Raw genomic sequence first — 503,886 nt, 5'->3', positions numbered from 1 at the left:
TTAAAAACCCCACACTTTTCAGGAGTAATACTGAGCTTGATGCTTCTTTTTGTCTGGTTTGGGGGCTTTGGAGGGGTAGCATTTTTGCATTTTAAGCTTTTCTCTGCGATGCTGAAGACATTTTTTTCCCCCACCTCTAGTGGAAAATACAGAAACTCCCATAAGCAAATGTGTATTTGAGACTTAAGGAGCTTGGGGCCTTAAAAATCCCAAGCATTGTGAGATCATTCCAAATAGTTTGAGAAATAAGAGAATTTAATGGGATATTCAACTGTTTAAGATGCGTGCTTAAGTAAGTGTCTTACTACACATTAGTTACACTATGTATGCACTTGGTATAAAGCCAGAAGCTAAGAATTCCTTAAAGTTAATTGCTATTCTCTTGACTCACTGTATGACAAACACTTTAGGAAGAAATGTCCTTAGAGCATTGTCCTGAGTGCTCTACAGAGATTGTGTGAGCACAGGCTCCTTTCAGACCCTGTGTGGATGAATTTCACACTACGTTCTCTGGGTTTATACCTCTAGGGACAATACCAGTGGAAAGATTAATTTGTCCCAATGACAGTAGTTCTCAAGAAGAAAGGGATGTAATGTTCATCTACCTGACTGATGAGACACAGAAATAGCCTTGCCTCTGCTGACAGACAGGATGAGCAGAGCATCAGACTGAGCAGTGCTGTCTCCTGACAGCATGGTCAAAAGACATTGCTTCCAAATAAAAGGAGGTAGTACAGCTCCTGTGTCTGTTCAGGGTTTATTTTTGCCTGAACACAAAATGCAAAGTCAGGACTGAGGAAATGGTCTAAACTCAGTTACAACAATCAGCACCTGGATCCTGTGGAAGTATTCCAAACTTCTGTTAGTATAACTGAGACCTGTCCTAAGAACCCCCCCACACACACTCTCACAGGCTGGAAGTAGCTCAGAAGGATGTTATTTCACCTGAGCATTGTTATTATTTCTTCTGATCAACAAGTAGAAAAGCATGGAGAGCCTCTTCTCATATTACATACTCATTATGACATGTCATCTTTCTGTCTCACACTAATAAGAACAGGACCTGATTATCACCATTTATAAATAACTTACTTTGTCCTGTCTCTGTCCAGCAATGTTTTGGCAGGCATCCTCAGCAGAAGATGCGAAATTATGTCCCTGCCTAAAACCATTGCTGCTGACAAATGACAGCGCACACAATTGAAAGGCTGTGGTTGCTTTTAGAAATATCTGCACACGTACATATATATATATGTATGTGCGTGTGTGTATAGCAACTTGGAAACTGCTATGCGTATAGAGCAGGCAAAATGGCATCAAAGTCACCAGCTGAGGGACTCAAGTGATGAATTTACTCTTGAGCGTAGAATTAGGCAGGCATGGTGCATTCAAGGAACTAGCAGGCTACAAAAATCAACTAATGTCAACCCTGACTCAAGAGGGCACTGCTTTCACATACCTGTGCAGGGGATTGCTAATAACAGCAGCAGATTCAATGCCATGCTAAAGGATGCCTTTGACGCTTTTCTCTTGGTCCAGTGATAGGGTTTTCACATCAGATTTGGCAATTTAATCTGCTTTATTGAAAAAGTTCTGCCTTGTGTTTTTACTCATTCCTTGTTTACTTCCTTCATGGCATTAATTATGCCATTTATCGTTTTTAAACTAACTGGGTTCAAGAGAGAGTTCTTGGTGGGAGATGCTCCAGAAAGAAACTGTTTGAAGAGAATTGTTTTTCTATCCTGACTGATTTGCCACTAGCACTTTATCATTATAACCTGGTATGATTTACCAGTGTCTTTGCTTCACAAAGAAGGAATGTATGAAAATTAATCAGCTGAAATGAAGTGCAGGTTCATTAGCTAAAGTAATTGTTGCTATTAGTAGGAATTTATGCACATTTCTTTTTAAAATAATAGCAAAATCCACATTCAGCAGCCAATGCTGTAGCAATAGCTGAAATACACAGTATACATTCCACCCAAGCTTTTTGAATCAGTGTTTCAAATCTTCCATAACATACTATATCTGCAAAATGAAGGGTAATAAGCAATTTACTGTCGCTCCAGATTGAATTTATGTTTTGTAATGAATTTAATATGTCAAATAAAACATAACTTTGAACTGTAAACTGGCCTGGAAAAAAATTACAAGTGTTTTCTTCTTGCCAACTTCAACAATCTGGGAAGGGGAATTACTTTTACAATGCTTCACTTTGGCTTTTCTACAATGCATTGGACAGACATTGGCATTGAAAGACTGGTTGCTGCTTAAAATAGCAAAATACATTTTATACTAAAAGTCTCCCTCCAAGGTAAGTGTAGAGGAATGTGGAATTGCCAAAAGCTGATGACTATCCTGTGAGGACAGAAATCCATTTGAACCTACCCCTGCCAGCCTGATATCAATTCCCAGCCAAACTGGGAATAAGGCTCTAAAGATTTATGTTACTCTGCCTTATTCTCCTGCCCTTGTCAAGGCCCTGCCTACATTATAACATCCCATCTTTCTGCAGAATAATAATGGAAATCCATCTGGAGGAGGATGAAGAGACCTTCTATGTATTTACCAGTGAGCACCCTGACCCAGGCAATCCATCCTTTACGCTGACAGAAACCAGAGTGAATTTTTCGTGCCAGCAATAAACCCAAGTGCCCTTTGCTCTCTTTTGTCACTGCCTATTCCTTTTCATGTCAGCCAAAGATACTTCTTTTCCATTTTTCATTACCTCTGTTTACTCTTTGACATGAGCTAGGCACTGTAAGAATGCCCTCTGAAGTCGCACACCTTTGCCACAAGGCATAGTGCTCATATGGTCATCACAGAACCTCTAGCAAACAATGCCTATTGACAACAGATTATAGATGTGGCCCCAAGGAATGGCCACAGGACTGCAAGTCACTTAGCAATTTAAATCCAGAGGATCTCAACTTGTGTGTCATGCTGGCATAACAGCTGCCAAGTGTGACCTGATGTTCCCAAGGTCACAGAGTAAGCCAGTGACACAGCTGCAGACACAAATCACATCAGCACCTCCCAGGTCTGTGCCTCATCCCCATTGGGGTGGCAGGTAACACACTCTGATTGCCAAAGAGACCACAGAAGAGACCACTGCTTAAAACTGCTCAGTGTTTGAGCTAGGAGGGAGCATGGACACACTCTACCTAGAATCATGCTTCACAGGAGTCTGCTTCAGCCAGGCAAAGCATTTCTGAGTGCATGGGTTGTGTAATGCTTCCATCCAACAGCAGGATGCTCTCAGATTCCTTCTGGTGATCAATCTCTGTGGGTGTATATATATAAATAAACCAAGAACAAGGGTAGCACGCCCCAAGTCATTTGTATCCAAAAAGGACTATATCTCCATCATTCGTGACACAGTGCTGAAATGCAGTTCTGCAGCATCCAGGGCTTTAGATATATGATGAGAATCTGTATAGAGAGATCTCTGGTATTTGTGTAGATATAATGCAAGGAAAAAATACTTTCAAGAATAAATGGAAATACACAGAATGATATAAATTCAGTAAAAAATGAGGAGAAATACACTAAATGACTGTGGTATATTTTCTTATGAAGGTTTTACAGGTTTTGAAAAATGTAGCTATTGTGTCTTTCAATGTTACTGGAAACAAATATATTTATTTTGCCTTTACAGCTGAACTCATGCAACTTCTGTTTACACATGCACATACCTCATCTTCCTATCCCTTAAAGCAGGATGTGCCTTCCTGTGTTAAAAATCTCAGTGAGTAATTATTTCTAATTATATTCTGCTCCTTTATTAGAAAGGAGGTATTGAGTAAAAGATCATACTAGGAAAGGAATTATTTTGTGCACTAAACAGACAACATGATTCCTTCTCTGATAATCTTCATCTGCTATGAATACGGTACTGTAGATTAATAGGTATCTATTTCTGTACAACATTAGGACACAAAAAAGACAGGAATTAATAACAGTTTTCTCATGGCAACACAGCAGCTTAGTCCTTGCTCTCAAGAAAGAATGTAAAAGCCTGTATTTCTCAGTAGCCCACAACATATCAAAGGGTGCAAAACTCATCTCTCACTGTGTTTTGTGCTACAGGAGCATATTGCAGTGCCCCCTCTTTCTGAGGTCAATCCCAACCTACAACTATTTACTTTACTGTATTTCTGCTCAGTAATTTTAGTTATTATTACATATAACTATTCCAATAAGCAGTCAGGGAAGAGGGGAATTGCTCAAGGCAATGAAGCATATGGTCTCCTGGAATGAGGGTTGTGCTGTGTGGGTGTTATGCAGAGGGTTTGGATTTTAAGGAAATATGCAGGAGGTCAAGGGAAGGATGAAGGCATAAATGCCTTTCATATATTTACCACAACAGCTTTCCAAAGCCAGTGTGAAAGACCAAGACTACTGTCAGCAGCACCCATCACACAAACATCCAAAACCTTCCTCCCCAAGAACATGACCTGGAGTGATGCTTTCATTTGAGGTTAAATATGCCCCAAATCTGCCCTGTTGCTCCCGGACACCTATGGAATGCATCTACTTGGCTCCAGCTACACAGCTGATCACAGAATGATAGGGTTTGAGCCTCTCAAAAACACAACCCGTTTGTGAGGTCAGGAAGTTGTATCCCCATCTGACATGGCATGAAGAGGTATGGAAAGACATATGAGTCAGCAGTAATTTGTAGTGCAGCCAAGAACTGGTGCTAGAATGCCTGAAGCCCTGTGCTTTAAGTGCAGACCATGTTTCCAGATGAACATCTCACTGGTACATCTCTTATTGTGAATCATAGCTTAACACTGGGAAACTGCCAACAAGATAGCAGTGCAAAGCACATGCATTGTGATTTAGAAGATGGTGGCCAACAATAGAGCAGTTTGTCTGCATTATGTTATACTGTGTCTGAAAAATTAGTCATAACCAAACACCACCTATTTATAATTACTTAATTCTCTGGTTTTAAGTCTGTTATTTTAGATATCTGTCAGTGAGACAATAAGGGCTGATCCCAAGGCCAGATGGATTCACAATATCCAGGCTGCAAAAATAGGATCATGCTGTTACTCACTGAGTTTACTCAGACGCTGCAGTTTCTACAAGGTGAGGTTTTCCTAAGTAGCAACTGCATTGGTTTGTATTTATAAAAACCCCAACAAAACCCCTTTCACCATCTGTTCAAATGACTGTACAAGAGAAAAAGCTGACAGTAAAGCTGTGTTCTGCTTAACCACCTGTGCCAGGACTAGAACCAGATTATAATGCCATTTTATGAGCTTCCACAGTCTTCTTTGATCCAAAGATCTCCATGTGCTCTGCACCTACATCACTGAAAAAGGCTTTAAACTTGTATTATTCATGGCAGGGAGGTGTGCTTTGTAACGCAGGCACACACAGGAGCTCTCCACTTCATATCCATTGAAGCAGTGAATGCAGGAAGCAACCATTGCCCAGCAGCCACTTACCTGCATACCACCGGGAAGGACAAGCCAGAAGGCAGAAGAGCACCACGTTGCAGCTAGAACTAACCCAAGTTCCCCCTTGCTGCCTGCCACTCAGAAATGCCTACATGAAAACTACTTAGATAAATTCTCTATAGTAGGGACAGAAGCACCATTAAAAATAGAGTTGGCCCCAAAAGTGGATGTTTATTAAATTCCACTTTCCCCTTTGTCCCCTGTTGTAGGGAAGAGATAAAAGTATTTGATTTGCTGCAAGGTAGAAGCTTGAAGAAGTCCTAAACATCACTGAACTACAGCAGTGAGCTAGTGCCTGTGGGTGCCACTCAAAATGGCATGTCAAGTGTGATGAGGCCCCATTAATATTAAAGCAAAAACTAACAGTGACTGCAGGGGAGCTACGATTTCAGTGTAAGCTAGGCATGGCATTCATGAGCTTAATATATTATTGTGCCATGCTGAAAATAGGAATTCTCATTTTAGGTGCTCATTTCAAATATTCAAGGCTTGTGATTTTGGTGTTGAAAGGCCTAAATTGAATCCTCATTGCTGACTGTATGTAATGACACTGAACTCAAACTCATGGGCATGCTTTGGTTGCAAAACACCACCACCAATTCTTAATTTGTAGGATGGATTATTTTTTTTCCCTTAAAGTGTTCCAGGCACTGCCTTATCTACAGCTCAACAGACATACCCTCCCCATCATTTCTTTCAGTTACCAATGAGTTCAATGGGAGGAGGGGTTTGCACACAGACAACGCTCAAATACATGCTTGAAAATCCTAGTTTTATCCCATATTGAAGAAGCAGATGGATAGTACAAGCCCCACGTGGAGGCTGGGAGTCTGAAGGTGTTAAATAAACTTTAGGGGGTAGTGTATGGCCCTCGTGGTTTTTTACATGACAGGTATTTCACAAAGTCTGCTGAAAGGAAGGGGTTTTAATTACTTATATTTGTAAAATTGTTTTATTTCAGAAAGGGGATACTTTTTAAAATACAAGACTTACCTGTGGTACCTCTACTATTCTAAAATGCAACTGAACTCCTAGAAAAGCTCATGAACTGGCAGAATCTGCAGCTTAAGTTATTTTATGCATTTCTGTCATACAGTCTGATCAAACTAGCTTATGCCCATGAAAGCAGAAATTATGTTGGTTAATGAGGAGTGGATAGACAGAGTATGTTAACACAGTCTAGAAATATTGGTAAATTTCAGCATTACCCAGAGTGCTCACATTAGCCTTGTATGCTGTCGATCTCAGGCCAGGTATATTCTAGATCTAATTCAATATGGATAGGCTATGATAGTGCTTTATATTCCTTGCAAATAAATGGCAAAATTACTGTCTGAAAAATCCACACAAGGGATGCATGTGTAAAAGGTGAACAGGATGACAACACAGCATGAAACAATTTGTAAGGCAAAGGAAACATGAATAATCTTTCTTACACTCGGGAGATGAAAGTCATTTCCACAGAAGCCACTTTTTTCTTTCTAGGTAAGATCCTGCAAAAGTCCCTGTTCCATATGTAGCTAGTCACGAGCATTGCATCCCTGTTGGCAGGAAAACAAAAACTAAACCAAAACCAGACAGCTTCCCCTGAAAGACAGCCCATCTCCTCCTCCTGCATCTCTCCTTCATAGGCCTGAGCACTGGGGTGCTCTCAGGCACTCCTCATGTTCTTATATATTCTCTACCTTCTCCAAGTTTCCATCACTGCTTTCCCTTCTCTCTCAATATCCCTTAAAATGGTGGGTGTACCCACCAGTCTTCCATGGCCTGGGAACATAACCACTGGCAGAAACACTGTTTCCAGTCTATTTTATTAGCTTATGTTTTAGTAAGTATTTTTGGTTTTGTGTTTTGCTGCTGATACAACCTCTGGGGTTTTTTTGTATCAACACAGATCAGTTCCATTTAAAATACATCAGATAGGGACACCTGTAACTAGTTTTACTTGAATGTATGTACACAGTTATGTATACATTATATACATACACGCATTATATATACATATATATATATACACATATATATAAGGCACGGTAAAATGTAAAATATACCATCACTTCTCTAGGACTGTTTTTAATCTGAAAAAGTAGATCATATTTCTTCAGTAATTTGAAATGTCTAACCCAAGACATTTTTATGTTTCAGGGTTACAGAGATACCAGCTGGGAAATAATCCTTACTTTAAAATTCAAGTTATTGTGACAAGATGAACAAAACCTATTTTGACAGTAATTCTAATCTATTTATTATATAACTGTTCCTCTTTTAAAAGATATATTCACCTGTATAGTTTCCTTTGTCTCTCCTTATTATGTTCCAAAATGTGAACTGAAACTTGTCCTGCAGAATAAAAAGTAACAATAATGGAGAACTGAATATGAACTTGGATAATTTATCCATTACTTAAAGAGAGGAAAGCAAAGATGTCTTTAAATAAAATGTATTATTAATACAGATCATGAGTTTACGTAATTCTGTTTGATGTAGGCAACATCAGTGGAGCCTGGTGATTACCAGGGGTTTGGCCATTTTATATATAAGGTAATCTCTGCCACATGAAGACACGGCAGCACACAAATATGACTTGCATTTATAATGAACATGCTTGAATGGATCCTTGGTTGTTGTAATTAGCCTATGTATGCAAATTATGGCATCAGAAGCCCTGCAGCAGCTGCTGTTAGGAGGGCTTGGCAGCTGTGTTACAAGCCAGTCTTACTGATCAAACGGACCTGTTTTCAAAGGATAGAAACAGACAGATGAATGCAGATGAAAAATTGACATCTTTGGGGTGTATAAATCTACCCCTATCCTGGGTAGAACATTTCAATAAATACCAAGATAACATTTTTTCCACAGTAACTCTACAGCCATGATTCACAATTGTGCTGGACCACAGGATCCCTGTTAACCCCAAAGATTTAAGAAAAAATGGCATAGAAAACTTCATTTAGTGTTGTTTCATGGATGACTTACTGTGGCCTCACAAGCATGACACTCTTTAGCAGACTCAGCATATTTCCTACTCCACCATAAGCACCCTGAAAATGAGAGTTAGCCTGCAATCACTTGTTTTAATACTTCGTCACATGAAGATTTTGCACGGGAACTGGAATTTCCAGTTCTACTGTTTCAGTTCACGTTTTGCACAAGTGGAAGTGAAAAAGGTTTATGGGCTCCATGAACCATCTCAGCAGACAAACGCATCTGAGGCATAACTCACCAGGGTAAACCAGACACTTGAAAATACTGAAGTGACTCAAAGGTTTAAAAAATATATATGTATTACGAGAGCCACAAAAAAGGTTACAGACAGAGCTCCACAAAGCCTGCACGGATACATTCCAACAATTCAAGGAGGCAGAACAGGTGAAATACAGACCATAAGAACGGTTCGACATTAACCTTCCAGACTGTCAGAGACAGCAACCTTGACCCCATCTTTCCCACACACAAAAAAATATTGAATATATATATCTCTCTATATCTCAAGTCTGGACCACACATATAGTCCAAAGAAAACCACATTGCAATTTCCACATTAGGCTTATAGGAGAATAGGCATCATCTGAGGAACGTCCATTGTAACACCCATGAGGTGATTATCTTAGGCCGAGTTGACATAACATTATGCTTGGTTAGCGATTTTAGAACAGCAACACAACACATTTCATCTGCTGCACATGGCTACTCACACATAGCTCTGTGCAACCCTTAGAGCTGATTTTAACCAAACTCAGTAATTACACTTGTTTTGCTTAATTTAAAAAGAAAATGCAAATGTAAGATATTAGGGCAGTTCCTGCTATCACCTTTCTTAAAAGTTCAAGACTTGAAGACTTCTTTGATGTACTTGCTTACAGACACATTTTGAGACTGTATTCATGATCTTCAGGAAAATACACCACCCTGAGGCTTTTTCCCTTGTTCACTTCGTGTTATGTCTGCATCCAGTTTTGACATAGGAGGCCAAATGCTGGTTGTATATCAGTGCAGTATTTGGCCCAGAGTTTCAAAGTCTTTGCTATTCAGACTTTCCTATGAGGTCAACAAACAAAGTAGTAAAAAAAGAAAATATTAAGGCTTCAAGTAAAAATATTTCCTCTCTCTCCCACCCATGTAATAAGGTACATTTAACTTCAGAATACTCAATATATTATACAATTAAAGATACAGAGATCCAACTTTTCAAGGCAGATTGTACTACAATGAAAACCTGGAGGCTAAATGGGAGTGTATGAACAGGGAACGAATGGCTAATAAAATGCAATATTCAATGAAAACGGATGCATAAACTAAACAAAAACTATTGCTGTTTTTTAAATAAGTAATACAGTCCACAGCTAAAAATAAAAACACGTCAAAAAGATTTAAGACTTCTGAAACATGAAATAAACATGACAAAAATAAAGAAGCTACTTTACAAGATGCAGTAACTTGTGCTGGATTTTCATGGTTGATCCCCACCTACTGTAAATTAGCATCACTTATATGAGCTTTGATGGAGCCACACCAATTTACACCAGCTGAAGATTTGGCTTTCAGTGTCTGTAAAAACTGAGACTGTCTGGGCAGATCCACCTTGCTGCTAAACTGTAAACTACTTGAAGAACTATACTTTAACATGGGCTGGATTCTGCCTAGACTTAGCTTTAATAAATAGGTCCCCAGTCCCGCAACAGGAGCCATGGAAACAGACACATTTATGAGAAAATAGCTGCAGGTTCAGTGCCTTTGATGGAAATGAGACTGGATTTGCTGCATGCAATCTCCTGTTAACAGTTCTGCTTGGATTGTTCTTTCAGAAGATCTGAATAACTTACTCCAGGCTATGTGCACTGAACTCTATGCAAACCTCAAAAGGGAAAAAAAAAGAATACTTTGGTACCATTGTAAACCTATGAACAAGTTGAATGTCTCTCAACTGGGCAAAACTACTCATAAAATATACAATCCTTACAACTGAACCTGTAATGACAGAGTGCATTCATTCTTTCCTCCCTTACCCCTTGTGAACTATGTCAAAATAACCCTGGATATTAGTGCTTTATACACACAATACTGTGTTTAGTCTTACTGAGAAATTCTCTCATGAACTAATGTAGTTAACTTCAAAGGCTCTTTGGCCCTTCAAGTTCCTCAGTAGCTTTGTTTTTCTGTTTACAAATGCAGGAGAAAGAACGATCAAAGTGGAGCATCACTGGGATGCAAATCTCAAATATTGGTGCAAATTTTCAGCCTTGTTTGCATGAATTTCATGTACGTATTCAAAGATACATGATATAATGTGCCCTTGTCTAGCTCCCTCGCCCAAATTCAGTGTGTCACACATCCCCTCTTTTTCAGGGCTTACATATGGCATACATGATACTTTAAAAATAAGTAAGTCTTGTGATACTCTACGCACCAGAGTGAATTCCAGTCCTTAAGGAAGTAGTGCATCTTCCTGAGGAGTTAACATTAGGGTAGAGTTGCAGATAAATAACAGTTAAAGATGGAAGAAATCTGTATGGCCATCTGGTCTAGCCCCTTGCCCCTGCAGGCTCACCTCTTTCAGAAATTTCTTTAATGACTTGTCCAAACACAATTTGACTGTCCTAAACTGTTAGTCTCCAGTACTCTGCCTTGGAAGACTATTTCACTGCCCCTTCCCCTCTGTCTTTTCTGCCCCCTTCTAAATGTAGACCACTGGTTACCAGTGACAACTGTTTGATTTACCTTTGGTTTTACATCTTTTAAATAATGTATTTGTACATATGATAATCAATTTCCACTTCACTGCTTAGCCAGTGACATGTTTCTAGCCCTTTAAATTTTCTCATCAGCCAGCTCGTCCAGTCTTTCAATATAAATTGCTCCATCTGTACCTGATCTAGTCTGCCAGCATCTTTCTGGTACCGTGGTGCCTCCAGCTAAAGACAGTATTCTACATGCCAGTGAGCAAATCTGCATAGAAAGACGATTGCTTCTCTGCTCTGCAATGTCTCTACAGTAGGCATTTAAAATATCACCAATGCAATAAAATGCACACTGATTTCTAGTTCACTTTCTCATAACTTTGGCCTATTGCAGTTGCATTGTTTTCCAGGTTTCTCCCTTCGGGCAACATAGAGCATTACACAGAGAGATGATTAACTTTCCTATGTTATCTTCAACCTTCCTTTTCAAAAATGATGTGATATACAAGGGACATAATAAGCATATATTGCAGCAGATGACAAGATTTATCAAATCAAAAGATAAATTTTAACCAGGCAAAACCGAGACCAATATTTGCCTTCTGGAATAATTAATCTCAACATACATGAAAACAAGTAAGTTATCAACACATTCTAAATTGCTAGCAAATACCTGGAGACCTCTCCATTATAGGACTGAAAAGCATTCAACTCCTTGAAACAAATATCCTGAAAAATGTTGTATTTAGCTCTCTAATCCAAACTATTCACCAGAAGAACCAGGTGGGAGGTCGAGGTTTCATATGCTGACTAGATAAATAATGATTTTTAGTGACTTTGGCAACAGTTGTTCAGGATGCTAATAATTGCACACATGATCTGGCTAGTTAACGTTGGTCCAGATCTCAGCACTTTTGACTTCTGAGGTGGTAACTGAATGGGAAGGAAAAGGAGAAAAGAAAAAAAAACAACAATCTGTCCCCAAATTAGCTTTGTCAGAGTCCTCATGTTTGTGATAAAAGTAATGCACCCCTTGTTTTTTTACAGTAACGTCTTTAAATCCAACAAAGTAAATGTAGTTTTCTGGAGACAGGAAAAGGAAACCTCAAAACGTTAAACAGATTTGATTGGTATTATTTTTAAAAGTTGTTTCCCAAGGGGAAAGCCCAAATGGAAAATCCTTTGTCTAACAGTACTGAAGACCAGAGGGAATGTGCTAGTAATTAGGCAGACGGAAAATTTATATCCTTTAGATGTACGCTTGGCTCAGTTACACACACTGTAAATTCAACAGACCATGATAACCTTGCGGCAGGATTACACAGACGGCACCAGGGCAAGGCAGTAAACCATGTTATTGCCTAAATCCAACAGATAATAAGAAGGGTGCAGGAAAAGCAGCTGACGTTTGAAGTATGTTCCCATCCAAATATTTCCTATCTACTTGGTTTTGTTTCCAAGTCAGAGAAGCCTTTAAAAACCAGAGGGAGCAGAGGTCAGAGTGGAAGATCCTTACTGGTGTTGCGGTCCTTTTCCACGAGACGAACACGCGCACACGTACACACAGTTTCACACACAGGGAGGCGAACAGCAGACAGTGAGAAGCTGTTGCTATCCTTTCTCCTGCTCACAGCTGGGACTAGGAAGGCTTTCAAAGACGATATGGTGTTTGTGTCCCAAGTGCCTTTGCCTTGCTCCTTCCCAGGAGAAGGAACCAAACCTGCAACACCTGCGGGACACAGTTCTCGCACATGCAGACTGCCCAGCACAGGAAGCCTGCTTTCCACATCGATAGGAAAATAGCAGTTGGGCCTCTGACTCCTTTGCTGGTCAGAAGAACTGGGAAGGGGCATGGGGAAAACTGAATGATCCTGGACTGACCGTACTTTTTCACAGCACAACTGGTACACAACAGGTTTATTGGACAGACACACGCACAATGGCTTTAGCGCTCTCTTGCATGAAATAAATCTGCTCTGTGGTTATGGTATTAGGTCATAGCCAGCTCCTGCCTGTCGGTTTAGGAAGAGTCTGATGGACTGTACAATTTTATTCCCTCAAGAATAAGGCTGCAGCTGGTTTTTTGGCCAAAAGAGAAAGATGGAAACAGAACAAACCCAAAACAAGAAAAGGAGAGTGGCCGGCTGCTGCTGCTCCTTCTTTGTTGTTGTTTGAGTCTTCACAGTGCTCTTAGCTTCATGGCTGGCTGAGTGGATGGCTCTTTAATTAATTTTATTTTACACTGAAATTTCATAGGTTGTTCCACCAACTCCAGACACCTTCTTAACATTTGAGTGTCTAGCGGGGCTGACAGGCGTCCCCTGGGAACTTGATGTTGAGCCCAACCTGGATATTCCTTTTGGCTGTCCATTAATTTTATTGTGAGGTGTCTTCAACTGCATTTCATCCCTGCATCAAAAGACGTATCGAAAAATACAGTGTTAGTGACTAAAGTGTGACAGCAGAATAGCTTCATCCAGGATAAACAATTTTCCCTGGCACCCCAAGTCCCAGTGTCACAAAATATTCAAGCATGGGAGCAACCTGGTTGAAGCCAATACACTTGATGAAAAGCCACTGAAATGAGAGAATTCATTTGGCCATTAGGTTAGTGGATCAGACCCCAGTAATGTAAATTTAATTACTTGCTAAAATGCTTTGTTGAACCAAACCAACGGTGTAAGTATTTGTGGGATGCAGGAGGGTTTAACGGTCACCACTGTTGACCTTAACCAAATTATTTCTTGCAATCATAAATAAAATACTCAGAATAAACACTTCCCAGTTAAGTATCCAGCTACGCAAAATTGTTGCCCATCTCTGAAAGACGTAAGAGGGGTGAAGTGTTAAAACTACTTAATGACAGAAGGCACAAAGTGAATCAAGTCAGGAAGCACTTTAGGATGCCTGCAATTAAAGACCATATTCTGGATAGACTCTAAAATAATTTCCTTTTTTATGACCTACTGCCAGGGAGCATGGACAACAGGCTTTCCTCAAAAGATCTTTTAAATCTAGGCCACTACAGACTAAAATATAATGTGTCTCATCCCCAAGATGTAAATAGCACAAAGTAATTAGATAAAAGCCTACCAAAGAAGTCGTGTGTGTTCTGGAAGTGCCAGCAAAACTGGGGGTTGCTGTATTCTCACATCTTACTCCTGCACAGTGGATGTTTGCTTGGGTTTGCCTCAGTCTGAAGTTTAAGACTGGCTCATGCCAGCAGCAGTGACCAGGGGTTGCAGAGCCTTCCAGAAGGGAACACTTTCTGTCTGCCTGCAAATTGAGGCAGCCTGAGCTATTTCAGACCACCCTAACTCTTTCTGGAGGCCAGAGAGTTTGATGGGTTAACTATATTCAAAAGCAAATTCTCTCTTTACATGTGTCTGCAAAACAAAACAAATGACCCCGGACTTTTACGCAGCTCTTGATAGGTTCAGAATCATTCCAAAACTAAGAGCACTTTTTATGTGGCAGCCTGGTCTGACAGCTATATCCTGGGGCTGGAGCAGCAGACCCATCAGCTCACACCAGCTTCTGCTACATGTTTAAGCTGTGCTTGCACTGGAGAATGGAGTCATGGTTATTTGAGCCAGAAAAACACACATACATAAATATATAAAACAATATTGTGTGGTTTCATAAAACACTGCTGCATCCCCAAACAGCTGAGATATGCAGGGACCAAAGTCTATATTTGCTTCACTGAGGTATTATAAAAGCCCTAATTCAGTGCTGAAATTGTCCTGAAGAACACAGTCTGCCACATGAAACAAGTCAGAAAGGAGCTGGGGACTGTGTTAGGGGAAAAGGGAGAAAGGAAAGTCAGTAGTGATACTGATAGAGAAAACCTGCTAGGTTTACAAAGCACAGAGTGCTTGTGGGGGGGTTTACTTCACTAGCTAAAAAACTTCAAGTTTATTAAGCTATTTATTTATTAATCTAGGTACTTGACTTTAAGAACTTCAGTAAAAACCATGTCAGTCCCACTGCTTCCACATTTTAAACAAGCACAATGTAAAAGCAGTAGGACCAGCAAGCTGACAGCATAACCAAGACTGGTTATGACTTTCAGAGACTAAGCAAAGGCATCTAGCTTTTTATATGAGCATATTTCCTACAGTAGCAGCTGAAACATCCAGGTCTCAAACAGAGGGTAGAGAGGCAAAATAAGTCCACAGTTCCTCTTTCACTTGTTTCTTTAATACATATATAGAAGAAAAAATGGTTGTCTACCTCCTGAAAGTTAGATCTTCCACCAGCAGACAAATCATCTTAACAACTACAATTCACTTGAAAACACTGAGGAAAAACTTACTGGCACTAAACTTCAAGAGACCAACAATAATGGATCTCCCACATTTCAGTAACTTTCCCCAAAATGTTGGATAATACTGGAGTGAGGAACCTGGGACCTTAACCAGAGGACAGCATAGTGCAGTCAGTGCCAGATGCAAAGAAAACCTAGATATTTCTAATGAACTGTCCAGGCCCCCAGCTTGCTGAAATACTGCATCCTTGGGATGATGTAGCTCTTTTCAGACTTTCCAAGCCCTACAGTCTCCAGAAGAAAGAAAAAAGCGCATGCAGAAAGGTAAGTGCAAACAGAAGTTACAGCTGAGGATCTTGCTCAGATACCTCCTTGCAGGGGGCATACTCCTGCATGTGCAGGGTATGCGTGCACATGCTGTGATTCCAACTTTGCCTCTGTGTCCAAGCAATGGCTGGGTCCAGTCTCCCTTTGAACTGCAAACTAAAACAGCTCCACCCCTTTGTGCATAATGGAAGGGATAATCTGCCTCACATCTTGCAAATAATTCTCCAGTTCAGCTAAGGCACTAAATCACTATGACTTTTACATCTTAACTGACCACCTGCAGTTCAAGTAACAGCAAATGTGCAAATGTTTTGTCATCACAAGGTTGTTAGGAGGGAGTTACAGAATTAAAGCTCACCCACAAACCTCCCACCCTTGCTGGCCTGCAGCAAATGTAATCCGTGTTGTGCCTCCAGTGACGGGTTCTCCACTTGCATGCAAACAGATTCTTATTGCTAAGCAGCACCTACAGCAGTACATACCTTTGTGCTCCCACTGATTGCACCTCTGTAATTTCCACAGTGTTTACAAATGAGACAGCCTTCGGGCCTCCGTAAGAGGGTGACCTAGGCATCCCTGTGGGGGACGATGGGACCTGGTGGCCTGGAGACTTGTAGGAGCCATTGCTCACCCTGCCCTGTAGTGCTTGATGGGACTGGACGTTATTATTGGCTAAATCAGCTTGTAGAGAGGTTGTGGAAGTCCTTGGTGCTCTTGTCATTGCACTTGAGAGTGAAGACACTGAGGACTGCAGTATAGGGTTCCTTGTGCTAAAACTGGTAGCAGCCATCAGATTGTCTCTAGATCCATATCTCATTGCCATGCTGCGTGGGTCTTCAGAGAGTGTGCTGACTTGCTGAAGGCTGTAAGAGCTAGGGGTGTCATAGACACCTGAGTCTGCAAATACTGAATCAGGGTGCGAGTGGAGGAGCTTCTCCCTCTCTTCCATCTCTTTCCTCTCCTGGATGGATGCCATAATGGTTTTGGAAAGGTTATCATAGCGGACTGGGGAGGGGTCTCGCTGATGTGGAGCTGGACCCCCCAGCACTGGGCTGAAGCTCTGCGGTGGTTGGCGTTGGAGCTCACTTCCCCTTAGATGGCACATTTTGGCTGATAAATAGGGGGAGTGGTACCCAACAGAGCTGACAGCAGAATGGGCAATGCACTTCCTTCCCGAGGGTGACATGGGGTTTAGCAAGCTGTCATATGAAAGACTCCCATTTCTGTTTGATAGGGAATTGGGAGAAAAGATGCTTTTGTAAGGGGTGGAAGCCGTCCCTTCAGACTTTATTGGATGTAGGGGCACTTTGTCTGTCCCTCTCCTGCTAGCAGATTTCAGGCTCAGGGATCGTGAATTGATGGCAAAGGAATCTATTTGGAGTGGGGAAGACTGATAGGTCTTGTGGAGGGAACTCTTCCGGTAGCTGGGAATGTCCAAGCTGGGTTCGGACTGGTAATCAAGGCTCCTGCCATCCTCTTCTATCAAAGCCCCTTGACTGTGTCCCTCCTGCATGGTGATCTAAAACAGAGGTAAATATGAGAAACAGAAGCCAATGATAAGTAAGTACAGGTTTGCTCTCCATAGTGAGTGGATGGGAAGAAAAGAGCTGGAGGTCTTCCCTCAGACTTTCAGCCCAGCTATGACACAGGTTCATTACAAGGAATCTCCTAACTCCTGTTCAGCATATGGATGATCATCTTAGAAGCAAGGAGGAATTAGTCATAGTAAGTGTTAAATAATATAGACAGGAATAGATATGTCAATAAAGGACACTGAAAACACAGAATGAGAGACTTTCTAAGCTGAGACTCAAGTCTCAGTCAAGGTAAATCAGACTGTAATCTGATAATACTGCCCTTGGAAAAAGCACTTCAACTTTTCTACAAATAGCTCTTGAGTTGCAGGATGTCTGGTTTTGCATGCTGAGTCAGAAATACTTTAGGCTTCATTTCAACACACTGGGGACCAGCACACTCTCATCCATCTTGTCCACTTTACTCAGAGCTATGAATATTCAGTAATTCTCAATTCCCAGTAATAGGTCTTCAAAATTAAGCACCTAAGCTTAATTAAAGCAGAGAGGCTCCTTCCCACCATTTAAACAACAAAATGAAACAATTTTCTCTTTTTAATTGCTGTGTAGGAGAGAGTAGCCACATCACAGAAGAAAACATAGGCCATAATTTATTTATGCGCATTGAAACCAGATAGGACTTTACTTCGTTTTACTCTATGAAAGATTGCTTACAGTTCTGCTCATCTGAAATGCCATTCTCTGCTAAAGCAAGTAATTTTTGCAGTTATTTTTAAGGAAAAGTTTGACATAATGCACAAGAAATTGGCTAAATCAGCTATGCAAACGAAGAATTATTATCAGTCACATATTTAGTCAGAGATGCAGTCAATGCAATTTGTTCTTTATCTAATTTCTTTTAAAGGAAAAAAATAAAAAAAAAATCTGTTTTATTCTGAATTTTTCTTCTTTTTTTTTTCTTTGAACTAGAAGATAGGGAAATATGCAAAACAGCTCCCTGTCTTCTAGAGTGTGGTGCTAAATTTGTCCTTCTCTGGAAAAAGGAGACCAAGTGACAGCCTGTAAGGAGGAGGAAAGAGCAATGACGTAGCTTGTAAGTTTATCTGTGCTACTTATCCTCATGCCCTGATCCCTCTTTCCTAACAGCTTTCTCTGCTCAAAAGCAGAATTATATTCACAGGCTGAAGAACTGATACAGAAGAGACAACATGATATTCCTCACACTAGCTAGTCTCTTTCTCTCTATACCTTATATTGAGATATTGCTTGGCAGGCAAATATGTGCCATTCTATCTGCTTGCCAAGTGAACTCCTTTTTGTAATATTCCCACTTGACTACTATAAAGTTGTGACTACTACAAAACTGAACAGTCCACAATGCTGATTATATGCACACCCGTCAGCCTATAGTAACAACATCTTTTTAGGTTAGGATTGAAACAGGAACTCTCAGAGTGAAGATGCTGTACCCTGTTATCATTTCATAGCACTGCCCAGTCTCCTGGCCTAATGAAAACCTATCCTGCACCTATACTCTATCTGTGGCTGTGTACTGAATGAATAGGACAAGCTTGCCTTCCATGGCTCTCCAACTTTTGGCATCATGACCAAAACCACTGTGGCCTATACACTCAAAAGTGCTGGCTGATGCCTGTAAACAGAGTATTTTGAATTGGATGTGAAGCCATTTTTTATGTAATAAAGTGAGGATGCTATGATATTAAACTTTCTGGATACAGTGAACACACTGTTCTCACATTCCCTTTCATAAGCCAATCTTTTCTTCATTAAGTGGACAAACCCAGAGGATAAGATCTACAATTACTGCAGTATGACTAAAACACAAACTTGGTGATAGCTGGAATTCCATCATTTCTCACCATCTTTCTTTTCAAAACAAAAAAGACATTGAAAAAGTTTTCTTCACCATCTAAGGAACATGCTGTCTTATTTCAATATTGCTATAGTCAATTATATATCTCTACCATGTTTTCCTTTCTTTTATGTTACCCACTTCCTGTTATTGCAGGGGTGACATTGAAGCTCCTGGTGAAAATAACTGTAAGACTACTGCGTTGTGTGTGGTATGTGTGTTTTAAGGGTATCATCTCCACTGGTGTGTGAAGACTTGGATACATATTACAAGCATACAGTTAGACCAGTGATTTTAAAACTGCTGTTCTCAGGCCCTAGGGGGGCAAGGAATATTTGTAATAAATCCATGAGAAATAAGCAAGAAAAACGAGTTTATCAGCAGTGGACTTAGTTTTGCACACTGCTTCCAAAGGAAACAGTTGTAAACTGTTTCAAAACTCCTAAGCAAAAGTGAAAACAGAATTCCAGAGCAAGTCTCTCTAATTGTCTGGACTTCTGTTTTCTTGATAGGCGGAAATGATGCCAAGTATTAGGAAGTTTTGTTGTTTTTTTTTTTCCATATAACCTAAATGTTGTAAGAAAGTGCTCAGGAAGGTCAAACATGAGTAATCTTCCATTAATTTTAACTAAAACATCTCTTGGGATGCTTTAAAAGTTGTTTCTGTTTTGCAAGCTGATATCTTAAGGAATCACTGAGCATGTTGCCTGTTGGCTAAAAGCTCTCATCCAGAAAAGCGCTAAGCATGCCCAGCTCTCTCTGAAGTGAATGTGAGTTGGCACCTATGTCTGGAGAAGCCAACGGGAAATGACACTTCTCAGCATCTCAGGATCAGGCCGAGAGACTGGTAAAGCAGCAGCTCATGCCTGTCAGCAGGACTGACATGTCAAGCTCAACAGAGGAAAGGTGCAAAAGCAGACATGTTTTCCTAGGGAGCACAGTGCAAATATACACGGTCGCACAACAATGCCAAGTGTTGTTATTTACTTTCACACTCTGACATTCACTAGAGCCCTGCAATGAATTTATCCTCAGCTCCATGCTGCCTGGTGTTAGATGGGAGCAGACTCTCCCAGGCTCACTCACCTGCTCAGCTGTAGCATGGTAGTGCACTTTGGGATTGTTGGTGAAAGCTGGTCGGTACTTGTACATGGCAGGTGTAGGAGGGCTGATAAGTTTGGGTGAAAGGCTGCCTTCTGTAAAAGAGGAAAAGAAAAGAGGACTTTCTATTGAAATGTGTGGACAGAAAGCTATCATTCCTAATTCCTTGCTATCCATGGTCTGCTGCAAACAGATCTGTTCTGGAAAGAATAAAACTGGCAGTATTTTTGTGCAGAATTTCACTAAAATCAATGGGGTCCTTGTGGAAATAGCCGTACATTGCCATGAGATCAACAATTTGGAGCGAAGAAACAAGATGTAATATATTAAGTGGGGTGACATATTTTGGTGAATAGTAATTTTGCCATAACTTGAAATATCAGATTTGAAATATCAGCTAGTTTTGTCTGAGAAAAAAATGAGAGGTTTTGTTAATACTAATAAAGCTTTAATTTCACATTTCCATAAAATAAATAATTCAGCTTGCAATACCTAAGCATTTCATGCTAATATTTCTGATTCCCTAGGTCAAAATAAAAATTTTAATTTTAAAATTGATCAAAAATTTAAAAAGGTGGTTAAAAGGGTTTAAAAACTCTGCAAAACTGATCTGAAATATCCAACCTCGGCTTGAATGAATACTTCAAGCTACTTTTCTCTCGCTTTACTGCTCTGAACTCCTATAAATAGAAAAAAAACCTTTACCCAGATCCCGTTACTGTTTTGAAAGAATACCAGAAGCTTTTTAAAGAGGCTAAATATTTTCTTACTATTGAAAATAAAACACTGATCATGTAACTATACCTTCACTGGTCCCCAACTGGCCTTTCAGCTCAGAGTACTTGCTTGGATCTCCTTTGGGTGGGAGAGGTGGTTGCACATCCATACTTTTATCCTCCAGACCTTCCAGGCTAATTTTGGACTGAAAATGACCAAAGAGTCAGTCATTACTCACAACTTGGTTAAATAACAGCACATGTCAGAGTGCTGGATGTACCTCAGAACAAGAATTACCTATTCTACAATGACAAACATGATTTAGCATCCACTGCAGACAACGACTGTCACCTGTAAAATTAGCATTGTCATAACAAGCCAGTATAATTTTAAATGCACTATCCTAGTATACTTGGCATGCTAAATAACATTATCATCATGCTAGCTTATATGTGGTAGAAGGCACTGATGTTTTCTAGTATTTTTCAGCAACTTCCCAGGCAGAGTGTAACGAATAACTATCCACAAAATCTTTCAAAGTGTCTTCTTCTGAATCCACTGCTCTTTATGTGACTAAACAATTCCTTCTCTCTATTTCATAACAGGAGAAACTGAAAAAGAGAACTCAGCTTCTGAGACAGTATTTCTTTCACTGGACCACAAGACTTTGTACAGTCTGGAAGCTCAAAACCTTTGCAGTACAACAGCTGACCTGGTGGTACAAGGCTTCCCACAAAGTATTAGATTTGTTAAAATTAATTTGGAACTAAGAGGTGGCAACTCATGGGACAGAAAGTAGCTATTGCAAAGAACAGCCAGATCCAGAAGATGCCCAGAGGTATTCTATTACAGAGCTGCAAAAACAGCTGGATCAAGAGCTGCTGTTACTGAATCTGGCTTACTTTCACAGGAGGAAGTATACAACAAGGACTCAACCTCCATTATTTTCTAAAACAAACAAACAAAAAGCATCATCTCAGAGATTTTCTATTACAAACTCTTTCTCAGGCTTCATAATGCTCAATCCATGCTCTTCAAAAGCAGTGCTTGAAGGCTGCCTTACCTTGCTCCGGTTGAGGTTGGCTTGGATCCCATTGTCACTGATCTTCACTGTGATCTGACGCTCAGATAAATCAGGTCTGAGGAAAGGAGGCTTCACACTCACAACTTGCTTTTTCTTGGGCTCAACTATGTACCTGATTAATTTTTCAACAGTCAGCATTACAATAAACAATAACCTACAAACAAGGTATAGAGACAAAAAAATCTTCCTGCTTCTAGGGTATGATTTGAGTCAGAATCTAGATAAGCAGACTCCATTTCACCAGATGTAATAATTAAAAAGCAATAAAAAGAGCTTAGTGATCAAAAAGAGAGGATGCATTGAAAATCCCAAGCAATTTCTGCGACTGTGATGGACATGAGTGCAATTCACATGAAGAGAAAGAGAGGCCTACTGCCAGTGGAAGTGATTTACTATATCTTACCTAGTTAACACAAAACAGCTTTCCTGTGGTGGAAAACAATGGGTGCGGCAGTAAGACCCAGCACATGGGGAGTTAACATGGAGAATATGATGTGCAGTCAGTTTTAGCTTACCACATGGTCACTTGTGTATGTAGCATGTTTAGTGTTTTCAAATAAAGGGATGTAAAAGAAACAGACAGGCCTATAGGAAGCGACAAATTTAAATGGCATTGGCTGACTTTAGATATCTAATTTCTTTCTAGTTGACTAGAATTCTGTAAGTGCAAATGGGCAGTGGCTGTACAATGCATAAATATCAATACACACAAAAGATTTCTCTGTTTTATCTAGTGAACAGGACATTCTAGTAGTGATGGTTCAGTGATTTTCAATACACAGGACAATTTGAACTGGTCTTCACAAAACACAAACATTCTGCTTGCTGAAAGTCTGAGAATAGCCATGATGATGATAGTACTCACACCCCTCTCAACAGGAGTGTCTCCCAGCTTCTAATATCTAGCTCTCTTAAAGTATCTTGACCTGATTTTCATGTTTCAGTAATTTTGAGAAGCAGCCATTCCAGTGTCTTCACTGTAACACACATAACAGTCTTTTAGGACTTATTTGTTGCACAGCAAAGGAAAGAGAAAAAGAATGGAGGCAGATAATAGTGCCAGGGTCTGGAATCGCTCAACACCCTGAAAAGGTTCAAATAAGTCTTCTTGTAGTATGACTATTAACATGTCTGCATGCTGGACATCTCCTGCACCTAGGATATTTATACTCCATCTGATCTACTGCATTAAAATCCTGGTTTTAAAATGTGAAATGATAAATCCATTTCCCCAAAAATAGAAAGCCATAAATAAATCCCAAGTTCCATGATACAGACTTCATTGAAAATCTGTTTTATGATAATGAAAGTGCCAGTGAGATTGAAAACCACAGCAGCCTTAAATTAGATTTAAGTCTTAAGGAGAAAGGCTGATTTTAGATTCTTGCCTTTTCTCCAGCAGATTAGAATACCAGGATGATGACTGTACAGTGCAAAAGTCATGTTGGGAATAAGGTAACATATGAAAACTTACCTTGTTACTGAAATCCACTAGGTAAGTTAGTGAAATCTAGGTTATAGGCTTTTGATACAAGTTGACATGCTCATTCCAAATAAACATTTCTGGGATGAGGGTTATGAATAACATGAAGAAAGCAACTGCTTGGACAGGTTTGCGCAATGCAACAGTGGAACGGCTACCACAGAGCTCTGCCTTCAAGAGTGTTTTGCTTTACTTCCCTGATATTTCATCAATGGTCCTTTACTTGTGAGCCCAACCAAGCACATTTTCTTCCTCTGTCCCAACAACTACTCCATCTCCCTCACTCCCAGCTGAAGCATTTCTCTTACCTGGGAGCCAAGGGGCTGCAGAGAACATGTTCCACATTTCCACAGCATCCTCGGGTAAAGGGATTCACTCCTCCACGGAATTTACCTGTCACCTGCAAACATATTCAGGACAGTGCTCAAACCTTTGGTTACATAAAAATCATCATCCAACCCTCAGAAAGCCAAGAACAAGTATGCCTTACTCTGACCCTAGTGTCCTTCCCAAACAGATCCCAAACATTCTTTGAATGCTGCACTTCCTCTCTCCTGCTCTAACACACCATCTTCATCACCTGCTTCTAGCTAGGAAGCACACCAACTAAAGACCCCTTCCCAAAAGGGCAGTGTGCTGAATGTGACTGAGTTTCAAAGTGGCAAGGTTCACCTGTCCATGCCGCCCCTGTAATTAGATTCGTGCCTGCTGCAGCCAAACTTCCTGCTTTTGTCCCTTCCATTGCTGTCACTTCCACTCCTCTGCTCCTTGGCAAGTCCCCTCCAAACAAACAGGAATGTCAATTCAACATTCGTAATGTTGGATGAAAGCAATGTTTCCTTTCTGTCAGCTTCCCATCGCTAGCGGCAAATAGTACGAACCCCTGCCTTATGCAGGAGGGTGCCAGGAACTCCCTGGTGATTACGATGTTTGCTTGGAAATGAGCTAGTTTAATAAAAGCCAAGCCTCATTAGACTGGTGGGATCCATTCAAAGCTTCATAAGCTTTGTAAAGGGTTTGTATTCTCTACAGGCAGATACTTGAAAGTAACCATATGGGGATAAATACCAATAAAGCCAGAGAGATTAATAGTGATTGCCATTAAAAGCATTACTGTTGCTGTTTGCAAGTAATGAATTTTAATCATCTCATAGTTTTGATCTAGCAACAAGTTTAGAGAGTACCAGAAATACTTTAATTACTTGCACATAAAATAACAACGATTAAATGATTTTGCAATATATTATGCTGGTCTCTTTGATATAACATAAAACTCTTTAAAAGGCCAAGAGAGAAATGTTGGAAGTTATGAGGGTTGGAAGACTAACCTTATGACTAAGCCATGGGCCTGAGACATTTGGCACATGTGCATTTAATCCTGCACTTAAGCTGATTTGTGCCAGATGCTGGCAAAGCTCTTCATATCTCTGTGCCCATTTTCTCAAACACAACATGAAAATAAAATTTCTCTAACTAGCAGATTACAGTACTAATTATATCAATTTGGTTTCTAGAGTAGCTTGAAATCCACTGATAGAAAGCAGCCTAAGAAGGAAGGATATTTATTTACTCTATTCAAAAACTAAAAATACCAGGATATGAGCAGATGTTGGGTTATGGGTTATTTTGATTCCATAAAAGAATTTCAGAGGCATTTGTAAAGCTCACAAACATCTTAAATCAGCCTCTGTGAACTCCTCAATCACAGTTTGCCTACTATGAATGCTCAAACCCAATGGACTCTGAACAAATACCAAAAATTTACAATAAAATACCAAAAAGGTCTGTACCGCTGCCTATAAAAGTTACTGGGAAAAAAGGAAAAGTGTAGCTAAACATATTGTAACTGGAAAGCTGAGAGCAGATAATGTTACAGATAGGCAGTACACGCAACTGAACAGAAACTAAAACTATATTATATTTAATCTGCAGAATGGCATAGGAAAATGAATTAATCTTAAGTGGTTTGGTAGCTCAGGAAATCAAACCAAGCTAGGATACATTTTCCAATAGTTATTTCAATCAAGTTAAACATAAAATTCTCAACTTTCTTAATGTTTATGTAGCCACAAACACAGCAAGTTAAAATTTTACCTTTTTCTCAATTTAAATCTTTCCTTTCTCTTCAGTCTAAAACTTTCATGAACAGTTTTCATTACTGCACAAAGACAAGCTTAAAACAGACCATGATTTGGGCTATGAGACCAAAATGCCCTGGGTTTCATGCTACTATTGTAGCATGAACTACTATTGTAGGATGTACTATTGTTAACACTATCAAACCTTATTTTTGGCCAAAATCAGTTTTACAGTTAAGAGCAGCTGATTCCAAGGAGGACAGAAAAAGCATTAAAAGATCTACAGCTACGGTAAGCCTGCTTTGTTCAGAGGCCATGTTAGGCAACACTTCAGGATGACTTCAGCTTCTTTGCGTATGTAAACCTCCCACACTATTCTGGATAGAAGTTTGTATTGTCTCTTGTGGGATAGGAGACCATCTTATCCCAGTTCCTGAAGGCCTGGCCTCAAGACAGATGTCTTCAACTCTTACAGTCTGCAGAGAAGCCATATAAGCATGTAAGCATGGAGACGTCAGCCTGCAGACAGCTAGAAGCACGCTGCTCAGCATGAGCTACAGAGCACCCAGAGGTGCAAGAGCAGTAGAAATGCATTTGATAAAAAACTGAAAAAGAAGTGTGATGTGAGAAACGTAGTGTGTGAGGGGCACTTTGAGTGGAGCTGAGACTGGCAAAGCCCTGGAATGCACACAATTAATTAACATTGGGAAGAAAGCTGAAAATGCTGTGTGCAGCTGACTGGCACCTTGCGTAACCCAGTGTCAAGCTTTCTAACTGAGCTACCCCTTATGAACTGCAGGGCCAGGGATCCCATGACTAGATTGCTACTACCCGTATCGTGCTATTGATATGCACAGGCATATTGGTCTGGATCCCTCACACAGGGGCTGTGGGTTATATACATTTGAGTAACTGAGCAGCAGAACTGAAGTTTTACAGGCTTTTTGGCACAAGATGTCATGTTGGCACTTGGTTTGGAGAAGCAAAACAAGTTAAAACCAATAGCCTCTCCATGTGTGTGCATATATGCATGAGAACAAGAGACAGACAAAGAGAGTGAGACAAAGAGCTAGTTCAGCCCTTAATATGTGCACTGTGGGTTAGCTGGAGGAGTTCAAAATATCAGGAGACAGGGCAAAAGCATGATTTAATCTTTTCCTTTCTTTCCTTCATTTAAACTTATGGTTTCTTCAGTCTGACTCATAAAGTTTGAACTTCTGGGGTTGATGATACTCCAGATAAAATCTATTTCAAGGCCATGAGCAGATTTTAAATGGTAAATAAGCCTGCAATGATCCTCTATGGTTAGAAGGGGGAAATCTTTGCTTGTAGTGCATTCAAGAAAAAAATTTGAGAAAACCAGGCAGACTTCCTTGATCTTCATGAAAGCTCCAAATCTGCTGAGATTTGGATTGTTTTTTGCTTTACCTAAGCTGACTTGCTGACTTTCCTTCCCAACTCGACATCTTAGCCACCAACACAGAGAAAGATTGCTTCTTACCTGTTCATTCGTTGTGCGCCCTCGGGCCACTAGAACAATATGGAAGCCAGTGAGACCAATGACTGGAATAAAGAATAACCCAGCCACACACATAACAGCCATTCTGTATGCAGGAGTTAAAGAAACTGGGGTAAGTGAAGGGAAAAAGAGGCTATGAAGGAGAGGGAGAGGAAAAGGAGCAAAAATGTATCTTGGAAACAGGGAGGGTGTCCCTCACCTTTAATTATTTAACTGAATGTAACTGCTCCTAGCCTAAGTCCTTGTAGTTGACATGGCTAAAAATAATGTGAACTCACTGATTTTGATTCTAACCATATTGTAAAGACCATTCTGCACTAATGTATCAACAGATGTACCACCCCTAAGAGCCAGCAGTTCATGTATTACACTAACATGCAGGGGGGCTGCTTCCAGGGCAAACTCTCTTTTAAAATACAGTAACTTTTAAATAGAGTAAATGGTATCCAGCAGTTTAGAGTCATACCCATTGGAAGTAAAATTCAGGGAGGCAGCACATTCTTCTGCTGGGCTGTCATGGAAAAGACTAAGATCAAAGACCAAAACAAAAGGTCAGAGTTTTGGGAATAACTAATGGTTATACAGGTAAAATGAGTGCAGAGGAAAACCTGCACTAAGCATTTACATGGTAAGAGTAATGGAGTATCAGCAGAGGAGTAGATCTCCACCAGTTCCAGCAAGCCAAATCTTCAGATTCATTCTTTCACATTTCCCTCAAGGCCACCTTGGGTCTTGAAAGACCAAAAAGAAGGATACGTAATGGTAGTATGAGCTGCTCCCAGCTTTTCCATATGGTTTAGTACGAAGATGAGCCCAAAGGTGAATACTCCAACCATGTGCGTACTTAAGGACAGCAAGAAGAGAAAAAAATAGCGATAGTTCCTCCGTCCTATGCAATTGTTGACCCATGGGCAGTGATGGTCAAAATCCTTGTAAAGAAAGGGAGAGATAGGGAACAATATCCAAACAATGAAAGGAAATATATTGTCTTGGAAAGAAATCTGAGCTATCGTCAGTAAAATTACATCAGGCTACTCTGCAGCTTTACAACAGGCTAGAATCTCCTTTTAGGGCTTACGACCAAGTGGTTTCTGTCTCTATGGATGGAAAGGTACTTGAGTGTTTATAGGGTTCAAAAAGAGTTACAAAAAATGAAAGGTTATTTATCTGCTAGCAGCAGATGCACTAATTTTTTATCATCACTAGCATGAGTCATCAATAAGAATGACGTTGTTATAACCTAGAATGTTCTGAAGATGCAATACTGCTGCAGGATTCTCTGCCCCACATTTTTGCATTTCTATTTATCTGGATGAAACCACTTTAAACAATGCACATGATGTGCACACTTTTTTACCAAGCAGGTCCCCAAAGAAAAGCAACAGCTGGATAAGACACAGGCAAAGTTCTGCACAAGATCTTTAACAGCTATGAACCTGACTATTTGTCTCAGTTAAAAGTTCAAAGTCTCTCCTAAAGACAGATCCCTTCTACCAGGAGATTTAATAATGAGGGCAAGCCACAGACACATTCCAAGTGCATTTATACAGTTTCATAAGCACATAAATCCACTGTCTTCAATGGGATTATTTTAGACGTTTGAAGACAGGATCAGGTGCAAGAAATAACCCCTTCTTATTTCTGTATTCTTCAGAATCAATAGCTCACACTTATTACAACAACAAATGGTTTATTCTTTGTTTTGTGGTAATGTTATTTTTAAACATTCCTCAATGACGACAAAGGGGGTTTTTGTATTTTTAAGTTTTGCACAATGTATTTACCAAAATTTACAAAATACAAGAATGCGGACTGGAGCTTTTTCAAAGCACATTAGAAAATGACAGGTCTTTTAATATAGATCATTTCAGGCTATATCTGAAATGCTGACATAGCATATGTTTATTATGCAGATCTGATTGTATGCAGCTCAAAATATCTATGGATTGAAACTGCGTAAGTAACCACCACAAACACTTCAGTAAAGAAAACAAAAAAATCTGACTACTTTGGTCACAGTTTCATTTTTGGGTCCCTCTGGTCACAGCAGGCTTTAGGTTTCAAATGATTTTATTTCTGCAAGTGTTGTCAGCTTTTGTTGTTTGTTCATTTTTATCAAATTAACTCAAAAGTTTTCTATTTGGGAAAGGAATTTTTATTGCACATTCTAGATTAAAAGTGGAAAGATGTGAATTACAACCCTGAAAGGGTTCCACATGGAACAGCCAGTAGTCACTCCTATCACTGTCTGCAAGCTCTTGTAGAATAGATGAGTGGGAAATAAGCATCACAAGAATCAATAAAACATGCTGTTTAAGACCATGATTTATTGATTCAGAAGTCATTAATGCTTTTTGCCTATATTCCTCCACAGCAGTCATAATTTAATTATACAAGCAGAGCATCTTACTTGCCCACCAGAATAGTAAGGAACATTCAACTGATCTGACCATCAATAAAACTTCTGGAGAGCTAGAGAGAGTCACCTTGCATTCTGCTACTTTATTTTGGTTCCTTTTGGATTTTCACCCATTGTCACTTCTGCTGCAGAAAGAAATGCCTCCATGGAGGCCTTATGGCATCATGAAATGGCAATTGTTTATGCCATTGAGTTCTGAGCAATCTTCTTCTGAGAAAATTTCATTTGTTCAAAATGAACTTTCATGCTGAGCCACTGGGGAGCGCAGAAGAAGGAAATTCCATGGGTCAACTGAGAATTTACCATCATCTGAACAATGCTCAAGAGCTTGGATTAGTGAAAGCATTTATGTTTTAAAACAAGGAATATGTGACTCAGGTTTTCCACAAAAAATCCAGCTCTGTTCAACAATTCACAGCAATCTGAAGAAACTGATGCAACTTACGAATAGCTGTCGCTATTCCTCTCTACCCAGGGACCTTGGCAGCTCCTTACTCTCCAGCTTCCCGAATCCTGCATTCTTCTAAAGCCTTCTGCAACAGGACAGCCTTGTCCTATTTACTGATGGTTATTAGGCACAGCACTGCTTCCAGATAATTACAACTTAGATATATATTGCCCTGAAGGAGAAAATGACTGACACAAGATAAATCCAGGCAGCCTTCCTCTCACAAGTAACTGAGCTGCTTTCTTTGGGACTATTCCCTTGCTTACGGCAAAGAGGATTAGGACAAAGATGGTATACACAGTATTCTAGCTGACGTTGGTACTTTTTTCCTTTTCTGATTAGTAATTCCTTTCATCTTAATGGTACAGCTGAATATATTTTAGACATATTAAAGATTTCATCTTTCTTTTGGAAAAAAAAAATAGACCTTGCAGCAGAAATGATCCTTAAGAAGTGAAATTTTTAGCTCAGCAATAAAAAATCCCCCCTGGCAATATGCTGCTGTGGATACAGCACTCTGTACTTACAAACCTGGGAGATGTTTATAGCCCAGAAAAGCACATTTTACTGTTTGGGGTTATTTTTTAAAATCCTGTGCCTCACCAAGACCCTAAAGCTATTAAGAAACATGAAAACCCATAATTCAGAGCAACCAACATTAGAGTCATGAGTGAGCTTGGGTGTTGAAACAAATATGGGGTCCTTCTATTTACTGGAGAACAAGTGCTAAATCCTGAGCTTGGTTTTCCTAAAGCTCATACACCATTCTAGCTTCCCTGTTTGTCCACTAATGTAGGCACCAGTTTGTTCTGAATTGAATGTTGAGTGGTACACTCATACATGACAAGTTACAATGGTTCACCATGTATTTCCTGCTCTCCTGAACTCTGCCTCTGCATCAACTCTTTCATTTACCCCTTCTTTACATTCATGATCCCTTAGCTGTTTCAATGAAAATACAGCCAGCATTATAAAAGTTTATTCTAATTATTACTAGCAACAAAGCCGACATCAAACATTATTGTGTATTTAACCATCATAACTGAGGGCTATGTTTCAAATGGTACTGATTAGTAGGAGTCCATCAACAAGGTTACAGCTGAGAACTTTCAAGAACTGAAATACTGGGGGAAGCACCTAACTGCATGTTTTCAGTAAGATATGCAACCCCATCACTGAGGCAAAACCAAGAGATCACATAATCAACAGAACTGTTACCTCAACACAGTTGTCACAGACACTGCAGTGGGAGCAGCGTGGAGGGCGGTAGAAGTGGCAGGTAGCACACCATTTCATCCGTACTTGGATTCCTTTAATCTCCACGTTCTTGTAGAGTGGAGCTCTGAAGTCATCATCTTTATCTTCATCTTCATCTGCTGCTCAATGCAAAACTAAAAGTTAGTGGAAATAGGGTAAAGATAAAAGAGCTAATTCAGTCAGTGCCTTGGATACAGGGGCACTGCATGTGCTCTTGGGCTTGTCAGACAAATAACAAAGCGGTGGAAGTGAGGGACTGTCAGAACTGGTTGTTCAGGCTACAGAACACTCCAGTGATCAAGGCTCATTTTAGCATCTCCCATAAGAGTGCTGTGCAGCCTTACCAGCTCCTGGATAAAGAGAGGTGCCTGAGTCTTATCTTATGAATAAGACGAGCTGCAGACTAGAGTCAAAGGGGAGATGGAAATCACCCAAGCTTTTGTGAGATGTTCTGTTGCATGCACTTGGGATTAATTCAATGCTAGCCTACCAGCAGATAAAGTGAAAGGAATTACATCAACAAGTATTAGAAGATCGTGCTAGCTCAAACCTCAGAAGGGAACCAAGATGACCCTAAGTGACAACAAAAAGAGTGTCAGTCCACAATCATCCCAAAGACCTGTTGCCCCAGGAAGTCTGAGTCCACAGTGAGATTTACCATTCTGAAGCTATCTGTGTGCCCATGGAAAGTCCTTGCATCAGTCCTTACTCATTTATAGTGCATCCTGTGCTCATCTCTTCATAGCATACCCAGAACGCTCTTGCTTTAGTAGCAGTACATAACTGGGAAGATCTCACCTCTCTCAAAGGCAGAATGGTTTACTGATCTGAGCACAGGACTGGGACTCGGGAAGTCCTGTATCCTAATTTTCCCACTCTGTGGCCTTGAGCTAGTCATTTAGCTTTTCTTTGCCATTAGTAAGATGAGGATGACAATATCGCAGTCATCTTATTAGGGACAACGCAGAGAGCAGATGGTTTATCGTCTCAGCTAAGCTCTGCCCTGTTTAAGAAAAGAGGCCATTTAAAAATAAATGCACAAAATAAAAGCCACACTACAATAGCAAATACATATTGTGAAGAAAAGGAAGAACATGAGAAAGGCGTTCATGAAAGTTCATCTTTTATTCTAGATTCCTGGGATCTTTATTTGTTTCCTTTTGACACAGGAAATCTAAGAAGTTCGCAGCTATTTAACACCTGGTTAAACATTATAGTGCAGCTGGCATTGGCTGACCAAATTAGGTGGAATTTGATAATACTGTCCCAGTGGGCCATCAATCACCGTCATTTAGTTCTATATTAAATCTTCTCTAAATGTGCTATCATGATACAATCTCCACTGACTTCAGAGGGAGTTTCTCCCTTCACTTAGATGAGCTCGGAATCTGGCTCAGCTACCATATTTACCTTTCAGGAATATTCTCTGGATTAATGTTTGTGTATGGAAGTAGAGTGCTATACTGGCATCATTCTCTATAATTTCCCTTCATGACTAGTCAGTGGGACTCCTAGTGAGAGCTAGACTGTAAATCCCTTAGGCACTTCTATAAATACAATCTTTATATCCTTCAATACTATTATAAACTAGCCCATGCTGTATAATTCATGTGGGCATATCAAAACAAGACACTAGAACAATTAAACCATTTAAGCTCTTGTAAAAAACCCTGACTATGCAGACAAAAAGTCTGCACATTGTACATATCTACATGCAATTAAATACATTAGTCTTGCAGAACTGACACATACTTGAAGAGTTTGTATAATATAGATTCACATCAAAAATACTGGAAGCCAGTTTGTAGTTGGTATCTGTAATGTGTCAGCAACAAACACTGCCAGTCTCAACCCAGGCTGTAAATCAGATTTGTCAGTGTAGCCCCAATATCAGTGACTTAATAATTCCTTTCCTTCTCATTCATTTTGGTGTGTTACTGGCAATTCACTCACACAGAGCCAAACCTGATTCATACCAGAAACATTCAGAGAGCCAACATGTTAAAATATGAGCAAAAAATGAGTAATGGGTATGGGAGTTTGATTCAGGCCCTCTTCAACACTTTATGGGTTTACCTCCCCCATAGCCCAAGTTCTATCTGCCAGAGAACCTGTACATTCATATGACAGAGCTAGAAATGTGTTTATTCCCAGCTTTCAGTGATCTGAGCAGAAGAATACATTGGCAGAGGAATGTATCCTACTACACACTTTCTCATACTCTGATGCACTGACACAGGGCAGCCAACTCTAGTGTTTTTATAACATATCATATGATTTTTGGTGGCTTCCTTAAACAAATCACGTGATTTCTTTAGAATCTCAGCTTCTATATAGCTTAGTTTGGTTTTGAAGTAAATTTATACCTATCAGAAATGTGCTAAGAAGCTGGAAAATCAAGAAGACTCAACCTAATTTCAGTAACAGAAAGCAAATAGCTTTATTGTATATTCATTTTACATCACTCCTACAATTGTTGAACTCCTCACACTGGCAGCTCTGCGGGTGGCGTGGGGTGGTGATAGCTTTTTTCACATGCACACTTGTGATCTGAAATAACATCTGCTCCTCGTTCCTCCCAGCACTGGTAATTTCTAATCTTTTCCATCTTTTCCTTATCAGTTTGCTTCCTTCACACATCTAAGCTCCTATTCCATCACCTTCTTCCAGGATGACTTCCATCCCTTTTCCAACTTTCCCCCTTGCTACCAGCCTCTTCCAGACCAAGCACACACATGTCATAGAGATATAAGACCAAGGTCTTATAAATTCAGAGAAAGAGACAGATGAAAGGCAAGCTGTAAGAACTCCTCTTCCTGCTTTGCTCCTGACTCCCTTGTGTTAAGGGAGACGGGAAGGAAGGCAAGGTGATAAGAAAGTTTCAGTTTCTATCTGATCTCCCTGCGTGTTTCTCCTTTAAATGCAAAGTCCAAAATAAAGAACTTGTTTGAGAAAGAGAAGTGCAAAGGAAAGTATGAATTTACAATACACTCAGTATTGATCTTCATAGGGCATGCTGAGCACCCAGCTGCAGGCTCCGGCCTGAGGGAACTACACTGCACAAAGATATTGGATTTCCAGACTGAGATTTTCAAAACTGAGCAAATTCCAGCTCTCCTCCTACCAAAGGGAATGAGCAGGGTTGCTTTCAATAACTTCACACCCAAAGCATGTTCAACCACTGCTCTCTCTGCTGAGATGGAGGAACTAAAAAGCCTGGGATTATAAATCCTAAATGCTTTAGCTCTTTTGAAAATCTCAGTAGCATCTATTTGTACCTTTAAGCACCTCAACATGGCATCACTTAATCTTGTACAAATGACCAAATCTTGCCTTTGTCTTTACACACAATTATTTCCTTAACCGGAGTGCTGCAACACTTAATTAGGGATTCAAAACCTTCAGCTGAAAGGAATAGCAGACAGTTACTCATCATTAAACCCTGCTACCTGGAGAAACCTGGCACTTGCTATTCAGGGAAGTCAGCAGGACAGGTGCCTTGTTCTTGTCAGGTAGCAATTCAAAATAGATACTGATTTCAGTGAACAGAAGTGAGAAAGTACAGCTTGCACAGAGCACAGATCCATTGGCTTAGCAAGAATGCCTACAGCAACCTCTGCTGCAAACTCCATGTGAATAATTATTGGAAGACAGATAAAATGAGGTGATAATTCTCTCATTAGGATGTGTTAAAAGAGATAGCTGCACTGTGGTTCCCATTACAAAAGCTGAGAGATCTTTATCCTAATTTAATCAGCTGTGAATCAGTACTAATTCAAGCAGGCATATCTTTCTAAGCATATACATTTTTAGACACTCTCAGGCAAGCCTTATCCATTATCTTTTTTCAGCTTTCAGTGCTTTTGCATTTGTTTTAAGGCTTTTTGGAAGGTCTCCTTAGAGGAAGCTGTTTAGCCTCTCCCCTCCACTATGCTACCTATTGTGAAGACAGTGACTTAAATCCAATGTGCCAGCATGACACAAGGGATAGCAATCACAATCACATCAGTCAGGAGATGTACTCAACGAGAACCATTCTATGCAGCCCTGTGCCCTCAACTGCCAGCCTGAGCAAGTGCAAGGACAACTGGCACCTAGCTCAGAATAGAGATGGAGGGTATCCAGCATCTCACTACTATCCCTCCTTTACTGTCAGCTGAGCATAATAAATAAAGTCTACCGGGAAGAATACCAGGGGGGAAAAAAAATGAGATTAGTCAGCAAACAGAGTATACCTACTTTGGCTTGGGCTTTCAAATTCCCTCCCCACAGTCCCATTCTGTTACCTCGAGGGAAAACTCCAGGGTCCATGAAAGTTGCCATGCTGAAGTTTGCCAGTACAAACAAGAACACGAGCCCATTGTACACGGGGATGGCTGGGGAGATGGCTTTTGTCAACCAGGGGCACCTGCAGAGAAGAAAAGTTGTAGGTAAAGGCTCCTTGGCTCTAACACCTAGTTTCTTCCCACTCACCAGCATCACATAGAGAAGTAGTTTCATCCCCTCCCCACCAGCCATGCAGCAAGGCTGAATATGCAGTTAAATCACAGAAATTTCCATAGAGCCAGTTTCAGTGATCTAAAGTACACTGCAGACAACCTCTCTGAAGCTGCTTTGTTCCATAGCACAGAAAGCACCAATTGTCCACTTGGCTCATAGAGCTCTGCAACCCTATTGACTTATTTGCAACCTGGCGTTTTGCTTATCTATCTGTGTAAAAGCTCCATCCCATTGTTGCATATCTGTTTACTGTCTATGTAGCCTTACTGCAGTTGCTGCTACTTTTAGTTTTCACTGGTGTAAAGCAGAATGGGGTTTTTAAACTACTGGTCTCCACCAACAGGTACAGAGAGCAGCACACTCACTTATTGCTATACTTCCCTGAGTGGTTTTTAACTACAAATAACACTCAGAACCAACACTACAAAACCTCTCCTTGGGGGAAAGTTTAGTCAGACCAAGCATGGACTCTGCGGGTGTCAGGAGAATGTAAGAATGCAATACTGAAAAGAAAGTGGATAGTGTCTACCACTGGAAAGGCTTGTTGCCCACCCAATGAACATAACTGACAATAAAGGGTAAAGGAGAAAAAGTAAGAAACTCTGGAAAGAGGATGGAGAAATGCCTATTAGCTATAGGAAAATTGTTCTAACTGCAAAGAAGAACACTTCCTGCCAGCACAGGAGGGCAGGACCAAGGCAGAAAATAGCCTTACAGGCAACTTCACCCAGTAAAAAGCAGCGTTTATTCACTCAGGCATTTACAGCCTCTCTAAAGATTATCCCTAACACTAGACCAAACCTACTTCTCTGCTCTGCACAAGAGGGTTTAAGTCTTACAGGGTTGTTGAGGGGAAAAATCTGATCCATCTCATGAATCTTGCAAATATAAATAAGGAAACACTTTGAGTAAGACCCCTGACTGCGCAGCTCAGATTTTCACCTGCATTGCCAGCCAGGGCCTCCTCCAAGCTGCTAAGGAGAAAGCAATTCAGCAGCAATACCTGCTGCCATTAGCATATATCGTGCATTAGCTTACAGATTCTGGATTGTATTTTGCCTGAATTACATCTACAGTTGATTCCGGTTGTCTGCCAGCCTGAAGCCCGCAGGGAGAAAGCAAAAACAACAACAAACAACCAGCCTTCTCCTAAATCTAATTTGTGCTGGTTTTGCTCACAAAATGCTGTTTTGAACAGCTGAGAATGGTGTTACTGACCTTGAAGAGACACTGTTAAACAAGCTCTTGTGGCCAGCATCAGAAGGGCACTGCATTTTCTCCTCCCATTTCTTTGTGAGCAGGCAGGAAGAGATTGTTTTCTGCTCCCCTCCTCTTCACAGCCAGGCTTTTAACATTGCACTGCTGCAAACTGTTTTTAAAAGGGCCTTTCCTTGCATGTGCTTCAATCAGCCTGGCCGGGAGCGAGTAAAAGATGGACAAATGCTACCCAGGGTGACTGAACTGTAAAGCCAAGAGCGACATACGTATGTGGCTGTTGCTAAGCCTCCAGGCTGACTAGAGGAGAAGGAAAAACTAAATCTTCTCACTTGAGTAAGGATGCTTTGCTATAGCCCACAGAGGGGAAGCAGAAGCATGGGGTTTCTCCTGGGACTGGTCTTAGCGTGGAAAGTCCCAGGAAATTAACACCTATGAGGAGAATAAGAAATGGCTGGGAGTTCAGTGGAGGGGAGATTCACTTCTCTGTGTCTCTCTTGCATTTGGGATCTCATCCATGGTGGTCATGGTGCTGGGGTAAGGGAGCAGGTCTTGTAGAAGAGAATGCTGATAGAGATGAACCAGCTCAGACAGACCCGGCTTGACTCCATGAGGTACCCTAAGACCCTTAAGTCTCTCAGGAGGTGGAATTTCAATGTGCAGCAAGGTCATGCTGACTTGCTGCCGTGCTCCGTTTTCCTCAAAGCAGCTGCTGATGACTGAAAACCAAGGCAAGGCAGAAGTTTCTCACTTGCCATGAAATGTGCTACAATGACCTTGCCAAGCAAGCTGCAAGGCCTGTCACTAACAACAGTTTCTGCCAGCTCCTTTGGAGGAAAGCAAAGTTAAGTCCTGAAATAAGCAGTTACAGAATGAATTCAACCCAGGGAAGGGTTCTTCCCTCTAAATTACAGTAAATGGGCATGACTGGCTTAATTTCTTCCCATGAAGAAATTGCCTACACAGAGAAAGATTATGAAGTTACCCACTGCTTGTCAAGAAGGGGGGAGAGATTTCCTTGGCAGTAAAGTAAGTTGGCAAATCAAGGGACAGGAAACCCCCCTTTCTGTACAGATAACTAGTTACTCAGAACAAGATTCTGATGAGACTGTCTCAGATGATTAATGTAAGCATTTGTTAACGTTCTCATTTGTGATTTACTTTGTCATGTTCCCAGCAAATACATCAAAATACTTTGAAAAACTTTAGCCATAAGATAAACTGAACAGCTCATTTAATGGGTAAATAGTGGATCTGAAAATACTGCACGGAAGTCGAAATAAAGGATAGAGTGAGTCATTGTACATATTAGCCAGAAGGACTGTTCACAGTCCTTCCATTTCTAATTCCCAGAATCTTTATGCAGCATCACAGATTACATAAAATTAGATGGGACAAAAGGGGCCTCATTTGTAAACCAGACTGACCAATAAAACCAGATGTGGAGATCAAGTCCTGGCTTGTAACTGTAAAAAGGTCTGAAAAAGAACATAAAATTTCTACTAGCATTCTCAAAAGATGATGCATCCTCCCTGTCCCTCCTGATGCACACATCATTTTAGGCAAAGTAACAGAAATTCTAATCCAAGTCTGGCAGGTTGCTTTATCACTAATCTGTCGTGCAAAAGCCTGGCTTCCGACCCACTGCACTCTCTGCCTGGGGAAGGAAGCTGCAGAAATGCCTGAGAAAGATGTGTAGTGAGTTTCTTTTCACTTTGTGCACATCCTGTCTCCAAGCAATCTGCTTCCAGCAGCTATATGGCAACCTATGGGACAATTCTAGCTGAACTTCCTTTTTCTAACAGAAGTTGTTAAGAATCTAGATAAACAAAACATGGATTCAAAGCTTTCTTGGGTTGGTGAACCCAAAACTTCAAAAGGCTACAGTCTGGTGTCTTTAGCTCATCTCACAGTGGAATTATACACCACAAAGGGTACCACAAATTCTATAGGGCCATATAAATTGAGCTAACAGCAGTGTATAGTCCTCTAATGGAGCACTACCACCAGATTTTCCTGACAGAAAAACTAAACCCCAAGATTTCTGATGTGCACTAGCAGCAAAACCACAATGTCCTAACCCAGAGCTTTTCATTACAGCTTAATTATTGTCAAAGAAAGCTGCACCCTTTGTGTTTGCTGGAGCATCTGCAGAATCACAGTCACTGCGGAGGTCGAAGGCAATATCCTTGGACCGCTGCAAAGTTAAGTGATGGAACACAGCACCAGCTGTGCTATGACTTGCTTTTTTTGCATAAGCACCTACACATGCCTCACCTGCATATCTATAGCTCCAAAGACTCTCTGTTCCCCATGGCCATTATTCCTCAATGCACAATCAAGTTCACGGTAGATGTGAAAATAAATGTACAATGGGTGCTCTATTCCAAGTCAGTGCAGATCCCTCACTTGAACCAGGAGACCTGAAGGATAATATTGCTGCTGTACCAGCCATGCTACATCAGGAGTTGCTCAGGAAAAGAACTGCTCATCTATGGTTCTGTTTACTGTAGAAATTGAGAGCCAGCACACGCCACAGTGGCACAGCAGGGATAATTATGGATCTCAAGTTCTTCTGAATAAAGCACACAATTACACAGGCAGCATTTTCCTCCTAATTATACTTCTCTAGCACAGAGTGATTCTGCTCATAACTCAGAGGAGAGTAATTCAGGGTGACAGATTTAATCTCATTTATCCTATTTGAAACTCTGTCCTAATAAAATGTAAAGTTAAAAAGATTAACAAATAGGATCATACAACTTGCAAGGTGTCAGATAGACTTATGCATGATCAGCTGTGTTCCTCTGGTAAATTAAACAACAAATAATCCTTTCTGCTTTTTTGGTTGGTGCTTTGTAGCAAGACATGTTTGTGTCTTACAGTTCATCTAAAATTAAGTAATTGAATAGGACATTTCTCTTGAATCCTGCTCTAAATTAAGATCTGGTGTTTTTCATTAAAACCTTACACATGCTTAGAGAGGCAGTAGGCCATTGAGGATGGAATTTCAAGAACCAGGCTTTAGTCTTGGCTCTGACATTGGCTTGCAGAGTGGCTAAAAGCCATCTGCTTCCCCCTTCCATGCCAGTCAGGCCTTTTGCAAATGAGACATGAACTGCTGACAGACCATCTTCCCCACTGCAGGACTGAGAAGGGATCACCTTTGATTTTGCAAATCTCAAAGCATTTCTTTAGGGCCAGGCTGGTGGCTCTGGTGTTTGATCTCCTGGACTCTAGCTCCAGGCACCCCCTACCCACTCCTGAACTGGGTAGGTGTGAGGCACACTCCTCCAGCTGATGGGCTGTCGTGTGAGGATGCCTCTGTGATTCACCCAGTAAACAAGGCTGGTGGTTCACTTTACACTCTGCTTGGAGCACACTAAGTATGTGCATACAGGGTGCCTCAGGATCCCTCGAGTCCAGAGACAAGAAGCAGAGCATGGAGCAGGAGACTACAACCCTTCTCTTTCTAACAGAAAGACAGTGAAATTGGCTTGTGTAGTGTACAGAGAAGATGTGGAAACCTCAAGAGTACAGGCAGGCACCCAAATGTCGGACAGTTATCCACACCCAATAAGAAGACCCCAAGGATTGCCTATTTGGCTGCTCACTTGCACCTAATACATGATCTGAAATTACCACATCTTTCCCTCAGTCTCAAATAGATGGCAGATACGCAACACAACAATTTATTTTGTCACAGATCACGAGAAGAGAAAGCATCTCTTAATTAGAATGAACCTCTTCCACCGTTAGAGTGGTAAAACAGTAATATGAAGTAGCTGATTCAATGCATACATGTAGAAGCAGTTCAGTGAAGTAGGAACTAATGAGATAAGAGGAGTCAATAAGCGAACATAATTTGACTAAGCACTGGTACTAATCTCACTAAAAACATTCAAACTGTGTCCATAAGCCTGTAGCAGCCTGTCCTGGTTTGATTCCTCTCCAAGAGTTTCTAGCCAGACGTAGACTGTTCAGAACATGTACCAGTTTCTGCAGTGTAAGACTCATGTAAACCATTTCTAATCATCACCAGATCTGACCAAAGATTTAACTTTTCTAATGTTAACCAAATATCCAGGAACCATGGGAGCTGGACTCAGTGTCCTGGGCTGCCTGAAAGCTGCCAGAGTTGTACCTTGAGAGGCACAACAGTCTGGAAGGCTGAGACAGTATGTCGGAGGAGACACAGGAACACAGAGAGGTGAAAGTCCTCCTAACTCGGCACTGTGCCAGCAGGACCATAAATGAAAGGGCTATCAACTGACTGATTCCCAACACCCACATTTTAGAAGAATTTGAAGTTAGATGTAAGCCAGTGTGTACACAGGACAGAGAAGGTGCAAGACAGCATTCTGAAGGCTGTACACCACCCAGTCTGCAGCACAGAGCAAAGAAGGGCAGAGCTTAGTGTTTAGTAATGAAAATCCAACACGTTTCTCACATATCCCAGTTTGGGTGAGATTTTTCCATTTATATGCTCTTTCCTACCCTGAAATCACAGAAAAATACCTTCCTGGAATAGTAACAGAAGAAAAAAAAAAACCACCCAATCCTTTTCCATTTCTTGTCACTACCAAAGATAGCTTGGAGATTATTGTACATCTAAAAATAATTTCCAAGGTGGTAAGACATTTCTAGGTTTAACAAGGCACCACTGGGAACAGTCAGGAGAGAATGTATCTTGAGTGTCATAACCAACGTGAAACAGGATGTCTATTTGTGACGACAGCAGGAGGTTCAGGATAGGCAGGTCCTTTGCTCAGCTCTGCCAGATCAGATTTTGATAAATGAACTAATTTCTGCACCATATCTTACTCACTGGAAAGATTTCAGTTAATATATTGTTGCCATAGCACTACACCCTCACTGTGAGTTCAGCAGTTGTACTGATAGAAAGTGATATCAAAGTATAGGATAACAAATCCAAATGTTACATAAAAATAGGAAAAGGAGAAGTAAATACTGGAGAATTTACTACTAAAAATCAGAAAATGATAACAGCTGAATGCCACTTGGAAAGGGTCATGCTGGTGATAAGTACGAGATACCAAAATAGCTACCCTGAGTTTCCAGGTACAGTTATCCATCACAGGAGCAAAAAATCAGCCTAAACCTCACCACCAAAACCCTCGTAAATTTCATTATCCCCTTCGTAATTGAAATATAGCTGAATACTAGAGATAGAAGTTCAGATCCATCACCTGCTTAACTGTGTTTAATTATTCACAAGAAATGTGCTAGGCTGAAATTCACTCAGGTTTAACAAGAGCTGATGGGGTTTCAGTGAACTTTCCATTACACCCTGGACTCCATCCAAAGGCTAGTGGTTCATGTCTGGCAACATATGGATCAGAGGAACTAAATCAATTCAGAAGTCATCTTGAGATATAATGGTTCTTGCTGAAAAGCCTTATCTGGGCTATACATCACCTCCAAAGTAAAATGCATTCTACCCTTTCCACAAAGCTGCTTGAAAGCTCTGGAGCATGTTCTCTTCCTCCCTTTTTAAACAGTCTCTGCTGTTCACAGTACCTGTGAAAAGGCATCATTGTTATCTGAATTGATGTGGGAGAAATATAGAGAGGGAACAAGAATACCAATAACCAATTCCGAGTGAGACAACCACAGGGGTAAACATATCCATCATTATTCTCAACCTTAGAAGCCATCCAGCCATCCAGACCTATTGCACAGGCACAGATAAACCCTGCAGCCAGCGGGCAGGACACACTCTTCTGAGCTACATACACAATGTGACGTTACATCATGTGCACGGTGAGGAGACAGGACTGGAGTGTGCTGGACTGAACACACAGTGCTTTGCAGAGATGCACTCTGCATTCTCAGTAGCTCCTGGGAGCCCAGAAACCTGGTAGAGCATCTATAAAATTAGCAAAGGCATCAGTTACTGCTACAGATTAAACCAGCAAAATCTTTCTCTACACAGTGCTTTGAAATTTGTGCTGTCCTCCAGTGAATTAAGGACCTACCCAGAGTCAGTTATCACTTACTGGAATATACAAAAGCCCAGAACAGAGTTTTTGTTTGGATACACTTGTAAAGAAATATGCCATAATGGTGTAGCATCACTTGAAATGCCCAGCTTTTTATCTGTACCTCAAACTGAAGGCCTTAATTGCACACTGATTCTAGGGTATCTATAGGCTGGATTTCAGAGTACACAGGAACATATTAGAAGGATAATGCTCATATCAAATTGAGACATCGAAGTGAAGGTCTTCATAGCACTTCAAGTGTCTAATGGGCTGCAAGCAGAGTCAACCTGAGCAGCAGTATACCCTCTGTGGCCTCACTGAAAGGGGTCAGTTACCAATGTATAGGTAAATCAGAGCCACTCTGAGCACAGATATAGAGAGTGAGCACTCAGATTCAGAACAAACCCCTTTATGTGAAGGTCCCTGGTTTGCTTTCTCAGCCCTGGACTCTGCAAAGCTTAAAATGCCATGCAAGCTGGAATAGGCAAGGACAAGTGCAACCTAGGGCTTCTGAAACATGCACCAACCTTTCATCAGTACCATGCTGAGCAGTGGGATCTGAACCCCACTTTTTGCAGCAGCTAAAAAGACAACTGAGTATATGGGTGGTCTTTGGATCACAACAGGGCAGTATGGAGTCCCTGCAAAATAACCACAGTGCAAGAGACACGAGTTGCCCTGTCACACTGAAAGTTTTAAATCCATTTGGTTAGGAAAAGAAGGAACTGCTGCCTAGTAACATTCCTTTGCAGTTCTGTCTGCATATGGCTGGCCACCAGCATCGCTGTACTGCAACAGCTCAATGACTTCCAGCCTGTTCCAAAATTCACATAAGGGAATTCTCTAGCCACAGAAACCTTGCTAAATGGGAAATCAGAGAATTACCTCCAAAAGATGCTGTATGAACCAGTAACTCATAACACAGCCAAGTTCTCAGTGCATGTGGCTGCAGTGCCCTCAGTCTGGGCTCCCGCAATGCACCACTTCCAGCAATAATCACAGCCCAGCTGCCCAGCATGGTGTCCAGGGAGGGCGAAAGATACTTAACAGTGTTTGAAGGGGACACATATGCTACACAAGCTGAGTTTGTCTGAGCATTTTTGAAGACAGCACATGGAATGCAAACTTGTGCTTCTAATTTGTAAGCATCAGAATTATTAATCTACTGTAGCTAAGAAGAGCCAGGCTCTCATCTTGAGTCCACCAGAGTCCCATTTCCTTGTGTGATGAAAAACACAGTTTATTTGGGTTTCATGCCACTAGTGACTCTCGTGATCTTTCAGACCTCTCAGCAATCTGCAACCAAAGTTTTTGTTGGATTGATGAAATTGCACTTGCCAGATCCCATGCCTCTCCGATGGAAGAAATGCGCAGGATAGCTCCTTCCTGACTGAGGATGTTCTCCACTGTTTTCCCTATTGTCCTCATCCTTGTCAACAGAGGCACGAATCCACCAGCAATGCAGAAAGGTGAGGTGGGTTGCTCCTACAGAACTGTTTTTTTCAATTAAGTTCAAATTATCAGCAGCTTAATTCAGATGCACTTGAGGTGATCCCAGCTACTGGCACAGAAGGATTTGTACAGACTTTGCTTACTGTATTCCCCAACCACATACTGACAAAACATCTAGTACACATTCAGTGTTTGAATTCATGAGATAGTGGTGTAGTGGAAGCAAAGTAGCTCCTTGTAAGTGCGCTGTGATGAGAGAAACAGGGAAAGAAATACTGTGAGATAAGGAGGGGTTGGTGACATCAGTGATAAGATACAGTCTATATTACCCTTGTTGAAAAGTTAATTTGACTTTTTAGACATTCCTTTTCCACATGAGCCTAGTAGAAAGAAATTAAATTTCACAAGAAAAATCATCCCTTTACAGTGACTGGAGAAATTACTTAACTAAAAGACAGCATCTATTAGTTTAAAGCATGTGCCACTTAAATTAACAATGAGCCAATATGCACAAGACTCATTCAGTATGAGCTCTGAACTCTGTGATGATGTCCTCAGGGGAGTAGCAGAGAATGGGGTAACATAATCTGCTTTCCAGGGCGGAGGGCAAAAGAGGAAAAGCAGAAGACACTAGCAGAGAGAGCCCAGGTATCTGAGCTCGCCCTGGCCAGCCTAGGTGCCAGGTCTGCATCAGAGAGCAAGCTGCCTTGTTAAAGGCTCTGCTTTGAAAGAGCTTCAGGGTCTGCCTGATGTAGTGAACACTAGCAGGGAATATCTTACTGGAAGACCTTATGTCTCTGGCACGTGTACCACTTGCGTCATGAACCAGCAGTGAGATGCTAGCCAGCCCTGTCAGGGATGTTGCATGGTCTGAGCTGGAAAGACAGAAGGACCATGGAGCTGCAGGCAAGGTTTGATACTGCCACCACAGTTCAGGTGTTTGGGGAGGGCACTCAACCCAATATCCAGCCAGTGCTGACACATCTACCAGCAGCTCTTTGCAATTCTGGGGCAGCTAGAGAGACTTGTCCAAAGGAGGGGAAGGAAAATCCAGTGAGAGTGGTAACAGCAGTTACATTTCTTCCATGACTTGAGAGAGCTGTTCAGGAAATCTACAACCAGTTAAGACCAGGGGTTCCTGCAGACTTGTCTGGATCATGTACTGCCTTTGAAATCTGGAAAATACACCTGTCAGTGGCCTGAATAACACATTTCAGAGCTGCTACACAAGTTCTTTTATCTATGCAATAGCTGTTACGTAGGGAAAGGAAGGCAGTCCTAATCTGGACTCTTGTTGGAAGATTTCTAGACACGTATGCAGCAAAATGAATGCAGTTATTACAAGGTGGAAAGATTAGGGACTTCATATTTTACAGAAGAGAAGAACAAAACAAAGAGATAGAGGTACCTCAATTGCAAACAGATATAGAAGATAGGGTAGAATGTGTAAATAATCTCATATAGCAAGTACTGGAGCAAGTATATAGCAATAAAACAAAAGCCTCTCTTAGAATCCCATCTTTAGTTTCCTTCTGGAATATGCTCCCAAGGGAGTTTCATGGAAACCTGAACTGGGAGCATGATTTTTACATACCTTATTCTCACTACACTGGAAAAGAACATTTGCATAGCTGGGCAAAGAGGGCCCTGACATAGTAATGCATTTAAAGTGTGTGTGTGGGGGGGTGGAAATCAAAGTTACTTTAGCTGATATTTAAAAAAAGAAAAATGCAAGAGACCTGTTTCATCCTATAAACCAAACTTTGCATTTGGGAAGAACATGGCCCTGTGGCCACCTGCTCTGGGACATTTCACCTCTTCTCAAACCACCAGCTGGTACCAGCCACCGCTCAAGACAGGACATCACAGAAGAATCATTTGATTCAGCTTGCTTTGGCAACACCTTTGTTTTTGACCTAACCACCATGGCCAAGGCAACAAAACAGAACAGGACACATCATCATCCAATCCAGCACCCTGCTATCATAGACCCATGGGCATCACCTCGCCCAGCCATGCACTGTTCGCTGTTCAAACCAAGCAACACTTTATACACCAGGTCTTTTCTCTGCAGGATGGACGCCAGCAACAGCAGGGCAGAACTGGGGTCCTCCCAAACTAGCTCACAGCCCGTTTCTGCTGGAAGATTGGAGCTGTTATGGGCACAAGGAGCCAGCAGAAAAATCCTCGTTTCTTCCAGCAGAGGGTAGTGGGACACACAAGCCAGCAAGGAAATGCATGCAAGATGTATGCAGTTCAAAACAAAACCAAAGGTGCAATAACAATAATTGCACAAAAAGACACTGCTTAGCCCAGTGGAAATGTTACAAACCTAAATTACTTCTGTATTTGCCTTCATCAAATTAAAAAACACACCAAACTTCAGCTTGTTCTCATTATCTCCACCCTTCCCCAGCAATATCAGCATCTTCATTCCCCTTTTCTGGTTTTGGGAAGGAACACCCCCAGGCAGCAGCAGGGTCAGAACAGCCTTTTTTCTGACTCTCTACTAGAAATCTGTCTTCTCTTTCCCTCTATGGAGCTATTTTGCTTTCCTTGAGTCTCCCATAGAAATCAGCAAATAGCTTTCAGGCTGTTTCCTCTTTTCTCCCTCCCATTGTCCTGGTGCTAAATTAAATGACTGAGCAGCAATATACACACGTCTTCATGCAGCAGAGGCACATGGTACTACTGCTGCTTTAATTTTCATGTGGGGCTACACAAAGGCATTTTCAGGTGCCTCAATGGGTCTCACAGCCAATGGGCAGATCTGCAGATAGATGTCCCTGGCTCAGAGGCAAAGCTGACACATGCAGGAGATTCATGGCTCTTCTCTCCCATACACTCTCTCAAGAGATACCAAAAGGAGCTGCTACAGTACAGGCACAGCCACAGCCTTGTCAAACTATTAAATTACTGTGACCCCCTGGCTTAGATTAAGCATTTGCAATTTTAACAGCACAACCCAAGCCCAAGTCCCAAGCCTCCCCTGCCTCCACATCTCTGACTGTAGCATCTCCACTTGGCATCTAACAGGATTAGGGCAGGCTTCTGGTGGCAGCTTCTCCTGCAAGTAAAATCTTATTACAGGAGCTTTCAAACCCAAAATTGCTTTTGGGGAGCCATAAAAACCTAAAACAATCCACAGTGACTGTCACATTAACAGCAATTTTTTTATTTAAATGATGAAACATAGCATCTCATCTTAAGCCTAAATGTTTCTTCCAGCTTGGACAAAATATAAAGGAAAGTCTTCCAATATTTGTTTTGGTGCACAGGTATTCAATTCAGGTTGACAGAAAACAAACTTTGCTTAGAAAACATCCTAGGAGAAGATAGCATCTTAATTACAGAGACAGGGAAATGGGATTCAGCCTGCTATACAGATTTGTTTCTTGCCGATTCCACTCTAAAGTGCACCAAGCAGCCATGGAAGTGTCCTTGCTTTACTTGTGTATTATCTGCTCTACCCTAAACCCATCATTTTTAAAGACAAAGGAGTAGCTTTCTCGCTCACATACTGCAGTGGACCTAAGGTAGCTGTTTTCTCTACTAATAGCTCAGTACTCACTAAAAGGCCTTGCGAACTGGGGGCATGTAAGCACCAGAGTCATCAGAAAAGTTAGAGTTATGCTCTGGGCCTGATGAACTAAATACCTCGCAACTCCGTTGCCATAATTCAGGAACATGAGCCAGGATTAAAGTTACCTGAGATGCATTAACAAAGCTTAATACACTCCAGAGTCAGAACGGGACAATTAGCAGCTCCTGTAACAAAACAGATGACTATGGAAATGGTGCATGTGTCACCATCTGCTAACGATATGCAACAGGCAAACCAATTCAGGGGAAAAAAAAAAAAAAGGAAAGAAACCATTTCTTGATGAAACTTGTTGCCATTTCCAAGAATCAAAGTGAATATTCAGCTTAAGCATTACACTTTCCAGATTCCCAGCTGGGACCAGAATGAGAAGCGTCAAACATCTTATGATTTAACTGTTGAGAAATTTCCAGGCCAAACTTTCAAGCAAGAGGTTTGGATACAGATCTGAACTGTGGGATGTTTTGTCTAAGGAGTTCTCCCATTGCTTCCAATAGCAATAGTTAGCATTTGTATGTGTACTTTTAAAATACCCAGTTGCTCCTGAACTTTGCTGATGACCATAATTCATGCTTTTTTCCCCTTGATCTAATTTAAAGGGTAGGGACCATCATCATTCTGCTCTTCAGAAGAATCTGACCATTTACTTCTTGCTGAACAGCTGTCAGAGTGTAATGAAAATAATTTACTGTTCCATTTTTCTGAAAGGACCCCTTATCCCTCCTGCCCTTCCTCCCTCAAATATTTCCTGAAAACCATATGCCACAAGCAAACTAGTTTTGGCTTACACCAGCAAACGTCTCAAACTCTGGGATACCTTACTTGCCTTTACATTCCTCTCCAACAGCAGTCTACCATCATGGTGAAGGGAAGTGTGAAGCTGTACATCCCAGAAGAACAGCCCCAAAGATATAAGCAAAACTGTGCTTTGGTCTCCTTTGATTTGAGGGGATAATAATAATAATATCCCAGTCACTACAGTCCTTTTCTAAAGCTGTTTTAAAGATATGCTAGATAACACAAACAGCTCCAATCTTCCTGGTCTCATATATACCTCTCAAAATCATTGGTGAGTATTTGGTTTTAACATGCCTACTGGAAAATCTAAACACAGAGCTACAATTTATATCCTCAAGAAAACTTCAAAGGAAGCTCAGAACTTCTCAAAATGCTGAACATTGTACCTGACTCCAAAGGTCAATAACATGGTAAAAATGAACCATATTCTGGAAAGTTAAATCCCTGAAGTGCCATTTGGTGAATATGAAAAGCAATTTCTTTTTCAGAGCCCAAAAGGTCATTTATTTCATATCTTAATTCCAGCATGCACATTCAAATCCTACAAAAATATTTTTTCACTCACTGACTGGGCTAAAATAAGTTCCTTTTTTACTTACCTGAAGTACAGTCAAGTAGCAAGAGACCTGGTCAAGGGTTATTTTTTCACCAGTTTGCCCCTATATTCCACAATTCAGCAATTTTTTTACTCTGGGACCACCACACTTTTAACATCAACTGCCCTCACTCAGTGTTGGGAGCTTTTCCTTTTAAAAGACTACAACAGTATGTCAAAAAAAAAAATTAATTGAAAGTATTTTAGCCAGTCTCAAGTCTCATGTTCACCAGCTAGGGATGGACAGATTTACTCCAAGAATGGCTGAAATCAGTGATTATCAGCAACAGACTAGTAAATCCGTAAATCAAGAGATTTACACTGCTGCAGGTCAGGCATGGAGATGCAGATGTGGAGTGGGGCCCACCCTCTTCATCTTGTATCACAGCAGCTCTCCCAAAGCTTCTCACTTGTGATGTTATACCTCATTTTCTGACATGCTTACAGGCCTCTCTCCATACACTACAGTTAAGAAAAGTGCCTTTTACAGTGCTCCTCACGCATGTGTGACACTCTCAATTTATCAGCTCTTCAACATATGCTGTTTCACATTAAACATACGTATCAGCAGGGGTTTATTTCTTTTTACAATACTGGATCAATCAAGTAATTGACACATTAACAAATCTGTTTGCTTTTCATGGTGCTTTGCTTTGGGTTTTTGTAAATAAACAAAAGACTGTTTGACTGCTGCTTTTTCCCTCAAAATGAAGCACTGCCTATATAGGCACTTTAACTCTGTATCTGCTTTCTAAAGCATCCTGTCCGCTCTTCTCCCTCCCCATGACAGCTCAAGGCAAACCACAGTCCCTAGGACATCTGAAGGTTGTGGTTTGTGAATCCCTTCCAGCCACGAACAAAAGCAATCATCTTTGCTGAATTAATAAATACTTGAGATTTGTTAGTATTTCTGAGTTGCAAAACTCTGCTTGCAAAGGCTATACAAAAAACAGCTGTCCTTCAAAAGGTTATTAGAAAGGAAAGCAAAAGCTCCATGTTGTCTTAACTGTGCAAGATGAGAAAATGCATCTGCCTTGTGTCTTCAGTAATTGATACACAGCAGGTCCGTTAGTATTCCTCTCTTCTCTTGGATTCACATAACCATGGCTTAGTTTTCCAGGGACTTTTTGTGAAAGTTGAAGAGAAAAAAAAAAAGACTAGAGATAATGATAGGCATATGCTAAAGATACAGTGAACACAGCCAGCAAGAAAATGCAAGTATCCTCATTCTGAATGGCAAGAGGTGTGAAGACAGAACCCTACATTGAACCGCAAATGTTTTACATTATTCACAGTTTCTGCCAGCAAGACAGGAAGGGGTTAAAGTGAATCCAGAACATCTTAACAGACCTAGAAAAAGCAAAGTCTGTCCAGAGTGTGCTCCCCTGGAGGCCTGTGTACCACTCCTCCCTCTGGCGTGAGGGCCAGTATGGCATCTGTGTAGTTAAATCACTACAACAAAGTCGTGCCCTTCTTAAAAGTCAGTCTGGGTGTGCACTTCTGGCAGAAAGGCTGCCTGGGCAGCAGAGGGGAGGAGCAGGCGAGGAGCAGATTCCCTTTCTGCCAGGATTCTGTTTCCTACGTCTTTGACTCGACTCTGAATGCTTGCCTTCACAAACATTGAATTGTTTGAATTACATATAATCTCATGTTGCTCATTCACGACAGTGCAACTAGTGACAAAGAAAAGAACTTTAAAGTGCTCAGCTCTCTTCAAACAGGAAGAGACCTGTGGTGACAGGCTGCAGAATGCATGACTTGTTTTTCCACCACCCCATGATGCACACATACCACACTGAGTTCAGGAAACTCCAGAGAAACTCTGCACACAGGCTCTGAGCAGTCATCGGCAAGAGAGTTTTATCTCCAGCTCCCCCTCCCCACCTCAGGAGTACAAATCACGAAAAGCAGAACCTCTCTGGAACATCTCTGTTGCAAATTGTTGTAATTTCCCATCTGTCTTTAGCTTGGATGGCTTTGCCGGGTCCATAGGGGATGATTTACAGCATTCGTTTTGGATTAAGGGCTCCTGAACTGTGACTCCGGAGACAGAGTAAATAGTCTGCAGCTGCCTCACAAAGCCATGTTAAATGGTGAAAGTGCCTGTCCCACGGGGCTCTGCCACTGAGTCCTGAATGAGTCTGAATCCAGCAGCTACGACCTAATCTGAAATTTTTGGAATCGATCAGCATGTCGAGTTGATTTGCACACTGGTAAAAATGGGCCAGATCTGTTGGGTAACCCGACTGCAAAGAACACAGTTTGTCCAGGCATCTTTTTTGAACTAGTCAAGTTGTTGGCTGAAGAAGCCAACAGAGTTTTCTCTATTAGTGAAATCTATTGTTTGTCATTTGGTTTTGCGTTGGAAGCTACTTCTAACACCACACCTTGCTTTGTGCGTGAACAACATTACAGTAACTGTCAAGCCAAACACAACTGTTTGTAACTGCAGCGTGACTGCACTGAAGTTAGCAAAGGCAGACGGGCAAAATAAGAACTGCATCCTCTGGATCAAAAGGCTTTTCAGCAAGAACACGCTCATTTGCTCATTATTTCTCTGGCAGCTTCTGAATTTTGGGGATTTCTGGATTTCACAGTAGGCACAAAGTCCTTTTTCTAGTAAACAGGAAAGTCATGTTTTACATTTGTCTTTTCTGATACCATTTTCCATATATTCAGTCAAAGGCGACCATACAGCACCATAACAACATGGTACTTCACCTTCCCTTCCATTTCCAGTTTCCACAGTCACATTTTAGTCAATGAGTTGTTGCTAAGCTGTCTCCAGTGCTCCATGAACTTTCCCATATCATATCCCTCACAAGTGGGGGCTAGACTATGAGAGTCACCTTGAAAGGTTTTGCTCCTTGAGCATCCCCTTTCTGCAGCATGGGTACACCCTTACAGGTGGTGCTGCCAGCCAGTACTGGGTAATTAACTGCAGTCTGGTAGAAAAATTACATTAGCATAGCCCAGCCTCACATTGATCTACCAGAGCAAATCTGCAATGCAGATGCAGAAGCCTATTTAGCCAGTTCATGTAAGTATTTTAGGTTCAGTAACTGAAGCAACTCTACTAGTTTGCTGCTCAGCATCTTCCACACTGTGGAAGATTCTTCATAATCTACCATAATTCTTGGTCACTGGGTGGTCTGCACGTAGAAGCACTGTTGTTTTGAAACAGTGAAAGCAGTTGTGCCTGCAGTGTTTGCAGACTTCTGAGATACAACACAGGAACTAAGTAAGCATAAAGAAACACAGAGCTGTTTGTATTATAACCATTTAGTGCTACCTCATCTGCCATCGTGGCTGAGAGAGGAAAAGGGTTCAAGTGAGGATACATGCTCAATGTCAGTTACACTCTCTATAATGTGGCTGCAAACTCCAGCCCTTCAGAGCTTTTGCGACTTAAACCAATTCCTGCAACTCCACCGTGTAAGGCTCCACGACCATTTTATATTTATATTTAAGTCAAATCACAACATTTGCAACATGGACTCTGGAATTCATTGATAACATAAAACAGATGAATAGGCCAACATTTCTACCTAAGCACACAAGGCGACAGTTTTTCCTGTGGATGAGTGCATCCCTTCCTTCTGAATATAGATCTGACCAGAACAGGACTGTAGTACCAAGTGCAGGGAATCAAAAAGCCTACCTGCCAGCACAGCTGGAATTGAGCACCAGCTGGAGCCAGCTTCTACCCTGCTAAAAAGGAAGACAACAGCCTCAAATATGTGCCTTCTAGAGAAGATGGCCAGCAACAGTGTCACCAACATCTTATTATGTAAGATGGCCCCTTCTACAGAACAGCACACAGAAAGGAAAACATGACTTTTACAGATTTTCCTACAAGATCCAACTGCACCAAGGACTGAACTAGTTAAATCACTGCTCCGTGCCAGCTGATGAATTCTGTTCAGAAACTAAGTAAGCAGTTTGGAAAAGGTTTGATTAGAGCTGCCTGGGGGCCTGGCAAGATGCAGGGAACTTCTGTGACCCAATTATACTGCTGATCAGAAGCCTCTTCCCAGCAGATGGTGGGACGGTGCATGAGAAAAGACAGTGAAATTTCAGGGGAAAGCTCTCCATAGAAATACACTGTAGTTCACTGTTTCCAACTTTCATTACCATCACTATGCAGCATCACAACTTTTTTTGGGCTCTTGTCTACCAAGAACACTAAAGCTTCCTCATGCAGTTCCTCTCACTTTTGCTTTGAACTTGTTTCCTTCATTGGAACATTTCTGTAACTCTGAATGCTTGTGCATCCTATGAACATGTCAGGAACACTCCCTGTGCTGGACTATTTGAAAATTGTTCACTTCTGACAAGAAGGAAAGCTCAGAAAGAAGCTCCTGATGGAGCAGAAGTGGTGATGTTAAAGTCCTCCAGCCACGAGAGACAAAAATAATTTAGTTGGATCATCAAGTAGATGCTTGGAACATGTCAAGGCCAGATAAAACCAGCCAGTTGTTGCTGTTATCTACTTAATCTTCTGTTGTGTGGAAAAGGGAGTTAGGAAATTCTTTTCAGCCAATGCAAGTGTCTAAGCCAATGCCCAAGGCAAATTATGCTCTAAACAATAAGGCATTTTGTCTAACTCTGTAATAAATACTAAATTTGCAAAGACAGCTGTTTGGTTGCAGTCTCCTCTTGCAATTTCCAGTCAATAATTCATATTTACATAAATACATAACTCTACCTCATCCCCCCACCCTCAAGTCTCATCCCCTTCAGAAAGCAGCCAAGAGGTAGGAAATGGGGACTTTTAATCCTTGAAACAAAAATTAGGCCACTTCCTTGAGAGCTGCCACATGATGTCTGCTTAAAAAAGTGACATTCAATAGAGGCACAATGGCACACAAGATCCATTTGTGGATTTTTGCTTTCGAGTTATTGAAATCTTTTCACAAGAATATCAATCATAGAACAGTTTCATTGCAGAAACTGTTTCATTGATCTTTTGGCATCTATATTATTCATACAGTAGATTAACTGATTTTTGTTAGCCCTACCTATTGATTGTGAAAAGCTAATAAAATGCAACTCTGGCTGGAAACTGTACATCCAAATCTGCACATTTATACTGAAGACACCGGTGAACTGAGTCAAATCCACAAACAGAAGTCTTAAAGGGACATTACCCTGGAGTTACACTTATCTTCCTATATGTTCAGTAAAGTTACATGATCTGTCTTTGGCAGCACAGAACATAAGGAGCATGATATTCACAGATTACAAGATACACTGTAGAAAGACAGGAGTATATTAAGTTTTACAATATTTAATAACAACCAAAATGCAGGGTTCTGGAAGCTCACATATGATACTTTGCCAAGCACAGAGTTATCCATTCTTTCACTCACACCAAACTCTGCTAAATTTCCATTCCAAGACCACTGAAGTTCCTTGAATGAGCACAAACGGGCACGGTTGATTGCAGACAGGAGCAGACAGACTAAGCCTGCCTTTTTCTGCACCACAAGCACTCCTGCCTATGCCCTTATGTCTGCATGATGGCACAGCACACTACGGATGCTCACCCAGTCACTGCTGAACATTCCAAGGATAAAAAAGTTTTGAATCTAGCATCATCCCTCTGAAAAAATGAAAAAGGTCATTTTTTCCTATATGATCAAAGCAAGGCACAACCTCTTGCAGTCATTATGTTCAGCAGAATGAGTGCAAATCTTTAACTTGATCCTTTTAGAACCTAACTTGCATATGGCCACTCTAAGGCTAAAATAAATACATCCTAATATAACTACAGACCATTAATGGTTTGGATATATAGCTTGAAAACTCGGGTATTTGATATGCTATTGAAACTGTAGATGCTTGAAATGTGCAAGATAAAAGAGAATGTGAGCCCCAACATGGCTCTTATACCCAGGTGCATCTGGCTTCCTCTTCACTAATTCTTCACTAGGCACATGGCCCATTCATTGACAAGTGTGTTTTCCTAGTTTGGTTTCCTGGGAGTCTTTACTGGCTGCACATCAAGCCAAATGTTCATTTTGCTATCGACATAGCCAGGAGGCTGAGAGATGCTAGCCAACCCTTGTTCAACTAGTGTTACTGCTTTGCAACATGTCATGCTTGGTAGTATTGAAAGGAAAAGCCAATAAAAGGAAAAAATTAATCTTGTGATTAGACACAACACTTTGGATTGCTGGCAGCTGACACTGGCACCACGCCACCCTCTCTGAGGACAGAACAGAACCTGTCTGCTGTCTTCACCAACAAAAGGATTTCTACAAAATAAGGGTCTCTTGCTATGAATGATCAAAATGAGCAGCTTGGCAAGGAGACCTGGCCAGTCATCAATTACAGCTTTGTTCTATCCCAACTTAAAGCTGGTATGTCCAGTTCCAGACTGAGATGATCCAAGTCCTACTCTTACAGAATTCCTGCATACCAAGTAAGTTACAGCTAAATTCACAACATAGAGAATTTGTAGCAAATTTGTAAGAGCAAAGTTTGAAAATTTATTTCTAAGGTATTTGCATGTGTCAATGCAGAGTACAGAATGTTTTAAAATCTGAATCCTCAGGGCTTGCTAAGCACCTGCTCCCTCAAAAACAGGCTTATGTACCGCTGAAAGATTTGTGCTGATCCTTTGGAAAGGGATTAATTCCTTTTCAACTATGACTATTTGCATAGGATACTGTGTTAGTTATGCCAAAGTCCTCTTTGATACTTGCATTCATGCATAAACTGTAGGTTTTGTGATCAGTTATACAATGTTCACTTTAATACTGGCAAATGTTAAGTCTGATTTAAACTCTGCTTAGAAGGTATCCCTTAGGGAAATGCAGATATGCAAATGTACTTAGTGAAAACAAGAAACCTCATAAGCATGATCAAATTAGAATGCACTTTTGAATCATCATCATCATGTTAGAGGAATATGACAGAAACTCCATATTATAAACATCAGGATCTGGCCTCTATGTTACTTGCAAATGGAATCCCCCATTTTCCAGTCCTGATCCCTCTCTTTTCACACATTCTTTAGTTGACCGCAAAATCTCATCACTTTATACATGCAGTATTTTCTTAACATTTAACAGCAATAAGCACTGGGCAGTCCTTGCTGGTCCAAAAAATTATTATCTATGGAAAATCATGTGAATGACCAATATAACACCAGCACCACCAAAACCATCAACAAGACCTTCACACAAAAACATTTTAAACATGGAGAAATCCAAACCCAGGACACTAATGCCTCTGATTTCTTATTTCAATATGTTTGCTGATGTTACAGTATACCCACTAGTTTTGGCAGCACCAAGGCCTCTCAGTCTCAGTGTGATGAATGATGCTTCTTATAAAATAGCTTTCTAAAAATCAGTTCCATCCAGCAGCTGTATATGGCTGTCTCCCAAGAAGTGTGATGACATATCTGCTTCCAAGTAATAAATGGTAAAGATACAACTGCTTTCAAAAACCCCCACTATCTTTATGGAAACCTCTCCATTTGTATGTTTCATTACATTCAGCTATTCTAAATTGCACCAAAGGGGACACTGGGACGTCTCACTAAGAGGGTTGTGAAGACATAAATACTGTGATAAGGAGAAACCTTTGACCAAACCTTTGATGATGAATAGCAAAATAACAGTTTCTGGATCAATTTCTCAAGCTTCGATGGTTGTAGTAGACAAAAATGGCTCTGAGACATAAATAAACCACAGTCTGAAATGGAGTACAACCTGTTTGTTTGCATGCTTTCCCTGCTGAAGTAACCTTAAGAAACTGTTCTTCAGCTCACCAAGCAAGAAAAACCATGTGTTGATAGAAAAGTCGTGTTACCTAATGCTGTGAATCTATGAAAGTGATAAATAGCCCTAATGTTGATGCAGCCAGTACGAAGATGCTGTCAGATCATTAAGGTGATTTGTCAGTGTTCAAAGATGTTGAATTTTCTATCTTCCTCCCTCAGGCTCCTTGCACATGCACATGTCCTCCAAAGCCATCTTTCATTACAGCATGAAAAATCATATTTTTCCTCCTTTCCTTCCTATTCACCTTAAAAATCTGCCAAGTTTCCAGGGACGATTTTCAGCTCAATCTCTCCTTTCTCAGAGAGACTGGCTTTGTGCACAAGCATTTCTTATCAAGTTTAGGCTAACACATTGGACTGTGATTATCATGTTCAGTGTTCTTAGGAAATTCTTTGCTGCTGCAGGAGCTGAGTGCAGCCATCCTACATGTGGGGTTTCTCCTCCTCTTGTGACTACAGACAATAAATAACGCTTATGTATGCTTTTACAGAGCTGCAGATTGGTATGAGATTAATTCTAAAACCTATTTTATCAGATAAGTCTGATTAACTTGGGATTTCAGATCTGTTCTGCAAGACATACTGAAAATCTCTCTCATCTCAAACACATCATAGCCGACAAACAAGGGTCCTGCTAAAACCCAGAAGTGGTCACTAAGACCATGACAAGCAGAAACAGTAAAAGCATAAAGAAGCACTGGGAAAGCTCCTCCAGCAATACTCCATCAATGACCAATGTGCCTATGACTTTGCTAAGCAGCACTACAAGATACCATTTAAGGTTTTTTACTGTGCATATGAGTAACCTGCCAGGGATGTTTTCAACTATTAGAGTTCATGGTCTAATCCCACAGATACAGGTAAGAAGGTAACTGGAGCATTCATCAAGTTGTACACAGGGTGAATGCTCTTCTGACTTAATCATAATGCTTGAACTGAAATATCTCGCAGGAGACAAGAGGAATAGACATACAGATTATAGTGTGAGAAAGGATCTTCAAAAACACAGTACAAAAAGTGGTTTTCACACTTGTGCAACTACGATAATTTCTACTGGAAAAATCCATTCCTCCTGTACACTAATGCTCTGCATACAGTGAACATAACCCCGAACAAAGTGATATCAACTAAGCCACATAGGAAAGCAGATACCTTTATGTTCTTAAGCCAAGCTACCTTTTGACCTGCTAGGGCAAGGGTGGAGACACAGCAACCTCATTTTTGCCTCAAGAATCTGCCTTCCTGTATTTCAGCAGCAGCTCTGCACGGCACTGATCTTACTTTGCAAATGCTTCACAACATGGACTGGCTGGGCCTCAGGACAGCTGAAAACAACTCCAGTGGAAACTGCCTTTGTGTGCTTGACACCTCATTTTCAGACCAACTGTCATCTTAGTATTAACAATGCAATGGCAGTTCTACTGTGGAACAAATTCCTCATAAATATGGATTTGCAAAACTGAAATGCCTAGGTAATGAAGACAGCTGAGACACAGCCCCACATATTTAAGACTGGTTGCAAAATGTGACCAGACTGACAGCATGCAACTCTTCTTAACATCTTTATAAAACTCAAATATGAGAAATACGCATTTAAACAACACAGCAAAGAACAAAAGTAGCATTAGAAGACTCAAAGGAATCCAAGTTGCAGATATGTAAATGCAGTATTTTATTATTGCATTACATTTTCAGGCTGCATGAGTAATTGTACATATATTCTGTGGTTGTACTAAACCATTGTGACAACTATGACTTTATTGTGGCAACAAAATGCCAAGAAATCCCTTAAGATTAAGCAGTAATTTCTGACACTGCAATCCTGCAGCTATCTCCACAAGCAAATAATTGAAAATGCTGCACAGCCTCCTGCTACATTCTGGAGAGCTGTGTCAGGCAATGCAGCGTGCCCAGGAAAAACACTGAAGATGTATAGCCAGTGACTGACAACTGTCAATCAGCAATAACATACTCACTGCCACTTCCTGAAGTGGTTCAGGTAGGCTTGCAAGAGAAATGCTACACTGTATTCCCCTGAAGATGTGAAAATTATCTTCCAAAAAGATTATAACCTTCCTGAAGAGGAAACTTGTATTTTTCATGGGGAAAAAAATGCAGTTGTGGAAGAAATCAGGCTGGTTTGCACTTTTCTATGACAGCCCTTCTGGCCACCCCTACCACATACAGAGATACTGGGCTGTGCTGCATCGAGCGTGGCAGCAGCCACCAAGAATATCCCGAAGGAGAGATACTCAGCTGAGTACAGTCAGGCACCCAGGTTGTTGCTATCAACTACTTGCTTGGCTGAAGAGCAGGAAGCCTTTCAACTGGCTAAGACATGACAGTGTTGGCATACAAGAAAGCCCTGGGAAGGGAACAGAAAGGATGCAGATGATTCCCAGGGAGTAAAGGCCAACAAAGAGCAGTTAAAACTGACTGCCTTGCATTAAGTGTGTAAATGAAGAGTAAGTGAAAACAGGGGGAGATATTGAATATAGAAGAAAGAGCAGGAAGGAGAACGCACAGAGGCTAGAAAAGAAAACAAGAGTAAAGGAGGTGCCAGAGTGTTGCAAGAAAACAGTAAGTCCCTTTTCCATGGTGCTGTATTAATGACATTCTGAAGACAGAAGGAGTGATTTTTATTCCAGCAATGGCTTAAAGGGAGACAATTTTTCCACCTTCATTCCCGCTAGTGTGATTCTTGCTCAATCAGCCCACAATAAAAATCACTGCCTCACAAGGACTACTGACAACCGAGCCTGTCCTTTGAATCAAGCACGGTGCTGAACATGGGAAGGCTTGGCATCACAAAAGATTGGGCACTGAGAGCTGCTAGGAAGAAATCTAGTATATTCTTGAGCTCAAAGCTACCAAGGATACTTCTAGAGTAAAGCTACCAGCATTTCAGTGGTCAAAGTCAGAATCACAGATGGGTCTCTGAATCATCAATACAGTCTTTAGCTCTTACAGGTCATTCATACAAAAAAAGACAACAGGTAGTTGGAAATTTGGGCTTGTATTTATTTTTTTTTTTTTTTTTTGTGGGGATGTATGTGTGTTTGTGCCTGGTTTTGGCTCTTTGTCCAGCTATAGTTGACAGCTACAATATGTCATTCCTGAACTGCAACACACGGAGATGCAGCTTGTATGCAGCATCGGTCTGACAGCCTCTTCCTTAGGTTGTTCAGACAGCTACTGTGCCCACCAAAGGGCATGCTATGCAGGAAGCTGACACACAGGAATTGATTTTAACACATTATTCATGATTTTGTCTGTTTTCATCATGGTTTTCTATTACAAGCAAAATCACTTTCTGAAACTATTAAAGGACCTGGCATCAAATAAAGCAGAGCCTCGAATTCCTGCCTGGAGGGTCTATGCTACAGCATTTATAGACTCAATCAAAAGGCAAAGTTTGCTGACAGACAGCCAGACTTCTAAACTTCATTTGCTCAGGCTGTACCAGAAGCATCCAGCACTAATGCAATTGTAGCAAACATAGCAATCATTTGTCCTGCTTGACAAAGGTCACCAGACATCAGCTTGAATCTCCCACTAAAGCCAGTTTACTGAATTCTGCTTTCAGTGGCAGAACCAGAAACTTACTTCACATTGAGCTGGGCTTCATTTTTTATACTGAGCAGTCAGGAACATTATGCCTTTTGTATACTCTGCAATTTTAAATTTGCAGTGTATAATCCTGAAAACCAGGATTAAATTTAATATGCTTTGAATTCACATCATCTCATTACAGGATGAGATGATTCTAGACAGACTATGCACAAGTTAAATGTACTCAGAAGCCCAGTATGTGACAACTATGCACATAATTTAGCAATTCTGCCTGGAAAGGAGGGTCTGTATAATTTTACTCAAAGAACCTTTTGATTTTAGTCTTAGTCAAAATCTCAGCAGCAAATTCTGAACACTGAAGGAGCCTGCCTCTTAATGGCAACTCCCCTTAAAACTATTAGATTTCATTCTGGGGAAGAAAAAAGATAAATGGTTCTTAAGAACCATAAACTAGCTTCTTATTATAGCAAGGTATCAACTTGCTTTTCCTTTGCAGTAGGATTTGCAAGGTAACAGCAAGTTGATACCTTGTCTAATTCCACAGGTGCTCAGGTATGTGGCTTGTGTGTCTAATTTATACACGGACATTTCCAGCTTTCAAAGGGGAAAATGTGATTTAAGTACAAGACTGTCTGCCAAATTCCTCAAACAATTACAGATGTTTCTTACATGTCTGACCTAAGAGGGCTGACTGCTGAAACCCAGACTTATCCAAACCACTACAATTTCCTCTACAAGCCATTTGTCTAGAGTAAAAGGACAAGAGGAGATCTAGATTTATGAACCATGACACAAACTTATAAATCTTTGCTCTTAGTTTACAATTTAAAAAAACATTTAAGTATGGAGTTTGTCAGCTGAAGTAGCTTTTGGTCCTTTAATCATGTGTTACCATTGAATGGAACAGAAGCAGCACTTGTGTTTCCCTGCCTTAATATATGCTTACTAGTTTTGTTCAATGCCAGTATCTGCAGCAAGAAAGCATGTAGCCAAATCTGCAGAATACTGGAAATGCAGCTAACTCCACAGCAGGGAACAGTCCAGAGGAGGTGCCTTTTCCTCCCAGCCTTAATGCCTTTCAAGCCTGTAGGGCTCCCTGAACTCCAGAAGGCATTGCTGCTGGCACACCAACCATCATCACTCCTCCAGCCTCATGGAGAGAGGCTGGCATGGCAGGAACAGAATGGTTATTTAGAATCCACCTGCCCAACACACAGGGTCTTCAGCGTGTATCAGTGTCACCCAGAATAGAAGATGGGGTTTGGTTTTTCAGTTTGGCTTGAGAGGCATGAAGCAACCCCAGAGCTGCTCTAATGTTCAGTTTCTTACTCTGGATCAAGCTGGCCAAAAATTACTGTTGCTTGACAGTTGCAAGATAAAAACCATATCCTTAGCTTCATGCAATTTACCAAGTTTTTATCCATTTTGGGTGACTCCTCTGAACATATAATTTTCAATCTCTGTCAAATGAATTTTTCAGCTATTTTCTTTAAAACAAGCAAAACACTTCTTGCCCAATTAAATCCCAGTAACTTAATCTTTGTGATATGAATGGTGATGATGTTTTGGGGCTAAAATTTGGCAGGGTGTTGCCACTGACATTTCTTCAACCCAAAACTTTTAATCATGTATTATCCCAATTTTTTAAATAGCTTTAGCTAGTTCAAAACACCATTTTTTCAGTGAATGAGCTATTCAAAAATCCTAATCAGGGACCCATTTTACTAGAAGCTGTATAAACACAGCTGCTAGGAAGGGTCTGGTACAGACTGTAACATAATGGTTTGAACTCTGTTTGGAGAAGAGTCTCACAGTGGCAACTTAAACATGCCAAACATGCTTCTGTGACGCCAAAATGTGATCTGGTTTGATTAAAAATAAAGTGAAATTTAATACTCAAATATAAGAGTGGAAGGTGGAACCAGGGCAACTGTGATTTCTTCTGGGTATTTGCACAGAAGAGCAACACCACATGGGTAAGACAGAAAGAGGAGTAGCTGAGGAGGAAAGACTGTTGTGAAGAAAGAGGACTGACTAGCCCTGGCCATTGAAGCAACTAAGGGAGCACTAATCCTGAAGGGAGGCTTCCAGGACTTAGCAGTAACATGTGGAGGGCTCTTCAGGTTGTACTCTGCTTCTGTCAGGTAATTTTCCTTCAAAACTATTCACGGCTTTCAGGATCCAGGAGAAATCCAGTTTGGAGCCAAAAGCAGATTGGAAAATGTTTACTAACAAGCAGACTGACTCAGTGTCAGGAGAAAGCCCAAATGCAGTGATTCGGAGACAAGGCACGTGAGGTGGAGAGCACAAAGAGGACTGGTTCAGGTGGTTGCTTCTGCAGGCTTCTCTGGATGCTGCAGAAAAAGATCAGATACTTGCATTACACACTTCTTAGTGATCTTAGTGGAAGGGGTGGGGAACAGGAAGGTTGGCTGGTTTATTTGCTCAATGCTGTAATAGCTCTCAGTTCCAGCTACAGACTGTTATAATCCTAACAATCATTTTATTGTGTCACAGAAAAATGTATTTGAGATAGTTTGGATTTGATTTATTCAGTATATATAACAGTGGCAAGGAGTTTTCAAAAATGGTTTGTGGTTGGATTGATGGACATGTAATCATTTTTGGAAGGCAAGATGAATCACTCAAACTAGTGGGGTAATGCAAAAATACACACTGAATTCTCTCTAGCCAAGGAAGCAAAAGAAGAAATTATCACATTCTACATACACTTTAAGGTATTACAGGAGAAAGATAAGAAACTTTTGCAAGAGAACTGAGTTCAAAGAATATTTGAATTACAGATTGATAGGAATTCTTGGGAAAAAAAAACCTTATCTTTTTGGAATGGATATGGAATCTGTTTTAACTAACTACATAGCATACCTTCTTGCTGGATCTTGCAGTCTCATTTCTAGGAGAGAAGAGGAACATATCAGTGCTGTATTGCCAGGCTGAAGCTCGGGGGTGCTGTTAAGAGAATCTGCAAGAGTAACTACCTACCTAACTCCGTGCCTCTCAGGTGAAGAGGAAGATCCCTGTAAGGTTGATTCTTTTGATCATCTTCCCGGAAAAAACAAGCGAGGTGTGTGTATGTAAAAAAAGAGGGCTGCATCTCAGATCGCAAATGGTGGTGATACCCAACTTGAACTATCAGCGTTGGCTGCTGCAGCTGAAATTAGCTATGGCAAAGTAAATCACACTGCATAGCAATGACTATGATAACAGATGACTTAAATCTATTGTCAGTCCCACCTATACTACACAAAAAGAGGGCAACTTCCATTCAATAACCAGGTCAGGCTGCATAAGCTTTTCTTTGAGCATTTCTGTTTGTTTTTTAAACTACCAGTTCTGTAGACTGGACAATTTTGCATAGATAAATCCTTTCAAAATCCCATTACAGACGATGGATTTTCCCCAAAAAATTCTACTTCCACTAAAATCTGCAGTCCTTCCTTAGACCTTCCCTGCTTATAAGGCAACACATCATTGCCTATTCTTTGGATTGTCCTTGCTTGCTTGCTGATAGGAAGTGGTCTGGCCTTCCTAATAGATTTCACCTGTGAGAGACTTGCCCAAGAAGTAAAATCACTCCCAGGGAAATAGTTTTTAACCACACTCTCCAGTAATGGTTTCTGGGATGTATTGCTCAGACTGTGGATTTTAGCATGTTGACTGACAAGATCTTTCCATGAAACAGAGCCTTTAGTCTCATTATGAGGAACTGTCCTGCTGGGATTGATCTTTGATATTCCTTTTCTTTATGCAGATTGCTAATTTAGAGAGGGAGATAAGGATAGCAGCGGAGAACACCAGGGGTCAAATCAAGGACAGGAGACAGGCCACTTGGTAGGGTAACTATAGCTCCTCATACTTTGCTGCAGTATTTGATTTGTACATCATGCATTCATTAAGAAATAAGACACAAAAGCCACAAACTGTGTATCGTGTTCAATTCTGGCAACCTACATGGCCTACAAAGCCCAAGCCCATTAGGAGGAAGCCTATACCCTATGTTTGACATATGTTTGTTCTTATACAGCCTCTCCTTGTAATTTTACCCATACACTCCCATGCTTGACTGTATGGCTCACTTTTGGAGTTCAGTTTTGGAAGGTACTAACAATCCTGACAGAGTTTATCTTATTTCTGTCAAAACTGTTACGCAGATTGTCCGACAAGACACAGGACAAGTTCATTCCAGGCATAAAATGAGGACTTTATTTTGCAGCTTTACTAAGAAACTATTGATGGATTTGTGATACCTTATTACATGTCTTCCACTGCAATGTGGCTGACATTACTTTGAAGCTTTAAGCAAAAGAAGTTTCAACTGCATTAATAAATACGAACCAATAAATTATTTTTGGTGACCTTAGAGGATTGCTTACATGTCAAGTAAATGTCTATAATTACTGATAAATTCTTATCAGAACTTAATTAAGATTTCTGTTGATTACCCAAAACCTCGGAAACTTAACTTTGCACAATGTGTTTATTAGACCTACTGACAGAAATCAGTTTTCTTGAGCCTATAATGAAATCTTTCTAGTATAGGCATTGGGTTGGTCAAATGTGTTCCCTTCACAGTATTGGAAGCTGAGGATTTCTGCCTTCCCTAGTGCAGTAAAATACAGATCTAAGTTCAAGTTTCTATCCAAGCTGTGACAAAGGACACTTGTCCTTTTTCTTTAATTTTTCTCATTAGAAGAGTCTTCTCACGCATTTTCTACCTCTGCTGAGATTACACTGCTACCCAACTTAACAGACAATAGAAGCAAAATCCAAGCCAGTGGCTTAGATATGATGAGAGTGCTTTGCCAACAGGATTTTTCAGGAGGATAATGAAGATATTTGTTACAGTCTTCACCAGTTAAGAGTAAGTTAAAAGCTCGGAAGCTTCACTGACTCTCAGCCACTGACAACATATCCAAAAGTATTAGTGGTGTATGGGCCTTTACAGTGTGATACCGTAAGTGGAAAAGATAAGACTGTGTGACCACAGTCAAGTGCCTTTCCATTTTCATAAACTGGACAGAATCTAGTTTGATTCTTTAATGAACTCACCTAAGGAATTAGCTAAAGACTCAGTTATGTTATCTTCTGAAGTACAAGAATGAAATTACAGTGTGACACAGACCATGTTTTTAATTCTTCCTTTATTTAAATTCTCTTCTCAAATATTAATTATAACATAGTTTACATTGCACTGATCTTAATAGTATCAGGATTCAAAAATAAATGTAAATCACCTCATAGTTCTTAAACTTATGTTAAGCTAGAGCTTAAAAACTTCTTTCTAATGTACACCCTGTAACTGAATTTACATTTTGAAGTTATTTTTGAGAAGTAAATACTCATTTCCAAATTAAGAAGAAAAAGGTTGCTACTAAACAAGCCGCTCTTCTCAGTAATCAGATTTTTCTCCATGAAAACTAAAGAGTGACTCTCGAATGAATGACCTCTTACACCAAAACTCCAGCAATAACTGGAGATAAACTGAGCATTGTCAATGCAGAAAGTGGCAAGTCTCAAGACTTGTCAGATCTGTTTTGCAAATTGCCTCTGCTGCCCCCACTTCCCCTGAATGACTTAACCACCCTGCTTCACAAACAGAGAAGGAATGCACTGAGGATTCACTATTATAATAATTATCAAGTATGAAGGTAATAGGAATAAATCTTGGAATAAATCAACCTTAAAATGGTTCTGCACTAGCACCCACAGCTGGGATTTATGTTTTTATGCCAAAGGACCTTGGTTCAAACCCACAAACTCTTTTGGGGTCACTGCATAAGTGCTTTAAGTTTTCAAAGAGAAAGATAAGCAAAAGATTAGGTTTAATAGTCTGTTCTCCTTGATAAATAACAATAATAATCCATGAATCATTCTCTCCTTCTTGAGTCAAAGCTTCCCAGAATCATTCCAAATCTCCCTCCCTCCAGCCTTGTTCTAATAGAAAGCCCTGGTAAAGTAAAATGCGGAAACTCAGTGCTTGTTTGTAAGGAGTATTGCCTCCCACACAGCGTTTTTCTACCCTTGGAAAAACACTACCTCCCTAAATGGGGCACTGCATTAAATAGATATCCCTACATCTGAATAGACAAAGGCATAAATTCCTCTTGTTTTTTGGGAGGAGGGCAGCCTCCACTACAGGTGGAGAAGCTGTCTAATCACAGCTAATAGGTATTTAGTGACAGAAGTGCTGGAAATGTGCAGCCCTCTGTGCAGGCCAATTCCTCACTAAGTGTATAACTACCCTTTGGGTAACACTCACAGTGCCAAAATTCCACGTGGCCACTTTGAACTGGAAAAGACACCAAAACCAGGACAGCCGTCCAAGGGGAACACAAAAGCAGATTCCAGCAGCTTTGCTTACGGGCTCCATTCACACTGCTTAATTCTACACAATGGAGCCTGGCAGCGCTTGTCTGACCAAATTAACAGCATGTCCCTAATGAGCCTGCCTGACACTTCAGTATGTTGCTATTAACCAGTCAAAGAGACTTCACAGTCCTCCCCAGTGCTGGCCCAGACAATGGTTACCCCTCTCACTGCCAAATTAGTGACCTGTCAGAGAGGCTGATGATTCTCACAGAATCCCAGACTGGTTTGGGTGGGAAGGGAACTCATCCAGTTCCAATGCCCTGTCAAGGCCAGGGACTCCTTCCACTAGACCAGGTTGTTCAAAGCCCTGTCCAACTTGGGCTTGAACACTTCCCGGGATGGGGCAGCCACAGCTTCTCTGGGCACCCTGTGCCAGCGCCTCAGCACCCTCACAAGATCTAAATCTCCCATCAGTTTAAAGCCATTCCTCTTCTATCTCTTCATGCCCTTGTAAAAAAAACCCTTTCCAGATTTCTTGTCAGCCCCTCTAGGTACTGAAAGGCTACTTTAAGGTCTTTCCTGATCCTTCTCTTCTCCAGGCTGAACAACCACAACTCTCTCAGCCTGCTCTCATAGGAGAGGTGCTCCAGCCTTCTAATTTCCCTTTTTTTATATGGCATTTTCTGGTGAACTACAGCCTTAAGCCAAGAGGCAGGGAAGGGGAATCTTCCCAAACTCTCCTAAATTTGGTAGGATTGCTTCTGTCCAAAGAGTTTTGCTTAATAAAAAGGTACAGAAGGGGAATGCCACAGCATTGATCTTGACTCACACACTGCTCATCTAGCAGCTGTACAGGACTCTGTGGCAACTATACAGCATTGTGTCCTGATTGAGGGATGGAACAACGTTGTCACTTGGTCTGATATTTTCTGCAAGGACCTTCATGCCTCCAACCACTCCAGTTCTCATCTTGAATGTCAGATACCAAAAATAAGAGCTATCTTACAAGTGTTCCCAACAGAAAAGGAAGTGATGGGTAGTTCTGGGCCTTCCTGACCTTGAGCTTTTTCATGGACACATGATTCAAGATGGGCTCACACTACAATACTCAAGTTCAAATTTGAATTGTGAAGAGGCTTGGAGAGAGTTGTTCAGTATATTTAATTACAAAGTTTAGTCTCTCGTTAGATGGTACAATAGGGATTCAGAATTCTGTGGTCTATTTCTATTCACCTCTTTCCTCATTAGTGTGTGTTCAAGGGCTCTTACAGGGAACATTTTCATGAAAACAGAACAACCAAACTAAATGACACTTCAAGATCAACTCTCCTGAATCTCCCTAAATGCGTACAGTGCTTATGCAGCATGGGAAGTTTTCTTCCATAAATGAGAATTCAGCTGGTTTGACCTCTTTTAGAGGTCAGAGACAAGAGTATAGCCCTGAGGTTTTTACTAGGCTTCATTCTAAAGCTACTTCTTCCACTGAAAGATGAAGTGTTATGATATTGCAGTACACATTCAAAAGCAGGATACAGGGTATAAGCTACACATTCGAAGTGCCTACAAGAATCAAACATAAAAGACAGTAAGCACACTGCTGCTTTCAGAGATATGAACGATGACGATGATATTTGTTCTATGTTAGATTAAAATCTTCCAATATCAGGTCAGCAGCCAGAAGACTGGTGAAAACTGTAACAACACTTGACTCAGCCTCTATGCTTGGGCTTCTAATTGCCATAGTAAGGAGGCCCTCAACTATCCCAAACTGCAGCCTCTTTAATCTAGATTGGTTTAGCTGCTTTCCAGCCTGCGGCTCTTTCATGATTTTTCAAGCACAGCCAGGGGGAAGGTGCACACTTTCACGGAGGATGGAAATGGAAATAGCCCACTGAAATACACAGTATCCTTGATCATCAAAATCCTTCACATCTGCCTGAAACATAGGCTTCAGTACTCCAAAGCCAAAGTTACCAGCTCAGTGCTCTTAGTTTTCCAAGAAACAGAGTTCATTGATAACAACTGCTCTTCCAAACCACGACAGTCTTTAATTTTCAAATCCGTGTTTCATCTAACAAAGCAAACAGTAGTTAAAGAGACTAGAAGATGTCATGTACAGATAGTTAAGTAGTCTCATGGAGCTATTTTACATTTTAAAAGACAGTTATATTCTTACATGTCTAAATGTTGTGACTTCCATTAAAAAAATAAGTCACTCAACATTTTTATGTCAACTACATTTAAAAAATTAATTTTCACTTTGGATATTTTTTGTTAATTTCCTGTCAGCAAGTTTCCAAATTAACTTGGAGTGCACTTCCGGGGGGTAAATACCAAACAAAAAACATTTCCACATATGCCCCAGCACTAACAAAACTGTGACAACAGCAAAGAATGCTCCTTGCTTTGTCCCAGTGATCTTTCTTTGCAGCTTTTTTGCAGACTTGCTTAAAATGCCATAAGGAACCTCTATAGAAAAAGAATCTCTCAATAAACTCCTAAGTAGTACCAGCAACAAGGTGGAGCTCTTAATAAAAACCCAAAGAAACCCTTCCAGTTTCATACAGAAGCTTTCTAAAAAGAAAGTATTACCAAAGAATCTAACCCCTTATAAATTTATCTGCAGTTAAAGCAGAACAAAAACAACAAAAAAGCCCTCTCAAAACACTTCTGTGACCCTCTTGCACTGCTGGTTCTCCACAGGTAGGACAGCAAACTAAGGAAATCCATGAAGGCAGCGTATGCATTGGTTTCAACTGGTTTTGAAGTCTTAACTGCTTTTCTACCAAACAATAGAGCACCCTTTTTTTGTTAAGCCAACTACACAATTGTGTTCACACAAGCTCAGATAGCTCACAATAATGTTAATTTGAGTTTTAGTTTTAAAAGTTAATTTCTCATCCTTATTGCTGGGGTTGGGGGGGAAGGCAAAAGGAACCTCCAAAATACAGATAATATTAGTAACATAGATACTGGATTCAGATTTCTCCAAAATTGGCAAAAGTTTATGTGAGGCAGTAACCTAATCTCATTCTTGCTGGTTTTACTACATTGCTCAGTCATGTTTTCTTCATCTTGCAGAGCAAGATGATATGGAAGGAGATACAAATTCCTATCCCCCAAAATCCTACCACCAACTTTAGACCTGAAAGAAGTTCTATGGGGAGAGAGAGACAAGGTATACCCAACATGACACAACCCAACACCACACAAAATGAAACCTTACTTAAGTGGGAAATTCAGATAGAAAGGTTACTGGTTTAGCTCACCTGTTCAGAGCAAAGCTTGCTTTAATTCCTGTCCCTATTACTTATTATTCCACAGTGTATATCTGTGCTCAGTGTTGCTAATCAGTGTGCAAAAAACAACACCCTCTCTGCAGTTAAAGCCAAATTTAGGTCTGCTGTCCAGTTCATAAAGTTTAGTGTTTCTATGAATAAGCACAATTAAGCCCTGGAGAATATCCAGGCTTTAGGACATAATTCCCAGACAGAGCCTTTGAAGCAAGACTTTCAGCATCTTTCCTCCAGGAGATGAAAGAATTCCAGTGACATGGCATCACTTTATTTTTCCTTTCCATTTAACCTGAGACAGCTTAAAACGGAACATTGTTACTGAGCAGGAACCAGCTCTTCCTCTAGGTATTTTGTGTATAATGCCCTGGAATTTGTCCAGATCCAACATAGCAAAGCATCCAGAAATAAAACTAGGAAATAAAACTATGAGCAGCCTCACGCAAAAAAGAATAGCACCTTATCCTTGTTTTCTAAAATTCCTCCCATGTACCGCCAAACTGCTGGAAAACCTCTTCCCAAGCCCTGACTTCTCCCTCTCATCACAGGTTCCCATTCAAGGCCAGTGACTCAACACCTCAACAGGGAAAACAGTTCAGGCTGAAATTTATACCCAACAGGATGGGAGAATGTTGAGCTCATTGCAAGGAGGAAGGAAGGAAACCCCATTAGTAGCCAGAAAGGAAGCATATTTCAATAAGGCTCTTTTGTCTTTGGAAAAGGGAAAGCAAGCAGAGAAACACATTCTCCCTGCTACAGTTGTGCTTACACAGGCTTCTTGCTTTAATTTCTGCAAAAGCTACACAAAAGAAGATGGATTACTAAACTGCTAAAGAAACATCCTAAATAACAAAAATGCAGATCTGTTCTGGAAGAGATCTAACTATGTGCACCTCTCAACAATACAGGAGGAGTCAAGGACTGTCGGTGACAGATAAACAATACACACTGACTAACATTTCAAGTGTAGCTCTTGAGCAATGACTGAACGTCAGACTGGCTCTGCATGAGTGGTTGAGCAGACCTGGGACACTGCTTGGCTGCTGGACCCCCTTTTCTATCTCAAGAAGAATGTAAGAAACACGACCTCAGGGCATCGCAGAGCTTTTTCTGGCTGCCTGAGACCCCACTGATTTATAAGACCTCTTCATCATTCAACTGTCCAGTCTAAAATGGAGAATTCAGCAGGGAGACAGGGCAATGAGGTGCTTCTGGAAAGGATATAAGGGTACGCTCACATGGACAGGTCCCACTGCATACTTCACAAATGTAAGATTTAGGAGCATAATGAGTTTTTGATGCATTTCTCTTCTACCACAGCAAGCAGATCCTGGAAACAGGCAGGCAACCATACATCACTGGGAGCTGGGAGTCTCTGAAATGGCATCTCCACAAGTAGCATGGGCTGAGAGACCATCCATCCACCGGCACCATGCAGCAGCTCCGTGCAGTACTGTAGCACTGTGCTGATGTCTCTGCTTGCAGCACACAGTGGGTAGTTTTCCAGAGAAGATACAGCACCTTCTGCAGCTGTGCCCGTCCATCTGTTTTCTGCCTTTGACTGAAACTCAGCAGCTCAGCGAGACTGGATTTGAGCCTTAACATGGGTTTCTCTTTCTTTTCCTCTAACCCTCTCCACTGGCAACTAGATGCTTAAGCAAAGCTCTCTCTTAAGGTCACAGAAGACAAGGTACTATGGGTTGTCATCTTGGCTCCCTTACATCTGACAACTCCAAGACTAGGAGCATTATGTACCTATCACTGCCTATCCCCATTGAACAAAAGCTGAAGTAATTTACTGCTTTCATTCACAAGTTTAAGCCAAGAAGACTGAGTCTAAAGAACCCCTGACTCAGGCAGTCCTAGACCACCCAATGGTGGGTGGCATCAGCTCAAGACCAGAGCACCTTTGTGTGCACTGCAGATACGGCCTGGCCACCGTTCACGCCACCGCACATAATATGCCCTTCAGAAAAGGGCCAAACAATAGAGGATTTGTGAGATAATGTAGTGGAGCAGAGCTGAATACTTAACATTTTGAAAAATGCAAGGGCCTGACGCGCCAAGCAGAGGCACACACTGAACAAAACCTTTTCAGAGGCAGACTGAAGCCTGCCCACATGTTACCAGCTACCGGCCTCCACGACAGGCATGAACTGAGGCTCGATTGTGTAACTCAGATCAGAGACTTTCACCAGAAGTCTGGCAAACTGAAAAGCTCCCTAAGTTTCCAGCAGTGGGGCTGTTAGCGGGAAACACAGTTCATATGGCCTCCTTGCACCTTCATTAGGAACAGTAATCCTCAGGAAGAAAAGCAACAGCCTAAAACTACAATGGAGAGTGGGGATCAGCACTCCTGTGATAGCGAAACAGCTCCTAATAACATCTAGTGCCCCTTTGCTTTTCTGAAGAAGGCTTTTCCCCTGCATATTTCAACTCTCCACTTTAGCTGAATGGCTTTTGGCTGCAGAACATAGTGTTAACATTTTTACCCTTAGTATAATAATTATTTACATTAGAGTCCATTCTATGTCATTATGCACAAAACATATTAGTGCTTGAGCTCAGAAAAGCAAATTCTCTTCCCAGACCTGCTCCAAGTAGTCAGCTCTGGTGCAGGACTGCCCAGGACATGCTGATGACAAAGGAGCCACATGGTCACCTGAGCAGACTATCCCCCCCCCAACCTGGTAACCAACATAGCTTCTCCATCGAGACATCTGGGACTGGATCTACTGGCTCCTCTGCACAAGAAGCCAGACACTGGCAGACCTAGACCCACCACTAGCCATACTGCCAGGGCACTCTCTGCAAAATGTTCCATGATCCTTGCTTGACTCTGTGCAAAAGAAGACACCACTGCTGATTTAAGAGCACTCTGGACTGCAGTCATAGGAAGCAATGAGAATTTTTGGCCAAGCATTTCATCTGGCTTGTTCTAACACTCCTCTTCGGGCAACTCCTATGGGCTGCAGTCAAGGACAGGATATAGGGCGAGATGGACTCAGTACAGCTGAAGTAACAGTTGCAAGAAAAGCACTGTAAGAGGAAGCACAAATCAACACAGATTAATTTTTTTAGGTGTCATACTGGGAATAATTTGGCCTGCAGAACTTTGGCAACAAGGATAGAGGCTGAGCATGCTGCGACTTTCAGATCTGCACGCCTGACAGAGCTGCTCAGTTGAAAAAGCAATTCCCATCAAGAGCCTCATGAGGCTACAGGTTTCTCTCTAGTCATTCAGTATGAAATATTCTGTTCAGAATGAAAACTATTTTCAAGTTAAAGCAGGGTTTTTTAATTGAAAATTACTTTAAAACCTAATGCTTTTTGGCTTGAAGCTGTAAGTAGACAAAGTTCCATTTATATTTATAGATCAGGTTACCTTCTTGCCATTCACACATCCATTTAAAAGGTGCACTTTTTATTTATACTTTGTTAGGAAAAAAAAACCACCAAAATAAACTCCAAGCCTTTTAATTTCTCCAAAGCCTTTCAATGACTATAACTGAAATTAACAGCATCCACTTTTGTATGACTTCATGTCATTGCTTTTATGGCATACAAGCCTCCATTTTGTGACCACATTAACTTAGATGACAGCAAGAATTTAAGACTTAAACAGAAACCTGAAAAATATGGCTAAACCTGGGGAGGGTATGGGCCATCTGATTCTGAATGGATGGAAAACTGAGCTCATGCCTGCAGCCGCTACCTGCCAACACGCTGTGTGCACACTTCCCACACTCCCACAGCTTCCCTTCTGCCGTGGGTTAACACCACATTGCAGGTTGTAAAATCCAAACTATGAAACAAGGAACAGGCCAACGCATTCCTTTACAACATTAGCTTGGATGCAACTACATCGGTGAGTTTTAAGCTCAGGGCTTTTTTAAGTAAAAGCTTGTCATCTGTACACAACAGCCTCAGAGAAAGATAAGTAACACAGGAAATGTTTGGATAGTTCTCTATTCAGGTGTACTCACAAACAGGAATGCCATTCAGAGGGACCTTGACACACTTGTGAGGTGGGCTGATGCCAACCTCATGAAGTTTAACCATGCCAAGTGCAAGGTCCTACACCTGGGTCAGAGCAATCCAAGGCACAGCCACAGGTTGGGCAAAGGAGAGATTCAGAGCAGCCCTGTGGAGAAGGACTTGGGGGGTGCTGGTCGATGAGAAAATGAACATGAGCTGGCTTCAGTGTGCGCTTGCAGCCCAGAAAGCCAACTTTGTCCTGGGCTGCATCAAAAGGAGTGTGACCAGCAGGTAGAAGGAGGTGATCCTGCCCCTCTACTCTGCTCTTGTGAGACCTCACCTGGAGTATTGTGTGCAGTTCTGGTGTCCTCAACATAAAAAGGACATGGAACTGTTGGAACAAGTCCCGAGAAGGGCCACGAGGATGATCAGGGGACTGGAGCACCTCCCATATGAAGACAGGCTGAGGAGGTTGGGGCTGTTCAGCCTGCAGAAGAGAAGGCTGCGTGGAGACCTCATAGCAGCCTTCCAGTATCTGAAGGGGGCCTATAGGGATGCTGGAGAGGGACTCTTCATTAGGGACTGTAGTGACAGGACAAGGGGTAATGGGTTAAAACTTAAACAGGGGGGAAGTTTAGATTGGATATAAGGGGGAAAGTTTAGATTGGATATAAGGAGGAAATTCTGTCCTGTGAGGGTGGTGAGGCACTGGAACGGGTTGCCCAGGGAGGTTGTGAATGCTCCATCCCTGGCAGTGTTCAAGGCCAGGTTGGACGAAGACTTGGGTGGCATAGTTTAGTGTGAGGTGTCCCTGCCCATGGCAGGGGGTTGGAACTGGATGATCTTAAGGTCCTTTCCTACCCAAACTATTCTATGATTGTAAGAACAGTCTAACAGCATTTCTTCACACAATCCTTCCCCTTTGCAATTATCTCAAGTTAGCTGTTGACTCTGGAGAAATTCAAACTTCAGTATCTGCTGCTACACTAAGAGGGAACCATGTTTGAAATGGAAATGTTGATTTTCAAAACCATTCATACTTTGGCCCAGATCTGGGAAGTGGCAGTCTGTAAAAACGCTGATCCAAGTGTCCCCCGGCTGCCTCTGTTGCAGCCCTGGAGCATAAACCCTGGTACAGCCACACAGAGCAGAATGGCTGTGTGCTGAACACCCCAGAGGAAGCTCTTTACTAAAGCTCCTCCTACAGCTACTGTTTGTTCCCCCTTACCCAGACAGATTAAAAAAATAACAACACTGATATAAAGAAAAATATTTACTTAATGCTGTAATCTTCTCAACAAGGACTGTTCTGGAAAGACCAGCAACAACAATGCATTGACCCCTGCAAGCAAATGACTCTTTTCCAAAGACAGCCTTGGAATCCCCACCTGGAGCTCTCAGCACACCTGCCAGTGGGCTGCAGATGCTTAGTCACCTCCTCAACAGAGCAAACAACCAGCAGCCATGTCTGTGCCTGCAAGTGATTTCAGCTGCAAAGTTACAGATGTGCCTACTCAAAGGCACACTATAAAGGCAGCTCCTCAGAACATAAAGCCCCCCTTACACCTTCTAAATAATTCCAGTTGCCTGTACAGCAGGGATGTTATTTGGTATCCCATCTTTAGGGATTACATTTGAATTACTTTGTTGTATGTTATCCTCCACCCAAATATTCAAAAAGAAATCACACTGACTGCTTGTCTGTGCAGGAAGTAAGAGTTTTAGCTGTACCAAAGGGGAGGAAAAATCCAAGCTGTGTCTACAGTAAACCTTCTCTAACATCCCTCCCTCAACAGCAAGCTGCACAATCTCAGTGTCAGCACTACTGTAGTTCAGCCAGACTGCCAAGGCCTACTTAAAAACTGAGCAACAGAGATTAGAGATGGAGTGGCTCAAAAAATGAAGTTAAGCAAAACCTGTATGCATTTATCATAAAAGGATAGGCTTCATAGTCCATGAGGATATTACTTGGAAAACAATCTGCAACTGTGATGAATTTCCTTCAGCTTCTGCAAACACAGGTCTGTACAAAATGGGATTAACTCAAAACCTTATCAGCAAAAATTCTTATGGCCCAATTCAGGGATCCTGCTTTCCAGGGTTAAAATTTAAGGTATCTGGTGTACCATGGAGGAAAAATTTGTTTTTATAACCACACTGATGAATCTCAGAGCACAATTCCGCCCTTGAGCAAATTTGCTGTTTCACTGTCAATAATGAAACCCTAAAGGAAAATCTCAAAGGAACTAAAAGGAAGAAAAAGAAATCTCATACTATTTTTTTACCTGTTCTGCTGACATTCCCTATTCCACCAAATAAATATTTATTACACTCCATAAGCAAAAGGGGATTTAATCCATGGTTCAATTTTGAAATAATACTAAGCATGCTATGGATTTTAGTTCCATCCTTGTTTTCTAGCAGTACTAGCTGTAGGTGAAAATACCCTGAACAAGTGTTTCTTTTGTTGCTGGTACAGAAAATAAAAGCTTGAGCATCCTGGGGGAATTTTTTCAAGCGTGGTAGGCCACATGCCTATCTCTACAGTGATACCAGAGCAACTGCCTCTCCCATCACTCACAGAGGCAGATACACTGAAACAGAAGCATGCACATAGGCCATCAATTGCATTAATCCTGCTGTGAGCAGATGGCTCTTCCTCACCCTTACAGCATGGGTGCTTTGATAAAGACATCAGTAATGGATAATTCAAGTTATCAGAAGCTCCATCAGAAGCATGTACCGGGTGTTGCCTGCATACCAGCTGCCTTCAGGAAGTGATTTCCAACATGAGTCTGCACTATTTTGATTTCAGCCAGCCTTTTCCAATTCTGCTGAGGGCTAGCAAGATTAGCAAAGACAGATTGAGATTAGTAAGAATGGATTTATGCAAAACTAAAATAGAACTGATTTTAAGCTCCACATGGATCTTCCCTCAGTGTAACAGTTTCTTTTTTGAAATTACAATTTAGTGATATAAATTTGCAAAGAGGCAAGCCCTTGAATATTCTGGAGCCTCTTCAGTATTATCTTCCAAGCAGAAAAAGCCATCTCATCTGATCAGTTATGCTTCTTCTCCCAAGCCTTACAGTGTGGGATATTAACAGTGAGGTCCCCTTCCCAAGATACTGCATCCCAGGAAGCTGCTGCAACAGCTGCTAAACTTAAGAATCTAAAGCAAGAAATCTGCAGTAGCCTTAGTTTAATTTTTGACTAGGAGACCAGGCCCATTTCTCTGCCTGTCAAGGAGTTCAAAGATTTAAGAAATGCATGTTAACTTCAGCTAAGTTATGATGAGCATTCCTGTCTGGAAACATTTAACATCTCTTTCAACTAAAGAAGACACAAGAAGAAACTTGACTTGTGAATCAAAGCATAAACAATGACATCAAGTACAAACACTGTCTTTACCAGAGTTGCTGACCTCCAACCCGTACTTGGAAGACAAAAGCACATTAAAAGAGTCACCAATGTCTTGATGGAAGCCAGCAGTCCATGATCTATTTGAAACACTTTCCTCACACAACACATACTGTGTCATCATGTCCACATTTTCCAGTCAGTTTTTAACAGCATCAACAAACAGATACTCAGCCTGTAATGAGCTCATTTTTAAACCTCCCAGTGCAGGATAAACTGGATACAATTCTCCATGGTACCCAGAAGAAATGACTGCTAACCTCATGCTAACACTTCTAGTAGAACAGCTTTGGCAACTGTAGCCTTGTTTGTCTAAGATCAATGCTGGATGAAAACTAAAAAATTTGCATAGGTTTCTTTTAAAGGCCACGAATGCAACTAATGGCAATTTCAAGGGGTTTATGATACTGATGCGCAAACAAACTTGATTTCAGAATTTGAAATCAATGGTTTGGTTAGCAGAGTTAGTTGAGTAGTTAAGCTTTTCAAGGCATACGACTTATACCACATGGTATTCTGACTAGAAATTTGGCTCGTGTCAATAGAGCACATGTTAAACAAATTAAGGGTTGGCCAACTGACAGATCTCAAAGTAGTTGACAGCATAAAGTCACTGGGGAATGGAACTGCTTTAGTTTGGTTTTGCATTAATCAGAGCTAGCCAGATGCTCTTTCAGATCCATAAAAATGCTGAAATCTAGATATACAAATCCCTTGAAGAAAACGTTCTGCTAACAAATAGATTGGCAGAATGATATAAATAATAAAAAGACAAAGACAACCAAATGTGTGCATACATTCAGTTGACATCAGTTAAAGCAGGCAATGCCAGAGGCACAGTACACCTCTGACAACACAGAGCAAAGGCTATAGCTACAGAATAGAGGACAAGGCTTGAAGAACTTGAAGAGCATCCTGGCAGGTAAGTAGCTTGTTTGTCACCTCCACAAGAAGATGCATAAATGACTAACAGCCTTCAGCTATCTCTCACAAGGGAGAAGGAAGTCAGCAAGTGATTCTGTGGCACCACAGAAATCCAAATCTGGGTACCCAAGTCTTAAAATTTGTCTTGGAAAATTGAAGGTGAAAGAAAAAAAGCCACCATGAAAAGAATCTGAGAGTTAAAAACCCAAAACTTCTCTGTAAGGGAACTTAAACACTTTATCTATTGAGAAGAGACAATTATACACATCAGAAACTATCCCTATAGAGATCCTAAAGGACTCTCTGCCTAGCAGGGAAGCACAGCAGGGCTGAAACCCAGAAACACTTGCACAGCTCAAGCAAGACAAATTAGAAACATAGTGCAAGTTGAGTGGTGAGGCCAACCATTACTGGAACAAAGCTGAAGAATGATACAGCAAATATGTTACTTGGTGTCATTAGATCCAAACTGTAAGCTTTTCAGAAAAACAAGATACTAAGCTGCTCATGAGAATAAGAGTAATGCCCATGGGTTACACATGGTGAAACAAGATGATTACTGGTTCCTCCTACCTACGAATTTTTTGCATCTGAGCCTGATCCTACAAACACGTTGAGGTATAGTCACGGGCATGCAGGCCTCTATCCTTCTACTGAGGGTATGGAAATAACAAACATTAAGCTGATTTAAGTTAATACTGAAGTTGACAGTAGAGAGAAAAAAGAAAGTCAATCAAGGCTCAGATGGTGAGAGGGACAGGAGAAACATTAAGTAATTAAATTCATATTGATGTTTTCTAGCCAAAATTAGCACTTGGGAATCAGTGACTCAATGTTACAATCTCCCCTGAACATTACAGGGAAAAAAAAGGATAAAAGCTAGTTTGGTATTATGTACATATTTATATAATCCTGCAATCATTCCCTTAAATCCTTATCACACTGAACATTTAAACATGAAGTTAAATAGCTACATGTTTTCCAAATTTTACATGCATTTGGAAAGCTTTCTGTGTCACAGCCTATTATGATCTTGCTCTATTCATTGTATGCCCACAATTAGGTACTAAAATAAGAAAGAATTAAACAGGAAGGGAAACAAAAGCCACACAAGAGAAACAGCAGAAATACCTGCACTCATTCAAATAACACAGCAAGGCAACTTTTATGTTTAGACTGCTTGGCCTCAAATTTCCATTATGAAGTTTCAATTCATAACTCAGGAGCCAATGCAAGTAGTGAGGTTTTGTTTGCAGCTGAGGTAATTCCCAGCTTTTTCTTGGATTAGATCCAAACTCAAAAAAGGGCAAAAAGATCACCCCTAAGAAGGGCAAAAAGACATTTATTCTCTTCAGAAGCTTTCAAGCCTGTCAATATTGGAGATTATCATATATTCCCTGTACAAGGCCCATCCAATATGATACCTTAAGGAGTAATGGAAAAGTTTAAGGCTCAAGCCTGCTAAACTGGAACATTAACAAAGGAAAAAAAGTTGAATTGAGAGATCACTCCGCTCGCATCTGCCCTAGATATTCAGATGCAAAATACCGCTTCCCTCCATTTCCTTATTAAATCAGCAGTGGACTCATCATCCAGTTAAAAACAGATGCACTAGGATTATTTCAAGATTTTTACTGTTCATGAAGCTTTTATGTCAAAAGCTGAAATGACCTTGTATGTATTTCTGTGTGCAAGCATTTGCAGGACCACGTTTTTTAAATTCATAGATGTTACAGTCAGGAAACTTTAGAAATCCAAATTATTCAAGGAGGGAGGAACAGCAGCAAACTAATGAAACAGCAAAATCAGAAACTATTTACTGGTGAAAAAATTATGATTCACAGCACCAAGCTTAACTTTTTAGCTGCAATTTCAAAAATTGAAAATGGGCACATTTGCACAAGTGCAATCTAGACACCCCCTTAGAAACTTACATATTAGATACATGGTAATTTAATTGTTTATAGTCTTAAACTTTGTACACGTAAGTCCTGATCCAGCTTTTTTCCCATCCAGTCATGCCCTGCAAATAAAACCCAGGATCTCTGGCTAAGACACCGATTGTTTTGCAAAGTTAAAGATAAGAACAAACATTGTGTTTCAAAGGTGGTGTTACGAACCTCTGATCCATTTTTCTGCACAGTTTCCAGTTCTCATTCAACATACGAGTGTGATTGATTAGCCTCTCACGAGCACAAATATTCTTTGATACATGAGCATGAGAGAGGAAGAAAACAGTTGCCAAAGCTGTTTGTCTGAACAAGCAAGTGATGTGTGGCAGACAAGAACGATGTGCCACCGTTAGTCTTTGGTAAAGGGAGGCAACATGGATGCTCTGCTTAGAAACTGCAGTCCTCCTCCTCATGTAGGACACATTACAGCAGTTCAGTCATGCAGGACTCCCCTTCGTGTTCTCCTTTGCTTCAAAGAGAAAGGCTTTTCAAAATTCTTAAGAAAATAACATTTGTATCGTATCAGAGCACAAGTTGAGCAGGCTCGGCCTCCTGTCTCTGACAGTGGCCAACAGTAGATGCTTAGTAAAAAAAAAAACCTCTAAGAACTACTCATTCATCACATCTTATCTATTCCAGCATTCCTGCGTCACTGATGGTCAAGCTCAGGGAAGACAGAGCTAACAAGATCATAACTTAGCACCCGCAATAAAATCTTCCATTCACATTCAAAGCAAGACATCTAAACTATCAGAAATTTGCAGCATTTCAAGACACAAGATGAAGGGCAGGTACATCTATCAACTGTGCTTTCGGTTGAATGCACTTTTTCCATCAGGCTGGATTTGATGACCCATGAAGTTCCTCTCTGCAATAATATCGAATCACACAGTACTCTTGTTTGCTTTGACTTCAAGCAGTCAGTTGAGCCCCAAAGAAAAACAACCCAAGGATCGTTGATATATTTCAGAGGAAATTTGTTTCAAGTCTGAGGTAGTCTCTTCTCTTTGTCATTTGACATTTTCAGGTGTATCTTACAGCTCTTCCCAAACATTGTTTTAGAAATGTGTGTATAGCTCATATATAGAAAATACAAATAAAGGCCAAACATTAAAGGGAAAAGATACTGTAAATTCTACAGTGTGCTAAGGCTGCATGAACTAGAATGCTGCTAATGAACGGGTAATCAGTCTTGCAGAGATTCATCTGTTTATGGGCGGACAGAAGCAAGTTTCCTATAAGCTGGTTTTGAAAGAAGTGCAAAACAACTTCTGACTCAAAAAGTACACGAAGAATGAAAAATCTTTCCAAATGCACAAGAAGGAGTGTAAGTGGGTTCTGTCAGCAACCTCCTTTCATAATCATGCTGTAGTAAATTGCACACAGCAAAACAGAATTTACTCAGATAACAGGGAAAATAAGCCCCACAAATTACTTAACGAGCACAGAAGTAAAGAAGCTTAATTTCCTGCTTGTATCCTTTATCCTCTCACCAAGTCACCCCTTCCTTCCAATAAGCCCGCACATCTCTGCAGTAATTCCATACGCAGAGAAGGCATTATATGCCACAAGCAGTCAGGAGCTCCGTGGATGTGAATTGACCCCTGGTCCATGCTGGCCAATTCAGCTGCTGTCAAATGCTGTGCAACAGCTGAACACTGCCAGCATGCTGCTTTCTCCTGAGCAGAAACATTTGTTTGTGTCACCCTTCTCTTTCAGAGAGAGCAGTGCTTTTCCAGGCTTCTAGCTCTCTTTTCAAATGTGGTTAAAGCTGACCAATGAATTCAGAGGTTATTCAGCTGACAAGGCAAACACAGAAGCCTAGCATTTCCTTAGGAAGCAGTCTAAAAAGAGTAAATAGCCTTATATAGTATTTGGATTCCATCTGGGCATCTTTGGTTTGAATACCGAAAATAGTAAAGACAGATAAGAAGTTGCCCAATATAAATGTCTTTTGAAAAGAAACAACTAGGAGTTTAACATTTGCAGATATCTGGGAAGTTGGAAAATACTAACATCTGAATCATTCCAGCAGCATCCACGCTCTAACCATAACATTTAGTGTTTTTCACTGTTAGACCTCTGGCAGGCTAGTCCTTATTGTCAAATGGTATTTAACTAGGCACAGCTTTCCCTAACATAGCACCAGGCTCATTTTTCTTTCAAGGTGAACTTTGGTTCAATCTATTCTGCAGAGCCAGCCAATTAGAACTTTCTCAAGAAACATTTTTCAGGTTTCTTAGGCTTATTGATGTTATACATAAAGCATATGAAAAAACAGAAACCAAAACTAGACTTTCTAAAATAACACCACACAGCATGCCCAGGTATGCATACTGTAGTTTTCACCTCCTAGGCAATTATATAGTCTGCTTTGTATGTTACTAATTAGGCAGCTTTATAATTCTATTACATTTTATGTAAGGGCCATTTATATAAGGTCTAATCTCACTGAGTGTCAGGACTAAAAGCTCATTATTCTCAGGCAGGAAGGTAATAAAAAGATCACAGCAGACAAGGCAAAGCCCTCCCGTGTTAACTGCTAGAGGCCACTAACCAAGCACCTCCACATACCTGAAACAATGCACAGCACTCTCCGGAAACGGCTCTCCTCATGAAGGAAACTGGGCAAGGAGTTCACACGTTGATGGCTGCTGCAGGACCTCGGTTTATCACTTCAGCAGATGCTATTTCTATTCTTTTCACTGAGATGAAAGTGACTGATGGAGTCACTGATTAAGCCTAGAAACATCCTGTACTGCACAGTTACTATCACAGGTCATCGTTCTAAGGCTTATGACATAGAAGCAATAATACAGACACATTGACCAGCTGCGCCAAAGAAACAAAACTCATTCTTAGTGAAGCCTGTGATGAAGAAATGCCAATCACTTGTCTAGGGCTATGTTCTGCCAATTAAAAAAATGCAGCTTGCTGATATTGTTTTTTCACTTTGAGGATGGTGAGACACTGGAACAGGTTGCACAGAAGTTGTGGATGCCCCATCCCTGGAAGTGTTCAAGGCCAGGCTAGATGAGGCTTTGAGCAACCTGGTCTAGTGGAAGGTGACTCTGCGTATGGAAGGTGTTTGGAACTAGATCTTTAAGGTCCCTTCCAACCCGAACCATTCTGTGGTTCTATGATTCTATGAATGCCAAATATTTCCACCTTTTTATTTCACAAATACCCATGCTCAGGAGAGAATTAATGTAGGAGGGTGTCAGGCAATCACATTCCACTTCAGTTTACAGCTCAGCAAGCTGGCAGGAAGTTTGAACCCAGATGTTTGTTTAGATATCTCACTGTAATCTACATTTTGGCATTCCTAAAGAAATCTCAGAGGTCTCAAATACCCACAGACACAGAGTACTCAAATCTTCCTTTTCACTGCCTTTCCACCAACAGACAAGGCACACAGTATGTGACCTCCAAAGCTGCTGTTTATCACATCATATGCATAGTGGAAGTGAGAAGCAGCTCTAAATATTCCATATTTTTACTCCCATTACCAAAAGTTGAGGCACAGCCTTCACCCCCTTGAGCATCCCTACTGACAAACAATGGCCTTGGAGGAATGTCATTCTGTAGACTCAACTAGGAAACAAAATAATCACTATGTGATGAAACTTTGCATTAAGAATCTTTCCCACCTCCAAATCCACATCTCAAGCACACCCATCAAGCGTATTTCAGAACACTCATCAGCTGTTACACAGAGAACTCAGGCTCAGTCTCCTAGCAGCATCACTATTAATAGAATCCATTTAGAATAATCTTTGGTTTCAACCTTACTGAACTCTACGGACTGAATTTCCAAAGCCACTATTATCCATAACAGATTTCTCCTCCTTTGCGTTCTGCCATTGGTATCTGTAACGTCAGAATCAGTGCAAAGAACAACATACTCATTAAGTATTTGATCAGTCCAAAAGACAGGAGTATTTTACCTTAATTACAAATTAAGTGGCCAAAAGGGGCTTGTGTTTTTGCCAATGTGCTTGTGCTATGGTAGAGATGTTTAGGGACTGTCTAGTTCTACAAAGCTGCTTCTAGAATTAAAGCAACTCTCTAACGCTAGTGTGACGCCTTTGAAATTAAAAATACACACATGCTGACATGTTTTCAAACTTGTCAGCTCCCATCTGGAGCAGTATTCACTCATCTCTGCCTTCAGCTTTAAAAAAAGTGCTGTTCCTGGAATCACAAATGGAGAAGCACTGTGTGCACAACCCTGGACCACACAGACATGGGATGGGATCCATTTGAAAAGCGCAGCAGACACAGCAATTGCATCTGTATCACACTGAGACCAACTAACTGAAGTCTGACCTCCTCCTCCTGCCCAGGCTCACAGACAAAACTCTGTTCCAGCTGCATCCTGATGCTTGCAAATCCCAAAACACATGCTCCAAGGTACCTGGGTTTTAGGTCTTTGAGAAGCATGTTGCAATTCAGGGGTACTACTAATTACAAACAGCTTGTTTTAACAATTACAACAGATATACACAGTTGCTTCTTTCCCCCCCTAGGTTTTTGAAGCACTCAAGCCACTACAAAGTCTTTTTTCCTTACAGCCTCTCTAAGTGTCTTTCCCACAGTCTTAACCATCTACATATTGCTCAAAATTGCCTGTAACATCCCTTCACTTCAGCTCCTTCCCCTTCAGTCCTACCCCACTTGAAAACCATTTATGGCAGCTAAAGATATACAAAGATCTTACTGTTTTCTGAAACAATCTCGGAGCTGCCTTTTACCTGCAGTCAAGCATGCAGGCGACAATCACAAATCTTGTTTTGGCAGCTGTTCTGCATACTAAGCTACTTTTACTATTCCTACAAAGAAGGGCTTGCTTTCTTCCATTCCCTTGTATCCTGTCTTGTATCCTGTTCCAATATCAGCAGCCTCTTTGTCATGTCACCACTGCTTTTGAGCCCCAAAACAAAGTGTTTTCAGGGACAGGCAGATTCTGATCATCAATATCTTACGGTGCAAACTGCTTTCATTTCATTGCTTTTTATGCAGATAGATCTTCATGGTATCTATAGTGTTTTGAATATTTTCAAAACCCACCTATTCCACATATTATATCAATAATGACATTCTCAAGGCTCTCTTCAGTGCTTTACATCCATTGAGCATTGGACAATTCTTCAGGGCAAGGATTATGTATTCCTTAACATATTTACCTCTTGTAAAGCATGGCATAAATAATGCTTAAAAGGGGACATTGTTAAAGTCAAGCACTCAAAAGTTTAGGCCATTTTTAAATTTTCATGGGCTACTGATACTTCTTTTGCATTCTTTCACTGTTTTACCCTCTCAATATCAAACCAGCATAAACTCACACATTAAAGATTCTCTCCTGTAAACCACCCATTGGGAACTCTACCTCCTGTAATGCAGGAAGTCAAACTCTATGAAAATCTTAAGTTCTTTTAGATTGCCATTGGATCACAAATCTAGAAATCTGTTTATAGTACAAGATTTTCTACAAGTCAGTGTTTATGTGAGACATTAAACAAGCTCCCTAAAGACTTTGGACATTCCCTTTTAGCTTTTTTGTCAACTTCTTTGGACAATATATGACAAATAGAAGTCACTAAATCCAATATGAATCAATACATATATCTAGCTCTTGCATTTTAGGGGGGAAAAGGTTTAGTTCTATGAGACAAACTGTAACTTGACACTAAAATAAAGGTGTTTCTGATCACCCCGCAGCTAAAAGGCTTGACACTGAGAATTTCAGATTAAGCAGGAGCACAAATGACTGGTAGGTTTAAGCACTCTTTAGTTGGCTCCTTATGCTCTATGGAACCTAGGAAGTTACACGCTATGAACAACTCACAGGCCTGGCTGCATTTCACGGGCATAAAGGAAAGATTAGAGAGCAGAAAACCATCCCATTACAATCAATTCACCATGCTCTTCCCATCCATTTATATTTGCACGGCACCACTTTGCTCTGAAGAGGAGGTAAAATAACCACCAGCCACCTATACAGAATCCTCATGCTTCTGAGTTCAATTTGAAGCCCAGGAAATCCAGAGAAAAAGGAACAGTAGTATTTAAGCTGAAGAGTGAATCTCACTTTAGATAAAGCTAATCCATCCTGGCAGGTCTGACTTTTATCTGTAGTTAAAAAGATACTTTCAAGAGAGACTGGTCTGTATTTAAAATGCATCTGTTTTGTATTTCAAATGCACCTCAATTCTTCTGAAAGACCATGCAAGGCAGGATGTCTCCCAGACTTCTCAACAAGAGACTGCTTTTCTTTACAAATCAAAATGAGGGCTAAACTCAACCTTAGGGTCTGGGTAAATCTTCTTTCCATACAGTTTTTCTCATGAGTGTATCACCTCCAGGAAAACTGGGGCAATATTTGCTGTGCTTTCACCAACAAGGGGTTGGGATTTTTTCCTGTAGTGGAGGGAGGAAGGGAAGAAAAAAAAACAGAAAACAGGTGGCAAGTACGGACTGTTCTTACTACTGCTCTGCTTGGTAAGAGAATTTGTTATCATCTACTGGACTCATGTAAACCTTTTGAAGAACTTCCAAGTGTTTGCCTCTCATGTTTGCTTCAATTTACTGTATCTATCCTGTAAATTCTGTCCACCCAATTGAACACTGCCTCCCTTTCTGGACCTTTCCTTGGTAGCAGCTGATTTTATATTGAGCATAACCTACTAGTAAGTAAAGGAATTATTATTTTAGGAAATTGATTTCTAAAGACTCACTAACTTTCCAATTTTTACCTTTTCATTTAGACATTGCTGTTGCAGCAAGAGAGCTGGTGCAGATCTTGTCAGGCTGAAAGCTTTGCACTTTGCAGGCGAATGAGGAATTAGGTCCACCATTGTCCTTACCATGCTTTCCTTGAAAGGAAGCAGCTGGGGTAAGCAGAAGGTAGGCAGACTGCAGCTGATCACAGCTTAAAGCGGATGTTCTTTAAAACCCCAAATTATTGCATTGTTTTGTGATTAGGAAAGTAAGGCCTGCACTTGCAAAATGTAGGCCAAGTTTTCAGTACTGGAATGCTATATTAAGGTGCTCTGCTCTATATTGGTTCAGGTATAAACTCCAAAAGTAGAATACTCAATTATGTATATGATCGATATTTGGTGTCAGAGAAAGCCCACTGGGTATTCTGTGGGTTTTAGAAACAGATTTACAGTATTTTAGGAATAAAGTCCAGATCCAGATCCTTTCCGGAGAAACTGATGAATGCTCCGAGTACTCCTGAAGACTGCAGCACAGGGTTTGGGACTAAGTTTCAGAGTCTGTGATGTTAAAGAGGATTTATTTAGCCCTTTTTCAGATTTCAAGTCCAATGAATAGTGAAAGAGGGGGAGAATGTTAATAAAATGTTTTTTGTTTGTCATCTTCACCCAAATGCACATATAATATTCTGCAGAATCTTGCCCAGTCATCCTGGTAAGTATCACTGGAAAATAGTCTAAAAATTCAGTATGATCTGCTTTCAAAATTTAAATAGCTGTATTTACATATACAGCTAGCTACATAAATGATAAATTTGGAGATATGAGTCTAAATGCATTACCTGTTCAACTCTGCAACACCTGGGATCTCTTACCCTATGGTCTGTGTCTCTGCAGTCAACCAGTGAAGTCAGACCCTTTGGTCTGACACACTGGCTATGGCTGACAGCAATTTACTGTCTGATCAGCTTTTCCCAGAGCCAAGTTGACCATTTCCATTCAAGGAACAGATTTAAATTCGTCTTGCTTGAGATGGTTTACAAAAAGACAAAATAATGGCTGAGCTCTAAAGGAAGCAGAATTACTAGAGACTCAGAAGCCTATGCAACGTCTTATTTTGTTCAACTGCATTGTAAATCCACCCACCATCCCACAAAAATAACAGATTGCACTATTCTGTTTCTCGGACTAGATTTTCAAATGCTTTCTAGTTGGCCAAAACATGCTCCAAGACTTTTACTAGCAACTTTAACAGCAGAAAAACTGACACACCTCTGGTAGCATTGAGACCAGTTCCAGTATGAGATGTATATGAAAGCACTCGGCTTTTCAGCCATCCAGGCAGTTAATGCTAAGCATTGCCAAATAACCATCTTGAATGTGTTAGCTAAAAACCCCCTGGCCAGCAAGTAATCTGCATAGTAGATCTGGATGTTAGCATGAAGCTTGCAGATTTAAAAAGTATCCACAGGTATGTTCCAAAGTACTCAATTTCACTAAAAGCCCTTATTTTAAGTATAATACTCCCTGCAGATAAAAGCTTACATTCCTATACTATGTGGTATATTATAAAGTGAATATACAACTTCTATTGTGCTAAATCATGAAGCATACACTTGATTTCCTGAACAGTAAGGTCTGAAACACTGGAAAGCTGGTCAGCAGTCCTAAAACAAACCCTCCCTACTAATACACATTCTTGTGCTCTTCTGCAGAACTTTGTCACCAGAATGAAAAACAGCTCCTTTTTAAACATATCATATGGAATGCTAACCCCAGGATAGAGCCATCCTAAACTAAAGGAGTCCCCTCTCTCCCTTGAGCTAGTCTTTCAGTGCTATGCAGTGTAAACTGCAAACTTCTACAGAAATTCTACAGGAACTGGTTGAGGAAGTAACATTACTTGGTATCTAATCAGAACACGTATCTATCGAGCCAACTAAGTCTTGAGTTTCTCCTGCTCTAAAGGCAGCAGCTCTTTAGGGACACGGCTCTTGTTAGCTTTATGGTTGACCTCTTGAAGGTCTTTTCCAACCTAAATGATTAACCGAGATTAATCTATTAACCGAGATTTGTTTCAAACTTCACACACTGCAGCCTCCACAACCTAACACCTTTCTCTCTTCCATTCCACAGTCAGGAGATTAATACAGCATGCAGGGTCTCTGCTAGGTTAGCAAGCTAGGGTAATTACCAGTCATTTACTGCTAATGTCTATACAAACTCTCTGGGTACTGGCACACTGTCAGAACAGGTATTCATTCAACTGCTTTTTTTTTTGCTAACCAAAGGCCAGAAAGCCTGCCCTGTTAACAGTGAACAGTTTAAATCCCACTAAAATAAAGGGGTCTAATGTACGACAAAGAGTTACGCGAACCAAAGCAAAAGTTTATAAGAAGAACAAGTATTGCATGGGCATTCCTTTATGCAGCTTTTTCTCAGGATGTCATCAGCCTTCCAGAGCAATCTAAAAAGCTGAGTACAGAACAAGACCTCTAGAACAACTCCCACCTCTAGAAATCAAGACAGCTCAATGCCTTGACTGTGTATAGGGATAGTCAGGAAAGAATACATGGAGGTTTTGAGCCATTTCCAATCCATCTGCCTTTTTTCCCAATAGATCCTGAGAAGTTCAGATTTGCTCAATACTATTTCAGATATTCCTTAAATAAAAATGCTCTTGCCAAAGCAGAAAAGTCAACCTTGACATTTTTCTTTAGCTATAACTTTGCCTAATATAACCATTTTTATTGCAGTGCCACCTAAAATTACCACTCATGAAGCAATACCCTTATAAGAAAGGCATTCTGCAAGCATATACAGTCTTAAAGTGTTTCAGGACTCATTGCAAACAATTTGAATTATAGCTAAGAGTGATGCTTTTAAAAATTCCATTGCTTACTTGTCCTGCAGCATCTGCATGCACGGACTCTCCTTACAGCCATCAAATGAATTTTATCACCAACAGAATACTGAATATAAACACAAAGCTAACTACAGCCTGTGAGACAGCCTGAAAGCAACAACAAACTATCCACTGTAAAGTGTTAAGTCTAGTTAGCTAGAGAAGGGGGAGAAGAAACAAGCTTTTTTGTACTGCAGACAAAATGCAGTTCATCTGGGTCTACTTTGCTGCCAAGATTTTATCATGGCTTAGTTTGGGTTTTGTTTTTCTCTTCAAAAGATTAGTGTCCAAGCATATGAATACATGGTATTTGTTTTGCTGTCAAAACATAAATACCATGTGTTTGATCCAGCAATACAGTACGCTTCAAAGATTCATCCTAAGTAGAAGACGTACCATAGGCTAAGCCATTTGTCAAGTAGGCAGCAGAGCCTGGGGTAAAGTTCCTAACTTCCAGCTCAGTCTCTAAAGATGAGATACTTTATACTCCACAAGCAAGTACTGATACATTCTTTGCTCTTCTGTTGTTTGAGAGCCACTCAAAGTCTCCCAGTGCATATGTTTTCTTTAAAATTTCTTCCCCATCCCTAACTACTTTCTCAAAGGGAAATGTCAACGTGAGGAGGCCCTTATACTTGCTCGATTTATAGCCTTTTATTAGCTCCCTGTGCATGTGATGCCAAAGGCTGGTCTTTGCCAAGTCTCTTCAGTCCCTGCTTAAAGCAGAAGCAGATGCCGTACACTGTCAGCACAGAAACACATGTTCTGATTTAAGCCCCCCTATCCCATTATTTATAGGTAATTTCAATTTTTGCAGAAGCATGAATATCACTTTCTCATGCATAGGGAAAGAACTGCTTAGGAGTTAAAAATGTCTTGTTCCTAGGCTCCCACCTCAGTATGAAATATTCCCTCCACACCTACTGGCAGCCCAGAACCAAGCCTTCCCATTTCAGAGTAGAGATGGGGACATTCTTTATTGCAGCAGGAGAGGACTTCCCCTACAAGAACAGCACAGCCATTGCCTCTTCCTATGTGTGCTGAATGTTTGGCCAAAGCCCTTTCACCAGGTGCTGCACAATTAAATCACAAGGCCATTACATATGCTGATATATTAGGGAGTATTAAGAGTTAGCTGACAAATAACCAATGACAAGTAATACACTAAGGCATGTTCCAGGTGTGCACTTCACTCTTTTACATAGAGAGTTTCTACACTTCCACTACACGTTCATGTCTGCTAGCATATCTTTCTCCTCCTGCAGAAGTGACTCCTCTATCTTTGTATAGCACAGCCATGACAAACAGCATGTGTCACTCGTCAAGGACACAAAAAAAGCAAGTCCCATTCTTTTCCAAATGCTTCAAAATCCCGTTGTTCCAAAAGCCTGCAGCTTCCAAACCAGCAACATGCAGCTCCTCAATCTGCAGTTAACCAGCTCCCAGCCACTGGTAGAAAGCTTTGTGCACATATAACACTTCATCCATTCTTCAGCCAGACAACAACAGCATATGTCAGCTTGTGTATTGTTAATTATTCCTCCTTCCTCCATATATCGTTCTCCTTCTATGCTCCGATTAGCTCAGCTCTTGAAGAATGAGTAATATGCTACACAATCCAAAATAAAAACATTAAAATTACTGGCTATGTCCAATAACATCCTGACCCTGTTAGAGCTTTCTTAGCTGAGTTTCCGATCCATATTGCCCAGACATCCACAACTTCTTGTATTCCTTTGGACCAAAGGGAAATGGTACAGTACAAAGCATGAGGCCCTGAACACACCTGTAGCACTCTGACATGGCCTCACTTAAAGATTTTCCATAGGATCAATCACAGTAGTTCCAGTTGCCTTGGCACAAATCTCAAGTACACATGCTTGATGCTTAAATTCAGAAAAACAGACCTCAACCATCAAAATTCACTGTAGGGATTTTATTATTCAGAGGAAGAAAAAACAGTTTCCTTCTCCAAATCAAACAAAATGCTGGAGCAGTTTCAATACACTAGTCAAACACCTGAAAAGTTCAAAACCCTGTCTCCTGTTTGGACATGGCTTTCAATCACACATCCCTCATACACAAATTATTTAAAAGACCATTTAGATGCAGCAGGAGAAGGGAACAATGAGCTGTGCTGGGTCAGCTACAGTAATGGAGAGACAAAGAAAGCAGAAAGAAATGCAGGTCCCTGCTTAACAGGTTTATAACTGCATGAGATGAGGAAAAATTAAACTCTTGTGAACAAAGTAGAATTGTCCTACCTCTGTTACAGGTTTCCTAGGTGTCTATACATACATACATATATATATGTGTATGTATGTTTGTGGGATATGTGTGTATATGTATGTATGTTAGTGCTGCATAAACCATTGCAAACGTGATAGAGAAGTTGATTTTCCTGCTTCCCTACCCAGTTACCTTAAACCCTTACTACTGACGTGTCTTACAAGCCCCAGGAAACCAAAAGGCACCCAGAAATACATTTTTGTAAGTGTTCTGATTCCAGAAATACTAACAACAGACACTAGGTCCTACTCATAGCCCAGTTAAAGCCCAACCAATTGATATAGCAATCTTTTTTGTCGTAACTGCCACAACAAGAGACAGGATTACTCCCTATTTCTTAGTAATCTTGAGGCTGCCTGGAATTGAGCTCTGCAGCAATGTATTTCAAATGATGCTTTATTGGCACAGCAAGCTATTTAAAGGTTTTGACAGTTACAAATTCTGCAGTAATTTTTCCCTGCTGTATTTCTTAATATTTTCTGCATTCCTTCCCCTTACTTTCCACCTGCCTCCTCCGAGCATCCCAGCAGCTGAACGGCAAGTGTGTCAGAGTGCCACATTCATCTTAAACCTACCTAATAGACTCTTGTGCAAGTTACTAAGAACAATGAGTGGCTTAAAAGCAATAACCTTCAGCAATGTAAAGTAGCAGTGTTTATGCAACAATTTCCCCTTCTAAGAGCATTATATAAACACAGCCTTCAGAAGCCCTCTGCATTGAGTGCCTGTCAGATGAGTGAGGCATCAGTGGCTCTTGACTCTCCCATCCAACAAACCTAGAAGCTATTTTGACACCCCAGGTTGCTGAAGCCAAAAGTCATAACACAACATATACTAGTGTTCCAGCATTGCCTCTGATACAACTCAAACATTATGAAATTTGAATCTTCACATGCACTTCGAAGACATGCACAAATTCATCAAACCAACTTGATTGCAAGGAAAGTATTAGGAGTATAAAATGGGCCTAGTTAACCAGGCCTACGCAGATAAGAAAACATTTTCCTAAAACATGTGTCTTAAAAACATACTCCCATTTGCAACATACTTGCATAACAGCCTGATACGAAGAAATAGGATAATAAATCATTCCCTTAATGTCCTAACTGGGCAGACTGTTTCATAGCTTTTTTCCAGCAAGGGAGTGAATTGCCAGTTTTGTAGCTACATCTGTGGTGTTCTTTGTTAGAAATGCTCCACCAGTATCTCAGAAAAACAGCAAATATAAGAAAGAGACAGGAGGCAGATGTTGGCAAAAACAAATTTAAGAAAAACACACCAAAAAATCCAAACCATGCAGTCTGGAAGATCTTATGCTTTATACAGTGGTACTTCGTCATGCTTGCTTAATGATTGTTCAAGAAGAGGAGAAGGATGGGAGTATGATAAACAATAGAAGCTTGGCCCACAAGGAGTGGAACTGAAGTCTAAAATGAAGGAGAAGTAAGCTACAAGAGAATCCAGATGCGGCCTTGCTAGAAAGAACTGACAGATGCTTAACTATCTATTTGCTAAAAACATGGGCCAAATCCAGAACTCTTAAAGTGACTGGAATCACTCCAACTACATTCAATAGCCTTTGGATCAGATCTTTAATTGGGCCAAAAGCAAACTCACCATTTCTTGATCAAAACAAAAGCTCAACAACAGCTTTCAAAATCCATACTTTTCTTGGTAAGAACAATTTCAAAATCTCTTTGGAGTTCCTACTGAAACCACAACAACCAAAACATATTGTTGGCCATTTCACTGGCGTCCCCTAAATATAGCTTGAGAACACACAAAAAAACCTTTGTGTATCTTTTATTTCAGGGTATTTATTGTACTGCTGTCATTAAATGGAACCAATAAATAATAACTTATTAATACAAATAAAATTTCTGAAAACCTAAATAAAATTGTAAAAATCCTTTTTAATCAGTAACATATTTGGATTACCCCAATGAAATGTTTCTCCAAGTTGTAACTTAGACAAAAGGCTCCACTTATATATAGTGGGTTTATTTTTATTTGTGTCTAAATTTTTACAACTATGGTCTGTTACAGATCTTGACAAAACAGCCTCCCCATAATGTACCTATTCACTCAAATTTACAGCCCTACCAAAGCAAGGCCTTTTTCTGCAAATACATTCTTTGTGCTCCCATATCTAAGTAATAGGGTATTACTGTAAATAAGGCACACCCTAGGAATAAACTCTTGCATTTCTAACACAAAGTGAAGTGCCAAAGACTAGACAAAATATCCTCCCAAAAAAGAAATACTCTTCAGCTTCCCTGAGCACAGTGAACTTTGCACAGTGGGCTGGCTGGCACAGAGGCGTGTGTGGGCTCAGTGATACTAAGACAACATCTTTAGTACGAAAATTCAGCTATTCCTTCCAGTGACTATTAAACAGCAAAGTATAGCACCACTTCTAGTCCTTCCCCTAGAGAAAAACAAATGTTGGTGCAAATTTTCTTTCCAGAAAATGTTTTTTTAAAGTATACTTTTTTACAGAAATGTGCTGTAAAGCTGTCTTATTTCCACAGCTCTCCAAGAGAAACAGCTCTTGCTATAGAGCTCTTGTTCCCAGGGACAAAATATTCAGACTTACCCTCAAAAAGAGGGAGAGCTTCTTACCTACACAATTTGTGCAGCTGTTAAAACCAGTTCAAAGCTCTCCCACCAGATGCAAGGTGAAACAGACCAGAAACTTGATTTGCCATCTATATGAGGCATGTCTAGTTGAAGAAAGCATCTTCAAGAGGATCCTCAAGCCCAAAGAGGAGGCTGTGCCAGCCTACTTTTGCCAACTTTTGAGGGGGGGCATTTCACTAAAATCAGACTGAAACCCTTTTCACACTTACACTGTTGTACAGCAATACAAAATACGGTAGATCGTTCCCTGGCCTTTGATCAAGCCCTTTAGTAGGGACACACTAGAAAGAAGTAAAGAAAACAGCATGACATTCCATTTTTTTTTGTGACTAAGGAATTCTTTTGTTGCTTCTCTAGGCAAAAGGGTTACAAAAAAAGGTCCAAAGTTAGTCATATACTTGTATAAAGTTGTCTGCCTCCCAATAAGGCAAATTCATAAGTGGAGAGAAAAGATGAGCTCTCCCAATGCTTTCAGTAACTTAAGGGGAAAAACTTGCATCAGCTAACCTACAGAGCAGAAACAACCTAGAGAAGAAGCTGGGGACTGTAGGGTCTGTAAAGCATAACCCTGCCAATTTCAGCTTTTTCTTAGTTCCAAAATATTCTAGTACTCCATGGATTTCACTAGAATAACTCATTTCAAATGAAGAATAGCATTCTAGCATTTTTATGGTCACACCTGCACACACATTTAGGAGGTCCATTTCCTGCCTTACTGTATACAAGCACAGTGAGGCTCCTGATTTTTTTATTGCTCTCCAGACAATATTTTTACACTGATGAAGAAATAAGATGTACAAAATTATTAAGAAAAGAAAAATAAGAACTGAAAGTTATGAATTATCCTAAATGCCAGTAGTTCAGGAAATGTCTATGATTTACAGTTAGGTAGCACAAACACTTAGTTTGAAGAAAGCAGTCTTTGCCAAGAGTTAGTTTTATAATCAAACTGCCTGAAGCTTAGGCATTACAGGACTTCCAGCATTAAAAATGTGGCAGCCATCCAAAATACTACACAGCACCCAACAGATCTTATCTTCAGATGTATGCAAGCATCTTTTGCTTAATTCCTCCAGCTACTCAAGATTCCTGAAAAGAAAACTGGCCAGGGGGAGCACCAGTTGGGAACCTCTGGTGCACTCTCCACCAGAGACTCACACGTGGAGAAAGAGATTTCCTTCTTCTGATGGAAGGAGTGCAGCAGAGGAGCTGGACGTTGCCTAACAGCTGGAAGAAGTGGGAGGAGATCCTCACTTCTTCTACATTCTCTTCATAGGAAAAGGGATTTCCCATGGATAGGGACATATGAAACAGCTTGGCAGCTGCAAACAACTAACAGCAAGGTAAAGGGAGACTTCAGAGTGGTGGAGACCACTCCCTCAATGATGCAGGTACACTTTAAGTGCAGACAAATCAATGCAATATAAATGCTACAAGGCCTCAAAGCAGTTCTACTGTTGCCGCCTCTCTCTGTTTTCAACCACGATTTCTCAATGCTCCTCCACTCCTAATAAAAATAGTTTTGCAAATACACCAAATGTGCATGGCTAACATGTTTGGCTTCTACATTTCATTTTATAAGCAAAAAATGAGGAAACTGTACTAACCTGTGACATGCAGCAATGTTAGCATTCTCTCCCTCCTGTATAATTTTTTTCGGGAGAGGACAATGCAGGTTTAAGGACTTGGAAACAGATATTCAGCAGTGTCAACAGAAGCAGATTTTTCACAACAGCAGTAAATGAAATGAAAGATCTCCCCATCATCAAAGGTGTCAGCCCCTTCTGAAAAAGGAAATTATCACATAGATACAGAAAATTTCACAGGAAGACCAGTATCACAGCTCCACTTTGTGAGACAGTATCATTCCCTTCTAATTCCTCTTCTAGAAACAGGACTATCGAGATGATGTTGAGTGAATTCTATTTGACGTGCCTCTATCCCTAACCACTATGCTTTAAACTCAGTTAAATTACAGATCTAATAAGTTTTATCAAGGGAAATCAGCCTCTTGCTGCCCATCCACCATGCACTCTTCTGGAATCTCAGCACTGACTTACCAGCAAGCAGACATGAAGCCCACAGTAAAAGACACAGGAAAAACATCCTTCCTGGATGGCTGCACAAATGACATGAGCATTTATTCTTGAAATTCTATGATTTCTCATCTTGTTTTCCATCAGGTTCACAAGGCAGTTTTAAAATTAATTTTATGTTCTTTCCTATTACACAGGAAATGCACACCTCCAGCTGGTTAGTGGTAACCAATTTCCCTAGTTACAACCAAGGGAAATCATTTCAGTAGCATAACTGCATTCACAGTAAGAAATTACCATGTCTTAACATGATTCATCCCTTATACTATTCTATAAAGGTCTTTTCTCCTATCTTAATTACTTAGAAGTGACTCTAAATCCAGCTCCCTTCAGCAAGCCAGTATTTAAAAATACCTCAGTCTGGTCATTCATGAGCTGCATTTCTAGAGCAGGCAGGGCACAACAGCTTTTTTAATCATGAGATTAGTTCAAGGCTTCTTTTAAAGAAGACAAAAGGAGTTTTGTAAACTGAACTGATGTTCAAGACCCAATTAACACCAATAGTCAGCAGAAATACACATGAACTCTATTTATTCCTACCCTCCAATCTTGCTCTGTGCCCTAACAGCCACCCAGACAAAAAGTAAAGTATTTCAACTTCCAAAGCTTGGCAGGTTCCCTTCCGGATTGCCTACAAAGAAGTTCACACAATAAAATAAGCCTTTCTGTATGCCAGAGGGTGAAGAGAAATGTGAGCCCTCCATTTAGCCATTCTACACAAGACTTGGTGAAAATTCACAACCATACAAACCAAGATAATTATTTTAAAAGACTGAGGGACACTGTTACTCAATGGACAAAGTCATGCAATTCTTTGTATATTTGGTAAAAGCTCAATGATTATTCCAGGCCATGAAATTTTTACACTACACATTCCTGGAGTGAGTTCTTTTAGAAGTAGAAAGTTACCATATTTTCCTCTAGAAAAAGTGATGTTTCCTTTAGCTGAACCACTTTATGATCGCAATAAAACACCCTAGGGTGCGGTGACAAACTGTCTAATAATCACCACACCTACACATGAATGAAGTCAGTGTGTCCCAGCACAGTTTAGGTGTGGCCAGATTGGACAACATCATCATATCCTGTTGTGAATGAATACTTAATGAAAAAAGAATATAAAAGGGGGCAGGGAGGCTTGAACAGTGCTGAACTTTAAAACGACTCTACATGTACAGTAAGCAACATGGAAAGAGAAGGAAGCAGACAGAAGGACCCATCTGCATGCTTGCGTTTGCTTGATAATGTACAAAGTTACTCAAAAACTCCTTTCCTGAGATTAGAATACATAGATTTTTCCTTCCCTTCTCCACTTCTTTCCCTGTCAAAAGGGATTGGAATAACTCTTCTTCGATGGCTCAATGCTTACTGAGCTTTTACATTCCAACAAATATGTTACATTAGAGGGAGGAAAGCAAGCAATAAACACGAGAAAATGTTATAAACCCTCCTGAAGTCAATACAATTAGTTTATATCATCATGATGAAATGTTATAAACCCTCCTGAAGTCAATACAATTAGTTTATATCATCATGATGTTGACCAAATCTAGTTCTGTTTTTGCTGAAAAAAAAACAGGTTTTAAGTTTATATGAACTTTATATTAAGACCAAGCTCCAGATATAGAATCACAAAATCATTTAGGTTGGAAAGGACCTTTGAGATAGAGTCCAATCATTAATCTAATGCCCAGTCCACCACTAAATCTAGGAGTCCAACTGAAAAACCCCACAAGTATCCCAAAAGTGGCTTGCCATCTGACAGAATATTGTGCTTCATTCTGACAGTTTTCTTTCCAAGAAAACAAAAGCAAATTTTGAAACCTCCAAAGTTGTCCCACGGTAGAACTGTCCTTCCTGACTGTTCATCCACCTACTCTTCAAACAACCAAAAACTGAACTCTTTACCTGCATTTAAAAAGAAACAGGACTCCAACAAGAGCAAGCACGATTTAAAAGTCATGACCTTCACAACAGACATGCTCAGTCTCAATGTTCTTCTTCAATATAATAACATTTTTCATATGTTTACACTTGAACTAATGCAATAGTGTCAATTTCAAGTGTCAGCTTTGAGGACTTGCCTAAAGTAATATTTATTTTTCAAAATAAATGGTCCAAACATTTTCTTCTGGCCTTTGGGGAGCTAACAAGCTTCAAGCACATGGTTTGTTGCTCATGCAACTAGGAGACATGGAGGCGACAGCCATCAATACAGACAGAAACCCACAATTCTCATAATACAAACCAAAAACATTGAGATATACAGAAGTCTTAATATCAAACAATTTCATTTCTGGTCTTCCCAAGCTTCTTCTTGCAATAGAATAAAGAAACTTTGATTTAGTGTTCCAGACTGGAACAGTAACCACTTCCCCAGCAGCATGTCCTCCCATTGTACTCCCTTCCCACTGCTATCACCAACCTCCATGTGATTCCTGATGAAAACAAGTACCTTTGTTAGTCATTTTTAAAAAATCAGAATTTCATCAAAACCATAATTTTACCAAGTTTTTGACCCATTCAGCATTCTCTCACACCCTACACAGTTTTATTCTAAAAAGCTAAAATCTGAGGAATTACATTTAGGCAAGAAATTATTTATCCTAATCCCCACAGCCTGAAATTCCTTCCTGCCCCCCTCTCTTCCCCCTTTTCTTTTCTTCCTAATCCTTAGTTAAAAATACTAGAGGAAAAAAAAAGGTATCCTATACCTGGAGTAGGACTTTTAGGACACAATATCCTCCTTGTTTCATTGTGCCACAGAAGCATGGCTATTACTCGTTCCCCCCCTTCCATCAGGGACTGATTTTTTAGTTGATGAATAGCTTTGCATGCAAGAATTTAAAATCCCGGTTATTTCTGTCTCAAATAATTGCTATGCTTGTAATTATTTCAAAGAATAATAATTACTTTCACTCAATCTATTTGAAGTTATAAAATAAATTAAAAAAAAAATCAATTTTGAACTCAAATCCATAAAACCACAACTTAAAAAGTCATAAAGGATTGCAAAAAGAGTCAGCCTTGTGAAATATTGCACATTCATGGGGAATGAGAGGAGGCCTAAGGTTTTGTTCTTAAAATATATGACTTAAATTTATGATACTGCTTACTGCTTAATACATCATTCGATCCCCTTTTTTAGAAGTGAGAGATGGAACCATCCAAGTTAGTCTTGCTGAAATGTGACCACAACAAACTGAAACCCGTAATTCTATTTGTAAAAATAGGCTGTGTGCTAAGACTAAAATACTTTACTGTAATTCTAGGGGCAGCAAGCATTTTTCCTAATATTTCTGCATGCAGCAACGTCTCATACTTACTCTGAGCTCAGCTGTGATGATTTTAACAATAAAGAAGAAAACTGGCCAAAACAAACCAGATCAATCCAAGGCAAGCGAAACTGCTTAATAACCTTGAAGTTTTTCCACTTTATAGATATAAAATGAGATTTTTTGCCTTCTTCAAACTAATAACTGACTGAGAAGAAAACCCGAGCCACAGACCCAGCTCGTATTTGCAGCTTGACACCAAAAGTTCATACTCATCATCATGTTTTTTTAAATACATTAGAGTGACATCCATGGCATAAAGGCAAGTGCTCAGAAAACGGGACTCCTGGAACAGAACTGTCCATGAACCTTTAAAGTCACCTGCACATAACAAGAGGGCCAAATTTAATCTCTTTATTGTCTGTATTCCCTGAAGGGCTTCTGCTACTTCAAGCATGCTTACAGAGAAGGTAGCTGTCAAGTATCACTGTACCCAGTCAACGTGTGGCCTCGGGCCATATTTGCTGCATGCTATACACATTCTGTACTCAATATAGAATTGTTCCACTTCTGGGATGTTCTGTTATAATTAACTTCATATGAACATTTTGCTAACATTAGCATTTATCATTATAACACCCTAGCAGTTGTTGTAAACTCTCCATCTCAGTCTGATTTTGCAGATGGGAACACAAAATGTTTGTGTCCCCAGAACCTGGCTTTTGAGGAACCTTGGCATTTTGCAGTCCGTGAAAGCTGCAAACCCACATGTTAACAACAATTCAGTAACTAAAATAAGGTAAAATATAGTGATAATAGAAAGAATGCCTTAATAATGGGAAACAACAAGAGAAGAAATGAAAGCTCAGAAAACACAAGTGATGCACAATACTCACCACCCACTGACCAATGCCCAGCCCAACCTGAGCAGCGGTTGCTCCCCTCCGGGTGATTCCCCCAAGTTTATATACTGGACATGACAAGCTGTGGGATGGAAGACCCCTTCAGCTAGTTTGGGTCAGGTGTCCTGTTTCTGCTCCCTCCTGCCTTCTTGTGCCTCTTCTCACTAGCAGAGCATGAGGGACTGGAAAGTCTTTGATCAGAGTAAGCACTACGTAGCAATAACTAAAACACTGGTGTGCTACCAGCACTGTTCTCAGACTTAAGTCAAAACATAGCACTGCACCAGCTACTAGGAAGCAAAATAACTGTTACAGCTGAAACCAGGACACCTAAGCACACACAAATCCCTCAGCATGAAGCGTATTTCTTGACCCAAATGGCTACTTTCACAGAATTAAAACTAAGGTCTTATAATGGCAGTGGTGGGAATAATTACGTTTAAGGTAGCTTGTCACTGCAACCTGTAATTTAAATGACAAAACAGTGATTTCATGCACAAGGGAGGCTCAGGGCACAGTTTCACAGAAACTTAAAGCCAACACCAGTGGCAACTGCAGAGCGAGCAGTCCAACCCTCTTTGCCACTGTTACATAGCAATCTGAATCAGGGAAACACACCACTTTGCCACAGGTAGACTAATGCTGGCACACAAAAGAAGTGAAGGGCCACAGCAGGGGAGAAGGTATGGCACCTTTTTCAGAAGCAGCACAAAGTCAGCTGCTGCTAACCATTAAACAACATCCCACAAGTGTTACAGGTTTTAGTAATCTCAGTCTTTGCTTCTGTCTTCAACACACTCAGGTTGGTATCCATTTTACTGCTTGAAGTCTTGTTTTGCCATGTTTTTCTCATATTCACACAGTACCCAAAGTGTCCAGGAAAGATCAGAAGAATTAATAGTCTGTGTTTTCTTCGTTCAATTTCCTTACTTTCAGAAGCTTTTCACATGGAAACAAGGAAAACAAATTTAGGAGACAGAAAAGACTATCTGAGGGCTTGAAAAGCACCTGGAAGTACTTATTTTTAACAGGAATACATTACAACTCTCTTCCAGCTGTCCAAAGCTGGGCAGCAGCTTTCTACTCCTAATGCAAGCCTTGGTGTCAACATAGAAAGCTTCAATCTGGACAGGTGATCTGCTCTACTTTGACAGAGCAAAACAAACAGGGAAACTACAAACAGTAAAAAGAGACATTAAATCATACCTTGGAGCTACTGTCTCCTAGGCTTCTCATCAGTTACAAATGTCAGAGGGAAGGGTTCCGCCTCTGAGAGTATCTATTTAAAAAGTAGTATGTAGAACAAAGAGTGGCTTCCTACAGCTTTACTCATCCAGTTTTCAGACAAGCTTGCTACTCAAAAGGAGGAATGAGCAGCAGAAAACTCAAGTGTCACTTCATGTCACTGTTCCCCAGCCCCAGTTAGAGCTCTGTATTCTGCTCCCCTGTGGCCAGTGTGCCAGTCCCAGGTGGTGCAGTTTGAGGGCCTGCCGAACAATGCTGCTTTGTAGGGCACACTGGCAACTGATGAAGTCCTCCCAAACCAATGAGTGCAGAGCCAGGGTTTTACAAAAATGGCCAGCTCTTTAATTAAAAGCATGCACATCAATGGTCACTCTTGTAGATATACATGGCATAGGCTTAATTAAACCAGCTGGCTCTTTTCTACTCATGGCAATCAATGAAAACCATTTTCATTGATTAACCCAACACCATCCTGGCTCTTAAAATTTTACTGTGACACTGCAGCACTGAGCAAGCAAGGCATTATACCTGGGAGAAGGAAACCCACGTCTTCAATCCATGGAGAGCAATTATTTAATCTCAAATCTGATTTGTTTTCTAAACAAGGCCCTGTTGAAAATAACTATGGGCCGTAATATTTTTTTCTTTGTTTTCAAAAGGATGCTTGGCACAAGAGCTTTTCAAGGGCAAGTACTTACTTCCTCTCATCACAAAATAGATATAAGAACATACAAACATCCAGCCAAGTAAATTGCATTTTTCATTAAGAACATAACTTTCTGAGGATGTGCATTTTCAGATTTTGTAACTAGAATATAAAAATCATTAAATACACACTAGTGATTGAAGAAGCTGCAAACTTCAACACAGAAATCCCCAGTGCTGGTCTCTACCCATATTAGAACCCACTTAAGATGATTAGTTGTTCACACAGCTACAGGAGGAGGCTGGTAATCACTGTAGAGCTGTTTATCACTTAAGTTTTCTTTGTTGTACTACAGATGCAAGAAAATAGGCCAAATTTTTTAAAACTCTGGTTTGTTCTGTACACATTTGCTGTTCAGTGACAGACCAGGTATTCAAATAAATCTCATCCTGTAACTAGATTAAACATTGTGACAAATTCAGTCCTTTGCAATATTTGCTCATTCAACACTTCATAATTATTTCAGGATGACACAAAGAAACACATTAGTTCTACCAAAATTCCAAATACTCCTTTGCACTACCTTAAATCAATAGAATTGCTCGCTTAGAGAAAAAACTTAAGTCAGCAACACATGCATGAGAGTCACTTAATTTTTCTAATGAGTTTTAAAATAGCTAATGGAGGAGAGGCTTTTTATGTAGCACATTTGTCAAAGATGTTTGATATCTTTGTAAGCCTTAGGATCTGAATTTCGATTAGCCTCTTCTTTCAGACCTCTGACACAGTTCACCTGTCTCTGGTCACTCTGGATCACATTTCACCCCAGAAACAAAACAGGATACAACAGGATAGGTGCCCTCCTCTTGCTGCTCAGTGGTTTCAGTGAAAGGTCTCTCACAAATCATTCCTGGGGAGCAAAACCTCCCTGCCAGCCCCTGAGCACCTTTCTGAAATTGCCAGTGAAAACCCAGACCACTGACAAAAGCACTTAGAATCACCTTACCTCTCCCTCCTCCTCCCTCCTATGCACATTTGTCCAATAAACCAGCAAAACCAGCGTGAGGAATAGCACTGCTGGTTAGCTCATTAAAAGAGCACAGAATAAACACCCAGTGTTCTCAGTTGCTTCTCTCAAAACTAAGCGTACATTTGGGCCTCACCTGCTTAAGCAAAACCTGCTTATATGAACAGCAGAGATAGTCCAGGGTACCCTGGAATGAGACAGCAGCCTTGCGCATTGCCAAGTGCTCAGAAAAGGCCAGGAGCCCAAAGTGGAGCTTGGTACATGACAGTCATGTTTGGCTGCTTCAGGAAGCTGCAATTTCTGCTTAGCATAACTTTAAGGTGTCTATGAGTCATCTCCATATAATACTACCCCCCCTTTCAGCAGGTGATGCACTGTACCCAGCCATCTGGCTGTGCCTCAGGAAAGCTGCTACTCTCTAAGGAACTTCAGCATGTAAAAAAGGAAGTAAGGAGTATGGCAAAGAAGACAAGCCTTTTGCACCATACAGCTAATCACTGTAAATCCCCAGCCAATGGTGTACTGAAGGCACTTAGCATGCACACACAAGGCCATTCCCTCCCCAGAAGTGCTCAAACAATCTTCAGCCCATTACTAAAAACCAGGAATGTTCCTCAAAAGCAAAGGGTGAGCTTGTTCCAATAGATCTTTTATGCTTTGCGAGCAAGTTACTCAATGAGCCAACTAGACTCACTACATCAAATTTGGCCTTTGAGTATTCAATATATTCCTGGCAACAACTCTGCTACATACAGAAAGAGCTACTACTCCAGCAGATATTAGTTCCAGTTGTAATTTAAAAAAGTAGTTTATTAAAATGCTGTCATGGTATGATAAGAGTGTTTTCAGAAAAAAAAACCTCTAAATCACTTAAAATGCCTACATTCTGCTGAAATTCAGGATTTAACTACTACTCATATTAAGTCAAAACACTGACAGAGAAGTTATTCTATAAAGCACATCAATTCTCTTCTCCAGCCAGCCTTAGGAGTTCATTATTATTATTATTAGCTTTTTGACTGCTTGAGATTTAAAAGTGAACATAGGCACTTTTCAGAGGCACACTGGAAAACATCTGCCATTTAGTTCCTTCTAACACACACTGAAGAAAAATTCACCATACTCTGTGCTAGCTGCACCAGCAGCAAATGGTTGAGTGCAATAAAGCTTTTCCAGTGGGTTTTTACATTTGGGAAAGCAAGGGAAGAGAATGTCAGCTTTTCAGTATTATCCCATTTCAGGGAGAAAGAGCTAAGTAAATGGTCTCAGCCTGGAGAGAAAAGGGAGAGCACCAACTCCTTGTAAGCCATGAATAACTGGGGCAGGGGGATATTCATATAGCCAGGGAGAACAGGTGCAGGAAATTGGCTTTTTAAACCATTTGGGAACAAACTGCGACTTCAAGCAGCAAGTTTGACCCAAACAACTCCAATCTTGCACTATAAAGTTTATCCGTTCAATGTTTAGCATCATTCTTGTTTTTCAAAACAAACTTCTATTTTATGCCTCAATGCCTTTCTCCATGCTGAGGGAGGTATTTCTCTTAAAAAGCAGTTTCCAGAGCTGTCTTCCAGCTAATGAAATCAGTCATTATGCACCAAGCAAAATGCACTTCCTTTTGGAAAAGAAGCGTGAAGAATAAGAGATTAAAACTACTACATTTAAGTGGGTACACAGCTTGGCAGCATGGTAAAGAGCAGTTTATACTTAGATTTACTCCAGGAACTCACAGCAGTTATAACTCCAGCTCAATGTAAATACTATTTTCATATACTTGGGTTTCTTCCATCTAAAATCCTAACCAGATTTCTAAGATGACCTGGAATTTGTGCTTCACAGGTAGACAGTAAATTAAAATGGTTTCCCATGAAGTCATCAAGCTTAAATACAGATGACCTAATATAATTGGCGATGTTCACAACACAGATCAGGTGTTGATAATCCTGATTACCGCAGAAGTAAATGAACACCACAATAACTAGGATCACTCTGTATCATATGCTTAGCTAAGGTGGCATTAAATAGGCAATTTCTCATGGCATTAACTGTTAGTTCAAGCCAGAGTCTGACATAAATACATATTTAGAGAGCATCAGCTTTTTCTATCCAGCCATGAGGCACTGGAATCTTAAGAGAGGAGCCTCAGCTCATTAGACTGCGCTATAAACATGTTTCCAGCAGTCTGGATAATGTATCAAAATAAACAGAGGCATTAAAAGCAGTTCTCCAGTATTTTTAAAGGGGCCTAGGAAGGAAAATCCAATGTGTTTTTTCTAATTATAATGAAGGTGATCTGAGAGTTCCTCTATATTAAGATGAACAAATGCTTTCCGTGGATGAGCACCCTGCATCAACCCCACCCTAGCAATCACTGCTCACGCTCTTTTATTTTCCTGTGTATATTATGTCTGTATACATATCTATCAGTCTACTCTACATCCTCCTTCAGGATATTATCTTATAACTCTGAAGAGGCTCTTTTCCCCATTTTCCTTCACCTTCCCCTGGCAGGCAAACAAGGGAAATCACATTTGAGACCTGGCTGAACAGTTTTCCAATGAAGATGGCAAACTTAGCGATCTGTCCAGATATCGTGTCAAGGTTACATGAAAACTATTGCCTCAGAAGGGAAATAATCTTTTTTTTTTTTTTCCTGTGCTCAGACACCATATTTCTTTTATTACCTTAAAGGTTTCAGTGCCCTTATTGAACTTGATAGATATGGGTAATAGTTTTAAGACTTCAGAATAGAAGGTGTGGATAGATGAACCTCTGAATACCATTTCTTCAGGGAGACAAGCTACAGACAGTAAAAGTATTCAAAAAAAACCCCAGAAAGTCATAACAAACTTCCTCTAGTTTCCTGAATGACACAGTGTTTGTGAAAAAGAAGTAGGTATCTTCAGCAGGTTTTTAAGCACACAAGGTGAGTCTGGCTACAGGCACTAGTTAGATTTAAAAACGTACTAGTGAGTAAAGATAAACGCTGCAGGGCTTAGGACTTCTGCGTACCTTCAGCACTGAAAAAACAGCTGAATAATTATCACTACACAGATGTTCAGAACAATCCTGGCAACTCCTTCCTCTGTCCAATGCTTGGTCTTCCTTGACACCACAGTGAGCTCATCACAAGCAAGGATCAGCTGCTCCCAGTGAACGTTCAGCCTGTGCCCACATGCATACCATGGGTTTTACAACCGAGTTTCTCTACTGATACTTTAATTCTGCCTAGGACATTCAGATCAAATGGCTCTGGGTAGCCCCACCAGATCTCCTGGCATTCAAGCAAAAACACTACCAAGAAGACATACTCATACAACTGTACAAGGAACACAGAAAGCATTTACAACTATGTTACCAGGACAATTAACCAAAGGGGAAACAGTTAAACTCTGTTTCGCATTATGTCTTGCAGATGAAGGCAAGTACTAGAAGATGGACACATGCCACCTCCATTCTGGCAGGGCAAAACATGTTACTGTCACACCTACCAGGTTTAATATGAGCAAAGGCAATTATGATGGAGTGCTTCAGAGTTAGGAAAAGAAAAAACTGAAGCAGGCTGAAGCTTTAGTATTTCTGCTCTGGAAACTCCATATTTCACAGAGCTTTTGACCCAGTCACTTTTACTGACATTGACAGATTATTATTTCACTTCATCCCTTCCTGTGTACTCTCCAATAATAGGGTACAGCTGCCAAATTTACCCGAGTTTATTCCTGGAACACTGTGGTAAATGTTTCACTTTTTGTCCCTGTACTACATAGATGCTAGTGTATGCAGCCTCCACATCTCAAAACCTTCTCTTGCCCCAGAGGAGAGATAGACACTCTCCAGAAAGTTTGCTCTAAAAAACCTCAGATCTGTAATCAAAAAGCAGCAGTCATCAGGTGTTAAAACCAGAGGAAAACATCAAGTAAACATGAGGTTAGCAAGAGTGACAAGGCTTTTCAGCAGCCAGTGATGAATTAATGTGAGATTACGTAGTAATACCTGCAGCCAGCCCTGACTGCGGACAGCTTATGCTTAATGCAGCCTTTCCACCAAGCAGCTCACAGCTGCACAAGAACTGATGAACGGTTGTGTCTCAAGCCTGCATGAAACTCCCAGCTTGGACTCTGACAACCCCCAGACCATGACAGAGGAGCTGTTAAGGAAGCTATGCAAATGGAAGATACTTGAGTTACATTTGAGGAAGCCACGTTAACATGACTCACAGAATCACAATGGAAATTCTGAAGGATTTAATAAACCAGAGTGAGCCATCACAGCACTCTCATGTTAGATAATTTTCCTGAGGAGTGCTTGTTAAGAACTGCTAAAAACCAAGTAGTTCATATGCAGAGAAACTTAAGAAAATCCATTTTCCTCCCGACTTGTTGGACTGACCTCAGTGGTGCAGCTGGGGATGAAGAAGGTCAAAGAGGCTTTTGTTATTGTTGTCAGTTATCATTGCTCTGTCAGCCTCCTTCTCCTGCATGTGAAGATTCACATAAGTGTAAAACTGCTACAACATCTATGTAGAAAGTTCTGTTTGGGGCGATTTGGGTTTACCCGCCAAGGCGCTGCAGGGACTGCTGTGAGGAGCGGGCTGGGCTGCCCCGATCCGGACCCGGCCGGTACCCGCCGGTTCCACCACAGGACGCGACTGAACCCCGCAGCGCGGCTGGTGGCGCCTGAGGGAAAACACATCAAAAAAGGGCAAAACCTGCGAGAAAAGGGCGACCAAAAAGTGTGCGAGGCCCATGCAGCCTGTGGAGGACCCCATGCTGGAGCAGATCGATACTTCCTGAAGGAACTGCTGCCAGCTGGGTAGGAAGAGACAGAAGATTTGGGAATGCACAAAGATCAGCTTGCAAAAAAATAAGGCGGGGGGGGAGGTATTTAGTTTTTGTCTTTGTTTCTCACCATCCAAGGCTATTTTAATTGGCAATAAATTAATTTTCTCCAGGTTGAGTCTGGTTTGTCCATTATGGTAATGGGTCTTCCTCTCAACCCATGAGCTTTTCCATCTTATTTTCTCCATCACCCTGTTGAGGAAGGGGAGCATGACAGTGGCTGGTAGGTGCCTGGCAGTGACCAGGATTAACCCAGTAGGGCAGGGTAAAGGGCAAGTCTTGGGTGGGAATTCACCCAGCCTGCTGTATGCAGGGCTGTAGTCAGGATGAAGCCCTAACACAGCAACAGCCTGCTTTACGCTGATGTCTCCAGCACCTGGCACAATCTACCTGCACACAGTATTTCCAGACTCTGAAGCCATAAACTAGTAATTCTATAGGAAACATTAAAACATGAATCATAAGCAAGGGTGCATTTAAATCTGCTGTCATCACTAGCTCTGATCTTTTAAGCTTTCATCCTGACATTCACTATCCTTGCAATGCAATGCTGAAGGGATGGATAGAGTACTGACAAGTCTCACACAAAGCGCTGAGGAAACAGCAATGAAAAAAAATAATAAACAAAAAAAAAGGAGAAAGATTATTTCACCAGAAATCAGGCAGCCAGATCTTACTAATCCTGACTGTAATCACAGCATCTAAAAAGGACTATGGACAAGTGTACTTCCTTATTTAATTGTTGCCAATCACCTTTAAGCTAGAGACACCACACAGAAAGCAGTTTTACGGGGGGGGGAAGGAAGAAAAAAGTGGGAAAAAAAATCAACCTGTTTGCTTTAAATTTATCGAGATGCTGGACTTTTAGGGAATTCAGGGAAAAGAGATATGTACTGGGGGAGGAGGTGAGAAGAAAAGGGCAAAGTGCCAGAATTTATTTTGAAGACTATTTAAAGTATTTGAAATTGCTGTTGACCATAAACTGAAAAAAAGTCACAGAAGAAAAAAATATTGCTGTATCTAAGTGCCATGTTCCTATGATAGTATGGAACAGTGTCATATGTTGCATTAAAATGTTCTAGCTGATCATGTCTTGTCTTTTTGGCACTCCGCTTACAGACTTTTTAAAGTGTTAATTAAAAAAAAGAATCAAATCAACACTACAAATTGGACAGACTTGTGTCCTACAAACAGGCTCTTCTGACCACTCTTTTGTGGAGCTGGGGCTCGGCCAAGTTCCAATGAATCTGTGGAGAGTTTCCAACAAACTGTCATCACAGCAGGACGCAGCTCTTCATAGGGTGATCATACATGGCAAGTGAAGTGACGCTGAACTGTCACTAAACAAGTCTGTTTTATAGTACTGAATCTTCCCCTAAGGCTCATCCAAAAATGGAGATTGGCAGTTTATTTCCAGATACACATTTATAATCTAATGCACCTAAAACCTTCTAGTATCTGTATGGAAACACGTTTTTTGGATTATTATCATATCGTGGGAGCGTGATGAACACTGAACTGGCAGTACCTCTAGAATACAAAGAGCTTTAGCATTTTTTCTATTTATAAATAAAATGGGCCATGAAAAGAGACCTGAACATGCAGTACCTTCCCTTTAGGGATTCTACTTTTTTAATTATCATTTTTCTTTATTTTGAAATCTAAAATTCTTGATTTCAATTACATGATTGCCTCTCAAGTGTGCCTAGTGCAGCAGCCATTGTGAGTTCATTTACTGATTATATTTTTAGAAGGCTATTTCCAAGATTTAGTTAAATAAGCACAAAAAGAAAGTTAACATGCAGGTAAAGTACTACTAATAATTTGGAAATTCAGCATAGATCTATTAACTCTTGACAGGTTTCTGCTTTTTGAACATGGACCTGGACAAAGCTATTACAGCACAGAGAAAAAAATCAGCAGTGAGTTAGTCTAGGCCTCACTTACCTTTCTTCCAATAACCTTCAGAATACCACAGGTAAAGTCAGGGAAGTGATACTCAAGTGTTTTTATATTCCTGGAGAAAATAAAATGCCTTCTGCATTACTTCTGTGGGAACCCAGAAGATTCCTTCCCATTCTGCAGATTCTTCCTTAAGATACACTTCCTTTGTCTAAACATTTAGATGGAGGGGAAAAAGAAAGAAATCCTTGCCTTGACACATTAATTCACAATTCTGCTCTCCTGTCTTTCCATCCTGCCCCCTAGCAATTAGATGAGAGCAGACTCGTATATTGTCTGAAGTGTCTAAATTATCTAAAGGAGATAATTTTGTTTGAATCACTGTTTTCAGAACTCAGACAAAGAGCAAACACAACCTTTTTAAAACTGTCACCCTATGGAAGTAGCAGATTTAAGAGGCCTGACTTTCAGCAGATAGGCTCTGCTGCTTGAAAATTAGGAAGTCCGACTTGAAAACTGAGGAGTAAAGAGAGCAGCCACTGGAAAAATCAGTGGGAGAGTGTTCAGATCTGTTGATGGCACTGAGAGTGCACAGGTATACAGCAGTGTTGCAGGGTATTTTCCATTCTAAATCACTTTGCCAAATTCACTGTTAGACTGCAGTCTTTCTGCTAGCTCTCCCCTTCAAGCAAAATATTTGTCCCACTTCAAGGTTTTAACCAAAATGATTCAGGCATTTCCAAGAGGAAGTTGAGGAATGTTACTCTTCTTTTTCTGTTGAAAAATTAATCGTTTCTACATTATAGAACAGGATCTTGTCCTTGGGCAGCAGACAGTCCTCTTTTAGAAGGATGAGGCCCGGGACATACCAGCTAATAGAGGCAGATGAAGTATCACAGGACCAACAGCCCTCCAAGGGATTTAAACCAAGCAAGCACCCACTTGAATGCCTAGGAATAATCACTTTGCAGTGAGATTCTAACTAGCATGTCAGGAGATCAGAATCTGGTTCTAGCTTTAGATATGCTTTTCATCCCATCTGTGTAACTTTTAGACAGCTTCATTGAGTTATTTAAACAGGCATGGTAGGAAAGAGTGAGAAAGGAACTAAGGGAAGAAGTCTGAATTAGATGCAGACAGTTTAATTTATCTCAATATAACTGTAAACTCTTATTTATTAAAAAAAAAAAATAAAATACAGCACATCATTCCTTGCTCCAAAGAAAACACTTTCCGAAGGAAGAGGCCAAACTGGGAACAAGAGACAGAATGTATATTAAAACCTCACGTTTTCTAACTAAAGAGTTGGCAGGACTTACATGCCCAGGGGAATCAACCCCTCATCAGACATGCAAGCATCCACCCATCATACATGCATAGTTTGCTGTTTTGGAGACATACCACAACATACATAATAGCAGAAGCAGCTCAACAGAAAAGTATTTCTAAGGGAACTGAGAAGAAAACTGGCAAGAAGAGACACTTTTTAAATGCCAAGTGGATATTACACTCAAAATAGCTTTTCCTCATTTCCACAGCAGTTGATGCAACACAAATAAAAGCCGCTCTGAAAGATGCAAACAAAAGCACACAGCATATCCATCACAAAATTGGAGGATCCAGTGCATCACTCCACTAAACAGGGCTCTCATGTTCAGAAGAGCACAATGTAACTGGAAAATTGCTGGACAACTCCCTACCTGTTGACCCAACCGAACTCTGCTTACTTTTCTGGACAAGTCAATTCACAGAGAATGCTTCCTAATGAGGAATGAGATAGAAAAGCTGGTCAGCCTCTGTGGAAAGGATACCAAATGCAGGTGAGTCACAATAAAGACAGTGACCCAATGAGAGCCCTTACAGCTTCAATACAGACAGATTTTTGCACTAACTCATAAAAGACACCCCAGCCCAACAGATGGGATTAGAGTTTGAGCTGCACCTCGTACCACGAATCCCTTTTCTGTACTGTGGCACTTCAGAAGCTGAACAAGCAGCGGATCACCCTATGCATGTGTATTGGGCAAAAGACCTTATAGAATCTACCTGAACAGGCTGATCGGGAGGGCACCTGTCAAGTGAGAGACTGAGAATAGCATAAAAATCTAGCAAAGAGACAGACAAGAGGCAGCCAGATATCCCAGGAAGACCCAGAGTGACTGTGAAGACTGCTCAGAAGTCACACAGGAAGTGAAGGATGTGTTATGCACAGGGGTTAGTGCTTAGTCTAGACCCATGTCTCTCCTTGAGATGGAGAGTGACTGCACCTAGTTGCTTATGACACTTAAACCCCCTGTACTTCTCCATTTCTTTCTGCTGTCAAGTGCCTCTGAAAAAGTAAACCACACATTCAGTTAATTCTTAAAGTCAGGGGTCACTGCAGCAGCCTGCTGCAGCAGCTCTGCAGTCTGGGGTCAACACAAGTCCTGGGGCCAGACACTAGACTGGATACAGAGTCTGAAGGAAATGACAGGTGAACAATATGTGGGTCTGGCAACCACCTTCTTCAGGTGGCCACCTTGCCAGGTCTGTGGCCCAAAATTCACAAGCCCCCAACATCCATCACGGGAAGACTTAAAAAACCCCATCTAGATAGTAAATGAAGAAACAATAGCTGGCTCAGATGTGCATTTATGTTTTATCAGATATGAATTATAAATCAAACACAGGAGGCTAGAGAAGGAATCATTAATTTTTCAGTTCTTGAACCATAGATACCATGTTCAGTTCTATCTCACTAGCCTTTTCTTGCATTAGCCATGCAAGAAAAATTATTTGGCAGAAGTAATTAGCCATTGTGGAATCACATTCAAATTGAAGTTTAAAAGTCTAAATGTTACCATTAAAATTTTAAAGGCAGACAATGAAGCTTTAGTACTTTTATCTCCATATTCATACATTCATGCAGATTGAAGTGTTAACGAATCAAATGGTCTTGCTGTATGACTCTCCCTTGCATGGTCCAAACTGACACGAGACGGAGAAGAAACTGTAGAATAAACCATATCTTCAGGAACCCTCTATGAAAGAATGATCTTCATTGAGTCCTGGGCTGACAGGGCATTAGCCTAGAGTTGCCATATATGTGCAAAACCTCCTCATCACCAATACTCCAGTTGTACAGTGACATCCTGCCTCAGTTTCCCTCTTTGAGGAACAGGGATGATAGCACTGATGACCTAATTCACAAGTTATGCTGCTGGAGTCCAGAAGGGACAGGGACTTTAGCACAGGGAGTAGCACAGTTCTGCCCCAGATAACTACCAGTGTAAGAAACAGCCACAGGTAGAAATTTTGCACTTAATTCAGAAGGGTTAAGCAAATTGCCAGAGAGTACAGAAAGGTTTATGCAGGATTAAGACCTGAGCCCAGGCACTAGGCAACCCTGATAATAGTCTATTCACAAAATCATATTTAAATACATATACACACCCAAGCATTTTCCCAGCTTTGCATCTTTTACAGCCTTGCCCTCTGACAGAGTAATGGTGTCTCCTGGGCATCTCCCAAAGGGGAATCACACCTATGTAAGTCAGAAAGGGTCCCATGAAGGCTTATGACCAAAGTTTCCTACCACTAACGGCCAAATGTGACACAAAAGATCACTATGCTATTTTCTGTCTTCTTCAGCTCAAGCATTACAGAAGGAAAGCAGATGTTTCGCAGCCTGTTGAAAACATTGTTTATCATCATCAGCCGGGACAAATTCAATGTCACGTGTAAGATCTTGTATCTTATTATCATTGCCATCTTTCTGTCAAATGCCATTTTCTGAAAATACACAATGACACAACCAGAACCATCCCATTTCAAGGGACCAACCCTTTCACTATTCTAAACAAAACTGTCTGCCTGTCTCCTTCACTATCCCCCAGGTTCTTAAGAACACTTTTCATGGAGATAGACTTTTATTTCAAAATTTAACTTTCAAAATGTATATATTATATGAGATGAGGGTATGTTCTCAGCACAGCTCTGCTGAGACAAGCTGAGATGGCGCTTGCAATTTACGTTCTGATACAGTTCTGTATCTGGACATGGACTAGAAGTTCTGTTCCACAATTTAAAGAAAAACAAAACAACAAATAAAAATATATAACAAACCCCACATTGATTTAATGGCCACACACAGCAAGTCCTGTCACTGTAATCTTGCGTTGTCTTTGCACTTTGAAATCTGTGGCAAATATTAATCCCCTTTGCTGATGCAGATGCTATAACTTCCATATGCGAATTTGAAGTTACCTCATCAGATTCAGTGGTTCCGTATCTCCTGCTTTTTGACTCATCCTGTGTGTGAAGGAGCAGTCATTTTGTATACCTCTTCCTGCAGAATGATCAAAACTTGGTGATATGAAAAAACATTCCAGTGCCTGTTGATGCTTTTATTGGTTTTGCCATGAAGACTTGTTAGCAATTAACACGAACTGCAGTATGTGCAAAGCCAGCCTACTTGTGCACCCATCAAATTAAAAATGACAGAGGCTGTCAGTTTGTACAAAGTTATTTTAAAATGCACATAGTATGAAGTCTCTTTTTAGTCCTGCATTACTACACAAGCTTGTACTTGGTTCTTTGCAGAGTAACTAGCATGCAGTATAAATAGAGTTAAAAAATATCATGAGAAGTAACAACCCTGTGAATTAGGATACTAAATTATAACTGTATTATATAACTGATATATAACTTCATTGTAACAGGGTTAGCACGCCCTGTCTGTTCACTGTTATGGCTCTACCTGTAGCAGTTTTTGCTAGCTTTTGCATACTTCTCCAGCAGTTTTAAGCATTTAACTTGGTTCAAGGCCAGTTGCAGAAGTTACAACTGAAGGCAGGCAAGAAACAGAACTGATCTGGAGGTATGGACCAGAATAACATTTCTCATCAAATAAATTTCTTACAGTGGTGAGTTCAACTTGTCACCTACATAGCAGATAAGAAAAGAGACAAGATCTTAATGCACATACACAGGGAAGTCTTGCTAATTTTAACCAAGGCAACATCAGGACTACATGCCACATAATACCCAAAGAAAGTGAGTCCCGACAGGCCAAATCCCAGCTCCATCAGAGTGACTTCTTTGAGCTAGAGATGTAAAGTCTGTATAACCCCCAACAATTAACCTAGACTGCAACTCGAACCACAAACCTCACTCAATCTACATTCAAGGAGTGACTCAGAAATTTGCTTCCATGTGGCCAGGTGATAAGGCAAGACTTTCAAACAGAAAGTGTAGATGTGAGACTTAAGAACCACACAAGGGAAAAATGAGATGATAATTTAAACAGGAACCTAGAGTTACTGGTCAAAGTCACAGGTCTGGCCTCATGAAGACCATACAGCCATCCCCAAGCCCTCATTCCACTATTGTGCTTGGAATGTTAAGAGGAGAAGCCACATTAACAGCACAGTTCCAGGGGGAAGTCTTTGGGCAGAGGTTCCAGAGCCTGCTAGTGGATACAACTCCCAGGGAGGGAGAGCACGCCCACCTACTCAACTAATGGCTCCTGCTGCTTGGAGCCAAGAAAGTGCATAATCAAAAGCTGGGGTTTGGTAAAACACATGAGGTGGTTCAGCAAGCTGCTGACAGCAGACAAGGGTTAACCACAGTGTTATTAGATCATAACACATCTGGAGAGTCTTACTGCTAGGGCAAACATTAATCTTCAGAGAAAGCTAAACATGCAAAATGAGAGAGATCTCACTCATGAGAAAAAAACTGAGAGGGAGGTTATACACAATGAAAATAATCCCAAATAATTTTTGAAACTGAACTGGCTGGAAATGGGGAAGTGTTTTTCCATGAGAAAATACCTGCACCTCCTAGCCAACTGGGATCAGAGTAGGCAGGAAAGTTTTAAGCTGAACTTTTCCATTTTGAAGCATTATTGTGATTGACTCAAGTTTAAATTAAAATGATGCTTGTTTATAAAAAATGTCCAAGCTTCCCTTATTCCCAGCACCATACTTAAATTGTGTTGATATAGATATTACATTGGATTATTTCCCTGAAGACATGCAAGAGAGCTAATGTAAATGCCAATTTAGTTTTAGGAATCCTGAGAGAGTAAGGTTTTGCATTGCCTTTATTTACAAAAGCCCTTATATATTTAAGCAGTTTCAAGTTTGCTTTGTTAGGCTCCAACTTAAAAAGTAATTTGTTCATTTAAAACTGTTCTGTGATTAGTTTAGTCTGAGTGCATACAGGGCTTTTCTGGAGAACAGTCATTTCAAAGTGGCACATACAAACCTTATTTCCGTGTATTACTGAGTAGTGTGCCCCTATGAACACCTCCCTTCATCAAAAAATAATGACATCATTTTATATGTGGTTTGACAAGAATCCATATTTCACGTATTCCCATCTTCATACTGCCTGCCCTGCTCCATAGAGCTTGTAGTCCCCCAGCACAAAGGGCAGCATTTCCAAATTACGTGACTTCACACAGCATTAAAGTGCCTTAACAAAATGGTGCACGTGTGTGCTGGCAGCAGCTGCTTTGGTGTTTAGATCTAAAATTCAAGAGGTCTCTTTCCTGCACCTGGCTCCACTGTCCTTTGTTACTGGTTGATCTCAACACACAGCACTAGAGTACAGATATTTCATAAGGATTTCACATTCGAAGTCCACAAATTCTGTGTTTACACCTTCACAAACAGAAAACCATGGTAACCACTGCAATACCCAAGTATGGGTTACTGGACAGTTTATTCCATAACATCCATCAAGAGAAAAACAAGCACCCACTAATGTCTGTGTAATAGGTTTAGAGCTCAGAATATGAGGTGCTTTGGACAGCTTTGGAGCAAGTCTAGCTAAATTGCATTAGTAATTGTGGAAGAACAATCACTGAGTAATTAAATCCTCTTTCTGGATACAGATTATGGGTTGCAGATTTACATAGTATACACTGTGCTGTGGTGTACTCATTTGAATTAATTATGACAATCACCAAGCAGGGATCCCCAAAACCACCTCTCCTATGGTAAAATAAGATTTAGGCTGGCTACATTTTTCCAATCTCCACTATTCCTGGCAGAAGGCGGCAGCAGAATTTCCATTTAAGCCTGCAGCATTACTATTTCAGCCCCTGTGCCTCTTCCTTTCAATTTCATTAGCAGCACCCACTGACAAATGACCAACTAATAGTAGCTCTCTAACAGTGCAGCCAAATTGAACATTACTTTTGAATTAGTGAGAAAGAAGTCTTGTATCTACTGGCTCAAATCAAAGAGCAGTAAATCAGTATTCTATTTTTGTACTGGTTACACAAAGGTACTACCAATTCAGCTTTTAAGATACTTTTCCCCACTCCAGTATGCCTCTATTTCATGCTCTAGATTGGCTTATACCACCTTATACTGTATTTCAGACATCTGCTAATGCAAGATAAACAGAACTTATGGTTTCCCTTCGTAGGCTTTGAAAGGTTTCCTTGTACACTTAGTAACAGAAAACCTGTTCTAGGTTACCTTCCACAGGTCCCACCGATCCCCACGCCACAGTGTCCTACATCTGATTTCAGATAAGAAGCACCCACTAACAGAATAAGTTAATTACACACTTAAGGTTTTTGTGTAAACAACAACTGTCCCAGGTAATGAACCTCAAAAATCAGACCTCTTAAGGACACATGTATCTGTCTCTCAATTTAAGTTTTACTTGTGTTTAGAACAGCAGCATCCCTTAGCTTGCATTACCAATAAGCCAACTGAATTCCCATGTTGTTGGAGCAATTCTGTAGAGATTGCTTCTATTTATAAAAGGACACATGTGTGGCATTCTTGAGCAAACATGGACAGTATTCAAATCAGCATTTTGAAAAGGACTTTAAAGAAAAATAGAAAAATGGCTTATATATTCATGTAAAAAGGCTGAGAGGCCCACCCTGATCTAATTGAGACACTCATTCCTGTTTCCATACCTCCTTTATCTCTGCTCATTAGGAAAAATAGGAAGGAGGTTGTTATTGGCATAAATCACACAGTGAACCGCAGCTGTGCATGGCCCATGGACAGGAATAACTTTGATTGCATTAGCTCTTCTGCCTTTAAAACAAGATCTACAGTGAGCATTGACATGCCATTCTGATGGTTGCATGTGCACAGCTGAGGATGTCTACCTATGGACTCCCACCAAGAAACATGGTTCTCCTTCTCCCTCTCCCAGACTACAGGAAGAAAAAAATATTCCTGTTAATAATAAATATCAGTGGGGGTTTTCTAAAGGAATGAATTTCAATAGCTTTCAAAAGTGTCCTGTATTGCCAGCTTTGCTAGCCTCTTGGAAGCAGAGATGATAGAATCAACCAGATAAAAGCAGGAGAACTGAGCTCTCTTTCGGCATATTAAAAGAAACCAACACAACTTTTCACACTTCAGCTTAATGGATTTTCCTGCTGAGATTGCCTTTTTATCTTGCATGACAAGTTTGTCTAGATTCTTTTTACAGAAGTTCTATACCAAGATGAAACTGCCACAGCTTAAAAGGACATTTCTTTGTCACAACAAGAATAAATATTTTTCAGAAGCTGACAGACATGACAACTGAGATGACTCAGGTCAGTCTGGCAAGCTTTACCTTTCCTGGATCACAAGAAGAGTGGACAGGAAGAACCAGCTGTTAAAGATGCATTTAAGATGGAAAATGTTAAGATACCTCAGAAGGCTGAAATGCACTACTTGAAATCACTGTTTATTTGTGAAGTCAGTTTTGAAATTCACTGATTAAACCAACACACCCTTTTTTTGCACACTCTTCTTCTTTTATATAGTGTCATTTACTGTCAGTGAATGTCTGCTTTCTGAAGCTGCTCCCTACCAGCTCCAGCAATGTCTTGATTTGGCATGTGAGAAAAAAAGAACTAAAAAAATTTAAAAAATCTATCAGAAATCCACGAATACATCAAGTACTGAAGTATGGTTTAGAAAGTTCAAGAAGGGGAATTTGTTCTTTTTTACAATTAGCATGACCGACATCAAATGAATTTCTAGAACAGCTACAGACAGACAAGGATGACAAGCTTTGTTTTGCAAAGATTCCAGAACTCCTAGGGTAGCTGGTGTGACTGATCAGGAGGTACAAGGAGGAAGCAGAGAAGCAGTGGCAATGTATCCATGCGCTTTCACACACACCACAGCAAACCTTGAAATTCTGGCACCACCCATCACAAGCAACTGCCACCAGAGCTACACCACATCCACCAGCAGTCTTCAGCAAGTTACTAGGCAGAGGCCAAACCATAAGATAGAATTCATGCTGTTTAATCTTCATATGTTGGATAACCCAAGCTATGATTTTTTCTTTAGTATCTTTAATTTCTCTTTTTTGTGCATATCAGTATCCAGTTCTATTTCCTCTAAGCTGGTATGAAATGCACCTGTGTTACAGATGAAGCTCCATAACATCTGCAATATAAATTTTAAATCACTTTCTATCATTTGTTCTAACTGAAATCAGAACACTGAACTGGCAGAAGTTCTGAACATCTGGAACTGGAGTTCAGTGAAGTCCTTAAAATACTTTAGGTAAGAAAAACATCTTTGGAGACAAAATTCACTAAAGCAAAGATGATGTTCTATTAGCTTGACCTCTGCTAGTGACTAAACAAACCCAAGTCAAACCCGCAGATGATGCTTTCCCATTTTTAATCTATGAACATATACAAGTCATGGGAAGACGAGATCTAACAAACAGTCCAAGAATCTAAGGTACACATATAATTATATTTCCATTAACTACCATCTAGAATGGCTACTACAGTTTTGAACTTTAAAATGCTATTACATATTTATTTTAGGGCTATTCTAGTGCAGGATCAGATAATGGGGGATGGGCATTCTTATGCTTTAAGAAGTACATTTGTCATAATAGAAATGTATCTGAATTCATATACTGGTAACCTGGATGTTTCAGCCACTGCTGGAATGCTTAGTCTTTTTAGTTCATGAAATACAGTAACATGATACACAAATGTGGGGGGAATACCACATTTTTAAACATTTATGAATAAACCCAAGGCTTTCAATCTTGCTAAGGTAAATCCACCAGCTCTGCTACTGAGTACAGCCATGCTTCCTCCTTCTACCAGCTGAATAGCAGGGTACAAGCTCTTTCTCTTATTTTCTTTCCACCACTCCTGTGACTTCAGCTTCAGTTGCTCTTCTACACCAATTTATGACTCCTCAGTTGTCTCCTGAATGTTATTGGTATTAAATTCCCCTGTGCCACAGACTGCATTAGAGTGCCAATGCATATGTCTGTGGAGTATGCTTATGATTACCTCCCATTTACGACTTCTAAGAACAAAGCTGAAGTCTCATTTTCAGTAGTGCCTGAGTGAGTTTTCATCTTATTTGTGTTTTCCCTTAACCCAGAAAATTACCCATTTCATTATCCTGTTGAAGAAATAATATATAGCAGCATTACTACCATTATATCAAAGAAGTAGTGGCACCTGGACCTTTGATGTGAATTATGTGTTTCTGCTGTGCTTCAAAGATGCTCAAGTGCCTGCATGCTACTGAAAGCACAGTCTGAAAAAGGGTATTTTATCAGAAATTTCTAGTCTACAACATTCAGTGAGAGAATCAAGACCTTTTTTTTTTTCCTCCTTACTAAAATAAGCCACAGTTTTTCCTTAAAACCTTATGCTTTTAGCTTGCTGTGTAATCTACAGATACAGGCACTGCAGCTGCTAAACTTGGAGGCTCTCAGCAATAAAAACTACAGTAAGTAGCACAATTTAAACAAGTGAACTACTAGCTCAAGAAAAACCATGGAATCATTTAGGTTGGAAAAGGCCTTTAACATTGTTAAGTCCAACAGCTCATTGGGTGACATGCTTTACAGCATTATGCTTACTGACAGTTAAGCTGCATTCTCTATTATTACTGAAGTTAGACAACCTAAAATAAGGCAGGAAGTTCTCAAAAGTCAGGTTCTTTGAATGATCATATCATAGCAGCTGCCAGTCCAAGACGTAAGAGTCCAGACTTCAGTAAAATAGGTTAAATTGCTATCTCTACCAAAAAGCCTTATGAGAAACATGAAGAAAAATGGTTTGGGTAGAAAAAAGTTCATGTCTGCTACAACTGAATCATTCTGGATTCTTGCAATGTAAAGAAAAATTGGTTCTGCCTTCATGATGCCATTTGATTTCATGTAAGTAAATTAATCTAATCTTTATATATTGATACATTCCTTCATAATGCTTGCAGTTAATGCTTGTTTACCTCTCCTACTGTGACAAATTAGACACCTACTCACATGCTTGTATTTATTATTAAAGGAACACACATGGAGAGCTAAAAGCCTGTGATAATACAACTGCGATATTTAGCTGCCTTTCCAGGCAATAATCTTGATAGCTAAATAGTTCAGTTCCCCCTCATAAATGCAGAGGGAATATAACACTGATACAGGGAATCCTAAATAGCTAGATGAGGAAAAAGAAAAAAGGAGAATCTATAATGGAATTTAACCAAATTATAGTGTATCACTGATCCACACTACCATGAAATAACAGTGGGTACCATGTACTTCAAACTCTCTTTATATGCTGCCATTTAGCAAAGCTGTTTGGACAAAAGCTAAAAATAAAGGCTATACTGCTAAAAACTAACCCTGGCCTTCAAGTTCAAAGATATTTTCATCTAGCCCAAGACACTTAACAACATGTGGCCTGAGCCCACAAACACGCCTAGGGAGAAAGCCCAGTCAGAATCTCTGGTTTTCATACCTGTTACTCAGAAATATTTGCAGCACCCTACAAGGATTGTTTTTTATATTCAGTAAATGGTTTGTAAAAAGTTATTATTCAAATTTTCCACACACATTAACCTTCATTATTCAGTTCCACTGCACTGAAGTTGCTTGTGTCCCTGATAATCCCACTGAGCTGATCTGCACCCAAAATTTGATATCCAAGACCCATCTATCACCAGTTTCACATATTGATGCACAGGTTGGTTCATTAACAGACAAAGCAGCCTTAGAGCTTAATGACAAATAAGGAATTAATAAAAACACATGTAAATTTTCTGCTCATAAAGTTCTTGCGCCATGAAAGTAAGCATGGATTGATTTAATAACACTGCTTAGAGCAATTTTAGGCCAGTGCCTCAATCGCTGCATGTCAGAGATCTACCCAACATCAAAAGAGTTGTGCAAATCAACACCCCTGAAAATTCAGGTCTATCTCCTCAGCCTTTAATAACACATCCCAACAAAAAGATCTTCAGAGACAAACAACTGCCTGTGGAAAAAGATAAAAATGGGAGATGCTTGAGAAAGGGGAAACTACCCACTGTCACGTAAAAAGACACTGATCCCATGCATAGTACTTGCTTTGATTCCAAGACAAAGACAGATTTTGTTAGAACTGCTCAGGGTAAGAGACAACAGCGATTCCATACACATTTATCTGAGTATTTTTGAATGGACAGGACTCCAGATACTGCCTGACAACAGTTGCTCAATTATGTGTTACTTTTATTACACACAAGACTTGGCAGCAGCAGAGAACGTATGTCTGGGACAGTCCTCAGAAAAAATTACTAACACTTCAAGATGCACAGGCCAAGTTACAATATGGAGAGAGCCTAAAAATACTTCATCTTGCATGTAATTATTCACAGATAACAGAGGGAGCAGAGTTAAGTTGGAGATCTGGTAATAGACTAAAGCAAATTGCTTCTTCCGTACAGTAACAAATCCTAAAGCAAACATGTCAGTTGATGTCCTGCTGCCAAAAGGATGTTTCAACAACAACTGTTACCCAGAAAGTCTTGTATCACTAGTAATTGTAGCTCCACATTGGAAGAATCATGTGAAAGCAAACACACAACTTCCAAAACAACCTGAGCACGCATCCATTTCTCAAGGTGCAGGAAAAATAAATGCTGGCATTAAGATCCCACCTTCATATTATATTTGAAAAACATCCACATCACCCGCGTCAACCAAGTTCATCCCAAAAGCCAACTTCAGCCTTGTGTTTGTCCGCGAGCGCCAAACTATAATTAGATGCCCAAATGATGAATGAGGGGCTTATATTTATACCAGTTCTTGGGGCTTGTACCAGTTCTTGAAACGGTTCAATATCCTGAAAGGATTTACCAGCACTTTATATCAAATGCATTAAAAACAGGCAATGAGAAATCAAGTCACATTAAGTCAAGAGCATAACTCAAGCGTCAAAATCTGTTCTGATTTAAAGAAACTGTTAGACAAAACAACATTTGCATTTTATTCTGGAATCCTACATTGAGATTATTGTGCCAGTAATGAGCATTTTGACACATGAAGAATCACGTCACAGCCAAACCAAGAAGCATAAGGACACGGACACAGACATACTCCCACTGTTTGATAGCCTTCTGCTTCTAACAGCTTCAGTAGGCTCAGTTCAAAATTACCAATGGCAAACCAAGGGAAACGGTTTCAAAATAAATGAAACAATAAATCTTAATATCCAACAGTGCTGTTTTCTCCTCTCCAAAAAGCGGCTTAGTCAAAGCTCATTTCAGAGCAGTTCTGTAGCATCTCTCTCGAAATACCAACGCCTCTGCAGGGAAGCTGCCGCTGCCCCAGCACAGGGAGGGGAGGCGATCTACATAGCTCAAGTTTATATAAAGGAGGAGAAACAGAAAGCTGAAGCACTACACCGCTCACATACTAATAGAACTACAGGAGATCCGCAAGCCGCCCGCCAGAGCTCAATTCTGCATTTAAGGGAGAAAGGAATGAGGGAAGAGGAAACAGGGAGGAAGGGGGGGAAAAAGTTTCCCCCTCCCTCCTTCAAGCAAATCTGAATTTGTCCATTAGATCCTCAGGCTTTTAGGGACAGTTACATAAAACCACGTAGAATCCGTGATGTCTAGAACAGGATTCCCTCTACTTCGAAAGGCTCTGCCGGATAAACCCCGAAACACAGCGGAGACCGAGGGAAAGGCCAGCTCGCCCTCCTGAAGCAGAGGCTGGTTCACGCCAGTCGGCATCAGGGCGGCCGCGGCTGCAGATGCATTTCCCTCCCAGACACCAAGAGCTGCCTGCAGACCGGGGGGAGCGGGGGGCTGCCGCTACCGGCTGCCTGTGATGGGCACCGCCAGCAGCTGCAGGAGTCCGGCAGCATTTGTGTTCCATGAAATGGAGGATCCGACTGTCAGCTACGCTTTATGGCACGGAGAGATCATCAGCCTCCGCAAAGAGAAGGAAGGAAGGGACAGCAGGCGGCAGGGATGCAGACAGGGAGCGGGACCGGCAGCGGCGGGGCCTGGAGGAGCTGTCAATCCCCGCCGCCTCCCCCCGCCCGGGCTCCCCTCCGCCGGAGCGGTACTTACGTGAAAACAAAAAATAAAGTAGTCGAACCCACTAATAAGGCGGCTGCTGTAGAGACAGGGATGTATTTAGTAGGTTTAAACCTCTTTCCAGTGCTGCTGGGCATCCTGTAGCTTACACATCACTCTGTAAATCCGACCCGAGAGGACGGAGCCGGCAGGATGCGGGTCCCTCCGGCGCGGGCAGAGCGGGACCCGGGCGCGGGGCGGGGCGGCGGGAGCAGCTGACCTCCGGCACAGGAAATCCCACCCCCCGCCGCACGGATCCCGGCCCCTTAAGGTAGCGCTGCGGGAGGGGCCGGCCGCGGAGGCAGCGCCGGGACCGCGCCTCCCGCAGCCGCTGCGCACGGGGTGGGGACCGGGCTCCCCCCGCTTACACGGAGAGCAAGGAGAAGGCTGTTCAGAGCTCTCCGGACTGCTCCTGGGACCTTAAACCCATCTGAACAGCGCTCCGCAGCTCGGCTGCCAAACGCCTCGGCCCTGCGCTGCTGCACTGCCGCAGCCCCCGGTCGCGGCCGGGCTCCCCGGGTCCCTTACCGCGGGTCGGGGCCTGCAGCTGATTCACAGCTGTTCAGTTGGACACGAATGCAGCTCAGGGAATAAACCCGACATTCCGTTCAGCTAAACCCGGATTTATAGTAGTAGAACTGCTGCACCGTGCCAAATGTAACCGATTGTAGGATGCACACCTCAGTGCAAACAGAACTGAAATGACAGTGTGTTCTTTTAAAATCCATCCCTTAGCATCAAGAGGTGATTTAAGGTAACATCAGAACGCTCACCGAACCGGCTTTCTCGAGAGCACGGTGAGGACGGCTGCTCGGCTCACATCGCGACACCACCCCGCAGCAACTCCCGGTCAGCAGCAGACCCTCAGGCAGAAGGAAGGGTTCAAGGGCATCTGGAAGTTCAGAAACGAACAGCAGGAGCTGCACCTTGCCCCCTCCCCTCCTGCTCTCTTCCCCAGCCGATCCCATTTGCAGCTAACACAGCTAAACTAACCACTGTACAATGCAACAAAAGCCACATTTGCAGCTTGTAGGGTGTTCTCAGAAGTAAGCTTGCCCTAGAAGGTACATACTCCAGTTCTGTTAAGATCTAATTTTCCATTTTAAGAGACTAGATGAGCTCCACAGTCATAAAGGTATTAAGGACAAACCAAGTAAAACGCAATAATAAAGCAGTTTGCAAAAAAGGCAAGCCCTGGAACAACCAAACAACAAACCCCTCTGGAACAACCAGACCCCTCTGAGAACAAATGCCAAGTTTTATCCAAAAGGGATGAAAGCCAGAAGGCAACTTAAAACCTAACAGGGTTAGGTTTTTGAGGAAAGGGAGGGACAACACCTACTTGTTATTTCTGAATGCCTGGAGGACACTGAATGGTTCCTATGCTTCACTCTCCTTGTCACACCAGCTTATTGAAATAAATGATTCTTACAATCCTTGTAACTCATCAAAAGGTCAACAGCGTCACACAGAACCCAATTCCGCATACTAATGTGGAAGCTGCTGATGCATCTACGCTGGCGTATCCAGCTGGTTCAAAAGCACATCTCTCCATCACCGTCACCACAGGTTGATGCACACTAACGAGTGGTCTCAAGTAGGTGAAACTAGATTTCTTTTCAACAAAACTAAGCTGGAAGGAGCACACCTAATGTACTCAAGTCAGTTAGTTTGGCACCACTTGCATGACATCAGCAGAGGCTTCATGACATCCATCAGTTAAAGGCCTTTTCCCTCTCCCCACTCAAGCAATATTCTTAGTGAAAAATTCCAGCTGCAAACAGAACCCTCATTTTTCCACTGATATTTTAAACTGGAAAATATTGCTATAAGAAGCATTACAGACCGTTTATGAAGCTTGGTTAGCATCCTGTAATGGACAGCAAGAGTCTTACTCAAATGTATTTCTTAAGGCTTGAAAAGTAGTAAAGAAGTTGTCCCCAAGTGACAGATCTGCATTTTTAGCATGGACATGCAAGCATCCCTTCTAGGTGAGCAAGAGAAGCAGGAGTTTCTAGCAGGAGTTAGGGAGTAATAAGTTCATTTTAAAACAGATATTTGGAAGTTGGTGTTTTACTTCAAATGTCGTTCTTTTAAGGACAAAGCTTTTCTGGGACAGTAGCATTCCTTTATGTGAAGAGGAATTATTCTTAAGGAGACTATTCCTACTCTGCTCTCTGCACTTCATTTACTTTCAGTTATATTTTCCTGTGAGGATTCCCACTGCTCTAGAAAGCCTGCTTCTCAAACGCAACTTTGCAAGTGGGGTGTATTCAGTACTCCTGCTCCTACCACCCTTCAGAATGGTTTTCCCTTTATCACAGACACACTAATGCTTCTCCCCAGTCCCACTGTAACAACCCAAACTTAGATGATCAATTTTCTAAGCCACTCCTGCTCCAAAAGGAGGTACTCAGTAGCAAGAAACTGCTTTTTTAAAATCTCCTAGCCATGCAGTGCTTCTATAGAGGAACACTAAAGACAACAGTGTGAGTACATGGTATCAGGGCACAAAGAACTGTAGCTTTCATAGCAATGAATAAGGCACTTCATCAAACATCAACTGATCTTAAAGATCACTGTGGAAACTGGCCTGGGCTGCACAGTCATCCTGTGGATCAAGACTTCTGCTGCGCTACAGTGCAGTCATGTAGAACCAGCATTTCCAAAAGAGGGCTCAGTCATTCCCTGTTGCAAGGCTACAGTGTTAGGCTGAATTGTGTATTCAGATTCTTTTTTCCTGCTGCACACTGTATATTACCTACCAGAAAGCTATGAAGTTCTGTAATTTGGTGTCCAACAATTCCCACAGTTCACCTCAATTCCTTCCCACTAATGTTCCAATTCTTGAGAATTGATCTATTTTCACAACAGCATAAAGCACTGCCAAGCAACATTCAATCTCACTGCTACAAGGCAAGTATATTTAAAGTCTTGAAAGTCTTGACTTGACCACTGAAATAGTAAGGATGTCTGAGGAGGACTGGACTAAAGCAGAAGAGGCATGTCTCAGAGTTGCTCTCTTCAGGAGCAACACCTTTATTTCAAGGACTGTAGTTTCTGGATTCAGGACACCTTGTTAGTGTGAAGATCTTGGCAGTACCAAAGTAAAGAGCAATGGCAGCATGAATGAGGAAAAGACTTAATAACTACCCAAAGAACAAACACAGCTGCAAAGAACAATCTAAAAATAATCTGGAAGTATGGCCAGTAATCACAGGTCTGTTTGCAAGATTTTACTCAGAGGTTTTACCCCACGAGGAAGGGCCATCCACGGCAGCTGTGCCAGAGCTACATGCCAGGGTACCATCTTCAAAGCTGGTAAGAGGAAAGTCACAACAGAGCAAGCATCAAGAAATCTTGATTGCCATCAAACTGTCATACCAAATAATGACACTAATGTTAGCTGGAATCTTTTCTTGGTCACTGGGCAATTCAGCACCTAACTCATATTAGCTGTTATTAGTGACCAGAATAAATAATTCTTTTCTTACTGGATTTGCTTACTACAGTAAATGCCATTTGTCAGCTCATGCAGTACTGGTGACCTGTGAACTGTTCAGGGTCATGGGCAGACCCTGAAGGACCAGCAATGAGGTATTCAGTAAAAGGGTTTCTTCCCTCTCAAACTTGCTGTGCTCCATACAGAGCACATCTAGATTATCCCATGCAGCATGGTGCTGGCAAGGAATCCAAACAAGGTTAGACAGTTCTGGGTACAAGCCAGGCCCACTGGAACTTTAATATGATGATTTTCATTTAGTTGTCCAATTTTAATTCTTACTAGAGATATCAAAAAATTATTGCCTAATAATGAATTTTCAGTAGCCTAAACAGTAATCCCACAGAATGCTCCAGAATCTTCCAATACATACTTTCCATGGGATTGCATTTACTTAGACCAGAACTCATGTATTTCCCAACTGCACTGATAAGGCATGTCAAGTCACATTTATTATGAGACTTCAATTACTTTATTTACAGACTGATTCCTTAACCGTCCCCACAAGGAACTACTTACATATGAATAATGTAGGCCTCTGAACAGTTCTGCAGATGCATCAATCATCCTGTTTAAAATCATTAAGAAAGCGTAATTCTCCACTGGAATGGAGTATCACTTGAAATGATACTGCTGAAACTCAGAGCAAACAGCAATTCATGTATCAGCAAACAAATTAAGGTATTAAACCTGATAAGTACTATTTGTATGAAACAATGTAACTTTGATTATATCTAGTAGAATAGTATTAAAAAATATCCTCCAAAGGACGCAAAATTTTCAGTCATTTTAATGCTCAATCCATCCTTGTTGACATTTACATAGCTGTAATTGCTTTTACAGAAAAACAGCATTAGAAAACTATACCCTTTTAGCTACTTGAAATGAGGACAGCCAGCCCAACAGGAATAGGCAAGAACTTATCACACCATTAGTTTCTCTATTAACTCATAAGTAAATTGCACATCTTTGTGAAACAGTCAATATCTACAATACAGTGGATCAGCTGGTGTAAATTTGTGAAGACTGATTAAAAATAGCAGCATCAAAAAGCTGGATTTCTCCAGCTTGAAAGTTGAAAATATCTTTAAGACTATGAAGCTCATTAAACACATGCAGCATCGAACACTTTCCACAAAATAAAGTTTGCTGTTCCATTTTTGCAATTTCACTAGGAGATTATAGCAAACTAGTTATATAAACAAGTCTTTCAAATACGAACTGGAGTTAAGTCAGTGGCTTATGTCTAATGTCACAGAAGTGGCCAAAGATACCACATACTTAAATCTGCATATCAGAAAAATACACCAGTCGTCATAAATCTGATGCACAGCTAGAGATACTAATAACTATCCAACTCTTAAAGATAAGCAGGATTTTTTGCTCCTGTGCTTGTCAGTTTTCACAAATTTAAGAGTTATTTCCTTATTATGTAATTGCACAAGCTGCTTACTTGAGAGACCACCTTGTTTCACATGAACTAGTCTGAAAAATCACTTACATGTACAATCCACTCTACAGCTGATTACTTCAAATTTATCTTCATCAAGAAAATTAATCCTGATCTGTTGCAGTTAGTTTTCATTATCTCCTGACTCTGAAAATGATACATTGTCAAAATTTAGTTAAGGATAGCGAAAGACTGGTAATTCCTCTTATTTCCATTTTAAAGAGTAATTCTAGCTAAATCTAATTAGGACAACCATTAAAGTTCTAATAAACCATTAAAAAAATTCCTTTAGACACACCTCACTTTATTAAACACGTACAAGTTTACACAGAGACAAGACCTCAGTAATATAAGAGCCCTTTGAAATCAGTTTGGCCAAGGGTAAGAGACTAGGCTTGCCACAGACACCTTAGAAAACACAGCTTACTAGAAACAGATATTGGGAACAGAAGGGCATAAATGAAGATGGCCTCAGAGACTTGATTAGAGAGGTTTGGGTTTGTTTTCAGTAACTGCACCACTGTTTTAAGTACTCAGCACTGAAGACTGTACAGGAGATCAGAAAACAGTGAGGCAGTTTATAATGTTATCATCTCCCCCACAATCTCCATTTCTACACAAACAGTTGCAATTAAACAGGTAACAAGTGGAGTTTTCTGAACTCTGAATCAGGTAGTCTTGCCTTTAAACTTTTTCGTTAAGTTAGGTGACAGAATGCATTGAGATGAAGCAGCACAATGCATAGCCTGTAATGGTAAATCAGAGTTCAGTACAACTCGGGATTAGCCAGAAAGCAGATGCAGCATTCACCTTCTGAACCAGAAAGGTTCTCAAACTGGGAAATCCACACTCCTGACTGGTACAGCTGGTTTGGGCAGTGAGCGCTCTTTCAGCATAGATGCTCCAGCATCCTCAGGCTGCAAATGCTTTCTGAACCAAATACCTCCCCAGACATCTACATAAAATACCAATTGAGAAAAGAGGTGGTACACCTGAAAACCTCACTCTCCTCCTCCTCTTCTGCACAGCCCTATCAGTTCTTTTCATGATGAAGATACACATACATATCAATCCCTCACTTTTCAGTTAAAATTGGAAGAACTATTCAGACTTCTATATTTGCTCTTTACATACAGGTATTTCTTGAGCATGTTGTATCAAGAATACTGATTCACAACATTCTTACATCTGCATAGTGTTGAAAATTTTAATTTTCTGAGGTTTTGGTATCAGAGAATGTGTGTTTGACACAAACTACCCTAATACACAGGAAATAATAATCATTTACAGTGTTAAAATGCAGCAAATTGGGATGTTTGCAATTTGTGAATATGACATTCAGTATTACTAATACAAACTTATTCCTTGAGGAAACCCCAACCTATTAGTGTAGTCTTCAAAATAATTAACACAGAACTTAGAGAACTATTCTGAGTTATTTTTTATAATAAAACTTAAAAGTCTATTTTTTAAGACCTTAAATATCTCTGAAAAAGACACTATTTTGACGTTCATGAAATTTACCTAGTTCTAAGTTAAATTTGTTATTCAGGTGTTCTCAAGACATTCATTCATCCAGTTTTATACACAGGAAACTTAGTACCAACAAACGCTGGGTTACTGAGCCTGGCTTAGTAAGCATCTTTCTTTCCCTGAAGCAAGAAGAATTTGTACAAGTTAAACTTTAGCACTTGACAACGCTTTACTAATCCTACTGTATTTTCTGGTTTTACTGAAAATGGATTAAAACCTCTTAAAAGCACTTTCTGTAATATTCAGCCATATTCTTAGCAACAATGTTATTGAAGTGAGAAGCACTCAAAGTGACTTTATTTTCTAGTCAGCTGCATTAACAAAATTATATTCCCCATTATTTTAGTCAGCAATTAAACATGCCAGAAGTTATCATGCCTTGCTGGGAGTAAAAGGAAAAGTAGCCACTATTCAACTGCAGGTGATAAAACAGCCTAGAAATCAATTTGTCTCTAGGGTTCTAGAGACAAATCTCAACACACTCCTATAAAGTGAAGAAATTAAAGATTCAGTTAATTTCTGTACTGTGTCTGAAGAAAGAATTTGATATGTTTCTGCATGATCTATTTTTACTATGGCACAATACCTTAAATTTAGACCTTGATATCACACTGCAGTTATTATCCGAATTTGTCACCCACAGATTCAGGAACTTCTGCATGACAAGCCAAATCTGTGGTCAAAGGGCTATTACAATTTTTGGGCTAAGTTATTACTTTAAGACTCTTTACTGCCCAATAAGATAGGTCAGGTTCTGCCATCTCAATGACCCTGTTAATGGTCAAGATGGTGGGAAAGCAAGATCCCGCGGATCTAGGCAGGGAGGACAAGATGACACTACATCAGCTAGAACTCTTACTTAGCATACAGAAAGCTACAAAAACATTTCAAGGACATCTCTATGTCAAATATAAGAAAAATTATCATTAGAATGACTTAAAACCACAAAACCTTATTTTACCGAGATCAATTTTAAAAATACTTACTGCTTTTTAACTTGTAGAAGAGCACACCTATGCCTTCTAACGTGACCAGAACACTGACTAACCATCCTTTAGTTTAGAAGACTTTAGTTTAGAAGACATTCTTCAGCCAAATGCTATTCAGAGAATTATTTTACTTTGTGGTCCCTTATCTCTTGGCTCTGAGACTGCAGACTTGCATTAAGGATGGTTGTAATCCATGAACTGTAAACAGGGATCAGTTAACCTAAACAGGAATGGAAATGCCTTGAAATCATTTAAGCATCCATGAGTAAATAAAGAGGGGCAGAAGAGAGGGAAATAACATTAAGTAGGCGTCATCAATATCTAAGATTGAGACAAATTAAGTCATTCAAGTGTTCCTCCCCTTTTCTGTATGATGTTTGACAGCAAAATTAAACTCACCCATTTTGCTGCCTTCATCACTGTGCTGCCCCTGCAGGCTAAAAATGCACTCCCAGAAAGAGTTCTTTAAATGAAAAGCAAATCCTTTAAATGAAAATTTAGATTTATTTTGAAATTTTTAAATGGCATTTTATCAATTTAGACACACTGTTTGACATTATCAGATCAGAGAATTTACAGTGACTCACAGATAAAGATTTGGCTTTTACATTCAAATGCTAAGCACTTCAGAATAGCTTTGTCTTGTTATTTCCAAACCAGAAACACTAAAGAGCATTTTACTTTACCTTTCAACCATCTTTGTTAATTAACAGACTTTTGACATCTGCTGTACTTGAAGGGGAACATGCACAACACCAAAAGAATTATGTCGTTTGAATGAGTACCTTAATTACAGCTCCAGATTTCAGACTAGTTCATTGTAGCAGCAAAAGGAAGTGCTAAAGTAGAAAGACAAGATTTTAAGAAATACATTTTCCTCAGGTAGACTGCAGAGCCTCACTTACTTGGAAAGCCTCTTTATGAAGACAGAAGGGTCTTCCTATCTAATGTTGACATCATACAGTCTTAGTTCAGCAAACTTTGGCAAGTTCTCATAATTATTGTGGAAACAGTATTAAAGAATTTCATCCTATCCTAATGCTATCCTTGTATTAGATTAATTGAATTTCACTGTTAACCACCATCAGACTTTAAACCGTGTCAATTTTATTGCTCACTATAGGTTTTTTTCCTGCTCTCTAGCACTAACTTAAAACTGGATAAACAGAAAACATTTGCAGAGAAAAGATTTGATCAATTTGCCTATTCTGGCAAGGAGAGCACCCCTGAAGTGTGTACAGCATAACTGTTCCAACACTCATCTTAAAAGTTCAGAACCCCTCTGGTTTGTAAAAACAATGCAAGGTCCAAAGCACTGAAAAAAAGCTATAAAGTACAACTTTTATGATGTGATGACACAAGGAATCTCATAGTAAGGTACTCAAACAATTAAGATTCCTTTGTATACACCTTAACGTAAGAGGCTGCCACTGCCTTCAGACAGCAAGCAGCACACCATGAAAGATCTTGGACCACAGCATCATCTTTGTGCTAGAGTCAAGCATTTAACAAATTTATGGTGCATGAGGTAAACTGAGATTTTGTCTTGTAAGAGGAAAATACTTCAAGTCTCACATAATACATTTTCCCCCTACCTTTATTTTCACTGTCTGATGGAACACCATTAAAAGTATGGCAGGAATGCTCTATCACCCGATTCCAGAAGTCTGCTGCACTTCAAAAAATCAGGCACATTCCCTGCTCAGGAACACACAGCAGAAATTGTGAAGGCTCTGTTATATTACAGTTTTAGAAGCCACATAAGAAACATGTATATAATCTTAATCTTCCCTGTTACCCTAGTTAATCCACAGGTATGATGATATGTATCTCAACATCCAATGAAACAAGTGTATTCATAAGCTCTTAAAGTACATAGAAAATTCAGTTCTGTCCTCTGATCCCATTTTCAAGTTTGTTTTATTCACTCTTTTGGATGACTATAAATAAGTGTTTCCACTATGGAAAAGAAAGTTAGCACAGTACATTTTCATGACTGGGGAATGGATTTTTCTGAAGACATCTTCAAAAGGACAAAAGCTTAGAAAAAAATAACCTGAACGTTGAATTCAGTTCCTTATAAAGTCCCTTGTAAAAAAAAAGAAAAAAAAAAAAAGAAAAAAGGGAAAAAAAATGGAAATTAAAAAAAAAACAACAAAACAACAAAAGGAAAAACTGCAAGGCCCAGAATGATTTATTGCTTTTCTTCAGTTTTTTCCTTGGTCTCTTTCTTCTCAGATTCTTTGCTCTCTTCCTTTACAGAAAGCTCTTCTAGTTTTTCAGCAACTTTATCAGCGCTATCATTTTTGTCTGTGCCTGCTAAGAGATTGATTAGGAAGAAAGTTACAAACTGGCAGTAATGGATTTTTCCTGTTAGAGGGGAAAGTGGAGGGTGAGACAGGTGGGGAGACACCACTGGTATTTGGAGTGATAACAAGAGGAAAGAAATTCTCCACTGATCACTGGAGTGATTGATTCCAGTTCTTTTCCTTTGGTAAGCACCTCAGATGTCACAGTTTGAGAAATACCACTTGAGGGCCTAATCCTAGGGACTGAGAAACATGAACATTTGGTCACCTTTGCTGCTACCAGTAACAGGCTCCATGCAGTGTCCAGTCAAGACAATGTCTCAAACCCATGGCTTCTTATGCATCTCGATCAAAAGTCAAGTTCCCCAGTTTGAAACTGGGGAAGAGGAAGTTCTTAAGACTGCAAAAATATGCTCTAAATATCTTGATGAGTGCTGACTGTACACCACCCATAATCAGTACTCTAGAAAGATGGAGGTGTTTATTTTACATGGTGAGCTATCTTGACACAGGCAATTCTACAAGGCAGTGAGTTAATCAATAGAGACCTGTGAAGAAATGTTAAAACTTCATATACATTAACAACTATAAAAATTAAGTATTCTACTTGCATGATTATATATTTGTGGAATTTGGGAAGGGGAACTGGAAGAAGGAAATATCACTGTGGTTGCAGTGTTCACAGTTCACTTGTGTAATATAGACCAGAAATGCTTCCTTAGTAGCCTTTCCAAAAGGGCAATGTCCCAACAGCAACTGTAACAGCCTTCTATAAGAAAGAAGGCAACCGTCACTCCTGTGAACTATTGCTCTCGCAGACAGAAAAAGCACCTGAACTGAAGACCGCAGTTCAGTACAGAGTGAGTCTGCTGAAACAGCACTCCAGGGCGCTGTAACCACTCAGACACCTGGAAAAAGCAGCATGGTACTACACTTAGACTTGTAGCCTTACCTTTCTTTGCTCTCTGGTTTACTTCATTCCTGCATTCTTCAAATTTTGCCTTGAATTTCTGTGCATCTGTTTTGGTACAGACAAAATATATTTTTCATTAGTTTTACCTCCTTCCAACACTGAATACTTCCAATCTTGACTAAAGATACTTGGGGAAAAGTTTTGTGCAAACAAAACTCATAAGCACTTATGAAGTAGTCTAGTTTAAAATCATATAAGACGCTATGTGAAATTCTTAAATCGCATCTTGTGCAGAAGCAGTTTATTTTCTTTAGCAAGCCTATTAAAGCACCTGATTTTGCAAGGTATTTAAAACTATGCCAGAAGCAGCTGTTCTGTAGTTACTGCAACTCCCAGCTGTCCCTAGCCTACAGGAATAAGAATGATGTCAGGCACTGCTAATATGACTGTGTGCTAAAGTCTGAAGATCAGCTACTCTCTGCCAGCTACATTATACCCTAGAAGACCTCCAGTTCCTTACCATAACTTACAATTCTTAGCATCAAGAATGCAAGGTAAAGCCTGTTTCACTAGTACAGCATTCAAATTCAACTCCCCAAGGCCCAGACTCAAACTGTTCCTGACTACAATAGCTAAGGAAGCATAAGCCTTGTTATGTTTTGGCTTAATCCTCCACTTGATTTAACAGTCATTCCAAGCAGTTGATCAAGTTACAATAATGTTTCTATGCAAGTAATATAAGCAACAGGACACAAGAGCAGATCATGCAAGGCAGTTTTTAACATCAGAAAGGTAAGAAGGTAATTTTGTATATGCCAACTCTGTCTGACTGACCACATGAGGTCACTGTTCCACCACAGGAATTCAGAAGCCACTATGAAACTAGTTCAGGAAGCATTTGTATCAATTCCTTTTCAAGCATCACCAATAGGAAGGATACTTGAAGGGCAGGCTTATGTCTATTCACATGTCAGCTGCTCAGTCAGTACTGCAAGGATAAACAGGCAAAGAGGACTTCTCCCTCAAGACAAACACTCAATGAGCTGAACAACTTCTACCAGAAAGAGACTTTTCAAAGATAAACAAATAGTTACCAAACCCCTTTAATTTCCTGATTAAGGACAAAGCAGTAGGACCAGGAAGACTTATTTGGTTAAATAACATGATATTGGAGACTTCAGGATAAGGAAGCAAACAAGATATACTAAGTTCTTCCCAGATATAGGGAAATCCATCTAATTAAAAAATATACAACATTATTAGCCATCTAGCATGTAGGGAGAAGAGGTGGCTAATACACTAAACTTGTGTGGCAAATGACAAAGCAGGAAACACAAACATTTTTCCTCTTTAATTTTGCCTTTTTTTTCTTTTTTAAGGAAACAAAAAAACCACTTCTTTGATGCAATCTTAAGGAGTTGGGAAAACTACATTAGCATTCAGCCCTAGCTAACTGATCCATCTGTAATCACAGACCTACTTTCTGTTCTGGTAGTACTGAAAAAGAGCATCAACTACTATGATAGTGCTTTTCACTGCACATTTTAATTCAATCAAAATAAAGAAGATACTCAAAACAATTATAAGAAAATATCACATGTTCTGCTAATGCAGACAGATCAGAAATCTCAGGTCAGCACTTCTTTGCTTCTAATGCAAACATGTAATCAACTACAACTGAGCACCTGAGATAAATGAAAGCAAGCTGCATGTATTAATCTCTACCCCATAGTATTACTGCTTTTAGTTTTATTCTAATTAGCATTACACTTGCATGACATGGCTTAAGTAAAAAAAGAAACCAGTGCCCAAGGCAGAAAGCTCTAATTACTGCACTGTTTGTCAACACATATGGTTAAGCAATTAACCAACTTCTCTCAGTTGAAGCAGTAATTAGCTAACACTACCATGCAGTGGTAAGATATAGCATACCTGCAATAGTGGTTTACTGTAGTGTTTAGACATGTAATGTAACTTAACAGTGTAGAATCAATGTTAAGTTCAGTGCCAGTCTACTCACTCTCTGCATTTAAAAACCGGATTGCCAGAAGCTCAGGCTTGGGGCTTTCATCTGCAAAGTCAGCATGTGTGTTCCAGACCCACGCCCTGTCGCTCCCAGCATTAGGCCTCAGCTCCATTAAAGGTGTGACTGAAAGGAAAACATTTAAAGATGTACAAAGCACAATAGTAAATGTTTTCCACGAGCCTCCGTAAGTCTTACTGACAAATGGCTGCAATGCTTATGTAAAATACTTTACGCAGAAATACTTCGGGTAAATAGAAGGTAATGGTGCCCACGTATATCTTTTCCTTACATTGTCAAATAAAAGGATGCAAGACCATCACTGCATAAAAGAATGCTAGATTCCCTGTTTTAAGAAAGGGTTTCATTCAATTGTTGCATAAAAAAAAAAATAAATGACTGTGATGCTATGAGAAATGCAGTCACTAAGCACAGTCACAGTTTAGGAGGAAAGGGAACCCAAACAGACAAAACCATATTCATTCTTTTGCACACTGAAAATACTACATACTACAGAAAAATACTTAAGAAAAGCCTTATTCCCACAATTAGTCAAACAAGGTTCATTTCTCTCCCATCATCTACAAACAGATATCACACAATCCTGCAGTGCTGCAAGATGTGCACAGCATATGTTCAACCCATTTGATCCTTCCCAGTAAATGGAACTCTTTCCCTCCAAGACATGATAATTACTTCACTTGACTGAGGAAGTTGGAACTTTGACAGAGTGCTCTGAGACTTTTTATGCTATGCACATGCAAAGTTTAAACAAGGCTTCCCCCCCACCGGGTCCTTTCTTTAGTCTGGGAGAAATCTGAAGCTTACTCACTTTCTTGCATGTTTTAAATTTAGAGATCAAATTACATTTCATTTAATGTTTTGGAAAACACAAAAAACCCTTTTGAGACTAACACTATAAATTCATCAATCCTGCTTTGCATATGTGCAATATTTATTTTCTAAACAAAAGGTTTATTCTTGTTGGTGACTATAACTCTTTCATATTTGCCATTTCAATTACTAAACAGGAACACCTGTGTCCCCTGTATAGTCTGATTCTCTGAAAAGAACTGCCCACAGAAAACAAGCATTATTGCTTCTGACTTCGGATTTGTATTAAGCTACTCAAAACAAGTCATTTCAAGTTATCTAAATGTGATTTAACTCCAGAGAATACTATTGTACTCTTCATGTAAAAACCTGAGTATTACCAAAGCAAGCAAGCAACAAACTATTATCAAATTAGTCTACTTGTTGCTAGTTCTATTGACTTTCAAGTCTGTCTTTCCCTTTCATGTTCATTTTTATTCAGAGGATCAAAGGAACAAACCCCTCCTCTCAGCTCCATCAGCTCTCACTACACTTTCTTTTTGAAGGATTAGCTGAATATACCATGTTCATTTCAGTTTACTTCACAAGCAGAGAAAGGCAGCCATAGATTAGTCTAGCGTCTCAGTATGTTTTCTGATTGATAAGCAATTGCTTCTATCTAATCAAAGTAGTAAATTGTTACATGATTACTTATTTTCCATTATTTTATTAAAACAGCCAGCATACATTTATTTCTTATTATTTTCCACACTGTTAACTATTAAAAAGAACATGCACACACTGACTGGGATCAACCACATCTGCCTATCCCAGCTAAATTTTAAAGTGTCTTTAGAACACTATCAGAGTCTGAAGGGGAACAAAAAAAAAATCCAAACAAAAAAAACACCAAACCCAAAACAACAAAACCCAAAAAACTTCTAGTCCCATCCTTGCAGACAATCATCAACACAAATTAAAGGTTCTTTCCATTAACAAAAATAAGCATTCATTGTTTCTGATGCTTGTAGCCTTGTGTGCATAGCAAGAGACAACTGTATCTACAGTACAATACGAATTTGGCGCCCCTTTAAAGACACACAACAGTTCTCTGCCTGCTATTAAAAAGGCACTGTGTTCTTAATCTACAGTGTACACTTTGACAAGCTTATTTTTAAAAACAAGTAGTAAAGTTGAACATACTATAATGGTTTGCACAGATTTTTAGGGTTTTATCCCTCCTCATGAGAAGGCGAATTGTTCCCTTCTCCTTGTGTTTTAGGAGTTTTACGTCACCAGTTCCTCGTTCTTTCCATTCTGGAAGGTCATTCTCGGATGCAAATCGAAATAGCTTTGCTCGCCTTGAAGAAGAGAGAATTCAAGAAGTTAGCCTGCATGTAGAAACATTTATCAAAAAGCAGACTTGACATGATCAGTACAGTTGTTGTTTTAAAAGCCACACACAACAAAAAAAATTATTACTTTAGTAAGGTTCCCTGTTCTGCTTCAGCATTCAAACTGAGAAACTGATAAAAGAAACCCACATTTAGTAATAAACTATTAGGAAATATGCAATATTCTAATATTCAAGAGGTTCTGGACACATTTGGGGGGGGATGATAAATGTATTTGGTGTAGGCTACCTTTTAAATTAAGGTAGCTAATTAACACATTTTGCTATAGCTAGAGTTTTTCTATCTATTATGAATACAACTGCTCCATCCAACCAGCAATATTTATTAATTCAAGAAACTGAGCACCTTGAGGCTAAGAAAAGACTCTTGCATAATTCCAAGCCCAATATTTGATCAACTGTTAACAAAGTGCCTCACCCTCTAGAGTCACTCATTTCCTTTTAACTCCTAAAACTTAGTTGTTGCTTTTCTTAACTCAGGAATAAAGGAAGTGCTGCACTGCAGTGCAACATACCTGCTTCAGAACATCCCTGTTTAATTTCCCAAGATGGTAGTATGCCAAAAGAGAAACAGCAGTCTGGTACATTAGCCAAAACTGACCCAAGAGGCTGTCTGAGCTCTGCTAGTGAGGAATTTAAGATTCTGCTATAGAAAAGGAAGCACCTATTCACATGACAGGATATATATGAAAATGTAAAAGAGCAAGGCATAGGGAATTGTAATAAGGCAGGTCTTTCATGAAAAAGATGGGACATGCAACTCTTAACAGATGCTCTGATGTAGAACTACTTGGTTCCAAAGCAAGTCCTTCCTTTGAAGTCCAGCTGGGGACTCAGTAGGGAATAAAAAGGATTCCTTTCCTCCTTCACCCCTTTGTAGACATAATAAACCTACAGAGCACTGGAACATACACTGTTATTTCCCCCACTTCCTTCTTAATTAAGAAAATTTCTTCTTTCCATCTGATATTGCATGTCACATGCACAGAGAGGCCTAATGGTCAGAGACCTCATCATACTTGTCAAAAATTGACCACTGCTTTAGTTTTTACCAGAATTTGTATAAAGAGAACTCAAATCTCTCTTCCTGATGAATAACACCCTGCTGTGATTAAGTAAAAGCAGTATTTTCTTAAACCTATTTAAAGCAAACACATCAGGGATCACATTCAAAACACTGCTTAAGCCTTTAGCCTCCATATTTCTTCAGACAGATCATACATCTTAAGCAAGCTACCATGATTTGAGAACAAGCCTAATCTAAGGATAAAACTATGTTTAACACAACAGAAAAGTACTAGCATAAATGTCCCCATACTGTACTGCATCTACTGCCTTTATTGTTTCAGCACATCATACATACATCATCCTTTACAACTGGGGATGCACGGCAGCTACACTACATGCATCTCACCACCCCCCCACACCCCCCCTGATACTTGTTTTATACTGTGATCACACAGCTTCAAACCTCTGATTATTATCCAAGTCAATGTCTTCCTACAGGCTAAACAATATTAAAAGCAGATTTCTGGTATCAGCTCCCTTCTATTTTTCCAGACTTCAGAGTCTCTTGGGGCATTATTATCAATAATTTCCCCATTCAACCTCTGCTATCACAGTAAATAGCTACCAACTTAGGTTACCACTTCATACACAGAGAATCTTAACAAGTTACCTATCTTTTTATAAACACATCCAAATTTAAGCCTAATAAACATTTACATATATTAATTTAGAAATATTCTACTTGCATCTTAAAGAGTTCTTCCTCATCTTCTTCCAGAGTTTTTATTTCTTGCTCAGGAAGGGAAACTATGGGCTCAAACTGAGGATCATGGTTAGAATCATCTGCATTTTCAGTTGAAGTATCATGCTCATCATGCGTTTCCTGGAAAGAGAGGTAAAAGCCAAAAACTTGCTATGTACTTAAAATCTGAAGTACTCATATCTGTGTTCAAAATTAAAATGTTTGTGACTATTCAGCAATTGGATTTTAGTAACTGAAATACCCTGTAATAATAAAGAAAAATTATTATAGTGGAAAACAAAGGTTTAAAGTAAACATACACCAAAGAAAAGTAAAAAGCTGCCCTTGCAGTGCCAGGTATTTTAGTCCTACCACTCACGAACTGTGCAGAGGCTCAGCTTCGAAGCTCTTCATTATGTAAAAATAATGCCTTCTCCTATTTCTCCTCTATAATGTGTTTTACTAAAGCACTACTATTTCTTAGTGGCTAATGGCCTACCATTAATGGAAAACAAAACCAAACCCCACAAACATACCACCAATACAACCACCTAACCCAGCTTAAGCGACACATTACTTCCAGAAGTTCATTATTCCAATTTTACGTATTGGAATCATCCATAATCAAAGGTATTTTTGAAGCACGGTTGCAACACACATGACTGTTTCTTTTTGCTTTAAGAATTAAAGTTTTTTTGCTTTAAGATTCTTTGTAGAGCTTTACGTTATGGGCAAATGGCCAAAATATGACCTCCTATTTAGTTATTTAAGAATATGCAATAGCATCCATTAAGCTTAAGAATTGTCTTTAGTATGTGACTAGTGACTAAAGGATAAACATCTCCACTAGTTCATACATATGCACTGCTAAGAATTCAGTACAGAAGCCTAGGAGGGAAATTCATCTGCAAGTTTAATGAGGCCACAAACAGCTATCTCAGGTCAAGGGAACTGATTTGGGGCTTTTTGCTGTTGTCTGAATAACAGAAAAAGCAAAAAACAATGTACACATCAAAGACACTTATATCTTATTTTCGCTTTTCAGATGAAAGAGTCCACTCTTACATATTCTGCTTAAGGTTATCTTTTATAGAGCAGGTACGCATCACGCATGAATAAAGCGACTGGCATGAAGCACCCTATTTTCACTAAATAGGAAAAAAATAAATAAGGGTGAAGGGAGAATTAGGTGAGAATGCTGCAAAATAAGTTTTGGTTATGTCAGCATCACAGCAGCTACCATTAGTTTTCTGTCCCCAGTGCTCCAGCACGTAAGAAAAAAGCCAAAAAGGCATTAAGTCACATCAGGTTTTAAGAAAAAAAGAAAAGAAACGTTGGCCAAACTTTTAGATAGTCTCCTCCAGCAGCAAGCAGCACATCCCGTATCGTAATCCATCACCTGTTCCGTGCCTGACCAATTAACTACAGAAGTAGTGAGAAACCCGTAATTCAGAACAGCCACATGTAAGAGAAAGCAGATCCCGTTATCACAATAAGATCCCGTCCTGCCGCTATGCAAGCACGTGGGGCTGCTCCCCTCGCTGGGCCGCGGCACGACGGGTTCAGTCCAGAGGCGGGGGGGAGGGGCTGGAAAGGAGGAGGAGAAGAAAAAAGGAGAGAAAGAGGAGATGGTTCTCTAAGAAGCGGCCAGGTCGCGGACGAAACCGGCTCCAGCTCTCTCGCGGTCGGGAGGAGACGCGGCCGTTGCAGGGCGCCCACTGGGCGGGCCAGGAGCGCACCCTCCCCTACCAAGGGGGGGGGGGGCCAGGCCTCAGGAGACGCACGTGCCCGAGCCGCCTGAAACGGCGGGGCGGCCGCAGCGAGCCCAGCCTTGCGGGACGCGGCGGCGCTGCCGCTACCTCCTTCCGGCAAGGCCCAGAACCCGTCCTTCCCGGCCCCGGGCTTCGCTTGACCTCCGGTCCCCCGCCCGCCTAAATCTTTCGGTTCCTGTGCGCCGCCCCACGCCCGGCCGGCCCTTGGGCCCTGTCGCCGGCCCTGAGCCTCCAGCCGGGCCCCACCTGTTTCCGTTACTCTCCCTCACCACCGTGGCCCGCGCTACCTCCCCTTTTCCCCCGCCCGCATCCCCCCTCAACTCCAGGCCTTCCCACTAAGGCACCCGGCTCCCCTGCCCACCGGAGCGCGCCCGCCGCCCTCACCTTGGGGTCCGCCATGGGGCCGGGCTCACTGCGCGCCGCTCGCCGTTACCGCCTGGCCGCCGAGCTTCCTGCCGCGCGCCCCCGCCCCTCCCGCCTTTACCTCATTCCCGCAGCCCGCGCCGCCGCCGCCGCAAGGCCCGATGGGAAACACCCACTTTCCCTCAGCGCCGCGCTCCTGGCCCGCCCCCGGCGCGCCGCGGCTGGTGAGGACCTAGGAGCGGGGAAAGCACCGGTCGCGCCTGCCCCGGCCTTGCCCTCAGCCCCGTTCGGGGACACCGATCCCCGCCCCGGACCCCCCCTGCTCCCGGCAAAGGTTTTTTTTTTGTTGTCCCGCTCCTGAGGCGCTTCCCATCAGCCCTCGCGGCATGGCGGCGACCGACCCAAGATGGCGCCCGCGTGCGTGACGGACGGGTCAGTACTGTAGTCGCTTCTTAAACACCGGTGTTTGGTTTTCAAGCGACGCGGCTGACCCGCGCGCGAGCGGCGTCAGAAACGGGAATAAACCCGCTTCTCTCCCGTTCCGTTTGTTACGGTCTCTGGGTGACGCCACAGCCCCGCCCGCAGGAGTCCGGCACGAGGAAGCGTGAGGACTGCGCGGGCCGCGGTTGCCCCGGTGTTGGCGCTGAGGAGAGGCGGAGCGGGTGCTGTGGGCGCACCGTGGGGCCGAGGTAGGCCTGGTGGCCCGCGTTGAGGGGAGGCCGGCGTGGGTACTGTGCGGCCGCACCGAGGGGCTGGCGGGAGCATGTCGGAGGACAGCGATCGGTGCGACCCCGACAGCGTCGCGGCTCCTGTGCTGGAGGCTACAGATGGGGCTGAAGTGGAGGGCCAGGAAGATGGAGGAGGGGGTAGCCCCGCGGCCTGCCACGACATGTACAGATACATTAAGGGAGACTTGTTCACCTCCGAGATCTATAAATTAGAAATACAGAACCTTCCCAAATATATCGGGTTTAATGACGTGAAAAAGTTCCTTGCCAAATACGGGCTCAATCCTCACAAGATAAAACTTTTCGGGAAACAGACATTTGCATTCGTAACGTTCAAGAGTGAGGAGGAGAGGGACCAGGCAATGAAAGTCCTGCATGGGGTGTTGTGGAAGAGCCGGCACCTCAGCGTCAGACTTGCCAAGCCCAAAGCTGACCCGATCGCCAAGAAAAGGAAGAAGGAAGAGGAGATGGAGCAGGGAGAGGTGAAGCGTCTGGCTCCCTCCAAAGCCGGTGCAGAGGAGCCCCTGAGCAAACAAATAGCAGATGTTGTGACCCCGTTGTGGAACGTGCCCTACGAAGAGCAGCTGGCCAGAAAGAAGCAGGAATGCGAACAAGTGCTGCAGAAGCTAACAAAGTAATTCCTCTTTGTAAAGCTACTGTCATGTTTACAAGACGTGACGTTATGATGGGATATAGCTAAATTTGCACAAATTGCTATCTCTAAAGTAAGTTAGAGGTAGGTCAAAAACCAAATTCCCATACAAAGTAAATTAATCTGCAATGCTCAGACCTAAAAACTGTTCCAGCTGACAAAGTTTGTTGTTCTTGCTCAGCCTCAGAACATTGCTAAATGAAAGCGCATTCTTTTAAGACCTGTTAAAAAATCTTAATAGGCCTAAGCAGAAGGATGGATGTTTGTGCCCTTGAAAAAATTTGGTACTGTCAAGTGGTGTGAGAGTGGATCAGTCAGTAGAGATGGTAAATCACTGTGAGGATTTTCTCTTTAAAAATCCCCTCAAATATTTATGCCTGATCTTTGTAGATCAAAATATCCCTTCTATCCTTTGCCTCACATAGATAAAGCTGGCATTTTTTCATGCATGGGTACATACTTTTCCAACTACATTTAACTTTTTTTTTTTTTCAGGTACAGATCTTGTAAAGTTGGTGGGGTTTGCATGTTAAAATCATTTTCATCTGATAATACGATACTTTTTATGACCTGTACCAAAAAAAAAAAAAAAAAGAAAAAAAAGTCTTGTGCAACTGTTAACCTCAGTTTTTCTAAATGTGTACTTTAAAATCTTGTTTCTGATTTGGGCAGGGAAATAGGAAATAACAACAGAGCTTTATTACCTTGGTTGTTCCTCCAGAAGCAGAAGTATAATAAACTGTGTTGTCCAGTAGAGGGAGTGAAAGCATCACCATTACAGGTAATGTGATCCTCGGTAAAGTATGAAATGGGATTAATGAGTTTTGGGTAAAATTAAAATTTAAAATGTAAATCTATTTAGCCTTAAAATAGAGTGAGCAAACTGAATATTTGACTTTATCTTGTAATGATTGATGAATTTCAGACATTGCCTTTCAGATAAATACTATGGAAATATTTAGAGGAAGCAGAATAGTTAAAATTAACTGGATATTCTAACTTTAAAACTAACATGCTGTCCCTAGAAGCTTGCATTCTGGGCTGATACATTCTTCAATAGAGGCAATATTTTTCTGTTTAAATGGCAAGATTTACTAATAAGTTTTCATTATTGCTGTTCTCATATATTAAAATCCATTAATAGCTTCCATATGAATCGAATGTCCTATGTTCGCGTGCAGATACATTTAATCATATGAGGGTTGCTTCAGGAAAAACTTGGCATGTACAGTTAAGTGCTATGTAAATATCTTACATAACTTTATTTTAAATCTAGACTGAATATCGCAACAAATGTGAGTTCTTGATTGGGATTGGTGTAAATCAAGAAGACAAAACTGTGGGTTGTCGTCTTGGCAAATATAAGGGTGGTACATGTGCTGTAGTGGAGCCATTTGATACTATTCACATTCCTGCTATTGCCAAAAAAGTAGTAAAAGTTTTCCAAGACTACATAAGGTGAGCACAAGTACAATGATTTCTCTGTAAAGGTTTTGATATCTTACTCAAAAATACCTTTAAAACTAAATATTATGACAAGCTTAGTGTTTGCTCTGAGCTTTATGACCTAAGATATACCAGTCTCAATGTTCAGCAGATCTTTGACGCTTACATCTTGTACTTATATCACTGGGTGGTTTTCCCTTGCTCTTGCTCAGCTCTTCAGAGATGGAGGTACAGGTACCAGCCAAACACAGCTTTATCTCACGTAATAAGATGTGTAAGTCCACAATAAAATGTGTCTGTTATTTGAGAGCTTCTTCCACTAATTGTAAAGAAATACTCAGAAAAAGGCTTTTTAAAAGAGTAATTTGGATAGCAAACGTCAGTTGCTTCCTTGGATGAAGAGAAGAATCAACAAGGAATAAAATGGAAGATGTAAATTTAAGCAACAGTATTTTTTGGGAGAAGGAGTGGTTTCTTTAAAAAGCAACTAAATCCTCAAAAATGGAAAGCTCAGAAGAACTATGAAGATGGAAAGTCTGAACTTGGTATGAATCACATAAGCCAATGAAGGCATTATAAAAAACTGGGTCATCCTCTGAGTGCGGTAAGAAGCTGCCTGTATCCTATCTGTAATTGTGGATAGGTTAAAATGGGCAAGAGAGTAGTGAGAAGCAGGGACAGATTATTTTGCATTAGGAGATACTATCTATTTATCAGTCTCTTTTCTTCTTCATTAAGATGTGGAAGTCATTCTTGACAAATCAATGTAGCCTCTGTTTGTACTTAATGTTTTTCATCACTTTGCATAGTGAGCTGGCTTTTGTTTCAATCAGCTATTGAATGTTATGCAAAAAAAATAGTTCTCTGTTAAGTAACTGAGCTTCTGAAAATTGCAGGTCAACTCCTTACTCAGTTTACAGCCCGGAAACCTATGAAGGTCACTGGAAACAGCTCACTGTCCGTACCAGCAGGAATGGCCACATCATGGCAATTGTTTATTTTAATCCTCAGGTATTTAACTTGATATATAATGTGCAGCCAGACAAATAGCTTTAAAATAACATAAATTTGATTTTATGAATAGTGCATATGAAAGAGAAATATTACTTGGTGAGTTTACCTTCTATTACTACTCTTCTGTTTAGATGAATCTGATACATGGAAGTGAACAAGTAATTAATATAGAATGTGTACACTAAATCAGATCTTTAAGTCACTAAGATAACTATTCTTTGTTCTTTCAAATGAAACCTTTAGAAATTAAGTAAGGAAGAGCTGGCTGACCTGAAAAACTCGCTGGCAAAGTACTTCACGGAAGGGATGGGAAAGACCAGTGGTGTTACTTCTCTCTACTTTGTGGAAGAAGGACAAAGGTGAGAGAGTTGACTTTGGTTTGGGGGGGGGGTTGTTTGCAACAGAAAAATAGGTGGCACTTCCACACCACTGTTTTGTCTATTTCAGGTAGCAGCAGTGTTACTTATTTGGTGAACAGTTGTTTATCTTTTCCACAAGAGACCCCTGAAATTTCCCATTCTCCTGTAGTGCTCAGGTGGACAAAGGCAGGCAAAATTTTCAGTGGGTAAACCCACTAGTTGCTGGCTGCCAAGCTGTAGAAGTATTTACTGCAGTAGATGGATATTTATTATTATCAGCAAGTAACTTCTGCTCCCTTTTGTCCTTATTTCATGTGATTGTTTGATTGCACCATCCTCTTCCACAGAGCATAAGGCTCACACTTCATCTAGAGACAGTGTAGGTTCTGCTGTTGACATCAGTGGAACAACTGTACACTGTCAGAAAAAAAAGTGGCCAAAAAGATCATCTCTAAAAGGATATGATAAATGTTGGCCCACTATAAATTACTGTTTAGCATGTAGTACTGCAGTTTTAAAGATGAATAGAGCTTTGGTAAAAATTCTGACAAATGTGTTTGTCTTCTCTTTTTTTCTCTTTCTTTCTTTTTCACCTCACCGGGCCTTCCTCCCACCAGGAAGTCTCCCAGTCTTGAAGACTTGCCTTTGGAGCATGTGGCTGGTGACAAGTACATATATGAAGAACTTCTTGGCCTAAAATTTAGAATTTCTCCTCATGCATTTTTTCAGGTAAGGATGATACAACTTGCTGATTTGACTGGGTTTGCATTAATGCCCTTAAGCTTGGCTAATGCTGGGTAACAGGATGTTATATAGCTAGAGATCTAATCTTTTAGATATTTGGTATGATTAAATACCTTTGAGTATTGTGTTTGGCTGTAAAAACAGTGAATGAGTGTAAACATGATGGGAGCATGTTGAAGACAACTTTTTGTTGCTTTTTAGTAGTTTAGTACCATTTGCCTCCTGTTGAATGGCAGCCTGTATGTACACAGGACATACAATAGGGAGTTCAGGAGTCTTTGTAGTACTAATTTTTGATTGGTGTTCCAAAACTTATTTCTACCCTTCTAACACTTCAAAGCCTCAGCAAGTGACCTGTATCATTGAAATGCAAAGTGCTGAAACAGGAAGGAAGCATGTAAATGCTTTGAAGCTAAACTACTTTCTATTATCTGCCATAGATTACAGATTATTTTCCGCACACACATAGTGTGCTTTGCTTGCTCTTCAGCACAAAGACGCTTGCTCTAGAGGCACTGGTTTAGAAAGCTTACTATACACTACTTCCTTAACCGTGATGTGTAACTATAGAATTTACTTCAAAGCAATATTACAACAAGATTAAAATTGTCTTAGTTAGATTCTAATGGTTTTGAATCTTTCCTTCTTCCTGTTCAAGGAGAGGAAGAATTTTTAAATTCAAGACCTCACGTTATTGCTTAGTATTTTGCTTAATTAATTTGCTTGCAGCCTCCTCTAGTTTCCAAACCTGCTTTTTAGGTACTACAGGACAAGTCATGTTTTCACTAGAACAGAGATAACAAAACATTACTTCTCAGAATTGAATGAGACTGTAACAATGGAATGGTGATGTCTCAGCATTTGCCAGTCTAGATCAGTTACATGGGATTGCAATTTACGTGTCAAGTTGACTTGTTTCTTAGGAACAAGAAAAATACATGTGCACATTTACTCTATGAAGAAGTAGATCTATTGAAGCATAATTTCACAGGTAAACACGCAAGCTGCAGAAGTGTTGTACACTGCCATTAGAGAATGGGCACAACTGAGCCAAGAGAGCACGGTGCTTGACATTTGCTGCGGTACAGGAACCATTGGGATTTCTTTGGCAAAGGTGGGTAATTTCTCTTCCTGGCTATAAGCTACTTCAGAGATCTACGTCTGTTAAATCGTGCTTAACTTGATGCATTTGATATGCAACACATTATATCTTTAATTTTCTGCAACTAGTTTCTAATTCAACTGCTGGCAGCTGTTTTACCAAATCATGATGTAATGTTCAGCCTTGTGTTCAGCTGCCTAAATGATTTTGAAACCAATAGATTCAGAGAGAATAATAGGTCTGTAGGATAGCCAAAGTTTACTAGAATCTATCTTCTTAACTGGTTTGGACTATCTCAGAAAACTTTGGATATGAATTACCAATGTCTACTTACCTCATTTTTAGAGTAGAGCTTGCTAGACCATATAATGGAGTCTGCTCCCCAAAAAGGCCAGCATAACTGGAGTCTTACCTGCAGGTTGGGATGACACAATTTCAGTTTTAAAAGTCCACATTTATTTGCATGGATATTTCTCAACCTTTTTTCTGGCTGCAAGGCAGTAATTTTCTGGCCAGGTACTAGTCACTGTTCGTGTAGTTAATTAACTGGTGATGCTCTGAATAGTGGTTCAATTTACATACCACAGACAGATCTTTTTCCGTTGATTCTATAGCAAGTAAAGAAAGTGATTGGAATTGAACTCTGCCAAGAAGCTGTACAGGACGCCAAAGTGAACGCCCAAATCAATGGTTAGTTAAGCTAAACCACTTAAGATCTCTGTTTGTTAAGAAGTATAGTAGTTGTATTGCTAGCTTCTCTTCGCCTTATCTGAGCAGCTTGGAATTACATGTTGTTGATAGTAATCTTGTCCATTTTAAACATTTATCTCTCTTGAAAACAAATACTGTGTTAGTCTGTGAGATCAATTTTCCTGATGACTAACAGCTGTTCTTTTTCTGCAAAAAGAAAATGAAGATTTTGGTGCAGAAATGAGCTGAAGCCACAGTTAGCCTCATGAAGAAAACATTAACAGTAGCTATTTTTCATGGGGTTTTGCTTTAGTCCAGATAATGGAGGATACTCAAGTTACTGTTGTTTAAGTGACCTGAAGCACCAGCACTTGTTTAAATTACACTGATGGGAGGGTTGACTAAACACTTTGTAGTTTGTAAAGCATCCCAAATTCATATCCACTTTGAGGATACTGAAGATGCTTTGGCAAGTACCCTGATAACATCTTTTCTTTGTCTTTTTATAGAACTGACTAATATTGAATTTCATTGTGGGAAGGCTGAAGATATTGTTCCTTCCCTGATTAACATATTAGCTCCTCAGAACCCCATTACCATTGTGGATCCGCCACGAGCAGGGCTGCGTAAGTTTATCTTCTCTTACATTTCTAAGTCTGTTCTCAATGGTGATTGGTGGTGAACTTCAGAAAACAGCAGTGGAATAAATCAAGCAGGAGGCTTCAGGGATAGCTTGAAGCATCTGGGTATTGCAGTGGTTTTGTTCAGGCTGGAGTCTCGCCTGGAATTCTTCTGTGAGTCTTGTGCACACAGAACTATTTGTAGGTAAACGGCTCTCTTGGTTTTGATCATGTAGATTCCAAGGTAATTCTTGCCATTAGAAGAGCTGAACACCTGAAAAAGCTTATCTACGTATCCTGCAATCCCAGAGCTGCAATGAATAACTTTGTGGAGTGAGTATTTCTTGTGTTAAATTGAGTAAGTAAATGTGGTAAGAAAAATACATGCTTCCTGGGGAGTGGGACGGTGTTGGACTTCTAGTTTGAAGCCACATTCACTGAAGCTTACCACCTTTCACCAGAAACAGTTAGAGCTGCCACACAGCAAGCCAGGACCGGTACTGCCCAGTCAGCAAGTAATAAGGGAGATATTAGGGGTGGTGAATAACCCCATCATGGCATTGCAGCTTGGGGAAGAAAAACTTTTCTTGGAGGAGTAGCAGTTACAAACAGTATACTAAAATGTTAATACAGTTCTTTGTTCCCTCTGTTCCCATCAAGCCTTTGCCGGGCCCCTTCCAACAGGGTCAGAGGAGCCTCCTTCCGCCCCATTAAAGCACTGGCTGTGGATCTCTTCCCTCAGACCAAGCACTGTGAGCTACTGATACTCTTCGAAAGGGCTGACTATGCAAATGGGAGCTCTGCTGAAGCAGCACCTGCTGCTGCTCAAGCCACATTGTCAGGACATGGCACCAACCCATCAAACGCTGATTCAAGCCAAGCAACTTGTGTACGTTTACATCCTGCTCTCGATGAGAAGGAATCCGCTTAACTCCTGAGAGAGACTTGACAGAAACTACTTTTGCTTGTTAACAACTTCAATACCATTGTTTCTGTAACATCCAGGTAATAAATCTGCACAACAGAGTAATTGCAAGGCTTCCAAGTTATTTTATCATATCGATCTCAGTTAAGTTTCATCATGTACTTTTAGGCCAAATCCTGCTTTTCTCTTTCTGCCCTCAGGAAGAAAATCAAGTGAGTGAAGTAACATCTGGTGGTCTTGCTCGTGAACCACTTGAAACAGCTTCAAATCCAGTATGCCATGACTACATTCAGATACAACTATTTGAAACCTGGGCTGATTCTTAATGCACCACCCCTACCAGTGCACGTATAATATACCACACTGTGTTAGTGAATAGCAGCTGTATATCAACAAGTAAAGGACTGAGCAGTAAGGAAGAGCTGCCAACCAAGGGAACACAGCACTGAATTCCTAAAGCAAGTGATATAGTCACAGGGACCTTTAAGCGCCAGTACTAACTCCTTTCATCCCTCAGTCTGTCACAATAGCACCAGGCCTATTGAGCAAGCCAGTAAATATGGAGCAATCTTAAATTTCCATAAATCCTGCACATGCTGAATCATCATGAGGAAGCAACAAACTCATATTGTAGTAAAAATGCTACGCTGTCCACAGCTGAAATCGGTGTCACTGACACTACAATAAAGGCTTTCCTAGATCATTTCCTAAGACATACAAGTGAAGCCGAGATCACCTCACTCCAAGCATGCCCTCACCAGTGACAGCTTACAGCCAGGTATCACTTAAGTAAAAATACAAATTTCCAATTAAGCTTTCATTTCAGGTGCTGTCTGACTATGTAAACATTAAATTCCTTAGCAAAAAAAATGAGCAAATCAGTACTTCCAGAATCAGTGAGCCTGTAATGGATTTAATTTCCATTAAAAAATATGTACAGGGATCAAGAAATAAAAGTTCCTTTTTCTAAATATGCTTAATCTATCACAATACTGATCACACTGGAGCATTTTATAATATCAAACTTTATTGCTCAAAACTAATTGTCTGAAAAATACACATGTAGTACTCAAAGACCAAACACAGAGGATTATATGATTGTGCAGAAAAAAAAGCAAGCAGAGGCTCAGTGACAATGAGGCTTTATAGTTGTACCAATTCAGCACGGGCATCAAGCAGCTGCACCCAGCACGACTCAGACCGCAACCATCATCACCTACTTGGGCAATAAGAATGAATTCCGGGTTGGTGGTTGTTTCATTTTCTCAGATACGCATCAGAACACTGTAACTGATGATTTTATTTGGTTAACAACAGAATGGCTTTTTGCACTTCACATTTCTTTCCAAGCAGAGCGAGGAGGTTATCGCTCCCTGAATTTTACTCCCGAACCAAAGTACAGTCTAGAGAGTTAATAAGATCTTCATGATGCTTTTTAAATACTTGGATATTACATGTAAGTTTTTTATAAAGCCTAACAGCATCACAGGAAAGTGGAAGGTTACATACAACAGTTAAGATTATGCATAATAGTCTTTCTAAACTTCTGAGTACCCAACTACTTCATCAGTTTTGTTTAATAAATATGGAAGAAAGAGCTGGATGCCTGATGTTTAAATAGGTAGCATCTGACTATTAACTGGAAGTCACAGTAAGTTTTCCATCAGTACCATGAAGATTTGAATGCACACTAATCCTTAAAGTCAATATACCACACTTTTGTCAAGAAGCACATAATATGCAAAGCACAAACTGTCCAAGTCCCAAAGAGATGGAACAGTTCTTAAAAATACACTCCATCCCTATAAAAATATCCATCCTCCTCTGGCTATAGAAGGGATAAATAACAAAGATCAGTGACAAAAGCAGCAGTTGTTTTATGCATTCGTACAGTCAAGATCTAAACCTTTACAGCCGATTACCTAGAAAACACACAAGTTACACGACAAGTTCAGGATACATCTTGAATCACACTGTAAGTGTTCATGCAGAAGCTGAAGTTAATGCAATGATCTATCCTCTATCACAGCAGCTCGTGCTTATGTGCAAATGCAAGACTGTTACACTCCAAACAATAGTAAACATTAAAACACAAGAATACTTCACAATGACATAAACAGCAGTTAAGTTGTTTGTTCCAGCAGTTATTGCGCGATTTTCTGGACATCTCTCCAGTTAAAGGCTGCAGCAAGGTCTAATACCATCTTTTTTTTGTTTGTTTTTGTTTAGAATGCATAATATATGTTCTAGGCTTTGGTTCACAATGAAATCTCTGGATGTTTTCATTAAGGGCAATGGTCACCTTGTGATTCTGATAGTGGCAGACTGAGGTAATACAGCAATCCTCTTAAAAATAATGAAAACAAATTTGTAAGCGAGGCATCTATGTATATTCTGCAGGTGACCTGCATATGTATTGACATTCTGGTACCAGAAAAATAAGGAGATCTACAAGGGTGATTTGTCTTTTACAGTGCCATCCAAGTACAGATTTTTCTGCTGAAAACACATAAGCCGAAGTAAAACCTACCTAAAAGAGTAGTATGGTTAGGCATAGGAGATAGAAGCCCTGTCTTTATTAAAAGAAAACAAAACCAGACAAACAGTAATCACTGCTTGTCACTACTGCACCAATATTATATACCCTTCAGAAGATGGAGATATATTAAAGCTATACAAAAAAAAGCAGAGGCAGTGTTTTTTTGCTTTTGTCTTTTTAGATAGGCCACTTCTTTAAATAATAGTTTATGTATAGTCTTCCAACTACCCGTATCCTGTCACAGCAGGATTACAACTTGTGAAACTGAAAAGCTAAATATAATATAAAATGGGTGAACTCCTATTTGCAGAGACCTCCAAGCACATCACTCAAACACAGAAATGGGTAAGACTCCAAGATTCCTCCTGTTTAGCTTCAAACATTCTATGCGGCATTATCTAATACTACAGCTATAAATTAAAATCTATGTATTTCCAAAACAACAGGTGACTATAAAAGGAGGTCTTACAATACTGATGCCAATATTGTTAAAATCCAGTAGGCACTAAGTTCATACTGCAGCACTCTATGTAACACGGTAAAAACAAAACCAATCAAAACCCCAAACAACCCCTTTCCCTTCAGCCCCCAGATCACTGTCCAGGTATGTACCAGGAGCTAAAGCAATTGTAACTAACTGAGCAATCCCTCTCCTAAGAGGAGGATGAAATGCAGCAGTACAACCCTTGGCCACCCCCAAAGCCCTACCACCACCTTGGTTTTCACTCTCTTCCTTAGGAACAAAGCAAAGAACCCGCAGAAATGGTTCCAAGAGAAGACTTACTGCAACCATTCCGTGAAGATCCTCGTAGGAAGAACGAAACCCACAGCCCAGTGCTTTCACTACAGCCTCAACAGTTCCTTCTGTGCTTCACTGAAAGCCTCAGATGACATCGTGAGTACTGCCTGGTTTCCAAGACTGTATGTAATAGTAGTTGCATATTTGTGATTTTCTTACTTATCAGTATAACCTGCCATGGTCTCATTCTACTCATTACTCTATATCATAAGCCAAATCTACATCCTAATTTTCATTGCTGAAGTTACACTTCTTCTTTAATAACTAAAAATGTAATTAAAAAAGTAAAACCAAACATTCTTAAAACCCCCTAACTTGCTGCAGTTACTTCAGGTTTCTTAGGGTTGTGGTTTTTTAATGCTTTGCTTTCATGGTGCTAATTAAGACTCAGTTGATCAAGTCTGATGGATTCTGACACCAAACAATTGAGAAGTTCTTTTATTGCTGGGAGAAGGAAGCGGAAGGTCTTTAAACACATCATTGGCAAAATGTTTTCAGACTGTCAACCACCATCAGCTGCGTTTTGGCTCCAAGCTTTGAAAACAGCCTTCTAAATTACAGTTCTTATCTTCATCAAATAAATAGGGCCATATTTTCCCCCCTTTCAACTGATCTGTAAACTAACACAGCTAAACCCCAGTAATTTTGGATATCCAGCCTGTTGCTTTTAACACTACCAGGTATACTTGTTCTGTTCAAGTAATAAAAAGTCTGCATACTGTGATCTCAGATAACTAAGCCTGGCAGGAGACAAAAAACAAACCAGAAAGAAACAGCGTTACTGGCCTAATCCTATGGCATTAGGAACATTGCTCATCACTGTCATGTATTTGTCACCAAAGTGTCTTATCAGTGCATATTATTATGTGCTGAAATGCAACAAAACTTTTCACAAAAATACTTTTAGGCATGTTCATACAAGAAGGTGTACATATATTTCTTTTATATATACATATATATGAATGTGTGTATATATATATAATATCAGCTTCAACCTGTACATAGATATTCTGAATTTCATCCTTAAAAAACACATCCACTTCAAACAGCATGGATGGCTTTGCAGGAAAAAGTGCTTGATTGATTTCATCCTGTGTGAACATGCCTGTCCTCTGTGCATTTGCCCAAGTAGAGATCTTTATGATCAATCCTTTAAACGTACGTGTATCAGAGGTATTAAAACAAGGAAAAAAAAAAGAAAATAAAACAGGAAGAAGTAATATTGCCCTGATGATGCAAAAAGAACAATGCATAACTGAAGCAGCTTGGATTTTAAAAGTTATCTTGCATTCTGCAGCAAACAATTTTTAAATAATTGTTGAAAATCTAGTTCCTCCATTTGTTATTGCTCCCCACTTGTAAGTTTTCTCATTAGACATCAACAGTACAGAGAGGTTCGCTAGCAGGCTGAGCAGACTCCACTATTGTCATCTTGGGTTTCTTTCGGGTTTCCTCCTAAAAGAAGGTGAAACAAACCCCACCATAGTCATAAAGAGAATACAATCATAAACTGTTCTAAAAGCGTGAGTAATTTTAGCCAAACTTGTCCCAGTGGTTGCAAAATGTTAACTTGTTCTAATGTTAAACATAAATACAATGAAGTAGGTAAAATGAAGTTATAAGACAGTTTAAAAGACAGGATGAAAAATCTCTAAAAGTAGCCCTCCTGCCCTCCCCCCGAAGTTCTGAACAGCTCTATGTACATACAGGCTAAACCAAGCACAAATTCTGGTTATCGGCAAGTCTGACCCGTTGCCTTCTTCAATAAATAGAAAATTAAATGTAAGTAGTTCTTCAAGAGCACACAGAAAAGCAAATACTCACTCTTTCTTGGGCCAGTTTTTTCATTTCTTCCTGCAACTTGTTCAGGATGTGCAGATTTGGCTTGTTCTTTTTGGCATACTGCTGAAGCTCTATCACACTTTTATCAGAGGTTTCCTATTCAACAGAACCCAAAGTAGGAACAGGTGAGCTTTTGTGATGAAAAAAATAAAATAGGTGGAGCAGAAATTTAATCTGTGATAGCTGTGCTTCCTGAAGTAATAACAGGTATTTCCATGAGTTAGTTAAATATAAAGTAGGTTATAGAATTCTGACATGGAAGATTCAGGATTAACACAGTTACTGTTGTTGATGAAAACACTTATTTTCTGGCAGTAGCAAGGCATGGGAATCAATTCAGAAGGACTGAGACCTGCTCAGATGCATACAGTGCCTTTACCTTGACAGGGAGCAACACTATTATGCCAAAACAGGCACTATTTAAGCTTTATGGTAACTAAATTTAAAACTGAAAAGTCCAAAAGCAAACCCACAAACTCAAGACAGGTTACAACCAAACAAAATTATGTTCACCTGTTTAACCATCTTGCTGTTCTCTCTCCCATACATACGCAAAAGAGAGCCCCAATTCTTCACATGTGGATGCAGTAGCTGTAGGATTTTCTGAGAAGCTAGTTGTTTTCCCACTCTCTTGTTCTTGCCTGTAAAAATAATAATGAACATATGTCAACACCAGCACATAATCAGGTGCACACCAATATTTACCTGTGTTACTCCAAACTGAGATACCAGAGAAGAGTAAAATAAGCATGTAACAAGCCAGACAGCTGAAAAAGTACCTACAAAATGCACAACAGATGAGAGCAGGAAAAAAGGAAGACATTATCAGAGGTCACACTAAGTAGCGTACTTACACCAGCCTCGCACTGTGTGCTTGCCACAAGTCATGACGTATTCACTCTTCTGATTTTTACCAGGAATCACTTCAAACTTTATGGTTGTGTCACCCATTCCGTGGTTTCTTAAGCACAAACAAAATCAGTATCATATACTATGTAAAACTAAACCCAACTGAAGTGGTTGCAGTTGTCTTTGACAGTCATTGCAACAGAATTAGTTACATTAATAATAAATCTGTAGATGTTAATTAATAGAGTTCAGGTTTAGATCGGTAACTTAACTTGAATGGAAAGGCAAGTCTGTATAAACAAACCCAACCCCACATATACTTCTGTGCCCCACAACTAAATCCTAATCTCAGAAGACGAGAGGCATAAACAGCAAATGCAAATTAAAGGAAGATACAACATTAACAAGCTCTGCCCACACCATAATCCCTTACAGCCAGTGTGAGGGCAGAGAGCTTGGCCAGCCCACAGACATCCCACCCACAACCCAGCAAACAATATGTGCCCTGACCCAAACACCTGTACACAGCAGCATTTGCTCTTTACTTCGCAGCCTTACCTTTTAAGGCACTCATGGAGAATCTGATATGGAGACAACAGTCCAGCTTTACTGGTGAGTTCATATACCCGTGAGTCCTCAATACTGATATGGTTAAAATACTACAAAGGAATTGAAAAGGGTTATTGCTCTTTTGCACAAATGACCTTAGTACTGCTCTTAACCATTACTTCTCCTTTTCAACACTGAACAAATCCTGTTACTCTCTACTTAATACTTGAAGAAGTATTTCTAAATCCATAATGAAGCTATTTACCAACAACATTAAACCTGACACATTTAAAATATATTTGCAGGCAGAAATTTAAATAATTCCAATTTTACATTCTACAAGATGGACATAAAACTGACAGTCTTAGAAAGCCTTCATCATTTTTCCTTCCTGTCCTGGTTTAAACCAGGACATACACTGAGGACGTTTTATTTATTTTAGCTAGTTATGAAATTCTACTTACCAAAATGCTGTGGTTTATAATAAAAGAAAACATAAAATACAGAAGGTTCCAATGGGTGTTCTTTTAAAGCCGTGGGAAAAATTGTCTGTTTTCTTAATGACCATTTCAGTAGTCCAGGATATACAATACAGCTTTAAAAAAAAGCACTGTCATTGCCATAGATTTTGCTATAAATGAAGAATTTCACATTTCCATCTGACTGTGAAAACAATGTTATGAATTTTCACTATTATTTCTAACATTGAAGGTGTAATGTTTTAAAAACCAACTCCGGCAATGACAGCCAGCAAGCCAGAGTTCAGTACCTCAAGTTCTTCACTGTCTTTGGGCTTCTCCTCAGAGGTCTGTTTAACAAAGTCAGGAATAAGGATTTCCAGTGTAGCTCGAGCTGCAGAAGGTGATTGAACATCTTGATTACATTTATTTTAAACCATGATTGGAAAGAGCAACAGCAGAATGAAGCACTCTGCAAGCAATCCTCACATCTCTCCTAAAAATATCCACTGGTGTTAGAAAACAACTTTAACAGATAAGACTGGCATCTTTTTGTAAGGAGTATATTCACCTGCACTTTATAAGGGAAAAAAAAATAAACCTGCTCTTTCAAGTTGATAATAAAAGTCTCACAACTAATTAAACCAAGAAACTTTTCTGCAAGTGCCTATGAAAGGAAAAAAATTATAATCAAATCTCATTTCAAAAGTGATGTAGAGCCCTAGGACCTAAAATTAGAGAGTTGTTATCATCTATTACCTGTTACAGGCAAATCCTAGCACTGTATCACCAGGGCACTCAGAATCCTGGCATTGTACAAAAAACACACCCAGAATTTGCCTAAATTTTCACAGCAAAATACCTTTTTCTCGTGCACAAACAATTCTGGCCTGGCTTTGGGTGATTCAGCTACACTGACATTTCATAAGTGCAGAAAGTACCACAGATGTATTATACATCTTTACATTCTGATAAGTTATTTTCTCTTGGTCCTAAAAGACACATTTAAATCTGGAGATCAGTAAGAACTTCTAAAGTGTCAAGACACATTCTCGCCTAGATCCTTATTACTTACATATTTATTACAGATTTACACAATTACAACCAATTAATGAAAGGAAGCACTTGGAAATCAATAATTACATAATTCAATGCAGTTGTTTTATTATCAGAAAGAGAACCACAACATCCAAAAGCTTCATGTATTTTTTTTGTTTGTTTTTAAAGGACAAAGATTTACATTTTGCTTAAATCCATACACTGGGTGTTCATATTGCAGGTGACAGTACACATATAGAACTCCCAACATGTTCTTACTGGTTTCATCATTAAGAGACAGATGCTCTTACAGCTACTTAGCACACATCAACAGTTTACAAGTAACATCTCAACTTTCTTCATCATTTTTTATCCTAGTAAACTGTTGAACCCAGGGCTGTCAGAAAAGTTCCTGCTACAGTTATTTATCCCTTCTACCAGAAGAGACCTTCTGTGACTATGACTCCTACTCACTATTGCAAATGTGTCATCTGCAAAGCAGAAATGAAAACAGGTAAACAATTCAGCAGTTGATAGTAAGACAGGAAAAACGTTACCAGCTTTATTCTTGGCAAGTTTTTTGCTGCTGGCAGTTCCTGCCCCATAAGTAACTCCATCAATAATCACTGAGGCTCCAAAAGGTTCACTTGGGTTCTCTGGAAATGGAGGAGGAAAGAAAAATAAAGCTTTTCAGAACTCCCAATGTAAAACACTCCTCATGAATGTGAAATATCATCTCTATCAAGATTAGTTTTCCCTCTTCATTTCAGCTTCAAGAGCAATGGAAAATTTTACTCTTCAGAAAGACAAAAGAATTGCTTACTCCAGTATATGAAAAACAGAGTTTTCCATTAACAGAGACTTGCTACCATGAATTCATTCTTCCAAGTGAAGCACTTTAACATTTTACGAGATCATCTGTAATCTGCCAGAGGTCAAATGTTAATTCCAAAGTGTTTTGCATCACAGTGTAAATAAAACAGCTACACATTCTGGTATTGAAAATTCAGTTACATTACGTAATGCACAGCAATGGGAATAACATAATTCTGAATAATTACTGAATAATACAAATAATTATCTGGAATAGATTCCACACTGAACTAAGATGCCCAACTTGTAGTTCCTTGGATCATCACTACAGGACTTTATCCTTTCAAGCCTATTGCTGAAAAAGGTGTAATTTTTAGCTTTGCTGTATCACCCCCAAAACTCATCAAAAGACAAAATACAAGGAGCATGTTCTATACCACTTTGCAAAGCAATCTCAGATGCAGCTAGGTAAGGCAATCTGCCTGGAATTTACAGAAAGAAAATCCAATATTAATCTCATTCCAGTTATATATGCCACATGTATTTACATTCTTTATTAAGCATCAAGTGCATTCCCCCACAGTACTTATCTAAACTTAAATTCTCCTTCAGTTTTTGTCTTCCTCAGCACTGATATCACTTACATGGTCTCAGCAGAGCCTGAGTCAGGAACTACCAAACCTCTCACACCACCAGCACAGAGCAAAATTAAAGTTGCTTAAAACCTACAAACACACATTCCCCCCAGCATCTCACATGGATCGTTTTCACTAAGGCATAAATTTCCCAAGCAAAACCCCATGTTGTTATTTTAAATGTAAGACTGCTCTTATCCTTAAGTCACATAGAAGATACAGAAGATGCTTCTCAGCTGGAGTCTGACTCACGACAGACTTTCAAGACATTCCCTAGACTGTTAGGTTTGCTTGTTCGTTGGTTTGTTTGTGCAAGATACCCAGGCATGAGTTAAGCCCTTCCAAACAGCACATGGTCCATTACAAAACTTGAAAGACTTACCACATTCAAAGAAATTGTAAACAGGGCGAACCTTTAGGACTCGTTGCATATATTCATGCAGTATGCAAACTTCAGATTTCCCATTGGGATTAATGACAAATTCTACAAAAAAGAAAACAGGGAAGGAAAAAGAGCTCAGTAGTTCCAGTCTTTAAAAGATAATTTCTATTACAAGTAATTAAGTAAATAAATCAAAGCTCCAGGGATAAGTGCCACTCCTCATGCCACAGGATGCAATTGCACATGCAGTTCTTTAACTGTATCCATCAGACTGCTTTAAATTTCTGTTTTTAATTGCAGGATGGAATCTGGACCGGTCTGGCATTTTAACCACTCTGTAATGTGGGACCAGTTAAAGCAGGTACAGAACCAAGAAGACAGCAGCACTGAGTGACTAGACAGGAGGATTTTCAGTAACAGCCAACAGTTACAAGTAGCTGAAGGTAGTAACCAGTTACCAGGACAGCAACCTTAAATACAAATCCTTTCATTTAGAAATTATTCTTTTTATTAGTAAGTATGTTTTGACAGTATTCTTCCTTTCACTATGCAGTCATTTAAGCACACAGAATTCTAGAATAAGAAAGTGGACTAATTACAGGATTTTTCTTTTCAGTCAAGCTTAGAACTGCAATTAGTCTTTGCTATAGATTATTTGAAGTACAGGTAAACAAACTAACCTTTCTTTGTAGGTGCATCTTGCACAGACAAGGTAATGAGTTTCTGGTTGGCAGGCAGAATGGGCCGCTCGGATTCTGCCTGTTTCCGCTTCATCTCGCGGTTGAATTGCCGTCTCTCAGCCCAGGTTCTGAACTTTTTTACAGTAACTTGTTCAAAGTCAAAACGCTTTTCAAGATAGCGTCTAAAATCTTCCAGATCTAAGAGACACAAGCAAGTTACTCTCTACTTTACCACTTAGCAAGCATTAAGTTCACTACTTCCACTGTTTTAAACATGTTATCATTACTTTTTTAGACTAGGAGCAAAAGTAACGTACTCAAGGTTAAGAGGCTATCTTATACTAACAGAACTAATTACAAGTTCTCCTGTTACTGGCTCAAGTGCAAAACATTTGTGCAAACTAGAAAATGGGGAGGGGGAGCATTTTATTCTGTCACTTGAAGATTTTACTAAGCCGTAACTAGTGTAATACTCAGCACAATCTGAATGAAACACCAGTAATTGCTTTATTTCATCACCTATTCACTTCAGTACCTGAAGCAAGGTGTACAGTGAGCAGTAACAGTAGTAACGCTATTAGACTCAGTTTCCTGAAGCCTGACCTGACTACAGCTGCCTACAGCTGTAACACTACATAATGACATTCCATGAGTAACCTCTGGCCTCTAAACAGGATTTAACACATTCATCTTCACATACAGAGTACTAAGACACTGTCGTCGTCCCCCCTGAAGTACAGCTGCTTCTCCTTTATAGGATATCTTTGCAGATGTAATCAACAAAAGTAAAGAGCAGCATCCCAAGATGTAAGCAAACAAAAGCAAGCTGCTGGTATTGTTTCCTTCCACAAGGCACTCCACATGCAAGTCACACTTATACTTGAGCACTCAGTATTTTGTTCTCAGTAACACAGAACTGATCCTATTTAGAGAGAGAGACAGACAGATGAACTTCATGTAGAAAATAATTGAGTTTTGCTGCTAAACACTGATTTTTTTCTTTTTTAACGTTTTGGCATGTTTCAGACTGAACGAGGACAGACATACCAAGTCACAAGTGTTATGTCTGAACACTACAAAGGTAAGTGGCAGACTACAATCATCAATACTCTGAGCAGCAGTACGTTACTTGGATGGCACTCTCAGATATGTAGTAGCTTGTGGTAAGTGGCACATGAGCTTTCTCTCCAGGTTCCTCTGTAAGTTTGGCTGGGATTTCAGCATGACTTCTTTAGGCAGCTTTTTGTGTAAAAGCTATCAGACTTGCATAAATGCAATAATGAAGCAAGACACCCCTTTGCATGAGTGCAGTTATATTTACATAACTTACTCTGCCAGATTTAAACCAAATTTGCTTATTTGCACAACTGTACTATTTACCTTAAGAGATCATACTGAGAACAGATACAATTCAGCCAGTATAGAGACTGCATAGATCAGCCTAAATAAAGAAGTCAAACACTCCTGACAACATCAATTCATATGTACACATTGATTTAACTAGTTCTTAAACTGAGATAAAGTCTACAGGACTAAACTTCTTAAATATTCACATTTTTGTGTGCAAACTTTTTGCATGTGGACTGTCAGCAAAAGCCTCCCCTGTTTTTATTGCTGTTAAAATCAAACTTTGTTTCTAATACTGCATCTATTTTTCGAGATCTCTGCATACAAAAAAACATGCAGAAAGACAACTGACCACTTGATCTCAGGCAAGGTATTATTCAGTTATCAAGTCTGGAAAAAAGCATATGCATCCTAAATGCCATTAACTCAGCTCCAGCCGAGAAAAGACTCTACTTTCCATACATACCTACAGATTCATCTTTACATACTTCAACTTTGGCCTTAACTTGTCCTAAGGCTCCTTGTGCTGCATCTCCCCCTGTAGGGTCTTTCTCATCTAAAGGCCCAGAGTCAGCAGCAGTGGAATCTGGTTCTTCTGTTTGGCAGTCCAGTTCTGAAGATTTATCTAGGTGCTTTACAGGTGATACTTCCCCATTTGGGGTTATGTCATTGTTTTGTTCCCTTTCCTCATTTTCCTTCATTTTTTTGTAATGAAAGCAGGGAATGCTAGTAAGAGGAGGATCATGTTTCTGCAAATATAAAATAACAGGGGGTTTCAGTACCTCAAGGTCACCAAAAGCAACACTCAAAACCAAAAGATATTATCAAGATGGAAGTTAATTTACTCTATGCCCAAGCTTCTCTTTGGTCAGCAACCTTATTCTACTCAAGGTCTGAGTGCATCCATTCCTATGCTATCTTGGCACTGTATAACTCTGATACTAACCTTCACAGTATATTTGTTGTTTCAGATCCAAACTATATTCTGTTCAATCACTTGCAATTCACAGAATCATAGAATAATTCGGGTTGGAAAGGACCTTAAGATCATCTAGTTCCAACCCCCCTGCCATGGGCAGGGACACCTCACTCTAAATACTACATGCTTTCACAAAATCCATGGAGCTAAATCCCATTTGTGGAAATTCCTTGGGTTCAATGTCACATGCTTACTTCCAGAATGTGGGCCATAAGCCACAACTCAGGCTAGTTTATAGCTACAAATAAATGATCTATTTTGTGGTGGAATAAAGCCCACATTTTGCAGCCATACACTAGAACGACAAAGGCACCAAACAAAATTATTTTATTCATTTTAACTGCCCAAACTCACTGCAAAAACTGAAAAACACTAAAAAAAATCATATGAAATTATCAGAAACAGAGGAGTTTATTTTTTGAAATACTTCAATTCTAACACTGGAAAGAAGCCTGCTAAAGTAGAAAAACAGTCATCTGTTTGCAGGAACACGCCTCATCCTTAGATCTCAGTAAGTAAGTAATTGACAGCTCTCACCCTTATGCTTCCTGTTCCCAAGAAATAAGGTCTAGACCAGGTAACAACTCTAGATTCCCTGTGCAGATATACAGGAATGCCTGAGTTATGGAATGTCATGATCCATCCATCTGGCAAAGGTTCTGTAGGAGGGCGGCCACGACCTTTAAAGCAAAGAACAGCTTTAAACTGGGACAGACTGCTCAGACAAACAGAAAAAGAAGCAGTTTTTATTTTATTGCTTTTGCTGTCTCAAAGGATAAAATGACACTGAAACAAGACTAAAACAGGCTTTAGTTTGCTTTAATAAAAAGGCACATGCTTCTAAACCACATTAAATCCTGTGAAATCACAGATTCCATTATGTTTACAACAAAAAAGCAATGGTAGCACTGATTTCTATACAGACTGATTTGTTCATTTCACCAGTGAATTTTCTCTTCTCTTTAGTCTTCTTTATGTATTTATATCATCACAAACGTCACTGTATTTAATGGAAAAGTCATACTTGCTTTTGAAACAACTGAATTTTCCATTAAGATTTTCTGTACTTGACACTCAAGGATGAATTTGCATTGAGACACCACCAGACCCAAACAGCCAGCAACAAGTTAGGCTGTAAGCTTGGGCTTTCCTATGATATTTTTCAGCTTAAGCACAATACGAACAAGGATCGAGTTCCCAAGTACCACAAATAATCTTCAGCTGTTTTCACAGCACTGAAGTCAAAACCATCCCAGATCATCCTTGTTCACCTCCCCACCAGAGGTAACATTCTTCATAGTTTCTCACAAATCCAGACACTAAAATACATTCTCATTACATACAGCACATGGAGACCAAAACCCTCTCCAGAACCAACTTCACTGCTCAGGAATGTGAAGAATCTTATCCTATAGTAAGAAGCCTTCAAACTATGAAGTTCTGTAACAATTAACAATTTCACAAGAACTGCTATCCTACACTTTGCTTGCTAAGATACTTTTGTTCTACAGATAAGCCACGCAAGAAAGAATAATATATTTTAATGAACATTAACTTACTTTTAAGTACAGTTTTAATTTTGGTCATCATTGGCTGCACACTCGTTTCTCCATCAGACTGGTGATCACTTTCACCAGCATATTTCTCATTTTCTAGTCTCCTTGTTTTGGGTGCTCGAAGACCTTCTTCCAGCAGAGCATCCACATCATTATCAAAGTCATCCTGCAAGAGACTTCATCAGACACTATCCTTATGGGTCTACAGCCTCCCTTTCCCCTTGCAAAGAGAGAATATATTTTCACTATGTACTTCCATAGAGAGAGAGAAACTAGAATTTTCCAATGATTCCAGTAAAAAAGACTGAAAAATAAGAAAATAAGATTTTGTAAGTGAGAACTGGTATTTTTCATGACATAAAGAGCTGCAATTGTCTAAGAAGTGTTTTGAAAGCTATTTTTAAGCAAGACTATAGAAGCTGCCACACAACACGGAAGTTGATCAAGACAATTTACAAAGGTTTTTAGCCAAAGTTCCATCCCTGAAAATTCCACATTTTTGACCCAAGCACTGCACGTTTCACAGAAAAGACTGTTTAAGTGGACATCTTTGCATATTTTTTCCCAAGCCACTTGGAAGCCTCTTACCCACCAAAACCCTTTGTCTTTACTTACCTCATACGAGTAATTCAAGGTTTCTTCATCCACTTTATCCCTTTGAACGATTGCTTTAGATGTGAACCCTCCTCCTTCTTCATCTATTTCCATCAAATTGTCGGTAAAATCTTCTAGCTCATCCAGAACTGCATATTCTACTCTCTTTTCCTGATCAATATCATTTTCATCATCTTTCTTGTCATCATTTTCACCCCCTGTCCCTATAGCTTTACCATTACTACCACCGAAAGGACAAACATGCAAATCCCCATTGAGATTATTAATACCAAAATCTGTATCTGCCTTATAATCCTGCTCAATTCCAGTGTACAGAACCTTCCTATCTTTGCTTTTGCAGCTTTCTGTAAAGCTAACGCTAATTTTGACATCTTTAAGTAACTTAAGATCTGGGGTGAACTTTCGAACTGACGGTGCATGACGAGCAGTTCTTGGGCTTTGGTCACTATTGTTAGGGTCTACTATAAGACGACTTTTGTAGCAGGCAGATCCCTTTGTGAGAAGTTGTGTTCTGCAGATACTGTGCGTGTCCCCAGCAGGGGTATCTGACTGTCCATCACCACCAGAGCCAACGTCCATTACCTCTGCGTCACTGGACGTTTGCAGGGGAGGTGGTGGAGGCTGTTCGTTAGGCGGCAGAGGTGGGGGACAAGTGTGATTCTCCACATTCATTTCTCTTGCAGGTTCTTTAGGGAGGGGAGGTACATTTTCATATTTCTCCATTTTTAAAACTACTGTTTTTAAAAAACACAACGCTTTAATAAATGTTTATATCTATATTCCTAACATGCATAAGTCCATCAAGATTGGTTTATCATGCTCTAGTCAATATGCAACACTGATGATTCAGTTAAGCTGACTACATTGTTCTTTTCATTAATGTAGACAGCTTTCAGAATCACTGTCTCAATTATTGGAAATCACAATGCATTCAGCTTAAATAGCTGAAGACTAAGACTGCATCTTCATTGGACAAGCAGCTCTCCCTTTCCTCTTTCAACCTACAAGAAGAAAAAAAGAAAAAAGAAGTCTTCGTCACAGAAAAAAAAATAAAGAAATGGAAACACTGCCCCACCAAAAAGCAAAACTGTCCCTGCCTTGGGTGGAAATCACAAGCAGAACTAAAAGTGACTTCTTTACAGTGAAAAAAACAGGGTATCTGCTTTCTGAATGAGGCTGAAATGAGACTGTTTGCACTGCTTGATCTGTGCACCACCACACAAATTTGCTAACATAGTTATCTGTATAATTTGTTGACTATCTCTGCTTGGTTACAGGCAGGGCATTAAGCATGGCTTTTGTAGACAGCAGATTAAAAACTGTGTTTTGGGGGGATTCTCCTACTATTTGGCATAACCTGGTATGGAGCCATACTTACCCATGCAGCAGAAAGGGTAATTTACAGTTTAAGACAATCTGCAAAACCAACAAGACTGTAACAAGTATGGTCTCATAAGACACGTGGCATTCTGGGACTTTAAGTTATTTGATACTTTTGAAATCTCATTGGAAGTTTTAACAGGAAATTTCACAATTTACTAAAAACTCACAGAAAATTACTCCCTAGATAACCAGGTAGTAGACATCTGAACTTCATTCCATACTACTGTGGGACTATATAATATTTGGGCCCAGACACATAGTGTTAAAGCTCAATTCATTCTGGAAGGCACTTAGAAACCACTGTTTTAGGTAACTTAACCAGTAAAAAAGTATATTTGCTGTAAGAAATTTCACAGGGGGCAGGGGTGTATATTTTGGGTTTGTTTGGGGTTGTTTACACTAAACGGGTTCTTTCTGCCATTTCTATAATGGCTTCTTCAATTATACTTTTGCCATCTGAGCAGCACTACAAACACGTGGGGAAAGGAAGCAGAATTTCTTACCTGTTATTTTGGTTTCTCCAAGTCCCACCATGCCCACCCCAAACTGGGCTTAAATATTCCTACCAGCTACAAATAAAGCAGTGTTCCTCTGCCCAAGGCAGCCAGCTGGCTGAATCTGCTGGCTGCCTTGGACTCAAAGGATTTCCAGGTAGTAGAGAAGGTCTACCCAAGGACTCCAGAAAGACAAGCTGCAAGCCCTTAGCGTTGCTGTGTGACGTTTGATGGCAACAGGGCTGAACGTCTGGCTTGTCATGAGGGACTTACAGAAGCCAAATATAATTCTCTAATGGATCTCTATGCCAGCCCAGACAGAACAAACCAACAGCAACAACCAAACACCAACTGGGGCAAGGCAGGGAGCTGGGAATCAAGAGTTAGAATGGTTAAAAACCCATACATAGCAGCACACAGAAGCTACCTACCTGGAAGCTGGAGGGAAGCAAAATACACAACAGAGCAAACCCTCATTTTAGTGATTTGGAAAGAAAGTAAGTTTTGCTGGTGCAGCAGAACAGTTCTTATTTTGTGGAGGGTTTGTTTTTAATAAACTCAAAACTGTGCAATACTGGGGCATTACAAAGGAAAAGCCTCCATTTTGATAAAAGCTCTAAAATAATCCCATCTTCTTTGCTACGAACATACTACTTTCTTGAATTAAAAAGAGCGCATTCACCAGTAAGACAAGCAGTTCTATGCATTTAAAACCATTCCATCCTGCAAGATGTTCATACACTCACCCAAGCAGTAATCAATTCCCGCTTTCAACAAGTTCTGAAACACCTTATGTTATACAGAACACTTCTAGAAACTCATTTGTATAATAACCTTCCCCTTCCTCATCTTCAGATTAAAAAGATAAATTATTGAGTTCTTCACAATAAATCATGAGTGTATTCATTGTTAGTTCTGAACAAAATAATCAAAAGTCACAGTACAAGTTCAGTAACTCCTGGAAAGTAAATGAAGTAATCTAAGTTTTCCACCTCAGAGTCTTCTAAAGACTCCCCAAAAGAGCAAACACAAGTAATTCACATAGAAATTACATACTGAAACTGGTATTCTAGAATTTGAAAGGGCACCACCTTCCCATATGACCAAGGGGCTGCCTGGTCCTACTAGAAAACCTGGTTTTGACAAGTCTTAAGACATGACTGTGAATGCAGTTTCCACAATCCTGATACACATCCCGCTCCTACGCTAAAGAGTGTTTTAATACCATCCATGTCAAAACACAAGAAATTAATCGTTACCTGCCTAGCTCTGGTACTCCGCTGATAAGACACCTCCGCTCTTTGTGGAAGAGACATCTCATTATTCTATTCAAGCACTATTAACAATTAAATTCTTGTTGTCTTCCTTTGCTTGTTGGCCTTGAAAATAATGAATAGCATTCCAAATCACTGCCAGGGATTGTCTACTACTCAGTACACACACTGTAGCCAGAAAAAGTACCAGACCACGACGAGTTCCAGCTAGCTTTTGCATTTCTCACCACAAACCTGCCACATCCCCAGGGTACGATAACAGAGGCCAGCAGCTCTACAGTTACCGTGGGCTACAATACCTCCCTGTGAACTACAAAAAGGCAGGGAGAAGCAGAGTAACACAGGTCCAATTCCCATGTACTTTTTTGCCAACTGATGTTACAATACACCTTTTACATCAGGGCTGGAAAAAACACAAATGACCAAACCAACGAAGACAATAAGGATTTACCCTTAGATATCAGGTATTTTAAAAGTCAGACGGGATAAATCCTAAAAGGACGAGTTAGATGAGCCAAAGAGCCAAAGTGGAATTACATCAAGGGAACACAACCACCACATGTCAAACCAGGCTTTGCATACTAGGTCACGTAATATTAGCATACAATGTAAGTCAGTCTGCCTGCTGTCAGCCTCAATTAGCTTGCACTGAAAGAACAGACTTTATTCTCCAAGGCTCCAAGTTCCATTGAGAGTTTCCATAAGGACTCCTTAAAGACATGTGGAGCATCCCTGACAGCTGCAAGAGCCAATACAAGACACTGACAACATGAACGCACAGCTCATGCTCTGCTGATCACCAGGACATGGAAATTTCACATTTTTAGTTGCCTGCTCTTATTTTAGCAGATTATTTGGAAAAGTCCCATGTCACAAAGTAAACGCCGAGAAACAGATAAATGGTAAACATCTAGATGTTACACAGCAAACCACACAGGTCAAACTACACAGAAGCAGTGTCTTGGCTTGGTTATCTTCGAGATTATATTTTTAGGGCAGAAACAAAAAAACCACTCTTTGTTAGTAAGTACCACTGCTTACTCCCACAATCAGAACATGGAGGGGGGAAGTACAGAGATAAGGGTACCTCTTTCCGAGACAGGAAAAGACTAGACTCTCAGAATTTGTAACCAGCGCTGGCCCACCTCAAAGAGGAACTCCCTTCGCTGTTACAGCATACTGGCAGTCTTACAAGGGAGTTCAAGAAAGAACATATTTTCTTCGTGCATACCTGTAGCTGCAGTCAGGAACACTGAACGGCAGACCTCAGATCCCCTCTCCCCAAAAATCACTTTTAAAAAGAAACTGGATTCCTTGTCAGAAACTGCTTATTGCAGTCAGTGGATCCCCAAAGAAACAGTGGCTCAGAGCAAACTCTCTTTATTCACTATCCAAATACAAAGGTCACCTCCTCATCCTCTGGCTCCAAAGAGCACTTCTGCAGAGGCACTGATCACACTTGAAGATCCACTCCACAATTATCTACCTTCTTCTTATCATACCTATACCTATTTTATCTTCCTGATGCATAGTCCCCAAACCAAATTAATCCTATTATCAACTGCTGAAAAAAGGAGGGCTGAATTTATTTTCTTTAAACCAAACAAGAAGCTTCAGATAAAAACCGTTCTGTAAGTTAGCTACTACGTACCAGAACTCCTTTCTCTCCCTATTATAAGTTCCAGAATAGAAAGATTCTGAAGGAAAGCCACTTTGTGTAAGTCATCAAGACAGTTTCAGAAAATGCAGTTTGGGCCCAACCATAATATTATCAGTGGCAAACTCAGACAAGAATGAAAACATCTCTAGTTCCTAAGACCTCATTCCATTTCAGAACAGACAGAATAACTCATTTTGGAGAGGCACCCTCAGAAATGGAAAAGCAGTTGCTGCGTTTATAGCTTGGCCAGCTTTCTGGCAGGGTGTAGGGGGTTTCAATTAGTTGTGTAAAACAAGAAACGTTTTAAAGAAGTCTGCAAATCAGAGCCTAGGAAGGAGAAAAACACATTCTTCTTTTCACATCACAAATAGCTTCTTACTTGTGAAAAGAAACAGGCACAATGAACCCAATTCTCCTCTCATCCTCTCAAAAAGCAGAATAATCCTGAGAGTCAAAAGGAACTGCCCAAAAGAACCAGTGACCTAACTCCTTACCCAGAATTCAAAATCAGAACCCTTAAGCTTAGTTACCTACAGAGACAGCAAAAGAGGGTCACTCACAAATGGAAAACTAAAGATCCAATTCCAACACCCTGAATGCACAACCTAAAGGAATAAAGACACTGAATGGGTTCACACAGCAAACTCTCAAACCCAGTTTATGAGGGAGTGATGCCTGGATGTTATAGGGCCCACCTAAGCGAGCAAATGGACTTTATAGATAACCTGAAGCCTAAGGAAAAGGGGTGCAAAAGAGAGAACTCTATTTTTCCAGTCAAAAAAAAAGATACAGAAAATTAGAAGAATAAACCTTTTAGAGACTGAACGAGTTAATTTAGACAAACGCGTAACTCTGTGTCATTAGTAACTGAAAGAACACAAAAGAATCCTGAGGGTTACAGACGCACCACGTTATCTTTGCTGTCCCAACGTACCAGGCCTAACAGAAGCGAAGGGGAGGGCACACACGCGTAGGTGAAGGGCTGCTTTTTCTTCCTAACTTCACACAGCAGATAAGTCACGCTCTGCTCCCCCGTACAAACGGATGTGCCCAGCGGAAATCCTCCCTCTCGCCCTCCCTTCACCACACACACACACACGTACCGCGAGGCACACCGCGCTCCAGAAACTCCCCAGGGCCGGTACTCCCCATCACCCCAACAAGGTGCGGGGAGGAGAGGAAGACATGGCGTTCCCTCCCCTTCTGCCACCCCGAACACAACTGCAGGGTGAGAGCGAGTGGGGATGCGGCTGTAGCCGGGACAATTCCGCCCCTACCAACCTCTCCTCCAAAAAAAAACCCAACCCTAATCCAAACCACCACCAACAAACCGCCCTGAACAAAACAGGACACCGGCTCTGAGGGAAGGACGCTCCGGCCGCGGGCGGGGGGCAGCGCCGCACGGCAGCAGCCGCAGGGTAGGGCAGCTCTCCCCTGCCCGCAAAGGCGGCAGGGTGCCGCCGTGTTCGCTCCGGCTCCTCAGGAAGGCTCCTCACGGCTCACCCACCTCACGGCTGAGGAGCGCGGCGGGCCGGGCGGCCCCCGCAGGCACCGCGGCCTGTGGGGACGGAGGGGCTCGTGCCCGCACAGGCTCACTCGTGGCCGCCCCCCGCGCCGCCCCGCGGGGCCAGCACCCACCTGAGCCATCCCCGTGTCCCTGCCGCTGCTCCGCGAGTCGGCGGTGGCGGCGGGCGAGCTCGGCCGCCTCACGGAAAGCCTCCCCCGCCCCGCGCCGCGGCCGCCATCTTTAAACGCCTGCTCGGAGCCGTGCAGTCCCCACGGGCCGCACTCCGCGCTCGCCAAGCCAATTGCGATCCCAGTCTCTTCTGTCACGAATTTGAAATCTCGGCAGCCATTGGTGGACTCCCTGTCATGTTAATCAGCTCTGCCAATAGGAAGGCGGAAGGCATACGCCCTCACGGTAGAAGACCAATGAGAGGGGACAGGGCGGGATTTAGCGGCGGGAGGGCGCGGCCAGCCGCGCGGGGCAGGTTGCGCCCGGCGGGGGGTGGGCTCCTTTGTCTGGTGCGCGCGGAGCCCCCGCAGCGGTGGAGGCGCCGCCGCCATGACCCTGTCCGCGGGGCGGCTCAGCCGAGGGCGGGGATCCCGAGGAGCGGTGCCGTTAAAGCCGGGTGCTGAGGGGCCCGGGGCGGGCAGGGGCTGAGGCGAACGGCACGCATCCTGCCGGCGCGGCGCGGCTTCCCTCGTAACCCCACCGGGGCTCCTAAGCCCCGGGTGCAGCGCGCCCGGCCCTCGCCTGAGGCAGAGCCGCTGTTCCCCGAGGCGGTGCCCAGGCTCCGAGCTCGGCCCTTCCTTGCACCGGGGTGGAACGCCCTGAAGGCGGGCGACGGGATCAAACCCCCCTGAGGGCGGCAAGGCGAGGAGGAGAAGCCGAGGGCGTTCATGTGTTGTGATGGTGTGAGGTTCCCCAATGCATGGGGCAGCTGATCGTTAATGCATTTTGTCCTTTCAATTCAGCCGCTCTCATTTTAAATTAAAAACCAGAGCAGAAGCAAGGGCTGTAGGAAGGTAATTGCCTTTTATCAGAGATGATGGAAGGACAGCTCAAGGCTTTTAGCCCCTGTGCTAGCCACCTAAAAAAAAAAAAACAAACAAAAGCCACTTTCTCCTCTGAACACTGCTGCGTAGCTTCAGGCAGCACAACCCCTTCAAAACCGATAAACAGGATAAACCTAAGTAGGCCGATTCATCTTTCATGGCTTAAGGCCCAAGCAGCGCACAGAGTAAACCTCAAATCTGACTGGTGTTTACACACAATTCCTAAATAACTACAGAAAGTCCTAAAAAAATCCTATGTACACTTACTTCTAAAGGGTTAATGAACATTTGTTGTTCTAATTTGCTCTGATACTCATAATTTGCTCCCCCCAATAGAGAACTACATTAGCTTTTATAGCTACACTTCAATTACAATGTTGCCTCTTCTGTCCTTCACTATCATAACTGATTTGAAAAGAACACCAGACCCAAATACTATCATTATATTAGTTTAATCACCAACAGTGTAATAGCATTTAACTATGCTAAATACTTTTGTTTCCCTCCATATGCAATTTCAGGACATGAGAATCTTCTAACACTTCACGCATGCCCTCGAGGTCCCCAAACACTGTTATGAAAGAGAATAGTAATATTATAAAACAACAGTTGGAAAACCTCTGTTTGGCCTTTCATCTTTGTCTGACTGGACCAACAGATCTAATGACAGGGTGGTAATTTATATGGCCATAATGTCATGGTACTGCATCAACACATAATAAGGTTATTGAAACTGGTTTAAATCTTTGCAAGCTGCCCTGAAACCCAAAGCAGTTTCTCTTAATTCCTTCATAACAGGCTTCTACACTCAAGCCATTATTTTAGCGTGGTTTTTAAAGTATGACTGCTTTTATGAATGTTCAAACCACTCGGGAACACATTTCAATAAATACCCAGTTTTCAAAACACCCATTTACATCACGCTTCGACCTTCACAGCTGAGGAAAAGTCTCATGATTAAGTACAGAACTGGAGTTGCTGTTGGCATTCACTCTGAAGGAGCTGTGTCACGTCACCTCATAAATCGCTACGTGTGACAGGAGAAGATTGTCCCTTTCAAAGGGTGTATGGAACTGCAAGTATCATGACTCATTTGCATCCAACTTTCGTGACTGTAACTGAAGTAACGCACTGAGAGGCTTGCACACTTCAGAAAATAGGTTAATGTTTTTGTATGCACATAAAACAGCATCAGAGCACAAGAGCTCAAGAGGCACAAACAAATTATTGCATTGAATTGAAAGAATCTAAATGCCTGCAGTGCTTTGAAAATGAAAAAGTAACCAGCATGCTGGTTCTTCTACTGTGCATCTGCTCGCAGAGAATAACACTATGATTTACAGCAACAATGCAAGAGCTGATTGAGACATTCACATTACCAGCAGATAAACTTCTCAATTTCATAAACAAAAGGATAACAATCCCATAGCAAAATAACAGTTTCAGCAAAACAACATTAAAATCCTGGTTAAATTCTTAACCCAGAAAGCCTTTATGACCTCTGGAGAATTAAATTGGATCTGCTGTGTCTGACAAGTTGCAAATTCAAGTGGAAATTTTCATCACGGGGATGTCCGACAAAGGACTTGTCAAACATGCACACTTATCTTGCCTTCTGTCCAGCCTTTTGAATTAAAAATGTGCAGGTCCAGCTGCAGAACACAGTCAGGATTTACAATAGTATCCTGACCTACCATTATAATTAAAAGAATTCCTAATGACAAGGGGATTTTCACATACAAGGTAGAGGAAGGCTGGACAGAAACTATTGCTGGACACAAACTACAGAAAAGAAGCCTGTAAGGAAAACAGCTATGAGCTTCCCAATGAAGTTACCAGGCTGCATTCATCAGAATGAAAATTAGGTGGAGCCAGTGTCTTCATATTCTTACAACCTCAGCAGCTGCAGCACATACTGTGCTGTTCTGACCCTGAAAGCTACTGCAAGGCAAGTTTTGCTCGGCCCACATGACTTATTTCAGTAAAATAATTTTGTTTGCAACTTTTAGCATCTTTTGTGGTCCTGGTAAGCTGGTATTTACTCACATTGTGCTTTTGCATCTCACTTTTTGCTGAAATCCGCACTGCTCAACCTAACCTGGGTCAGTCACTACCTGACAGCCATGGAGAGATGTCAGAAGGACCCCCATGAGCAAACTCACATCAGTCCTCTGATGTCAAAAGTGGCAGCTGATTGCTACAGAAAATAATCAAAGCAGACACATCCTTTGGCTCAGTGGTACTGCAAAATTACTAATCTCACACTTGGCATCCATGCAGATTTAAGGCAAACTTAACTGTGTTGTCTACATAAGCACAGCGAACTGGTTTTGGTTGGAGAAGCTTCAGATTGCTGTTAGCATTTTTCTAAAGTCAGTATTACTTAAAATGGGATCTGATGACCAAGAGGTCGAATAAAAAGTAACTACTGTATTTATTTATTTAAGATATTCCAAATTTGGATGTAAAAAAGATCATAAAATAGGGTTGGAAAAGACCTTAAGATCATCCAGTTCCAACCCCCTGCTATGGGCAGGGACACCTCGCACTAAACCATGCCACCCAAGGCTCCGTCCAACCTGGCCTTGAACACCTCCAGAGATGGAGCATTCACAACTTCCCTCGGCAGCCCATTCCTGTGCCTCGCCACCCTTACAGTAAGATGCTGGTAAGATGCTGTTTTTTAAGTAACGAGATGAGCTTCACACTGGAAATCAGACTCAAATCACTCATAAGTAACATGCTCTGCATTGGCAGGTGGACCTGGGTTGATCTGTTGTACAGTGACCGAGGCTGCCCTTGCTTGCTCTTGACACATAGAGTAAACCTGTTCCTAGGGCTGAAAACTCCAAACTCTTAAATACACTCAATTTATCTATGGGAATATTAGAGAAAAAAACAACGTTTATGTGGGACAGAATACCAGTCTTCATACGTGGCTTTCTATGGGCCCTTACATTCAAATAGTTCAGAGTACTTTTCTAGAATAGATCCTATGTATCTGCTCTCTGTGAAGATAAAAGTAAAAAATAATCCTCTGCATCAGCCTTGTGGCTGCTTTCACATCACACACCTTTACCATATGCAGTTGTTAAACCATCTCTGCAAGTCAACCTCAGTTACCTTTCCAGACCTATAGCAGCAGCCCAGTAACTACTACTACTATAGACATTCTGGCTTTTCCTAAAGTTCTCCAGCCACTGACAGTTTCTCTCCCAAGTCATTATACATCACGATGTTTTAAATTCAAACCTGCGATAACAAAGTGTACTTTGTTGTTCCATAAGGCTGCTGTGAGCTACAGCTAAGAAACTGTTGCTCCAATTCCTTAGCTTGGTCTGCTATATTTACTGCTAGTGGCACACAGAAATGAATCAGAAGCATAATCTTTGGCTGCCAAAAATCCAGGTGTAGCTGCACTTATATGAGCAAAGCCATAAATGTCAGTACCTTTGTCTTCCCCAAAAGAGGCAAAATAAGTTATGCTTCTGAAAGCCCAGTTGTGCTGGTATGGCTGTTTTTTATGTAACTGCCGTTCTGGGATTGCTTTGCCAGTCTAAACACATACATATTATACCAAGAGAGTACTCAGACTTGACTGGCACAATATATTGCTAAAGAAACCAGAAAAATTTGCAACTGCTATACTGCAAGGATACTGATCTAACACATTTATCTCACGCTACATCTGTAAATAAAGTAAACCAACTTAAGCAGATTTGGGCCACAAACAATGGGTGGCAAATATTTAATCTCCATGCTATATGCATTTTGGACAGTTTTGCTTCAGGCTAAACCCTGGAGTACCTCTTAGAGTACACTTAACACATTCCTGAAGTGCATGTATCAGTTCTGCTCCTCTGCAAACAGTCTAGTCCCTGTGATCTGAGGTTGCCCTGAAACATGAGCCAAAGCACAGTAAATAGGGACCATCAGAAAAATCATGTAAGGGCACTAGTGATCAAACTAAGGTATTAATGTAGACCCCTCTGTAAATGCCAGCCATTCAAGTGAAACATGACAGACATAAGGCAGATAAATGCTGCTCAGCAAGACCTTGCTTGACTCGCTGGTTACTTCCAGTAGCTATTCACAGCAGAGCTAGTACAGCAAGAGAAAATACACCTTTTCTTGGAAAGTTTTCACCTTTTCTTGGAAGAAACCTTCACCTTTTTCACTGTTCACCTTTTTCTTGGAAGAGCACATTCTTTTAATGAGAGGCAAAAGCCTCAATTATTGAATACTAATTATAATGCTGTACCACAAAAAGAAACACTGCTGGCTCCACATATTCTCCAGTTTATTATTTAATCTATTTTAATTAATGTCTGAAAAGCAATGTGCCTGCCTCCTCTGAGCAGAAGCAATCAATGTGTTTATACAATCTGGTAAGTCACTGACCAAGGCTGACTTTTTACCTATGGGGGCTGGCATGCCAGATGAAGCATCCACTGAAAACCCTGCCTCTGGCACCAGGGGCAAGCTTGTAAGGCCCCTCACTGCTCGAGTAGACACCAGTGTTCTCAGAGGCCACAAAAAGAACAAGCTTGTAAAATAAAGCTTCATAAAACCAGCTCAATTCCAGAACATTTTACTAAGCATATTTAAGCATACAATGATTAAGAATGTGCTGAAATCCCATTAATTTGAACAAATTAAATGACGACTAAATATCCAAGTGCTCATGTAAAGGCCATCTTATACATTTGTTTAAATTCTTTAAGTTCATATTACATAATCATAATTGCAGAGACCAAGCATGTAGTAGCATCATTACATTTCATACTCATTCTCATAAAGTTATTCTACATAAATTATTTTCATAACTCCTTCTATGCTATCCAGAAATAATCTAAAGGAAGTCAAGTCCTATACCTGTGTAACAGTCATAGCTTCAGTAGCAGCTTTATCATCTGTTGCTGTTACGGTTTGTGGTTTCGGGTTTGGTGTTTTGTTGTTATTTATGATCAGAAGATTACACCTTTGCATGCTGCTTTCTGCTCAGACCCCTCAGGAAAGGGATAAAGACTTCATGTGGGTTTTCTAACATTTTAAGAAAAAATCAAGGTTTTGCCTGTTGAGACAAATACTTAATAATGTACATACTACAGTTTTAATAAGGAATCATCTGAGCTGAGAAAGAGACAAGATAAATCACAGAATTAGATGGAAATAAAACACATGCTGAATGTTCTAGAAGGATATTCAGAATATGGGGGTTATTTTGGTTTACTCACCTGTTAGACCTAATACCTCCCCTGAAGTCATTATCAAGTATGTGACTCTGCAGTCCTACTTGCTGTTTATTTTACCTTTACCTTCCAACCACTTTTAAAAATACACACTGTCTAGACATACCTTACAGAACTCTCTATGTAGAGGGACCATTCTGGAATGGTTGAATGCAAGTTATATTAGAACAGACATTCCATTCTGGTGATGATTCCAAATTCCCCACCAAGTTAGTAAATACATATTTCATATATGTAGATATAAGTAGTTTAGGTAAAATGTATAAATCTATTATTATTTTACCTATATAAAACAGTAGCTTAATCAGGACACACAAAACTTCATGTTTAGAATAAAGGTCTCAAGAGTGCCTGTAACTATTCCTTTGGTAGCTTGGACATCTTAAAGCTCCACTGTCCATCTTTGTCTCCTTGCAAATACCCTTTTCCATGCAAGTTTCTGTTAGATAATCTTCAGAACATCTTTCAAAGTAACGGATTTTCTTCATTATATCTGTTCTCTGCTAAATTAAATATGGCCTCCTCCATGTCTCTGACTTCTGGTCTGATTTCAGTTTGTATGTTTTTCTCCATCTATCTTTCTAGTACAAAGATAAAAAATTCATGTGAATCAGCAATTACTTTTTCCTCATTCATGTTGTGTGACTTGGATTTTAATTCTTGCCTACTCCACTTTGTATAAAAGTTTACATTATTTCCCCCCCCCCATCTATGATCCAAAATGCAGATCCAGTAAATTTCAGTACTTTAACCCGATACTGCTTTTTTCAGTCAGTTCCTAAATTCTTGATACAGGCTGTTCCAGAGGTAGTTACTTTATGCATTTTATGTATTCAACATTTTCTTCACTCTGTTCACCTTAACTTATATTTCACAGCATAAGCAATACTGATGGGTTATGCAATTCTCAGTTTATTCTATTGCCTTCCCAGATGATCACAATACAGATTCTATTTTCACCAAGTCAAGACCATTTCCTAATCCTCAGATGCTATCAGCAAGACTTCTCTGCAGAAAATTAATCAGATGAAGAACATTAGCAATGTTCTATTACATGAATCTGAATGGTATAAAACTAATTCCTAGTAGCTAGCATTCCATATAAATAGAGATGTTTGCTCAGCCATAAACATGCATTAAGTTCAAGCTAAATTTGAAATGTAAGATGCTTTAATTATTTCCTAATTATTGCTTAGAATTTCATCACTTAATTTTGAAATTACTTACTTCCTCATGATATTATGGAAACTGTGCAGGTCTTAGCAGTATTTTGTCTTAATATTTATTTTGGTATATTCAATGTATAACAATAAATATCAGTTAAGCTTCGAACATACTGAGGACCTCCAAAGGCTTAACTCATTCTCTGGTCTGCTAAGAGTATATTTATTGAAGCTGCTGCTAACAGGGAGACAAGACAATTACATCTCCACTAGGGTCCAGGTGTGGCACAGAATCAAGACAGCCTCAACTTAGTGTAACATGGCTCTCAGGTCTGCCCAGGATCCAGGCTTCTTCCAGTGAACCTGGATTCTTGCCCTTCAGTAGCATTTTGAGAGGTTCAGGCTTTTCACTAAGGAAGCACTGGGTTTGCTTTTCCCTTACTATTATCTGTACTGTATCTCTGCTGCAATTATTTCAAGCCTAGATTTCATCCGAGTTGCCACCTTAACAATGACAATACCAGTTGCTTGTCTTCTCAAAGTGACTAAGTTTGAAAAGGTCACTCCTTGTAAAGCTAGAACTACCTCCAAGACAGCTCTACCATTTTATAGACAAGAATACACCAGTCCCTCTTCCTTTAAGGACTTGGCACATTCAGGTATTAAGATCTGAAGGATCCACTCCAGTCTGCAAACGAGAAGGCAGATTCCAAGAGGGATGCTCCAGATACTGGTTCCAGACACTAAGTATTTGAGAACCTTCAAGATTTCTACTCGATCTTGCTGTGCTTGGAATATCCAGCTGGGGCTAGTAACAGCTAACAGCTTTTGGGAGGGAAGTGATGGTGTGGAATAAGGAGTGGATAACGTCCTGGGTTCAACAGCAGCAGTCATTTCTTCTTCTTGGTAGCTGGTGCAGTGCAGTGTTTTGACTTTCGGCCTGGGAACAGAGCTGATAACAATGATGTTTTGGTTTGGCCAAGGACTTTGTGAGCCTCATGCTCTGCTAGGGAGGAGGGGAAGCCAGGAGGAAACGCAGACAGGACACCTGACCTAAACTGACCAAAGAGGTATTCCATACCACAGCACATCATGTCCAGGAGGTAACTGGGAGTTACCCAGAAGGGCTGGTAGTCTGCAGGGTTGGAGGAGATATCGGCTGGTGCTTGGTTGGGCTGGGGGGCAAGTTATCGGTTGGCTGGTGGTGAGATGTTGCATTCTCTTCCCTTGTTATTTCCTTTATCATTGTTATTATTGGTGGTAGCAGTAGTGATTTGTGTTATACCTTAGTTACTAAACTATTCTTATCTCAACCCATGGGAACTGCATTCGTTTCATTTCTCCTCTCTGTCCCTCCGGGAGTAGGGGGAGGGAAAGAAGGGGGGGAGTGAGTGAACAAGTTACCTGATGGTAACAGATGGGCACTTTGGTTGTCAGAAGCTGGAGAACTGATTATGGAATTGATTCCTATGACACTTCGTCTGGAAGCATTTCAGTCAATACAATCTCTTTACTAATCTGAAAAAAAAAGCAAAATGCCCCAAACCTGGACTACTAGCTTTAAAGAAACACTTTTCAATTTCTTACCTGGATAAGGTAAGTATGCAATAGCATGCAATTAAAAAAAAACAATAACTGGCATATCCCAAAACACAAATCCCCCACAACCCACCCCAGTACTAAATAAGTACCAGAAATGCACTTAAATCTCTTTCATTGCTAATACCTCATGAAAGATTTTACTTCATCTTATCACACAAAGTTACATAGACCTATGTGCAAAAATGCACAGTTGATTAATGGTGACGGACTGTTCACCAGATACACTTTGTTCTGATTCTAGTTATGAATACACCTATAAACAATAATTATGAAATAACTTAAAGGAAAAAATATAGCTGAGTATTTACAGATATTTTAAAATTTCTTCCACCACCATTTTGACAGAAAGACCGGAAACAAAAATCTTGCAAACCTAACACATAGAAGATGTTATAGATAAGCAAACTTAGTAAAAATGCCATGCAATCATTCCCTATTTACACTTTTTTCCTTCATATTCTTTAAACCTGATATTTGCCCTTTTATTCTTAAAAAAAATTCTATAAAAATAGAATACTTTAGCTACAGTTTACTTTTTCCACTGGACTTATTACAACTATAATTTCAACACAGTAAATTATGCACTTCACGGATATTTGATATGACCATTTCCTGCTATCTGCACTGTAGTTCTGTTCCTGTTTCCACTGAAGCCAATGATAAAACTCTCAAAAGCTTCAAAAGGTAAAACCGCACCTCACTTTACTGATTATTCTGACATAATACAAAGGAACATCAGAGGCTTTGGTTCTTTATTTTACTTGTTGGAAAATGCAAATCCCAAATTTAGAATTTTTATTTAAGCAAAGCAAAATACGTTATCATCATTTGGTTTTATACCTAAACTGACTTGCTTTTCTTTTACCTATGTTTAAAAAGATAAGAATAATCTTTTATTATTACAAGACTACTGTAAAAACTAAGGCTTATAAATGCTCTTAGCATGAAATAGCATGCAAACAGTATGCCTGCCATTTAGGTAATGTCTTCAAAGAGAACATCTTGTTCAAACACACTGGTGGTTTTTTTTCCTAAGGTATAAAGAAGTTTGCTATGCAAAATCCCAGTAAGAGCCAGCCATTGAAGCAGAGTTTTGGTTTTAAAAATGCAATTGTCAAATTCAAATTGAAGACAGCTATGGCTATTTCTCTGCATCTAAAAGTCATAATAACTTTTATTTGTATTAATATATGGTTTAGGCAGTCATCAAAAAATACAAGAGGGGTAAGCACTTCTTCCTACATCCCAAAGACAGGCTGGAAAGCTCCAAGTTTGTAACCATGTACAACCCAAGAAGACTATATGGATCACCTTGCAATCAAGGTGGTCAAAGAGCCATTTATATAGCACTGAACCAGCTAACCATGCAAGGAGTCCTGGTATCTAGAAACTATTTAAATATGCAGCTACAAAGGAAATAATTGACTAAATGCTGCTTTAGCATCTCCTGGCAATTAGAAATCTGGGAATGGCCTTTAACAGTACTTCACCTCAATGGCAAGTCTAATTTACTGCTGCCTCCATTACAAAAACACCCGGGCTTGGTTACAGAATAGTTGCACGTCTTTGTGAGGGGGGGCAGAAATCTTGCTACTTTGTAATAATTAATCAGAGCCTTGTAAAAAGAATACGTTCAGCATATATAGAGAAAAAAAACCTGCAGTCATGCATTACTAACTTTACATTCAGCATTCAAAATAAGTCATAACAGAATACTAATGGCAGCAAAATAACTTAGGGCTTTAAGATACCTTGGTATTAGCTAGAATCTTCTACCACCTACACTGGCACTGAATAATTGGAAAAAAAAAAAGCATGAATTTAAATAGCTTTTTAATTCACAGATATCAGAACATATGAAGTGCGTCTTAATACCCAACTTTTTCAGCAATGGAAGACCATAATAATGTCACCTTACAACAAATAGCTATTTTTACTAAAAATCTATGAGCAATCACTACTGGCTTTAACATATTAAAGCAATAAAGACATGAAGCCAAAACTGCACATGTACAAAACAGCTGAGATATGTAAACTTCATATTCGGCTTCTGTTTGCTGAATTACTTACCTGACTGCTGGGGAAGATAAGAAAACTGATATTGCTAATTAGACTATCAGGAAATAAGATGGCACAATACAAATGATTTTATTCCACTCAGAGATAAGCAAGTCTGCTCCCACGAGTCTTTCATCAAAACTGATCAGACTGAACTAAATTTCCTATCCACTCTCAATCAGGTTTTAGGAAAAAAAAGCTCTATTGCTCTACCATCTAGGAAAACAAATGGAAAGTACCCCCCCTGCTCTGCCCTCCCCAGGCATAACATTGCACCATGGCACTGCTGAAAAGTTTGTTACTAAAGCATTTAATGCTACAAAGATAAAATACATTCAACACACACTGGTGTAAGTTACACAATCTTAGAAGTACCCATTTGATAAAACCTTCAGGTAGAACCATAAAGGCAGCAAATGTTTCTCCTCCTCAGAACTGAAAAGACCTTTAAGAATCTAGTTAAAACATCCTAGAAACCAAAAGTGAGAACACCCAACAAAAAGCAGTGATGCCATCCTGGGCAGACACGGCCCTGCCCTGGAGGCAAAGTGATACTGAAACATTTATTTCTGATTGAAAGTTGCTACTTAATGTCAAAACAGTTTCTTCCGGTTTCATCCAAAGGATTTGTGAGCCCTGATAGGGTATGCTACCAATTTATTTAAACCTTTAATTTCCTTGCTATTTTTAGCTTCTGGAGGCTGGCACAAAACATTTACTAGAGCTTAATGGCTTGTTCTCTCATTGCTGTTATTACAGACCATTCAGATGGAAAGTTAAGTGTACAGCTTGAATTCATAGGTGCTTGTTTTCCACTGGTTGTCTTCTACACTGATCATGTTGCGTTCTGTGAAAGTAACCCATCCTTCGGAATCAATGAGAAGGACCGTGTTAGTCCTGAAACAACAGAAGGGTAGAAGCTTCAGTCTTGTGTCTGTGATACACACTTGCAGAGTCCCAGCTTTCATCCCCAAAGGTTTCAGCTCATTTTTTCTCTTGACCACATCACCACCGCACTAGCATGGCAGAAATCATCCTGGCAAGTTCAAACAGGCATTTTCAGTCCCTTCTGTCACTCCACTGCTCCAATTCCCTGCTGCACTTGCAGCAGCTGACACGAAACTTGTAATTTAGAAAGTATGATAAAAGGTTAAACTTCATTTAAGTGTCAAGTGTTCCATTCAGAAGTAGCATAAACCCTAGCTTTTCTTCACAGCCTACATGTACCCTGATGGGTTATTCATATCAGTGGCACTCTTCCATTCTTTCCTTTCAACTCCATTGTCCATTAATATTTAAACATCATTAATTATTATCATAGGACACTGATACATGATCACAGAGAAACTTTTTTATCTCTAGGAACCTTCCAAAGAAGAAATCTGTTTTCATGAAAAGCAGATTCCATTCATGCATCTATGCCACTCTATCAAGTATTAGCTGTGGTTTCTCTTTGGACACTGCAGTACCCTGCCAGACAGACAACTGACAGAAGTAGGAATTTTTCACCATCCTGATGTGGTAGCCTTCCCCAAGTCATCTCACAGTTGTTCACTCATGTAAAAACTGCTTCATTTCCTCAGAAGAATATTGTGAGGCCTAACTAACAGCCTCTATTCACTTATTCATGTTGCTAAGGGAAAAGGTAAGTATGAGCATACAATTACAGTAGCAGGGAAGACTTGAAATATAGTGTTAATTCACTAGTAAGAGGTCAGGATTTCTACTGAGTTATCCTTGTTTCCTTTGAAATAGCTACACTGCAACCTGTAAAGCAAAGGAAGAAAGATGCTGCTTTGCTAAATTAAGTCTTCATAAGCCATATTTAAATTGTTCTTTGAATATATTTTACAGAGATACTTGGTTTTGGCAGTGGTTTCTTTCTCAGAATACCAACTTAAAATACTTACAGAAGGGTGTGCTCTCGGCTTCACAATTTACATCCCTACAGAGGAAATACTATGGCTGATTATGCCAGAGACCAATCTGACAAAACTGTTGGCAGACTTTTAGAGGAGGAATTCCCTACCAGCAGCAACAGGGTTCACCTATAATTTTGTCCCATCAAGGATTAAATGCAATATTCATTGCATTACTCTAGTCTTGCAGCTTTAGAACAACAGTCTGAGCAGAAAGTAAGAATATTTCAGTAAAAACAGAAGCATCAGTTAGGGAAAACTGGAAATACATGTTTTGGACAACAGTAACAGGCTTCTAATGTATGAAAACGGCAGTTATGTATTACAATGACATGCCTAAAGAAACCTCTGCAGATTACATTCTCTCACTCTTGAAAAAGAAATTCTGTAATTCTGCAGTATCTTTGGTAAGATCAAAATTAGAGGTGGTCAGATCTGCTACTACACTGGGGAACTGTATTATCTTGCCTTCAAAAAACTGAAGCTATGTCACACTCCCCACCAAAGGTGAGCCATGCGAGCTTAAAATGCTCATTAGTAGTAAATCTAAGCATCAGTAGTAAATCTAAGGCAACAGAATACTGAGCAATGAAATAGTTCATTGAATTATACTTGAGTAATATCTAAATAAATTTAAAGCAATCACTATAGAATTAAAACATAGCAGTATAGTTTTGATTGGAGATATGCTTTGATCCAGTATACATCTATTTCTGACTATGAGGTTTCTTACCTTGTTCCATAACCTGGGCAACGAACACAAATAGCTGCATACTCGTTCAGTACAGGTCGTATGTAATCCTTCCCTTGCTCTTCAATCGCAGGGTCTGGTAATTGACTGAAAAAAGAAGTAATAAAAATATAATTGAATTTTCCAATATTAACACATTCATCCCTCTTAAAGTAAGCTGTGTTGACTGAGTGGTTGATAAATACCAATCACTTTTCAAAAAGTAAAAAAGCGTGAATTGTGTTTGAAACTAAAGTATGAGGAAAACCAAGATAAAACAGCTTGTAAGCTCTTTCCCAAAGTGAATTGTGTTTGAAACTAAAGTATGAGGAAAACCAAGATAAAACAGCTTGTAAGCTCTTTCCCCTTTCAAGCTTTTGAACTTTTGTGTCACTTTAAGAAATATTTTTCATATCCTGACAATTTTCTCACTTTCCTTGTTATTCTTTGTTTCTCTTTCTAGTATTTTGGTTTAAATTAAATTACTTGATTGTGAATATTTTAATGCCATCACATAAACGAGCATCTTTCCAGTTAGACTCTGGGAGTTCTTTTTGTGTTGAAGAAAGACCTCTGTGCTTTCTTTGATCTTATCTGGAATATCTGGAACACACCCAGGACAAGCCCCAAAATAAAATTCACAAAGATGCATCAGGTGACAAGGTGAGATTGCAACCATCCAAGTTTCTTGACATACATTCCTATCAAAGCTTGAAAGATGTTTAGAAACATAGATTTATTATAAAGCATGTCAAGTTTTGTTTATTGTAATTAAACAAGTATCAGCATCCCACAGAAAAGATGCTAAGGTCTCGAAGGTTGCTGCAATAACCCTACATCTATGCCTTTCCACTCACATCACCGGAACATATTCTCAAATGCTAGTCATGAGTACAGCTTCTTATTTCAGTAAAGATTCCAAGGTAATTTATCAATTTAGCAGCAGTATTTTGTGTTTGAGTTTTAAGCTTCTTCCATCTTCCAAGAAATAATCCTATTTCTGCCTCCTAGAACAGACCCATCTATAATTGTACCTATCATACTGTAATAATTCAGCAGCCTATCAGCTGTGCAGTGAATGTTGGGAAAAAGGGCAGAACAGAACAGACTGATCAACTCAACCTCATTTTCAGAGCTCATCCTCAGCTGTGGAGGAGACTGCAATTTGTTATACTCTGACTGACCTTTACATCTAAGTGGGATCATTTTCTTTGTTGCTGTGGTGGAGAAGAGGACCTCTGGGTGGGAAAAGCAAGAATAAGTGTGAACAGAGCAACTAAGCTCTTCTGATGCCTGTGGTGGGCATACGGCTGGAGCATACCATGATGTAACAGAGAGAGCACATAGCAGGACACTTGAGCCCCTGAGAACCATCAACTACTATCTCGCACCCCATCACTGACAGCTCCTGTATGAGCTCCATGGTCTCTCCAGCTCAATGACCCTAAGCAATTTTAAAGAGACTGGAAGGAGTGCAGTACCTCCCTGAGATCAGTCAAAGGTGGGGCTAAAGAAAATAGAGGGGATAAAGGACAAAATCCTGTATCCAGCAGGAAAGAAGGGAATTCTAAGAGTAAGCAACTTAATTCCTGCAACATACACAAAGGGATCATAAGGTAATATGCAATAAGATATTTCAAGAAAGTTCAAAGCTAGTGCATATCCATGTGTTCAAGATGAAATGATCTTTTCATAACAAATATGAAGTGTGCTTTGGAAATATTACAAACTTATTTTTAAATATTGCTTTTTGTAAGTAAGTATTTCCATTTTATAGCCAGATTATTTCAGATAAGATCCTACTGAATTACTGAACATTAAGATCACTTGTATCTTGTACCTTTGTCTTTTTACTAGTAAAAGGTAAAGTGTAACATTTTTTGAGAAATCTCTTCACCTGGTATCAGATGAAAAACTAATTAAGTTGGCTGAGTAGATTTCCCAATTACTACTCACTGCTCAGATGTCTCACTCTTACATAAACATCTATTTTGAACCACTGAAAAATGCCACAAACATGAATACTGGCATTAAAATTGACTGATAAAGGTAGGAAACTGAACCTATATACCAGAAACAGCTTGGCTCCAACACGGATCACCCCATAGTCAGGTAAAAGCCAGGCAAAACATGACAGATGGTGAGCAATGATACAAATTTAGACAACAGCACCTCCTTTACCCTGCTCCATGTCTGGACACTGAAATTGTATAAATTTCCTTTACTTCTAAACACCTAGTTTATGGGCTCAGATTCACTGCTCAGCCAGTCATGAGTGCAGGGACCTTACCTACATACTCAGACTCATCTCTTTGGAACTTCCTGGACCAGAGACCTACAGCAGAATTGTGCAAATACACCCTCAACTCCTTCCCTCATTTAGCCTAAAACAACTGCACTTTGAGGAAGGCAGCTGGCTCTACTTTGAAAACACCTTGCTTCTCCACCCTCTGTCTACACTCTGGGTAGCAACAGAGTAGCTAGCAGCTGGTGATGCAAACTTGCTCATGTAAACAAGTGTTTACCCTGTGTGCAGGAAGAAACTGAACCTTACCCTGAAGTGAGCCTCCACAAAGCTTACAAGCAACTTAGAAATCCCTTGTTTTGCACTTATTACCCTTACTAAGAGAAGGGCAATCTTTAAAGGAAAGGGCACCGAGAAATCTGTGTACAGTCTATCAGTACTGAGACTGCAGTAATAATGTTTACTGTTCCTGCTGCTTAAAAAAAAATCAGTATTGTTGGAAGTCAGTCTCTTTGGAGAGAAAGAGCCTTACCTTTCCTCTTTATTACCCAGCTTCAGTCAATTAATTTAAGACTAAAGTTTATTTTCTGTCAAAATAATTTATAGATGAAACTTTTAAAATGGTCATATCGCATTATGTTCTTACGGCTGTTGATTATTCATCACTGTGAGAAGCTCCTGCACCAATTCTTCTTTGGTAAGGTCTTGACTTCTCTTGACCACCTCTGTAAAAAGCTGCTTCCCATATTCAAGTTTCTTCCATGGTGTATCCAACAGAGAATTACTCAATCCATATATTCCTATACATAATAAAAAAACATTAACAATCAACTATTTACAGACCAGTCTCTGTGGACCACTTCTAGCTACACGGGATCCACGCACTTACAAAATAATGGTCAAGAAGGTGGTGGTGGTGGAAATCAATTTAATTGCAAAGGGTATGCTGGTGATTTGCAGTTGTCATTACAGATTTCACAAATTTTATTAATGTTTAGGTGATTCCCCAGCTAATCTTTTCCTGCAGGTAAGCTATAAAACACATGCCCCATCCCTAAACAGGAGGCTACAGCAGGCATGTATCTTGCACTAGTGCTTAGGCACTTTTCTGTGCTAATGTTCAGTAGTTTGTTTCACAGTTTTACTCTAATGCGTATTTGCAGCAGCTACTTTAAGCTCTGGTTTGCCAAACTGTGAAAAAGCTACAACAGAACTATATGTATTTTTTGCAGTGTAGACTTTTCCAGGTTAGCCACATTAATAAATTTATTTTTGCCTCTGATATTACTCTTGAAAACCACTGCAAAGCAAGATTTGATAACCAGAAGGAGCTTTCCCTTTAGAAGTACCCTACATTTCTCACCACAACTCAAACTAAGCATAAAGATTAACAAACCTCATCTCTCCCTAAAGACAGCCACATACACAGAAAAGGAATTAGTTTTTGAGGTATGGAAACCAGAATTACCTTTGCTACAGTCTACAGATACTTAAAATCTGTGATTCAGTTTATAATTACCACAAGCAGCCAGATTGGGGTTTTTAAGTATTTGTATTAAACCCCATTTTATGCCTGTAGCCGTACAAAATCTAACAGCTATTTCCAAGAATTTACGCTGTGATTGCAAGAGTAGCTATTTGCCTACTGGCAGCAACATGTTGGCCATTAACCCAAGCAGGCAAAATAAGCCACTGTCATTAACTTTTATCAGCCAGCTACGCTGCTCAGAGCCTTCTGTGTGTCCCTGTCCATTTAAATGGGCTTTTTGGTGATGAATTCTGGAGTACTGTTCTCTACAGTCGCTAGCAAAGCCCTGGATTTTGAATATACACCTGATAAAACAGATTAAAAAAAAAATGCAATTAAGCCGACTCTGTTCCTAAGGGAGCACAGTCACACTCTGCCCTTCACACTACTGGGTAAAGAGATTCAGGGTCAAATCCATGAACCTTTGAAAATTCCATTCCTCAAGACAGACTTCTGTCTTTCAGTCTGAGTTACCTAAGGAGCATTCCACCAGCTGTGGGTACACTGTCATGGATAGAAGCTTTTAACAAAGTATTGATTTTTTACTGAATTTTTTTAGTAAAAACGTAAATGAATGTAAGGATTTTTTTTTTTCTTTTAAAAAATGCAAAGAAAAAGTTAGTGAAGAAAGTGCTTAAGCAGCTGGGTTACTAGAGCAATACAGCTCCATTCTGATTCCTTTAAAATAACAAAAGGTAATATTCAGACTTTTCTGAAGAAAACCTACCAGCATTTAGGAAAACAGGTTCTGGTTCTCCTTTGTTTCCATAGTAGCAAATTACATCTCCTTTGGTGGTACTGAAAAATATAAATAAGAATTTCTCCTTGAAAAAAACATCAGCTTCTATGTTTGATTATGCTCTAATTTAATGCAATTGTCAAACACAGCAAGATGCTTCTCCCACTGCTACTCCTATGATACCACAGGCCTGAGATTGACGAGTTGTATTACTCTCCTCCTCACAAAACACTGTATTACCTGTATCACTGTCAAAGATTACATTATTATATTTAATCATAACTATAATAAAATTCAGTAAAATCCCAGAACTGCTGCATGGAAAGTAGCCTAGCCTAATGACAATAACCTGGATGGTTTTGAATAACTGACGATTTAGTTACTTAAGGAAAGGAGGCATGTTAAAACGAAAGGATGGCATCACAGCAAGTAACTTTTTCCCTATCATCTCTACTGAATCATTACCACATTTTAAGAGGCTGACTACTCTGGGCCATTTTATCTGACAGAAGCACATTTTGAAGCCCACTTACAGCAGTGTCATAGGGCATGTCTGGGTCCTTGAAGTGACAGATATGCATTTTCAGGCTGTTGTGAGATAATTTCACTGTTTTGAAACCCCCTTTCTAATTGCAGGTACCTGTTTCAGCAGCCACTCTCTTGTGCCCAGTTTTAACAGAGCAGAGGACCTCACATGACATTCAAAACCAGCTTCCAACACTGGAAGTAACTCTCACTTGGCAGAGGTGAAATCAGCATATCTGAATTGCATAGATTTTTAAGCTGTTGTACTGATATTGACAACACAAATACCAAACCAACTAATAAGACACAAAAAAAAACAACAAGAAAGTCAATAAGCTTTGTGTGCTTGTGGGAAATGGAGCATGGGAAATGGATTGCCATTAGATGGCTCACTCTCAGCATCCCTCAATCCCATCAGCTGACATGAAACAGTGATTCTGCAGATTGCTACCAGTTGGTGGGGTTTTTAAATAAATTTGCCAGGACACAGCCATGAAACTATATAATATTATATTTCCCTCTAGTGATTTACTTGTTCACAGTGGAAAAGTGTCCTATTCAAGTTACTTACACTCTGATTATAGTTCAGCTTTTAATGTCCATCAAGCTCTAGCTCCTTAGAGAGCAGACAGACTTTCTAAATGAAAAACATACAAAAAACAGCCCCAAATCCCAAACACAAAACTTGCAGTTAAGATTGAATTTGGATTGAATAGCATAAAACATAATACAGTAGAGAAGCCATTTCCAGCTCATTTTTTTCTTAAGATAAAACCACATAGCTGTGCCCCAATGCAAATAAGAGTATATAGAATGCAATCTCATTAACAATGTACTAGAAGTTCAATTGCTCTGTATAAGTTTAGCATCTACTACTCAAACCTTAACAACAAGCAAAACAGCCTTGATTTAGCTGTTTATATTCTTCATAAAAAGCTATTCTGAAAGATGTTCCATAGAATCCTCTGCAAGACAGCCAAATGAAGAGGGAAATTTAACTTAATTATACAAGTCAGAAGAGGCAAGAGGAGGAATACAAAAAACCCCCACATAAAGTAAAAATAAAACCGTCTTTCCTCCTCTGTGCAGTACTCTGTCCCTCCTGCAGACTTGATACTTTCCTGGTGCCTTACAGAAATACGTCCAAGTGTTCCAGCATAGTTCAAAGACAGTAATTATAGCAGGTGGTATTTGTGTTTTGTTGCTTCTATTGTTAAATATCATGAAAAGCTCCCAGTTAGTCAATTTACAATTTACCTACTTGTTAAAAGAGATGTGGCATTTTCTGAACTTTCCTCTAGTGGCTTAAAAGACATTTATTTTCCTCATCTTTGTTTTTATTTTCAATATTAAGATCCTTGTTCACATTTACCTTATGCTGATCTCAAGACTCTTCATTGACCACCTCAACTCTCCACAGACGACTGCTCAAATCAAAATCATGCTTTAATTTCATCAGGGCACTGAATACCAATTGTTCCTTTCCTATTCTACCCCTAATTCTTATTCTCTAAAGTTTTCTCCTAGTCTCTGGTAGAGCTCTCATGGAAATACATTATCTGTGATTCAGTAAAATATTCTTATCCATCAATAAAAGTATATTAGTGCAAACCGTTTGTTTCTTCACCCCATTTGGAGTATTTGCATTGGGAATACCTAGATAGTCCATAACAAAAGTTGCTGAAACAAAATAGAAGGGAAACACAAGATAGGACCACAATTTCCTTTCCTTAATGTCTCGAGAAGCAAATTTCTGTCCCACTATCGCATATTAACTTCTGTATGCAACCCATTTATGGAATCTGTTAAAAGTGCTGTATTTTCTTAATTAGAGACAAAAGGGGTTTTTAAATCATGACCTTTAAACACTCTAAGGCAGAGAAATACAGCATTTTAATGAGTATGAGAAAGCGATGCTGAAAAGTACAGGTGGAACTGAAAAAGAACTCGGTGAGGAACAACCTGAACTTCCCTTCTATTTCTTGAGACTCCTTCAGATACAAACAAGTTCTGTATTAAAATTTACATAGAATAAAAGGTATAGTTTGTTCTTGAGCCAGTAAAGCCAGCAATCAGAACAACAGCTGTTTTCACCAGATGGGTAACGTTTTCTTTGTTGAATAAGCTTAAGTATTAGAAATAAATTACTGTAAGAGTGGGGAAATTCTAATGAAATATTCACCCATTAAGCTGGTTCAGCAAACATTTTGCCAGTAGACTTGTCTGCAGAAATATCTGTATGAGAAAAATGAGCAAAACTTACATTTCTAAAACCATTTTTATAGTCATGCCACAGGCAATAAGAAGTCTTTGACTCTTTTTCATATTCCTAGCTCCTTCAGTTATACAACCAAGATATTTTGCCTTTAAGGTAGATGGAGGTTATTACAAATTGTTTAAAATTTCAAATATAAGACTCCCATACACTCTTCCCTTCACTGGATCCTGTCAGTTCTTCAAGGAGAAGGAAAGAAACCTTTAGATAGGCAAAGAAATTAAGCCATACTTTATTTGGCTGCAAATACTAAGCTACATACCTGAGATGCCTGGGACCTCACAGGAACAAAAAGAGAATGGAGTTCAAAGGATCAACAGTTCAAAGGATTGAATCCCCTGACAGCTAAAAAGGACAGTATAGAGCTAAGCCATCATCAATAGATTAGTCTGACTTCTTGGTCCTAGTCACATGCTAAGACACAAGAAGTTTTATACTCAGCATACAATGGGACACTGCGCTTTCCATAAACAGGGACAAAGAAAAAGCAATGTGCAAGTAAAGTAGCAATTAGAATAAAATACTTGTAATCTATTTAAACAAATAAAGCAAAATTAAGGTCTTTTTTTTCAGTTAATACACCAGTAATTACACAGACTATTTTATTGGTGCATTAAATATTATCTTTTCAAATTGTCAAAGCTGTATTTGTTGTAGGTTGTCTACAAAGAGAAAAGATCAAAGCAACTGTTATCACCTGAGGTCTGAAAAGATGGAGTTTTAGGTATAGATCTGGACAAATAGCCCAAGGAAGCCCCTGAACACAGATATTAGACAAGTTCTGTCATAAACAAGACTGCATGCAGAACAAGTAGGCACTACTGACTTCCTTTAGCAACTGCTTTTTATGTTAAAGAGTATTACCTAGCACCTGTGCTGTGATTCTTGTGACTGACAAATTCACTAACAAGCTCGCCTGGAGTTGAACAAAAAGATGGGAAAGGCGTATCAACTGCAGGGTCTCTAATTCAGGACATCTGCAACTTATTTTTTCTACATTCCACATTCCTCCAGATGTGTATTTTCTATTACCTCTAACTTACCTCTACTGCAACACCGCTGCTGTCTTCTGTCAAAAGACTAAAGCTTTCCAAGAGACTTCTGAAATGAAGATACTTCCAAAATTCGGTTCACTGTGCCAGTCAGCTACTCTTTCTTTTAGCATTTGGCTCCACCTTCTCTCTTCCTACTGTTTACAGATACTCAGTACTCAACATCAAGGCAGAAGCCAAGGTGAGAAAAAAATTACTGAAGCTTGATCACAGCGATAGCCTCAAAATCCTTTCCTGGGCTCAGACTCCCTTTCCTCCCAGCTTCACATGTATAGGTACCCGAATTCACTGAAGAAGGAGTAAAGGCATAATTAAAGTGATGACAACAGGACCCAGACTTTAATTTTTTAAATTCCCAATCATAGCTGACAGCAGAAAGAGAAAAAACTAAAACTACATAAAAATTATGCTCCTAAATACATAATTCTGTCAAAAGAAAAGCAATAATAAAAGTTCTAGGAAATATTCTAAGGAGTATAAATGTCAGTAGTAACGGATTCCTCACAGCAACATGGAAGCCACACAGTGCTTGACACAATTACTTCCTAATGCAGATGAAATATAAGCAATGTCCTTCTGCACCAATGCCCTGCTTCAACTTCAAGGTGGCTGAGTTACGTTCACCAAAAATATAGACAGGAAAAGAAGAAAAGGAATGAAGCACAAAGCTCCACAGGGTGTGGTTATCACCAAGGGATCATTCCACTGGGCACTGAGCTCTGATCTTCTAACAGGGAGAGTATTTGAGAGACATTGTATTGTTTAATAAATAATGTGTGCATGTATTTTTTGTGCAAGGACAAAAGACGAAATTGGCAGCTTGAAATGACAATCAGTAGTTTCAACTGAGCAGTACGGCTCACATACTCTCCTCTCTTCAATGTTCACGAGATAACAGAAAACTCCTTCTGTTCTGAAGCTGAAAACAAACAAGCAAACACCAAACTACCAACTATAAAGCCCAAACATTTTTGTAGCTATTTCTCCTACCATCAAATAAAATGGTGAAAAGAATACTGCTGGATACTCACAGCGGACAAAGCCTGCTTTGAAGCAGTACTCTTATTTTGTTCTTAGCATCTAAACATTTCTTTGGTGTTGTCCTAATTTTTTGAGCCAGGCAGAAGCTGACACCAGAGGGAAGAAATAAAGAAGTTTCTCAGAAGTTTTTTTTTTTCCTTCTCTTGACATTGGACTGTCCATCTCATTAGACTTGCAAATGACTGAGGATCTATGCAGTAATATTTCAAAGGTGGTAGTACAGAGCACATTAGAGAAGTACCTGGACACCTCATTTGCATGAGGAAGTCACAAGCAGCAAGACTGATGTACCACAGAAGTTGGTATTAGGACAGACAATGCATGAGAAGAAACTTAAGTGAGCTTACAGAGCACACAACGACTTGCCCATCTACATTCTTTCCACACCAGCAGCCTGACCCTATCTCACTTTGCACTGGTAAGGATCCTAATCTCTGCAGAGCAATCAAATCCCTCCTACACGGCCTCGTACTGATAATCAAACTGAGTAAGAGAGACCCTGTTTCCAAAACCTGGTTGCACTGTTCAGCTGTTTTAATCTTAGAAGGCCCTACACTACAAACCATTCATTTAATCCCAAAACACTTTCTTCAGCTTGGTTTTATCTCGATGCTGCTACATCACTAGCCTACTGTAGATTTCCATATTAAAAAAGGAAAAAAATGTATATAGTGTCTCATGGTATTTAAATATAAACACTTTAAAACATGTGTTACATATTGTATATTCATGCATCTATTCCTTACCCATATATACAACCCAACCCCACTGTCTTGGGGGATCTGCAGTTTCAACTGGAACTCAGTCCTAAAACCTATTATTAGCCAAACTTCACTCTCCAGATCAGAACATGAAGAATAAGTTCTAGTATGTAATCTCCATTTTCAATACATTACCAAATTAGTCAGTGCAGATGATCATATAGTTTACTACATTTCCCCTGGAGGGGTTGAAAACTGCCAGTCACAGGGGAGAGCAGAAAAGCTTAAATGAAAGACCATTTTCTGCATCTCCTCCCACTTGTTTTTGTTAGGGACAATTCATCCAGTCCTCATGGAGAAAGTGATTCACTCCTATTACACAGGGATATTCTTGCACATAAACAATATGGGCTCTCACTGGCAACTTGTCAGAGACCCTAAACTTGCTGGGAGAGTGACAAGAAGCTGCCACTTCAGTTTGTCCTTCAGGGCAGTTTGTATCACATACTTGGCCATATGGAATACAAGTGAGATGCTGCCACAACAGCCTTAATACAAGTATTGAGACACCCAGGAAAGTCTGAACAACTGTAGCAACTAGATTTCTTGGACATAAACACAGGTTTCCCCAAGAGAAATGCTTTCCCAATCATTGACAAAACCAGCTCACTATTATTTCAGATATTATCACAAAAGAAGAAAGAAAACTGCTCTGAATCTTAAGCAGACATTTTTTAAGAGACCAGTCCAGCCTCTGATGAATTTGTTCCTCTCTAATCAGACCAACTGACAGTCAGAATTGAAGGAGTAGTGAGCCTGCCCTCTTAAAAGCTAATTTTGCAGCCACACAAGACTTCAAACAGAGTTTGCCATATGCCAGACATTCAACATAAAAGTACATTTAAAATAATGCAATAAGTATTCATGACTTATACTCAGCAGGTATAGCCAGATGATACACTGAAAAGATGAGAAAAGTACTGAGCATTTTTATCAATACAGTGTTCTTATTAAAACCAGAAATGAATAGCATTAAAATTGACATCAGGAGATATCACAGAGCAAACAGATCACACTAAAAGTGCCAAAACCCATGCACATTTAAAATAAGTCACACCAAACTGGAAATAAACGCGATTTTACAACCCATATGGTCATTTTCAGCACTCCTCACATCATTGCACCTGTATCACTTAGCACATTGTCATCATCATAACAGAGAGAAGAGACAAACTTCTTTTCCTGAAATGTTTACCTGAAAACACAAACATTGTAAATCTCAATGTGCTGCTTACAGCCATCAGTATCATGTGCTAAGATATACTCCTCCCCAACAGTGCTTCATTTACGCTTTCAATTTGAGTTTCCTCTCCATTTTCCACCACTCTAACAGAGCCAATCACTATTTGTTAATACATGTTAAAAGCAGTCTTCAATCTTCACTTTGAACAGCAACATGGTTCAACAAATTAGCATTCACCACAATAACATTTTCTATTTACACAGAGTGTAGCTTCCATTTATATTTCTCACAGGAGTACTTCTAATTTCCTAAAATGACAAGTTTACATCTCTTATAGAATTGCTCTGCATCATTAGCTTGGCAAGAATTTCATTTCATCAGAGTATCCAAAGCTAAGGATGTGTCAAAATGGAGAAGTTAATCAACACATACAACTTTCAGAGTAATACTCAGCAAGGAATTATGACCTGCATCACCACAGAAAGACTATTCGGTTGAGCATGCAATCCCTTATCAGCCCTGCATGGAGGAATAAACAAACAGAAGCAACATATGAATGATTGTCTTAACAAATAATGTCCATTTAATCTATTTTAATACATTATACTAGCAGCCATTATGACTATTCTATTTACCTATATTAGAACAAAGAAACTCAGATTTACTTACTGCTTGCTATGAATATCAAGTTTGCTTGAAAATATATTTAGATTATTTCTTCTGTTATCTTTTCAGTTATAGATAGCCTTCCAGCTTTGGAAGGCTAGCCAGGTAGCAACATGCAACAGAGAGCACAGAGTCAAACCCTCTGGCCGAGGCAATAGAAAAATACTGAGAAGTATCTGGTGGGATAATGAACTTCATAAAAAAGAGAGTGAAAACAACATAAAAGCAGCAAACCCTGTGTTGCCTAACCTGCTTCTGGATTAAACTTCTGGAAACATAACATATGTTTACCTCTAAGCAGGCACTCCTGGTGCCTTCAGAGGTCACATATACTTGCCTTTCTGTATTCATCCTTTTAGACTCTGATCACCTACAAGAGTTGCACTTTCCCATCATAACATAGCAAATTAAAAAAATGAAAATGAACAGCCTGGCAGAATTTGAAATAAAGGACTTCCTTAAAAAAAAGACACACTTGCAGGAAAGTGGGAGTGAAAAGATGATGAAATAACTGGGAATTTTGAGCCACCAGCTGAAGGTGGTCTAATACAGAAAGTGAAAAATGTAAACACAGGCCAGTCAGTGATTGGGTCCTAGAAATTATTTTCACTGAAAACAGCAAACACTGTGCCCTTCTGCTTTAAGCATATGTGGTTTCCCAGAAGCATGCAGAAAAGGTGAACAGGTGAAGGCCCTGCACCGTCAGGGTGTCTACCAAGATAAATGCTTCTGCAGAAAGTGTATCAAAGCATTAGTGTGCTCTTCACAATTTATACCTGCTTATGGTCATGAAGTGTGCATCCAACTGAGCATTGATATATAGCCTGGAGATGACTTTAGTCCTGGATTTCCATTCTTCTGAATCAGGCATAATACAAAGAAAAATCAGCATATGTATTTGTGAGCACACACATGCATGTGCAGTGGAAAGCACTGTGCTAGCCATATTGACTATAATAAAGTATCTAAGGTCCTTTCTTCAGCTACAGCAACTTGAAGAAGTTAACATATTTGTTATATGCTGATTCTTTTTAATGTTTCAGCAATGATTAGTGATACAGCCACTTGACAGGAATAATGGCTTGAAAGCTTTCAGCTCTTCTAATCCTGCTGCAGAGCATGCAACCTCTCAAAGGAAAAAAAAGAAATCAGAAATTACGTAGCCAGGGTTTTGTTTTCTCCAAGACACAAGCCACACAGCCTTCAGGGTAAAGACTGACTATGGCCTATTAGGCAGTCACAAGAAGTTTTGAGGGAAGCAATGAATAGAATAAAAGATAGCCTCCAGTGTTTGAAAGATGAAAATATAAAAAAGAATTATGAGCAGAGTAACATTAGGACATTACACACCAATTAGCAAAAAAAGAAGAGTTCTAGCATTAGTCTGTGATGGGTTTCTGTACTGTTATACCTCTGTACTAAGAAAGTCACTGCTGTTATCTTTCTCCCTTTGACATTTGACCTGTCACATTTTATAGACTTACTTGAAGTCAGCTGCTAATAAATTAAATCCATTGTAAAGATGTCCTTCTACTGAGACTTTCTTCAAGTAAGTGTAGCTGTCCAGATCTCCAGTCAAGAAGTTTGTCACAAGAGCACCTAAGGGAAGTACACAGAGCAACTTATATGCATGAACTCACTATTCCGACAGACTTGGTATAACAAGCAGTAAGACACAAGATTCCTGTTACCAGCAGGGTAAAACAGTGGGGAAAAAAGCACCTACCAAAACCCCACAACAAACCAAACAACCAGCCTTTAGAAGTCTTACAGCATTGTATCATATTCACATTAAGAGCTTGACTTCTACTTTGAAGAATTCAGCCAAAAGCTCTTGGTCAAAATTTCTACAGAATTCATATTTACTAACTATTCTATGCTGCATGGGCCTTTCCTCTCCTTCCACCCTGCCAAACTCTTTCTTGTCTTGCTTCATTTCCCCCATACATGACCCTAAAATGAAATACAAAATGACAGGGTTCATTTGTTTCTCTCTTTCATTTGTGTTACATGTTTTGCCATTGTAATATATTCCCAACACAGTACCATATGACAAACAGACCTATTTTTATTTTAGAAAACCCCTGCAGACATTCCCTTTCAGAGGATGGTTTATTTTTATTTCTGCTCCACCAATTTATCAATGTGTAAGGGAGAAGGGACTAGAGTAATCTCAAGCTAACCTCCAGCATAATCCAAGTTGCATTGTTTCCCTGACTTGGGTGTTTGAACAACATAACATCTAAAAAAGTGTAATGTAAATGTAGCTCAATGCTTGTCTAGTTGTTCTGACTGTTAATTAGAATTACTTTCAAGAGAAGACAGTTGGTGCTGCAGTTCTTGTTTGAATGTAACTTCAGGCTCTAGGCACTACATCTTGTTTTAATTTTGCCTGCTTGATTAAGGTATCATTATCCAAGTCAAGCTTTGAATACCACACAGGTATTCAAACTCATCCATTCACAGATTCTGTTTATAGCACAATAACCATTTTATTTGTCCATAAAGTCATGTTAAAAAAATTTATACTGTAATCATCACTATTTTTCTGGGACACTAGGTCTTGTCTGTCCACTTCCTTCTTTTTCTATTTCTGCTCCTTCATACCTCTTCCTTTTGCATTTTGATCAGTCTTTGGCTGCATGTAGTTTGTCAGGGCTGCCAGCTTGCCTTTCTTACTTATTCCCAGCCACGTCCCACCTTCTTTTCCTTCCTCCATATCCAGACCTAATGAAATAAGTAAGAGTTAGGCTATTACATTAAATTACAAACAAACAAACAAAAAAATATCTCAAGCTTAAATCATAATTTCCTAATGCAAATCCTGAGTCTTGATCAGGCTTGATAAAATGCAGGAGGTCCAAGACTGTCTTTCTCGACAAGCGAGGTCAGCCCTCTTAAATTGTCCATCCTCTAATTCCGCACAATCAAACATTTACCAAGTTACTGCAATAACTCATGAGATAGAATGCGAAAATTAAATGTAAAGGCAAAATTATAAGCTTTGCCTATACACTAAACTACATATAAAACTCAGGCTCAGAATGCTTCTTAGCTCAAAAGCAAATCTCAGAAGATTTATGTGATCTGAAAGTTTAAATTCACACATAAACAGAAAAACGTAGAGTTAGCTTAGAAACTGATAAAAATCTTGGACTCTGGTAACAGTAATTTACATTGAGAAGGGGGACCCACAGAAGTGTAGACCACAACAAACTCCTGAAAGAGAGTACAAGTTAAAAAAAACCCAACCAATCAAACCAGTACCTGTTTGTAATGAGCTCATGTTAACCAGAAAGCATTTACTGGAAAAGCAAGAACTAGTTCAATATATTAAGTACACTCTCAGAAACCTTTTAAATCCTGAATCATCATTTGAAGATCAAAAGAACAGGTTCTGGATACTTATTCAGAAACTCCTTCATTTCCTCAGCATCCAAAACTTCAATATCAAGTTCAGCCATATCACATCTTTACACAATACTTTTAGTACTGTTTCTCTGCCTTAACTGAAAAGCACACAAAAGGAAACCATAAAGCTCTGTTGATCAATGCCCAGTGATTACATATTCCTCTTTTCTGAAACAGCTGTTAAGTGCAAAATATTCTTTCCATTTTTAAGTCACACAAAGAAGAAATTTGATTTATTTTGCTCCAACTTGCTGCTTTTATTTGAGATAACATTATTAACTCAAAGGCAGTTATACCCCATGTATTCGTGGGATCTCCACAGACACTCCCCCTGCATGGAGAATATACCAGTTTCTCATGCCAAATACAGAGAGACCTGACAAGGGTACAAAAGACAAAAATTCAGGACCCTTCAATTTCAGGATAGCTTTTTGTTTTAAACTGCTACATAGCAGGGGAAGCAGCATCCAGAATGTCTGGCACAAAACAAACATCAGCCAGAACATCAGAAGCAAAGGAGTCGTAGTGCAGTGGGAGTAATTTATCCTCTCGGGTCTCCCTGCCAATGACAATAACACCTAACATCAACAAAGAGTATTTGCAAAGTCAAAACCTGGCATTTAAGCAATGCTTTGCCTTCCACAGCTTCATTTCTGTTTCTGAGAAAAGGCAGAAGTATTGATTATACTTAAAAATTACTACAGCTTGATTCCCTACAAAGGGGAACCAGACAGCTGAATGACTGTACTATCACTCTAGCAAAATGTAGACACCAAAATTAATAAACTGATGGATCAATAACTAAAATTATTCTGAAGACTATAAATTATTAACCAATATGAAATGAGGAAGTTTTCACTTTCTTGAGGCTTGGTTTAATGATTTTGAGTCACTATTACAGACACTGAACCTGTGGAATAACTAATTCCACCTATTTTAAGATGTATTTCAGTATATTTGACAAAACTAAGCTAATAGCTCCTGATGGACAAATTAATCTGAGGTATTTCCACTGCACTGCTCATATTGCAATCAGTTAAAGAATGTAAAACTGGAAAGCCCCTACAAGATATAAAACCACAAATAAGATAATAGTAGCACAACTCGTCTTTCAAAGTTACGATGTTTTCCCCAGAAGTATAGCGAAGAAGTGTATTTCTTATTAGAAATGTAACACTACCACCCCAAGCCCAAAAAATCTAGGCCATAATTCCCTTATAAATTGTTGGTTCAAGTGGTTTCCATAAAAGACATACATACCACTAAGGATCTCATTGCTGCTGTCCCAAAACTCTGCAGATTTGGATGGTCTGTGGTAAAATTCATCTCTATTAGCTGCTAGAATAAGCCTGTAGAACACAAGAGGAAAGAGATACTATTACTTACAAATAGGAATGTCACAGTGCCGGCAGGAACAAAATCCAATTCCTGCCACAGCATAAACTCATCTTAAGTATGAAACCATCCTTTATCCTCACATCTCACTTTTATCATTCAGTGTAAAGGTCAAATGACTTCTGACAGCAGCCTTCTCTCTCATCATCTTGAGACAGTCAGCAAGTCTATCTTGTGAGAATGAGACAGCTATGATTTTCAAAGAATAATACATACAACACAAGAGACTGAATAAAGATTGCTTATTCAATTCCTCAGCACGTGAAGTTACAGCTTAATTAAGGAAAACTTAAAGGTAACCCACAGATTTATAGGTAATTTGTATTAAAAAATAATCTGAGTGTATCTTTTTACTGGATCATTACTTAGGATCATGCAGTCACAGTATTTTTTAACCTAACTTTAACACCTAAAGTTCTATTTATGTAATTCAAAGATACAAGTCAGATGCTTTTTTCTGTAAGTACCCATTACAGAGAGAAATTTGTGATCCTCTCAGAGCTGCAGCCCTAATGAAATTCATTAACAGTGTTAGCACTGGAAGACTAGAAATAAAACGTAGGCTAATCTGACTGTGCTCATCTATCTTTTGAAAGTTCGCATTTTCTGTTATTCAAAAGCAATGGAAGACAGTCAGAAACTAAACTTAATGACTTACTGCAACATCAAATAGATATAGGGTATCCAAATAAAAGCTTGAGCTACATGGGTTACTGGGTTTCTATGCTGAGAATCAGCCTTCAGACTGCTGTTTGCAAACCTGCAGATGAGCTTTTATTTGATGCTGCTCCTCCATCCGTCTTTTTTCAATTTTTTTTTTTTTAATTAAAATTAGAAAAAAAAAAAAAGGAAAAAAGTGAAAGGTAAAGGATTTGGCTGATCCAAGTAAAGGGCAGAAGACAACTGTAACCTTAGGCAAGCCATGTGCTGGAGACTCAGGGCAACAGGTGACTGCGGACTTGCTTGTGGACAGCTCCACTACACCATGCCATGATCCAACAGCCAGTGCTTCCAAAGTCCTGCTCATTATTACCCATAACATGACTCACCTTTATTTCAATTGCAAGATTGTGAGCTCTCCTCATTCTCTCCAGCTATGTTGCTTAATATTTAATTTTAATGAAATGTCGCCTTTCAGAAACCTGCAGATTTTCTTAACCAATTCCTATAACCTCAGTATCTTCTTCACTGTCAGTTGCTCCTACCAGCTGCATGTCAATTACATTCACACAGCAGAAGCCAAGTTTACTACTGTAAAGTGAAGCTAGACCATACAATTTGCATTCTAATTTTTAAGCCACACCACCAGAATCAATTTTCATGAAGTCTCATTACTTCACTCAGCATTCAAATGTACTGACATTTTCTGCAGGTTTCTGGACTTCCCTGAAAATTCATCTCTTCATCAATACAATGTTTTAAAACACAATCATGAGGTGCCAGTTGCACATTAGAAACACAGATGAAGAATTATAATTAGACTAATACTTCAACGGCATCCCTTCTGTAAGAAAGATGCTTTGTATCTTGCCCAACAAAGATAGCATCTGTTGGAAAGCACAGCATATGTACATTTTTATCTTTTCAATGCCAAATACTCATAACATTGTTCCTTTCAGACTTGCATTATTTTTCTCCTTCTAGCTGATTCTAGTCTTTATTCTATCGGCTTTCAGCTGGTTTACCAAATCCGTCATCTTGCTTGAATTTCCTCATTTATAGCAGGCATCTTCCTTTTACAGATTTTTTTTTAAATTAGCACCTCTACTGTTAAAAACTAGTTTGGTTGAAGTACATTTCTCATTTCCTGAGGCTCCAATTACATTTTGCCTTCAATAATTCTCAACAGGAAACCACAGTTTGTTTATACTATCTAAATACCAAAAATAAGCGAAGTTTTTCTGATGTGACTGAATATTCTGCATCTCAAGTTTAATACACAGGCTCCTAAGTTCAGCCCAAAGCTCATATACAGGACAGCTATAATCAAAATAGCTTCATTTTGTCTTTTATGAAACATAATCACGCTGTAAGAGAGCAATATTAAGTGACCCTCATCTTCTAATAAATTGCAAAAAGCCTATTGAGCTATTTTTATAACTAAAATAATTCAACTGCATTAGGATTTACGTATTAGGATTTATTTTAATGTTGAGGCAGAGATGAAAACATAAAAAATCATTCCATTAAAGCAATTTCCTACAATGTAATTCAGTTCCATAAAAGAGACTCTGATTATAGCTTTGAAGCTTGAAATATGTATTTATTTGTAAGGCGCACACAGTATAGTTCACAAAGATGTAAAGGCAGCTTGTTACCTTTGACAATAATAGCAGGCTACAATAAAGTGCCTGTTACACCGCACTAAACTTTACTACAAATAGGCCTGTAGAGAGAAGACAGAGGAAAAAGGAGCAAGTTGCAAGGGTACAGGAAAAGAGATTCATTAGCGTATCACAAAGGTGAACTCTAAGCTTTTTGCTTAATTAGGTGCTTATGGAAATTGGCCAATGTACTGTTCTAGAACTCAAAGTCTACCTGGATGAAAAATTCTCTTAAGTGCTATGGAGAGCATGTCTTAGCTTGAGAAAGTTTACTGGCTACAAGAAAATGACAAATGATACGCAGTTTGTCTTTCAAACTTTTAATGTCTATTTTAGACACTTTCTTTTCATTAGAGATGCAAAGTAGAAGAAAGGAAGAAAAGTAGTTGTAGATGCCTGTTTTAATGTGAACAGACAAATTGGTATGCCTGCAGGTACAGGAATGCCCTTTTGTTTTGGAAAACTGTTCCAGGACCAAACAGTGAAATAAACAGAGCTATAGCACAATGCAACACACGAGTTGTCAGGAAAAATTATACTTAGCAAGAGACTATTATAAACAGGTCTAAATTGGTCTAATGGCTGTAATATTGTTCACAGAATTAGGAAAGCTGGGTGCTATTCCAAACTGATATTCAAACCAATGTCCTTCAGAAAGCAGAGGCGAGGGTGAAAAAGCCTTAGGAACAATTTAAGAAAGAACTATTGAATAAAGAAAAGCAGAAAGATTTAGTTATGGTATGTTAATGAAAAAAAAGCAAACTAAAGTTACACATCTGATATTAAAATCGGACACTAAAACACTATGGCCTGGCACTTACCACCAAAACAGATAGCTCAGAGTTAATTTGCCTCTGAGGTATAGAGCAAGACATAACTTAGAGGGTATTGAGAATGTTAAATATAGTTAAATATTCCCGAATTTCAGTCAAAACATCTCAAAAGTATTCTCCTGTTTTGCCACTGATAACAGGTTCTTTTCTGCTATAAATCAATAATTTCAATCTTTATGCAATTTTTCATAGCAAGCAAACTACTGTAAGTTTTACTTCTGAATATTGATCATGGCAGAAAGTTCACTTGGCAAACAACTACAGTTTACATACAAAGTATCATCCCAAGAAGCATCAAACTGATGAATCTGTCTTTTGCTAACTAGCAACAGAAAGTAAGTCAGACCAAATAAATGGATATATTAATTCAGCACTAGTCATATCATAAATAAAACCTTTTTAAACAAGATTCCAGATACAGAAAGGAATGCGCTCCATGGACAACTGAAGTTTTGGCTCTCATTTCTTTTCTTTCTATAGAATGGCATCTGCTTTTCAATACAAAAGGGTAGAAAAACAAGTCAATGAAAAGCACAATGATCTCCTGCACATACTGACTCTGACAGTTTCTGGATGAATGCCAATACTTATTTCCCACAAAGCAACATGGAACCTATACAGTATGTATAAATACAGAAAGCAGTAGAATGCTACAGTCTTCTTACTGGCCTTAAGTGATATTACATGTACTCAAAGATACTGATGTTGGATATGAACTTTCAAAATTGAGGACTGTAATGAGAAAAAATTATTACAGGCACTTTAATTAGTTTGGGAAACTCACTGTATTATATGAACACATCCAGTAAAACTCACCTAGAAGCATGGATGCTTATTTTTGTTTTAAGCTTTTGGCTAAATGTTTCATACACATGACTATTAGTTAATTACCTAAAATTTTAATTAATTTTACTGAAATAAAATTTCAACATAAAATTTTAGTTGTAAGCAGATTTGGAGGAGGGGGAATCATAGCATGGTTTGGGTTAGAAAGGACCTTAAGATCACCTAGTTTCAACCTCTCTGCCATGGGGAGGGACACCTCACACTAGACCATGTGTGTCATAGTGTACTGTCTCTTGGCTCACAAGATTGACCACCACAAATTAAGAGAGGATAAAATAATACAAAGTGGTTAATAAATGCAATACTTCTGCTCTACTACCTGACCATTACTTCCAAATTCAAATTGGATAAATTCAAATTGCTGGTTTCAAAGTGAAAGTCGTAAACACATCTACCCTACTACAGAGAAGGGTACAGCTACAGCTGTGATGCCCCAAACACCCGATTCCCCTTGGTTTAAAAGATAAAGTAAAAAGCCAGACTTTCAGACTCTGGATTACAATACCTAAGGGATCTATCCTACATGACATTATAGATCACCATCATGTCTGACACGTCCATGAGTGCAAAGCCCAAGTCTTCTGACACAGTCTAAAAACAAAGGGTTCTCAAAAGGTTATAGGAAGTCCTCCAATGGAGAAAGTCATGAAGTTAAACATCACAAAAGCATAACTGAACACATATACTGACTTGAGTTTGTAATCCAAACTTTGGCTACAAAAATAAATAAATAAAAAAAATAGAAACAACTCTGTTTTTAACCATAACCATTGTTACCTGTATGCATTTTTTGAAACTGGTCGGGGGTCAAATTTGAATAGAAGTATGCACATTGAAAGATTGATGTTTAAATCTTGCTTCTTCCACAAACGCTTAATGCAAGGTCATTCTGCAATAGCCTACAAAGAAAATAAAGATTATCTATTACACTACACATCATATAAAACCTTGCTTGTAGGCTGAAGCTTAAAGATTGCAATGTGCTCACTAATAGCCCGCAATAAAAAAAAAACAAATACAGCAGGACTTCCAAATTAGATTTATTTCAATGAATGCTTTCCTACCAAAATTCTTATAGTAGTTGTCTCAAAGTTATGCTTGGCTAATTCAGATTCTTAGGAAAGAAACAAGCACCAGGGAAAATACTGTCAGTCTAGAGTGCTACCAATACATGAAAAAAAGGACTATTATATAATTTTCTGCTCATCAGGAAAGTACCACTACCTTTTTTCCCTGTCTTCAGTAAGACTAATTGCTTCTTTTAGAATAAAGGAGAAAATAAGACCCAAACTGTTGCAGAATCTGGAAAAAGCCTGATCAAAGACACTCTCAAACCTATAAATGAAGTATACTTCAGGCCAAGCTGTTACTGAAGTCCAGGAGAAGAAAGCATTATTGTTTACCATCAGGTATAAACAAAAATATACTGGACCAGAGCATACATCTGATGAACAGTTTCCAGCACTTGTGGTATGTTTAAAATTCTGGCCATGCTCAGATGGCATGACAAATGTTCTTTCTATTTCAAAACCATAGACCAGCTTTCAAATATTTTGTGTTGCTCAAATGTTGTTTTTTTTTCTGGTAATATAAATGCAGCCTGATCTTTACTTCTTGTGGCTGCTAAAACAATCATCAGAACGCTACCAACAAACCACACAACTGTTTTATTGCTACTAAGAGCTTTTTCCATGCAAGAGCTTTCAAGGTACGCAAAGAGGGGAGGAGGACAGGCAGAATTCAACACCACAACTCTAAGGCCATCTGAGCATGCCAGTGACTGAAGAAACTTGTGCACAAAAGTAAAATTTTTAACCATACTTTCACATATGTAAAAAGTGTCTCTCCTGCTCCTTAATTTCCACATAATTTACCTTAAGGGATATCAGGAAATGGATGATCTACACTACAGATCCTATAACCAAAAGCAGAGCTACAAGTGCAGCATTTATGCAGATGATTTTTTTTCTTAATTAACTGATGACAGGCACATTGACAATGCCAAAAGGATCTGAATTAGTACTGGGGAAGTCTTTACAAAAGAAACGGAAGCACAAAACTGATCCTATCCGTGTTGCAAAATCTTCCTTGGAAGCAAGCAAAAAAACGGACAGATTGTTTGCTAAAATAAAAGGTGGATGATCTCAAGGTGTTTTTATTTGTCTTTAAGACATGCAACAAAATGCCATTAAAAAAATAAAAATAGATTGAGTGATTTCTTGCCTACTTGTTGAGGAACTCATAAAAATAAGACCGTGACTTACAATTTGGGTTAATAAGTAGTTCCATTATAATTACAACTTTGCATGTCCTTTGGAAGGTAAAGGGCTACAACTTCTACTATCAAGGATATGTTACCATCTGTCCTCCAGAAATGACCTTATGACCATAAAATACATAAAATAAAATGTATTTTATTTAATGAACATTTTATTTAATGAACAGAGCCGTTCATGGAGCAAGAAATACACCACAAGAATACCATACACTGTTGTTCACTGGTCCTTCTTTCACAAAGACAGAAACATAAATCCATTCTTTTCACCTTTTCCTCAGTGTGAGCCATAAAACTATTTCAGAAAAAACACTCTCAGCTCAGAAAAAGTCCCCCTTCAAATCTACAGTTGAGAGGTACCCATTTGCAGCATCAGCATGAATATGGTGGGTAATCCTTAAAATTTTGGGATTTGTTTGACAAAGTGCAAAGAAGCACACGTAGTGAAAGCAGAGATATAAAACAACATTTCAGTGGGCAACCATCACTGACTACTCTTGCTGACTGAGGAGACAGGACTCCCAGTATTCATTAGGTGTCCTGCCAGATAATTAAATGGATTACTCAATAAAAAATACTGTTGCCAATTAATCACTCACAAGACTACTACTTTAATGAATGGATTTCAGGCTCCATTAGCTCATTTATCAAGTTCCTTTCAAATAATAAGTTCAGTCCAGCTATTTGTGCAAAGTTACTGGTCAGCATACAGCCCACATAGAAACTGCCAGTCAGAAAACAGCAGCCTGGAAAAAAAATCTTTTGGCAGCAGAATAAATTGGCAACACTTGCCTCAATTATTAAGACATACAAATATTTTTAATACTTAAGATGCCTTTCTGGAATCCGTATGCATTGTTATTAAGTTACACTGCTTTGACAGAAGTATATTTTTGTCACCCCAACAACCCTGCTTGATGTCTTTACAGCGAAGTTGTGCTCTTAGGAACTACAAATATCAAAACAGTACTATTTATCTCGGACTTCACCTGCCGGCCTCAAAATAAGAGTGTTTATAGGTCTTATATAAACAGTCCAATATTGTTTTTTTTTTCTCATTCAAGACAGAAGTGTTTAAGCAACCTAAACCAGAGCTACTCCTTAAAATAGCAGCAATACTTCATTGGCAAAGGAGACAACATATATATTTTGGTACCTTCTTCAAACAAAGCTGACATTATATTTGGTAGACATGTTGTGTTTTTATGCCCAGGGCTGGATGTTAGCCTTGAAGTTCTTAAATAAAAACATATCAGAAGTCATACTCAAATTTAGATATTCTGAAACTTAAGACAATTAACAAACATTAAAACAGAAACAAATGAAAAGAGGGTGTCATAGACATGATAAGCAAATAAACATTTCATTAAAAAGTCTTTATACAGGTATAATTCTTTCAAGCTCATATTCACATAAAAGAGGGTGCTGCAACTAGGGTATGAGACAAGCACACTGCAAAGCAGATGTGCTCAACTCGGCTCCCTCATCATTCAGCTGGAGTCTCTGCAGATCAAGAAGAGGAGATGAAACACATTAGGTCAGCACTGGCTTCCACACTTGCAACTCAATCCTACAAGTCTAAAGCTTGATCAAAAGCTGACTTTCTAGCTCCAGTTCAGCAGAAAACATATCTTCAGAAGTATCCCAAGCGACACAGGAGGCAGCTTAGCTTAAAAAAAAACAAAAAAATCAAATAAAAAAGGCTAAATTGTGGCACAACACATGCCTTCTGGTTTTCTTTTCTGAATACAAGCCAGAATATGCATGCTGCAACGTGACAAAATCTGCAGTGTCTGCATGGGGGGAATCCTCTCCAAGTTGTAGACAATGAAGACCTACTGCTCTCTGGATAGTGAGTTTTCATAAAATCTAGTTTGATTATTCCTAGTCAATTGACAAAACTTATCAAGGATGACATGATAGCAACAATTTGTTATTTCTGTAATACGTGTCTAGCTTGCTGTCTAACTTACATCTGATACACACAAACTGGCTTGACAAGAATTACAAACATCTTGTAATTAAGTGTTCTGCTCCAAATGGCACTGCTGATTTGGAAGTGACATTAAAGTAACTAACACTCTTATTCCGTGCTACTGTGCTCTATTAGACAGTACAGTGTGTTGTTTCATTTGTTTTAAGGATCTGTTAAAAGCCTGTGTGGATACATGCCAGCATAAGGTAGCGTTTAGAAGGCCTATCAAGAGACTAAAACATGATAGATTGCGTATGTTCTTTTCATAGGGTTCTACCATCATTTGGTTGATTAGAAGCAATCAGTTCACAATTTGGCATAAAACCATTTTACCCTTAAGAACTCCCAGTAGCAGCCTTTGAAAAATGAAGCCATTTGTTATGTATTTTGTTTTCACAAATGAAGCACCATAAATAACATCTGTCAGTTACCACAGTGATCTCAATTGCTTCTCAACTGATCCAAAACTGTTGTTTAGGTGCAGTCTAAGAGACAGCTAAAGATCATTAGTCACTGAATTCTGATACTTTTATGTACCACAACAATAACTTGTGACCAGCAGAGTCTAAAACTATTTTAATGCTTCTTTTGAATTTGTCCAAAGGAAATTGGGCATTAGACTCCCCAAATGACCATAAAAGAATGAAATTGGATGCATTTTCTTTCAGCAGTGGAAAGAGGGATTTTTTTGTGCTGAACCTTAAAATTATGGAAAATAAGAGACGCTTGATTAGTATTTAGAAGTAAACTACTTTCTACCCACACACAGAAAAGTGCTTCACAGGTGCATTTTCAAAACATTCTACTGATCTGTTTTTGCACTTCCCTTGGGTAGCATATGCTCCTGCGTATCATTAAGGATGAGATGCAATAGATGGATCCATAATCTAATGCCTTTCAGGCTGCTCCATATAAAGACAATTTATAACTAACCTACAGTTTGCAACCCTGCCAAAGGGAAGACTCATTCTTCATCATAAGAGACAGAGTAGAGAACTTATGCAAAAACAAAAAATAAAATGCAAGGCTCACGCCATTCCCAAGTACAATGAACTAATTTTGTTTTCAGCTCCTTAATTTCTGTCTCTGGCTTCTTACAAGATTATGTCCACTATACAGCTCCCAGGAGAAATGAAGGCTGGTAAACATCAACTTTCACAACACCATACTTTAAAAACATTTGCAAAGGATGAGCAGAACAGCCTTTCCTCCAGTTTTTCAAGAGCTCTAGCTCCTCCTCTGCCACAGATCCACAGACCCCAAGCCTTTTGCTAGACTTCTTCCTCTTTTCAGGCAAAGCCTGTTATTTTTAGCATTCACAATTTTTTAGGTTTTCTTCAGTGAGAAATCAGCTAGGAATCCTTTTCTGGTGCAAGAAACTCCATTTTCCATTTCTTTTTCACGGAAAGTCTATGTTACAAGTAGTTGGAGGAAATACTAATGAAAGAATCATTTATACTTGCTCTTTTCTTATGCTCTTCCCTAAAGATACTCTTCTATACTCTCACAAAGAAAAAATACCAGTCTGTATGAACCTTTGACCTGACCCGGTACAGCTGGTCTCGTATTCTTAAGCTTAACTTCCTGTGACATAAGGACTGCAATCATCACTTTTGTAAACCAGATTTTATTCCCACTTTTTCTACTGCATCTACAGTAACTCTGACCTTACTCGCCACCCTGAATAAAACTTAGAGGAGCCATAGGGTGACAGACATCCTACAAACTTGGGGGAAGGAAGGGACCAAGAAGAAAAAATACACAAACAAAAATACACAGAAGTTAAGTAGATGAAGCAAGTCTTGCAAGTATCCTCACTTAAGAAAACACACATTCATTTCTTTAAAAGAAGAAGATTCAAAATGAACACCGCAATATGAGAAAAGCTTCAAAATTTACTGCTTTGAGTTCAAAGAACCCTTCTGGGAGACACAGGGCAAGGACAACAGAGCTTTGTTAGTTCTGCTGTTATTTATTTAATTGTAATTTTTATGTGCTCTTTAAAAATAAGAATGCCCGTAATGCATGTTTAGGGCCAGAAATATGGTCAGGGTTTTACAGCATCTCTTTTATGAGGAGAGATTGCAGGAGCTGGGCCTGTTTAGTCTAGAAAAGAGAAGACTGAGAGGGGATCTCAATAATGCACATAAAATATCTCAAAGGCAGGTGCCAAGATGATGGGGCCGGACTCTTCAGTGGTGCTCAGCAACAGGACAAGGGCCAATGGCCATAAACTAAAACACAAGTTTTACCTCAATGTGAGGAAGAACTTCTATAATTTGAGGGTGGGAGAGCACTGGAACAGGCTGCCTAGGGAGGTTGTGGAGTCTCCCTCTCTGGAGATGTTCAAAATCCACCTGGACACATTCCTGTTTAACCTGCTCTAGCTGGCCCTGCCTTAGCAGAGGGTTGGACTGGATGGTCGCCAGAGGTCCCTTCCAACCCTAAAGACTCTATGATAACACTAATTTGACTGCTTGCTATCAGAATTGAGCTGGTCTAAGCCTACCAACTTTACTGCAGGAGTGGTTTACATCTGCTTGTTTCCATTTTCAAGTAGATAGCTGCTATGACGGCAGACATCTTATTACTGAATATGGAATAAGAGTAAGCAGTTAACAAAGAGAAGCACATAACTGAAGCATTGCCAAGCACACCAAAACTATTACAGAAAAAAATACTAGCCCGCTCTTTAGCCACTTAATTTACAATATTAACTGAATATTTATAACTAAAATCAATAGTAAGTTGGCTTCAGCTAGAGCCGAGACACTTGAACCACTACCACAGTCAGGATAAATGCAGTTAAGACTGCAACACATTGCTAAGAACCGTAGGAAGTCTGAAAACAACTCAAGCCCCCTTAAGAAGTTACTGAATTTAACTGAAAAAGAAAAAAAAAAGTCGAGTATATGTAACATTTTCACTTTCAAAACCAGCACGATACACAATGGAGAGTGAGCTCGTAATCAAGTACCTCAGAGCAGTCTGCGCTCTGTTAGCCTCATACAATCACAAAATAGGTCTCTCAACACCCCCCCCCCCCCGTGTTTTCAATACCTACAAACTGAAACATCAGTAGTTTTTAGTACCTTTCTGTGACTTTTTCTTGCTAAACTAGCATCAAAGGCTCACCGTATGTTAAAACGATTACTTTATCAGATTCTTTTATATGGCAAGTTCCAACTACCCACCACCAGCGCAAAACCAAAACGCCATCACATAACCATAAGGAAACAAGCGTTGCGTGGCACTTTACGTGCTCTAATAACTGTTATTGGATAAATTTAGGTCAAAAGTTCCCCGAGATGAAGGTGCTCGGTGCAGAGTCCTCCTTCGTGCCACGGCCTGTGAGGGGAAGGGGCCACCGCCGCCGGGGCCGTGGCGCGGGGCGGGGAGGCAGCACACACAATCTCTCATGAGCCCGTTCGCTCCCCACCAGGCAGCGCCGCGAGCGAGGGTTCTCCCCTCTCATGAAGCGACCCCAGGGTGTTCCGGAGCCCGCACCCGAGGTGTCTCCGCCATGGCAGTGCAGTGCAGTCCTGCCCCGCGCCCCCTCAGAGAGAACAGCCACACTCACCGAGCGCACACCACAGACGCCACCACATCCCCACTGCTTCCGGGAGGGGTCCAAAACAACGCCCGCCCCTATTGGCTTCTGGCGCCCCGCCCCGCCCCGCCCACCCTTTGGCGCTCTATTGGGGGACGGATCTCCCGCCTCTCCTCCCGAAGCTCCTATTGGCTGTCTTCACACAGGTGCCTGGTGAGCACCGCCCTCTCCATTTCCCCCCACTGGCCCGGGCTGGGCGGGGCGCCATAAGAGGCCGTGGGTTCCCGCTCCGCGCCTGGACCTGAGGCGCTGCCGGCACGGTGTGAGGAGAGCTGACCCTGCGGTGTTACCAGGGGCGGTACCGGGTGCTGGAGGCACGTCACCTTCGACACAGCCGCTACATGTCAGTTCATCCATGTCCGTAACGGTGGATTGGATAAGACCCTGGTATTGGATAGTACATGAGCTGCATCTCAGCTGCCTCAGCCTGTTTCCAGTGTATTTTGTTTCAAGGTATGAAATAATAACATCAAAGGCCTGGTCTGAGCTTCAAAGGCTCATAGCTCTGAGGGCTGATACAGCTGGGACTGGGTTGTTGACAGGGAGTTCGGGTGTAGCTACATACTTCTAGAATCAGCTCACTGTGTGGGATGTGTTACCTTCAGGAGAGGCTCCACTTCCAGAAAGGCCAAAGTCACTGAGCCCTGAGCTTGCAATGGCATGAATTCAGGCCAGGACAGCTTTCCTGAGCATTGAGGAAAACACAAGTTGACAAAGTCAAATTTGCTCTCGGTTATTAAGCACACCATGACCAGAATTAAATATTTCGTAATTGTACTTAGATCAGCAGATGTAGGCTGGGATTGGATCTGTGCCACCTTTATGTCCTTTCATGGTGAAATACGAACTTACCTGTGGGTATTTAAAACAAGATTTCAAACTTTATTTCTGACTTTTTTCACAGGTGCCAATAGAGGACTTCAGTGGAGCCTGCAAATTAACAACATTTAATGCTGAAGCCGATAAGAGAAGACCAGAAAATTTTTGATTGCTCTTCTAACACTCAATACACACAAGATATGGAACACTTAAGAAAAAGAACTCCTAGACGTATATGAGCATGTAATGTGGCATGGGAGGCTAAACCTTTCATCCTGCATGCAGAAAACGTGGTATCAGTTGTTAGCTTTATAACTGGCCTGGCATCTGACATTGAGCAAGTTCATCTCAATACTTTCTTTCTCCAACATCAGTAATGGGCTTGTAGCATTGACCTTCGCAAGGTCTTCTGAGATCTACTGATGAAAATTGCTGGGTGAGTGTATCATCATCATTCTTTGTACTATTGCTTTTGAAACACAGTTATAGATTGTTATTTTATATATATATCTCAACCTTCATACAAATAAACCTAAAGTATGTTTTCAGGTATGGAGTTACTTAAAACAGTAACAAGCAATTGGATGATAGCAAATGGCACTAAGTTGTGCCAGGAGAGGTTTATATTGGATATAACAAAAAATTTATTTATCAAAAGGATTGTCAAGCATTAGAACAGGCTGCCTGGGGAAGTGGTAGATATCCATCCCTGGAGGTATTTAAAAGATGTGGACATGTGGCACTTAGGGACATGGTTTAGTGATGGACTTGGCAGTGCTGGGTTAACAGCTGGACTCAAGTCTTTTCCAACCTAAGCGATTCTGTGAACCTATAAGTAGACAAAATTATACAAATTTTTAAACCCCCATTACATTAAAATTGGTAAAGTGCATGCACATTAAATATAATTTAATTTTCTTTGGTGTCACTCTGTTTCTCAAAGTATAGACTCATCACTGTGACCAAAAATTACTTAGCTTCTATGCTTGAGACCCATTAAAAATCTTCAGATGATAGGTCTGCTTACCTTTAGTAGGAGTTACATTCATGGAGAGAAGAAAAGGGAACTGTCCATAGGCTTAAAACTTAGTGGTGTTAGTTTTTACTTGTTTATTTGTTGGAGTTGGTGTTTGGTAGTTTTGTCTTTTTTTCTTAATAGATCTGGAAAGTTACAATAATTTCAGAATAGTTTAAACTTTTTTTTAGGAAGCTTCACAAAACTCAGCCCATTGCAAGTATTTGTGAATACTGGATTTGGTAGCCATTCAGACTCTCTTCTGTTTCTTGTGTCTACTTTTGTTCTGCCTAAAACAGCTCAGTTACTGTTGTCCTTTCAGACCCTGTCCTAGGAGATCTGTGTATAGCTCCCTTTGTTTGTCAAACTCTAATAGGCTGATCCCAAGTAGGCAGTGATTCTGTACCTACTTCTAGTGCCTTTAATGAAGAGAGTGGTACTGACTGCCAGAGCAGAACATCTGTTGGAGATAACAAGCAGAAGTTTAGTGAAAAGCTTGTAGAATTGTCCTGAGTTGGTCTCAAAACCAAAAATAGTCCTGTTATTTGTTTAAAACCTTTGTTCTATCTTTTAAGTGCTGGAATGCATGTTGTTTGTAATGCATAAACCACACCTTAACTGGATTATCTTTTTCCTGAGAGCTCTCAAAAAGCGGTTGCTGAAGAGGGGAGAGACACCAGTGACCTGCGTACTGGAGGTCAGTTCTTGCTCTGATCCTGTCTCTATCAGTTGTCTAGATGATGTAAGATCTTTACTGGTAAAATCTGCAGCTTGGTAGACGAGTGGACAATTCACATGACTGGTTAGTTAGTTACAGCAGCATTTGATGTGCCCAATTAAGTTGCCTTGGTAAAAAAAAAAAAGGCATTTTTAATGTCAGAAAATGTGAGCAAACATATCTGGAAATAAAGACTGCAGGGATAGGGCTAGCTTGGCCAACAGTACTTCTGAAAATGATTTAGCTGTTATTATATATAAATGTTTGAGCATGACCTCTCAGGGCAATACCGTGCTAAACGTGACTAATGTAATCCTGTAACGTATAAAATGTAGAATAGATGGGGGAGAGAGGGGAGTGGTGCTGCCTTTGTCCACAGTGCTGGTGACACTGCACCACTTCTGGCACGCACGGTTTGGGATGAGTGGAGAAACACTAGAAATATTTTCAAGGAGAAACATACAAATAATGAAGGGGATAAATAAGATACAAAATAGGGGTGCAGGTAGCTCAGGAGGCTGATCGATGACTCCATTACAGCGCACAGACCGCCGCAAATGGTGAAAAGGTCCAGTTAGACAAATTTGTAGGGCTCAGGTGCCAGTGTTGCCTGGCTGCACTGCACCTGTCTCAGCACTCGGTTCAGACATAAGCTGGGCCCGGAATCTCCCCTTCCACAGCAGTGAAAAGTACCGTTTAGCTTCGCAAGAACAGACCTCTGGCTGCTCTGCACGGCTCAGTGCTGCAGGCCGGTCAGTGCACCCAGCCGCTGAGGTGACAGCACAGCGGCACTGCGGGGCTCCGGCGGGCGGCAGTGTCTCTCCGGACGTCCCCAGCCCCGCTCTCGCTCCGGGAGCGCTTCTCGCCGGGCTGCGGCGGCTCCTTCGCCCGCTCCCGCCCTTCGCTGCCCACCGCCCCGCGCGGACGGGCAGTCCGGCCGGCCAATGCGGCGCGGAGCGGGCCTGTAATGCACCAATGAGGGTTTGGTTGCTGGGCGCGATCGCAGAGGGACTACCCAATAGGAAAATTCGTGGCGTGCGAGCAGCGCGCCGGGTTCCGTGCTGGCCGCAGTCGGGCACCGCGAGGCAGGGGGCGGCGGGTGGTGCTGCGCGCGGGTGGCTGGCTCGGTGCGCCGCGGTCGCCTGGGCTGTGGTGACGGCGCGGGGCGCGCCATGGTGCGCATGCCTCCCGCCGGGCCTTGTCCCCCAGGTGTGAGTGTTGAGGAATGATAACCCCCCGTGTAAAAGAAAGAGTTGGAAAGACGGGACCGACATGGTCCGACCGGGAAACGCGTTCCCCTCTCTCGGCGGGCCGGCTCTGAGGGACACTTCGCCGAGCAGTAATTCCGGGAGGGCACGCGTGGTTCCGCGTTGCACTTGGACCTTTATTTAGAGCGGCCTTGAGGGCCGCCGGGAGGACTGCGCTCCCGCGGGGGCGGCGAGCGGCCAGGCTGGGTGCGGGGCGGGATCCGGTAGCAGCGGGTCCGCGTGTTTTGGAGAGAGGAGAGATTCCCCTGCGTGCGCTAAAAGCGCAGCCGGTGATCGCAGTAGTGAAGGTAAATGCGAGAAAAGGGTTAATGATTGCTTCCCTCCTCCCCTCCCGGCTGGATAAAGACGGTCTTGGATACCCTTTGTAAATAGGAATGTAGAGGTGGGAGGGGAAAATCAGTCGGACTCAGTCTACTACGTTGCTTCGGTGGGTAGGGAGGCGGTGGCCCGAGGCTGACACCGCCGGGGCGCTCTCCCGGGAGGAGGCGCGGAGGGACGGACGCGCCTTCCGCGGTAGCTGGGCACCCGCCGGGCTGCGTCGGAGCGGGGCTAGTGAGTGGCGGGTTGGGAGCTCCGCGGTGGAGCTTCTCCTGCCGGGAACTGAAGGCGAGAGAGGAGGACAAGGGGCTGCAGTTGATGTGCTGCCCAGCGGCTGCCGAGTGTTTGATTGAAGAGTTGGTGTGGGGGGTCCCCTCGTCTTTTTTCTGGAGCACCCGCCTCCTTGAAGCCCGCAGAAGCAAGGAAAATAAGCTGAGGACAAGGGAAATAAGAGAAGACGGAGGAGATGGTGAGCAGTCACTGGGTTGGGAGGAATGAATGAGGTTGCCGGGCTATTTTCTGTGAGAGGTTCCTGCAGGGTGTAGTACGTTCGGGATGATTTTGCATCACGATTGCAGGCTAGCCTTCTTTGTCTGCTAAAGACTGCTGGTTCAGGTTTAACAGCGTTCATCAGTTTATTGTGAGATACACAACGAGGAATTGATTTATACGAATGGCTAAAACTGCGTGCTGAAGCCACACACACAAGTAACCCCTAAACAAACCAGCATTGTGTTAATCCTGCAATATGATGGGCAGCTCTTGTTACGGAGGGAAGTCTTTGCTCAGGTTATTTGTGGTATGCATAGGAGATGGGTCTCTTAGTAGCAAAGACTAAAGAAAACTAACCAATTTCTTCACAAACGTGGAATCCATTACAGAATTAAAAGCAGAAGTTCGGTTTTATTTTTCATTATTGTTTTAATTTTCCCTGCAGTATCGCTGGTATGATTCAAGTCTGATGTTTGCAAAACTTGATCAACTCTTGCAAATGTTGACTTCTAGCATGCAAATAGTAAAGACTGTCCTTTCCCTTTCTCTCTCTCGTTTTTTCTAATGTAGACTCTTGTTTGTATATGTGGAAGGGGGGATTCTTGCAACACGCACTTTGCTTTTCACAGTTTACTGTGGTGCCTTAGGTAGGTCACAATACAAAATGTGATCATTAACATGGTAAAAAAAATAAACTAAGCATTTTTTTATATCAAGTGAAGACCTCTTTTTATACTAATAATATCTTAAACTCTAGATACAAGTTTAGGAAGGAAAAACTGCTGTTTTGTATTAATGGGAATGCTTTATAGTAAAAATCATTATTCTAAATGACATAATATTGACATTGGCTGATTGTGTCTTCTTGAGGATGAAGTGCTGCAGTCTGTATTAAGTGCATTAACCCTTTAAGGTTCCATGAATTTAAACATATTTTGTTTACAAATTTGTGCAGGACTGCATGGTGCAGTAGTAAAAACTGGAATTTTAGTGGCTTTAGGAATTTTGTTAATGCACTGCAAAAGAAAAATTGCAGCTTCATCTTAACTCTGCTGTGGAAAAAGCTTGGTTATAATAAAGTAACAGGATATAGATGGGGAATAAAGTAACTGAAAGGGCTAGATACTTTAGAGTTTGTACAGAAAAATATAAGTTTTGAACTATGATCCTCATCATGTGAGATATTTGGATGGATGGCTGTTAAATTTATTTTAAGCAACATCTCTGTAAATGCTTGTCTGAAATATTTAAATTATATGCTCCATTAGGCAAACGGGTTTATCATCCTATTGCTTGGCTAAAGGAATCTATCAGGAGGGCAAGGTTTAGAAGAACAATACAGTTTGACTGCATAGTTTATCCTCATGCATTGTTCAGGGATGCATGGAATGTATTTTATTTGACATTAGTGATCTTTATGGAGTTGGCTTTGCTGAATTTTATTTTTATGTCATAGTTGCTGTCAACATAAACAACTGAATTCCAAGTAATGTAACAATAAATGTAACCTACTGTTTAGCTAGAATAGATGAAAAATAGTTCCCTTTGATCTTTTCATCTATTCATTCAGAATCTTTGCATTAGATTTCAGTCTCAGCAGTTCCTTAATATTGGAAGAACTGGTAAGAGTTACAAATAGAGGGAGATTCCCATTATATTAAGGCAGTGACTAGACATGGCAAAATTTTGCTTATACTTTAAATTTGATACAGACTGCAGTTTAGAGAAGATATCCTGAAGACCATCTGCATGCATATTACAGTTATATAAAACTAAGCTGCTGTGTTTGATTTTATGTAATGCAGTGCATTATTTCTGCAGTGCTTTTGGTGGATTTTGGTTAGTGTCAGAATTGATAGGCTGGGAGGAGAACCTGTGAGAAGTCTTGTGCTACCAGGTTTATAATTTGTTGCCCTTAATATTTTATTGTGTGAGTATAAATCATTGACACAAACACTGTAAACAAATGCTGTAGCAGCTAAGTGTGAGATTACATTTAGTTTATGTCTTTACAGTTCAACCAGGGTATGACAGTATCTTGTCTAGTGTGAGTGCATTGTATTCCTAATAGACATCATGGTAATCTTCAAAGCAGAAAGGTTAGGTCAGTTGTTTTTTTGGTTTTTTTTTACTTTATTGCCTGTCCCTACAGAAGAAGGGAGAGGGAAAAAGGCCAACTCTAGGATTATACCAATATGGATAGGAAAAGCATGTATCGGATGTGTTGCATGCAGTGCCTTGTTCAGACTTCATGTGAGTCACCTGGGAATTACCACTGAGGTTTCTGTTAAGATTAAAATCCACACATCTTTAGAAAGTGCTCTTTCCATAATGCAAAACATTTAGAGTATACATATAACTTGGCAAACATATTTTCTTCAGAAAAGACCGTTAGCAATATCATGGGTTTAAGCATTAAAATAAGAACAAGGAGACTGTGAAGCATTATCTTAAATTCCAGGTAGGATGTGCTGAAGCAAGGATAGACACCTCAACAGCTGAAAAAGTAGCAACTGTCTCACGTAATGAAATGGTTTTTATTTCCCTCAGCCTGTGTGAACAAAGCCAAACCTGAAAAACTGTGGTGCAAGGCTTTTGTTTGTCCTTTTTGCTCTTACCCTTGCATTTTGCAGACAGTCCAGAACAAGCTGTAAAGCTGCTTCTGGTTCTATATGCTGAGGTTCTGGAGGTCTAGATTTTCTGCACTATCTTGGGTTGCATTCATTTTAAATGGAATGTGAGAAAAATAACTAGTTCTAGTGAATCTGATTCTTTTTCCATGTCTGCTTTTCTGCAACCTTTTAAGGAAAGGCAGCTTAATTTGGTAGTATCCAGTCATTTGAAAGGCTGGCAGTCAACCCTCTGGCAGTCCCATTTTCAAGTAGTAGCATTTTTGGTGTGTAAATGGCTAATCATTTAGTAGTAAGTGGACAGCATCTGTTATTCATCATTAGTTTGTACACACTACATCAAACAATATCATTTTAGAATCCTGATGAGGCTCATTGATTACCACTGTGTTGCAGGATAGTTTGACATTTTGTTCTACCAAAGTACATGTCTTTCTTGGAACATCTTGGGGATAAAAAATGTACAAGACACCTGGGAGAATGGGTGGCATTCTAAAATATTTTAATCTCTTTTAGAGATTACTTCAATTTAGTTAATGAAGCTCATATCTAGTCACTACAAAGAACATGACTGAATAGATTCATAGCTGTCATTACTGGGAGCATACCACTACTGAAACAAATGGCCTCTCTCTGGAAATAATGAATGTTAACTAAGCAAGGCACCATTATACGCCTGGAAATGACTGGCTTTACTGATATTTGTCTTTAACTGATTACTATGTCAAATTCTGTGAAAGTGTTTATACCCTCATATTTTCCTATGCAATTATATTTTTGTTGTCTAATCTAGATAAAATCGATGGAAATGTCACTGGTTCAAATAAGAGCCATCTCAAGCTGATTCAGAGAGGTTGGCTGCAATGAACCAAGGGATCAGCTTCATCATATCTTTCAAAATCAGGCCCTCAGAGGAATTAACCTAGAAAAACAAAATGAGCGAGTACTTCTGTATGTATCTAAAACTGCATTTTCTCATGAGTAGACTTTTTTGTACAAGACAGGAAATGTTTATTAGCAGTAGTACACTGAGGAAAGAACCTGTGAGCCTGTGTATGTGCAGTTCTGCATCTCTCCAAATACTTCTTTGTGAAGACTCTATGGGTCTGATTTTGCAAGTCTTAATCCTCTGTCATCAGCTGATATTAATTACCATGAGACAAGTTGAGTGATTTTTGAATATAGAACATATTTAGAAAGAGGAGAATTGTAATATTTAGTTGACAGATTTGAGGCTGAGTAGTCCAAGAAAGTAATTTTCATCCAACACTTGCCTAATGGTGGTAACTGCTGATGCAGTATTACAGGGTACTAAGATCCCTTAAGAACACATGGGTAGAATTGTGCTTCTCTGCTTCCCTCTCCAGTTTATATTGCCCTGGGAAGACCTTTCTGTTTCTGAGCTATGTGCAGTATGCTTTATCTCTACAGATCTGATAGACAATTCAGGATCATTGCTCCATAAGGTCCTTGACTGCAGTGTTAAAATTTTCTGTGCATACTTCAGCTGATGTTATTTATAATTATGCTTTTCCTGCATCATTTTGTTTTGGAAGCTGCAAAAAGGTTTCTATGAGCTACTGTGCAGATACATGCCAGTGCACCACTGATCTGTTAGCTTATGGTTTGCAGGTCAGGGAGGAATTGAGATTTTGCTATCTAAGTAATATCATCTCTTTGCTGCTTCAGTGCTTACATGACATCTCAGGTTGGCTGAAGATTAAAAGGATGCTGTCAAGGTATCTTTCACAGTTTCATTTTTATTATTTATTTTGTTTGCTTTGTTATTGCTGTCATAAGCCATTGGAAGCTTGAAGTCTAGTGCCTTGCCAACAGGCCTTTGTCCTCCAGAACAGTTAGTGTTTAGCTGCTTATGGTTTATTTAAGAGTTGTGAAGCATTTACTGTCTTCTGAAATACATTACTGAAGAGTTACAGCTTAAACATTGCAAATGAGAGGGAAGAAGTGAGTAAATCAGTTTGGGGCCAGTCCTAGCATTGTGTCATTATGGTAAACTAAAAGTATTTCTTCTTTTCCTTATTTCTTTCAGAATTTAATAATTTGGGAATATAGAATTAGGCATCAGTGCTTCCTTGCACAGTCATCCATGAGAATGGACTTTCCAGGGGATTGATATCGAGACCTGCATTCTTAGTTGGATTTATCTTGAATTTTTACCACTGCAGTGGTATTGACTGAGGTGCTGAGCAGTAGCTTCATTTGGGGTACTGGCCAGGAAAAGATACCTTTACAGGATCTGGGCTTTATTTCTGCTATCATAAAAGCAAAGATCATGGGGGTTTTGTACTGAAAAATGCTAACTTAACTTGTTGCTGTAAGAAAAGCTTTTCTTGATTGATCGACATTTGTTGCAATGTGAAGTTAGTGAAACTAGAGCTACTGTTTCCAGTAATTTAATTGCCTGTTCATCTGCTCTGGCAGTGTAATTTCTGCCCATAAGTTGGAAGCATATCAGCTCAATTCCTCCATGGGACCTTCTCATTACAGTAAACATTCTCTATTTAATTTACATTATGTAGTGATAAAAGTTTAAGTAACTGCTATTCAGAACAGTGACAGATGCAATCACACAGACTTTTACTGGCTTATTCCTGTGGCTAAGAAACTGTATTGCAATGTTTAATTAATCAACAGTATCTGCATCTACTGGATTCACAGCTTGATGACAGCTGAATGTATATAGTGATACTGGGTAGACTGTTATTTGCAGGTTTTAAATGAAAAAGTAATTATCTTTTTGGCAGTATGCAGAGTAGAAAAGATTGCAGAGGTTCCCCAAAGAAAAGTGAATTGTGGAGTGGCTTCAATGTAGTTCATGAAGTGCGGGCTATCTTGGGGAAGTAGAACCTGTGATGATACTTAAGTTGGGATAGCTACAGTAATTTCAGGCATTTCAGTTAAATGGCTTAGTTAGAAAGGGCAGCCACTTCTGGCTGCAAATAAAAGCAGTGGATAGAGATGGACTGACTTTCCTGGAGGTTGATTCAGTCTATGAGTTTGAATCAAGTGGTTTAACTGGCACTTGGAAGGAGCCTTTCTTCTCTCTCTGCTGAGTAGCAAATACATATAGTATATGGAGACTAGCTTCTAAAATTAAGCATGTATGTCAGGTGCTGAGAGTGAGACAGCATGAGTATTATTCTTGCTATGTATACGTGAAAACGTAAGAACTTTTACCTGGTGGGTATTGTAGTTGCTCATTGCTGAGTTGATTTTTTTTTTTTTTTCTGTAGACAGCTGTTCATGCCCCTCACCTATGAGGTTAATTGTAAAAGGTTGAAAGGGAAAAAAAAAAAGAATTCTCGTCATTTTTGTGCAGTTGCCTGAACTTTGAAAGAATTCTCTTGACAGCTGGTTGAGTTTCTTGTGATGTAGCATCACAATCGTTGCTCATAGCAGTCTGGTAGAATCCATAGCTTGCTACTGGAAGAGTTTCTGTTTTGCTGTTCCTGAGAAAGAGAGGGAAGCCTTAAACGAGACTGCATACAGAAAGAAAGGTGGGCATGAGCATGACTTAATGGTGTTACCCTGGGGCTTGTCAAGGAGAATCGCTCTGGTGCCAACAGGAGAATCACAGGAAATACAGGTGTCTCACAAAATTAAAATGGTGTGGGGTGGTTTTTTGGTGTGTATGTTGTGGGGTGGGTTTTGGTTTGTGGTTGCTTTGTTGTTGTTGTTTTTTTGTGTGTGTGGGGGTGTTTTTGTTTTTTTTTTAAGCAGTGCTTCTCTAGAATCTGTATAGAGCACTAATTATTGGTGTAGACACTTTAAACAATATTCTGCTCTTTCCTTTGATATATAATGCTCATATTTTGTTAATCTTCTGTAGTGGGTTAAAATGGCAAAAGCTCAGATTGCTGGAATTAGAAAATCTTTTCTCTCTTGTGTCTGGATCTGTTTCTCTGTTTTGATAGGCCAGTGACAGTGAGTGTTCTGCTATGCATCTACTCTGAAGTATGTAAAAGAAAAATGCTTAGATACGCTAACATTAGGAGTGTTTCATACAATTGTGCTAATAACATTATACTTTTCAATACTTCATAAACCTTTGGTTTATGGTTAGTATTCTGCTGTTGTACATTGCTGGCAACTTGTGATTTAGAAATGAACTCCATTTAAAAAAGTGAAATAATTTCACATTTCTTCTACAAGTCTTAATCTGATGCAAGGAAACTTCAGTCATGTTAATCCGTAAAATGACAATAACCATCCATAAAACTTTGATTCAGTTCTGCATAGCAGTATCCTAATAATGGTCTCGAGGTATTGAAAGCATAGTTTTATTGTATGCAGTAGCTATAAATTTAAGAGTTTTCCAGTATGTTTAAGACATATATTATTCTGCCTGAATAAATATCACATTTGACTCTATTTTATTAATGTTATGTCAAGTGAAGTCTCAAACATGAATCCTAACTTAAACTGGCAGTGTTCAGCTGCTTTGCACCACAGGCTGGGTCATGCCATTCTGGTATAACTCCTCCATGTATTTTTAGACTGGTTCTTCTTTAATTCAGTGTGACAATACAAGTAGTGAGTTACTGACAGCAGCTAAAGTGAAACCATTATGACTGTAATCAATAACACACCTGCAGAGAATAACAACTACTACCAGGCACATATTTTGTATTGATTCAGAAATTTATGCTGCCTCTACTACACCCAGTCTGCTACTTCCATAATTTATGTAATAAAATTTCTACTTTAGAGAAGCTGTTACTAAGTTAAATACCAAGAAATGATGACATATCAAGATGTAAATTGCATATTGAAGATTTTACTACAAGCAGAAATAGCACTCGCTAAATTCCTGTGGGTTCTGATTCAGGACCAAGGCACTTCCTTACTGCAGGCTGAGAGATAATAGAAGTAAAAAGCCATGTTCCCTCTCCTCAGGCAGTATTTTAGAATGAAGGGTAAGATGTTGTTTTTAATGTGATGTGATTGAATTGTATAATCTGTAAGTTTGAAACATTGATAGACTTCACCTGTAACAATCACGCTTGCTCCAGTTCGATCCTTAAACTCGAATGTAACTTTCTCTTCGTATGGATACATCTCCTTATGAGTACCTTCCAGCTTCAGATATTTTGTGATTCGCTAATCTTTCTGTGCCCCTCTCTAGCAGAAGAGCACATATCCTCTGATTTTCTTTTCCAAGCCTGAAGTCAGTCAAATTGAGGAGAAGGTACAGATTATGACCAAGAATTTGGGAATACCAATGTTGCTTGAAAGTAATACTAGCTTCCTGGAGATGTGTATTTATTCCCTTACTTGCTAACTCTGCATATGTTTTGTTGATCAGATGACTAGCCATGAGTCCAATGGAAAATTACTATGTATTTATACTGAAGAGAATAAAATCTCTTGGTGGGCTTTAAGCATGATAAGAACATGAACAGTGTATCACAAATAATCTTGGTGTACGAAGCTTCAAATTCAGTTGTTCATGCAGATTCATGCGTACTTTATTAATGCTTGATTTGAATGGCAAATGGAACACTCAAATGTCCAGGTATTGTATGCACTGGCTTCCTAGATATGCAGCCTTCTATTTCTTATTTTTTATATTCAAGTATGCCTACAATTTGTCAATAGGAGTAATCTCAATGTAGTCCAGAGAAATACAAATGACTTCAAACTTGCTATTCTTAAGATTATTTAATAAAATTCTAGCTCTTGGTTAACTTCTAGAGCTCATCTGTTCTGTGTTCTCTCTTTAGTGGCATTGTATGAAAACTGTGTGCTGTAGGAACAATTGCAGTATAAAAGGACTGGTTTGCGCTTCACATGTTCAAGGCTCAGCACCAAGATGTTTTATCAGGCCTGTTTAGTTAGTTAAAAAATGCATTTGCAAATCAATTTGAGTCCTTAGACTACCAAACTGAGAAGAGCTTTTAGCATAAATCTTGATTTTTAATTTTTTTTTTTAGTGTCAAAATATAAATGTGTATTTGTATACATTTGAAAGACTTGAGGTCATATAGGAAACACAAGAATTCTGTGGTCTTTTTCTCCATGCTTGTTGAAAACTGCACACAGTTTTGAAGGCATTTAGTACATTCCCAAACCTTAGTAAAAGCTCAGAGGTACTTGCAACTGTGAACAACTTCAAAATCAAAGTTTCCATTTATACTATTGTAAACTATGCAATTAAGTGCAATTTCCAGTTGAGATTGTATGGTGCAGAGAATATTGAACATCTATGCTTGCCTCCGGCTGTCTAGTGGACTATATTGCCCACAATTAAACAGATGAGTGCACAAATAAGGATAGGCATCCTTCCAAACAGTTCTAGCTATATTTAGGAAATTCTTCTCATTTCCCCGTCTGTAGGACGGTAGTGATGTTGGTAACCTGAACATCAGCCAGTAGAGCTGTGAGTTGCCTAAGCCCTGTCCTACAAGATGTTTCACTTTCCCATATTATTTTGACCTTGTACTGTCTCCCTTTCTTTTTATGCCCCAAGAGAGAAATTAACTTTACTTTCTCCATCTGAATCTAGAAATAAGAAGGCAGTTCTCTGTGCCCCAAAGGAAAAGGAAGAACTTGAAAATTTCAAAAATTAAATTTTTTGAAATTTATGAATGGTAAAACCAAGGCAGGGGGCAATACAGAGAAATCTCCTTTTAATGGAAGCTAAAGGGATAGATTCTGTAATTTTTCTACCTTGTTTTAAGTATCAATTTCTGAAGTACTACCATGCCTCTTGCTGAAATGCAGTAAGCTTTGTGTGTAGCATCACCTTCAGAAAATACTGAATTCACAGTTTTCTTAATTGATACTTGCATTTTTTTCCCTTCATAAACTTCTGTATTATTCAAGTATGTGTTGATGCTGTAGCTGGCAGGCTTGAAAGATGCAGCCAATTGACAGTATAATTGCATCATTTTCCTAAATAAATTACTAACTTCAACTTAAGAAAACATAAATAACAGCTTAATCTCATACTTGCTATGTGGAGGTGCTGTGTTTCAGAAGGGAGACATTGTGACTGTTAGACTTGGAAATTAACTGGTGTGAGTTTTTTCCCCTGCTTTTTTTTTTTTTTTTTTATTGTGAAAGAGAAATATTCCTAACTCTCCTATATCAGAATCCAGAACAAATTTAGCTCTCTCTTCCCTTCCTTCTACTTAAGGAAAATACTGTTTCCTTTTCTTTCAAATACGAAGTTGTATAGATGCCGTAATCTCCATTTGCATTCCTACAGCCAAGTGCCTGGTTTTGGTATTTTAGGGGGAATTATGTCTGAAAGGATATCCTCTAAACTGCCAGCATGCTGCATTATTCCTTAGTCATCACAGAAACCTGAGCTGTAGAGTAAGCAAATGATTCCACATTGGAACTTCCACTGAAGTTTAGCTGTGTGGGCTTTCCTTGGAGTGTGGACAGCTCTGCTGTTGTTCTGCCTTTTAAGAGTCTTCTGCGTATTGTCAGCCTTCCAAGAACTGACCCTGCTGATGGTGGAAAACTTATCCATTCCTCAGTTCATTTAGTCATTTAAGTTTACCCAGTTCATATCAGTTTGGTTACCTCCTTTCAGCCTTTGTTTTGTTGGTCTAAATAATCCAAACTCTTCCTCTGCTCAGAAAATGGGCGATCGATGCCCAGGTAGTTTCACTAGTTCATATTTATGCTGAGTCAGTCTTTCTCCAGTATGCATCTCTAGAACACCACACTGAATTCCAGATGCAGTTCTTCTTTTATCACGTACACTAGTACTGGCAATTCCTTCCTCCTGCTGAAAGTAGTTCACTGTTAGATCTTAGTGTTACGTTGTCTTTTCTCACATACAGGTCTCCTGGTTCTTTACATAGTTGATACTCTTTTTTTCCCTTCTTTCCTGAAGAAATCCAGGGTAGGTCTACCATTTCTAAGCTTGAAAATGTGTACATCTTGCATAAGAAAACTCTTTGGTTCTCAGATATAACATAATACAGTGGGTTTTGTTTTTTTTTCCGTCAGACTTGATGAATAGGCTTGTGTAAAGAACCAGGCACTAGACATGAAACAATATCCTAGATAAATAGCTAATATCCCAACTAACACTCAACTAAAATAACTGTGCTTTAACTGAGAGGGAGTGTACTGCTCTGTCCTTTTATCAGTGCTGTGATATTTCTCTTGTAGTGTGTTCAGTTTTAGAGAGGATTCTTGTATCACTAACCATTTTGGGACACTGTGTCTAGAAAGGGAGAGATTTATGTGAATGGAGAGACTGCACAGGGAATGGTAGAGGATGCTGACATAATAGCCAGGGGACAGGGATGTTGAGGTTGTTTTCTTCATCAGGAGGTGGTCATTAGTTGACCACCTTAGGACTGAGAGAAATAATTGGCAATAGCCATTTTAAGCATAAATGAGATTGTGATGCCTTTTTATTGGATTTATTTTCTCTGCTGCAGACTTATTACCTGTGCAGGAATGAATAAATACTGCTGTATTTTGACAGTGCTGTTTTACTTTATTAAAACTGGCTACTGATCCTGGTGGTGAAAGAACTTCATCGGTGCCAAATGCAGATGTGTCTGTTGGAGTAATGCAGTTGGGAAAAAGAGGCTGTGAGCTAGAAATGTGTGTGTGATTGTACTATGTGGTTTCACCAGTGATGCAGAAAGCAAGGCAAGTGAGAGAAGCCTTTTAGCCCTAGAGAGGCCTAAAAAAAAATAATTTAGTTTGTCATGGTACCACAAAAAAAGGGGAAGACTAGTAAGGGTTAGAGGGAAAAAACACAACCATTTCCTGTGAAAATGAGTTGAAGTCTAGGGGAAAGCAGCTGGGCTCACAAAGGAAAGAGTGATATTTTTTAATTTTATCTTTCTGTTTTCTTTGAGGCAGTAAACGAACATGTTTTAGTTTCCTGAAAGCTTCAACACCAGTAATGCAGGTATCTTTGTTAAAGAACAGAGCTATTGTTTCAGACTCAAACTGTGGAGCTGCAATCTGTAGGAGAAGTCCTTATCTTCAGAGAGTTTCTGACTTTGGTTAAATTCACAAGGATAAGTGATGTAGAGTTCTTGGAAGCTTTAGTGTCTGCATAGTAGCTCAATTAAGAAAACTAGAATTCCACGTAGTGTCTGATTTAAATGACCTTTCTACTGTCTGTATTGGTTAGTATGTGTGCAAGGACCCATGAGACTGCTATGCAGAGCATGTAATTATTTTGTTTACATTTTGAGATTGATGAGTGGAATCAATACCAGTTACTTGGCTTTTCATTACTGAAGGCATCTGAAATGTTGACCAATCTTATCTTACTTGTGTCAAACAGATCAGAAGCCCTTATATATACATCATTTGACCTTCTAGGACATTCTTCAAAGAGCTGGCAGGCTTAGCATGTCACTTTTTTTCTCACTTGAGGAAATGAAATCTAATTAGGAGGATCTTACGTAGGTCAATGTAGATACAGATTAAAGGTGCACACAGTGTGTGGAGAATCCAGAATGAAAATAGCTGTAATGAAGATGGGGGTGGGGAAGGGATGGACAGACACATGACAGCCTCTGAAATAGGCTGACTTATAGGCTGAGTACGAGATTGATAATTGAGTGACATTAGTAGATGCACTGGTTGAAAATACTTACAGCAAGTTGGAGAATTCTAATGGGGGCAAAAAAATCAAGCCTTTTTCTTCTAGAGAATATAAAATGAGAGGAACTATGCACAAATACTATTTCACAGTTTTAGTATTGGTGATCAGCTGCCTGATACTCATTTCTGTCTTCATACAGGTGTAATTCGACTGAATACGCATGAATTACTTAATGTATTTTAAGAGCATAATCATGAACAGAATTGACTTCTGCTTGGGAAACCTTTGACACTTCATTGCCTGTTAACATTGTCCTTCTTGCAGCAAATGTCACTTGAGACTTGTAATAAACAATAAAAAAATATGCTTGTGCATTCTTGTCATTTCACGTGAAATCAAAGGACTATTTTCTGATAGAAATCTCAAGAGCATTGGGTTTATATAGGTTTCTCTCAGTTCCACCTCAGAGTAACTGCTTGCATGTATTTTTCTTTGAGGCAAGGAATGTTAATAGTAGATTCTTTGTGATAAATTATTCTAAGTATCTTTGACACCACAAAATTGAAAGAATCTTACTGGGTATGTACAGTAACAAGACAAAACCGAAATGGTTTAAAATAGGTGCAATATCCAGGAGTAAAAAATGTGTGCCTGTTTTGTGTGTCCTTGTGGAAATTTGGAGCAGTCATTGGAAGATGAAGGAATCCAGCTCTCTGCATTATTGGACCCAGAGGCCATACTGTGTCATTACTAATGCATGCAGGCATGTTCAATAAATTTCATGGTTATACATCTGATTGTCATTTTCAGAGCTCATTGATTTAAGCAGCTCCCACTGATCAAGAATACTATGACAGGCATCACAGGCTAATATGCTGATAGGTACAAAGTCGAAAAGTGTTATCTCAATCAAAAATGGAAGAAAAAAAATGTGCTATGGGGTGAACTAAACACTGGAGCAGGATGCCCGGAGAGGTTGCAGAGATTTACATTCCTGGAAGATTTAAAAATCTGACTGGAAAAGATCCTGAGCAGCTTGCTCACATTGAACCTGCTTTGAACAGGGGGACTGTACCAGATGGTTTCCAGTGGTGCTTTCCAACCTTAGCCGTTCTGTGAATCTGTGAAAAAAAGATGGTTAATAATTGAGTATTCTTCAACTTATCCTGCTTTCCACAAGAAGAAGCAAACTTGGAAGGATCCTAATGGTGGAAATGGCAGTAAGTCCAGAAAGGAGTTTCAGGGATGCAAGGGAATCTCCTTTTATGTTTCTTATCAGTGAGTATAACCTCCCAGCATGGGCGAGTGAGAGCTGTGGGTCAGGCTGGGATGTGGCTGCAGTTCCAAGGGTACCATTAGCAGCTGCATTTATGAAACTCAGTTTAGTTGTTTGGCTTTGTTTCTTTTTTCTTTAAACCAACCTACTTGTGTTCATGTAAATTAACACTTGAGTTCAAACTTCTGCCTTTAGTGACATAAAGAATTTTAAAAGGCTTATTTAAATTTAAGGGCTTCTGCTGTCACTTTATACAGCTGTCTTCAAAGCATATTGAATATAATCTTTTAATGAGTTTTGGCTTTGCCAGTAGATACATGTTTTTCCCATTATCTTGTTTGTTTCTATTTGGTATTTTATACTTTTTGAGTAATATTTGCAATTATTTTCCTACAATACCATGTTAGTAACAGCAGCAGGAAGGCATAGTTAGCTCAGCTGGAACATTTTGGCCTCAAGACTTCTTGTTATTGCGTTCAGAGTAAGAAATAACTGCCTGCTTATCTTTGTTTTATTTTCATACCCTTCTTCCTCTTATCCCCTTTTCTTGTTCTATATTACGATATTGTTTAGACTTAAGACAGATGATAGGAATAGTAGGTACAAGTTGATTGTAACAGATACTGTCTGACACTGGTGTGTCTGTAACTAGGAAGATGAAAACAATGAGCAGTAAATATTTTGGACAAGCTGAAAGATGTTGCTAAAATAATTCATAATTGTCTTGCCTGTTAGACTGGATAAACAAAGAAAATTATTTCCTTTTGTTTATGCGGATTTTTGAAGAGCCTCAGAATTGTTGTCATGATGCATTGAGCTGTATTGCTGCTCAGCGCTCACTGCTTTCTGTTGACGTAATTAATGTTACCCGTAACATTCGTCAGTGCAGTCTTCCTGTTGAGAATGTGGTGCTGTGGCAGAGTCATGAGACTGGAGATGTGTGCTTGGTTTTCACCTCTACAACTGGTTTGCATTAAAGCACCTTGAGGACATATTTGTAATATTAAAATAAAGGTGCTTAGCCTTTGTTTAAAAGTCTTTGTGTTACCTAATGAGCACGTTTTACTCATTTCCTGGGGACAAAACCTGAGCTGTTAAATTTGTGGCAGCAAAACAAAACGATTTTTGAACCAAGTCATCATTTTCAGCATCAATAGAAGGTCATGCCCTTGTCAGCTGACATTGCTTCAACATAAGGTTCCAGTCAGAATTGGCTGCAGTATGCTTAGAGCAGCTCTTTGAGACCTTCACCCTTTACTATGTTTGGAACTGCTAATATGGTAGGTCTTTTGAATATTTATAAGAGACTTGTTAAGATAGCCCTTACTGAAGTTATTCAGAGTATACGCTCATTAGTTGTCAGTGACTGGTCTGGCAGAAAGAAGTTTGTTCAAGCTCATGATAGACCACTGGATTAAGTGTTGCTCTTCCATTATTTCTTCTCTCCTTAGCATTGTGTGTTATGCCACGATGCTTATTTGGCAAGATCAAAATAGAATTCCACTTACATTACTTCCGTAGTTTTAGTGTTGGCTTGGTTCCTGAGAAATTCAGACCTTCTGGGACCTGGAGTTTGGCAAGTAAACTTTTTAAACAAGGTTATAAACGAAGACTGGAAATCTTGTTCATTTGCCCTGCTGCTTGATTTACCTAGTGCCTTGCTCAGCTGTGTTATACCAGGATGTCCAAAATCACATTACATCCATGCCCCTTGCAGTTTTAAGAGTATGTAATTGCAAAAACTTAGGGGTATGTTTTAATAGCAGGTGATTGTTCTCATCAAGAACTGTATTAGTCTGATCTTTTTACAGTGCATGTCTCATACTCTTGAACTTCTCTTCCCATGAGCATCTTCAGATGCTGAATAGCAATTAGTTTTTAATCAAATAGAAATTACCATAATGTCAAACATACTTTTTCAGCTATGTTGTTCAAAAACAGAGGAAGTTGTAACAGTCATAAATGTAAGTTATAACTTCTTTCTGAACTCTCCCTAGGTGCTACAGGCATGTATAGGTAGCAAAGTAGCCATACTGGTAAGTTGACTGACATCTTGATTTACATTGAAAACATAAATTACCACAGCTTACCATTCAGCTTTTGTTTTTCTTAATCAATGAGATTCTTAATAGTGATTTTTTTAATATTCCATAATTTTCTACATTTTTTAAGTTAGAAAATGGCTCATACAGAATTGCTATACTTAATTAAAAGCAGTTTTAGATGGGTCAGTTTAGGATTTGTTGCAGTGCTTCAAAATTAAAGCTACTAATGGCATTTTTTAATCTGTAATATTACCCCACTGATGTCTGCTTAATATTGTTTCTGATTGTTACCACTGTTTGCTTTTCTTTCTGGTTAGGGGGAATCGTGTTCATTTTAATTTTCTTGGAAACAAAATGTAGAAGGGGAAGCAAAGGCAAGATTGTGCTTCTGATTCTGGACTGAATTGTTAATAAAAAAGTGAAACTTTTGAAGGAAGTTCTTGCCTGAGGTTGCATTCAACACATTTCTTATGATTCTCCTGTCTCCCTCAGTGCTGCTCCTGGAACACCATGACCCTTATAATGGAATTTTAGTTTGTCACAAACTGAATTTCCGTGTACGTGCTCTACTTGAGAGTACGTTTCATGTTTGTGATGAGGTTTCTCCTTTGTTCTGCAGTCCTTAAAAGCATTTACTTATCAGAGTTGAAGATAAATAATACATCCTGTTTACTAATTAGATAAGTTTTCATCAAGTGTCATCCTAAAGTCATGGGAATTTTTGTGTTAAAACATAGTGTTGCTTCATAACTTGTAAATTATAAAATGAAACAGAAGATTTACTGTGGAAGGTGAAGGCACACGAGGAGAATATATGATTTCTGTAAGGTGGCCAAATGCTGGCGACTGGTTTACAGGAATGTGGGGAGGAACCCAAAGTTTTGGGGTTTTTTTTGTTTTGTTTTTTTTTTAGATTTCTGATCTAAAAAGCTGTTTTTTCCTGTTGAGTGCACATGCATCTTCTGTGGGTCTGAGTGTTAGTCATTTTTTGCTGCTATTAGTGGGTTCAGGTTGGGCCTTGTGTGTGGGCAGTCTTCATTGAGGACTATAAAAAAAATCTCCAGGACTATACCTTAGTTATTTGTGTTGTCGATCACTTCAATCCCTGCTATTATAGGATACTTTACGTGTCAGTATGACTGTCCTACAAATCCAGTCTGGCCAGCAGTAGAAGTTGTATACAGAGTTGTCCCATTACTCAGGTCAACAAGCTATTAGTCGCATTAGTCATAGAGTTTCCATTCAGTTTGATTTGTCTCTTATGTTTTTCAGGGATATCTATAACTGAGTTGTGCTTTATGAACAAGGAAAGGGACTTAACAACTTGCCTGAAAGAGTGGTAAGAGTTGTCAAAATTTTCTTACATATATTTTTCTTATACATGTTCATGTCTATGAAATCTAGCAGGCAAAATTGTTACTAATTTAATCTCTTTTGCTAGTTACTGTTCCAGACAGTCTCACAATTGTCATTCTTCAGCCAACAATGAAGTGATGAAAGACTAAATTCGTTTTATTGTAATAGTCTTTAGTGGCTTCTCTCAAACAGTAGGACTATTGAACTGAGTATGGCTAAAATATGCAGGAGTATGAAGTAGTCTTGGAATAGCAAACCACCATATAAAACCAAATGTCTGTGTAATCAAAATTTGGAATAATTAACTGCATATAATGTAACTAATAATAAAGCTTCCAGAACTTTATAAATGGACCTTTTCAAAATGTTTTTTTCTGCTGCTGTCCTGCCTTTAGACAAGACATGAACTGGTTTCACACCTTGTAACTATTAGTTTTGTGTTCAACTGTGCCATCAGACTTCATTTGAGATTGCTGCATAGAGGCCTTGAAGAACAATCTGTGGTACATGAGTGTAACACGGGTATAAATTAGTATAAATCTACTTGCGTGTATGGGATGTGTGGCTTCCTGCAGCATATGACCCTTCTGCTAACTTACTGCTTTAAAGTAAAGGGCCCTTGTCAGAACAGTAGCGTTAGCATAGTCAAAGACTAAGCAAATTATTAATTTATATGATTTCTGGTGATTTGGGAAGTCCTCCCTGAGAACTAACCAGACACAAGTTTTCTTACACAGGAAAAGCCATCTATGTTGGGATAAAGGAACATAACTTTTAAAAGCTGGTCTTTTGAATGGCTAAAGCCAGAAGACAGCTGCACTTGCTAAAGGAATAAAATTGACTGAATAGTTCAAACTGTTTAAAGCATTGATTTTTCTAATTTAATTTCTTTTAATGGTCTCCAGTTTTGTTTTGAAAAGTAGAATTTTGGGTGAAAGATGGGAATGCAGTTTACACAGTACAAGGAAAACAGAAAGTTACCACTTCTTAATAAACTAAACAATGTAGAAGAGGGGGGACATTTCTCAGGTTTTTCAATGTAACAGTCATCCTGAGGTGAAGTTTGTCATGTTTAGAGCAAAGGAAAATAACTGTAGGGATGAAAGGAAGCAAAGTAACAGGGACTAGAAGGTATTATCTCTTATAAAACAGCCTCACTACTTGCTCAAAATTAGGAAAAAAGTAGCAGGCAATCAATGAGATGCTGTTTGTGGATACATGAGCAACCTGTTATTATTCTGCAGCATATCTGTGAAAGAATATACAATTCTGAAAATGTTCCTGCTCTTTCTACACTGAAGAAACCAGTAATTGTTCTGTCGTTGCCAAAGATTTTTTTTACAGAGTTAATATCTAAACTGATCTGCTTGTTTCAGTAGTGAGGTGTGCTTTATACTCATTTTAAGTCTATGTCAGCCTTAATCAGGAGTGCCATACATTTTCAGAATGGTGGTGCTTTATATATTTCTTGTCAGCCCTGAAGAATGCTGGTTAGTTCCTTCAAGTGCAGCTCATTGGTTGAGACTGCTCAATTACAGAACAATTTTAGGTTTATTTGATTGCGTATTGGTTTGTGGGTTTTCATAATAAAATAGAATTGCTTTTTTTTTTATTATTTTTGAGATCGGCGTCTTGGTGCAAAATCTGAAAAGTTTGGGCCATTTGGAACTGCTCTTACTCCCACTGCGGTCAGCAGGAGAATTTCTGTGGCTTTCAGTGGGGGTAACGTTATACTGTTTGAATATGAAGACTTTCCTTTCAAAATCCAGTCTTAATAGTGTGCTGTGGCTGGGGTTACATGAAAAGCAAGTAACTGTTGCATTACTTGATTATGAAAAAATGTATTTCCCAAGTAGAAGAAAGAAGTTTTAACCATTTCTGTTATGCCAGTATATTGATATTTTTTTTTTCAGTCCCTCCAACTCTGAAAACCATTGCACCATAAAAACTGGTTATCTAAAATTATTTTGCTTGTATCATCTAGTGTGTTTTATTACACTGTATGCAGGAGTGGGTCTGAACAGAGTGGCTTCTCACGACCCAAGAAGGAGAATTGCAGGGTGTATACTTACAGGAAAATAGTAGACATGGCCTAAATTTTACAATCACAGATATTACTGGTCATCTGAACAGGGAATCCAGACTAGAGAGAAAGCATCTGATTTTGTGAATAGTTCTATTGTTTTCAAAACTGTGTATTTGTTCTCAACTCTTCTAAAAGCTTAATATAATATTATTAGTGGCACTTTCATGGTTGTCATTTAAGAGAAATATTAATAATTGTTTTTGTAGGTGAACATTTCAAAAAGTGAGATCCCATATTCCCTTTGCAATAACTTCCAGTAAGAATTTCTGATTTTTAAATCCCCTTTAAGAAGATGCTATTACAAGTGAATTTGACCTACAAGCTTCTAGTCAGTGGTTGCCCAGATATTATTTGTGAAACATTAAAAAGAAAATTAATACTTAATGGATGTCTCCTGAATTGTGGTTGTGTGATTTAAATGGTCAGTTTTGACTGTAATGTGCAAAACAGAGTTATCTTGATTTGAAACCTGTTCGAGGCTGCCGGTTTCAGAGCCATCCAGAACATGTGGTTTTTATCTGTTGTAAACATTTTTTCCTTGCAATTAATTTTTTTCCCCCTAATTCATTGCTGTTAGATTAATGTCAGCATATTTTGGGTTTCTACTATATTTTCTGGAACACTCAAGAACAATGAATTAATCTTATTTAATTGATGGATTGCTGTACATTAATCAAACTCCTGCTTAAGGTACTTAATTTCTTGCAAGTAAGCTATTTTTTAAAAAAGTCTGTAGTAAATTTTATTATAAAATTAAGCCTTGGTATGCAAGGTTGTCACACCCAGGAAGTGCAAGCTATGACCCAAATACTCAAATTACCCATAGACAGCATTTTGGTTTATAAACATTTGCAGCATAAACAAGTCTGAGCCAAATACTTCTAGAAAGGAAATTCCCTTCCATGTTGTTTATATTAGATGGAGACATTAATTAGTAATTTTTCATTTGTAGCTCATGGAAATCATTTTTATGTGGTTTATCTGACACCAAGTTTTTGCCACTGTCTCTGCATGACATGGTTTATAAACTCAGTCTGATGGCTTGCTCCATGTTGTATGCCTGAGAATTTACCTCTACATGATTACCTTCAGTTAATGATCATAGAAGCCTCCAGAATTGCTGGAGTCCTAATTCTGCCTTCATTATTATCCACAGAATTCTAGTGCCTTTGGTGTTGTCGGATGGATTTAGAAAGGAATTTTGTATTCCTGTGTATAATATGCATGGATTTAATTTCATTTGTCATCACTTCATAATTCCTGAATAAAATACTTACTTTTGTGAAAGCTTGGGGAGTTTGCCTTGTTGCTGCTTACGACCTGACATGGTTTATTGATGAGCATGTGGTCCAGGCAGTTGAAGAGCTGAACTCCTTCTTTTAACTTGCATGAGGCTTGGGTTGCAAGCCAGGTGATGCTGGAAGTTGCTGCCCTGCATGGTTAGGTCTCCTAACCACGGCAACAGTAACACGGGCAAGCCTGGTACTCTGCAGCAATGGCACAGCAGGCTGTGGCTGTTTGTGCAGCTGCCTATGCACCAAGAGAAGATAGGTTGTATTATTGCAAATAATATTTTTATGGCTCGATCAGGTAGGGTTTAATAAATTACAATTCACTTTAGAGATAATCACGACTGCTGGAATACTGATTATCAAAACCAGGCTTTTTTTAGTAGGGTGTAGTTAATTGTTTTCTTCATGCAGTGCATATAACCTGATTATTAGGTCCTTTTGCAAGACAATTTGCTATCTGTACAGCTGTTAAAAGGAGTTGCACATGTTTGCTCACATTTGTATTGAAAACAAACATGTAACTTAGGATCCTTAAGATCAAAGGGTGAGAGTTTCCATTCTGGATAAGCATACAATCTAATTCCACTGTGGTTGGTACCTTTGCTGGCATATTCCCTAAGCCATACTGAAATTCCTTAAGCCATACTAAATTTCCCTATGTGGATCCAATTGGGAGATTAAAAGTTTAGGATTTAACCTGTACTTCCAAAGCAATACTCATGGTAGGCATTCTTGGTATTCATGAAGTGTTCTTGGAGACATCTCTGGCAATACTGGAGTAATATTGGCATGGTCTATTAAAGCTACAGTGAATAAAACTTTAAGACCCAGTCTCTTGATTTACATTTCTCACAGCAACATCTAATGGAATCAGCAAGGCATAAATGTTAGGCAACTTTTCTCCTTTTATTTGGATCCATTAAAGCCCCTTCCAAGCAGATAAAAGAAAGTTTGATGAAAAGATTTAAACAATATATAAACAATATAGAGCATTATCTTAGAAATATTTTACCATACCTGCTTCTTGGTGTGCGCCCCCTAGAAACATATCCTTTTCATTTAACTTTCAATTGCAGAATGGGTACAGATGCAATTGAAAGGCAGCTGTTTTCAACTGCTGCACCATGCCATGGTGACTGTTATTGTTTCTTCAGGTGTTTAAAAGTATGCTTTTAAAAAGATGACATGCAGTTTTGTTTGTCTTTTGCTTCATTCTTGATTTCTTGTAATTCCAGTATTATTCTTGCATTGTAATATTTTAAATTAGGCTTTGGAAAAAGCTTTATGATAAGCGTTGATTAAACATTGCTCTTTTTTCCTATGCTTAAAGCTGTGTATGGTGTATAAATTGGTGCTGTTGCCTTCAATAGGGATGTTCATGGAATGAGTCTTGCAAAACCGAATTGCCAACTTTGAGGTAGAAACTTGTTGACAATTTTCAATAAGAATTTAGCTGGACTGTTTTCCTGTACAGTTTAAAGGGTCTTCAATTAAAAAACTGATGACTCTATTAAGTTTTGAAACAGGCTTTTAAAACTTCTATGTAGTAATGTCAAGAGTGTCAAACTCTAATAAAACCATTGCCTTTGCCTTTTAGATTTAAAGCTGAATTTTCCCTCCATCTGGAGGGTTCTGCTTGAACAACTGCAGAGGTGTGCTGTCCCATGGGAGTTCTGTCAGGGATTGTTTCCCTGAAACAGTGCTGTCAGAAACAGAAGGGAAATATGCCCTGATATGTCTCATAAGCTAAAAGCATCTCTTGTTCCTCCTCTTCTTCCTGACTGGAATTCCAGTAATTGTTGCAGCTTTAGTATCGCCCACATCAGTAGAAGGGGAGACTTTTTCTTGCAACTGCTACTTAGCATTGCCAGGATTGGGATAGGGCATTTTTTGGTTGGGGATATGAGAGCATCTTTATCTCATTAAAATGATCATTAGCATATTATTCCATTGATGTTATTTTCAGCACATTCCTTCTGATTGCATGGTAATTCTTTTGCTTTCCTGAAGTCTTTCTTCTCCTTAAGATAGCTGTAGAGAAGCAGAATTGATCGTTACTTCAGAGCTGCATGACTGAAGATTGAATTCATGATCCTGTAATGGATCGCAGCACTTCTTGTTTTGTGAATTTCTTCTCTTGGCACTGGGCATTTGGAAATATCTGCTGGTATTTTTTTACTTCATACACATATGGGATATTATTTTGCACAGAGATGTAATACTTGATTTGTTCACAAAGATAAGATTTTCAGCATTCTTGGAGGAAGTTTGGATTTGGTTTGGGAGCTGCACGTCACTCTTGGGGTATTTATAGATAGAGGGGGCAGCACAAAGGCTAGATGCTTTCCAATGTGTTAATGTAATAGTATATCTTTCAGGAAGTCTTTTTTGTGGAGCTGAGTTTGGAAATATGTTTGAAAACAGCCTTGTCACACATGTCATCAAGGTCAGAAGGGAGAGAATGCAGATACTTCAACATTTCAACTCCGGTTATGTGAAAGGAGCATAGAATGTTAGTATTTGCTAACTAGTAAACTAGACTTTTCCTGCCTCTTAAACAGTCCTGCACTAGAGGTGACTCAGTTTCTCCTGTTCTGTGAAAGTTTAGCTCACACTGCTGTTGGGACTTGAATATTGATCTTGCAGGCAGTGTACTTGATAAAACCCACTGCTGATGGATTGTGAATCTCAAGTGTTAAAAGTGGTATCAGATGAAAGCCTGGAGTGCATAGTATGCAAAAATCCCCAAGTGAGGTTTGGAGTGTGGTGTCTGTACTTGGAAATACTCTGCTTGTTGATGTAATGGATAGCAGAGATTAATTCACCCTCTCTTTATACTGTTTATAGACAGTACTGCTTCTTTGACATAGCTGTAGTGCTCTGGAAAGTGCCTCTTCCAACTGTAGTGTCAACTTTGCCATGCTTTGCTACAATCAGCTCTGAACAAATGAGAACAGTTGGTTTCATGTTACAGCAGTTTGGTGGTATGTGGTGAATACCAGCTTGTTCCTTCGAGTCCTGGCTTAGAACACATTTTAATTTCAAATAAACACCAACTGAAAACCACTTATTTTGCTGAGCATTGGACCTTAGTAACACCATCATAATGTGTTTCTGTGTTTAGTAATTTAAGCTTGTTTGCTGTTTTGGGAAACTGCCATGTGTGTTTGTAGCACTCAGTTGTTAATTAAAAAAAATAAACACATCAGACTAATATTAGGGCCCCTGATGTGGAGGTGTGGAGCCTGATCAAAAGCAGACTTTCTATAATAAGTTTTTTGTGCCAGTAACATTGTAGGATAAATGCTGCTTTGTGTTTGGTTTTGGGCGGTTTTTTTTTTCAACCAAGAAAAACTCTACTGCTTTATTGGATTTATTCCAGACTTAACTGTAAAAGTGTACTACTGCTGTGTAAACACTTTCTGCCAGCAGGTGGATACATATATATATATATATGTATATATGCACAACTCATTCATTGACTCAGTTTTGTCTTTGCCTGGCTGATGTCTCTCTTCCAGTCACTGAAGCTGAAGGTTTGTGAAAATCCTATTGAAGATTTGCAACACAATGGATCTTGCTGAGCCAAAATTTGCAAGTTCAGCTCATTTTATGGATGCTGAACTGTTCTTGAACGTGTCAGGTGTTCCATCTCCGTGCTTTATCACCAAACCTTTTTCCATAGTCATGTATTAAATAAAAACAGTAATTGTTTCAAATGAGCATAAAGAATACCTTCCATAGCCATAAAAATGGATAGGAAAGAAGTAATTATTTCTGAGTATTGGAGGCTGATATTTTCCTGTCCAAAATACTTAACAATCAGTAGTAGTCCTCAACTGAATCAAACGAATAAAATGGAAAACGGAATTGTGCTGTCTAGAACCAGTGGGTCATGGGAGGATGATTTTTCATCTGTGTGATGTTAGTAAATTGGAACTGTATATTGAGGCAGATTAGGAAAGCAAGTTACTCTGCAAAGGTGAGACTCATAGCTGCATATGTTCTTTCTTGTTTTCTCCACTATTGTCAATGCAGTTACCATTCTTGGACTTACCTTCAAGTGGGAAGTAGATCCTGAAGGAGGTAGTGCCAAAACCTGAAAAACTGTTCCTAGGTAATTCTGTGATCATGTATAACCTTCCTCCAAAGAGCATGAGGACAAAGCATCTTCTTTTACTAAGGAAAAACAACAGTGTTAAAGGGAAAGAATTACATCTACCTATCCAAGCCAATACCAAATTGAGCTCTCAGATTTGGAAGAGCTTTGCTTTTAGATGTGTTGTGTTAGCTAGCTTTGAGACTGAGCAAATTACTGACTGTACCCAATTGGGTGCATAATTTTTCAGGGGTGGAAGGAAAGAGTTACATAGAAATTAGAGACTGTGAGAAAAGTCTTTACTCACAATGGAATTTGTCAAGCCAGATACATGTGCTGTGGGATACTGCATCACCTGGTGCATCTGGTGTGTTACGGTGGGAGCTGATCGCACCCTGCTTTGCTTGTGAGGACAGCTCACAGCATAACACTGTTCTCGGTTTTTCTTTTTTTTTCTTCTTTTTTTCCTTCCTGCTTGGTAAATATTACAGCTATTTCTTTTTTGCCTAACAGAAACACGGAAATATTTCTCTGTGTGCTTATGATTGAGGGGTGCAAAGGGCTTCTTCCGTAGTGTATGACAATTAAATAGAAAAAGGTTATTAGCCTTTCTGAAGAAACTCATTTATGAAGAAAAGAATAAGAATATTTCCTGTCATTTTTCTGAATAATAATATGCAGAGATTACATTTTGCAGCTTGGTCCAATATCCAATCAGTTCTTTTTATTTCTCATAATGTAGTTCCTTGGCATTTTGGAGAAGACAGCATTGGAAACCAGTGCGTATGGATTTTTCAGGGTTTTTTTTTCAGAGCAAGTTATTTTGGTGTAGTGAATTAGAAGCCCATTCTCAGTCAGAAACATTTGATCAAATGTGAAATAAATAGCCAGACTATTAAAGTCTGTGACTGAAATTACAAATTTTAATATGATTTATTCAAAACGTTAGGTATAAAAGAGTAGAAACTTTTTTTGTTCCACTAAAGTCAAGTTAATTGGAAGGAGGACAGTGCAGGAGATAGTGACATTTTGTTTTGTCCTATTGTGGCCCCAGGCTATTTCAGAATAGCTTGAGTTTGTTAAAAGGCAAATTTTTCTGGAAGGGCTAAATGCAGGATTGGGTTTGTCAATTTACAATAGGAGTGGAATTTCATTACCACTACTATTCATTTGTGTTGTGGGAGGAAGAGTAAAATAGATTCTCATTGACTTAAAATGTCACTGTCAATTCTAGCTGCTGGAATTCTCTGCAGTTTGTTGGCTGAACATGTGAAAGAAAATAGGACTTTGGGTCATCCCTGTTCTCTCTAATTAGGATCCTTGGGGTTTTGTGTGGGCTCATGTGTTCAGGGTTTTTTGTTGTTGTAGTTGTGTAACATTGTGCTTTTGTCTGTCTTCTAGCACCCAGCGCTCTTTGCTTTCTGATAGTGCTTCATTTTTGTTTTCTGTAACACAAACTGTCCTCTCAATTGTAAAAGTGTAATTTGTTGTGGCTGGTCTTCATGCGTTTCTCTCCCTGATCTCTTCTAAAGTCCTTGACATTCCTTTGCTTGGTCTATCCAACATGTTTACATGATTTTCTTAACTGCTGACTTTCTTCAGTGTTTCTCTGACTCCTGTTTATTCCCTTCTTCAAAGAGCTGTACAACAAATCTGCGTATCCCTTTTCTCTCTTCGTATTCATTCCATCATCTGCTCTTTCTAAGCTTTGCTCCTTGCCACAGATTTCAGTGTACTTCTTACAGGGCGTCTTTTGAAATCAAGGTCTGCATACTGGCAGAGAGATGTATGTGATTAATTTTTGCTTTGGCTTAAACAGAAGAATTGCCATCTCTGCCAGTTCCAAACATGTAGAATTGCAAGCTGGCTACTATATTTTGAACTCCTTTGAAAGATGTTTCTTATTCCCACCCCTTGGTAGAGACTATTTTAAATATTTGGTAAAGGTTACTGGAAAATACTGTCCTCCCTGCTCAAAGTGGCAGATTATATTATATTGATCGTGGAATTTTATGCTAGTACTCATGAACAGCCTTTGAATTAAGGCTGTCATGAAGTTCTGTGTTAGTGTGCAGTGAAATGATTTTTAAAACAAGGCAAATTAAATTGGAAATACCTCTTCTTAATCTCACATTCAGAAATACCATATCAACTGGAAATCACTTTGGCCTCTTATGGCTTTCTGCCCCTGTAACTTGTGAAGATAAAGTATCATTCTCCTGCCATCGTTTTCTGTATCTTATAAAAGAAAATTGGATAAAGAAGGCCTTCTATTTGATGACCAGTATTCCCATCAAAATTTGTTGTTGATGTTGTTTTTAAACGTGCAGAATAAATGTTTAAATTTCTTCATCCAGCCACCTCAGAGGAAATTATATTACCCGGAAAAGATTAATTGCTTGTTATCCGTTATTTTTGAGTCAGTATTAATAATTTATAATCACTGCAAGTATTGAAGGCATCAGCTTTACAGGTCTTTGGGGAAAAATGAAGCCCCTTAAAAACACTTGGGCTCTACTTCCTCCTTGGTTTCAAAGAGAAGAGTTTCATCTCTTTATAGTAGCAGTAATGGTAGTGCTGGTAATGGTAAAAGGCTTTATTTCTTTAATTCCAAACCACCGTAAGTTAGTCATAAACAATTAAAAACACAAGTATTGTTAATTCCCTACAACTGTTTTATAGTAGGTAAAGTCTAGCGCCCCTATTTTAAATACAGCTTTAGTTGAACTGCTTCTCAAAATATTTCCACTTATCTCTGAAGTCATAATTATGGCGTTCATTGTATTTGAGTATAATTGCTACCCTTTGCATTCTGTTCAAGTCATGGGACTTAAGTAAGGAATTAATACAAGCTATTGCTTTTCCTGCCTACTGGAACCTGCATTTTGGACCCCATCTCCTTTGGTTTTTATCAGTTAGTGTAATGTTTTTAATGAGGCTGTCTCATTGGTGTAGAGTATTTACAGGAGACATTTACAAAATAATAAATACCATGTACATGGTTAGGGGCTTACCTTTATAAGGTGCACAAAGATTTCTGGATACAGTAACTGCAACAGCTCCACATTAATCCTATTGTAGGCAGATTCTCCTAAATTATTCCACCTCTTCAGGAAATCAAATGCTGTAATTTACAAAATGAGTAAAATAGCATCTCTACATAACAAGACTTAATTGATACTTGCCAAGTGTTTGAGCTGCTCTGCTTTACAGGATGTGTTGCAGGGCAGTTACAAATATTTATTCAACTGGACGCAGTATCAGTGAGCTGAAGAGACCAGTAATAAATGCACACATCTTTAACTCATCCTAAAAGAATAAGAAAAGAAGAAATGGGAGTGTTTTAGAGACTTGTTCTCCTGGTAGATGAAGCCCTTATAAAGCATTTTCAAAAGCCTGGTAAGTGCAGTAAACTACAGATGCATTACCATGGTCACTGTGTACTGCCAATCCCACTGAAATTTGGACAAATTTTGAACTAAAGTAGGACTATGCAATAATATTAGTCTGTGTGCCTCTTTTGGAATATATGACCTCTTGATGGGGAAGAGTTGTACATCTGCATGCTAAATACATATCCTCAATTTGGAATTGATTAGAAAAGAGTTGCTAAGCCCAGTCCTTTCCTGTCCCAGTGATGATGCTTTATATATTTAAAGTGTATCAAGTTTTCTTCTAAAAAAATAATTAGTGTTCGTGTTTTGTCTCTTTTTTTATTTGGAGATGCTTTCAGGATGTCGTTCCTCTGATAAGTAGAATTGTTCTGATTTCCACTAAATAATAGCATAAATAGCTTCTCTTTTCAAAGCAATAGACTAATGACTCCGAGATAAGAACAGCAGTGAGAACTTTAATGGATCCTGATGATGCTTGACCTTCTTGTCCCTGGCATCTTTTGCTTCTCTTCTCAAGAAGAGAAATTGAGTTTTGAGAGAACTTGTTGGCAATAGCTTCTCCTTGCTACTTTCCTATATGACCTGCAGTGTTGAGAACACTCCTTTGATGCTGATGAGCCATCTCTGGTGCTGTCTGCTTTACAAAGATATTGTTAATGCACACACTGAAAACAAGTATGTGCAAAACAAAGGCAGGGTAACTGAGGATGTGGCTTGAGTCATTTGTGGAGCATTAACAGCTCTCCCCACTAGCTAGCCCAGGGAGGAGACTGGCTTAGCACATGCTGAGCACAAACTGCTTTGAGGCTTTCTTCACCTTTTTCTCCTCTTTATCAGTCTTTTTACTGGGGTGTTCTGAAGTTTCTTAGTCCTTGGGAATTATTTCCATCTGCATCCTTTCTCCTGAACAACTGTAGTAATAGCAGAGTCCAATTTAGCCGTGTTTCTTCAAGAGTTTAGGTCCTTGACTGATGTGTAGAAGACAAATGAAAAGAGCTGTTGTAAATGGGTTTCTGTGCTATTAAAGCTTTAAACAGTGTTCCGTCTTGGCTGTATGTCAGGCTATACCTTAAGGGCGGACAGGTGGGCTATGAACCTTAAAAAGAATTAAATACTTAAGTGCAGGGTCAAGTATTCATATCAGTGGGTCTCTTAAACTGGTCTTGGAGTAATCAACAGTAATAATTTTCTGTAATATTTTTAGGTATTTTAGGTGGTAGTTAAGTAGCAAGTGTTTTGAGTTCCTACATTTCATCAGCTTTCCCTACAGTTTATTTGTACAATAATTTTGCAATAGAACCTTAGTTTTGTATTAATTTTATAAAGCAGAGGGACAGGTTGTTGTGCTGTGGGAAAACTTATATCTAGGATAGCAGTACCTGCACAAAGAACTGGTAAGCTAGAGAATGAATCGAGCTGGGAGATGAAGAGGTTGTTATTCTTAAGTTAAAAAGATCTTCTCAAGGAGAGACATTAGCATACGGCTTATTTCCCCTGTGCTTTCTTTTCCTTCCACAACGCCCCCCCCCCCCCCCCCATTATTCATCTATTTTAGGGCATTCCATCAATGCCTGACACTAATCAAGCAAAGGGAATTACCAGCTTGTGGACTGTACGCTGTAGTTCCTTGAGGCTGTGCAGCTTCTCTTCCTATACAAATATGTAGACTTCACCTCTTGGAACTCGCAGTTCCAGCATACTGCAGTGCTCACTGCTCTCATTAGTAACAGCTCTGTAGCCCTTGAAGCATTTCTTTATTCCTCTCTGGTGTGCAGAAACTGGTAGACTTAAATTGGCTTTGGCAAGAAGCTGTAATAGATGGGTGCCAGAGGCTGTCCTCTACTACTACAGAGTAGGGGTTTCCAGATGTGAAATCTGTACCCTGATCCCTTGCTTCACCTGCTATTTCAATGGCTCTGCTGCAGTTCAGTCTGCCACTGAAGCATATTTGCTTTGTTGTTTACAGTTGGTTCTCCCACCTCAGAATATATATCTAAGCAAAATGATATTATAATAAAGGATCCATATGTTGCCATGGGAATCTATTCCTTGGACGTACCAAGAAGTAGAACTGTTACTGATTTATGACTCAGTGTGGGAACAACTGCCTGGTCTCTTCATTTTTCTAATATTTCACATATGAAAAGGAGTTATTGCCCACTATTAAAGGAGTGGGCTCATCAAAGAGAAAAGATAATTACAAATCAGCATTAACATTCTTCTTTGAGAATAGCTAGTTGTGAGAAACTAGGAGGAGCAGCAGAATGGAAAAGTTTAAGAATTAAGTGCCAGTGTCTCTGACCTCCTATTAGAGCATCAAGCCTGCCTTGTATAATAAAAACTATTTATAAATTGCTGCTCTGTTAAACGTATACAGAATTTTATGGTGCATAGATTGGGAGACTGAGCCAGCAAAGGGACTTAGAGTGATGAATGGGTGGCGGGGCGCAAGACCGAAACTGTTTTATTCATGGATTGTGAGGTCAAGAAAAGCAGTTGCTGGGAAGGGCTGGCAGTTGAAGGAGAAGGGTACAGAACCCAAGAATCCAGTAATCTGAGAATTTCCAAGCAACTTTGTCACGCTTCTTTTTTGGCAGTTAAACTCCGGGTAGTAGCTTTTTATTTTTACTTTACTGTACTTCCATGAGTGTTTTTAGTCTTTCTCCCAGCTCCAGTTGCCCACTGATGCCAGCCACTTCCAGAGTCACAGCCATAATCCTCCTGAATCTCAGTAATTTATTCCCTTAGATTTTAAGTAACAGGTAGGAAGAGGTTGGGGTTTTTCCCCCTGTTGTTTTGAAACACTTACACCCACCCACACCCAATTATACTGTGGAGAGTGTGATTAAGCAACCAAAATAATAATACTGATTTGGGGCCTAGCTGAAAATTCTTGAATCTGTGCAGTTGATTGTTGCTGCTCAGAAGACTGTTAGAGACCTAAAACTCATTAATTCTATTGGTCATGCAGATATTCCTCAGCAGAATGCAGTTAATGCAACTTAACTTAATTCCAAACAGATGAGTTAAGGTCACTAGGTTGCAGTTATTCTTTGTAAGATTGTCACAGGATATGTTCAATATTATCATACACAACAGGTGTATTATATATCCTCAAATACCACAGAGTAAAACAAATGAAAACAAAAAAGAATAGAACTCTTTTCGACCAATAAATGAAATCTAATTTCCACTTGTGTTTTATTCTTTTTATAAATTTGTTGTAAGGTTTTCATGTATTTAATTTAAAATTGGCAAATTGTTTGAAGATGTGGTTGCACTTTGAAATGCAGTTTTTTGTGTTCTGTGTCTTGCATCTGTGAGGATTTCTGCCAAAAAAAACACTGAAAAGGAAATGAAAGAGGCACTCAAGATAATCATTACACAGAGAAGAATTCCTTTACCTGGTAGCAAATGAGAAGATAGATCCTGATTGGTTTTACAGTAGCAATGGCCTTTAGTTTTCTTCTGTTACCCTGTGGGGTATTTCTTAAAAAGGTAGTGTAAAGGACTTTCGTGGTTGGGGAAACTGCAGCACATTTTCATGCAGAAATTGCAAGAAATTCACTTTTGCCATCCTTGTTTATAAACAAAAACCAAAAAACCAATCACAAACAACCCCCTAAAAAAGCAGAAAACCAGAAAAAAAAATCCAAACCTAAACAGTATTAATTAAAAAAAAAATAAATTTGCTGTGATTCCTTATAAATGAAATGGATGTGACTGCCTTTAGTAATGCTTTTGGTCTAATTTGTGTGTTGCAGACTAACAAAGTATTTGGCCAGATTTCATCCTGCTTTTGGCCACCAGTGTTGCTGAAGGCCTCCTCAGAGCATGAAGGAAGTGTGTTGAAAGTGGATTCATTCCTCTCACTAACATCTTTTACAGTAGTATGATATTTTTCAGGGAATGGCCTGTTGCTACCCAAGCTTGCAGGATTCATCTGATGAGCCCTTAGGTTAGGAATGGGTGAGTGGGAGAGCCTTTGATCCACAGTTCTTCAGTAGACTGCATGCTGCCTGCTAACCCCTTAGAAGCTCCTGCTCTCTGGAATTGCTTTGCATGCTCACTGATGTACTAAGGAAACTAGCTGTGCTGTATAAAATGCTTTTCTCAGCCCTACCTTTGTCCTTGCAACGATTGAGTAATATAGCATCTATCTTAAGTCTGCTAACTTTACCTACATGTTGAGCCAGAATGTAACAGAATTGTTTAGTGCATCTAACCTCACTGGTAGAACTAAGGTCCTTCACTGTACAGTGAATATGTTGATTTTTTTTTGCTATAGCAGATGAATTTGAAAGGGATATCAAAGTTTGTTTGAGTTGTTAATAATACCTTATGCTTAGAAAAACATGAATGTCTGTATTGCAAATGATTTAGCACATTCCAGTGGTGTGCTTGCCTGCACACCAAGCAAAATCCAAGGGGAGGATCATGATTGTTTTGTGAATGATTGAAGACCTTAACTTTCAAGTTGGGGAAACTGTTAGTTGTATTATTAACTTCATATCTTTGAAAGAGAAGATCTGTCAACCTGATACTTGTCTTCTAAGCTGTCAATGATGTTTCTTAAGGAAGCACTTTTTAGCCAGATATTTATTTTGTATGGGTATTTCATGTATAAATATATGTATGTATGAAAATTTTATTACAATAATATATGAATAGGAAATGGCTTTGCCATAACTCTAGATGGAATTTAGGTTATCTGTAAGAACCAGTCTTTTGGTTTGCAACTTAAGCAAGTTTTGCTTTGGTAATTTGAAGCAGTAGATATGAAATCCCATGCAATTTTTCACTTTTTACATTTCTCAGAGAACAAAACCATTTTACCGTGGAATAGGACTGTGTTTAGAATATCTAATAACTGCATCTTCTGAAAGTGCTACAAAGACGGCATTGCTTGTTTCCACATGTCACAGTTGGCTCACTAAGTAGCAGTTTCTCTTCAGTGGTTTCACTAAGTAGCATATTTTCTCGTTCATGCTTTCCCTGATGTTATTTCCTCCTTGATATATTGGTGGTCAAATCACTCCCTAAAAGTGCATTATTCATGTTGAGAAGCTAAGGATGCACTAGAAAGAAGTTTAGTCTAAGTACTGGTGTTGGTTTATACGTTAGTAGCATTGATGCACTGTAGTACTGATGCTGTACTATGACTCGCTCAAATGATGCAGTGAAGATACTTTATTCCTTTAGCATCTGTCACTTTATGCTTTCTGTACATGAAATTTTTATGGAAACTAGAAGAAATGCAGGATTGTGCATGTGACTTGAAATGTCACCTAATGTGAGGTGGGAAGGGTAATACACGATGTCTTATGTAAGGCTCGCCTAAGGAAGCAGATGAGATACCTGCCTGAAAAAAGAAGGCTCACTAACATGATGTTTAATGTATTTTCCTGAGAAAGCAATTATATCAGTCTATGAAATAAATGCATTACATGTGTCACTTTTGTATACATTGTTTTGCTTTTCTCCGGAATGGGCAAGTTATACTTGCTTTGGACCAAAGCCACATAATGTATGAGGCAATTTCTTGCCTTGTGAATTATTGAAAAGAATGTTTGGTATGTTAAACTTGTCTTCAGTTTGCTGGCTCCCCTCCCATCTCTTAATCCCTTTGGGAATCTTGGTTTAAACTATCTTCCAGAGGCTCAACAATTCCTAAAGGCTGGGTAACCATTCCAGTGGAATGGAAGGAATTTCTAAATATGATTTGCCTTTCCGCTTAAATTTGCCCCTTTCTGGACTGTGGTCTCATTTTTGCTAATTCTGGATAGCAAGTATGCTAGATTGCAAAATATGCTTTGATCATACTGGTCAACCCTGACACAAAAATCACTGTCTAAACTTGGGATCAGAGGATGCTCAAGGCAGTCATTTGAATTGTTTTTTCTGTATCTCTGCAATAAACTAATGAAAGATATCATGTTCTGTTTTCTTACTAAAATATGTGTTTGCCTGTTGTTTGTACAGCCTGATAAGTTAGGGTTAGTTATGGGGCAGGACTGCTGGTTTTCTGCTGTGACAGCAGCGTAAGGAAGACAGGCAAACAATCAAGCTTTGCATATAATCATATTGTTGGAACTTCTGGTCAAATGTGAGATTTTTATAATAACTTTGGGCTGGATTTTGTTGGACACATGTCCTATGAATTAAATGAATTTATTGTGAGATGGTTATTTGCAGGGGTGATTTTTAAGACCACTAAAAATGTATATTATAAAGGCTTTCTTCAAAGCATTGTGAAGGCTACAAGAAAGTAGTTTGAAAGAAATGATTCATGTTATTTTTCAGTGTCACTCAGGTAAATCTTTTTTCCCCTCTTTTCAGGGAAAAATAATAAATTGAACTTGTTGATCATATCTTAAGGAGTTAAGGTCCAGATTTTTCTCAATTTGCACAGAATGCTGCATGGAAACACAATAAATCAGCTGGGTATTGTTTATTTAAAAGAACTACAAATTGTATTAAAATGCTTACCATCTAGAAATGTTTGTGAAGCAGTTTTTGCTTTCCCTCATATGAAATGATTTGTGTAATTCTTGTTATTGATATGCTGTAGAAAATTTAATAACAGTACGATTTTATTACTGCATAAATCTCTGTTATGGCAACATAAATCTCTTATGACAAACTTGAGACAAAATCATATTAATCGTGTCCTTCTATTGACTTCAGCTGAATCATGTCCAGATCCTTTAACAAAATGAACTATGAAGAAATGCAAAGAGGCTGCTTGTCAGTTATGTCTATAGATAAAGCTAAAATAACTTAAATAGGGAGTAACTGCTAATACCTCCTGGAGAAAAAACAGATGTATAGATATTGATGAGTTTAATTCTTTTATGATTACAAGGTCGTCAACCACTCTTCTCATGAAACTAGCTTTAAGGTAGAAATAAAAGAATTTGGTATAATATTAACCATGGTAATTGAAATTAATATGTTGTAGCAAGGAATCCTGGCAAGGTGACCTGGAAGATGGGGGGAAAACCAGCACTTGTTCTGGTAGCATAACCTCATGAAGACAAACGTAGATTTTTTCCTCAGTACAGGTTACTGTCTCTAGGGAATGCCATCACACTCTCCTTGTGATGCAAATAGCAGCCACTAATATGAAGCTTTGGATCAATTGATTCATTTCTGACTGCAGTTGCTTACCCATGCTGTGCTTTAATGAGCTTATTTTCCATAGTGATTGTATTTAGGTGGGGACAGTGTAGAGAGTAAAAAAAAAAATAAATGGAGGGATTATAAGGAAGGCAAGGGAGGTGATTTAAAATCTTCCATGTGGAAAGAGAGCCTTAGAGGTGTCTCTTTTTCCTCACGGGTTGCATGGATACTTCTCTTAATTTTACTAGCATCTCTAATTCACTAGCTCTATTTTAATGGCCTCCAGTATACATGCAGGGGGTTGCATGAAAGTGGGAAACCTTACTCACACAGAGTAAGATTTGTTTCTGCTTGGTCTGGTTATGTCGTTTAAATTCTAATGCTTTAGATTCTGAGCATAACTACCACAGTATCTGATATGGACTAAAAGCTCATGGGAGAGCTATTTTTAACCACAGTACTAAAAGTTACATTAAATTATTAATAATTTCAATATCTAATTTGGCAAAACCCGATATCACTTGCCTTAGCTGTTCATAAGCTACATAGTAGGCTGTTGAATGAGTTTCTTTAAAAATGATGCAGGGTAGCAATTTATGAAGGAAAACTGCATTCTTTGTTGTCCTGAATGCTGCTGCTGGGGTGTAGATAATCATCTTGAGCATCATGAATACAAATCTGAAACAAGGGTGAAACTGTTTTTAGTTTTAATTTAATAGTTGTGCTCAACAGAAATAGCTTAGTGGTTTCCATATGCTGTACTGGGAAAAAAAGGATCTGTATTAATTGCAAGTTCTTCATAACGTAATTGTTTTTAATGGACATGTACTACAGAGGTTAGATCTCATGACAGGCAGGCAGGTTTTGAATGGAATGTCATGGGGCTGGGATGTGGTGCTCATGGCACCTTAGGAAGAGGATGTGTAAAATGCTGCTGACTCCTAGAGCCAGAGACCATCAGGAAGCTCCAGTCTGCATCTTGTCTCCTGGTAATGCTGGAGCTCTTAGTTCTGAGTTCCTGCTGGCATGGGTCACTCTATCTTTAGATGTGCGGTCACAATTCAAGAGGCCTAGACTGTGACTTTGGATGAATCACTTGGTCTTATGAGAAACAGAGATATCGTTTGAGTAATAAAGTTATTACCTCAAAGTTAGGAGCATTTATATTTATTTATATATATACACACATATATTTAACAAGTCAATTCAATAGTATGAGTTAGATGAGGGTTTAGGTATTTTTGTGGAGTAGGTATTCCACTCAAAGTATTTGGTAATCGCTTCATGAAATGGGTTATCTCTCTTCTTTTTAATGTTTTCATTGAATGACAGAATAGATTCAAGAAGTTGCGGGGGAATTCAGAAGACCCATGAAGAAGCTGAAATAAAGAACTCTCATGTATTTGTCTAGACTTGCTGTTTATCAGCTCCTCCGACAGCTCTGTGTGCTGTTGCCTGGCCTAGCATCCATGCAAAGGCAGGAAGCTGAAAATTACTGTTCTGGTGTTCCAGTTTTATCCTTGTTCCTCCTTCCTACTCCTTAAGAGAACTGACTTCTCCTGCTTTGTCATTTCTTACTGGAAAATGCAGTGTGTCTTGGAAACACAAGATCTCAGTTTGTAGCTCTCATTTATGTAGACATGGACATTTCATCTGCAAGTGAAATGCTGGGCAAGAATGATGCTTAATATGCAGGATGTTACTAATACGCAGCAGCAATTCAGGGAAGCTTTTTGGCAAATAGGAACATTTCTGAAAAATGAAATATCATGGGCTCTGGAACTATTTGCAAAAATTTAAATGGTTTAAGCTGAGAAAAATACTGAGTTTGCAAACTAGAGAAAACGAGACATCCTTTCCCTCTTATCCAGAAGTGTTCTGATTAGGATACTGCCCAGGATGTGAGAAACCTGATTCAGCACTGAGACTGTAAATCATGCCTCTTCCATCTTGGCCAAATGCTTACTTCAGGCTTTCCTGGCCCAGGCACTGTTTCTTCTGTTGCTGTTGTTCCAAGATAATTAAAATGTTCCAGCTTGCTTCAGATCTTCTGTTTGAATTAACTGAAGGCTGGATTTGTGTGGCAGGAGACTGGAGTCCAGAAAGATGTTTTAACTGCTTGCTTCAAAGGTAAGTTTCTTAATTGGAGAAGGTTCATTGTGAATACAGCGCTTTATCATGGAGAGATCACTTGCTGTGGTTCTAAGCTAACCTAATAGGTAGTGCTGCCAAAAAGGTCTCTCCCACTTCCTTTGCTGTTGCCTGTGTTTCACAGTGGGAGCACCGGAAGGGAGGTCAGGATGGCTCCTTGCACCTCTAGGTAGCTATTGCATTGGCTTAGCTGTCCTGTAGCATCACAGGAACAAGGGAAGGTGGAGGCACACTGAGCTTTTCTGTAAAAAGGAACTCTTCTTTCTCCTCTCCATTTTGTGAATCTGGCCTTCATTTCACAGCTTTGTAACAAGACTGAAATGGAACATGTCATGTCAAAATGAAATTTTGAGAGGGCTGGAGCAAGAGAAGGAGCTGTTTCAAATTCAGTTCGATCTGCCGAACCGAGAAATCAATTATTCACACAGCCTGAGTTAGGACATAAAATGAAAGAGTGTATTATTTGCAGTTAACTTCTCTCTCTGTAGTTTTAAGCAGGATATTTGAGCTTAGACATTTGGAGAGGGGGAGGATATGTGCTGGTGGTGTGTTTCGGTTTTGCTGTGCGTTCTTATTGGGTGGGTTTTCCTTTCTGTTTTTGCAGTGGGATCTTTGTTGATTAGGATATGTGGAGAATGCATTGTCTGGTGTGGATAGCTGCTATTGCCTAGATGGCCCCTGGATTCTCAGGGCATTTTAGTTTTTATCTGTCCAACTCTGGTAGGAAGCTGGAAACACGGAAACTGAGTTCTGATGAGGTCATAGTTCAGGATGCAGTGGCTGCAGACACAAATGAGTAGGACATAAATACAAGTGTGCTTTCAGTTATTGATAATCTGTTTCATTATAAGAAAACGGTGATTGAATAGCAAGAAACATAAAAATGTTAAACTATGTATTTCAGCAAATAAGCTTTTTTACAGATCTAATCTTAGCTTCTTTTGTAATGCTGTGAATTACTTTTTTAGCCCCTATTTTTTTATATTGTCTCTGAAAATATGCATCATGAATGGGTGGTTAACATTAAGACAATGTATTCTGCATGCTTTGACTTGCATCAGGCAATCCATACCCTTAAGGAATATTTGACCTAAGGGAAAAATAGTGCTGCAATTAATCGGAGGCAATACATGACTCTAATGGTCCCTTTTAAGATGTTACCGAGTGCAAAGATGCTTTAGCAAGTCTTTGCAGCAAGCTGCCTGTCCTGAAGGCCCATCTATATGGAGATGAAATTGTCTTTATTGTCTTCATGCAGTTACCCCAGGCCAGCATGTGTCTCAGGCTCTTGCTGGGATTTAGTCCTGTGGCTTCAAGCTATTTATATTAGTATAGGAGGGAATCAGCTCTTCATAGCTAGGCACAACTGGGGAGAGATATAGGGAGGCGGAAATGGCATTTGGATTAGGATCCTTTTGGTAGGCAGTGACTTCATAGCTTTTCAGCTCAGAACTCTCTTGTTTGTAACAAACCTTCATTTCCCTGGTGTCACTTCTGCATCTTGCCTAGGATTTGTCATTTCATCATCGATCTCTTTTCTGCCTGAATCTTTTGTTCTGTTTTTACTTTGTACTAAGTCTTTTCCCTTTCCATTTCACTCCAGCTTCCTCATTATTTTCTAGACTTATGCCTGTCCCTGTGTTCAATCCCACAACATCATTCTGCGTTTTCTGGTCTAAGACTTAATTTTTTGGCAACACTTTGCATGCCTTGTGCTCTTAAATTGCATTGTATTCCTAGTTTAAAGGGCATGGGGTTTTTGTTTTCTGTAGTGTGTTTTTTTTTTTTTTTAGTTTTCAGAGAAGGAAGGCTTTAGGTGATAGGAAGCCATTGGTTTTTCAATTTTCTAATATCTTAATAGTCTCTGGATGATGATGCATTTCTGTTGTCATCTGTCAGCCATTTCTAAGTTGTGGGGAAGGAAGAGTGTTCTGCTTTTCCCTAAGTTCCCATACTGTACTGCATGTGAGAGGGAACTTAATTTTATGTTTAGGCAATGATTCATGATTGTATATGCTTTTGTATAAAGCTGTGACTTAACCCTCCCATCTATGGAACATACCCTTACAGATGCAACTAGGAGATGTAGCTGAACAAAAGAATTTTAGTGTGAGGTGTCCCTGCCCATTGCAGGGGGGTTGGAACTGGATGATCTTAAGGTCCTTTCCAACCCTAACTATTCTGTGATTCTATGAATTGGAAACCTTTCTGTTCTGTTAATTTTATTTTTAGGTTTAAAAATTTCACTAGAAAGATCTCATTCATTCAACTGCGTAGGTGTTCTGCAGCAATTTCAAACCTATTTACAGAACTTAATAGAGATTATATCTGTTTATAGAATTTCAGTTTTAATGGAAAAAGGTCACAAATGTGGTCTCATTCTTTCTTAAATTCTGAATAGTTTTTCTGAATAGTTTTTCCATGAGAGATGTGTGGTTTTCTTTCCCTTTGGCTTTCTACTCTTTATTTTACTAGTCATTGGAATGTGCTAACATTCCTGGCATTAAAGAGATCTAAAAATGGAATCCGAAGCACTGGAAATGGCCTTCTGTCTTCCTTTTGCTTTATCTATTTACATGAAAAAGGCTGGGTTATTGACACTGTATCATATTTATTGTAGGTTCCTGGATCATGTTGCCATAGTTACATGTGGTAGTCAGAAAGAGTTTTGCTGGGTTCAAAGTTATGCTAATTGACAGTTTCTTAGGGAGAATAATCCTCGAATTTCAGGGAATAATCATTCTTTCTTGCTCTAAAACTTGAGCAAACTCTTTAGTTTTAAACCACAATATCCCCTCCCAGCCCAAAACCATACCAAGACTGTGTGTACTTAATTTTTCTCGGAGAATGTTTTTGTTCTTGAATGCTTTTTGCTATTTGGACAGTCTTCCACTTGCTTTTCTCATCTTCCCCCTTTCTCGGAAAACAACAGCCCTTTTCTGATGCTAGCATAGATTTTTCTGTAGAAGTGTCAGTAATACAATGTCTTATCTTAAGTTTTAAGGTCCTGGTTTTTGTGGGTAATGCAAGCTATTGTCCAAAGAAAGATAAGCAAGCTTAAGCACATGGAAAAGTAAAATATTGTTACTGATGCACCATTAATCTTGTTCTTAAAGCAAAAGGAGTTACTCTAACAGAACAAACAAAACCTCACCAGGACTCTAATGTTTGATCCTGGCTTTCTCTCATTATTATCAAGAAAAGAGGTGCCAGAGTGGAGTAATTCAGCTGAGACTTTGTACTGAAGATTCATTCCAAACAACCCTTGGTATGTCTAAGTGGTACCTAACAGGATCTACAAGATTATCACAAATGCACAAGATGGGATAAGCTACAGAATTTGTTAATTTAAGCTGTTTGAAGATATGATCAAGCTGCCTTGCTATTCCAGCTTACAGGAGTGTAAACTGGTTTGTGGCTTGGGAGTTTTATCTAGTTTAAAGCAAGGACAAGCTATGCCTCCTGCGATTTTTGCTACCTTATGTGAGTAGCTAAAATCATTGTATAGAAAAGGCTTTATTGAAGCAGGCATTTAGATTTTATAATATTAGTGTGTAAGAGTACTTGGGCCTTATACTTCCATCCTGTGGCAGACCAGTGAGAAGACGAACAGCGGATAGTCCAGCTTCCTTGTAATGGTCAATTACTACTCTCTATTCAAGGTGTTTTAAACTGAGTCTTCTGGAAGATGTCCAATGGTTACACAATCAAAATGAATGACCTTGGGCACTTCTAAGTCACCAAAGTTATCAGAAGAACTACTAAAAGTAGATAAACTTGTCTCTTTCAATGAGGTGATTCAGGGGGAATTACTGTAACTATTAAGCAGTTATGGTGAAATTCTGATTTAAGAGCATTTAGATGCAAAGGTGGAGTCTTTATTGAGGAGCAATACAGAGTTTTTTGAACATGTCTTCTTAAGCAGCCTGTGTGGGCTGCTTAGCTTTGTGAAGGGTTGGTAGCTTGTGGCTAGAGCCTGGCATAGGATTTAGCAGTGACTGAGAACAGTTGCAAACTGGCTAGGAAGCTCATGCCCCAGGATCTGCTGAGGTTGTTGTTATGGGGAGCTCCCAGAGGCACAGAGGTAGGTAGGTAGGTTTGAGATAGTGTCTTTAGGAAATGGGAGCTGGGCTGGATAAGTCTGGCTTTATATCTTGGTAAGCATTAGCCTGGATCTCTGGGGTGGAGGGGAGAGGAGTGGTGTCTGGCTGCATTATACTGATATGCATTCAGTTGCTGTGATTGAGCTGCTATCCAGGCATTCTGAGGTTTTGAATTGCCTTGTGTCCAGTCCACCCTTTAACTCCTGTTAAACTTCTGTTCCTAGAGTGTGCCTGTTGGACTGCTTCTGGCAGCATCCAAGTGTGCCCTGAAGGAACCTGTCTGCCCCAGGAACTTACAAATGTTTGGGGTTTTCATTTAAAGCTTAGTGACTGGCTCAGAGAACACAATGAAACTCGCTGAAAGCAGAGACATGGTCTAGTGAATGAAAGAAATGGTTTAAAGCCAGGAGGGCTGCATTCTATCCCTAGAGTTTTACTATTGATTTGCTGCAGCATTGTGCATTTCATTTATGCTGTATGAGCCTTTCATGACACTTTTTATGAACAGGATAAAAATACGAACAGGGATAGCAATGATGGCTAAATAGCTCCTTTAATAATATTTAAAAGGCTTTATGAGTTTAAATTTGTAGAATACTGGCAATCCTTGTCTGTGGAAGTAGTGGATGGTAAATATGTTTTTATTATAGTTCCCTGTTAGACCTTGATACAGAGATAGTGATGTTCAACCAGTTGAGACTGACCAGGTTCAAACTGCACCTTACGTGTTCAAAATCTACTCCCTGTATTCTGTCCTAAAGCTATAGTTCCTTTTTACTGTTGTTTAGCAGCAATTGTGTGGCAGTCTCTCCTGAGAGCTCTGAAAGGCTGCTTTCAAAAGTGGATTAATATTCTTAAATTTAGTACCTTAACAGTTCAGATTCGTGTTTTGTTGTTTGTTTTTATTAGTAATAACACGATATATAAATGTATATCATGTTTTTGCCTTAGGTATTTTAAACTGTTTTCTGTTAGCATTTGTTTGGAAGGCCACTTTCTTCTGCCCTTTCAGTGCACTGTGCTGTCCATTTGCTTCAAAGAGCTTGTGACTTAGATGCATGTGTAAGAGACAGTTTTAGCTACAGGATGGTATTAAACTTATTTTGCAGTCTACCTCGAGTCTAACTCAGCTTATAATGCTACTTTTAGAGAGAACAGGACAATTGACAGGATCCTCGCATCCTAAAATGAGGCATTTATTTGGATAAATACAATTTATATTTAGTCACTGAGATATTTAGAAAAAATACACTTCCTATAATCAGTACAAATCTAAGTTTAACATCCAATTGCTTTATTATTTTGCTTGTTGTATTCACTACCGACTAAAACTTGTAATCAACTCTCTATTACATGCATTCTAAATTTTCCAGACTTAGTCTTTCTCTTTTTTTCCCATGTGTATTCTAGTGCTTAGATTTCTTTGCAAATTTGCATAAAAATAAACTCTGAAGGCTTTGAGAAAGGACGATGTCATGTTCCTGAATGCCTGCTTCTCAGGTCTTAGGTCTATTACCATATTAAAATTGCAGAGAAATTTGCTTATAGTAACAGAAGCATGGTATTTTTTTGAACACTGTGTTATGCAATGACTTGAAAGTCTCTTGCCAGAGAAGACTTGTCTTTTTTTTTTGCCCAGATAGTGTGTTAAATTACTGATTTTCCACTGCTATGAAGCTGTCTGCAGTTAAGAAGATCTTAGAATTAAATCATGTTTAAATCATAAGGCCACTGACCATGTTAAAGTTTCGGGGACAGGACTGAAACTGTCCTCAAGTTTAACAGTGTTTGAATTGGGTATTTTAAGTCAAGCACATCTCTTGTTCCTATTGCTATTCCTTCAGTGAACTGCAGGCATTTTCAGTTTTATTTTATGCCTCACTTGAACATGCTGTATTTCTTGGGGTGGGCATAAGGGAAGAGAAGAAAATAACTACTCTCTGAATGCTCAAGCATGATACAATAAGCTGTAGAACATTGATTATGAAGAATGATTACTGTCTTCGGATATGTGCTCAGTAGCTTCCTGATTTAAACCCTCCATATCTGGTAGCTGCTTTGCAAAGGTGAATTGTTCTATATACATATGTATATATCTATCTCTATATACATCACGGTGCCGATAGAGGGGTGTAAGCTTCAGCTATTGAGACTATTGCCGTTAGTGTAACAGTACATGGAACACAGCTTTGAGAACAGGTTTGATAATTTTAGTGTTGTTTTTTTTTCGGTATGGCAGTGCTCAGCTTAATTTCTGGAATTTTGTAATTGTGTATAAATAATGGAGTCTGTTCAACCTGTAATTAACCTGTTGCTTTTTCCCCTGCCTGCTTTATAATTTTCTTTAAGAATGCATGTGTGTGTTTGTAACACTTAACAGGAAAGAAGAGCAAATCAAAACATTAATTTCTCCTATTGAATAAAAAATGTCACCCTGCTGATGTTCGAAATAGAAAGTGTTTGTGCATAGCTTACTATCTAGATTTTACAGTGCTGGGTTTGTAGTCACCTGCTTCAAAATCAGTTTCTGTGTCTGGCTGCTTGTTTTCCAACCCTGTTATGAAGGTCACACCCTCTGCTGGTAGAGGGCACCTGCTGCAGTGCGTAAGTTATGGCCTATGTTTATATTAAGTTATTTTGATGCATGACTCTGTGATTATGCAGTAAGGTACAGTGTGATTCATGAGATCCAGTTCTGTAGTGCCTGTGATGTTATTGAAGCTGGTGCTACGATTGACTTTGTGTTACCACATTATTTCCAAAACCAATCTTTTTTCCTCTTAAAATATGGTCAGTGAATATTCTTATCCCTGCTGATTATTGAGGATCTGGTCATGCCCTTAAATTGACATTAAAGTTTACATTTTGGTGTCTCTGTATTAGATTCTGAAAAGAGAAGTCATAAGATGTAAAATTATACTGCAAGCTCATGTTGAGAACAATCCCTTGTTTGATCAATTGCCCAAGTTTTTAATGCATGTATGTTTCATACTAGTAAGACTCCCAGAAAATAAATGAGCTAACACCATAAATAATCAAGAACATCCTATCACAAAATATTTTTTGTCTATTTATTTTCACAAGAGTAAATTATTTATGATTTTTTTTTTTATGCTGTGGTATTCCATAAAAGTAATGAAGCCTTCATAATGCAAGACCTTTCTACAGCTCAATCACTATATCTTTGCTGAGAAGTGTGGTAAAAAATGCCAAATTATTAGTAAAAATTTATTAAGCTTGAATTTGGTTAATTATATGGCACTACTGTATGTCTGTATTCTGTACAACCTTTAGACCAAAGACCAGTACCCCTTCTGGTGTGTAGGTATGTAGATGTGGCACCTAAGGACATTCTTTAGTGGTGGACTTGGCAATGCTGGGTTAATGGTTAGACTCGATGATCTCAAAGGTCTTTTCCAGCCACAACAATCCTGTGATTCTACCTAGTTTGTGTGTGTGTCATCTCCGAGTTCTAGTGAAACCTCATTGTACAGCTCATAGTAGTGTTCATGAGGTGTCTGTTATTACAGATGCTCCTAATATCCATATAGCACTTTCGGAAAGAAAATGCATGAGAATTATATGCAGCTTTTTTTCAGCTGAGACTTGTGAACAGTGAAAGCTGAAACAATACATGCTTGCTATACATCTGAGAATTGTATTGCTACCCACGATACATATGATAGTATGTGATTACGTAATGCAGTAGAAGTGCCACCCAAAAAGACTTTGGTAGCTTGCCTTGTTTAGTACATGTGACAGATACGCCCGTGGGGAAGAGTTAGGGGTGAAATGAATGACGGCAGTTTGCCAGTTGTTCCCTGCTCTAGAAGTTATGGCTGTGTAACTTAAATATAAACCCCACACCATTTTCTGCAGCAAATATGGTATATAGTAAATAGATGTGTGTATATATATATATATATATTCTGAGCTTTCTTACCTGTACATGTGGTATTTTTACCAAGATGTTTACTTGCAGTCTGCACAGCCTACAGTCAAATTCAGCTTTTTTAAATTAACTGGTGTTTAATGGCCAACTCCCATTTGATAGACAGCAACATGTTTTAGGTGAGCAACATAGAAGGATGAGTTTCTTTGTACTCTACACTTAATATCTTTGCCATGGTGAAAGTGTGTGTGTACATACGTATATTTTTACATATGTTTTATTTTTAGGCAACTGCCTCAGTGTTTCAGGAGATACATAAGTAATTTTATGCTAAGATAATTTTTTCTCTAGGATGAATTAATCACATATCCGTACGAGCATGTGTATATGAATGTCATAAATGAGATGATCTACACAGCAGATTTAGAAACTAATTCAAATTAGGCCTAACAAAAAATAGGGAGTGAGGAAAGAGAAGTGGATTTTTACAAACTGATGATAATGTGAATTGCAGTATGTATTTTTAAATAAATAGGGATAGAAGATTAAAATGTTCAGCCAAATTTTGCAAATGTCAGGTGTGCAGTTGTGTGGAAAAAATATGCGTAGTACATAGCTAATGTGATTGGGATTTGGGGATTTGTTATGTAAGGGAACTGGGGTTTGTTATGTAATAAATGCTTTGGATGTGCTCACAACTGCAACAGAGCTGACAGTTCTAAATAAGACACGAAACTGTACACAGTTTGAAGCACTTTTGTGTGCTTGTGGTGCTCTTTCCCAAGCAAAATTGTCAACTAGTAATGAAGTGGTGTAAAACTTTTTACAAAGGCTAACTTCACATATTTCATTTTTGTTGTAATAATTACTTACTTTAGTTAGCAATATCCATATATAATTTCATGGCAAATTAATTTGTAATTTAGTCTGTAATTATATAACTATATATTACGCTGAAACTGAAGGAGCAGGTTATAAGGTTGTTCAGAGACCCACTGGACATGGTTTGCCTCTGTTTAGTACAAATCTGTTATCTGTTTATGATCTAATCCTTTGTGTGCTATCACTGCACCAGACCTAACCCAGAACATCTGCATCATCCACATCCACATAAACTGCCTGAGTAATGATGTTGTATTTGTTGTCTCATGGGCAAGTGAAGGTTTAGGGCTTACTTTCTGGATTTTGTTGGAGATGTAAAGCTATGAGAAAGGTCTTGGGTTGCTCTCGTCTTAATGGGATTTAGGAGTCTCAGAAGATTTCTTGAACCAGTAAAGATCAGGGTTTGGCTTTTTTTTTTTTTTAAGACTCCCACCCTTCACAGCATCCAAATTCATTCAGTGATGTGGTACAGTTGCATGTGTGAAACTGTTCATCAGTGTTTGAGGCAGCTATAATCCATTGCAGATATTAGGTTTTCAGTTGTTTTCCATGAAATTTAGTTGAAATAAAATGAGTTCCATTTAGCTTTTCTATAACTGTTCAAGGCAGAAAGTTCCATAATGCTGGAAGCCAAAAGCGTCTCATCTTGGCTGACCTGAGACTTCATTCACCTGGGCAATTATTCATTGTGTTTAGCCATTTAAGCATAAGTGAGATTTATTTATTTATTTATTTATTTATTTTAATCCCAAATAAATATGGGAATATTGGAACTACTTATCCACTCCCTCAAAGTCAGTAGGAGTTGGTGTTAATGAGGGAAATGCAGTGCAGAACTGTGATGGAGTTCACTGCAGTTTCCCTCAGGGTATTAATTACTTGCTAGATAGGACTTGCTCTTGCCCAGGGCAAGGTGTTAGGAGCAAAGCCTGAGGGTGTGTTTGCACCAGCAATTAGGCCTTCTATCCCCTCTCAACAGGAACCAAGCCATGCAAATAACTTCACCTTGACAGCACTTCTCTGCTGTTTCTCACTGCTGGGACAGTCTATGGGAGAAAGATGCTGAAAGAGCCAGCCTCTAAGGGAGTGTGTCCTTCCTGTGTGCTGGAAGTAGTGCTGGAAGTGCTCTTAGTAGCTGGGAGATGGTGCTGTGTAGGTGACACTTTCTGCTCCTTACTTGCAGAAAGTCAAACAGGTTGTTCTCAGGAGCCACAGAGCTGGAAAGGGACGCTGATCTGGGCCATGGTGCTGTTGGGAGGCTATGCTCGTTCTTGCCAGTTAAGAACAGCAAATGGACCATCTATCTTCCTATCTTTTCTTCGAGTTTCAAATTCAGTGAGGGTATATTGGGAGGTAGCAATTAGAGAGAAATTATTCTGCCTCCTGGCATGTTCCTGCCTCTGTCCTAACCAGGCAGCAGAAGGTGGCTGGTATGCTTGCTAGCCCAAGGCTACGTTTGCGCTTTGTGTTTGTGTAGTTGTGCTTCATTCTACTACTATGACCCAAGGTCTAGGGTTAGTGTTTACAGTTAATGGGGTAAGGACTGGTCAGCTGTGCAGAGGAATTGCTGCACTGAATGAGCAGGAAGGACTGTTAGGTGTTCTAGTCAGGGGGATGAAATCTCTGCTGGAAGTTACAGTAGCAGTGTGGAGATGTTTAGCCAGAGGAGTCATCCAACCATGTGCTGCAATAGGTCGTCTAGGAGTAATTTACATGTCTTGGTAAGATCTGAGTTCTGAAAATATGAAAGTTTCTACTTTCAGGTCTGTGCTTGTGTGAGCATGAGAAGTTGTGTGAAGAATTACAGGTGTCATTTTAGAATTCTGTGCTGGTTTACTCAATACAGATGTTGGAAGAGACCCTACCTGAGGAGAGGGTATGAGCAGAGGTAAATATTTCAGGTTTGACATTCTTGTGTTTGAATATCCCTTTTCAGTTAAAGTATGGGTCTAACTTCAGGCATGTACTCTAGTTCTACTAGCACAAGATGGGATTTAGGTACGCAGTTAAGTATCCTGTTGAAACTGCAACAAATACATAGTTTTGCAGTCTGAAAGTGAATGTTGCTTTTGCTTATGTATAATTGCACCATAAATTACTTTAATATTACATAAAATGATAGAATAGTTAGGGTTGGAAAGTACCTTGAGATCATCCAGTTCCAACCCCCCTGCCATGGGCAGGGATGCCTCACACTAAACCTGTGTCACCCAAGGCTTTGTCCAGCCTGGCCTTGAACACTGCCAGGGATGGAGCATTCACAGCTTTGGGCAGCCCATTCCAGTGGCTCACCACCCTCACAGTAAAGAACTTCTTTCCTGTTGGCGTCACTTCTGTTCATTCTAGCTAGAAAAAAAAGGCAGGATATGAAGTATTATTTCAGTTTAAATTATGTTTTCTAGGATAGGTGATAAGAAAATGAAGTTCTGATTTTACCAAAGCACTTGACTTCTCTAGTGTGTAGTGGAAAACAGCTATAAGGTACATGTGTTTTTATAATAAACGTTCTAAAGTTTTCCCAACTTTTAACTTGATAGAATAATCTCTCTGTTGTGAATTTTATGTGTATGGTTGTACTTCTGGAAAGAGGCCTTCAGCCAGTGAACAGTGAATTACAAAAAAAAAAAAAGGAACATGTTTTTATTTAATGTTCAGAACACAGTTGATATAATGTACTATATTTGGAAAATGTGACTGAAAACATCAATTCCAATTTCCTTTCCAAGTAAATGGAGGAATATAAGGACAAATAAAACAACTCTGTAAATTGTCTTTCATTGTTGTTGTGTACTATAGCCATAATTATTTAGATGTTTGCACCAGGAAGAGAAAAGTACACAGTAGTATTACTAGAATAAAAATGTTTAGTGTGTTTCCCATTTTGGCTGATGGCTGACAGCCAGCATTGGAAGTGGAATCATTAAACAGTGCTGATGATAGATGAACAGTGTATCTGTGTTGTATTGACATGACTTCATTTTGATTTGTATATAGGGAGCAAGTGTAAGTAAGTGTGATAAGGAACTCCAATCCTCTGTGTTCAAACTGTTCACTTGTCTGTGTCTTCTCATCCTAGAGAAGTAAATTGGTGACTTCTAACCTGAAAACACACAGAACAAGAGGGTAGCAACATTCAGTACGATATTGCTGCAGGTTGCATGGGTTTGTGGGTGGTCAGCCCCAGGATAGTAATGGCAATGCTAAAATTAACTTTCTTTACTAGAAAATAAGTATTTAGCACATGTTTGATTTTTTATTTATTTTTTTTTTTCCAATACCAGTAGGACCCTGATTCTCCAGCCTCAAATTATTATTCTGAAAGTAAACATCATTGCTCAGATGTATTGTTTGAATGACACTAATGAAGATCTTCTGACACTCCACTCTTTCCTTCTTTGGTGTTTTAACAATAGAAAGATACTTAGCAGGTAATCTGCAGTCAAGTTACTCAGCCTTGAACAGATGGACAGTTATCTTTCTGAAATAGAGAGCTGACCTTTAATACCAGGCTGCATTTGACTTAAAGAAAATAGTTATTACGAAGCAGGTAGACAGTACAGGCAGATTTCAGAAGCACCCAGAGTACCAGTGAGGCACATCATACCCATCTGGCAGTCAGAGTTAGCGTTTTTTCTCTTTAACACTCAGCAATAGGATCCTGGGGAGAGCTATACAAGTAGAACATCATTAGAATTCTTCAGTAATGTGTGTGGGTTGTAGATGCTGTAAGTTTACTCTCTGTGTATTCATAAGCTAGTCTAATTTTGGTTGTATCCTGGAACAGTCCATTAGGTGTCTTGCTGCAGCTCCATCTTTTCTGGCACACTCATTAATGTGAAGGTGGATTACTTGAGGCAGAACCCAGGAACTCTAGTTGGTTTCTTCAAAAGCATTTTCTGCTCCTCAGCAGACGTGCTTTATAGCTTATTGTCCTTCTGTGTAGCTCTGCTTAAAGTTTCCCAGTCTGAAGTACAGCTTTATACAGTTAAAAACTTAAAATTTGCTTTATTACAGCTGTTGCTTTGCTGTTTTACATACTAAAACCAGAACGAGCTTGCGATAGTCCTTTATTTTTCTTCCATTTCGGATACAAATGCCCAAAGCCTTTAAGTATTTGTATTTGATGTCCATTTTTTCCCCCAGTTGATTTGCATCCCTCTTCCAAGTTCTAAGCATGCATTTATTTAAGAATTATACTATATAACTTGAAAAATACCCATATATTTATGATAGGCAACTTAGAAAGTCACCTTGTTTCGTAGCACACTGTGTATGCCTCTATTTCTTTCCAGTTCCATGTTTCATTATATCAGGTGTCTAAAGCAATGCTCTGTACTTGCAGTGAGCACACTGCTTACTCTTCCAAAGGGTTTCATTGAATTCAAAAGAAATAGTCACAGTAGTAAGCAGTGTGCTGAGCTTTTCTTTGTACACAGAAATTGAGATCCACTGCATTGGTTCAACGTCTTTATCTCCTCTGTAGGACATAGCGTGTTGCTTTAGCACTGCGTATTAAGTAATGGTACTACCTTCTGCCTGTGGAGAAGGCTTTATTTAAGATACCTGTGTATTTTACTCTATCTGCCTTCAAGGCAATACCACTGGAACATAAAAGTAGGGAATCACACAAATATTAAAATCCCAGCTTCTTGATGTGACAGGTACCGTAGCATACGTGCATCATATACTACTTACAGAATCTGAAAAACATTTTTAGATGAAAATTAATTTTGACTTTGTCTACTGCTGACAGATAAGGATATTTAAAATGGAGTATTTCTGATTTGTGGCTTTTTTCCATATTAGGATTAACTCCTAAATTGCTGCAGGAGAGTAAAATAGAAAAGTTTGTTCTGATGCTAAGTTTCAGTGTAAGACTTTGACACATCGCTGCTAAAAGCTGTTTACATGATGTTGAAGAAACAGTTCACATCTTGTCATGAATATCACAATGGTCTAGATTGCCAGAGGCGAGATGCTTTAATTTCACTGGTAGGATGACAGCACTGTTGGAACCCATCCAGTTGCCCATCCATTTAAGCCCAGCTGAGAGCCAGCAATTATGTTTAAATGTATCAATTTGCAGAAATATAGTAAGCTTTGATGAAATCACTCTCTAATTCAGCTTTCAAAGTTACTTGCTGAAGGCTTGCTGGCTACTCTGCTGCAGATTTTTAAGATTAGAGATTATATTCCTGTTTCAAAAGAGATTCCCCCCCCCCCCCCCCTTCAAGACATGTTAGCTGTCATCAGGTAAATAAAAATAATCTATGATACATTAGGTCCTTTTTGTTCTTGCCTGCTGAGTGTAAATCTTCCTTGATGGTTTCAGGCCAGTTGTGGAGCTACACTCAGGTGAGTGAGTGGAAGATGGCTAATAACCCTTGCTCTTAATTTAGTGCTATGTTTACTGACATGACATAAAGAAACTTACTTGCAAATTCAGCCATTAGGATTTATTTGGTCAGTCATTACAGAGAGTTACTTTTACACAGTAATAGTGCATATTCAGTACATTAATTGAAAATACAAGCTCATACTTAAGAAACCTGTAGAGTCTTAAAAATCATGTATGAATTCTTTCTTCTAAGCAACTCAAATGAGAAAGCTCTATATGGTAGGTATTACTGATGAAGCCAGATCATACACAGGCTTTTAAAATCTTTAATAGAAGATTTCACATTATATCTAGAGTAAATCCAGCTCTGTTTAGTTTAACTGGACCCTGGAATCATTTTCTTGAAAAAACAGTTTCTTAAAGTTCCAAATTTTGATGGGTACTCATTTAAGACCAGTGGTTTCTTGCCAGAATCTTGCAAACTGTTCCTTGTCTATAAAACCAGGGTAAATGATCCATGAAACCATCTTAAAATGCTTTCAATAGCATTTTGAATGAAAAGTTTTATGAAGATAGACAGTATTCCACAAGAGATTGGAGAATTTACAGTTGATCTTTTGATCTAAACTTTAAGGTTACATTATTCATTTGGGTCTGATTAAAATGAAACAAATATATTTTACAGTGTAAACTGATTTACTTCAAAGATGCATCTACTTGGCTAAGAGAGAGGGGTGTATTGAACAGGAAGAGAAAACTATGCCAAGTCCTTGCCTACTGGGAGGAGAAAATCTATGTAGGAATTGCTGAAGGTACAGTCAATGGCTGATGTTAATTTGTTGAAAGTTTAATTCTACAAAATGCATCCCTAGGAGAAATACTGTTTAGATATTTGAGTTTGCTGCTCTGGTGCGTATTTGCCTGTTGGTTTGTGGAGGGAGAAGTGTACCTTTTTCCTCTCAGCAATATGTTTTGTGCAAAACAGTTTACACAGTTGGACTCTCAGCAGGGAGAAAGTCAGAGGGCTGACATGTTATTGTAATAATGGCAAGGTCAGCAGCAAGACCTGTGGTGTAGCACAACTGAAAAATAAATACATGAATCTGTTTTTAACATGAAGCATAAAATAATCTGGCTTTGGTTGTAGAACATGTTCGTAAAGATTGTAAAATTATGGGCCTTGGTTATCTGAAAGAGTGATCATATTTAACTGATAAACACATTAAGTTTCACGGAAAATAGCCTCCTCGTTTCATTGTGAGGATTTCAGTCAGGTTAAGTACTCTGTATGCAAATACATTTTAAAAATCAGCTGCCCTTGTACTTGGTGGTACTCTGTTTTTAGGGAGAATGGTCTTAACTTTTCCTAACTTGTAAAAATATATTGTGTCAAATGTAACTAGGTATGGATGGCCTGTCGTACAGCTCTCATAGTATCTTTGTGAGCAGGTATGTTGGATCTGCAAAGTAAGTTACATCTTTACTCAGTATTGAGATTTTTGTTATAAACCCAATAACTGTAAAGAAAGCAGTACATTCAAAATTATCAGACCCATGGAAATAACACATTTACTTACAAAGTTTAAACTTTCCCTCAACAGTACTGTTCCAAAGACCTGTTGATTTAATTTTACATGTTCGTATTTCTTTTTTAAACCCCTCTTGAATTGTACTTACTTGGGGTCAGACTCTGGAAGGTTAATCAGCCTTTCAGGAATTCCAGGTTGGTCTTGGGTTTTTCCACTCAGCTAAAAGTGTGTCATGACCTCAGACTGTATTTAGACTGAATTAGGCAAACGAGAACTGATTAACGTAGCTATGCTCTATTGCTTGGCATCTCATCTAGGATACTGTGTTTGACATAATAACCCAACAGTAGCTTAGGGAAGGGCTAAGGAGTGAGATGCAGAGCTTACCAAAAGCGGTTTTGAGGTAGAAATCTGCAGCTGTTCTTCAGTATTGAAAATTGACGTGCTTTTGTGAAGACAACTGTTAAGACACTTAGGTCAGTCTCCATCTTTCTCTTAACTGATTTTTTTTTTATGCTTCAGGTGTATATCAAGTTTCCTTTGATGGTGAACCTGGGTCAGGAACCTAGTTCCTGGCCTTTGTTCCTGTGCCACTGTGACTTCGGCTGTATAGAGGGGCTGTGTCAGATTGTTAGACCTATCTGTGGTTAGAAAAAAATAAGAAAAATCCTCATATATGGTGTAGAAATGGTTTGTGGAGAAGTTCTACTTTGATAGGTGTAAAGGTTAATCAGGCAAGTAAAATAGAAGGGAATGGCTACCATACACATCTTTATCTTTCTGCTGTTGGCTACTGCAGCAGCGATATTCCAGCCACACACCTTCTTCTGAGTGTTAAAATAACAAGTACATGTTGTTTGCACTTTGGATAGGAGAGTTTAAACTATAGCATGATTCAGTAACTACAGTTGGGCTTCTTAAGTATCACACAAGATCAGTTAGTTTTGTCTCCTCATGAATGTGCAGCAATTGGGTCCGTATCTTACACATTTCTGATGCAACACAGCTGTCTGCTGACCATTCCTCATGTGCTGATGCAGGTAACCAGCTAGACCCATGTCCCGTTGGTGTGCTGTGTCTGATTCACAGGGTCAAAAGGAGTAGGAGAGGAGACAAAGCAAATGTGCTGTAACTGGAGTTGGGCTAACCTGTGCAGTTCTACCTACACAGATCAGTGCAGTTGTCTCTGATGTTTTGGAACTCAACCTGACATAGACCGTAACTTATTTGGCACCTTGAATGGAATGTCAGTTTGTTGTGGTCCTATTCCTTTTTTTCCCAAAACGCCATACACAATAGCGATTACTTGAAAGAGGTATTCTGCTTAGGATAAATTTCCACAGAACCTTCCTCATGGTCCATTCTGTCCCCGTAAGAAAGGTAATTTTAAAAATTCAGTTCTGCTAATATAACTGTCTTTATTTGCTCACTTTCATAGCTATTGCTAGAGGTATCATTTGATGCCTTCATCGGATCTTGCGCTGGAGAGAGAATAAGTGACGGGAATCAGTAGTGTTTGAATTTCTTTTGCTTAAATTTACACTGAAGAATAGAGGATGAGCAACTTCTAAATTATTAAGCCTGGCTTTATTAGTTTTCTTCAGTCTTATTTAGTTTTACTTGTTTACAATTAAAGAACCATTTTCTCCAGCTGACAAACTCAGTGTGCTCCTAGAAAAAGACTGTGGTTAGTTTTCACCCGCTGCTGCTTCCCCCTTCCAGTGCTGTGAGCTGAGCTTAGCAGTTTATGAAATACTGGGAGCTAATAGACTACATGATAGTCTCTTTTCATGCTAATAGTTTATTTTGGTCTCTTTGAAACAGTTGTTTCTATTTCTCTTTTAAATGTTACCAATACCAAGTGTACCATGAAAAAAACCCACCAAACTATTTGAGGGGGGTCAAGAATACATGTATATATTTCTTCTCTGTGTATTAGGGGTATTAAAATTGATCATGAGTGTGAGTTCTTATCATTTTTTGTTTTGACATCGGAAGAAATAACCCTCAAAGACTTCCTTGCCCAGATTCCCACTTGAGGAAGTATATCTGAGAAAAATCTTTGAATAATAGTTGGAATGAGTGACACAAAATTAGATCAATCGCAGTACTGCTGACATTGATTGAGAGGTGTTAAGTGAGGGATGGAAAAAACATATCTGATCAAGATTAATACTTTTTTCACCAATGCTCCTGAGAATTGTGTAAATAATTTGTTTCCCATAAAGCTGCTTATGGAAAATTGAAGAGCCAAATCATGGCTTGCAGAAGTTCATATGAATTCTGGACACAAAGTCCTATGAAGACCACACAAAGGTCTTTAAAGACCTTTAAAACTTCATAGCTGTGCATCCTTAATTCAGCTGAAACATGACTACAGTTTAAGATGCTTAAACCATTTAGTATTATGGATGCAGAGCTTTGTCTTCAAAATCCCTTTTTCTCATCCCCCTGGGAAAACTGAAGTGGGAAGTAAACTTGTAAATGCTTTTAAATGATTTGTGTTTTTAACTGGAAACCCACCCACAGTTTTCCCAAGGCGCAGGTCACTGAATCTTAATGCCCCTTTTAAAGAGAGGGGAGCTTCAAAAATTACCCAAGACATGGTTGGAATCTGAGTGGGAAAGGGAGTTACTTCCTATATTAGCTCTGTGCTGATGAAATTAAATCTGTTATATTTGATGTGTAGTTGAGAACTTCCAAATACAGCGCTAATGTTTCAAGTTCCCCAGAAGCAGATTTTGTTGCAGAGTTTTTCTGCATCAGCCAAGAAGTCACATGAGACCATTTATGTAAGTCTTGGATAACGTGTACCACCCCCAACTCCTGGGAAAAAAAAAAAGGTATTAATCTTTTGCATTATATAGTACCTCTTTACCTTTTGATCTCGGTGTTACTGTTGCATATAGGGGAAAGAGTACATTAACCTTGATAATAAAATTTACTTTCTTCTTTGTGCATTATGAAAATAGGAGTGGTTTTGATGACTTTTGCATAAAAATGCTTGAATTCTGCAGTTATCAGCATTACTTACTTTCAACAAATACCTAGTTAAAATTGTGGCAAGTCTTTCTTAGAGGATTTTGCATCTGTATTTGTGGGGTTCCTGACACTTGGAAATCCCAAATATGTCCACTGCTCTTACATGCTTCATCTTCTTTGCCAATACCCATGTTCATGGCTGATGCTAGCAGACAAGTTATAGCAGTAATACACCTGCAGAAGGTAAGACCAGGTGCTTAGAAGGCTTCTGCTTGTTCCACAACTGTAAAGGCAACCATGGGAACTTTATCGGTACCTTAAGTCCAGATAAACTAATTTTGTAATTGAAAGTCAATGGTGACTTTAAAACGGCCTTTGCCTAATTTATGGTTAATGTCAAGCACCAATTTTACTGTGGCAATACTGCCATGCCAGTCTGCACTGTTAAATGTTTCTTCTAATAGCCGTCTGTCCTAACTGGATCAGTTGGGTTAAACAAATTTGGGCACAGGGAGCAGTAGTTGCAAGTAATTGCAATTGGATGAGAAGTTAAAAACTTTATTAATTTTGTTATTTTTTTAAACTAAATGCTGCTAATCTTGAAATTCAGAGCATTTTGAACTTGTTGTGTGAGCTGCATTGCCTCCTTAAAGGCATGATATTTCAGGTTTAGATTTCTGGGTGTCATGCTCCACGATATGCTTGCTCTGGACTTCCTTCATCCCAGTATAACTTATGACTTGACACACGTAAAACTGTTACTTTGCAGCAATGGAGCAATAGCTTTGGTACTCCTTTAAAGCCGAAGAAAAAATACTGCCTCTGTATTTCTAGTTAGAGATTTCTTTATTTTGAGCTTGAATTGATGTGTGCTTCACTCTTACGTGTGGTGAGATGTAAAGAAGCAGACAAAATGCAAAGTGGAAGTTTCTATCAGAGAAAATTGAGATGTGTCAATTTTCTAAACAAAAAATGAATCCATGTGCTTACCGGAATGGGGAGAGCATTCTGTGTAACCTGCTCTCAGTTTTGGTAATAGTTTTTCTTCAGCTGTAGTATCTATAAATGTTTTCAAAGGTAGGTGTAGATAAGGATTATTATAGTGTATAATTCAGGAGAAGATTACGTCTGTGGAATCTGTATGCTACTCACCTATGAACAGAAGCAGAATAAACAGAATAAAGGAAGAGCCTGTCACAAGAAGCCACTGTTTATGCTTTAAAAACTTTTTGTTTAAAAATTAGAATGTTTCTGTTTATTTTAGTTCTCTGAAATCTGTTGTTTTGCTGTTCTGAGAGGGTTTTTGTTAAGCTTAAATTCCAAGTTAGCACTGACATTTTTGTTGCTAGTTAACTTGCTTATAACTCCTTTTTCTTCTGTGACCAAGGCCTCAGATTAAACACTGGCTTGCAGTATTAGTGCTTTATTGTTAATTGACTTGGTCCCTTGCAGTGCAAAATTAATGTCTTTGCCTTCTCTTTTTGCAGTCCTAATTGTAGCACAATTAAAATTAATTAAAAACATTAAAAAATTCCAAAGAAACAAGCTGGGGCAGCATTTTCCCCAGAAGGCTACAGGGGAAAGTCTTTCAGATGTGGGGTTCTGTGAAGCGTGCTGCTAACCAAGGTGCAGGTGAGAGAGGGGCCTTGGGATACTTTTTATTCGAGTCCATAAAGAACAGCTGTGCTCCAGAGCTGGTTCCTGATGGTGTATTGGTAGCTGTACAGGACATACTCCTCTTGTAGTGGGAGTACTGTACTTAAATAATTCTGAATTAGTGGCTCTTTAGATTGTTAGAAGAGTGGTTGGTGTGAGCCAGGCAAGGAAGGCTGGTGGTGCAGCCGCTGTTGGTTGCCTTCCTATGGAGCTTCAGCTGCTGCTCTGAAACACCCCGTTGATGGAGGGCAGAGAAAAGCTACCTTCTCTTCTGCTGAAGGGGAATGCCTGGGCAAGACAGCTTCTCCTGGATGCTGTGATACGGATCAGATCAATGACCCTTAAGGGTCTGCTGGGGTTTGTTTTTCTTGGTGTAGTGCTTTCTGAGGAATATATGATCGCACAGTGTAACAGAGATACAACCCAGAGAATATTTATAGCAATACTGACATGGAATACTAAGAAACGTCCAATTTCTGTAACGTGATCATAGTTAATGGTTACATACCAAACAAAGTCTAAATATTTGAGAAAATTAGCCTGCAAAATTGGATGTGAAAGAATGAACACATACCAAATTGTTCTGTTGAACAGAAATTACCTTCTGAAGTAATGTGAACTTGGGATGACTTTTTACTCTTTGCGTAATGAGGGGAAAATGGTTCGGTTTTGCTCTTTAACAGATGCTGCCTTTGAATTGTAACAAGAAGGGGGGAAAACAGATAATGACTTCCAGTAAAGTCTAATTTGTTAAAAGGCACAATTAAGCTTTGAGATAAATGATTTAGCTTTTAAAACACTGAGAGTAAAGGAATTAAACTGAATTCTCAGCCGCTGCCTGTAGGGTTGCTTTTTGACTTCTGTAAAAGGGAGCATTGTGCATTCAAAAAAATTTCATTTTTCTGCTTGTGTTCTGTCTCTGAAACTACACATGTGCACTGACAGCTATTTTGCATCTATTTTAGGGCAGGTTATCTTATTTGATTCTTCTGAGAAGCTAAGCATGTTGCTATAGCTACTGAGCTTGTGGCTCTGGTGAGGGTTTTTCATCAGTTTCTAAATGTAATTGGTAAATAAGGCTGGTATAAGGCTTGTGACATTCTGCTGCCGGTTCCACTTGAAGATTTTATTTGTCTTTAATTTCTTTAGTTCTAGCATGTACATGGAAACATGTATATACCACTTTTAAGTAAATATGTAGAGATGACAAATGAAAAATGAATATGCAGGTTTTCTAACCCAAGTGCTTGTTTCAGAAAGCTCTTGTATTCCTCCTGTTCAGCTTGTGGTTGGGTGTGGACTTCTGGTCTCCAGCACATAGTGACAGTATGAGATGCTGCTGAATGTGACGGCTGTGCGAGCCATATGCTTGGAACTCCAGTCTCTAAAATGAGCTTTTCTTTCTGGTGTGCTACATCTAAAACAGATGCACTAGTAAAAGAAGTACTGCTAACAGTATACTGCACATATTAGGTACAGGTTTTTAACATGTGTAAAGAGCCATTTTAAACAAGATTTAGGCTGTTCTTTAATTTGTGAAGGCTGCTACCTATTCTCGAACCTGCCTACAGCACGTGCTGAATTCTGTTCCCTCCAGTTTGGTTCAGCTGTTACACTGTTGTTGCTAATGTTGGGTGATGCTACTGGAAATTGGTTTTGTCACGGGTGGGTGTAGTTTTGGGGATTTTTTCTTTTTTTTCATCCAAAGTCCACTGGAGTTCAAAGTCCTGTGTGATCCTTAAGGACAGGGTTGATGCTGTAATTTTTCAGCTATCCAGGAGTATGAACATTGTGAAGTTCAACTACAGAAATGAAAGCCTTAGTACAAACCTGTTACAATGAGGGCAGGGAGGGTAGTGGATATTGGATGTTAATGGCTTTTTGTCAGGCAACACTAACATAGGGTGGAGGGAAAATACCCTGTAAAGTAGCATGATCACTGGGAAGCCAGGCTATAAAAGGATCAGCTGGATTTCCAAGGATATTTAGAGATGGAAAGATACAGGTAGGTATCCAGTGAGACTTTTCAAGCCATTGATGTAAATTAGGATTCTAATGTTCATTGACTTAGAGAATGGGGGGCAGCTCTACATTGGGTCTCCTAGTAAATTCCAGAGCCTGTGTATTTGTATTTCTAGGTGCTTTGTTATTCTTATATGTTGTGAGTGCCTGGCAAATTCTTCTGTAGCAGCAATGGATTTAGTAGCTACTTGCTGAACCTGAGTGTCTGGGATGCAGTGCTTCTGAGCCACTCGAGGTAGTGTGAATTCTTTACACAGGTTTTATTAAGATTAGTGTCCTATTTAGGCTGCAATAGCTAATTCTGTCATAGAATAATTTATTCTGAAGCTCATAACTTTCAGAGAATGATCTATATACAGATATTGTGATTTTTCTTGGCTAACAATAGGTATTCTGAGACTAGGAAGAAACTCTACTGAAGAGATTAAAGGACTGGTACTGCAAACTCTTTTAAAGATTAACTTGAAGACAGGTTCGTAACAACCAAACTGGTATTGCATTTTTAGCATCAGTCCACTCACTTTTGTGAAGAAGTATCCCTACTTCAGGAAAATCCCTTAATCGTGGAAGCCCTCTTAGACAGTTGTTATATATGTAAGGCCAGTATGGTACCAGTTACCTGCAGAACAGATGAGATATACGTCTGGTGGCTTGGAACCTCTGCCTGCAAGGTGTTGGGCTGGATGTGTGACTTGTCAGTTCATTGCTCTCTATTTCTGGTGCTGAAATAGTAACTTCATTTTTAGGGGAATCCTGCCAATCCTGTAGACAGGGCCATGGGTTTAACCTGTTAGGACATAATTATTGGCAGACAGCTCTTAAGGTAAGCGGTGGCCGTCCCTGTAAGGGTTTGTATTACCTCCATATTTCCTTCAATTTCTTTGTTGCTGCTTTCCTGCAGTTCCTTCTTTCTTGCAAAGTCTTCATTGCTTTTATCCATATAACCTAAATTACTTTTTTAGAAAAGAGCTGAGAAATAATTATGCATGTAATGTGGGAAATGAACAAATGAATGCAAAACCCTGTGACTTAAGAGACGTTTGATAAATTGTAATTGTGAAAATACTTTTTCTGGTAAAGGGTCACTTGATTTCTGACTGCAGCACTTGATTTAACATGAGTAATTATGCAGAATCTCTGAAGGTTGAAATCCTAATTTTGGTTTCATTTAAATATCTGATTGTCAAATCACATAGGAAAAAAAAACCCTATTATTTAAGATTGTCTTGCTGAACTGTTTATGAATGAGAACTATGTAGTGTCTATATTGTGTATGCATACAGGTTAAATTCCGTTACACAGAAAAATTCTTGTTTCAGAATCTGGAGTATTTCAGTACCTGTATTTTAAAGGGATTCAAATTCTATCCATCCAATTAAGTGCACTAGTATCTTCAAAAATAATATGGGCATTTGCATGTATGCATAATCACTTAAGGTGCTTATCCTGTCATTTACTGAGTGACTGTGACTGATGACGTGAGAATTTCTTGGCTTATAAAAATCCATCCTTTATTGACTACTGTAAAAAATAATTGTAATTAGAGTTTAATCAACATATAAAACACAGAAATGTTCAAAACCTTCCTTTTGCTTTGTAGCCATCCAGGTGGTCTAGAACATACTGCTGGAGTGCTGCTGGTAGGTAACATTAGCAGCATTGCAGGAAACTAGTAATTTCATAGTAAGCAGAATTAAATGGGGAAATACACCTTTTTATTGGCAAAATTTGGCTGGGGTACTGAGTCAATTTCTGTGATTTTTTTCTTTTTTCCCTCCTTTTTTTTCCCCCTAAATCCCTGTTCTATTTAAAACATGCAGAGCGATCATTGATCTGCAGCCGAAGTGCATCCAGCTTTGGGTGAAACATGGAAGCTGTTTAACAGCAGGACTGCTCTGTAGCTTAGGGCAGAAAACAAGGATGTTCTTTCCAGTTGGAACTACTAGAAGTGTAACATGCTGGTGAAGCCTGACTTGTGATTTCTCAGTTGGCTGATCTGACTATTAGCAAAGAAGAGACTGCTACCAGCTAAAAGAATTACTCATGTAACTCAACCAGTGCTGGTGCTTTGATCCTGAAGATTAAGGCCCAGTGCCCATTGGCAGTCATTAGGGGTTGACCACCCTGAAGTATATGATGTAGTTGCTATGTAATTATTTATGTTGGGATTTTTTGTGACATTAGGCTTGATATGTCTTTTGTTTCAAAATCTGCCATAGGATCACTGACTGAAACATAGCTAGCATTTCATGTGGATTGCTGATTATTGCCTTATCCTTTGCTTGCATTTAGAAGAAGCTATTTCACAAAATGAGGAGTTAGTTTTCTAGTACAAGGTAAATTTCTGGCTCTTATTAGCTTCATTCATACAAGGAGATAAGAATTAATTCACTTGGATAATACACGCACTTGAGTATTAAAAATTGTGCTTACCTGCTCTTTTTTTCTTTTAAGCGATTCAATACTGTAGTTAAAATAGATAATATATAGTGATATATAATGCACCTTTGTTACTGCACTAACAGAAATTAATAGTCAGTTCCTCAATTGAAAAAAAGGCATTATCTTTCCGGCATCTGATGTCTTTATATATATTTTATGCAGAAATGCATTAAAAGTCTCAGGTTGGTTTTAAACTTGCAGTACTGAAATGACAGACATGAATTCTCCAAATAATACAGAGCTGCTCAGAAACCCCAAGTCTTTTACGGGGGTGGTAAATCTCTTGTGTAGTTGTCTTCCTGATACTATCAGTGACAGTGTTGCATAGAGTGAAGCTGGTATCAGTAGTGGAAACCTATAGCTTTACTTCATCTCCAAATCAGGTAATGCTGCCTGAAGTATTAGCTTCCTGCGATCACTTTAACAAGACAGGGTCTTCAGTCCTGCTTTTTATAGATCACAAGTTGTTTATATTTGGATCTTCTGGAATGAAAATACCTTACAAGTGCAAGAACATTATCATGTTGGACTTAATTTCTGAAAAGGCTTCCGTGTGTGTTGACACCTATTTCCTTGTAGGGTCCCTTGAAACATGCATACTCGGAACCTCTTTGGAGGGCCAAGCCACTGCTTTGTTCTGTGTCTCAGAAGGGCTTGTGATTTCCTGCATTTCCAGTAGAGCTTGAAATTATTTGTATATTGATGTTCTACTGAAACAAGCATGGAAGTCAAAATTAGGATGGCTTTTATTTGTAGCTTGTTTTGTGCATGGTCATAATCTATAACATTAGTAGCACGCTGCTTGCTGCAAAGGCTTCTTCTCTATGCTGTTTTTATGGCAAAGCCAGCTAGGTGTCAGTGGTTCCTATCTGGAATCTTTGCAGACATGTTTAGCATGACATTGAGCCATTGCTGTGTGGTTTCCAGGTGGCTTGAGCATGGGCAGAGGCTGCTTCCAGAAAACAGCACTGATGTGAATGCAGGGGCTCCATATGTATCTATGTGCTTTAGATTTACTTTTTATTAATATCTTGGTGGCAAATGTAGACATTGGGTTTAGGAGAAGGAAATATTTGCAGCAAGATAAAACTTGGAGATTTCGCTCAGAATTTCCTGTCAATGCCTCTTTAAAAACTGAACAAAATGCAAGTCCTCACGTGTTACAATATAATGGACGAGAGAGGTTTTTGCATGTGACAGTTGCATGTATTGCTTGTGTGAATAGGGTTGCATGTACTGAACGGGCAGTATAGGTGTATCCTACTTTGAAGGGATCATCTGCTGGAGAGTTGTAGGGGTTCCACAGTGATATTTCTTGGACTGAAGATTCAGAACTCGGGGGCAATTCAAGTGGATCTACTGAAAAGTTTAGGGGGCTTAGCAAGGATAAAATAATCCCTACAAATCTGTGGTCTTTATTATCCACTTTTGACCATCTCTGTCTTCAAGTACCTGGCAATTCACTGCTACTGAGTTCAGAGTCCTACCTGTGTGCACAGCTACCTTGACTGTGTTTCAACTAAATATATATTCTACAGCTCACACGTGAAAAGGTGTGATTGCATAGAATTAAGTGTAAGCAGAACAGTGACCACTGTGTTGACTACAGATTTGGTTTAATAGGTAGTGTTTTATTCCTTAGTTGATATGACATTGCTGCCAGTGAAATCTGGTACTTCATCTGGCCATAGCAGGGTTTCAATGACCCTTATTGATTTATTTTTTTCCCCTGTTTTTTTTCCCCTTCCTCTAGCTCAGGGTCTCATTATGGTAAAAGCTGATGTGAAACAAAGAAAGCTATAGCAATAGATGCTTCTGGGACTTGCATACCAAGCACGTAATTGTTTCTATATCTCTTTGAAATAGTTGCCTATCTCCAGCTATAATGATGCACCAGAGGAACAAATCAAAACCTGCTCAGCTCACTACCAGAGAATTTTTTGTCTTAATCAAAAGAATATATTCTTGCTGCAGACCCAGTTGCTAGCTCCAAGAAAAGCTGAAAAGTGCTGCCTGTCCCTCAAGAAGCATTTTCCTGCAGGCACAGTTTTGATGGATGTGTGAAGGGAATACCATCTGCCTTAGGGTGGTAGAGGGAGCTGTGTAACACAGGGCTCCTAAGGGATTACAAAGCTGTAGGGCAATTATAAGTGTTGAGGACAGAGAAAGGAAGGGCAAAGGGAGTCTCTTGTGCTGAGAATCAGGCTATTCAAGCAAGGTGTGGGTGCAGTTTGTCTTGTGGTCTTTGTATCATCTCAGTAAATCCTGGCTATTGCCTTTCAGGATTTTTACTGGGCTATCTTCTTTCTATCCCCATGAATCATTACTGACTTATGATATAGCATCCTTTACACAGGGTTAGCAGTGATTTAGATCACTGTACCAGTACGCTAATTGGCTGCTTCCTCCTATTGTCATTTCCAGGCTCTGTAGGTGTCCTTGCCTTTCCTCATCCTTGAGTTTCATGATTCTACAGTCTTAAAGGGAAATGGTAGAAAGGGCTCTAACATGAATGCATTTTCTTGGTGAATTGATTTCTCGCCTAAGTTGTGGAACTGGTGTTTCTGACGGGGTCTACTGAACATTCAGATCTCATGGGATCTCTGTTGGCCTTCATTGGTTTCCTTTGGGATAGTTTAAAAAGGACTTCTGGCTGAATTTAATGTACTGCTATTTTACTGGTCCTGCAGCATCTGAAGCTTGAGGTGCCTCTGAAGTTGAGCCCAACTACCTGAGAACACAACTTTATTAATGCTTGAACAAAAATCTGACTTTAATAGAAAACTATGTAACTGGAAAAGATGCTGTAGCTAATGTGCAGTCAAGCACAAATGTTGTGGAATAACTCACATTGCTCATGCTGGTAATTTTGTTTGTATAACACAGACCCTAAGGATAGGCTGTGTTGCACTATCTGCTGGTCAGGAGGTCACAAGATGTAGTTCCTCCTGTTTGTTGTAGGTCTGAAATAGACAAGTGGAGATGGAAGTGATTGTATTTGGGGAGATTAAAGAACTGCTTATTTGGAAGCATGAAGTCACTACAAGGGTGTTTGAAGATTGTGAAGTAGTGAAGTATCCCTTATTGTTCTCTACAACTGCCTGACAGGAGGATGGAGCCAGGAGGGGGCTTCTCTCTCCTCCCAAGGAACAAGAGACAGGACAAGAGAAAACAGCCTCAAGCTGCACCAGAGGAGGGTTAGATGGAGCTGAGGAACAATTCCTTCCCCAAAGGGTCCTTGGAACAGGCTGCCCAGGGCAGTGCTGGAGTCACCGCACTGGAATTGTTCGCAAACCATGGCCCTCGGTGCCATGGGTTAGTGGTAGCCTTGGCAGTGCTGGGTTTGGACTGGATGATCTTAAAGGTCTTTTCCAACCTGGTTGATTCTACAATTCTGTGATTCATGGGGGCATTCTACAGGGAGGTACTGTTAGAACAATTTCATCCATCGCTATAATATAAGCTGTCAACATGGAAGTGGCGCAGCTTGGTACGGGAGCTTAATAACCAAGCATTGTACATGTGGGTAGGTGTATCTATGGCATCAAGACTTACAGGCAAATAAGAGCAAGAGTGATATATGTTCAGTCTTCACCTTTCATGCAGTAGTAGGTGAAATCAACACAAGAACAAACATTTTTATTTTATATCATAGTTAAGCGTAATATATAATTCATACTGAGATCCTTCAACATTTAAATTTCCTTGTTTTCATTACAATGCTTCTTAAACAGACTTATTAAAAACTTCAATTCCCATGATTACCCCTTCAGAGATGTCACAGCGTATCCCAGCTGCAGAGGAAGCTGCATAGCATTAATTATGCACTGAAAATACAAAAAAAAAAAAAAGCACTTGATGTTTTTCTCAGATCCATTTTGTGTTCTTTTACTGTTTGGGGCTTTTTGCATCATCTTTATTGATTCAAAAACTGGGGTTTGGCTACTTGTTCCAGAACTTGCTTTAGCTGTATAGGATTTTCCCCCATTCATAGGTAATGACCAAAAAAATCTGCTGTCCCTGAAGACTGTCTAGGGGCTCTACCTGAAGGATGGTAACTAAATATGACTGAGATCATTGTCAATAACTTCATGTGCTTCCTGTCCTGTAAACAGCACCAACAGTAATGTTTTGTTTGTCCATTGATTGCATTATTATTAAATAAGTAAATCAAACACAAGGTTAGAACATTACTATTTCACATTATGGTCAGAAGACTATTGGATTTTGTAGTACACTGAGGAGCAAATCATATTTGGGGTCTTGTGTTTACACAGAGCTTTAGCACTGTTGGTGGCTTGTGGCTTCTTTACACTTAATTCTTTCAGGAAAGTAGAAAGTACCATATTAAAAAAAAAATAGCTGCAATAAAAATTGAAGGTTCTAACTGCTTTTACACGGCTGAGACAGATCTGTGAGGGTCGTGGTCTCATTTTATAAGTAAGAGAACTAAGGTACAGAAACAAAAGTGAAGCCATAAAGGCAATCAGTAACACTGCCAGTGATAAAAACGAGTATCATCTGCTATAAAGTCCAACCTTCTTCTGCCAACCAGAAGGATTTAGCTGCAGGAAGCTACACTGGTTTTTTCTGTTTAGCCTGGAATCCTTACAGGAGCAGAATTGAACACTTCCATTTATTTTCAAATTCCATTTCTTGCGTCACAACAAATGGAACAATTATAAGTAATGAAGGCAGTTGCCCTCTTAGGTGTTTTGTAACAAATAAAGAACAAACTGTTTCAAAGACATCAGAGGGAGCCAGTTAACACCTGTTAGCTCCTCCTCAAGCGCAAGCTTGCTCACACTGGCAGCATCAAATCCTGTTCTGAGCAAATAACCCCTAAGTGAGAGCCAGAGATTAACTATGTTCTCCTGTGGAGCTTCCAAAGCAGCAGCATCTTTCATGGGAGCAATTTGTCTGAGAAGTTGGCAACATACCCTTTGTCTCAATGATGTAGATCCTAGCGAGCCCAGAGAGAGAGGATCCTTTGTTGCTTCTATTAATGCTAGAATTATTTTGAATAGACATTTCCCATCACTGTGTTGGTCTTGATCTCCATCCCTTGTAGGCAGTAGTAACCATGAGGGTATTGTACTGTGGCCAGCCTAGAGCAGTATTCACTCTGGATGGAATTTCCATACAGAAATCTGATAAAAGGATGGCAGTGAAAATTGAACTAGAATGTCTTATTTGTGCCTGGTAATTGCAAAAATAGTTTGGACATGCATAGAGTGCTCTGAGAGTTGCAAACAGATTTCATTTAAGTTAATTACATATTGGCATATCAGTTAAAAGGGATCAGGAAGGGCTTCTCCCTCTGCATGTGTTGTATTAACTATCATACACTGCTGCTGCAGTAAGGGAAGCCAAGTTGGAATGATCAGCTTGAACTTCATGTAGCCTAGGAATGGAATGCTGGAACTGCTTCTTGTCTCATTTTGCCTTTACTTACCTGGCTTTAAAATAAAGCTTTAAAACAGCAAATGTTGGATATTGAAAAGCAGGGGGAGCTTTTCCTATCTTTTACATTTAGAGGGAGCAGTATTTGTGCTAGTTCTGAGTAAAACTGTTCACGGCCTCCTAATAAAACTGTAATTAGTAGGGTGTGCTAGCTCTTTTCCATGAAGGTATACAGCTTTGAGATTATCCCGTGGTTAGTAACTCTGGGCTTTGTAGGAGGATAGGAAAATGGAGCTATATCGAGGCAAGCCAATCAGCCTTTGAGAGTGCTTGTCATGTTCCTGTACTCTGATTCTGCTGGTGAGTAGTAAAAGGAAGTGTTGTTTGTAAGGCACACTAATAGGGTGAAAAAAACATGTCTGATTTAGTGATTGAGTCTGTGCAGGAACACATACTGGGGTGGGAGGGATAGGGTAGAAGAAGCTGCACCACAAGTTTCACACCAAAGTCTGTCTTCATCTTAGTAGTCACACTACAGTCTCTTAAGTCAAAACCCACTGATGGGGTCAGAGGCTCTGATTTCCATTGACTTCAAAGGAATTGCTAATGCCCCATTTCTGTCAGCATCTGACCTCCTGAAAATTCAGAGAAATAAAGCCTAAAAGTGTGGGTCCTTTTTGAAGGCTTTGGAAATCAGAGTGTGTTTTGTCCCAGAATCGCTGAATAATTTATGTTGGAAGAGACTTTTGGAGGTCATCTGGTCCAACCCCTGCTCAAAGCAATGTCTTTAAACCTTTTATGCCATCCTTGTAAGACTGGGCGTATGTGAGCAGTTTGAAGCTTTGTTAGGTTTGTTTCAGTCATAAACCATAAACTGTGACCCTTTTAGCTTGAGCTAAATAGTGAGAAAAAAACCATCTTCAAATACTGAGCACTCGCACTCTCCACATCTAACATACAGGGCTAACTTAAATATGATTACTCTTGAAACACAACGGTAATAATTGGTGTGATAGTACGGATGTAAGTTGTGGTTCTTCCCATTGCAGATTGACCAGCCAGGGGGCCATGGCTTTTGGGAACAGACTTTCTCATGGAAAGGTTTCATGTCACACACGCATACAAACATAAATAGGAAGTAAAAACACTGCAATCTGGCATAGTGAAACAGTGGGGAGGTTTTCATGGCATGATAGCTAAAAAGTATTATAAATGTCGAGAAGCCCATCTTTTTTCCTTTTAATATAAAAACTTTTATGTCAGGGTCATTAGAAACAACATGCAAGAGTGTGAGAAGTAGAATATCTGTAAAAACTAATGTGAAAATTGAGTAATGATAGATGGAGATGCTTGTTAAATTTAAAAGGAAATGTGAAAGTATGTCAGCTGTTGCATGCAAGTTGCTATGCTAAACCTGGCATACTTTTGAGCATATAACATATTTGGGTTTGCATCTCATGTAGTTGAACCATTTTGTAGTGAAGAAAAACATGTATTTTAGAATACTTTTCCAAAGTATTGATTTCCAAATAAAAGTGTTGCAGAAGGATGTTAACTTGTGAAAGATAACTTCCTCTACCCACTGCGTGGTCACCCAATTCATTCATTCAGACACCAAAAGTCACTTCGTCCTTTTGCCTCATCAGGGAGGCTAGATTGGGAATAGTGTTTAGTTGGAAGAAGTAGTGATCACAAAACTGCAAAGCAGGGTGCATTCCTCCTTATAGTATTTGTTCTTCCTTATAGTCTGTGGCTAATGTAATATGTTAATCACACAAATTTCAGGTTTTGGAAGATATTCTGCTCTGCATTCAAAGCACCTAAGTTAAGCATTCGATTACCCTTGACCTCTCATATGCAGAGAGACAACCATTTCTTCTAGGTATTCATAACTTAGGCCAAAATACAAATGGAAACTAGTGGTACTTTTAGATTATTATCTTTGCTCAGCATTACTGTCACTTTGTTGTTTCTAGACACAGGTCAGATAGTCCTGTAGACACTCATTTAGATTCTGTAGCTGATGGATAATGCATTTGTTTTCTTTAAATTGGCATGCTAAGATGAGAACGTGAGCAGCTAAATAACTGGAGTCAAGAATAAGCGCTTAGCCCTTGCTTGGTAATCAATCTCCCAGACTCAATAGGAGGCATGCTACAGAAATAGCAGGAAGGAGAATCTGAAAAGATGTGGGATGATTTCTTTAGCGTAAATGTGGTTTCGTGTCACTTTATTTCCATGACTCACTATATCTAATATAAACAATAAAAAACAGAAGACGACTGGCTTTCTGAGGGTGGAATCAAATCTGAATAAATTTAACATGGATTTAAGCTGTAGAGAGCTTGAGTGGAACTTTTTTGGGTTATGTCTGACAGTTATTCTGTAATTACCGGCTGGAAAACAAATGTTTCAGCCTTTTTATTCAGCAATACTAGCAAAAAAAAAAAAGGGAAGAACAAGGGTCATTTTAATCCTCTGTCCCACTGTTCATAGTTCATGTACTTCTGATTTTATGCTATTGCTGGGGTAAGCTAAGCACCTTTTGGAATAAATAATAACTGTAAACAGTATCTCCAGGAAGAGGTAGTAACAGAAGCGGGAGAGAGAATAGAGGAGTGAGCAGTAAAAAGCAGGAGCAAGCAGCTTTATTTTAAAAGTACAATCAAGTCATGTTTACCACGGTTACGGTGCTTTATCCTCACATCTTGCAAGCTGCCTGCTAAAACTGAGGAATCTTGCGTTGAGCATGTCAACTTGCTTGTTTGGAGACTATGTGTGATAGTGCCTGGAGGCCTGGATTGGGACTAAGACCATACTGTGCTTGGCACAGTACAAATGAGGAAAATTAAGCCAGTCCTTTCCCAAGAAGCTTCCTAGAGAAAAACCTCACTGTGATGACTGTTGTGCTTGGGTCTCTGTGGACACACATTAAACTGAAAGAAGTCAGCTCTTGTTACATTAAGAATACAAAGTACAAAATATTCCTATTTCTGTTTTGCAGTTGTCTTTATCCGTATCGATATGCAATAGAAGACAGCAGAGCAATCTACTGCAGAATCTCCATGTACAGAGCATGCTTGTTTTATTTGTCTTGCATATTGATAGTGATTTTAATTGGATTTGGTTTCATTTATCTGGCACGTAGGGCAATCAATTCTGTGAACATGTATTTTGTAGGTTTTTCTGGATGGAGGGGCAGTCCTGTCTGTGTTTTTTCTTGTTTCTCTCATATCCTCAGCATTTGGTGGATGAGGGCTTTGCAACTGGAGCGTTTTCTGACTGCAGGACTCCATCATTGCAGGCGGGTGGGTTTTTTCCCCCTAAGTAATTCCTCTTTACATTCTGCTCTGAAATCCCAGTGGGTTCCTGCTCAGCAGTGCTTTAACTTCTGAATATTGAAACCAGCAGGTACGGTGAGAACAGAATATTTTAAACAGCAGAAGAGATACTTGGCTAATGTATAATATCTCGTCCTCTATACATTGCACTGAAAAGAAAAGCTGTTTGAGAGTCACTTTGCGTACAACTGTTTATGGAAAAGGACTTCCAGGGTATGCGAAAGCTCTAAAGCAGTAGAGTGAAGCCAGGTGCTGGGGAAAAAGGAAACAGACATCCTGGATTGGTGATTCTGCTTTTAGGATAAGATGGATGTAAGTCTAAATCAAAAAATTTTGCTTGGCAAGGGTATAAGGCAAGACACACAAAGGTAGGCATTCATGGGTAAAGCATCTTGTATTAGCACCTGTCTGATGTACAATATGGAGGTGATGATCATCCTTTTAGATTAAGTTGATGGCTGTGATACGTTCAGACTTTGTTATGTTCAAAGGCTTTTGTAACCAAGTGTGACTTCCAGCGGAAGAAGAAAAATGTGATAAAAGCTGCATGAGCATATAAAATAGGTTTGTGTAGGTCAAAGAAGCAGAAAGAAGGGTGATTCTGGGCTAAAATATGATGGCTTCTTGTCAAGTCCCTGAATTAATGCTTTCCTGGCAAGCAGGCATGTGTAGGGGTGTATGGGAAAGGAGTGAAATAGATTACAAGCCAGAAATCGGATTCTTGAGCAAGGTGTTTTTCTTTTTGTTGGATGGAAGAAATAGCTGAGTAGTAACTTTTCTATGAAGGCAAAAAAGGCCACCTTTGACACCAGGTCTCTATGGGGAACAGTTGAGAACGTGATAGAGAAAATAACGGGAATGTTTTTTAAGGGGGCTGTTTCTTTTTCTTAGGAGGGCTATTGAAATAGAAAACCTTCCTGAGCATACCAAACAGCATATTCAATTTAAATGTTACTGATACTTTTCTACTGAACCGCCTTGCTCGGTTGTCTGACAAACAGGAAAAGAAATGCTAATTCTGCCAGTAAGGTTTTTTTCCTTTGCTATGCTTAATTTCTTTGCATATTTAATTCACTCTGCACCTTAAAATAGCTTTCTGTTTTTTGTCTTGGTGGCCTCTTCTGGCTTTATTTGCTTTTGAATTGATTTGCAAGCTTTCACTCACTTCCTTTTTGAATGAAGACCTGTGATGATAAGGGGATTGTATATCTTCCTCTCTGTCCTCTGCTGCCTTGCTTCCTCTCCAAAACATGTTTCATACAACACTGGGCTCATCAGCTGGGTTTTTTAATACTCCGAATGGAGGAGTTCTATAACAGGAGTTAGGAAGCAATACTGTAATACAGTTGGCCTGTATGACTAATCAGTTAGATAAAGAATTCAGGCTGCAGAATAGCAGAGCCTTCATGCTTGATTGATGATAACAGCAGCCAACTGACTTACTGCCCTTACTGCTAGCATCCCCCACACTATTAGAGAGGATTTCCAGCACAGTACAATAGATTTGTCGTACTAAGCATAATGCTGGGGTTTGTAGTGCATGACATCAAAACCCAAAGAAAAGCAGGTCAAAATGGATGACTCCCTGAATATACTTTGAAAAGCAGGAGTGGAAGAGTCTGGAACCAATGCTTGCTCATTCCCTACCTCCATACTTCCTACCAAAAGAAGTGGATTAGTCTCTGTATTTAGCACAGCATAAAGAATGTTTCTTATTCCTCACAACGTTTACCATGGAGCTTGTTTTGCTTTGGCAAATCTCCCGCAGCCCAAGCAGGGCTGATTTCTTCGGCTAGTAGAAGCTATTCTCTTTGAGTCGGGGCTTATGGAACTGTCATTATATGTAAGCATAGAATATATGGCCTGAAATAAAATATCTTTTAGGGAACCCATAAGAAGGAAAAGATACTTGTTTAATATAAATGGATATTAATTTCTTTTGTCTTATAGGCTATAAATACCTCTCAGAAAATCTTCTTTGCTGTGGCTTTGGGGGTTTCTTTTGGTGTGTCTCTAGTGGTGTAAACTTACTGCATTATCCACAAAGCCATCATCAATCATAGTGTTGTATTGAAGCTGCAAAGAACAGGTTGAGGTGGGAGAACTTTCTGTTGCAAAGAGGAAGATGGAGGTTTTCCTGGATGAAATCAAAATCTGTTTATGGATCTCAGGAGAGCAGTTCCACTCTCCTGCTTTATACGTAAGGAGCCAGGAATATGGATGTTTCTAACACATACACATAGTAATACATTTTATGGACACTGTGAACTTACCAGGTGTCAGGTGTTAGCAGATTGATTGCATTCTGTGTCATTGCAGAAACCTAGCTATATGGTTGTTCTTTATAACTATCATTATGACCACTGTTCTACTAAAACAGAAGCAAAAGGCACCTAAAATAATATCTATAAACTGGGTACTTGGTTTAGATTGGTATAGATGTTTGAAGCAGAACTCTACTGAGTGCATAAACATAAAACATTTCTGTAATCAGACTTAAGTTGCCAGATTGAGGTATGTACTTTAATTTATGATTTATACAAAGAAATTGCCCAAATTGTAAATAGCTGGTGATGCTCTGTGCCCGGAATTTGAGTTTTGTGTTTGACTTAGTACCTGGTAGAGAAGTATGGAGCTACAATAGTGGTTTTGATTTGAAATTGAAGCTGAAAATTCATTGTGAAATTGTTAACAGCAGGGAGCTTCTTTTGTGAAGAACTGAATTAGAAGCTTTCAAATCTTTTAGTACTGACAGATTAAATGACCTCAGCAAGTGATTAAGTTTTTATTCTATCACTGATTCATCAACAGTTGTCCTTCCTTTCTGGATCCATTATTCATCACTAAAAGATTTCAGCATGAAAGGGAAATTTACCTTTTACAACTTGGCCCTCTCTTCCTGCTTGCTTCATTCCCTGTAGCCACAATGTAAGCCATAGAAATACAATTACAATATTGAATGACTGGAATTTATGAGACAATTTAGTTTTGGGAAGTGAAGTTGCCGTTTATGGTGTAGGGACCTGTCTCAGTGGTTGAAAGCTGGATGCTGATAGCATGAGTGATGATAGACAGCCCTCCATTTGCTAATGGGAGGATTGCCGGTTGTACTGCACTGCATGTTGCCTGACAGTGGTTACTCCTTAACAGTTTCCCTTTTGATCTAAATGACACATGAACTTAACAGCCAGTGTATCACCGGGAAATCAGGCCCTGTGCGTTAACCTGCAGCTCAATCTAACAACTGTTTTGATGCTGTCATAAACCTAAAAATTCTTGTATAGTGTAAACCACACCAGATTGCATCTCATAAACTGTTATGTTAATGTTCTGTATTTATGTATGTGCATTACCTGAAAGATGTGAAGTTCTCAAATGGAAAATGGGCTACGATATCTGCTCTGAAATGCATCTGCACTATTTATAAGTGAAGTTTGAACTGATGAACTTGCCTTATGCTGTGCCTCCCAACAGATGCCAGAGATAGTAGGTTAGTCCAGTTATAGAGATATCATAAATCTGGTACAGCTTGAGATGATCTATGTTCAGTGTTTATCTAAGTAGTACTCAATGGTATGTCATGGGGAGGCAGGAAATCCTGGATGGTGCAAGGGATATTCTGGTTATATGACCACTAGGAAGACAGATTTTTAAGCTATTGTGTCCAATGGAAGCAGTGACACAATCTATTTAATACTAATTTTTTTACATTTTTCAGGCTAAGCATGTCTTACAGGCAGCTCTGGATGGCAAATTAATTTTACTTTAGTCTTCTGTGATTGACTTGGTCTCCTGGGTCTATAAATCAAAACAATTGATGTTTAGCTTGTTTAAAGTTCAATCATGCCCAAGATTTTGGCTCTGATGAATATTTTAGCCATAGAGCTGTGCACCAATGGGGAACAGATGAGTCAGTAAACATGTTGTCGTTTTCATTTTTTTGGGGGGAAAATAAGCTAGCGAAAGGATTGTGACCCTCCAGTGATTTCATGAAATAGATGAGTGGTACAGAATGAGAAGTGTCTGGAACAAGCAATCTCCTCTAACCAGAGTGTTACAGAGTTAGTTCTGCTGCCCTATAAGAAAGTAAAGGGAGGAAAAAAGGGACACAGAATTGTGCTGGTTGGAAATAAGCAGTAACACTTCAAAAACTCATACTGAAGCATCATTGTGTGTTAACAGTGGTACTTGCCGTGTGAACATTCAGCATCTGCCAGGAGCCAGTTCCTGTCCTGCTGATCTGAGAGCAATATGTACCTCTGCAGGAGTGGATTAATTTCCCATTTGTGTTTACTTGCTGTAATTCCATATGGGGAAATGCGCAAGCATGGGCAACGTCTTTGGGAAAACGTGGAAAAGATGCAGGAGAGGGGAAATAAGAGGGACAAAAGTACACTTGAGGTTGTTTAAGATCTGTTAAGGAACTGTGATTGGTAGAAGTCATGTACCTGAAAGCAGAAAATACAGTTTAAAACATTGCAGAGCAGTTCAAGCAATACAGAAATAAATGAATATTTTTTGTTATTCTTAAAATGTTTATTCGTATTTTGCTATTTCTCTTGTATTTCCACTTGTGGAGATCTTTAAAAATCTTTGCTTGAATCTCTTTGCTGAAGTGTCTGCTTTCATCATCAGAGAAATCTTAGAAACCTCAAAGCCACTCCTTCCTGCTTAGTCCAGACAGAGGTTGTTCTGCCAATGTCCTGCTTCTTGACTCAAGAAAAGGTAGCAGTTCTGGGTATTAAGACTTCATTATCAGATTAGAGTAGACTTGCACCATTTTTGGCACTAAAAAGCATTTTATTCAGCCGTATGATCAGGAGGAGGCACAAAAGTGTCTGACCTTTGTCTGAGGACTTTAATTCCTTTATTCCTCCTAGGAGGTGTCTTCATAGGATTGTCTCTAAGGCCAATATTTCACAAGCCAGTTTGATCTCTTTGCCTTGGATATTTCCTAGCAGTGATGGGACAATTACTTTTAATATCAGGTAGCACTTATTTGCCTGTATCAATTTCTCTTTCCTTAGCACCTATTTCTATTCCATAATCGCAACGTGGTTTTAATAGTCAGGATTTAAGCTTAAGGAAGTGGAAATATGAAAACTCCTGAGAACAACTAAATTGCATTAAAATTCGCATAAAACATTTAGAGGCAATTACCCTAAACCTGCTGTAATTATAAGGTTAAAAAACACAGTGCAAGTTCTGCTGACACTCTGTAAGTCCATTTTTCAAAGGAGGGTAGTTTCAAAGCAGCTCTACCCAGATTTACTGGGCTGCTTAGTGGAACCTGCTTCAAGGCACTAATCGATTAAATCTATGCTGTTTAATATTAAACGACGTCCTTTCTGTCCCAACCTGCTTTTTCTTTTCTGTCTGCTCATAAGTGGCAGAATTTTATGGAGAAAGACAGTAACGTGAATTTTATGGAGGCAGGCCTGCAGTTGAGCTAAATGGATACTGAATTAAATAATAGAAAGCCTTCCTTTGCTTGTTCAGCATGGTGGGGATATGAACTCCATGGAGTAATGCCCATCATTAACTAAAAATATTAAAACCAAGACAGGGTTTTATATTCTGGGGGCTTTTTCCTCTGTCTTGGTTCTCTAACTGACACCTTGATGACTGAGTCTGGTCTCTCACAGATGTCCTTATGTACTTTAAGGCGAGACCTATTTGAAAAACGCCAGGTTATTTGGAGTAAACATGTCCAGTGTATTTTCTGCAGCATTAAGAACAGTTCATCATACATGAATGTTTACTACTACTACTACTACTAAAAGTAATACCAAAAATCCTCTAGTAATGTGCATTGATACTACTAGTAGAAGGACTAGTTTTAATTCATCCAGGCCAGCATCAGCCACCCTGGAATGCTGCTTGGATCTGCCAGGAGAGGGCATGTGTCACTCAGAGCAGGCAATGTTTCCCCACTGCTGCCCTGCCTGCCACCATATACTGCTGGGTGATTCCAGAGCTGGGGCAATTTCAGGCTCAAAGAAAGGTTTGACACTCTTCCAGTTTCTGAGGTAGGTTGCTTGCTCTTACGTGCTGACATTCCTCATGGCAGTTTGCCCAAGAAATGTTAAGTGACCACCATAAAAAGAGAAGCCTTAGATTAGCTACAAGGGGTTTTAAATCTTGATCCTACCATATCCTAACAGGGTTTCTGGCAGATCTAATTTCATTTGTGTTGTGTGGGGTTAATGGCTTGATAGGTACAACTATATTAATAAATAATTCTTAATTACAAGGTGTATTGAATTGCTATGAGAGGAGATAATATCTCTTTATGACAATATTGTGCATAACTCAGCTAGCCTTCCAGATGAAAAGGGATAAAATAATAATTTGCACAGTCAGATGTTTTGAAGCCACAGAGGCAGGTAACAAGATTTGAACATCATTGATTCATCTGTGAGCAGAACCTGTGTACAGGCAGTGAGATCAGCCAAATAACCTGCTGGTGGGTCAATTAAATCTCTCTGGTAAACAATCCAAACAAGTGCCATTCTGCTTCAGGCATTTCCTGCCTGTTTCTATAGCAGTAGCTTATTCACTACTAGACAATTCTAGTGGTTAAATGGTATTTGGGGAGTTTTGTACCTTCAGAGTGTGCTGTCTATCAAACAAGATTTCACAAGGATCATTGCATTAAATATCTGAATTATCCCAATTTTAGAGGGACAGAATAAACGGTTAGCAAGCAGAGTTCTAAATGACAGGCAAAATGGAACAGAATTTTATAGTTTTCAAGCATTTACCCGCTTGGACTACTTGGACACTGTGTAAGATAGAATCATAGAATCATAGAATAGTTCGGGTTGGAAAAGACCTTAAGATCATCCAGTTCCAGCCCCCCCTGCCATGGGCAGGGACACCTCACACTAAACCATGTCGCCCAAGGCTCTGTCCAGCCTGGCCTTGAACACTGCCAGGGATGGAGCATTCACAGCTGCCCTGGGCAAAGATGGACATATATTACATATATCAAAAAAACAGGTGATTTAGCACACCAAAATAATGACATAATTTTCTTTTTTAATCTCCCTTCAGTAATTTTTAAATGACTGAAAGTTTTTAAAATAGGTACAAAGGTTTGAAATCATTACTGAGTGCCCAAGCAAGTGCTGGGTGAATATTTGGGGGGGGGGGGGTGTTTGGTTTGGGTTTGGTTTTTTTTATGCAGCACCTCTGATGGCTGCTCATGCGTCAGAACTGCATTTAGGTCTTAAAGACAGGAGTTTATGACTGACAGTGTTTAATATTTTGAATTTACCATGAAGGCTGGGAGTTGAGAGCTGAACTTAATCTCTGTGTCAACTTAATTAAACTTGGTTTAATTAAGCAAAAGGAGTCATTTCAATACAGATACATATTACAGAGGAGTGCCTTAGATTAGTTCCACCTATGGTGAAGCATGTAGTAGTCAGGGATATGTGTAGAACTTTGTTCCTATTGCCTCATGAAAGTCCCAGGTGATGCCTGAGATTGCAGTGCACTGATTTTGTTCTTGTCTTGGAGAACATCCAGAACAAATTATCAGAAGCTGGTTGCAGGCAAAACAGACTGCCTTGGAAGACCCATCTGAAGTGCAAAATACTGTAAAGATGAGGGCTGTCTTAGCTTGTAAAAAATAAAAATAAGAAGTAGTTTTCGATTACATCACATTAAAATGTAGGACCATATGGCTCAGCTCTGTTTAGCTTACTAAAAATACCGTATACTCCAAAATGTGCCTCAAGTTTCTCTTTGAAAACTGTGTGCTTCTCAGGTTGTCATGGGAGCTTATGACACAATACTGAGAAGAAGAAAAAAAGAGGGTGGTTTTTTTTTTTATTGGAGCTGAGGAGGGATAAATCCAAAACTTTGCCAGTTTTTCTCCATGAGAAAAGTAGTATAATGCAGTAGAGGGAATATGCAGAAACCTAATACCTTCCATGCTCAAGTGTTCAGAAGCATTCCCCCAGATTTGTAATTTGCAGTCCGTTATGGATTGTGTAATTCCCTCCCTTTCCTTGCAAAAGAAGTCTTTTGACTGAAAACATGGAAACATGGAAATGTTCAGGGATCTAACAGCAAACTCCTGTATTGCACCATGTTGCGAGGAGTTCAGGAAACTCTCCCTGTGCAATTCTGTAGTACTTGGGCTGTACTATTGATGCTTCTGCTGTAGCAGAACATATAGATTCATTATCCAGGATGGCAGCCTACGTTCCTTCTCTATGTAACGTTATCCTGAGAAAGTACTACTGTTTGTGCTTTTCCTTGGCATCAGCTATTGGTCACTGTTAGAGAGTAGGATTCCAGAGTACCAGAATAGCTGAAATATTTAAGGCCAGTCTTATACTTCAGGGGACTTGCACTGATGTTGAGTTTGTTCCAGCTTCTACATATTTTTAGATATTGTAGCATGAAATTTCACACCCCCCAAACTGTGACTTCAGGGCGGTAGCACTCATGCAGCCAGCGTTCCCAGCTCCAACAGAACTAATGGCGTGAGTACAGGGTGCAGTTCTGCGTCCGTTCTTTCCTCATTATTTAATGGAACACGTGAACTGTCATAACTTTGTTCTTCAGAGTCACTTTTTGATAGTTATGCATTTATTTATAGATTTCAAGTACAAAAGGGAATAGCTCTGTGTATAACAAGAGTCTTCACTAGTACTCGTTGTCCTGAGCAGTATTAATAAAGAGTGGAGGAATTTAAGTCCAAGGGCTGCTGATGGTGAGTGATTCTGAGTAAATTGGTATAATAAACTGAAAGGAAACAGGGCACTTAGAATATCATTTTTAGCTTTGTTCATGTGTTTCTGATAAAGAGGTTTTTTTTTAATGATCTGGTTTCTTTCTCAATTGGGCTCAGAAGAGCAGTTTTACATAGAGGTGGAATAATGTGGAAGTTATGCAATTTTACAATAGATGTAAAAACAGAGCTATGGCAGGGAATGAATTGGGTAACTTATATGTCTAGATATGATTCAAGATGAACGCTGTAGCCAGTTTACCTCATTTGATTTAACTGTATCCTCTTTAATGAAATGGAAATATAAAATGATCAGATACTCACTTGGGGATATTTTTCTCCAAATCAAGAAAAAGTATTCCTCTACCACCTAAAATTAGTTGAATGATTTCCATATAACTGTGATTTTTACAAGTCCCACAGATACAGCTTGACAGTTCTGGTTGCTTTTATTTTGCTCCAACATTCCACTTCTGTAGCTGAAAGTGACTGTGTCTGTGCCTTGAGTCACAACTGCCTGGGTTATGTATGTGGATTGATGTTTATCACTGCTGTTTTTTCATCAAACCCTTATGTGTACACTGGATGCACACACACAAAAAGGGTCATTTTGAAAGAAATGTATGCAGGATAGTTTTATAACACAAAGTACTGGTGGTGTATCAGCAGAGGGGAAATACTGTGTCTGGCTGACTCGTGTAGAGCAGCACACCTGGCTGTTCTTCATCCACTGGCTCTATGACTGCTGCAGTGTGTGCTCAGGGTAAGAATGAAACTGCTCTGTCACTCTTTCAAGTCAAACCTCAGACCAAAAAACCCTGAAGAAACGCTGCCCCCCATCCCCAAACAAACCCTGAACTAGCCAACCCTACAATCCAACCCATGGCTGTTCCTGTACTGGATAATGTGTTTGATCTAGTTATATGCTGCTGTGTTACGTTGTTCCCATAAACAGAATCTTCATCCTTTCCTTCTATTTCTAGTTTTCCAGAGGTAGTCTGGATAGTTTCTGCCTGGATAGTTTAATTCTTTTATAGCTGATTAAGGTTGTCTGATTTTACAGTGCGTGAGCTGATGTGATCTTTTTCCTTTCTCTGATATGAAAAATCAGTGGGGTTAGTGTATAAATTAAAAAGAATATTCTATACATTGAAGTGAAATTGCTGAATTTAAAGATACAAAGAAACTGCACGAAAAAGCCTGTTCCTTTTCTAAAATTACACAAAATTTCTGCTGTTCCATTACGATTTGAAGCATACTTGAACATACAGGCTTAAACACGTTAATATCTGCTCTAGTTACATGAAAAATGAAGAAGTTAAGCCCTCCAGATTTAGTTTCACTGTTCAGCCAGTGCCTGAAGCAAGCTTAGGTAGTGCTTCAGTCTCTTGGCACTTGCTGCATTCAAACTACAGTTCATGAGGACTATAGTTGCTAAATTTTCACAGAGGCTCTGAAAATGACTTCAAAGACGTTTGAACGTACCAGGTTCTGTGTGCAGGAAATCATAAATGCATGTGGAAATATGTATGTCCTGTTATCTACAGGTTTGAATTTTAATGGAATGTTTTCAGTTCCCTTTTGAGCTACTCCATCCTTAGGAGTCAGCATGGTGATCAAAGGGTATGGATATGAAAGTAAAAAATGATTTCTAATCCCAGGTTTTGCTGTGTATTTAGCTTGGATACATTATGGTGTATCTCCAATAGCAATTGCTGGTGAGAACTTTACTTCCCTTGGAAAACACAGTGAAGTCTTAGGTTGAAAAAGCTCTATAAATGTAAAACATTTGCACTATGATGTTAATAGTGGTATTTCATTAACTTCTTACCGATTAATGGAATTATAAAAGGTTTCCTCTGCTTTTTGTATATTAAACAGTAGACAGTATTTTGGGTTTTCTTGGGGATTTCAGACTGTAGAGTTGACTTTGCTGACAGCAGCCTTTGCAGGCTGGGAAGAGGGCTGTGACAAAGAATTCAGTGAGTAAATTATCTTTCCGAATTGCCAGTTTGGAATGTAGCAAGATGTCAGATCATTTTACTTGGTCTTTTTGCTTCTGGCATAACTGACCGCTAGATTTCAGAAAGGGATTAAAAGGGGCTAATGTATTTCATGCTTTTAGTTCAATACAGCTGGAATCCGGAGATGCTGTTTGCCAGTTTATCAGTCTTCTCTACAGTTTTCTTTCTTCTTCTCCACAACATTTTGGGAGTGGGGTGAATGCCACCCTTTAGACATGTATTGCTTCATGTCTCCATTGTATCCAGATTACATATGCATATAAATTAATATATTATATATGCTCATTACAACAGGCAGCTCCTGAAACTGAGCTCGCAGTCAGAGTCAGTCTAAATAATTTCCTCTTGCATGATCATGTCATTACAGATATTAAGGACCAAGTATTCTGACAGTTGTGCTCTGAATTACTTAAAAAAGTGTCAGTAACTGGAGGCTATTAAAAAGCTCGGCCTTAGATAGCCAAATCTTTATAGATATTTACAAATCTTTAGCCAAATCTTTACATCTCTTTGCAGGGCTAAAACATTTGTTTAGGGTTTGAAGGTTCACATGTTATTGCAGCAGACAGACACATAGTCTGTGTGTAGTAAGGAACATGGCCTGCCTTTTTGTATGGGCTGCATGGTGAATATGTATAGGTAAGGAACATGGCTTTTATAATTTCAGTTGCTGACTAGTATGTGCTCATCAGTTTTTAAACAGCATATGCTCTTTCTGTAATTTATTCACAATATTAATGAAAAGACCAGATAACCCAGGCAAAGCATGGGTAGCCAAACAGGTGCATAGGTTTGTAAGAAGGGGGAGAATGGCTTGGAGTTCAGGGCAGCAACATCAGAACTCAAAGACCTAGAAAAAAAGAAAGAAGAAAACAGGAAGTTTTCGGAAGACCTATAAGGAAGCTTATATGCTTCCTGTAAGTACTCTGTTACTTGGTTTTCTGTTTTACTTCAGATGAGTTAGTTCCAGCTTCTCAGTAATCAGTGGGGATTTAGTTACCTAAATAAAGAACCTGGTGAATTTGGGTCTGAGTTTCTCTTCGTTTCATCTCCCAGTCTGCAAAACAATGCTGGTAGCATTGCATTGCCTTGGAGTCAGAGCGGATCCTCTCATGGGAACAGCATAATTACAGATCACAAGGCAGATTTTTGAGGAGTGGTAGCCAAGTAAATAGGTTTCTTGATTTGGAAAAGCAATTCTGACCTCAAGAGTTGTAACAGCTTTGAAAATCACCTGTCAAAGATATACGGATATCACATTCATTGCTATTGTAGGAACTGCAGTACTTCTCAAAGCAGTATATTAAGCCTGATAAGCCTTGCTTATGTCTTAAATTCTCAGTTGACCCAATTAACCTAATTAGTCATGTTTGAGGGTGGACAAAAACATGGGAGTCTTACAGAATTGAAGTATTCCATGTAACATTCTTTGGGCTTAAATACAATCAGAATAATGCATGTTTACTACAAAGAATTGAAGTATCAAATCCGTTTCAAGTCTTGGCAGAGCACTGTGTCCAGCAGCTTGGCTATTACTGTAGTTCCATTCAGTTTAATATATGCAAACCAGCCTGTTTCAGTAAATTGCAGCAATAAAACTTTTGTTCCAGCAGCCAAGTTAATCATTTGACTCTTCAGTGGAATGACTCTGTGTTTCCATGACAATTGGATGGGCTTATGATTGACACACATACAATTAAAATCTGACCTTCAAAACTGTAAATTGCAGAGACCTAATGAAAGCTCAGTCATATTCCTAAACAACTTGTCATGAAAATAAGGTTATGTTGTGACTTCCCCCAGGAAAGGTACTACAGCTTGTAGGTCTCAACACCACTGAATGCAGCAGAGTAATAGCAAGATTTATTGTGGCCTTAACCGTAGGTTTTGATCCCACCTTAATGTGGACTTTTACTCTCTTATTGATTTAAACCACTGTGGCTTTAGTGATTTCTTTTAATTAACATCCACAGTGGAATTCTGTAATTCTTGGGCAATCTAATTTCCTATTGCCCTCCTATAGAGCTGTTCATGGCTAACAGAGAAACTGTTAGGGCTTTTTTTAATAATAAGGTTATGCATATTCCAACTCTAAGAAAACATATGCTATAGCTTTACCAAAATTTACAAAAATTTATGGACATTTTTGTGAACAGTTAAGTTTTATTTAATAACATAACTTTCACTTTATGTTAATAAAACTCTGGTACAATTAATCAATGTAAGTTAATAGCATGGATTCAGTCAAGTATATTTGCTTCTGTGCTTTCTTTTAGTACCTGGGTGGCCTCTGGAAGCATGGAAAACTCCATCTCCCTTTCTAAGGGTCCAAAAAAGTAAGACTTAGATGAGGCCCTGAGGGGCTAACAGCTTGTTTTATTTTATCATGGAGACATGTTTGCATTATATGAGCAGCTTAATATATAGAAGCTTTGCAAATGTTCTTTCTGCCTACTCAGGGCGATTACATATTCTTGACATCAAGTAAAATATTGTTCATTCATTACAATTATTCAAGCAAGTCACAGACAAGTGTATTTCTGTGCAGTTTTGCAAGGCTGATACAGTGTCATTATGTCTGATACTATACTTACAGGATCCATTTAATTTCTGGCATATATTTTGAGATCTGAGAAGCACCCATGGCCTGTGACACTGTTGTGACTGTAAATCAAAATATTTTGCCAGTTTCCAAGGTATTTATATGACATATATTTTATTTTTCTAATAAATAACTAGTCAAGCTGAGGTTTTTTTGAGACCAGTACTTTAGGCCTCATCAGCCCTTAGCTGCATTTTTGATGGCACAGAAACCAGAGGCATTACTGAATCATTCGGGAGGAATAATATAATGAGAGAGAAGACTAGCGTCTGAACATTCATGGTCTGCCACAGCCTTCTAATGATGGAATCAGACTGGAAGCTGGTTTGCAAAGTCCCACAGAAGTGTCGTGACTGTGTATTTCGGTTGCTTAGCTGCTTACATTAAAAAGCAGGCATTTAGATTAAAAGAACAGATGTGTGGCCATATTCTGTCTCCTAAGTCTGAAGATTATAAATATTTAAGATGCAAATAGGACTTGGGTGGCAGAGTATTTGCTTCTGTATTTCTGACAGTTAGGCTTGTTCATCAGTTTTATCACACTTGCTGCTTGTTAGGAAGACACTGCCCAGGATGGCAGAGCTAAAATTAGATCTGCCAGCTTTTTTACCCCATTGTGTTTTCCCATGTGGTCTTACTCCCCATTCTGCCTGTAAGCTTGAGCTGTAATGAGCAGTATGCTTTGACAGAAAGGTTCTGTAAAGCACAATACCTCAACTACATCTGAGACCAAAGAGATCAAGAGTGCAGCACGTTGTACCCACACTTTCAAATGCTATGCCACCGTTAGGTTTTCTGACCTCTTCTGTTCTCATTTTGTTTCTCTGTTTTGGGAGCACAAGGAGAAGAGTTACATAAAAAACTGATTAAATAGTTATATCAGTTGTATACTGATAAAGATATAAATATTAAAAGCATTGCAGTTTCACACTTACTAATTTTACCAGGCATGTTGAGTTAATCCTACTATCAACATGAATAAGCAGGAACAATAGCATGGTGCAGATGCGTGTGAATTGTTTACCTGTTTAGTTCTCTTCTATTAATCACCTGTTTTCTTTCCTGACCTAGTGGCAGCTCTGTAGGACAGACTCGGTGTGTGCTTTCTTCACTGTTAGCCTTATTTTCCTTGTTTTCCTGCTTGTGTGTATTTTTTTTCCCCTGCTTGTTTTTCCTCTGCCTTGCCACAAAGAAAGTTCTTTGCAGTCACTAAATCAGTCATCAAAAACATTAATATCAGTCCATTGCTACTTCGTACCTTCAAATGTTTATCAAGGGAAGTTATCACCGCAGCCACATGGAACACATACACCAAGAGGGATGGATACAGGGATTCAGGCACTACTGCCAGGGATTCTGACAGTTCTCTGGGTTTAGCTCCACCTGCACCTTGGCACATGCTCATTGCCAGTTCACACTTGGCACTGCCGCTTCTGTTTAAGGGGGAAACGTGGGGCTCTCAAGCGCTTTTCCTTGCCAGTGTTTCTGTGTTCATCCCACTCACAAAATTTATTTGGTGTCAGTGTGTTTCGCTGCTAGGCTTTCTAGCATGTGCTGTACTCTTCAACACTACCACTGTTGTGTTTGGTTGGTTAATTTGGCCTTTCAAAGACATCTTTGGTCTCCTGTTTGTGTCTCTGCTAGTAACAAACTGCAGTGTTTGGGACTCTGAGGTCAAGCTGTCACTGAACTGGATTAACCAGGTTACTGTAATTGCCAAATTTCTAGGGATCTGATCTGTAGGTTTGTAAAAATAGGCAAATATTGAAGTAAATGTACTTTTTTTCCCTTTATTTTAATACTGCCCTGTCGTACTCTCTCAAAATCCTAACACTCTTTCTTGTTTAGGTTTTTTCTAGCACATCCCCCTCGATATTTCTTAGAAAAAGCAAGAAGTTGCTTGAAAATAGCAGGAGGTCAGAGTTTTGGGAATATGATTTGAGTTAATCTCCCTTCATTCACCTTAAAGATAAATGTAAAACCATGTGGGTCTAAGAAATTGCTTTGAATTCTTTACAGCAGGATTGTAATAAATTTTCTATATCAGAAGAGCTTCAGTGATATATGAAAAAGGGATGAGAGCAACACCATAAAAAGGGAAACGGTATGGCAGAGCAACTGATTTTTTCAGAAGTGTCTGAGTAACCAAATTCTGACTGCTTTCACCTTTTTAATCTTTTTAAAAGAAGAGGCTGAAGCATTTTTTAGTATTTAAAGACCAAATTAAGCCCAACAAACTGGTTCTATTTTACTATGATCCTTATTAAGCTTACGAACTGAAAGGACTAGGAAACAATCTAGTTCATATCTGTATTTACTGTGCTTCAATTAATACAAGATTATAGGTACTTCCACAACCTTTTGCGAACGTGGAATCACACACTTCTGGAAGCTGATATTGCATGTTTTAGCTGCTTTTGTTTGTCATGGAAATTGGAAAAACTGCAGTCATGTATTTGAATAAGTTGGTGTGTCTTTAAATAGCCTGAGTAGAACAACTGCCGGTAACCTGAATGTATTAAAATGAAGCATACAGCTTGTAGGAGTTCTGGGACCTGGAATGCAAATATTCTTTGTATTTCCTTCTTCAGTAAGCTGTCTGCTTTGTGTGTGAATTTCCAGCTTGCCAGGGAAGGTTACTCAGCTCTGATCTGTAACAACTACAAATGATTGATCTCTTCTGTCCTTAGATATTTTTCTTAGCTATCTCTTTTACCCTCATAAAGCAATGAGTTTGGATGCTATTTATACCTTTCTCTGCAATTGTTTTTTTTTGCTTTAGATTGCTGCAGTGCTTCACCTTTAATTTTCACTTTGCTTTATCAAAGCAATTTGTATTAGTGATCTTAACCTATGCTAATATAACTCTGTTCTGTGTGCATGACTGAGTAGAGATGCTACTTTTTCTTTTAATGTGAACTTCTCCCTTCAGGTCATTCATCGTTAATGACTAGAACTTATTATTTCTCAACAACGGCAAATGGAAACATTGTTATGCAATTAAATAGAATATATTTAATTTTTGTGTAAGTCAAGCAGACATGCTGCACGCTTTCACGATCATCTAGATCGTGATTTCACATCATCTAGATCAGATTTCACATCCTTGCAATTTGTACTAGCCCAAACCTCATTGGTGAAATCAGTGCTTCTCTGGAACATAAAACAAAATTTCAAGAATGCCAGCACATCTGAAATGATCTGACTGCTTGTTCCTTTGTTTTCCTAACCATTTGTACGTAGCTTTTTGGTTTGGGAATGCTCATTAGGTTTAGCTGCATACACATGCATCCACTTGGTCAGGTTTCTGGGAGATGTGTGCATCTCCTACCGTCCACAAGAGTGCTGTGGGTTCTGCAGGTTGGCAGGATTCAGATTCAAGCTAGTTTTGTGTTCTTGTTTAAAAAAAAATCCTGCTTCATTTAAATAACTGTAAGAGTTGGAAATGGACAGAGGCCTCACTCGATTGTGTTTCTTCCTGAGGATGAGAGGAAGGCATCACTTCTGTGTTAGTTTTGCAATTCAGGAGATTGGTGTCTCACTCATGGCTTTGACCTTCAGCAAACTGTCATTCTCTCTGCAATTTCTCCAGTCTTACCTGTATTTTACTTCCCTTTCTTTTAACTTTGTTAGCATATTAATGGTAACCTGTCTATTTATATAGCAGAAGGTCTTAACACCAGTTACAGGGTTTAGGTACCATTGTAATGATGACTGCTTAAAGTACTCTAGTTGTCAGCACAGACTAGTAAGACTGCTCAGTACAAATATGGATTTATGGAGAAAACATAGTTCTTAGGTTACCCTGTAATTTTATTCCCCAAATACTAGTTGTTAAGCATTCTTTCAGGCTGGTTTTCTTCTTCTGTTTGGGCACAGAGAGTGTCCTCAGAAAGAACTGGACATTTTTCAAGTACATATTTTCGGTAAGAAATTCCCCAGCTTGACAAAATATCTGGTAACTGCCTTTTGTTCAGAGTTGAGACCTTGCCAGCTTAATTGCCAAGGCAATAGATGTTAGCCACTGGCAGTCAGTGCAGCAGAATTAACATGCTGGAATGATGTCAGATCAACACAGAAACATCTGACAACATTGACTGCAGAGTACTTCTGGTTATTGTAATCCTAATGAAACTGTTACAGCGTTGTGCTGGTTTATAGCAGCTAATCTATGTTGTATGAGTACAGCAAGACGTTAACTGTGAACAGCAGTTTTCTTTTTTGTATTAAAATTGTCAACAAAGATTTCCTTTTTAAAGTTTACCTCTAAAAATTCTAACTTGAGTTGGGAAGTCCTTGCTGAAGGAGTTAGTTAACAACACTCTTAGCTTTATAGTTCGATTGTACAATAAATGAGTTTAAAACCCAGTGAGGTAGCCATGATGTTCATTATTAAACTTTCTCCTCTTCATCAAAACATTTTCAAATAGGAGCCAAATGGGAAAGGTTAATTTCTCAGTTCATTTCATCTAGAATTTCAATTAAATATGACAGTGAATTGCGTAGGTCTCCTCCAGCAATTCAAATACAAACCCTTGGCTGAGTTCACAGCTGAAGTCTGCTGTATCTTGTGTCTTGCAGTCAGTGTTGAACTTGGCTGTTCACCCACAAATTCAACCATTTGCTGCTTTCCTCTTCTCTCCCTTACTTTTGAGATTCTTTTTTTCTTATTTGCTTTCCTTTGGTGTCTTCTGTCTTTCCCCCCTGCACAGGGGGCAATAACCCTGAATTAGGAAACCTAGCTGGAAGCCATTTCTCACCTTCCAGACTGTCCATTGGACTACCTGATTGGATAGGAAACTGTAATGCTGAAGTCAAGTCTTCAATAAGCAAGGATCATTTCACTATTTGTGATTTTTGTGGCTGGGAATGGATGCACTGAACCACTTTAATGATGTTTATATCACTTGGAAACATTAAAATTAAATTTTGTCATGTAAATTCGCTCTATGATATAGTTACTAATTTACAGGAATGCAGCTAGTAGTACTAGTAACTAGAAACTGCTGGTTTGTTTAGGAAACAGCACTTCTATTTTCTAACAGAAGCTCCTCTGGACTGCCAGTCCTTGCACAGTAAAAATGTTGGTGTGGGAGCTGTTACTGAGTGATATTTGTGTCCGAATGGTGATTCAGCCTAGATTTAAAAAGTAATCTTGGATTTTATTACAGCCATGGACCTAAAGCTTTGTCTTCAATGTAACTCTGCCACCAGCACTTGCTGTACTTGTCCATTATCGCTTTGGTTGGTTTGATAGTCTGGAAGGCCCCACTTGCACTGCAAGCATATTGTGGGCCAGTATCTCTCACTTTTGCCTAGGAGGAGTTGAGCTGAGGTGTATGAACCTAGCTGTAATTCAGCTAAAACCACTGAATCCTGCAGTGGCCCTTCAGAAGATTATAAATATGTGATTTTGGGGTAATCATATACTCAGGCATACACAACTCCCAGGAAGAAGAAGCAAAAGCATATTAAGAGGCTCTTGTTGGTCAGTCAGTTAACTTCAGTGCTGTTGTCTTGGGGTTTTTAAGCACCAGTTCCAGGCCTAACTGCAATTTCTATCCAGGCTGAAGAGTCATGGAAGTGATTACAGAGCTGGGTCTGAATTGCTCTATAAGAAGAATTTCTTTCTTGAAGGCTATAACTGGCTGCAACCAGTTTCCCTCAGTTACTGTGAACTTCACTGGCATTAATATTGCATTATCACTGACTTTGGGATTTAATTGTTTTTCTTCTTTTTGTCCAAGATTAATTTTCATTATAAATTTTTGGGAGATCACCTTTGCCTCCCATTTAAAATGAATAAATTAATCCTGTTTCTGTAGTACGTAGAAGGTGACTTTTGCTACCCCTGTGAAAAGTTCCTGTATTCCACTGGGTTATCCTTAGGATACTGGAAAACAAAAGCAGGTAATTCATCAGCTAAATTAAATGGAACTCCGTAATAGCATGTAATACAACAAAATTCCTTTCCAAATTTGTATAAAAGGTGATGAAGTGCTGTGTTTTAATTTAATTGTGTGTGATGAACTCTTATGGATATTAGGCTGTGAAGTTTAGAATTAAATTTTTTATAAAAGGTTACCAGTGACAGGGTTTTTTGCTACCTAATTCTTGAAACACTGTTGTCATTAAAGCCTCAGTTATTACATATATGTGCAATGTATATGTGCACTGGTGTGGTATTAGATTCTGTGTGTACCTGTTTGTTTTTCCATTCCTAGATGTCTGTGTAATGAGAAATATTAGGAAAGTAGTACCAGCAGCTGTCAGTGGGCTCTTGATAGGAAGATTATTGTGCATTAACTTTAAAGAGTTAGGGATGTATAATTCATGGCTACTTGGTGGATTTTGCAAATCTCCCAGTTGTGTACAGTTGCTAATCTGGCTGACATGATGGAAAACAAATCTAGGAAATACTGTCATTTAGGTTTGCAGCAATCGAGCAACTGCAGTTTTAATGCAATTTCTGTTTGATGTTTAGGAGAAAATCCTATTCCTACATTAAAAACACTAAACTGTCTGGGCTTCTTATAAATATTAATTTACTGACATGTCTGTGACATTTCCTTCAGTAGAAGGGATTAGCTTTAATTTTACTTGCCTGTATCATAGCGCATTGTGATGAATCACTATACACTGGCTTTTGTAGTTCTGTGTTTCATAAATTTTCTTTTAATATGCCATGTCTTTGTCAGCACACTAACGTAGTTGAGGAAGTAGGTGCATCTTGTTTGCCAAAGTTAGTTCAGCTATTGTTGCCTTAATAAATGATTTACACCACTGTTAGTGTGTAATGACTTGAGCAACATTGTACATTCTCCGTCCTGACATTTAAAAAAGCCACGATTCTTATCTATGACATGTCAGTGTACTGATGCATAGGCTCTTTACTGCTTTTGTAATATGTATATAAAATTCATTGGCAGTAACTGCTGTTACCCAGAGCATCTATTTTTGAAAGGTCTGTGTACCTACCCATGTTGACAGAGCTGTTCGGAGGGTTTGTAACTTCCTGGGCATTTTGCCACTGCTTCTGTCCAAACTTTGTCTGTGTTTGTATCGGCTGGTTTCGTTAATTGTTGCTTACTTGATGTTAACATGCTGATTTACATTATAATTAAGAATGAGTAGGAGTTTATAAAGCAACTCCAAGCTCGTAAGTAACACCAAAATAATGCTGGTTTTAAATAAATTTCTCAAGATAATTGAGTGTAAATATTAGAATATCAAACAGCTTGTAGTCCGCCTCTTTAGGTGGAAAGCCTTGAATGAGTGTTGCTGCTAAGTGCATTGTGTGGTAGCTGTGTTTGTATCACATCTTCAAGTGGAGAGACCTCACTTCCATGACTGTTTCATGTGTTGATGCAAGTTGTGACAGAGTATGTGCCCACATACTGAGTTGTATGATGTAGATACCCCATGTTTGCCATCTGATATCTTATATAAAAGCAGAACTGCGTTGTCAGTCAGAATCTCTTACATTTCTCTGTGAAATGAAGTAGCAGTTCAGCAAAAAAGGATAAAAGGTGAAGGAAGGAGGAGCTTAGGGAAAAAGAATTCCTTCTCTCACCTCCTTGTCTCTTGGTTAACAAAAGTAAATCACAGCAGATGCAAAATACAGCTCAAAGGGTACTATTCAGTTCAGCCTGTACTTCTGGTGATTTATCTGTGACACAGCTCCTGCCAAGAAAAACATACAAGTGGAGGGTATGAGCTTCTTGCAATCAATACAGACAAAGCATGGACATTTAACTTGGGCCAAGTGAGCTCTTTTCCATTGGTCTCTTTTCCTTTGGTGTAACTCAAGTTGTGCTGTCTGTGATACATTGCTATAAACAAGAAAACCATTTGTTCTTTAAGGCTGATTTTGGGCTCTAAGTGTGTGGTGAGGGCTGTAGCTATGAATCTGCAGGTAGTTTTTCTGTTGCCAAATAAATTACATGACCCAAGTTCTTTATTAGTTATTTTAGTGTCAGAAATGCCTGAAAGAAGTTCATCTGAGTGACAGAAGGAGGCAAAGATACAAGCTTTCTGTTCATGCCCTTGGCAAGATTTTGCAATACGTGCTTATGGTAGTATAGGAGCCGAATTGACAAGAAGTCTGCTTGTCTATCCACACCATTTTATTGTGTCTCTCACTTAGTTTGGACTTTACTGCTTGCCTCATAGTTGGCAGTTTTAATTGCACCTATTTCTATGCGTGTCACTGACAGCCTAGTGAAGTGTGAAGCAAGGGGCCAGGTAAGCCCACCAAACTAGGGGGTCTGCCAATGCTTCACCTATCCACAGGCTGCTGCTCACACAACCAGCCATGCACTAATCATTCTGGGTGCATGTTCAGAAGCTTTTTGAGTAAGGAACCAAGAAGGTGTGATGAGTGCATTACCACCACATCCCAGGCTTAGCAGATGATGCAGAATAAGACATTAGGAAACAAATGGTAAGACTGATTGCTACAGTACTTTACATCACGCTGTTTACGTAAAAATACTGCTCTGAACACGTGCGATGGTGCAGTGTCAAAGTGTTATTGATGCATCAAAAACTTTCCTATGGTCCTATAAGCTACTCAAATTCTCACTGCATTAGAAAGTTTTAATAACTAATTATGTTCACCAGAGTAAGAAAAGAACGAAGTGATTAGGATGCAATTGTGGAACTCACTGAATGGCAGGAAATTGTTTGCTGATGGATGCTTTACTTTCCCGTGCATTTTGCAGTGTCTGTGTCTTAGCCTTCTGTTAAGTTCCTTATTCTGAAAATATTTATCTTAATTATTATAGCTAGAGACTAATTGTCAAGTTCCATTTTTTTGGTCGTTTGTTAGTGAGCAAACATAAAAGCACTTGGAAGTGTGAGCGGGGTAATTAGTTACAAGTGAGAGAGAACAAGCAATTTGAAAAGGCATTACAGGTTTTTTCCCACCTTTCTCATCTGAGAGCTGTAAGATGCTTGATTAAAATCAGCAGTAAAAATACCTCACTGGAATGAAGCAGTGTTTTTGTGATGAAGTACAGGTGTTTTATTAAATGTCCTGTGGTCCAAGCTGGTGGGTTTCCCCCGCCTCTCTGCTGCACTACAGGTCATGCTACCAAATGGACAGCAACCATGGTTGAGAAAGGACTTTGCAAGATAGTATGAATCTTAGCAAGCTTCAGGCTTCCCAGAATTTGAGGCTTAAGCTCTCAGCTGTATAAACCAACACTTGGTTTCCCAATGTCAGACCACACCCATGGGAATGGGATGCGAATGGCATGGTTTGTCAGCATTAGCTGATCCAGTTGTTTGTCATAACCCACACAGTACATTAGGGACTGTTGCTCACACAACTACGTAGAACAGTACCCGTCTTGCTAGAAGAGATAGCCTGTGTGGTTTTGAATGTCATAACTCCTGCTGATCCATCTCCTTGTTTTACCTACCATGTGGATGTGTTATTGGCAACACATACTGATTAAAAAAAGGTTAAGTAGCCCACAGCCATAGATGAAGGTTATAGTGGATCTGGGTCTTACCCACGATGTTCCAAGTCAAGACAAATGCCTTGGGCTGCTTGTCGCCTTGATTCTGAATCAACTAAACCAAAACATACTGTTGGAAAAATAGGACTCTAAAATCAAGGGAAGTATTTTTCTAGTAGTTTTCTTCTGTTCCAGGTGACACTAAACGTAAATCATGAATTATTTCTGGCTTAAAAATGGGGAATATTTTAATAAAATACATAAAATTAGCCTACTTAGAGGAGGAAGTCATATTCTTGTTGAGACTAAAGCTAAAAGAAGTTAGGCTTCAAAGAAGCCCTCACCTTACCTCAGAAATGTATAGTCTTGTTTTAGCACCAGTTTGGTTACAGTGCATCTGCAGGGTTGAAGGGTTTTTCCTTACAGACCACTGATACATTTATTTGGCCTTACTGTACCTTCCAGTCAAAGGAGGAGCAGACAGAAAGGGTCTAATGATGAACCTGTGTTGCAGGCTGGATGGGGAAGGGTAGTGGAGTGGCATGTCTGGTTTATGGGTAAACTTTAGCCTGAGTGGAACTAAGCAAGGATGATCTGCAGGAATCATCTACTTGAAATGTTCCTGGTCTCAGAAAGAGGAGGAGACTGGGAATCTAAGACAAAGGATCCTGCTTGTTATCTGTATGAGAAATTTCTAGGATAAGAAATGCTGTAATGGGAATACTACCTGAAGCTCAAACAAAAGAATGAGATGTTGAAAAATGCAGAGTTCTTTCTGGTGACTTTCAAAGGTGAATGTTCCTGCCCTAATTTCTTATGTTTCTTGCTCCTAGAAGAAAAAATGTCAAATGGGATGAGGAGTATTTGTGTAGCCACAGTTGACATTTTTGGAGTCACTAGATGGTATTTAGACCTGGATGACTAAAAATGCTATGGTGTATGCTTATGCAGGAAACATTTTTGGCTTTTAAATGTATGAATCAGTGGGGAATTAAATATGTATCAGATTAAATTCTAAATTTGGAAATGTTTGATGTATGCACATACGGATGGCACTGGGACAGATATCAAGAGGACTGGAATTGCTCGTTAGCCAAATGAGCTCTTCCTATGGAGTTCACTTTCTATACTCCACAGTTCTGTGGGATTTTCCCAAGGTCTCAGGTGATGGTGGAATAGCTGTTGGAAGTAACCCTTTCTTTGTACACCAGCATGACTCCAGAGGGGAAGGGGAGACCGAGGAGAGATACAATGAATAGATTTCCACTGTATTATGTTGTCAATTATTTAAAAATAATTTCTTCCTTCTTTCCCTAGATGGAATATAAATGTCTTTTTTGTTGTGTTTCATTGTGTCTCTGACAGAGTTATCATCGAACCGAGGGAGAATTTGTATCTTAAAGCTACTACAGGAAAGGAACACTATAAAAGGTATTGTTTTCTGCACTTGCTCATCAAGTATTTTGCCGCTTTGTTATTATGCGTGTTCTTAAATCATTGTCCTTTTATTAAATTATCTTTACACCTCCCAAATTCGTTAGCTTATATGCTATTGAAGGCCTGCTAAATTTGCTTTACAATAGTGGTTGAATGGTTGAGAGGCAGAAAGTAGGGAAATATACCATGAGAGCTGAGGCACTGAGGGTGAAATTCAAGTGCCTGATGAGGTATACAGGGATGACAGCTTTCTCTTTTGTGACTTCAGACCATCTCTGATTGACATCTCCCTTCCTTGTTTCCCATAGAAATCCTCATTTCATTTCATTCTACCCCTGACAGAGCAGGGAATGTCTCTTACTGTGCGACTCCTTTCTATGGCCACATTTACAGCAGGTGGACTCTTCCTGTCCTAATCGGAGCATTCCCTTCCTGTTCTCATCCTGTGCTTTCCTAGAATGTACCTGTACCTGAACAAGCTTTAATGAAAGGCTGTGATTATGTCTTGCATTCCACCTCCTTCTGCAGTAAGGGCCATGCTCTTAAGATGTGTTTTCCTCTCTCTATTCTCTCCCAGCCAACTATGTCTTGGCTTTTCTCTGCTTGCTTAAAGGATGACCACAAGCATTTTCAGCTGCTGTGAATTCAGCTCAATGCTTTTGTCTGCCTTTTAAATCTGGAGGCTTGGTGGTGAATAATGGGATTAAATATTAAAGTGCTCTGTTTGTTTTCCTGAAATATGACTCCCTTCTGTGTACTGCTTTATTTTTCTCAGTGTAGGTGGATTATAGTTTTAGCCAAGCATTCTTCGAAAATAATCCTCTGAATAACAAGTATCATGTTACTGTTTTTTTATGAAGTTCTTAACATTTTAATTTGATTGGTTTTTAAATTAAACATTGTCCCTTTTATATCTGTCAAAACTGAAGGTGTGTATAGCCCACTTAAAGTCCCAAAGCTGTTTGTAGGAAGGATTCTTAACAGTTTACATTGCGTTCACTGTCTAAACTGTTTAGTACTTATCTCTGTTACTCATACGGTCTTAATGGAATGGCTTAAAAGTGTTTATTATAGCTGGAATACATTCCTGTTTATACAGTGCAGGATTTTAATTTTGATAGAATAGAGGGGCATTTGTTTTAAGTATTTGCAGTGGTTACACAGTTAAAGCAAAATTATGACTTTTCCCCACTCAGCGCAGTGATCAGCAGAATGGTTATTAGAAAAGGGATGTTTGAATAGAAAATTGGTTCTTGGAGCAGATTGGAAGTATTTCTGCTTCCAATTAACTGTAATTAAGCACTAGTGATAGTGCGTTCCTGGAAAGAAGAAATATTGATGGGTGATCTAAGCTAGAAAAAGCATTGAGATTTAGTCAAAGATAGAGAAGCAGGATAGCCTTGAAAGGAATGAGGTCAGTGTCTAACTACAGCTCTTTGGAAGAAAATGATCTGTCCAAAAGACAATTGATAATGACCCCCGAAATCCAATACTTCCTTGAATTCCTACCGATTTGCAGATCAGTGTCAACCTCAGCACAAAAGACATAGTTTAAATGTGATTGTCTAGTTGAAATGGGAACTTATTATAAGGTCAAATCCAGAAGAGGTTTCGCAGGCATGAAAAGCAGGATAGGCGAAAAGGGAATCCCTAGAGGTTCACTGTGTGTGTTGGTATGTTGCCAGTGCCGAGGTTGTGGGGACCTCTGCCAGCCTCCCAGCTGCCTACAGAGCGGAAGGGAAATACGGTACCCCTGTGCTGTGTGAGCAGCTGTAGGGTTGCTGACTCATAGCAAGCTGCTTGACTGTGTCTTCAGAGCCACTGATGGAAGAAACTTGCAGAAAAATCTCCCTAACTGATGTGAAAAACAGTCAAATTATTCTAGCTGAAGTTTTCCTGAAAGGGAAATTCAGCCTGAACAGACGATCTACCAGGGAAAAATTCAGCCCAAAAGTTTAAATTTTTATAGAGCTACAAGCCAATGAATAAGAAGCTCTTCTAATAAAGATATGGATCTTAGTTGTGAAAATTGCTACTTCAAGTGATGTAATAAAAATAGTTTTTGATGAGTGCATGAATGTAACGCTTTGCAGACTAAGCACAGCACTGCATTTCTTTTTCATGCAAGTGAAGATCTAAATGAGGAAAGAATGCATGAGTCTGGACTAATCAATGGGGTTACTATGGCATCTTACCCAATTATATGAAAAAGGCATGTCCTGAACATTATTCTCTGAAGGCTGTGCTGTCAGTTTAACCCCAAAGAAGCCAGTATGCTTGGCTAATACAGTAGAAGATGCTTCTGAGTGATAAAGATTTCTGCTTTGAAGATTCAGCTATGTCTTGTACCTGGAAACAGAGATGTGAAGTTGTCAGTTCTCTTGACATTGTTTCTGACCCTCAAATGGGAAGCAGTGCTCTGGAGCAGGACATTTTTGAGTGTGTAATGCCGAGAGTGTGTAATCTGTTGAGAGAAGTTACATGCCAAAATCTATCATATGGAATGATGAGACTCTTCAAAACTGTCACTAAAATGTATCTGTTTTTTCCTGACTTTATATGTTTTTGTGTGAGCTGGATGATTATTCAAGACATCAGATGAGCTAAGTACTTCTATTTTGCTCAGATATTATTTATTAGTTCTCAAATGCATGTTTGCCTTGTAACACTAAAAAGCTGTGATGTTAATCAGCACAAACTTGGATTGCATCCTAAATGTACAAGGGTAAAATGAACTTGGATTGCATTTTAAATTTATAGATACTGAAACAGTGAAGGGTCTATCACTGCACATACAATTGCAGAAAGCAGATCTATAGTTCAGGTCTAATGGAGTAGGTTTACTTAGTGCTCCAGGCTTCTAAATTTAGCTTAGTGAAATAAATACTTGAGTTAGAATGAGACAGATGTTACTGGAGGGAATTAGAGCTGCTCGTGGGCTTCATTCTGTATCTACCCTCTTTTTTTTTTTTATATATATATTGCTTTAATCTCCTCTTCATTGATACTGTTCCTGCTTTAAAGCAATGTGAGGTCGAAATCTGGTTGTTTTTAATGAGAGAGGTTGAAATACGGGAGAGTAATGCAGTAGGATTGGTGAGCAGCTAATAAAATTCATTTGATTTAGTAGCTTCAAGAATTAGATAGGAATATTGACAATGTTGCTTTCCTGTTTCTACTCATTTTCAGTTCCCCATCAGAGCAGTAGAGCAGCCACACAATCCATGAGATGTGGCTGCGAGAGTTAAACAAGACACACACTTAGCAAAAATGGAGAGGGTTTTTGGTCTGGCTTTTCTCCTGAAAGCAGTAAGAAAACCGCAGGGAAGATGCTGATCTGAACACTTCAGAACTGTGATTTTTGGTTTTTTCTTTCCCCTAGCAAATCAGTTTGTTTATTGGCCTAAAATGCTGTGGGCGATATCAAGTGTTTCATTCAGATGGGTTAAAAGATCTATTTCCTTTTTGATGCATTCAGTTGCATTAATCTTAAAAGTAGTAATTGGAAATGCCCTCATAAACCCCGAGATTGAAGCCCTAGAATTAAGCCCCATTCGTTATTACCCAGGAATGTCGCTATGCAGTTTTATTAGCCTTTCTTCTACTGTAATCTATGGATCTCATTTAGCTGCATGCAGCCCTGTTCTTCTGAAACATAAAAGAAAGAAAATCTCACAATAGCCTGAAATAAATTATCTCTGTGTGTTAATCTACATGTAAAACACCCAAGCCCACTTCTCTAAAGGAAGATAGTTTACTGATAAGCAAAGCTTGATTGTGTGCTTTGGATACAGGAATTAAATGGATTTTAATTTTGGTCTGCAGAGTACTATTTATAGGATCAATTAACTCCTCATGGTTGGGATAAGTCATTTCACACATCTGTTGCTGAGCTTAAACCCTCATTGTTCTGTGGGGTCACAGTTGGATTTTTTCCTCTGATCTCAAACCATGTAGTAAAGTGATGATATCCCAACCAACAGCAGTCGGGTTAAATACAGCTCCTACCAACACCACGACTGGAGCATTTGGAATAGATCAAGGAGGCTGTTGGTCCACCTAACTGTAGAGCTGACCTCATCTTTGTTGCTTGCCATTATGTTATTTAGTTCATCTGTTAGAAGATGGCACAATAGTATCTTTCATAAAAAGATTATTATGATCATCTGCAGCATTTTCCAGCCTTGCTGTAGTATTTCAGTTACTCCATTTTGCCAGTGGTCTGGCTATGGAAATTGCTGCCCACCCACTGACTCCCTTATTCCTGTGTTTTGTGAAGGGAAGATTTAATGCTTGTAAATACATTGCTGTTCTTGTCTGTAGTTCCCTGATAAGAGTTTCAGGCTGCATTCCTGTCTGTAGCTTTTGTCTTAAATTGGAAGCCCTTTTGCCAGTACTCAGAACATCCAGAAGCCAAAAAAAGTAAGGATACTTGTATATTGTTTAGTGAAAACTTTTTAAGTATTCTGTGGCAGTAACTGCATAAGTTTATAGCAGTTTGTTCATATGATTGGCTTATTTGTGGCCAAATTGGATTGTATATTAATGAAGCTAAGATTTAAAATGCTAGGGGAGGAACTAGGGAATGAAGTTACGAACTGTGCTGCTTCTGATCTTTATCTTTCTCTCTTTCTCATTGAAATGGCCCTGTTCTAAAAATATATATATTGATTTTTTATGGCTCTGCTTGCAAGGTGGCCTCTACAATAAGGAAGTATTTCTGTCAAAAATGAGATCAGACCCAGTCCATCCATACAGCCGTGTGCAGGCAGCAATGCCTAGAGAGTTAACGTAATGCCTGATATTATCTAGCAGTCATAGAAGCTTCTTGAGGGTTTTCTCCCTAGCTGCTTGGTTGACAGTATTCTAGTAAAATGGTTATGGTGGCATTTTCTAGTCAATAGAAGTTTGCACAGATTGTCTGCTTCCACTCGCAACTCTAGTGCCTGTTGGTGAGAATCAGGCTGAGGTCAGGGGATGTGTTGAGGCTTACATACATCTTCTGATAAAAGTGGCTATGGGAGAAGTTGGAAACCTGAATATACATGAATCAGAAAGGGACCACAAAGTGCAATCCATTTTTAAGTCGTACTCCTTATTGATTTCAGTGGGGGAGACCATTGAAAAATCAATGACATGCAGTAGCTTTAGAATGCAATGACATGTGTTCTAGGGTGTTAAAGTGACAGCCTAAAGGAAATCAAGCTGGTAGCAGTTATGTTAGGAAAGTTCCAAGGCAGGGGTTTGTGAAGCAGCAAATTTACTATTCATATTCCAAGAGAGATAGCAAAGTATCTTACTCGTTCTTCATTCATTTTAACTTCCAATTTGCATTTTATTTCTATAGAAACCCCAAAAATATCAAGGAAAATAGAAACACAGGCCTGTTCAGTATAATGTACAGTATTAAGCAAACAGAATTGCTGAAATTATCAAAATATTCTGAATTTTTCCATGAGATTTGTGCACATCATTCAGCTCAGCAGGTTACTTCAGACTTGGCTTCTTGATATAAGGGGGAGGGAAATGCTGTCTTCCAAATGCTTTCTAACTAAAGTAGATAAATAGAAATTAAGTTGTGCAAACAGTGATTCTCTTCGTGTAGGGAATGAAGTGTGAATGATGCTAATATTTTCATGGTTGTGGCTGAGCTGACAGAGTTAACACTTATTGAGATAGAGCAATAGCAAGGGATTCTGTAACATTCCAATTCAGCAGACACATACTGAAGTCAGAATTCAGCCATCTCTGCCTTGATCCTTACCTTTGAGTGTCTAAAAAAACCCTGTTCTACCTAGACACTCACTTCTAAAGGTATGAGGAATGTTTGTTTACACAGAGAATTCACAGTGCACAGCGCGAATTTATAGTGTCTATCACATACCCCATTACACCTTAGTGTGGACACTTAGTAGGTGTTGAGGTAACATGACGCCTCTTTGCTGTGCTGTTTCATGCTTAATTAACACCAGCTCTGATGTCTGAAGGAAGTGTGGCATAATGAGTGCTCCCTGACAGAAGAGTTCAGCTTGGTCAGTGTAGGCAACTTCTTAGGTCCTGGAGAGCAGGAGCTCTGCTTCAGAAAGGTGCTGTTACACTGTTCTGGTCTATGAATGATAAATTTCAAGGAGAAATTAAATTTTTTTACGTTGGGTAAAAGTAATCATAGGCTAAAGCATTTACTTTTAAAATTGCCCATCTAAAAATACTTCACTTTGACATTTAATGCATTACTGAATTATTTGTGCTATTACATGCATGCAGTTGTTAGAAAGGTGTTCTGTATTCCTCTAATTTATTTTCCTTTCCATTTGGGAGTACAGTATAGCAATTGAAATGTATCTTATTAGGGAAATAGAGCAATAGAGCTACAGTATAATTAAAGTTGTGCAGGCACAATGTATCACCGAGCCCTGAAAGCACTGCATGGGATTTTGGAAGGAAAAACCCCAAAATTCCCAGTAACTGACAGCTGAAGTGAGGAATCATTACCCAAAGGGAAGCTGTAGAAAGATGACTGGTGTCATTTAAGTATGCACTGGTTAATCCACAAGAGGCTTGGTGTTTAGATATAAGAAAATGCTGTATTCTTATTTTGCTAAGAACTGTATCTTTTGTAAGGAAATATGATTGCAGTGTAATTAACTTAGAAGTTAATTAAAGTATTAATTTTAAAATGGACTGGGAACCAATATGGTTAGATGGGAGATGCTGTGGCGCTACTGACCAGAGCCTGTTCTGTAGTGAAGTACTCCAGCTGCATTGCGCATACAAAGATGTGTGTGTGCCTGGATTCCTTTCTTGTGGTTGCCAAACCCAGATCATAGTAGGATATTCTGCCAATTTATTTGCAGCATTTATTTCTACTAAACGATTCCTGCAGGATATCAGATGAAATTTCCTACTGATGTAAAACCTTAAATATTACACATTGACATTTCTTCTGCAATAATAGAACTGGTGAGCTGCACGGTTATTGCTGGGTCCTTAAGATCCAAAGTTCCTTCTCAAGGAGTTTTCCTGTTGGCATTTCCTCTGCCCTTGTTCCTTGCCTAGTTTAAGCCTTGTTTCACAGACTGCTTCTGTCCAAAGGAACAAAAACACCCTGACCAGGGTTTTTTTTGTTTCTTTTGACACCAGCACAGTATGTCTGTCTGTGCCTATGAGAGAACTACATTGAAATAGCTTTCTTTGTGAATTCCTCATTGCTATTCATTGGTGGAGATTGTCACGTAAGGGTCAAATTAGAACTCAGTCAACCAGAGCAGCAACGAGGGGAGCCAGGCTCAAGATAGATTTCACCATAAGGTCTGAGAAGCAGTTTTATTTTAATTTGCTACATGTAATATATAGATATTTTATTTTATTTTGCAGTGTGTTGCTCTTTTGTCTGTAGAAACTGAATTATGCTTAATTTATTCTCTGTGGTCATTTACTTGACAACTAGTCTTTCATTCTGCCTCCTGACTTTCATCTTTGGGCATATCTTTGCATGGTTTTGTTATATGTAGCAAGTTTTAAGCATAGAATTTACTTCTGTTAGTTTAAGAACGAGTTTTCTCGCATGATGGTTCCATGCCCTTTGAGATTGGAGCCATGCAAAGAAAGGCTCATATTTCTGGTAATTTGGCTGGAACACAGGAAATTGTGTTTATGCTGGCTTCAGGAAGGCAGATAGTACCTGGTCAAGCATAAGATCTGCTAGGGCAAAATTGCTCTCTAAAAATGTTCTATATATTTGAACCAGCAAAGTGAGTTTGTACTGGCTCTGCATTTCATACCATGTGGGTGCAGCATTTATGATGTGGTAGTAGCTTAAAACTGGATGTACTGCTTCATAGAACCACGACTTTGCAAAATGGATTCTGTTCTGTATGTTCTCCAGCAAAAACAGGTATTAAATTTGTGTTCGTTGACCCAGAGAAGTTTGGGTGCTAAATGTTTTAAGACAAAACAGATCAGAGACTTAGACCTACACAGATGACCTAATATCCAAAAACTTACTTTCACTTGGGTTTCAGATAGGATTAGATTACAAAGAGGTAGAACAAACAAAGGGGCATTAAGCTATTGTGCAGTGTGCTTCTTTTAGAAATGAATGTACTCTCTACCAGCTATCCATGAAATGGTTTTTGAGCCACTGGGGGGCTCATACACCAGACATGGGGCCTAAATAGTTATTATCATTTTTGAGATCACCATGTTAGGTTTCTGTGTTTTCAAATGTTTGCCTACAATACCCAATTGTGTAACATTCAAAATCCTTGCTCCAGTCCTTAGTTTTCCTTGATTGAGGACATTAACAGTGAGTCTCACAGGAGCATGCAAGTATTGACTACTGATAACAAATCGGATTAACCAGTTGTTTGTGGGGGTTTTATTTCCTCAGGAGTCTCAGGATTGGCTTCTCTGACTATTATTTCATTTTCCTCCAGCTTAGGATGAAAATGTCATAATAAATTATTTATGCAACATAATGGGGAGAACCTGGCAGATGTCTGTGTACAGAAGAGCCTGTAATACCTTATTAACTAACTGTCTTCTCTTTCCTCTGTCTTGCAGCTGATTCTGCTTAAGGCTCCTCTCCTGCTCTGTCTATACTTTCCTAGTCTTAGCGGGTGATGTGACAGCAGCTCTAACACTCAGACCTCAGTAATCCAATAGGTGTGTATTGCTTGGTTTTCTCTGCATGCTTTCTGAGGCTGCATGGGGGATAACAGTCATTTTGTGCGACTCATCTCTTACGGCACTTCAGGGTGAAAATATAATTAGCATGCGTTACGCTTCAGTTCCACAGATTATTTAAGCCCCAGTTTTGCTCTTTTTCTGATGGGTTTTATTCTGTGTAGAAGCACATTGCAGCTGTTTCCATGCATGCTCACAGGCCTTCATGTTTGCTCCTACAGCTGTTGATTTGTTGTTTGTACAAGCTTCTTGTTGCTCATCATAGTACCGTCTCTCACCAGCAGGACCCAGTAGACTTGATTTGGGCTGGGAGAGAGTAATAGTGGGAGAGCTGTGCTCAGTATTCAGACTGTTGGACCTGAGAAATCTCCTGTATGCCCCAAGAGCCACTTTCCCTCCTACTGAGAGGAGCCTCTGTGATGTTCTGTATCTGACTGGTGGACATTGCTCCCTTCAAACATGGCTCACTCAAATACCTGATTGCCTTAGGCAGGCAGAATATTTTGAAAAGTGCAGGGGATTTCAGGTTCTCCATGACTGTTAGGATTGAGGTGCTCAAATCTCACAGAACTTGACCCCTCTTAATCAAAAGGGCTCTTTAAAAACTCTTGACCAGCAGCTGCATCCTATATTAGCAAAAGTAGTGTGCAGAATTAACTCACTTCTTTCACAAGTACCGTGACTCTGGGCATGACAGTGTTTCCAAGAGACTTCAAACATCCTTGGGCATCAGCTGGGTTATCAGTAGGGTGGAGGACCCCCACCTTGCCTCTTTGCACAGGGGTGATTTTCATCCCTATTGAGCATTTAAGCTGTATTGACTTGTAAGAAGCCTTTTGATGCATTAGTTCTTCATAGGAACAGTCAGAAGAAACGGATCTCTTGCTTTGCTCTAACTCCAGTGCAACACCAATATATTTAGAGTCATGTAGGCAGGAGAGAGATTTGCTGCTGTCAGCATAGCCTTTGACATTCTGTAGGCAAGTGTTTGCTGTGTTTAGAAATGCAGCCTAAGGAATAATCTTTACCTGGCTGCTATAGGTCTCATATTTTCATTTATTTTTACCCTTTTCAATGCACTTCAATTTACTTACAAATGGTAGCAAATTGCGAGTGGCAGCCTGAGTAACTAACTTGTGAGTCAGTACTTTTATTTTTCACCTCTAGTCTAGACTCCTGATAATGTAGATTGTCGAAACCCTGGGTAAATAATTGGGAGTGTGATCAACAGCAAGCAAGTATTTATCTGCTAATAAAGCATTTAAAATGCAGAAGTCTTTGTCCAACAGTTCTTAAAAGGCAGTTATTGGTCCTGCTACTGTTTCTGCACAGCAGTTAGGGTTTTTATGGTCACTAATTGTACATCTGAAAATTTAGTTTATTTTCTGCCTGTGTTTTTCTTTGCGCAGAGAAAAGAAGCACAATACTTATGGTTGTAAGGAGGTTAACGTATTTTCTGCATGGAGATACCTGTAGCTCTCTAGAGATTTGTACCATTTATAGAACCCCAAACTCCTAGGTTCTCTCATGTGTGACACCAAAGGCTTAGAGCTCATTAAGGATTTCCTGAATGGGATCATTTTGAAAGTTACATGCCAGCTCAGTCATCGACTGTAACTTTTATTATTAAAGCTGTTACTGCTTCAGAATGTGTATTAGGGGAGGTGCTTCTTGAATTTTCATGTGCTATTGGTAATGCTTTGCTTAGAACAGAAACTTGCATTATATATTATAAAGAGAGCCCGATTTTTTTAGATTTACTGTGATTTACATCTTCCAATCTTCCTACATCTCTCCTTGGTTCACTTATTGAAATTGGTCCATAGGAGTACCCAGCATCTTGGGCCCCGAGAAAGTAACATCAGTTGTGTGTGAGGAGGAGCTGTTTTTAGCTGCAGACAGTGAATGGCCTGAAAGCTGGACCCCTGCAGGGAGCGATTGAGGAAACTTGAGATCCTGCTCAGCAGCACCTCTGAGGGGCCTGTCTCCACTCATTAATCCCTGACCCATCCGGATCCTTTACTGTTTCTTGGGCCTGGAGCAGCTCCTCATCTGAAGTGTATTTGGATCTGTGTGTCAGTCAGGCTGTTCCTCTGCTCTAGCATAAGGGCAGTGACAGCTGGTAATCAGGTAGCTGTCTTTATGAATTTACAGTTAGAAATGCCCCTCCACCTTAACACCCATGTATGCTTTTCCCAACATTTGGCTAGTGCCTGGGTCTGTGAAGTCCCACTTCTTTCACACTCCCTCTGAGGAATCTCTGAGCATGTCTGCGCTACTGGGAGGAAAGACAACAAACAGAGCTGTCTCCATCTGTGCAAAGCACGGAAGCACAAAAGCAGAAGCATGCAAGTTGGCTGCACATGAGCCAGCTTAGGTCCAGAAAGTCTGGCTGTGTTTATATGTAGCTGTGCCAGGGCTAAATCATGCTGAGACGCAGCAGGTGAGTCACGCAGTCCTGTCCTGCATTACACAGGCTGCCCGTGGGTCTCACTGTCCTTTGAGATGGTTGTGATTCTCCTTTGCAGAAACCAGTGTACTCTCTGAAGCTTTTATAGACTTTTTATAATCTATCAAAACAAGATTGAGTATGGAAGGTCTCTGGAGTTGACAGCTAGGTCTATATTTAACTAGTTTGTGACACCCGGAAAACCCTTTGGTGGTTTTTGGTTTTCTCTCAGACACTCAATAGAGGTTAAATCAATGCATGAATGAGAAAAGGCACTTCTGCTTACTGGTCTGAAAACAGGAAAGCCTTAGATCATGGCTATATGTAAACATTATGAGATTAATACGTGGTAATCCTTATGCTGTTTCCAACATTATTTCATATTGCCCTGATTCCTTTCAACAGTACCTAGGAGTTAACAATGAACCACAGAGCTATGGACAGGTCATTTGCTTTGAAACCAAGGTGTGTGCCATTGGGTTTGGGTCTGTTACTTCTGCTCCAGTGTCTTTTGGGCCTGTTTGATAGTTTCAACTATGTATGACAAAAGAAGGGAGACCTTGAGCCTACATAGGAGCTTCCAATAAACTAAGCGTGCAGCTTATTATCTACTAATTTCCCTCTTTTGGGAACGTAACAGTATGTGACCACATCATCATTAGCTACCAGAGAATCAGTGCAACAAAGAGACCTGGTAAATGTAACAGTCATGGAAAACTCATCAGTTGAGAGAGTGTGCATCATCTAAAGGCATTGAAGGATGAAATGCAAAGCTTCTGGAAAACCAGGGTTTGGTACTATCAGTGCTCATGGAAATCCTTGCTGGAAGGCAAGGATTCTCTGACAGTAGGAAGAATCACTCCCAATTTGCACGTCAAAGGACAATTTCTAGGGACTTAAAGCTAGCATGGGGTATGAACTCTTGAATTACAGGAGCTAGAGCAAATTCTGCCTCTGCGCTCATCTCAGAGGTGCTCCAAGTAGTTTGGTAGCAAATGGTAGTAAACCAGTTACTTGTTTAGCTTTAGTGAAAGGGTTCTGTTGAAGCCACCATTTAAGCTTATATTGTGTTGCTGATTTTATGTTTTTATGAAAACATTTAAAATGATGTTCACATAGATCTGTGGAGTTAGTGGGGAGTTTTGCTGCATGCACCATGCAGATGGAGATAGGGTTTTAAATGGAATACTTCATAACCCTGCTAGAAAAGACATAAGGAGAACGATACACCCCATCTATCTGGTTTCGGAGTTCTTTATCCTGTGTTGAGAGACAAGCAGCCCTGTGTGTTTTCCATGGAAGCTGTTTGATTTTGGCTTTTTCATTTGCATTATTAGCGAACAGCTGCATGAAGGACTGACTGTTCCATTGGCTGCCGCGCTGGTATCATCAAGCACATTTCAACTGCAATTGTACTGTCTGCATTTAAAAATATTTTCCATGTTACAGTGTACTTAGAAATGAAAACTATTTTTAGCTACTGTCTGCTCAACTGGGGGTGTGGGTGTGGGTGTCCATTCACTTGGAAAAAATGGACACCACTGTTTTCTTGTATCATGAAGTTTCTGTCTTTGAAAATGTTAAACTTCTCACTTACGCTGTTCAAGACGGATTCCAGTTGTCTGTAGTGAGAAGGATTGTGTTCTTCATTCCCTCCAAAGCCGTATCTGTATTTTTTTTGTATTTAAGTACGTTACTGTTTGCACAGTGAAATTAGCTTTGCAGGAGGGATGAAAACCCTTGTCAGAGCATTTCAGCAAAAAGATGAAAGGAATTCAATATAAATTCTCTCTAAGGTGAGCATGGGGTTTTTTCTTTCTTGAACAGAGAAGCCTTGGATTATTTTAAGTTAAAATCAGATCAATGGATGGGAAGGCAGGCTTTTCAAAGAGCATTGCAGTTTGCTTCTTAGAGTGAGCAGTATTTTAGTAGGGTGACTAACAATGTGCATTTTTATTTCTAACCTCTGACCTGTGCCCTCCCTTTCCCTTTACCTAACCCTTTCCATTTGCCCTGGTCAGTTAACAGGCAGGAGCATTTGAAAGCAGTCATGGATGACTATGATATCAGGTCTGCTGCCAGCATTTTAGCATCTGTTAAAGAGCAAGAAGCTCGTTTCGAGCGGCTGACCCGTGCACTTGAGGAAGAGCGGCGCAATGTCTCCTTGCAACTTGAGCGTGCCAATCAGCCAGCAGACCGAATGAGCATGTGCAACATTGGCAATGGTCAGCCACTGGCAACGGCCTGGCAGCAGCTTGTCCTGCAGGTAACAGCCTGCTCCTTTTACCTGTTGCTAGAGTTCACCTATACCAGAATTTCCCATTCCAGAAAGTCAAGTGCATCTTGTTTGTCGTCAGCATTTCATTCTGTGGCTTGTCTCCTGATACCCTAGAGTTGCTGTGTGTCATTGATTGATTTGGTAACTCAGGCCTCAGAGCCTTGGCTTAGAAGTTGCTCTTTTAGCTCATGGGATACTTTTAAACACCTATGCATCCTTGAGTATTGAACCCTAAAGATACATCTTCACACCCTCCTCTAAATCTGTGCATTTGCTGTATGTATGGTGATGTGCTGGTGATTGAAAAAGAAGTTTGAATCATAATCTCCATAGAGCACAAAATTTCCATTAGAAATAGCTGGAGTTTGAATAGAGGGAGCAGCATAAATAGCAGGGATTTCCCTCCTGTGAAGTCTTATTGTTTGTGGAGGGAAGACTTCATTGTTTCTCATTTTTTTTTTTAATTAATGGACTTAATTTTAATGATGCAAACTGGCTTTGCGGTAGCCACAGATTTCCAGATATGGTTTTGCTTGATATGTGTTCTTTAACTGTGTAAATGTGCAATGATAAACTACTTACAGTGCTAAATTACTTAAGCTCACAAGTCGCTCTGACATGCAAGGTAAGTCATGCAGAAGCAATAGTACCATTTGTGAAGGTCTGCTTCCTAAGAAAACATTGTTCAATTCAGAGAGAAACTCTGGGCTGTGGGGATTCTAAAAGTTGTTTCTCAATTACACCAGACTGTTTTACAATTATACTTGCACTAAGCTGTATTCAGGCAGACTCTACGTTATATTATGTTAGCACAGCTCTTCTATTAAGAGCTGCCATGTTTCTGTACGTGTAGATGTTTGAATATGGGACTTAATGTGAAAGGAGTAGCCTGCGCTTGTTAGGCTGAAAGCCTGACAGTAGCTGGTAGGAGCTTTAGGTTGTTATCCTCTGGTTAGCAGCTGGGGTTCGGAGAGGGGAGATGTGCTTACATAGTATTTTTCACAGGGAAAGGACAAGTTCACCTTCACTTTTTCTGAATGACTTTGTGCAAAGTGCTTGATTAATAGCTCCAGAATGAAATTCCTTATCCACAAAACTGACGAAGCATGAATTTTCTGCAGTGTTATGGCTTAAGGTCTAACCATTTCCAAGAAAACTTAATAAAAGAGTTTTAAGTTACTGGAGTCTACGTGACTCTTATGGAGAAACACCCCTGTAAGTGACCCCACGCTGAATCTGTGTACACTCAGCTCACTGCCACTGTGCAAGGGGAGCTTTAGTTCCTAAATAATTAGTGCTGAGGTATTTAGAGTAGCTTGTATATGAAATAAAATGGTTGAATAGCTAAATATGTACAGTTAAGAATTAATGTAAGGTTATTTGTCTGAATTTTCATTAAATGTATCAAGGGCCAAATTCCTCCTTGAATTACTAGAATTAATTAAATTCTGTTTAAATGAAGGACGAAAGCTGTACATTCAGTCTTACGCAGAATATATCGTGATTTCATCTTTATTATTCTATATTGCATTTCCTTGTTAAGAGTATACAAAGCAAAAGGCACTCTATACTCTGCCATTTGTAAGGACTGCTCATGCATTACAGTGAAATGCAACTATGTGAAGCTGTATTTAAGTCAGGACTGACTGATTTCTGCTGTTTCTGCTGTACTGCTGCCCTATTCAACCTTTTGTTGCAAGTAATATTACAAAATAACTCAAGTGGCAGCTTTCCCATTTGGAAGTCACATAGGTGTTTGTATATGATCTAGTTATTCTGAGCAGAATTTAGGGGGGAAAAAGTGAGGGTTAACTCCATTTTATGAGAATGCCAAATACCCTTTAACAATCCCCACCACCAGGCATCAGTTTTCTGTGGTGTTTGTTTGTCAAAGTGGAAGCTGTCAAAGAGATTTGTTAGAGAAGTGTGTATAGTCAGGGTTTTGTTAACAGCCTCTCTCAATACTTTTCATGTAATAAATGCTCCCAAACTTACTCCCTTCTTAGAAAAGAAAATTAAGCTTTTTTCTTTAATTTTAGAAAAGGAAAAATAGTGTATAGGCAATGTGCCAGAAGTGTAACAGCTTCATGAAGTCCTCAAAGACAAAATCAAGGTCTTATGCAAATATTGATTCTAATTAATTCCATAACAATGGCTCCTTGTCCTAGGCAGCCCTTTTAGCCACTTCCTTCAGTTCCTTGACTGGTGAGTTCTGCATGTTCAGTGTGAATTTAGAGTACTCCAGCAGAACATGTGAGCTGTGGTGTACTTGTTGACGTCTGCTGGGAGAGCATAAGGCATTGTGTCTTTTGGCCCCTGACAAGAAGCATCAGGTCTACAGAAGAGCTCGGGGATGTGCTGGGATTGCCAAAAGACACGTGCATGGATTTCTTAATGTTACATTGAGAACGTGTGGAGGGTTTTTATGAAAAGTATCTTAAAGTTGTTTATAATGGATGAAGTTGATTAATTGGGCACATTAAACAAATCATTAATGGTTTGTTCGGATACTAATTAGAAATAGCTGAGATGATCGGGTAGAACTTGATGATCTTAAGGTCCTGATGATCTTAAGGTCTTTTCCAACCCTAACTATTCTATAATTCTTGAATAGGACTTTTTCCCAGAGGAGGGGTTTCTGAGAAATCCTGTCCTCAGGATAAGAGGTCCTGAATATTCATAGAGCTCCTAGACATTGCTGAAATGTCCCCCATTAGTATTAGTGATAGGCTTTTACTGAGGTAGTGGCCAGAGCATTGTCTCAGCCCACTGTAGAAGGCAGTGCCTGCCAAACCTTCTGGCCATGCAGAGGTTCTGGACCTGTCTCTCCTTCCTGAAAGAGGCAATAGCCAGCTACTGTCACAGAGACAGGTAGCTTTAACCAGCACTATTTCTGGAGAATGGGGACACAAGTGCTGTGAATGGTTAATAAGTGGGCAAATACAACTTCTGCCTTGTGTGGCTTCTCCAGTCTTAAAGGTTGCCTTCATTTAGAGCTTGTTGCTGAGTGTAGCATCAGTGACATGACTTATGGTGTTTCAACTCTAGAACTTTTGGAAGATATGGAACATTACACACACATTACTGAGGATTTTGAAGTAGTCAAGCGAAGTGTTCTTCCAGATTAGGAACTTTTTAGACAAAAGGTCATTAGTTTAATCAGTTGAAACCTTTGCAGTATTCTAAAAAAAAAGGTATAATTTAATGAGATTATAATCATAAGGCTTTTATCTAGTTAATAAAAATCTCCTAAAAATCCTTCCAGTTTTTAAGGATGATTCTGTTCCATATTTTGGCTTTGAGCTGTGGGAGCCGTATGGCTGGTTATTGCTGTTTGTTCTGAAAGTGCAAATCTGGTTGTACAAAAAGAGCTGTCTGTTAATGTGTATTGACATTTACTTCTTTAATTTTTTCAGTAAAGAATGTCAAATAGTATTGTTTTGGTTGTTCCAGTATCCCCACCTGTGGGAGTCTTGGCAGTCTTTGTCTTTTTATCAGTTACCAATGCAGGCATAGTCCAATAAGCATCTAAGTCAGTGGTGAGTAGCACCCATCATACATCTTCTACTTGTTAAAGAACCTGGTTTATAATGGCTTTTATGAGCTTGATAAGTCTTAGTATTCTTCATGTGTGATGTAGTTTAATCTACCTGCTTCTATTTCACTTCTTTTCAAATCGGCCTTCTGCTGCTCTTCACAGCAGGAGCTGAAGTTGGACGGGAAGAAGGTAGGCAAGTACATGTGTAGGGTATGTACTGTAGTGGGCTGAATGCACAAAGCTGCAGTGTTATCACTGGCTAGCCAACCATTCAAAGCATAACTTTTTAATAATAAAGAATATTCTCTTTTTTTTGTTGGTTTTTTTTGTTGCTTTACTTTTATTAAAACATCAGACATGTGAGACTTATTAAACACAAGGCTGTATCCTGAGTTGGTTTAAACTGGCATGGTTCCATGGGTATCAGAGAAGCTCTGACAAGTCTGATCAGCTGGGAGCTGAACAACGTTTGCATTCAAAGATCCTTTCCCCATTGGTGCACATTGATAATCTCCATTCCTCGTAATGTTCATAACCAAAATAAAGCACAGCATTCAATAAACCTCTTTTGCCAACAAATACACTGTAACAATACTTTGACTTCCATAATTTTGCAGTGACCTATAGCGATTTGAGAGGGGTTCCTGTTATAAAACAGGTAGGTGTTATTCCTCTTCCCAGAGGTAGGAAAGCTGTGGGAGTTGCCAAATCTCACATGGTATAAATAACAGAGATCAGCCCCTTGCGTGCTCAGGAGTCTTACCAGATGAACTCTTACAGCTGTAAGAAGTAACATAAGTTGATCTGAGAAGTCTTTGCATTGACAAAATCATCCAATAATTCAAAACTTACTGCATTTGACTGTTACTTGCATTCTTTCAGGCTCCCTGTGGTGGGTTTGTTGGGGTGTTTTTATGTTTGCTTTTTTTAGATATATCATCCAGTACATTTGGCTAAGATTAAACCCCAGATCTATATCATATATGCATATGAGCTCAGGGATGCACAGAGACTGTGTGTATGCATATATGTTAGTATAATATGGATATTCCCCCATGCTTTTTACAAAGCCTTTCTTTAAAAAGCCTATCATCATAAATTCACTCTGGTGTACATTTCTTTTCTTAAAATGACATTTTTATTTAAAGCCTGCTGGTATTAAATTGTTAGTCTCACTGCAAGTTTTATATAAATCTGCTTTACTTTATGGAATACTTTTTACGCATCAAACAGTAGTTCCTGTAAGAAGTAAGCTCCATTGCATTACTGATGCCACAGAACTGGCAAAGGCTGCTGAAGGGTAAATAGTGACTGAGCAGTGGCTATTGGTTTGTGGTGTACTTTCTAGAGGTCTGTCAGTCAACAGCATACGCCAAGAGACCTATGACTGCAACTCTTTAAGTTAAAAATCAGGTTTAGTGACTACTTTCTTCCCCTTAAAGCAGTGATGAAATAGCTCCTTTTATTTCCAAAAACAGATTACAAGTTTTGGATCCTGTTTTGACTTTAAACTTCAATCCAAGCAGCTTCACTGACAAGTTTTTGACTTGGTGTTAGGCCAGCAGCTTCAAAGGTTTCATCCTGTCAATCTGTTGCACTTTTTCACACCATGTAAGAATTAGGCTTCTTGAAATTCTTCATGGTAAAGTGTGCAAGTACAGTGTATGGGCTGGAATGTCTAATAATCAAGCTGAATCAGCATGCTGTGATACTTATGAATATAGCTTAATATCTCATATTTGTGTAACTATTACGCCTAGCAATATACGTTATTATACAGGCTGCTCACTTGTAAAGCCAGCCTTGTGCATGACTGTGCAATTGCAGTAGATTTAACATGGCATGAATATGGTGTTGCAGGCAGAACTGAGCTTGTTTGTACCTTTTGTAATACTGTGCACAATAATTTGGTCCCTTAGATGTGACTAAGTCAGACTTCTCTGAAATAGGGCTTGTGATTGTGCCATTTATAAAGGCTTATGAATGATTCACTGAAGTCTGCCCTGCAGTCATTTCATACTGGCTTAACTCTTTCACTGCACATCTGGAGGTTTTCATTTTTTCTCTCTGTTCTTTAAACTGGAGGAATATAATTTGTGTGATACCCAGTATGGTAGATTGCACTGTAACAAATATATCTTGTGTAAGTCCTGTCTGTGGGTTGCTCCCCTTTATACATGGGCATCTTCCAAGTGGTGGAGTTAGAGCAATGCAAAGTGGTTGCTTCTGAACTAAGGAAATACACACAATAATAAATTGTTTAAATACAAATCAGGAAAAAAACAACTTAATGTAAGTGATGAGCCTTTTGAGTCAGCCTTCTATCACTGAGGTCATTATTCATTTGCTAAGTGGTATAGTAATAAGCACAGGCTCAAAGTTGTCTATTGTGTTTAATTAGTCTCTTACCTTCAGAACTGGTTAAGAACTTTTTTCATGTGTTTCTCCAGGTCTGACATATGCTTGACCATGTGTTTTGATAAACTGATACACAATTTTGGTGCAAATCTACCCTAACTTTGTGTTTAACCAGGAATACTAACAAAACACTTGAAAGGAAGGCAGATGTGTATGTATGTGGGAATGAAGAAACTTAAAAGGAATCACACACTGTTGCTTGGGTTTGGGTTTTTTCCTAGTAACACCCTTGCCAAGAAAGACCTGCAAATCCCCCACCAACAAATGATAGCCCAAAAGGCCATCTTGAAATGTCAGTCATCAGCAGAGTTATTAAAATCTTATTTTTCTTCATTTTGCAAATGTGATTGTAGCTGCTCAAGGAAAATCAGTAATGGAAAAAAGCTGCAGAATGTTCTCATGGTTACAGTTGGGATCACTTAATTTCAACTCATGTTCCAGAAAAATAACACCTGTTTAAAAACTAACACATACGTTTGCCTTTTTTCATTCTTCTAGGCAGGTATTTTTTAGCCCTAATTAAGTACCAATAATAGACTTTGGTCTTTATGTTAATCTGGGAAACCTGTGACTTCTGCCAAAAAAGGCCATTTTTTGAATGGAGGGTCAGTTTCAAGTGAAAAGCTCACCAGAACACATGGAGAGAATTCAAAAAAATACAAGATCATCTCAATTTGCTTTTCTAAGAAACACCATCAAGTTCACCTCTCTGACTTACAGCTTGGGCTGCAATAGCTCTTCTGTCTGTGTTTCATTGCTTTCATTTAAGATTCTCTGCTCCACACGGAAATAGCGCAGGCTGTTAGAATATAGAGACTGTTTCCAGAGCTTTGATAGTAAGAACATGGGTGCGTTCATATTGTATACATCTTTGAACATACGCAGAGAAGAAGCAAAAATGGGTTCTGAGCTGCACTGAGTCATTGGCTTACCTTTTTACCTCCACCCCATCTCATACAGAGCACAGTTCCATCTTTGTGTGTAAAGTTTTATGTAATTAGTTCTAGTTTGTAGTGCCTCTTGGCTTCCTTTGTTATATAAGGTATTTCTGCTCATATCAAGGGACTGACAGCATGGAAAATTGGGGGCTTTTTTTGCCTTACAGGTAAGGTCAGGTACAGACAACAGTGCTGTCGGTTCATGACAGCTCCCAGTGTTACAGTACTTTTTCCTGTTACAGTGCCAAATACCCAGAAAAAAAAAACCTCATTGGTATTTAACCCATGCATGTGCTGCTAATACTGAGCAGGTTGCAAAATGTTGAAAGCATTTGTAGGGATAGTCCTAATTCCTTTATAAAACCAACTAGAACAATAGAGATGCAAATTCTGATTGGGGGGTACAGTATGGTTGGGTGTCGGTCGTGTCATGCCCCCTGCTCTCAGCTCCCCAGCACTGTAATTCAGCTCTTGTGTTCTGCTGCACAGATCACTGTGGGGTTGGTCATACATGCACTCGCTATGCCATCAGCCTGATCCTGTAAATTCAGTACCTAAGAGAAGTCTTACTGAATTTCTAGGAATGAGCTGGGTCAGGTTTCAGCTTCTGCATATGTGCAACTATTCAGAGGTTCCAGGGGATAAGGAGGGGGGAGATTTGGGAATATGATTCCCATGGGAAAATGAGTTCTTAGATCAGAATTCAGTGTGAGCTGAGAGATGTTTGCAGTACCTGTGAGTCCCAGCACAGTTACAAACTGGACCAGAAGCTGTTACTCAGCTACTTTTCAGGGAGATGTGCTCCCTATGTGTAAGGTGTGATCCTGTCCCTGGCTTCTGCTCTGCTGGAGATTGTAGCAGTTGAGTTTAGCTTGGAGGTTGAAGCCTTTGCTGCCCTTTTTTTTATGGACATTGTCCCATCTCCTGGTTTACAGTGAGAATCAGGATCTTTTGCTGATACCTCAGCAACAGTGGAAACTGGAAGCAAGGAACTGATGTTCAGGGCCAAAGTACTGCAGATGGCTTAAGACGCAGTGACCTAGCCAGCCTCCACCTTACAGGGATTAGCCAGGGCAGTAGCTCTCTTGGAATTACTGCAAGTGTTTCAATTAGACACTTTCCAAAGTGACAGTATGGCATGTTGCACCACTGCGAGCTCAGGGAGCTCCTCCTGTTTGCCTCTGTGCTGGGATTACCCAGATTCCATAAGAAATCCTAGAACCTGCTTCTTGTGCTGCAAGAGGAATGAGGTAGCAGAAGGCTAGCAAAAAAGTCTCTGCAACAGACATCATGGTCTATCATATGAGAGCATCTGCAAGGTGGACAGCAAGTATTCCTGTGAGAATTTGTTTCCTGGTTCTTCTGTTTCTTGTTACAGCTTCTCCCCTGTGATTCATCTTCAGTCTTCATTTAAGGCCTTACATGGTAAAAAGATGGATAGAAAAGTGAATGGGAATATTAGCATCAATTTGAGGAGCAACCGAGTTTTGACCAGCTGCATCAGAAGCTGTGCAGTGCTTTCCAGAAGGGATTTATTTGATACACAAGGAACCTAAGCCCCAGTTATTAGAGTTATTTGGGGCTCAGATCTGTTGGCATGAAGCAGAATTCACTCAATCTGGTGCGTTATCAGAGAAAACTGTTGTGTAAAACGTTATCAGCGAATCGAGTTTAAAATCTAGATCCCAAAGGATTCATTAAAAAACAAAAAAGACAACTCATCAGCTGAGAAACTGCCCCTCTGCCTGGTAAGGGAATGTTTTATTCCTTCCAACACAATGATTTCTTATTTCAAAATCTAATTACCCACTATTCTATAGTTTACATGTGCAGGTTGAAATACATCTTTTAGCTCAAAGACACGTGCCTTTGCAGAAATCTCACTTTTCTCTCTATCATCAACAGTACCTCACTTTCATGTCTCACACTCTCACTTCATCTCTGAAGTGTGTGCTCTGCAACTCTATATGGTTACTGCTAAATTCCAAAGTGCCATCTAATGTTTGTCAGCAGGACAGCAACTGGTTCATGCTAGGGATTATAATAGTGCAAAGCAATGACCACGTTTACCCTGAGCATCTCAGAAATATTTTTGCAGTTTCATTTGCCTTGAAAGTCTCTACTTCTTTTGTTTTCTGTGAACTTTTATTGAGTGAGGGTTTGGAAGCAACTGAAAGGCAAGAAATTTCTTACTTTCTTTGCCAAGATTTTGGAAGAGTAATTTTCCACAAGTGTTATCCTTTCTGGCCTGGAGCCCTGCCAACTTTAAATTAAAATTATTTAATTTAGTGACAAATTTACAGTTTCATCATATTTTTTCCATGATTTTACATTGCTTTACTATGTTTCCTTTGAGAAGTACATATAAGAGAAACATATGAGAAATAAACTCTACTTGCTGTGTATACCTTAAGTAAAGGGGTGTCTAGGTTGTTCTTTGTATGATGTCTCTGAGTGTTGCAAGATCAGTAACTGCAAGTAACAATAAAAAACGGCTGAAAACAGGAGCATGCAAATGCAAACATTAAAGAGTTGTATCAGGTTTAACAGGAGTTTTTAAAGAAGCAGCTTTCTAGTCACACTCACCACATTTGCCTCTTGATAATTAACATGAAAACATCTTGTGTTTTAAAGTTGTGATTTATTTTTCATGTTCTGCTCCTTGTTTATTTATCAGCTCAGATCTCAGCAGATCAGCATTAATTGCACTGGCTTTTTAAGAGTTTTAATACTCCTGTATTTGAATTCCCAAGCACACTCCTAGTTCATGTGGGATCTTCAGGAAGATTTTAAACCTTCACAAAACCTTTTTGCACTGTATCGCTCAATTTTATGAAACAATTTGTTAGTAATACAGGCCTTGATCCATACGCATACACACGAGGCAGACCTTTATCCCTACAAGGCATTGCACAGGAGCCAGCTGATTTTTGTAAGCCTCTGCCCTTGCAGATCCACATGTGGCCACAAGAATGTTTTGCAGAAGCTTTAAAACCAGACAATTTCCTCTTCCCTGAAGCCCTCTGAGCTTTGGACTTGAAGGGTTCAATCTGGCTATTAAACCCAGAAATTTTCAGCTGTTCCCTTTCAGCTGTCTCCAGGATCTGTAAGCTCTCATGAACCAATGCTGGAAAAGTCCAAAATGAGTTTTGTGTTGTGATGACATTGATAAATAACTGAGCCTTTCACTAGTTCAGGCCGTCTTGTTAGTGGTTCAAATTGTCTCTCGCTGGCTTTGTCACAGTGTGGAGTAATTCACTGAAGTCATCAGTGTGACTGAGAACAGAATGGCCAGAGATGGCCATGGGCAGCCTGAGGCTGAGCTCTAATTAAAGCCTTTGATTTAAATAAATGTCACAATTTACTCTTTATAGATACATATATTAAAACCAAAAAACCCAGACAAAGCCCCAAACTGCTTCCGTTTTTAAGCTACCAAATTACAAGCTGAAGAGAGTATTTTTTTAACTATAGTGGTGGTGACTGGGAAATGCTACAGAATACTGTCAGAGTTCATTTTAGGGACTTGATCTAAAATGTATCCTTAGCTGCTGGCAGAGTGGCATTTTTGGACTACTGTAGTTAAAGGTTGAAAACTAGAGTCTCCGTGTCTCTAACCCATCTTGATTAGATCTTCTTACAGCTTCAGGTTTTGGTTTGAGGAAGATAGTCATTACCATAAGAATGGGTTGATGGTACAGCCAGCCATCAATCCAGTACAGAATGGCAAGCCACATCTTTGCCCTTTGGATGAGAGAATGACGTGTTAAGCTGGTATCTTCTGAGCAAGTGATTGTAATGTGCAGCTTGAAATACAGCACAAATGATGTGGAAAATCCCAAAACCACAACAAAATCTAAGAAATGAAAAATGGTTGATGCTGGGTCTTTCTCTCCTGTGTTTGAGTGTCATTGTTTCCTTTCTAATAACTGCAGCATGAAATTACAGTCACAGTACCAACCTTAAGTTTGATTTGTTTCCCTTGCTGTTGTCATTCTGTTATAAATGTAATGCTATTTTAATTTATTTTCTTAAACTGAAGGAGATTTTTCTATTTTTATCCCTGTAAAATGTGTTGATTCTTACCTAATGAAGCTGCTGGGAAGAAACATAGGTCATTCATTCAGCTGCGACCTATATGCAGTGGCATGCAGCTTCCTCTGTCCTTTATTTCTAACGTAAGCAGTGCTGTCACCAGATTGTCCTTGTTCTCATCCTGTCATATGACATCTTGGATGAAATGCAGTTGACTGATAATTAGATGTAGCAAGATGGAAGCTGTGTTTGTATATAAATGAAAATCCCCTGAACTTACTGAAATGCCTGAAGGTGTCCCTCTACAGAAAGCGTCTGCTTCCTCTTTGCCATATTGTTCTTCAGCCCTGTGATCCTTTAGACTTCTTCTTTAATACTGGATTCTTACACAAGGATGACACACAAAATCATCCTCCATTTATACACAACCGCTCCCTGATTGAGGCAATCTGGCTTCCTCTCCACTTCTAACCTTGCAGTATGAAAGCCAAAAGATTGCTCAAACCATGTTGATGCCCTACTAGAGTCACGCAGTCATTTTGGAGCAAGAACGAATGTTGTGAAAGGGCTCGTGTAACTTTTCAGATATATTAAAAAATGATGGAAATACTAACTGGAAAATATTTCAAAAGGTATGTTGGTGTGTTCTGTTTTCATTTGTCTGTATTAAGGTCATGACAGTAGGGCACACTGACACAGTGGTGGACTGCTCTCTAGATCTCTCAGTTGTTTATCTGATACATGAAATTCATGGACCGACATCCTTGGTGTGGAAGCACCTATGTGAATACAGGGTGACCTGTGTGGATGCTGAGACCTGCCGTGGGTGATCCATAGGGCTTTAGCCTGTATGGTTAGCTGGGATTCTTGATTCATCTTGTGGCTTCCTGCTCTGGTGGGTTTATGGAAGTTACATATCACATACATATCACTGAAGCCGTATGTTATGTTTCCAGGCAGAGCTGTAAACCATTTCATTTTTACTGCCTCTGAGAGCAGATCAATCTATAGTGCAGCACTAGTGATAGAGAATTTTTTAAAGGTAATGGGAGAAAATAAAAGAGAGAGCTTGGGCCAGATACTCTACTGTTCTGTTCCATCTTCCAGAGAATTAAATCCCTTCCTGTTTATGAATTCTTAATTTCTCAGTAAGAAGAAAGGTTTTCACCCTGCTTTTGAAGCTGGGAAAATGTGACAGATTAAGAAATTAAGGTTCATGTAAAAAAACAGGGGGGAGAAGGGGAGGTAGTGATACAGTCAGCAGTCTGATACTAATGGGTAGAGTGTTTGTTGCCAGAATCTGGAAGTTCAGCATAACCTTAGGGATCTAATCCATAACTCTTATTTAGGTAATTAGTTCTTTTACTTCAGCACTGCCAAATCTCAGCATTCAGCATTCTATCAGCTGGTAAAATATTGCAAGTGGCTGAGAAATAACAGGAGAAATCAGGGGACTTGAGATGTATTTTTTTAATCTTTGGCTTTGAGTCAAAATATTCTCCAGCCAGCAGGCCCACAAGCATCTATTGTATTTTTGAAAGGAAAATGATGTTTTTAAATAACAACCTGACTCCAGAAGGTGGAACTGCAGAATTCAACAACGCTGATCTTGCAAAAATACCTGTGGGTTTACAACTTGAGAGACTTTCTTATGTGTGTAAGAGTTGGCAAGTCCACCCAGGAAGGTTTCAGTTGTGTTGTTTCACATGCAGGAGTAGCTACTTTGGTGCCCTATGGATATAGACTTTATAGTGTCCTTTTCTTTGACAGTGTATAAAGGTCTGGCACACATCCATGTGCATGCCTAAACTGAATGGTACTTTTCTATGCCAGCATGGCCTCAACAAAAGTTGAGCTATTTTAGTTTGTTAACTGAAGAAAAGCTGGACAAGGAGAAAGGGGGGGAGGCTGCTGTACAAAAGTACAGAAGACTCATACAAAATGTGTTCCTTTTGCTTTGCTCTGCCCTTTAAGTATGTAACAGCCACTACCAGTTGCCTCTAAATTATTCCACTCTAGATAAAGCATATATTTTCGCTCCAGTGAAACAACTACCTTTGCTTCAGCTAAACCTTGTGCAGCATCTACCATTGCCTTTGTTAACTTTTATAGCATTTATTTTTAAACAAATTAGGATCAGAGTTGGGTAACATAGTTCTGCCCTGTTCTCTGCCCCTAAAATACAAAGGCTGAGCTGTGATACTGAGCTGAGATGTTGAAATTGGCAGTAGGAAGACTGAAACTACAATTAAACAGGTTTGAAACATTCCTCCTGGTCTTTAATGTTAGTATAGATGGGACCTTTTCATGTTGATCTTGTAGGACTGATACTAATTACCATGTTAATCACTTTGACACTGGAAGCATGTTTTAGAATTTTCAGGGAACCTGAAACTGAGATGAAAAGACACTTTTGTGCAAAGGCACCTATTCTGATAATTAAAGAAGATTAAATGGTAATGCGCCTTCCTTGCTGCTTTCTAGCTGATCTCACTGTCTCTGACTACCCGTATTTTTCAGGGGTAGCCTCTAATTTGATGGCAGTAGCTTTCAGTCCCTAATTACCATTGTTCAGCCACCAGCTGTTACAGCGGTGGATTTATTTATTGCTTTGGTTTGCTGCAGGAGCCTAGTACAGAAGAGGAAAAACAACCATTCCCCCTCGGCTGGTGACTGCAAGCAGTGCTGGTTATTAGCACTGGGGGGAGGATGCAGCTGGCTGCCTCTCAGACCTGGGTAACTGCTTCCATCTGAAGGGCAAGGCTGTAGTTCCAATGCTGGGTAAGCATCTCCTCCTGCCCCATGACGGGTCCAGGGTGAAGAGTCTTCAGATTTAGTTAAGCTTGGTTTACACCTGCCTACCTCAGTTTCTTTCTTCATAGATTGGATGTCTTAATATATTTATTAATTATATACCCTTTTGACAGTTTCTCGGGAAGGGCAGGAAGAAGGGTCAAATCCTAGAATAAGAAGGGCAGGAGGCTCTCCTTCCCAGGGGTTACACAGAGGTTTGCAGCCTGGCTCCCCGTTCAAAGACTGAAGGGGAAATCTGGGCACTTCCACTTTACTGGCAATAAATGGATGTGAAAACCATGCTGTATCATGCTGTGAAGTCCTAGGTTCTGCTGTACAGTGTGGTGGAAGCAAGGTGTAGCACATCTGGCATTCATTCTGGTAATGAGTAATGTATCAAGACAATCTTTTAATGAATGTGAGGCAGGTTTGTGGGCAGGTGAATGGCTTTAAAAAATGAGGTCAGGTGCACTTTGGGGCCATAAGCTTGGCTGCATCTGTGTAAGGTGGAAAAGGGAGGAGGCTGTGATGGAAGACGGTCCCTCTCTGTGTGGTGCGTTAGGGATGGCATTAATCTCGAAGTGAAGTACGAAAAGTAAGCGAGGGAGAGGCTCTCCGTTCCTGGGCTTTCCTGCTCGACCTCCCTGTCCCTGCCGAGGCAGCTGCGCTCCCAGCGCGGGCGGTACCTGAAGCGCTTTCTGCCTCTGTGGCAGTAGCAGGTTAGCGTGTGGAGAGAGGCTGGCAGCAGTCACGTTCTCCCTCTTTGTCTCCGGGATCCAGCGGGGCGGGCTGGGAAGCGCGGGCACCCCCGGGCGCGGGGGCAGAGGGTTCCCGGCCGCAGGACTCCACTTGGGGTCCGGCTCCGTGCCCCGGGCCGTCCGCTGCCCTCCAGCGGGAAGCGGAGCCTGCCGGGGCTCCCGGGGCGCCGGGCGTGGCCGCGGCCCAGCCCGCTGCGGCTGCCCGTCAGTTCCGCCCCCCGGGCCGGAGCCGCCCGGCGCCGGAGCAGTGCGGGGGGAGCCGGTGCAAAGGGACGCGGCCCCACGGGAGCCACCAGTGGTGGCTGTGCTGGCATCGGAGCGCCGTGCGCCGGTTGGGCTGCGCGCCCTGGATGGGCTCTGTCCGTGGGGAGGCAGCTGAGGGGCTCTCGGGCTGCTGGCCGGGGTACAAAAGGAGCGAGCTTGGAGGAGGAAGCAGGCTCTGGAGGCTGCCGGAGCAGAAGGCTGGGTCCGCGGAGCTTTCGCAGAAAGCTGGAGGTGTTCGCTGCTAGGACTGTAGGACTGGCACCTTGCATAGATGCCTGCGGAACTCAAACAGGTTAGTGCTGAACTTGGGTCCTTCCCTTTGGCTCTGGCGGTCCTGAGCGTCCTCGTGTGCCGTGGTCCCGGCGGTGCGGGAAGGAGAAGCCTGTCAGAGGCTGGAAGGGTTTGTTTACTTGTGTGTTGGGGTTGTAGCTGGGAGCTAAGAGCAAAAGCTGAGCTGCTCTTTCTAACAGAGCATTCGAGAGAGCTTTTGATTTTGTCCCCGGTGTGCTAACTGGTGAAACACCCCCAAAAAACCAAGCCATTGTTTTTCTTTGACCTTCTCATCCTGCTCGGTCAATCTGGGGAACTCTCTGACATGAACAGCTAGAAACAGTGCTTTTAGAAAACGAAAGCTTTGCTATTGTGCTTGTGTTAAATGTTTGCTTTTCCCATACGGTGTTCCCTTGCTTTCTCTTTGATTTCATTGTTGAACATACCAGAGAAATAACTTCAGTTTTCCCCTCTAAATGTTATCTTAAGCAAAGAGCCCTCTTGCCTGTGATCTTATTAATTATAATGGACCTGAAGCTTTTGTGCAAAAAAATTTCAAATATTATTCTTTACCTTGGAGTGTCATTGGGCATTACAGAGTAAAGCTTTTGCAGACTTGATTTAAATAAATAGAAATCATTTAGACTCCTGTAATTTATAGGTGCTTACCTTGTTAACCTCCTCCATCTGCCTTGGAAGCCTCAGGAAACCCTATAAATTCAGGCGGTGGCAGGATAGAGCTGCCTCTCAAACTAGGATGGGATGTTATCTTTTTCTTAATCCTCCTTTTTCTTTTCTACCTTTTAAATTTAAACCAGAACATTTTAGAATAAGCAAATGCCACAATAATCCAGCACTGATAATCCACCTATGAATTTGCAAGGTTCAGTGCACTGGAATTATTAGAGGTGCTTCAGTTTGGTTTAATTGTGCTGTGTTCCACTTGTCCATCTTGGTAACAGAAGGCTGAATCATGTCTTGATGCAAATAGGATGTTGGTTCCCTTGAGGGGCATGTAGCCTGTTCAGCTGGGCCCTGGAGTGTCTTTGTCTGTGGGCAGGCCCTGTGCTCTCTGCCCTGCCTGCAGGAGGTGACCTGGTGTTGTGTGCTGCCTGTGTCATGCTACCTGTGGGCTTTTTAGGGAGGGAGGATTGCATTTGTGCCTGTGGTCGTGTTCATACCATCTGACCCAAAGTTACTGTACCTGTTGATTTTTAGGTCAATACAGTTAGCAGTTCCTTGGGATTTTGGTTTTGGGGATCCGGTTTGTTTTGTGGTTTGTTTTTTTTTTCTTTCTCAAAACGTGAAGAAAAATCCTGGAGGTAAGACTCGGGATGGTACCTGTGAACAGGAGGTGTATAATGTCATTGATCTGTGCAGTAGAACAGTATTCTTGTCTTCTGGGTTTTCGATTTTGATAGGAGGAAAAGCTAGAGTGAGAGTGGAAGATTATAGTTAATCACTTCAGGTCATGCATTTCAGTCCTGAATTCTTCTTCCATATCAAAACAACAACAAAAAACCCCAAACCTCATGGCTTTAATTTTCATGCTGCCTGTCATAGTTGAGGATCAGACAGATACTTTCTCTTTTCTGATGGAGCAAGGATTCTTGATTCATTCCGAGGCCTTTTCGCAAGTCTGATACCACAGCAGAGTATTAGAGAATGCTTTCCTTAATGAAAGGCAGTAGTTTTAAACCACGAGTTGTCAGAGAAATTTATTGTGCAGTTACAGAGCCTCTAGAAAGTAATCTTTTGGCTTTAATGATCACAATTAAGTAAAACCAAGCCAAATGGATAAATGACTTTGAGGTGAATGGCAAGTCTATACGATTAATACAGAAAATAATGGGAGAGATGCTAGAATGGACTTCTGCCACCTTAACTAAAGACCTTGTGTGTTTAGATAAAGACAGGTACGACATTGTATCTAATTAAAAAGAACCAAGAGTAACTTCTAACTAAGCTTTTGGCTCCTACTGGGAATAGCCGTGTTTCCTGAAGTTCTGGGCCATGAAAGCAGCATTGCACCTTAGAAGTAGGTGCAGTGTACTCCAGAAGGAAGTCTGAAAACCTATTCTTGGGGCCATGAGGGTGCAGGGCAGGTGGCACCTTCTTGGTGTTCTCCCTTGGCCATTCCTGTTCCTCCTGATGAGAGATGAAGGCTGCTGAAGTTTGTGCTACATATCAGCAGTTTGATGTTCTGCAGTGGCCTAAAAGTAAGTACTAAGTATAGAGTTGTGAAATTCAGAAGGATCTTGAAGTCTGGAACTGTTAAAATATGTTTGGTCACTGTATGATACAGAGCTTTGATCTGGCTTGCCTCAGGGCCGTGAAGTTGTAAAGGAGAAAAGAGTTACTTAAAGTGACTTTAGCCAAAATCTCTTCGGTTCTGTGTAATTCTTGCTTCAGAAAATACTTTGCTAACATTCCTAATTCCTACTAATGCTAACATTCCTTAGGCACCAACCTAAGTAAGGCTGCCCTTCCTTAGTACTTGGTCCCTAGCGTTTTGCTAGAGATACAATTGTGAGAGAGTATGAAGTCTTAGATCTGGCAGGATGAAAAAGTGGTTCATGCATTGCTGACATATTCGATACGGGTCTGTACCAGCGATGGAAGTCTCATGGAAGAAATGGTAATGGAGCGCAGCATGCGAAAGTATCATTTTCCAAACAGTTGTGCAAGTCATACTAGAAAGAACAAGTGAGAAGGGAGCTTTACCTTTGACATGGATCTATATATGGATTCACCAATGGATTCTCACATATAATAGACCTGAAACAGAGGTTGGAGGTACTCTACTACTTTGGAGTCAAGAGGTGCAGCAGTCTACAATATTGACACCTCCCTGAAGTAAACACTTTGCCAGCAGTTGTGATCTCTGTAGAAGAGCTGGGCAAAGGGAATGTGTTTTGGGACTCAGTTGCTGAGATGTTAAACTATTTACTGGAGCAGCTGAGTGGAGGCACACATTCCCTTCTTTAGTTTGTCCACAGAGGCAGCAATTCCCTACAGGAAGGTGGACATGGTAACTCTTCAGGCAATTCATGCTTAACTTGGGTGCAGGAACTCAGGTGTGGGAATGATACTTCTTGATAGAGGGGTTGCGCAGTGTGACTATGACTAGGAAGCTCTAGAGCTGCAGCAGGGTATGACATGTTGGGTATGAGAATGGAAGTGTTCTAACGTTTCTGAATATGCAGTTGCAAGAGCTGTGCTCTTTTAAGAGTGCTGTTGGAGGTGTTGGGATTCGAGGGTGTACAATGCCCAGTTTGAATGCCTGCCTGTGTGCATACAGCTTTGTAACAGCAACAGGCATACCAAGCAAAGCATTCCAGTGATTCCGCCTCCCGAGGCTGTGTTGCTTAACCACCTGTCCCAAGGGTCATGAGGTGAGCTGGTCTACAGGCAAAACCAGGCTGTCTGCATTTTGTGCTTATGTTACACTGCAGTTACTAAAAATAAAAGTGGGATTAAGCCCCCACACCATGTATGTACATTCAGTGTCTTTCATACATTCAGTGTCTTTCATAATGTAGAAATGCTCATTATGAAAGATAAAATGGGGGGAAAAAAGCCTCAAAATTTAATCAGTTGCATTTGAAAGTGCACTGACTGGATATTCCTAACCAAGTTGTTTGTAGACATTTGGTCTTGCTCTAATTCACTTCTATTCTTAAATTAAGGTTTTGATACTGACTTCAGTAGTGGAAGGGTCAGGGCCACTGCAAGAAAGTATTTGTGTCTATTTTTGGGTGTTCAATAATACAGCATTTCTCTGAATATGAGGATTTTAGCATGTTCTCAGTGTATCTTTACCTGTTCCTGCATCTGCTTCTCAGTTTCTCAAAGTTAATTTCCTCTGTGATTGCAGACTGTACAACTATATGCTGCAGGGAAACTTGTGAGAAGCTCCTGTTTCATTTGAAGCATGCCATCAAGGTATAGGGAGCACACTGTAGCATACTTCACTTACTGCTTCTTCTCACCCCAAAACTCCTGAAATGCCTACACTAATTTAAGGAGGTGTTACTCCCTTCCCTCACCTCCCAGGACACAGAATTAATACTTCTAAGATAATATGGATTTAATTAAGGAGAATAAAGCTTCAGGTTCCACCACTGCTTGTTCTCCGTTCTGGAAATATTTGTGTTTATGGCTGCGTGAGGTGGGAGCTGCAGCTTTGCAGGGTTAGGGACATCCATCCCATCCTTTGCTGCTGCTGGCGTCTGGTTTCACAATTTATGCAACAGGCTGCCCTCTCCATTGTGTAAATGCACGTTTTTGGGACCACTCTGTGGTCAAGGCCAGTGAACTGATCGAGCTTAAAGAGGAACAACCAGTCTGTTTAAAGCCCTTGGAAGAGCTGTAACTTCCACCTGGGGATGAAACTGGGAGGAGAAGAGGCTCTGTGTTAACTAGGCTAGTGGGAGAAGGAAAAGGGCAAGGAATGAACAGAAGCATGCATGTAGGATCTCCTGTAACTGCACTTGCTGGTGAAACAAAACAGTAGGGGTTTTTCTGTCTCAAATGACAGCTTGAGAGCTCTGCATACATGTAGTTCAGTCAGATCTTCCTGAGGACAGAGCAGAGCATTACAGAGACCCCATTCTTCATGTTTTAGAGGATGCTACTGAAACAGCAGTAGTTGTCAATGTGACTGATGTTGTCCAGCAAAGCTCAGCCAGGTCCGACAATGACTTTATGGAAAAATGGCAGGAAAAAGTGAAGGATGTGTATGTGGATTGGTGGTGGATGGGAACTTTCTTTTGTTTGTCTTCCAAGAAGTTTTTGTTAATGGGAATCTTCCTTTCAGAAAGGTAACTTAATACTTCTGTATTTTTCGTAATATTGCACAGAGTTGTTTATGCTGCAGGAGGTAAGAAAAAGAAATTAATATTGCAGTAGCTTTACTAGTTGTGAGGCTAGGATAGCAGAGGTGATGCTTAGTTTATGTTGAAAGGTTTTGCTTCTAGTGAGAAATGGAACGTAGAATTTTTCTAGTAGATTTCCTTTGGGTTTGTTTTTCCCTTAAGGATGTGGGAGACCTGATGCTTCCTCTCTGTGTTCCAACCATGGTAGTAAGAGGAGGGGTTTAAAGGTGAAAGGAGCTCCTGAAATAAATGTTGAGAGTAGAGCGAGCGTATTGCAAATTCTTGGCTGAAAGGAAAACTGAAACTCAGACTTTGGTAGTTTTAGATTTCACAGTGTCCTTTGAGCCTCATGGATCTCATTAGGTTGCAGCCAGGCTTTGGGATTTTTTTGTTCATTTGTCTGCATGCCTAAGCAGTGAACAACTGTAACTGTACCTGAGAGAAGCTTGATGAGCACGCAGAGGTTAAAATCTTCACTTCCTTTGGGGAGTTGTAATCTTTTGTATCTACGAATGGGCGGGCAAGACGATTTCTCCCTTATTAAGGGGTTGTGAATCCATGGGCTTGGTGCTCCCTGTATACTGCAGTAATGTGAAAATTCATTAATTTCAGTGGTGTTCTCTGCCTCTTTGATGAGTCAAGCCCACACCTGCTTACAGCAGGAAATTGAAATGCCTGAGTTTTCCCTTTTGGCTCATCCCACACATCTATCCTTAGCATCACAACACTTCTCTTTGGCATTCAAAGAATAAAGTGAAAACTGTTCTAAGTCAACCTGGAGACATTTTGAGCTTTGGAGTTTCTGCCTCCGCAAGCTAAATCACTTGGCGCAGCTCTGAACTTTTATTTTTAGTGAAACTTTCACAGGCAGGTTATTGTAATGTTCAGAGAAAGAGATGTTCCTGAAAGCCTGAAATGAAACCAGAATGAGAGGGCTTATTTTTATCCTCTAGAGAATGTATTTTGGTGTGCATTTGTACATATGTGTATTTTGAGAAACAGAGAAGAGATGAGAAGATGATTTAAGTAACATTACTCTGGATGTGTGTAATGTAACACTGATCAGAATCATCCAGAATGTTCAGAAGACTTTTCAACTTGCAAACTAATTTGTTAAAGGGCTGATAAAAGATATGCAGCATATATTGTTTAGAGCTGGAAGAGCCCTGAGGTATGGATGGTTCCTGTGTGCGATCAGGATTATTCTGTTGTTTGAATTGTAAACTTTTCTGAATTCTTTTAGCAAGCTTTGCATCTGAAGCTATTTCATCCCTCTGTTTCAATGATATGATTCAGTGTTACAGGAATAAATGCCCTTTTGGCTTCTGGGCATGGCAGCGTGTGGGTCTTGCTGGCTGGTCTTGCGATGCATTGATAAACCAGTGTTTATGCCAGCACACTATGCACAGATGAGAGCTTTCCACATTTGAATTGGATGGAGTTACTTGATTAAGGAGTTTAATACAGGCTATTGAAAGTATGTTAAATTCCAAGTAGCTGTGGAGAAAGGTTTGGTAAGAAGCTGGTATATAAGACTAAATCTTGTACTTCACACAGTACTGTGTTATAATAATGCAGAACAAATGATATTGTTTGAATGAAAAAGATGACTTATTTATGGAAGAAATCATGCAAGTAACTGGGTTTCTTCATCAACACCTCCCTGAATCATGTTAATCACTGGTAAACCAGACCCTAATTCTTTAAATTAGAATGGGGGAGAGAAGCTCTTTCATGGCACCAGTGTCTCAGGGTGCCATAAATTCTGTGGAGCAGCTGCTCTGGTTCTGCATCAGATCATGCTGATGTTCTCCCAAGTACATTGTTTAATCCCAGTCACCTTCCTGACATCTGTTAGTGGTTTGTTCTTAAACCTTCCTTCTAATGGTAGCAGTGGTGACCAGAATAATTGTCTGTTGTTCATACACATTAAATTAGGAGGAATGTTTTACCATTTAAACTTAATCCAACAGATGCTTTATGGTCCTGGCCTCAATTACATTGGTTATCAGCTCATTTGTAAAACCAGCAATATGTTTTGGGAGACCAGTGTTGCCCAGCTGGGCTCTCTTGGTGATCTCTGCCATTTTAAGTCTCAGATTAATCCTAGATACAGTTTTTCACAAGCTTAAGAGAGCAATTCCGTATAGATAATTTTTCATCATGCTCTAATGAGCGAACAGTTATAAATACTCTTTTCCTGCGTTGTAAAAGATTTCAACTTAAATGCCAGATGCTGTGAATGCAAAGAGTGACTCTGTAAATTGTAGATTTTATTTATAAACTATGTGTTGATGCCACTTACTATTGTAGAACTCTTGCTGCTTTCACAGTATCTGCCTGCGAATTGCTGGCAGGCTTTCTTTAAGAGTAACTAATGATATTAAGAGTTGCCCTTAATGAAAAGGGAATGATTATTTCTGTGCTGGTACCTTTGAAAGCAGTATGGTTTCATTACTTCCCCTAAATGCCACTTTGCTTGTATATTATCATGCCTTAGTTGTTTTTTCTTGATGTTTTTGGTGTGCTGCAAAAGAAATTCTTTACTGTCTAGTTGCTTTTTCCTATTTTTGCTACTACATCTTATAAATACAGTCATATCTCAGTATTTTGAGAATTGGTCTTCATAGCAGAGTTACGGGATTCACTCCTCACAGAAGAGGTGGTTGGATTTCATGGGTGGGGTGTTTCCTTCTGATTCTTCTCCGTTGTTGCTCATTTGGGTGAAGACAGTGAGCAGGTGAAAACCTCTCCTAAAGCAGCACTTGAGTACTCTGCCCCTGACCTACTTGAGCCTGTAACCTTACTGCAGCATCGAAAAAGAATTCAACATGCATAATGCCTTAGTTTACATGTGCACTGAAACCTATATAGCTGTGATAATGGTTTCAAAGTGCTTTGCATAGTTTATGTCCTGTTATTTAGCAGCTGTTACAGGTAAACCCTACCTGGTTTTCAAATAGGAGGTGAGAAGAAGTCCTGTTTTGTTCCCAAGACAGGAGGCAGCAAGCTGTGAGGATGGGATTGGATGCCAGCTAAGGCTGGTGGTTGGGTGAAGTTAAGCACGCAGTTTTCTGGATGAAATTTCCGCAATCAGTTCTGTGTCAATCCTGTCCTTGCCTTCTAGCAATGGCAGGCAAGTTAGTGTTTAATAAAATACATGCAAACTTTGTTAATTCTACTAGTTATGGCATTAATTCACTTCTGCAGAGTGACTGTGTCCTAGCAAGAAGAGTGTTGGAACCCACCTCCCATTTTTATCCCCCCCCCCCCCAGCTTTTTAATAAGCTTATTGTTCTTTTTGGTTCTTCATTCTCTCCTTCACCCAAAAGGAACAGACTATGGTGTGCTGCTAAGATTTTAAAAACTTACATTTCTCACATTAGCATATATAAATGTGAGTAAATGTGAGTAAATGTGCACTAGATGAGGAACGTTTCACATTTGTCCTTAGCAATTTCATCTTGTCTGGGTTGTGCGTTCCTTTCTTGCCATGACATGATGTTTTATTACCTGAGGTTAGAATTCATCTTGGTCACGGTGACACATTTATCTTGTATTTTATGATGCGATCTTATCACATCCCATTTCTTTTCCCTTTCCTATTCAGCTTTTCATCTGTCAGTGACAGTCACGACACCAGCTAATGGCACAGTAATACCAGGGCTATGTATTAGTGCATACTGTTGGCAATTTTTAAGGTTAATACTTTGCTTCTAAGGTAAAAAATTCTTTTCAGCAGGTTATTTCTGGAGGGAAGAGCCATTTGTAATTACATCAAAAACAGCAGCCATCAGTCATTTTAAATGTAGGAGATAGAAAAAAAAGGCTTCCTTGGGTAACATGCAGCAAATATGAAGCAAACAGAAGGTGACACTACACCCTTCTCTCTTGACTGCAGCACTACGAGGAGGTACAAAGAAGTGCTAATTCATTATCTGTGTAATAGTGACAGAGAGCCCTTTGTATCTGCAGTTACAGCTTCTCTGTTTTAACATGCAAAACCAAGTATTTTCCATCAACTCTATGTGAATGTGAAGTGAGAGTGAGAATTGTTCAGTTCAATTTTGAAAGTGTTATGGCCCTTTTTAGTATATTGGAGTTAAAAATGTATTCTTCCCCACCATTTCTTCAAGGGCCGAATCTTTAAAGAGAAAACTGCTCCTGTATCAGCAACCAGAAATGAGGGGCAGACTTGACCTTTCAAGCTGGCATACACCAAGTCCAGCTATGATTAGAGATCAATTAGAGAGTGCTGCGTCAGTTCACTGAACAGCTCTGGAAATCTGGCAGCTGGTTTTGGTGTGTAAATAGGAATGGAAACATCTGCCTGCAAGTTGCTTTACATTGAGTGTGACACACTGTTAATCCAGTCAGTTTTTCTGCTTCTTGGAGTTTGAGACTCCAATCAAAACCATCTTTGTGTTTCATTTACATGGGATCGGTTTATTTTTATTTCTCTTTCTTTCACAAAGCTGACTCTAAAATTTCAGCCTAACAGTGCCAATGCAAACTTTTCAATACTCAAATAAAATGCAATTTTCTTCCTTTGCTGCCTCTACCAAGAGGCATAGCAAATGCTGTTTTACATCCCAAGCTTGGCTGGATTCCAGAGACTTCCAGAAAAAGCGATACTGGTAACATCAGCATCTGCACTGTGCATCAAGACGCTGAAGGAAGAGTTGTGTCCACAGCAGCTGAAGTGCTGTGTATGCTTGTGTAAATATACTGCAAATATGTGGGTGTGCTTCATGAATTGTTGCTCTTTAAATTTCCCTGTTCAAGGAAAATTGGCCCAAGGTGCATCGTGTGGATACTGTTTTGGCAACTGGAGTCACAAAAATATTTACAGAGTCTGTTGGGTTCATCCCGCATGCTCTTTTTCCTCCTTCCTGTATTTAAAATTCCCTTAAGTGTGGTGTTCTATTCTTCTAAGAAATCCACAGCCTCCTTTTAAAGGGACAGTTAGAATTAGCTTTCTTCTGGCTATAAATTCTAGTTAAATGCATTTAAAGATGTCTTTAGAGTTTAAGGTAATGATGGAAACACACCACTTAACCTATGTTTGTTCTTAATGCTTCTTGTGGACTACAAGGAGCACATTTTTGGGTGGCTACAAATAGGGAAAAGGTACTTTGAAGGTACTCTTAAAATTCAGTTCCATGCTCTCCTGAGGAGAAGTGTCAAGGTGGCCTTGTTGGGCATTCACACAGTATACCTCAAGTAGCAGTTCTGTTCTGTGGTTCTGCTGTGTTGTATTTTCCATGAGGTGGTGGGGATGCCTTATGGAATGTATGGTCTCCTGGTTTCATCCAGAATGGATGCAGGCTGTGAACTTTGCTGTGTTCGTTTGCATGTCTCATTAATTCTGGTAGTACTGTCACAGTCTGGACTTTGGGCTTTAGGCAGGTACGGGTCTCTCTGAAATGTCTTTGGATTTAGTTGGGAAATGTGAAGGAAAGAGAAGACTGTCATAAGCTGATCAATTGCATTGGAAATGAAAGAGTTAAGAATGGGAATCTGATTGCGCAGCTGAAATCTCCATTTGAACTTGTGGTCTCTTGAGAGAAAATGCCATTCAGCACCGTTGCACAGAGTTATTTCATTCTTAATTTTAATTGACATGTCCCAGAATGCAACCTTCCCTTAAGGATCCGTGCGGTGCGGAGACGTTTGTGAGTCAGTGTGTCTCCATGTAGGCGATTTCTGTGTTTTAAATTGAGGTCATCATTAATTTCCCTTTTGATACCAGCATCCTTCCTGCCTTATTCACTCACTGGGTTTATGAGATTTGAATGAATCTTTCCCTAAATGAGATGCTGGTCACCTCCTGGGATTTCAGTGCAGTGACCTGACCTTGCACGAGTTTTCCTCTCTCTCTCTTCCTTTCTCTTTCCCTCACCCTCCAGATGCCCATTGAGCAGGTAGAAGTGATCCTTCCAGGGAAGCTTTAACCCCTTGCCTTGGTGATGGGGGTGTTTCATCTTTACTGGGAGTTGGAAGGACCTCAAGGAAAAAGTTTTTCTGGTGCAACATTAACTGTTCATTCCTCTACTGGGTTTATTTCCGATTAGTTGTTTATAAGCCCAGTAGTAGCATCAGAATTGCACATGTCCATCCTGTGAGATATCTTGAGAGAGATCTGCCTAATATTATTTTTAATATTTTATATCTCACTACTGATTGCATTTTCCAGCTAAACTGTATAATGCCTACTTTTGGGATTAGTTCAGAACTTCATTAACTTTCTTACAGCTTCTGTCTCTGTTTTGTATCGTGGGCACCAGTTCAAAGAAACACTTTGCAAATAGCACAAGCCTAACTCTGTCCAATAGTCACAAATGTGGTGAAAAACTTGTGTTTTAGCATATCAACTCATGTTTAACTTGGTTTTAATCTGTACATGAGTAGATGAAAACAACTGCAGTCATATCTGGAACATAGAAAGTTTCATTGCAGTGTAGGCTTTGACCACCACTTCAGCTTAAAATGGGTAGGGTTTGTGTTATGGGTCTAAGTGCCTTGAAAATATCAATTTCCAGAGTAGAATCTGTTTCTAGTTAATATTTTAATGTTTTCTGTTATGTATCTTTGTCTCATAGTTGGTTTATCTGGTACAGTGTTTGCTCTAGGTGTTTTTGGAGAGCAGTCTTCATTACCTCTTGCATTTTTGCGTAACATCAACTCCATTACAGAAACCATGTAGTGTTCTGGTTGTTTGGATGATGATGATGATGATCAGATTTCATCTGTGGAAGAATGTTTCTGTTTATGAATGGTCGCTTTCAGTGTTAAGACAGTAACTGAAGTCCTCTCAAGGCTTTGGCTTTTTTTAGGTAATAGCCACTGTTCACCTTGTCCAGAAATATTAATCAGTGGTGTAATGTAGGTAGACAAGAGAAAGGGCATGATATGGTGTGTTCTTCATTGAGTGTTTATTTTTCCCTGAGCATAAATAGGATGTGGTGTGTTTTAACATAGGAAGTAAGTGGGTGTGTATTGTTGTCACTACTTTATCAAGGGTGAAGTAAGCTGTTGGGAGTTACCCTTCCTGAGCGCTGTTCCTCATGCAGAGCTCCTCACATACCACAAGAAATCGGTAGCCTGTTTTATGGCTGTTTTCTGGTAAGATTTGAGTGTCCCTAGATAAAAGGAAACAAAAGTTCCTGTTTTTACCTTTGCACCTGGTGGCTGAGCTGTAACATAGAAATGGTGCAGTTCAATAGAATGTCCCAAGTGATGGCATGGGTCGCTGCCGCTTTTCCTGCTTCCTACTTAGGAAATGCCTGTCCCTAGGCTAACAGGAATGTCATGAACTCATAGCTAGAGCCTATAGCCTCCATCACATCTTCCAATGAATCTTGATTTGTCATGTACCTATACTTGGAATATTTCCTGGATGGGAGCTTTCCAGTGTGCTCTGGATAGTGAGCAAGTGCATTTTACTGCTTGTGTGCTGTATGAGGTCCTGCAGAATTTCTTTTGCTTGATTTTGGTCTGTTTTAAGTGTAACAGCAAGGCATGCAAATAATGATCAGCTCTGACTTGGTGTTTCTCAGTAGGAATTGTCACTGCTGGCTTAGTTCTTCTGGGGGTTTTCTGGGCTGGGGTTTGGAGGAAGAAGGGAGCTCGCCCCTGGGCTTTGCCTGTGGGTCATTTTATGAATCACTGTCTGAGGAAGTGTGTGATTCAGAAGAAGCTAAATTTAGCTGTGTTACCTGCTCCTCTTTTGGCAGTCTACTTTGTCTTGAGAAAGCAACAAAAAACCCACAAAAAAACATGTCCTTGTTTGAATTTTAAGCAAGGTGAATTAAAAATACTGTAATCCTGTGTGTTTATACTCTTGTACAGCTGACTGGCTGCCTTAGCTGGGGTGGGGGCTCAATCAATTATTAAAGCATGGACTTGCTTGGTTTTGTCCAGCTTCAGTGCAGAACACCGCCTGCTGACATTGCTGACTGGAGGTAAGTATCAGGGCTTTGTTCTCACCATTGTGCCTCTTGTGTATGTTGCCTCAAAAACCTAAAGGTTTCAGAATCTGTTAGTGTGTATGTATGTCTGTGTCTAAAATAGAATGTGTGTAATGCTGCAAATGCACTTTACAGGGGCTGTACCATAAGAATTTGTAATGGTCCCTGTGTATGTGGTTTGGTTTTCTCTTGATCTATCTTTCTTTCATCCCTCTGTCACAGATACCCATAGACTAAAGGTCTGGGGAAAAAAAAGTTGTTTATGTGCTGCCTATTGTTCAGTCAAAGTGCGTGTTATTGATGGTCATGTGCTTTGCTTAAATATTTCATAAGATCAGTGTATAGTGCGCCAACCCTGCCTTCTTTCTGTTGTTTGGTTGTGTTTCCACTTACATATGGTTAGTAACGTAGACAGGATTTAAATGTGTAATCTCTTAGTAGATACTTGATTTCAGGCATGCTTTGTTCTGGAAGTTCCCACTTGTTGTGCTAGAATGACAGAGTTTTGAGTAGTAAGAAACTTTTTTCCCTCCATATCCTGTACAATATTGAAGTAATCTTATATCTGTAAAGAATGGTGTCTCTTGTCCCCTCATGCCTCCAGTGTGAGGCAGAAGCCATACAGGTTCATGCCAGTAGGATAAAATACGGCAGCAGGTTTTAGATACTGCTTTGACTTGAGTCCTGTGGCAGCTGGATGAGGAGTACATCCTGTGAAAGGACTGTGCAGCAGTCAGGGCATGGTACTTACGTTTTGGGCAGACAACCGCAGAACTGGACTCCAACACTCAACAATAACAAAACACTCCAAAAGAAATGTAAGAAACCAGATAGGGGAACTGAGCTTGATTGCACTTGCAGTTTGAATAGCACAGATCCAGCAGTGAGCACCTTTGTAACACCACACAGAGGTGGGTGGCCCACTGAACAGGGGAGCTTTGTTCCCTTTGCTCTGCACAGGGAACAAAGTGCAGGTGCCGTTCACCTCCTTTTAAAGACAGTGGTTTCTATTCCATTAAATGGTTTTACTACAACTGCTGTTCTCAGCAAAACAGTTTTGACAGTACTGAGCTTGGACAACTCCCTTGCTTTGTTCCTGGGAGTTCAGAGCACTGCCCCTTCTAGGATCAGGCCACAGAGCAGGAGAAAAAAGAAATGCCAAGGAAAAGAAAAAAGAAAAGAGCTGTTGGAATGAATCTTTTCCTGGCCCCAGGTGGAGGGCGGTCTGTGTGCTTGCTTCTGCCTGCTCCAGAGTGCAGCACTGTGGAGCTGCAACTGCGCTTTTGGTACTCCTGGTCTGACGGAAGGAGGTATTTATCTCTCTGCAAAGGGTCTGCTTTCCATTTTTTCTCCTAAAGGTTCCAATCGGGTGTTACAGAAATGTGCAGGAGCTTTGCCACAAAATGGACCGTCAGCAGGCTCAGTAGGTGTTAAGAATCCTGAGTACAGATCCATAGTGGCTGAACTTGTGAGCAATAGTGATTATCCCTGATAATTATTTTGTTGCTGTTGTTGAGTTTCGTTCTTATTTGGGCAGAACTACTTGTTACTGTGTTAGGGTCATTACCCTGAGGACAAGTGAAAGCAGCTTATTGATTGGGTTCAAGCTCTGGAGTTTCACTGTCTGCAACCCATCCAGGCAGATACAGTGGAATGGATTTTTCATTCTTTGCTTAGTCAAAGTTCTTTTTGGAGCATTGTTACTTTGAAGGCAATTTAACTTACAGGAAACATATTCAGCTTCTTGCAGTGCATGTATCGAGAAAATTGGAGTAGGTAATTAATCTGAGGAACCAGAAATTAATTGGGAGGGAAATGGCTGTTTTAAAGATGTGCTAAATAATCACCATTTTACTATATTTATCTGTCTGTTGAAGTAATACAAGATCTAGAGAAGTAAACCTCTATAGCCTGGTAGTCCTTGTTTTTGAGTGACAATACAATACAAAGAGCCAAATATTTATTCCTTTAACTCACGGGACTTCTGTTAAGTGCAGAAAGCTGTCAGCTGTCAAGAAAAATTGGGAGCTACTGGATTCCTGGATTGTTGTAATAGGCTTTTGGAAATGTCAGCTTGCTTTGTAGTTTTCCAGAGCTGGAAGTCATCCACATGAGTACTCCACAGCGCTGGGCCTGGAGGTTCTGCTGTTCCTTGGGCTTCAGTGGTGGCACCCTTCAGGTGCCTCAACTATGCCTCCTCCTGAGATGTCTTTGGAAAGCAACCAGAGCAGTAGCAGTAGCTACATCTGGGCTCTCCCTTAAGGGGTAAAATAGAATGATGAAGCATTTGAAGAGTTTCCTTAGTTTTCTCTTGGACTTCACAATAGATACCCAGTGGTAAGCACCACCATTTGACATGCTTTGAAATCACTACAGAGTGGAAAAGGTGATGTTGGAAGCAGGCTAAGGACATACTAATGATGTTTAGGGTGTTTTATGGAATGAAAATTCCACAAAAATGAGAATATTCCTTTTTGCTTGATATTGCATTATCTTTACACTCCAAAAACTCTTGTAGGTGGCTTAAATGCTGCAAACTGTCAGACTAGATCCAGGCTCTGTGTTAATGTCAGGGGTTTTGGCCAGTGAGTTACTATCAAAAAAAAGAGTAGGAGGCTTTTAAAAGAAGGGTGCTGATGGCACAGCAGATTATTTTTGATGGTGCTGAGTTGAACTTTCAGCCATCTGGTGATAATGGTGCCACTCTTGAATTCAGTCTTTACTTGCTAGCGAAGTTTAATTGAAATGTGATGAATGAAGATTGTGTGCAATTTATCAGTTGCATTTTTGTGTCTGACAATAACAAGGATCAATTCAGTGAGAAGCACATTAGAGCATACTATGGCTACTGATTTAGAATCTAATTGAGGACCTTCTCTCTCATGAAGTAGCTGTAAATGTCAACATGTAATAATACGGTGTGATGTGTCAATACCATGGAGACAGCCTGTTAGAAATGATATGGAATGAATTCTAGACGACAATAGTGTAAAGGCTAAACAAACCCAGAAGTGTGACAGCAGATATTTGTATAGTATTAAGAATATATTGCAGATGTAAAGAACGTACATGAGAATACGTCTCTTAACCTGCAGCTGGGACTGTTTGATTAAAGGCCCCTGATTTAAGGGGGTTGATTTGCAGGATGGGAACCTCAGAAACCTGTTTTCTAAATAAGTTGGGTCACATAGGCAGAAACCAGAGAGGGTTTATAATGATGATTGATGATGAGCTGGATTTTAAGGAGTTTTTTAAAAGAGAGATTGTGGAGTGTACGTTTGTATGGTTTGGCTCTTTAAAGCAATCATGTTAGCGAGATCACAGCAGTCTGAAAGTACGCAAAGGCAGCTTTGCTAGGCCATCTAATACAGCTGGGGGGATGAGAAAGACTGGGCAGGCTTTAAGAATATCTCTGCTTTTACATCTCTGCTTTTCTGGTCAACTTCTAAAGATAATTTTGAAAGATCCTGTGGCAGTTTCACCCAAGGGAATGATTTCTTGAGGGATTGTCAACACTTTGTTACTGAGATAAAGGTAAGCGTGTTACAGTTCCTGGATGCTGTGCTCTGCAACGAAGAAATAAGGGAATGTAACTTTGGGGTTATCTGAGTGAAAAACCTCAGTACTTCTGATGTTTGAGAAGTCTGACTTCCAGACCATACCTGCAAGCCTGTAGAAAGAGTAGAGATATGCTCTGAACTGTTCGGAGCAGGTATTCAAATGAATTTCCTGTTTAAATCTGCATCACTTCAAATTATGACATATTAATGAAATTATTTGGGTGTGTTGTGAATTGAGTACATACTGGAAGACAAACTGTGCTGAAGTGTTCCAGTCTTATTTTTATATCTGTATTTGCTTGTCTGATGAGCAACAGGAAACTCATGGTCTTCTGTGTCATGGTAAGAAAGCACTGCTGACTGGAGGCTGTTTATTAGCCCCGAGTTAAAATGATCTTTTACCTGTGCATGCATTTATAGCTGCTGGAGGCTTGTATGTGGGGGAAGCAATTCAGAAAGGCTTTGAGGTTGTGTTTTTTTTATTCCTGTTGGCTTGCTTTACGTGGGGAGTGTCTAGAGAAGAACTGGGATGCACATTTATAATTTCAAAACACTGGGATGTGTTTTGGTGGCTAAAATGGAACAACAGAATCACCAAGTGGCTGAGGTTGGAAGGGACCTCTGGAGGTGACCGGGCCCAACCTGCCTTCTGCAGCAGGACCACCTAGACTTGGTTGACCAGGGACTGGTTCAGATGGCTTTTGATTATCTCTGAGGATGGAGACTCTGCAACCTCCCTGGGTAATCTGTGCCAGTGCTCAGCTGCTGTTGCAGTGGAAAAGTGTTTGCTGATGTTCAGGCAGAACCTTCTGTGTTTCAGTTTTTGCCCATTGCCTCTCCTCCTGTCACTGGGCACCACTAGAAGGAGCCTGGCTTCATTGCACCTCCACCCTCCCTTCAGGTATTTATTCATATTAATAACATCCCCCCTGTTCCTTCTCCAGGCAGGCTCATATTCCATTTGGTGTCCACCAGGACCCTGCATCCTTTCCTGCCAAGCTGCTTTCCATCCGGATAACCCCACTGTGTCCTGGTGCCTGGGGCTGTGCCTTTCCAGGTGCAGGACTTTGCATTTCCCCTTGGTGAATTGAGAGTGAAACCTGAAGTGGCACTTGGTAAAGTGAAAATACTTTGGCATATCAATAGTTACTGGTTTTAAGTGGTAAACTTTGGTCTGCAATCTTGGGAGATGATGGTGTGAGCATGCCAAAATGTGGAAACATTCCAGGTATAGCTTATTTGAATAAATAAATCCGGTGCATACCTTAAACTCAGTTGTTGCTGTTAAAACCACTCAGCTGCATTAGATGGGCTTGTGTTTATTTCATGCACCTTGGAGCAAAGAGAATACTGATTTTGATGGTATCTGGTTTGTTTCCAGAACCCTTCTGTTCAGGTGACCTGCACAAAGGAGGAAAGTTGCAACGCATCTCCTGTTCAGCTTTCAGGAGATGTTGCAGTTCACTGCTCCCTGTTGTCTTTTCAAGAAAGCTGCTTATGATTTCTGCTTGAATGTTGTTTGTTCAGGGAAATCTAATGTAAATAATTCGTGAAATATGCTTAGGTTTTTGTTGTGTAGTTCCTGATGCAGTTACAGGGATCTTCAAGGGAAATTGCAAATTGCTGTACTTTGAGGATCCTGAGAATGCCTTTGTTTCTGCATTTTGGAACTTCTTCAGTTACAGAAAAGGACCAAAAGTTTGAACACTGTATAAAAAGAAATATGGATGAGTGGGGCTTGAACCACTGAACTCCTAACCTCTGGTAGGTAGGTGTGTGTCTGTTTGGAAGCCTTGAGGAGCTTCCTAGTTAGCAAAAAGGAATAAGTGCCTCCAGGATCTAATTAATCTCTCTCTTCTGAGGCTTTGTGCATCCTGAAGGCTTGCCATTGCTGGAAGGGGCTGCCTGTGCTGCTCATCTCTTGCAACCCCACGAGGCACAACAGCCCTGGTGCTGCTGCTTTTTGCTTTTCTTCCCTGCATGGGATGAATGGGGAGAGAATATGACTAATTCAGGGGCATGTGAAACCTCAGTTGCTATTTGTGGGTACGGGGAAGAGCAGCAAGGTAGGAAGACTAAATTCCTAAATTGGAAACACTATGGGAGATACACTTTTTAATTCTGATTTCTTGCAGGACATTGGCAATTATTTCTAGTCCAGCAGAATAAGAAACGTGCTTTGAACACTTTGGACTTCCAAGGAGAAGGTGTGAAACGGAGACATCCTTCTCACATGTCACTTTTTCATCTAGTTGCAAATAAAATAAAACTGCGTACTTGATAAGGTTTATGCTTTACTCTTGGCCATTAAGTGTAATCATTGACTGACTTCTGTGAAGGTGGATGTCATCAGTGCCTTAAAGTCTAATGTGACTTTTTTTCTTCTTTGAATATGGATAACCAGCATGTGCCCATGTGAGGATTCCTTCCCTACCAAATTTCAATTGAACATTTTACATATTCTGTCAAGAATTATAAAAAGATTTGTGATTCTGGATTCACTTGTATGAAAGCAGAGTGGAAAACAGTTGTGAGGTGCAGTTGGAAGCAAAGACAGAAAATTCAAGCTAAGTGCTACTTTTAGTGACAGTAAGAATTAAGGAGATCAGTCTTGAGTTTTCAGGTCTGAGGTAGTGTTACTGACATAAGGAGTTTGATTCAGATCTGTAAGCACGATGATTTAAGGCCAAATGCTGGTTTGGTTTGTTCTTGTACAGTGACAGTGTATCCTCATCATAGGATAAAACATCGCATTGTACCTGCCCGGTGGGATATCTGTCAGACTTCGAGTGAGAAAGGGATGGTGGTTGTTTTAAGCAGGAAGTTCCCAAGTCACCTTTTTAGTTGCATCTCTAATGGTTTTGGGCATCTATCATGTTGAGTTTGTTTTGTCCTCACCAGGCTGTTCCCTGGCCCATCTCCTCAGTGGGCTTTAATGAGTTCTCACTGAAGTTTAGGGCCATGCCAGGCCTACCAGTAGGAGTTCTGGCTGGAAACCGTTAAGTCCACGTGAATGATCAATCTTCCTCTCTGCCCAGAAATGTCTCAGATTAACTAAAGCTGAAATTGGATCAGAATTGCTGTAAGCTGACAGAGGTGGGATGCAGTTCTCTTGTCATTAGTACTTTTACTTAGCCGTTACTGTGGAAGGTGGAAAGGAACAGCAGCAAGATCTTTTTAAATAACCTCAAATTGTGATAAGGATAAAATACAAGAGTTCAGTAATAGCACAAAAATGGAAAACATCTGCTGTAGTGGGTGCACTGTCTGTTCTAGCTGCATAGCTTAATATCTAGAAGTCTTGGACTTTTCCCATTTGCCTGTTTTTTCTTCTGTTCTTCCCAGAATAGGTGTTTGTGTGAGCCTCATGAGCCGTAAGTCAGAGCAGTGGTTTTTAGGGCACTGTAGAGAAGGCTGGGCATAGTTGTGTACCATTATTTTGCTGTACGTGGTCAAAGTGCTGGATGCAAGTTCGGTGTGTGGGTCTCCGAGTTACCCGTTTCGGGATTTTTATGCTGTGAATTTCATTCAAGATGAAGCCTCAATTGGTGGTAGTGTCTGCTCTAGCAGGTCTGAGATGAAGACGGGATGCAGTTGTATCAGAAGGACATAAATCGAGTTCCTAGGATCTGCTTTTAGTCGATAAATGACAAATGGAGTGATAGGAGAGCCTTGAAGACAGGTTTTAAAAGCTTTTACAAGTAAGAGAGGTCAATTGATTTGTACTACATCTAGAAAAACTTTGCTGTTTTGGCTCAGAAAGTGGTAAGTTTAGTTGCAACTGCTGTAAACTTCCAAAGCTGACTGTTGCCAATGGAGAATGCAGTGCTGGAGGGGCATATTTGCAGAGGGAGTTGTTGTACAGTAATTGCAGGACAAACATTTAGTAGTTCAGCAGTGTGGTTGAGTACACGCCAGCTTTTAATTGTGGTATGTGGATCCTGCTGGTGTTTCCAGAGGCATTTGGAATGGCAGCAAACTACTTAGCCAAGTGCAGGAGAATCATTGCTGGGGAAACACTCCCTATGAAATGTCCAAGTTTTAAGGGAATGGAAAGGGTATTTTTTTTTGTCTTCCTTTAAATGTGACACATGCCAATCAAGTGAGAAATGCTGAGACTTTCTTTGCCTTTTCCTAGAATTGATGTGAGATTCCCATTCCAGTGGTTTTGGGTGATTCCAGCTCCTTGTTTCTTATCTGCCATGAAGCAGATATTGCAAGATGTTGTTGTAGCAGTGAGGTATGCTCACTGCTGCTGTGTAGCTGTACCATGGCTTTTGGAATTGGTGTTGTTACTGCCCGGATAAATGTCTTTTGCTTTTCCTTCTTGTGCTTGGAAGGTCTACAAAGAACATTTAGAATGTCCTGTGCCATAAGGCTCCCTGGTTTTATTTATTTTTCTAGGGAAAGAATTTGAAGAAAGGACCCTTGGCTGTCTGAGCTGTTCTTCCTCTCTCTGCCTTCCATGTTCTATGCCTTGTTTTTATTAAATAGAAGAAAAAGTAAAAAAGCCCATTTACACTTAAGGGTAGAGCTCTGCTAGCTGCTGAGAGTCAGTACAAGCTCTAAGAGCCTATCCTCAGGCTGAAGAAAGGTTTGGTACTGGCTCTTGTCTTGGGAAACTTGGCTCCTATGTGTTACTTACACACAGAAAAGCCTTTTAGCATGGCTGTGGGGAACTAATTTGGCTGATATTGAGGCACCTTGTCCCTGGAGCCTTGTGTGTTTCTTGACTGCCTCTGTGAGAAGAGAATATCAGGAAAAAGTTATTCCCTGAAGTTTGGGATAAGTTAACCAAAACCTGCTCTTCTTTCCCAGCGAGTGACATGATTTTTCAAGACCTCTGTGTGCAAAATCTGAACTGATACAAGTACTGAGTCTTCAGATTTGTATCCTAGATAACATCCTAGAACTCTTAGGTCACAAAGTAGCAATATAAAGAGAAAAGGTGTATTTGGACATTGTGTAACGTCTTTCCCCATTCAGGGTCTAGTCTGGGAGAGGTGTGCCCCCTGTTCACTCCCTCTGCTATTTGCCTCTGCTGGAATCTCTTCAGCTGGGCACATTCCTCCCAGAGCAGAGAGGACAAGGAGCTACAGGAGTTTCTTGTTCTTTCTTTATAATTAATTTCTGTCCCCTTCCCTGTAGGGAGGCAAGTGGACTGTCTGTGGGCAGGTTAAAGTGCCTGAACATTTTGCCAAAGTAAAGAATACTGCCCCTGTGTAGACTTATATGAAAGCAGGTGATGTGCCAGGAAGCATGCATGGCTCTAGGGCTGCAGATTGGACCTTTAGCTTTATCTGTGTTGCCAGCTACAGTGATGCTTACAGATGCTTATCCCTGTGTATTCACTAGGTGGTAAGAGACATGGCAAGTGAAACACATTTAAGAAACACTGCCCATAAAGTACAGATGTAAAGAGTTTCTGCATGTACATAGGATGTCTAACCTGGTTCTACTGGGTAATAAAAATGAAATGTTCCGGTGCAGCAAGGCCTCTTACCTGCTTTCTCCAAATCCATGTCTCTGTGGCACATTAAAAATAAATAAAATCCTCCGCTCATCTTCTCCCAGCCATGAGGCTTTCCTTGTATCCCTCAGAATTCTTCCTGTCTTTTGGCCTATCCTTATTCTGTTCCTCCTTCATCTGTTCTTCCCTTAGACTTCTGCTTCTTTCCTCAGGTTGCCTTTGCATATGCTGGGTCTCGGGCCTTGCTTGTGTCTTTGGCCAGTCACATCTGGTTACTGTTCCTGGCTTTCTTTCTCCTTCCTCCCAGGGCATACGAAGGCTCCATGATTCCTTGCTGAAGTAAGGAGAGGGCGAGTCCATGGTTATTTGAAGGGTACAGGTTGAAATTGTGGGCAGAGATGTGAATGCTGTAGAAATCGTCAGTAAACAAGCTAACCCTGCAAACAGATCCTGACAGTTCCTCTTTGCTTGTCAGGGAGCTTTTGCAAGCAACTTCCTCTGTTCCCAAGCTGATGTTGAGGCGCATTTTCCCTGGAGCCTTGTCAGGGTCTTTTATGGGTCTCAGCCTTCTTCCTCTGCTGACTGTTGGGAGGAAACCTTGACTGCCTATGACTTGTGGAGGGAACTGGTTTGTAGAGGGGGTATGAACGGAGAGGTTACTCATCTGGAAGGGATTCTTTGTCACTAAAAACCCATCAACAGCCCTTTATGGAAAGGATAATTTGCTGTATCTGCAAGACACTGGGGGGAACATGACTGTGTCAAGGTCGTATGATGGAGTGGTGTTTCTGAAAGTCTGACAAAGTTAGAGTTATTTGACTAGAAACTCTCTATAAATCTTTTTAAATTACATTAACCTTACTGATCAGTGCATTTCAAGTTTGCATTGCTCTTCTCTATGTACCTGGTGTTCCAAAAAATGAAGATAAAAATGTGTGTGTGTTTAGGCTGGATTTGACTGCTCACCATCAAATCTGAGCTACATCCTATCCATTTTCTTAGTGGTGCCGAGAGAGTGGCCGCACCAAGAAGGGAGTCATTGCTCACCTGCAAATCTCTTCTAAAATTGATTTGTTAGCTTATAAAAAGAAAGGGAGGGGAGGAGAGAGAAACACTTACCAGACACCCTCAAGCTGGTTGCAAACAGAAAGCATTATTTACTTCATATAACCCCTTTTCTATTTATTGCATAATTTGTCATAATGTCTATTTATTTATTAAAAGAAAAAAGGGGGGTGTGTGCAAAAGTAATCTTAAAAGAAGGTGGCATTAGTGAAAAATTTTCTCTCAGCGATGATATTCTAGATTACTTCAGAGATGTGTCCTCAATATTGAATTTTGGGTCTGTGTAATAAACTTTATTGATTTGTTTGAAATGGATTGGTTAGGGTGCTGTTCTCTGGGTAATGGCATGTCAGCGTGCTACATATCCGAATGCTCTTGGCTAGGACTGAATGGAAGTTACTAGAGTGAGAATTTCCCAATGACACTAGAGCCTGAAAATTGGCATTGTGCGATATCGTGTGGTTACAATGCATCAGCTTTACTGGAATATAACAAAAGGACTGTGTTCTTCTCAGTTGAAAGAAGAAAAGGGGGAAAAAAAAAGGAGGCAGATTTGATTTTTGGCAGATTTTACATAGGTGATTCAGAAACCTGAGATTTTTTTACAGAAAGGCTATAGAAGTAACCTTTTGATAATCCTTGTAATGAGTAATTCTTGCATTGCATTAATAGTTATCCCAGTGAGCACACAAAAACATTCCTGGAACAATGCTATTTCTGCAGTGATGAGAAAGCCTAGGACAGGCCTCATCTGTACAAAAGATAAATGGCTACCAAAGAAAAAGTTAGGAAGAACTTTTAATAAGCTCAAGACACAGGAAGAAAAGATTAAAAGATTTGTAGAAAAGAGTCTGTCTGTTTTGTAATCAAAACCATGAAGGATATAGCCGGAAGAAGCAAATCAGGTTCCCAAGACAGTGCAACAGTTGGAGTGGAGTGTTTTGGTTCAAGAAAAAAAATAGAAAGAAGTGGGAATTCCTTATGGGAGATAAATCCAGTGAGTATAAACTATTACTTCTCCATCTAACCTGAAGGCAAAGAGATGTAATTCAATAACCAGTGTCTGGTACAGGGTACCTGGCAGCCAATTATAGAGTCCAGCTCTGAGCTCCTGTTAATTGTCTCTGACTCTCTTAAGTTTTGCTGGCTTTTACCATTATTACATGCTCTCCTTTTATTACATTGCTTCCTTCATTGCCTTTTAGATATCTTTGTCACTATCGTCATTTGCAGACCTTAAATAACTTGGATACGTAGTTTAAGACTAAAGACGTAAAGTCATGATTCCCAGAAAGGCTGAATGACTCTAAAAAGAAACTGGGAAGCTTTCTCCTTCATCAAGATGATCAGCTATTTAGAACACTCAGCATTCTTTTGTCACATCATTTCCATATGCATATGTTTTCTATTTGTAAAAATAAAAAGCAACCCCAGACTGTAGTTGAGAGGTATCCTGGGAGTTTTTGGGACTGCATTTTTGTCATTCTGTGAGATGGTGACACCACCAGCCCTTGCTGTTCTGCAAGCAGAAGCAGAAAACCAGAACAGGCAAAGTATCTGAACCGTGGCCTGTCTTTGAGCAGGCTTTGCTATTGCCTTACATCTGCTTACATCTCTGGAAGGCAGGTATCAGTGTTTATGTAGTTAACTGTAGCATTTGTACCTCTTTAGGATCACTTTGAGTAGATATGAACGACCATTCCAGGAGCAGTAATGGTGAGAATTGGGAAAAGTCTGGAAGTACCTTTGTGCATGATAGTTTCTCACAGATGCTAAGAAGAAAACACTAAAACCTTCTGAAGGTTCAAGTGCTTACTGGCTGTCAATGCTGTGTTCTGGTTTTTATCTTCTGTTTCAGAATTAGTTGGTATGTGGAATGCTGTAGTTTACTCAGGTCAAAATGCTCTGATTGTAACTATACATTTATTGTGATCTTTAAAGAGGAAAAAAGCCATAAACAACTTGAGATTTATTTTGAAGTATACCTATCTAGTTTGCAAGGGAGCTGCTCTTTGGGAGCAGTAGTAAAGCATGTCATAAAGGAGTGGAATATTGACAGGTTTGGGAGTTTCTTTCTTAATTACATTTTTTTAATGGAGTGAAGAACTGTGTGGTTTTGCCTTCAGCCAGTTAGTGCCAAGCTCTCCACGTTTCTGATTATATTGATTTTTTTTTTCTTAACGTGTGTCTTAATTTGCTTTTGTCATGCTGTTTGATTCCTGTCTTTTCCTGCAACCGGCTCTGATTACTGAGTAGGCACAAATGACAGTGGGATTCCCTGCTGTCAACAGGCTTTCTTCTAACAAGCTGCTTTTTTTTTCTGGAGCAAATGCCTCTTCTTTACTAGATCAGGAAAGGTTTTGCAATACCTGTTCTGATACTTCATGACCAACCACTTCTGCTGCTACTGCTGAAATCTGGAAACCAGCCTCTATCGCACAGTGTTTTCAGTAATTAAATGACACTACGAAGCTGATGATGGTGATGCTTGAAAAGTAAGGGAAATGATGGATGTTCCATCATCGGGGAAGGCCTGATGGTTTGGTATTTACCTTGCTCAGAGACTAGCTCTGTTCTGGCTCTCCTTGTCCATTTGGAGTCACTCTGGTTTGGGCTGGTAAAACAAAGTCCTGCGTTTTGTAAGTTCTGGAAGACCGTCTCTGAAAACAGGTTTTCACTCCACTGGACTGTGGGAGAAATTCTTCTGACAGTTCTGTTAGGGATGGAAAACTTCCAGGGGAAAAACATGTGTTTAGTTCCAAACACATGGTTGATATCCCTAGGGTTGAAGCGAAGTATCCTCTTCTGTTGGAGCAGCAGAAGGGTTATCACCCTTGTACTAGTATTAGAGAGACAAGGCTGTCTCTGTTTAGCTAGCTTTACAGCTGAGCTGCACACCTCCAGTTCATGGCAGTGCCTGTGTGGTACAGCTTTCCTTAGCAGGCAGCTTACAGAAATACTTCCTCCTTCGCTGCTTCCGAGGCTTCTCATAAATGGATAGGACCCACTTCCCTTAAGCTCCTTAACTTTTAAACGTGTTTCTATTCCCCCTTGCCTTCTGTCTTCCTTCCCCAGAGGTAACCCAAGTGTTTTAGAAACAACAGTCAACTGGAGCTCATTGAATAATTCAACTGTTGCCTGAAGTAATAGTAAAAAGAGGGTGACCCATTTAATAAATCAACCAGAGCTAAAAGCTCTGTGGTTTGAAAATGTTCATCTGCCCTCCCTTTGAACTACCAGACTTTCTCTTCTAAAACATGTTTATTTCTCTTCTCAGTTGGATTTTCCCTGCTCTGGAAGGGTGCCTGGTCTACCTGAGGTTATTCTTGCAAGTTTAACTGAATCTTTTCCAGAGAATACTGGGGGTGTTGCTTCAGCAACTTGCAATGTTGTGAACCATTCTCTCCATCCATACGGTGTTCCTGGCTAGCTGTTCTCTCCCTTGATTACTGCTTAGTGCTTCCTAAGGGCTTCTGAGATACAAATATATTTTGGGGGCTACTGAAATAGGGTACTTTTCATTGCTTCAGAAGGCATATCTTATTCATGTCTGCCTTTGCTTTTTAAACAAAAATTCTCTAAGTGCTCTTTACTTCATATTCTTACATTGTGCTTCTGTTATCTAAACCGGATCTAAATGCAAAATACTGTCTCTAAGGGACATTGCACAGAACTATGACTGTCTAGGGAAGTTCATAAACCTTTTGCTAAAGACATTCTTCTGTCTGCAGTCTGTGTCAGACTTTTATTTAATCCCAATGGACAGGCGCTTGCCAGTACATCACTGTGTTATGTATAAATTGCTTTTTCATTGTTGCTGTAATTGTAAAATAATCCCTCTATTATACCCACCCAGTGATCACTGCATTATCTTTCTGCTGAACTGCAGCATTTCTTGGTGCCTGGTGGTGTTCTGCTTGTCGAAATGAGAGGTACTTATTAAATTGGCTTTTCAGTTGTGGCTCAGATGAAAAACTGGCACAGTGATCCGTTGGAGAGACCAGCTACATGCCTTTAATCATCGTCATCTCCCTTGTAGTCTATTGCTTTTTCTCTTTCTTTCTTTTTTTAATGGGCCTTGCTTCAGTCTGTGCATCTAGGCTCATCCTAACCGCATTAGGTTACTGAGGTTTGTGTTTCAGATGCTGCTGGGGATGAATGTGTGAAAACCGCTGTGTATAAATAAATGATTGTAGGTTTAAAATCAAGGTCTGGGGAGAGATGATCCATTTGCTTCCCTTGCCTGTTTTGGCTGGAGAGTTGAATTAACAGCTAAAACGTGTGCTGTGGTGTGGTAAACAGCACTGAATAGGAGGCTAGGAAGATAATCCTCTGGGGACAGGCGGCTGAGGTTGGTACCTTTCAGCGCTGAACCCGAGCAGGCTTTGCTGTTGTGTTGTCAGTGCTGGGGTGGTGGCTTTTCAATAAATTTCTGTACCCTTTGAAGCATCCCAAACCTCTTCTTTAATCAGAGGTGGGGTGCAAGGAGACCCTCTGTTTGATCGTTTTCAGGAGCTTTTGGCTGGTTTTGTTCTCTGCTGTGTTTATTTTTTTGTAAGTGATTGGGTTGCTTTTTCTCTAGCTCTAAGGTAGGAAGCTTCTCACTGCAACAGGAGGCTTCTTCCCCAGCCCTTTCTTGTAAGTATGTTCAAAACTAAATAAAAACAAAAGGCCACTGGCTGTTACAGTTTGTTTCTCTTGAAACACAATCAAATTTAGATGAATTACTCCAGACGCAGAGTAATTGAGAGACTAGAACAACGTGTCTGGGTTTTCTTGTACCCTTATCCTCTCTCTAGGTTGGGGTCTGTTTGTGTGTTGTGGTTAGTGTGCTTTGGTCATGACCTGGGGGTTCAGAAATGGCTCAGGTCCAGAAGAGAAGTTGACCTAAGTTTGAAGAGTTAAAAGAGCGCAAAGGAAGTGAAGCATCTCACATCCCTTAATATACTTTCTGCAGTTGAGCTTTGAGGGAACTTATGTTTTAGTATTTGAAGCTCTTCTGCAGATCCACCTAAGTTATAACTCATTCAAGTGAGTACTGGTCTCCCCTTAGAGGTGTGGAGAACTTTTCAGTGGCAGCTAGTGACATTGGTCCCTTGCCATCATTGCGGAAGTTGTGGTGAGAAAGTTGCCAGCATCCTGGCTGTATGACAGGGAAGGACTGGGGAAAGGGTGAATTGTTGCATAATGGAAAGCCAGAGATCATGCATCCATGATTTTCAGGCTCTTCTTGGCTTAAACCACCCCACCCGCCTCAGTATATTAGTATCTTCATCCTCATCCCCAAACAAAATACTGGGCCTTTTTCAAGAGGAAGGTAATGAATGAGGCAGAGTCCAACTGACATAGGAAGGACAGGAAGTACCAGGTTTCTTTCAGCAGGTAGTTCTGAAACAAAGCTTCTGTAAATGAAGCTTCCACTGGCTGTGTTGAACTGTAGGAGGAAAGGACAAGGCACTAGCACTGAAGTGCTCAATCTTACATCTACCATCTGGAGTAGTTCGGAGTACATTTCTTGTTCAAGTAAGCACTTCAGAGGAAATCTGAAATTTGGAGGAGTGTTTTCCAGAGAGAGGCCACAGATTTTTTTTGTTTTAGTCTGGGTTTAAGCTCCATTTAAAAGTAAGCCTGCCAGTTTCCACAGATCAGCTTGAATTTTAGTTTCCTCACTTGCCATACCAGCAGCAAGACACGTTATCAAATGTATGACCAGGCCAAGTCAGTAAATTCTAAATGCATCCCAAATTATTTTCTGTCTGCCTGGTGCATTTTTTATGAGGTTGCTTAAGGGCTCACTTGAGCACCTTTAGATGAGTAAGGGAAGTTAAACTGGTTTCCCCTTTCCTACCTCTTCTCTCACCATGATAGACTGATACACTTGGGCTTGAAATTACAAGACGTCCTTTAAAGGTGTCTGAAATGGACCACAGAATTGGTCTCAGCTGTCCTTTTCCAAAGGAATATGTGTAAATGCCTTTTTTTTTCTTTTCAGGAACTTAAAAACATCTTTCCCTTGAAACTTTACTGTGCTACTGAAAAATCATCCTTGTCCTGATGGAAAATACTTTGTTACTGTAGGACAAAACATCCAGGAATACAATTTTCATATTGCATCATCTTGATGCAACCATGTTCATGTAATTGTCCTCTGTACTATTTTTACATTGCCATATTGAAGAATCTGGCCCCTACGGGGTTGAGAGCATCAAAAGGTTATTACGTTTCAGTGAGTGCCGGTGGATGTGTTCGTACAGAAGCCGGCTGAAGCATGAGCCATTCTCACAGTCACACTGCTGGGTGCCAGCCATGTGTTTGCTTGTGCATACAAGTCACTGTATGCTGCTGGTTCCAAAAATGCTTTGCTTCATCTTTTATCACCTCCTTGGACCATGGTTCCCCTATTCATGCTTTCCTGTGCATAGGAGATGAAATCTCTTGTTACTGTAATGCTTCTTTGTTTGCTTATTACAAGCAAAATGATGTTTTTGTACTGTAGATGATTGTCTTCTTCCCAGAAGTGCATCTGCTTACAGTGGTGGGACAAATACTGGGTATCAGCAGAGCGCAGGTGCTTTTGAAAATGTCCAATAAACCAAAAAGAAAACTTTTAAGCTTGTGAAAACTCAAGCCAGTAAACCTTGCTGCCTAGTGACTTATTTAATCTGCATCAGATCAAAAACGTTTTATGGGTATCATTCAACCCACTACATAAATAACTTACTTGTAAAGCCACCCTTTTGAGCAACAAAATGGCTTTTAGCTGTAGACAACTGGTACTGGGCTGTTAGTCTCTCAGACTGATTGCTGTTCTGTGCTTGGCTTTCTGACAACACAGGCAAATATTTGCGTAGGTTTCTGTAGGTAACCCCTGACATCCTTCAAATGCAAACCCATTTTGTTTCAAAGCTTGTGATATATCTTCATGCTAAGGCAGTAGAGTGATTTGGATGGCTCCATTGTTGAACAGTTGCTCTGTTTTTGTGGGAGAAGGATGGTATTTTTAACAGAGAAGGATGATGATGATGTTAGGCCAGCAGCTTTTTGGCTGCCTGCCTTGCAGCCTGCCAGCAGATCCTGTTGCACAAGCCAGCCTCACCAGCGCAGCAGATGGCAAGACCAGTGCCATGGCGAGCTGCGTAGTAACGAGGAATGATTGTTTATAGTGAGCCACATCTATTGATTAATTAACACAGAAATCAGCAGCAGGGGTGCAAACAAGAAAAAATAGTTCTCCCCAGAAGGATCACTATAAAGTGTAGGCAGGAGTGAGCTGGGGAGCTACAAAAAGAACTAAAGAGACTTCAGAGAGGAGTGTGTAAGTAAGCGTGTGTACAACAGTCAGAATTGGCTGTAAGACTAGAAGAATCTACAAAGTGATGCTGTGTTTTCCAGCTGTTCATCTAAGCAGGACTCGTGTTCATGTGACTGGGGGAGGGTTCCTTAGGTTTTGTACTTGTTACCAGAGCCATGCTTTTCATGTCACTGTAAAAAAATAGCAGGGTCTGAGATTTTACTGATGGATCTATGTAGAGCTGGCTTTAGTTTGGAGACTAGAGAGCTTTCTACTTTGCTGAGAAAAAGGTTTTTAAAACTCATGTGGATGATTTCAAGAAAAGAAAATACCTGAGAAGTTAATATTAGTGTTGAAATGGAACTGCAGGATTCTAATCCTCTCACTATGTAGGAATTAGAAATGTGGGACAGAGTGTTTCTGGAATGCTTGATTTACCTTTGTAGGTACGGAGTTTTCACTTGTTTGCCAACTACAAGAACTTTTCTAAGCTGGATTGTTGCCTCCTTTGTTGTTTGCTTTTTGCCGTACTTTGTTGTTAGCCCATATTAAAGAATCTGAGAGATGATTGTGTTGATCTTTCCCAGGAGGAAAGAAGCTGCTATAAATAGAACAACTTCAGGAAAAATTGAGGTTAGGCTTTGTGGAATTGGGTCTGAGACTTTAGAAATAACCTGAACTTGAACACTTACAGGCCATAAAGCTTCTAGTGAAGAAGATAAACGTATCTATTTGTCTCTGCTGATGGATACCATTGGGTTAGTTGCAATACGTCCCTGTTCCCCAGGCTCTTCATTATGCCACTGGTGGAGTCTCATGTCCCACTTCAGCATCCTGTTCCCTATACTTGTCTTAAAATGAGCAATCCCTAGAAGACAGTGCAAAGTAGACCCAGGTATGCTAAGAACACACAGACAGCAGGTGGTAGGACTAATAAGTGAGATGGTTTCTTCTGGCCTTTGATTGAAGAGGGCTGGCAATAAAAACTCCGAGGCAGAACTCTTGTGAATTGTATTTGATGGTTGTAAAAGGTTTTTGTTGTGAAAGGGGAGGAAGAAATGGCTCATGCTGATGTATTGGTTGAAAAGCTGGCTTTTCAGAGTTACTAAATGGGAGGCTGAGTGCTTCAGGCACGTACTGAGGGAGATGGATGTTGGGCATCAGATGCTAAGGTAGGATGGGCAATAAAGCAGCAGAGAGAGAATATGGTTTGAAAACACTGAAAGAGATTAAAACAGCTACAGAAATGGTACCTGGTGTTGAGAGTTTACGAAAATTTACTAGATCCTGAGGACAGCAAGTGCTTTTGGCATGGCAAACGCTGAGGAAAAGTTTAGCAAAACCAGCTGAATTGTAGCTAAATGGAAAGAAAAAGAAGTATGAAGGGAAGAGGACAAAATGAGGAAAGGCTTCAGGGCCCTATGCAGACAAATCATGCCAGTGAACTTCAGAGAACTGTAGTGGATTTTGCCTTGTTTGTTTCACTATTTGATGCTGGTATATTCTCAGTGCCACGAGAGGGAATTGCTGTCAATATTCAGGGGAGTTCTGCCGTTTAATGTCCTGGGGAGTTAATCCTTCATACTTGAGTCCAGCAGCATTTTGCATTTTAGCAGGAGCCTACAGTGATACGCAACATCTGTGTGGAGCATAGCTGAAATTCCTGATAAATGAGTTCCAGAGGCAGCCTTCCATTTGTGGGACATTTCTCAAAATCTGCTACACAAAAAGAATAACTCTATCAGCCTAACTCTTCAGTGGGCTGAAAAACTAAAGAACTGCAGTCTCCTTTTTGATGGGGGAGTCCAGAGTCTGTTAGACACTGATGCACTTGAAACTTACTTGCTGACAGCTATTGTGTTGCACAAGCACAGCATCCCTGGAGGCACTGAAACACAGGGGGGGATAATCTGTCAATAGTCTGTGCTTCAGTTTCTTCTTCTATAAAATAAGTAGCCTTTAAAATTAATGCTGGTTCTGAACTTTTCAGGATAGAAAGGTGGTGATTGTGAGTTGTAAAATGTTTTTGGAAGGTGATTTAATTATTTCAAGTTGCACAGTATGAATGAAAACAGAGACTGTGTTTGCTTGAGATGTCTCCTGCAGTATTGGAGAGAAGTTGCTGTCCCTGCTTTGTGGCAAGGTTACTCCTGTCAATACCATCCAGATGTGTATCCTCGGGGTTTGTCTAAACACGATTTTCACTGCGTGGTGTTAATAGCTCTTACCCTGGCTCCCAGCAGGGTCCCACCCTTGTGCTTTCACCTCTGTGTTTATCCACTTCTGCTCCCCTCCCACTGTTGTCTTTTTTCCTATGCAGCTGCCTTGACTGAACAGTTTGGGGGATGTGGGGGGAAATCTTGCCTCATTTATTTGTATGGGAGGGAAAAAAATAATATGTATGCATATGTAAAAAAAGGAGGGTCTAGAAAACCCATTACAGAGAAATGGTGGATAGGAACAGACTTGAAAATCATTACCCCTTCACTTTTTCTAGCAACAGAGAATTCTAGAGTAGGTAAACCAGTGCAGGGTTCACCATTCTGAAAGTCATCTTCTGTTTAGATACCTGTGGTATTCAAAACAGTTTGATTTAAATGAAGAGAAGCAGGAAGCTCGAGGCTCCAGTCGTGTTCAGTGCTTGCTGTAACACAGGTGGCAATAGCTTCATGGACACACTTGGGTGCTGCAGGAAAGGAGCTTCAAGTGCCTGCTGTAAGAGGGCATTTGTCTGCTCTGCTTGTGCTTCTGTTGGCAGGTATCAGGTGATCTTTAGTAAAGCTCAGAAAAAGGTTATGAGAGGTTTTTCCTCTTTACTGGTTGGGTGAAGAAAGAACACTGTGGGTGTGCAGACACGAAGGGATGAAACCAAGCACATCCTCTTCAAAATGTGGAACATGATAGTGTCATTGCTCAAGGCATTTAGTACTGAAGCTAGTGTAGGAGATAACTGCTGCAAGCCAGCGTGGCCATAATCCAATCCAGACTTCATTTTTTGCCTGATTGTGTTGGCCTGAGCAAGTCAAATGTTACCCAATTTTCTGACCCAGTTCTGTTTTGTGCCTCCAGGATAAACTCTGTTGTATGCTTCTGTCTTTTCAAATACGTGTGTTTGAATGCGCTTGTGTGAGTTCCTGAGCCACTTCAGAGGTGGGGGAGAGTAGTATAACAGTCAAGAGAAAAAAAATCACAAAGGCTTCCAGTTGGATTTGGGGTTGGTGTTTTTCCTGTGGCTTTTGTTTTCTTCTGATGTTACTTCTGCTTGGATAAAGCCATGTTCCTTCATTTGTGCTGTTATGATGACATGGGTTTAGCTGAGCTGTGCCTGAGACACACCAGTATCGGTGATAGCTAAATGAGGTTTCCTGAGGAAAGGTGTCTTGCATCTCTAAGCTTCCTGTTCAGGTTGGGCTTTTCATTTTAGGGTAGCTGCTGTGGTATTGGCCTGAGTTGGGCTGTTTGAGGTTGCTAAAAGATCTTTTACATGAGATGTTAAGAAATAAACTGAAGGTAAATCCCACAGATTTGTGAAACAAATAGGTTTGGAAAGGTAAGAATGGTTCCTGGGATACAGGAGTGGGTCAATAGGGAAGAGCTTGACTGTAACCACTGCTGCTGGTGTAGCATTCAGTGTGCAGCTGCCCATCTGCAGATGGGAATTGATTGCAGTTTTTCTCAGTTTTGTGAAATAGCTGAGAATCTATGGGCTGACTGTGATGGAGTTGTAATTCGGAGATGCCCCTTGTTGCAGTGGTTTATTTATCCTGGTTTATAACATTCAATTGAGAAATTTATCTTCCTTCCAACATTTTGCTCGCCTGGTACTTAATTGTGCATTGGCTGCATGAGCCAGACTTGGCTCTCAACTCGAAGCCACATTCATTTAATAGAGTTCTGCTGGAGATGAATTTTCCTCTCGGTGCTAAATCTGGGACACTAGTCAAGTAGGTTCGGCTGGCCTTAACATACGCTAAGTCCTTCACTGCAAGGTCAGAGGTCTGCATAGAATTGTGTGTGTGCATAAGAGCTGTTTTTTAATAACACAGATGCTCTAAATAATGTGTCTACACAGCAGCTGGGAGGCAAAAATTTACAGACCAAGATGGTTAGCTTGCGTTCAGCATTTTTAATTGGCATTTGGTGTGCTGTGTAAATTTGCCCTGGTTGTCTTAACAGTATTTGACTAGATTTAAGTGGGTTTGCTCCCTCACACCCAAATTACTGTAATTTCTAAGAGTATATGGTTTCATATGGAGCTTGCATACTTTGTACGATTTTATCTTTGTGGCAGTGTTACAATATCAGGTTTTGTCTCCTGTGTTAAACCTGCAGGTTAACATCCCTAGTGCCTGCTGGAAGTTATGATCTGCATCAGTTGAGGTGCTCGGTAAACAGTCAAGCATAACCCATTTGGCAGTTCTAGGCTATTGCTAAATGGAAAATCGGTTTCTCTGCTTTTTAGTGATTTCATTATTAGTTAAGAAGCTTTTATTTCAGAAATAGAGATTGGTGCGAGTTACTGTGCTATAATTGCAGTCACAGTGGTACATTTGCACCCCTTCTCAGAGCACAAGTGATTCAGTGGCTAAGAACTGCAGTTCCAGGAAGGGCAATTAAAAGGAGTTATTTAAATAAACAGTTTGTACTGAAGGCTTTGACTCCCCAGACCCACCCACACTGGCCGCTGTTCGGGAATACTTGAGGAAAACGCCACTCCCTTAGCAGGAACTTAGTAGGGCATGGCTTCAGCTTTGTTTTGATTTGTTCTATTGTGTTTTGCCACTTGGAGTGAAGTTGTCATGGGCTTGTCCACCCAGTAAAAGGCTTGCAGTTATGGCTCTGTTTTTATCTTTCTTCAAGGCTCCAGCTGTTGCACTCTACCTGAAGATTAGATCATTCTTCAGGAGTGGGCGATAACAGTGTTTGAACTGCTAATAGACCCTTCCTTAGGCCAGTGTGTTAACTTCAATTACCATCTCCTGGAAAGGTGAAAGATCCCCTATTTAAGGTGCACTTAATCATATGTTAAAATTGCCCGAAAAGGTGTAATTACCTTCTGAGCTATATGAATGCCAAGCTGAAATGAAGCATAGAAAGGTGAAATGCACTTTGTATTAAAGAAATCACATGTAATGTGCCTTTTTGAAAGGGGGTGGATAGAGGATAGAATTGAGGGCATGTGGGAGGTACAGATGCAATTCCTCATGACCTCTCGAAGGTGTGTTGCCCTTGTTTCCCAAGTGAGCTCTGCTATGCATTCATAGAAATCTCGATTTTCAGATGAACAGTTGTTGCAGTTGTATGCAAAATGACTTCAGAAGCAACAGGTAAGGAACAGGAAAGTGGATGAATAACATACCTATTCACATGGTTTCTGCCTTGGGGGATGTTGTCCTTCTTGGTGCGGGAAGGTGACCTTTTTTCCTGAAACCAAATGGGAAAATTGGAGGTAACCATCCCGAAATCCACACAAAGGCTATAGAGGAACTGATGTTAGGGAAGAAGCTTTCACAAAGCTGTGCTGTATTGAGCTGTGGAATAATTGAACAGTCTCAAGGGGGCTAGAAACCCAATAAAGCTGCTGGGTGAGGCTGCAGGGGCCAGAATTCAAAGAGCAGAAGGTTAGGTAGTCTGAGTGGGTGTCTTCAATGTCTCTGATCTCAACTTATGCTGAATAAGCTTATTATTTAGATGCTCGTAATGAATTAGTTAAACAGTGAAATAATTAACAAAGTAGGCACTTAAATGGTTATTGCAAGTTTTAGAGCTGACTTTAGATCAATGAGGTAGTTCATTCTACCATTAACTGCACCCTAGCAAGAAGGATTTCTTGGGTTTGAATAAACACAAACAGAAACAGTGTGGCTTTCACTGGAAAGACAGCATAGTGGTTTGCTTCCTTTAGAGGGAGAACATCAGAGACTGACATGCAACTTCTGAAAATACTTTCTTGGTTTTCTTAAATGTCAGAAAATTCTCTTTGATACAGCAGTAGAGATCATCAGTTCATCAAGTGTTGATATGACTTACTAGTTGGATAATGTCTGTAACACAGTATGCCAGGTACTATTAGAATACACACGGAAGTTGGTCTGCATTTCTCCTGTTCTCTGAGCTGCCCTTTCTTTTCCCTCAACTAGTGTTTAGGCCTGAACTGTCACTAACCAGAGTTGCTTGAGCTAGAATGCTCATGGGTTTTTCTTGTAACCTCTGGTCAATTGTAGGACTCCAAATACTTCACACCTGGTGACTGGATCCTAAACTGGAAATTTTTCTGGGCCTTCTGGCAGTATTCTAATGTGTCTTCCTGATCAATTAGGTTGGCTTAACCTAATCTAATAGTCTCTTTATATGTTGGTGGCTTTTATGCTTCTTACTCAGTACAGACAATTTAACAAGACTTGCAAGCTGTTTGCTTTAGATTTTATTCTTTTATACACACCACATGTAGCTCACTGCCTGTCCCAATGAAAAAGAATAGCAGTTACCAGTGATGTAAACCCCTGACCTCAATTCTGCAGGTTTTCTCTTTATTTGTTGCTATGCAGCAGCCTATCTGGGCAAAACTCACGTATTTTGTGAGAAAATGCAAGGGGATTCAGAGGAGATTACTGCAAAAGCTGACCAAGTTTCTGATACTTTTAAGGTATGTCACAGATGAGATCTTGTCCCCTCATTTTTTCCTTTTTTAAAGAACAAAGGGAAGAAGACTCAGGAAGTTGACTGCCCAGAACAGTACAGGGTGTGGATGCTGTTGTATATACTCTGTGTGGTTTGGTTTTCTTTTCAAAGGTGTTATCAAAGAGACAAAATGCAGCTGCCATACAAAGCTGCATGAAGGTTATCAGTAAATCCCTAGCTGTGAATTGTTTTTCAGCAATGATAAATCAGATCGCTTAAGGCAGTTTCATTTCCTAGTCTTACTTTGTGTGGTACGTGTGAGTGTTCATCTGGCCTTTCCTTACTAAAACGGTTCAGCCATTGGTACTTCACATTCTCTGGTCATCCAGCTATTTTTGCTAAGACTGTTACTTCCCACTGTTCCCAGAACTTCTTGGAGATCTGGAATGGTAACTGGATGAGAAGAACACTTTTTGCCATTTGTCATTGTGGACTGCTCCATCAGGAGGCAAATTTTGGACAGGAAACAAAGAATTTAAGCACATTGTATAAAGCTGCTTCTTGATTCATTTTTTCCCCTTTGTACTTTGATATTTTGTTGCTCTGTATATGAAATTGTCAAAGATTTTCCAAAATATTCTCCTGAATTCCTATTGCAAGCCTTTATATTAAGGAAAAAATCCTGTGAATTTGGGTAAACACGTTAGGATAGCTGTGCAGGTCTCTGTAGTCTGTTGCAGTATGAATTTTCTATATTGCAGTTGTCCTTGCATGGATTTTGCTATTATTAAAAGTGGCTTCACACCAGAGTAATTGCTCTGCTTTACCAAGGGTTTAATGTTATTTCAAAAGAGCATTGTTTTTCCTTCAGGACAGAGTATTTGCATTGGGAGTTACACTGAAGAGCTGTAGCTGTATCTTTCCTGTAGTCGGCCTCCAGGTAATGTGCAACTACAAAAGACACTGAGAATTCATCTGACAGCCTCAACTATGAAAGCAAAAGTTGGAGTCAAGAAACTTTTTGAGAGTTTTGGGTATATTTATATCTCACGCAAGAAGTCACTGGCACTTTTGGTCTGGGGAGATCTTTGCAGGAACTTCCTTTTAACTCTGTCTTGAAAAGCCTGAGCATTATTTTCCTTCCCAAAAGACTGATGGGTGAAATGAATCTAAATCAAATGGCTTAGTCCACTGACTACACAGACCATGGATTTATAGATAAATTAAAATGTAGCTGTGGCTTTTTGCTTTTTTCCCTTTTCACCAATCCCTAATTGGTATTTCCCCCACTCCCTTTGTCAGATGCTTTCATGTTCTGGCAGTTGAGATGCATTAACTTCTCGTGGCCTCCTTGAGTTAGCTCCTCTGACGTACCTCTAGAGCAAGATCTGTCTGTAAGGGTCTGAACTGGTGCTTAATGAAGTGAGAGTGTGCTGCTGCTGTTGGCAGTTGCCTTTTGGGCTATGTTTAACTGTTCCCCCGAGCTGCACTGCAGACATGAGAGAACGAATATGACATCTTTCAAAGGGCTGGGCGGGGAGTCATTGGTGGATTTGAGTCTTTCACCACCAGCTGAATTGTCTCTGCATGCAGAGCTTCTTTCAGCATGGATCTCGGTGTCTGTGCTCCTAGGGCTGAAGCTGGCAGTACAAATCACATCTTCACATCTTTTCACTTAGTCTGGTTTATATAAAATCCAGTTAAATAATGTTTTCAGATTAGTCCGCTGTATAATGGTTACCTCTTATGACAGAAGACATTTGATCTGGCATGCACTTCATGTGCTCAAAATAATTTCTCCTAATCCATGGGATTTTTTTATTAAAACCTTGGATACCCCAGCTTTTGCGCTGAGACTGAAAAATACTGCAATTTTTTAATATCTCTAGTTGAATTTTACATAATATTTCTGCTTTTCAAAGCAAGCAGTAGAGAAACAGGAAATCCCAAGAGCTGTCTGTATTTGAGTTGCTTGGAAATTATTCATTAATGTCTTCCAGGTGGACAGCAAATGTGTTACGAAGTCTTCCGTATCTGCATGCAGGGTAATGAACCAAAACAAGTGCATGGAAAAGATCCCCTCAAGCCTGAATGCTCGAAGAGCAAATAGGTGCCTCTAGGAGCAGCTCAGTCTGTACACAAGGGTGTTACTGAGGTTATAGTGACACGATGTTGTGGGTACTGCAGTTACAGCTTCTGCAAATCCTTTGTGTAGGCTTGTACTTTATCAGAGTGGTTGGCAACTGAACATTGATCATTTTTGTTGTTGTTTGCTTTTTATTAGCCTCTGGAAGAGAAATACCTCCTCCTGGATGAAATGTCAAAGGATTTAATGGTTGGATGGGGCAGATACCCTGAATTAGAGAGGAGTGGTTCATAGCTTTAAAGAGATTTGCTATCTCTCAGAAAGATGAAGTACTTTACCTAGCTCCATGTGGCATGTTGCAGATTTTCCAGTAACAAGTGTCCTTTACACGGGGAGTCTTCCACCTTTTTCATTTGCTGTGTTCCTAACCACTATGTTGTGCACTAATGTTTTATATGGAGCACTTCACAAGTCTTGCTTGTCACATGCCCAGTATAAAATGAGAATACGTTTGCCAGCCAGGTAGTGCAGGTCCTGCTGGCTCTCATTTGCAGCCTGCTTCACACCAAATACTGTTCTCTGAAGGCAGCTTTCATTTTTGTTCTCGTTATGTTACTTGGAAAGAAATCATTATTAGCAAGGCCTCTGAATTAGGAATGTGATTTTTAAGCCTCTACAGCCTCTTCTGTTTCCTACCAGCCTGCCCTTGTGGCACCATCCTCCCTAGGAACCTGGTTTTGGACCCATCACAATCACACCTGTGTATATTGCTAAGCGTTTCTTTTGTGGTGTGCTTCAGCCATTTCCTGCAGCGGAACTGTCTTGTTGAAGTTCTGCAGTTAGGCTGTTTTCAGCTTTGTTTTCTTGAGGTCTTGAGTGTGGTGGTATGACTGCCCCCAGCCTTTCTGGGGTTGCTGGAACAGTTTCTGTCTAAACAGTGGTCAAAAGACTAGTCCTTGGGCTTGTTCAGCTTGCAGCAGGCAATGTGCTGTTGTATTGGTAGTAAAACTTGGAACATAGCATTGTAATTTTGTTGCAACAGAGCTTTTCTACAATAGATGTTGATTTCTTAGAGTATTTCTGAAAGGGAACTAGGGCAGCCATCTTTGCCTCTTGGATGAAGGGAGCTGGGGCAGCCATCTTTGTTTGCCTTGTCAATAAAGGGAGCTGGGGCAGCCATCTTTGGCCTCGTGGATGAAGGGAGCTGGGGCAGCCATCTTTGTTTGCCTCATGGATAAAGGGAGCTGGGGCAGCTATCTTTGTTGCCTTGTGGATGAAGGGAGCTGGGGCAGCCGTCTTTGTTGCCTCGTGGATGAAGGGAGCTGGGGCAGCTATCTTTGTTGCCTCGTGGATGAAGGGAGCTGGGGCAGCCATCTTTGTTGGCCTCGTCGATGAAGGGAGCTGGGGCAGCCATCTTTGTTTACCTCATGGATGAAGGGAGCTGGGGCAGCCATCTTCGCCTGCCTCACTGATACTGTTGCTGGAGTCTGAGTTTACCCCTGAGTGTGGTAACTATAGTTGTTGATGTTCAAGTTTCTGAATTGGACTAAGTGGGTATTGTGCACATGAAGGAATGCTGGAATTGGAGACCTGGACTACCTTTGAATCTGCTAGAGAGCCTGCCATGGTGGGTGCTCATCCTCCCTTAGTCTGCCAAAGAGATTTGATGGCCTGTGCGCTGTGTTGGGGCATCCGGGAGATGTGGTGGAGATGCATTGCAGTGGAGGAAGACTTGGTGAGTAATTTTTCCTCATGGATGAGAAGGTATAACCTGTGCGAGCACATGTTTAAAAGGGGATGGTTGTAGGGTAGGACTGCTCTCCATCCTGCTGCTACAGCATGGGTTTACACAGACAGGCAGGTGAAGGATGACTCCTCATACCAGAAATGATCAGAGTTGCAGACCCTGCCAGCTGACACTGATGTGTGATGATTAAAGTCTCTCAGAGAGATTGGTAACATTGGAAAAATGAGGTCATTCTACAGAGTTGTGCCAGATGTAGTCAGGATCCAAAAATACCTCTCCTGCACTGATGAAAGGGAGTCGGAGGGGAGGAGATGGTGGATTTAAAGATTAGTTTGGTAGTAGTGGCCACCAGCTACTAGGAATAGTAGCCAACCTTGGTGTAAGGAGTAGAACAGTAATTGTGAAAGGAGCACCTAGGTTACTGCATGTAATGGGCCAGTCGCTGAGCCGATGGCCTCAGATCAGCATCTTCCTTCTATTTTTCTGCTGTATGCCACACTTGTGTCTGAAGTAAGAGCATGTGTTGTGTTTTGTTTTTTTTTTAAGTGATTTTGGGTTAGAGATTTAAAATGCATTTTCTGTGATTTCTACGTAGATGGACACACTTTGAATTTGTTAAAAAGAAAAACATGGATTATTATTTTTGATTGACTGAATTGTCCAGATGAACTTTCTGGCCAGTCACCACACCCGACACCTTTCAGAAGTATTGATAAGAGCTGCAGTCTTAGAAGCACAGCAGAGATTATGGGGAACCAATTAATTCAGTAGATACTAATTAATAAACACTTTTCCTCTGGGGAAAACATTGTAGTACATTCACTGTTTGGCCCAAGACTGCATGCGTTCCTGAACAGACAGTGCACATGCTTTCCTGAATTGTCACTTCTTATTTCTCTTGGTAGGCTGGGGGCTGCTTCCTCTAGACTGCTGCTGCCAGGCTTTCAGAAGAGCAGGCTGCAGTTAATACTTAAGCTGTCTCTCAGCCACCAGTGTTCTTACATATAACTGATGTCAACACATGCTGGTTTTCACCATTGCCCTGTGGTCTGCTCAGTGGAGTCCAGCCAGCTCCCGGCAGTCTGTGGTCTTTGTTTTGAGCACACTTCATTGGGGGTGTGCATGTGGAATAACTGGCTCTGAATATAGCTGGTTTTATGTATTGAAGCATATACGTACACTTGCAATAAGGGGCTGCTGCATGAATGAGTGGTGTATTGTCAGTGCTTTCCTCTTAATATGAAACAACTTCATTTGCATCTGTATGCGGTACTGCACAGACTTGAGCATTGTAGGGTGGATAGTTTATAGACAGTGCAGGGCAATTCAGCTGAATTACAAGGCTCCATTCAGTTTATCTTCTTTTTTTTTAAAACAGGCCACTGGTCTGTCATCAAAATCATACAGTTCTAAGAGAGAGAACAGTGAAATACTGCTTGTGTTGTATGGTGGTTGATATTCAACATCTTAAAATCTCTCTACCTGGTCCTGACAATAAATTAGTTCCCTTCTGAAACTTTCTTAGTCATAACAAGATAGAAATGGCTTAAAAAAACCTTCACTACTGACCATTAGAACTTCCTTGAGTGCTGAAACTGCAAAATGGTGCTTAATGCTATAAGCAGTGAATTTCACTGGTGGTTTCTTCTGCTGTGGTGTTGCTGCAGGTGTGAAGGTGATGTTCTTGAAGGAATTCACTCAGTGATTTGTTCTGAAGGGTTGGGTTTTTTTTAGCTGTGTAAAATTCCATTAGACTAATTATGTGGATTTGTATTGATATTTGCTTTACTTCCTGCTGAGTATAAAGATAGAAGCCTATTATTGGAATGCAAATAACCTATGATAGAAAATCACCTTCATAGCAAAATGTGGCAGCGCTTCAGAGTTGTCAGTGTGCCGAGATGTGACCTTATTGGTAGAGGACTGAACCAGAAATGCTTAAGTTAGCTTCCCATTATTTTTGGGTTCTTCTTGTTGCATGAAGTGTTCTCCATTAAAAAATGATCTTATTTCTTGTGATATGTGTGCATCTGTGAAAAATGGAGAAATTTCATTGTGAAAGTCTGCAGAGAATGCAGAGGCTTATCTGATCTTGCTTCCTCTTGGAGAAGTTATGGGTATAAAATGTATTTATGATGACAAAGCCATTTTATTAATTACATCTTTTAAAAAGCAGTAAAATTTCCAGAAGATTTGAGACTTAAATATCCTAATTGAACTTCACAGAAGAAATAGTGAAGTGCCTCTTCAGTGCTTCTTCACCATATGTATTTATATGGCTTTTGCTGTCAGCTTTTCTTTGGGAATTTTCAATATATCATGATGATGAGACAGCTTGACCTTCTCTTGCAGATTAAATTATGAATTTGACTATTTTCCTCTTTTGTAAATGACTGGCAGAATCAGTGGAGGATGGACACAAATACTGTATGAGGAGGTCTGTTCCCCAGTAGTAGCTTTGTGTTTTGCCTTCTGTCGTGGTTTAAAACCAGGCAGAGGGCTCGTTCACTCAGTCCGCCCCTTCTTGCCCTCCCCCTACTCCTGGAGGGACAGAGAGGAGAACTGAAACGAATGCAATTCCCACGGGTTGAGATAAGAACAGTTTAGTAACTAAGGTATAACACAAATCACTACTGCTACCACCAATAATAACAATGATAAAGGAAATGACGAGGGAAGAGAATACAGCATCTCACCACCAGCTGACCGATAACTCGTGTCCCCCCCCAACCCGACCAAGCACTGACCCATACCTCCTCCAACCCTGCAGTCTACCAGCCCTTCCGGGTAACTCCCAGTTATCTCCTGGACATGACGTGCTGTGGTACGGAATACCTCTTTGGCTAGCTTGGGTCAGGTGTCCTGTCTCTGCTTCCTCCCAGCTTCCCCTCCTCCCTAGTAGAGCATGAGGCTCACAAAGTCCTTGGCCAAACCAAAGCATCATTGTTATCAGCTCTGTTCCCGAGCCGAAAGTCAAAACACTGCATTGCACCAGCTACCAAGGAGGAGAAAAATGGCTGCTACTGCTGAACCCAGGACACCTTCCCTGGCAGTGTACCTTCAGAGTTGTGCCGCTTTGATACAGTCACAGCTGCTCACAATGGGTTGGGGAAAGTAGATTTTAAATGTCTTCTAAAGAGCAGCAGTATCTGCGTTACAGAAGGACTTACTTCAGCAGCTTGTCAGAAAGTTTCAGATTTTTGAAATGGATTAATTGGGAATAAAGAATCTTTTATTAATATCTCTGGTCATGTATAAGTTAGTATAATAGAACAGCTGCTGTGTGTTCGGTTTCCCTTTCTCAAGGAAAACTTGAAAGCACCTATAAAAAGCGAATAGTCAATAAATAAGGAATTATTTTGTTATTTCAGAACATGATTCTGTGCTTTAAGTAGTGCTGTGCAGTATTCAGTCACTTCTGGGTTGTTCATGTACTTTCCAGTTTTTTGTGAAGGACCATCTCTTTCATTAGTAGAATTTGTTTAATGTTTCAAGTGGTATAGTCCAATATCACCTATCAAAATGTTACCAGTTGTTTTCAGACACATGTATAGCCTTTTCTACTCAGTACTTGCGGCCTATATCCTTAGCAGGGAAAATTATTAATCCCCGATGAGTGCAACTGAAATGATACATGAAGTCAGCAGAAATATTTCTACCCAGTGAGCTGGTGGGGTATGTTTATAAGCCAGCGAACTGCAGTGCTTTGCAAAATATTACAGATCCAAAAGCACAGTGGATTAAGTCTACAAAGTTTACAAAGCTAGGATTAAGAATAGCTGTAACATCTACTGCTGAGGTTATACAGAGCACGTTATCACCGGTATCTTTTCTGGGTTTCCAAACACATTTTAGATGTATACTAAGAGCCTGTTATAATATGTTTGTTGGCTTTCGTTAAGTGAATGCTACAGTTATCCGTAGGTTTCATTTAAATTTCTAAATGGAGCTGTGCTCACTTTAAACTGCTTGGCAAAAATATTTGCTTGGGTTTTTGTTTTTTTTTCTTTTAGTGATCAGAGTTGCTGATGATTCCTTATTCAGAACTTGATTTAATTTCTGCATATGTGAACTGATAAATGAGGGAAGCTGTAAATACTGGTGTGTTTGGCCACTGTTGACATGGTTAATTGAATTAAGTGTAGAATCAGGCTAGTTTTCTGCCTGTGGGGTGTGAAGCGTTCACTGGTGTTTGACAGAATTTGAGGTTTAGATGGATATCTTTGTCTTCCACCCAGATAGCTGGATTGGTACATTTGCTCTTCGTGACGTGCAAACTCTCATCTCTTGTAAGCAAGATTTATTAATTTGGCTCCATCCTTGTGTTGTTCCTGCACTTCCCCAGTATTTGTGGCTCAGGGCAGTACTCCGCAATCTGCAGCTCGTGTCGGGTGCTGGGAGGCTGGATGTGGTGTGGCTGGCACATGAGTTCGTGCTGTGGGAGATGGGTCGTGATACATCTGGAGTTGTGCTCTCTGAGAAGGTCTCAAAAAACCCCTTCCTGTTCTTTCCTAAATGAGTTGCTCACTTGCTGCTGTGGAGCAGTTTGGGAAGAATCAGTTCATCTTGAAGATATATAGAAGTATCACTAGGTCACAAGCAAGACATTGTACTGTTGCTTGTGAGCGTTCACTTGTGTAAAATCAAATGCTGGGCTTGTGTTCAGGTTTCTTGGATTTTAGAATCTCTTCCCTATCTGTAAGTACTAGTAGAAGATATGGAGCTAATGAGAGCTTATCCACAAAAACATAGTCTAGGCAAAGCACATAAAAAGCCAAAGAATGACACTGTATTGTTTGAAAAGCCTTAAAAAAGAATCTTAATATACTGCCATGCATGGAGAGAGCTACTATCCATCAAAAGATTTATATGGTGAATTAAAGCAGTGTTAACAGGATGAAATATTTCTCTCGTACTTCCCCCCTCTTTCCCTTTTCCTACCACACTTACTCTTCCCCTTTATGGATTCTGTCTTCTCATTTTTAACTCCCCATCCCTTTTCCCTGCCATGCTTTATTGTTTTGTCTTTCCCCTCCCTGGATAGAGTTCGTGCATTTTATAATGCATTTCTCTTCTGCCCATCTTTTCCCTGTGTCCTCCTGGCTCCCAGCGTTGCTTTTCCAACTTTATGCCAAACTGATTCTCTTCCATGCTTACGTTTTATCTGCTCGTAACTGTTGTACTCTGATTCAACAAGTAGAGCTTTGGGGTGTTACGGATTTCTGTTGTTAAGAATATAATGAATAATGGGTTAGTCCTGATCGGCAAACCTGACTCGTGGGCTGAGCAGCACCTTTTTGCAGATATTTTTGTGCTGTTGGGGTCTCTGGGAAGGGATTAAAAGGCACTCTTCTCCTCTCAGCAACAGGGTGAACCCAAAAGCTGAAACCTGAAGAAAAGTTAACCCTGCTAGTGTGCATTTCTGAGGATGTTTCCAGTGCTGTGCTCAGGGTACAAATCTTGCTGCTGGTAAATTTGTACTGATTGAGTCTGTCCAACTGTTCAAAAGAAGGTGGGTGGGATGACTGGCTGTTGATTCTTTGTGAGGAGCTGGAAAAAAAATAAAGCAGCTTCATTTGAACTCTGAGAAAGACACCTGTGTGTGTATAGACGATACAAGGGCTGCTAATGCTTTACAGAGAACTTTGTTCCTCTAATGCAGTTAGGGAGCTTCATAGTAAGAAGCAGCTTATTTCTGCCAAAATTTCAGTAGTGGAAGTGGATCTTATGGAGGCTGTTCTCTTCCTATGAAGGAGAGAAGGCTGGGTGCCTGGATGCCACATATTCTGCTAGAACAGATGAAAATGGTATATCCTACACATTAACAAAGGAAGTCCAGCACAGGAGGCTGGTTTGCATGAAAGCAAGGTGGTCACTGTTGCCAGTGTGCATGTAGGGAATTAGGGACTTTGAAGAGTTCTGGCTAGGGTGTAAGTAAGCTGGCTAGAGGCTTACTGACACACCATTTTCTATTTTCAGCCTCAGCTTGGCAGGGCTCTTCTGGAAAAATTAAAGATTCCCTTTTCTGGCAGAAAACCACAACAAGGAAAGGGAGTAAAACACAGCTGTCCTATCTCTGGGTTGAAACAGCAATCCTGCAGCTTGTCTTGCCAGCTGTAGGGAAGTACAGCATTCAGAGCATGGAGCTAGTTTTCTGACTGATGCTCATTAATACCAAGTCCTTAATTTCACCCTGTATGATCTCTTGTTGTTATCTCTGTGTATTTAGTTGAGAAATGGCTCTCTGAAAAGCCCTCTGAGAACCTGTCTGTAAGTGACTTAGATTGCTGGCTCTAGGCCTGTGTCTTGTCTTAATCTTTATCATATTTGAATTCCCGTGTGAAGTGCCAAACAAAAGCACATCAGAAATAATAATAAAAAAGATACTATGTAAATAATTGGTTGGTTGACAAGTGCAATTGGATTTTACAATTCAAATGCTTTAACCCAGAAGTGTTGACTGCATACGGATTGCCAATAGGAATGGTCACAGTAAGATGGATATTTCCAGCAAGCACTTAGCCAGGGCTGATGTAAAATGAAAAACAGCCAGACACATTTAACTGAGAAATTGAGAGCTATTTTACTTTACTAGTGAAGATATTTACCTCTGGGCAAGCAACTTCCACCTTAGCTTAAATGACTTTTCCTTTCTGAGATTCATGCTCATCATGCTGTAATAGCAGTCCTTGCTAAATGGCCTGACTGTTGATATTTAGCATTCTTATTATACACTGAATGGACCCAGTGCTTTCCCATACATTTTCTAGGTGACAATGCTTGGGTAAATGGCTTTACTTGAAGTACTGCTGGCCCAGTTGAGAAGGGGATTCGCCATTGCTCACTGGTGGGAGGAGAGGGGACTCCTTAAGCCAAAACCAGTGCTGAGCAGGGAGCTTTCATTAGTCCCTTTCCTGGCTGGCAAAAATCTCTTTATTATATTGAAGTATAATTTGCTGGGGGGAGCCCTTCACAAGTTTTAAATTATTTGTTCTTAGACTGAAACATCCTTGGGGTAGTGAAGCAGTCAAGTGGGAGTAGTTGTGTGCATGCACACAAGCACATCTCTGTTTTAAGGTTTCTGATGAAATAGGAATGCGTTTCTTAAAAAAAAAAAAAAAAAACAAAAAAAAACCACAGCAAACAAAACAACAAAACCAGGTCCAACCTGTTAAGTGGTCAGCAAAATTTTTAGCATGTAAGTTTTTCCTACTTGCATCACTCACAACTGATACTTGATTAAACTAAAATGTGCGTGTGTCATGTCAGCCCTCAGCTTTCCGACATTGGGACTAGTTAAATCTTCATCTGTGAGGCTGAAGGGTTTTCTCTCAGCTTTCTTTTACACCTTTAGGCACTTGATTTGTAATCAAATCACCCCTTGACCTTCTTTTAATAGCTTGGACCTTAGGGCTGGATAAGAGACCTTTCTGATCCTTATTCTCAGCTGTTTTGCTGGCTGTGCTCTGTGCCCACTGCAGTGTATCCATGTCCTTCCACACCTGTGGTTAGGAGAGCTGAACAGTTGTCCCATGGTAGTGACCATGCAGATGCTTACTCGGCATTTTCCAACATATTCAAGTGTTCTCTTTCCTTTTTTTATTTTTTTCCCTTCTCTTTCTACTGTTTATTGCTAGTTTGATGCTGGCTTAGCAAGTTTACCCTCTGTTTGTCAAGTCTGTGTGAGGACTGTCCATGTACAAGTAGGGGTTGTAAGCTCAGTCTCAGGAAATAAACAGAGAATGTGTGAGGTAAACAGACTACTGGGAGAAAAAAGCCATTTGTGAAGCCTCTTAAGTAGCTGAAATAACATGGTAACTGCATTGCGCTTGGGAAAATCGTCTTTCTGCTGGAATCTCTTCCATTTGGAAGATTTACAGCAAATGAAGCGGCCTCTGACTTTGTTGGCTTCTTTGTGCCTTTTGGTGTTCAAATGGTGTTGCAGTCATCCAAAGACCTCCCGCGCAGTTTCTTTTCCTGCTGTCACATTTTTGGTCTCTGGGCTTACATAGTACTAAGAGCCGGGCCTCTGTTAAAGGCTGCTCACACATTTCCTGCTACGTGTTGTTTAGATGGTGGCTCCTGGTGTGGAGATTGCATGAGAGGGAAGGGGGCAAAATGCAGATGGAAAAGTAGAATGTGATTTAACCTGGGTGATCTCTTGGGGAGCCATTTCGACTGAAGCAGTCTTGCTCTTTTGGTGCCAAGCAAACCTGCTTTCGTGCTTAATAGCAAGAGACATTGGCAAGCACATTCCTCATGAGATGGGTGATTAGATTTATTGTCAATCACTTTGTATTCCCTAGAATGAGAAATAATTTATTTAAGAAACAGCTTTCTTGGAATGAAGGCTTAAAAATTCATCAGTGATCCATTTGTTCTGTTTCCCTTGAGATGATAAAAAAAATTTTTGTTGTTTCTTTTTGTGTTGTGGTGGTGTATTTTGCCACAGAAAGCATTTTTGTTGTGTAGTTCAGATCTAAAAGCAAGATTGTGTGTGGGTGAGGAGATTAGTTAATTTAACACTGATTTGGTATGGCTGCTAGGACACCCAAATAGTGTTCTGCTCTTGGTCATAGTTCTAAGTATGCAGAGATGGTTTACATCTGCCTTGAAGTTCAAAAGCAATTCTCTAAGGTAGTTTTGTAGCAGCACAAGTAGGCGTGCATGTGTTAGCCTAGAACTGACAGGCTGGGTCTGGCAGGTTTGGGTTTAACAGTAGTGTTGTGTGTAAGTGGCTGGGGGAGAGTGTGGGACACATGGACTGCACAAAGAAACTGGCCAAACTGATGGCTCTTTTTTTTGTTTTAGATGAAGGACCTAGCTTCTGACTCCTATGTGCATGTAAGTCTGGGGGCTTGATATCTAGTAATACATGCATCAGTTTAATTTACGATCCAAACCCTGTGGGGCCAAGGAGATTTGAAAGCTAAATGTCTGTCTTGCAGAAAGGAGCATACAAATGAGTCATCCCACACCAACCTTAATTGCCAGCATTGTAGAGGGAGCAGGTGGAGATGAACGAAAGAGCTTGCTGGAAAATTGTAATCCATGATGTAACCTCAGCACACTACAAATCTCCCTTATTTAGCCTTGGTTAGTTCATCTGAAAGAGTCCACAGAGGAAACAAGTCAGATCTGTTCTGGGTTTGGTCAAAGATTAGGCATGCAGATTTGCATTGTTTTTGCCTTTGGGAGGTAGTTTGGCAAATCACAGTCAACTCTGTACAAATCTTGGTGACAAACAGTCACTTCCTGCTCATTTAGTATGGTTTCCTAGCAGGCAAACTTTCCAGATAAATACTAGCCATGTTGTTGATAACTAAGAGAAACAGGGCTAGTCCTAATGCTCTGTGTGCCAGGAATCCCTTCTCTTCTGCCTATATCATTTTGATATTAAAAATAATGGCTTAGGTTTCTATTTTACTACTTGATCTTGCTTAACCACTGAGGGAGAAAAACAGCTGGTGACTAAGGGACTGAATGATGAACTGTCATACCCCAGTCCAGTTCTAGGTTCTGTCACAGACTTCTTACATCAGGGCCCTGAGGCCTGGGTTCATGCCCGAGCTTTTGTGTTTTCTTGAAGTGATGCTATTTCCCTGCAGAATCAGTGGCAAGAGCTGGATGTGTCCAGGGAAGTGATTTAGTCTGTGCAAAATCCGAACTGTCTCCTGAAGCTCCTATCCTTCTTTTTGACTAAAGAGGAAGAATTAAGTTATTGTACATTTAAGTACCTTTCTAAGGTGCCTAAAGATAGGTGCTATGAATTCAAATCTATTATACATCCATTTCCCTACCTGGAAGATGTGTGTCCTTACTCAGATTTAAGTATGTATTATCACATCTGTTGAAGTTGACTGAGGTGTAATGTCCTGGCATCTTTGGTTAACAGTCAGTCTGAAAAGCAGGGCAAGGCAATACAGAGCCCTGAGAGATGCCTTGTCAAAGTGACAAATTGCCCTTTCTGATTCAATGGACTAGCTTGCATGGCAGAGCTAAGTAGCTACTGGAGAAAGGGGAGGAGAGCATGGGAAAAATACCTTATTTGTTTAGGCCTTCCCATGTATTTTTTGTTGTTTGTTGGTCTGAGTTGAAGTCCTTTGTTTTCTTTCGTCTGAAACAGCAGTAGGTTGAGAGGAGCAAAGCCTCTGGGATTCTGCCTCTCCCACTTCTCGTCCTTATAAACTGTTTACAATCTCCTTCAGTTTTCTAGCTTTGTATGGAAAAGTTCAGTGGGTCAGTTTTCCCTTTAGCTTCATCCATCATTCCAGTCAATTAGAAATAGTTGAGGGCCAATTGCCTGGTCTTCCATTAACTGAGACACTTCAAATTGTTTAAAATAGCATAAAAGCCCTCTTTGTTGACCACTGGGCATGCACTGTAGATTTCCCTGTTGATGGGCAGTTACCGCGTGGCTGAACAGAAACCCAGTATGTCCTGCAGTACTTGAGAGATGAATATTACTACTGCAGGCCTTGTCTGGGTTTTGATTCCTTCTCCTTCACCTCCGCCTCTTGCTCCCCCTGAAAGGTGTGATGCCTTCAGATGGTGAATTACCATGCCTGCTTGCAAAAAAAGCTGCTCTTTGTGGCTTTTCAAGACTTCTGTAGTTGAGGGTTTTTTTTCAGTTGCTGAAATGTTCCTTTTTAACCTTGATGCTTTAAAAGCTCTTGGCATCATTTGTTAGTTGCTTGTCGTGTGTGTTTCTAAAGGACAAAGGAAGTGTGTAAGTGTTCAGGAAACAGTTAGTGCATTGTGGTGTGTGGCTGAGTTCATTCTGGTATCCCATGCCAGGACTGCCTGCTTTCATTGAGGGCTAACATTTCCCTTATGTTCTGAACTGACTAGCCTTAGTGTAGAGCTTGTGTGAGAGTTCCAACAGAGAGCTTGAAGCTTGTTATAGGTTAATGTGTTTGGGGTCACACTGAAGTGAGCTGAATCCATTGTATATGTGCATGTAAATATATATTTATATTTAAGAAAACATTTTGTTTAACATGATGTTTAACCAGGGAAGTAGGCTCACTAAGTAGAAATCAGTTTACCTACAGCAAAGTATATGTATTTACGTATTCCCATCTTAAAATCATTGTCTATCTTAGAAACTCTCCTTTCAGTGCTGCATCCTGCCTAGGTTTCAGCATGGGCTGGTCTCTGTGGTTTTCATTGTTTTGGAGCCATTTTGCATGGCTGTGACAGTGTTTGATCCCAGTTGTGCAGCAGTGGTTCCTCTGGTTGTGAAGAGTTTGGTAGGTGTGACACCACCTGAGCTTGGTGCTGAAGATCAGAACCTTGCTGCAGTTTTTGAACTAGAGGAGCGCAGCAGTCTTTGAACGTAAGGCCTTCATGTTCTTCCAGAAGGTGCCCTGCCTTGCAGTAATGCAAGCAAGGCTGCATGTGAGGGCTTGCCTGTTTCTGTGTGTCCTGAAGCATGCTCTCAAAACAGGCAATGTCCTGTACAAATGATACAGGCTCAGTGATGTACATCTGCTGGCTTAGATTCCAGCTGTTGCGCTAGTGAGGTGCACAGAAAGTTCTCTGGACAAATCCAGGGCAGACAGCACAAAAGGAACCTTCAGGCTGTGGTAAAAGAAGGGGGCTCTGAAAAGGCAGAAGGATGTGATAGCAGTCGGATTTGATTTGAGAGCCTTCAGATGCTGGGGAGCTGGATCTTTTACTGGGGTAAGATCTGCTGCAAATACACCAAGTTCAACAAATTTCACTAGTGACTTTGCTCCTCTTTTATGTCCTGTTGGGATAAGAATCTGGTGCAGATCTCTATATAGGCTGTTTTGGTGTTTTCTTGGACCACTTGCCTTTTTTATCTTCCTTTCTTCTCCACATGCCTACAGCAAGTAACAGCTTGAGGACATGACTGAACTGGAAGTGCAGACCTAAGCTGGAAGACCAGGGGGTAGAACATCAGCCCAGGACTTGACTCTGACAAAACCAATGTTTGCCTGCTTTGCGCTTACAAATATCTCATGCTTTTTAGAGGTTGAAGCTTTAATAAGTAATTTAAACAAAGAGTAGGAGGAGGAGAGAGATTCCACATCTAATTCAATTAGCATTGTTGTCCAGTGCCATTAATTATATCCAGACTTGTATGTTTCACAGGAGTTGATACACTTGAGCTTGTCTGCGCTGGGGTCGGCTGAGGACAAACGTGTCCATTGGTATAGAATCCAGCCTTTGTGTTTTGCAAAAACCTTCAAATTTGGTATCTGACAGTAGCCTGGAGTAGGCAGTAGCACTGAGTAGCCTGCATTGCAATCTACTGAATAAAGGGTAACTCTGGGAGAATGGTGATTTCATGTACATGATTTTAGTGTCTTTGAAGAGGGACTGTTTTAGTGGAAGTAATAATCTCTGATTTTATATTGTTTCCAGACTATTTTAAATTATTTCATAGACAGAGAATAAAGAATTTTGTTTACTGTCTTAAAGCAGGATGTCTGATCCTCCTGGGGGAGGTTATTCTTTAATTTAAAAAGATATAAAATAGCTACTTTGATGGAAATATAACTCTAGGAATTGAAATGGTGATGATTATAGAAGCTGGAGTTTTCTAATGCAAAATAAGCCCTAGGAGATGTGCCCTAAATGGTACATCACTCTTGTTTTTTTAACAAAACAAGAATTATTGTTACTTTATTATTCTTGCTTATTTTACAAGGTTTGTAGCTGTTTCATCTGCACTTAACATTTACAGGCTGGGGATAAATTGTTGTTTTGGTTTTTAAATAGCAATGTTTGAGATGCAAACACAGATCAACAGGATTCATTTGGTACTCAAAAAAGCAGGGAGAAAAGCCATGGCTACTGACACTGTATGCAGTACCTGGATTGGAATCTGTTCTCATAATTTGATGGTGTTTTGGAAAGAGCCAAAGGTTATTATTTGAAAGAGACCTCATGGGTAATGCTTATTAATTGGGGGGGGGGGGGGGGCTGGAGGGGAGGGGGGGTGTTACCACCTTGAAATGTGTGTGCTTATTCCAAGAGAGCTCCTGCTGCCCTTCTGGGAGGGCTGTGGGCCCTGAGGGCACTACCAGACCTCAGTGGCCCTGACCAGCTTAACAGGGGCCTTCTGACCAGAGACCTGGGAGCTCTATTTAAGATCAACCCTGGCCCTCAGTCCACGCATATGCTGTGCTGGGGTACTGGTCTCCAGCCAAGCTACATTGACCCAGACCCCAGCCTGCAGACTGACTTCCCTGATCCTATCCTGACCTAAGCAGATTTGCTTCCCAGGTTGACCTTGAGCCTTGCTCGTCACTGTGGGTTTGCCTCCTGGTTGGACCTGGCTGCCGTCTCAGGTCTGCCCTGACCACCTTGCCCGGGTGCTCTAGAAGTGGGTCCCAGACAGTGAGGCCCCTTCCTGGCCATCCAAAGGACCCCCTTAGGCACCACATCCTCCAGGGAGCTGCAGACCCTTGATGCTCTCTGTGACAGAGTTTCTCTAGTTTGGCTGTTGTGCCCTGAATGTTTCAAAGGGAAGGTCCATGAAGGAGGGGGGAGCCTACCTGCAGGAGCTCAAGGATCCTGACTGTCTCCCATTGAAAAGGAACGGAAAGAAGCTCCCTTTAGATTTGGTCTTCCCAGATGCTGAGATGATGAACAGTGATTGCTGTGGCATGGCAGATCCCTCTTGTGCTCTTATTTGACAGTAGGAGAAGGACTACAGGGTCTTGTGCAGTGTGGTAACAAAAGAGGAATCGTATGATTGCTTTTACTTTGAAAGCCCCCAGCAAGGCAAACAAATTAGTTTGTGTTCTAAACTGGAATTACCTACCCCTGTCAGGCAGGAAACTGCTGGTAGTGTTATTCATTAGGTTATCATGTTCCAGCTCTATCTGGCAACTTGTGTTCTACTTTGAATAATTACACTTACCTGCCAGATGTTTGGCATCTGAGATGCTGAGATGTATTTAGCAAAAGAGCGTCCTAAATACTGACTTAAAAGCTGAGCACAGAGAAGGTGCTTGAAAGGTGCAGTGTGTCCCACTTTCTGTAATTTGTGATGACCTGAAATCATTAATGATGGAAACTAAAAACAGATAACAAAACCTTTGCATCTTTTCTACATTAGTGTTAGCTCATGACAACTCTTAAGTTAGGGATGTGGAGAAAGTACTGAGTTTGGAGATCAAAGCACCACGTCCTTAAGCTAATTCAGGGAGTAAACTGGGTGATACGCGGTCCTCTTTGCTCACTGCATTCCTCACTCAGTAGCTCACATAATAAGAAGGAAGACATAAGATGCAGTCTGGTTAGTTGTCAGTGGTGGAATGTCTGTGTTGAACTTTGCAAGCTTGTATTCTTTCTGATGCTTAGGACAGTCTCTTGCTAATAATAGTTTTCTCTTGTAGGAATGCAGATATGTATCTGCCTGAATCTTCATTTTAGAAGCACCCGGAGGACAAACTCTAGCACAGTGCTCATTTAAAGTCAATATGCTCTAGTTTGTAATTTGCTCATGTTTAAGTGCCCAGCTTCTAAGGTTTCCTTTGCCCACAGGCAGTCCGAATAGAAAGGGAGGCTTTTTTTTGTTTCCCTTTTTTCTTTCTTTCATGAAGAAAAAGTTTTGCAAAAGCTTAAAGAGCAAAATATTTCTTTCCACCTTCCATCTCCTTAGGTTTATTATCACAAAGCAGACTTTGCTGGTGAAGAATCTAGAGGGGAATGAAGAGATGTAAATTTATGCAAGATGCAGCTGGAAATGAGGATGATGGATGAGATATGTGTATATGTACATACATGTGTGGGAGGAGTGAGAAGGTCCCACCTTGAAACAATTTTGGCATTCCATGCCTTGGATATGAAAAGGAGGTTTACAGGGACAAGGTGTAATGGAAGAATAATCTCTACAAGTAACTGGTTTCTTTGCTGTTGGAGAGGCTGGGGTTGCATGAAGATAAATAGAAGCTCTGAGTCTTTACTGTATTGCAATATTGTGTAAATTCTTCTGTTTAGAGGGAAGCTTTACTGTGAGGTGGGGAGAAGGGAGTTGTAGTTAAAATAAGTATCTTCAAGAAAAATGTGAAGGGACTAATATATTTGTCGCAGGAACTAGTTTCACTTCTGAAGCTGTGGGCAGAAGACACAATGTGACATATGAATGCGACCATAAAGGATTCAGTGTGTATCGGAAGTTATTTGCCATAATGATTAAGTATGGCACACTGAAGGAGTGATTTTCGTTAGGATTTCAGAAGCCTTATTTTCTTTGATTGATTCTGTAGCCCGAGTTACTTTGTGGTTTCAGTAGAAATTGAAGTAGTGCCTGTTTATACCACCTCTGGTGGTCCAGTATGTGCTGTCTTTGAAGGCTGTCCATGTTCCATTTTGACTGAGATGATTGCCTGAGGCTTATTGTCATAGTCTTGGTTAATATTAGCCCTTACCTGAAAATGAAAGTGCCTTCTTTATTGAAGTTTAAGTTCCAGAATGTCAGAATACAGCTGTAAGTAAAGGAAACTAAACAGAGGCATCTCGGCTTGTTCAAAGGAAACTGTAGATGACACAAGGATTAAACGACACTTTTCATTGTGGAGCTTAATGAGTACTCTGCTCCTGCTCAGCAGCATAAGGTCACTGGGAAGGAGTCAGTCCTTCAGGGCTTGTAGAAAACATGGCAGAGTTAAAGGGGCAATCCAGTGTTCAGCATTGGGATGAAATACAATTTTTCAAAATAAAATGTTACAAAATAAAATGTTTTAGTTCCCTGGTGATGAAGCTGCTCACAGGTAAAGAGTATTTAAACCTATACATAGTTAGATTCAACACCCGCATGGCAACAGTTTCATCTGAATCATTTTGTTTTCTATGATGTCAAAAAGTAAACTGAATTGTCTACAGTGTCTTCTTTATAGTAAGTGTGTTCACTTTGCCATTTAGGGCTCTGTCATTCTTTTTTCTTTTTTATAGCATTTGGGGGGAGGGGAAGACATGGCTCTGTGTGTATATTTGTGCATGTATATTTGTGTGTACACTTAATAAAGGATGTTCTTAGTGTGCCATTTGACAAGGTGTGCAAATAGAAGCCCTACTTTGGCTTTGAGGTCTGTGTAGCCCCATATCTTCAGGGCTTATAATGACATGAACAGCCTGTCATTTCATTTTAAGTAGCTGAGGATTCATAATGCTGAGGAAAAGTCTTATTTCTCAGTATGTAAGCTGGTTCTTTATTGGCCACTTGCTGTGAAACTTCTGAAATACATTCATCTACCAAAGGGAGCTTCTCTGATTTCTGTGCTGAGACACACAATTGTGTGAGGAAAAGGAATGTTCAGACATTGGTGCTGGCTAGAAGCAGAAGGGTCTCTTTGGGCAGCATCCCTGCAAGAACCAGCCTTTGATCTACTTTCTTTCTTTTTAGTGTTTCTTTATATTGTCTACGTGTTATAAATTTTAAATAAGCATATAGCCAGTGAGATCTTACAGACCTCGTGAAGAGAAGGTGTCAGAAGGCATTTCACATAATTCAGCTATTAATCTCTAGCTATCCATTTTTTTTAAATTATCATTGCTCTGGACAGTTTGACAAAAGTGTCAGTTTAATAGTAGGTCTGGACAGTTTATGGCCTTCTGCAGTCTGCAACTGAGTATATTTTATCAAATGGAAAGAAACTTTTAATGATGCATAAGATTAACCACTCTGAAAGCAAATGGTCCCGTTCACTGCAGAAATGAATGAATGTTTTTACAAACAAAAATTCCACTCTTCCTATGCTGAGCATTGAAGGGAAAGCTCAAAGCAGGTTTAAATATAAGGTAGTAGTCTGTTAGTCTATGATAGGTTGCCTATAAATATGATGAAGTCCTGGACAGATGCTTCACATGATTTTCTTTTGCTAAACTGAGGCCAGTCTCATACCAGCACAGTTTTGCAGCATGCTTTTTTGAGATGGGAAATATTTTTTTGACTCTACTTGCAAGTTGCTGGGTAAAGTGTTTCTCAGCTGAGAAAGCTGAAATAAATAGAATAGTTATGCCATGATGGTGGAAGTTAAATACTAATTTTTATTTCTTACCTCCTTCTATAGGAACAAAGCCCCAGTAACCAGACGTCAATAGCAATGATGCAAGAGCCTCAAGAAATGGTGGAAGAGACAGTTACTGTGGAGGAAGACCCAGGCACTCCCACTTCACATGTGTCCATTGTCACTTCTGAAGATGGAACTACAAGGAGAACTGAAACCAAGGTGAGAGGTTAATAACCAATGAGGAAAATGGCAAAATATTATCTGATCACAAAGTGAAAATAGCAGGGAGTAGCCTTAGTGATGACAGCCAAGCTGATGTAATCCTCAGTGATTCTGAATATTCTGTTTGCCAGCAAACCTGAGTTCAAGGCTTCTTCAGTTTCACCTCTACATCTAGTTTGCTCCCTATCAGCTGTGCTACCACGGCTGTTGATTGAGCTGTGAACTGAACAGTAGAAAATACCAAAGACACTAGAACCCTTCCCAGAGTGTTTATTCTTTTAAGATTCACTTTATTTTACTGAAGCAGTTCACAGCATTGCCCTGCAAACGCATGTAGTGATACAAGTATTAGATGAGTTGTTAGGGCTTGGAGTAAATTACTTTTGTAGCCAAGGAAAATGTGTTTGGAAATCTTCAAATTAGTTACAGTGTCTAATAACAATATGCGATTATGCCTTTTTCCTTTACAAGAAGAAACATCTTATTTAAATAACACTATAGCATTTAAATTCTGCAACAATCTTCTGAATGGCATTTTACTCCTGATGCATGGGAAAAGCTGGGTTTGTTCTCAAATGACCTGTACCTCGGGTTCAGTTGCATTACAAGTGTTACATATTTTCTGAGTTTCCTGATGTCTTTTTCTTCTCTTTTCTAAGATAATTTTGAAGCCTTGTTGAGCAGTTGCTGCATGCTTTCCAGTACCACTGGAACATTAATACACCTTACCAATTTAGGTCTTGGAAGTTGAGCTGGAACCCATGTTAGATTTTGGTCTTGTGAAAGTTGAAGGGTGATTCCCTTTTTAAGAAATTCTAAACAGGACAGATTATTTATTTTTTTTTTTTTTTTCAAAAGAGACTATCCAGCTGCTTTGTGTGTGAAAAGGCATCAAACAGAGGTCCCTGCAGAAATTGGTGTTCCAGAATTGTGGTCCTCTAAGGTATTCAGGACATTAGATCCTCAGGTTGGAGTAAATGAGCATTGATTCCCTGTGGTCAGTGGGCCTGCATACTGTACTATAAACTGGGTATCTGGTTTTATATTTGTTGCAGTTAGTTACAAGATAAATATTACTGGTCTGTTTTCTCATTGTTGGAAGAAGATGAAGGTCTTAAAAATCAAACAGACAGACAAACCCCCTCCCCACCCTTTTTTATTAACTCTTCAAAAAAATCTGTATGTAGTCTATGACTTACTTGAAAGAAATGCTGTTTTCTTTCTAGTGGCAGCAACAATAGCGGGTATTTACAGGAAGGAAGTGATAAAATCACCGTGGTGATGGACACAGTTTTATGTGCACTAATAGTAGCTCAAAGTTTTGGGAGACTGGAAGTGCAGCTATGCAAGTGAATAAAATGAGAGCTGCAACGGTAAAAATAGAGAGGCCAAGCAGTGGTCCCTAGATAACAACACCACATGGAATGAAATAGTTTGTCTGAAATAGTTATGCCACTGATAAAGCTGCATGTTTGTCATAACCTAAAAGGTGCGATTTTCTCCTCTGTGTGGTGTAGCTGCTATTTTTCCATCTTCCCCAAGAAAAGGACAGTTGCAGCTCCACAACAGGAATTGAATCTGCATATTGGAAAAGAACACTGAAAAAATGGTAACCCGAGAGCTACTGTTCCACTTCAAAGAGCAGAGCTTTCTTCTGTTGTTCATTCCAAGCAGTGGTGTGTGCAGAAAGGGGAAAGGGTGCATAGCTGTCTTGCTCTGCATTTGATTCAAATAATGCCACTGACTTCAACTCACTATCTGCATATGTTTCCTCATATTTTATTGCTAAAAAGACCGTATCTTGAAAAAATAATGAAAAGAAGAAAAATCCAGTTGTTCAGAAGTGATTCTGAAATGTCAAAACACAGATTTATTTGGCTTAGCCCTATCTCTGTCAGAAGAGCTGCTGTGAGTTTACTGACATGGTAGTTGTCTCTGAAACAGTTTTGTTGTGACTTTTCTTTGCTGTGATAATATGTCATTGATCTAACAGCTCATAACTATGAATTTGAGGTCAGATTTTATAATTATTTTTAATTACACAACTTGCTTTTGGTTTTGGTGGGAAATGTGTAAATGAGAAGTATTGTCACTGGGGTTTAGTAGCATCAGTTAAGTGTCCAGGACTTAATTAGTATTGGCTTACTATCACTTCTATTTGTCATAATGTTTTCATAGGTTATGCTGCTGTATGTGAGAGCCTTACAGAGAAAATTAAGTTTCCTGGTACCTGTGTCCAGTGACAAAATTCTGACCTTGCTGCTCAGATGAGGACAGCAAAGGAAAGCATTTCTCTGGGATGAGAGAAGCAAACACATGTCCATTTGGATGCACTGTGCAGTAGTGTAGGGTCTTTACTGAGCCCAGAAATTGCTGTTCTGTCCTCCCAGATTAAAACAGAAAAGGCTGTGAAAGAGCAGCCTTCAAGCCCCATGCAAATCTGGCCTTTGTTTTAATGTGCCAGTACTTCTGTGCCAGTTCTAAAGGAGCACCATTTCCTGTTGTGGAAATCCTCGTATCTATCTTCAGTAATACCTAATCTGCTTACGGAGGCTAATATTTAAACTTGAGATTGTCGTGCTGTGTTCAGTCAGTAGTATTGGGGATAGCTTTATGCTCAGCCCTTTTACTTGTTCTCTGTTGATCAGTTAGGGTAGTCAGGACAGCATACAAATAAAGGCTTTAAAGCTCTGCATTGCTGTGCTTGCTCAAGGCCTTTTTGAGGAAGGGTTTAGAACCTATTTGTGCTACTTCTGTAGCTAGAAAACTCTACAGTGCCAGTCTCAATCTCCAGCATATTTGTTTTGCAAATAAACTGGCAGCGCAAGATGCTTCCTCCGACAGAGAGACCAGAGACGTTTTCCCAGTGTGTGTTTTCTTTTCTGGATGGCTTGTCACAGAGTGGTTGGGGTTGAAAGAGACCTCTGGAGATCATCTAGTCCAACCTTCCCAGCTAAAGCAGGTTCAGCTGGGGCAGGTTGCACAGGAACATGTCCAGGCCCATTTTGAATGTCTCCAGAGAAGGAGACTCCACATCCCCTTGTCAGCCTGCCCTGTGCTCTGTCATCCTCAAAGAAGTCTTTCCTCATAATCAGATGAAACTTCCTCCCTTTCAGTTTGTTCCTGTTGCCCCTTATCCTGTCACTGAGCATCACTGAAAAGAGGGATGCTGCAGTCCACTAACCATCTTCATAGCCTTCCTCTGGACCCTCTCCAGTAGTTCCTTGTCTGTTTTGAACTGGGGAGCTCAAAATTGGACACAGTACTTAATGCCATTTAGTATGCACTTTTTGATTGTTCAGAAGAAAATTGTCATTTATGCTAAATGCTGTGAATCTTTACTTACTGGATTGTAATGCCTCTAAAATTCCAGCTCTTGAAATGAAGCAGAGCAAAGGCTACAGATGTGAAAGCTCCTGAATGCTGCTGTTTCTTTATTCCCCTTCCCCCATTGTTTGAAAACCGTAATTTATAGAGGTTATTCTCTCTAGTAGTATAGTAAGTAAACAACCTTATTCTAGAAGCAGTGACAGTTTTTCTATGCTTTTCCTTGCATCTCTGAAGATGCCTGTAACAGTGAGGCAGGAAGAAAGGCATAATGGAATTTAATATTTGACATATTTTAAATGGAGAACATCTGCCTTTTCAAAATGAGATGCCTCTGAGTAATTTTCCCCAAACTGTTATTCTCTTAGTACTGTATTAAGTCCCTACATAACGTTCACTGCACAAAAGATGTAGCAGATAATGCTTCATTTCAACTTTATAAGCTCTCTGGAAGCGAAAGACCTATCATGCTACAACAGTGAAAGTCACCTTGGGGAGAGACTACCACTTCTTGCCTATCAGCTGGAACACTGCCATGTGTTAAAGAGAGCCTGTTTGTAAGTGGCTCAAGAGAACTCAGAAAAGTAAATTAGGTGTGTGTTTTGCTTGTGTTAGTTTGCTTTTTTGCTTTCTTCAGGCACCTTTTATTTTTATCTTTGAAAGGCTAAAAGATTGGAGAGATTTAGGTCACTTTTATTCGTTGCAAATGGTGGCTTATGGTAACAAAATGCAAGATCAATCTGTATACAAAGCTGTTTAATTTGTAGTCCATCCATTTGTGCTTTCTAATACTCAGTATGACCAGATCTTTCCCAACAGTGATTAACTGCTGCTCCCACTTCCTAGTACCAGTGATTGCTTGTGACCAAAACTCTTCAGTTGTGATGGTGCCAGGTACCCCAAGCTGCAGTTCTTGAAACTTTGCAGAAAATTCAGATGTATTAGGTCATAGAGCAGGAATGGATCTCAAGCAAAGTCGAAGGTCTTTTCAAATATGAAACCTTAAGCTTAAAATTGAAGGGGAGAAATTTGAGCTGTTGTTTTGAAAACCTATGGGGTGAGTTCTTACACAGCATTTAATAGAAAGGTAATAGCTTCAACCTGCTTAGTCTGATAATTTTTACAGTCCATAGCTCAAAACTGAGCTCTCAGAAATGTCAGACTGCTTTATCCTCGTGCATTCCTTCTCATCTGTTTTCTATTTTATGACATAGTTTCAACAATTTTTTTTTTTCTCTGTCAGCTTTTGTAATGTACTTAATTTATATTAAAAAAAATGGTGGGGAAGGCAAAACAAAACCAACCTCAATAACAAAATGGAAGGCAGCATTAAAGGTACTCATTAAGATGATTGCATTTGACTGTGATGGCCCACTTCAGCTGAAATCTCAGTACTCTGTCCTCCTCTTGTCTGAGCACTGTACACTTTGAGACATCTACTAGAACCATCTGCACATGCATTCAGTAAGTCAAATCATTGGGTATTTTCATGTTTGATCTCCCGTTCTTCAAGACAAGTAAAAAGATGAGGGACAGAAAAATACAGGTGTGTACATCTTTACTTTGTGTTCCTTTGACAAAGGTATTTCCAGAAATAGAATCAGTAAAAACCATTATCATGGATCCTGCAGGAGGATCATTTAACAGAATAATTGCTATCTGGGGGAAGAGAACCATGGATAGGTTCATAAACCTGAAATCTCCTTAAATTCTGGAGTGGGAGAGTGACAATGAAAGCGCTACTCTGCAGTCTCATAGGAGTTTGTTTGCAGAGGGCCTGAATCAGTTGATATGTTGGAACTTCTTTTTTTTACTGTGGCCGAGACCTTAATATAGTTTACAGGGAGTAAAGAATTGCAAATATGTTTTAAGCATACTCAACTTTTTCATAGGGAAGTAAATTGAAGATTTTGTGTGGTACTCTGTAGCATTGATACAATTGAACACCTTTGATTTGTAATTGGACTAAAAGACCTCTTTAAACAGGTTTTCTTTAAAGATGGGAAGTAAACAGAGGAAGTCAAATTAGACTTTCTCAAAGTAACTTGTATCTCTGAATTTTTCATTAGAGCATATCTGTAGTGAGGAGTTCATGTTAATAAATCTTTCTCAAGGTTGGATACATATAGAGGATCAGGTGTCTCTCAGTCAAGACAGTCTGCTGGGACTCCCATTTGGAATAGCTTCCTTCTTTCTGGCTAATGCATCCATATTAAGCAAACCACAAAAATGCTGGGAGAGAAGATTACTGTGTTGTCAGCTGCTCAAGACTGCTCTGTTCTTTTTAAGAAATACAAGTGAAACATTCCCTTGAGCTGGATTTCCTGAAATGATGCTTGGTTTGTTGGGTTGTTTTGTTGGTTTTTTTTTGTTTTTCTTTTTTTACTGCTTGGAAACCTAATAAATGTCCCTTCCTCTGTGTGTTGGCTAATTGCTTTCAAAAAGCTTCCCTTTATTGTCCTGCAGGCAACAAAGTCTATTTATCGCATGATAAATCTTCTGTCTCAGTGCCTACCCCTGACAAATGATGCATGAGTACAAATACTCCCTCTCTCTCAAAATACAAGACTTGGTTTGATTGCCCCACCATAACACCTTTAGCATTAGTGAATGCTTTTATGCTATGAGAAATGTGTTCTTTAATGCTTCAGTGAAATGTTCCTTTTTATGTGTCTGACGGGGTTTTGGATTGCCCTGATTCTTTCTACTCGTTAATAGGCACAGCATTCAGAAAATAATAAAGGTGAAACTGTGCTAACATTGCAGACTTGTTCCTACATGTGCTGGCTGATGCTAAGTGTACCTTTCTGACTAGCCATAGCCATAGAAAGCTTGTCTGTACTAGTCTTGAAGGCAGAAAAATAAGACAAATTGGGGAGAAAATTGCAAATGAATCTGCTGCATTCAACCATTCTGTGTTGTCATATAAAAAAAAAGTAATCTCTGTAAATAATGTATAGAGAGGATGGTGAAAAATGCAGTAAGGGGAACTGGTCATTATCCAGAATTGATTTTTCAAGTGTTCTGAAATTCTGCTTTTTTTTTTGTGTGTGTGTGTGTGTGTACACATACTGAATATTGGTAGAAAAATGTCCTTGCCATAAAATTTCTGTGTTGTGTTTCCTCATTCTGTTTAACAATAACTGTGATTCTAAAAGAAAACCAACAGTCAAAACTGAGCAAGCATCCAGAATTGGCAGTAGGCTGCTGGGTGAAGACATGCAGCAGTGATGCCTCTTCTGCAAAGCCTTTGTCCAAGGATGCTGCAGGTCAAAGCTTGTTCCTCTTTTGTGCTACTGCTGCAGCCAGACATATGTAGCAGTAGGCATTTTACATTGTCTGATCTTGACAAGTTTATGGAAAATTACACGACACACCATGTGTGCATGGCAATGTGGCCTTGAAAAGCAAACCTCAGAATTACGTTTAAAATATCTGACTCCTGTGGAATAGTGCTGAAAGAAAGGGGCTTTGAGCTCATGTGAGTGCTCTTCCTGGCATCTAGAAAGCTGCCTCTTTGTTCCTTCCTGAGCAAAAGTATTAATTTCTGATTCATCAGATTGTTGAAGCACTACCTTACTTCCTGTTATTCCTGTTACTGGTTCCCAAATTCAAGAACACAATGGCCCAGCACTTTGCATCCAGTTTTGCTGTTGCTTTGCAAAGCTCTCGTATTTCAGGCCTGTGAAATGCTGTTTTTCTTACTCTTACAAGATCACTTATGAACATACTGTTTTGAATAAAACTACTGTTTCATACTTCAGTAGGAGAATACTGAGCTGTGTTGCCTTCTGTATGTCCACCTCACAAAGAGCTACTGTAAGCTGTGCCAGCTCTCTTCTCTAAATGCTGTCTAGTTCTGTAAATGCCATGACAGTGGTCATGCTGATAACTGAGTGGAAAGTACAAGTATTGTGTGCAGGTAATAAGCAAAAACAGCTGTTGAATTTTATATCATGAAATAAATGTTTAGTTTCTACTTTCCTTCCTTCTAGTTATAAAAATGTGTGCTTTTAAAACAAGGGAGAAAAGAAGGTTTGGAGGCATGGAAACTAACCTCTTTCCTGAGGTTTACCTGCTTACCTGGTTTTACCAAAGGAAATCCCTTTGGGTTGAAGAGGCAATTTCTTTGGCTCTGGCCCAAATTAGCTATGAAGGTTGTGTTGGTACCTGGCTATGCTTTATTCAGCATCGTGATGCTGTTTAATTACTCTGATGGTGGAGAGCCATTTGTGCTGCTTTCAGTCTTGCAGGATTTCATTACTCCATTAGGCTGAAGTATCATTTTCTCACAGATGCCTCTAGGAAAAGAAATGCTGTTTGGGTGAATTTTTACTGTTTGGCGTTTCTATGTGAAAACATCTGGTTGGAGGACGTCTGGAGCCGCTTCAAGAGATGCACTCTAATTATTTTGTTTTAGCAGCAGCTTGTCTAATCTGGTGCCAATCTAAATGTTTAAATCAGAGGCTATAGGTCAAAATATCTATTTGGACTACACTAAGCAATCCAGGCATGCGTGTTATAGTTACTGTTTCTCTTGATGTATGCAGTTCAGTACATGGCTTACATGAAGAAATGTCATTTACCTTTAATGCTTTAGGAACCCAAAATGTCTCTTAACAATGTTGGTTTGTGTTCCTCCCGTCTCTTCGTATAATACTCTCTGGTGGATTGATTCTGTCACTCATCCTTGTGGTGTGTTGTTTTGTTGCTTGGTTGTCTTGTTGGTTGTTTTTTGTTGGTGGTGGCTTTAGTGGTGTTTGTTTGTTTTACAAAGTCAGCATTTACTAGGGTTAGGGTAACCTTTTTGTAGGTTAAAGTAACTTTATTAGGGTTAGGGTAACCAAGGGTAGATTGGCTTCTGCTGGGTTTGTATTCTCTCCAAAGGAGAGTGCTGGTCACTCTGGAAAACAGCACAGAAGATGATGGACACCACATACCAACCGAAACAGAAGGTCCTTTGCTAGTTTGTAAATAGTGGCTTTTGTCCAGCACTGTTTTACGCAGATTATCAGACCTTTTCCCATGAAACCAGAACATTCTTGAAAGCTCTTGAGGTGTCTTTGTTCTTACCCTTTAGCAAAAAACCCTGAATATAAGGGCCTTCTGGACACTAAACATTTCCAGTTTTCATCATTTCTAGGAAACAGAGTAATTTTGTGTTGAAATTAAATGTGATTTATAGGAAGAAAAGATAAAGATGTATTTGTCTGTAGACTTTTTTAATGTTTTAAACAAGTTTGTCTGGTCCAGTATGTTTAGGGTAGTTGCAGTTGCAAAAGCTCTGTGGCATTAGTGTTTGTTACTGCAAATTTGTTAGTCACCCAAAATTGGAATGACAGCTACCTGTTGGGCTTGTATGGTGATGATTGGATGTAAGCATATGTTAAAAGAGAAAGTAGTTGTGCTGTCTAAAAGCTTGAAGACCTAAATTTTTCTGTTTGAGATCATGGTTTCCTAAGTATTACTGCCAAATTTGTGCAAGTTACACATCAGTACAAATTATCCAAATCAGGCAGGGACATGTAACTGTATTTTTGTCAAACTAGAGGTGGTGATGTGGTGTTTGTGCTGATAGTGAGAGGACAGGCTGTGGCTTCTCGACATTTTGAAGTTTGCTCTAGGAAAGATACCTCCTGAAAACCTTTTGGGCAAATATGAACTGGTGAGATGACTTTGCACTGTTTGCACACACTGTCGCATGGCTGCAATGGTTTTGATTTGCAAGAGTCCCAGAGTGCACTCAGCTCTGGCCCCGTGACCTGTCTTTTATGCTTTGTGATTCTCTCTCCCGGTTTTACTGTTCCAGTTCACCGTATGTCTCAGCATGTTGTGCAGCAAGGAGAAAATTAACCTGTTTGTTTGCTGTTTCTTCACAGGTTACCAAAATGGTCAAAACAGTCACCACCAGAACAGTGCGTCAGGTGCCACTTGGGCCTGATGGCCTGCCATCAATGGATGGCTCCTCTCCCATGGGCAGCTACACAGATTCAATAGACAGAAGGTACATGAAGAATGGGGAGCGGTACATTACACCACAAGCATCATCCACGTTAAACAGATCTTACAACAGCTACAATGATTCGTACCCTGACAGTCATGAGGGTCAGTATCGCCCTTATATTGGCCATGATGGTTATGGAGATCTATCTGATAACTACGGCAGCTTGTCTCGTGGTGTCAACTACCGTCCTCGCTATGCCTACGTGCCAGGAAACAGTTACAGGCCAGATGATGGTAGCTTCACTTTGCCAAGCAGAAGGGATAACTATGGTCCAGTTGCCCAGCCTCAGGTGCCAGTGGGTAGCAACGTTGACTTGAACCGCTCCCAGCCAGAACGCTTCCAGCCAGAGCCCTATGGACTGGAAGATGATAACCGCAGCCTTGGAGTCGATGATGAAGGATATGAACTGGACCCTGATTATTCCACTGTGAACCGGAGGACATCTGCAGGTGTGCCAGAGAGAGGAAGACCTCACAAAGGAAGGTAAAATCCATTTATTTTTTATAATGCAGCTCTTTTTTGCTTATTTGAACTCTTAATGGTCTGGTAAGTTCTGGAATTACTTGAAAGAAAAACAGGTAGAACCTGTAGTTTTGTTAGCCCATAAATGACTGTAAAACACACATGAAATTCAGAAGGGAGTGAGAGTACTGATCAGGATCCTTTGCACTGTGTTTCTGGGCTCATTAGTTTAGGTTAAATTTACAAAGAAAGAGATGATCTTGTAGGAGAGGGCCAAGTTACATTTTTCCTTTCTTCTAAGGAACAGTTGAGACTACATTGTGTTGTCCCGAAGACATCCCACACTAGCAAGGTGAAAAGAGAGATGTGTAATCTGTGAGACTTCTGACAGGTCTGGTTATGTGCACATCTGTGACAGACATTCTGAACAGCTGGTTGGGGGTTCCAGAGAAGCTGATACCTGGTGTTGAAGGGATGCCTTGTTGGATAAAAGCTGTCTTGTGAGGTATTTGACAGCCTCAGCTCCTGATCCTGTGCTAACCGCACACCCTCAGCTGCAAGTAGTGCAGTACAACCATTTCAGTCCAAGTTGAGCTGAACCTCACTGAAGTATTAAGACATTTTGTAAGACCAGATCATTATTTTGTCTTGTGCCTACATGAAGGGGAGATAAAAGTATCTGTTCTGCACTTAATGTAACTTCATTTGTGACTAGTCACAAATCACATCTGGCTCAGTCCCCTTTCCAAGGGATGTTCTATTTTATGCCATATTTTCTGGTTTTAGTTGTTTGTACTTGGCTTGCAGCTGTCAGCTTTTGCTCTCTTCTTGGGAAGAGAGGCTTATTACTCTGCTGAAAGTCGTTTTCTGAATATGAACCTGAAAAACTTGTATATTCTCCCAGCAGTGTACAAACTTTTGTATGTTTACATGAAGTCATGTCCTCATGATTCATGTTTTGATGTGGAATTAGTTCTCATTATTTTCCTTTTAATTTAGTTTCCAGAGCTATAAAGAGTCTGTCACCTATCTGCCCCTATGTGTGTAGATGTTCTTTGGATTTAACACTTCTGACTGAAGCCTTCACTTCATCAGCAGTAATTCTTGGGATTTGGGTAGGCCCTTTCGCTCTTGTCTTGGAGTGCTCCTACTTGGACATGCTATGTCTTTTATGATTCTTTCCCTACTTTCATAAATCTGTCTTCCTTCACATTTCTGGAAGTTCAGTGGAATCAGGCACCTGCAAATCGTCATCTACTTTGAAAGAAAAAAAAAAGAGAGAAAAGGTATCATAGAATGAATCGTAGAATAGTTTAGGTTGGAAGGGACATTAAAGCTCATCTAGTTCCTAACCCCTGCCACAGGCAGAGACACCTTCCACTAGACCAGGTTGCTGAAGCCCCATCCAACCTGGCCTTGAATACTGCTAGGGATGGAGTATCAAGGCATAACTCCCAGAACATCCTTTTAAGTCCCTTGTGACATCTTTGATCTTACAAGCTTGCCAACTAGTGGAACCCCATCACATTACATAAACATATTAGTGTTTTATGGGGCAAAAGGGAATACCTGCAGCCAGTAGGTGCCAAAATACTGCTCAGTCTATCAGATCCTATTTGCTTTTCCCCTGCATCTACTCAAATTTACAGTTTTTGTTAAAAGCAGTCAGGCAGCAGTGCTTTTAAATGTTTATTAATGTTTTTCAAACTAGGCATGATGAATAATTAAATGTATTCTTAGAACGTGCCCATTTGCATTTTTAAGGTTTTGTTTGGTTTAAACATGCCTTTGATTTATTGTTCCTTGCAGTTTGGATAGGGCCAATTTACAATTTTTGGTTTAGGTTTCTTTTATTGTGAGGGTTTTTCCCATATTAAATACAATCAAGAAGCTTTGACAAGTAATTAGCCTGACTGTGGCAGCAAAATTCAGCTGGTGAGAACATAAGAAGATTGTATGAGGGGCTTCTTCATAAGTAGTTAATTTTTGACATTTCAAAGAAATACTTGAACAATTCAAAAAACCTGCATTTCAGTTATGCTACTGATCTGCAAGGAACTGAAGACTACAAATAGTGCTTTGTACTAGGTGAGGGTAATTACTACTTGATTATTCCTTTCGAGGTTTTTTAAAATAAGTTATTCCTTGCAAAAATGACTAAATGAGTGTGATAAATTGATAGCACCTTTGATTTCAAAAAGTTTGTATGTGTAGAGTGAGTATAACAACACTGTTAGAAGCTTTTCTACATCACACGTCTTTCAGCTTGGACATCTTCCTCGCGCCACAGACAGACTTCTCTTGGCTTTCTACAAAAACTGTATTCTCCCATTTTCTTCCCAGTAAGTGCTGCCCTCATTTGTTAATAGTTTAAAGGCAGAATAAGGATCCTGGCTGTTGGTTCCTAGTTTTGATGCTTTTCTCTCTGAGGGGACTGAATGGAGGCTTCTTATCCGAATCTGTGGTAGTGCATCTCACCCCATGTGATAAATAGGCCACGCAGCTGTGTCTGGAGGGGATCCTGGTCAAGGGGATTTCTAGTAAGATTATTCATTCAATCCCTTGCATGCTCCATTTGATCACAGAAATAAATATGTATTGTGCTTTCCTTCTGTCATCACCAGCTTCATTTTAAGCTACTTATATTTCATTTTAAATTGGGGAAGAATGTGCCTCCTCACAAACATCTACAGATCCAGGTATCTGCACAAAGGCAGATATTCTCTGTTGGCTACCCAGTGCTTGTGGCTGGGTTTATTTCTTTTCTTTCACACTCAGTTACTGATGTAAGATGTATTATTTTCTGCAGCAATACCTGGCACTTGATGTTCTGTTCTTCAGCGTGTTGCTCTGGTTTGGTTTATGTCAGATTGCATAATAAATTGGAGTGAGAGACATTTCAATAATAGTTATTTAGTATTACTCAAATTAACTTGTGAAGCTACTTAAACATCTTTAATTGAATTTATGCCCTTTTTTCTTCAAATGGTAGGTTGTCTTTATTAAATCAGGAGGGTTTTTATTATAGTATTTAAAAATACGTAGTCTTATGGTGTTGCAAGGTGGTTTATATACAGTCCTTTTTGAAAGAGAATTAGGAAGTACAGAATATGTTTCATGCACAAATCCCATCCCTACTATTATTTAAATATTTTTAATCATTAAATTGGAGTTAACACAGATCAGAAAAAAATGGCAAGTCATAATTCATCTTACTTTTAAAATTTGTCTTCTGTTCAACTTCTTATTTCTTGCTTCTGTGACAATTTATTTCCTGAGTGGATCACTAGAGTTTGCACTTGTACTGGCATTCATGGGACTTTTCTCCTTTTTTTTTTTTTTTTTTCCCCCTAAAAAGCCTGGAGCAGCTATTGCCAGTGTTACTGTTCCAGACTAGACAGGATATGCATTTTTAATGGTAACTAAATCAACAAAAAAACAGTTTTCTGCTGTTACATTTTCAGTGGCAGAAGCCTGATCTCAGAGGCTGAGACTATGTTTGGTTGTCACTTGATGGTCCAAATTATTATTACCAGGAAACAAGCCAAATTTATGATTAAGTAACAGTAGGTCACTTGCTTCTGTTATGTATAGACAGTGTGAGAGTATTGCTATCACATATGTATTAGTCACATTCTACTTCTGGTGTATTTTTTCAGTCTAGAATATGAAGGTTTACATTAGTAAATGTACTTTCAGTCAGCACTTCTGACCTAACTTCACCCGTTCCAAGAGTGGTCTCACCACAGCACCCATCCTTAGGTCTGTCTGTAGACAGACCTCTTGTTTAATGCCCAACCGTTAAGTGTAATACTAGGATATAGGCAACATTGGGATGTTGTCTGTGTTGGGGCAGGAGTGTATGGACTTGCCTGGGCAGAACGGGGTGAAGCAAAATAAAAATGCAGTCAGTTTAGAAAAGGTGTTTTTTTTCTGAGACTTCTCCTTAGATCTCAGTTTGTTGAGCTGGTAGCAGAAGACTGGCATGTGGTTGAATTTCATGTGGCAAGAGGTAACATGAGTCAGCTCATCCATTAGCAGCTTTCAAGGGAATTTTGGTGGTTGCCTGTACAGCCCATAACTCAGACTTGTCTCAGCAGAGGATCCAGTCCAGTTTTGAAATCCTGTTGTGTGCCGTCCTGTCAGGGAATAGAGGCTGGCAAAAGTAGAACCTCATTCTGCAAAGTCTTTGGATTTCCTCTTCAGTTTCTGGCACAAGGTTCCCTACTGAAATCCCAAGCCTTTCTGGTCTTTTATCCTAAGCAGACACCAGCTGCAAATTGTGATGAATGTAACACTTATATAAATCGTTGAGGATTAAATGCGTAAATCCTTCACCTGTTCACTTAAATTTGCCTATGTTGAAGCCATGAGGAAGATAATAAATCTGTTGCTCTCTTCCAATTTTTATCTATGCTAGGATGTGTTTTTATCAGTTCCCTGAGACAGGTGATTAGTGAGACCCATGGCATCCTGAAAACTCAGCTGCCTTGCTACAAACAGATGGAAGGCAAGATGTTTGTAGTCAGCAACTCTGGCATACTACCAGATCTCTTCAGTCCCGAGCGTAAAGAGCTCTTGGCTGCCTCAGCACAGATGACTGTATCTCCTGAAGCTCTCATTAGTCGTTCTGAATCAAGTGCCTTTCCCTTCCAGTGTAGCTGCTTTGCTGGTATGAAGGGAAAAAATGCATTTGGCCTCCACCAGTCCAGCTCAGGATGCTTTCTTTACCCTCTGTGTGTGTAAATGTGTTGCTGATTTTATTCATTTTACTTCAGAAACTGTGTTTAACTCCCAAATAGATGCATGCCTTTGATTTCTTTGCTCTTTGCATAGTCTGTGCTTCCCTGTTCCCAAGCCCCCTGTTAAATGAGAGGAGCTGGGACTTGATCTGGGCCAGACTGTCTTCATTCACATGGAGAGAGGGGATCTGTCTGCCAAGGCTACCGAAGGCCTTGTGGTAGTTCTGCATTGCACTGTCTGGTCAGGTATTTTGCTCCTTTGCAGATGATCTGTTTCGTTAAACTGCCTCCCCTCAGTGCTGTTAAGCGATGGTAAAGCTGGTATTTAGAGCTTTCCTTCTCCAGATTTGATCACTGTATTGAGTCATGTGAACCTGAGTTGGTGTGATGAGATACTTGCCTTCACTGAGCTTTCATGTACAGCTCTTGAGTTCACACCAGGATCTCACAGTTTCTAGATAATTATTGAGGATCTTGAAGGGTCAAGTGTCCAGGTGTTGCATTTGCTGCCAGGTAAACCCTGGTGTTTGTTACTGGTGCATTAAACCAGTGCTCTTGACACTGTTTCATCTTACAGGGTATGTTGGATCTGACCTGCGTGGGCTTATTTCGGCAGTAGTGCTTCTTGTGCTCATCCTTTCTCCACAGATACTTAAGAGACACTCTTGTTTCGTACATGTCTTTGTGTACCAAAACAGCTGTGTTGTCTAATCCTGTTTTTTCCACTAAGGAGATGGTCCAGCAGAATGAGGTTGCGATTGGTGGGAACAGAGTTGTAAGTGAATGGTTCATGTAAGAATGGAACTGTACAAAAATGCCAACAGTTGTTGAGTCATTTACGGTTCAGGGTTTGTTTCCTTGAGGATGCTTTACTTCTTCTGTGGGGTTGGGGCCAGCAGTACGTGCTGTGGGCAGCACTTTACCACAGAACAGTAGCTGGTGGGTTCTGAGCAGGGCTGCCTTCCCCACCACCACCTTCATAGTCATCCTAAACCATCCTAAATGCAGGTGTCTGTACCTACAGCATGCAGAATTGCAACCTCTTCCCTGCAGCAGGAAGCTCTCAGCATTTTCCCTTATCTTCTTCTACCCCAGCTCCATGTCCTGGGGATTACACCAGAGAGCGATCATTAAAGGCAAGTATCATCAAAGCCTGTTGGCTGTCTTTGGTACATCAGTAGCTTTGTATTGGAATAATGGAAGAAAAAGCTCTCTTTTTTAACAAAAAGAAATTGTTAGAATAAGTAGCAAGTTGGGATGTGATTTTTTTTTTTTCTTTTGTAACTGATTATTCAAATATTCACACATATTTAATAACTATTGTAGACAATTAAAAGTTACTGTTGTTGGTACTAGAGTTATGTAGTGCTCTCTCCTGTCATGAGTTCTGCAGTTTAAAGTCCTAACAAGTTTCATTTTAGGCAAATGTAATGAAACCAAGGAGCTTTGTGTGGCTCACAGGAGAGGAATCAACATGAGGAAGATGGACTCATCTGTGTGGTTCTGTTTGGAAGGCTTCATGGAAATAGCGCAAACAAACTGCATCCCAAGACAGTAATTATCTTTGTGTATTTGCATGGCCAAGAAGGAGAGAGAAACTTAATTATGCAGGTGTAACTGAGGTGGTGTACAGTTTCTTGTGAGCAGCTCAGAGGGGCTGAGGTGTGTTGAACTGCCAGTTAGCAAGTCAAGCAAGCAAGAGCTGTGTAGGGGGTGGTTATTGAAATTAATCTTCTGCTACTTTTATGCAGTCAGTAAGAATTTAGCTTGAAAGAATTTAACATGAGGATGAGCTTGAGAACAGAGATTTTGCTGTAGTTTTAAAGCTGGTTTTCCCAAATTTATATATGTAAACCCAGAATTTTGTTTGAAGAGTAGTTAAGGGGTTTGTTATTACCTCTGCCCTGTGTATATGCTCAAGAGTAAATGTTTTCAGTGTTGTTACTTTCTTCTTGGAGTGATGGAAACAGCTTTGTTCTGTAAGGGAAAATACAACAGCTGTCCAGACATTGTAAATTACTGTGTACTGAATTATACATACACAAATAACTGCATTGATAAAAGGATTTCTTCAGATCCATTCTGAGTTTTGGATACTGGCCCATTTTTTCCTTTCATTCAGCTTATGGTTTAGAGCAGCAATTAAAGCAACTTAAAGTCAGCAGAGGTGCTTTTAACATTAAAAGCATTAATTGTACAAGATTCAGTTCAGTCTCCACCTCCAGTTGCTCCTCTCCCCAGAGTCTCGTTTAATTAGCAGTCCCTTCAGGATAACAGCAAGCTCCATTTTCTTTCTGAGTTCTAATGGTCTATACTTTGTTCAAAATGACATCAGAAATTGTTCAGTAACATCAGTCAGTGATTAAAATGAAAGCTTAAAGAATCATTTTGTAGCAATTAAAACTACTTGCTTGACTGAGATTAGCTGCTATCTTAGTATTGTAGTTACCTGTCCAGGAAAAGAAGAGTAAGGCAAAAAGCTGCTGCTGTTTATATGTATGAATGCTGTCAGTTTACATTAGTATCAGTTAAGAGTGGTATTAGAGGGAAAGGAGGATGAAGAAGAAAAGTCTTCCAGACTGAGGTTTAAAACAGTGGGATTAAATAGAAATTTGATTCAGCTCCCCAGTGGGTCACTTCAGCTCTTCGTCCCTCTCAGGAAGGTTGGCAAGCTGGTGTGAACCTTTGGGGCAGAGCCTGAGAGAGAATTGACTGCAAAGTTGAAAGTGTTTTGGAAGTTCATGACTGTGAGGTGCAGGTTGCCTTATTGCCCTGGGGGCTTATTCACATATAAAACTGAAAAGTTTGTGACCAGTGGTTCACTGTGCACAAGCTTCAGATTCCCTTTTGTACTTCTAAGGACTTATGTGTTGTCTCACCGCACGTGCACTGAAGCTCCTCTGCAAGAGCTCTGCATGTTCTGAAGGATGAAAAGTGTCACTTTGAATAAAGGATGAAGTATATCAGTGAACCTCAAAAAACAAATGTTGAAGCTGTAAATGCCTTTCCTTACAAATCTCCTGCACAAATGCTCTGTCTATTGTAGAAAGTGATCAGAGGGGGTGGGGATATTTTTCTGAAGGTTGCAGATTATAGTTGAAGAGGTGGTTGCTAAAGAAAAAGAACATTTGTCAAGTACTGGTTTAGTTATTTATTTTTAAGAATATGGATGTTTGTCATGTGAGAATGTATTGTGTTAGTATATTTTGAACTGTCTTGATTGTAACTTTGCCCTTTGAGTGAACTAGGACAGTAATACCTAAATATGTGTTAGCTGGTTGTGTCTGATCTTACTTCAGTTACACACAGCAAATTATGGCACAAGAAGACGGATGCCATTCATTCTAATGCTGTAAATGATCTTAAGAGTATTAGGTTCTTAAGATCATTTACTTGAGTGATCCAGGTTAGTTGCTGATCTGGGGAGGAAAGCTCAGAGTACTGGACTTTGTTTGCATGTACAGCAAATTACTTTGATGTTAAAAGTTGGATATAGGCCTCTTGACCAACAGCCTTTTACATGTATTCTGAATTACTCTGTACAAGATAGACTTTTATTACATGCTTGGATTCAGAACTTAAGTTTTACATCACCTTTGACACTGTTATATATATTGGTGAGTTCAGTATGCTTGTGTGAGCATCAATGTTGAAATGTAGTGGAACTTCTGAGACTTGCTGAAAAGTGTCTGTGGTCTCTGCCCAGGCCTTGAATGCCTTTAATTACAGCTTTAGTTGGTCGCAGAAGTAGCGGCAATAATGAAGCTCGGTGTTTCCTAGTAAATGTAATCCAGCTCTATCATAATTGTTTTGCTAAGTGACCAAAATGAAAGCAATCTGCTTGATGACTTGCAGTCCCTGTCATCATTTCATTGCCAGCCAGCCAGACACTGTGCTCATTGCTGTCCCATCGCTGCTTCATTCTCAGCTATGGTTAATTTTCAAGTTACTATTTGAAATCGTAAATATGCTGCCCCTAATGATAATTGTGATATTAAAAGAGTTGCTCATAGCTGAAATCTCCATACATAAAATCATAGAATGGTTTGGGTTGGAAGGGACCTTAAAGATCATCTACAGACTCAGAGGTACAGAGTGTTTAAATGTGCTTTTTTCCCCCCCTTTTTCTTTTGGGATTGTTGCTTCTTACAGGGGCTACGATGACCCCATTGAGACAGAGATGGTTGAAGAGAGAATACCTTACCTCCATGGTGGCTACGCAGCACCGTTGGCCCAGCCAGAGAGAGGAAGCATGGCTAGTATTGACCGCCTGGGGAAACGCTCCCCCTCTATTGACAGCATTCGTAAAGACCCCAGGTGGAGGGACCCTGACCTCCCTGAAGTGATTGCCATGCTCAGCCACCCTATTGATCCAGTCAAGTCTAACGCCGCAGCTTATTTGCAGCACTTATGCTACGAGAATGATAAAATCAAAAAGGACGTGAGGCACCTCAAAGGGATACCTATCTTGGTGGGTCTCCTTGATCATCCAAAGCCAGAGGTCCATCGTAAAGCCTGTGGGGCTCTCAGAAACATCTCCTATGGGAAGGATAATGAAAACAAGGTGGCTATAAAGAACTGTGATGGGATCCCTGCATTGATCAGACTATTGCGAAAAACAAATGACATGGAAGTCAGAGAGCTAATTACAGGTCAGTGTCTGTAGTTTCTTTAATGAATTATTCTTTAGAGGGGTTCTCTCGGCTTCAGGAACAAGAATTTCTGGAAATTAGAGCACTGGACGAAAATGTGGATCACTGGCTGCGGCTATTTCTTTAGCTGCACAATGTTTGTGGTGTCAGAAAGCCTAAAGCAAATGTGTGCTTCAGGAGGAAATCAAGATCGTCTGTGTAGGTAGCACACTTGGTTTTCCCTGGCTGCTGAGAGATGGATGGTGCATCTTGGATGTAGCATGCAAATGCATGTGGCTGACTTACTGAAGCTTAAATGAGTTATAGCAACTTCATTGACAGGTAATTTGTACTGCACTTGCCCCTGGTGTGTTATAATCATAGGGTAAATTATGCTAATCTAAAACTTCCCATTAATCTCTTATAAAACAATCCTGCTGCCATGTCCCGCTACTTTGTATTGATGGAATGGTCAGTCTCCTCAGGAACACTTCCAGCTTCGGTGCTGTGGACTTTGAAGCTGTACATAAAGTTGCAGCACTTGAGTTGGAAAACGTGGATTTTAAGGAGCAGAGTCTGCTCTTAGATGCTCTGGGTACAGGGTTGGTTTATTGTAGTAATTGTAAAAGGGAGAATTACTTTTTGAAGTTACTGAGTTCATGCACACTTTGCAGAGAGTTTTCAATTACTTATAAGTCCATTATTCAACCTGTTTTTTATTTGAACTTAGTTTTGGACATCAGCCAAAGAGAGTAATAAAGTATATGCCAAGTTTCCAAGTTCAGCCATTAAATGGAATAGGGTGAAAAAGTATGGCAGTTCTTAAACTAAGGAGAAATATATTGTTCTTCAGTCTCCCATAACTCATGAGGATTGAAATGGATTTCCTTTTCTCTTCTCAGAAGCTACAAGGGATGTTTGGATGGAGACCAGGGCAGTTGCAATGAATTTCAGTGCCAGAACAGAATTTTTCAGAAAGTTTTGTGTGAAAATGATTCCAGGGCTGAAACTGTTCAGCCTGATATTATCAGTGTTGGATTCTTCAGCAGATCCTACCGCAAACATGGATTAAGCCATTAGAAGTAAACATCATAATTCTGTAATTGCCTCAAAAAATTATAGCAAGCTTTTACTGGTAATCATAATTCTTTGAGGCCTTGGGTGTTCCAACTGTTCTTCCCCAGGCATTATAGGAGATTTAGCAAACTGTGTCTAAATATACAGTGTAGAAATCAGCAGGGGTGTTTCACCAGCTCACTAGAAAAGTCTGTTTTGTCAACCTCTAAGTAGTGTGTTGATTGTGCTCTGATTTCTGTCTATGCTTTGTCTTTTAACATGGAAACTCTGTAGGTAGTAGTTATATTCCATTTGTTGCACTCATTCAGTATGATGGCTGACTTAAAGTTTTTATTTAAAGAAAAATTATCTGTTTATCTGCTGTTCTGGTTTACTCAAAACTTGTTTCTGGAGTGCTGGGAAGGAATAAATTTATTTTTTTAGATTCAAGGAAGGAGAAACCGATCTATAATTTACTGTGAAGGAATATCATTATAACACTAAGTGGTAATCAGTCACTTGAGATGGGCAAAACCAAACTGGATGTTTTCCCTTTTCACACTAAATGGTGATTGCTTGAATTTCTATTTGATTGATTAGTTTTACAGTTCAAATGCATTTTATTTGATAGGAGTTTCTGTTAATTAAATGTAGTATTTTTATTCTAATATGGTTTTTGCTATTTAAAGCTCTTCATTTCCCCTAAGAAACACCAGGAATACTAAGGGTATTAACCTAAACAGATGTCCAGCAACAGATGATGTGCATTTAATCTCTGCCTAACCAGGAATAATTTCATTCCACTTCTAAAATGATACCATTCAGATCCGGTGTGAGACATTCAAGTGTCAATATAGAAGAGTATTCCAGAAATCTCTCTGTGACTGGGACTGGTGTACTTGCAGTCAGTGTTCAAAGCCCCAGCTGATAATGCGGAATTGTCCATATGAAAAATGAGCTGCAGAAGTCAGCAGAGAAACAAGAGCCAACTTGAAGTACAAAGAGAGCATCCAGCCAGGACTGATACAAAAGGACTGTGTTTTGCAGCCTCAGAAAATTCAGATCTCAATTCTGGTGTTCTCATGGTAGAAATCTTGACTTTCTACCTGGGTACTTTTCCCTAGTGATAAACCAGTGTTTGCCTTTGCCGTAAAAGTTCTACATTCTGTCTGGAGTGAAATCTGTGTAGGAGGCAGATAAAACAACAGCATACTGGGTTTGCTTGTTTATTTCTTTTAACAGGCTGCAAATTCAAGTTTGGTACGCATTGACTTATATATAGTTTAATATTTCTGTAACTCAGTACTAGCTGCTGTTGGAAAGCTGAATTGTAATCATCAACTGATCATTCTAGGTGTGGACAAATGATAAAATAATCCTACTTTCCAAAGAGATTTAAGTACTTTGAAGAGATTTAAATACTTCAGATGTCCAAATTCAGGAACATTTCCAGTCTTGAAGTTTTGCTTCTCTGGGTGTTGGACACTGCCTGCCTGCCGGATGGGGTACACTGAACATTATTTGCAGCTGGAGAGCGTGCTTCCTGGCAGAAGAGAGCATCAGTCTCATCTAATTTGAGAGTCAAAGCTTTGGCTTTAATACTGCTCCATGGCTTCTCATTTGTTTGGTAATCTGACACAGCAGCCACAGCTGTCTAGAACAGTATGAGTCAGGCCAGCCAGCTGGACCTGGTCAGTGGGTTAATGGAGTGGGAAAACAGCCACATCAATATGTTAAAAATGCGTAAGAGGTGGATGCAGTGGCAGTGGAGCATGAGGTGAGGAATCGGGTTTGTGGTGCTCAGTGCTGAATGAGTGAGACTTGGTGTGTCAGAAATGCATTCACTTGACTGCTTCCCAGGATATGTTTGGAAAACACAAAGTAGACACGTATTGACATGCAATTTTGGAAGCATGCTGAGTATACCAATACGGCACCACTGCCGGATTAAGCAAGTCTGTAGCTTCTTCTTTTCAGATAGCACTGGTTTTAGCAGAATTTGAGAACCTTCTCTGGGTTAATGCCATCTCTGCTTTACCAGATGTTCTTGATGTATCTGCAGATGGCACTGAAACATGATGTCCCTCAAGGTAAGGCAGATACGTGAGGCATGTAAAAATACCTTCAAAACTCAAGATACATTCATAAAATAACACAGATCTCATTTTAATTTCCTTTTAAAGTGTAGAGTTAGAAAACGTTTCCCATCCACTGCACTGAGAAAAGCGTGATTTAGCCGTTAGTGTTCATAGGTAAATAATGAGTATAGTTGTGATGAGAAATGCTGCACAAAATTCTTCCTTGCATCCCTTTCTAGTCTTGGAAATGTACTGCTGGGTTTTCAGTGGCTCACTTTCTTAAGAAGCAGAGAGAAATGAGGATTAAGCTGATAATTAAATATGTTCTGATAGCAAAAGCTGCAAAAATTTTATCTTGAATGATAAGGATTTTTTTTGTGGAGGAAATGTTCCAGTCAGATATGCAAGACCAAAATTCTATTACGTTCTTTGAAAAGCAATCAGAAGTTGGGAGCTTTGATGAAAAATTCTTTTCTTCGTGAGAACATTGAAAGTAATTTTGTTGTTTAACGATATTGCACTGATTTTTGAGTAGTGCAGAACGTGATTTTCCTGATGCTGCATGTTGCAAACTGGTTTTAATTTAAAAATGATTGACCTTCAACATGCTCTGCAGAGGAAATATTTTGATTTAATACAGTAATAAAAACTTACAGATTGGTGACCTTACTCAGAATTCACACCTGGGCATTTATGTGTGCAAAGATCTTGTCAGCTAATTGGACACTAACTGCTCTTTGAAGTACCATGATGTCTTGAACTTTCTGATCACAGATGAGCTTACTCCTTCCATTTTCTAATAGAAGGCTTGTCAGAAGAAGGTTCCTTTTCATGGTATATTCTGTAACAGAGTAGTTCATGTTGAGGTTCTTGCCCACTAAACTTGAAGAAACACAGCTCCAATCCTCAGGACTTAGAATGATACAAACAAGTCTGTCAAACAGATCCATACAGGAGCAACATGCAACAAGTCCTCAATTGTTATTATGCGAAGCGCTTTATTTTTTTCCAAATGATAAACATTTGGTATGGACCACAGATAAAAAAATTAACAGCTTCTGATTTCTCGGTGACATTGTATTTTTGCAAGTAAGCAAGCACAGCATGAAAAGATTTCCCTTGGATTTCAGAAGATAATAGCATGTATGTTAGACCTCATAGCAGCTTTCCAGTATCTGAAGGGGGCCTATAGGGATGATGGGGAGGGACTCTTCATTATAGACTGTAGTGACAGGACAAGAGGTAACGGGTTAAAACTTAAACAAGGGAAGTTTAGATTGAATATAAGGAGGAAATTCTTTCCTTTTAGGGTGGTGAGGCACTGGAATGGGTTGCCCAGGGAGGTTGTGAATGCTCCATCTCTGGCAGCATTCAAGACCAAGTTGGACGAAGCCTTGGGTGGCATGGTTTAGTGTGAGGTGTCCCTTCCCACAGCAGGGGGGTTGGAACTGGATGATCTTAAGGTCCTTTCCAACCCTAACTATTCTATGATTCTATGTTGTTCTGTCATGATGTCTTTAGAAATCTTTCCACAGTTCCAAGGAGGTGGAGATTTAGGAAATTATGGCTGTGGCCTGAATTGCTTTCATTACTACATAAATCATCTAGCTATGTTTGTAGCTCATAGTAATTTTTAATGCATTTTTACAATGATCAGTACTTTTGGAAAAAGAAGAACTTGTAGTTATTGTCCCTGCTTAATATGCTGAAAGAGTAGGGCTCATAGTTGTAGTTAGAAATAGGTAAATCTATTGCAAATAGTATTTATGAATTAAAGAATGGTAAAAAATGTGATAATCTTCTGAAAAGTAATAGTTCATCTTTTTTCTCTAGTCTTAAAATTCATGCAGTTTGCAGTCAAAACGTCAGTACTTGTAGTGAAAGGGTGTAGAAAATTTAGGTAACTTCATTTCTCTTATTCTGCTGTGTCATTGACTTGATTTCTTTTGCGTGCTATTCACTTGAATTGATTAAACTTGGGGTTTTCAAAACAGCGTTTCCAGCTTGTTAGATCATTAATGTGTAATGCTAATAGAGACGGAGAATGATATTTAAAGAATAATATCAAATTTATAGGGATTTTAAATTACTTTAATTTTTTTTACTCAGATTTTCTGAGTAAAACCTACAGCCTGAGCTGAATTTGTTCACTTTTTTTTTTGGATTTAAGTTTCTTTGGCTGCCACTATTAATGTCTTTTCCCATTGAATTTGTTTTCTCAAGAGCTGAAAGAATGCTGGGGCTTAGACCTCTTTGTTTCATAATTTTGAATAAGAAAAATGTCACTGTTTATTTTCTGAACCCTTTCTTGTGGAATATTTTCCCAATGAAGTCAACCTTGAATATGATTTTTTTTTTTTCTGTCTTTGGAACCACAAGATTCCCTCATCCTGAATTATCTTGGCCTACCTTTCTGTTAAGTGCTGCATATTTTCCTTCACTGAGTGCTGTTCAACAGAGGGATTCTTTTGGTTTTCCTCATGCAACCATCAAGAAGAATATTATGAATTTAAGTGGCTTGTCATCCTTTGAATAATAGGAAGAGTTTGTGCATTTTTTTCCTTCTTTTTCTTCTCCACAGTTTGTTGGCATTTTCTATAAACCGCTTGAGTGATGGGAAGTAGATGAGAAATTGAAAAGCTTGTAAACTGCTGGGGGGGTTTGATTTGAAGAAGGAGGAAAGGCATTCGTTTAACTGCAGTCTCTGTTGCCTGGTAGCCACTCATTGAGATTGACAGTAAAAATGTGTTTGCCCTAAATGGTTTACTGCAGTCAGCCTCTTAATAAAAATTCTGTGTATGGACAAGAGATCCTTTTGTAGGGCAGGTAGTTCTCTTGGTCTGGATGGGGTTACGAGCATCAGTGAAGCTGGCTCGGTTGTGGAAGGTTGTCAGGGTAGTGCTGGTTTCAGTGTTGCAGTCTAGCTGCAATACTATTGAATCCCAGTTACATTTAGTCTCTTGAAATAACTGCTGGTGAACGAGAATATAGAAGAGGGAGTTTGGAGGTGGTGATTTTATTTTACATGATGGAGTTGAAGGTATTGAAATCTAGACACAAATCTTCCAAGTTTTAAAGCAAGCAAAAGATTTGAGTGTTAAAAACTTCTTTACAATCCTGTAATGTTGGAGCTTTTGGAAATTTTATAGTTCTTTTTAGCCTTTTAATTATAAGTGCTTTATTCTTAAGCAGTAAAATTTGCCTTTGTAGTTTCACTATATAGATAATAGATTACATCACTCCTCTAGGAAAGGGGAAGAGGCAGACTCTCATTTCATGTGCAGAAGTAGTATGCGCATTTAAGGAAAGAGCTCTTAAAATTGAAGGTCTGTCAGATTTTGAAACTTAGCTTTTTCATATACAGATGATTTTGAATCTTCACATATTTCCCTATTGCAATATTTTTGCAGTTCTAAATGAACGGAAATGCAGGATCCTGACAAACACTGTATTAGGTTCCTCACTTGATGCCATCTTTTCCTAATAGCGTGGGGTTTGACCACTGCAAGGACCAAATGCTCTGTTTAATGATTCTGTGAGGAACTCTGACGTAACCCTCCAGAACCAGGGTATTCTGCACCCACTTTTCTCAGTTTGAATCCAAGTTTGCTGGAGAGATGATTATCCTGTGTAATGTCCTGGGATTTATGCAGTGCTGGATGTTTGGATTTTGCATTTAGATTTTGAAGTACTGAGCTAGCAATGCATTTATGGATTTAATTGTAATTACTATTTTTATATCAGCGAATCTGATATGCTTAAAGGATTGGTGTGCAGTAACTCAAGAAAGACTGTCTAGTGAAGTATTTAAAATAAATTGGGTAGCTTATATGTCAGGTTTTATAGTCTTGTTGTAAATATTTGCTTGCATTTATTTATGATGTATATTTTTGAGCCAATTTGTTACAAGAAGTAAAGGCTTTCTGCTACATCCAAATGGGGCCAGTTAGCACTTTCTGCATGGGTTTTCGGTCGTTTTTTTTCTTATTCTCCATCGTATGGTGTTTCATAATGACAAAGGGTGACTTACTGTAATGGGTACAAAGAACAAATTAATTCATATTTTACCTATGCTGTCTTGTTTGAAAGCTGAAAAGGTAGGTTATAAAAATCTCATCTGATGTGTTGTCTGTGAATGGCAAGGGCAATAGGCCAAAAAAGTGCAGTATTTTTTTGTGGTTTTAGAAAAAGACTGAAAGAAACATTATGGTGTTCACGCTATCTGCCTCAGAGTTTTTTATTAATTAATATGGTCTCTGAAGTTGGAGCCTGGATTTCGTACAGATTACTTTGAATAGAAAACACCAGAGCATTTGACTCCTGAAGCTCTGCTAATCATCAACCTTTGAGGTTATCGTGTAAGTGCCAGTTGCTACTCAAATGGAGATAAAATTCCTGTCCTGACCCTATATGGATATAATTCTCTAATATTAAAATAGGCAATTGGCATTTGACACTTCTGACTTGCAGCAGCGAAAGCCTGAGTGTGAAGTAGAGTTCCCACGTGATAGCAGCCTGTGGTCGAGGTGGTGCTTGGGCAGTTCTCCAGCGCATCAGATCATTGCAGAGCTGCAGACACCCTCCCTATGACCTGCTTTCCTTTGGCTGAAAGGTCCAGCAAATACAAGTTTGTTAAACTGCGTGACAGAAGTTGTAGATCCAGATCTTTTTCCAGTCACTTTTAAAGTTGGAAAATGTAGGGTTTAAAACTTAGAGTGGCTGAAAGAAACTGAAACAAAAGGTTGCACCTTTGTTGTTCCTTTGTGTTTTGCTTTAGATGTGTATAAGAGGTGAGTATTTACAATTTGCACTACAATATGCACAAGTTCACAGTTGTAACAACATAGGGAGCCTCGGTTTAATATTTTGTCCATTCGCTTAGGAAGGATTTCCTGTGTGTTCTGGAGAATCTAGCTTTTCCATTTTCTCTGAAATATGCTGTCTTCACACTTTTCCTTGGAGCTCCAAAGTGTGCATCCAGCCCCCTCCAAGTGTTGGTACTGATAGTTGTCAAGTGTAACCAGGCTGGGCCTATGCAAAAATTATCTCTGAAGTGAATGTCCTGTTTTAGTCCTAACCTAACGAGCAATAAGTGTCAGGACAGTGATACAGGTCTCCTGGGAAGTTGTATCACTTATCTAGGGGTATTTTTACAGTTGTAAGGCTGTCTGTTACGTTGTTTTGATGTTTGACTTCTGTCTACTTTGGTTTATAATTGAGGTAAAATTGGAAAGACTGAGGAGTTCTGGCTCTCAGCTTCTTCAAGAAATCATATGCTTGTGGCACCAGGTGATTTGAACATTGATATTGCCTGTGACAGGAAAATGTGAAAGTAAATAAGAAAGGAGTCTTGAATGAAATAGTATTGTGCAGAGGATAAGTGTAAGATGAATGATCCTCCATAAATTCATCCCTGTTTTAAAGACTTACTCAATATTCTTGTCTGCCACACTGAATGGATTTTTACTTTTTCAGGCATAGCTGGACTTAGAACTGTATCAGAATTTGTACACAGCACAAAAATCCTATCACTATCCAATAGCACATCCCATTTCTGTGTTCTGTTGTAGGACTTTATGACTTAAAAAACATCTGTATCTTGATAAAAGTACTTCCATGCTTTTGGAAATGTTTCTGTTGCGGCAACTGGAATTTTCCCTATGCTATGTGGTATCTGGTGGTTCATCCAAGTGGTTTTGCCCTTTTGTTTAGTTTTTCAATTTAACCATCTAGCGAGTCTCTGTAAATCTAGTGATTCTGTTTAATCTGGTTATTTTTAACTAGTAGTTATTCTCTTGTTATTTAATAATCACCGTTTCTCCTGCAGGCACCCTATGGAATTTATCCTCCTATGAGCCCTTGAAGATGGTCATCATCAACCATGGTCTGCAGACGCTTACCAATGAGGTGATTATACCCCATTCCGGTTGGGAGAGCGAGCCGAATGAAGACTCTAAGCCTCGTGATGCTGAGTGGACAACTGTCTTCAAGAACACTTCTGGTTGCTTACGGTATGGCAGAGCTGTGGAGTGTTACTCTGTTCACCACCTCACATGTTTAGAATCTATTTTATTTGAAAAGTGTGTTTGCAAATAACTCCCTTCTTGGGTTAGGCCTTCTCCTATCAAAAGGCATTTTCTTGCAGATCTTGAGGAACTGGTTTAATGGAGTTATGCTGAGCCTGAAACATTGATGCAGTTTTAGCCGCAAACACTTGTGGACACGCTCTTATTTTAAGCTAAAGTGACTAAGGACCTATGGGAAATTATTTAAGAACCTGAACTACTGACCATTTAGGAGCACATTTGTTATATTCCTCTCAAAGGAGCCTTTTCCGATTAGAAATTGATTAGAAATTGTGTTTGTATTTCTGAGAACACCTTGAAAGTAGGATAGTACATGCTAGAAGCTGGGGTCAGGAGGAGGCCTAATGCAGGCTGAAAAACATGAAGAATTAATGTTCTCTAAACAGTCTTTCATTTTGCTTTTCTTTGAGATAAAATAGTTGAGATGCCCTGTTAGATTCTTCAGCTTTATGAAGAAGTCAATTAGTTTGAACAAAACGAATAGATTTGGCATCGTGTGTTCTGTTACTCTGAAGTATACTTCTGTCAAGTTTCTACTGATTAATGCATCTTCAGAAGTTGGTTCATTTCTGTTTCTTGGGCTTGTGGTCTCCAAATTGCAGTAACTATTCCCCTGAGTAACTTCACAAACGAAGAAAGTAATGAAAAGTGTTCTGAAAAGCACCCATTACTGAAATTATTTGCAGTCCCACTGGAAGCTAAGGTCCTTTAAGTAGGCTCCAGACATCATAAGTTTTTACTTACTAGTGTCTCATTTTCTAATGGAGTTCTGCAAGAGGAAATTAGTCATGTTGGGGGATAAAAGGATTAACTGAACGAATATGAGATTTTCTAGTAAGTGTAGACAATAAATTGATCATTAGTGGACTAACCTAATCCGTATCATAAATTTTTATTAGTGTGGTATCCACTGAAACTTCCACATTCCAGGATAGCTAGGGGGGGTGGGTTGGTTGGTTAGGTTTTTTTTAAGGTACTGGTTTTATGCAAAAGCTTGTGCCACTTCGGACATTTTATTCTTCAGGCTAATTAAGAGGGGTATAGAGCTTAGTAGTGCTGAGATACATTAGAGAATTTGAACTGTCGGTGATTAAAAGTGGTCTTGATGCACTTCAAATGCATCAGGACAGCAGCCAGTGAATGGTGACTGATTCTGTTGCTGAAAGGAGGAAATATATTTCATTCCTTACACTCCTAGTCTCTGCTGTCATAATCATGTGCAACTATATGCTTCCTTGTGGAAAACTTGAAGCTTCAGTTAAAATGTGGGACAAGGTTTATTTCATGCTTGAAAATAGTTGCTTAAGGTAAATGGAGATATGATGGCAGATTAGCAGGGAAAGGTAATCTGAGAAAGGTAGTTTGTCCCTGTGTCTCTGTGCCATGGAGAGAGCAACCTTTTGCACAGGAAGGAGTAACAACTGTCTTGCTGTCTTCTTACTTCCTGCAGTGAGATAAAGTGAGTCCAGGACAACAGACAGCAGTGCAGGAGTAGGTGAGATAAGAGCTGTCTTTTCAGTTGATCATACTTTCAGTGTTGGTGATACTACCATTTGTAGAACGCTTCCAGATCTAGGGATAAAAATGGGCATATCAAAAGTATTTATCATTACTACTGTTGGAAATAATTTTGCATTGTTTGTTGAAATCCTCTGCAGCTCATCCTTAAAAGCACCAGCAAAATAAGATAGTTAACACCAGCAGAGAAAAAACTATTGCAGCCATCTGTCTGACAGACGTCAGTGTTTAAAACCCCCTTTGCCTACTCTTCTCTTGTTGACACAGGCACTTTTCCTAGAAATTGAATTTTCCATGAATGGAGCTTATTGCAGATTACAGACTGTTTACCAATTTGAGACTTAATTGGGAGGTTAGTCCTGATGCTGTGCCAGCCTCCTACGTCCCCTTTGAAAGTGTGCCTCAGGTGTGCTGTGTTGTCTTCCAAAACAACTGAGAGCATCTTTGAACTTCTGAGGTTTCAGATGTCCTTGCAGTCTAGCTCTCTAAGCAGAAGGCAGGTGTTATGCATGCAGGACACGTTCATTTCAGTATCGTTTTTTCAGTTAATGAAGTTTATCAACAGATGTGGGCGAGTTTGTCTCAAACTCCGTGATTCACAGCATGAACTGCCAGTTAATTATTTGCCTGCCTTCTTTTTTTTTGACACTGCTTTCTCATCTTTACTTTGTTCTTAATCTGGGTCTCTCCTTTGATAACGTGGAGCCTTGGAAACACTTATTTCAAAATAATTGAAAACAAGTAATTAAAAAAAAAAGCCACCTATTTGCCTTTACCTCTTCTTCAAATCTTGACCCGTCTTATTTTCCTGTCCTGTCCACAATATGTTTTTCCCTTGTGTAATTTGTAAGTCTCTCTCCTTCTTCACTTTGGGAGTTCAGGTGCTGGTATGTATCCAGGTCTGAGGAGGGCAGGGTGAATTGTATCCAATGTAGTCAACTTGGCCTGCGTGAGCCTAAGGGCGTATTAGTATCTTGTATAGCAGCACATATAGTGTAGTGCTGCAGGTGCATGTGGGGTGGAAGGATGCTTTAGCAGAGGAGTCAGTGCTTGAAGCCAAAATCTTAGCAGACATCTCTACCTATGCCGGTATTGCTTTACTTGGGTATTAATTTTGCTAGATAAGAGGCATGATCCATGCACTCTTTTGCCTCTTACCCAAAGTTAAGGAAGTTTATTGGCTTTGTGTATGGTTCTGATTTCTACCCACTTTATGAAGTAACAAAAATCTATCTGTGATTCTTGGTGTTGACTTTAGTCTTAAAGGCCAAAGTAAATGGATCTGTCTGAGTCTCTATTTGAGAGAGGCCCAAGTATGATACTGAGCAATGTTCGACCTGGTTATTTACAAGATGAAAATCAGATAAACTCTGCAAAGTTTATCATAAAGAAAGCCATTCAAACACTACTTACAAAAAACTTAAGTGAAACAACTTTGGGATTACCTGTGATAGTTGGTGATGTCCATACCAAACCACCATACCTAACTGGCAATGCCTATATAGCCAGTAAGAATCAGAGGAAGAAAAAGACAACGGCTAAGGTTTATGTTGACTTTGAGAGCAGTGTTTATTTTAAGGGCTGCTTTTGAAGTCAAGTCTTCTCCCATGACTGGCCATTGTAGGGATCTCTTGAATCCTGATACCAGGACAAGAGGGTTCTGTGTGCTGTCCTTCCGTGTACTTGCCAGAAACTCTCTTCAAACAAATGTTTTGGGAATCCTGTATTCCCCTTTGCAAAATAAAGCCTTGGCAGCACAGCCAGTTTGCAAACAGTGATCTGATAATGAAATTTATTGCATCCATTTTATGTGTTTACCAAGAAATGCTGAAGTTTTCAGACACTAATGCAGGTGATGATAATTTTGTTTCCGTTCTTATCCTGAGATCAGGAAAAAGATGTTTCCTCTTACATTGCTGTGTCTTGATTCTAGGGGCTGACCCAATATGATAAATGGATCTACAGTACAAGTAATAATTTTACAACTTCAAATGGACACAAGTCTTGTGATAGATACTACCTTGGGTATAGTTCTGTAAATAAGGTATTCTTCTATTATGTCGAACCTGTTGAGACAAATAGGTATGGTGGAAATCCAGAAAGGAACAGTAAAAAAAGCAAAGATTGATTCAGTGATTTCTTGTCTATGAAAAAGTAGAACTGGGGAAGAAGTAAGGAATACATTTGCTAGGAAAATCATTAAATATGCACAGATGTTCATTCATTTCATCTGGAGTACAAGTTCCATGTCTTTGCATTGTATTTTATTCTTTTAGGTATGTGGATAATGTCTCATCTAGTTACTGCCTTTTTCTGCCCCCTCCGTCTTTAAAGGCTTAAATCCCTACTGGGGTTTGCAATCCAGAAACACTCCTTTTCAACTTGTTCTCCAGTTTAAATAATGTAATAATTTTGTGCATCTTAACAAGGCCATTTCATGATCCTTCCTACAACTTTGACCCAGATACTGAGGTGCTTTAGGAAAAGAGTACATGTTGAATTGCTTGCAGGGTGATGGAGCCAAGGCTGGCTCATGTGCATGCAGGCAGCACCAGAGACCTTTGCTGTGTCTCTGGGTTTCTCTGCTTTAGAGGGGAGGTGCTGCATCTGTGTTTCAGAAAGCACTGCTACAGTCACATTATACGTTCTGTTTTCTGTGTAGGTATCCACCATGATTTCTAGTTCTCTGGAAGCAGCAAGAATTTTAATGGTTTTAAAATGAAATTCATTCTGGGCTTAATTGCTGTTTTCTGCCTAATTACTTTTAATTCTCCCTTGGAATTTTTACTTCTAAGAGGACAGAGTAGAACTTAGTTCCTAAATTGCCAACTTTCTAGCCTGACTCCTGTGCTAAACTGACCTGCTGTCAACAAATGTTAAATGAATTAATTTGCATAGCAAACAGATGCAAAGTGCTCCTTTTTCCAGCGTACCATCTGTAGTTGCAGTGTTTCTTGTCAATTCTCCAAGTACACAGGAATTCACATTCCCAAATAGCCTTAGGGTTCAGAGACCTGGCTGTGGGAGTACAAACACAAACAAACTGCACCCACTTGACTTTCACTAAAAACATGTATTCTTCAGCTCAAAATTGCACATAACAGCTTGTCCAACATCAACTCCTGAGTAGGGGCAACCTGGTGGCTAGAGCTGTTGCAAGAGACTTGAGAAGTATGGACTTAATTGATGTTCTGCTCTATTCTGACATAATTGCAGGCAAGATTAATGGTGTAAACCTTTTTGTGGTCTAATTTTTAATAGCCCTATCTCCTTCTGGTTTTGTGAGATTCAAGTTAGTAAGTGCCTGGCTGGATCTGGACTTTGGTCACTGATCTTCACGTTGCTGTCTTTAATGAGGGGTTGGCACCTCTGTCCTTACCTTCCCCTCAAGTTGGTAAATGCTGGTAGTTCAATGATTTTGAAGTGGTTGATCCTAGAGACAACTGGGAAGAATCACTTCCTGTAGGAATAAATTAAGAGTTCAGTCCAATTGAATCAGAGGCTAAGAGTTATGGTAAGTATGAGGTACAGTGTTTGAAGGCGTAAGATAAGGACTCAGTAGATTCAGAGCCAAGAACATAGTCCACTGGGATGAGAAATTATATAAAGGTATCTGCAAGCCTCTGTTACCTTTATACTTCAAAGGAAAGAGGACTGCAAGGAGTTGATGGTAAATCATTAATACTTAGGATGTGCCAAGTAGAGGTTTTGGATGAGAATGTTTTAAGCCTTTTTCTGAGGATGGCAGCATTAAGGTACATGCATGTACGTCTTGTGTCCTGCAGATGTAACTTAAGAGTGCTTCAGTCATATGTAACATTGCTTTATGGTACTGGACTCATTCCTCAAGTCCTAGTGTCTTTGTATACTTGCGCCTATGTGTATGCTTGCAAACACTGTAGCATGAATGTGTGAGGCATGTGGAGGTTAAAGAAGGTTTGTCAAATGGAATGTGTGGTCTTGTTTTGACTTCTCTTTTTGTCACTGGAGACAACTGTATGAGTGTAGGAGTTATAATGGTGAGTCCTTTTTTCCTCATATCTGCATGCTGTATTTGATGAAAGGCTGTCAATGCCAGGTGCTTATGCCCTCCTTTCTTATTAATGATTAATGTGTGGCTTTTCTCTGAAGAAAAGTGCTTGGGAATTAGAGTTTTCAAAGTGAATTACCTTCAAGCTCTATCCATCTTTACATCCATCTTTAAAACCTGCAGGTATTATAATAGTATGTGGTGACAGTCACATAATATTTGTCCTACCTGCACTCTTATGTACTTGAGGCAGTCTTCATCTCCCACAAACTGAAGTAAGAAGGCACTTAAGTGCAAATCTTTGACCTGAAAGAGCTTTCTAGTGAAGAGTAGAGCACAGGAGGTGAAGCTTTGGTGATGCTGCTACAGTGCTGCTAGCCAAGTTGCCACTGGTGTCAGGGGAACTTTGATTATTATCGAAGCATGGCAAGACAGAGAAGATACGAAAACCTGAGTTTTCAGGAGCAGCTTATATTTTCTCTGGCTTTTTTATCAGCAGCAAAGTGGTATTTGAGCTTCACAAGACCATCATTAGTACAGAGCCCTCCCTGGAGCAGCTACATTTCTCCATCACTTCAAAAAGGTTTTTTGACAAATTTGTTTGACTTTTAATCCATGTTCAAGAAGTCTTTTGGTGTGTGTTCATAGGGCAGTTGTTTAACCAAGGAGGCCCGGACAGGACTTCTTGCAGAGCTTAGCACATTCCTGTCCCACCTAGAGGAGATGAGGGCAGATTACTGGCATGTCTCTGTCCACCCACCCACTGTACTTGGAGGTTGGTTCACTCATACTGTTTTCATACTGGGCACAGACTTTGGGAGACTGCTGCTTGAGAAACTGCAGCTAATGATATTGCCAGTGTTTTGCTGTGCAAAAGGTACTTTTGAACTGGACTTTTAGCAAATGAATCATTTTTGAAAGAGACAACAACTGAACAGAAATTTGCTTGTGAATCTTTGCTTTAGAGGCAGAAACAGCACGGAAAAGGGAGAAGCTTATCTGCCCAACCCCGGCTGGAAAAAACCCAACTCAAATTAAAAACCTACACAACAGAGAGGAGAGAGCAAAGGCAGTTTCTTAATTAGCTTACTGATACTGTGCAGGATCGCAGCATATGGCTGTCCTGGGGCTTATATGATGAGCAGAGCGTTTAATTCGTGCTAGTAAGGAGCTGTTAGGGTTCCTCCTGACAGTTCCTGATGTTTAGCTTGTAATATAAATAAATTATGCATAGATTTTAGCAGCAGAGACATAACCTAGTTACATGCAACCTTAATGCTTTGCAGTCAAATCTGAAGTATAAATGTAAAGTTTTGCACTTGCTTATTGCCTTCTGTCATTACTTAGGAATGAATCTAGGTCCCTTCTCCCTGGGCTGTCAGTGAGAGGAATCTACAAAAAATGTCTGTCACTGTGGTGGGATGAAGAGCAAGAGAGAAACAAAGCTCACTGCAGGCACTGTAACAGAAGTAGTTTGCTTTGGAAGGGATGGGAACCATGATCCTTTATTAGATAAATACCACCTTGGTTTTGTATTTTCGAGATTCTTCTCACATTTCAGCAAGCCATATATGTTAAAGTGAGAGAGCTTCTTTGCCTTTCCTCCAAGCAGAGACTGGAATAATTTGGAAGCTAAGTAGCTGCTGGGCATCATGGAATTCTTGTGTAATGCATTTCTGCATCATTTTGCATTACAGGAGAACAAGGTAAAGCCCTCCAAGTAGGTCATGCAGGAGGTAACCAGTCAGCATTTTACTGAAAAGGTATTACACGATGTTTTGGATACAGAAAGCCACAAATAACAAAAGATAGACTTGGCATCTGTACCTTGTTAAACTGTACTGCTGACTGCTGAGCTCCTGCTTACTGCAGGGAGCTCTTGCAGACAGCGCTGCCATGAGTATGAGACATGTAGTAGAGTGCTTTGTAGGTTTCTTTTTCTGTGCCAGTGTCTCTGAAGTACAGACTAAGCATGTGAAGACCTTTTCGGGGTGGCTTTTGGTACGTCCTCTTTTGAGCATTTGACCAACTAAACAAAACCAATCTCTTTATTCACATAGGAGGAAGGGTTTTACATGCAAGGCAACTAGGCTGCCCTGCTGCTTTTCTCTTGAGTTTAGCTGGTGAGTGGATGCCTAAGTGGAGCAGAAATCTCCAGTGGGATCTCCTGCCCGGATCTGGGACACTTTTTCTCAGTTTAACAGATGCTCCCTGCCTGACATCAGTATCAGTAGAGCTCCCCTGTCTTTCTGTTGACTTCATTTGGACTTCAGCTTCTTCCTATTTTCTTTACCATGTTCTCCCCTTGATTTCCAAATCAGCTGTCTGCTGTCAGACACCACTGTGTTGTACAAAGCTGTTTGACCAGTGCTGCCTGGGTCAGTCTGTGTCACAGGCAGCTTATTCCTTTTCCTCTCTTATTTTTACAGAACAATGAATTTAATACCAATTAATCTTTATGATATTTCATGTGAACTGAAGTATGGAACTCACTCTCTTTTTGAGTGAAATGATGGAATGATTTTAAAATGCTGTATGTTCCTCCTTTGGGGTATTCAGTACCTAGAAATACGCTCGGAAATAGAGTGCATTTACTGCAGCTGTTACTTATGAAGTCTCCTTTGGCTGACATGCAGATAGAAATTTCTGAATAGTGAAGCAAAGTGTGGGTGTCTAAGGGTGTTTTTATAGTAAAGGTTCTGACTGTCAGCATAGGTGGATAGGACAACTAATATATTTAAATTAGACTCATGAGAACCTTGTAGATTTTCCTCAGCTGAAGTATATAAAACTCAATGTGTGGACAGTGATGGTGTTATGGTCTAGCAAGGTGTGCATACTTCCTGTCAGCTTGGCCACAGCATTGCCCTAACTCAGCCCTCTTGTGCAGTGCCACACACTGAGCCCACCAGGAAACCCCAGTCACTTGTAGCACTCCAGTTTGTAATGATCACAGGTATCCTTATCTTCTTCAACAGTGCTGAGACAGACTATATAGGAGCAAATACTACTTTTTAGCCCGGCAACACAAAAATAGCTACTGTTGTTTACACTAGTAAAAAGTGGGATTCATTTGGGTAATCTGAGACTCTGCAGTGTGCACAAACAGGCTATTGAAAAGAACCCATTGCTGTATCAGATTCAGTTCGCAGCCATACTTCTTCCAGAGAAAGGTGGAAATGTTACTATGAGGATATCTTGAAAATTTCCAAATCAGTTATTTACACAAAAACCTAAGTCCCCAACCTGTGTTCTTTGTCCCCAGCTCGGTCTCCAAACATAGTGCTTTTTACACCCGCTGAACTGAAGTTTTATGTAAGTGTTAGTAATACTCTGTCTTCTGGCTGTCAGCTGTATCTGCAGCACTGTGGGATAACAACTGATGGCCCTTTCCAGCCAGGTGGCAGGCACAGAAATAGTCTTGGAAATAGTAGTTTTAATGTTCAAAGAAAAAAATGTGTCTCTTTGCTTGTAATTTCAGGTTTCTCTTTGTTATTAAAAAACCCTACAACCATACAAAAGGTTTCCACATCTGTCTTGCAGCTTGTTAGGGAGAGCACAGTGGGGACATTGCTACATGATTTGCATTGAAATACTGCAGATTAAGTGCTGTGCATTTAATTACTTTTAAGTCTTTCACTCTTGAGGATAATTTTGGTGCATGGCACAGACAGTAGTAAGAGCTCACCTATCCTAGAGCTGATGAGTACCAACTCTGTTCTGCAGATGTAAATGCTACCTTCACACTTCCATATTATGAAGACAATTATTTGGTGATAATGATAACCTTATCTAAAGCATGAACAGATTTCTCAGCACATTCCCATCTATTTTCTGAAGTCTTTAATACCCACGGGCGGGATTCCTGCCTGATGTGTTTCTATGCTAGTAGGTATTTACTTTTATTTAACATTTACTTAGTGCTCCCCTGTTTTGTTTTCCCAGGCAAAGCATATATTTTAACATCATTACAAATCCTTTTTCACTAGTCATGTCTACAGTCTGGATTCCAGGAATTTAAGGAAGAATCCAGGTCACTCTTTCCAGCTGATTTCCTTCCTATGTACTTTGAGTAACATGGAAAGTAATTTCATGTCTTGCTCCTAGAATTGTTCTTTTGAGTGTGTTGTGTATATTTACAGTAAGCACCTATGAAGCTTTCTGTGAAGCCTTTGCAGTGTGATGTAAGAAAGTTTCTATTGTTGGTTTTAAAATACATTTTAATGGACTCTTGGAATGAAAACTGAGAAAGTCAGGGAGAGCAGCAGAGGAAGTTGTCTCTTCAAGTCTTCTTGGGTTGAAGAGACAAGGCAAGGGAGGCAGAGTATGCAAACACCAGAGATGAATGACAGTTATACCACTGTTTTGTGTGAAAGTAGTTTGGGTTGTTCTCCCTCCCTATTCCCACCCATTTGAACAGGCGTTCAACTTTATTTTCATTTATAACAGGATTTTGTCCATCATTAGTGCCTCAAAAGCCCTGCAGAGTTCCTGTTTCAAGTTGTTCAGACTTAAAAATACCTTTACCTTCATCTCTAGAGGTTCTTGATATTAAACTGTCCCGGTAAGCAAGTCACTGAGATAATGTGTTTCATTCCAAAATCTTTGTGTCATTCCAGTTGTTGCATGACTGTCTCGCTCCTAAGTAACAGTTAACAAACACCTCAGCTCTAGGGTTTTAGCTTCCTTTTTTATTCAGTGTCTTGTGACAAACACTCCATCCACTGAAGAATTGATTTTCTTCTGATATAAAATAATGCTTGTCTAATGTGTAGAAGAGTTCAAGGAAAAACAAAACCCTACCCAGATCTGGATGTTGTGGTGCATATCTGTCTGTTGCATGAGTTTCAGGAAGTTTCTGTCCTGGGCGAGGCTTTTCATTCCTCCTGTGGAGTGTCACCCAGTGCAAGATGACTACAAATCCTGTGTTAATGTCTGATCTTTCACCTATTTGTTGATTTTCATCACTCTTGAAAGAAGGCTGTTCAGAAATTTTGTTCTGAAAGCTTCTTTTGGAGCATGACTTAGTTACATCATTTTTGTATAATAGATCTGTAAGATCCAGAACAATTCCATTTTCCTTACTCCTGTCAGTGGCATGCTATTCCATTGCAGTTTCTGTCCTTTTCAATGACCAATACAAGCACTAGCTCTCTTGTCCACTTTTGTCTCCACAGTCCCATGGCTACCAGGTGGTGTTTTTCAAAGAGGTAGATGGTATAGAGTCTGAACACTCCAAGGCAGAAATGCAGCCTGGCATTTTCCTGGGTTGCAGGAGCTTTTCAGGGTTGCTCCAGATGGTGGAAACCAACCCTGGGAGTACTTCTGGGATTGACAGATGAGAACTCACTCTCAAGGCATACTGTCTTTATTGTCACCATCCCCACATGGCTTTGTTGTTCCGTGTTAGATGAATCCCATGGGCTGCAGGAATTGCATTACACGGGGAGGGAGGATTAGCAGAATCCCAAGAGTGTTGGTATCTATAGAGCAGATGTTTCTGCATGAGATGCTTATAAGGATACATTTTCTGATGTGTTAGTTACAACATGAAAACTGCAGAGTTCGATGGCTGAGTAACTTATTTGTGGCATTAATTAGGTACTTATTTGATCCTGCAGAGTTCTTATGGTTATTTGTGTGATATATGTGGGAATTTTTTCTTGAGGCATTAATTTTCTGTAAATTATTCTGTAGCTGAAGAAACAGCAAGTGATAATGGCAAGCTACTGATATACTTTTATAGCGTCAGTTTTAACCTTATCAGTGTCCACCTTTAATCGTAACCCAGATCAAGAAGTAAGAAAGCAGCACACAAAATACTGTGATGCTGTTAGTAACTAAAGCAGTGTAAAAAAAATATGCTACAAGTGCTCTTGTGAGACCTCACCTGGAGTATTGTGTGCAGTTCTGGTGTCCTCAACATAAAAAGGATGTGGAACTGTTGGAACAAGTCCAGAGAAGGGGCAGAGAGGATGATCAGGGGACTGGAGCACCTCCCATATGAAGACAGGCTGAGGAAGTTGGGGCTGTTCAGCCTGCAGAAGAGAAGGCTGCGTGGAGACCTCATAGCAGCCTTCCAGTATCTGAAGGGGGCCTATAGGGATGCTGGAGAGGGACTCTTCATTAGAGACTGTAGTGATAGGACAAGGGGTAACGGGGTAAAACTTAAACAGGGGAAGTTTAGATTGGATATAAGAAGGAAATTCTTTCCTGTTAGGGGTGTGAGGCACTGGAATGGGTTGCCCAGGGAGGTTGTGAATGCTCCATCCCTGGCAGTGTTCAAGACCAGGTTGGACGAGGCCTTGGGTGATATGATTTAGCATAACGTGTCCCTGCCCACAGCAGGGGGGTTGGAACTAGATGATCTTAAGGTCCTTTCCAACCCTAACGATTCTATGATTCTATGATAGCACAAATGGACCATTGAAAAATCATATAAATGGCCATGAGCAAGAAATGTGTGAAGGATTTTTTGGCAAAATTTGATTGATTTATTTATTGAACTCTGCAAGTGTTCCTGATGTATTTTAGCTCTCTATTTCTAAAACTTAATGAGGGAATAAGAAATGTGATTCACAGCTCCAGGTAAGACCATTTTTAGTGCATTTCTGTCACCCTCAAGCTTAATAAGTAACATTTCACTTTAATAGATGTGCTTGGAGGTGGAGTTGCTATCGTTTATTGTTATAACTCCTGAATGGTATCACAGAGGATTTGAATTCTAATTTCAGTTTCATAAAGATTTTACATTAAAATTCACATTTGGGCTTTTAATACAAAAGGATTACTACAACTGGAGGTGGAAGAAGAGCATATAGAATTCTCTCCTCCGTGTATCCTGTGGAATCGTGTTTTGATATCCTCTTTGCTTGTCTTTTATCAGTTATTGCTAGAGGTGAGGCTGTGTGTTAGGATTTGGGGAAAGGATTTATTTATCTGTGCATTTGTGTTCTTAATTAAAAGTTAATGTGTTGTTACAGCAACCAGCTCACACTTAAATGTCTTCAGATTTTGAGAGGTCTCTGAGAAAATGTGGTGTTTTTTCCTAGTCACCCAGTTAACAGACCACCCTGCCTGGGTGATGGGGAGCCATGGGAGTGGACCATGGTTGATTTGTTAATTACTTGGAGATTGGCAGTTCCTCTGGTTAATTTAAAAGAAACATTGGGTGCATGATCCTGATGGCAGAAGATAAGGATTCTGTCCTGACCTTTGAAAGCTCAACTTTACATGAGTATGGGGAAGTCAGACACCCCGAAAGGTTGGCTGTAGTGGTGTTGAAATTAGTGCATTTCAGCTTTGGGAAAACTTTCCATAGGGGTTTTGCTGGCAAACACTTATTTTGCCACTCCATTTCCCACCAAAAAATGAAAGATAAAAGATAAGAAGATGGGGTGGGGGGTTGCTGGGGAGAGGGGGTGGAAATGCAGCATTTGGAAAATTGACTAGAATGTTACTTATTTATTGAGCAATAGCAAGTTGATGCTTGTGTATGGCTGGGGTTTCGGTACATAGTGAGCATGCTCACTGGACAAGTTGAGGCTAAGTTCTCCCTTCTAACAGTTTCCGTACTCACGGATACATGCAGCTTTAACAACCCCAACTACCTTTCACTGCTCTGTCTCACATCTTCTACCTGGGCCATTCTCTTGTGCAATATTTGGAGAAATTTAAAGCCATATGAACATACTGACTGTTGTCTTTTAGCTTCTAAATGTGACTGATTCAGGCTTTGTACTGATTCTGCTGTACGCAGTGTGAAAGGTGGGCTTTAAATGTCAAACTGGGATTTAAACCAGGTGCAGTAACTTCCAGTCAGAAAGCTGGGGATACAGAACAGACTTGGAGAACTTTTGTGCAGTCAAGGAGACACCAGTTGTATATGGTGACTCCCATCTGACCTCTTTGGAGCAGAGGGGGGCCAAAGTGAAGAACAATTTTATATACAGATTAATTAATTAAAATAGTTTATTGCATGCTGTTTGCTCTGACAAATCCTGTCCAGTTTAAGATTTATCACTGGACTCACTAGCAATGCAGAAGAATAGGCTTATAGGCACCTCTGTGACTGTTCCCCTTTTTGTTCAGATTCAGGGAGTTGCATTGCCATATTTTACTGAGATTTAACAGGTTTGTCAGATGGCTTTGCCTCCAAATTGTTCATCCAAGATAATGAGTTACTCATAATTGTAGTACAAATCAGCACACCTTCAACTTTATGGTGAAGGTCAGAGGGCTAAATTTTCCTTTAAATCTCTCTGTTAGGAATGTAAGTTCAGATGGAGCAGAAGCACGCAGAAGACTAAGAGAGTGCGATGGCTTGGTGGATGCCCTCCTTCATGCTCTACAGTCTGCAGTTGGCAAGAAGGATACAGACAATAAGGTGAATTTCAGTATTAAAACTTAATGGATGTTTCCATTAATTTAGGCTGACATGTTGCACTGGGGTTGACTTCTGTTTGCTAGTATCAGAAGTGGATTATGGTTGCCTCAGAAAAGACAGTAATTATCTTCCTTTCATCTCGGTCATGATAATCTGTGGTACTGTCATGATCATGCTGTGGTAACAGCGTGATGCTGCTATGTTACTTTGTGTGGCCGATGACATGAGCAAAGGCAAGTGGTTGTGATAGGTGGGGAGAGTAGTCCTTTATCATCATCAGTGACGTTATTGCTATTGTTCTGCATTACTTAATTAACATTTGAAGTGCAATCTCCAAATCGGAATTCTGTTGCATTGTATTGTGCTTTGCACAATGCCAGCAAAGGAGTCAGTTCCCATTTTAAAGACTTTTTTCAGCACCATCCCTAAGAATTTTAGCACTTAGACATTAAGAGAGTATCTTCAGACATGCAGCAGTTTCATTGTGGCTGGTTTTTTTAGGTGCCGGATTTGATTAATCTATTCTTTATTATCATCTCATCCTGCAGTGCTTAAGAGCATATTTATATGCATAAGGAATATCATAAATTTAACCTGCTTAAAAAAGAAAGAGCATGCTATTGCTTTTTAACACCAATAAAGCTTATAAAGCATCGTTATTTTATTCTTTTTGAGTTGCACCATGTGATGGACTGTACAAGGGAATTATAAAGCTCTGTCACTTAATCAGGTAATTTTGGAAGTGGATTTTGTAACCACCTGGTGGTTTCCATTGCAACCTACAGAGCATTGCTCTTGTCAGAATCTGACGTGCTGTGGGTTAGCTATTACAGGACATGTGAGGAATTCAATGAGAACACAAGACGAAGGTTTTGACCAGAGAAAATTTAATAAAATGGGCTCCTTGGGGATTTAAAGTTTGGAAGAATGAGAGAGAGATTTGTATTAAAATAAGATCCTTGTATGATCATTTTCCACTGTGTGTTTGATCTTTTGGTGAATTGTATTCTTTATGTAAGATCAGGTGGTATTTTCTATTAGAGAGTTTTCATTTTGAATGGGTGCTATTTATGAAGCACTTCACTTCTGGAAAATAAAATCAATTTTAGAACAAGAATGAACTTTAATTGAAGGGATTTTTGCCTAAATCTTCCTTGAAAGCTACATTCTTTTCCTGGGGCTGGTGGGCTTTTTTAGAATTCCTCCAAATGCTCCACTGTATAAACTAATGGTTTGTAACTAAGAGGGTGCAATACTACGTATAACACACATTTCTCTGTAACAGTCTGTGGAGAACTGCGTGTGCATCATGCGGAACCTTTCCTATCATGTCCACAAAGAGGTCCCTGGAGCTGATAAGTACCAAGAACTGGATACCAGTCAGACTGCAAGTGTGGGAGGCTCTCAGAAGAAGAAGAAAGACGATGCTGGTTGCTTTGGTGGGAAAAAAGCTAAAGGTATGTGTTGCAGAGAGCTTGGCACTAGAAATGGATTTGGGGGTAAATTTTGCTATGATTTTGACTGCGTGTTCGTAGTGTCATGGCATGTGTTCATCTCCCTTGTTGTATTGCTACGAAATGTTTGGGAATTTTTTCCACAATCACCACAGTTTTGTTTTGCTGTAAACAGGAGTGGTGCATGCTGACAGATAACACTGCTGTTGGGCAGAGGAGGATGTGCTCTGCCTCGCCTCTGCAGTACTGTGTTCTTGAATTTGTCAAATCTTTGCTCAGTCTACTTGCTTGGCTGGATCTTGGCTGCATAGCGTGTGCCACAGCCTCTGGAAGCAAGGCCAGCATGCGTTTATCCCCTGCATGGTAGTCCTGTGTGTGTATCTTCCATGCCTACAGTTCCTCACGTTTGAAAACAAACTAACAGCCTACCTTCCTACTCACAACCCAAACATACAACCTCCTAATTCAGTCACTCTTCCAGTAATTTAAATTGCAAACATGATTATGTAGCTTTTAATTGTCAGTCACTTTTAGACCTGTTCTCTCCTCTGGGGCATGAGTGTTGCAAATGAGTTTCATTACAAGAGAGGATTAATACTCTCAGTAACCCTCCTTCCATCTTTCGTTTAGAAAGAGGCACTCAAATTATATCAGTTTTCTTTGTTGTTTTAGAGAAATTATTATTCTAGACTGAATTCAGAGACAATGAACTCTGTTTTCTGTCTAGGCTCCATTCTCCTCATTCATGTGTACTCACATCCTGGCTTACTATTTATAACCAGGTCTGAGGAAGGTTTTGGTCCTGACTAGCTGATACAGAATTGTCTGAACTTGACAGACAGCGCTGCATGTTACTCTTGCTTTGATCTGACCTATACATGTTATTAAAATATTTCATGTTTCCATATGTGTTAGGGAAGTCATCACAGTGTGAACGTGCTTTTCCAGACTAGTCTGTCACCAGCTAGATATAAACTGTGTTAAAAAAAATTATATGCATCTTTGAATTGCTGGGGGAAACACTGAAGAAAGAGTTTTACCTGCCTGGCCAGCCAGTTCTCACAGTGAGTGACTGAAACTTCAGTGTGATATCCTTTAATATCACCTTGAACATGTGCTGGTTCGAGCCTGTTCCCTGCCACTTGCAGTCCCTGTTGTTTTGCTGCTTGAGAGCAACACAGTCCGTGAAAACATTTTTAGACATAAAAGCTATGAGTGTGCACTGTGGGAGGAGGGGAGTGTGCTGATTGAGAACTGCCATCCTCCTCTTGATGACTGTGAAAAGAGAGGGCTCTTGGGTGGCTGTCCTCTGTCAAGTGTCTGCCTGCTTCCTCTGGGGCCCACCTTTGTGTATCTCCTGTGTCTGTACACCCTGATAGTTTCTGTGTATCTCCAAAGCTTCTGATTACATCTTTCTGGACAAATTGGTCTCAAAATCATTTGACACAGAGTTTGAACCCTTCAATTTCAGTGAGCAGTGCAGGCAGTCAGTGACAGCTTGGGCTTGGTCCTGTATGTATAGCAGGAAATGACAATTTCTGAAGTATATCTTAACATTCTTTCCTCTCTTTTTAAAGTGTGCTGTTCTCTAGAGGGAAATCAACTGGTAGTAATGCTGAGCTCGCAGCTGGTAGTATGTAGATCAGAAGGATAGAGGGGGACAGGCAACTGTTATGTAAAAAATATATAAATTAAACCCAGTTAATAAATGTGCTTCTGAAATCGTAAAGAGAACCTTCCTTTTCTCACTGATAAATTTATGTGAATCCCTGGTCTGAACCTGCCTTAATTTTCTCAGTCTAGGACTGTAAATGTATCGGTTCTCTCCCCCTCTTGTTCACTTGATCTTGCAGTGTTTCCATGTTTCTTTTACTTCATGGTCATTGATCATAGCATTTCAAACACCTCTGCAAAGGGCTGCTCATCCTTTTGTCCCCTCAGTTCTGTAGGAACCTTTTCATTTAATGAAAAGAGGAATCAAAAAAAGCTGTGCAAACAAAAATTTTTTTTTTTCCCAGCAGGAACCAAAGGGAAAAAGTAGAATATCTTGTTTTGGTTTGTTTTTTTTAATTGGTTAAACTACTGTAGTATTTTTGTAATACTCAGGTTTTAAACCTTTTCTGTGAAATTCTGGCTCTTTGTGACTGTTCCTTTGTATTTTCTTCCTTCCTGTAAATTTTTTTCTTTTGCTGCTTTTCTGGTAATTAGAGGAGTGGTTCAATCAAGGTGAGTTGTTGCAATACTTTCTTTTCATCATCACCATAATATGCTTTGTTCAGCTTTCACATGCAAGGCTTAGAGCTGATATGAAGGTCTTGCTCATATCACCTTCTCCACTGCACCCCCAGAGCATCCTCCTGTTCATTCCAGTAGGCATGGAAATCCTCTAATTGAGTGAGCATTTGCAGGTTGGTCTTCCCACACTGAGAATATTAAAAACAAGGTTTTATTCATTCATGGTGTAAGTGTAGTGAGGTAATTGATTTGCAACTGGCCTGGTAACCCTGTGAGAGAGGGAGCACCTACGTGTGCACATTGTCATATCAAAGTACAGCTTTGCTAGCAGTGTGGGTAGCAGTAGGCATGAAAACTCAGCAGCTTGGATGTGTATTCTCAGGGATCCTTGGTATTTTGTCTGCTTGGGCACGAATGCCTGGGCTGCTGCATCTTTATTACTGGCACTCAGGCTAGCTAGATGAAGCTACCTACCCCAGTAAATGTCTCGAGGGATATGCCCTTTAGTTTCTCATCCCAGCACAACAAGTAAAATTGCAGTTGGAATACAGAAGGCTGAGGCTGAAGTTTGCCTCCCTTGATTGTTGGCTGGGAAGTTGTTAGGCTGTGAGTGCTCTGGAGATTTCCACTGTTACTGAGACTGGTTCTGGGGTAAGGGCAGGGTCATTTTCAGTTTGTGACTCTTGCTTCGGATCAGTGGGCTCTGGAGGGCTGAGCCAAAAGAGTAATGTTGGGAAAATAAAACCAAAGCTAATTGTACCACCCAACAAATGCTGCTCAGTAGTGTTGTGAGAGACACTGATTGCAGGTATGGCTGGTGAGCCTGCAGAGGATGGGTGTCTTGGCAAGACAGAGCTCAGCCCTTGCTTTCTGACCCTCTGCTGCAGTCTGGGTCAGTGGGTTTATTAACAAGCACAGTACTGACTGTTCAGGGGGTGTTATGTAAATCTCTCTTCAACTTTTTAACCAGAAAGAAGGCTTTTGGGGATTAATCCGTCAGCAGAAATGGTCCAACTGAATAGCTGTGTTGATTATGTGGTAAAGCAAAATGACATTTGAGGAAAGTCACCAACACTAGTGGTTAATAACACCGGGTCGCACTTCAAAGTGTGTACTGAGTTTCTGACAGATTGAAAATGCCGAAGGTCATGTTTTGGTTATTTCTTACATAAGGGGGGGGGGGGGTAGGCGGAGAGGGGAAAAAAATTAATCCCACTATTTTCAGAGACTGTAAATTGCATCTTGCACAAGCAAGTCTCATGTCAGGCAGTTTTCCCAAACCACAGTGCTGTGCCAGTTCCTACAGCCAAGTCTCATAAAACAGACCTGTCAGGAGGCATGTTTAAAGCTGTCCGTCTCTTGGCAAAGTTTGGAGCTATGCTTCTCATCCAAGAGCATCCTCTTTCCTCTGGCATACCTCAGGATGGAAAATTTGGAGAGCAGGGAAACGCATAGAAGGGCAGAAAAAGGATGTTATATATCTTTTCAACTGCTAATGTGGTCATTCCAGCATCCCTGTGCACTAGAATTACTGACAGGCTTGAGTGGCAGAGGGGGTGTTCAGAGCTATAGAAGCTGGTTTTCTCATGATCTGGGTCAGGCCAGGGAAGGTTTGCAATTGGTAGGCTCTTTAACTTGCTAAATTTGGTCACCTTTTTTAGAAACTCCAAACCAGTATTTGTGGGTCCTGTGAAAATCAAATGGGAAAAATACCAGCTGGGCCACAGACTGAAAACTTTGACTTCTAGATGGATTTCTTTTGGAGTATTCTTGCAGCTTGGTCACATCCTCTCTATAGGAAAGCTGTGGAAAATGTAGGAGCTAAGGGTATTTTTGAATCTGACCCTTGCTGAATTTGATGAAGCAAGTAATTTGTAGAGTTGAAATCCCCTTGGTCAGAGCTGTGTTCTGAATTGCTTCCATTTGTAAACAGCTGGCAGCTTCTGGTTTGAACAGATGCAGTTTTGCCTGCAAGGTGGGTTAGTTTCTCAGAGGGCTGAGAGTCAAATTAGCAAAGGCTTCATAGGAGATGGCCACTCTTTGCAATCTGGCCCAGAAATTGAGAGATGGCGACTGAAGATCACAGAGCACGGGTGGAGTGTGCTGTCTTAATGAAAGATGGCTTAGGAAATCGGCAGCTGCTTCTGCATTACCAGCTCAAAACATGTAGCAGCCAACAATGCTCTCCTGCATTATCTCTTCCAATAAAAAGTTATGCAAAATACATACTGCTTACTAAACATTGTGCTAGAAAGAAGGGAGCTCTTACAGTGCCATCACAGTTCTTCAGGGCTAATGGAAGTACCAAATCCCAACCTTTAAATTAGAGTGAACCTCTGAAATGAATGAGTAGTTGTGTTGAATAAGGTCTGGTTCTCCAGATAAGTGTTCTGAGGTTTAAACTAGATAATGCCAAAGACATGAGACTTGGGGTCATGTGAAAAAGCAGTTTGTCCTACTTGTAGGTAAGATGGAATAACACTCGTCTAAGTCTGTAATCTTTCCTAGACTGACTTACTTCCTTCTGTGCCTTCCCCCCCCCCCCGCCTTTGCCCTGCTCTTTCCTGTCAATGCTCTAAGTGTCAACAAGGGTTTGCAGCCAGTAACTGGGTTCAGCTGCCATTATGAACTGTAACATCCTTTGGTGATGCACAGCATTTTTTATTTCTGGCATTTGGTTTCGCAAACAATGTGTTTCTCATTCTTTCATGGAGCAAAAACTTGATTGAGGGCTGCAAAGTTCAGCTAATTCCTATCTCTTCCTTCAGGAAAGATGGCTTCCAAAGGAGTGTCATGGTACCTGGCTGCATGACTTTTTGGCAGCTTAGATGGTCTTTTTCATACTTTAATGAAGTAAATTGCTTCAGATGAACAGAACTTCTGGATGCATGTTTTGTTTTGCACAGTAGTAAAGTTGACTGGTGTTCTGTGCTGGCATTTCAAACTGAAAGTGTGTGATATTTACAAAGAAGGGGAGGGGCTGGAATACTACCTTAAGGTGCTCCCCTCCCTTGATGTTATTTCTAAATGTTCATGCTGGTATTTAAAGGCTCCGTTGTCTCTGTAGTAGTGTGTGTGTTTATCCTTTTGTCAAGAAGAGAGGCAAAGTGGCCATTGAATTCACTGCACAGAAGCTGTACCAGCTCCCAGCTATAACAGGGCTGTGATTGACCTTTCGCATGTCATGCCCTATTCCCAGAAAAGAATCAGACTAATTTCCCCATTACCTTTTCAAGGACCATTTTCCTGTTTGCTTTTAATCATCCTGACTGGTGGAGCTTTCAGCCCTTCTGTAAACCTCCATTAACAGCCTGGTAGAGTCCCTGTGCAGAAGCCACCTCTGGCTGCTTCAGTTGGGGTGTTTTGAATCCATCCCATCATACCTGCCGTCCCTCCCTCTTGAGGGAGAGGGACTGAATAACTTGATTTGCCTCCCCAAAAAAATAATTTGGGAAAGCAAAACTCTGCATTACTGTCCTCAGAGTCAATACTGATTCTTGTACTTCCTTCCAAATCTCCCTCTGCTGTCAGTACTTTTCTGGTGGCAAGGTTGCCTGCTTATCCCACAGCATCCATGCTGCTTACCCAAGGCTGTGTGTCTCCCTGGGGAGAGAAGAAGGGATAAAAATTAACCTTGTCTTCCCCAGCTGTTTATGTAACTTTGAATTCTCGCCTAACTAAAACTGAAGTCCCAGTTTCGTTCTGCTTTCTGTGAAGGATTATGTGAATTAAAACTGATGTAATGTTTTGAAACTGCTTCTCAGTAAATGTGTGGAATTATTTCCACTGGTTTCTAATAAATAGTCAAAATGGCTCTTTATTGATTGAAGGGCAATCTAAGGTTAAGTTGTTGGCTGCTGGCTGTACAATATATTAAATCTAGGCCTTCCTGTCTGATAATGACAACAAGAATAAAGGCTGCAAAGGAAACCTGTTGTTTTTTCCTCTGCTTTAGCTAAGCTTCAGATCAAAATTTCTTGATGAAAATAACAAGTAAATACTGGACTTCTGAGGAAGGCGAATAGCTTTGCCAAGAAGGCAAATGGCACAATTTTCAAAGATTTTAAGCACTCTTAGGACCCACTGAAATGCTCGTGCTGAGCGTGTTTGCAGATCAACCTGCAAGTAGCATGGATGTTTTCCCAAAGTTGCTCCTGCTAAAACCACAGCGATGCAGCTGGATTGCAAGTCGGATATGTACAAATATGAGTAATAGTCTGTGATTTATATTCTGAGTCTATATCTGCTCTCATCTTGGAGATGCACATGACAGTATCTTACCTGTCAGTATGCTGACAGCCTTTTCCATCTGTTGTCTTATTTTTTTGCACAGGAAAGAAGAATGGAGATTTGGACAGGAATTTTGATACACTTGATTTGCCTAAGCGGTCTGAAGCAGCAAAAGGTAATGCTAATGTTTGTGCTTTTGGAAATAACAAGTAGTATGGGAGCAGGAGGCTTTTAAAGAGGCTTGAGACATGAGCATATCAGGCTGATCTCTTTCTTTTGTATTCAGTTAATTGAAATAATGGATGTGTCAGTGCTTGTTGTTATCTAGTATTCAGTATTCAAAGGCTGGATATAACCAGCTTTTATATAAAGCTGCTGAATGGGTGGAATCTTGTAGAAGCCCATCTGATTTGGTGTTAGGTGATTGTAACTCCATAGAGGGGTGAGTGCATGTTTTTTTCCTTTACAACTCCATTTGCAAATTGCCTGCGCTACATGTGAATGTGAGTTCTGAAATGCATTAGGTGAGTGTACTTACCACTAAGGTTTTTCCTTCACTGGCATCTCTGTAGTTCTTCAGTGCTACAATGAATTGGAGAGTGACAGCAGGGAATGAGTTCAAATCTTTTGTCTTTACTGATAGTCTTCTCCTGAGGACAGTATTTTCCCCTTCTGCAGTGAGCAGTACTTACAGTTTGCCAAAACCAGGTTGACAGAAAAATTTTTCTGCATTGCGCTATTGTATTTCAGCTCTGGCAGAGGTGAAATCTTTCACAAACAAGCTACATTTGCTTCCTGTACGCATGGTACTCTTTTATTAATTGGAGATCAGGAAATGATTTAGGATCTTATCAGACTTCTTACAGCACTGGACGGTGTTTTGAGACTTGCACAGGTTTTCATTTGAGTGTGTGCAGTATCATCGCAAAGATTCAGCCATTGTCATGGCAACTGCTGTGGTGCCACCCTGTCAACTCAGCCCTGCAGGAAATGCTCTCCCACAGCACCTTCACCTTAGTGATTTGTGAATATCCACAACTACCTGAGTATTCCTCAGAAAGAAAATCTTAAACTCTCCCTGTGTTATTTGCACAGTTTCAGAGAGTATATGAGACAGTGTGACTCAGTGGAGAGATCCTTGGGCTTGGGATATCGGAAGTACGCTATTTAGCTACCTGTATCGAATCAGCTGATTTGTGCTTCAGTTTCCATACTGTTAACTGAGGGTGGCAGCAGCAGAGGCCCTATCTAGCATCCTTAGAGACGTATTGGTAGTCATTGATGGCATAATGATTATGTGTGTGAAGTGCTGCATGCACTTAAATTCATGGGCAGTGAAGCTCTGGTATGCAAACTAATCCTAATACATGGATGGATCTAATCTATTTACACGCACCTTTTTACAGTGGTACAGTTTCTAGGCTAATGCCTAAACACTAATGTTAATGCACCTCTTAGAAGGTGCAATGCCACCCTGCTTGGAGAGCTGCAGGAAACTTCTCGGTTCAAGGCTGGGCGTTGATTACATTACAGAGCAAGGAGACATCCTAAGGATGGAGAAGAGGAATGCAAAATACAGCAGGGGCTTCAGCACTTTCATTCCTTTCTAAATGTGACTGGAATATAGGTGCCCCTAAAAGGAAAAGATGAAAATCTAAGATTTCTATAAAGAGCTGGATGTTGTGCAACTTTAAGACAAAAATCTTTCAGGTGGCTTTGTCAATGGTGGAAGTTTTGTGGCATATCTGATGGGAGATGTATCTGCCTCTCTGAGCTTACACAGCTCTGTCATACTCAGTTGCTAGAAATCGCACACTCTCAAAGAGTTTTTGTTTGATAATTTCAAGATACCTCTATTTAATCTAAGATGAATAGACTCTCATGCTAGGTAGATTAGGTCAGGAGATTATTCCCACAGCATTTTGAAAGAGACCTTTGACATGGGAAAAAGGCTTGAGAAACTACTTGCTTGTGTGCTAAGGCAAAAAGTAAATTCAGTGATGCATATTTTGTTTCCTGCTAAGCATCTTGTTTACACGAGAGCTCCTGGATATTGAAGGTTCTAACAAGGTTGCTGGGACTTTGAGTTGTCTGTAAGATGAAGAAAATAAAATTGCAGTTTTAAAACCCTTAAAAGCTCTGGTCAGATCTGTGCCATAGAGTATAATTGGCTCTGATGAGATCAGCTCTCTGCTGAAGCAGAACCTTGTTACCAAGATTGAAAAATCATACAAGTTTTAATGATCAAAAGTACTCAGTTTGAGTGACACAATGAAGTGCTATTTCAAAAATCAACAATTATAGATTAATCTCTTTCATGTATTATTAAAGCCATATTAAAGTGAGTTTTCAGCTGGAATCTCTGTGGGCAAATGAAACTGCAGTAATAGGATTTGTTCATGCAATGCAGCAAATGAACACTGTGGTAGTTAACAAATACTGGGATGCAGTGTTGTTAAGGTTCCTGTAATCTTGCAGTTGACATCCATGGTGTTTATCTGACGGATCTAAAGATGATGTTTCAAGAACTTGACATATACTCTTAAGTATGATCACTGAGCTTAATTGATAGCATGCTTATGGTTGCTTGAGAAAAGGCAGACTGGAAGCAGTGAAGTAGTTTCAGACCTGTTCTCTATCATCTCTGGAAACTGCACTTGGTCTCCAAATGACTTCAGTTGCAGGAATCTCTGCCTGTCCTGTAGCTGGACATCATAAACCCAGAAACTTTTGTAGTTTCCAGTTGGGATGTTGAGGCTGGTTAGTGTCTGTGTGGGAGACAGCTCAGGAACAAGTTCATATCCTGAACAGTTCAAATGAGCTCATGAGTTACTACCTTGTTTAAGTGCTATTTGTTGGGATTTTTTTCCTGAAGTGTGTTTGTCCTGGAGAGAAATTAATGGATGAAGGTAATTCTTGGGGTTTTTTTTCAGTGATAAACTAGTCTTCTTTTCTTCTGGTTGCATTTGGTTTTTTAATGGAAATCAGATTTTGCTGCAGCACAGAATTTGAGCAGCCCTGAAACCATTTCTAAGCCTTTAATAATTTTATGTGCTAGGCATTCTGGCAGGGGAAAGCTTCCAGTTCAGGGTTGTTATCTGTGGTAAACTGGATAATGTCGGATGGGGGAACTTGCAGTGCTTTCAGGAGCTGTCTCATCTTGATATAAATAAATATATATGCTCTGGCAGTGTCCAGAGTAGTGCTGTCCTCCTGAGGAGAGATTGTGGAAGAGACGCTTCGTGTTTCTTCCTTTGTTGGAAGGAGCATATTTTTTCTGGTAGTCAAAGAGGGAGAAGATAAATTTTGGAGGGAAGTGATAAGAGCTTGCACAGAGCCATATGAGAGGGAACAGCACTGACAAGAAGTTATGAATGCTGTCCTCAGGACCTTGCTAAATTTAGTACTTTCAAAAATTGCTGCTTCTGTGGAGGGGGGGAAAGTCGTCTTGCTGAAATCCCTTCCCCAATATAAAGTAGGTCACTGATGGTGGTGTTAGCTGTCTCCTCTGCAGCATGTCCTCTTCTGCGCTACCACAGTGCGAATGCTGATTTCTCCTGTGTACATATTAAATTTATAGGATAGTGCAGTCCCTTTGCTTGGCTCACAGAATCCTTATTTCTGAGCAGGAATAGTGACAGGAGGCTCACACATTGGGGGGAGATCAGGATTAATCATATCTGTGCAGTGGAAAGCATGTCTCAGATGGCAGGCTGTGAGATAAGGTTTTCTGAAAAGAATCGGGATTGATATGTGTCAGCCCTCTGAAGATGTTATAAAGATTGTAACATTTAATCTTCCTGATGTGAAGGTGTTGGATTGTCTGCCCCTGTTCATCAGTGCTGGAACATGGGAGGAGAAGTCCAGAAGAGCAAACCAGCTTTTTACATGGAATCGGTGGATTATTCCTAATTAAATCCAGACTTCTGTGCTGTTTGGTTTAAGCAAATGCTCTGGCTTCTTGTTTATGCACACATCTAATGGCATAAAAGTAGATGTTCTGAGGTGTTGAAGTTCAGCTATGGTTTCAGTCTAACTCATTAGGGAGTTGAAAGTGTTCAGCCATAAGGAGACATGTGCAGGTGCATTTCAGCCTGATCAATAGGCTAACTCATTCTTTCCTTTAAATCAGTTTTTATTTATCTTTTCCATTTTGATCATTTGAACTTACTTCCATCCTAATGGGAACATAAGCTTAGGAGTCGAGCAGAAATACTGAACAAGTGCTAAAGCTGCTTATAGTTGAACAAGTCTATTTTGTTGTAGCAGGGACCTCACAGAAAAGGTGAATTCATTTGAAAGCTCAGCTTTGTGTGTATACTTACCCTGGTCAGCAGCCAATGTAGGTAGGGAATGAGATTTTGGGGGAACTTGTCAGCAGGTGAATTTCTTCTGTCACTTTCCATATAGCCTGATGCTGGTGATAGATTTTTCTATCTCAGAAGGTGAGTGTCTAAATTCACTTATAAATCTTTGTATTACTGCTCCAGGAAATTAGACTTCCTGGCACTGTCAGGGTAATGACTTTAACTTAGTAGATTACAAAAATGCCAGCAATTTGTCTTCACTAACATGTAGTGGGGGGAGAGAGGAACTTCACTGAAGCTTTCCTCTGACTTCAGGTTTGTAATTAAGATTAGCTGCTGTTCTCATTTCACTGCTTTTTTAATTTGCTTTCTTTAAATCTTTACAAGTTGACTCAAGCACTCACCTGCCCTTTCCAGCTCCCTTCAATCATTAATTTTGATTGTCGTATTGTGAATAAGTGAGTAGAACTGATTGATTAATGGCACCATCCACACCCCTCCTGTGTCTGCTAGTGGAAATTGAGGTACTGGGAAGGTCTCCTCTGTGAGAGCAAGTAACATGTTCTTGTGTTAATATATTTTAAGTATTTCATGCACGTTGTTCAGAATTGCCATCAGAATTTTTAAGTATCTCCTATTTCTGTTGCTTTACCAAGCAGAGGATTAATTTTGGCCCAGTGTGTCTTTCATATTTTACAAAGCAGTGAAAGATTTCTTATCTGTCTTCCAGTGCTTTGAGTCAGAGAAAATTTATTGCCTTGAATAGGAAAATTCCCATATGGAACCTGCCCTTGCCAAACTTTCTTCATTCCAGTACCCGTACATTCTCATTCTTTTTCCCAACACCTGCAAGGAATTCAGAGCAGGCACCTGTGATTTTTCTTTCTTTGCATACTCACTGTTCCCATAGCAGACTGCTAATTGTTCTGGAGTACTCCACTTTTATTGTCATAATCTTCTGCAGTTCTTATGTTGAGCCACTTGTTTGTTCAAAGCTGGGTTGAAACATGACAGTTGCTTCCCCTGGCCTGCTGAGCTGTGCTCCGCAGGTGGAAGCTCTTTATTTGTGGTCTTTACGGATCTGTTAAACTTAATATTGCAGAACATAAATTTTAAGTTTAGGGATGAAACTGAAGGGTTTGAAAAATCTTACGGGGAGATGCTTCTGGAATGTGAATTGGAGGTCTGGGAGTACTATTATGTCTTTTGTCTTTTTTCTGCCCTAACATATCTTCTTCCAATTAAAAGAATGAAATAGCTTCTTGTTTTCTTAACATGACAACTCAAGCAATTCAAACTGGTATCAAGTGTATTATTATAGAACAATGATTATTTTTGTTTCAAGTAGATTGGCCTAAGCCTGTAAGAGTTGTAGTCTGTACTGACATACTGTGACACCTTTTGTGTTCTAATGGTGTGTGCATGAAGCAGATATGGAGAGCGTTGCTCATTTAGCATGGATTTTAAAAGGAGTGCAAAATCCTGTCATCAACAGTTAACTTGATAAAAGTTCCTTAAAACAGAAAATCATTCAGGTAGGAGTGTTGTTCTTTTTACATAGGTTGTTTTTTAGAGAGTCTCTGTAAACTCTGGATGAGGGGAGCAGTGATGGGTGATGGTGACTCATCTGCAGAGATCAGGTGTTTTGCTTTGACTTCTGACCCAATCCTACATAGGTGTTTCGCTTTGACTTCTGACCCTATTCGCAGTACATACTCCAGGGTACCTATAAGGAAACTTGTTGTAGGATTGTACCTGATAAAAAAATGTTTTGCAGTTCTTGCTTGAGAAGTTTTATGTTGACCAGCAAGGCAGGAGAAGGAACGAGTGGAAGAGCCATCTTGCTTTTCAGAGATGGCTTTGGATACTAAATAAACACTGCTTATTTGTCATGATGCTTCCTGTCACTAGCGAGTCTCAGTTCTTGCTGCCTGTTGCCAGGATCAGTTGGGTCTTTATGGTACATTTGTGTCAGACCCATGCAGAGCTGCTGGACTTCATTGCTGAAACAGTCCTAGTAGTTAGTGATTCACAGTCTTGTCTTGTGATAAGCTCACCGTGCTGCACAGATGTTGCATAAAATAAATCATTAGCACAACTCTTGAGGGTTGTTCCTTCCTTGTTGTATTAGTGCAGGTGGTAAGCCTTGAACAGCTTGGCCTTTGAAGGATGTTGTCCATGGAATGACCTCTGTTTCCTTCTACATAACTCATAGCATAAGGTTTAAAAAAAATACCAAACAAAATAATCCGTGCCTTTGGTGAGCAGGTATTGAACTGGCTTTGAACTAGCTCAGCAGTTAATGCAGCAGATTTTCACCAGATAGTGTGTTTTACCATGGCAAGTACCCATGGTGAGAGACTGTCATGCATGTCGTTAAACACCAGCAACTAGACAAACTTTCAGGCTTTTATCTTGGTGCATGTTGCTGCAACAGGACTTTGGCAAATGTGTAAAAAGCACAGTTACAGTTTTGTATTGTGTTATAATGCTAGAATCTGGATTTAATAAAACAAAGTGCTCTGTTGAGTCAGCAAGCCTTTGTGGTGGGAACTAAGTTATATCACTGAGTATCCAAGGTTCTCTTATTGCCTGCTTGTTTTGTTATGTTACTGTTAATTTCTAGGCCAAACAGGGTTTTCAAGTGCTACATGCTTTGAGCTCTCTCTTGACGCACAGGTGACTTCACTGCTGTTTGTAGTTCAGCAGTTACCTAGGTATGGCAAGGTTTGTCAACCACTAGAATCATTTGTTATCCGCTGGTCTATGCAGGCATTGTCTCAGATCAGCATTGTGTTGAGGTGAAAGATGAAGGTCTGCCTTCTCTGTAGTTTACTGTCATTGGTGGGCTTGATCACTTGCATTCATGTAGACATTTAATATTGTATATTTATGGTAAGTTTTGCAGGAATATTCAGATATCAATAAGCACCACAGCTCAACCTTGCTTTTCTCAAGTGTGTATGACCCTTCTGAATTCTGGCACTAATTCTTTTCACTTACTAATATGATTCTGTCTCACAACACTCTTTCTTTGGAGACTGTGAGGAAACATATATTGTTCTGGGAGAAATACTAATGATATGACTGAACCCTACACAGTAACTGTACAGTAGTGCTGCTGGGACTCTTGCAGCTCTGCTCTTTGTGGTTTAATCATTCCACCAAATCATGTGAGAGGAATTTGAGACCGTTACAGGACCAGCTCTCACTCTGGTGTTATCTGTCAGCTCAGGAATGTGAAGAGTAATTTTGGCTTTGCTTTCTGGTAATTGCTACCATGTTTGTCAAAATGTTGTTCTCTTGCTTCTGAGAATGCCTCAATGTTGCAGCTCTGATCTGTGTTTTCCAGTCTCTTGCTTTGTTCATAGGTATTTCCAAGAAAAAATTGTATTTACAGGTGGGACAGGTTAGACTCCTGGTAAGGTGAAATGGCATTTGTGGAACAGAAAATCTCTTGCAGCTGTGGCAAGGGGAAGCACAATGTTTGTGTGGTCCAACTATCCTATAAATTGCCCAGTTAAGAGATGTACTTTTGTGTCAGGAAGATTTGAGTTAGGAACTTGAAGCGTGCTGCTGTGTGGATGACATACACAGCCAGTGTAAACTGGGGAAGAAATTTTTTAACTGTGATAATTAAATGTCACTAATGCCTTCTCCACCTCCAATATGGACACTTCATAATGTGAACGGCTTTTTCAGTTTTAGGTTATGTAGCTTTGATGCTTAAGCTTGAGGGAGCAGTGGGAAACAGCTGCTGGGATAGGGAGGGCAGGAGGAATTATTGCAGTGATATGAAGATCTCTTTCAGCTCTACATTTATACAGAGTTGAGAACATGAAGCTTTTCATGAAGTCATAAGGTGGTTGTTCTTGTCCATCATTTCTTGGCTCTCTTGTAACTTGTTTGCCTGTAGAGCTCCTCTTTTTCCTTTTGTCTTCTACCTCTTAAACAGCTAGAGGTCACATGCAAGGTGAGTTAGGAAGGCTGCTTTCTTTCTGAATTGTTTTAAACCCTTCCTTCTGAATGAGAAAAATCTGACTCACCTCTAAGGTGAATCAACAGCCACAACTATTGCTCCTCTTTATTCTTTTCTTGCATTCTTTCATATTCAATGTTCCTCATTGGAGAGGAAAAGTTGGCAGAAGACAAGACTCTCCCCCTCCACCTTTACGTGTTTTTTTCACCTGTGATTCTCATGGGACTAGACAATAACTCCAGTAGTCAGCTTCTAGCTCCTTCTTGCCTGAGGCTGATAACCAAGAATATAGATCTATTATAATAACTAGCAGCATCTTCAAAAGGCAGGAGTCCCAGGTGGTAAATTCCCTTTCCAACTTGATGTGAATTTGTGGCCAAGTTATGAATGCACAGAAAATGAGACTTATGCATGTGGTTATAACATCTTAAACTAGAACAGCCTATATGTACTTGCACAATAAAGTAGCCTATGAAAAACTAAACAGCAGGAACTCCACTCAAGCACATGGTAATTACAGCAGCTACTGAGAAGATGGAGTGATCTGGAGCTTCAGCAAAAGACAGAGCTGAAAGTAAGAAAGTCTCATTTTTGCATTCCAGCATTGCTGCTGTCTTGCTGAGTGGCCTTAGGCAATTGCATTCAGATCCGGGGCTATAGTGAACTCGTTTGCGAAGTGCCTGCTACTGCCTCTGCCTTCACTAAAATAATTACTGATAGTTTCACTGCTGCTGTGATAACCAGTGCAAATGGAGTGTGCATGATCCATTTGTAAAAACAGAATTCTGCCAAAGTATTGCGTTTCACAACTATTGTTAACACCACAGTGACAGAAAAATCAAATAAAGCCAGAATTTCTGTTAAAGGGGTGAATGGTAGTGCCTTGCTCCAGTGGGATGTTATGTGAATGGACTGAGGAGTTCATATTAGAGTATTTCAAAAATATCTAATACTATGAATTGCTTTGTATTCTTACTATGCACATTACACTTAGTGTGCATTTTAATGGAGAAGTTCAACTGTATTATTTATGATGCTTGTATAGATAGGCACATACAGAAACCAACACATAACTCAAGACCTTGGCAAGTTTTACAGCCCAGCTACAACATTTGCTTTAGTTATAGCAACATGTGCTCTCTGACAATGCAGGATCTTAACCCTTCAACCAGTGACTGGATTTTCATGTCCATTATACTTGGGTAACATTTCTGATAAAATAGTTAATGTTGGAAAGTGATCGATGTCATATCTTTTCCTTTCACAGCCTTCCCTGTACTGTTTGCCCCAGCCAAGAATGGTTAATACTAGTTTTCTCCCCGCTTTGGTTTGTGTATGTTTTTGCCTGTCTCATTTAGCATTTCTGTTCTACAAGCAATTCTAATTGTTACTCTAGAATAGAATGCCTGTTATTACAGAGCGTAGCTCATTCTATGGATGCTGCTCAAGGACTGTTTATAAAATGACAATGTGCCACGAAAGTCTGCCAGGAATAAAAGCAGGAGTTCGTGGGGATGTGTTTATCCTGCATAACTGCCTCGGTCTTGGGACTTAGTCACTGCAGTGAAAAACTCCATCCATCACTGTTGCATTATGTCAGATTTTCTGCCATGCCATACTCCGTTTCAGTTAAGAGATAACAATGAAAGCCCAGAGACTTCCCCCATTCCTCTTGCCCTCTTTTTAGCATAAGCGTAAAAAATGAGATGATAATTTGAAGAGGGGTACGGGTGGGAAAGTTCTCCTGGTTGCCTCGCCATTGTTACTGTGAAGTGCAGGGAAGAGGAGCACAGCTTCTGTTGGAATTTAGAGATTAAATTTCCTGTCAAAATCAATTACAAAAACCTTGTTGCACAAAGTTATGGTTGTCTCTAGTGTCCATCAAAAGTATGGCAGCAAAGTTCTGCTGACGAAGCCACTTGACAAGTTAAGAGAACAGCAGAAAGTTTCAGAACAGCTGAGGCAGAAAAATAGTGTAATGTCGATTTAAATCCCTTGCCAGATTTCCCAAAATAGTGTGTGCATAAGTAAAGGCAGTAGTTACAGCTCCAGGTGAGTCTTAAAAAGGCTGTGCCTTGAGGAATCATAGCAATGTGGATAAATTTCTCAGAGGCTTGCATGACTCAGGTGCTGTCAGATCTCAACCCTAGACAGGCATCTCTCAAATCTCACTTAAAGTGTCTGTCAGGGGTGCTCCAGCTGTCCCGTCTGGTATTCTTTTGCCCACAAAAATGCAGACTGATGCCCTGTAATTAAGCATTGGAACAGGTTTCTCAGGGAGATTTTGAAGGGTTCTCTAGCATTGAAGGGTTTTAAGACCTGACTGGACACTGGCATAAATAATTTCGTCTAAATCCATCACTGAGCTTGCATTGAGCAGGAAGCTGGCCCAGGTGACTGTGATTGTTCTGTGTGACTCTTGTTAATTGATTACAAAGTCAGCCAAAAAAGTCTGTCTGCAAAAAACAACAACATGGGTTTTTTTTAGAATTCATTTTTTTCCAAAACAACTTAATCCGTGACAGCTAGCCAGGTGAATCAGGTGGGAAGAAGAATGAAAGCGCCCATTTGCCAGTGGAACCTGGGAAAGGAGCAGATATGCAAAATACATCTTAATAGGTGGAGCTCAGTTTGATTTTATAATGCATACTTTCTCTGGTGCCAGCACTGTAAACCATGGACTTCCCAACCCTATGTGTTGAGAGTCTCTGAGGGTCTGCTTACAATGGCTAATGATGGGGGAGAGAAGGGGGAATAAAAATGAAATAGTTGTGCAATTCTGAACTAATTGCTAATTGAGGTACTAGAGACCAGGCAAAGAGGCCTTCCTTATAATGCAGCCAGTACAGGGGAGGTACGTGCAGTAAGGAGGCCAGCATTTTTTCCACTTTTGCTTGAACAGTATTTATTATAGTTAATGGGGAGCTTTAATCATGGAGTTAATCTGAAAATTAAAATAAACTGGACTGTCAAATAACCTGTGCATTCTAAATTGCCGAAGTCACTGATGCTCATTAGTCAGACTGAAGCTGCAGTCATGTTTTGCAGAAAGGCAAATAAAAAGAATCACAAAATTAAGACCTCTGTTTTCTCAGCATTAATTTCTAGTGTGGTTACCTGCACAGCTGCTGCAGTCCTATTATCTGACTCATTACTTTGTAAACCACTTTGAGAGATGTTGAATGCGAAAGCTGCTATATAAAGTCTTATTTATTTCGATAACCCTGAGTGCTCTGCACAGGCTTAAAAGCTCCCCCCTTCTCTAACATGACAGGGGAATCATATGACTTAATGTGCCATATACCTCTAACCGTGGATTGAAGAAAAGTGACCTTGAACTGAGAGGCAGGCATTTTACATTACAAAGCAGACACTTAAATTTACCTGTCAACCGGAGGCGAGGGAATCTTACATCTGCATGGTTTAGAAAGCAGTGTCAGTCCAACTGTTCATTGCTCTGAACCCACTGAGGGTTTGATTGCTGACCCAGGCATTTTCAGGTGATCAGTGTGAATGTTGATCAGTGTGTGGTAGAAAGAAGAACACTTTTATTTCATCCTCTCAGACCTTAGTTTCAGCCCTGAATTTTCTGTGTCTTGGTCATAGGCAAATCTGGAATTCTGTAATAGCATGACACATCCTTTGTCTCTTTAGGAACAGGCCATCATTCAGGCTTCTCTGGAAGGAGGGTATGTGAAGAGCAATCCTTCCACCTCATGTCCAATTTGGTCATATTTTCCATGCTTTGGGGTCTCCTTACTTTACTGAGTATATTGTTGCTTTTGTAGGAGACAGAGTGACTTCGCATTCTCTTTCATCAGTAGCCTCAGTAAAGCGTAAGTACCAAACACACTGTGGCAGTCTACTGAAACAGGCTGAGTTTAGATAGGCAAGATAGAAACAGTGTGGGAGGGGAAAGGGGGACACAGACCGCTGAAGTGAGAGTGCAGTTACACAGCATTTCAGTGGCAGATTCGGGAACAGGGAGGAGGTTTTCTGATTTCTAAAGCAATGTTTTTCTTGCTGGCTCATGTTAACAAGCCAGCTAGCAAGACCATTCCATTTGGAAATGTCGTATCTTCTTGTCCCTCACATGCAAAACCAGGAACAATAGTTAATCTAATGAGTTCTGTTTTGAGTCCTCTAAAATCATAAGCAGCAGATCTGTAATCATGATTATTGCATCTTGCTCTGCTGAGAGCTTAAAAACGATGAGCAAGAAAGGCATCTCCTAAGACTCATTCAAAATATGAGCAGCCAAAAATAAGATCTAGGGAAAGGATTTGCCTTAACGGGAGCATCCCCAATGACCTTTAAACACTTAGAAAATTGAAAGTCTGCATTCCTTGCATATGCAGGTTTCCCACTTCCCTTTTTGGGATGTTTTGTGCATTGAGTCATAAAATGTGCTAGTGATCACTGAAGAGCACAAAGGCAACTCATGGATGAGTAAGAGGAGAGATGAGAAACGTTGAGGAAGACTGAGCTGTTAGTTGCATTACAGCATGCTTGGGATTTCTCAAGGAATGAGAAAGTGTGTGTTAGGAGCATGAGACCTAATCCCATTTATTCAATTACATGAGCACTGCTTCCAGGAGAGTATTTGTTGACGCGGGAGTCACGAACACCACAGAGATGATCAATGTGATCAAGTGATTGTCGAATTTATTACAAATCCTTAACCCCTTATATACTATTTCTTACATGCAGTTACAGTGATTTGGCATATTATGATTGGATATATGTCCTGTAGACCCTTAGTGACTAACATATAATTGGTTAAACACAGGTGTGAGAACTCGACCTCGAAAGCTTGCCAACAGTCCACAGTTCTCATTAACTCAGTGAATTCCAGCTTCTTATCTTGCTTACTTAAGCTTCTTCGGGCCTCTCATGGCCTTGCTGTATCTTTCAGGATTATTCAGCATTCATGTACCAATTATGCATTCTCCCGTGAGAGCACTGTCTCCACATCTCCCCCTTTTTGTTTTATATACGTTTTGGGTGACTCTACTTGAGCAGGGTATTTGGGCTAGATCATATCTCCAACATGTGACAACTACAGGCTGCTGGGCCTGCCCCTTTTTTCTGCTGTATGGATCTCTGGTAACAGGGGAGGCCATCCCTCACATCAAGGTCTGGCATGGCATGTGTCCCCACTGCTCCACGCCTGCTGGGTTGCAGCCAACAACGGAGCTAAAGGTTCTTCTTGGTGGCAAACACAGAGGCCAACCTAGTCTTGCACTTGATTGTGGTAGCAGGCCTTTTGTTAGCCTCAGTCCTTGCACCTTGTTGTCAATGCAGAGTTTCACCTGCTTCATCCAGTAACAAGTTGCTACTACAGCAAGGCACACACAAACTTACATTAGCAGAGTAACTATTACAGGGTGCAGCAGCATGTTGAAGATGCTGGTGGCAGCGAGGGACTAGCCAAAGAAATTTCTTACCAGTGGAATTCTCCCACCCTCTTAATTTGTTTCATTACTTGCTTTATAACATTACCATTGTATTAAAATCTTTCCAGCTTTTGCCTTAGCATTTTCTAGCAGCTACTGCAAATTTCCATACTCTAACATCTCTTTTACAAGTGACAAATCTATACAATACAAGGTGTAGTTTCTTATTAGCAACTAGCTAGTAAATACAGGTGGTTTCATATACAAAATCACAACCTCTAATAATAGCTACTTTACAAGCACACATATTTAGGATGTTACTTTTCATTTGCCCCCAAGTGATGTTTTGTAGTCATTCATTTTTTTTCTCTTCCTCTATCTCATTCTGCTTGGGGTATTCACGGTCAGCGCCTGTAGCTGAGGCATCAGGTTTATCCATTCGTCTGTCCAGTTCATGGCAAGGCTTTACAAACTTTGCAGGCAGTCACCATGGACCTGTAGGCAGGAGGGCACAAATATACCCCCTCCCCCAGGTTATCAGTTCTTGAGAAGCAGACAGGTTAAACTGCACATTGTTAACTGGCGAGGAGTTTGCTGCATCATTGCTCTTCCCCCCCCCCCCCCCCCTTTTTTTTTTTTATCCCTGCTCAGCAGCAGCTACAGCTGCCTGCCTGCTTCAGCAGCAACCATAAATACCTGCCGGCAGCCACACTTTTACATTAACTCTTTCATGCCCGAAATGTTAAACAGCTACCCCTTCAAAACTTTTACAATAAACCCAACAATACACAAAACACCGACTGCCCTCAACACACACACACACACACGTGTGGGATCCCACAAGCACACTCCACACAAGTTCAATATTTGAAACACAAAAAGACAATTATTACTCCCACTACACAGTCCCATGTACAGAATGTGGCATAAGGACCCTGTGGAGACTAACAGAAAAACAGCTCCAAGAAGCATCATTGCAGTGCGAGGTGGCAGGCTCAACCTTAGCGGGCATCCCCGCAGAGGCTCTGCCTCCCCCACATTGTATGAGGCTTGGGCTTTTATACTGACCAAAATGCACACTCATTCCAACACAGGTAGCCAGCCTATGTTGGAAGAAGTGGGCAGCAATATCTATAAAGGTCTCCAAAGGTCAGTAGAAACCTGGACATATTTATTTTTGGCAACTTCTAGTATGTGAGTTTCACAAAGAGACTGTATTGAATGAGTTAGATGTGGAGTCCCAAACCCACTTGTGGGGTGGCTTACATATCCATTGTTCAACTGTATTCCTCATAGCCGCCATCTCCTAAGGCTAAGATGTCTGGGTTGGTCACGAAATGTCCAGCGTTCCTTAGCCAATCGACAGTTCCCTCTTTTTGTCTTTGAGCAAACCAAACTGATGTTACATTTTTCTTGAGCATAGATATAACACACCGTAGCATACAACTTGCCACTAGTATGAATAACAATAGCGCAGACACTATCGTCATACCCTGTATGATCAAATTTTAAGCCATCCCGAAATTCCCCAGCCCTTAAAGAGCTTTGACAGCCAATCTAATCCATCATCTTTTGTTAGCTGCCTAACTCCCTCTTTCAATTGTTGTATACTTTTATAAATTGATTCCGAATGATCCGATAAATTCATGCAGCACATCCCCTCAAATTCAGTGCAACCATGCCCTTGTGCCAACAATAAAAAGTCGATTGCTGCCCTATTTTGCAAGGTGGCATGACGAACACTATCAACGTCAGTTAAAAGTCCACTTAGTGCAAGCGTAGTAGCATTTGTCTGTTTTGTAAGCCAACAACCTAATTTATTTAAAGTACTTAAGCCATAGGCTACACCAGTTCCCGGTGCCAAAAGAGAAGCAGCAAGAATTTGCCTTGGGCTCCAAAATCGCGCATTATCATCACAACTAGAGGTAAACTGGTGTAGGCTTCTCTTTGCACGAGTATGTTTACGAATCACATTTAATATCATTGTCGTGTTAGGTGTTAATAGGGTTAGTCGACCTAAACTACAAGGACCTCCGTTTAGTCCAGAGGGAAGGCCTCCCCAGGCTCGATTTCCACAAATCAGAAACACACCAGGAGGTAGCATTAAAGGGACACTAAAAGAGCAAGAGAACTTGTCCGTGGTATAATTGCACCAAATGGTGTGATTGCGATAAACAGCACTACTTGCATTAACATTCTGACCACGTCGTGTCGTATTATATGTATAATTAAAATACACACAAGCATCCATGATGACGGATCCCAGCAATTCCAATTCCTGAGGTTCCTGAGTTACCATTGGAAGATGCGCATATATACCATCCCAATTGTCCACACACTGTTGGGGGTAAGCACAAAGGCCTGCCATTCCGGGCAGGGCTGGTTTCGGCCATTCATCCAATGGTACTCCAACAAGACAGGTAGAAAATGGATTTTCAGGGCTCGCCGTAGCAAGGCACAGGGTATCCTGTTGTGTGGCGTTTGCCAAGGTCACCCAAACGTTTTGTTTAGGTTGCGAGATTACCCATCCTTCTGTTTGAGGTAAGCTCAGGAACAGAAAAACTACCCCACATAATGTTTCCATACCGTTCAGCATCTGATCAGGGCGAGATTCCTGAAGTTTTGCAGACATCTGACTTCTCGGCTCCGGGACAGCGCTGAATTTCGACCGGCTCTCCGCCCCCTCCTTTTCGTCAGACTTTCAAACTCGTCTTCGTCGAGTTACCGATCGGAGGGTCCCTGTTCGGGAGCCACTTGTTGACGCGGGAGTCACGGACACCACAGAGACGATCAACGTGATCAAGCGATTGTCGAATTTATTACAAATCCTTAACCCCTTATATACTATTTCTTACATGCAGTTACAGTGATTTGGCATATTATGATTGGATATATGTCCTGAAGACCCTTAGTGACTAACATATAATTGGTTAAACACAGGTGTGAGAACTCGACCTCGAAAGCTTGCCAACAGTCCACAGTTCTCATTAACTCAGTGAATTCCAGCTTCTTATCTTGCTTACTTAAACTTCTTCGGGCCTCTCATGGCCTTGCTGTATCTTTCAGGATTATTCAGCATTTATGTACCAATTATGCATTCTCCCGTGAGAACACTGTCTCCACAAGTATTTGCCTTCACGTTAGTGCTAGTGTCTAAAACTAAAGACTTGGTAAAGGCCTGTGTGACTTAGATTTGGGTGGTTCTGCAAGGTCTTGGTTAATAGATAAATCTTAACAAGCAGGTCCTTGCCAAATCCTACATACCTGCTTGTTGAAAGCAATGCTGAGATTAAACCCACTGAAATTAAACGGCATTGGCAGTTCTCTATGTGGCTGCATCCCAGTTTCCCTGAAACACTTAAAATTTGGTGCCACTCCTATCACTGCAGCCTGGACACTTCTTTCTAGATCCAGCTATGGACACAGATGGCCCATGAGAAGTCATCAGGGCATTTGTAACACTGCCTTGCATATGTGAGTGATTAGAAATAGGTATAGATGGTAACATGATGGAAATTTTGATACTCTTGAGGAAGTATTTCACCTTATTTACACTTACACTGACCTTTTCAGAGTTTTCTATAGGCATGAACAACCTCCACAGTAAATGTCAGCTTCTGCTTAGAATCTTTTACGTGAGTAGTCTTAAGCTCAATTTTTAATTGCATAATATTCCCGTAAGAAAGCTGCATTGAAATTGAAAACTCTCCTAAACAAAGTGGCTGTTGGGTGAGAGATCTTTTTCACTATTTTAGCAGTGATGAGGTTTCAAAGAAGCTGTCAGAGTTGTTTGAGGTAGTGTCTGTTGTGGCTTTGTAAAATTTCTCCTATGACTTTCTGGTGGTTGGTGAATACGGGCCATTCTGGAGGGTGGTAAAGATGGGACAGGCTGCACTTGGCTGCTGTGTAATGTTCCCCTGTTGCCTCTTGAAAAGTGTCTCTCTGCTTCCTCTTTTTGTTTCAGCCAAGTATCATTCAGTGCTACACGCTGAGGCCCCAATTCTTTTTTCTTTATTTTCTTTATTATTCTTTCTTTTTCTTTTTTCTTTATTTTTTTAACTTGCAAGTAGATTTATTTGTGGTTATAAAATAGCTAAGGACTCGGAGAGCTATTTTTCTCCAGATAATGTTGTCTTATCTCACATTCTGGTCCGAATTTAAGTTTTATAGGAAGGTCCATGTTGTTAGGAAACCTATAATTCTATGGGCAGAGCTGGTTTTGTGTCAGTTCTGTGTGTGATTATCAGCTATTGAGCCAGTGCATCAAATAGCAGAGATGTTTATATCTAGTAGAAACTTTCTTTATTTTCTAATAAGCAGAAAGGAGAGTACCCCTTCACTCCATGCCTTTGAGGTGGTACGTCCCAGTGCATTCCAGTTCAGATGAAGGAGGAACAGCAATATCTTCTCTTGCTTCTCACCATCTGTCCCTGACTGGATACAGTGCTTTGAGGGTGGGTAGAAAATCTTCGTTCTTCAGGGCATTAAGTTTTCTGTCTTGTGCTGAAATCCATGGAAATTAAGCACCCAAATACTGTACCTTGAAAACCTGGGCTGCCAGGTCTATTTTTTGTTAGAGAAGTTGAAGAAAACCTTCTGTTCGTGCTGCTTCTGCTCTGGCCTGACATTTATTTGACATTGAATACATCATATTCTTTCTCTTGGGTGCTTGGGAGATACTTAAATTGCCTGACAGCAGCATCGTGACTGTAATTGAGACAGATTAGATGCACTGGGCTGCCTTTGGGTGTGTGTGGCAGCTTTCATGAGATGGCGAGAGGAATTGAAACCCACTTTTGACTTTGGAAGCTGTAGCAGGAACTAATTAGCAATTTCAGGACACAAACAGGATTGGAGGAAGTGTTTGGGTTGGCGTATAATAAATTATTTAATAACATGAAGGAGTCTTTCCATATGGCACTTACAAAATGCTTATAAAGGCAAGATTGCAGAACTGTGCTTGTAATGAACCAAGCAGGCTTCCATTATCAGTCCTGGTGATTGGGAATCACTGACCTTTCATTTCTCTAGGCTAAGAGTGGACCTGTTAGCTTCTGAGCTTGGATTCTGATAACCTTTCCCCCCAAAAGGTTAGTTGTTTATATCCTAATGTTTCCTTTCTAGTGGGAAGTGTTTGATGTTTCAGTGAGGGTAGATCCACTGGAGAACAGACAGATTTATTCTTCTTATTTGAGGAATTCAAGCTGTGGAGTTCTGCCTTCACTGCCTTAAGCAGACAGCCTCTAACAAGCAACTGCATTGATATGAGTAACCAAATACCTCTGTAATGGCTTATGACCATTTATAAGACTTTATATAAAAATCATGATGAGAAGTGTAAGTAGACTTGGTGAAGCTTGAGTAACCCAGAAGGAAGCTTTCAAATTGGCTTCCAGGCGTAGTTCAGCATGCATGAGCTCTGAAAGATTTGGTTTTTTTCTTGAAGTTGTTTTTCCCTTGGCACTGAAGATAAAACTGAGACAGGCTGCGAAGGGGAGAACCTGACAGGTGCCAGCCCAAGTGGAAATACTGTCTGTCGATCCTTGTCTGTCGCAGCTCTAAGCAGTGCCCATAGCTGATACATCCAAATCCTTGTCAGGAGCCTGCAAGCTTTCAAACCAGAGCAGAAAGTCCCTCAGCAGCAGGGCAGTGTTTTGAAGCTCAGTCAGTGGAAACCCCCATAGTCCCATACCTGACAAAGCAGTCCTGTTTCTGTAGATTCCCAAGTGATGGAGCATTTGGGTTTGCCTTGCTGGTTAAGATTCAGCGCCAGCATCCCAGCATATAAAGCCAGAGAAGGGCTGATCGCACATAGGCTGTAGGTCCCTCATGCCCTGACTTACCACAGGCCTGGTGGAAAGAAATCACATCCGTGGAGGTCTGGAGGAACGTGGCTGCTGCTTCCAGGCAAAGCAGTGCCCACGTGCTGCAGTCACCCCCCAGCACCAGCCAGGCTGCCAGGACCACTGGCAGCTGCCTTCTCGTGGCTGCCAGCTCTGCAGTACCACCACATGGGTGGGCAAGTACAGTGCTCCCTAGTCAGACAGTGGGGTCCCACCTGATGCTGGAACTTGTGGCTTTGGTCTGTATAGCACTGTGGCCTCTGTTTCACTCCACAGCCCCTCATGAGCTTTGACTTACTGGCCTACAATGTCTCAGATATAGGTCATGTAGCAGCGGGGAAGGCATTTAGTGGGACCATACGCAGCCTCATGATCCAGTAAATTTCATAGAGCCTCTCTTGGAGACAGGAAAGAAGATGCTTACAAGGAAGAGTTTTCTGTGCTTTTTCCACCTTTCTGGCATAACTTGGTACTTAATGGTACTTAGTGTGGATATTTCAAGTAAATAAGAGCTATCATGTAGGGTTTTTCATGTTGCCATGCAGCTGCCTGCCATAGTGGGGTTTTTCCCCCTTTTCTGTGCTTCCCTACTTGCTGAGGCTTTCTGTCAGTAAGTTTTATAAAGCTGTTCACCATCTAAACTGTTCTGAATCATGTCAGAATCTTTAATAAAATAAATTCACTTAAGTGGCATGTGGAGCCATGGCTCCTTTTGCAGTAAGCTTTTCTCTGCAGACAGGTTTCTACGACTGAGCTGGGAGGAAGCTAAAAGCTCGTTAGCTTCCTAGAGTCAGAGCAGCTGATTGGCATCTGGAACTGCAAAGCTGAGTTTTACAGGGGCTTGAGGCCAAAAAAGAGCAATTTGGAACACATGATCCTTAGTTAAACACACACCAAAGACCAGAGGAAAGAAAATGGTAGGTCCAGGCAGCCACAAGTCAAGGGAAGGAGTCCCTTAACAGTGCTGTTGATTTTCAGTCATGACTCTAGTTCTGAGACATTTTTGTATTATGAGGTTCTTGTACTTGTTGATAAGATACTAACAGCAACACATTGTGGTTTATGACTAGACGTAGCTGTGGTGTGATTTTTTTTCCATCATTTTTAATGGGCTTTCCTTCAGGGAATCACTCAGTGTATCCCTCTTTAATAAACACACTTGATGCAGTAAGCCTTCTGATGGTTGGGCTGGACATTGAAGCCTCTGCACAAGTAATGGCATTGCAGAGATTCTATCTCAGACCTGTTTAGCTGCACCACATAGCAGCTGTGATCAGAAAAGCAGTAAAATGTTTTACTGTGAGCTGGATATGGATTTTTTTTTTTTACCTGATTTTGATTTCTTTAGTTTAAGAAAAAGTCCCTCAAAACACTCACATTCTGACATGTATACGTGAATGTACAGTTGCAAAAACACATTTGTTTATATAATGTGAAAAGTATTAATTTTCTCAAAGTTCCCAATCCTCATTAGCTTTGCCAGCTGTTTCTCTTATTTCTTTTATTCCTTTGGGAAGCTTAGTTAAATGGAAAAGGCTTGCAATATGGCCCAAAAGCAATGAATTCAAGCCCTACTAAGGTAAAGAGGAAGCAAGTTCCAACCTGGAGACTCCTCTATTTAAAAGCTTTCCCCGTCAAGAAGAGAGGTCCGTTTTTTTCACGCCTCTTGTGTCAAGTGAGACTTTCTGTAGTATCACTCTGTTACTGCATCTTTTCAGAGTTGCAAATAGGGAATGGTCTTTGGCTGTGCTATGGGTTTGAATTACTGTGGTGTCCGCGTATGTTCTTGGCTTGTGCTTGCAGCTCTGAGGACAGTCAGTTGACACTTCCCTGAGCTTCCACATCTTCTACTGGTGTAACTTGCACAAATGCCAGAAGCCAGACAAGCCAGAGGGGCACGGTGTTCTCATTTCTAGCGTGGATTGTGCAGTCCTTGCTATTGCTATCTGTGGCTGAAAAGGAGGGGTGACAAAATAGAGCTGATTGGTGCCACAAACAAGGAGAAATCCCTCAGGGCATGTGAGCGGTCACCAAGCGCTACCATCTGGGTCCTTTCAGGGAAGAGAAGGAAAACAAGTCAGTTGTGTAATTCTGGGCTGTCGCAGACAGGAACAGACATGTCAGAAGCACCCATGGTCAGTAGTAGCAGCAGCAGCAGCACTGAGATCTAAATGGATAAGCGTGGACATTTGGCCTTGTCTGCTGTTGTTCTGGTATTTCTGTTACATAGCAGATAGCAGGGAAACAACATGATCAGTGACATGCTTAGTATTGATCTTGTGTGCAAGGGCCAGACTGCTGTCTAAGAAGTCCCTATTGCAATTCACATCATTGCTGTGCCCGCTGTCCTTTTGGCTGTTAAGAGGTATGAGGACTACCTGAAAGTTTCAGAAAGACACTTCCCTGGAGGCAGCAGGCAAGATTGTCCATATCTAGGAGCATTTGCATTGCTGCTCTCCTGGCATATTGATCCACCATTAGCAAGATCACAAGCCTGCTAAACCTCATCTGTCTTGTGTCTTAAAAGAGAGACAAGGGTAAGGAACAACCCCTAAGACTACCAAAGACAGGATTTCTCCTGATTTCTCATGGTAAGACAAGAGAGTGTTCACCCCCTAGCTTAGTCTCAGGTGTGCCTGTGCTACAAGCAGTACAAGACCCTTGCACTGTAGCAGTGTCAACAGCGTCACACTGTGAAACCCTGCAGAGCTGGCAGAACTTTGATGCCAATTAGTTTGCTATTCACTTGTGTATGTGAGCCAGGATTTGGAACCAAATCCCATCCTGAGATTTTGCAGTGGGGATGCAGGGCCTGGGCAGCATACTGGGAGCTTGCAAACACTGTGGTGATCCTGGTTATGGGAAAAGGGGAACCTGTACTTCCAAACAGATCATGTTTTATATGTAGGTCACAAAGTAGAGACTCCAGTGTGTGTGAGAGAGGGAGAAAATGTTATTTAGTGTTTGATTCTTAGATACAAATTGCATTTCAAAACGGACTTTGCTTTTGCAGTAACATGATTGTCCTATTCCTTTAAAAGAAAATGCATTCAATTATCACTGTGAAGTAAAGAAAAATAACTTCGGATCAGAGAAACTGGCAAGAGAGCAAGTGTTAACATTTTGTATACTGTACTTGATGTCTCCAAGGTCAGATGCAAGTCTTCTAGGACTGGGGTAAGGAAAGCTATTTACATGAGCCATCTATTTCAGTCATTGAGCCGAAGGGATTAATGTTAACTTTGGGTCCAAGGCATTGTTGCTTATAACAATGGTGTTTCTCAAAACCAGGCAAAACCATTGCCAAAGGTGACTTACAAATGCTTAAATATGCTGAAGTTCACCCAGGTGCCTCCTCTGCCTTTTGGTGGAAACATTTAGCTACTCTCTTTTCTCCTACATCAGCCTGGCTGCTAGGTATGCCCTGCCCTTCAGTAACAGCACGTTCCCCTTTTGAACCAGTAGCTTGGATAGTGCTCTAGTTAGCAGCAGCAGCTTTCAGATCCTTATTAAGTATTGGTCCTCCAGAGCCTTCACTGCTGATTAGTGACAGAGGAGAGAAGGTTGTTAACGGAACATCTGCAGTTGCCAAGAGACTTAGCTACATATGCTTGAAAAAAGGCTTTGTTATCGGGCAGGGTGTCAGATGCTGTTGGGAGAAATGCTGCTTGCGGATCCTTTGGAAAGGGAAAGCTGCATTAGCTTTAAAATGTCTGCTCACAGCAAACAGAAGTGCTGGAACTCAGACAAGGTCAGAATGGGTTTTATTTAATTGAACTATCTCTTTGTTGAATTGTGTATTCTTTGAATATGAAGTGGAATATAACCAACCTCTTAACAAAGTACTTGCTGTTAGTTACTTTGACAACTTGTGGAGCTTGGGAAATGTAAAGAATAATAGAAATAGGAAAAAAGGATTTGCTTTCCCAGGCATCCTTATTTCTCCTGCACTGCCATGCCCTCCCATTTCTTTTCCCTACTGCCTTTCTGTCTTCCATGCAGTCAGCTCAGCTCTTTGTGTTGGTTTTCGGCATACCTCCACACTCGGTAGTGCTGCTAACAGTCCTGTTAAATCCTTTGGGGCAGGGGATTGCTTGCTCCCCTTTGTAACTAGCATGCCATTGTTGATTTCATTGAGGGAGTACATGGTAAGCTGGGAAGAGTTTATGTAATTTTAGAACTTGTGTGTGACTTAGTAGATTAGTTGGAAAGGTCACACATTGTGGTGTTCATTTTCTAAATAGAAAAGCTCCTCTTAAACATTCCCTCAAGCCTGATTTGAGTCTCGTGTGTCCCATATTATTCTGGTTATTCTTTTCAATACTATTCAAAGCCTGGTCTGTCTGTCTTCAGAGCTCTTGCACAGCGGTGGATGCTGCATTCATGATTGAATCTCTGCAGTAAGTGTAATACCTGTCCTGACTTGTGCTGTACCTTGAAGTGAAAGCTATAGGGATTACTCAGAACTTTCCACCTCTTATTTCTTCTTCATTCGTTGCAGAAGTTTGCTATGCGTCTGTGATATGACGTTCAGTATTCTACATGTATCTGCATCAAGCTGCATTCTCCATCAGTTATTCCAAGCATTTGGTGCTGTTGGAGCTGGCTGCATTTTCACTACTGTTAAGCCTTTCAATTAGAAGAATCTTGCAAGTTTATGTTGGCATTCAAGCTGCTGTGTGCACGGGTGCTGCAGCACAGCATACAGATGGAATGGAGCTGATGGGCTGGGTATTTTAAGGATTTGATTATTGTTTTTATAAAAGTAACCAGTTGCCTCCCCCCAGTCTTCTGTGGTTTTTTTCATGGAGTCTTCTGTAAATCCATACTGCAGGGAGAGGAGTTACTGAAAGGAGAGGGTTGATTTGCAGCACTGGTTTCTTGCTTACATGTTCTGAAAACATTTCTGTAATAAATTGTTCTGAACTCTGGTTTACAACTGTTTAACTTGCAAACAATGAACTACACAGGCTGTAATGAAGTTACCAGCCTGCTGTTGGCAGAGGGCAGGAGGCCAAGATCTGTGGAGCTTTTCTTTCTTGCAGAATCAAATTGTTCATTTCTTTTACTGTCATGAGCCTTTACTTTTTGGTTTTCTTCTTTTTTACCTTTGTTTTTTCTTTTGGCTCCTAGTTGCTCAGGGGGCTGCTTGCTTACCCTACCATGTTAGTAGATGACCTTGCGGAGAAGCTGCCTTTTGGGCTCCTCTCGCTCCATCTGCCGGCGGCTGTCACTTCCTGCGCTCGGAATTGGCCAGCACAGAGGATACAGCTCAGGGCAAGCAGATCAGCCTTTTAGCTTCCATTCCTGGTCAGCACACCCTCGGTGTGGTCCTGGACTGCGTCTCTTGGTTTAGTGTCACCCCAGAGAGAGTCCAGATGGTGCTGCAGCTTCTCTGAGTTGCGAACCAAAGCACATTAAGTGGGAGATTGCCTTCAAAAGTGGTCTGAATCAAAGCACTGATGTAAACATGCTTGTGGACACTGCATGGATGAGTAGCTCTCAGAATTTGTGTTAGTGATCTTTTATTTTTTTCCTAGGGATAGGGATTTTTAATTTTTCCTGCAGTGTTGCCAGTGTCTTTCCAGCTTCATATGGAATTTGCCTCTTTAAACAGCCACCCAGACTTTTTGTGTAGATAAAAAATGAAGCAGCACATTGCTGCTAGAGCAATAGAACTCTCATCTGACCAGCATCCACATGTGTATAATTTCCCATGCCGGCAGCAGGAGAATAAATCATAAATGGGTTGGATGGTGAAGGGGAATAGGTCTGGCAGCCTTGCTCCAGAGAGTTGTCTGAGTTTGGGATTAAGCCGGTGTATCAGAGATAGGCACCTGGTGCACTATTTTATGTTGCTGCCAGAGTGCATCTAAGTATAGGCACAGAATTGGCATCGCTGAGATGAAAGCAAATAGGTTTGTGGAGGAGATAATCCAGGAACTGCTGCATCATTCTTAGCACAGGGACTAAGGTGGATGGATCAAGGTGGCTGATCAGTCCCAGTTAATTCCTCAGGTGTTTTCTGTTCAGGATTGAAATTGCTGTCTGTGCTGTCACTGTTCTTTGCGCAAATAAAGGATAATCCACTTGGCATCTCCTAGTAGCATGAACTTCACGCAGAACTAATCCATTTGCCAAGTTTGAGCAACTCTGCTGCAAAGAAGCTCATCTTCATTTTTTTCAGGAAGATGAGTCTAATGTGAAAGCTCTTCCTTTGTTATACACATTCATGCCATTAGCTGGGGGGAATGTGTAGATGCAGTAAAACGTATGGTGTTTACAATGACATCAGTGTCTGAAGAGTTGTTTCTCTAAAAGGCAAAAGCTAATATGGTAAATTTATTTACTTTGCTTTCTGTGATAAATGACTTATCCCCATGCTTTTCCAGGAGGAAACAGTGCAGATTGCAACTCAGCACAAATCTGTAACTGATGGGAAAAGTCTCATTTATTCCAGGAGAAATTATCTTTTTAAGGGCAGTGCTGAATCTGAGCTATAATTAAAATAGCTTTTTAAAGAAAAATAGTGGATGCTTTTTTGTTTGATGTATTACCCATCAGTAATGACCCTTTTCTCTCATTTCCATTTTAAAAAGTGGGCTTAAGCAGTTACCTGTATATTGCACAAAAGTAGCATTACCTGAAAAAATAATTAAGATGATCTGGAAATTAAGGAAATCAGTTTTGAAGAGAAGCAGGTGCTTAATGGAGGTGAGACCAGCTGTGCCTCCCAGGAACGTGCTTCAAGTGCTGCATGGAAAAGTGTGTGAGGCCTCCACGCAGCACTGGAAGGAAATTTATAATAATTCAGACAAATTGCATCCTATAAATAGCAGAGCTGGATTCATTAGGACAGGAGGCAGATGGAGAAAATATAAAACTTGTTTGTTTCTTTTTAAGGGACTATAATGCTTATGAAAAGTGTCAGCTTGCTGTCAATAAGGGAAAAACCCTCCGGTGCAGCAGTAACTTTCTCGCTATTAGGTTCTCATCTCTGCTAATGAGCAGCCGTCCATGTGGGGTATTCATAATACTTTGTTTTAGCAACTCCTGCCAGCCTTTCTCTGGCATAACCAGGCTGACACAGAAGTGCTGCAGTACTGGAAGCCTGCAGCAGTTGAGGGGATCGGGGGAGACTCAAGGGAGGAAGGAGTTTCATGTTAGCACTTGATAACTCTGCTTAAAGCAGTTGCTAACAGGGCAAGGGCATAAATGTAGTTGGGAAGTGGGGGTGTGTAGAATGCGGGTGGGAATCATCCACCAAACTGGCTAAGGGGTTAGCTTCAAAACAGGAATGTACTGGTAATTGGTAGAGAAAATGCTGTGCATTACTGAAGAGAGAAGGTGAAGACATTTTTGAGATGCTCTTACATTAGTTAGTAGGAAAAGAAGAGGCTTTCGTGCATGAAGAGAAGTAATGACAAAAAGCGGGTGGGAGGTGCGTGACTGGAATGCAGCTCTGTCCACAGGAGGCAAGCAGAGGTGAGAGGGTTGTTGCATCTCAGTATTCATACACAGTGAGGTGGTGCAAAGAAGGAATAGTGTCCAATCAAAAAAAGGAATTTATCTGACAGAAAGGGCGCATTGTAGACAGCACTTAAGTAACAGGAGAGGGTGAACATATGGGGCTGTTCCCAATTGTGCCAAAATTATAACTAGGCACTTTAAAACAAAGCCATCAGAGAAGACTGGCTGAACAGTTCCATACTGTTCAACCACAAGCAAGTCTGAGCTCCAGTACAGCAGTGGTAAATGTTCTGTATGAATATTATCTGTTAATGAATATGCCTTAACTCTTTTGCTGATCTGATTTATATTTCAGCAAAGCTTTCTTAAAAGATAACACAGTGCCAGAATTTCAGTTAGCTATCCTAAGAGATTTTTTTTTAAGGACTAGTGTTCAGGAAAGGAATACTGCCTGCTGATAAGTGTTTTTTCTTGAGGATTCTTAGATTGCCAATTCACTTTGTGAAGTGGCAGAGGAAAAAGGTGATATGAAGGTCATATTGGAGTCAGATAATCACAAACTTATTATAGGAATGACAAAAAGCTATACAGCTGTTCATGCTTCATGTATTAAGCAACTACAGTTTTTCTCAGCATTCAATACAAAGGGCAATGATCCCAGAGCAAGGAGAGGACATTGGAGAAGAGGAAAGTAAGTGGTATGGATTGGCAGGATGCCTTTGGGGATTGCCATCTGTCGTGACTTGCGTGTATCTGTAGGGTGTCATGTAGCGAGCAAGTGGTGGCATTAAAACCGGTCACAGACACAGAGCAGGTTAGCTATCCAGTCCTTGGAGAAGAATGCAAGCGTGCTGGGAGGCATGTGAGAAGCTGAGCAGGAAAGTAGGAGCCAGCACATGGGAGCTCATGGATCCTCATGCATAGATCAGTTTTCTGGTATGGAGCAAAGAAACCCTTGTCTAATTAAGTGTGTTTTCTTGCTTTCAATGGGATAAAAAGCCCTATATATCCAGGGGCTTAATATGGCCTGTGTTTATGGATAGTGTTGTACAAGGTTTAAATATTGAGTTCTGAGATCTTGACTCACGTAGCCCCACAGCAGTACTAGCAGATTTGAAATGTAAGGCTTTAATTTCAGAAAGCCTTTAGCAACATGCTAAAAATAATCAATGGGGTTTCCACTGGCCAGAATAACATTGGCTAGTCTTCTTGCTCCTAGGCTTGATCCAAGATGTCTCAAATACCATAATGTGTGATACGTGCTGGAAAGTATGCATGTGAGACATGGGTGATCTTGAAGAGAAACTACTGCAGAGGTGATTTGTGTTTATAGGTTCCCTGCCTTGCACATAGAGAAGAAAGACAGTCTTCCAAAGAATGCTGCAAAACATACGACAACTTGGAATGATGGATTTGTTGCCTAATACCCCCTTTTTAATGTGGGTAGATGGATAAATCCTAATCCTATGGATGAGGAAGTCAAGACACGGGTGGTACTGTCAATTATTCAGCACCACGAAAGGAAAACCATGACAGAGCTGGGAATAGTTCTCATTCCTGTTGTGCTTAAACTGCAAAGCTGATAGAGCGATTCTGGGGATATTTAGTTCATGTGTCTGTTGCTGTCTCCCAGTGTGGTACAGTGCTGGTGTGTTTCTTTACCTGATATTTGAACTGGAGTCAGCATTTCTCCCTTCCCCTACCAACTGGGGCTTCTAGTCACTTTGATATCTTGCATCTTTCTTTTGTCATCTCCATGTGCAAAGGGGGTGGCTGATACAGCTGTGTAGCTTGGTCTCATTGGACCTGTTGTTTGTGTGTGTAAATGTACTGAGATAGATTTAAATGCCAAAAGGAGTGCAAGGTGAATTTGGAACCCAGTCTAGAGATGTAAAGAAAGAATTGTGGCTGACAGAAGTTGTCTCTTGTCATCTTGTTATTACATGCATAGGCTCAGCCTGCAGGGCACTGTGTAGCACATAATTTGGAAAATAGCAAAGATTTGGGGAAAAGAATTACTAACCTGGAGACAAGCAAAGGGACCTTCAGCCTAGGTGAATGTCCTGGGCATGTTTTCCTGTGTGCACCGTTTTCAGCAGGTGTGGATAGAATGCCCTGGATATGGCAGAAGCCCTTCCTTCTGTGGTGTAGCTCTCTTTTACCTGTTCTCTTCCATGATTAAATAAATATATGTTATACATTTATTCACACATTGCCTTCTCTGCTTCCCTTGCTTATGTTCTCTTCCCCCACCTGTAGGCTTTGAATTGCTGTACCAGCCAGATGTGGTCCGGCTGTACCTCTCCATCCTCACTGAAAGTCAGAACTTCAACACTCTGGAAGCTGCAGCAGGGGCTTTGCAGAATCTCAGTGCTGGCAACTGGATGGTGAGTGCAGTTTTCTCTTTAGTCTCTTGTTTCTGCTGTGTACGTAAAGAACAAAGCGTGTCCTATTATAAGTGTGCTGTTATTTTGTGCATTTACATCTTTAAAAGGAAGGAGGTGGGCACTTCAGAGAAATTATTTACATCTTATTTGCCCACTTAAGATACTTTTCATCTTCTGGAAAGATGGTGTTCACATAGTGGAAGTGTCACTAAGCTCGTGATGATTTAACCATGGGCAGGTTTTACTACTTAAACCACTTAACTATTGCTTCATCCATTCAGAAAAGTGTGTTGTTAGATGATTAAGTGACCTGAATGCTTAATTCACTGGATTATCAGACTGCTCAAGAAACTGCACTCCAAAGTGTCCTCTAAGATCCCCAGTACTGATGAGGCAGTTACAGGTATGTCTGATCCCTTTGAGAACCACATGGCAGTCTGAGGATTAGCAGGGAGGTTTTACAGCTGTGTTGAATACAGTTTATTTCAAAATCAGTCAGGAAACAGAAGAAAAGCATGAACTTGGAGGTGAGGGAAGATAACAGATGCTTTGGATACTTTACCGTTCCCTCCAAATGACCTCTTTTTTCCTAGTCCAGAGGGATGTGTTCTCACACTGAGGTGTGTACAGAACAGATGCTGGCAGATAATGCTACTTCTATTTCTGTCCTCTTTTCCCAGCAGCTTGCTACATTGTAGAATGAACTTCTACATCCTTTCTTCCTTGGTGCTTGGTGAACTTGAGTGATGCATTAAGTGATGCATCACACAACCTGACTAGTCTTTGCAGGGGGAAGAAAATGACTTACTGCAGTGAAATAAATGCCTGGGGCAACAAAAGGGCAGGTATATGAACTCACAGTACTTTGTGTTTCTTTTCCCTTGTGTGTTCTAATCAGTGGTCAACATACATCCGTGCAACAGTGCGGAAGGAGAGAGGCTTACCAGTGCTTGTGGAGCTTCTCCAGTCCGACTCTGACAAGGTTGTGAGGGCTGTATCCATTGCCCTGAGAAACCTTTCCATGGATCGTCGCAATAAAGATCTTATAGGTATCTTCTGACCTTTTCTAACCAGGCTGGGATCTTGGATACCCTTGAAATAACTCACATTTTCTGTCACTTGTGCTGGGGGTTCATTTTGTATGGAGTTTCCATCCACATTATCTAAGGTTACTCTGTAACCACCAAGTGGAGAGCTATCATCTCAGAGTGTCATAATCCCTGCCACCAAGTGGAAAACTGTCATTTCAGAATGTAATCCCTGCCCATTTAAACAAAGTGGGGTTGGAGGGAAATATCTAACTCGAGAGTAAAAACACATGTAGATTTCTGCAGGAGAGGTGAGCATGTGCAGAGGACTCAGTGGGTTAAGAGGTACCTTGTCTCTTCCTTAGCTCTGGCTGACGTGGCACGTGTGCTCCTAGTTGCACATGGTAGTTAAGAGACATTAGTCCTGCTGTTTAGATTAGAGTGGGAGTCTTGTCCCCTAAATCTGGGCTGTAAAGTTGTCCCTTTCTTCTTGCTTCCTCCTTCCCTTCTCATCCTTTTGTGTGGTAGATACTTATAGAAGCTGGACATCAAACAACTTACTCTTCAAGTTACTTCTTCAGCAGTGCTCCCTAACTCCTATCCAGGGGAGTAAATAAGCATTCACCTGCCCATAAGCAGGAATCTAGAAAGATCCAGGTGTGAGTTGTTTTCCTTTGGTTGCCTCTATATTTAACTGATACATTTGTTTAAAACACAACCTGGTCAGGCCAGGAAATATTAGTCACATGTTTAGGGCCATCATCAAAGTTGATATTGACAAAGAGCAAGGTGGGATTCCACCTTATACATCAGGTCCTTCCTTTAATAGTTCAGAGGTATAGCTAGGCAAATGGTACAGACACCTGGGAGTGATAAATTCTGGGCTCCTGTTTTTTCTCCAGTACTATGCACTGAGGCGGCTAACTGCACCCAGGAGGAAGTACTCTTACCTTTGATGGGGGAAGGTTAATAAATGCATGGCTGCACACCTTGCCCCAGAAGGCCTATTACAAGACTAAGTTGAATAAGCCATGTTCATGTATTAGCATGAATATGTGGCATTAACAGCAGCTACTGGATGCTTTTTGCCTCAGGCATTGCAAAGTATGATAGATGCTAGCTGTAATATTCTTAGTTTCTTTTTTTCTTCCCCCAAATACCTTTTAGCATTCACGATGACGGACTTTTTCTTGGGCATCAACTCTCAATCACCTTGAAATAATATATGGTAAATACCCTGTTGGGTTACAGTCTTGAGGTTCAAAACATGTGCATTGTAAAGTTTTTTGGCGTATCAGACACCTTGAGTTTTATCATTCAGGATGGGAAGCTGAAATGATTATTAGGGCTGACTAATGGTATCTCATCCCCTTATCTAGGTAGTTATGCCATGGGTGAGCTGGTAAGAAATTTGCCCAGCAGGCAGCAGAGATCTGCAAAGAACCTGGAAGAGGACACAGTGGTTGCAGTGTTGAATACCATCCATGAAATCATTACTGACAGCTCAGAAAATGCAAGGTCTCTGATCCAGACACAGGGCATTCAGAAGCTGGTAGCTATCAGCAAGTCAAGGTGAGTGACAGGTGAAAGCAAAATTCATAAGAGCTCTCAGCAAACAAGACAATGTCACTATGAACAGCAGCTTTTGCGTTTCGAAAGTATTCAAGCACCCTAACCTTTCAGAGGCTTTAATTTCAGAGTAGTTAATATATATATGCAGTAGAAACAGGCAACACCTTTAATAGGTTTACTTGATTGAAAAGTAAATTGAGTAGTCACTTCAGGCATGTTAAGACATGCTGGGTCCTTGTCAGATACATTGTAGCGCATGTATGCATTTAGCAGACATCTGCCGTGAAACCAGGATCTTTATTTTTAGTGTGGGAGGCCTTTTTCCTGTGGCAGCATTCCATTCCTGGAATGTCAGTGATGAAATCTGTTTCTTTTAAGTAAAATGGTTACTGATGTGTAGTAATTGTTCTGGGTGAAGGGTGCTGGTGGTAATTTGAAGTGACAAATTTTCACTCTGAGGTTCTGTTGAAAACTCTTCTGACTGCTTTAGATACAGGTTTGTTCTGTATAGTTCAAACAGACATTATAGATGTTTTAGACACTAGACTTTAAGATAGTTTTCAGCAAGCTTTTGGGAGAGCAGCTGAAGACTTCATTTGATTGCAGTGTTAGGAAATGTGAGGGCCCACCAAGAATCGAGCCCAGTGTTACTTTGAGAGTGTTTGTGTACTGACTTAGTAAAGAATGGATAAAATTTAATTTTCTCTTTAAAAATTGCTTACTTCTTGCTGACTCAGATTGCTTCATAAGGTAATTTAAACCATGAAGCCACTTCAATGAATTGTGAGGAATATATGTAAGTTAGAGTGCAGGTTTGAGAAGTGGCCTGGAACTTTTTGGTTTTGTTTCCCAATAAAGTGGGGTTTTTTGTTGGGTTGGGCTTTTCCTAAATAAATCCATGCAGGATGGATCTGTCTGACAGCTACAGGATGGAAGGTCACCCTGGCCTCAGTGCTTGCCCAGCAGTACCTGGGAAAACCCAGAAATCTGCACAATTTGCAGCTTTTGGATTTATTTTTCTTTTTTGTCAGCAAATACCTGTATGTATGATGAAGTCACTGAATGATTTCACATATATCTTACATCTTAGAAGTTCAAAGAATAGCTGTATGGAATACTAGCTATTTCCTGGATGTTGTTTTGGTGCAAAGAGGTCAACATATGAATAGTCTTACATTGCTTGATACTTAAGCTCTAATTTTATCTTGCAAATCAGCCAGTCTCCCAGAGAAACAAAAGCAGCATCTCACATTCTTCAGATGATCTGGAGCTATAAAGAGCTACGAAATGCCCTGCAGAAGGATGGGTGGAATAAATCACACTTCCAGGTAAAGATGCTGGGTCTTAGATTTCTTTATGGAAATGCCTGTGTGAAATATGTCATAACTTAGTCTAATATTACAGTCTGATAGACTGTGGGGTTTGGTTCTGTTCTTCTAGGTGATAGAACAACGTATTGTGTCCTATTCAGTGAAATGTCTGTGCCCGTGGGGGGGGGGGTTGGAACTAGATGATCTTAAGGTCCTTTCCGACTCTACCCATCCTGTCATTCTATGATTCGGTCACAGCATCATGCATATACTTGCCTGGTATGCTTGTCAGTGGTCTGTGAAATGTAGCTCTAGGTTTTGGAAGTTTGGCACCTCATATAGACTAAATGCCCATGCTTTACTGGAGGAAGAATTAGTGTGTCTTTTCTTAGTTGTTTCATTTGAAACATTCCATGTAGCACCTAGGGTAGCCACATGTTCTTGACAAGCAGCCTCCTGATCTTCCCTTGTGAACAGGTTTTACACCTTTTACAGGCCAACAGTGGTTGGCCATTTAGATAAAAAAAAAAATCATCAACAAATCTATATGAAAATAAAAAATACTCCAGTGCCATATTCTCAGCAGATGAGGGGCTCAGCAGCGTTCTGTAATCTCTCTCCATACTTTTGGTTTGTTTGGTTTTTCTTGTTCAGTTTCCCTGAGTAGTAATTTCATATTTATGTGATTTTTGTCTCCTAGTCTGTTTCTGCAGCACCAAAGGGTTCCAAAGGTACTGCGGGCAGGTCTGGCTATGATGACAGCACTTTGCCTCTGGTGGATAAAAGTCAAGGTCAGTTCTGCTCTTCATCACTTTTTCTGTTGTACTTTGCTTCTTTTCTGGATTTGCCAGATCTGTGTTGTGACGTGAGGGGCTAAAAGTGTGTCCACTGTCCCAGAGCGCGTGGTCCTGTTCAGCTGGATATGGGTAGTATTCCTTCCCCTGTGAGATGTACACTACCGATGTTGGTTTCTCAACTTGTATGCAACAAAACCAGTTAAATCTTCCTGGGAGAATTTGGGATGAACATGAGTTGGCACTTTGAAAGGGGAGAACAGCCTTGTTTGCCAATGTTATATATTAATAAATCTCATCTCAGCCAGGCAGTGGCCTTGGCCTTACCCCTGCCTAGTACTGGAGTCTTCTTATTTCTGAACAAACATGTCTGTTTTGGCAGTGCTTCTTCCTTTCCTGAGCAGGTTTTTTGTTGGAGAAGGGTTTATCCAAACTCCAGCTAAACCTGTCTGTGCTTTTCCATGAGGCCTCACACATCCATACCAACACTGGTGTAGCTCCGGCTTTAATTTCATTATGATTGCCTTTTCTCTGAGTCTCTTTCTAGTTTCTAATGCTCAGATGTCAAGATTTCTTCTCAGAAATCTTTAGTCTACTTCAGCAGAACTTGCCATGTTGTACTTTACTTGGTTTAACTGCAGATTACTGCAGAAAACACAGCTCCACACTGCCCTGCCTGTTTCCACCTTCCCTTCCTTTGATCAAATCTGGTAGATAATGCAGAAAGAGGATGACTGGGGTCCGTTTGCTGATCTGACAGTAAACTTCTTGTTTTCTTTGTGGGTTAGCTTTTCTGTTGGCTCAGCAGGCTGTCAGATTGAATTGTGTGCAATGTGAAGCTGCACCTTTACGTATTTTCATTTTCTTCTATTCTGGAGAGACTGGAGAGAGGCTGTTAATGGTGGAAGGTAGTCCAAAGCAGAACTGCGGTTTCTGTTATTGCTTGGAGAGAGGGAGTTCTATATTACAGTGCCAAAGCAGAAAATAGAAGGATTACATGAGCTCTCTGGAGAGCTTAAATCAAACTTTCTGAATGGGTAACAGTTGAATAGTTTGGTGGGGTTTTTTTTTTTATAATAGTCTCTGCATTCAGTACTTTATGGACCTTTCTGGTCCTGTAACTAATGTGAAACTACCAGGTTTTGGGAAAAGCAAATGTAACTCAAGTCGTTTCAACGTTTCTGTTTTACAGATAACGAGAAGACTGGGAGTCGTGATATGATACCTATGGATGAACTTGGCCCAGGTGAATTCAGCCATAGATCAAACTCTGTCTGTTTCGATAGAGCACACTGTCACTCACAGGAAAGTTCAACTATTTCCCTAGGAGATATTATTTCAGATGGATAAAGCTGACATTTAAAAGTAGGATGTTACCTTACAAAAGCTTGGCTGTCATCTTCTTCCTCCCCCATTTTTCTTTTTCTCTTAAATACCTGTAGAGCAGATGCACCAATTTCTCTATTACTTTAAGCATATATTGAGATGTGCTGACCTAGGTTTCGTTCTAGTCTCTGGCCCTTGAGGCGGCTGGATTACAGATCTGGAAACCTGAGGATTCAGAAGGAAAAAAGGGTTGAAAATTTACTTCAATGTAATGCTTGTGTTTAAATCCATTCTATCTTTGTTTTCTGTAGATAACGCCAGAAAAAGTTAGTGTGTATGATATTCCTGGCTCCACTTTTCATTTACCTGCATCTAGCCAAGCCTGGCTTTTCCTGTAGGCAGAGAACAGCCACCTACTGTCACTGAAGTGCTTTGAGATTGATAAGCTCTGTAGTTTAAGAGTGGTACAGGTAGGGGGTTTTTTGTTTACCGAGGTAGGTAAAGGGCTTGTGTGGTCTCTTGAGAATTTGCTTCACTTCTTCCAGCTGACGATATTTTTATTTAAATACCTGTATTAATGCCTCCAAACAAAAGCGTTTGGTACCCTGCTATTGTGATGGTAGCTGAAAAAAATAGCAAGTTAGAATCAAGATTGAAAGCCAGGCATGTTCTGAAGTTAAAATGACAGGTATCTGTTACCTTTTGTATTCTTAGAAGAATGAGATGCCACCTGCCACGAATAAACTGTCCATATGAGTTTTGCCTAAGGGAACATGGAAACATTTGTTCTCACAATGGAAGAAAATAACTTGCAAGAAGATTGCCTGGCAGGATAGCTGTGTGCTCACAGGTGCTGCAGTTTGGGCAGTGCTGGTGGTTTATTGGTTCAGTATTAATTGTTGCCTTATGCTTTCAGGAGTTACTGGTACAGCTCTGAGTACAAGATGAAATGCAAATTAACAGTGTGTGTACAACATCAGGCAGATTCTCTGGGCTGTTCTGTTCTCCCATTGTTTTATCACTATTAGAAGATGAAATCTGTCAAGTTTTCCTGACCACAGCCCTTGAGTGTCTTTTAACTCCAGTAGGACTATAACTTTGTGCTGTTTCAGAGGTCAACTGAGAAGGGACTAAATTATCCAGTGTACTATTATTAATTCCAAGGAACTGGAATAACAACTTCAGGCTCCTCTAAAAGCCGTATGTTTTTTGTCTCATGGGTATACTTACAATACTAGACTGTATTTTCTGATTTTAACTTCATCGTGGTCTTCTGTTCTGGAGGTTTTGTTCTCTTTTTTTCCGCTCCTGAAGGATAGAAGAAAACATTGTATTATGAGTTACTGTGGGATGCCCTGGACAGCCTAGTGCAGAGACAGTGCAGGTCTGTCAGACTTTATCAGCTCCCGAGAAGGGACTTTGCACCGAGTAATCTGAAGATCATCAGTGTTTATTGTCAGGGTGCTGTCTGAGGGTGGCTGTGACCCTGTGCTGTCTATAGAAGCAGCAGAACTGTGATCTCCAGGCTGTGTGCCAAATCTGAGAGTTCTCAAAAACTGTCTGTGCCTCAGTTAACCTCCAGTCAGAGAAGAGCATCTGGCAGCTGAAAATTGTTCAGACAAGACACATAGTTCAGATGCCACTGTCCTGCATGCCCATCTTCAGGCGTAACTTTTCCTTTCTCCTCCTCCTCCCTTTTGATGGGGGCAGAGGTTTGATCTCTGTAAATTGAGAGCTGTGTCAGGGCACAGATGGACTGACACTGAGCAGGCATTCAGTCTTGTAATTCGTGATGACATAAAAATGTTGCTGCAGAGTGAAAGGGAGATAGTCAGTGAAGCAATACAGAAGACAGCAAGCAGAAAGTTGAGAAAGAGCAATAAACAAGCCAAGAATGGGGTGTGCCTCTATTGACCAATATAACTTTTGTTTATGCATTCAGTTGTATTAACTCAGAATAATGCTCTAAGGTATCATTTATGTGACTGAAACAGAGTTAATTCTGATCACTTCTTAGAATTAATCTGAAACATAGCAGAAGTAGTATTGTCTAATTTCTTTGGAGAGCTGTGGTCCTTGGGGCACTGAAGTATTGCTTCTCTGATGCAGCCTCCTTGAAGATATTTGTCATTTTATTAGGTCAGATCATGAACTTACCATCTCCACTGCTGCTTATCTTGACAGAATCACAGCACAGTGTGTGGTTTTAGAAACACATGATCCGCTAGTGCTGATGTGTGTGGCACTGTTGGCATGCAGACCTGTCGTGGTTTAAAACCAGGCAGAGGGCTCGTTCACTCACTCCCCTCCCCTTTGTACTCTCCCCCTACTCCCGGAGGGACAGAGAGGAGAATCGAAACGAATGCAACTCCCACGGGTTGAGATAAGAACAGTTTAGTAACTAAGGTATAACACAAATCACTACTGCTACCACCAGTAATAACAATGATAAAGGAAATAACAAGGGAAGAGAATACAGCATCTCACCACCAGCTGACCGACAACTCGCACACCACCCCCCCCACACTCCCCCCCCCCCCCCCCCCCCCCCCCAGCCTGACCAAGCACTGACCCATACCTCCTCCTGCAGTCTACCAACCCTTCCGGGTAACTCCCAGTTACCTCCTGGACATGACGTGCTGTGGTACGGAATACCTCTTTGGTCAGTTTAGGTCAGGTGTCCTGTCTCTGCTTCCTCCTGGCTTTCCCTCCTCCTTGGCAGAGCATGAGGCTCACAAAGTCCTTGGCCAAACCAGAACATCATTGTTATCAGCTCTGTTCCCAGGCCGAAAGTCAAAACACAGCACTGCACCAGCTACCAAGAAGGAGAAAAATGACTGCTACTGCTGAACCCAAGACATTATCCACCCCTTATTCCATACAATTCACATCATGCTCAGATCCCAAATTTTCAATATTGCTCTTACAGTTATATATATACATCCACATATACACAGACAGAGAGAAAGAGGTCATCTCTTAGTGCATGGACCAATCCCTATAAACCTGCTGAGTCCATTTGGTCCATGATGTTGGGCTCCATCTCTTGTAACAGTCTTTTAGAGCAGGAGAGGCTGTGTGCAGTGTTCACACTTGTGAATAATCTGGGCAATAGTGTCCATTGCTAAGTCCACCCCTCGATCATGAATCCATCTCTATGTTGCATCTCTACCCTGATGGCCTGAAGTGCCATAGGCCCCCCACGCTCAAAATAATTCACTGTCCCCTTAAGCAGCTTGCTGCTGTGGACTCCATACAGCTGCCTTCCATCTCCGATGCTTCCAAAGCACTGGAGGGGCCCAGTGGACTAGATACTTGCCCATACTGTCCCACACACCCTGCCACTCATGACTGTCCAGCCTTGGAGAAAACCTCTTGGTCCCCCTGTATCATCGTCTAACCCCAGACAAGACCCAAATCTGACTCTGCTTAACTCTTGAGATCAGACAAAATGGTGGTGGGTAAAACACAGTCTGTGTGTGTGCCAACATGCTGATCCCCATCACAATCAGCATGCAGGTCCCAAGGATACCCAAAGGCCATTCAAAACCTTCAGAACTCTCAAACGATGCTGCTGTACTTGTCGCTGGGGCTGGGGTAGCTGCTGTGCTTGCCGGCTCTCCCACCGCCAGCTTCTCCTGAGTCCAGATCTTCCTCCTCTGCCTTGCTGGGAAATGCTGCGTGGTCTCCTGCATCCTCCTGGGGCTCGGCGGGCGGCTTCCGGGGAACGCTCTCGGCCGTCGCGGGGCTGGGCTCGGCTCCTCCCGGGGCTCGGCTCCTCCGCCGCCTTCTCCCGCTGCTCGGCAGCCGCCTCCTTCCGCTCCCCGACCTCCTCCACCGGCAGCCGTCCCCTCGCGGCCTTCGGGTCCACTGCCGCCGCCGCTTGGTCCCCGGGGCCGCTCTCCCGGGCCGCTTCAGCAGCCGCCGGCTCCCGGGGCCGCTCCCCTTCGGCTCCCCGCAGCCTCACAAAGATGGAGGCGAGGGCGAGGGCCAGGCCGGTGAAGAGCAGCCGGACGGCCAGGTACAAGTCCACGGCCACGTCCGTCCCGCCCTGCTGCTGGAGCCCGCCCGTATTACAAGCCATTGCCATAAAGCACAGTGAGACAAGAACCTTAGCCCAAGCCCCACACTTGATAAACGCTAACACAGCAAATACCGGCTCTACGTAAGTTACAACATTCTGAAACTGGGGGATCAAGAGGAACAACTCTGAGAGCCAATAAATCAGCATTGTGACGAGTGACTATTAATCCGGTCAGATCTGTTGTTATCTCAACCCTTTGTGCCCCACATTGGGTGCCAAAAAGAGCTGTCATGGTTTAAACCCAGCCAGGCAGAGGGCTCGTTCACTCACTCCCCCCCCCCCTTCTTGCTCTCCCCCTACTCCCAGAGGGATGGAGAGGAGAATCGAAATGAATGCAACTCCCACGGGTTGAGATAAGAACAGTTTAGTAACTAAAGTATAACACAAATCACTACTGCTACCACCAATAGTAACAATGATAAAGGAAATAACGAGGGAAGAGAATGCAACATCTCACCACCAGCTGACCCCACCCCCCCCCCCCCCCCCCGCCTGACCAAGCACTGACCCATACCTCCTCCAACCCTGCAGACTACCAGCCCTTCTGGGTAACTCCCAGTTACCTCCTGGACATGACGTGCTGTGGTACGGAATACCTCTTTGGTCAGTTTAGGTCAGGTGTCCTGTCTCTCTTTCCTCCTGGCTTTCCCTCCTCCTTGGCAGAGCATGAAGCTCACAAAGTCCTTGGCCAAACCAGAACATCATTGTTATCAGCTCTGTTCCCAGGCCGAAAGTCAAAACACAGCACTGCACCAGCTGCCAAGAAGGAGAAAAATGACTGCTACTGCTGAACCCAAGACAAGACCACACAACAGTGGGCTGACAGTGTGAATTGTGAAATATCTTGGAACTTAGATATGAAGAGCAAAGTTTTTGACCAGTCTTTGTTGATAGAGTGCTGTCACTGTGCTTGATCTTCATGTTGCTGCTGTCCTGCGTAAGCATGGGGGGGTTGATTTTTTTAGTGGTATTAAAGATCTGTTTTGCCTTTAATTTCTTTATGATTACAATTCTAACTTGCTCCTTGGGAAGTATCACAACTGCCAGACTTCACTTGGTAGCTGTTTTGTTCTGGGGGCAAGTTAAAGGTTTCCTTTGTATCATGGCGATTCGTTTAAATTGCTTGTGGATCTCCACGATGATGGCACTACAAAAAGGCAAAGTGATCTGTCACATCATTTCGAGTATGGTTAACACTAGATTGTCAGAAGATACCATTCAGTTGTGGTAGGCTTGATTTCTCTGGGGAGTCAGCATGTTTCCATTGTTTAAATACACATCTGTGTGAACTAGTTCCTCATAAATAAAGGGTGAATCTTTAGATTAGGACATGATTTACCAGCAGTATTCATGTCTGTCATTTGAAGGAGAATTAATGGTCATGCATTCCTCCACAACTGCTGGCTTGGGTAGCTGGCTGCAGCTGGGAGCCTTTGCGTTTTCTCTTTTATGTTTGAAAGGAGTAGCCAAGAATGTTAGGCATCTTCATTGTCAGCAAGTAATTGTTAGTAAAGCTCTATGTAGCCATTATTTTCATGCTTTAAGATCTGTGTACTACATGTGTAACTCTAAATTTTTTTCAGTTATTTTTAGGCAGTGCAGTTAAATAATCTGTTACTATCCATACGTACATAAATAGACGCTGCTTCGGGTGCTTGCTGCAGGTCTGTGTGCACTTCGATTCATGAGGTGCATAGGAAAACTACAGCCCTTTTAAAACTAACCTGGCCATGGCCAGCATAAGCATCATTTATGTCCCGCTTTGCAGCTGCATTTGTTCCCAGTTGGTCTTGGCTGTGTGTGTCATGTGTGCAGACAGTGCCTCTGCCATGGGAAACCCACAAAAAACATAACTTACTTTTTCTTAATGACCTGTTGTAGGCAAGAAATAAACCAAGAGGAGCATTTTGAGTTTATGTAAAACCTTTTTGTGGTATTCTAAGAACCCAGTTTGTCAGGACATGAAAACATTCAGTTATATAGGGGAAGACAAAAGCCTGCAGGGAGCTACAAATTTGAGTGTCATTTACTCCAGATTACAAAGCTGTCAAAGCAGAGCTTAAGAGGATATGTTTGTCAGTGATAATAAGGGAAATGTGGTGCATCAGGAAAATAAAGATCTGCTTTGGCTGACAATGGTTCGAAACAAAGGTTCTGAAATAATTAGAGCCATTGCTTTATAAAACCCTCTCACACTTTTCTTCTTTGTGTTCCTCAAGCTTTCAGATTGTTTCTTAGTTGTCAGCAGAAAAAGCACCAACAGGTGCCACTTCGTAATGAAAGACAGTCCAAGCACAGCAGGGTTTGCATCAAGATTTCTTCCAACTCAACAGGCCCTTTTTCTCAGGGTTCTGAAGGGGACTCTTCTAAATCATTGTCATGTCCTGCTAGTAGTGGTCAGGCTCAGGAAGAGTGGGAACATGCTGCAGAGCATTCAGAGAATGAGCACAGCCAATTAATCAGGCTGCTAAGCAAGGAGCGCAAGATTTGGGCTGCATTTGAAGCTCATCAGCCACAGGGCATAGAGATGACAACTTGCTGCTTTCCTTCGGTGCACTAAAAAGTGCAGCAGGCTGGGATGAAAACAGGGCTGCTTGCTTATGAATGTCAGCATCTGGCAGTGCTATAAAAAAAGGGCTTTTCTGTTTTTAGCTGGTAAAAATGCAATTTCAGAGCTGGAGCTCATGTGAAAAGCAGGAAGCCAGCATCTTTGGCTTGTGATGGTTTATTTTCCTGCTTCTTTGCTGAAGAATTCTGCTTGCATCAGCTATGTTTCTGCTCTTATTTGTGCTTCATGGCTGTCATGTTATTTCTCCTCAGATGGGTACTCCACCATCGATCACCGGGACAAGGAGCGCAAATACAAGACCAGTGATAACACAGGAGATGCCTCGGAGAAAGAACCTTTAAAAGTGAGCTTCCTCTTACTGCTGAATGCTAGTTAGTGCCTGTAAGAGAAAGGAAGCCTGGTGTCCTCAGCAAGAAATACAGGGTAGTTACTCACCAGGGGGCTGTAAAGGAGCTTTGGAGTTTATTTTGTAACTCACCCCTTGGCTAACTAGAAACAAAACCAAAACGCTGCTTTCCAGCGTGGGAGCAAATGCAGGCAATCACTGTATTCTTGTAAAAACAGAAAATGTTTGTTCTGTCACCCTTGTCCAGACAGCATTCCCTAATCCTAAAGTGTGTAACTGTGCTCAAACTTTGTTCCGAGAATAGTCACTTCACATTGTCACACTGCTTCATTGTTTTGACCAAGGGAACTAGGTGTGATCTTGGGTGTCTGTGTGTACAGCAGGGTGGTGAACAGTAGTCTTTTCTTCAGCACTCATTCACAGTCCTGATGGGCACGGGCAAAGGAGATGGAGAGAGAGAGACATGCATAGTCATGTGTGGCCTTCTAAAACAAACTTGGGCAACTTTCTAGTTAAAAGAGTCTTACTTCACAAAGCTCTGTCCTGTGGGTTGTGTGCAACTGTGGCTTAATAGTCTCTGTAATTTCTGTTGCATTGCTATAGCTTTCCAGTAGACCTTTTAAAGAGAGTTTATTAATGCTGTGGCCATCAGTTCTCCCTGGCCTCAAAACAAGCTTGTGTTTTCCTCTGGGGAAGTAATTTCAAGGAGAAAGAAGAGGATTCGTTGAAAACAAGTCAGTAGTAGGAAACACTCTTGTTAGTCTGTAGAAGGCTGTCCTTAATAACCTTCAGCATGTTGCTGATAAGATCAGAAAATCCAAGTGATTCATGTTGAGTGAAAACAAACTTCAGTAAATTGAAAGGAAAACCCACTGTTATTAGGGACAAGGGAAGTAAAGATGTGATTTGAAGAAAAATATTTCTGTAGATAATGAACTACAAAGGTGTCTTGCTGCATCAGTCTGCCTATATTAACTTGCCTGGTTGTAAGGCCAGAGGGTAACCTGAGTTTGGCCTGTGGACACACCAGAGATATGGGCTGCCATGCTGTCGACTGGGTAAAACTGAGTAGCTGCTACTTGTACTTTTCCCTGTGCTGTGAAACACAAATGTGTCTGTGGGGTCCTCTGGCTTGTGAGCTGTTGGATAACTGTGGCTCTGAGGCTCGAGAGAGGCCAAGAACCGTGCAGGGAGGTGCAGCCTTTGGCTGTTGCAGATGCTTTTGTCAGTATTGTGCCTTTGCTGATCTTGTTTCTTCCTTTACCACTAATTTTCCTTTGTGCTTCTTTACAAGCTGACTTGTTTGGTGGTTTTGTTTTGATTAATCCGCTCTGTTTTGCCTTTAACTCCTCACCTTGTGCTGCAGAATGACACAAATAGGAAAAACATTAACAGGAGTAACAGGGCTTCGGTGAATCTGGTGGATGCCCGTGACATTAAACCCCAGCCTGTTGACTCCTGGGTCTAATTTGCATGCATGGTAGGTCCTTTTAATGGTAATTGGTGCTAGTGATTAACTTGTCTCGTGCACGATCTGTATCGCTGTGGAGGCTCAAGGCTAACTGCTAACTGGGTCCTTTCAGACAATTGAAAATGCAGTTTTAAAAAGCGGTGTTTGTATTATTCAGTGTATCTTTAATGAAATGCAATCAAACACCACTGTTTCATTAAAAAATAACCTGTCAAATAACCAGGCAGAAAATTAATATTGTGAATGATTGGTTGTCAGCTGAAATGTGAAAGATTTCTGCTGTTAGGCAAAGGGAATAATTTTTTTAATACTGTGTTCTGCTTCCAACCATGTTTTTTCCCCTCTATGCTCATTGTAAGGATTAGCCTGACACTTAAGGAGAAACATATCCTTGACTATTTATGGAAGTCCCCCGAGGTTCCCATGAATTGCACAGCCCTGCCCAACTGCAGGAAAGCTGCTGGCGCTACACAAGTTACTTTGCAAGGAGAGATGATTTTGAACACACAATAAACAGTGACCCACAACTCCCACTTCTCAGTTCTGTATTTTATTTTTCCTGTCACTAATGAAAGGTGCGGTTTTGTTGCTTTCTTGTTCTCTGCCTTTGCCACGTGCCAAGTTCCTCAGTATTGTACCTGGCCTTTCTTCACTTCTGCCACTGCTAATCTGTCTCCTGCTGTCTTGCTAGACAGCCCTCTACCCTGGTTATACCTTCTGGCACTCCATCAGATGTGATGCTATGCTTGGAACAGCAGGTTTTGTGCCCGTGGCTATGGCTGAAGGAAAATCTTAGTGACTGTCAGGAAGGCACTGGGCAGGTTTCCCATCAGAGGAGACAATAGGCCTTTGAAGGCCCAAATTCCAAAACATGGAGCATCATCCACCCCCATAAATTTTACATGGAAATCATTTGTATTAGTGGGAGAGAAAATTGTGGTTCTGGGTCGTAGTGGTGGATTTTCCACACCTCCCCCCCTCTTTCTTCTAAGAGTCTAGTGTAATTGTGAAGTGTTTACAGATTGTTTCTGCTCTGGGTTGGATGCACCTGCCCAGAGCAGTCTTTCAATATTGCCAGGTATTCTTACATAGCCATGGAACAGACCTGGCACCGTTGGCTTCCCATAGCTAGTCAGTACTGCACAGGCAGCCTGGTTGGCTCAGCCAAAGAGCTGCAATAAGTGTATGTGAGTAGTGCCTGTGTACTTCACTCCTGCACTCCTCCTCTGAGCAGTGAAGGCTTACAGGTGGGGTACAGACTCTGCTTGTTTTTTTCACAGTCATACCCTTTAAGGAGCCCATGTATTGGGGATAGGTTGGCATTTCCAGGTGCTGTCATACCACAGGAGATCACCAAGGTCATGTTACTTGCTGGTATTAATCAGTTTTGACTTCTATTTTGCAGGGCTAAAGTCCAACCACATGGTGTTTTTTTTTAATTGAGGGGAGAAACAAACATTGAATTGACACAGAGGATCTCATCAGTCACCACTGCCATTCAGATTTGGAGGGCGCTGCATCACTGACCAGGCTGCAGGTTCTGGGAGGATGCGGGGAGAAAACACAATGACTTGACAACATTGCCAACCCCGGAGCACCATGCCTTACAGTGAGACAATTTGCTTTTTAATTCAGTTACATTCCCACCTGAAATAGCCACCACCTCCCCCTCCCTCCCACTCCTGCAAGAAGAAAGCAAGCAAGAAAAGAGAACCCAAGCTTCCATCTCGTGGGCTGCGTTCTTAGGTGACTCTTAGTGTGGATGGTGCCAAGTATGAGAAGTGAAGGTCATTTGGCAGCAAAGAAGACAGCTTCTCAAGTGAAGGAGAGACTGAAATAATATCGTAGGTGTAGCCATGAAGATAATAGCACTTTTCTGGTTTGGGGGTCATTGTTTTGGTTTTTGTTTGGGGGGATTTCTTTTGAACTGTGAAGCTAACATTTTTAAAAGCTTTTGGAAAAATGTTTAGGTTTTCTGTTATTGTTTCCACAGAAAGTGCAGGAATGTTGAGTGGGTTTATTGGATTTCAATAAAGGGAGAAAATGCAGAACAGAAACTATTAAACGCTGCTCAGATGAACTGGAGAGTGGACGACAAAACTGATGCAAGCTTGTATAATCTGCTTTTAGAGTAAGCTATATCATTCACAGTGCTATATTATCATTATAATCTGGTGTACAGTACTTTTGCCTTTTGAATTCTGTAATGACTCTGTTTTTATTTCCACATACTGAAAAGCAGTTTATTGAAGGTTTCAGTGTCCCTGGTTCAGAAATCTCTGCTGAGAATGGAGTTGGCTGGCTTTTTATTTTCATGTTCTCAAAGGTTGCAGTAAGGAGCTTTTACATTTTAAATGTACCAGTATCGCATTGATGATGATTAACAATTTCTTTTGCCATAGCTTTTAACACAGTGGAAGGAAATAGGAGCTTTTTTGTAGGGTGTCTCATTTTGAACACACTATAGATTTTAGATGGGTCTGTCACTTACATTTGATAGTAAATTTGTTGCTGTTGGATCCATGATTGCTGTGGGCTGTAGATCCTGATGAAGAATTGCCACAAAGGGAACTGGTTTGGCAGTTTTTTATATCCTCATTATTTCTGTGTCCCTTTGGTTTTGTTTTGACATTTTATGTTTCATTTGGTGTGAAAACCACCCATGTGCAATGGCTCTCCTAAAAGATGCCAAGGCCTGCTTTGTGTGAGGGGGAATTTTTCCCTTATGAGAACATACTCTGCATGTATGGTACCTGGTAACACCGTGAACTAAATGACTTCAGATCACTGATTTTCTCCAGGCATTGGTCAAGGGAGGGCAGCAGATGAGAATAGGAAGCAAATGTCTCACTAATGGCATTAGAAGACTTTTGCTGATTTTATTTGGTTGCGACTGTTCTGTGATTGCCACATTTAGTTTTAAACAAGCTCCTAAAAAACGGTGTGACTGGAAAGCACAGTTTTGAATCTAGCAAACATCACTTGCGGTTTTCAGTGCCTGCCGTTTCCTTTGTAATTAAAAAGGGGAAATACCCAACAACCTCATCTCTCCCCAGATATACTGTAATAGCAAACACCTAAAATTTTTGTAAAAAAAATTTAAAAACTAAAAAAAAAAGGCAAGTACCAAGAGCTTTGTATCTTCTTGAGTATATTAAAAATTTGACATGAATACATATATATAAATAAAAAAAAATCTATATATCTATATATATATATTGTTGTGCAGAGGATAGGTTAACAAAACCATGTAAAGTAGTTTGCAAGAGAGGGAAGCATATGTTGATTCAGGGAAAAAGACTGATGCCAGAAGCTGTCAGTGATTTGGATGACGTGTGTGCTCCTTCACACCCTCCCTTTTTTGACCCTCATCTTCCAGGTACGTTGCAGTGGTCACTTCTGGATCCTGGGAAAGGTGAAGTTGCTTGGAGCAAATTAAGGTAGCAAAGATTTGGTTTTTTCAGCTGCATGAGAGTCCTATTGGGCCAAAGATGCTCAGCAGATCAAGGGAAGCAAAGAGATATGTCTGTGATGATCTGTGTCGGGGCAGTGTCTCTATGTGTAGACATGAAGTGTGGCAGTGAAACCAGATAAGTAGTCTGACTGTATATTATATCAATGGTGCTCTTTTCATACTTGTTCTGCCAATACGCGGAGACCCTTTTAACCAAGCTACACAGAAGAGTTTTATATCACTTTTGGTTATGTACTTGGTGTATTCTTTTTGTATATGAAAGGATTTTTTTAAAAATGTTCAGTAATTAGCAATGGAACCTGCTTTGTAGCTGACTAGAACAGTGTAAGAGAAGGGCCGTGCTGTCAGTCTGTCCCTGATCTACTTCAAACCATATATTTACCAAAGGAGTCTGAGCAAAAGTTCACTTAAAATAAAGACCTGACTGCTGAAAGGAGTCTCTGCTAAGACTTTGTGATTTAGTTATTGTACAGATACTTCAGAGCCAGCAAGAGGTTAACAGAGAAAATTGCAGGAAAGGGGAAGTGGCTGGGGCCAATTATGTCCATGACCTCCTATCCCAGATATCACATGGCTCTCAGTGGGGCACTCAAAGTCTGGATTGGAATCTGTCATTAGTGGCCTGAAAACACTGAGGAGTATTTGAGAGGCAAATTCAGACCCTATCCCACTTGCCCCCAGAAATCCATTCTATATTTACACCGCATCCTGTGACAGGCAAAGCTCCCTGTCAGGTTAGATGGGTTGCCCAGGGTCATTGTAGCAAACTGTTCTTTGTTTTCCTGGGGGTGAGTGTTCGTGGCAGCCAGCATGGTTGTGAGCTGACAACATGGCTTCTTGTTGCAGAAAAGCAAAGGATGTAGGAAGTCAAATACCAAGTCTGTGGGCCAAGACTTCCCCTGGGAATCACACATCTTACCCCCATCCTTCCCATGCCTTACAAAAACAGCTAATTGCCCAGTATGTAGCAATAACCCATCATTTACATTACTGTGGCTTTTTTTCTTCTCAACAAACTGTTGTTCGGATGTTGAGGAAGGAAACTGGATTGGAGGGTGATTTGCATGTGATGCTATCACCTTGTCTTAACCAGCCCACCAGCTGAAGTCCTGAGCAAGATACTTTGAAGCAGGGCTGGTGATTTAATGTCCTTGATTTAATGCCACAAGCTCGGTGGTGGGATGTGTGCCCACCCCTACCCTTAACCTCTCCCCTTGTTGGTGAAAGTGTTTGACTGTTTGAGCTGGGATGTTCTGGGATGTGGGTGGATGAACCTGTAATTGTTGTATTTTGGCAGTAGGGACTGTATGTAAAGAAGGGAAAGTGGCAGTGTGTGTGACTAAAGCTGCAGTAGGGTCTAGAGTATCCTGCTAAAAGGCAGGCAGTGCTTTTTAGGGCTCAGGTATGTGACCTCCTCTTTTCCTGTTGGATCCACTGTGAAAACTGGAGGGAACCTGCCTGCAAATGGCTGGGGAAGAAGAGATTTCTACCTGCAGAAATTCTAGTGGGAGGGATGGTTGTGAAAGGAAGCAGTGGTGTTGAAAGCCTCCTGCTAAAGAGGAGGAGGATATTTGATGGCCCAGTTGAGGGCTGAGATAACACAGGGGAGAGGGAAACTCCTGATGGTGTGCAGTTACTACAGAACTTTCTTCCCGGGGTTTGCACATCTCCCAGCATCCTCACTGAGCTGTGGGGGTTTAAAAAAAAGCCACTGTCTCAAGATTCCCCTGGAGAAGCATCAAGTTTGGTTGTTGAGTGCGTGAGCAATTGTACTTGTGCTTACAGCTTCCCAGGTTGGTCTGTCTGTCTGCAGAACCCGAGGAGGAGAGAGAAAAGGCAAGGCTTAAGGACATTTTGTTTCTGTCATGGAGTTAAGTAGCAGTTTAGCCATCAGTGTAACTTGACAACTCAAGATGTGTTTCCAGCTTGAAATGCTCCCCAGAGAACAGCTTGGGCAGCCACAGGTCCTGATCTTCAGTGTCTTCTGGTCAAAATACCTGCCTGTGCTAGTTCTACCCTTGTGCACTCAGACACCGATTCTGAATGCGGTTGTATCAGGAAAGCAAATCTTATCTCTGTTGCCAAAACATCACAAAAGGGACTGACTTGGGGACTAGGAACTGCCTCACTGTGACACATCAGGGGGTGGCATGTTTGTAACAGCAGATTGGTGAGTTCTTGACAGCTCTGAGTACTTTTCAGTAGTGCTTTCTAGCATGCAAGCCTTGTGCTAGCAAAGCAGTTTTCACTCCTTGAGCAGTTCCACGAGGTTGAAGTTGGTGAGTTACCTTCTTGCTTGCCTTAAAGTTGAGCATGTGGGCTCAGCTGCCTGTGGGTGGTGCACGTTAAACCCTGCGAGTAAGCAAAGCTGCAGAAGCCAAGTGGGTGCATTAGAGTGGTTAAAGCTGCTTCTGCTGTGCGACTGCCTGCTCAGTGACAACCAGTGTGCCAATAACTTCAGCCAGCAGTTTTGGGCTGGGACGGAGTCATGCTTTCACAGGTTTTGAAGGTGTTTATATAGGTGTAGTTCCTTGCAAAATTTCTTTGTTTTGATACCCCTAAAATCTGGTGTTTCCTTATCTTTGACAGAGAAATTCTCTGGTTTATTGGTACAGTAACTAATCTAGTGCATTTAAGGGGAAGCTGTTACCAACCTTTTTTTTCTGTCTTAAGTTTTACATCAGGGTAGGATGTTCTGAAGTCCAAGGTGAGGAGGAAGCTAGTGCAGATACTACAAGGCCTGCCAATCTGGTTCTTACTGTTCAGAAAAACAAAATAACTAGACTAAGAAGCTTACTGGTAATTAGTAGCTAATGTGTTTGTAACTATCATGTGCCTTAAAATTTTCATGGTAGGAGAATAAAAAAAAAATCAACAATGTGTTTTCTGTAATACTGCTCAACATTCTCTCTGTAGTTTAGACTGGTGGGATTTTGCATTGTATTTACACTGTACTATAAACTGAAACACTTAGAATGGTTTGATTTTACAAGTATGGAGAGGAAAAATAAAAAAGGTGGATTACGCTTTTCATAGAACAAATGTTACCGTGACAGAATGTATTATTATTATAGGATCTTTCCATAATGCAGACAAGTAGAATGCTTGTTAGAAACCAGGTATGTAGGATAACAATTTGGTGTGTTTTCAATAAACCATGCCTGGAAAGAATACATGTGCCATTGGTTATCTTTTTGTTACGTCAGGTACCTCAAATGTTCTTTGGCTTTGGAACAGCAGATTTCTGTGGCAGGGGATTATTGAACCCTAGTTCAGTTCAGTGTACTCAGTGTTAGTAAAAGGTCAGTGGTAGTGAGGGCAATTGGAATATCCTCCAAACTTACTATAGCTGAAAATATTTTGATTCATTGCCATATGCTGGAGTTGCAGCATGACCCTGAACTGTTGATCATGGTGGTTTTGTCCTTTTTAATATACACCTGTATTTCTGTGGGAAAGACATCTGCATCACCACTCAAAGGCCTGCGCATTTGGGACCACAAGCCTAGCTTGCTGATGGCTTTTCCATTTGGGAAGTTAATAACTTTTCCTAATTTGGTCATAAAATCCATGTAACTTTACAAAGATGTCCCATTTCTGAAATATGTGTAAGTATTCTCATAAATGTAAGAATAACAGAAAATCTTTATTGCATTGATGTGTGCCGTTTGGTTGACATAAGAAATGGTTATTTTGGGAGTGTGCCAAATAATTTACATTTGTTGCTATGTGGGGGAGAAAAATCCTGATACTGAGAAGTCAACCATGTGTTTGAAGTAACAGCTGGTTACTGACAGATCTGAATTCTTTTTCAGACCGCCTTCTCCTGGCACATTCATCTGTGTTGGTAAGGTCAGTAGGGAGGCTGCACCTAAACACATCACAGTGACCGCCATGCCTACATGAAGCGTGGCAAACCCCAGTAAATCTTGACATAGTGTCTGTCTTACAAGTAGAGTGGAGGTCAGGT

At 40.2% G+C, this 503,886-nt stretch overlaps 6 protein-coding genes, 1 long non-coding RNA gene and 1 other non-coding gene across 21 annotated transcripts; 2 read left to right on the top strand and 6 right to left on the bottom strand.

Annotated features, from left to right (window-relative positions):
* Window positions 1-8,737: 8,737 nt before the first annotated feature.
* Window positions 8,738-133,331, bottom strand: ZDHHC8 (zinc finger DHHC-type palmitoyltransferase 8). Of its 5 annotated transcripts, XM_061465628.1 has the most exons (12): window positions 132,995-133,331; window positions 130,527-130,622; window positions 35,547-35,668; window positions 31,222-31,379; window positions 27,893-28,065; window positions 27,119-27,221; window positions 23,848-23,939; window positions 22,036-22,168; window positions 21,060-21,177; window positions 20,241-20,350; window positions 16,229-17,265; window positions 8,738-13,558 (listed from the first exon to the last, which is right to left on the bottom strand). In XM_061465628.1, coding segments are annotated over exons 2-12 (2,220 nt in total). In that variant the 5' UTR covers window positions 130,529-130,622; window positions 132,995-133,331; the 3' UTR covers window positions 8,738-13,386. The 5 variants fall into 5 exon arrangements, with proteins under 5 accessions (XP_061321612.1, XP_061321613.1, XP_061321611.1 ...); XM_061465629.1 differs by lacking the exon at window positions 132,995-133,331 and having other exon boundaries at window positions 130,527-130,731; XM_061465627.1 differs by lacking the exons at window positions 130,527-130,622; window positions 132,995-133,331 and adding an exon at window positions 125,518-125,760.
* LOC133275590 (uncharacterized) lies at window positions 62,834-65,157 on the bottom strand. Its single transcript, XR_009745608.1, has 3 exons — window positions 63,798-65,157; window positions 63,681-63,708; window positions 62,834-63,148 (listed from the first exon to the last, which is right to left on the bottom strand). It is a non-coding gene; the product is annotated as an uncharacterized LOC133275590 (long non-coding RNA).
* Window positions 133,332-133,481: 150 nt separating the features above from the next.
* On the bottom strand, window positions 133,482-144,526 carry RANBP1 (RAN binding protein 1). Its single transcript, XM_061465637.1, has 6 exons — window positions 144,376-144,526; window positions 142,224-142,360; window positions 140,259-140,416; window positions 138,240-138,368; window positions 136,259-136,324; window positions 133,482-135,316 (listed from the first exon to the last, which is right to left on the bottom strand). The coding sequence occupies exons 1-6, from the start codon at window positions 144,388-144,390 to the stop codon at window positions 135,192-135,194; spliced, it is 630 nt and encodes a 209-aa protein (XP_061321621.1). The 5' UTR covers window positions 144,391-144,526; the 3' UTR covers window positions 133,482-135,191.
* LOC133276076 (small nucleolar RNA SNORA77) lies at window positions 136,044-136,176 on the bottom strand. The gene has a single exon (XR_009745770.1). It is a non-coding gene; the product is annotated as a small nucleolar RNA SNORA77 (small nucleolar RNA).
* A 500-nt stretch (window positions 144,527-145,026) lies between the features above and the next one.
* Window positions 145,027-156,244, top strand: TRMT2A (tRNA methyltransferase 2 homolog A). 2 transcript variants are annotated; one of them, XM_061465634.1, is made up of 11 exons: window positions 145,027-145,716; window positions 146,407-146,515; window positions 147,011-147,192; window positions 148,077-148,191; window positions 148,438-148,553; window positions 149,171-149,282; window positions 150,289-150,411; window positions 151,014-151,089; window positions 151,599-151,715; window positions 151,946-152,042; window positions 155,912-156,244. In XM_061465634.1, exons 1-11 carry the CDS (start codon window positions 145,118-145,120, stop codon window positions 156,120-156,122), a joined length of 1,857 nt encoding a protein of 618 aa, XP_061321618.1. In that variant the 5' UTR covers window positions 145,027-145,117; the 3' UTR covers window positions 156,123-156,244. The 2 variants fall into 2 exon arrangements, with proteins under 2 accessions (XP_061321618.1, XP_061321617.1); XM_061465633.1 differs by lacking the exon at window positions 155,912-156,244 and adding an exon at window positions 152,370-152,739.
* Window positions 156,245-156,394: 150 nt separating this feature from the next.
* On the bottom strand, window positions 156,395-174,321 carry DGCR8 (DGCR8 microprocessor complex subunit). 2 transcript variants are annotated; one of them, XM_061465631.1, is made up of 14 exons: window positions 174,165-174,321; window positions 167,716-168,716; window positions 167,104-167,266; window positions 166,082-166,224; window positions 165,032-165,314; window positions 163,219-163,416; window positions 162,539-162,640; window positions 161,266-161,364; window positions 159,982-160,064; window positions 159,222-159,322; window positions 158,669-158,775; window positions 158,328-158,455; window positions 157,797-157,910; window positions 156,395-157,427 (listed from the first exon to the last, which is right to left on the bottom strand). In XM_061465631.1, the coding sequence occupies exons 2-14, from the start codon at window positions 168,436-168,438 to the stop codon at window positions 157,344-157,346; spliced, it is 2,328 nt and encodes a 775-aa protein (XP_061321615.1). In that variant the 5' UTR covers window positions 168,439-168,716; window positions 174,165-174,321; the 3' UTR covers window positions 156,395-157,343. The 2 variants fall into 2 exon arrangements, with proteins under 2 accessions (XP_061321615.1, XP_061321616.1); XM_061465632.1 differs by lacking the exons at window positions 165,032-165,314; window positions 166,082-166,224.
* A 10,597-nt stretch (window positions 174,322-184,918) lies between these two features.
* On the bottom strand, window positions 184,919-209,553 carry TANGO2 (transport and golgi organization 2 homolog). Of its 2 annotated transcripts, XM_061465635.1 has the most exons (8): window positions 209,411-209,553; window positions 204,496-204,584; window positions 202,432-202,551; window positions 201,309-201,423; window positions 192,310-192,380; window positions 190,701-190,854; window positions 187,813-187,917; window positions 184,919-186,057 (listed from the first exon to the last, which is right to left on the bottom strand). In XM_061465635.1, exons 1-8 carry the CDS (start codon window positions 209,464-209,466, stop codon window positions 185,937-185,939), a joined length of 831 nt encoding a protein of 276 aa, XP_061321619.1. In that variant the 5' UTR covers window positions 209,467-209,553; the 3' UTR covers window positions 184,919-185,936. The 2 variants fall into 2 exon arrangements, with proteins under 2 accessions (XP_061321619.1, XP_061321620.1); XM_061465636.1 differs by lacking the exon at window positions 190,701-190,854 and having other exon boundaries at window positions 185,829-186,057.
* A 10,905-nt stretch (window positions 209,554-220,458) lies between these two features.
* On the top strand, window positions 220,459-503,087 carry ARVCF (ARVCF delta catenin family member). 7 transcript variants are annotated; one of them, XM_061465619.1, is made up of 21 exons: window positions 220,459-221,100; window positions 315,923-315,988; window positions 329,150-329,394; window positions 393,919-393,951; window positions 402,159-402,317; window positions 411,527-412,134; window positions 421,008-421,507; window positions 430,448-430,631; window positions 444,523-444,640; window positions 445,926-446,097; window positions 448,303-448,320; window positions 452,663-452,734; window positions 481,814-481,941; window positions 482,840-482,990; window positions 484,349-484,541; window positions 485,758-485,869; window positions 486,552-486,642; window positions 487,838-487,891; window positions 494,876-494,967; window positions 496,337-496,450; window positions 497,847-503,087. In XM_061465619.1, the coding sequence occupies exons 1-20, from the start codon at window positions 220,950-220,952 to the stop codon at window positions 496,436-496,438; spliced, it is 3,249 nt and encodes a 1,082-aa protein (XP_061321603.1). In that variant the 5' UTR covers window positions 220,459-220,949; the 3' UTR covers window positions 496,439-496,450; window positions 497,847-503,087. The 7 variants fall into 7 exon arrangements, with proteins under 7 accessions (XP_061321603.1, XP_061321605.1, XP_061321604.1 ...); XM_061465621.1 differs by lacking the exons at window positions 220,459-221,100; window positions 315,923-315,988; window positions 393,919-393,951; XM_061465620.1 differs by lacking the exons at window positions 220,459-221,100; window positions 315,923-315,988; window positions 448,303-448,320.
* The last annotated feature ends 799 nt before the right edge of the window (window positions 503,088-503,886 follow it).

This window comes from Pezoporus flaviventris, unplaced genomic scaffold (genome assembly GCF_033815535.1).
Source record: "Pezoporus flaviventris isolate CSIRO_AGI_PZ_B2104156 unplaced genomic scaffold, CSIRO_AGI_Pfla_v1 ptg000041l, whole genome shotgun sequence".
Classification (NCBI taxonomy): domain Eukaryota; kingdom Metazoa; phylum Chordata; class Aves; order Psittaciformes; family Psittacidae; genus Pezoporus; species Pezoporus flaviventris.
This window is presented reverse-complemented; position numbering and strand designations above follow the sequence as displayed.

Bases quoted from the DNA above. Each gene is read 5' to 3' on its own strand.
- ZDHHC8 (XM_061465626.1), bottom strand. From the start codon at position 40,419: ATGCTCTGCTTCTTGTCTCTGGACTCGAGGGATCCTGAGGCACCCTGT. The intron at 20,351-21,059 runs GTATAGTTACAT...CCTCTTTTACAG, and splicing joins CCAGTTGGGGACCAGTGAAG to AAGGCAGCCTTTCACCCAAA. The intron at 17,266-20,240 runs GTGAGTGAGCCT...CCTCTGTTTTAG, and splicing joins ACCATGCTACAGCTGAGCAG to ATCACCATGCAGGAGGGACA.
- RANBP1 (XM_061465637.1), bottom strand. The intron at 138,369-140,258 runs GTATGTTCAACT...TTTTCCTTTCAG, and splicing joins AATCTGTGCAAACCATTATA to TCACACCTTTAATGGAGCTG. The intron at 135,317-136,258 runs GTAAGGCTACAA...TCAATCTCTTAG, and splicing joins AAACCAGAGAGCAAAGAAAG to CAGGCACAGACAAAAATGAT.
- TRMT2A (XM_061465633.1), top strand. From the start codon at position 145,118: ATGTCGGAGGACAGCGATCGGTGCGACCCCGACAGCGTCGCGGCTCCT. The intron at 148,192-148,437 runs GTATTTAACTTG...TGAAACCTTTAG, and splicing joins TTGTTTATTTTAATCCTCAG to AAATTAAGTAAGGAAGAGCT. The intron at 150,412-151,013 runs GTGGGTAATTTC...TTGATTCTATAG, and splicing joins TTGGGATTTCTTTGGCAAAG to CAAGTAAAGAAAGTGATTGG.
- DGCR8 (XM_061465631.1), bottom strand. From the start codon at position 168,438: ATGGAGAAATATGAAAATGTACCTCCCCTCCCTAAAGAACCTGCAAGA. The intron at 158,776-159,221 runs GTAAGGCTGCGA...TTTGTGCTTAAG, and splicing joins CTCCATGAGTGCCTTAAAAG to AAACCACGGAATGGGTGACA. The intron at 157,911-158,327 runs GTGAACATAATT...TCTGTTGAATAG, and splicing joins ACAGCAAGATGGTTAAACAG to GAAACCTCTGATAAAAGTGT.
- TANGO2 (XM_061465635.1), bottom strand. From the start codon at position 209,466: ATGTGCATACTTCTATTCAAATTTGACCCCCGACCAGTTTCAAAAAAT. The intron at 204,585-209,410 runs GTAACAATGGTT...TGTGTTCTACAG, and splicing joins GTTTCAAAAAATGCATACAG to GCTTATTCTAGCAGCTAATA. The intron at 186,058-187,812 runs GTAAGAAACCTC...CTGTTGTTTCAG, and splicing joins TGCCCAGGTTATGGAACAAG to GACTAACACGGTCCTTCTCA.
- ARVCF (XM_061465619.1), top strand. From the start codon at position 220,950: ATGTGCTGCCCAGCGGCTGCCGAGTGTTTGATTGAAGAGTTGGTGTGG. The intron at 315,989-329,149 runs GTATTGTTTTCT...TGCCCTGGTCAG, and splicing joins GGAAAGGAACACTATAAAAG to TTAACAGGCAGGAGCATTTG. The intron at 494,968-496,336 runs GTGAGCTTCCTC...CTTGTGCTGCAG, and splicing joins CGGAGAAAGAACCTTTAAAA to AATGACACAAATAGGAAAAA.